The sequence below is a fragment of the Pongo pygmaeus genome, chromosome 21, assembly GCF_028885625.2.
Source record: "Pongo pygmaeus isolate AG05252 chromosome 21, NHGRI_mPonPyg2-v2.0_pri, whole genome shotgun sequence".
In the NCBI taxonomy this organism is placed as follows: Eukaryota; Metazoa; Chordata; class Mammalia; order Primates; family Hominidae; genus Pongo; species Pongo pygmaeus.
This window is the reverse complement of record NC_072394.2, coordinates 36,749,399-37,266,166: the sequence shown is the minus strand read 5'-3', so window position 1 is coordinate 37,266,166 and position 516,768 is coordinate 36,749,399. Positions and strand designations below refer to the sequence as shown.

General features: G+C 43.4%; 6 protein-coding genes and 2 pseudogenes across 29 annotated transcripts; 4 read left to right on the top strand and 4 right to left on the bottom strand.

Moving 5' to 3' along the window:
- The first annotated feature begins 7,179 nt into the window (after positions 1–7,179).
- Positions 7,180–117,386, top strand: NCOA6 (nuclear receptor coactivator 6). 8 transcript variants are annotated; one of them, XM_063659158.1, is made up of 16 exons: positions 7,181–7,382; positions 27,937–28,054; positions 39,956–40,069; positions 50,118–50,401; positions 56,364–56,519; positions 64,116–64,238; positions 73,764–73,892; positions 74,592–75,482; positions 77,870–77,980; positions 81,865–82,981; positions 85,440–85,561; positions 89,020–91,995; positions 95,608–95,676; positions 99,777–99,813; positions 104,938–105,086; positions 116,820–117,386. In XM_063659158.1, exons 4-16 carry the CDS (start codon positions 50,167–50,169, stop codon positions 116,861–116,863), a joined length of 6,159 nt encoding a protein of 2,052 aa, XP_063515228.1. In that variant the 5' UTR covers positions 7,181–7,382; positions 27,937–28,054; positions 39,956–40,069; positions 50,118–50,166; the 3' UTR covers positions 116,864–117,386. The 8 variants fall into 8 exon arrangements, 7 of the variants coding, with proteins under 7 accessions (XP_054322720.1, XP_063515228.1, XP_054322713.1 ...); XM_054466738.2 differs by having other exon boundaries at positions 77,834–77,980; XR_008496060.2 differs by lacking the exons at positions 27,937–28,054; positions 116,820–117,386 and adding an exon at positions 94,960–95,029 and having other exon boundaries at positions 7,180–7,382; positions 77,834–77,980; positions 104,938–104,954.
- A 1,361-nt stretch (positions 117,387–118,747) lies between these two features.
- On the bottom strand, positions 118,748–127,876 carry TP53INP2 (tumor protein p53 inducible nuclear protein 2). 4 transcript variants are annotated; one of them, XM_054466733.2, is made up of 5 exons: positions 127,646–127,876; positions 126,685–126,801; positions 123,297–123,469; positions 122,650–122,938; positions 118,748–122,124 (listed from the first exon to the last, which is right to left on the bottom strand). In XM_054466733.2, the coding sequence occupies exons 3-5, from the start codon at positions 123,418–123,420 to the stop codon at positions 121,875–121,877; spliced, it is 663 nt and encodes a 220-aa protein (XP_054322708.1). In that variant the 5' UTR covers positions 123,421–123,469; positions 126,685–126,801; positions 127,646–127,876; the 3' UTR covers positions 118,748–121,874. The 4 variants fall into 4 exon arrangements, with proteins under 4 accessions (XP_054322708.1, XP_054322712.1, XP_063515221.1 ...); XM_054466737.2 differs by having other exon boundaries at positions 122,650–122,818; XM_063659151.1 differs by lacking the exon at positions 126,685–126,801 and having other exon boundaries at positions 127,646–127,871.
- A 28,477-nt stretch (positions 127,877–156,353) lies between these two features.
- PIGU (phosphatidylinositol glycan anchor biosynthesis class U) lies at positions 156,354–270,631 on the top strand. Its single transcript, XM_054466731.1, has 12 exons — positions 156,354–156,601; positions 173,482–173,546; positions 185,132–185,191; positions 186,248–186,310; positions 192,481–192,590; positions 195,752–195,852; positions 214,248–214,345; positions 242,606–242,760; positions 245,635–245,778; positions 249,493–249,617; positions 255,936–256,078; positions 270,198–270,631. Exons 1-12 carry the CDS (start codon positions 156,472–156,474, stop codon positions 270,309–270,311), a joined length of 1,308 nt encoding a protein of 435 aa, XP_054322706.1. The 5' UTR covers positions 156,354–156,471; the 3' UTR covers positions 270,312–270,631.
- A 196-nt stretch (positions 270,632–270,827) lies between these two features.
- On the bottom strand, positions 270,828–284,562 carry MAP1LC3A (microtubule associated protein 1 light chain 3 alpha). Of its 3 annotated transcripts, XM_063659149.1 has the most exons (7): positions 284,379–284,562; positions 275,436–275,558; positions 273,079–273,201; positions 272,284–272,454; positions 271,910–271,965; positions 271,716–271,822; positions 270,828–271,433 (listed from the first exon to the last, which is right to left on the bottom strand). In XM_063659149.1, the coding sequence occupies exons 2-7, from the start codon at positions 275,554–275,556 to the stop codon at positions 271,271–271,273; spliced, it is 741 nt and encodes a 246-aa protein (XP_063515219.1). In that variant the 5' UTR covers positions 275,557–275,558; positions 284,379–284,562; the 3' UTR covers positions 270,828–271,270. The 3 variants fall into 3 exon arrangements, with proteins under 3 accessions (XP_063515219.1, XP_063515220.1, XP_054322704.1); XM_063659150.1 differs by lacking the exon at positions 273,079–273,201; XM_054466729.1 differs by lacking the exons at positions 273,079–273,201; positions 275,436–275,558; positions 284,379–284,562 and having other exon boundaries at positions 270,828–271,001; positions 271,264–271,433; positions 272,284–272,578.
- Positions 284,563–290,438: 5,876 nt separating this feature from the next.
- Positions 290,439–323,247, bottom strand: DYNLRB1 (dynein light chain roadblock-type 1). Of its 8 annotated transcripts, none has more exons than XM_054466727.2 (4): positions 314,570–314,691; positions 304,718–304,793; positions 296,561–296,728; positions 290,439–290,817 (listed from the first exon to the last, which is right to left on the bottom strand). In XM_054466727.2, the coding sequence occupies exons 1-4, from the start codon at positions 314,570–314,572 to the stop codon at positions 290,774–290,776; spliced, it is 291 nt and encodes a 96-aa protein (XP_054322702.1). In that variant the 5' UTR covers positions 314,573–314,691; the 3' UTR covers positions 290,439–290,773. The 8 variants fall into 8 exon arrangements, with proteins under 8 accessions (XP_054322702.1, XP_054322701.1, XP_063515225.1 ...); XM_054466726.2 differs by having other exon boundaries at positions 314,493–314,604; XM_063659155.1 differs by having other exon boundaries at positions 314,155–314,585.
- On the bottom strand, positions 319,630–472,179 carry ITCH (itchy E3 ubiquitin protein ligase). Of its 5 annotated transcripts, XR_010125157.1 has the most exons (26): positions 472,079–472,178; positions 465,970–466,046; positions 442,503–442,593; positions 427,727–427,868; positions 423,899–424,023; positions 422,662–422,799; positions 412,070–412,115; positions 397,971–398,128; positions 395,881–396,070; positions 393,905–394,000; positions 390,742–390,916; positions 386,666–386,735; positions 378,964–379,048; positions 374,183–374,311; positions 366,303–366,375; positions 364,895–364,966; positions 360,230–360,318; positions 358,316–358,475; positions 357,377–357,510; positions 356,900–357,040; positions 348,652–348,772; positions 348,104–348,208; positions 345,435–345,531; positions 326,606–326,678; positions 323,123–323,336; positions 319,630–320,283 (listed from the first exon to the last, which is right to left on the bottom strand). XR_010125157.1 is itself a non-coding variant. In XM_054466720.2 (25 exons), exons 3-25 carry the CDS (start codon positions 442,570–442,572, stop codon positions 323,237–323,239), a joined length of 2,589 nt encoding a protein of 862 aa, XP_054322695.1. In that variant the 5' UTR covers positions 442,573–442,614; positions 465,970–466,046; positions 472,079–472,179; the 3' UTR covers positions 320,513–323,236. The 5 variants fall into 5 exon arrangements, 4 of the variants coding, with proteins under 4 accessions (XP_054322695.1, XP_054322694.1, XP_063515218.1 ...); XM_054466720.2 differs by lacking the exon at positions 319,630–320,283 and having other exon boundaries at positions 320,513–323,336; positions 442,503–442,614; positions 472,079–472,179; XM_054466719.2 differs by lacking the exon at positions 319,630–320,283 and having other exon boundaries at positions 320,513–323,336; positions 472,079–472,179.
- LOC129021405 (adrenodoxin, mitochondrial-like) lies at positions 361,612–362,162 on the top strand (annotated as a pseudogene).
- Positions 433,619–434,269, top strand: LOC129022125 (cell division control protein 42 homolog; annotated as a pseudogene).
- Positions 472,180–516,768: the final 44,589 nt, after the last annotated feature.

The following is a 516,768-nucleotide window of genomic DNA, read 5'->3' as shown; positions in this document are numbered from 1 at the left end:
GAAGTAGGAGCCCTTATTCTCTGCATCCCACAGGTGAGGCAACTGAAGCACAAAGAAGTTAAGTTACATTTCAAGTGAGGATATTACAAACATAGCTTCCTTGGGGAGCTTATAGTCTACTGGGGACACAGAATGAAACAAAAGCCATGTAAAGATTTTTAAACAATATAAAGGAGAAAATACTTTGGACCCTGTTGGACAAGTCATTTATCTCCTTTTGGTTGCAGTTTCTTCACATAGCTAATAAATGGCAGAGCTAGAATCTGAACTTGGGTGTTCAGATTCACTTCGGCTTCAGAGCCCAATATTGTAATCATTATGCTATACTATCTGCTAGTTTATGGCCTGTTTTTGTTCCTTTGCTGCCTGCCTGCAGGCAACAAGTATTTGTGTTGCCTAGGCTCCTGCTATTTTTACCTACAGGATCTGCAGGCGCCCAATGGGCCCCTGTCTTCTCAGCTCTTTGCATTCTTGCAGATCCCAGGAACATCCATGACTCTTGGCTTAAGGACATGGACAACAAGGTGAAAAAATTAGGGTAGTGACTCTGGAATCTTTTGTGCGTGTGTATGGTAAAATACATATATAACATAAAATTTGCCATTTTAACCATTTTTAAGCATATTATTCGGTGGCATTAAGTATATTCACATGCAACCATCACCACCATCTACCTCCAGAACTTTTTTATTTTCCCCAACTGAAAGTTTGTATCCATTAAACACAAACTTCCCATTCCCTCTCCCTCTAGCCCTTGGCAACCACTCTACTTTCTGTCTTTATGAATTTGACTACTTTAGGAACCTCATACAGGAGGAATCATACAATATTTGTCCTTTTGTGACTGACTTATTTCACTTAGCATAATATCTTCAAGGTTCATCCATGTTGTACGTTGTGTCAGAATTTCCTTCCTTTATGAAGGCTGAGCGATGCTCCATTGTATGTATAGACCACATTTTGCTTATCTATTCAACTGTCTATAGATATGCAGGTTGCTTCCACATATTGGTTATTGCGAACAATGCTGCTATGAACAGGGGTGCACAAATATCTCTTTGAAACTCTGCTTTCACTTCTTTTTTTATTTTTTAAATTTTATTTTGAAACAGGGTTTTGCTCCATCACCCCGGCTGGAATGCAGGAATGGAAACATGGCTCACTGCAGCCTCAACCTCCTGGGCTCAACTGATCCTCCCGCCTTAGCCTCCTGGGTAGCTGGGACCACAGGTATGGGCTGCCACACCTGGCATGTTTATTTATTTATTTTTAAACTTTAAGACAGGGCCTCATCTGTCACCCAGGCTGGAGTACAGTGGTACTAATGTGATTTCACTTATTTTGGATGAATACACAGAAGTGGAATTACTGGCTAATAGGGTAATCCTATGTTTAACTTATTTTTTCCTTGAGACTGGGTCTTGCTACGTCCACCCAGGGTGGACTCAAACTCCTGGGTTCAAGTGATCCTCCTGCCCTAGCCTCCCAAGTAGCTGGGATTACAGGGGCACCTATGTTTAACTTTTTGAGGAAATGCCAAAGTGTTTTCCACCATGGCTGCATCAATTTATATTCCTGGCTGGGCGCGGTGGCTCACGCCTGTAATCCCAGCATTTTGGGAGGCCAAGGCAGGTGGAACACTTGAGCCCAGGAGTTCGAGACTAGCCTGGGCAACAGGGTGAAACCCTGTCTCTATAAAAAATGCAAAGATGAGCCGGGCATGGTGGCACATGCCTGTAATCCCAGCTACTCTGGAGGCTGGGGCATAAGAATTGCTTGAACCCGGGAGGCGGAGGTTGCAGCGAGCTGAGATTGCACCACTGCACTCCAGCCTGGGTGACAGAGCGAGACTCTGTCTCAAAGAAAAACAAAAAACAAAAACAAAATACATTCCCACCAGCAATTCATAAAAGTGCTAATTTCTCCGCATCCTTGCCAAAACTTGTTATTTTCTGCCTTTTAAAAAAATAACAGCGTCCGGACGCCGTGGCTCACGCCTATAATCCTAACACATTGGGAGGCCGAGGCAGGCGGAATGACTGAGCTCAGGAGTTTGAGACCAGCCTGGACAACATGGCAAAACCCCACCTCTACTAAAAATACAAAAAAATTAGCTGGCCTTGGTGGTGCGCACCTGTAATTCCAGCTACTTCAGAGGCTGAGGTACAAGAATTGCTTGAACCTGGGAGGCAGAGGTTGCAGTGAGCTGAGATCGCACCACTGCACTCCAGTCTGGGCGACAAAGTGAGATTCTGTCGCAATAAATAAATAAATACATACATACATAAATAGGGTATGAAGTGGTATCTCATTGTGGTTTTGATTTGCATTTCCTTAATGACTACAGAGATTGAATATCTTTTCATGTGCTTATTAGCCATTTGTATATCTTCTTTGAAGAAATGTCTAATCAAGTCCTTTGCCTTTTTTTTTGAGACAGGGTCTCACTCTGTCACCCAGTCTGGAGAGCAGTGATGTGATCTTGGCTTACTGTAGCCTCCAATTCCCAGGCTGAAGTGATCCTTCCACCTCAGTCTCATGAGTAGTTGGGATTACGGGCACACACGATGTGACCAGCTAATTTTTAAATTTTTTGTAGAGATGAAGTCTTACTATGTTGCCCAGGCTGGTCTCGAACTCCTGGACTCAAGCAATCCTCCTGCCTTGGCCTCCCAAAGTGCTGGAATTACAGGCGTGAGCCATAGCACCCAGTCTTATTGCTGAGTTTCTGGAATCTTTGAGAGTTTTCTTATCTCTAGAAGTCTTTGTGGGTTTGGAAATATGTCATTGAGGTCTTCTCAGCCTCTGGGCTGGCTGTTGTCAGGACCTCTGTGTCTGCAGGATGAAGTAGCCAGAGCTTTTCATTCAGTCTTTCAGGTTAATTAATCAAGTCATTCATTAATTGTATATTTATGCAAAAAATCACCCTTTGGCTATGTCAGATTTCCAGGCTAACACAAGAGTACAAACTGTATGGTTCTGTTTCTATGGAGATCGAGAACTGTCAAAGTTAATCTACGGCCGGGCGTGGTGGCTCACGCCTGTAATCCCAGCACTTTGGGAGGCCGAGGCAGGCGGATCACGAGGTCAGGAGATCGAGACCACGGTGAAACCCTGTCTCTACTAAAAATACAAAAAATTAGCCTGGCGCGGTGGTGGGCACCTGTAGTCCCAGCTACTCGGGAGGTTGAGGCAGGAGAATGGCGTGAATCCGGGAGGCGGAGCTTGCAGTGAGCCAAGATTGTGCCCCTGCACTCTAGCCTGGGCGACAGAGCGCGACTCCATCTCAAAAAAAAAAAAAAAAGAAACAGTTAATCTACGGTGCTAGAAGTCAGAATAATGGTTACATCTGGGGGAGCAGGTATTTATTGGAAGAGAACATACAAAAGAGAACAAAAGGGAACTTTCTGGGTTGATAGATCTATAACATGACCTAGGTGGTGGTAACACAGGAAGGTAGGCAAAAAAATTATTAGATATACACTTAATAGTTTTTCATTTTATTGTATATAAATTATATTTCAGTTTTTAAAAGTTAAAATAAAAAGCTTCAGAAAAGTTTTTTTTCCCAGGATATTTTAAATTTCTTTGGTGTTAATTTCATAGGCTCAAAGGTCTAAGGTGCCCCCCTGTTGCGGTTGCCTGTGGTTCTCTTTGCTCCTCTCTGCCCTCTTGGGCCCAATACCTAGTATTGTGCTTAGGATTCACAAACACAACAAATACTTACTGAGCATCTACTCTGTGCCAGGCGCTGTGCTATGTGCTGAGAAAACAGTGTTAAACAAGATGGATAAGGTTTACTTCCTTATGGTGTCCATAGTCTAGTGGCAAAGACAGGTAATAATGACTTAGTGCATTCTATTGAGGACAAGCATATCGTGCTAAGAAAACCTGTCTGGGAATGGGTCAGGGAAGGTATCCTTGGAGTAGCCCCGTTTGAACTAGGATCGGAAGACTGACAGTTATCTAAGGGGGAGAGCATTGCAGGCAGGGGGATCAGCATGTGCAAGGGTTCTCAGAAGGGAGGGAGAACAATGTGTAAGAAATATCACTGTAGTTGCAACCCAGAGAAAGGGGAAGAGGACCCTGAGATAAATCAAGAAATGTGGGGAGGCCAACATTTATTTGGCCTTTATCTTTTTTTTTTTTGAGATGGAGTCGCGCTCTGTCGCCCAGGCTGGAGTGCAGTGGCGCGATCTCCGCTCACTGCAAGCTCTGCCTCCTGGGTTCACCCCATTCTCCTGCCTCAGCCTCCCGAGTAGCTGGGACTACAGGTGCCCGCCACCACGCCCGGCTAATATTTTGTATTTTTAGTAGAGACAGGGTTTCACCGTGTTAGCCAGGATGGTCTCGATCTCCTGACCTCGTGATCCGCCTGCCTCGGCCTCCCAAAGTGCTGGGATTACAGGCGTGAGCCACCGCGCCTGGCTTGGCCTTTATCTTAAGAGCAATGTAGAGGCATCAGATTTTTTTTTTTTTTTTTGAGACAGGGTCTCACTCTATTGCCCAGGCTGGAGTGCAATGATATGATCTTAGCTTACTGCAGCCTCAACCACCCAGGCTCAAGCAATCCTCCCACCTCAACCTCCAAAGTGGCTGGGGCCACAGGTGTGCAGCACCATGCCTGCTATGTTTCTGTCTTTTGTTGTTTTTTTGAGACACGGTCTCCCTTTGCCACCCAGGCAGGAGGGCACTGGTGTTATCTCGGCTCACTGAAGCCTCCACCTCCCGGCTCAAGTGATTCTTGCCTCATGCCTCAGCCTCCCGAGTAGCTGGGACTACAGGTGTGCGCCACCATGCCCAGCTAATTTTTGTATTTTTGGTAGAGATGGGGTTTTGCCATGTTGCCCTGACTAGTCTCGAACATCCGAGCTGACGTGATCCGCCCACCTCGACCTCCCAAAGTGCTGGGATTATAGGCATGAGCCACTGAGCCCAGCCATTTTTGTATTTTTTGTTGAGACAGGGTTTGCCATGTTGCTCAGCCTGGTCTTGAACTCCTGGGCTCAAACAATCCACCTGCCTCAGCCTCCCAAAGTGTTGGGATTACAGGTGTGAGCCACTGCACCTGGCCATCATCAGATACTTTTAAGTAGAGTAGTGACATGATCATATTTCTGATCATTAGAAACATTACTTTGACAGCAGGGTGGAGAATAGATTAGAGGGCGGTCAGGGTAATGTGAAAAGATGGTGGGTATCTACTACACCAGTCCAAGCACACTGTGTGTACTCAGTAAATATTGATGGAATGAAAGGGTTCCTGACTCCCTTTCTTCTATGGGATCAGTAGGACTGATCTGTTTAATTAGTTTACAATCCACCTGCTCATCCTCCATCTCCTGTGATGCTCAGAACAGACCCCTAACTCCCATTTTACAGATGAAGAAGCTCAAGTTCAGAGAGGCAAGGACAGCTATCAAGAGCGAAAGCCAAAGAGAGCTGCCATACAATCCAGCAATCCCACTCTTAGGTATACACCGGAAAGAAAGGAAATCAGTGTATGGAAGAGATCTGCACTCTCATGTTTACTGCAGCCCTGTTCACAACAGCCAAGATTTGGAAGCAACCTAAGTGTCCATCAACAGATGAATGGATAAATAAAATGTACATATACACAATGGAATACTATTCCGCCATTAAAAAAGAGTGAGATTCTGTCATTTGCAACAATATGGATGGAACTGGAGGTCATTATGTTACGTGAAAGAAGCCAGGCACAGAAAGACAAACTTCACATGTTCTCACTTATTTGTGGGAGCAAAAAATTTATTATTATTATTTTTTTTGAGACGGAGTCTCACTCAGCCGCCTAGGCTGGAGTGCAGTGGCGCGAGCTCGGCTCACTGCAACCACCATCTCCCAGGTTCAAGAGATTCTCCCGTCTCAGCCTCCTGAGTAGCTGGGATTACAGGCACCCGCCATCATGCCCAGCTAGCTTGTACAAAAGAATAGTTAGAAAGAATAAGACCTAGTATTTGCTAGCACAAGAAGGTGACTAGAGTAAAAAACAATTGGCCGGGCGCGGTGGCTCAAGCCTATAATCCCAGCACTTTGAGGGGCCGAGGCGGGCGGATCATGAGGTCAGGAGTTCCTGACCAGCCTAGCCAATATGGTAAAACCCTATCTCTACTTAAAAAAATACAAAAATTAGCTGGGCGTGGTGGCACCTGTAGTACCAGCTACTCAGGAGGCTGAGGCAGGAGAATCCCTTGAACCAGGGAGGCGGAAGTTGCAGTGAGCTGCCATCGCGCCACTGCACTCCAGCCTGGGCGACAGAGTGAGACTCCGTCTCAAAAAAAAAAAATAAAACAAAAAACAAAAAAAAAACAAAAACCACACACACACACAATTTACTTGTACATTTTAAAATAACTAGAGTATAATTGGGTTGTTTGTAACACAAAGAATAAATGCTTGAGTTGCTAGATACCCCATTTACCATGATGTGATTATTACACATTGCATGCCTGTATCAAAATCTCATGTACCCCATAAATATATTCACCTACTACGTACTTACAAAAATTTAAAAAATACATCAGTGAGTGTGGGAAAAAAGAAAACAAAAAATTTTAAAAAAAGAGTGAAAGCCAGATATGAATCCAGGCCTGTATGACAGACATCAAGTCCAGTGCTGAGGCCTTTCTACGTTTGGGAAGAGGGGAGGGGCCACACTCGTTCGATCAATAATTCTATTTACTGAGCATTTTAACTTGCTAGGGAGGTAATGATGGGAAAAAGAAGAGAGGGATTTAGAGGCAAATAATAATGAAAGGTTTTATCTATATCCCATTAAGCTTATTATTAGTATGTGTCAGGCACGGTGACAAGTGCTTTCCATGCCTACCTCCATTTGCTCTTCACAAGCACTAAGATTTTCCCCATATTTCAGATGGGTAAACTGAGGCTTGGAGTTGGCATGTCCAAGGATACTCAGAGCTCTCGCAAAAGGCTGTGCAGTGTGTGCTTCCGAAGTGGCACTCACTGGCGAGAGAATAGCCCTGGGAAGCCGACAGAGACCCATGAGATCCCAACACTAAGCACTCAGCACCGAAGCGAGCCGACGCGCGCTCCACCTCGCGCTCACGGGGACGTCTGGTCACGTGGGCAATGCCCCGCCCCTCGAGTCCGCCCCGCCCCCTCTCGCGCTCCCTCCCTTTCTCCCTCCCTCCCCCTCCCTCCCCGGCCCGGTCCGGCCCATCCCCCTCCCCGCCGGCTCCGTGAGGCCCTGCCGGGTCGGGCTGCGGGCGGCCGGGCGCGGGCGGCCGGACAGACGGGCGCACGCGAGGACTGACGGACGGACCCACGGAGGGCGGCGGGCACGCACGGCCCGGGCCGGCACTCCAAGGCCCGCCCGGGAGGGCCGGGGCCGCGCTCAGGTGAGGCGACGGCGGCGCGGGCCCGTAAGGGGTGGGCCCGCCGGGCGTCCGCGGTCCTTGTCGGGCTGGCTTCGTGGGGAGGAGGCGCCGCCCGGGCCGGCGCGGAAAAATGGCGCCGGGCGACCGAGTGGCACGGTCTGAGAGCGGGCCGGGCCCGGAGCCGCCCCGCCCGCCGCGCTTGTGTCCCCGTCGCCATGTTGGGGAGCGGGCCCCAGGCCTGCGGGCGGGGGCGCTGGAGGGAGCGGCGGCCCGGCCGGGTGGGGAGGGTGCTGGGCGCGGGGGCCGGTGCACTGAGGGAGTGCAGGGCTGGCCGGGGTCTGCACGGGGTGGCGCTCCAGGCCTGGGGAACAGGCGGGAGCCCGTCGTGGGGTCGTGGTCAGGGTCGCGGAGAAGGAACACTGGGTCCGAAGGGAACCGGGATTGGGGTCTATGGGCTGAGAGGATGGCAGGACGTGGAACTGGGTTAGGCCTTAGGCGGTGTTAGAGCCCTAGTACAGGTAGGACCTGAGGATTGGGGTGGAGGCATGGGGGCCAAGCTCAGGCTGTCAGGGCTGGAGCAGTTCTTTGCTGGGAGGGAAGGAGGTGATTGATGAGGAATGAGGGCCCTTTGGGTACAGACGCTGGTATCAGATTGGGGCAGTCCTTGGGGTGCTGGGGCTGAATTGCAAAGCTGTGTAACTCCCAAGGCTCTGAAGACTTATGTCCCAAGCATCCTCCACCCCCTATTGGGGGAAGCAACAGGAAAAAGGAGGTGTTTGATGAGAGAAAAGGGGTACAAAGGGAGACTGAGGTTTGGGTGCAGGAGCTGGCCGGCAAAAGAGGCAAAGAGAGTGGAACTGGTTGGCAAGAAAGGAGAGAACCTTTATCAACTTAGGGAGTTGTGTGTGTCTTTAAAAGGAGGGACCTGGATGTTTGGGGGCGGTGACCCAAGGTGTCTTCCCAGGAAGGGGCCAGCCCACAGCTTAAGAGCAGAGTCACCTGGAGAGGTCATCAGAAAGGCGTTATTGAAGCCAGTAAAATGGTGAAGAAGAGTGAATGTATAAAAACTACAAAGGCCTGAGAGATCAAGTAAAGATTTCAAATCAGGTAGTGATTTTGGCTGATACATAGAAAGGTAAAGTTGACTTTTCAAGATCTTGCAAGTTAGTGGCAGAGGGGCTACTGGAAATGGTCGGCTGCTTCCTCACTAAACACATTGCCTTAAAGGAATTTGCTAGCTGGGAGAAAGGTGTTAAGAAATGAAGCATAACATTCTTGTGATGAAACTAAAAGCAAACAAACAAAAACAACAAGAAATGAAGCATAACAGTATATACCAGATAACTATTAAATTTGTTTTGTTCCTGTAATGAGTGTGGCAATACAAAGGCTGAAGGGAATGCAAAAAAGTATAGGCAGCCAGTTATTTGGTATTTCCTGGTTCATCTCTAATTGTGCAAAGAAGTTATCTTTGAGACTTTCTAACGTTCTAGAGTTTTAAGAGGTGCTCCGGCCAGCCACAGTGGCTGACGCCAGTAATCCCAACACTTTGGGTGGCCAAGGCGGGAGGATTGCTTGAGCCCAGGAGCTGGGCAGACCCCATCTCTACAAAAAATAAAAAAAATTAGTCACCTGATGTGGCTTGTACTTGTAGTCCCAGCTACTCAGGAGGCTGAGGTGGGAGGATGGCTTGAGCCTGGGAGGTCAAGGCTGCAATGAGCCATGCTATGGTCATTCCATGACATTCCTGCCTGGGCGACAGAGCAAGACACCGTCTAAAGAGAAGAAAAAAAAGAGATGCTCCTTCTCTTCTAGGTGTTTACCACAAAGGAACACAAAATCCTAAAAAAGAAAAGTGAAAAATTGTGGAGACCCAGAGTCTCTATTTTGTTAATTGAAGTTGGATCATGTTAGAGAAGAATTCAAAGTTCGCATGGGCTATGGGAGAGTTCTGAAGGAAATATGCAAATTAGTCATGGAAAATAGTTCCAGGGCCCCATATAATCAAAGAGAATTAATGAACAAAAAGATTATGCGGGCGTATATAAAATAAAACTGTCAATACCATATGTATATACAGCAACACGATTCATTTGTTCTGGGTTTTTCTTTTCTTTCTTTTTTTTTTTGTTTGTAGAGATGGGGTTTCAACATGTTGCCCAGGCTGGTCTTGAAAGCCTGAGCTCAAGTGATCTGCCCACCTCGGCCTCCCAAAGTGCTGGGATTACAGGTGTGAGCCACCGTGCCCAGCCTATTCTGGGTTTTTCTAATGCAGGAAGACCTGACCTTATCTGTGCCATGGACCCCTTTCAGAATAATATTTTTTAATTGTATAAAATAAAGTACATTGAATTATAAGGAACACCAATTATATTAAAATACAGTTTCCAAAATATACAAACCTAATATGCATATACTTGTTTTTCAGCACGTTAAGAAATCGGGTTTAGTGATGGATCCGATAATTATAATTTCAAAGACATGATGCTCATAAAGGCTACTTCAAGATTATATGCAACAACTGTAGTATGATATAAAGATATTTGAGATTTCTGTTGTTACAGAGTCACAGATACTGCTAATACTAGAATGATATGTTACCTACACTCATATTTGAATAGAATGGTAATTTTCAGTTAGAAGTTAGTAAAAGAGATTTTTTTCTCCCTATCCAAGTTCACAAGCCCCACTGAAGTCCTATCTATAGACTCCTGTCTATGAACCCCAGGTTAAGAAACCCTACTCCTACTACCAGGCATGTCTTCCATTCAGCAAACATTTTACTGTGCCTCAAGGCATCTACTGCATATCAAGCATTATGCTGGGCTCTGTAGATTCAGAGGTTTTTAAGGCAGAGTCACTTCACTTTGGGTATGCAGCCCCATGAGTGAAGTAGACATGTGGACAATCATAGTTCAGGATGGTCGATGCCAAAGAAGAGTTATTAAACGCTATAAGGACACAGAGATGGGTGTGTCTCTGCTCAAAGAATCAGGGAAGGTGTTGTGAAGGGGTGACATTTGAGATGTGTCCTAAAAGATACAGGAATTGGCCAGTGAAGTGGAGAGAAGGGCCTTTCAGGTAAAGACATGTTTTCAGGGAATGTATTAATAACTGAGTGTGGCTGGAGCATAGAATGTGTGTGAAAGCATGGCCAGAGATGAGACTAGGAAGACCATGTTAGGAACCTGGTTGTGAAGGACCTTGCTAAGGAGTTTGGACTGAATCCTTAGCTGAGAGAGGCATTCAGGATCTTCGAGAAGGGGAGTATGTGGTGGAGGTTTAATTTCTAGGAGATAAATGGATGTTCTTTGGAAGGAGAGTAGACCGAAGACCAGAGAGGTAATGAGGATCTGAACTAAGGCAGAGGCTGTGGGCATTGAGCGGAGTTAGAATTTGCAGTTGTTGATTATTGACATTGTGAGTGGCTTCGGGGGAGTTTTTTAGATTTCTGGTTTGGGGTGGTGTCTGTCAAAAGAGGTTTAAAAAAGTGAAAGGAAAATGAGAGGAGGATTCTCATTGATAATAAGGGCGATAAGGTTTTTTTGGCAGAGTAATAGAGTTTTGGAAACCATTGCAAAGCTGTCAAGTGTGGTGTAGTTTTTGGTTAAGGAAATCAGAGGTGTCAGCAGACATAAAAGACAGGGGAAAACATGGGAAGTATCCTACCTATAGTGTAGAAAAAGCACAACTATCTGTGTCAGGGGTCGACAAACTGTGGTCCATAGGTCAAATCTGGCCCACGATCTGTTTTTGTAAATAACGTTTTATTGGAACACAGCCACACTCATTTATTTATATATTGTCCATATCTTCTTTTGTGGTACCAATAGCAGAGTTGAGTAGTCATGACAGAGTTGTGTTGTATCAGCTCACAAAGCTGGAAATACTCTTTACAAAAACATTTGTCAACCCCTGATCTATGTGTCTGAGTGTTGGATGTTCAACCTCTAATTTGCCATCCAATGTCTGTATGATGATAGAGAATGAATAAACATATTGGCTCCGCCCTTTGGGCTGGATTACCCGTGCTCTGTGTACCTGCAGCATAACACAGACCCCTGAATATTTATATCAGTCAGTGATGGCAAGGTCTATTGTTCTGGAGTGTACTGTGTGGTAACTGTGGTAGTGCCAGCTTTACACGGATTAGATAATGCTCGGGCTTGTTTTGCCATTTTTCTTATTGGGTTGTCTTTTACAAAAGATTTCTTTATATATTCTGATTATTAATCCTTTGTTGTTGGTAGGTATTACAGATGTCATTTCCCAGTTTCTTGCTTATTTTAATTTTTTTTTTTTTTGAGGTGAAGTCTTGCTCTGTCGCCCAGGCTAGAGTTCAGTCGTGCCATCTTAGCTCATTGTAACCTCCGCCTCCCAGGTTCAAGTGATTCTCTTGCCTCAGCCTCCCAAGTAGCTGGGACTACAGGCATGTGCCACCACACCTGGCTAATTTTTGTGTTTTTAGTAGGGATGGGGTTTCATCATGTTGGCCAGGCTGGTCTCAAACTCCTGACCTCAAGTGATCCACCCGTCTTGGCCTCCTAAAGTGCTGGGATTACAGGCGTGAGCCACTGCGCCTGGCATGTTGCTTATTTTAAAAAATCTGTTTTAAGGTGTCATTTGTTAAAAAGTTCTGAATTTTAGTGTCAACTTTATCAATCTTTTCCTTTAAGATTTGCAGTTATTCTTTGTTTTGTTTTGAGGCAGGGTCTTGCTCTGTCACCGAGGCTGGAGTGCAGTGGCGCGATCTCGGCTCACTGCAGCCTCAACCTCCTGGGCTCAAGCAACCCTTCCACCTCCCATGCCAGTTGAGACCACAGGCATGCGCCACCATGCCCTGCTACTTTTTGCATTTTTTGTAGAGATGGGGTTTCGCCATGTTGCCCAGGCTAGTCTCGAACTCCTGGGCTCAAGCAGTCCACCTGCTTCAGCCTCCCAAAGTGTTGGGATTACAGGTGTGAGCTACTGTGCCAGCCTGCAATTGTTCTTTATATTCTGGAATCCCTACTATTGTTTTCAATGGTTAGATCTTTAATGTATCTGGAATGGATTCTTATGTGTAGTGTAAGGTCGGGTCCAGTTTCATTTTTTTCCCTATGTATAACCAGTGATCCCAGCATCATTTATTGAATGGGGCTTGCTTTCAAATTGTGAGCTCTTTTTGGTGGAGTCTGTCTGAGGTCCTTATTAAGCACTGCTGCTTGCTGATTGTGTGACCTTGGACAAATAAAACCTCATTGCGCCTCAGTCTTTAAGGATAATAGTAATCTCATAGGGTTTTGTGAGGATTAAATGAGTCAATATACGTAACGTGTAAAATAGTGCTTGGCACCTAGAACATGCTCAATAAATATTAGCTGTTCTTTAGCACTACTGTTCATTTCTGATTCCTCAGCACCTGGTACAGAGTAGGGGCTCATTTTGCCCAATTAAATTGCCAAATTAATTTGGTTTTCAGGTCAATCAGAATGGTTGAGAGTTGGGCTAAGTGTTGCAGGAGATGCTTCCAAGGAGCTACTTAGTTTTAGGGGCTGCCTTAGATTATCTGCTGGGATAGAACTCTTCTCATGCCATCACTTTTGCAGAGAACTTCTGTAGCAGAGGTTGCAAACTGGCAACCTGTGGTTAGATTTGACCTGTATACATATTTTGTTTGGTTTACACAATATTTTTATTGTCTTAAAAATGTACACAGACTTCTGAGTTTCTGACTTAACCTTGAAAAACTGGAAGATCTGTCAACAGCAAGCCCATATTCATTTATAGCAGTAACCAGCTGAAACTTTTAGGTGGGATGTGTTTCCTAGTTCTCCATAGTCTGCCCTGCTGTCTTGCTTTGCTCTTTATTTTTATGGCCCTGTAGACATTTAATTTTCTGATTCTTACTTTATTGAGGTTTTGAATATTGTCTCCCCCAAACCAGTAAATGACATATTGGGATAGGGGGAGGATGGCCAGAAATTGACAGAGGAGTTTGTGGGCAAGTAAATACTAAAACCTATTTCTAAGGATGAGCCATACTTGATCGTAATGAATAGAATGATAAATGAAATTAAAAGATGAGGTGAAATTCAGCTTAGCTCCTTGAATATTTAGGCATCTACTATGTATTAGGTACTGTATTAGAAATTACCACATTGGTGATAGAAAATTAGCTGGCCAGCTTTATGAAATACTGTAGAAGAACCCTTTTTACTTGTAATGTGAAGCTGTTGTTCAAGAGAGTGGTTGGATGAGAAAGGAAATATAGGCATTATTTTCTCAAACATTTATTGAGCCCTACCATGTATTCTGGAAACTGGCTAGAACTCTGCAAGGTACCAAGATTAATCTAGCCAAGGTTTGTATGCTGAGGAATGTCTGTAATGTGTTATGGAGCTGGGATAGTAGAGAATGGTACCTGAAAGAGGTGGCCTGTGAATGAAACTGCCAAGAATAGTTAGTATCTTAATACTTGGAGATGAGACAGTGCTGTATTTTCCAGGCTGAGTGAAAGCATAAGCACAGAGGTGGGTATTTAGGAGATGGTAAAGAGTCCACTTTGCTTGGAGAACAGGATTGTTATAAGGGTGTTGTTGGAATTGAGGCTGGAAATGGAGATGAACAACAGTAACAATAATAGATAAAATAAAACCCAAAATAAATAAAACTTTAAAAAAATTAATAGTAGTAGTGGCTTTTTTCCCCCCAGTGTTCTTTGGGTAGGGTGTTTTGTTTTGTTTTTAAATAGAACCAGGGTCTTACTCTGTTGCCCAGGCTGGAGTGCAGTGGCATGATTATAACTCATTGCAGTCTTTAATTCCTGGGCTCAAGTGATCTCCTGCCTTGGTCTCCCAAATTGCTAGGATTATAGGCACAAGCCATATGCCTGGCCAATGGCTCACGTTTTTTGCATGCTTACTATTTGCAAGATAATGTGCTAATAAGCATTTCATAAGTAGCATTTTATTTAATCCTTACAACAACCTGATGAGGTAGGCACTGTTTTTTAATCCCTTTTTACATATAAAATGAGGAAGAGAGCTAACAATTGATACAGAAAGTATTTGAGTCCAGGTAATCTAATTTCAAAGCCTATCTTCCTAATCTCTGCATACCATATAATCAAATCATGGAAGGCTTTGAATACCCATTTCTATTCCAAGCTGGGAAGTTTGAACTTGATTGACTAGATAGTGGGAAGTCATCAAATGTTTTTCGCCAGTGATGTGATGAAAGCTGTACATTAGGAAAGGAAGCCTGATCGTGAAGTATAGGATCAGCATGGGGAGAAAGGAGAGATATGAAGCTAGTTTACTCTCTTACTTCTCACTAGATTGGGTGGGTGCTCCTTTAGGACTGGGCTGGTGTCTGTCTCTGCCTTCCTCCTTCCCTCCCTTCAGCTCCAGTGTCTGCCTATTTTGATGTCTGGTATATTCATTTATTTTTTTAAATGTGATCTTTTTCTACCTCATCTTATTCTAAAAAGGGCATAAAGTAGCTGCCTAGGAGCTCAATAAACATTCTGAGTTAATTAGTAAATAACTAGAGTTATATTTAGATGTATATACAAATGAAAGACTATGGCTTTGATGGAAGGAGGAATGCAGCCCTAGAGTTGGTCATATGCTTTATTTGATATACAAACTCTATAAAGCAGAAGGCCAGGACCATACCTTTACCTTGTGATGAATTGTGTATTCTATGTCAGTTATAATATTCATTATCAGTTAATAAATTAACTATATCAGTTAATATTAATGAGCACCAAATTCAGAGGGTATTCATACTTTAAATAGATATTTCAGTTTGTATTTAGCATTAACCAGCTGCTACCCCGCCCCCCCCGCGCCACACACACAAAGGCAACAAAAATTCCCATTAATCAGCTCCTTTACTGATATTGAATCTGTTGAGTATCAGTTCCATAGTACCCATTTATGTACATTTTCTTTTGCTTTTGCTTTTGTGTGTGTGTGTGTGTGTGATGGAGTCTCACTCTTGCCCAGGCTGGAGTGCAGTAGTGAGATCTTGGCTCACTGCAACCTCCGTCTCCTGGGTTCAAGTGATTCTCCTGTCTCAACCTCCTGAGTAGCTGGGACTACAGGCAACTGCCACCACGCCCAGCTAACTTTTTTGTAGTTTTAGTAGAGACAGGGTTTGACCATATTGGTCAGGCTGGTCTTGAACTCCTGACCTTAGGTGATCCACCTGCCTCCACCTGCCTCGGCCTCCCAAACTGCTGGGATTATAGGTGTGAGCCACTGCACCCAGCTGCTTTTTTTTTTTTTTTTTTTTTTTTTGAGACAGCATCTCACTCCCTTGCCCAGGCTGGAGTGCAGTGGCGCGAACTTGGCTCACTGCAACCTCTGCCTTCCAGGTTCAAGTGATTCTCCTGCCTCAGCCTTCCAAGTAGCTGGCTCACGCCTGTAATCCCAACACTTTAGGAGGCCAAGGTGGGTGGATCACTTGAGTTCAGGAGTTTGAGACCAGCCTGGCCAACATGGTAAAACCCCATCTCTACTAAAAATACAAAAATTAGCCAGGCGTGCTGGCATGTGCATCTAATCCCACCTACTTGGGAGGCTGAGGCTTCCATCAATTCTTGGTGCTCCTTGGCTTGTAGCTGCATCACTCCAATCTTTGCCTCTGTTGTCACATGGCGTTTTCCCTGTGTGTCTCTGTGTCCAAATTTCCCTTATAAGGTCACAGTAGGTCCCACCCTACTCCAGTAGGAGTAACTTCATCTTAATTGATTACCTCTGCAGCGACTCTGTTTCCAAATCAGGTCACATTCTGAGGTACTGAGAGTTAGGACTAACATATTTGGCAGGGACGGGATTGGGGGGCACAAGTCAACACATAACAGGTAGTGTGTGAGATAACATAGAGGCATTAAATTAAAATTTATTAAAATGGTAGGGTAAGATTGCAACAAATGGGGTTAAGGAGAGAGTAACCAAAGGAATGATGGACATAGGAAAATGTAAGGAATATTTAGGTAATGAAATAGTGAGAAGTCTGATTTGCTGGTGTGTTGAGGAGTTGTGGAGAAGTGAAGCCAGCGTTCTTTCTTGGGGCCCTGGATGCCAGGTCTAAGACATTTGAATGTTGCTGAGTGACCAGTGTGTGGGAGCAGGATGGCACTGCATAATTTTGAAATGGTAGATAATTGATTCAAGCTTTGAGTAACTGAGTCAAGTTTTAGAGACATTCTAATATGATCAGGTGATCATGGATAAGTAAACACCCTGTAGAAAAACAGATGGTCAATGACAACACACCCAGCCTCCCTCATTTGCCTCTGCCAGTAACTTTTGCCAGCACAGTAAAGAAGTCTCTCTTCTGTAAAACAACAAACTTTGAGGGTTTTGTTAGCCCTCTCTTCTTGGTGAGTCATCTGTGGGCATTGAGAGATACATCAGCTTTTCAGGGTCTCCGTTCAAAAGCCTCCCCATGGATATTTCAGTGTTAATAGTCATGTCACACTTCATTTGATTTCAAATCATTCTTCAAAATTACCTCTTTTCCATCCTATTCTTTACCTCTTGGTTTTTCTCTGAAACTTCTTCAGTTTTTCCATAATTTTAAAAAATATTGAAAAGAATTGAGGAAAACTGAGTATTGTTTTAAAATAACAAATAGAATTGAGGAAGACTGTGTACTGTCCAGGCTAATGATATGCTCTTTTTCTGTGTCTTTTTATTTTTAAATTATTATTTTAAAAAAAAAATCGTCTTGCTTTGTCACCCAGGCTGGAGTGCAGTGGTGTGATCATGGCTCACTGCAGCCTCAACCTCCCAGGCTCAAGCGATCCTCTTACCTCAGTCTCCTGAGTGAACACGTGGGACTACAGGTGTTCACCACCTCACCTGGCTTTTTTTTTTTTTGGGTAGAGAATGGGTCTTCCTATGTTGCCCAGGCCAGTCTCAACCTCCTGGGTTTAAGCGATACTCTTGCCTCCCAAAGTGCTGGGATTACAGGCGTGAGCCACTGTGTGTTTTTAATGGTAGCTATGTTGACCTTGCCCAGGATAGTACTGTATTTAAATTGTGAATACTCATTCGAATTGTGGTCAGTAATAGCCCTCAGGTGCTTTCTTTATTTGTGCCTAGGCAGTTCTTCCTGATTTTATATTTGCATTGTTTATACTTTCTCTAATAGCACGTGTCCCCATGAAATTTTAAATATTATGTTTAAGGCTGTACACTGTGGCTCACACCTGTAATCCCAGCACTTTGCAAGGCCAAGGCAGGTAGATCACCTGAGGTCAGGAGTTCGTGACCAGCCTGGCCAACATGGTGAAACCCCGTCTCTCCTAAAAATACAAAAATTAGCCTGGTGTGGTGGCGTGCACCTGTAATCCCAGCTACTTGGGAGGCTCAGGCAGGAAAATTGCTTGAACCTGGGAGGCAGAGGTTGCGGTGAGCCAAGATCATGCCATAGGACTCCAGCCTGGGTGACAAGAGCAAGACTCCTCAAAAAAACAAAAAAAAAATTATGTTTAAATACCTCAAATACATAACTTCTGAGTCATTTTCATATTCATACAGTCTTTACAAATTTAATTAATATAAAGTTTTTTTAGTCTTTTTTCATTTGGCAATATATTGACGTACTTTTCCACATGTCTGTATATTTATCATTTTTAATGGATATATAAAAACCAAAGTCTAAAATACTCTGGTTATTTGGCATTTGGGTGATTTTCAGTTCGTTTTTATTTATATTTTACAATTTTTTTCCCCCAAGATGGAGTCTTACTCTGTCACCCAGGCTGGAGTGTAGTGGCACGATCTGAGCTCACTGCAACCTCTACCTCCCAGGTTCAAGCAATTCTCCTATCTCAGCCTCCTGAGTAGCTAGGATTACAGGCATGTGCCACCATGCCTGGCTAATTTTTGTATTTTCACGGGATTTTGTATTTCATGGGATTTCACCTTGTTGACCAGGCTGGTCTTGAACTCCTGACCTCGTGATCCGCTCGCCTCAGCCTCCCAAAGTGCCGGGATTATAGGAGTGAGCCACCATGCCCAGCCCTATTTTACAATTCTAAATTGTATTGCTGTAACATCTTTTTATAAATCTTTTTTCTTCCAGTTTTTTTCTTAGAATATATTCCCTAAAATGATTTCATTAGGTCTGAGGCTATCACTTTTTAGCCACATTGTCAGATTATTCTTTAGAACAACTACCAGTTTATAGTGCCACTAGCTACTAGTTAAAATTGAATTTCATAAATTTTTTCTTCTAGTATAATAGCAGTTCTTCAGTTTTGTGGGCTTTTTTTGATATTTTAAATGTTTTATTAAAACTTTAAAACATACAAAAAGTCCCAGAAATAATAGTACAGTGAACCACCGTTATACCCACCGTCTATATTCAACATGTTGTCATATGCTTAATAATATGTTTATTATGTTAAACTTTTTAAAAATAAAGATATCATGATACTATGCCTTTAATATTTTAGCACGCATCACCTACAAGTAAGGATATTCTTTTACATAAACACAATACCATTATTAACACCTAACAAAACAGTAATTTCTTAATATTATCTAACATTAAGAAGTTAGGATTGAAATTTAAAAGTCTGTAAATTTCTCCAGTTGTCTCCAAAATGACCCTTTTTTTTTTTTTTTTTTTAAGACAGAGTCTCGCTCTGTTGCCCAGGCTGGAATGCAATGGTGCAGTCTCAGCTTACTGCAACCTCTGCCCCGTGGGTTCAAGCGTTTCTCCTGCCTCAGCCTCCCGAGTAGCTGGGATTACAGGTGCCCGCCACCATGCCTGGCTAATTTTTATATTTTCAGTAGAGACAGGGTTTCACCATGTTGGCCAAGATGGTCTCGAACTCCCGACCTACAGTGATCCACCCTCCTCGGCCTCCCAAAATGCTGGGATTACAGGCGTGAGCCACTGCGCCCAGCCTATTTTTTTTTTTTTTTTTTTTTTCTGAGATGGTGTTTCACTCTTGTCTCCCAGGCTGGAGTGCAATGGCGCGATCTCGGCTCACTGCAACCTCCTCCTCCTGGGTTCAAGCAATTCTCCTGCCTCAGCCTCCCTAGTAGCTGGGATTATAGGGGTGTTCCAACATGCCCAGCTAATTTTATATTTTTGATAGAGACAGGGTTTCACCATGTTGGCCAGGCTGGCCTCCAACTCCTGACCTCATTACAGGTGATCTACCCACTTCGGCCTCCCAATGTGCTGGGATTATAGGCATGAGTCACTGTGACCGGCCATAATTTAAAAATTTTTTTTGTAGAAGTGGGGTCTCCCTGTGTTGCCCAGGGTGGTCTCAAACTCGTCGGCTCAAGCAGTCCTCCTGCCTTGACCTCCCAAGGTGCTGGGATTACAGGCGCAAGCTACCATGCCTGGCCTCTTCTAGATTTTATTTCTGTTTTTGTATTAATCATTTGTAATTTTTTTTCTCTTTGTTGCAATTTGGGCACAGATTTATTTCTTTGTTTTTTTTTTATGTAACAAGATGGGAAAAATCTCATTGAGCCTCTGACTTACGGTTTATAATATGTTTATAATATGTGTTGGGATGAGTGGTTTTGTAAATCTCAAGTTTCAGGTTTTACTAATTTATCTTTTGTTTCTTGTACTAAGAAGTTAGGATTGAAATTTAAAAATTAATGTTAATATTCCCTAATCCCTTAAATTGTCTATTATCCCTACCAAGAGCAAACCAGGGTTGTTGTATTGAAATGCCAATCACCTTGACAGGCATTTTGTTGATCCTTTCAGAGCATTAAGTTTCTCTGATTTGGCTGGAGAGCTGCACAAATTTTCCCTTGGGAGCCCCAGATCTGAGAATAAGAAGCATGAAATAGTGTTGTTTTTTTTTTTTTTTTAAGACAGAGTCTCCATCTGTCGCCACGCTGGAGTGCAGTGGTGCAATCTTGGCTCACTGCAACCTCTGCCTCCCAGGTTCAAGAGATTCTCATGCCTCAGCCTCCCAAGTAGCTGGGACTACAGGCACGTGCCACCACGCCCAGCTAATTTTTTTTTGTATTTTTAGTAGATACAGGGTTTCACCATGTTGGCCAGGCTGGTCTTGATCTCTTGACCTTGTGATCCTTTCGCCTTGGCCTCCCAAAGTGCTAGGATTACAGGCATGAGCCACCATGCCCGGCCACCATGAAATAGTTTTATAAGGACCTCATGAAAGGGTATAGGGAGGATGAAATTGGATCTTATAATAGTGATGCCTAGGCAAATTGTCTTTAACAGTGGGCATTTAACTGTTTATTTAGGCACTTTAACAGTGTCTTATAAGTTATCCTGAAACATTTAAGGTTATGTGGTTACAAGGCCAACTTAATTTTTTAAGTACTATAAGTGTAATATTCAGATGGAGGCATTCATGAAATAATGTTGTTTCAATTAACCATTCCACAGTCTTTTTGGTTTCTTGTATAGTAACTTCAGGAGCAGAAAAGTGCCTAGCAGAGTGCTAGTAGGCAGTTGGTAAAGGGTAGTCAAATAAATGCATCCATCGAAAGTTTTGAAATTACAGTAGATTAGAAATTAAGAGAGACTTCTGTTACATATTGAGAGATACATATTTCTCATAAAAATAACTCATGTTCTGTAAATCTGAAATTGATTCATAATATGAGGTTTTTTAAATGCAGGCAAAAGAGTCTCATGATGATAAAGAATCAACAATGTTATTATTAGCCAACTGAGCGGGAGAGGTTGTTGCACCTAGACAACAGATCAGAGGTTTGCATTTGATACAAGCTGAAGAATATGCTTGTATTTATGAAGCAGGTGCCAGAGGAATTCTAGTATTTTTATTTTACAAATCTACTTTAAACATATTTGAATAGAGATAATCATTTGTAAAATGCATTTTAAAAGCATATATATATATATATATATATATACACGTTGTTGTTGTTATTAAATAGTCCTTGAGTTTTCTTAAACCTGGAAGGAACCTGAGATTCTGTTTCGTCCTAGCTCTGGTGTTCCATCCTCTCATTTTAATACTCTTAGACCAGAGAGATTTATGTCTTGCCCTAAATCATAAAACAACTTTATGGGACAGCCATGACTAAAACCCACTCTGCCATGCTCAGCCTAGCCCTTTTTCCGTTTTATCACCCTATATTTTCGTATCAAAAATAATGCTAGTCTATCAGAATAGGTACACAGTTGATTTTACTACTAATAGTTTGACATATGTCTACATTGAAAGCATTTAAAAAAGGATATTGAGGTTAAGAAATGGTTGCGCAGAGTCCGGGCGCGGTGGCTCACGCCTGTAATCCCAGCACTTTGGGAGGCCGAGGTGGGCAGATCACAGGGTCAGGAGATCGAGACCACGGTGAAACCCCGACTCTTCTAAAAATACAAAAAAATTAGCTGGGCGTGGTGGCGGGCGCCTGTAGTCCCAGCTACTCGGGAGGCTGAGGCAGGAGAATGGCATGAACCCGGGAGGCGGAGCTTGCAGTGAGCCGAGATTGTGCCACTGCACTCCAGCCTGGGCGACAGAGCGAGACTCTGTCTCAAATACAAAAAAAAAAAAAAAGAAAAAAAAAATGGTTGCACGGGCGTTAGGCTTTATTTAATTTCCTCATATGGGTGGTACAACAGCTTCAATAGTGCACAGTTATGAACCCAGGACATGTGTTTTCTATTTACTTGTTTGCTTGTTTTTTGCAGTTCTCACTTGTAATACTTATTTTTTTTCATAGTCTAAGTAGGAAAGTAATGTTAAATTAAAAAGTATAATAATATCAACATTTACAATTTATAACAGAAAGAGTAGGAAAGTGATATGAAGGACTTCATTTGTAGCTAACTATATCTGTGACCTAGGACAAATCATGTAACCTTGACTATTTCTGATACCTGCTTACTTAGAATCTTTCAGAGATTCTGCCCAGGACAAATGTATCTATTGTAAAAATGTGTTAATTGATGTGTAACATACGAAGAAAAGCACACAAATTATAAGGTTAATGAATTATAAAATTAACACACTTGTGTAACCACTACTGTGGTATTTCAAAAGTATATTGAGCCTCTTTGATGATTATAAGCTTTCCTTAATAAAAGCCACTGGACTAGAGATTGTAGATAGGTCATCTGTCTTTTACAACTCTCTCTTTTTTTTTTTTTTTTGAGACAGTCTAGCTCTGTCACCCAGGCTGGAGTGCAGTGGTGCAATCTCCACTCACTGCAACCTCTGCCTCCCAGGTTCAAGCGATTCTCCTGCCTCAGCCTCCTGAGTAGCTGTGACTACAGGAGTGTGCCACCATGCCTGGCTAATTTTTTTTATTTTTAGTAGAGATGGGGTTTCGCCATGTTGGTCAGGTTGGTTTCGAACTCCTTACCTCAGGTGATCCACCCACCTTGGCTTCTCAAAGTGCTGGGATTACAGGCGTGAGCCACAGCACCTGGCCTTTTACAACTCTTCCTAGAGTAAAATTAGCAGAAACAGTGGTAGAGAGAAGGAATTTGGCCAATCACAAAAATTTATTTTGAGTAGGTTTATAAGGGTTTATATTTAGTCTTTTCTTCTGTTGTTTCTCTTCTTCCTCTTGCCCTTTTTCGTTTAGGTCCTGGGAGGAATGGAGAGGGGTCCTACTGACTAACTTTTCTGAGAGTGGTCAGAGAGTTCTTAAGCAGGTCTGTTGATTTTGTAGAATACATGAAATTCAATTTATAAAAAGCCTAATTTCAACTTAAAGGAATGGATTACAAATAGACTTTACTTTTTAAAAAGGAGGCATTTTGATCCTAATGTCCATAGGGTATTTTACTTTGGCAAGCGGCATTTGGCATGTGGGTTGGATCAAAACTGACTAAATTAAATAAGATCTGCTTAATAAAAAAGCATTCAAGTCATGTCTTATTAGTTATGTTGAATACATGTAATATGGCAGAATTCTTTATTGGTTCCATGAAAAGTACCAAGAAAAGATGAAAAGGTGAATTTCTCACTTGTCCATAATTCTGTAGGCGAATGGAGGCATGGATAAATCCAAAAAGGAAAATAAGCATTTATTTGGCCTTCTCTCTGATGTTTTCAGAATTCATAACTTTGCAGGGGGAAATCAAGGCTACCTTATGATCTCAGAGAAGGGCAGGTGTATATAGTTGGTTTCATTCAGTTGCCTCTCTCTCTGTCATCTTAAATTAACTTTTTCTTGATCACACAGATAAAACTCTAGCTCAGTGATTTCCCAAACCTGTCTTCACATTGAAATCACCTGTAGAGCTTGGAAAACTGATGCCATTGTCCCTTTTCCCTTCTCCAGCAGATTGTGATTTGATTGCCCTGAGAGTGTGGCCTGGACTTTGGAATTTTTAAAAGATCCCAAGATGATCTAAAGTGCAGACAAGGCTGGGCACGGCAGCTCACGCCTGTAATCCCAGCACTTTGGGAGGTCGAGGCAGGCGGATCACCTGAGGTCAGGAGTTCAAGACCAGGCTGACCAACATGGAGAAACCCTGTCTCTACTAAAAATACAAAATTAGCCAGGCGTGGTTGTTCATGCCTTTACTCCCAGCTACTCGGGAGGCTGAGGCAGGAGAATCGCTTGAACCCGGGAGGCAGAGGTTGCGGTGAGCCAAGATTGCACCATTGCACTCCAGCCTGAGCAACAAGAGCGAAACTCCGACTCAAAAAAAAAAAAAAAAAAAAAGCACAGACAAGTTTGAGAACCACTGCTAGCTAGAACTGGCCACTGTGTGATCTGTGACTTTTTTCCCCCCATAAATATTTGGATAAATATTTATAAGTAGAGGGAAAAATATTTTGATTTAAGAATCCTGGCTGGGCACAGTTCCAGCACTGTGATTTGATTTAAGAATCCTGGCTGGGCAGAGTTCCAGGGAAGGTAGGGCAGGAGGATTGTTTGAGGCCAGGAGTTGGAGATCAGCCTGGGCAACACAGCAAGACACTGTTTCTTTTTTTTTTTTTTCTTTTTGAGGCGGAGTCACGTTCTGTTACCAGGCTGGAGTGCAGTGGTGCCATCTTGGCTCACTGCAACCTCCACCTCCCGGGTTCAAGCAATTCTCGTGCCTCAGCCTCCCGAGTAGCTGGAACTACAGGCGCCTGCCACCACACCCAGCTAATTTTTGTATTTTTAGTAGAGACGGGGTTTCATCATGTTGGCCAAGATGATCTCGAACTCCTGACTTTATGTGATCCACCCTCCTCGGCCTCCCAAAGTGCTGGGATTACAGGCATGAGCCACCAGGCCCCACCAGCAAGATACTGTTTCTACAAAAAAACAAAAACTAAAAAAAAAGGCCGGGCACAGTGGCTCACGCCTGTAATCCCAGCACTTTGGGAGGCCAAGGAGGGCGGATCATGAGGTCAGGGGATCGAGACCATCCTGGCTAACATGGTGAAACCCCATCTCTATTACAGGCTGGGACCTGTAGTCCCAGCCACTTGGGAGGCTGAGGCAGGAGAATGGCGTGAACTTGGGAGGTGGAGTTTGCAGTGAGCTGAGATTGCGCCACTGCACTCCAGCCTGAGCGACAGAGCGAGACTCCATTTCAAAAAATAAAAAAAAAAAAAGGAAATTGCCAGGCAGTTTATTCAGCAGGATTTCCATGTAGGGTACAATAGTTATTTATTGTTGCATAACAGATTACCACAAATTTAGCAGTTTAAAACAACATACATTTTTATTATGGCATGGGTTTCCATGGGTCAGTAATCGGCATAGCCTAGATGGGTCTTCTGTTTCAGGGTCTCTCACAGGAGGTAGTCAAGGTGTCAGCCAGGGCTGGTGTCTCATCTTAGCGCTTGGCTGAGGAATAATCTGTTCCAAACTAACTTGGTTGGTGACAGAATTCTCTTCTTGAAGGGATGTTGAATCGAAGGGCTTGGTTTCTCACTGGCTGATGGCTGGAGGTTGCTCTGAATTCCTTTCCATGTAGCTTCTTCAACATCACAAAGCTGAGAAAGGAATCGCAAGTCTCCAAGGAAGATGGAAGTCACAATTTTTTATAATCATGGAGTGGCACCCTATCACATTTACCATAGTCTGTTAGTTAGAAGCAAATCACCAGGCTAGTCCATACTCAGGAGGAAGAGATTACACAAAGGCATGAACACCAGGAGGCTGGAGTAATTGGTGGCCATTTTACAAGTCTGTCTACCACAGACTTCTTTAGACAAAACAATCCTAAAATTTGTATGGCAGGCACCACAAAAGACCTTGAGTAGCCAAAGCAACCCTGAGCAAAAAGAGCAAAGCTGGAGGCAGTACACTTCTTGACTTGAAAGTATACAAAACTATTGTAACCAAAACAGCATGGCGCTGGCATAAAAACAGACACATAGACCAATGAAACACCATAGAGAACCCAGAAATAAATCCACACATTTACAGCCAACTGATTTTCAACAGAGACACCCAAAACATACATTGATAAAAAGACAAACTCTTCAATGCATGTGCTGAGAAAACTGGATATCCACATGGAGAAGAATGAAACTAGACCCCTATGTCTCACCATATACAAAAATCAACTCAAAATGAGCTAAAGACTTAAATGTAAGACCTGAAACTATGAAACCACTAAAAGAAAACATAGAGGAAACACTTCAGGACATTGGTCTGTGCAAAGATTTTATAGATAAGACCTTAAAAGCACAGGCAACAAAAACAAAAGTTGACAAATGGGATTATATCCAGTTAAGAAAGCTTCTGCACAGCAAAGGAAACAGAGTGAAGAGATAACCTGCAGAATGGGAGAAAATATTTGCAGACTATTCATGTGACAAGGGATTAATATTTGGAATAAACAAGGAACTGAAATGTTTCAACAGCAGAAAAACAGTCTGATTTTAAAATTGGGTACTTGATCTGAATAGACATTTCTCCAAAGGAAATGTAAAATTGTCAACAAGTATATGAAAATCTGCTTAACATCACTAGTCATCAGGAAATGCAAATCAAAACCACAATGAGACATTATTTCACCCCAGTTAAAATAGTGGCTATTACCAAAAAGATGGAGAAAAGGTAACTATTATATACTGTTGATTGGAATGTAAATTAGTATAGCCATTATGGAAAATAGATGGAGGTTCGTTAAAAAGCCAAAAAGAGGGCTGGGCGCAGTGGCTCACGCCTGTAATCCCAGCACTTTGGGAGGCTGAGGCGGGTGGATCAGGGCTGAGGTCAGGCGTTCGAGACTAGCCAGGCTACTATGGTGAAACCCTGTCTCTACTAAAAATACAAAAATTAGCTGGGCACAATGGCGGGCGCCTGTAATCCCAGTTACTAGGGAGGCTGAGGCAGGAGAATCTCTTGAACCTGGGAGTTGGAGGTTGCAGTGAGCCGAGATCACACCACTGCATACTAGTCTGGGGCCTAGGCAACAGAGTAAGACTCCGTCTCAAAAAAAAAAAAATCTAAGACGAGAACTACCATATGATCCAGCAATCCCACTAATAGGTATATATTCAAAGGAAAGGAAATCAGTATGTCGAAGAGACATCTGCATTCTCATGTTTATTGCAGCACTATTCACAATAGCCAAGATAGACAATCAACTTGTGTCCATCAGTACATGACTAGATAAAGAAAATGTGGTATATATACCATAAAAGAATGAAATCTTGTCATTTGTAGCAACATGCATCAGCCTGGAGGACATTACATTAAGTGAAATAAGCCAGCACAGAAAGATAAATGTCATATGTTCTTATATGTGGAAAGTAAAAAAAGTTGATCACAATAGAAGTAGAGAGTAGAATAGGCCAGGTGTGGTGGATCACACCTGTAATCCTAGCACTTTGAGAGGCCAGGGTGGGTGGATCGCTTGAGCCCAGGAGTTGGAGATCAGCCTGGGCAACATGGCAAAACCTCATCTCTACTAAAAATACGCAAGAAAATTAGCTGGGTATGGTAGTGTGCGCCTGAAGATCCAGCTACTAGGGAGACTGAGGCACAAGAATTGCTTGAAACCAGGAGGCAGAGGTTGCAGTAAGCTGAGATTGTACCACTGCACTCTAGCCTGGGTGACAGAATGAGACTGTCTCAAAAAAAAAAAAAAAGGTTATAAGAAATAGAGAGTAGAACAGTGGTTACTAAAGTCTGGGAAGAGCAGGGGAAGGGTAAAAAGGAGAGACTGGTTAATGGATAAAAAATTATAGCTGGATAGGACGAATAAGTTCTAGTGTTCTCTAGCACTGTAGGATGACTATAGATAAAAATAATTTATTGTATATTTTCAAATAGCTAGAAGAGAGGATTTTGAATGTTCCCAACACAAATAATAAATGAGGTGATGGATGTGCTAATTAATTACTCTGATTTGATTATTACACATTGTATACATGTATCAAAATATACTGTACCCCATATATATGTACAGTTATGTGTGATTAAAATAATTTTTTTGAAAAAGAAAGCTGAAGTAACATGTTTTATATATTTTATATTTAAAATATAAATATTTCTCATGATGTTAAATATTCTCAAAAACATTAGTCTCAATGGGAAGCAATATTTGAGTATATTTAAATTGTTTAACCGCTTCTGTTGTTGAACCATCAACAGAATATTTTGACGAACTTTTTTTTTTTTTTTTTTTGAGACAGGGTCTCACTCTGTTACCCACGCTGGAGTACAGTGATGCAGTCATGGCTCACTGCAGCCTCAACCTCCCAGGTCCAAGCGATCCTCCCACCTCCGCCTATTGAGTAGCTGAGACCACAGGTGTGCCACCACACCCAGCTTGCTTATTTATTTATTTATTTATTTATTTGTTTATTTATTTATTTATGACAGGGCCTCCCTCTGTCACCCAGGCTGGAGTGCAGTGGCGCGATCTCGGCTCACTGCAACCTCCACCTCCTGGGTTCAAATGATTCTCCTGCCTTAGCCTCCTGAATAACTGGGACTACAGGCACCTCCCACCACGCCTGGCTGTTTTTTGTATTTTTAGTAGTGATGGCATTTCACCATATTGGTCAGACTGGTCTCCAACTCCCGACCTCAGGTGATCTGCCTGCCTCAGCCTCCCAAAGTGCTGGGATTACAGGCGTGAGCCACCACGCTTGGCCTGAATTTTATTTTTGTAGAGATGGAATCTCACTGTGTTGTCCAAGCTGTGATGACAGTTTTTTTCTTTTTTCTTTTTTTTTTTTTTTTTTCCAAACGGTGTTTCTCCCTGTCACCCAGGCTGGAGTGCAGTGGCGCAACCTCCACCTCCCGGGTTCAGGCATTTCTCCTGCCTCAGCCTCCTAGTAGCTAGGATTACAGGTGTGTGCCACCACACCCAGCTAATTTTTTGTATTTTGGGTAGAGACGGGGTTTCATGATGTTGGCCAGGCTGGTCTCTCGAACTCCTGACCTCAAGTGATCCGCCCGCCTCAGCCTCCTAAAGTGCTGGGATTACAAGTGTGAGCCTCTGCACCTGTCAGTGATGAACTTCTTTGAATATAAATCTTTGACCATAAAATCAGTTATTTCATTAGGTTAGATTCCTAGATTGTTAAGCTTATGGTTAAGATGTTAAGGATAATTCTATTTCCTTATATTTAAGCAAAATGTAAATGTTAATCTATTTCATTGTATATTGCCGCAATTATTTTATTTTTAAATCTTCCAGTTTGATGAAAAAAGACACATTTCACTTTGTTTTTCTTTTTTTCTGGTTTTTTTTTTTTTTTTTTTTTTTTTAAGACCAAGTCTTGCTCTGTCACCCAGGCTGGAGTACAGTGGTGCCATATTGGCTCACTGCAACCTCTGCCTCTGAGTTCATGTGATTCTCCTGCCTCAGTCTCCCGAGCAGCTGGGATTACAGGTGCGGGCCACCACATCCCGCTAATTTTTGTATTTTTAGTAGAGACGAGGTTTCACCATGTTGCCCAGGCTAGTCTTGAACTCCTGACCTCAAGTGATGCAGTCGCCTCGGCCTTCCAAAGTTCTGGGATTACAAGTGTGAGCCATCATGCCTGACCTGTTTTTCTTTGACTGCTTATGAAGTGTAGCAAGCTTTTTGATCATTGATTATTTTCATTTCTAATTTTATAAATCGCTGGGCATGGTGGCTCATGCTTGTAATCCCAGCACTTTTGGAGGCTGAGGTGGGTGGATCACTTGAGCCCAGGAGTTGGAAACCAGCCTGGGCAACATGATAAAACCCCGTCTCTACAAAAAATACGAAAATTAGCCAGGCACGGTGGAGGCTGAGGTGGGAGGATCACTTGGGTCCAGCTACTCGGGAGGCTGAAGTGGGAGGATCACTTGGCTGCATTGAGCTGGGAATTGTGCCACTGTCCTTTAGCCTGGGCAGCAGGGTGAGACTCTGACTCAAAAAACTAAAACAAAAATGTATAATTCTCAACTTGCATTTTGCCTTTCAATTCATGTGCATTTTGACTTGCAAAAATTTTAAAATAATGTAATCATATAATTAAACCTATATTTTGCCTAGTTGTTTCACAGTTCATGAACTGATATATTTTAATATGTTACCAATATATGGATCATAGTATTATTTCATTTTTATATTTTCACGAATTTTTTTTTTCTTTTTTTTGAGACGGAGTCTTGCTCTGTTGCCAAGCTGGAGTGCAGTGGTGCAATCTCGGCTCACTGCAACCTCCGACTCCCTGGTTGAAGTGATTCTTCTGCCTCAGCCTGCCAAGTAGCTGGGATTACAAGCATGCGCCGCCACGCCCAGCTAATTTTTGTATTTTTAGTAGAGACGGGCTTTCACCATGTTGGCCAGGATGGTCTCGATCTCCTGACCTTGTGATCTGACTGCCTCGGCCTTCCAAAGTGCTGAGATTACAGGTGTGAGCTACTGTGCCCAGGCTAATTTTGTATTTTTAGTAGAGATGAGGTTTCTCCATCAGGCTGGTCTTGATGGACCAGGCTGGTCTTGAACTCGTGAACTCAGGTGATCTGCCTGCCTTGGCCTCCCAGAGTGTTGGGATTATAGGCGTGAGCCACCGCACCCAGCCTATGAATGATTTTTTAATGTGTTGTTGAATTTGATTTGTCAGTATTTTGTTGAGGATTTTTGCATTAGTGTTTATCACTGTGTTTATCATCTTTTTTTGATGTTTCTTTGGTTTTGGTATCAGGGTAATATTGGCCTTGTAGAATGAGTTTGGAACTATTCTCTTCACTATTTTTTGGAATAGGTTGAATAGGATTGGAATTAGTTCTTCCTTAAATGTTTGGTAGAATTCAGCAGTGAAGCCATTGGATCCCAGGCTTCTTTTTTATTGTGGCTTTTCCTTATGGCTTTGATCTTGTTTTTTGTTTTGTTTTGTTGTGTTTTGTTTTTGAGATGGAGTCTCTGTCGCCGAGGCTGGAGTGCATTGGTGCAATCTTGGCTCATTGCAACCTCCACCTCCTGGGTTCAAGTGATTCTCCTGCCTCAGCCTCCCGAGTAGGTGGGACTGCAGGCACGTGCCACCACGCCTGGCTAATTTTTGTATTTTTAGTAGAGACAGGGTTTCACCTGATCTTATTACTTGTTACTGGTCTGTTCAGGTTTTGGATTTTTTCATGGTTAATCTTGGTAGGTTGTATGTGTCTAAGTATTCATTTCTTCTAAGTTTTCCAATTTATTGGCATATAGTTGCTTATAGTAGCCTCTAACGATCCTTTGAATTTCTGAAGTATCAGTTGTAATGTCTCCTTTTTCATCTCTGATTTTATTTATTTGGGTCTTCTCTCTTTTTTTGTTAGTCTGGTTAAAGGTTGTCAACTTTGTTTATCTTTTCAAAAAGGCAGCTTTTCATTTCACTGATCTTGTGTATTCTTTCAATTTCATTTATTTCTGCTCTCATCTTTATTATTTCTTTTCTTCTACTAATTTTGGGTTTGGTTTGCTCTTGCTTTTCTAATTCTTTAAGATACATTGTTAGGTTGTTTATTTGAAATTTTTCTACTTTTTTAATGTAAATGCCTATAGCTATAGACTTCCCTCTTAGTCCTGCTTTCACTGTATCTCATAGGTTTTGGTATGTTGTGTTTTCATTATCATTTATTTCAAGAAATTTTCCAATTTCCTCCTTAATTTCCTCATGGACCCACTGGTCATTGAGGAGCATAGTGTTTAATTTCCATGTGTTTGTATAGTTTCCAAAATTTCACTTATTATTGATTTTTAGTTTTGTTGTGGTCATAGAAGATACTTGATATTATTTCAATTAAAAAAAATTTTAATACTTGTTTTGTAGCCTAACATATGGTCTGTCCTTGAGAATGATCCATGTGCTGAGGAGAAGAATGTGGATTCTGCAGCCATTGGATTAAATGTTCTGTAAATATCTTATTAAGTTCATGTAGTCTGTAGTGCAGATTACATCTGATTTTTCTTGGTTGATTTTCTGTCTAGATCATCTGTCCAGTGCTGAAAATGGGATGTTAAAATCTCCAGCTCTTATTGTATTGGGGTCTGTCTTTCTCTTTGGCTCTAATAATATTTACTTTATATATCTGGGTGCTCCAGGATTGTGTTCATTTATATTTATAATTGTTATATCTTCTTGCTGAATTGACCCCTTTATCATTATATAATAACCTTCTTTGTCTCTTTTTTATAGTTTTGTCTTGAAATCCATTTTGTCTGATCTAAGTATAGCTACTCCTGCTCTTTTTTGGTTTCCGTTTGCATGGAATATTTTTTGTCCATCCCTTTGTTTTCAGTCTGTATGCGTCTTTGTAGGTGAAGTGTGTTTCTTGTAGTCAACAGATCATTGGGTCTTGTTTTTTGTTGTTGTTGTTTGTTCAGCCACTTTCTATGTCTTTTCATTGGAGAATTTAGTCCATTAACATTCAATGTTAGTATTAATAAGTAAGGACTTATTCCTGCCGTTTTGTTATTGGTTTTCTGGTTGTTCTGTGGTCTTCTTTTCCTTCTTCCCTTCCTTCCTGTCTTCCTTTTAGTGAAGGTGATTTTCTCTAGTGGTATGTTTTAATTTACTTTTTATTTCTTATCTGTTGTTTTTTTTATTTGAGTTTATCATGAGGGTTGCAAATAATATCTCATAACCATTATTTTAAATTGATGACAACACTGATTGCATAAACAAAGAGAAAACTAATAAAAACTCTACATACTAACTTTGTTCCCCCCACTTTTAAACTTTTTGTTTGTATTTTTATCTTATTGTACTGTCTGGAAAAGTTGATGTAGTTATTATTTTTAATTGGTCTCTTAGTCTTTCTACTTAAGATATGAGTAGTTTATACACTACAATTACAGTGTTATAATATTCTGTGTTTCTCTGTGTACTTACTATTACCAGTGAGTTTTGTACCTTCAGATGATTTTTATTGCTCATTAACGTCCTTTGCTTTCAGATTGAAGAATTCCCTTTAGCGTTTCTTGTAGGACAGATCTGATGTTGATGAAATCCCTCAGCTTTTGTTTGGGAAAGTCTTTATTTCTCCTTCATGTTTGTAGGATATTTTCACTGCATATACTATTCTAGGGTAAATGTTTTTTTCCTTTCGCACTTAGAATATGTCATACCACTCTCTCCTGGCCTATAGGGTTTCCACTAAAAAGTCTGCTGCCAGATGTATTGGAGCTTCATTGTATTTTTTAAAATTGTTATTTGTTTCTGTTGTCTTGCTGCTTTTAGGATCCTTTCTTTATCATTGACCTTTGGGAGTTTAATTATTAAATGTCTTGAAGTAGTACTCTTTAGGTTAAACTGGCTTATGTTCTATAACTTCCTTATACTTGAATATTGATATCTTTCTCTAGGTTTGGGAAGTTCTCTGTTGTTATTCATTTGAATAAACTTTCTGCCCCTCTCTTTCACTCTACCTCCTCTTTAAGGCCAGTAACTCTTAGATTTGCCCTTTTGAGGCTATTTTGTATTAATAGAACTTGTAGATGTGCTCCATTCTTTTGTCTCCTCTGACTTTGTATTGTCAGAGAGGCTGTTTTCAAGCTTACCATTTTTTTCTTCTTCTTGATCAATTCTGCTGGTAAGAGACTGATGCATTCTTTAGTATGTCAGTTGCGTTTTCAATCCAGAATTTCTGCTTGATTATTTTTAATTATTTCAGTCCCTTTGTTAAATTTATCTGATGGGATTCTGAATTCCTTCTGTGTGCTATCTTGAATTTCATTGAGTTTCCTCAAAACAGCTGTTTTGAATTCTCTGTCTGAAAGGTCACGTATCACTGTCTCTCTGGAATTAGTCTCTGGTACCATATTTAGTTCATTTGGTGAGGTCATGTTTTCTTGGATTACCTTGATGTTTGTGGATGTTTGTTGGTGTCTAGGCATTGGAGAGTTAGGTATTTATTATAGTCTTTACGGTCTGGGCTTGTTTTTACCCATCTTTCTTGCGAAGGCTTTCCAAGTATTCAAAGGGACTTGAGTGTTGTGATCTAGGTCTCTTGTCACTGCATTTGTATCTACATTAGGTGGCACCCCAAGTGTAGTAAAACTGTGGCTCTTCCAGACTCATAGAGGTACCACCTTGGTGGTCTTAGGTAAAATCCAGAATAATTCTCTGGATTACCAGGGAGTGACTCTTGTTCTCTCCTCTTACTCTCTCCCAAACAACTGAATTTTGTCTGTCTATGCTGAGCTACCTGGAGCTAGGGGAGAGGTTACACAAGCACCCCTGTGGCCACCCCACCACCAAAACTACACTGGGTCAGACCTAAAGCCAGCACAGCACTGGGTCTCTCGCCCAAGGCCTGCAGTAACTACCACCTGGCTACCACCTGTGTTCTTCACTCAAGGCCCTAGGGCTTTACAGTCAGCAAGTGGCAAAGCCAGCCATGCTGTGACCTTCCCTTCAGGGTGGCAAGTTCTCTCCAGCCCTGGGTGGGTCCAGAGATGTTCGGAAACCAGGGCCTGAAGTCAGAAACCTTAGGAATCTATCTAGTGCTTTGTTCTGCTGCAGCTGAGCTGGCACCCAAGTAACAAGACAAAGTCCTTCCCGTTGTTTCGTCCTCTTTCTGCAAACAGAGGCATCTTTCCCTACAGCCGCCACCACCCCAGACCTGCAGCAAGCACCACCTGGCTACTGCCAGCGTTCACTCAAGGCCCGAGGGCTCTTGAGTTAGGTTGTGATGAATGCTGCCAGGCCTAGGACTCTCCCTTCAGGACAATGGGCTCTTGTCTGGCCCAGGGCAGGCCCAGAGCCTTTTTGAAAATACACAGTCAGAGGAGACAAAAGAAAAAAGAATGAAAATGCCATCCAAGAACCAAGGCCTGGAATTGGGGACCCCAAGAGCCTGCTTAGTGCTCTACATAGCCCAAATAGTAAGGGGAACTTTGTCTTGTAGCTTAGTGTCTCTGGTACCTAAGCTGGAAGCTCTGTCTCCCAGGCTGGAGTACAGTGGTGTGATCTTGGCTCACTGCAGTTGCTGCCTCCCAGGTTCAGGTTCAAGCAATTCTTCTGTCTCAGCCTCGTGAGTAGCGGGACTACGGGCATGCACTACCACGCCCACCTAATTTTTGCATTTTTAGTAGAGATGGGGTTTTACCATGTTGGCCAGGCTGGTCTCGAACTCCTGACCTCAGGTGATCTATCCACCTCAGCCTCCCAAAGGGCTGGAATTATAGGCATGAACCACCATACCCGGCCCCTTTACTCCTCTTTCTTTTCTCAAGCAGAAGGAGTCTCTCCCTGTAGCCACCACAGCTGGGAATGTGCTGGGTCATACTTGAAAACAGCATGTCTCAGTCTCACCCATGGCCCCACGGCAAATACCACCTGGCTACCAGTGCTGATTATTTGGGGCCTCATGGGTCTTTAGTCAGCAAGTGATGAATGCTGCCAGGGCTGAGTCCTTCCTTTCAAGGCAGTGGGTTCCCTTCTGGCCCAGGGTATGTCTAGAAATGTCATCCAGGAGCTAGGGCCTAGAATGGGGACTTCAGGACTCTGCCCTCTCCTACTGTGGCTGAGCTGGTATCCAAGTTGCAAGACAAAATCCTCTTTTACTCTTCCCTCTCCTCTCCTCAAGCGGAGGGAAGGAGTCTTTCCAGGAGCTGTGAGCTGTGCTGCCTGGGTTTTGGGAAGAGGTGGCACAATTACTCCCTTGGCCATGCTGGCTGATGGTCCAGGTTCTTATCATGAGTCAAATGACTCATGGGGAATTGTGGCCAGAGGAGCCCCCTTCAAAAAAGGAGATAAAAAGCAGGAGACATTTTTGTTGTTGCATATCTGAGATGGGGTAAGAGTAGAAATATTGATACTAAGGGTTTAAGAGGTTTTATTGATAGCTAACTTTTGTTTTCAATAGGTAATATATTCACATGGTTCAAAAAGAAAAACATTATTCAAAAAGATACATAGCGAGAGGTCTTGATCTCACCCTCAGCTCCCATGGACCTTCTTTATGGTCTTTTTCTTCCAACCTTTTTTTTTTTTTTTTTTGAAACGGGAGGCTCGCTCTTTTGCCCAGGCTGGAAAGCAGTGGAATTCCGGCATGCTGGAATGCTGATCAGGGCACACTGCAGCCTCAGTCTCCTCAGCTCAAGTGATCCTCCCAATTCAGTCTCCTGAGTAGCTGGGACTACAAAACCCAGTCGATTATTTATTTATTTATTTATTTATTTTAGTTGAAACAATATCTCACTGTGTTGCCTGGGCTGGTCTCGAACTTATAGGCTCAGGCTAGAGCTCAGTGATACAATCACGGCTCGCTGTAATCTCTGCCTCCCGGGCTCAAGTGATTCTCCCACCTCAGCCTTCTGAGTAGCTGGGACTACAGGCACACACTACCACACCTAGCTAATTTTTTGTATTTTTTTGTAGAGGCAGGACTTCACCATGTTGCCCAGGCTGATCTCAAATTCCTGGGCTCAAGCAATCTGCCCTCCTCAGCATTCCCAAAGTGATGGGATTACAAGCGTGAGCTGCTATACCTGGTTCTAACTTTTTTAATATGAAAAATTTCAGGTCGGGTGCGGTGGCTCACACCTATAATCCCAGCACTTTGGGAGGCCGAGGCAGGAGGATTGCTTGAGCCTAGGAGTTTGAGATAAGCCTGGGCAACATAGGGAGACCCTGTCTCTACAAATAATCAAAAAATTAGCTGGGCATGGTAGTTGTGCACCTGTAGTCCCAGCTACTCTGGGGCTGAGGTGGGAGGTTACTTTAGCCCAGGAGTTTGAAGCTGCTGTGAGCTGTGATCATGCCATGGCACTCTACCCTAGGTGACAGAGCAAGACTCTGTCTCAAAAAAAAAAAAATTCAAACATAAAGAAAAGTTGAAACAATAATACCATGAACACCATGTAGTTTAAACAAGTGTTAACATTTTGTCATATTTGTAATATCTACCTTTGTTGAATAATTTGAAAACAAGCTGCAGACATAATGACACTTTATAACCCTGTGCTTTAGCATGCATCTTCTAAGAATAAAGAACATTCTCTACCTAATTACAAATAACATTACCACACCCAAGAAAATTAAAAATACTGCCCTAATACCTTCTACTCAGTTCACATTCAGTTTCCTCCAGCTGCCTAAAAAATTATTTTATAACTGTTTTCTTCAAACCAGATCTGAGTAACATTTCTGCAATTGGTTGTTATGACTCTCAGTCTCTTTTAATCTAGAACTCTATCCTTCCCCTATTTTTTCCCCCAAGATTTTGGCTTTTTGAAGAGACCAGACCAGTTTTATTGTAGCAAGTTCCATATTCTAGTTCTGTCAGATTATGTTTTCTTGTGATTTTTCTTGTTGCTCTATCTCTTGAATTCCTATGAAGGAGAAATTACGTTGAAGACTTGTTTAGACCTAGGTTAGGCACTTTTGGTAATAATACATCATAACTTAGGCTGTGTACTTAAAGTTACATCACATCAAGAGGCATAAATGAAGAGTCTCACTCTGATTGTTGCTGAGTTTGATCACTAGGTTAAGCTGGTGACTGTCACATCTTCCCATTATAATGGTACTCAGTTTTTCCCCTTTGCAATTCGGAAGTAATCTCTGGAATGATCCTTTGGCACTGTGGTAACCTGTTTTCCAACAATTTTCGATCATGCAAAAATGATTTTTAGCAACCTGTGATCATCCTTGCCTGAATCATTTATTTCATTCAGGGTTGCAAAATGGTGATTTTGAAATTCTTTCTTTGTTTCTACATTTATTAACTGATAGTCTTCTGTAAAAGAGAGCTTTGCCACTCTACTGAGGCTGAACCCTTCTAAAAAGGCTGTAAATTGCTTATTTCTTTCTCTTTAATTCTCAATCTTCAGAATAAGTCATTAATGTCATAGTTACCTCCAATGATGGGAAGAGGTGTTTTTTTGTTTTTTCACTCTCTGAGTTATTGCTGGAGATTCATGGATGCTTATTCATGATATCAATTTTAGTCATTATTCTCTTTTGGTACTCAGATTGTCTCAAATTTGCCCAGTGGAAAACCCTTAAAACTGGCTCCTGTGTTCTTGTAACACACTCCTCATTAGTATGAGTGCTTCCTTCCCTCTGGTATAACATCATTTTTTAAATTCACCTTGTAAGATAACCATTTTTATTGGACTCATATTTCTTTCTAGAGTATTTTAGCACTAGCATATATAAAATAATTTTTCTCTCCTTTCCCCCAAAAAAGTAGCACAAGGTACTCATTGGTTTACTCTGTTTTTTTCTCTCAAAAATATGTCTTGGAGATCTTTTTGTGTCAGTACACAGACAGCATTTTCCTTCTTGCTTTCTTTTTTTTTTTTTATTTCATTTTTATGGATGTTCTATAATTTAAATCAGTCCCATTGATGGACATCTGGGTAATTTCCTAACTTTTCTATTACAAGCAGTGCTGTAGTGCATAACACTATACATATGTCATCTTATATGGTGATAAGTGTATCTGTAGGATTGCTATCCAGAAGTGGAATTGCTAGGTTAATAGTTTATGCAATTGTAATTTTTTTTTAAGAGATGAAGTTTCACTGTGTTGCCCAGACTGGAGTGCAGTGGCTATTTACAGATGCTATTATAGCTCACCACAGCCTTGAACTCCTGGCCTTAAGTAGTCCTCCTGTCTTAGCCCCTCAAGTACCCAGGATTACAGGTGTGTGCCAGCACACCCAGCTTGTAATTGTGATTTTGAAAGACATTACCTAATTGCTGGTGTTGTACCAATTTGCACTACTGCCAGCAATGAATAAGAGTGCCTGTTTCACCATAACCTTTCTGGGAACAGTAAATTATCAAATTTTTGGAGTTTTGCTAATCTGATGAGTGAAAAATTGTTTTTTGCTTCTTTTGTGTGAGGGTAAACGTCTTTTCATATGTTGAATGTTCATTTGTATTTCTTTTTCTGTGAATTTCCTGATCATATTCTGTGTCCATTTTTATACATTTGTCCAAATTGATCTTTTTATTTTATGTGTCTGTATAAGCATATACACATGCACATACCTATGCATATATTTTTTCTATATCATTCTATATAGGGAGATTTGTTCTCGTATCACCGATATGATTGCAAGTATTTTTTTCTTAGTTTGTTGTTTTTTTGACTTACAATGTTTTTTGCTTTGCAGAATTGATTTTTTTTTGCATTTGAACTTATCAGTCTTTTCTCTTATGGCTTTATTATTTTTTTTTTTAGAGAAAGGATCTAGCTTTCTTGCCCAGACTGGATTGCAGTGGCATGATCATAGCTCACTGTAACCTCAAACTCTTGACCTGAAGTGATCCTCCTGCTTTAGTCACCTGAATAGCTGGGACCACCAGCATACACCACCATGCAAGTTCCATGCATAAGTTTTATATCTACAGTAAAGAATATTTCAAGACTTAAACTGAAAATTTAATGCAAAATATAATGTATAGATATTATGGATAAAATAGGAAAAAAACTTATACCTAAAACTTCGTGAAGTTTAAAAAGCTAAATTTGAAATCCTATTAGAAAAGCAGGTCTTATATTTTGTATGTGTACAAAATATTTTGTTTTGGGCTCTAAGCATATGCAGATAGTGTGACCTGATGTTAATTAGTCTTGACAGAATTAAGAATGAAGGTATAGAGAGGGCTCTAAGGCTTAAAGTGACAGTTTTATGATTCTTAAGTGAAGCTTGTATAAGTCTGTGAGTTTTGCTTCTACAATCTTTGAATGCTTGCTGATGAGTGGCCTAAAATCTCAAAAAAGGCTGGGGACAGTGGCTCATGCTTGTAATCTCAGCACTTTGGGAGGCTGAGGCGGGTGGATCGCTTGAGCCCAGAAGTTCAAGACTAGCCTGGGCAACATGGTGAAACCTCGTCTCTACCAAAAAAAATACAAAAAAATTATCCAGATGTGGTGGCATGCGCCTGTCGTCCCAGCTATTTGGGAGCCTGAGGTGGGAGGATTGCTTGAGCCCAGGAGGTTGAGCTGCGTGAGCTATGATCTGTTACTGCACTCCAGCCTGGGTGACAGAGCGAGACCCTGTCTCAAAAAAAAAAAAAATCAAAAAAGATAATCTTTGTAGACTTAATGAAAACCCTATTTTAACATTCTCTAAAGATTCCAATGCTGACTTGATAACTTGTGATATTTACATTGACTTTTGTTGAAAAGATAGGTTATGTCTTTAATTTCTGTATAATATTGTGGCTTTATTTTATTTTTCTCTCTCTCTCTCTTTTTGTTGTTGTTGTTGTTGTTTGTTTTTAGAATTTTGATTTGGCTGCTGGGCTGCTACCTTGAAATCCAAGCCCTAAAAATGCCAGCTTCTTTGGACTTAGAAGATGACCTGGATAAATGATAAAAATTAAGAAAGATATTTTGGTGAGTGAAACCTTATGTGAGAGAGTTAATAAAGCCAACTTAATGCTTATTCTTTTGTTTTTTTTCTGATACTGTCTCTCTTTTTGGAAAAACTCTCTAGAATGCATTTATTATTCTTGGAGACATTTAATAAAATACAGATGCTATTCTTCTGTTTTTAAATGGGGTTTTTACTACAAACTATGTAGTTTCTCATCTTTTTTATGAATGATAATCTTAGGTTTCACTGTAGAAGACAATGAAAGACCAGTAAACAATACTTATTTTTAGAATTTATGTTGATTAAAACGATAATAGGATATTGTACTTCAAATAAATACCTTTGATTAAAAATAGAAATATATGTTGAAAGTTGCAAACTCAACATAACTCTAGTTTGATGCTGTATTTAGATCTGAGGTAAGCTAAAGCCTAGCAAAAATTAGACTTTTTATCTTGAAATTTCTATTTCCCTCCCTCCTAGCTTTTGTATAGCACTCCAATAACAGATCCTGGCAGTTCCCCCCTGGGAGCTATGTCATAATGGGTTTAAATTGGCACAGGGGACTCTTCAGAAGTGCTTCATTAGCCCACATGAGAAGTTGCTAATATTAGAACATTTTTTGCATCAACTCCCTGCCCTCTCTCCTTCTTCTTTTGAGAATTTCCTTCATGTACAGTATTATGACAGGGGCTTGGGTTTGTGCCTTGGTGCCCTAACATCCTTAGATTTTTATCTCAGTTTGTTGAAGTGACTACTATGGCAAGCAGTCATTGTTTATAATTTAAGAGTTTATTGCTGGTTTTCCTTAAAGACACTGACATTTGCAAGTTACTGAGAAGTAGTTTTTGTATCTAGAAAGTTTTTTTTTTCTTTCATTCTGAGACTTAAGAGCTTTGTGCCAGGAGCAGAAGGCCATCATTTCTGCCAGGGTGAGCAGTGCATTGAGGTACAACCAGTCCTTCACTCCCAGATCCTAGGAGGAAAGAAGGAGTGCTATTAGGAACAAAGAAGGAAGCAAGCACTGTAGAGCTGTTGCCACAAGCAGCTACTCTTCTATGTAAATCTTTATATGACTGACAAAGACTGCTGCTCCCTACTTAGAGAATACTCATGATGGGTGCACAATTGACATTTTAAAGCAGTAAAAAGATACAAGAAAAATTACCTAGGGAAAATATTTTTCTAAAAGCATGTTTTGAGAAGAAATTAAATGTGCTGCTTTCTGTATGGAGTGGGCTGAGTTCTGAGTTGTTAAAAATGCATCAGGTTGAAATGCACATAACATAAATTAGCCATTTTAAAGTGAACAGTTCAGTGGCATTTAGTAGATTCACATTGTACAACCACCACTTCTATCTAGTTCCAAAACATGTCTGTCACTCCAAAATGAAACTTCATAACCATTAAGATGTCCCATTCCCCATCCCCTATACCTCCCGCTCACAACCACTAATCTGTCTGTCTGTCTCTGTGAAGTTACCTATTCTAGATATTTCATACAAATTAGGCCGGGTGCGGTGGCTCATGCCTGATATCCCAACACTTTGAGAGGCTGAGGCGGGTGGATCACTTGAGGTCAGGAGTTTGAGACTAGCCTGGCCAATATGGCGAAACCTCATCTCTCCTAAAAACAAACAAAATTAGCCAGGCTTGGTGGTTGCGTGCCTGTAATCCCAGCTACTTGGGAGGCTGAGGCAGGAGAATCACTTGAACCTGGGAGGCAGAGGTTGCAGTGAGCCAAGATCACGCCACTGTACTCCTTCCTGGGTGACAGAGCCAGACTCCATCTCAAAAATAATAATAATAGGCCAGGCGCAGTGGCTCACGCCTGTGGTCCCAGCACTTTGGGAGGCTGAGGCAGGCACGTCACGAGGTCAGGAGATCGAGACCATCCTGGCTAACACAGTGAAACCCCGTCTTTACTAAAAATGCAAAAAAATTAGCCGGGCGTAGTGGTGGGTGCCTATGGTCTCAGCTACTCGGGAGGTTGAGGCAGGGGAATGGCGTGAACCTGGGAGGCGGAGCTTGCAGTGAGCCGAGGTCACGCCACTGCATTCCAGCCTGGGCAACACAGCGAAACGCCATCTCAAAATAAATAAATAATAATAAAATAAATAAATGGAATTATGCAATATATGACCTTTTATGTCTGACTTCTGTTACTTAGCATATAGTTTTTGAGGTTTATCTACATTGTAGCACGTATCAGCACTTCATTCCTTATTATATCTAAATAATATTCTATATATGTATCTACCACACTTTGTTTATCCATTCACCTGTTAATGGACATTTGAGTTTTTGGCTATTGTGAATAATGTTGCTGTGAATATATGTGTAATTTAGAGTTATTCTTAAATTTTTTTTTTTTTTTTTAGTACTAATGGGGTTTGCCACGTTGGCCAGGCTGGTCTTGAACTCCTGACCTCAAGTGATCCACCCGCCTTGGCCTCCCAAAGTACTGGGATTACAGGTGTGAGCCACTGTGCCCACCCCGCCTTTCTTAAATTTTGTTTTTACATTAATGTTTTTCAGTGAATATTCTTCCATTTAAGGCAGGAATAATTGCCGTAAAGAATATTATTTTATTGTTATGCTGTGTGTGACTATAACACTTTGACATTTACTGAGTATTTATAGTCATTTTTAATTTTTTTGAGACAGAGTCTCACTCTGTTGCTCAGAGCAGCAATAGTGCAGTAGCACAATTTCAGCTCACCACAACCTCCACCCTTCCCCTCACTCCCCTCAGGCTCAAGGGATTGTCTCACCCCAGCCTCATGAGTTGCTGGGACTACAGGCACACACCACCAGGCCCAGCTAATATTTGTACTTTCTGTAGAAATGGGGTTTCACCATGTTCCCCAGGCTGGTCTCAAAAGCCTAAGCTCAAGCTGTCTGCCCACCTCGGCTTCCCAAAGTGCTGGGATTACAGGTGTGAACCACCACACCTAGCCATAGTAAGCCTTTATGCAAAGTTGGAGTAGGAACTTGGGGAACTGCTGATAAACCTGTAACACAATATCAAGATACCTGTAAATATAATGTCAGGCATTTGATGCCTCAGTAATCAGAAAAACTGTTGAATTTCCTCCTTGTAGGGCTTTACAATAACCTTTTTATCCTTATATTTTTCTAAAGGTAAATTATTTGTTAGATGAGTAAGAAAGATACCATTGTTGTCATTGGTTGACTTCCATAGATTGAGACTTGAAGAAATTGCATTTGATCACTGCTATTCACTTAACTTTTCTCATTACTACTACCATAGTTCCCTCAAAGTTTGTTGAATAAAGCTTTCTAGATGCTGCTTCATACAGCACTTAGATGAATTGTTGATTTCCTATTATCAGGCCCCCACGTAACCTATAGTATATATTTTTTTGTAAGTTGTAACTTGAAATTTTCAGATGCTTTGAACTTGACACATAATCTAGCAATTCATTGGCACACCAAGGCAAAACATCAACCTGCTAAAGAGATTTATGTATTTATTTATTTATTTTTGAGACGGAGTTTCACTCTTGTTACCCAGGCTGAGTGCAGTGGCGCTATTTATGTTCACCGCAACCTCCACCTCCCAGGTTCAAGTGATTCTCCTGCCTTATCCTCCCAGTAGCTGGGATTACAGGCATGTGCCACCATGCCCAGCTAATTTTGTATTTTTAGTAGAGATGGAGTTTTTCCATGTTGGTCAGGCTGGTCTTGAACTCCCGACCTCAGTTGATCCGCCTGCTTCAGCCTCCCAAAGTGCTGGGATTACAGGCTATTTATTTAATCTTCAGCTTTAAAACCTACATGTCGTTCAGTTAAGCCTAAATATGAGGTAGGAGGTGGAAATTGACTCCAGAGGCAGGGCTTGAACACCAGACCAAACTGAGGACTAGCTAAAACAGGGATGGGGCAGGAGCAGCTTTCCATAAGACACGTCCACCAGTGTACCATGTCAGTTTACCATTACCATGACAACACCCAGGACTTACCACCCCTCTCCATGGCAATGACCTGACTACCCAAAAGTTACCATACTTTTGCTAGCAATTTCTGCATAAACCACCTGTTAATCTACATGCTTAAAAGTAGGTATAGGCCAGGCACGATGGCTCACGCCTGTAATCCCAACACTTTGGGAGGCCGAGGCGGGTGGATCACCTGAGGTCAGGAGTTCAAGACCAGCCTGGGCAACACGGTGAAACCCCATCTCTACTAAAATGTGTCACTGCACTCCAGCCTGGGCGAGACAGAGCTAGACTCCATCTCAAAAACAATTAAAATAAATGAATACATAAAAGTAGATATAAATATAACTGCTGGCCGGGTACAGTAGGAGGCCAAGGTGGGCGGATTGCTTGAGCTCAGGAGTTCGAGACCAGCCTAGGCAACACGGTGAAACTCCATCTCTACTAAAATACAAAAAATTAGTCCAGCGTGGTGGCATCTGTCTGTAGTCTCAGCTAATTGGGAAGCTGAGGTAGGAAAATTGCTTGAACCTGGAAGGCGGCGGTTGCTCTGAGCTGAGATCACACCACTGCACTCCAGCCTAGGTGACAGAGCGAGACTTCATCTCCAAAAAAAAAAAAAAAATTAGATATAAATATAATTGCAAAACTGCTCTGAGCTGCCAGTCTCAGCACACTGCCTATGGGGTAGTCCTGCTCTGCAGGAGCAGTCACAGAGTCGTAACACTGCAGCTTCAGTAAAGCTGTTTTCTTCTACCCTACCCTGGCTCACCCTTAAGTTCTTTCCTGGGTCAAGCCAAGAATGCTTGAAGGCTAAGCCCCACTTTGGAGGCTTGCCTGTCCTGCATCAAATACAGGTTAATTTGTAAATGGCAAAGTTTGTTTTGAGGTTTTTCCTCAATAACTTGTTTCCTAGGCCTATTAGGCCATTCCCAAAATTGATCTCACTCTTTTAATTTTTTTTTTTTTTTTAAGCGCGGGATCTTGCTCTCTTACCCAGGCTGGAGTGTAGTGGCACAATCATAGCTCACTGTAGCCTTGACCTCCCAGGCTCAAGCAGTTCTGACACCCTAGCCTCCCATGTAGCTGGGACTACAGGTGTGCATCACCACACCTGGTTAATTTTTAAATTTTTTTTGTAGAGATGGGTCTTACTGTGTTGGCAGGAGTGGTCTCAAAATCCTGGGCTCAAACGATCCTCCAACCTCAGCCTCCCAAAGTGCTGGGATTACAGGCCTGAACCACCACACCTGGCCTATTTTGTGTTTTAAAAAGATCCCTGTGGCTGCTGTCTGGAGACAGATTGGAGGCAGGGGAGACCTGAAAGCCGACTTTTTAATGGGGTTTTTTTTTTCATAAATTTCTTTAAGTTTCTTGTGGGCTCTGGATATTAGACCTTTGTCAGATGGGTAGATTGCAAAAATTTTGTGCCATTCTGTAGGTTGTCTGTTCACTCCAATGATAGTTTCTTTTGCTGTGCAGAAGCTCTTTATTTTAATTAGATCCCATTTGTCAATTTTTTTGTTGCAATTGCTTTTGGCGTTTTTATCATGAAATCTTTGCCCATGCCCATGTCCTGAATGGTATTGCCTAGATTTTCTTCTGAGGTTTGTTAGTTTTGGGTTTTACATTTAAGTTTTTAATCCATTTTGAGTTAATTTTTGTAAGGATGGTGTAAGGAAGGGGTCCAGTTTCAATTTTCTGCATATGGCTAGCCAGTTCTCTCAGCACCATTTATTAAATAGGGAATCCTATTTAGTCATAACAGTCTCTCAGATCACAGCACAATCAAATTAGAACTCAAGATTAAGAAGTTCACTCATAACCACACAACTATATGGAAATTGAACAACCTGCTCGTGATTGACTTTTGGGTAAGTAATGAAATTAAGGCATAAATGAAGAAGTTCTTTGAAACTAATGAGAACAAAGAGACAACATACCAGAATCTCTGGGACAGTGTTAAACAGTGTTAAGTGGGAAATTTATAGCACTAAATGCCCACATCAAAAAGCTAGAGAGATCCCAAGTTAACAACCTAACATCTCAACTAAAAGAACTGGAAAATGAAGAGCAAATAAACCCCAAAGCTAGCAAAAGATGAAGAAATAACCAAGAATAGAGCTGAACTGAAGGAGATAAGAGACACAAAAAAACCCTTCAAAAACTCAGTGAATCCAGAAGCTGGTTTTTTGAAAAAAATTGATAGATCACTAGCTATAATAGACTGCTAGCAGGACTAATAAAGAAGAAAAAGAAATTAAATAAACACAATCAGAAATGATAAGGGGGCTATCACCGCTGACCCCACAGAAATACAAACAACCATCAGAGAATACTATAAACGCCTCTGTGTACATAAACTAGAAAATCTAGAAGAAATGGATAAATTCCTGGACACATACACTCTGAACTGAACCAGGAAGACTGAACCAGGAAAAAATTGAATCTCTGAATATACCGATTAACAAGTTCTGAAATTGAGGCAGTAATAAATAGCCTACCAACCAAAGAAGTTTCTTTAAAAATTATTTTTTTTGTAGGGAAGGCCAGCAATTTTTCATAGACTGACTTTCAATTTCTCTCTGTTTTTTTTTTTTAAGTACTGTGTAATGCCCATAGTATTGTTAAACTGACAATTCCTGTATCTGCCAGTAGAAGGTTTTCCAGATCTAGATACATAGTCCTCATGTCATGACCAACGACCTGTTTAGGGAGACTATCAAAGTCCAGGCTTTTTAGTTAGTCTCCTTTCTGGTTAAAGATTCTTTTGGAAAATGTTTCTTAGATTTTAAATTGTTTTCTTGCAGTTGTTCCAACTTTGGAATAGCTGCTAAATAGTTATAGTTTTTTAGGCAGTCATCATTTTTCCTGCTAAGCAGCAACTTTTAATCCCTAAAAATCTTCATTAGTTGTGTTTAATTACCTCTAAAGTTTATTAAAAATCTGTAAAATGCAGATGGAAATCAAATAAGGGCAGTGGTATTAATTTGAGATTTTCTGACTGCTGTTGTATCTTTTTTTTTTTTTTTTAATTTTTTAAAAAATTGAGACATGGTCTTGCTGTTACCTAGCCTGGGCTGGAACTCCTGGGCTCAAACAGCCCTCCTGCCTCTGCCTCCCAAAGTGCTAGGGATACAGGTATGAGCCACTGACCCTGCTATTGTTTCTTAACCACCCAAATCAGTTTCATTGTAACAGTCATTAGCACTAGAAAAGGATATAATTGTCAGAACACAAGGTGCTCTGCTCAAATTTGTAAGTATTTTTGCCATATTTACTTATAACAGAGGAATTTTTCCCCCAAGGATTGCTTAGGTTGGTGTTTGGAAAGCCTTTGCTGTTGAAGTTTAGTCACTAGTAATTATTTTATTTTATTTTATTTTATTTATTTATTTTTGAGATGAAGTCTTGCTCTTGTCCCCCAGGCTGGAGTGCAATGGTGCGATCTCAGCTCACTGCAGCCTCTGCCTCCAGGGTTCAAGTGATTCTCCTGCCTCAGTCTCCCAAGAAGCTGGGAATATTATAGGCGCCTGCTACCATGCCTGGCTAATTTTTGTATTTTCAGTAAAGACGGGGTTTCACCATGTTGACCAGGCTAGTCTCAAACTCCTGACCTCAGGTGATCTGTCCGCCTCAGCCGCCTGAAGTGCTGGGATTACAGGCGTGAGCCGCCGCGCCCAGCCTATTTTATTTTTATTTTTAGAGACAAAAATGTTGCTGTCACCTATACTGAAATGCAGTGGCACTATCGTAGCTTACTGCTGCCTCAAACTCCTGGGTTTGAGGGATCCTCCCGCCTCAGCCTCCTGAGTAGCTGGGGCTATAGGCATGCACCACCACACCCAGTTATTTTTTTTATTTTTTGTAGAGACAGGGTCTCACTGTGTTGCCCTGGCTGGTCTTAAATCGCTGCCCTCAAGCCATCCACCAGCCTCACTATTTAAAAAAGAAAAATTGGTTGGACATGGTAGCTCATGCCTGTAATCCCAGCACTTTGGGAGGCCAAGGTGGGAGGATCACCTGAGCGTAAGAGTTTGAGACCAGCCTGGGCAATATGGCAAGATGCAATCTCTACAAAAAATTTTAAAAATTAGCTGGGCACGGTGGTACGTGCCTGTAATCCCAGCTGCTTAGGAAGCTGAGGCGAGAGGATCACTTGAGCCCAGGAGGTTGAGGCTGCAGTGAGCCATGTTTTTGCCACTGCATTCCAGCAACAGAGAAAGACTGTGTCTCAAAAAAATTAAAAAAAAAAGTTAAACAGTGTTTCAGTTACTTTTTTTCATTTATGCAAGGAATACAACCATATTACAGCAGTTTTGTATTTCCTAATGATTTGCAGCGTATTTCAAAAATAGGAAAATAAAATTTATCAGTGATCCTACCAACCTAATATAGTTGCTTTTTAGGGGATTAATTTTCTTATCCATTTTTTTTAAGAAACTTGTAATTATAGTTACAAGTATAAAGTAATAATTCATGATACTTTAATAATATAAATAAGTGCCATAAATAAATAAAAGGCTGGACACGTGCCATAAATAAGTGCCATAAATAAATAAAAGGTGGCTCACATCTGTAATTCTAGCACTTTGGGAGGCCAAGGTGAGTGGCTTGCCTGAGCTCAGAAGTTCAAGACCAGCCTGGGCAACATGGCAAAACCCCATCTCTACTAAAACTACAAAAGATTAGCCAGGCATGGTGGTGCTTGCCTGTAGTCCCAGCTACTCGGGAGGCTGAGGCAGGAGAATTGCTTGAACCTGGGAGGTGGAGGTTGCAGTGAGCCGAGATCGTGCCACCGCAGTGCAGCCTGGGCAAAAAAGTGAGACTCTGTCTCAATCCATCAATCAATCAATCAATGTTGTATTATAGTTAAAATTATAAGGAATTATTTTATTAGAACATTTGTGGGAGGTTCTTAGGTTTCCATGCCATTTTTGCTTACCACAAATGCTGAAAATTAATGTTCATTCATTTACTTTTGGGTTAAGTATGTGATCTTCAATCCCCAAGCTAACAGAGGAAATGGCCACACTGTGTGATCTTTAATACATGTACTCTTTGGTAAGCAGCATATCTGAAAATAGCAGAAAATATAACTTCTTTATATCTAAAATTTAGGAAGTAATTTAATTCTGTCCGGAACACAGTTCTTTACCTCCATAAAGATTACCTGTCCATATCAACCCCCTTTTTTTTTGTTGTTTTTTTGTTTGTTTGTTTGTTTTGAGATGGAGTCTCGCTCTGTTGCCCAGGCTGGAGTGCAGTGACGCGACCTCAGCTCACTTCAACCTCCACCCTCCTGGATTCAAGCAATTCTCCTGCCTCAGCCTCCCTAGTAGCTGGGATTACAGGCATACACCACCACGTCCAGCTTATTTTTGTGTTTTAGTAGCAGCAGGGTTTCATTATATTGGCCAGGCTGGTCTCAAACTCCTGACCTCAAGTGATCTGCCCACCTTGGCCTCCCAAAGTGCTGGGATTACAGGTGTGAGCCACTGCGCCCAGCCCTTTCATATAAGAATTTTTAAGTGTTTATTTCAGAATCATTATTTTTCAGCCATTCCACTGTTAATAACCCTTTAAAAGTTGTTTAAAATGGTTCATGAAAGACTTCAGAATTTTAGGTAATCATCCAGTTGCTATTCGTCAGGTCTAGTTGTGCTTTGTAGTTTGGAGAAAGAAGAAGGTTTTAGAAACCTTGGCTCCTTTTAAGCTTTTGTCAAGACAGAAGTAGGGGGAGTCTTGGGGAGCCCCTTGCTCTGTGGGGTCAACCAAAAACCTATAATTCTCAAAAAGTATGTGCTTGTTTTATTTTCTTGTGATCCTTTGTTCCCTTCTGACATTCTAGCTTATAAAAAAGTAGCATATAACATAATAAAAAGAATGTTAAATTTAAGACTAGTGTATTTTTATTTTTGGTAACTGTAAGAACTAATTGTTTTAGAATGTCATAATTAAAATAGCTTATCTTCTCTGTAATTTCTTAATTTTTATAGTATTTTCTTATTGTCAAATAAATTATAATTTTCATAGAACTATGAATTATACATTGTTGAATGCATAACTATGCATTGTAATGCTCTTTTGCATCTTCTCTTTTCAGAAGTTTTCTTATTGTCCTCTTGGCATATGCTTCTGGAATAATATTCACCATGGTTTTGGATGACCTTCCAAACTTAGAAGACATCTATACTTCCTTGTGTTCATCAACAATGGAAGACTCAGAGATGGATTTTGACTCTGGACTAGAAGATGATGACACAAAAAGTGATAGTATTTTGGAGGATTCCACAATTTTTGTGGCCTTCAAAGGAAATATAGATGATAAAGACTTCAAATGGAAATTAGATGCAATATTGAAAAACGTGCCCAATTTGTTACACATGGGTAATTTGCTTTAATTATTTTTTCTTCCTGTTACTGTTTTTGAAATGTTTGCCCTTCCATGGTTATCTTGAGTTTTACAAAGCAAGTTTGCTAAATTGGGTCAAAAGGCTGAATTTAAGCGCAGAGGTGGAATTTTAGGATTTTAAAAATATACATGTTTTCTTTCTTTTTAAGTACATAGAAGAACTGAATATAAAGTATTGCTTATTATGGTAATTGTTGAATAATCTTCTCTAGTGGATAAAAGTAATTCCCAAGACCCAAATGTATTTGTTTTTAACTCTCTGGTCTTCATTTTCCTTACCTGTAAATTGAAAAGGTTAAACTGAATCTTTCAGGACCCTTAAAGCTTAGAAAACTTATTATTCCATGAGTCTGCTTATAATGTACTTTAAATTTATTCCTTTAACTTTTATATCAGAAGTCACTAGCTGACAGCTTGCTGGATCCAGTCTGCAGCCATTTGTTATTTGGCCCACGTTAGTGTTTGAGATTTAGTTTGTTTTCAGTGTCTGAGTTTCATTGCCAGTGCTTTAAAAATTGAGATATATTGCATGAAAATCCGAATTTTTACATTTGTCTTTAAAAATAGGAAGATCTGATAATATTGAGTTCTCCCTCTTTCCCAGATGGTACTAAGTAGCAGCTGCTTCTGAGAGCAGCCCCACTTCACCACAGTTCCCATCTGGCTTCTTCACATATTTAGATTACCTGTCCATATCTTACGGGCATTTGTGGTTTTGAACCTTGATTTAGATGTTCTCTATTCTAGTTAGCACAATTGTCTAATCCTTTCAGACGTAGTGAAAAGCCTAGATTTATTCCTTTTATCACAAATCCTAAATTGATCAAGAGCTAATTAGCTTTCTTTTAAGGCTTGGGGGTTTTATCTTTTGAGATTTGTTATCTGGACGGAAGCTGTTGTTTTTTCAACTGCTTTTCACTGTGTTGTACAAGGTTCTCCATAGTTATGCGTTATTTAGCATACAATTAAGAATTTTTCATGTAGTTATCAACATTATTGTAACCATAATCATAGTTATATATTATAAAGGTCTAGCTGGGCCTGAAATTGTTCATTGCTCTTCATTAATTACCACATTTTTCTGTTGTTTACTTATTGCTAATTCAATTTATTTATGGCTTTCAAATAAATTACCAAACCTAGGCCAGGCACAGTAGTTCATGCCTGTAATCCCAGCACTTTGGGAGATTGAGTTGGGTGGATCACTTGAACCCAGGAGTTCAAGACCAGCCTGGACAATGTAGAGAGACCTCATCTCTACAGAAAATACAAAAATTTGCTGGGTATGCTGGCGTGCACCTGTAGTCCCAGCTACTCGAGAGGCTGAGGTGGGAGGATCACTTGAGCCCAGGGACATCAAAGCTGCAGTGAGCTCTAATAGTGCCCCTGCACTCCAGCCTGTGTGACAGAGTGAGACCCTGTCTAAAAAAAATAAATAATAAATAAAGGTGGGTGCAGTGGCTCATGCCGGTAATCCTAGCACTTTGGGAGGTCAAGGTGGGCGGATCACTTGAGGCCAGGAGTTTGAGACAAGCCCGGCCAACATGTTGAAACCTCGTCTACTAAAAATACAAAAATTAGCCAGCCGTGCTGGCAGGCGCCTGTAATCCCAGCTACTCGGGAGGCTGAGGCATTGCTTGAACCTGGGAGGTAGAGGTTGCAGTGAGCCAAGATCATGCCACTGCACTCCAGCCTGGGTGACAGAGCGAGACTCTGTCTCAAAAAAATAAAAACAAATAAAAAATAACCAACTCTAGATTTATGGTGCTATCAGATTATATTCTTGGTCCAAAAAATATTTTAAGTCAAATCTCTCAAATATGGAAGTTCAAAAAGATTTTGATAAGATATAACTGTTATGAATATGGATTTTTCTGCAAGCATATTACGAGTGTTAATACCATAAGCAAATTTGATATTTGTGTAGAATATGTACAAGATTCCAACATACTTCAGAGTGGGAAGAAGTCCTGCAGTGTCTATGATTGGTGGAACCAGGATCCCCAAACTTCCTGCCTTTTGCTGTTTGGAGGCCTACGTGTAATGGAAAGGAAATTGCCCTGAGAATCAGAGCTGGGTTTTAATGTCATCTCTGATGCTACTAGTTAGCCACAGGATTCTGAGCAAATCACTTAGCCTTTCTGGGCCTTGGTTTCCTCTCCTGTAAAATAGTCTTGGACTAAATATTGTCTAATCTTTTCTAAATTCCTATGATTGTGTTATCTCATTCCTTTTAGCAAGTTTTCCCTTTTTTTTTTTCCACATTAGAACAAGTGAACTCCATGTCTGGAAAAGTTAACATTCAATGTACAATGGTTTAAGAGCTGGAAGGGGCTTTAGGCAACATGTAGGCACTTTCCTCTATGCGTAGATGTTTCTCATTTTGAGAAAGGATATTCCTCTACGACCGTTACCTCTTTTTTCCTTCTTTTCACAGGTGTTGAATGACCGTTATCTTAATATTAGAATGTATAACTGAATGAAGGATACAGAAGGTTCAGTTTAGCTGAGTTAATAACAAAAGAGAAAATTGTTTTGCCTGAGGTTGTTGAATAACTTTTTTTGTTTTTTATTTATTTTTTGAGGCAGTGTCTCACCCTGTCACTCAGGCTGGAATGCAGTGGCATGATCTCAGCTCACTGCAGCCTTGATCTCCCAGGCTCAAGCAATTCTCCCACCTCAGCTTCCCAAGTAGCTGGGACTACAGGCGCACGCCGCTGCACCCGGCTAATTTTCTGTTTATTTTTTGTAGAGATGAGGTCTCACTATGTTGCCCAGGGTGATCTCAAACTCCTGAGCTCAAGTGTTCTGCCCGCCTCGGCCTCCCAAAGTGCTGGGATTATGGACATGCGCCACTGCACCCAGCCAAATAACATTTTTTATCAGCTAACTGTGCCTAGGATTTGCTTTCCAACCTGTAAAATGTAACTACAATTAATAGTACCTCCTCAAATTACTTAACTTTTTTTTTTATTATTATTATACTTTAAGTTTTAGGGTACATGTGCACAATGTGCAGGTTAGTTACCTATGTATACATGTGCCATGCTGGTGTGCTGCACCCATTAACTCGTCATTTAGCATTAGGTATATCTCCTAAAGCTATCCCTCCCCGCTCCCCCCACCCCGTAACAGTCCCCAGAGTGTGATGTTCCCCTTCCTGTGTCCATGTGTCTGTAAACTATTCCAAGAACAAAAAACCAAACACCGCATATTCTCACTCATAGGTGAGAATTACTTAACTTTTTAAAAAAGTATTTTTTATTGTATAATACACATAACATAAAATTTACCATGTGAACCATTATTAAATATACAGTTTAGTGGAAATTAAATGTACTCATAATGTTGTGCAACCATCACCACCATGTGTCGCCCTAACTCTTTTCTTTTTTTTTAAACGGAGTCTTGCTCTGTCACCCAGGCTGGAGTGCAGTGGCGCGATCTCGGCTCTCTGCAAGCTCCGTCTCCCGGGTTCACGCCATTCTCCTGCCTCAGCCTCCCGAGTAGCTGGGACTACAGGCGACTGCCACCACACCAGGCTAATTTTTTGTATTTTTTAGTAGAGATGGGGTTTCACTGTGTTAGCCAGGATGTAACTCTTTTCATCTTGTAAAATTAAACATCTCTGGCCGGGTGCGGTGGCTCATGCCTGTAATCCCAGCACTTTGGGAGGCCGAGGCTGATGGATCACGAGGTCAAGAGATCAAGATCATCTTGGCCAACATGGTGAAACCCTGTCTCTACTAAAAATACAAAAATTAGCTGGGCATAGTGGCGGGTGTCTATAGTCCCAGCTACTTGGGAGGCTGAGGCAGGAGAATTGCTTGAAGCTGGGAGGCAGAGGTTGCAGTGAGCCAAGATTGCACCACTGCATTCCAGCCTGGTGACAGATTGAAACTCCGTCTCAAAAAAAAAAAAAAAATTGAACATCTCTAACCGTTAAATAACAACTCCCCATTTCCTCCTTGCTCCTAGTCCCTGGAAACCACCATTCTACTATCTGTTTCTATGATTTTTGACTACTCTACTTCCTTCATATAAGTGGAATTTTGCCTTTTTGTGACTGGCATATTTCGCTTAGCGTAAGATGCTCAAAGCCCATTCATGTTGCATCGTGCGGCAGGATTTCCTTCCTTTTTAAGGCTTAATAATATAACATTGTGGCTGGGCGCAGTGGCTCACACCTGTAATCCCAGCACTTCGGGAGGCCGAGGCGGGCGATCATGAGGTCAGGAGATCAAGACCATCCTGGCCAACATGGTGAAACCCTGTGTCTACTAAAAATACAAAAATTAGCTGGGCATGGTGGCGTGCACCTGTAGTCCCAGCTCAGGATGCTGAGGCAGGAGAATTGCTCGAACCTGGGAGGCGGAGGTTGCAGTGAGCCAAGATCATGCCACTGCACTCCAGCCTGGTGACAGAGCAAGATTCCATCTCAAATAATAATAATAATAATAATAATATTCCATTGTATGTATATACCATATTTTACTGATTCATTCATCTGTCAGTAGACATTGGGTTCCTTCTACATCTTAGCTGTTGTGGGTAATGCTGCTATGAATATGGTGTACTATCTCTTTGAGACTCTGCTTTCAGTTCATTTGAGTGTGTACTCCGAAGTAGAATTGCTGCATCATGTGGTAATTCTATTTTTAATTTTTTTTGAGAAACTGTCGTTTTCCACAGCAGCTTGTATCCTTTTACATTCCCACTGACAGTGCACAAGGGTTCCAGTTTCTTTTTTTTTTTTTTTTTTTGAGACGGAGTCTTGTTCTGTCACCCAGGCTGGAGTGCAGTAGTGAAATCTTGGCTCACAGCAACCTCTGCCTCCTGGGTTCAAGCGATTCTCCTGCCTCAGCCTCCTGAGTAGCTGGGACTACAGGCGTGCACCACCATGCCTGGCTAATTTTTGTATTTTTAGTAGAGACGGGGTTTTGCCATGTTGGCCAGGCTGATCTCGAACTCCTGAACTCAAGTGATCCACCAGCCTCAGCCTCCCAAAGTGCTGGGATTATTGGGATTATAGGTGTGAGCCACCGTGCCCCGCGGGTTCTATTTCTCTGTATCTTCACCACTGTTTATTTTCTTTGGTTTTGATAGTATCCATGGTAATGGTTGTGAGGTGGTATCTTATCATTATTATTTGCATTTCTCTAATGATTAGTTATGTCAAGCATCTTTTCATGTGCTTATTGGCCATTTGTGTATCTTTTCTGGAGAACTGTCCTTTACCTTTTTTTTTTTTTTTTTTTTTGAGACGGAGTCTCACTTTGTTGCCCAGGCTGGAGTGCAGTGGTGCAGTCTTGGCTCACCATAACCTCCGCCTCCCGGGTTCAAGCAATTCTCCTGCCTCAGCCTCCTGAGTAGCTGGGACTACAGGTGCATGCCACCATGCCCAGCAAATTTTTATATTTTAGTAGAGACGGGGTTTCATTATGTTGGCTGGGCTAGTCTTGAACTCCTGACCTTGTGATCCACCCGCCTCGGCCTCCCGAAGTGCTGGGATTATAGGCATGAGCCTATTCTATTAATTTAAACTTAACCTCTCTCTTCTTTCTTATGGTCCTTTCTCCATCTTACTGCTTTCCATTTATTCATTGCCTGTGGTGTGCCAGGTACTATGCTAGATTTTTTGCATATATTATCTAATTTGTACTCAAAAATCATATGAAGTGGTTTTTTCATAGTTTTAGAAAAGAAAAAGATAAGTTTCAGAAAGGCTAAATAGCTCGTTCATGGTCACCCAGGTGCTAAGTGGCAAAGCTAGGATTAGATTTGAGTCTGTAGCTCCAAAGCATATGCTCTGTTAGCTATTCCAAGCTGGGCATAGTGCTCCACCTTATTCTTTTGCTCTTTTGGTTTGTTTTTTAATTCCATCTCCTCTGGTGGCTAAAAGATTATTAATATAATTCTTTTTCTTTCACAATCAAGAGTCCAGCAAGCTAAAAGTACAGAAGGTGGAGCCTTGGAACAGCGTGCGTGTGACATTCAACATCCCCCGGGAAGCAGCGGAGCGGCTACGGATCCTTGCTCAGAGCAACAACCAGCAGCTTCGGGATTTAGGGATTCTCTCTGTTCAGATTGAAGGTCTTTTACTTTGCCATGTGCCCATCTAGACCAGAATCATTACAACAGTAGAATATAGCATGATTTTCTATGCTGCTTTGTCTGTTCCTCTGCTCTTATGTTTCGGAATGCCAAGCAACTCATGTAACTTGTACTTTGCTTTGCAGCACCTTAGGATGAAGAGGGACTGACTGAGGTTATTGCTGGGTCCTGATGGTCTTTAGCATCTGTAGCCTTGGACTCCATTCCTTTGGCTAATTTTGACCATCAGTCTTTCAGACTTTGATTTTACTGGCATCCTGACCAGGAATTGATTTGTCTTATTTTTTTATTTAGTTGTGTGGTTTTCTTTGTTATTGTTGTTGTTTTTAGAGACAGTGTCTTTCTATGTTGCCCAGGCTGGACTCAAAGTCTTGGCCTCAGATGATCCTCCCATCTCAGCCTCCTGAGTAGCTGGGACTACACCTGTACCACTGTACCCAGTTTAACATATAATTTAATTTGCTTCCTTCCTTCCACCAGATAAACTTTGATATTTTCTTTATTCGTCTAACAGATTATGAACCCTTTAATTAACAGTCCTTTCCTTTGGTAGCAGCGTTCCTTTTCTTTTCTTTTTTTTTTGAGACAGAGTCCCAGGATGGAGTGTAGTGGCATGATCTCAGCTCACTGCAACCTCCACCTCCCAGGTTCAAGTGATTCTCCTGCCTCAGCCTCCCGAGTAGCTGGGATTACAGGCACGTACCACCATGCCCAGCTAATTTTTGTATTTTTAGTAAAGATGGGGTTTCACCATCTTGGCCAGGCTGGTCTCAAACTTCTGACCTCAGGTGATCCACCCTCTTCGGCCTCCCAAAGTGCTGGGATTACAGGCCATCACGCCGGCCTGCAGTGTTCATTTTCAATATTTTTACCAGAATGATCTTTTTCAAAATGAGAATTGGATGAGCGCGTGCACGCACACACACACGCACACACACACACACACACGCACACACACACACGCACGCACACACACACACGCACACACACCCCTATACATGGTCTCACCTCTACCTTCCTCATCCAGCCTTATCTTGTATAACTTTCCTCCCTTGCCCCCTGTGTTCCAGCTTCTCAGCTTTCTCTTCCTTCTGCCACAGTTCCTTTGCATTGATGTCTTCTCTAAATGAAATACTATTCCCTACCAGCCCCCCTTCCCCTAGTTCATGCCTGCTCAGCCTTCAAGTATCAGCTTAAATCTTGAGGATGTATTTTCTGAACTCCTTTGGCAAGTCAGAGTCCTTTGCTATGTGCTCTCACAAAAGTTTGTTTCTCTCCCTCAGATCATTTATCTCACACTTTCATTAGAGCAATTATTTGATTATTGTTTTATCCCCATAGACTATAAGCTTTAGCATTTGGAATACAATGATAAATATTGTCCTTACTGTTATAAACTCGGAAGAGCTTATGACTTTAGTAAGGAAGACAAACCTGTGAGAGATGTAAGTACCTACCATGTGTGGGGGAGCTCTTGGGAAGCTCAGTGAACTAGAACCCTCTCTTCCCCTCCTGTGTTGATACAACCAGGTGATAACCAGCAATTCCAGCTTTCCCTTCCACTGTAGTCCAGGTCCTCCTGGCCCTGTGCTTACGTAGAACCTAAATGCTCCGTGAAACCTCAGCAGCTGAGGTCATTTTGTTTATAGGAGTGAGACACATTTTATGCAGTCTAGCATTGTAGGTTGCTGTGCCCTCAAAGGGGCAATACCAACAAACAAATTATTTAGAAAGGGTTATATGTAGATTGAGAAATGGGATAAATTTCACCATTTGATAAATGAGAGAATAGTGGCTTAAGCAATACCACTTTAATTTGAAAAATGTGGAACTATCTAAAAGGATCCAGAAAAGTACAGTTAATTCACAGCAGTCTGTAGGATGAACTATTAGAAAAAGTGGAAGTCGAACAACTATTGGATAAAATAACAGTATGTGGGCTGTTTATACTTTAAGGAATACATAAGTGGTTTCTTTAAAACCCCACATGTTTTGTGGTCTCTGTTACCTATTTAAAGGCTTCAAAACCTTAATTGATAGTGTTTTTCACTGGAGAAAGAAGTACCAGTTTTATTTCTCAAGCAGACCTACTTCCTAAAAGGATAAAATGCTGGTTCTCCCTTAACGTTATAGCCATAAATTCAAACATGAGTACTAGCAAGGAAGCAAATAGATAACATATTTTAAGAAATTATGAAATTCACATATGACAATGATTATCACAATACAGAAAGAGTTCTTTAACTTTTAGGCTACATGTGTGTCCCAGATGATCTCTGTTCCCACGCTCCTGGGAATTCAGCAGGAGTGAAAGTGATGGCAGCAGCTATTGCTTTTGTGGAACTGGGCTGTTGATTTTGTAAGTTGTAAGAAGAATGTTGGCCAGCCACAGTGGCTCACACCTGTAATCCCAACACTTTGGGAGGCTGAGGTGGGTGGATCACTTGAGGGCAGGAGTTTGAGACCAGCCTGGCCAAATGGTGAAACCCCATCTCTACTAAAAATATAAAAATTAGCCGAGCATGGTGGGGTATGCCTATAGTCCCAGCTACTCGGGAGGCTAAGGCAGGAGAATTGCTTGAACCCAGGAGGTGGAGGTTGTGGTGAGCCGAGATCACGCCACTGCACTCCAGCCTGGGTGACAAGAGCAAAATTTTCCTGGGTGGAGGTTGCGGTGAGCTGAGATCACGCCACTGCACTCCAGCCTAGGCGACAAGAGCAAAATTTTGTCTCAAAACAACAACAACAAAAAAGAAGGAATGAAGGAATGTTGCCGCTATCGTGTCTGCTGCAAGGCTTGAGGGACAGGTTCTCCCAACAGTCCATTCTCCATTGACAAATACTCCCTGTACCCTTCCTTTTTTAAGTTGTGGCCAGGGAATTGGGGAAACATCTTTTTTGAGGACATTTTGTGCCCCCTCTGTAAATTCATGGTGATCTAAAGCAGTAGTCTGCTAACTTTTTCTGTAAAGGGCCAAGAATAAATATTTTTGGCTTTGCAGGCCATAGGATCTCAACTCAACAAGTACTCAGCTCCATCTTGTAGGGCAAAAACAGCCATAGGCGATATGTAAACAAGTAAACATGGCAGATTTCAATAACACTTTATTGAAATAAACATGCAGTGGGCTGCATTTGGCCCACAGGACATAGTTTGTGGACCCCTAATTGGCAAGTTTGGGAGCCAGTAGTGTTCTCTTTGACACGAATTAGCATATATGCAGTTGGCAAATAGGGGAATGACAGCAGTATAGTGTGGAAATTCTGTTTATTAATATGTGATTTTTTTTCTTAGGTAAGAGGAGCTGGAATAGTAGAAATAGAATTACAATTATCAACAAGAAAAAGCTTTTCACATGTGTGGGAGTCTTTTCAGCTCTATTAAAATTAAGAATGAGAGTGTATATTCGTGTGCCTTCCTGACGTGCATCCCCCAGCCTTGTGTGGCTCGCAGCTCATGATAGGTTGCATTTCTTCCTGTGCCCACCTTAATGGCAGCCCCACTGGCTCAGAACTCCACTGCATCTGCATTATCTCAGCACCTTTAACCAGGCATTTCCGCTGCATTTTTTCTGGTATTTTGCCTCCACCAGTTGTTTTTATTAGAGCTCTGGTTACAAAGTCTCATAGGTTTTCAGTTTGCCCTAACCCTGTTATTGTCAGTATGAGATTTGATAAATGTGAGGTTTTCCAGGAATTGTCATATAGAAAAATGCTTATAATTCTTTGTAAGGTTATAAGATGACCATTTATATTTAATAAATAGCTAAGGAGCACCTGCCACGTACCAGGCACTATTTTATGTATAAATGATATATTATAGATAGTCATATAATTTATCATCTAAATTAGGACACTTCTTTCTTATTTTTTTGAGACAAAGTCTCACTGTGTAGCCTAGGTTGGAGTGCAGTGGTACAAACACAACTCACTGTAGCCTCAGCCTCCTGGGCTCAAGCGATCCTCCTATCTCAGACTCCTGAGTAGCTAAGACCACAGGTGCGTGCCACCACGGACCTGACTAATTTTTCTTAGAGACGGGGTCTCACCATGTCACTAGTCTTGAACTCCTGGTCTGAAGCAATCCTCCCACCTTGGCCTCCCAAAGTGCTGGGATTAACAAACGTGAGTCACTATGCCCAGCCTAAATTAGGACACTTCTGAAAGTGAAAGAGAATGCTGTTAATTATGCTGGAACAACAGATGTGAGGGAACAAGGACAGACTTGTAATTAACCCTGTATAGTGATGGGGGAGGCAAGCAAGAAAACGAGTGAGTGAGTGATTACATGGAATGTGCTCTGCAGAAATAACAAGATGTTCTGATAAAAGTTACCTAACCTTGGATAAGATGGTTGGTAGAGGCCTTTTTGGGCATGTGACACTTAAGATTACATGAAAATTGAGAAGCTAGCTATGTGAAGAGTGCAGAGAACTGTTCTAGGCAGAGAAAACCACATGAGCAAAGGCCTTGGGGGTGAGAAGCAGCCTTGTGTGCCTAAGAAACTAAAAGGAAACACTGGGGCTGAATCCTTGCTATTGAAGGAGAAAAACAGCATGAGATGAGTTTAAAGAGGTAGACAGGGCTAAATATGGGCAGTCCAATATTGGTAGCCACAGACTGTATGTTGCTTTTGGGCACTGAAAATGTGGCTAGTTAAAACTGACATGTGCTGTAAGTATAAAATACATATTACATTTTGAAGATTTGGTATTCCCCAAAGGAATGTAAAATATCTCAATAATTCTTATATTGTCCGGGCTGAGTGGCTCACACCTGTAATCCCAGCACTTTGGAAGGCTGAAGCCAGGAGGATTGCTTGAGTGCAGGAGTTTGAGACCAGCCTGAGCAATGTAGTGACACCCTGTCTCTACAAAAAATTTAAAACTGAAAAAAATTAGCCAGGCATGTTGGCATACTCCTGTAGTCCCAGCTACTTGAGAAGCTGATGTGGGAGGATCACTTAAGTCCAGTTAGGTCAATGCTGCAGTGAACTGTGATCTCACCACTGCACTCCAGCCTGAGCAACAGAGTGAGACCCTGTTTCAAAAAATAATAATAATTTTTACATTAATTACATGTTGAAATAATACATTGAATATATTAAGTGAAATGATAATCTCATCTGTTACTGTGGCTTCTAGAAAATTTTAAATTGCGTATGTGGCTCATATTATATTTCTGTTGAACAACACTTGGCTAGGTAGATAATTTGAGGCCTTGTATAGGCTGTTAAGAAGTTTGGCCTGGCCGGGCACAGTGGCTCATGCCTGTAATCCCAGCACTTTGGGAGGCCGAGACGGGCGGATTGTCTGAGGTCGGGAATTCGAGACCAGTCTGGCCAACATGGTGAAACCCCATCTCTACTAAAAATACAAGAATTAGCTGGGCGTGGTGGAAAGCACCTGTAATCCCAGCTACTCAGGAGGCTGAAGCAGGAGAATTGCTTGAACCCGGAGGCAGAGGTTACAGTGATCCGAGATCGCACCATTGCACTCCAGCCCAGGCAACAGTGTGAGAGACTCCAACTCAAAAAAAATAAATAAATAAAAGAAGTTTGGCCTTTATTTCTAAAATAGTGGGAAGCAATAGACCTGTTTTAAGCAGAGGAATGATACGAACTGATGTCCTTTTCCAGAACAATATTCTTTCAACTTAGAATGTCTTAACAAATTTTGTATATTAATAGTTCCCTTCCTTTAGTGGAAACCCTCATGACCTGTATTCTCTTTCTCTTTTACGCCTGACTTCTAGAGGCAAGCTATAGCATCTGGTAGCTCCCAGTGATTGCTTCCTTTTTGGTAGGATGTTTGTTCCCTGTGACCAGTGAACCTCCCTGGTTAAAATAGACATAGAAAGCTGACCTAGGCCAAGCATGGTGGCTCACGCCTGTAATCCCAGCACTTTGGGCGGATCACAAGGTCAGGAGATCAAGACTATCTGGTAAACATGGTGAAACCCTGTCTCTACTAAAAATACAAAAATTAGCTGGGTGTGTTGGCACGTGCCTGTAATCCCAGCTACTCGGGAGGCCGAGGCAGGAGAATCGCTTGAACCTGGGAGGTGGAGATGGCAGTGAGCCGAGATCGCACCACTGCGCTTCAGCCTGGCGACAGAGCGAGACTCCATCTCAAAAAAAAAAAAAAAAAAAAAAGGAAGGCTGACCTAGATCAGTGACAGAACGGAGGAAACTGCCATACCTCATTAACTTTCTGCTTTACCATCTGACCCTGTGAATCAGAACCCTACAGTATAGAAGGACTTGGGTGAGTGCAGCCTTTCAGCTCAGCAGCCACAGACTAGCTATATTTTAACTCTCCACAAGGTGGTGCTCTCTTATAATAACAATAGTCAAAATTTTGGATTAAGTGCAAGAAACATTCTGTTGCTTGTTTCAGAGACCTTTTTATCATTGGACCAAGTAAGATTTAAGTTGCCTCTAAGTTTAGAGTCTACTTAATTGGAACACTTCTAGTAACATTACCTATGAGGGTACCGTGAAGCTCAAATAAGATAAAATTAAAAATCCTATACAGGCCGGGCGCGGTGGCTCACGCCTGTAATCCCAGCACTTTGGGAGGCCGAGGTGGGTGGATCACGTGAGGTCAGGAGTTCGAGACCAGCCTGGCCAACGTGGTGAAACCTGTCTCTACTAAAAATGCAAAAATTAGCTGGGCGTGGTGTTGGGTGCCTGTAATCCCAGCTACTCAGGAGGCTGAGGTAGGAGAATCCTTTGAACCCAGGAGACGAAGGTTGCAGTGAGCCTGAGTGACAGAGCAAGACTCCATCTCAAAGAAAAAAAAAAATCCTATACATAGCCGGACATAGTGATGTGCGCCTGTGGTCCCAGCAACTCAGGAGGCTGAGGCAGGAGGACCCCTTGGGCCCAGGAATTTAAGGTGGTGGTGAGCTATATGACTGTGCCACTGTACTGCAGCCTGGGTGACAGAGTGAGACCCCATCTCAAAAAACAAAAACCTATAAAAATTTTGGTCCTGTCATTAGGTGTCTCAGAAAGTAGATTTGTAGCAACCTATCTCCTCTTCATTGCATGATTTTTTTCCTGCTGGAAATATGTTTATATTGCAGTTATTGAATGGAATTGGTATTTTGTTCACAAGTGTTAGTATCCCCGCACGAGTATAGGTTCTTTCTTCATTAAACCTACTTATAATTAGTATCTACCTTTTGATCATAAATTACCAAAAGGAAGTCTAGGATTTTGAGAGTTTTTGAGAACATTTTCTTCCATTACACACACACACACAATTGGTAAGATGGTTGAAAATAAATACTCAAGAGTTCCAGGATCTCTGTTGATACTAAGCATCATTCATGGTCACCCTGCTTCCCTATTACAAGTAAGAATTGGTAATATCTCCTTGTGCTTCATGAAACTTGCTTAGATGGGTTGAAGAAAGACCCATCTACATTGAACCCACCATTTTTCTGGTGGTGAACTAACCATAATTCTTCAAAAGCACAGAAAACTAAAGCATTTATATAGCTGTCTATAAACAAAATTTGCATTTTATTCTAATGATTTCCTTTTTATCACTTGACTGTCATTTTCAGGGGAAGGTGCTATTAACCTGGCTTTGGCTCAGAACCGAAGCCAAGATGTGAGAATGAATGGACCCATGGGAGCTGGAAATTCAGTTAGGATGGAGGCGGGATTTCCTATGGCAAGTGGTCCAGGTAAGACCTCCCACTCAATTGTATGACATTTTACTAGTTTCCTTTTTTGGCTTATTTGATCATTTGAGCCCTGCAAGATAGGTGGGGGTTCATGGCATACTTACATCTCTATTTGCTGAATCAGGAAAGCTAGACATGAGTCCTTCCCGGAGGCTAGGGGTCACAGCATGAAGCATCTTTGCAATCTTTTGGTCTCATGCTTAAAGGTTGATGAACACTGAGCCATGCAGCAAACATTTATTGACTTCCTGTTGTGTGACAGGACCTGTGCTGTTGGAAATAGAAATGAATGAGACATTTTCTACCCTCATTATTTTAATAGTACAATGGAGAATGTAACTTTCCAACTCCCACTTTCTCTGAGGGGGAGAATATCTGTGAATTGAGTTCTTGTGTGCTTATGTGGAATCTGAAGATGTATCTGGGAGAATATGTGTTTTTATGTATTTAGAATTTGAGACAGTTATAAATTGCTTCCTTTTCTAGTAATCCTGAAATTTCTTCTTCAGAGATGGAACTCAATATTCTGAGATTGAATCTCAGAATATTAGAATTGAGTTGGCTGTCATTTAAAGCTGAGGAAGCTGTGGAACTCACATAAAGGAAGTGATTTGCCCAGGGTCAAGGAGCGATAAACTAGTATCACAGATCTTCTAACTCCCAGTTCAGTGTTTTTTTCGCTGCACTAGTGGCTTTCAATTTTTTTCAGCTGCAGGACCCTTTATTCAAATAAAACAGAAAAGCACAGCTGCTGTGGTTGAAGCAGAGTAAGAACCTGCTTACCCAGTCATTCCCCTCCCACTCTACCAGAGTAGCTGTTGGAGAAATGCAGCAGTATAGAGGAGCTCAATTTATAAGATGCTAGTCTTGGCCGGGCACGATTGCTTATGCCTGTAGTCTCAGCACTTTGGGAGGCTGAGGCGGGTGGATCACCTGAGGTCAGGAGTTCGAGACCAGCCTGGCCAAGACGGTGAAACCCCATCTCTACTAAAAATACAAAAATTAGCTAGGTGTGGTGGCAGGTGCCTGTAATCCCCCCTACTTGGGAAGCTGAGGCAGGAGAATCACTTGAACCTGGGAAGCGGAGGTTGCAGTGAGCCGAGATCTCACCCTGCACTCCAGCCTGGGCAACAGAGTGAGACTCTGTCTCAAAACAAAACAAAAAAAATGCTATTCTGAACTGTAGCTAATGAATTGATCATAGAATTGGAACTAGGTTTTTATTCTGGTACTACCATTTACTGGTTACCTCAAGCTAGTTACTGTACTTCCCCAAGCAATACTTTCTTCACATATAAAATGAAATAATAATACCTACCATCTTTTGAGCTCATGCTTGAAGGTAGAAGAGCCCTGAGCAGTGTAGCAAACATTTCCTAAGTTCTTGTTAGGACTTAGGAAAATATATATGTCAGGACCTGTGCTGTTGGGCTGTTGTGGAATACCATAAAATAGATGTAAAATATCCAGCCTGGTATTGTGTACATAGATGTAGTTCCCCACAGAAGTCTGAGCATTTGGTGTTAAGGTAGCTTTATGAGAAATGATAGATGACACTGTTGCCACTACTGGAAGGACATGGGCCAGAAGCAGAGTGGGAAAAGCCTAGCCAAGTTAGATATAGTTAATGAAAGAATGAATAAACCTGGAATGAGCATCAGGAAATCTGGGTTCTAGTCTCAACTCTTGGCCAAAGGACTTAATATTTACTGACCCTAGTTGCCTATAAACATCTTTAATTATGTTCTGGGAACAATGCTAGAGATCCCTTCTAGGCTTAAAATGTTAAGACTCCACTTAACTGTTATTAGTACCCTAATTATAAGCTCTGTTAGTCTAGTATCTGGCAAATAGCAAGCATGTTTACTAAGTATCTCTAAGAAGTGCATGTAAATTGTAGTGCTTTTTTTTTGAGACAGGTTCAAGTGTTCCTCCTGTCTCAGCCCTGCAGTAGCTGGGACTACAGGCGTGCACTACCACACCTGGTTTATTTTTGTTTTGTTTTGTTTTGTTTTTTGTAGAGACAGGGTTTTGCCATGTTGACCAGGCTGGTTGAACTCCTGGGCTCAAGTGATCTGCTCACCTCAGCCTCCCAAAGTGCTGGGATTACAGGCATGAACTGAGCCACCATACCCAGCCAATTATAGTGCTATAGTTGATTATCAGCCTAGGAAACTGAGAAGCTTTAGGTTGAAATCAGGTTAGATTGGTATTTAATGAAGGACTCAGATTGTGATAATGTATATACTATAAAGTTTCAGGAATAATCAATTAGTAATGACCTGTAGTAACAGTAACATCTTAACCCCCAAGATATCTCTCTTTACTACCAAGCATATTTTAGGATTGCTTTTCTCTGTTGTCTATTGAGACTTGAAGGATGCAAACAAAGTTTAATATTAGGTTAAACTGAACAGCTAAATTTTTCTAGGGAAAGAGACCTTAAATCCCCTCTAAAACAATAATAAGTAACTTTAGAATTGTGTATCTACAACAGTTGGTTTTTCAGTTATTCTTAGTACTACTTTCTTCACTTAGCATGGGCAACAAAGTTAGCTAATAAGCAAGAGTCTTTTGCAACTAAAACTAAATCCATAGCTTGTTGTTTTTCATAGCCTTATAGAATTCCAAGATTTGTGGGGATACTATAGTAGTCATTTAATTCAAGTTTCTCAACTTCAACACTATTGATGTTGGGGGCCAATAATTTTTTGCTGTGGGAGGCTGTCCTGTGTGTTGTGGGATGTTTAGTAGCATCCCTGGCTTCTACCCACCAGATGCCAGTAGCACCACTACTTCCCTGCATTTGTGCCACCTAAAAATGTCTCCAGACATTACCAAATGTCCCCTGGGGGACAAAATTTCCCCTAGGTGAGAACCTTGGATCTTGTGCAGGTTCCCATCTAGTACTGGAATGCATGTTATAGTGTCACTATTGAACATGTAGTAGCATATACTTGAAATTTTCTGGGATTAGGAAGCTCATTATGGACGAAGAAAACCTGTTTTTTTTTTTTTTGAGACGGACTCTCGCTCTGTCGCCTAGGCTGGAGTGCTGTGGCACGATCTCGGCTCACTGCAAGCTCTGCCTCCCAGGTTCACGCCATTCTCCTGCCTCAGCCTCCTGTGCCACCATGCCTGGCTAATTTTTTTTTGTATTTTTAGTAGAGACGAGGGTTTACTGTGTTTGCCAGGATGGTCTCGATCTCCTGACCTTGTGATCCGCCTGCCTTGGCCTCCCAAAGTGCTGGGATTACAGGCGTGAGCCACCGTGCCCGGCCAAAAACCTGTTTCTTATCTCACGAGAGCTTTCTCTTTTTTTTTTTTTTTTTTTTCTTGTGAAGCAGTCTCACTCCATCGCCCAGGCTGGAGTACAGTGGCGTGATCTCAGCTCACTGCAACCTCCACCTCCTGGATTCAAGCGATCTCTCACCTCAGCCTCGCGAGTGACTAGGATTACAGGCAGGTGCCACTACGCCCGGCTAATTGGCTAATTTTTGTATTTTTAATAGAGATGGGGTTTCACCATGTTGGCCAGGCTGGTCTCGAACTCCTGCTCTCAGGTGATCCACCCGCCTGGGCCTCACAAAGTGCTGGGATTACAGGCGTGAGCCACCGCACCAAGCCCTTATGAGAGCTTTCTTAACTGTCTACCATTTTTAAAAAACCAGGTGCGATTCCTCAGAAACAAATCCAGTTTCAACAGATAAACATTAGCCTAACTGTCCTCTCCAACTACAAAACTTAAAATATAACTTTTTTTTTTTGAGACAGAGTCTCACTCTGTCACCCAAGCTGGAGTGCAGTTGCACGATCTTGGCTCACTGCAAGCTCTGCCTCCCAAGGTCAAGCAATTCTCTGCCTCACCCTCCCTGGTAGCTGGGATTACAGGTGCCCACCACCATGTCTGGCTAATTTTTGTATTTTTAGTAGTTTCACCATCTTGGCCAGGCTGGTCTCGAACTCCTGACCTCAAGTGATCCACGCGCCTCAGCCTCCCAAAGTGCTGGAATTACAGGCGTGAGCCACCACGCCTGACCTGTAACATTTAATATGTAGCTGGGCGGCCGGGCGCGGTGGTTCACGCCCGTAATCCCAGCACTTTGGGAGGCCGAGGTGGGCAGATCACAAGGTCAGGAGATGGAGACCATCCTGGTTAACATGGTGAAACCCTTTCTCTACTAAAAATACAAAAAATTAGCCGGGTGTGGTGGCGGGCGCCTGTAGTCCCAGCTGCTCGGGAGGCTGAGGCAGGAGAATGGCATGAACCTGGGAGGCGGAGCTTGCAGTGAGCAGAGATCGCGCCACTGCACTCCAGCCTGGGTGACATAGCAAGACTCCTTCTCAAAAAACAAACAAACAAAAAATGTAGCCGGGCTTGGAAGCAGAGGGGTAGGGAAAGAAAGTAGAGGAACTCCCTAGGGCAAAAAAAAAAAAAAAAAAAAAAAAAAAGAAAAAGTCAAAGGTGAATATTTAAATGGCAGTAAACAAATGAGATTCTGCAGGGTCCAAAGCATTTGGGTTTTAATGGCCGGGAAGGGATAGAAGATAAAGCCTTGGGTCAACAGGAAGAAGCAAATTAGAATTCAGAATTCTTCATGAAGCCAGAATTTTCAGTGAAAGATAGATTAGGAAAATGTCACCCTCTGGCATAGGGAAATTTGTCTATGTTCGCAGGGGCTCTAGACATTAGGTGGGAGAATGGGTGTTGTGGAATTGTCTTGTCTACCCTCTTGCATTTTGGACATTTAATATGTTAGTGAATACCCATTAATAGCCAGGCTAAGTCATTAACATTAGGTAGGTCTAGACTGGTGATAACTGTTGAAGCTGTGGAGGGGCATATTTTCTCATCCCAAGTCATTGCATACTTCTCCTAGTTAAAGCCTGATATAAATGAGCTTATATTCTGAATTTATACAATTTAGGATTAGATTCCCTCCCTCTAGAATTTTAGGTAATAGGAATATCAGAGTATTAACAATTATGAGAATCATAAGAAAACAAGACACTATCAAAACATAAGGAGAGATGGGGGAACAGAACTTACAGAAATTTAAAAATCATCAAAGTGGATAACTTATTCAGCAAATTAGAAATAGCTGGATTGAAAGGTGAATTTGAATAAATCACTCAGGATGCGCAGAGAAAAATAAAGAGATGTAAATATGAAAGAGGTCAAGAGACAAGAAGAATAAAATGAGAAGGTTTAACATATGTTTGAAAAGAGTTCCTGAAGAAGATAAAGAAATTGAGGAGGGATGACAGTCAAAGAGAGAATGGCTAAAATTTTTCCAGAACGGATGAAAGACGTTAAGTCCTCCGATTCAGAAGCCAAGTAATCCTGAGCACTACAAAATAAAAATAAATCTACATGTAGACACAATATTGTAAAACTACAGAACATTGAAAAACAGAATGTTAAAAGCAACCCAAAAGAAAAGACGTATTATTTACAGAGGAAGGACTATCAGCTTTTCTTGATTTCTCAACAGCAGCGCTGGAGGCCAGGAAACATTGGAATAGTTTTTTCAAAGTGCTGAGGATATAATTGACAGCCTAGAATTTTAAACATAGCTATACTATCAAGAGTAGTATGAAATAAAGAGCTTTTCAAAGAGACTAAGAGAATTTACCATTAACAGACCCTTGCTAATTGAACTGCTCAAGGATGTACTTCAGGAAGAAGAAAATTGAACCTAAGATGGAAGCAATAAGATCTAAGAAGGAATGGTGAGCTAAGTAATTGATAAGCATGGGGTAAATCTAAATAAGCATTGACTTATTTAGTAATGATGATGATCATGTATGTCTTTAAACTTTAAGTCAGGTATGTCTGTTGACATTTTAAAGATACCAGTAAAATAATATGAGTGGAATATGTAACTTCTAAACTAGTAGTGGAGGATTAAAGAAGATGACCGTGATGAAAAAAATTAATCCAGTAAAATTCAGGAAAATAGGAAAACAGCATAGAAAAAAGGGTAAATAGAAATCATAAAATGACAAAATAAATCAAAATATACTAGTAGTTAACAATAAAGGTAAATGGATTATGAACACTGATAAAAAGGAAATGATTAATCAGAATAGTATTCTCAGGTTTACCTATGTGCTGTTACAGGAAACACATAAAATATAAAGACTCAGAACGTTCAAAGTTAGAAAGATAGAAAGATTAACAAGGTGATTATTAACCAAGCAAAGCATAATAATATTTTTATCAGATAAAACAGACATTAAAATAAACAGCATCACTGAAGGTAAATAGGGCCACTATATAATGTAAAAGGAAAAATTCACTAGGAAGTTGTTAAACTCTTAAGTACTTAACAACCTAGTCTCAAGACATTTAAGAATTGCATGTAAACAGCAAACCTTAGGGGAGATTTAACACACCTCTGTGAGTAATTGATGGCCAAGTTTGTAAAAAATTAGTAAGGATAAAGGAAAGCTTGAATAACAAAATACTTTTTATGTAATGGACATATATAGAAACCATGCAGTCAGCCGGGCACGGTAGCTCACGCCTGTAATCCCAGCACTTTGGGAGGCCAAGACAGGCAGATCACGAGGTCAGGAGTTCGAGACCAGCCTGGCCAACATAGTGAAACCCTGTCTCTACTAAAAATACAAAAATTAGCCAGGCATGGTGACGTGTGCTTGTAGTCCCATCTACTCGGGAGGCTGAGGCAGGAGAATCGCTTGAACCCAGGAGGCAGAGGTTGTGGTGAGCCAAGATCGCGCCACTGCACTCCAGCCTGGGCAACAGAGTGAGACTCCATCTCGGAGAAAAAAACAAAACAAAACCATGCAGTCATAATTCAAGAATTCTTAATATTTCCAAGCATAAATGGAAAATTTATACAAACTGACCAAGGATTATTCCAAGAGCAAGTTTCAGTAAATACCAAATATTAATATCATATAGATTCTGTTCTCTGACCGCAGTGCTGTTAGGTCAAGTCAGTGGCAAAAAAAAAAAGCATAACCAAAATATCTCCTATTTTTGGAAATGTAAAAATGCATTATAAATACTTAGTGATTTAAAAAAGCAATCCTGATGGAAATTAGACAATATTTAGAATGGAATTATGAGAATAATATATACTGAAATTTATGAGATGTAGCCAATACAACACTTCAAGGAAATGTTAAGCCTTCAGAAATTTATATTAATGAAGAAAGAACACCAACTGAAAATTAACAAGCTACGTGTCTGACTTAAGAATTGAGCAGAGCAGTAAGTTATGAGGGAAATAATACAGATAAGACTAGAGATAAGTAAAATATGAATAAAAAAAACCCAACAGAACAGCAAAACCAAAAGATTATCCTGCCTCAGCCTCCTGAGTAGGTGGGATTACAGGCGCCCACCACCACGCCCAGCTAATTTTTGTATTTTTAGTAGAGACAGGGGTTTTACCATATTGGCCAGGCTGATCTCGAACCCCTGATCTCAAGTGATCCACCTGCCTCAGCCTCCCAAAGTGCTGCGATTACAGGTGTGAGCCACTGTGCCTGGCCCAAAAGATGTTTCTTTGAAAGAACAGCTAAAACTGTTGAATGTGCTAAGACCACCAAAGAAAAAAAGAGGCACAAACAATGTAAAGAACGAAAAAAGTACAAATTTTAAAAGGTGAATATTATAGTATATGAGTTATATATCATTTTTAAAAAGAATAGAAAAAATATATTCCACAATTAACTATGCTAATAAATTTTAGTGTTGGCAAAATTATAATTTAATAAAAATTGACAATGAGACATTGAAAACTTGAAAAGTCTATAGCCATTTAAGAAATTGAAATAAAAATCTGTTTCCCTGTAAATCAATTAGTATGACCTATAGGCCCAGATGGTTTTACAGGAAAGTTTTATCAAACATTTAAAGAACAGATACACACATTCTTCCAGAGCATAGAAAAAGAAGAAAGATGCTTTCCAACTCATTTTGAGGTTATTTTCACCTCGATGCCAAAAATCAAAATGTCATAAAATCTGCCCTTCAAGCTAAGTGTCATCATTTTCTTTTTAGAATTTTTCATTGCTCTCTTATTCATACCTCAACATTCCTAAAAGTGTGCTTTGGCCTACTTAGTCCTGCAAGATGCTCCATGACAGAGAATTCTGTAGCCAAGGAAAGGAAAAGAGAATAAGTATAGGCGTTGTCACTTTTTTTTCTTGAAGACAGGCTCTTGCCCTGTTGCCTAGGCTGGAGAGCAGTGGCATGATCATAGCTCACTGCAGCCTCAAACTCCTGGGCTCAAGTGATCCTCCTGCCTCAGCTTCCTAAATAGCTAGGAATCCAGGCGCTTGCCACCACACTGGCTGATTTTTTTATTTTTTGTAGAGATTGGGGTCTTGCTATGTTGCCCAGGCTGGTTTCAAACTCCTGGCCTCAAGCAGTCCTCCCACCTTGGCCTCCAAAAGCTCTGGGATTACAGGCATGAGCTACCATGACTGACCTATTCTCACTTAGGAGCACAGATGATAAATTCTGAAAAGTTTAGCAGTATCAGAAATTTTCAGATATGGAGAAAGAGGAGTTCTCAAACTGCTAGTTTGAGTATAAATTGGTATAACCACTTTTGAGAGCAGTTTACCAATATCTAGTAAAATTAAAGATGCTTAGACTTTAAAACCTAGCAATTCTAAGTATATAGTCTAAAGACACTCTCATATATCCACAAGAATTCATGACAAATACACAACATTGCAAAATTATAAGAATAAAGGAAAAATAAAACCTTAGTATTCATCAGCAGAAGGGTGGATATATGGTTCTATACAATGGAGCCCTTATAACAGTCAAGAGAGATGAATCTCAAAAAATAACATTAAGTGAAAAAGGAAGCTGACAAAGAATGCATATAGTAAGGTGCCATTTATACAAAGATTAAAAGCATACAAAAAATGCTGTTTATCTACAGAAAAAGTGCAGTTTACCTACAGATACAGAAAAGGTCAATAAACATGAACAGAACCGCAACTGCAATAAGAGGGAGGAAGTGGAATGGAAGGAGTAGGGGGCTTCTGCTGTATCTACATATATATCTGAAGGACATAAGAGCAAATTTTTTAAATTTAAAAAAGGTAGATGGTGGGTATAGAAACTTCCAGGCCGGGTGCAGTAGCTCACGCCTGTAGTCCCAGCACTTTGGGAGGGCTGGGCTGGAGGATCGCTTGAGCCCAGGAATTCGAGACCAGCCTAGGCAACGTAGCGACCCCATCTCTATAAAATATAGAACGATTAGCTGGGCACAGTGGTGTGTGCCTGTAGTCCCAGTGGCATGTGCCCATGGTCCCAGCTACTTGGAAGGCTGACTCGGAAGGATCACTTGGGCCCGGGAAGTCGAGATGGCAGTGAGCTGTGATTGTGCCACTTGGCAGACTGGGCAACAGAGCGAGACCCTGTCAAAAAAAAAACAAATTTTCCATATCTTTTCATGTTCTTGAAATAACTCATTAAAAAACAAAAATTGTGCCAATTCCAGTACTCTATTCTAGGGATCTTTTTTCTAGGAATAATAAGGATGAACAACCCTGCCACTGTTATGATACCCCCGGGTGGAAATGTGCCATCTTCCATGATGGCACCAGGCCCCAATCCAGAGCTGCAGCCCAGGACTCCTCGCCCTGCTTCTCAGTCAGGTAATGACTTCCAATCTTTGAGGATGAAGAGTCTGAAAGTTTCTGCACAGATCATTACAAAATTCAGTTATCTCTGATGCTGAATTTCTAATTTCCAAACTCACAATGTCACCTTCTTTACAAAATCTCACCTGATATCTTCAAGCTAAATGTCATTATTTTCTTTTCAGAATTTCTCATTGTTTTCTTATCAATTATACCCCAACATTTCTAAAAGTGTGCCTTGGCCTGCGTAGTCCTGCAAGATGCTCATTACATAGAATTCTGTAGTCAAGTAAATTTGGTAAATGCATCATTCTTTACCCTCCCTCCTGGAGATTCAAAAGTAACATATTGGAGGCACTGAAAGTCCTACAGTGAAGAAACCCATCTAAGTTTGTTAGGTTCAGTGTTTCCCAAACCTAATTGTTTTGTTTTCTTATAACGCTAATTAGCATAGTTCTCCAGAATATGATTTGGTAAATACTGGTCTCCATGTTTTACATTTCGCTCTTAATGTCCACTACTGACCAAGCTCTTTTTAAGGCAGAATTCATCATCATGGTATGTTGCTTCATACATAGAAGGTATTCACAAGCATTTATTTTATCGAGTAGTACCAGCAGATTTTACTCTGTATATCCAGAATTACAAAGGCCACTGCTCTAAGATCTGGATTGCAGTAGGTTAATTATTGCTTTGTTGACTATCTTTAAACAGATGCAATGGATCCACTCCTCTCTGGGCTCCATATACAGCAGCAAAGTCATCCCTCAGGATCTTTAGCTCCCCCACACCACCCAATGCAGCCTGTCTCTGTGAACAGACAAATGAACCCAGCTAATTTCCCCCAGCTGCAGCAGCAGCAGCAGCAGCAGCAACAACAACAACAGCAGCAGCAGCAGCAGCAGCAGCAGCAGCAACAGCAGCAACAACAGTTGCAGGCAAGACCCCCACAGCAACATCAGCAGCAACAGCCACAGGGAATTCGACCCCAGTTTACTGCCCCAACTCAGGTGCCTGTTCCTCCAGGCTGGAACCAGCTGCCTTCTGGAGCCCTTCAACCTCCTCCAGCCCAGGGTTCTCTGGGCACAATGACTGCAAACCAAGGGTGGAAGAAGGCTCCCTTGCCCAGCCCAATGCAACAGCAACTCCAGGCAAGACCATCCTTAGCCACGGTACAGACGCCTTCCCACCCTCCCCCTCCATATCCCTTTGGCAGCCAGCAAGCCTCACAAGCCCACACAAACTTTCCTCAGATGAGCAACACAGGCCAGTTCACAGCTCCTCAGATGAAGAGTTTGCAGGGAGGGCCCTCTAGGGTCCCAACTCCCCTGCAGCAGCCCCACCTCACCAACAAGTCTCCTGCCTCCTCACCCTCCTCCTTCCAGCAGGGATCCCCTGCATCCTCCCCAACGGTTAACCAAACTCAGCAGCAGATGGGACCAAGGCCACCTCAAAATAACCCACTTCCCCAGGGATTTCAGCAACCTGTCAGCTCTCCGGGTCGGAATCCTATGGTTCAACAGGGAAATGTGCCACCTAACTTCATGGTGATGCAGCAGCAACCACCAAACCAGGGGCCACAGAGTTTACATCCAGGCCTAGGAGGTGAGGAACACTGTAGCTATTTGTGTTGGTAAATTTGCTGGAGCTAGATCTTAGTAGAACTTCAGTTTTTAGGGTTAATGGAGGGAGTGAAATAAGGATGTAATTATTTGGTTTTGTGGATATGGTGGTGACACTTGATATAACAAAGTTAACTTGATACATTATGCAGCATCTTACTGGTTAAATTTAAGCTAGCTCTCTGGACTAAAATTCAGGTAAAATTCAATGTAGAGATGTTCATTTTGTTTTTCAAATTATTTTTGCTTGATCTTGTACTAGTAAATTAAAATGTCCAGAAGAAAAATGCATTTTGTTAACAATTTAAACTTCTCAGTTGCTGAAAAATTAAGATTATGCAATAGAGCAAAAATAAAAAGAACAGGGTCTCATTGAAGAAAAGGCCCTTTTAGTTATCAATTTTGATAATCCTAGTTAATAAAATAGTAAGCATGGTACTTGTTAAGTTTGGTTAAAGTATTAAAGGGGAATAAGTTCAGAAATCATTGACTTTTATAGTTTTATAATACCAATGCCTGCTCCTTAGAGAGGGAATTCCACCAGTTATACCTAAAGGAGATTTATTTATTTATTTTGTAAGGTGCCTCTTGTATGAAGAAAAAGCAATGGAGCTTAATGTGTGAGAGGTAAAACGATTACAGTAAAACTTATCCATCTCCATGTTTATTATTTATTCTTATTAATCATTGATCTAGTGCACATGAATGTGCTTGGAGCTTTTCAGTAAGGTATAGAGTATCAGTAATACTGTCATCTGATAAACATACTCCCCACCAAAAGACACCCATTGCCTACCCAGAAAAAAACCCTTGCATCTTTAGTGCAACATAGCAAAGGCATGTTCCCATGGTTTCTGATAAAGTTAAGTTGCTCATCAGCCTTTCACTCTCTTGTAATTAATTTTGCTGACATGCAGGCTCTAATATTTGAATCGTAAGAAGTTCTTAGAAAATGCAAGAATGTTTCAGCTCCAAATTTCACTGTTCAGGGTATCTAGCCCTGGATCAGTGGAAGCTGGGTAGTCCCTCCTGCAAATGTGATTACTGATTTAATTACAGTGGGAGCATGCAAATGGGACTTGTCGCTGTTAAAGAAAGGACAAATGCATATTTGTCTACAAAGAGTTTTTCAGGACATTGAAAATTTGGCCCTTAAAAAAATAAATGGCCGGGCGCAGTGGCTCACGCCTGTAATCCCAGCACTTTGAGAGGCCAAGGCGGGCGGATCACCTGAGGTCAGGAGTTCGAGACCAGCCTGGCCAACATGGTGAAACCCCATCTCTACTAAAAATACAAAAATTAGCTGGGTGTGGTGGTGCACACCTGTAATCCCAGCTACTTGGGAGGCTGAGGCAGGGAGGATTGCTTGAACCTGGGAGGAGGAGGTTGCAGTGAGCCGAGATTGTGCCACCACACTCCAGCCTGGGCAACAGAGCGAGACTCTGTCTCAAAAAATAAAAATAAAAGTAAATAAATAAATGAATGAATGTAATAAATTTTTAAGTGAGTTTAGGTCTTGATGCTTTCATAGAGCAGATGATATGCTCACCTAGGTGATCTGGCCACATCAAGGCCTGTGTTGTAAATGATAAGTGGGTTCTGAGATTCTCCTTATTACAAGTTTTCTAAAATTAGCCCTTCCAAAAAGGAACTGATACTTGAGAAAGATTCCATTAGAGTATGGTTTTTGGTACCAAAGCTGTCAGAATCACAGCAAACCTTATGAGGGGAAAGCATAATGATTTTATACAGCATCACTTTGAAGCTCCCATGAACTGTTTCTAATCTCCTGTCTCTTCCAAAGAGACAAGCGCAATAATGGGGGGAAATTTTCTGCAAAGGAGATTGTCATCAGTTTCCCTCAAAGGAAAAATAATCAATCTGTCCTTAATATCAGGACCCATCTCTTTGTTTTATACTATTTCACATCAATTTGTTTGAAATGAGAGAATTTAGCATATTCCTTTGGTGCCTGTGTTAAAATATCTAAAGTTTTGGGGTCCATTGTTAATTACAGAGAAAAGTGAGCCCTCAAACCTTGCTGTGGCGTGGCCTCAGATCACATTTAGGGAGCAGATTGCCATCTTTTCCTTGGCATGTTCTAAGTGTAAATTTTTTAGTATTTATTTTTCATTTTGACAATGCCTCATATAAGAGATTGTGTTGATTTTTTTAACCATCTTTCCCAACCTTATTATTAAAGATCCTACCAGTGTGACAGAGAGAGCTAAGCCAGTGGAGACTTCATGCAGCTCATCCTTCCTTATTCATTCCATATCTAAGCAAGAGTATAAATTTGCTAGGTAACTGCCTTACTCATTGTTTTCTATTAAGGAATGCCTAAACGCCTCCCACCTGGCTTCTCAGCAGGACAGGCCAATCCGAACTTTATGCAAGGTCAGGTGCCTTCGACCACAGCAACCACCCCTGGGAATTCAGGAGCCCCTCAGCTGCAAGCAAATCAAAATGTCCAGCATGCAGGTTTGTTTTCTGTGATTTGTTTAGCCAGCATTTATTGAGCATTGTGTGGTAGACTTGATAGACAACAGGAGTATACAGATAAGTAGTAAGTCTTGGTCTCTCCCCTTAATTTCAAGCCCATAAATAATTATTCTTTCAGGGCAGTAACTTTTGTCAGTATATCAAAAATAGGTAAAATGTCACAGGAACTCAGAAACATCTAAGAGGAGATGGAACTTGAGTTAGAGCAGGAATCAGCAGTATTTTTTTTCTCTGAAGGGGCAGATAGTAAATATTCTTGGCTTTTCAGGTTATATAGTCTCTTGTTGGAGCTACTCAACTTTGTTATGATAGCACAGAAAGTAGCCATAGACAATGCATAAACAAACAAGCATGGTAGCATTCCAAACACTTGTTTATTTACAAACCAGCAGAGGGCCATAGTTTGCTGACCCCTGAGTTAGAGCTTGCTCAGGTAGTAAAAGGCAAAAAGGCATTTCTGGCAAATGAAAACCACAGACACAAAGGCATGGAGGCATGTTTGGACAACTGCAACTTTTTAAATCTCTACGTGGTACATGTTAAGCTTTGCTTATGCTGAGTGTCTGAATTCTGGTTTACAATGTGATATTTTTCAAACTTCATCAGTTCAGGTTTAATACCAACAGTGTACTGCAAAAAGAAGAAATTTCGGAGAGGAAATAAGATACAGGGGAATGGCTAAAAAGTATTTGCAAAGCAGTAATGTATAAGCTCAAACTTCATGTTTCTGGTTGCTTAAGGACCACATGACTAATCCTCTTACCCTTTCTCATTGAAGCAGTTTGGACTGAGATAGTGCAACTACTTTCTGAATTCCCATCCCCCCTGGAGTTAATTTAGTAATGTGACTCCAACTTTAATTGTAAATCACTAAGGAATGAGACAAAAATCTGACTTTTACAAAAAAAGTTCACACTATTTCTGGCAGGGTAACAGAAGGGTAGTGCAAACTGCTTGAATTTCTCTATCTGCTAATGCAAAACTGCGTTCCTGAGTTATATGAATTCATGTTTTTTTTTTTATTTTGTTTTGTTTTTTGAGACAGAGTCTCGCTCTGTCACCCAGGCTGGAGTGCAGTGGCTCAATATCAGCTCACTGCAGCCTCCACCTCCCAGGTTCAAGCAATTCTCTGCCTCAGCCTTCTGAGTAGCTGGGATTACAGGTGCCCGCCACCACGCCTGGCTAATTTTTGTATTTTTAGTAGAGACGGGATTTCACCATGTTGGCCAGGCTGGTCTTTGAACTCCTGACCTCATGATCCACCTGCCTCGGCCTCCCAAAGTGCTGGGATTGCGGGCATGAGCCACCGTACCCAGCAAATTCATGTTTTTTTATAGAAAGTTTTAAAACAGGCTGGGCACGGTGGCTCACGCCTGTAATCCCAGCACTTTGAGAGGCCGAGGTAGGCGGATCACTTGAGATCATGAGTTTGAGACCATCCTGACCAACGTGGTGAAACCCTGTCTCTACTAAAAATACGAAAAAACTAGCCGGGTGTGGTGGTGGACACTTGTAATGCCAGCTACTTAAGAGGCTGAGGCGGGAGGATCACTTGAACTTGGGAGGCAGAGGTTGCAGTGAGCTGAGAGCATGCCACTGCACTCCAGCCTGGGCGACAGAGAGAGACTTCATCTCAAAAAAATAAAAATAAAAATAAGTTTTAAAACAATAACAAAGTCATTTCTCATTCTTGCACCCTATCACAGCTATTTTGTGTTTTTGTATGGCACCTTCCACATGTACATGTTTTTTGTTTGTTTTCTTTGTTTGCTCTTGTGCCCAAGCTGGAGTGTGGTGGCGCAGTCTCGGCTCACTGCAGCCTCTGTCTCCCAGGTTCAAGCATTTTTCTGTTTCAGCTTCCTAAGTAGCTGGGATTACATGCCCTGCTATTTTTTTAATTTTTAGTAGAGATGGGGTGTCACCATGTTGGCCAGGCTGGTCTCGAACTCCTGACCTCAGGTGATCCATCCACCTTGGCCTTCTGAAGTGCTGGGATTACAGGCCTGAGCCACTGTGCCCGGCCCACATGTACATGTTTTGATTTCTCCTTTTATCCTATCTAAAGTAGCTGTACTCTTATCTCTTACTTTCTCTTTTCTCACCCTAGTTTCTCTTGTTAGCTTTTACTGCTTCCTGAAAAAATACTTGTCTGTTTGTTAATTGTGTCTCTTGCCAGTTAGACTGTAGGCTCCAAGGATGCAGGGATTTGGTCTGTCTTGTTTACTGAAGTTACCTCAGCACCAAAGTGCCTTCTATGTATCAGGTACTTAATGAATAATTGTCAGTTGAATGAATATACACAGTGTATTTAGTGTATACAAGCATATACAGTGGTCATGGAGTTCCACTTTGAGTTTATAAGGCTGGTTTAGAAAATCTTCCTTGGAGTTCAGGAAAAGTCTGGATAGTGTGAACAAGGTAGTATGCCCTCTGCCTTCATAGTTGGAGCATGGACTGGCTTCATAACTTCATTATAGGGGACTTTCTAGTCCCCATTTAAAAGTGAAAAATAAGGCCAAGTGCGGTGGCTCATGCCTGTAATCCCAGCACTTTGGGAGGCCAAGGTGGGTGGATCACCTGAGGTCAGGAGTTCCAGACCAGCCTGACCAACATGCTGAAACCCTGTCTCTACTAAAAATACAAAAATTAGCCGGGTGTGTTGTTGTACGCCTGTAGTTTCAGCTACTGGGGAGGCTGAGGCATGAAAATCACTTGAACCCAGGAGGTGGAGGTTGCAATGAACTGAGGTTGTACCAGAGCCAGATTCTGTCTCAAAAACAAAACAACAAAAAAAGTGAAAAATAAAAGGGATAAAATTAACTACAAAGTTATTCAGTTAAACAGGGAGATAATGCAAGTAGCTATAGGAAAATCCCAAAGACCCAGTAAATAAATAAGCACTACAGCAAGGCGGGTAGCAACTTTTGTCTAAGTTAGAAATAGCTGAGAAGACTAAAACATGTAAGTTAGAAATAGCTGAGAAGACTAAAACATGTGCCACGTGATTCACCAGGGACTGCTCAGGAGAGGGTCACTGAGGTTTTATTATTCCTCTATTTGCAGCTTCCAGATGGGTCATCTAGTCAGTTGGCTCCCACCAGAGGCTCAGCTTCCAGATCAAGATTAACTGCTCTTTACCACATCAGGGCAGAGGAGACCTGTCCTTGGTGTTCTTTTCTTTGAAGGGCAGCATCCACATATCACACACATAGCTTTTGAGAGTCATTATTATTACAGTTTTCCAAGAAGCATTTTTAAATGTCTTCTCATCATTGTTGAGGTTTTCCTAAGAGGACACTTCACATTCTTATAGCAGAGTTATTTCACTAGCCCATAGTGCTTTTTAAATTTAATTTAATTTAATTTTTTGAGACGGGGTTTCACTCTGTCACCAGGCTGGAGTGCAATGGCATGATCTTGGCTCACTTCAACCTCCACCTCCCAGGCTCAAGCAATCCGCCTGCCTCAGCCTCCCAAAGTGCTGGAATTACAGGCATGAACCACCCGAGCCTGGCCACTACAAGTCATTTTAAAACAATGAGATGCTGCCTTTCTCATTATTTAATCTGAAAGAAAGTAAACTTTCTTGATCTTTGAAATGTTAAATCTTTAAGATACCATATGGGAATGTAGAAACTGTTTCTCCTTCTCTATTATATGGTCATTGGGAATGTAAGCAGTTATCCCACAGCCACATCTTTATAGTTTAGAAAACTCACAGGAAGTATGTCAACAGCATATTTATGTTGGTCAGTGGATATAAGGGTGATGGATGTCTTTCTGAGTAATGTAACTTGAGTATCTTAATACCAATAAGATAAAAATATTTATTTCTGAAACTATGACTTTTTTTTTTTTTTAAGGTGGTCAAGGAGCTGGTCCTCCTCAAAACCAGATGCAGGTGTCCCACGGGCCGCCAAATATGATGCAGTCCAGCCTCATGGGAATTCATGGCAACATGAACAATCAGCAGACTGGTAGTTCTGGGGTTCCTCAAGTGAACCTCAGTAACATGCAAGGCCAGCCCCAGCAGGGCCCACCATCTCAGCTGATGGGCATGCACCAGCAAATCGTGCCCTCCCAGGGCCAGATGGTCCAGCAACAAGGAACCTTGAACCCTCAGAACCCTATGATCCTTTCAAGGGCCCAGCTTATGCCACAGGGCCAGATGATGGTGAACCCTCCGAGCCAAAATCTTGGGCCCTCGCCCCAAAGGATGACCCCACCCAAGCAGATGCTTTCCCAGCAGGGCCCACAAATGATGGCGCCACATAACCAGATGATGGGGCCTCAGGGGCAGGTTTTGCTCCAGCAGAACCCAATGATAGAGCAGATCATGACCAATCAAATGCAGGGGAATAAGCAGCAGTTTAACACTCAGAACCAGTCCAATGTCATGCCGGGACCAGCCCAGATAATGAGGGGACCAACTCCGAACATGCAAGGAAATATGGTGCAGTTTACGGGACAGATGTCAGGACAGATGCTGCCCCAGCAAGGGCCTGTGAACAACAGTCCATCTCAGGTTATGGGCATTCAGGGGCAGGTCCTGCGGCCACCAGGGCCCAGCCCACACATGGCCCAGCAGCATGGTGATCCTGCTACTACAGCAAATAACGATGTCAGTTTATCTCAGATGATGCCTGATGTTAGCATGCAACAAACCAACATGGTCCCCCCTCATGTGCAGGCCATGCAGGGAAACAGTGCCTCGGGAAACCACTTCTCAGGCCATGGGATGTCTTTCAATGCACCTTTCAGTGGAGCTCCCAATGGAAATCAGATGTCCTGTGGTCAAAATCCAGGCTTCCCAGTCAATAAGGATGTCACGCTAACGAGCCCGTTGTTGGTCAACTTATTGCAGAGTGATATATCTGCAGGCCATTTTGGGGTAAACAATAAGCAAAATAATACCAACGCAAATAAACCGAAGAAGAAGAAACCCCCTCGGAAGAAGAAAAATAGTCAGCAAGATCTAAAGTAGGTTGTATGGTTTTGCCTCAAATTTTATTCATTTGTTTTCTGTGTGGATAACTTTTTTGATGGAAAATTTTACATCATATAAAACTAGAATAGTATAATGAAATCCCCCTGCTTCAATAATTATCAACTCATAGTCTATCTTGCCTTCATCTGTACTCTCTTCCATTACCCTCTTGAGTATTTCAAAGCAAATTCACTGGGTAAATATTTCAGTGTGTGTCTCTAAAAGATAAGGACATTTTTTAATATGCCCGCACAATATTGTTAGCACACCTAGAAAACTAATACTTCCTTAGTACTCTCATATCCAGTGCTCAAACTTCCCTGATTATCTCAAATTTTTTTCTTACAATTTGTTCAAATAAGAATTCAAACAAGATTCATATGTTGCAATTGGCTGGTATATCTCTTAATTTTACAGTGTTGGGGGGTTTTGGCAATCAGCCTGAAAAGTAACCAGTGCTACCATATGGCAACTCCACAAAGCACTGACTTCCGGCTTATGATGGCTATTGGGGAACCAGAGAGGCCAAATGTGTTTTGGAAATTAAAACTACTGCTGTCTCTCAAATAGAAATGGTTTTTTTGCACAGGTGCCTTTCCTTTAAAGGCTCTTTATCATCCCTAGAAGCTTAAAACCCCACGCTAAGATGATTGGACCTTTTAAATCAGTTACCCTTTCAGTAAACGTTCTCCAGGTGAGTTATTTTGCAAGATCGTAGCAGGAAAGGCAATTAACAATTTATATTTCATTTCCTGAAGCTAAGTATTAATTTGTGTTTCTGGGTTTGATAAAATGTTTCCAGAAGGAATATTTACTGAGCTATATTTTGTGCTTTTAATCATAAAAAAAATCATAATAAATGAGGAAATAATGGCTAATGAATGTAAAACAGGTTAATTGAAATAAATTGTTAGAATTATAGAAAAAGAATCAAGAAACTTTATTTCAACAAGCTTAAATGTTCAAAATTAAACCAACTACCTTTATCCCAGCCTTCCCACAACATTCTTTGTACTGTATTATATCATGCTCACTTGCCTCTTCTTGAATCTTACGCTTTAAAAGCTAATCATGGTATATTATTAATAAAAACCTATATTTTCCTGAATTCAAACTTAATTATCTAATTTTTCTGATAGCTTTCAGTTAAATTCTTTACTAGCATCAACCTATGGGAATAATTATTTAATAAATATTTTATTCTCTCGGTAGTCTGGGAGTAAAATTGCAAGGTTATTCAGTTGCCTCTAGTGTGCATTTTTTGCCGTCTTCACCAGCCCTTGGGGAAATTGTTACTTAGGTCTACAAATTGTGAAAGGGACCTTACACAGCATCAGGACTCCCAGGAAAGGGAGACAGTGGGTTTACAGGAAAAGTACCTGCTTCCAGCTCTACCACTACTTCACTGTGGAATCTTGGGCCTGTTTCATACACCTTTTTGGGCCTTTGTTTTCTCATTCATAACATGATGGGGCTGGACCAGATATCTGAGATTTCTTAGCTCTACAATTTTCTGAAAGTAAAGGTTCACTGAATCCTTGCCTGTAATTTAAAGTGAGAGAGAAGTCTTACAAGGAGCAAATTGTTATAGGGGTCTGGATGTGCTGACGATCTGCTTCAGGTTCTAAATTTCCATGTGCTGGGGGGCTTTTAAAATGGATTTTGGTGGCTTATGAAACTGTACAGAGTATAATGAAACAAAACACTACCTAAAAGTGGGTGAACAAAATCAGGGCAAAGGGAAACTAAAGACAGAAAAGAAAAGTACAATTAGTACTGAGATTACAAACAAAATGAGGCCCGTGAGCAGTCTTGTTCTTTGAGAATGTGGGTGTTAGTAGCTATAATTTTTTCATTTTTTTCTTCCCCACTAAAAATTTTAAGCTACACCCAGGTAAAAGTGAAGGCATCTCAAAGCAAATAGAGATGTCTGCAAATTCTCATTCTGCAGCAGAATTTTTATTGTGGTGGTGTCAGTCTTTGTTCTCTGAATACCATCAGCCAACCTATACAACCTTTTGCAAGGTGTTACGAATTGAGCCCCCACTGTTATATCCACAAAAAAGAAACAATCAGACCCCCTAGTTGAATTTGATCGCTACATTGAAGATAGTGTGGTTTCACAGGAACAGTACCTTATAACATTGATAGCCCTATGATCAGGTCTTAAAACAGCTAAGGAATGGGTGATTACATGAAAATTATTGCATCAGGAATTTGTGGAAAGCATTCTGAGTAAATACAGTGCTGTTAGAGTAAGTGGATTTTAACATTTAATGAAATTGCCAGATTATTTTTATGCCAATATTTAATATTTTATCTAGACTAGAGAGATATGAATAATGGTAATGCAAACATTTTAGTTCTTCAGAAATAGGGGAAGGGTTAAGCTAGTTTTGTGTATTTTCTATACAACTTATTCTAAACTATGTTACTTTTTTTTTTTTTAAGCACCGCAGATACTCGCCCAGCTGGTCTGGAAGAGGCTGATCAGCCACCGTTGCCTGGAGAACAAGGAATTAACTTGGATAACTCAGGCCCTAAACTGCCAGAATTTTCAAACCGGCCACCAGGTGATAAAATGTTAGCTAGATTATATACTTATTACAGGTGCATGTGGCATTACAAGGCTTCCATGTCTTCGAGGAAACAATAGTATTTTATTTTATCTGCTAACTAGTCTATTTCAGTGATTTAATGTGTCTGGTATTTGGAAGCTTTGCCTTGATATTAAGTAAAAATTTCAAATATAACTTTTGAAGGCACATACACACTTTCTCTTCAAATTTGTCTTTGTTATTTTAAGTCCTCATAAAATCGGACTGAAATGTGGTTGGGCACGATGGCTCATCCACCTGTAATCCCAGCACTCTGGGAGGCCAAGGTGAGCAGATCACTTGAGCCCAAGTGTTCAAGACCAGCCTGGGCAACATGGTGAAACCTTGTCTCTACTAAAAATTTTTTAAAAATTAGCCAGGTATGGTGACACGCACCTATAGTCCCAGCTACTCAGGAGGCTGAGGTGGGAGCATCACCTGAGCCCAGGAAGTCGAAGTTGCAGTGGGCCGTGATCGTGCCACTGCACGCCAGCCTGGGACCCTGTCTCAAAAAAAAAAACCCTGAAATGTGAAGTGCCTCTTTATTCTTGTCAATGTCAAGGTTCTAGTTGGCATCAGAACAGGATAAGATTAAATGGAGAGATGATTTCACTCTAATCCTGCTTGCCTGCCTTTCCTGCAGCATTTCTTCCTGAGGCTTTCTCAAAGCAGGGAACTACCAGAGTTTAAAACAAGATGATCTTTTTTATAGAAGTTTCATTAATGAGTCTTTAAAATATAAAGAAGATATAAAGAATAAAAGAGACACCCATATGTCTACCACGTAGGTTAATAATTTATAATAAATAGGACCAATATTGGAAGCCCCCTTTGTTGTATCCTCTCTGATTATAAAATAATACTATCCTTTAAATGTTGAAAAATTATGTCAAAGATGGAAAAGCTCCTAAAATTAATTCATTCAAACCTAGATATTATAGAACCAAGGCCAGCTGCCACAATATCTCTATACCTGGTTATCTTGGCCTGAGCAATGACTTGTAACTTTATTCTCCTATGACATGGTTGAAGATGCACAACCCTTCACACTTAGGCTACTCTCCCCTGTGTGTACAGAGGGTATGTTTTGTTTCTTCCTCACTAGTTATTTCAACTCCTTTTTGGCATGAAAATGAGAGTGACATTATTTTAGGAATAAACTTTAATCTACCCCTAAATTATGTATTTTAAAATTGAGTCCAAACAAAAAGCTAAATCCATCATGATATCAATACTTTGTGTTACTTATTACAAATTATTTGGGCATATCACACTTCCTGTCAGTGAGATGCAGCAGCATAGCTGAGACTGGGCGGTCATCAGTCTTTGGGGAGTATGTCCAGAAGGCATTGAGAGCAGGAACATGCCTTCTTGCCTCAGACACATCTGAACTCTTCTTATATGAATCCCAGGGGTCTTTGTATACATTTATTGCCTTCTTTCTGCAAACTGGGGGCCTGCAGGCTGAATTTGGCCTATAATGGGTTTGAGTTGCTATGCAGTGTCTTAAACAAAAGTCCAAATTTAAATGCCTTTAAAGAGGGCATCTGCTCTGCAGTTTGGCACTGTTGACAGGACTCCTGCTGTCTTATACCAGTCCACTTCTATTCTCTACTACCTGCCTGGCCCCTAAAGGCATAGGAGTTTGCATTCCCTGAGTAATAAATTCGGTTTGTGATTGTATTATGGGCACTGTGTGTGTCCTGACTTTCCCTCTTCACCATTCTGTCACGTCAACCCCAATCTGTCTTATCATTAGTGCCTTTTGGACTGCTGCCTCCAGCTTCTGGACTCTGTAGCAGCCATGCCCTTAACTGTTACTTTTGAGAGGCTGCTGTATTGTCTGTGCTGTCCTCTTTGGTATTTACTGTCTGGTGGGCTGATTTTAAAGATAAAAGGCATCCATGTCATAACCCTGACATCAACAGGCTTTTGCAGCAATTACAGTTTTCTTAATGTGGGAACCCCAGACTGAATGTGAAAAATAGGAACCCACTGTATTTGACTATGTAGTCGAAAGGACAATTGAACCATAGAAATGCCATATGTTATTGGCTTTATAAAGGTCAAGAAGTTACTCGGGCCTAAAATGAAAAAGGATTTTTAAAAAAATCTTCAAAACTGGATTCTACACATTGTATTCGTTGATACCATGGAAATCTTTGGCCAGAAGACACTAATTGAGTACTGAGTCTGACCCACAAAATTTGGTAGCTGCTCTATGAAAATGTTGAGTCAGCATTTCTTTTGACTGCCAGAGCCACTTGTTCTTATTCCTACACCTTCTTAAAACCTCCCTAATGTACTCTTCATGCAACAATGGAATGAATCTAGTTTGTGGAACTGGAATTGTATCCCATATATGCCCAGCTGTATGCCCACTTTTTCCCAGAGAACCACCGTTATTCTTGGTTTGCGTATCTTTTTATCTTTTCTGATTGTAAGGCTTTGGTTCTAAAATGCCAAGTAAAATCTTCACAAAAAAAGAGAATAATTTGAGATGTTGCCCTCTGCATTTCTAGAAGACATTGTCCTTCAGGGTTCTTTTCCCAAAATTATTTTTTATTCCTGAGGGTTATGCTTCTGCCTTACTTATTCTGCAACTGTGGATTCATGGAAAATATTTCTCCAAATAGAGATTTGCATGTAAGAAAGTAAGTGCAAATTAATATCCATAAAAACTTCAGTGCCCTAATTTTATTTTCAATGTGTATATCAGCTTCCATTAGCTCCTACTGTTTATTAAACTGATTTACACCTGAGGGGCAATTTTAATTCAGTCGGTTTCCCCCAAAGGATTAAGCGTGAAGGATGCGGCGTAGTGTATGGAGCCAATGAATTGGAATAATTTTAAATTCCTCTTTCTTAAGGAACTGAATCCTAGAATTTTATATTTTACTTCTGTTGAAAGAATAAAAAGGCTGTCTTCAATGGTGTTATTTTCAACAAAACCACATCTTAAAAAAAATTATTCCTGTGCTAACAGAAGAAGTGAATCCTAAATGCTTTACTTCATTCACAAGTACATTGAAATATTGATTATGACTACATGAGACCTGAATCTTGGGTGGCCAGGCACTTGCTGTTGATGGAGTTTTTCTCATTTAATCTGAATGTTTGGCTGGTATAGACACAGCCATTTTCAGTGCATAGCACAGAAAATCAGGCTCTTAGTACAGTCATGGCTCATTCAGACCCTACACACCGAGGAGCTCCAGGTTTTTTGATGCTTTGCTTTTTGCTTGCTTAAGCACTGTGCCCCTTTTGCTTATGTCAAGTAATGAGGGGCTGCCCCTGCCCCAGGAGTGGGCATGCCTGAGCTGTTTGTGCATAGTCTGTGCCACCTAGATGAGTATTGCTTGGCTATACTCTAAAGGTAGCAACATTTTCTTGCTGAAAAATCTAACTTCCCTGATTTGGGGGGCTTGTTTTAGGTTATCCTTCTCAACCAGTTGAACAGAGGCCACTTCAGCAGATGCCTCCTCAACTCATGCAGCATGTGGCACCCCCACCACAGCCACCACAGCAGCAGCCACAGCCACAACTGCCTCAGCAGCAGCAGCCACCACCTCCCAGTCAGCCACAGTCTCAGCAGCAGCAGCAGCAGCAACAAATGATGATGATGCTCATGATGCAGCAGGATCCCAAATCAGTTAGGCTTCCAGTCTCTCAAAGTGTCCATCCTCCAAGGGGCCCCCTGAACCCCGACTCCCAGAGAATGCCCATGCAACAGAGTGGCAGTGTGCCTGTCATGGTCAGTCTGCAAGGACCTGCCTCCGTGCCACCATCACCTGATAAACAAAGAATGCCAATGCCTGTGAATACTCCTTTGGGAAGCAATTCAAGGAAAATGGTCTATCAGGAGAGCCCGCAGAATCCTTCCAGCTCGCCACTGGCGGAGATGACCTCACTCCCTGAAGCAAGTGGCAGTGAAGCACCATCTGTCCCAGGAGGCCCAAACAACATGCCTTCACATGTAGTACTTCCCCAGAATCAGTTAATGATGACAGGGCCAAAACCTGGACCATCACCCCTTTCAGCAACTCAAGGTGCAACTCCCCAGCAACCCCCTGTAAATTCCCTGCCCAGCTCTCACGGACACCACTTTCCAAATGTGGCTGCGCCAACCCAGACATCTAGGCCCAAAACACCAAACAGAGCCAGCCCCAGACCCTATTATCCTCAGACACCCAACAACCGCCCTCCCAGCACAGAACCTTCAGAAATCAGTCTGTCACCAGAAAGACTCAATGCCTCCATAGCAGGACTCTTCCCTCCACAGATTAATATTCCTTTACCTCCTAGGCCAAATTTAAACAGGGGCTTTGATCAACAAGGCCTAAATCCAACAACTTTGAAGGCCATCGGGCAAGCACCTTCAAATCTTACCATGAATCCTTCCAATTTTGCTACCCCACAAACTCACAAATTAGATTCTGTGGTAGTGAATTCTGGAAAGCAGTCTAATTCTGGAGCAACAAAACGGGCAAGTCCAAGCAACAGTCGCAGGTCTAGTCCTGGGTCCAGTAGGAAAACCACTCCAAGCCCTGGGAGGCAAAATTCAAAAGCCCCTAAACTTACTCTGGCCTCTCAGACAAATGCAGCCCTGTTGCAGAATGTGGAGTTGCCAAGAAATGTATTGGTCAGTCCCACTCCTCTGGCCAATCCCCCTGTACCTGGGAGCTTTCCTAACAACAGTGGGCTGAATCCTCAGAATCCTACTGTGTCTGTGGCTGCAGTTGGGGGTGTTGTTGAGGATAACAAGGAGAGCTTGAATGTGCCTCAGGACAGTGATTGCCAGAATTCCCAGAGTAGGAAGGAACAGGTAAACATTGAACTAAAAGCAGTCCCTGTCCAAGAAGTTAAAATGGTTGTCCCTGAAGATCAATCGAAAAAGGATGGGCAGCCTTCGGATCCTAACAAACTTCCCAGTGTCGAAGAGAACAAAAATTTGGTGTCTCCTGCTATGAGGGAAGCACCAACATCGTTAAGTCAACTTCTTGACAACTCTGGAGCTCCCAATGTGACGATTAAACCCCCTGGGCTTACAGATCTGGAAGTAACACCTCCAGTAGTTTCTGGGGAGGACCTCAAAAAAGCATCTGTCATTCCCACACTGCAGGATCCGTCTTCTTCTAAAGAACCCTCTAATTCCCTAAACTTACCTCACAGTAATGAGCCGTGTTCATCCCTTGTGCATCCCGAATTGAGTGAGGTCAGTTCTAATGTTGCACCAAGCATCCCTCCAGTAATGTCAAGACCTGTTAGCTCTTCTTCCATTTCCACTCCCTTGCCCCCAAATCAAATAACTGTATTTGTCACTTCCAATCCCATCACAACTTCAGCTAACACATCAGCAGCTTTGCCAACTCACTTGCAGTCTGCACTGATGTCAACAGTTGTCACAATGCCCAATGCAGGTAGCAAGGTTATGGGTTCTGAGGGACAGTCAGCTGCTCAATCTAATGCCCGGCCTCAGTTCATTACACCTGTCTTTATCAATTCATCCTCAATAATTCAGGTTATGAAAGGATCACAGCCAAGCACAATTCCTGCAGCCCCACTGACAACCAACTCTGGCCTGATGCCTCCCTCTGTTGCAGTTGTTGGCCCTTTACACATACCTCAGAACATAAAATTTTCTTCTGCTCCTGTACCGCCTAATGCCCTCTCCAGTAGTCCTGCTCCAAACATCCAGACAGGTCGACCTTTGGTCCTTAGCTCACGAGCCACCCCTGTTCAGCTTCCTTCTCCTCCTTGTACGTCTTCTCCAGTTGTCCCTTCTCATCCCCCTGTGCAGCAAGTGAAAGAATTGAATCCAGATGAGGCTAGCCCTCAGGTGAACACCTCAGCAGATCAGAACACTCTTCCCTCTTCACAGTCAACCACAATGGTTTCTCCCCTTTTGACCAATAGTCCAGGGTCCTCTGTCAACCGGCGAAGCCCAGTCTCGTCTAGTAAGGGCAAAGGAAAAGTGGACAAAATTGGCCAAATTTTGTTGACCAAGGCTTGTAAGAAAGTTACAGGCTCTCTTGAGAAAGGGGAAGAACAATATGGTGCAGATGGAGAGACTGAAGGCCAAGGGCTAGACACCACAGCTCCGGGGCTCATGGGAACAGAGCAGTTATCCACAGAGCTGGACAGTAAAACCCCAACGCCCCCAGCACCCACTCTGCTAAAAATGACCTCTAGCCCCGTGGGCCCGGGCACTGCCTCAGCAGGACCCAGCTTACCTGGCGGTGCTCTCCCCACCAGTGTACGCTCGATAGTAACCACTCTGGTACCCTCCGAGCTCATCTCCGCCGTACCGACCACAAAAAGCAATCATGGTGGCATAGCATCTGAGCCACTTGCGGGTGGCCTAGTGGAGGAGAAGGTGGGATCCCATCCAGAACTTCTACCCAGCATAGGTATGTACTTGGGGCTTCATCATCTCTTTGTGTCAGTTTTTTGATGACCTAATCCCACAAGAGAAAGCATGCCTCCTTTTTTACTTGGAGGAAAGAGAATGGGCTAAATGGCAATAGCAGCAGTTTTATTTATTGAAAGTATGTTGGAAAATATGCTTTTAAATCCCATGTTAAGTTTGCATTCATTAAAGAGAGCTAAGGGCTGGGTGCGGTGGCTCACACCTGTAATCCCAGCACTTTGGGAGGCCGAGGTGAGTGGATCACTTGAGGTCAGGAATTCGAGACCAGCCTGGCCAACATGGTGAAACTCCATCTCTACTAAAAATATAAAAATTAGCCAGGCATGATGGCACACACCTGTAATCCCAACTACTCAGGAGGCTGAGGCAGGAGAATCGCTTGAACCTGGGAGCAGAGGTTGCAGTGAGCTGACATCACGCCACTGCACTCCAGCCTGGGCAACAGAGCGAGACTCTGTCTCAAAAAAACAAAACAAAGAGAGCTAAGGCTCTCAAAACAAAGAGTTTCTGAAATAATGATACCTTTCATTTGTATACAAGTTTTTCAATTTATAAGGAAGCATTTTTACATATGTTGTCTTGCATCATCTTTATACCAACCATGTCAGATATTCTTAACTCCATTGTATGGGTGAGAAGATTGAAGCTCAAAGATGTTCAGCGTTTGTTCAGAGTCTATACTGTGAACCTCCCATTTAACACTGTGCCTTAAGTGTGAACAGCAGCTTCTGCAGATTCTCTTTACCAGGGTGAAGATTTGCTCATGACTGTTTCAGAACAGTGGGCCCTCATAGCCCCATTCTCACTGTACTCTATCTCAGGAACCATTCTTTTTTTGTCTGGGCTACTCTAGAGGAGAGCTGGAAGAAAACAGAGTTTCATGATAATGGACACAGTAGAAACAAAGTGGTCAAGAGCCAGTAGGCTTGGGTTGGTATTATAACACCAGCATTTACCAGCTGTATGGGCTTGGGCAAGTTACTTGACCACTCCAGACGTTGGTTTCCTCCTTTGTAATATGGAACAATAATAGTTGTAAGAATTCAATAAGGTAGTACATATAACATTCTTAGCACAGAACCTAGCATATAATTATTATTCAATAAATGGTAAAAATTGTTATTGCCAGTTTCTTTTTGATGTAATCTCTTTGTTGATTGGTACATTCCATTTGTGTATCTAGTTCAGGCTATTTCCTATGTACTGTTAAGATGGGCTAATGATGGAAGCATAGGTGTCCTTACAACCGCCCCTCCTTCACTTCTTCCCTTCCCCCACATGTTCCTCCTCCTGTGAGGCTTAAGTGAAGAAGCTCTATTTCCCCAGAGTGGAGTCAGTCACACATTGCTAGAGCTGGGAAGGACCTTTACGATATCCTAGGCCAGCTAATCAAGTGCCTATCTTATTTATGCAGCTAAAATGCTTTGAGTGCCTACCACTGAGTGGTAAGCACCCAGGAGGAGAGGCAGAAAGAACACAAATTTCAGGGTAAGATCAGAGTTCAAATTCTAGCCCACTGGTTACCAGTTACAGTTGATACGTTCCTTAATCTCTCCTAAGCCATGTACTTCACTTGTAAAATGGAGATTGTACATTCTACCTCCCAGAATTTAGGATTCTGAGAGAGGACTCAAATGAGAAGATTTGTCAAGTTGCCAACACACTGCCTCACGCAGAGCTCTGGAAAGGTTAATTCCCCTTCTCTCTGCCTCTTCACCTCAGTGTTAGAGAGATGGGGGCAGGATAAAGGCCTTCAAGGAGTTTGCTGCTCTTACAGGAGACAGTCTTCACAAGACTGGGTGCTTATTGTATGTTGTTCTAGTTCTGTTGGTGTAGATGAACCATAAGAATTAAAAGGGAACCTGGTGTAAATTAAATATATCCTTCACTATTAAGTATTTCCATTTCTCCTTCTTTCAGGAGACCTTTCCCTCTGGTATCAAGAGAAAAATGATGAAGTAATTAGAAATTATTTTTATCTGGATCATATATTATACTAGAGAAATATGTGGGCCTTGAGGAGATGAACCAGCACTTGGGAAAAGTTCTCAATTTTAGTTAAGAACACTCACTTTGCTTATAAGTGATTGTTTCTGTTCTTTTTCAAGGGGCTTCTGTGATTTTACTTTGAAAATATGAGAAATTGGCCAGGCACGGTGGCTCATGCCTGTAATCTCAGCATGTTGAGAGGCCAAGGCTGGTGGCTCACTTGAGCCCAGGAGTTTGAGACCATCCCGGGCAATGAGGCAAAACCCTGTCTCTACAAAAAAAAATACGTAAAAATTAGCCAGGCATGGTGGCGTGCACCTGTGGTCCCAGCTACTCAGAAGGCTGAGGTGGGAAGTTTGCTTGAGCCCAGGAGGCGGAGGTTGTGGTGAACCGAGATCCTGCCATTGCACTACAGCCTGGGCGACAGAGCAAGGCTTTGTCTCAGGAGAAAAAGAAAAGGAAATTTGAGAAATGAACACTAAAGTTAAAAGTAGAAGTTAAGATATAGTTTTAAGCTTTATCAGATAAGCATCCAAAATAGATTCTTAAACACAAATGCATAATTTACTGCTTTGCTAAGCAGGGAGGGAAATATACAAAATTCACAGTTTCCACAAGAGAGTAAAGCATATTGTTGCAGAGTTTATCTAGGATTTTAGACTGAGGTGTCAAGATGTGACTGTGGTATATCCATGCCATAATCTTTATCTTCCAGGATGGTTCCCTTCTAGAGTACATTACGTATTTTATTCTATTCCTTAAGGGCATAATTTCTCTGTGTCCTTTGAAGCCTGATTCTGATGTTTCTCCCTTTAATGTGCCTTCAGATTTCTCAACCTAGAATTGCTAACCCTTGCTTTGGACTTTTGTAGTATTTTATACTTTGTGACTCCTTCATATGACATCAGAGTGCACTCAAGTGCACCACATGTATGTATCTTATCTTTAATACTAGACTGAGTTCCTGATGTGCAAGAGGATGTAGTTTGGTCTCTCAGGGTACCTGGCACAGTACCTTGCCCCTAGTAAGTTCTTTGCAACTATTTTTTAGATAAGTAAATAACATATCAGATTTATTTATTTATTATGTATGAATTGAATGCCTGCTTTATGCCCATCACTTTTGCTAAGTGCTGTAGAAAAGTACAAAATTATGTGACGATTTCCACTCTCGTAGAGTATAGTCTTTAGGGAATGAGATTAGATTTTTTAAATGTTGAGGGGAATGGTATAATTGTACCTCTATGGTTTGGGTTGCCTACTAAGGTATGCTTTGGGGCTTTTTCAAGTAGTGGTCAGGACCTGACCCCAAGAAGCAGAAAATATGAGTGCTATGTTCTTATAGCCATCTCTTTCCCTTATTATTATACATAAAAAAAGGAAAAGCTTATACCCCTAAATGGTAGTCATTGGTTCTGGGTGTTATGGTAATTAATTTTTGTAGTAAGTTTTAAAATGTACTTGTAATTTCGAGGCCAATTTTGAGTACTGCCCTCTAAGAGTATATTGTTTCAGCAGTTACTTAGCCCTTGATTAGGTTAATGCTTTCTTTTTGTTTAGAAAAGAAAGTGAAAGGTCTGTAATTTTTTTTTCCTTGCCTTAGCCCCATCGCAGAATTTAGTCTCAAAAGAAACTTCAACCACAGCACTGCAGACCTCTGTTGCCAGACCAGGTAAGGCGTACTTTGGAAAAACTTCTTGGAGTGGGATGGGTTACATGTGAAGGAACTACTGCTGTCCTCAATGTCATGTGTTCTTATGCCAGGAAGTGGCTGGAACTATTTTATCTGTTTGCTTCAGAGCAGACTTTGGTTGAGTGACAGAGCTTGTGCAGTTCTACTTGAGATTATTTTCCCCCCGACCAGCTTGCTCTCTTATGCATTCATAGTGTCAGCTAGGGAACTCAAGAAGGGCATCTCCGTGCCCATTATCTGTCTGCCACCCAGCCATGGGTTTCTGTTGCAGAGTTTTCCCTGTTCTATGACCCTGGCACCCATGGTTGGCAGCTGAATAGCTGGCATATGGTGACTTACTGGGCTGGCAAGCATTAATGCACTTCGTAATTTTATTATCATGACAGTAGTGGAGTCTTGTTCATTGAGTCTCTGCCACAATGTGATAGCCATTCCTCCAGGGAGGCAGAGTCATTTCAGTCGTCTCTGGGTGGCATTAAGTTTCTCCCCATGACCAATGTATTGTAAATAGCACAAGGGATGATATTTCTGGAAGTAGGATCCCATGGTAATCTGACAAATAACTGCTGTGGGATCAGGGTCAGCTCAGAATACATGAGGATGATGGCAGCAACAGCCCTTGTTTTGCCTTTATAGACTGTGGAGGCAGATAAATATCACAGATATGGTACAGTTTAGTTTCGCCTGATTCTTTGTCACTAGATCATTGAGGAGTTTAAAAAAAAAAAAAGTATGACTGGTCCCCACAGAGGTAAGAATCTCATTGAAACTACAATTCACACACTTGACAAAGTTAGTAAGAAAAAGCAATAGTAGCCATGCTTAATTTTGTGAATCTGAGCCAGTAAAAGTAAGGTATAGTTTGTGATTATTTTAAAACCTACTTCAGAATGCTACATCCTGTGTGACGGATAGGACTTTCTACTGCACACTCTGAATAAAATCAGGCCTCTGAAAATAGTGTGTGAGCAAAAAACATTTCAGCCACCTAGAGTCTTTTTTTCTTTTGCTTTTGCTTTTTTTTTTTTTTTTTTTTTTTTGAGATGGAGTTTGCTTTGTCACCCAGGCTGGAGTGCAGTGGCGCAATCTCAGCTCACTGCAAGCTCTGCCTCCTGGGTTCACACCATTCTCCTGCCTCATCCTCCCGAGTAGCTGGGACTACAGGCGCCTGCCACCACGCCTGGCTGATTTTTTGTATATTTAGTAGAGACGGGGTTTCACCATGTTAGCCAGGATGGTCTCGATCTCCTGACCTCGTGATCCACGCGCCTCGGCCTCCCAAAGTGCTGGGATTACAGGCATGAGCCACCGCTCCCGACCCAGCCACCCGGATTCTTTCTTTGCTGCCAGTTGCCCACATGATATCTGACATCGTGTTGGATATTTGAGAAGGGTAGGAATGGAGCACATTATTTAAAGGAGGGGTCATACAGCAAAACTCATTTTTGGTAAGAAAAGGAGTAACTATAAAGGGAAAGGGAATTCCATTTCCTGCCCCAACCCTACTCTAGAAAATAGGATTTACCATATCATTTTTCCCCTTTCTCACAGTAATTGGCTGAAGAATCCTCTTCTATTTTGAAGTTTGGCATAAATGAATCTCCTTATCCTTAACATCCCTCAGAACCACTGATTACCTTCATCAAACCTTCTTGATCTCCACTTGTGAATCAGCAGTGATAGTGTTAAGATTCTCAAAAGCATCAAACATTTTCTTGTTTTAAAAGAGCAAACTAGGCCAGGTGCGGTGGCTCACGCCTGTAATCCCAACACTTTGGGAGGTCGAGGTGGTCAGATAACCTGAGGTTAGGAGTTTGAGACCACCCTGACCAACATGGAGAAACCCCGTCTCTACTACAAATACAAAATTAGCTGGGTGTGGTGGCACATGCCTGTAATCCCAGCTACTTGGGAGGCTGAAGCAGGAGAATCGCTTGAACCTGGGACACAGAGGTTGCGGTGAGCCGGAGATTGCGCCATTGAACTCCAGCCTGGGCAACAAGAGCAAAACTCTGTCTCAAAAAAAAAAAAAAGAGCAAACTAGGCCGGGTGTAATGGTTCATGCCTCTAACCCCAGCACTTTAGGAGGCTGAGACGGGAGGATTGATTGAGCCCAGGGGTTCAAGACCACCTTGGGCAACATAGTAAAACCCCTTCTCTACAAAAAATTTTTAAAAATTAGTTGGGCTTGGCATGCATGCTACTTGGGAGGCTAAGGTAGGAGGATCACCTGACCCCAAGGAGGTTGAGGCTGCAGTGAGCCGTGATCCCATTACATTCCAGCCTGTGAGACAGAATGAGACCATCCCCCAAAAAATAAAAATAGGCCAGGTGCAGTGGCTCATGCCTGTAATCTCAGCACTTTGGGAGGCCAAGGCGGGCAGATCACTTGAGGCCAGGAGTTCAAGACAAGCCTGGCCAACATGGTGAAACCCTGTTTCTAATAAAAATACAAAAATTAGCTGGGCGTGGTACCGCGTGCCTATAGTCCCAGCTACTCGGGAGGCTGAGAGAAGAGAATCGCTTGAACCCTGGAGGTGGGGGTTGCAGTGAGTGCCACTGCACCCCAACCTGGGAGACAGAGTGAGACCCTGTCTCAAAAAAATAAAAAAACAATGAGGATGAGCACTTCTTTTGACTTGAGTCATTTTCATTTTTGAGCACACATTACCTGAGTTTATATGTTCCAGCCAAGCCAGCAAAGTAGCAGAGACTCAGTGAATTGGTATCTATTTTTTGTGGATGGGTTTTCAGGCTTTGTGGGTACAAATACAGGAGGCTAAACAGCAATGAGAAGCAAAGATTCCCTTCTTTTTTTTTTTTCTTGAGACGGAGTCTTGCTCTGTCGCCAGGCTGGAGTGCAATGGCGTGATCTCCGTTCACTGAAGTCTCCGCCTCCTGGGTTCAAGGGATTCCTCTGCCTCAGCCTCCCATCAAAGATTCCCTTCTACTAGCACCTTGCATTAAAGGCAGAGTAGTCCAACCTCCTTACATGGAAGGCTGCATCAATCTGATCTTCATAGCAATAATAATAGCTAATAACATTGAGTTATGACTAAGTGTCAGGTGCCATACTAAAATTTCTACATGCATTATTTCATCTTAACTTTGAAGTGGGTAATGTGATTATTCCCATTTTTTAGATAAGGCATTGAGCACAGAGATGTCAGATAATTTACCCAAGGTCACATGGCTAATAAACATTGAAGTCAAAATTTTGAACCAGGCGCTCTGACTTCATTGCCTTTAAGGTTATCATGTGATTAGTAGAGTAGGTTAGACATGTACACTGAGTAATGAGGTGCTGAATTCCCTCAATGGGGGAACAGGAATAGGGCTGTGGGAGGCCAGAGGCAGGATAGATCACTGCTATCTGGTACATCAGGGAAGGCTTTTGGAAAAGATGGAACTACCTAAAGGCACATAATAGAGAAAGCAAATGTTTTTCTGCTGGTGCTGAGGAAGAAGTGCGTGGTAAACCCAGAGTGTGCTCACTGATGCAAAACCCTGCTAGACAAATTACTAAGATTTTCCTTGCTTGGAGTGCATTGCTGGGAGGTTGAGAAAGAAAGGAATAGAATGGGGTCTAAAGGCAATATCTGAAAGCAAAGCACTATGCCCTCTAAAACTCAGTGAGGAAGTCCTTTGGAGAAGAATTCATCCTTAATAGATGTTCAAGACATATTTGAAGATTGCTTTTTTTAAAAAAGTGCCAAGAAGGTGGATGGAGATCTTTTAAAATGAAAATAGTCTCTTCCACATGAGAGGAAGGGACTTACTTTGCTAACCTGGTTGTTAACTGGATGAAATATGAACAAGGAAGGGTGAACTTAGTTCTATTAATCCAAACAGGTTATTTCACAGTGTGGAGTAGAAATAAAAATAGACCAAGTATCTTATGTCCCAAACAAACCAAGTTGTATCTGTGCCAGCTTTGTCTCCATACCATGTAGGGTGAGAATCTTGCTGGGCACAGGGACTCTTTAGCCTAAATAGGGCATTGAGAATTCTTTTAGACTCCTATCTTTTCTCTGTGGCAGCTCCCACATTTCATTTCTATCCTTTATATTTTTTTGCAGAGCTGGAGGTAAATGCTGCCATAGTCTCTGGACAAAGGTAAGATGATCATTTCTGCAGACGTAGCATGAACACAGCATAAGCCTCTTTGAAAGGTATCAGCTTTCTCAGTCTTTAAACCTCTCTTCACCTTGTCCTTTTCCTTCACTCTTGCACCAGTCTGTTTTTACTGCTAACGTAGAGAGCTGTCATGAGTCCTAATCCCTCAGAGGTAACATTTCTCTTAATAAAACCTGGAGGCCAAGTTTCTACCTTTTATGGTTGTTTTCAAAGCTGAGTGAGATAACATGTTCAGCATAATGAGGAAATAGTAAATGTTCAATATATGGAAGCTGTTGTTACCATTGATATTAATATTAATAATAGTCCTTGCAGCTGTCTTCTAAAGAACAGTTGTTTGACCCTGAAGGCAAAAGAAGGAGAAAGCCAGGCAGGATCTGACCCAAAACCTATGCTTTTTTCTGTTACACTGTGCTGCTGCACATAACCCTACAAAATGAAATACATCTATGGCTTCAACTTCATTAGCTCTATGGAGAGGAATATTACCATTTTCCAAAAGTCATGCCTTTTTTTGGAGACAGAGTCTTGCTCTTTCACCCAGGCCGGTATGCAGTTGCACGATCTCGGCACACTGCAACCTCCACCTCTGGGGTTGATGCAGTTCTCCTGCCTCAGCCTCCCAAGTAGCTGGGATTACAGGTATGCACCACCACACCTAGCTAATTTTTGTATTTTTAGTAGAGATGGGGTTTCACCACATTGGCCAGGCTGGTCTTGAACTCCTGACCTCAAGTGATCCACCGGTCTCAGCCTCTGGGATTACAGGTGTGAGCCACCGCTCACAGTCTTGCCTCTTTTAGTGTAGGATTGCACTGGATAATATTTTAAAGAACTTCTCATAATTGTACAACAACTTCATAAGACACTTTCACAATATTTTTTTCATTTAATCTTCATATCATCCCTGTGAGGAGGTTAATAGCCACCATTTATTTGAATGTTGTTCCATGCCATGCATCCTTAATAGATTGAGCTACAAGTGCCTTAGACGTATTATCTCATCTAATTTTCACAGTATCTATTAGGAAAGTAAATTCTGTCTTATAGATGAGGAATCTAAAGCTCAGAAAGGTTAACTAAATTGCCCAAGGTCACAGAGTTAGTAAATGGTGAAGGTTAGATTCAAACCCAAGCCTTCTGACTTCAGAGCCCTGATATTTAACCTATGTATTGCAACAGACAAGATGGGATTTATAGATCAAGAGTCTAGAACGAGACTGGGTGCAGTGGCTAACGCCTGTAATCCCAGCACTTGGGGAGGCCGAGGCAGGCAGATCATTTGAGGTCAGGAGTTTGATACCAACCTGGCCAACATGGTAAGACCCCGTCTCTACTAAAACTACAAAAATTAGCCAGGCATGGTGGCGCATGCCTATAATCCCAGCTACTTGGGAGGCTGAGGCAGGAGAGTCACTTAAACCTGGGAGGCAGAGGTTGCAGTGAGCCGAGATCATGCCACTGCACTCCAGCCTGGGCGACAGAGTGAAATACTGTCTAAAAGAAAAGAAAAGAAAAAAGAGTCTAGAACAGCCAGGCTCAGTGGCTCACACCTGTACTCCCAACACTCTGGGAGGCCGAGGTAGGCAGATGGCTTGAGCCCAGGTGTTTGAGACCAGCCTGGGTAACATAGTGAAACCCTGTCTATACAAAAAATTAGCTGGGCATAGTGGTATGTGCCTGTAGTCCCAGCTACTTGGGAGCCTGAGGTGGGAGGATCACCTGAGCCCAGGGAGGTCGAGGTTGCAGTGAGCCGTGGTTGTGCTCACCGCACTCCAACATGAGCAACAGAGTAAGACTCTATCTTAAAAAAAAAAAAAAAAAAGTCTAGAACATAGAGCATTAAATAGCATAGTCAATAAATGGATAGCTAAGACTTCACCCCTGTTCATCTCATTCCAAATTCATTGCTACTCCTACTATACCACTCTGCTTGTCTGGTTTTATTTGGATTGGACTAATGTTTGAATTCATCTGCATTTCTCAAGCATGCACCAGCTATTTGTCTAGAGAAAGAAGCTAATCAGACCAAAAATACATTTTGGGTATTTGTTTCCAGAGATACCTGAGCATTGACCATAAAAAACAGAATAGTCTTGCTGTGGCTTTTGTTTTGCCAGGAGAAAGAGGCACTTTCATTAGGAATCATCTAGCCAGGTACAGTGGCTCATACCTGTAACCCCAACATTTTGGGAGACCGAGGAGGGAGGATTGCTTGAGCTTAGGAGTTTCCCAGCCTGGGCAACATAGGGAGACCCCGTCTCTACGAAAAAAAAAATAAAAAATTAATAAAAAATCAGCTGGTCATGGTGGCACTTGCCTGCAGTCCCAGCTACTCAGGAGGCTAAGGTGGGAGGATCACTTGAGCCTGGGAGGTCAGGGCTGCAATGAGCCATGATTGCACTACCCACACTCCAGCCTGGGGGACAGAGTGACATCCTATCTCAAAAAAAACAAAAATTTTTTTTAAAAAAAGAATTTTCTTTCCTCAGAAGCTTTGACCATTTTCTGAGCTCCTAGCCAGAAAGCCATCTTCACCACCTCTCAAAGGAGGTATAAATCCCCCTCACTTGTAATTCCACCCCAGCTCCAGCCTCACCTCTCCTTGACTTACCTTGGCTTATGGTTGGGTGTAGGGCAGCTGTTATACATAAAGCTATGGGAGTGAACAGTGTGTCCCAGTTCTCAACGACAGTGCTACTAGCAAAGGGTCCTCTGGCAGGAGTGAACAGTGGAAGGGTAGGGATAGTTGACAGTTAGGTTATGGTCTGTGTCCTTAAGAGGCTCACAGTCTAGTTGAAGGCACAAAACATTAAAATAGAACACGATGTACAATCTGATGGGTGCTCTAGAATGCCAGATAAAGACTGTGAACCCAAGAGACAAAAGAGACAGCTCTACTTGGGAAATGAGATCATGGAAGACTTCCCAGAAGAGGCAGCCTTTTGACCAGTATTGTTTTGTTTTGTTTTGTTGCATTATTTTTATTTGTTACATGTCTTGCAAGCAAATTTAATTTTCTATAGAATTTTTTTCTGATCATTTTAACATGCGTTTTTGAACCATGAAAGTGTAAAAATTTATTAAAGAAAACCAGAAATTCAGATCAGAGAATTACAAAGAAGAAAATAACTCACCAGTAAACCAGTATTCCTACAACTCAGCAATATTCACTGTACATATATTTTAGTTCATCTGCTTCTAGTCTTTTTCACACAGTGTGCACCCAAATATATTGTGTCAGATTTATGTGTATAGGGCTGGGCGTTGTGGCTCACACCTGTAATCCCAGCACTTTGGGAGGCCAAGGCAGGTGGATCATTTGAGGTCAGGAGTTCGAGACCAGCCTGGCCAACATGGTGAAACTCCATCTTTACTAAAAATACAAAAATTAGCTGGGCGTGGTGGCGCATGCCTGTAATCCCAGCTACTCAGGAGGCTGAGACGGGAGAATCGCTTGAACACAGGAGGCAGAGTTTGCACTGGGCTATCGTGCCACTGCACTCCAGCCTGGGGGACAGAGCAAGACTCCATCTCAAAAACAAACAACAACAACAAAAGATTTATGTGTATATAGCTCATATTTATTCATATGTAGTTACATATATACTCAACACATATAACAATGAAAATGGAATTATACTGTTCATTATGTTGGTAACTTTTTCCCACTTGGTAATGTGTCATAAATCGTTTTGTCATTAAATAATCTACAACATGGTTTTTCATGACTCCATATGGATGTGCCATGATTTAGCCAACCAATCTACTATCGTTAGGTATTTAGGTCTTCTGTTTTCACTAGTACAAATAAAATGTTTTAACTTCTTATGTGTGGAGCTCTGTAAAAAGATTTGTTTCCTTAGGCACCTAGAAGTGGGATTGCTGAGTCAAGGGTTACACCAGAGTTTCTCAGCCTCAACATTATTGACCTTTGGGGCCAGTTAACTGTTTGTTGTGTGGGGCTTACGTTTAGTGGCATCCCTGGCCTGTACCCAAAAGATTCCAGTAGCACCCCTCTCTCCAAGTTGTGACAATCAAAAATGTCTCCAGATGTTGCTAAATGTCCCCTAAGAAGCAAAATTGCCTCCTTTTAAGAGCCACTGGGTTATACAATTTACACTTCAGTTAGGAGTGTATGTAAATGTTTTTGTTCCTGTATCTTCAATAACAGTGAATATTACCAATTTTAAATCTTCATATACTAAGAAAAGGGGGTTGGGGTGTGGACAATCAATATACCTAGCAGTGTATTGTGAATTATCCCCATACTGTGGCTTCTAATATGCTGTTATCTGACTCTACCGGGATCATTAGTAAATGCCAATATATGTTAATAATTTCCTAGGTTTATATACTATTTTGAGTTAATAGTAATTTTCAGACATCTTATATTAAAGACCATTTTCATGATTCTAAAAAATTACAAAATCCAAAATGTTTTAATTTTTGAAGGGAACTATTACCTTAGGAAAATGGGTGAGGGGCCTGGTGCAACTGCTCATGCCTGTAATCCCAGCACTTTGGGAGGCCGAGGTGGGTGGATCACTTGAGGTCAGGAGTTTAAGACCATCCTGGCCAGTGTGGTGAAACCCCCATCTCTACTAAAAAGACAAAAATTAGCAGGGCGTGGTGGCACATGGCTGTAGTCCCAGCTACTCCGGAGGCTGAGGCAGGTGAATTGCCTGAACCCAGGAGGCGGGGGTCGCAGTGAGCTGAGATAGCACCACTGCACTCCAGCCTGGGCGACAGAGTGATACTCTGTCTGAAAAAAAAAAAAAAAGGAAAAGAAAAGAAAATGAGTGAGGAATTAGGGGAGTTTTGTTCCAATTTCTTTATGTCTTTTACCAGTTTTTCTACAATTTCACCAACATTATGCTTTACTATTTTATTTTTACTAATGTAATAAGCTAGACTCACTTTTAAACACCCAGTAATATAGAAGGCAGTAGTGCTTATTGCCCCAGGTTGAACTGCTTTCTCTCCAGAATAACTATATAGTTCTTAGTCTCCTACTTTATGAATGAAACTATCTGCAGAGCTGGTTTTTTGTGTGGCCTGGTTCCCTCACCTGCTTGGAAACTTTTTGCTTCCCTCTGTCAGCAGTGAGCCCAAAGAGATAGTTGAAAAGTCCAAAATCCCGAGCCGAAGAAACTCCCGAACTGAAGAGCCAACTGTGGCTTCTGAAAGTGTGGAAAATGGACATCGTAAACGATCTTCTCGACCTGCTTCAGCCTCCAGCTCTACAAAAGGTTAGCAGTGGGATGTGGGTGCTATTTGTGGGTCAAATAGAGGAATAGAGTCCTTATCACAGCAGCAGAAGACTTTGTCCTTCATCTTTGCTTCTATTCCTGAAGTGTGTCAAGTGTCTTTGTCTTCTACTACCTGTTTGGTCCTTCCTTTATTTGTTCATTTAACTGTATGTTTTCTGTGTGTGTACTCAAGAGCAACAAGCACTGCTGGAAAAAAGAACATAACAGGGCAGATTTATTCCACTGGTGTTTGAGTTTTGGTTTTTTTGTTGTTGTTGTTGGTTTTTGTTTGTTTGTTTTTTTGAAACAGGGTCTCACTTTATTGCCTGGGCTAGAGTGCAGTGGCACAATCACAGCTCACTGCAGCCTTGAATTCCTGGGCTCAAGTAATCCTCCTGCCTCAGCCTTCCAAAGCTGGAATTGCAGGCATGAGCCACCACACCTGGCCTTGAGTCCACTTTTTTTTTTTTTTTGAGATGGAGGCTCATTCTGTTGCCCAGGCTGGAGTGCAGTGGCGTGATCTCAGCTTACTGTAACCTCCGCCTCCCAGGTTCAAGTGATTCTCCTGCCTCAGCGTCCCGAGTAGCTGGGATTACAGGTGCATGCCACCACACCTGGCTAATGTTTCTATTTTTAGTAGAGACAGGGATTCATCATGTTGGCCAGGCTGGTCTCGAACTCCTAACCTCAAGTGATCTGCCCGTCTCAGCTTCCTAAAGTGCTGGGATTACAGGCTGAGCCACCACGCCCAGCTGATTCCACTTTAAATTCATGATCACCCACTTCAGATAGGTCCTGAATATGGCCCAGCTATCTTTCCATGTTTCCGTGGTCAACTATCTTTCCCACTCTCTATTCTTTTTAAACCTCTGGTCCATACTTTCTCCCCCTTTCTCTTGGTAGAGACCCTGACCTCTTCACAGAGAAAATAGAATTCCCTCAGTTTCCCACTACCAAGAAATAAATCTACCAGTATCCTCCTTTGTGCTTCCTATAATAGAGCAGCAGTCTTTCCTCAAGTCTAAGGCCAGTTTCTCCATCCATGCCTTTGATCCCATCTCCTCTGACCTTCTTAAGAAACTTACCCTGTGAGTGTTCTCTGTTGACTACTATCTCCTTTTTGAATTAACTTTTCCCTTGGGTTCTGTGACCAAGAACTCTCTGTTGTCTTCTGCTACCACCTCTCCAGCTGCTCTTCCTCAGTCTCCCTTCCCAGCCATTAGATGGTGACCTTCCTCAGACTTTGATCCTGAGTCACCTTTTCTCTTCAAATTCGTATTTTCTCCCTAATGGATCTCAGTCATGCCCCTCTTCTTTAGTAACAGCCTTTCACAGATGACTTGTAAATATTTCTATTTCTAGTACAGACCCCTAGAGATCTTAGACAACCGCATGCACATCCTTATTGAAACCTCAGACTCAACATATCTAAAACCAAACTTGTGATTTTTCACCTCCAACAGTGAGGTCCTCTGCCATTGTACCCCATCTCAATAAATGGCACCACCATCTATCCATTAGACAAGTCCTCCTTGATACCTCTCTCCCTCACCCTTATATCAAATTCATCACAAAAAACTGCCCATTTTATCTCAGATGGCCCTTTTCCATCTTCACTACTACCCACTAGCTTAAAACCCTTCAATGATTTACCATTGCATTTAGGATTAAAGTCCAAAAGCTTCAACCTAGCCCACAAGCTTCTGTGTGGTCTCAGCCCTGTCATCTCCCAGCCTCATCCCACTTCCCTTGGCAAGTCGGACATGCCGTCCTCATTCCTCTGATCACAAGCCTGTGCATATGTTGCAGCTACTGCAGGGAGTGCTCTTCTCTCTGCCCACCTCTCTTCTTAACGTCCCACCCTTCCTACTTATCTTAGCTCAGTTGTCACTGCTGTGGGGAATCACAGCACCAGGTTCTTCTTCGTAATACCACAGCTATAACTTTATGCCAGTTTGTGACATAGGTAATTAGTATGTATACTTGGTTAGGGCAGGAGATTATGTCTGATTTTGCTAACTACTGTATCTCTGGTGCCTAGTATGGTGCCAAATACAGAGATGTACCAATCAGTAATTATCAGATGAAAAACCATCTATCAAATATGTATTAAATATTTACTACATATCAGGCCCTGAGGTTATAATAGTGAAAAGACAGAGTCTCAGCCACGTGCTGTGGCTCACGCCTGTAATCCCAGCACTTTGGGAGGCCGAGGCAGGTAAATCACCTGAGGTCAGGAGTTCGAGACCAGCCTGACCAACATGGTGAAACCCCCTCTCTACTTAAAATACAAAAATTAGCTGGGTGTGGTGGTGGGCGCCTGTAATCCCAGCTACTCGGGAGCCTGAGGCAGGAGAATTGCTTGAATCCAGGAGGTGGAGGTTGCAGTGAGCCAAGAGTGCGTCATTGCGTTCCAGCCTGGGCAACAGAGTGAGACTCCATCTCAAAAAAAAAAAAAAAAAAAAAGAGTCTCTGTCTTCACCACATTGAAAGACGAATTCTAATACTCTGTGTTAAATGTTAAATGCTATGATAGCAAAATTACATGGCACTATAAGAGCATATAGCTGGGATACCTTGCTCTTCTGCCAGGTCAGAGAAGGCTTTCTGGAAAAAAATGACATGACATTTAAGCTGAGACCTGAAGAATGAGGAGGCAGTGACCAGATCATTCTCTTAGGAAATGTGCTAAGCTTGAGTAGTTCAGTTTGGGTAAGGTAAGAGCTGGGATCCTGGCTGAGTACCTGATATCAGCAGGACTGCTGAGAAATGGTCAAGTATCATTGGGATGCCAGCCTAAAGACCAGGCAGATTCTGGTGCACCCACACTAGACACTAGACACGGATCTGAGGACTCAGCTGCTGTTGGCAGGTTATGTCTCTAGGCAAGAATGTCATGATGCCTCACAAGAGCCTCTGGGAATAGGCCAGAGGTCATATACAGGTAAAATTGAGGTGTACAAAGTACCATTACCATACTCAGCCTGCTGGAGAGTTAAGAGGCAAAGGTGAGAGGGGCCTTCTTTCTTTTCCAGGAATACTGTGTACACCACAGTCAGGGTCTCTTAGGTATCCTCATTTTAGGTGGAGATATGAAGCCAATAACTTCATTCCTCCTCCCTGGGAATCATCTCTAGGCAGAAACTAGTTTGGAAGGGAGCACACTTTTCAGTATATTGAAGTACTAAACTTAAAGCATAAAAGGGAACATGCCTAGAGTTCTGTGGGAAAATCTTCCCCTCAGTTCTGCATGTTCTTGTAGCCTTTCACTTTCCCAAAAGAGCAAGATCTTCTAGGCTATAGAATATGGTATGTAATTACCTTTAAAGCGGGGAAAAGGTATTGGCCTTTAGAGATGTTACACACCAGATTTTTGGAACCTTGACCTCAGCCCAGAGCCTCAAGGTACTAAAGGTGTTATTTACAGGGCACCAGAAAGAATCTAAGAAGCAGCTGGGACAGTTAAGAGATGCTCAAACTAGAACCGCTCTGTAGAGGACTACCAGCCAAGAAGAGATAGAACGCTAGAACCTGTTTTTAAGGGGTGTTGGGGATGGGGAATAAGCCTGTACACTTAAACTGAACATTGTCCCACGGTGGCAGTGGTGATGTTGGAATGCCTGGCACATCCTTGCTTTGAGGCTTAGCAGTTGGCTTAGAAGAGGCCATAATGACTCTCAGGCTTTGTGATCTTGCATGGAGGGGTGCTATGTCTCCCTAAAGAATGGCATAGCTCTGGCCTGCCCCTGGAATCACAGTCATGTATAGATACCGCATCAGTCGCAAGACCTCAGGCCATCATTCTCTAACTGTCCCTGGTTAAGTTACTGTGTATGAGTAGAAAAACAGACTCAGTTTCTCCTGCTATACTCTCACAACACGCTTCTGACACCAGATGTAAGGTGTTTTTTTCCCCACACATCAAGCAAGCCATCAGTTCTGCCTCAGACACCAGCTGGGTGTCCTCCAATTCAATTCTGACACTATCTGCCTGGAGATAGTATCAGATCCACAGGTTTGAGGGCTCAGTCCTACAAGACCGCTGCCCACTTCCAATGCCAGGCGCAAGCCCCAGGTTGTTTTGCCTGTGCTTCTGACTAGCTGGCTAAAAATTGGAGTTTCCATGAACCCCTCCTAACCAGGTCCAGTTAATTTGCTAGAGTGGCTCATAGAACTCAGGGAAACATGTTTACCAGTTTATTATACAGCTTTTTCTTTCTTTTTTTCTTGCTTTGTTTTGTTTTGTTTTGTGACAAAGTCTTACTCTGTCGCCCAGGCCGGAGTGCAGTGGCACAATCTCGGCTCACTGCAACCTCCACCTCCCAGGTTCAAGAAATTCTTATGCCTCAACATCCCAGGTTGCTGGCATTACAGAGGCTTGCACCACCATTCTTGGCTAATTTGTGTGTATGGGTGTGTGTGTATTTTTTTTAGTAGAGATGGGGTTTCGCCATGTTGGCCAGGCTGGTCTCGAAGTCCTGACCTCAAGTGATTCACCTGCCTTGGCCTCCCAAAGTGCTGGAATTACTGGTGTGAGCCCCCCTCGCCTGGCCTTTTTTTTTTTTCCATTTGAGACAGGTTCTCACTGTGTCACCCAGGCTAGAGTACAGTGGCATGATCATGGCTCACTGCAACCTTGAACTCCTGAGTTTAAATGATCCTTCTGCCTCAGCTTCCCAAGTAGCTGGAACTACAGGTGTGCATCGCCATGCCGGGCTAATTTTTTAATTTTTTTGTAGAGATGGGGTCTCCCTGTGTGTCCAGGCTGATCTTGAGCTCCTAGCCTCAAGTGATCCTCCCACACTGGCCTCCCATATGAAAGTTTTTTTAAAATTTTTACTTTTATTTTATTTTTATTTATTTTTTTTTTAGATGGAGTCTCACTCCATCGCCCAGGCTGGAGTGCAGTGGTGTGATCTTGGCTCATTGCAGCCTCCACCTCCCAGATTCAAGCAATTCTTGTGCCTCAGCCTCCCAAGTAGCTGGGATTACAGGCGTGTACCACCACACCCAGCTAATTTTTATATTTTTAGTAGAGATAGGGTTTCACCATGTTGGCCAGGCTGGTCTCGAACTCCTAACCTCAAATGATCCACCTGCCTCGGCCTCCCAAAGTGCTGGGATTACAGGCATGAGCCACCATGCCCAGCCAGCTTTTTTTTTTTTTTTGAGACAGGGTCTCACTGTGTCACCCAGGCTAGAGTGCAATGGCACTATCATCACTCACTGCAGCCTCAAACTCTTGGGCTCAAGCAAGCCTCCTGCCTTAGCCTCCTGAGTAATTGAGACTACAGGCACATACCACCATGGCTAGCTAAATTCTTTATTTTTTGTAGAAACAGGACTCACCATGTTGCCCAGGCTGGTCTAGAACTCCTGGGCTCAAGTGATCCTCCCACCTTCGCCTCCCAAAGTGCTGGGATTACAGGCGTGAGCCACTCTGCCCTGCTGATATTTTAAAGCAGTGGTCCCCAATCCCTGGGCCATGGACTGGCTGGTAGTGGTCTGTGGCCTGTTAGGAACTGGGTCGCACAGCAGGAGGTGAGTGGTGAGCAAGCGAGCATTACTGCCTGAGCTCCATCTCCTGTCAAATCAGAGGTGACATTAGATTCTCATAGGAGTGTGAACACTACTATAAACTGTGCATGCGAGGGATCTAGGTTGCATGGTCCTTATGAGAATCTAACTAATGCCTGATAATCTGAGGTGGAACAGTTTCATCCTGAAACCATCTCCCCCCAACCCCCAGTCCGTGCCAAAAAGGTTGGGGACCACTGTTTTAAAGAATAGAAATGAACAGCCAGATGAAGAGATACGTAGGGCAAGGTCTGGATGGGTCCCAAGTGTAGAAGCTTCCATCCCTGTGGAGTTGGTGCACCACCCTCTTAGCAGGTAGATGTGTTCTTGTTCACCTTCTGGGAAGCCCCGGAATTCAGTCCTTTTGTGGGTTTTGCGGTTTGTTTGTTTTTGTTTTGTTTTTGTTTTTTGTATGGAGGAAGAAGGGGAAGGGGAGGTAGGTCCCTTTTGGGTTTTTAGTGGGGCTTCATTACATAGGCATAATTGATAAAAGAGTTGGCCATTTGTGATCAACTCAACCTCAGAGCTGTTTCAGGAACCATGGGCAAAAGGCCAAATATTTTAACAAAAGATTGCTCACTTAGGAAATTACAAGAGTTATAGGAGCTGTGAGCCAGGAACGTGGGACAAAAACCAAAAAATATATATCATAGTATCACAGTTACCTTTTAAATCAGAAATGAGTACTGTAGCTCTTTTGGTTTTTCAGTATTAAAGCTCTTGGAGCCAAATTAAAGAATAATTATATGTATTTTTGGCCTGTATATTGTATCCAAAAATGTGAACCAAGTTATAAAATAATTTACTGTGATTGTATTTAAACCCATACCCAGAATGTGATCACCAAATATCAAGCTGGTTTCTAAAATGGATGCACCTCAAATGTGGGGACATATGCAGTGCTGGGTACCTGAAATATGAGTGAAGTATCTTCCTGCAGAATCAGCACTTTGTAAAGTTTTGAGGGGGAAAGGGGTCTTCTTTTTGCATTTAATAAGAGTTTGGTCATATATATCATATGCAAACAAAATCAGAGACATTGTGTTTTTCATGAAAATCTCTGAAGCTGAGAAACACTATGAGCAGTTTGTGATTAAAAGTGTTGCTGTTTTTGTATTGTTGGAGAACCAGTGACATTAATCATGCTCCTGCTGCGAGAGCCGAGTTTGCTTACATGATGCTGGCCAAGGCCTGCCAGACTGCCAGATCAGAGCAGGTGGGATGAATGATTTCTGGGCAAGTCCAGGAAGGCCCACATGGTTTTTGGTCATTCTTTGGTCCATTGTTTTTGTTGGTTGGGTCACTTAAAATTACACAAAAATTAGCTACCACAAATCACTTTTTAAAATTGCACCTGATCAGATGTGTTGTTTACAAACATGCAAATGAGTAGTTCTCCTTCCTGACATGGTGAACTTGCCACAAAAACACAAATGATTTTTCTAGCTTTCATTATCATTATTTACTCCTCCATTTAGAATAGTTTTTGTTATATTTTCAACTGGGAAAAAGGTAATTATTTTTTTAAAAGGTAGTTAAAAACATGAAGTTCAAAGCGTAAGTTTGGAACCAGGAAAATATGTTAATTTAAGGAAAGTTCAGAGCAAGCTGTAATTATCAGCAGCCCTGGGTGTCCCTGTGACAACAAAGTAGGTGATAGCCCCACCCTACCCACAGCCAGTGAAGCAACTGTCTAAAAAAACACAGGGTATAAAGATATACTGAATTAAAACAGAAGTATTATTGTAGATATGCAAGTGAACATACATTGATAATGTCGTGGGAGAAAACCCTGAAGAGTAACCACCTGAAACTGTACTCTAGTAGCTTCATTTAGAAACCAACCATGCAAATTGTGAAGGAAAATTTCCAGAATGTTTTTGTTTGTTTGTTTTGAGACAGAGTCTTGCTCTGTCACCCAGGCTGGAGTGCAGTGACTTGATCTCGGCTCACTGCAACCTCTGCCTCCTGGGTTCAAGTGATTCTGCTGGCTCAGCCTCCCGAATAGCTGGGACTACAGGCATGCACCACCACGCCCGGCTAATTTTTGTATTTTTAGAAGAGATGGGGTTTCACCTTGTTGGCCAGGCTGGTCTTGAACTCCTGACCTCAAGTGATCTGCCCACCTCTGCTAATCAAAGTTCTGGGATTAGAGGTGTGAGCCACTGCATCTCACCGATTTCCAGAATTTTTTACCGTTACTTAGACGTCTCGGGTAGAAATAGTACAGTGAAAGGCACAATGATGTGAGCAAGGTCAAAGTCCATTTCTAAAGCTCCTTGGATGGTAGAGGTCACATACTAGAGGATTAAGTAGAGCCTTGTACTGTAGATTTGGTCAAATTTGCTTAAGGTCAAAATGAGGCAACCAGGCTGAAAAATCCCTTTATTAGGTTACAAATTTAAATGTTCCCCCAGTGACATAGTTGGACAGTCACCCAAAAGACTATTATTGACCCAGTTCTTTACCACCCAGTTGGTTCTAAGACATGGATATAAATGATCTGACTACACTGCTAGAGTTTGAACTATTTGTCTATCTGTGAAGAAACACTAATTTCGTAAAATCCCTGATGGTTAAAAAACTGAAGGTAGGTTCACAGTCAGGCCAGGCAGCCTTTAGGAACAGTGTGCCAGTCACAGTCTGAGGTACACCCTGACTGGATCATTAGCCTCTACATCACTTAACCTAGAATTTCTTACCTTAAAGTAATTTGTGGCCAGGCTCAGTGGCTCACTTCTGTAATCCCAACGCTCTGGGAGGCCGAGGTGGGCAGATCAGTTGAGGTGAGGAATTTGAGATCAGCCTGGCCAACATGGCGAAACCCCATCTATACTAAAAATACAAGCATTAGCTGGGTGTGGTAGTGCATGCCTGTAATCCCAGCTACTAGGGAGGCTGAGGCAGGAGAATTGCTTGAACCCAGGGGGTGGAGGTTGCAGTGAGTTCAGATCGCACCACTGCACTCCAGCCTGGGCGACAGTGCGAGACTGTCTCAAAAAAAAAGTAATTTGCAAGACTCCATCTCAAAAAAAAAAAAGGTAATTTGCCTATTCATTAGAGTAGTAAAAGTGGTAACATTTTGGAGGGAATATAAAATCAACTACCAAAACAAAAAAACTCATCAAAAAATGTTTTTTTCAGACAGATTTTTTTTCAGACATGATAGGAAACAGTGGCAAAGGACCTCACTGTTGGAAGTGAAAATCCCAAGTTTCGTTTTAGACATGTTGAGTCTGAGGTTTGCTCTATGTCTCAGATTGACTGGATTTATCCAGGGAAGGTGATAGAGACTTCAAACTCAGTTTAAAATTTATTTTTTTCCTCATGGAAGTATGAAAGTACATCCTTCTCCCCACCAACCACAGTATCCAAAAGATGAGGGTTTTTAATGGTGTGTTTGTGGGTTTTTTTGCAGTTTCTAGCACAAGTCATTTGTTTATTCCTGACCCCACTCATTGATTCATGCTCAGAGGCAACCTACCAGTTCATTGGGTGCTTCGGAGCAGTGACAAATGGGAACAAGCAAGGAAGGAGGGGGAGCCTGAGGTTGCTTCTCCCCCACACCCCACTACCCACTTCTTTTCCCAGCCACATATGTTTCTCAGACATACCACTTGATCCTTCATATCACAACAAGGGAAAAGCTTCCAAAGTTGACCTAATTAATGAATGTTTTTCTGAGGATGAACAGTGTCAAGACAAAAATGCTGCCTATTTTTACTGCAGATGACAGATTTGCTGCAGTGAAAATAAAGCTTGAGATTTGGACCTGAAGAGTTGATTTTAGGGAGTTATGTGGGCTGTGTGAGACTCTTAATTTACATGAATTAAAATAACACCATTATTAACATCCCGGCAGATTAACTGTCTTCTGATTAGTAAAAGACTAATGAGTAAATCAGAAAGACTGATTCTACCACATGGGACCAAAAAAACATGACCTTTGAGAAGACAAACATACTGAAATTTCCACCAACAGAGGCCTGAATGAAATTACTGTACTGGGCACCTCTTGGAAATTCATCTAGACCTCACTTCTTTTTATTTATTTTATTTTATTTTATTTTTTGAGATGGAGTCTCGATCTTGTTGCCCAAGCTGGAGTGCAATGGCGCAATCTCAGCTCACCACAACCTCCCTCCCAGGCTCAAGCAATTCTCCTGCCTTAGCCTCCCGAGTAACTGGGATTACAGGCATGCACCACTACACCTGGCTAATTTTGTATTATTTAGTAGAGATGGGGTTTCTCCACGTTGGTCAGGCTGCTCTTGAACTCCTGACCTCAGGTGATCCACCCACCTCAGACTCCCAAAGTGCTGGGATTACAGGCATGAGCCACCGCGCCTGGCCTAGGCCTCACTTCTTAGCAGTCACCTTAGCTAACAGAGTAGTAAAATTTTTCCTTACAATCTACATATTTATTAGAGTCTGGGTTCACAAAATATTATGATACAAAAGACAAAGGAAAATTTGCCTTGAATGCAACCTAACATGCAGTATCAGAAAATTCAGCCTAGTTACCAGAAATGGGTAAATCTGATTCATCTTTTATATTGATATATTAGAAGTATTTTTTTCTCCTTGATGAGAAGTAATTTTAGAACATTATTTTCATATTAAAACCAGAATATGAAATAAATGTGACCTTTTGAAGTCAATATGAGATTCTAAAGAAGTGTTTACATTTGGAGAGCTTCAAGCTATTCACTGTACTCTGCCATAACTTTGTGTAGAATTTTTTTTTTTTTTTTTTAATACAGACAGGGTCTCTGTCACCCAGGCTGGAGTACAGTGGCATGAACATAGCTCACTTCAGCCTTGAACTCCTTCAGCCATGAATTCCTGGGCTCAAGTGATCCTCCCACCTTGGTCTCTTGAGTAGCTGGGACTACAGGCATGTGCCACCACGCCCAGCTAATTCTTTTCTTTTTGTAGAGATGGGTTCTCACCATCTTGCCCAGGCTGGCCTCAAAACTTCTGGGCTCAAGTGAGCCTCCTGCCTCAGTCTTCCAAAGTGTTGGGATTACAGGGGTGAGCCATCACACCTGGCCAAAACGTTTTTAAGAAACACAGTTTAAGTCTGGCATAAGATTAAGTTAAAACACTGATAGTACAAGAGAAACTAAAGGAATCAAAACATAGTCATTTCCCTTTATGTCACTGTCATTGTGTGTGTAAATCACTCAGTTCCCACCTCCTCCATGAAGCCTTCAGGCTCACTTGGGCTCAGAGCAGGCCGTTGCTTATTCTGAATTGCATTCGTGACTGTATGTATCCACAGTCTTTTTTTTTTTTTTGAGACAGAGTCTCACTCTGTCGCCCAGGCTACAGTACAGTGGTGGGATCTCAGCTTACTGGAACCTTCACCTCCCTGGTTCAAGCAATTCCCCTGCCTCAGCCTCCTGAGTAGCTGGGATTAAGGCGCATGCCGCCATGCCCAGCTAATTTTCATGTATTTTTAGTAGAGACGGGGTTTCGCCATGTTGGCCAAACTAGTCTCGAACTCCTCACCTCAGGCAATCTGCCCACCTCGGCCTCCCAAAGTGCTGGGATTACAGGCGTGAGCCACCACGCCCAGCCTTCCACAATCTTGATATAACTGGCTGGGCCATAGTAGACATTGAACACGGCCCATGGTCATGTTGTTTAGACCTTGACTATAGCATGACAAAAATGGTTCCTTACTGTGAAACAATAGCTTGGCTCCAAAAGGGATCCCAAGGCAGGTTTTTTTTTGCACTCTAACACAATTTACTCATTTGCTTATGGCATTACTCATTGATTTCTCACCAAAAGCATTGTCAGTCTGTCTATTCACACTTCGTTTTATGATGAGAACTGGTGAGGGAAACAGTGGGTGAATTGCCCAGCTACAAAGGCTCTCTCCACCCTGCACTTTCTCTAGTCAGTGTGCTTCATCGCCCACCACCTCTGTCACATTCCCCCAATTCCGCCCAATGCAGGACCACACCCTCTTCCCACATAAGTCATCAAGCAAAACCTGTGACTCTCTCCATCCAGAGCACCCCTTAGACAAATTCCAAGTTGAGTAGGGCTCCCCTTAGGTCTGCCCTGCTTGTTGTGGACTGTCTAAAGGGCACTGCTGTAAAGAGTTACCTCCACTGAACATGTCCTTTTTTTCCCCTACAGACATAACCAGTGTGGTGCAATCCAAGCGAAGAAAATCCAAGTAAACAAGCAGGACTGCGACTTGATAACTTGTAAATGTGTGTGACTTTTACAAAGAGCAATTTTGAGCTGTGACTTTTTTAAATCAATTTCTGTACAGTTAGTAATTTTAATAATGTGGCCCTTTTCCTAGTCCCTGCAACCTGTTTCATAAGGTGCAATGGGGAAAGCAGGATTGTTGAGCCCTTTTGGTGTTGCAAGTTGAAGTTCAAGGTTTCTAAAATGTTGTCTTGTATTGAAAGGAGCTAATGCCATTATAAATGTTATTAGTTTTCACATTTCCTAAGCAGCCTAGAGTACAGGGTGAGCATTTTTAGATCTCCTAATGACGTATTGTGCCGTGGAAGTACTGTGTGTGAATAGCAGTAGTGGGGGCAAAAGCAATCTTCTCATTTGGAAATGTTGTAAATAATTTTATTATATAGTGTTTTGGATGTATTTGTTGTAGAAATGGACCAGTGAATAAAGAGAATCTAAGGATTTGTACAATGTGAAATAATGTGTTAAATAAATGTCATTGTCATAGAACATAAAGTTATGTTATTGGTAAGGGATTTTTGGGTAATCAGCTCTTTCTTTGGACCTTAAATAAGCAGACACAGCCTTGTGAATGGAATTCCCATCTAGTCCCCATTGAACCTGAGATGCCCGCCTGGCAAGTTGAGGAAAATGTACATACTTGCTCCCTTACCTCATTCTTGGCTTTGAAGAAACTAGCCCTGTTCAGCACTTTGCCGGGTATTTTGATATATATTGCTCAGATTTCTTTTGATGCAAATAACAAAACCAACTTAGAGAAGATCAATGGCCACCCAGGATTTTCTAGGGACAGGAAGCTGTCAGCAGCTGAGATGGCACTTTTTCACCACGTCACATATCTGGTCCTCCGTTTGCATGGTGGATTGCTCCAAAACAATTGTGCTGACATCTCCTTCTTGCAGGAGGTCAGCCCAAACTGGCCTGTAAGATTGTGCCAGCATCAAGAATCTAGTCCAGGGCCAGGCGTGGTGGCTTACACCTGTAATCCCAGCACTTTGGAAGGCCTAGGCGGGCGGATCACCTGAGGTCGGGAATTCGAGACCAGCCTGACCAACATGGAGAAACCCTGTCTCTACTAAAAATACAAAATTAGCTGGGCATGGTGGCATGTGTAATCCCAGCTACTGGGGAGGCTGAGGCAGGAGAATTGCTAGAACCCAGTAGGCGGAGGTTGCAGTGAGCCGCGATTGCGCTATTGCACTCCAGCCTGGGCAGAGTGAAACTCCGTCTCAAAAAAAAAAAAATCTAGTCCAGTTTAGGTCAGGTTTCCACCTTTAGTTCTGTGGTTAGAGCAGCTCTCAAATTAAAGGAGTCATTTTGTGTTACATATTTCAGAGATGTCCACTACATTTCACTATGGCTGTCCTGCTTCAAAATGTGTGTAGTCTCCAAAGCCTGCTGCTTCTGCCCCACCCTACCTGCCACTTTCAGGAGACTCTGATGCTTGGGGCCCTGGCCTTGTCTCATCCTGGGCTTCAGCCTTCTGCTGCATCTCCCCCAGGGTTAGACTTCATCATTTCCCCTCCAGTGGCTACTTGCCCTTGCTCTAACCCAGTGCCTGAGACCAAAAGGATGAGTTTGGTCATTCTGTCATGCTCTTATTCTCATCTCTATTTCAGCTGTCTTCATGTATGTGTCTTGCATTATAAGGATCCTCTAAAAGTAGTCATTTATGAGTCAGACCCCATTGTCTGGCTCTGTTCCCAGTAAGCTTATCTCCCCTCTTCCTCTCCCATATGACACACACACCAGAACCAAAGCCAGCTTTATCATAATATCCTATGCCACTACTGTGCTTAAGATTACAAGGTGCTTCTCATACTTAAGCTCAACTCAGGCAGAAAGGATCATGTGCTTTAAATAGATTTTTATTTGTTTTTCTTTATATTAATTTTTTTCTCCCATAGAGGAATAGCATTACAGTCTAACAATCAGAATTCTGTTACACACATACACAGGCATGCCACATGACTCAGTTGAGGTGGTTGTTTCCTTGAGTCTGTTGACACGTCACATGGTCAAAGTCTCCTCATTTCAGCCAGTCTCAACACAAAACACCCAACAGGGATGTACTCAACTTGTTGGTTCCATGTGGAACTAGGTGGCAGGGTGAGAGGGAAAGTGGTAGAAGGGGGCTATGGTGTGTCTGCATTCAGTCCCCTCACATAAAGCCACATGGATCTAGGGGGGTATCCAAGAGCTCTGGTGGGGTCCGTGTTGCACCTAAGACATTATAGGTAAGAGCAAGTTGCTCAGAGGGTTCCAGGCAGGGGGCTGGGGAGCAGGCATACTCTAAAACAGCACCAAACTGCATTCATACACACACAGTGCCCTGCTGGGGCTAGACTGGCAAAGGCTGGAAAGACACCCAGCTTGAAGGAACCACTCAGACTTACTGGGGAATAACTGGAAGTCACTCTTTGATGTAACTGGGACTCACTCTAGAAACAGGGGTCCCTCTGACACAGTTTTGGCAAAGTGCTGGTAGTACTGACATTAATACTCACAAATTGGTACAAACTCCTCTAGGGCCTCAGAAAACATCAATCAAAACAGACTCTCTAACCCCCTCCTAAGGTTGCATAGGACTTTGAACTCTGGTTCCCTCATGTATTCAAGTTCTGTGGTTTAAAAAAAAAATCCTGAAGCATGCTCAAGGTGAAAGGCACGTACACAGTCAATACAGTATGACAAGGGCTGATGCTTCAGGAGTCCGACTAGCAGGAGACTGAGTAGTGTTGGTTCTTAGAAATCTATACACAATTAAAATATTGCCACACTCAAATGCTACAGAATCTATAGGAAAGGTACAAAAAAATATGAGCCTTGCAACCAACCAGGTGAGAGATTGTGTTCTAGAACTACAGGAGCCTCCAGAAATATAGGTAAACAAAAGGCCTTTTAAAATTTGAGCCAAATGCCCTATAACTTAAACTCTTCCCCCACCAGAAGGATCATGGGCACCACACAGGACTGAGCCTAGGTCCCAGCTGGCAGTGAGGAGTAGGCAAGAAGGGTTGGAGGGAGATTCAGCTCTTGGAGGTGCCAAAGACCCTAGGCTGGCTGTGAAGTGCCCAAGTGGTAGCTGGAAGAATAAAAGCAACTAGGTTCTGAAGGAGAACTTGGGAGAGGAGCAAGGCTGTCAACTACTGGGGCCCTAGTGAACTGGTGTGGGAACTTTGATCCGTTTTTAGTGTTAATTTGGCTTATTCCCTGGAATAGGAGACCGCATCAGGTCTTCCTCTGTCCTCATCCCAGCATCCATGGGGATACCCCATCCCTTCCCCACATACCGCCCATGAGGCCTGGGGCTATAGGGTCAGGGAGGGCAGCTGCCTTTGCCCTCATGGGAATGCAGAGTTTTCTCCAAGCCTCAGCTTGGCTGTGAGGCCTGGAAACATAGAGTTGGGGTGAGGGGAGGACCTATGTTCATATGTACCAAGAAGTCTTAAAAGTTCCAAGGAAGAGTGAGCACACACTAGAAAAGGACGGCTAGAAAAAGGAAATGGGAAGCAACTCGGGGCATCCCAAGAGGCTGTTGCTGGTGTCTGAGCCCAAAAATCAGTCTCACCACAAAAAGGGGAGGCTGGTGGCCCCTGCCTCTTCTATCTCCCCCAGGAATTCAGGTTCCCTCTTCCAGGTACTTACTGGAGGAGAAGGGGAGGGGGACCATAGGGTACCCATTTCTCCCCAGCAACCTAGAAAGAAAGAGAGGCCTGTGGGAGAAAATGAAGAGGCCCCCTGAAGGCCCTGAACCTGGATAGGAACAATTTGCAGATTGGGACAGTGGGAGTCCTGGACTCCTACTCAGGACTGCTGGCTAGCCATATTGAGCAGGGTGTGAAATACAAGGCCAGAGGCAAGGTGAAGGCTGAGCTGTCAGTCTTGGGATGGCTTCACCCCATGGTGTGTCTTCCAGCATCACTGCTCTGCACTCTGACCTAGGGTGTGTGCCCTTTCCCTGCCTAGAAGCCCTGTGGCCTGCATGTCCTAGCACCTTGGGCTTGTGAACAGATGGCCAGGATGGTGGGGCCTTGCCCAGCTTCTACTCGGGTGACATGTCGGGGGTAGAGTGGCAAGGTACTAACTAAGCCCTTCAGATTTCAGGGCCTGCAGAAGGGTGGATTATAGAAAAGGGAAGTGGGGGCAGACTCCAGGCTTCAGCCTGGGAGCAGGGTTTGGCCTCCCTGAGCAAGCACAGTGCACACTCCCTTGGTGCCCTGCTCCCTGCAGCTTCTCAACGTGTCTGTCCTGTCCACATCTCCAGTAGGCTGCCTCGTTCCCTAGATTCCCTCCATCTTCTCCCTCTAACTCACATCTCACAGTCCTCTTCTACATACTGTACCTTTCCAGGCCTAAGCAGCTCCACAGAGTACCGCCCCCAAGGCAGAAGGAAGAGGAGACTAAAAGCAAAACCCTGAGCCCTTACTAGAGGGCAATGACAGCAGCCCAAGCTGCACAGGCTCTACCTGGTCAGAGCTGGGCTCAGGGTCCCCACCATTTGGTAGGGAATTACTGGGAATGAAGAATAAGGGAACAGGAGTGAGTGTAATGCCAACCATGGGATAGTGTGAGTCATGTAAGGTGGGAGTTGAAGGTGGGGAATAAGCCACATCAGGAACTGGAAGAAGCTTTCAGAATAGGGGCAGGCCAGAGGTAGAGGACTGGAGGGAAAGGGTGAAGGGGAGAGACAGGGATGGGGACCAGAGAAGAAAGGATGGAGGGGTCAGGAGTAGGGGGCATGGATGATTAGATGTTGGGTATGGGGGCCAGAAGGAGTGAGGGTGAAAGGTGAATGGGTTCAGAGGCAGATTAGAGGATCAGAGATGGGGAAATTGAGGGTGTCGGGGAAGGAACGGCTATCACCCAACCTCACACGCTTTAAGAAGGGAGGTTTCGGTGTCCAGCCCGAGGAGTCGGAGGAGCCCGACAGGGATCAGGAGTCGGCAAGGGGTTCGCGGCGCGGCCGGTGGACGCTCAGTAGTTGAACTGGCGCTGGCACGGCTGGTAGATGAAGCTGCCCTGGTTCTTGGACCGGCGCGGACGGCTCTCGCGGGCTCGGTTCTGCCGCTGCACCGCCTTGGCGCTCAGCGCGTGGCGCTCTGCCCGCTGCCGGGCCCGCTGCAGCCGCCGCACCTGGCCCGCCTTCTCCAGCAGCGCCGCCCGCGCTGGGAGAGGAGCGGCGTGGCGCGCGGCCCGCGGCTCGCGGCGGGCGGGCGTCAACTCCCTGTGAGGACAGAGCCAAGCTCGGTCAAGCCGGGTAAGCAGGCCGGGGGGGCTAGAGGGCGCTGCCATCTCCCACCCTTGCTTCGGCGCAGTTCTGTGTCTGCTGTTCAGATTGGGGTGCCCGACGCCCTTCTTGTGGGTACCAACCCGGAGGTGTCTCCTCGGTTCTAGCCCTTAACAGTAAACTGGATCTCGGGGAAGACTGGACCCCCACCCCCTATTCCACCCTTGCCTTTCTGTTTAAGTCCCACTCCCTAGGCGCTCCAGCTACGCTCCTCAAGCCTCCAACCCCGGCCCCAGCCTCTTAGCCACGCCCCTCCCTCTCAAGCCCCGCCCCTCCGTCCTCTGGCCCGCTTCTAGCCTCGCCCGGAGGCCCACCGGCCCCCCACTTTGTCTCAACGGCAACCCTCCCAAGGCCGCTACTCCCCTGAGAGCGGGGCGGGCTCCTGGCCCCACTCCCCCAGCCTCCTAGCCTGGACCCTGGCCTCCAAGATCCGTCTCCCTGGGCCTCCAGGCTCCGCCTCACCCTTCGCTGAGGTCGCCGTCAGGCAGGGCCGCGTCCGGGAGCGGGGAAGGGGGCCTGGGCTCTAGCACTATGGTGCTGCCGGTGACGTAAACGGACATGCTGGGGTGCTCGATGAGGAGGTCCTCCAGGGGGCTGCTCTGGAGGCGGGCGGGACCGAGTCCAGGCCCCTCTGCAGTAAAACAGGCAGGAGGGGTAACAAACCAGCTCTCGTCCATCAAGGAGGGCGCGGGCGGAGGGCGGCCCGCGGGGGCACGGGCGGCCCCGGGGCTGGGTGGAGCCGCGTAGCTGTCTACGGGGCGCGGGATGGGAGCCGTGCAGAGGAGGGGAGCAGCGAGGAGGGACACACACACACGGACAAGGGGGCGGGGAGAGAAAGGGCATCGTTAGTCAGACCCGCAGCCCGTCCGCAACGCCCCGGGGCACCCACGGGCCAGGAGTCTCGCCCTGCTGCCCTAGGGGACCTGACGTGCGGCCTCTCCTGGGCCGCCAGGAGAGGGCCCCGGCTTTCATGGGAAGGGGCCCCGTGACCCCACCTCCAGTAGGCTTGGGGAACTCCCCCGTCCCCCAGCAGCGCCCTTCCCCTCCGCTGCTCGGCCATCTGTCCTTAGAATGACTTCACAGGCCCAGGAGACAGACCCAGGCCTCACCCGGCAGGTCAATGATGAGCCAGCCGTCCACTTCATCCTCCTCTGACACGAAGGCGTGGGGGCAGTCGGGGTCTTCGGGGGGCGAGGGGGTGCTGAAGAAGAGGCTGGTGAGGCGCTGGAACATGGTGGGGGGCGAAGCGCCTCACGGGGGCGCCCTATGGCAGTGCAAAAACCTGGCAATCATAGAAGGACGTGAGAGCCACCACTGATTGAGGTTCACCCCACTCCTGACCTGGGGCAGGGGACAGAAGATATCACCCCCAGAGCAGGAAGAAGGGTACACACGACGGGGATGTGTGCGGACGCTTTGAGGAGATGTGCTTTCTGCATTCAGATCCAGGTTTTTTTTTTTTATCTTCTGTATGATTTTAGGAAGTTATTTAACTTATCTGTGCCTTAGTTTTCTCATCTGTCAAAAGACAATGATAATAGTACCTTCCTCCAGGCTCTTATAAGAATTAAAGAAGCTAATAATAGTATCCTCCTCCAGGCTCTAATAAGAATTAAATGAGCTATACCAAAGTTATTGAATGAGAAAAAAAGGTAGGGGGGAGAACTAAATGAGCTAAACACTTACAAAGTGCTTAGAACTATGTCTGGGCATATGGTAAGCACTCAACAAACTAATAAATTAGTTATTATTACAGGGTGCTTTAGGAAGATAGAAAGAGTGACACATGACACAGCTCTGCCAGGGAAGGTCTCCAGAGAATTGGACATCCAAGCTGGACTCTGAGGAGTAAATAGGAGTTCTCCAGGCAGGGAGGAAATTGCCCATATTGTCTGCTTGTTATCATCATAATATAGCTAGGCCGGGCACAGTGGCTCACGCCTGTAATCCCAGCACTTTGGGAGGCAGAAGTGGGTGAATCACTTGAGGCCAGGAGTTCAAGACCAGCCTGGCCAACATAGTGAACCCCGTCTCTACTAATAATACAAAAATTAGCTGGGCGTGGTGGCAGGTGCCTGTAATCCCAGGCTGAGGCAGGAGAATCACTGGAACCTGCGAGATGCCACTGCACTCCAGCCTGGGCGACAGAGCAAAACTTGGTCTCAAAATAATAATAATAATATAGCTAACATTTATGTTCCAGGCACTATACTAAGCAGCTTTACCTATATTACCTCATGTAATCCTCACAACAACTACAGGAAGTGGATAATTACTATCCTTACTTTACAGTTAAGAAATTGAGGCTCAGAGAAGTTAACTGTCGCAAAGTTTCAGAGCTAATAAGAGACAAAGGTGGGATTGAATCCACACAATCAGATTCCAGAGGCAGCACCCAGAATCATTATATTCTATTGCCTTTTCTGGGTGTCTGTCTGAATTTGATATTTTCAACTTGGCGGCCAGGGGTCATGGTCCATGTGTATTTTTCTGGGAAAAAGGACCTTGGTTTTCATCATGATTTCCTAAACAGCAATCTTTGACCCCAGAGATTAAGAACCACTCCTGGAGCCTGTGTGGTTTGAAAAGCACTGGCCAGCAGAAATCCCATAGAACTGCTACCATCTTACCATGTGATTTGGCACGCCTCGGTTGTGTCTGTCATATGAGGTGTAAAGGTGGCATGCCGGCAGGCCCTCCCCCCTCTGACCCCCTTTTCCCGGGCTCCTGTTCAAGGGCAGCATCCCGGGGTAGGAGGAAGATCAGGTTGCTTGGGCTCAGGGAGACAGCAGGTCAGTGGGAGGTGATGATGGAGGGAGGGATCTGTCAGTTTCCAGGGGCCCTTAAGGATGAGCACTGAGGGTTGGACCCAGACCCAGGTAATCCTTTAACCAATCCTTCCCTGGGTGAAGATGAAGAGGGAGGCCCCCTACTGCAGAAATGGAAACACCAAGGTGGTAGCTCTAGATCTACCCCCTCCCCATGCAAGCCTACCTCAGGACTAGAGCTTGGCTGGGGGCTGCTGGCCATACTCCCCCAGTACCACCTGAAGCCTGACTGACTCTCCACACCTGTTCCCTAAAGATGCTCAACAGTTTTGCTGCTGAGACACTTGTCACCATTCTCTAAGGGTGTTTCCACACTTCCTGTAGAACTTCCTGGGGGCATGTCCAGACTTCCCTGAAGGCATTTCTCCTCTTTCTGCTAATCCACCTGCAGTATTGCCATGCTTATTGCTACCTCCCCCATTCCCTGGGAATGTTTTCACACTTGCTGCAGAATCACCTCACTTCCATACCCAGAGAATATTTCCACATTTGCAGACTCACAGCAGGCTTAAGATGCTGGCTTCCCTGGTGGGATGGGGGTGGGAGATCTACAGGGATTAAGAAGGTGGGGCCACCCCCAACTAGTGTCCACCCAGCACAATTCACGTATCCCAACCCATCTGTAGCCACAGGGAGCTAGTGACTCCATTACTAAAAGCCCAGAAAGTTTGGCCCCTCTTGAAGGAAGGGAATATCGAGGCCTTGATGAGGCACATCCTCCTTCCAAGAACCTACTACTTCATGGAATATGAAAGAGAAGTTAAGAGCTGTTTCAGGGACCATCATATTCACCCAGCCCATTTTACAATCTGATGATCAGAAAGATGACATAAATCTATCCAAAAATACATGGCTAGATAGTGGCAGGGCAGACCTAGTCCCACGTTACTGTGCATCCAGTCCAGAGTGTACACAGTCAGGAAAGACTCAGCAAACAATCCCCAAGAATACAATGATGCAGGGGTACAGGGAGGTGAAAAAGACCTTGATCTAGCCACACCACCCCTCGCCTAGCTACAAAAGGGTCTGGGGTTACTGGCACCAAGATTTAGCATGCATTTACTGAAGACCCACTGTGTACCAGAGCCTGCACTGTGCCTCCTCAAATTTCAGATAGGTTTAGGGGAGGGAGGCTCAGGGGAAAAGCTCCATGCCTGAGGTCACACAGCAAGTCAGTGACAGCCAGGAGTGACAGCAGCACCAGCCAGCCAGTGCCTGCCCCCTCTCCTGACCACTTGGGGAGCCTCCCAGATTTCCTTTCCGAGCCCTACCAGCTTCCTGGTTCTCACATTCTCAGTTCTGCTCCATTCCCTTTAATAACTACAGCAGCTCTGCCCAGAATAGCATTTGTGCCCTAAGCCACCCCTACCCCCAGCCTATCCTTGAGCAAACTCCTGGCAGGAATGGAGTTCCTGGTTCAGCCTCTAGGCCCATCCACTTGTTAAGTCAGAAACTCTCCTTATCCTATCCCTTCTCCTATACTCTCTGTGGGCAGAGGTGAGGAGGGAGCAGCAAAACACCTGCAATTGTCTGCACTAGGCCATGTCAGGCCCTTCCTAGCTGACAACCTAGGAAGTTGGGGAGGTAAAGGGCCAATAGAGGGAACCCTCACCCCACCCTCCACCCCAACATCAGCCCTGGAGACACCCCGAGGCAGCCAATGACTCACCTCTCTGTGATCCAAACAGCTGGGAGGCAGCGATTTTATTGGACTCTAGGACTCCAAGGTACAGTGAGGACAGAAGGGGTCAGGACCACAAAAGGTGAACCAGTCTCCAGAGATCCCCTGGAAAAAGGTCCAGGAGTAAGGAGACCTAGGAGCCTATCAAACTGTGATGAGGCTGAGCCCAAGATCGGGTCCCCAGTGGAAGGAGGATGTGTATCTTACCACTTGTATTGAGCCCCTATTATGTCTTTGCTCCTGGCTAATAATGCATCTGTCACTCAGTGAGGATGACTCTAATTGGTTGTGTGACCTCGAGTGAGCTAATCCTCCTCTCTGGGCCTGTTGCCCCTTCCATGCACTGGGGTCTAAGACCCCTCATTTTGGGTCTGAGAGTGACATCAGCTAAGGTGCTGCACACAAATCATTGATTAGGAGGATGTTATTCTGTTAGTCCCTGGGGGCGGAGTCTGGAGCCGGAGGGAGGGGATCCCACCACCATCTGGTGCCGTCCCAACCACCTGGAGTCCCAGGCAGCCCTGAACTCCTGACGACCCCCTCAACCTAGGCCCAGCAGCGCCGTCTGACTCCTTCTCAGGTTGCAAAGAGAAAGTAGGGGATCAGAGGCCTAACCCCAGCCCCTGGATTAGCCTAGAAAATCGCCGAACCCCTGCAGCCCCCTTTGGATTGCAGCGTCTCACCCAGGGCCCAGCCCCGACACAGCGGCTACCGGGTCACGGGAGGACAAGCGACCCGAGCCTGTGGGGGCGGTGCCGGCCTTGGTGACGTCTCAATGTCATATGCAAATAGAACTACGTCATGGTCTACCGGACGTGCGGCAACCAATCGGGAGCCGGGAAAGCGGCCCCGGCGGCCGCCGGCGGAGACAGACAAAGGCCCGGGCGCGGGGGGCGCAGGGCGTGTCCGTGGCAGGGGAGCCCCCAGGCCCACCCGGGTCGGGACTCACCTGGGGGCGGGAGGGGGGCGACGCGGCGTTGAGGTAGTTGTGCGGCGGGGCGTCCCAGGGTCGCCGGCCGCTCACAGGCCGGGCCGCATCGCCGGGACTCGCGGGGGAGGCGGCGGGGCCGCGGTCGCTCCGGGCTGCTGAGCTCGCCCGCGGGGCTTTGAGTCTGTGCGGCCGCTGCGGCGGGGCTCAGGGCACAAATTGGAACGTTCAAACAGCTGATTGTGACGTCACAAAGGGGCCCGCCCGCCTCGCGTCACCGGCTGGCGGGGCGGCGGCCAATCCCGGGCTGCGGATTCCCCCCGTCCCGCCCCTCCCCTCCCCTCCCCTCCCCTCCCCTCCCCTCCTCTCCCCTCCCCTCCCCTCCCCTCCCCTCCCCTCCCGGTTTGCGGGCTGGGCGCTCGGGCCGGGAAACGTTCTCGGAACCTGGAGGGTGAGTGTTCGGGGAAGCAGCTGCGGGGAGCTGGGAGCCCTGCGCCGCGGCGAGCTCTTCGCGAGGAGGATCTCCACTCCCTCCTACCGGCTCCTCATTTTCCTGATTCTTCCCGGATCGCAGCGCCCTCACCTCTCCCACTGCTCCCCAAATCCTTTCACTGCATCCTATATCCAAGTCCCCCGATGCGGACCCTGTTCTCGATCCACACCACGTCCGTGCACCTCCATTCTCCCCACTGCCCTTCTCCCTGCTCTCCCTCCCTCCTCTGGCTCACCTCCTCAGCCCTACACACTTTCTGCTTTCCCACCCCGTTTTTCCTCAGCTCGGCGGGCTTGAGAGAAGAGGGACATCCCCAACCCCCGGTTCCGGGGGAGCATCTGGGAATATAGAGAAGTTAGTGAAGCTGATGTGAAATTTCGCAGAGTAGGACTTGGAGAGGAATTGCCCTGGGCTGAGTAAACATTGATCTGAGACAGCTCTGCGCTTGAACGTTTACATACCTTATTTAATCTACGTTGCTACCGGGGCTGTACAGAAGTGGCGGGACAGGGACTGATTATGAGTCCTGATTTACACGTGGGAAAGCTGAGTCTCACAATCTCACTGTTAGCGTGTGAACTCATGTTCAACAATGCATTCAACATTTATTAGGCACCTACTATTGCACCACCATACCACTAGCTGACATGTATTGGCACACTTACCGTGTGCCACGACCTGTGCTATGGGTGTGTTTTTTTTATCTTCACAACAACCCAAAAGGTAGATATTGTCCCGTTTTACAGTTGAGGAAACAGAGAGCTCAAGTGACTTTCTTAGGTCACAAAAGTATAGTCAATGGCAGAGCCAGGATTTGAACCCATAGCTCCCAGCCCTGACCCTCTCCATTCTCTACATGCACCAGATGGTCTAAACCTCAGGGCGCTTCAGCCTCCCCAGAGTCCTGGCTTTCAGTCCTGACTGTGCCCTAGACTTGCTGTGTGACCTCAAGTCATGTTACCTCTCTGGGTCTCAGTTTGTCAAACAACATATCCAGGCTTCCCTCTAGAGCTGCCATTGTAAGATTCTTCCAAATTCTCTGCCCTCAGGATTCCGCCCACGCCACGCTCTAGGCCCCAGCTCTCCCAGTGGCCTGGGAGATGCCTGAGAAGAGACCACAAATACACATATCAGAATCTCCAGGGCCAGAGGTTCTAGGTCAGCAGAGCAGGGCTGGTGGGGGAGGGTCCGAGAACTGCCCACCTAGCCCAAAAGGAGGCCGGAGGTGACCTAGGCCAGAGGTTAATGCTCTAGTGATAAAACTCTGTCCCAGCCTCATCTGAAACCCCCAAGGGACTCCTTAACCCTAGCGACAGGAGAAGAAGCCAGAAAAAAATAACCCAAGGCTGAGGGGTGGAGAGGGGAGTGGCATTGTGGCCCTTGGAGTGTTATACCCAAAGTGTCCTCATTCCATGCAACTCTGAGCCTCTGCCCATCACAGCCACTTCCTGCTAACCTCATACCCTTTCAGACCTACTTGCTGACTTTAACTAAATAATCCCTAACACGTCTCTCCTGTCAAGCCACTTGTTTGTTCTAAAACCTGATGTGGCTCCTAAAGCCCCACACTCCTAACACAGCACTCATGCCCCCCATGCTCCAGCCCCAGTTCTTTCCAGCTTCACCTCCCTTTCTCCTACACACATCTTGTGCTAAAGTCAAACTCCTTGTTGACTCTACAGCACTCTCCCACCTCCACCCTTATGCTCAAGCTGTTTCCCCTGCCTGGAATGCCTTCTTCAGAACTTTCTGAAATCCAGATCTTTCCTGTCTTCAAGATTCCACTTGGCCAGGTGTGGTGGCTCACACCCATAATCCCAGCACTTTGGGAGGCCAAGGCAGGAGGATTGCTTGGGGCCAGGAGTTTGAGACCAGCCTGGCCAATATAGCAAGACCACTTATCTGCAAAAAATGAGAAAATTAGCTGGATGCCATGCACCTGTAGTCCCAGCTGCTTGGGAGGCTGAAATAAGAAGATCACTTGGGTTTAGGTTACAATGAGCTATGATCAAGCCACTGCATTCCAGCTTGGATGACACAGCCAGACCCTGTCTCTTAAAAGAGAGAGAGAGAGAGAGAGATTCTACTCACCCTTTTTTCCTCTAGGTAGCCTTCCTTGTCCCTACCCACGAGTTGATGGCTACCTTGATGGACAGTCATTTATTTGTTCCATAAACAGTAAGTGATGATGACTCATTGTATGTGTATGTGTCTTCTCAAGTGGATGGTTGGCATCCCAAGGGCAGAGTCTTTGTCCTTGTACTGCCCCCACCCAGCTTGTGGGGGTCTGGCATAGAGTAGACTTTCATCGCAGGCTCAGTTGTTATAGCTTGAAGCTTAAGAAGGGTGGCTGGGGGCTGGGCGCGGTGGCTCACGCCTGTAATCCCATCACTTTGGGAGGCTGAGGTGGGCGGATCAAGAGGTCAGGAGATCGAGACCATTCTGGCTAACATGGTGAAACCCCACCTCTACTAAAAATACAAAAAAATTAGCCAGGCATGGTGGCGGGTGCCTGTAGTCCCAGCTACTCGGAAGGCTGAGGCGGGAGAATGGCGTGAAGCCAGGAGACAGAGCTTGCAGTGAGCAGAGATTGTGCCACTGCACTCCAGCCTGGGCGACAGAGTGAGACCCCATCTCAAAAAAAAAAAAAAAAGAAGGGTGGTTGGTTCAGGAGTATACACCTGCACTCTCTACCCTGTGTACAGGCAATGGTCTGTTGAGCACATGGTTCTGGTTCCCCAAGCCCAGAAAAGGGGACTCTTGGCTACACTCTGGTACCGTAAGTGACCAGACTGTGTTCCCAGAATTAGCTGAACCCCATTTCTAGGCTGCTAAGTCTTTCTAGGCTGCTAAGTCAGATCTCAGTCTTCCATTTCTCTGTAGAGTCAGAGGTACCCATGGAAGTCCCCTCCTGAAACCCCTAGGACCCATTCCTCCTGTCCACTACAAAGATTTATTACCTGGGCTGGAGGAGGCCTCAGACCTCAACTCATCCAAACCCCTCATTTTATAGGTGAGGAAACTGAGGTGCACTGAGGCACATGCAGGTCAAGATACTTGCTTAGAATCATACAGCAGCAAAGCTATTTACTGACCCTAGCCCCAGAAAGTGGGCTTAGTATTCTGAGACTCTGGTCTGGGCCGGCAGGCTGTAAAAAGAGGCAGCAGAGCTGGGCGTGGCAGTGCAGGCCAGTAATCATAGCACTTTGGGAGGCCAAGGCAGGAGGATCACTTAAGCCCAGGAGTTCGATACCAGCCTTGCCAACATGGCAAAATCCTGTCTCTATTAAAAATACAAAAATTAGCTAGGTGTGGTGGCCTGCACCTGAAGACCCAGCTACTCAGGAGGCTGAGGTGGGAGGATCAATTGAGCCTGGGTGGTTGAGGCTGCAGTGAGGTGTGATCATGCCACTGCACTTCAGCCTAGGCAACATAGGGAGACACTGTCTCAAAAAAAAAAAAAAAAAAGGCAGTGAACATCATGCTGGGGTAATTCTGGAGTCTCATTTCCAATCAGACAGAGGGTGCCATTCCTATGCACACACATGGATAATCATGGGTATCTGTGCATACAATGGAGGCATCCATATATAAACATATACGCACGTGCACATGAGTTCATACTCAGAGTTAATAGGGACCCATGCCCATCTAACCCATGCCCAGGTGTGAGTACCTGCCCAATTTCATGGGCTGCAGGACTGGAGGTCAAGAGGCCACGCTTCAGGCCAGGCGCAGTGGCTCACGCCTGTAATCCCAGCACTTTGGGAGGCCAAGGCAGGCAGATCACCTGAGGTCAGGAGTTCGAGACCAGCCTGGCCAACATAGTGAAACCCTGTCTCTACTAAAAGATACCAAAAAACTAGCCAGGCCTGGTGGCATGCACTTGTGGTCTCAGCTACTTGGGAGGCTGAGGCAGGAGAATTGCTTGAACCCGGGCGGCAGAGGTTGCAGTGAGCAGAGATCGCGCCACTGAACTCCAGCCTGGGCAACAAAGCAAGACTCCATCTCAAAAAAAAGAAAAAAAAAAAAGAGGCCACCCTTCTATTCCTGGTGCTTGCCCTCACCTGGGGGCTCCCCACTGGCTTGCCACTCCCATTGCCTGCCCCCCTCCTTGCCCCCTTAAAGTGATGTGTCAGCCTGGGTGTGTCACTCAAGGGACCTTGTGTGTACTTGCGGGTATGGGCCAGTCTGTGTGCTTGGCTGGAGAACTGGCTCACCACTCCCTTCCTTCCCAGCCCCCCCCCGCCCCCCGCCCTGAGATAGAGAGTGAGGCTGAGAGGAATCCCTCTGACATAGATAATAAATTCTTCCTATCTTACCGGTGAAAAAACTGAGACAGAGAGGGGAAAACATTTAATTGGTAAAGCCAGCTAGAGCAGGCATAATCCCCAAATTCCCCCAACAGATGAGCCTACACATTAACAAGAGGCCATATTCCAAGAACTTCTATTCAAAAAGCTTTGTTGTGGCCCAGGTGTGGTGGCTTACACCTGTAATCCCAGCACTTTGGGAGGCTAAGGCCGGCACAGAACTTGAGCTCAGGAGTTCAAGACCAGCTTGGCCAACATGGTGAAACCCTGTCTCTACTAAAAATACAAAAATTAGCCAGGAGTGGTGGCGGGTGCTTTTAATCCCAGCTACTCGGGAGGCTGAGGCAGGAGAATCACTTGAATCCAGGAGGTGGAGGTTGCAGTGAGCCGAGATCGCACCACTGCACTCCAGCCTGGGCAACAGAGCAAGACTGGCTCAAAAAAAAAAAAAAAAAAAAAAAAGCTTTGTTGTTCAACCCACAGATGTCTGAATTTGAGAGTAACTCAAATTGTGGAGTGTGTGCGTGTGCGTGTGCGTGTGCGTGTGTGTGTGTGTGTGTATGTGTATAAACCCTGGGCTGATTGTCAGATTTCAGTCTTGGTCTGTCCTGGGCTCACTGCCTGAGCCTGGGCAAGTCACTTCCTTTTTCTTTGCCTCAGTTTCCCCATCTGCAGAATGGCTGGCTCCATGCTCCCTTAACATACCTCCCAGTCTCAACCTCAAGGCATCGTGGCTTGTTTGTGTGAACTGCGTTTAATGGCCCTGTCAGCAAGTAGGTGATGATCAGGACAGGATTCATTTCAGAGAGAAGAGGCAAGTGGCAGAAAGCCAAAAGCCTGGCTTAGTTTGAGTCCATCTGCCCATGGTGTGAGGGTGGGACAGTGACTTTGGGGTCCCAGGGCTATATTTGTGAGTGTGGACAAGTACCCAAGTGAGCTGCTGTAGTTGAGTGCCCAGCATGATTTCCCACATTTAGAACTTTATTTTTCTAATTTTTTTTTAGAGACAGGGGTCTTCCTATGTTGCCCAGGCTGGTCTCGAACTCCTGGGCTCAAGCAATCCTCCTACCTCGGCCTCCTGAAGTGCTGGGATTAGAAGCCACCGTGCCCAGCCCTACGTGTGACATTTAAAAGAGAAATTGCTGTATCCCTCCTTGACCACCATGGTGAGAAGGGATAGCTTTGGGGCCATCCAGGAGCAGAAAGAAAGGAACTGGCATCTGGAGTCGCACCCTGTCTGTCTTGCCCAGACAGGGCCAGATTCTGCAACTCCCTCCTGGGTCTCTGCTTGGGAACTGGGTCCTTAGCAGGCTTTGAGGCTAGGGAGGAGAGGGTGCAGAAGAGAAGGGGGTTCCCTCCTGCTGAGTCAACCACTCTGCTAGGAGCAGATAAACTTCTCAAAGCTCAGACCACTTCCCTCTCCAACTCAGAGCTCTTCCTTGGCTCCCTCCCACTTCCAGGCTGAATTCACACTGCTGGCCGGGTACCCTTTCATGGTACTGGGTACACAGTAAGCATCCGGTAAATTCTGACTGAAAGGATAAGCAAAACTGTGTTCACCTACTCTTTCAGCGTTCTCTGTACACACGCACACACACCCCCTTCGCAAATAAACCACCAGCTTTCCTGCTTCCAGGATTTGGCTCTTGCAGTTTTCTCCATGTAGGGAACCCTGCCCCTCACTCATCTCATCTCTCTGTGTCTAGACCCTGTCTATTCATTAGAACTAATGTAAGCTTGGTGTGGTGGCTCACACCTGTAATCCCAGCACTTTGGGGAGGCAGTGGATGCCCTGGGGTCAGGAGTTTGAGACTAGCCTGGCCAACATGGTGAAAACCCGTCTCTACTAAAAATACAAAAATTAGCTGGGCGTGATGGTGTGTACCTGTAATCCCAGCTACTTGGGAGGCTGAGGCAGGACAATCGCTTGAACCCAGGAGGCGGAGGTTGCAGTGAGCCGAGATCACACCACCGCACTCCAGCCTGGACGACAGAGCAAGACTCTGTCTCAAAAAAATAAAATAAATAAAATTAAAATATTAAAAAAAAAGAACAAATGTAAAGAGCAGCTTATATTTGTTTTTCTATGTGCCTGTAACCCTCCAAGATGGGCATCGTTGTTTTCCCAGCTTTACAAATAAGGAAATTGAGGCTCAGGCTGCTTGAAGAAACTTGCCCACAATCACAGAGCTAAACAATTGGTGCATATTTCAAAAATGTACAGTATTTTTACCTAACACAATCGTTTTTTCGAGCAGCTGGTGCTCCCATGAAGGACCAAAATGCCATGTGGAGAGGGCCACAAGAGGAGGACCCAAGAGGGACCTCTACAAGCTGAGAGTTGAGAGTGGTCCCCTGCCAAGAGAAAGTGAGAAAATAGGGCCTCACTAATATGGTCACAAGAAAATGAATTCTTCCAACATCCAGAGGGAGCTTGGAAGTTGATCTTTCTCTAGTCAAGCCTCCATATGAGGACACACCTGGCCAACACCTTGATTTCAGACTTGTGGGATCCCAAGCAGAGAACCCATATGAGCTGTGCCCAGACTTCTGACTTAGAGAATTGTGAGCTAATAAACAGGTGGTGTCATGAGCCCCTAGGTCTGTGGAGGGATTGTTTGTTACACAGCAATAGAAAATCGATACACACAGGCTTCACGCCTGTGATCCCAGAACTTTGGGAAGCCAAGGTAGGATTGTTTGAGGCCAGGAATTCAAGACCAGCCTGGACAACATAGTGGGACCCCTTCTATACAAATAATTTTTAAAACATTATCCAAGCCTGTGCCACCATGCCTGGCTAATTTATTTTTTTCTTTCTTTCTTTCCTTCTTTCTTTCTCTCTCTCTCTCTCTTTCTTTCTTTCTTTCTTTCTTTCTCTTTCTCTCTCTCTCTTCTCTCTCTCTCTCCCCCTCCCTCCCTTCCTTTCTCTCTCTCTCTTTCTTTCTTTTTTTTTTTTTTTTGATGAGATCTCACTTTGTTGCTCAGGCTGGTCTTTAATTCCTGGGCTTAAGCAGTCCTCCCACTTTGGCCTCCTGAAGTGCTGGGATTATGGGTGTGAGCCACTGCGCCTGGCCTTCACTTTTTTTATTTTTTAAAGATGGGGTCTCTGACACCCAGGCTAGAGTGCAGTGGTGTAATCATGGCTCACTGCAGCCTTGAACTCCTGGGCTCAAGCAATCTTCCTGCCTCAGCCTCCTGAGTAGCTGGGACTACAGCACACACTTCCATGCCCAGCTAATTGTTAAAATTTTGTGTAGAGACCGCATCTCACTACGTTGCCCAATTCCTGGTCTCAAGTGATCTTCCTGCCTTGATCTCCCAAAGTGCTAAGATTATAGGCGTAAGCCACCACAGCTGGCCTGCCCATCGCTTTTTAAGGAGAGCTCTGTCTTGTCTGCCTTTCTAGGCTTTTGAGATATGGAACTGAGATAACAGGGTAACAGAGACAGGATGGAGAGGTGAGAGGAAAAAAAGAAAAAAAGCGAGGCCTGAGGGAAAGGGCCTAGGGGTACAGTTTTTGAAGAGTAACAGGTTTGGTGAGTGAAGGCCACTGAGAGGCAGTGGTGGGATATGAGAGATTGGTGAGAACCAAAGGGATTTTAAGGAGTGGTCGGCACAGATCGGAGGCCCTTTGATTTTTTTTTTTTGAGAAAGAGTCTTGCTGTGTTACCCAAGTGTGATCTTGGCTCACTGCAACCCTTGCCTCCTGGGCTCGAGCAGTTCTTTGTGCCTCAGCCTGCTGAGTATATGGGACTATGGGCATAAGCCACCATGCCTGGCTAATTTTTGTATTTTTAGTAGAGATGGGGTTTCACCATGTTGCCCAGGCTGGTCTCAAACTCCCAGGCTCCACGGATCCAATTGTCTCAGACTCCCAAAGTGGTGGGGATTACAGAGAGATTAAATCTCTCTCTCTTTTTTCTTTAATTAGAGATGAGGGTCTCACTATGTTGCCCAGGCTGGACTTGAACTCCTGGGCTCAAGTGGTACTCCGGCCTCAGCCTCTTGAGTAGCTGGGACTACAGGCTTTTCATGTAATATCTCATTACAGCCTCACAACAGTCCTATAAAGGAGCTACTCTTATCTCCATCTTGCAGATTTGGAAACTGAGGCACAGACAGGTTGAGTTATTTGTCAAAGGTTCAACAGCTGCTAAGTGACAGATACGAATCTGTCAGCCTGCAGCCTGGCTCCAGTGCCCACATTCTTTTTTTTTTTTTTTTGAGACAGAGTCCTGCTCTGTCACCCAGGCTGGAGTGCAGTGGCGTGATCTTGGCCCTGGGTTCATGCCATTCTCCTGTCTCAGCCTCCCCAGCAGCTGGGACTACAGGTGCACGCCACCACGCCCGGCTAATTTTTTTGTATTTTTAGTAGAGACGGGGTTTCACCATGTTAGCCAGGATGGTCTTGATCTCCTGACCTCGTGATCTGCCCACCTTGGCCTCCCAAAGTGCTGGGATTACAGGCGTGAGCCACCGGGCCCGGCCTTTTTTTTTTTAAGATGGGGTCTCACTCTGTTGTCCAGGCTGGAGTGCAGTGGTGCAATCACAGCTCACTGAAGCCTCAACCTCCTGGGCTCAAGCAATCCTCCCACCTCTGCCTCCCCATTAGCTGGGACTACATGCATGCACCACCATGCCTGGCTAATTTTTGTTGTTGTTGTTGTTGTGTATAAAGACGGGGTCTCCCTATATTGCCCATGTTGGTCTTGAGCTCCTGGGCTCAAGCAATCCTCCTGCCTGGGCTTCCCAAAGTGTTAGGATTACAGGCGTGAACCATGGTGCCCAGCCTCAGTGCCATGTTCTTAAGCCCTTTGTGGCATTGCCTATCAACATGACTGAAGAGTGATAGCAAGGCCTTTCTGCCTCAGGATCTCTTCTCCACCGGTGCCAGGAATTCCATCATTATTGTGTCTTTCCTCATAGTTAAACATCATCCTTTTTAGATGCCTCCTAAAATACAATTAATGTAGGAACATTAAATCCCTACACATCTAGTTGATGGGTTTTTCAGATGCCTCCTCTCCACTGAATGAGATGAGACAGAAATATAAATTGGGGTATGAGGAAAAAGGTAGTGGAGTATCAAAGGGAAAGAATATTCCAAGTAACTGCCAAAATCTAAAAAAAAAAAGCGGGCTGGGCACGGTGGCTCACGCACGCCTGTAATCCCAGCACTTTGGGAGGCTGAGGTGGGTGGATCACGAGGTCAGGAGATCGAGACCATCCTGGCTAACACGGTGAAACCCCGTCTCTACTAAAAATACAAAAAATTAGCCGGGCGTGTTGGCTGGCGCCTGTAGTCCCAGCTACTCGGGAGGCTAAGGCAGGAGAATGGGGTGAACCTGGGAGGTGGAGCTTGCAGTGAGCCGAGACTGCGCCACTGCACTCCAGCCTGGGCGACAGAGCAAGACTCCGTCTCAAAAAAAAAAAAAAAAAAAAAAAAAAAAAAAGCCGGGCTTCATAGGAGAACAAAGAGGTGAGAAGCCAGAGGCAGACGTTCCATGTTTCCTGGGCTGGCTCTGCCCAACCTGACATCGATGGGGCTTCTGGAGATACAATCTGATAGTCAATCTGTGCTGCTTCTCAGCCCAGCCCAGAACACTGGTGATAGGGAGCCAAGTGGGTAAGAGGTGACAAGAGAGGCTCTCTGGAATGATGCCAGGAGTAGCCCCGGTGCCTCCGCTGAGCCAGGCTGTCCTTGGGGAAGGCAAGTGGGACAAAGAGCACAACGTGAATCCTTCCCTCAGAAGGAGGAGAGTTAGCCTCATTCCTTTGCCAGACTGTGGTTGTATTCCATCCACCTGAAGCCTACTTTTAAAGATTAAAATGGATTTTAAATGATGTAACAGGCTGGCATGGTGGCTCACACCTGTAATCCCAGCAGTTTGGGAGGCCAAGGTGGGCAAATCACTTGAGGTCAGGAGTTTGAGACCAGCTGCCTGGCCAACATGGCAAAATCCCATCTCTACTAAAAATACAAATATTAGCCGGGTGTAGTGGCAGGTGCCTGTGATCTCAGCTACTCGGGAGGCTGAGGCAGGAGAATCAGTTGAACCCGGTAGGCAGAGGTTGCAACGAGCCAAGATCATGCCACTGTACTCCAGGGTGACAGAGCTAGCTAGACTCCATCTCAAAAAAAAAAAAATAAATAAAAATAACAATTAACAGAAATATTATATAAAAATCTAAGCAAGGCCAGGCATGGTGGTTCACACCTGTGATCCCAGCTCTATGGGAGGCTGAGGCAGGAAGACTGCTTGAGCCCAGGAATTCAAGACCAGCCTGGGCAACATGATGAGACCCCTGTCTCTACAAAAAATAAAAATAAAAATAAAAGCTACACGTGGTGATATGCATTTGTAGTCCCAGCTATTCCAGAGGCTGAGGTAGGAGGATTGCTGGAGCCTGGAAGATTGAGGCTGCAGAGAGCCATGATTGCACCGCTGTACTGCAGCCTGGATGACATCTCAAAACAAATAAACAAAAAACTCCAAAACAAACAAACATAAAACCCCAAAGCAAACAAACAAAAAAAGCAGAGCGAGACACTATATGTTAAAAAACAACAACAACAACAACAAAAAACAGGCCGGGTGCAGTGGCTCATGCCTGTAATCCCAGCACTTTGGGAGGCTGAGGCAGGTGGATCACGAGATCAGGAGATCGAGACCATCCTGGCCAACATGGTGAAACTCTATCTCTACTAAAATGCAAAAATTTAGCCAGGTGTAGTGGCGCACGCCTGTAGTCCCAGCTACTTGGGAGGCTGAAGTAGGGGAATCGCTTGAACCTGGGAGGCAGAGGTTGCAGTGAGCCGAGATCGTGCCACTGCACTCCAGCCTGGCGACAGAGCAAGACTCCATCTCAAAACAGACAAACAAACAAAAAAACCCAACAATAACAAAAACACAAAGTCAAGGTCACCCTTGACCACCCTTCGTTATCCAGTCCCAGAGAACTTCTGCCACTGCCACCAGTTTGAAGTGTATCCTTTTCTTTTTCTACATAACATGTATATGTACATATAGAAAGTGTTTTGTTTTGTACAGCTTGTTTTGCTTCCAGTTTTACGATTATGGTTTAACATTTTTTACTTCCTTACTTAATTGTAAGGAAATAGTTCAAAATTACAAAACTTCAACAGGGAGAGGGAGTACAGTGAAAAGCAGGTGTCCTTCCCTTCCCAATTCCCAATTATTGGTCTCCTTCCTGGAGGTAACCAATTCCGGTTCCCTGTGATTCCTTCCAGAGGAATTCTATGCATTTCAAATCCGATGCAGAGTGGGCGTGTTGGCTAATGCCTGTAATCCCAGCACTTTGGGAGGCTGAAGCGAGAGCATCACTTGAGCCCAGGAGTTCGAGACCAGCCCGGGCAAGATGGTGAAACCCTGTTTTTACAAAAAATACAAAAATTAGCTGGGTGTGGTGGTGTAGCCCTGTGGTCCCAGCTACTCAGAAGGCTCAGGTGGGAGGACTGTTTGAGCCCAGGAGGTTAAGGCTGCAGTAAGCCATGAATGCACCACTGCACTCCAGCCTGGGCGACAGAGTGAGATGCTGTCTCAAAAAATTAATTATAAAAAAATAATAAAATCCAACGTATAATACATGTATTTTTCATAAACATAGAGACACTATTCTGCACCTTGTTTTTTCATCACTTCATACTCTATCTTGCAGACCTTTCCATATCGATATGGAGAGCAGCCTCATTTTATTTTAGACCTGCATAGTATCCCATCAAATAGATGCACTCTATATATCCAGTCTCATAAGGAGAAAAAGTTTGTTTCCAATATTTTGTTATTACAAACAATGTGACAATATTTTTACCCATTATTTTGCATATTTATTTGTAATATAAATATCTATTGTGGGGATTAGTCAGTTGAGGTTATTTTAAAAGTTTAAATAGCGTTTTAAAAGTTGACTTAGGCCGGGCACGGTGACTCACACCTATAATCCCAACACTTTGGGAGGCCAAGGCAGGTGGATCACCTGAGGTCAGGAGTTTGTAACCAGCCTGGCCAACATGGCGAAACCCCATCTCTATTAAAAATACAAAAATTAGCTGGCCGTGGTGGCGCGCACCTGTATTCCCAGCTACTCGGGAGGCTGAGGCAGGAGAATTGCTTGAACCCGGGAGTGGAGGTTAAAGTGAGCCAAGATCACGCCACTGCACTCCAGCCTGGGTGACAGAGCAAGACTCCATCTCAAAAAAAAAGGTGACTGATATTACCAAATAGCCTACATGATGTACCAATTTTACACTGCTCATAGGTTTGTCTGTTTTCTTGATATTATACACTCTGTCTTACAGACTGACAGCAACATGTCTTGGAATTCTACTTATGTCAATATACATAGATCTACCTTATTAAAAAAAAAAAACATGCCGGGCATGGTGGCTCACACCTGTAATCCCAGCACTTTGGGAGGCTGAGGCAGCTGGATCACCTGAGGTCAGGAGTTTGAGACAAGCCTGGCGAACATGGCGAAACCCTATCTCTACTAAAAGTACAAAAATTAGCTGGGCATGGTGGCAGGTGCCTGCAATCCCAGCTACTCAGGAGGCTGAGGCAGGAGAATCACTTGAACCTGGGAGGCAGAGGTTGCAGTGAGCCGGGATTGCGCCACTGCACTCCAGCCTGGGTGACAAGAGCGAGACTCCGAGTGAGACTCCATCTCAAAAAAAAAAAAAAAAAAAAAAAAATAGGCCAAGTGTGGTGGCTCACGCATGTAATCCCAACACTTTGGGAGGCCTAGGTTGGAGGATCTCTTGAGCCCAGGAGTTTGAGACCAGCCTGGGCAATATAGTGAGACCTCATCTCTACAAAAATAAAAATAAAAAGTAATTAGCCAAGTGTAGTAGTGTGCACCTGTAGTCCCAGCTACTTGGGAGGCTAAGGTGGGAAGATCCTTTGAGCCCAGAAGGTTGAAGCTGCAGTAAGCCGTGATGGCGCCACTGCAGTCTAGTCTGGGCGACAGAGTGAGACCCTGTCTCAAAAAACACAAAAATAAAAGGCTCACAGTTTTCCACTGTATGACTTGACTTTAGAGAATTTATTTAGTTATTCTTATTGACAGACATTTGGATGGTTTTCAATTGTTTGCTGCCACAAATAATGCTACAGTGACTATCCTTGGATATACAGAATAGTTTCAGAGAAGTGAATTGCAAGATTGATAGGTATGTACATTTCAAATTTAACAGATGCTGTCAAATTACTCTCCCAAAATGCTGTACCACTTTAGACTTCCACCCTAAGATGAGCCTTAGGGTGTCATCTGGAACTGGCCCATGTGCTTCCCTCTGAGTCAAAGCTCAAAGTCTCAGTTATCACTGGGATGTCTAAGCCCTCAGCCCCCTTCTGCAGAATCTGGATGGACAAGCTGAGTATTGGGAAGGTTGTACATAAATGAGGGGCAGGCTGTCCCTCATTAGCCCGGTGGTCACTCAGGTCACACACCCTCTCTAAAGGAAAGAGGCCACCTTGGGAGAAAGTGAGCTCTCCATCATTAGAAGTGACCAAGTGGAGGTTCAGTATCAACAAAAGCACTGAGCATTTACTTTGTGCCAGATCTTGGGCCTGGTGTTTTGTCCCAGAGATGAGTCAGACTTAGTTCCTGACCTCCCAGAGCTTGACACTCATGGAGAAAATAGACACGTAAACAGACAGTTGTACCAAATACTGAGTTGGACTTCCTTTTCTGACAATATCAGGAACTTCCTGCTACACAACCCAAGGAGATGCTGGAAATAAAAATAACAAACATCCTTTAAAATGCACAACTGAATCTGCAATACCTTGTGTTTTTAAACAAATATTTGGGGAGTTGAAGCTTTGGGCTTATATGAAATTAGAGGTTGCAACTGAGACCCTTGATAAATCTAGGACCCTTGAAGGGCTACACCCACAGTGAAAGAACAAACTAGGGGAAAAACAAACACCTACTAGCAAAGGGAGACAAAAAAGATGTGTCCATCTTGACCTGGTCTTTGGGTAGGAGGGAAAATAATCTGAGAATTTGAAACCACATGCCTACCCTCCATGAGTCTGGCGTTCACATTTGCATCACCTGCATGGCTGGGAATCTCGCAGCTGAGAAATTAATATAAAAAGCGACCCACTCTGAAGTGATCTCTCAGATGCCTGGAAGAAATAAATGTAAATCCTCTCTGGAGTGGCCGCTTCTGCCTTGCTCCCCACAACCCCATTGCAGGCTACACAGGATTCCTATATATAAACTAATTGATTGGAAGTCAACTGTACTGTTTAATACTAAAAGAACATGATCTTCATCAATAGGCAGAAACGTACAGGCATAGCAATACTACATCTACAAAATGTCAGTATCAAGCAGCAGCTTCAAATCCAAAATGGTGAATAGATATAAAGTGAAATTGTAGTTGGCATAGAAGGCAGCAGGAAAGTTGAGCCAATGATGACGTGAAGTCTATAAAACCCTGTGGCTATAAAGAATGTTGAGCTGTACGCTCCAGTAGGAGATAGTAAAGATTGTTGCAAAGTATTCTGAAGCCCGCAGGAGTGTGAAGTAAATGACTAAGGCAACTTGTAATAGATAATGCTTGGAGTATATGCTTTCTTTTTATTTTGTTTCTTTTGAGACAGAGTTTCGCTCTGTCACGCCGGCTGGAGTACAGTGGCACGATCTCAGCTCACTGCAACCTGTGCCTCCCGGGTTCAAGTGATTCTCATGCCTCAGACTCCCGAGTAGCTAGGATTGCAAGCATGCCACCAGGCCCAGCTAATTTTTGTATTTTCAGTAGAGACAGGGCTTCACCATGTTAGCTGCCACAATTAATGCTACAGTGACTATCCTTGGATATACAGAATAGTTTTCAGAGAAGTCAGCTGCAAGATTGATAGGTATGTACATTTCAAATTTAACAGATGCTGTCAAATTACTCTCCCAAAATGCTGTACCACTTTAGACTTCCACCCTAAGATGAGCCTTAGGGTGTCATCTGGAACTGGCCCTTGTGCTTCCCTCTGAGTCAAAGCTCAAAGTCTCAGTTATCATTGGGATGTCTAAGCCTTGAGCCTGATGTTGAACTCCTGACCTCAAGCGATCCACCCGCCTTGGCCTCCCAAAGTGCTGGGATTACAGGTGTGAGCCACTGCGCCTGGCCTCAGAATTATGGTTCTTAAATTAGTGTAATGGAAAGCCAGTGAAGAGTTTTAAGAAAGGAATTAGAGATATTCATTCATTCATTCATTTGCGCATTCATTCATTCATTCAGCAAATCTTTGAGTTTCTTTTTTTTTGAGACGGAGTCTCGCTCTGTCGCCAGGCTGGAGTGCAGTGGCACAATCTCGGCCCACTGCAACCTCCACCTCCCGGATTCAAGAGATTTTCCTGCCTCAGCCTCCTGAGTAGCTGGGACTACAGGTGCATGCCACCATGCCCAGCTAATTTTTGTATTTTTAGTAGAGACAGGGTTTCACCATGTTGGCAGGATGGTCTCCATCTCTTGACCTCATGATCCGCCCACCTCGACCTCCCAAAGTGCTGGGATTACAGGCATGAGCCACCGCGCCCAGCCATCTTTGAGTTTCTAATGGATGTCAGGGAAAGGGGGAATGGATACCAGGAAACAACAAGCAAACCTATCTCCTTTCTCAGAGCAGAGAAATGTGTGTATATTTGGGGGAAGGGGATGAGAGGCCTGGATGCACAGTTGTAGGGAGTGTGGCTCCTGGGGAGTGAGAGGGATTCAGAGAAAGAAAGCTGGAGGGGCAAGAGCCTATCTACAGCTTTCCAGTTTTAGGCCAAGTTTACATTTTGGTCTTGTTGCTACAGGATAGCTTTTACAATCGTGGGTATTTGTGAGTAGGGGACAGGAAGTAAGGGTTTCAGAAATCTGTCCTCAGGGCGTTATGTAAATCCAAATCCTTCTTTTGGGCCCTTGCAATACTTGGGTCTCAGACTGAGGAGGGAGCTGGTATATGGGTCTCCCAGTGGGCTTCACGGGAGACCCCAGCCCAGGACCAGGAGGCCGTTAGTATAGAAGGCCGATAGTGAGAACCCTGGTTTCTGGGCCAAGTGCCGCTATTGACTTGCTGTGTGATCCTGGGCCTGGCACTGCTCCTCTGGGCTTTATTTTTCCCAATCTGTACAATGAACTGGATCAGGCCCTTTCTACTTTTACGACCTCAAAGAAGCCTTTAATGACCTTTTCGTACATACTACTGACTTCCACACCCACCGACGTGGTTGTTACTGTTTTTAAATTTTTATATAGTTTATTGTTTTCTGGTAAAAAATCCACAGTCACACAGATCAGGCCTTTGCTGTGTCTTTTTTTTTTTTTTTTTTTTTTTGAGACAGGGTCTCACTCTGTCGCCCAGGCTGGAGTACAGTGCGGCACGATCATGGATCACCGCAGCCTCCACCCTCCAGGCTCAAGTGATCCTCCCACTTAAGCCTCCCAAGTAGCTGGGACCACAGGTGTGCACCACCACACCTGGCTAATTTTTGTATTTTTTTTTTTTTTTTTTTGGTAGAGATGCGGTTTTGACATGCTGGCCAGGCTGGTCTCAAACTCCTGGGCTGAAGCAATCCTCCTGCCTCAGCCTCCAAAAGTGCTGTGATTACAGGCATGAATCACCATGCCCAGCCTTAGAGGCATATTTTCTTTTCTTTTCTTTTTTTTTTTTTTTTTTGAGACAGAGTTTCACTCTTTTTGCCCAGGCTGGAGTGCAGTGGCGCGATCTTGGCTCACTGCAACCTCCACCTTCCAGTTTCAAGCAATTCTCCTGCCTCGGCCTCCCAAGTAGCTGGGATTGCAGGCACCCACCACCATGCCCGGCTAATTTTTGTATTTTTAGTAGAGATGGTGTTTCACCATGTTGGCCAGGCTGGTCTTGAACTCCTGACCTGGTGATCTACCCACCTGGGCCTCCCAAAGTGCTGGGATTACAGGCGTGAGCCACCGTGCTTGGCCAGAGGCATATTTTTAAACTTTAAATGATGATTATGTTCCAACTCAACTTGAAACCCTTCCATGCACTTCCCATTTCTCTTAGAATAAAAATCCAACTTAGCACCATGGTCCACCAAGGCCATCTGGCCCTTGCCTGCTTCTCCAGTCTCACCTCTTGCTCATATCACTCCGACTACATTGGCCTCCCTCATTGCAAGCTGTTTGTAACCTCCATCCCCTCCTTCCAGTACATACCACTGCCAACTCTTTACATCAATGGCTCCTTCCCATCCTTTGGGTGTCAGCTGAAATATCACTTCTTCAGAAAGGCTTTTCTTGACCATCCAATATACAGTAGGTCCTCCATTATTCATTATCATTCTTTCTGGTCTTTTGCCCTCACAATCCCTACTTATTTTGTTGTGGTCACAATCCCTAATTATTTTGTTTGCTTACTTCTATTTTGTATGACTCCCTGCTAGACTATAAACTACAGTACAGGGAGGCCTGGGTCTGTCTTTCTCATCACTATTATTATTAGCAGGTTCACAAACCTAGATGGTAAAGCCTACTACACACCTAAGCTATATGGTATAGCCTATTGCTTGCAGGCCACAAACCTGTACAGCATGTTACTATACTGGATACTACAGGCAATTGTAGTACAATGGTAAGTAGTTGTGTATCTAAACATATGGAAACATAGAAAAGATAACGCATTAAGCCACGATGTTATGACGGCTACAACATCAGTAGGCAAGAGGAATTTTTCAGCTCCACTATAATCGTAGGGGACCACTGTGGTATATGCAGTCCAACGTTGACCAAAATGTCTTTATGCAGCACAGGACTATATCCTTTCGCCTTCCTCGAACTGACTTCACCCAGTTGCCTTTAGGGTGTGCTATCCTCAGGCAAATATGGTAAATTCATCATCTGACTTCTCACAGATACATTTTTCTGGCTGATTAAGATTAGACACAAAATGTAATCTTAATCAATCTTGCGCTTTTTCCAAGAATGCTGATTCTTGAATGGAAAGATGCAAGGTCATTAAAAACTGATTGCAATTCACTCATTCCAGTGGTTACTTAGTATCTTAGCACCTCAATTTCTTCCTCTCTAGGTAACCTGCATATCACAGGGAATCTCTGGTGGCACAGGAAAAAAACAAAACAAAACACCATGATTGCTCCTTTATTATCTCCTTCCTTTCTATTCCCTACCCTTTCTTCTCAGCTACAACAAGAAAGCACCCCAATCCAACCCAACACAACACAACCCAACCCAACCCAACCCAACGCAACCCAACCCAACACAACCCAACCCAACCCAACCCAAATTCTTCTCATTTTCTCAGGCAGAGCAGCTTAACCACAGTATCTAGAGCTAACAGACAGATCCTGGTTCTGCCACTTACTAGCCATGTGACCTTAGGCAAATTACTAAACCTCTTTGTGCCTCTGTTTCCTCACTGGTGATGGAGAAATAATAGCACTTGTAACGGTACACGTACTAAATGAGATAATACATGTAAAGCACTTAAAATAGTACTTAGCACCTAGTAAGCACTCAATATTTGCTAGCTATCATTACTACATTCATCTTTTTTTGTGTAAGCTACTGGATACCTATGCCTTCAGGGTTATTATTATTTTTTTTTCCCCAAGGTATGGCTTCTGAATCACAAACATTAGAATTACCTGGAGAGATTAAGAATGTAGATTCTTGGGCTCCACACCAGGCCTAGTCTCTAGGTCAGAACTAGAAAATTTACACTTCAAAAATCTAGGCTGGTCATACCAGTAATCCCAGCACTTTGGGAAACCGAGGCAGGAGGATCGCTTGAGCCCAGGCATTCAAGACCAGCCTGGGCAACATAGCAAGATCCCATCTCTATTTATGAAAAATAAAAATAAATAAAATAAAAAATACATCTCCCCAGTGATTCTGATGCTTACTAATTTTTTTTTTTTTTTTTTTAAGACGAGGTTTCGCTCTTGTTGTCCAGGCTGCAGTGCAAATGGCGTGATCGCAGCTCACCGCAATTTCTGCCTCCCGGGTTGAAGCGATTCTCCTGCCTCAGCCTCCCAAGTAGCTGGGATTACAGGCATGCGCCACCACACCCAGCTAATTTTGTATTTTTAGTAGAGATGGCATTTCTGCATGTTGGTCAGGCTGGTCTTGAACTCCCGACCTCAGGTGATCTACCCCTGCCCTTGGCCTCCCAAAGTGCTGGGATTACAGGCGTGAGCCACCGTGCCTGGTGCTTACTAATTTTTTTCTTTTAAGATATCAAGATATAAGTTGGACTCAGTGGCACACACACATAGTCCCAGCTATTTGAGAGGCTCAGATGGGAGGATCACTTGAGGCCAAGAATTTGAGGCTGTAGTGCATTACAAATGCCCCTGTGAATAGCCACTGCACTCCAGCCTGGGCAACACAGTGAGACCTGGTCCCTAAAAAATAAAAAATATTGAGATATAGTACACCTACCATAAAAAATTCACTCACTTAAAGTATATATATATATATATATATATATACCGAAATATATATATATATTTCAGTGGGTTTTTAGAGACTCCGTCTCAAAAAAAAAAAAAGTAAATAGATTGCGGTGATGGTTGTACTACTATGAATATACTAAAAACCATCACCGCAATCTATTTACTCAAAATAGTCTCAAAAAAAAAAAAGTAAATAGATTGCGGTGATGGTTGTACTACTATGAATATACTAAAAACCATCACCGCAATCTATTTACTCAAAATAGTCTCAAAAAAAAAAAAGTAAATAGATTGCGGTGATGGTTGTACTACTATGAATATACTAAAAACCATCACCGCAATCTATTTACTTTTTTTTTTTTTTTGAGACGGAGTCTCTAAAAACCCACTGAAATATATATATATATTTCAGTATATATATATATATATATACTTTAAGTGAGTGAATTTTGTGGTAGGTGTACTATATCTCAATATTTTTTATTTTTTAGGGACCAGGTCTCACTGTGTTGCCCAGGCTGGAGTGCAGTGGCTATTCACAGGGGCATTTGTAATGCACTACAGCCTCAAATTCTTGGCCTCAAGTGATCCTCCCATCTGAGCCTCTCAAATAGCTGGGACTATGTGTGTGTGCCACTGAGTCCAACTTATATCTTGATATCTTAAAAGAAAAAAATTAGTAAGCACCAGGCACGGTGGCTCACGCCTGTAATCCCAGCACTTTGGGAGGCCAAGGGCAGGGGTAGATCACCTGAGGTCGGGAGTTCAAGACCAGCCTGACCAACATGGAGAAACGCCATCTCTACTATAAATACAAAATTAGCTGGGTGTGGTGGCGCATGCCTGTAATCCCAGCTACTCGGGAGGCTGAGGCAGGAGAATCGCTTCAACCCGGGAGGCAGAAGTTGCGGTGAGCTGCGATCACACCATTTGCACTGCAGCCTGGACAACAAGAGCGAAACCTCATCTTAAAAAAAAAAAAAAATTAGTAAGCATCAGAATCACTGGGGAGATGTATTTTTTATTTTATTTATTTTTATTTTTCATAAATAGAGATGGGATCTTGCTATGTTGCCCAGGCTGGTCTTGAACGCCTGGGCTCAAGCGATCCTCCTGCCTCGGTTTCCCAAAGTGCTGGGATTACTGGCATGACCAGCCTAGATTTTTGAAGTGTAAATTTTCTAGTCCTTGTCGCCTAGGCTGGAGTGCAGTGGCACGATCTTGGCTCACTGCAAACTCCACCTCCCGGGTTCAAGTGATTCTCCTACCTCAGCCTCCTGAGTAGCTGGGACTACAGGCGCCCGCCACCACGCCCTGCTAACTTTTGTATTTTTAGTAGAGACGGGGTTTCACCATGTTGGCCAGGATGGTCTCGATCCCCTGACCTCATGATCCACCACTTTGGGATTACAGGCGTGAGCCACTGCACCCGGCTAATTGTTGTATTTTTAAAAGAGACAGGGTTTCACCATGTTGGCCAGGTTGGTCTGGAACTTCTGACCTCAAGTGATAACGCCCACCTTGGCCTCCCTAAATGCTGGGATTACAGGCGTAAGCCACTGCACCCAGCCGAAACTCCGTACCTATTGGCAGTCATTTCCCATTCCCTACTCCCCCAGTCACCACCCCCCGCTCTAGGCAAGCACTAATCTACTTTCTGCCTCTATAAATTTGACTCTTCTGGACATTTCTCTCTTTTTAAATATTTTTTTGAGGAAGAGTCTCACTGTCACCCAGGCTGGAGGACAGTGGCCACAAACACGGCTCACTGCAGCCTCGACCTCCTAGGCTCAAGTGATCCTCCTGTCTCAGCCTCCTGAGTAGCTAGGACCACAGATGCCTGCCACCATTCCTGGCTAATGTTTTACTTTTTTTTTTTTTGAGGCGGAGTCTTGCTCTGTTGCCCAGGCTGGAGTGCAGTGGTATAGTCTTGCTCACTGCAACCTCTGTCTCCTGGGTTCAAAGCGATTCTCCTGCCTCAGTCTCCTGAGTAGCTGGGATTACAGGCACATGCCACCACACCCGGCTAATTTTTGTATTTTTAGTAGAGATGAGGTTTTGCCATGTTGGCCAGGCTGGTCTCGAACTCCTGACCTCAGGTGACGCACCCACCTTGGCCTCCCAAAGTGCTGGGATTATAGGCGTGAGCCACCGCGCCCAGCCATGTTTTACTTTTTTATAGAGACGGAGTCTCCCTATATTGCTCAGGCTGGTATCAAACTTCGGGGGTCAAGCAATCCTCCTGCCTCAGTTTCTCAAAGTGCTGGGATTACAGGCGTGAGTCACCATGCCCACCCATGGACATTTAATATAAATGGAATTACATAGCATGTGGTCTTTTGTGACTGGTTTATTTCATTTAGCATGTCTTTAAGGTTTATCTATGTTGTAGCATGGATAAGTACTTCATTTTTTTTTATTGTCCAGTTATATTCCATTGTAGGTATACCACATCTTGCTTATCCATTCATTGGGGTTATTTCCACTTCTTGGTTTTATGAATGAGCTATGAACATTTGTCCATAATTTTTTTTGTGGACATACATTTACATTTCTCTCAGATATACAGCTAGGTGTTGAGTTGGTGGGTCATAAGGCAATTCTGTTTAACATCTTGATGAAATACCAACCTGTTTTCCAAAGTGGATACAATATTTTATGTTCCCACCTGCCATGTATAAAAGCTCTAATTTCTCCACTTCCTTGTCAACACTTGTTACTGTCAGTTTTATTTTTATTTTATTTTTTGAGACAGAGTCTCACTGTGTCACCCAGGCTGGAGTGCAGTGGCGTGATCTCGGTTCACTGAAACCTCCGCCCCCTGGGTTCAAGCAATTCTCCTGCCTCAGCCTTCCTAGTAGCTGGGCTTACAGGCGTGTGCTACCATGCCTAGCTAATTTTTGTATTTTTAGTAGAGACGGGGTTTCAACATGTTAGCCAGGCTGGTCTTGAACTCCTGACCTCAAGTGAACTGCCCGCCTTGGCCTCCCAAAGTGCTGGGATTACAGGCATGAGCCATCGCGCCCGGTCTACTGTCAGTCTTTTATTATAGCTATCCTACTGAGTTTGAAATGGTATCTCATTGTGGTTTTGATATGCATTTCCCTAATAACTAATAATGGCAAGCATCTTTTTACATGCTTATTGGCCATTTGTGTATCTTCTTTGGTGATATGTCTATTCAATTCCTTTCTCCATTTGGGTATTTGTCTTTTATTACTGTCTTTTTATTACTGAGTTGTAACAGTTCTTTAAACGTTCTGGATAAGTCCCTACTCAAATATATAATTTGTAGATAATTTTCTCCCATTCTGTGGGTTTTCTTTTTTCTTTTTTTTTTTTTTTTGAAGGGGTCTCACTCTGTTGCCCAGGCTGGAGTACAGTGGCACAATTTTGGCTCACTGCAACCTCCACCTCCTAGGCTCAAGCAGTCCTCCCACCTCAGCCTCCCGAGTAGCTGGGACTACAGGTGCATGCCATCATGCCTGGCTCATTTTTGTATTTTTTCTTTTTAATAGAGATGGAGTTTTGCCATGTTGCCCAGGCTGGTCTCCAAATCCTGAGCTCAAGCAATCCACCTGCCTTGGTCTCTCAAAGTGTTGGGATTACAGGTGTGAACCACTGTGCCTGGCTTTTTTTAAAAATTTTTTGTAGAGATGGGGGTCTTATCATGTTGCTCAGGCTGGTCTTGAACTCCTGGGCTCAAGTAATCCTCCCACCTCAGCCTCCCAAAGTGCTGGGACTACAGGCCTGAGCCAGTTTTCATTTCTCTTTTTTTAATTTTTTTTTTCTTTGAGATGGAGTCTCACTCTGTTGCCCAGGCTGGAGTACAGTGGCATGATCTCAGCTCACCGCAACCTCCACCCCCCAGGTTCAAGTGATTCTCCCACCTCAGCCTCCCAGGTAGCTGGGATTACGGGTGCCTGCCACTGCGACTGGCTAACTTTTGTATTTTTAATAGAGATGGGGGTTTCGCCATCTTGGCCAGGCTGGTCTTGAACTCCTGACCTTGTGATCCACCGGCCTTGGCCTTCCAAAGTGCTGGGATTACAGGCGTGAGCCACCGCGCCCAGTCTTTACATTTTTTTTTTTTTTTGAGACAGAGTCCCGCTCTGGTGTCCAGGCTGGAGTGCAGTGGCACCATCTCGGCTCAATGCAACATTAGCTCCTGGGTTCAAGCAATTCTCCTGTCTCAGCCTCCTGATAGCTGGGATGGCAGGTGCCCGCCACCATTCCTGGCTAACTTTTATATTTTTAGTAGAGACGGGGTTTCACCGTGTTCGCCAGGCTGGTCTCAAACTCCTGACCTCAAGTGATCTGCCCACCTCGGCCTCCCAAAGTGCTGGGATTACAGACATGCGCCACTGCGCCCAGCAGTTTTCATTTCTTGATGGCGTCCTTTGGAGCACAGAAGTTTTTAATTTTGATAAAGCTCAATTTACTTATTTCTCCTTTTGTTGCCTGTGCTTTTGGTTGTTGTTATCTAAGAAACCATTGCCTAATTAAAGGTCATAAAGGTTTACTCCTATGTTTTCTTCTATGAGTTTTATAATTCTAGCTTCTGTATTTGGGTCTTGTGTTTTTTCATTGAGAACCACTAGTTTTATTCATACTTCATGCACACTCATTTTGAGAACCACTGGTTTGGGTCACATCTTCTGTCTACAATGGCTAATCACTGTTTTTCCCAAAGACAATCCTCACCCTAAGATAAATTTTTAAGTCATCTGTTAGAATGATGTAAATAATATAACAGCTAAATAACCTTTACTGAGCACTGGGTATGTGCTAAGCATTTTACATTGTATAACCTTGCTCCATCTTCACTATGAGGTTAGTGTTACAATTACTTCCACTTTTTATGATGTAATACACTTCACTGTAAGATGATGCAATATATATATCTCCTTTTATGTAAAAGGGGATACCAAAACCCACATCTTTAAGAAGGAAGGCTGTGCAGACTAAATAAGCTCATGTGTGTTAAGCATATGGTACACTACTTGGCACAGAGCAGGGGCTCAAAGGATGAGTGCCCATCTCATTTCTTCACGATCCCCTCCCCCAAAGGAGACCCTACCCCTTTCACTGGTCCAGAAAGCTATCAGTCCCAAGGCTGATTTTTGCATTCTTTTAGAATCCCACTCCCGTTTTTTTCTTTTTCTTTTTTTTTGAGACAGTCTTGCTCTGTCGCCCAGGCTGGAGTGCAATCTTGGCTCACTGCAACCTCCGATCCTCGGGTTGAAGTGGCTCTCCTGTCTCAGCCTCCCAAGTAGCTGGGATTACAAGTGCCCGCCACCTCGCCCAGCTAAATTTTTTGTATTTTTAGTAGAGACGGGGTTTCACCATGTTGGCCAGGCTGGTCTCGAACTCCTGACCTCAAGTGATCTGCCTGCCTTGGCCTCCCAAAGTGCTGAGATTACAGGTGTGAGCCACTGTGCCCGGCCATTTTTTTTCTTTTTTTTTTTTGAGGCAAGGTCTTGCTTTGTCATACAGGCCAGAGAGCAGCCGCGTGATCTTGGCTCGCTGCAGCTTCAACCTCCCAGGCTCCAGTGATTCTCCCACCTCAGCCTTCCCAGTAGCTGAGACTACAGGCATGCGCCACCATGCCTGGGTAATTCTTATGTTTTTTGTAGAGACAGGTTTCACCATGTTGCCCAGGCTGGTCTCAAACTCCTGGGCTCAAGCAATCCTCCCGCCATGGCCTCCCAAAGTGCTGGGATTACAGGCATGAGCCACTGCAGCTGGCCCACTCCCCCTTTTCTTTCTCTCATTAAGGTTTGTGATTTTTTTTTTTTTTTTTTTTTTTTTTGAGACAGAGTCTTGCTTTGTCGCCCAGGCTGGAGTTATGGTTTGTGATTTTACTTATGTTATTCTTTAACTATTTTATCTCTTCAACTGCTTTCCAAGTTACATAAGGGCAAAGGCAGATGGTGCCATTTTGTTACTGCAATATTCCCCAACACCCAATAGAGGGCTTGTGGGACCATAGAGATGTTTGAAAAATGTACACCTGTTCACATCATTTCTGGTTTAAAATTCTCCAATGGCATATGGATTGCACTTTGAATAAAGCCCAAATTCTCAACCATGGCCAACAGGTCCCTACCTGATTGCCCCCCGTCTCTCCATCCACAGCTTCTTCTGTTCTCTCCACTTGAGCCATACTTGTTTTCTTTCTGATCCTCAAACATACCTTGCTCTTTCCCCACTCAGTCCATTCCTTCTGCTTGGAAGCTCTGATTAATTTCTCATCCTTTAGGTCTCAGCTCAAATATCACCTCTTTCTAGAGTCTTCCCTGATCACCTTGTCTAGTGTTACCACCCTTATTATTACACCAGCAGTTATTCTCAATCATACACTGTTTCGTTTTCTTTCTTTCTTTCCCTTTCTCCCTCTCTCTCCTTCTCTCTCTTTCTTTCTTTTTTTGAGACAGAGTCTGGCTCTGTTGCCCAGGCTGAAGTGCAATGGCGCTATCTTGGCTCGCTGTAGCCTCCGCCTCCCAGGTTCAAGTGATTCTCTTGCCTCAGCCTCCTGAGTAGCTGGGACTGCAGGCACAGGCCACCATGCCTGGCTAATTTTGGTAATTTTAATAGAGACGGGGCTTCACCATGTTGGGCAGGCTGGTTTCGAACTCCTGATCTCAAGTGAGCTGGCCGCTTCGACCTTCCAAAGTGCTGGGATTACAGGCGTGAGCCACTGTGTCCAGCCTGTTTCATTTTCTTCACAAATATGAAATTTCCTTGCACATTTAATATTATTATTGCTAATATTTAAGCACTTACTATACATTAATTAATGAAGTCTGCTGCTTAATGCTTATTAATGGGCTCTCCAAACCCCAAACCCCTGATTTGTACTGTTTGCTGATTTCTGTGGTGTAAACACTCGCATTGGGAGGGATTTTCAATCTATCAACCAGAGGAAACTGAACACCATCATTTGGGAAGAGAAAGATATAGTATTTGCTGTACTGATACAGCGGTGGTAAATAATCTGAAAAGCACATATTTAAAAAAGTGTAGTAAAATAATTAGAAAGTGACGTGTTGATTATGTATTCCGTTGTTTTCAATGTAAGTTATTTAAATGTAGGTTTATATGTCTTAATTTTCAAAAATGGCTGTGTTTAAAAGCGACTGGCAAAATTTCTAAGCCTTCCGGCCAGGCACCATGACACAAGCCTGTAATCCCAGCACTTTGGGAGGCCGAGGCAGGTGGATCGCCTTAAGTCTGGAGTTCGAGACCAGCCTGACCAACATGGAGAAACCCTGTCTCTACTAAAATTACAAAAAATTAGCCGGGTGTGATGGCGCATGCCTGTAATCCCAGCTACTCGGGAGGCTGAGGCAGAAGAATCGCTTGAACCTGGGAGGCGGAGGTTGCAGTGAGCGGAGATCGCGCCATTGCACTCCAACCCGGGCAATAAGAGCGAAACTCCGTTTCCAAAACAAAAAAAAATTTCTAAGCCTTCCTCAACTGTCCCTAGTTAGCCTATAATCAGCACATTTTTCAGCACAGAAGGGTTAAGCGACTTGTTGAAGGTCGCGGAGCTAATAAATCAGTCTACTACTCCAAAACGTATCCGCAGAACCTAACATAGTGCCTGGAAAATAGTTGGCGTTTAACAAACAACTGCCAGAATATTTTTTTTAAAAAAATACACATTTAACACTCTTTAAAAACATAAAAGGTACCAGCCTGGGCAACATGGCGAAACCCCGTCTCTACTAAAAGTACAAAAACTTAGCCGGGTGTGGTGGCGCGCACCTGTGGTCCCAGCTACTCTGGAGCCCGGGAGGTCCAGGCTGCAGTGAGCTGAGATTACGCCACTGCACTCCAGCCTGGGCGACGGCACTGAGACCCTGTCTCAAAATCAAAAAACCACCAAACATAAAAGATAAACATTTTGGGCAGGGCGCGGTGGCTCACGCCTGTAATCCCAGCATTTTGGGAAGCCAAGGCGGGCGGATCACCTGAGGTCAGGAGTTCGAGACCAGCCTGGCCAACATGGTAAAACCCCATCTCTACTAAAAATACCAAAAAAAAAAAAAAAAAAAATAGCCGCGCGTGGTGGTGGGCGCCTGTAATCCCAGCTAGCCAGGAGGCGGAGGTTGCAGTGAGCCAAGATCGCGCCACTGCACTCCAGCCTGGACGACAGAGCTATACTCCGTCTAAAAAAAAATAATAAAAATAAGCATTTGGCATTCAAAACATACACGCAAGAGTGAATTTAACATCTGTTTAAAAGTCTCTCACAATCCCAGGAAGGCGACTACTTCCGCTTCTACTTTCAGCAGCTTTTCAGCCCCGCTATAGCGGCACGGCTTCACAATGCACCTGCGATCGTAGAAGGTTTCGCCCCACCTTCTGCACACGCAGCTTGAGGCGCCCGCTTTCCGTCGCTCCGGCCCGCCTCGCCGCAAGGCTTTCTGGGAGCCGTAGTCCCCACGTCTGGCCGCTCCGACGCCAGCGGCGGCGCGCGCCCACCCGCGGAACTACAGAGCGTGGTGCGCAGCGCGCGAGGCTCTTCCGCCTCGCCTTCCCTCCCCGCCCGCGCGCCCGCCCCAGTTATCATGGCGGCTCCCTTGGCCCTGGTGCTGGTGGTGGCTGTGACAGTGCGGGCGGCCTTGTTCCGCTCCAGTCTGGCCGAGTTCATTTCCGAGCGGGTAGAGGTGGTGTCCCCACTGAGCTCTTGGAAAAGAGGTGAGGCCACTGGCTCGAGCAGACGGTCAGGCCCCGCCTGCCCTCCCGCGGCCTCTGTGAATGGGAGGCGGGGGCAGTGACCGCCGGCGCGCGGTTCCTAGAGAACTGACCCTCTTGTGGGGTCCTCGGAGAGGGCGGGGCCTGAGGGCGGGGCTGGTGAGGGGAGGGGGCGTGGGGACCGGGGTATGGGGACAGTGTCGTGAGGTTTGGGCCCTGGGGGCCGGACCACCTAGTGGTGGGGATCTGAGGGGGCGTGTCCCATTCAGTGTTCTGAGCCGAGGAGTGTGGTCTGTGGGAAGGGTTGGAATAAGAGGAGGAGGTGCTTGTGGAGCGCGGCTTGCAGAGGAGTTTGGGATTTGGGGCGGGATCACGAGGGGTGCTCCCTGGGGTAAAAGGTTATGTGTGAGGGGGTCCGGGATGAGGGGACCAATTTTGCTTAAGCGAGGAGAGTGTGCGTGTGCTTTAGACGTCTCGTCTCAGTCTGGGACTTGCAGGGCAATTTTTGTTACTGTTCCTTACTAAGTTCTTCACTGAACATTGTTTTATACTAACGCCTACAGCGAGAAACCAAAGTTGGGCTGAAGTAGCTGCACAGGCTAGTGAGGGAGGCAAATCGTTATAATAATTTATGAAAAGTATACTTGCTGTGTCCACCCAGTTCCTTCCTTAGTATTCTGACCCTGAATAAACTATCCCCTACCTTTCCAGTTTTCCAGAATGTGAGATTTGAGCTGACTCTTGAAGGATGTAGGGTTTTGAAAGGGAGATTAGAGAAAAGGAGAGTTCCAGGTAGCAGAAAGTAAATAGGATGAAGAAACGTTCAAGGATGTGAAATGTCCAAAGCAGGGGAGTAATGGGGTAGAAGCTAGGTTTAGGCCAGAGTTTGATGATTAAAAAAAAACAAACAACTTTTTTTTAATTGAAGTACAATATACATACAATGCATATTAAGTAAGTGTAGAGTTCGATGAATTTTTACAAACTGTATTCACTCATGTAGCCAGCACCTAGTTCAAGAAACAGTATCAGCACCCCAGAAGTCCCCCTTGTGTCCTTTAAATGCTAAAGTTTTTTTTGTTTTTGTTTTTGTTTTTTGTTTAGAGACAGGGTCTTGCTATGTTGCCCAGGCTGGTCTGGAACTCCTGGACTCAAGCAGTCTCACTTGGCCTCCCAAAGTGCTGGGATTTCAGGCGTGAGCCTGGCACCTGGCCAAGGCTAACGTTTTGATGTTATCCCATAGAATGTTGGTATGGGGAGCGGCATAATGAATGGGTGTTTTATGAATAGAGTTAAGATTTCTAAAAATGGTAACATATACCTTTTCTCATTTAGTCCTCACATTTATTTCTATGTGATAGATGGTGTTATTTTCCCCCTTTTGCAGATGAGGGAACTGAAATTTAGAGAAGTTAATTTACCCAGGTTTCCTAGTTGGGGAATGGTAATAAAGATAGTAGTAATTCATGTCTGAGATTGTGAGAGCTTGGATTTGTTACCTCTGCATATTTTTTTTCTGTTGAACTGAATCGAAACCATTTGGTTCCTGTTTTCTTCTGGATAACTGAAAACCTGAGGCAGTATTAGGCCCTTCTTTCTCTACACCCTATTAAGAGCATGTCTTATCTCATAATGACTTGTTTATATCCGGTTTTTCCACATTTTCTCTCTCTCTCTCTTTTTTTTTTTTTTTTTTGAGATGGAGTTTCACCCTCGTTGCCCTGGCTGGAGTGCAATGGTGCGATCTCGGCTCACCATAACCTCCGCCTCCTGGGTTCAAGCGATTCTTCTGCCTCAGTCTCCTGGGTAGCTGGGATTACAGGCATGCACCACCATGCCTGGCTAATTTTGTATTTTTAGTAGAGACAGGGTTTCTCCATGTTGGTCAGGCTGGTCTTGAACTCCCGACCTCAGGTGATCTGCCTTCCTCGGCCTCCCAAAGTGCTGGGATTACAGGTGTGAGCCACCATGCCCGGCCTCTTTTTTTTTTTTTTGTTTCAAGAGACAGGGTCTCACTGACACTCAGGCTGGAGTGCAGTGATAACGGCTCACTGCAGCCTTGACCTCTCGGGCTCAGGAGATCCTCCCTCCTCAGCCTCCCAAGTAGCTGGTAGCTGGGACTACAGGCATGTACCACGAACCCTACTTATTATTATTTTTTTTTTGTATTTTTTGTAGAGATGGGGTTTCACCATGTTGCTTAGGCTGGTCTCAAACTCCTGGTCTCAAGTGATCCACCCATCTGGGCCTCCCAAAGTACTGAGATTACAGGCATACGCTACCGCACCTGGCCTTTTCCACTATATTATGAGCTCCTTGAAGGATTCTGTTTTATTCATTCCTGAATTCTTTTATGTCTGGCATAGAGTAGGTGTGTAGTTACTGTTGAATAAATGTGGAAGAGAAGAAAGCATAGGATCTGGTTACTTACAGGAGGTTACTTACAGGATAGACAGGTGAAGGATCCAAAGATGAGACAGTGTTGTTTGGTGATTAAGAGCGCAGGGTCTGGAATCTCAGAAAAGGTTTGACTCTTTCTCTAGTTCTGCAACTTATAAGCTGTATGAATTCTTTTTTTTTTTTTTGAGACAGAATTTTGCTCTTGTTGCCCAGGCTGGAGTGCAATGGCACGATCTCGGCTCACTGCAACCTCCGCTTCCCAGGTTCAAGCTGTTATCTCGTCTCAGCCTCTTGGATAGCTGGGATTACAGGTGCCCGTCACCATGTCCAGCTAATTTTTGCATTTTTAGTAGAGATGAGTTTCACCATGTTGGCCAGTCTGGTCTTAAACTCCTGACCTCAGGTGAGCCGCCCGCCTTGACCTCTGAAAGTGCTGGGATTACAGCCATGAGCCACTGCGCCAGGATTTTGTTGTTGTTGTTGTTTTTGAGATGAAGTCTTGGTCTGTTGCCCAGGCTGGAGTGTAGTGGCGTGATCTTGGCTCACTGCAACCTCCGCCTCCCGGGTTCAAGCGATTCTTCTGCCTCAGCCTCCCAAGTAGCTGGGACTACAGGCACATGCCACCATGCCTGGCTAATTTTTGTATTTTTAGTAGACACGGGGTTTCACCATATTGGCCAGGCTGGTCTCGATCTCCTGACCTTGTGATCTGCCCGCCTTGGGGATTACAGGCGTGAGCCACCACACCTGGCCAAGCTGTATGAATTCTAACATCAATGTTTCCATCTGTAAAACAGGAAATTATGTATCCCGTTCAACGAGATAATCCATGTTGAAGCTCAACACAATAATGAAAGCCAAAAAGGTGAATTCTAAGGTTTTGAGTTGAGATATTAGGAAAAATAGTGCTGACATGGGCTGAAATAGATGAATCAGAAAGGACATAGTAGTGTTTCATGTGTGTATAATGTGATAGTACAATACTCACAGGTTTAGGTCTGGAGCTTGAGGCCAGTGTCAGGACTAGAAAGAGAGAGAGATTTGTTAACCACCCATCATCTGGATCTGACTAAATCAGCATGATTATTTGTACCATTTGGGAGGGAAGGTACAACATCTGTAAGCATTACTTTTCTTCAAAGTGTACCTTAAATGGGATATTTTTTAAAGCAGCTGATTATATAAACCCTAAAAGGCAGGCATTTAAAAATAGTAAAGTAGGACTCCTTCTGGTTTCACATGACATTTAAAATTTTTTTTTTTTTTTTTTTGAGACGGAGTCTCGCTCTGTCACCCAGGCTGGAGTGCAGTGGCGCAATCTCAGCTCACTGCAAGCTCCGCCTCCCGGGTTTACACCATTCTCCTGCCTCAGCCTCCCGAGTAGCTGGGACTACAGGCACCCACCACCACGCCCGGTTAATTTTTTGTATTTTTAGTAGAGACAGGGTTTCACCGTGTTAGCCAGGATGGTCTCGATCTCCTGACCTTCTGATCCACCCGCCTCGGCCTTCCAAAGTGCTGGGATTACAGGAGTGAGCCACCACGCCCGGCTGACATTTTAAATTTTTGAATGATCAGTTCTTTGGGTAAAGGGGCCCTGGATCCAAATTCAAATAGACTTTGATTGGCTATAGTATGGACTGATTTTTTTTTTTTTTTTTTAAGAGGCAGGGTCCCACTCTGTCTCCCAGGCTGGAGTGCAGCGGCATGATCATAATTCTCTGCAGCCTCATCCTTCTGGGCTCAAGAGATCCTCTTGACTCAGCCTCCCAAACAGCTGGGATTGGTGCATGCTCCCACACTTTGCTAATATTTTTTATTGTTTTTTGTAGAGATGGGGTCTCAATATATTGCTTAGGCTGGTCTTAAGCTCCTGGCCTCAAGCGATCCTTCTGCCTTGGCCTCCCAAAGTGCTGGGATTATAGGCATGAGCCACCATGCCTGACCTCTTTTTTTTTGAATAAGTGCAACGAAAGCTCTGGAATTAAGTCACATTGAACTGATTTGGGTCATATACCAATTCTTCAGTCAATTACTGTAGTCTGCCTGGGTCATGTATCTACCTCTTTGGAAAGGAGGCAGTCTCACCCAAAATATAGACAAGGGGGGTATCCCATAGGAAAAATTAGGGTGCTGTTACCAAAAGAAGGGAAGATTGATGTTGGGCAGGCACAAATAACGTATCCATTTCAACAGGAAAAATATCTTTTCTGTTACCTATTTCTACAAATCCATCGGTTTATTTGATAGTGTAACTAAAATACATATAAATTTCCAGGCCGGGTTTTGTGGCTCATGCCTGTAATCCCAGCACTTTGGGAGGCCGAGGTGGGAGGATCACTTGAGCCCAGGAGTTTGAGACCAGCCTGAGCAACATGGCAAAACTCTGTCTCTACAAAAAAATAAAAAAATTAGATGGACATGGTTGGCCCATGCCTGTAGTCTCAGCTACTTGGGAGGCTAAGGCAGGAGGATCGCATGGGCCCGGGAGGCAGAGGTGGAGGGTGCAGTGAGCCAAGATCGTGCCACTGCACTCCATCTTAGGTGACAGAGTGAGACTCTGCCTTATAAAAAAAGGAAAATTTTTTTTTTTTTTGAGAAGGAGTTTCACTCTTGTTGCCCTGGCTGGAGTGCAATGGCACGATCTCGGCTCACTGAAACCTCTGCCTCCCAGGTTCAAACGATTCATTCTCCTGTCTTAGCCTCCTGAGTAGCTGACATTACAGGCATGAGACACCACACCCGGCTAATTTTGTGTTTTTAGTAGAGATGGGGTTTCACCATGTTGGTCAATCTGGTCTCAAACTCCTGATCTCAGGTGATCCACCTGCCTTGGCCTCCCAAAGTGGTGGGATTACAGGTGTGAGCCACTGCGCCTGGCCACGAAATAAATTTTTAAGGAATGAGTTTCCTGTTTGACAAAAGCAGGAGCTTCTAAAGAATTAGTAAGAAATTAACAGGCCGGGCGCGGTGGCTCACGCTTGTAATCCCAGCACTTGGGAGGCCGAGGCGGGCGGATCACCTGAGGTCAGGAGTTCAGGACTAGCCTGACCGACATGGAGAAACCCTGTCTCTACTAAAAAAAATACAAAATTAGCCAGGCGTGGTGGTGCATGACTGTAATCCCAGCTACTTGGGAGGTTGAGGCAGGAGAATCACTTGAACCCAGGGGGTGGAGGTTGCGATGAGCCGAGATCGCTCCATTGCACTCCAGCCTGGGCAACAAGAGCGAAACTCCGTCTCAAAAAAAAAAAAAAAAGAAAAGAAAGAAATTAACAATGATACAATGCTTTTTACATGCCTGGTATTGTTCTAAGCACTTTAGGTGTGTTAATGCATTAATTTGATGTCTAAAATGGCAAACAGTGTTATCAACCCCATTTTATAGATGAGAAAATTGAGGCATGGAGAGATTAAGTCATTTGCCCAAGGTGACCTAGCTAATAATGTTTTGTATGAAGAGTTAGCAATCTTTAGGTATGGCTGTTCCACCAGTATCATCTTGTTTAGATATCTGTCAGGAATAATGTTAGAAACTTTCTGCCATGTTTTAGTCTTTCCTGAGGCTTTCATCCAAAGATTGACAGTTAGTATAGGCTTAGCTTTTTGAGTTCAGAGTAGAGCCCAAGCTATTAGAACTTATCTAGAAACCCACCCCTACTATAGCTATGAGAATCAGGGTTGCTGGGCATGGTGGCTCAAGCCTGTAATCCCAGCACTTTGGCAGGCTGAGGTGGGCAGATCACTTGAGCTTAGGAGTTTGAGACCAGCCTGGATAACATGGTGAAACCCCACCTTTACAAAAAAGAAATACAAAAATTAGGTGGGTATGGTGGCGTGTGCCTGTAGTCCCAGCTACCTGGGAGACTGAGGTGGGAGGATGGCTTGAGCCCAGGAGGTGGAGGCGGCAGTGAGCCAAGATTGCATCACTGCACTCCAGCCTGGGCGACAGAACAAGACCTTGTCTCAAAAATAAAAGAATCAGGGTCAGGAAGAGCACTTCTGATACCACTATTTAAAAAAGGCTTTATGGCCAGGTGAGGTGGCTCACACCTGTAATCCCAGCACTTTGGGAGGCTAAGGTGGGAGGTGGGTAGATTGCTTGAGCTTGAGTTCGAGACCAGGCTGGGCAACCTGGTGAAATCTCGTCTTTACTAAAAATACAAAAATTAGCCGGGTGTGGTGGTGAGAGCCTGTAGTCCCAGCTACTCAGGAGGCTGAGGCAAGAGAATCGCTTGAACTCAGGAGGCGGAGGTTGCAGTGAGCCGAGATCATGCCACTGCACTCCAGCCTGGGCAACAGAGCAAGACTTTGTCTCAAAAAAAAAAAAAAAAGCCATTATTACAAAATTAAACAGAATTAGTAAGACACACATAACAATGTATTGCATGGTGAATTATTGTAAGGTGAACATTTTTGTAACTGTCATCCAAGTCAAGAATCAGAACTTTGCCACTCACTTCAGAAGCCCCCCTTCGTCACAATCCCCTCACTCTTTTCATAAGTAACTATTATCCTGACTTTTATAAGTAGTGACATCTTTGTATTTTTCAAAGTTTTATTACTCAAATGAACATCCCTAGTTCATTTGCCATTAGTCTTAGTCTTGCCCCTAAGAAAAAAGTTTTCGTTTGTGTTTTCAATCTCTCTTAATTTTTAGGGTCCCAGATTCCCTTTCTCTTCCTTAGTATACTATTGAAGAATCCAGACAGATCTCCCATAGTTTGAATTTTCCTGATTATATATCATGGTACAATTTAACATATTCCTCTATCATCTATATTTCCTGCAAATAGGCAGCTGGATCCAGAGACTAGATACTACTGTTTTTTGTTTTTCACTTTTTTTTTTTTTTCAGCCAGAGTCTCACTCTGTTGCCCAGGCTGGAGTGCAGTGGTGTGATCTTGGCCTACTGCAACCTCCACCTCCTGGGTTCAAGCAGTTCTCTTGCCTCAGCCTCCTGAGTAGCTGGGATTACAGGTGTGTGCCACCACACCTAGCTAATTTTTGTATTTTTGGTAGAGATAGGGTTTCACCATGTTGGTCAGGCTGGTCTTGAACTCCTGACCTCAAGTGATCTACCTCCCTCTGCCTCCCAAAGTGCTGGGATTACAGGCATGAGTCACTGCGCCAGCCTGTTTTTTAGCTTTTTACTTGAAATCATTTTAAACTTACAGAATACTTGCAAAAATATTGCAGAGAGATCTGTATACCCTTCACCCAGCTTCCCCCAATGTTAATATACTACATAGTCATAGTACAGTGATCAAAACTAAGATGATAACATTAGTACAATGCTATAAACCATAGTTGTTAAGATTTTACCATTTTTGCTGGGCACAGTGGCTCATGCCTATAATCTCAGCACTTTGGGAGGCCGAGGCGAGGGGATGTCTTGAGCCCAGGAATTTATGACCAGTCTGGGCAACATAGGGAGACTCCCTCTCTACATAAAATTTAAAAAGTTAGCTGGTTTGGTTGCGCACACCTGTGGTCCCAGCTGCTTGGGAAGCTGAAGTGGGAGGATTGCTTGAGCCTGGGACAAGGAAGCTGCAGTGGTTGCAGTGAGCTATGATCATACCACTGCACTGTAGCCTGGCACCAGAGCAAGACCCTGTGTAAAAAAAAAAAAAAAAAAAAAGGTTTTACCATTTTTTCACTAATTTTTTTTCTGTTCTATGATGTAGTATTCCATATTGCATTTTTATTTTTATTTTATTTATTTATTTATTTATTTTTTTGAGTCAGAGTCTCTCTCTGTCACCCAGGCTGGAGTGCAGTGGCACGATCTCGCTTCACTGCAAGCTCCGCTTTCTGGTTTCGTGCCATTCTCCTGCCTCAGCCTCCCGAGTAGCTGGGACTACAGGCGCCCGCCACCTCACCTGGCTAATTTCTTGTATTTTTAGTAGAGATGGGGTTTCACCTTGTTAGCCAGGATGGTTTCGATCTCCTGATCTCATGATCTGCCCACTTCGGCCTCTGAAAGTGCTGGGATTACAAGTGTGAGTCAGCACGCCCGGCCCCTTTTTTTTTTTTTTGAGACAGAGTCTTGCCCTTGTTGCCCAGGCTGGAGTGCAATGGTGCGATCTCGGCTCACTGCAACCTCCACCTCCCAGATTCAAGAGATTCTCCTGCCTTAGCCTCCTGAGTAGCTGGGATTATAGGTCCCCGCCACCATGCCATCTAATCTTTGTATTTTTAGTGGAGACAGGGTTTCACCGTGTTGGCCAGGCTGGTATCGAATTCCTGACCTCAGGTGATCCACCTGCCTCGACCTCCCAAAATGCTGGGATTACAGGCGTGAGCCACTGCGCCTGGCCACATATTGCATTTAGTTGTTATATCTCCTTAGTCGTTTATCTGTGATAGTTCCTTAGCTTTTCCTTATCTTTTATGACCTTGACACTTTGAAGAGCTCTGGTCAGGTATTTTGTAGAATGTCCCTCAATTTGGGTTTGTCTGATGTTTTCTTGTGGTTTGATTGAGGTAATGGATTTTGGGGAAGAATACCCCTGAGGTGATATGGTCCTCTCAGTGCATTGGATCAGGGGTGCATATTGAAATGCCCTAATACTGGTGATGTCAGCCATAATCCCTTGGTTAATGTAGTGTCTGCCAGATTTCTCCACCGTAAAGTGACTGTTTCCCTTTGTAATTAAAATTAATCAGCATTTTAGGGGCTATTCTTTGGAGCTCTGCAAATAACCTGTTTTTAAATTTTTGCCTACTAATTTTTGCATTCATAGGTTAATCTTGCCTGCAACAGTCATTACTCAGGTGTTTCAATGGTGACTTTTCTGTTTCTCTCATTCATTTTTATTTAATAATTAAAATTCTTCTGTAAGGAAGAGTTGTCATTTCTTTGCATTTATTTAATTATTTATGTCAGTATAGATTTGGATATTTATTTTATACTCTGGACTCTGTATACTATATTCATTCTGTTGTTTGGATTATTCTAGTTTTGGCCATTGGGACCGCTTTCATCTTGACCCCTTTGTCCTTTTGCCATACCTCTATCTCACTTTTTTTTTTTAAAAGCACTTTATTACATTCTAGAACTATAAGATGATCCAGGTTTATCTTGCTTAGTTCGGCCCTGGAATTGACCACTTCTTCAAGGGCCCTGGCTCCTTTTATTAGAGAATGTTATTTAGAAACAAAGTTCTGAATGCTAGGTATGTTCATTGCAGCTGGAGTGACACTGCTTCTTAGGCCCTCTCAGCTAGAAGTATAAGGATACTACTGCTTTTGAACAAGCTTATGTCCTTATCGATATGGGAAACTGAAAAATAATATTTGTCTTATACAGGATGATATGCTTTTATTATCACTCACAGGAAAAGTATACCAAGGTAACTAAGAATTATTGGCCAGGCATAGTGGCTCATGCCTGTAATCTTAGCACTTTGGGAGGCCAGGGTGGGTAGATCGCTTGAGGCCGGGAGTTTGAGACCAGCCTGAGCAACATAGCAAGACCCCATCTCTACAAAAAATAAGAATTAGTCAGGTGCAGTGGTGCACTCCAGTAGTCCCAGCTACGTGGGAGGCTGAGCTTGAGCCCAGGAGGTTAAGGCTGCAGTGAGCTGATTGTGCCACTGCATTCCAGCCTGGGCAAAAGATTAAGGCCCCTGTCTCTAAAAATAAATAAATAAACAAACAAACAAATAAATAAATAAATAAATAAATAAGCTTGCTTCATGGGTTAGTTATCAGTTAAGAGTTGAGACTCTTTATCAAAAAAAAAAAAAAACTTACATTTTACAATAGTTGGCCATAATTATTTAGCTCTTATATTAGTTGTTAGATAATAGTCCCATGAAGTGAGAAATGTTATTTGGATGCTCTGGTGTATTTTCACAGGTTTTATTTTTGGAGGATACTCCAGGAAAAAGAAAGGAATAAAGTTGAGTTCTGTGGGTATCTTTATTGACTTTTTGTTTTTTCCCCCAATAGGCACTTTGTGAAACTGACTTTAAAGTGTTTTCAGCATGATATTACTGGAACTTTTTTTTTTTTTTGAGATGTAGTCTTGTTCTATTGCCCGGGCTGGAGTACAGTGGCACGATCTTGGCTCACTACAACCTCCGCATTCCGGGTTCAAGCAGTTCTCCTGTCTCAGCCTCCCGAGGAGCTGAGACTACAAGTGCATGCCACCATGCCTGGCTAATTTTTATATTCTTAGTAGAGACGGGGTTTCACCATATTGGTCAGGCTGGTCTTGAACTCCTGACCTCAGGTGATCCACCCACTTCGGCCTCCCAAAGTATTGAGATTACAGGCGTGAACTACCGTGCTCAGCCTATTGGAACATTTTTATATGTATTAGAATTTGACAGCCCTGATTATTCTTTCCTATGGAGAGTAGATTTACTATTTTAAAGAGGATATTGGTACTCTTGTACCAATATGTTTTATGTACCTTAGATGTACATAGATGAAACATCTATGTACCTTAGATGTTTCCAAATGCACTGCAGACCAGGTCACAGTTTTTAATCGTGTGCACCAAAATTAGAAAAGTAAGGATGGTAATAAGTTTATCATTAAAACTAAATGTATTCCATTAAAAATATTCTGGGCCAGGTGTGGTGGCTCCCGCCTGTAATCCCAGCACTTTGGGAGGCCAAGGCGGGCAGATCATGAAGTCAGGAGTGTGAGATCAGCCTGGCCAACATGGTGAAACCCTGCCTCTACTAAAAATACAAAAAAATTAGCCAGACATGGTGGTGTGCACCTGTAATCCCAGCTACTCAAGAGGCTGAGGCAGGAGAACTGCTTGAACCCAGGAGGTGAAGGTTGCAGTGAGCGAAGATCATGTCACTGCACTATAGCCTGGGCGACAGAGTGAGACTCTGTCTCAAAAACAAACAAACAAGAAATATTCTGAGTTTATGTTCTTCCTATACTTTTTTTTTTTTTTTTTTTTGAGACGGAGTCTGGCTCTGTCGCTCAGGCTGGAGTGCAGTGGCACAATCACAGTTTACTGCAGCCTTGAACTCTTGGCTCAGGTGATCCTCCCACCTCAGCCTGCTGAGTAGCTGCACTCTCCACCATGCCTGGCTAATTTTTTGTATTTTTGGCAGAGACAGGTTTTCACCGTGTTTCCAGGCCAGTCTCGAATTCCTGAGCTCAAGTGATATACCCTCCTTGGCCTCTCAAAGTGCTGGGATTACAGGCATGAGCCATCATGCCCAGCCATATACTTTTTTTATTGGTTTTTTATTTTTTATGCTTTGAGACGGAGTTTTACTTTTGTTGCCCAGGCCTGGAGTGCAATGGCACAATTTCGTCTCACTGCAACCTCCACCTCCCAGGTTCAAGCGATTCTTCTACCTCAGCCTCCAAAATAGGCTAATTTTTGTATTTTTAGTAAAGATGGGGTTTCACCATGTTGGCCAGGCTGGTCTTGAATGCTTGACCTCAGGTGATCCATCCACCTGGGCCTCCCAAAGTGCTGGGGTTACAGGCGTGAGCCACTGTGCCTGGCCAACTTTTTAATATTGTAGTAAATGGTAGGGTTTTAAAAAATGTTTTTACCAGCCTGGGCAATATAGCAAGAGCCCGTTTCTACAAAAAAATTTAAAAATTAGCTGGGTGTGGTGGCATGCACCTATAGTCCCAGCTACTTGGGAGGCTGGGGTGGGAGGATCACTTGAGCCTGGAAGGTTGAGGCTGCAATGAGCTATTATCAAGCCATTACACTCCGGCCCGAGCAACTAAGTGAGTCTCAAAAAAGAAAGACAAAAAAATGTTTTACATGTTTTACATAATCTGACCCTTTGCCCAGATCAGTTATTAATTAAGTAATATGATGCCATATTTAATCATCAATATAGTAGAGCCACACTCCAGGCATTTGCCAGAGAATACACTAACAAATCCACTGATACACAGTATCTAGCAAAAGCATATCTGAGATGAATTACATTTTAGGCAATTGCCTAAAAGGTGTGCAGTCTGTCCTCAAGCTGTGTCTCAACAATTTCCATCTGGATTAAACCAGACAAGTGGAGAGTGATGTGCCTGGACAGCCTCATACTGGCGCCCTGTAGAGTTGCTTTTTTACTGCTCTGTGGTAGGATGCCATTGGCTAAGATTGAGAAATGCCTTGTGATTTGACCTGATGAATCATCTCCTTGGGTCTCCAGTAAAGCTGTTAGTGAAGGATTTAATAGCTGTTACACAGCAACCTCTTTATGCAGCTCTTTGAGATTTCCTTTTGGTCGCAGTATAAGGACCAGTTACAATGGTCTTGAGCAATATGCTTTGTTTTATTTTATGGCCACCATGAATTATAAAATTGATTAGGTTTCCTTCTTTAGGGTAGTCCTATAAAGTTTAAAGTCATAATTATAGCCCACTCCTTACAAATATGTAGTGGTCTTTTTTCTTTTCTTTCTGTTTTTGTTTATTTGATACAGGATTTCCCTCTGTCACTCAGGCTGGAGTGCAGTAGCATGATCATGACTCGCTGCAGCTTTGACCTCCTGGGCTCAATTGATCTTCCCACTTCAGCCTCCCAAGTAGCTGGGACCACAGGCACACATCACCATGCCCCAGCTAATTTTTGTTTTTTTATAGAGACAGGGTCTTCTTATGTTGCCCAGGCTGATCTTGAACTCCTTGAACCCCTGCCTACCTATTTTTTAATAGGTAACTCAGTCACATGATTCAAAAATAAAAAGTAGCTAGGTGCAGTGGCTCACGCCTGTAATCCCACCACTTTGGGAGGTCAAGGTGGGAAGATTGCTTGAGCCCAGGAGTTCAAGACCAGCCTGAGCAACGTGGCAAGACACTGTCTCTACCAAAAAAAAATTTAGCTGGGTGTAGTGGCGTTGGCCTGTGTTCTCAGCTACTCGGGAGGCTGAGGTGGGATGATCACTTGTGTCCAGGAGGTTGAGGCTGCAGTGAGCCATGTTTGTACTCCTTTACTCCAGTCTGGATGACAGAGCGAGACCCTGTCTCCAAAACAAAAACAAAAACTATTTCTTTTGAATAATTATAAAATAATACATCCCCATTGCTAAAGATTCAGAAAATGAAGATGAAAAAAATCAAGCATCTTCTGTAATGTTATCACCTAGAAATGGTCATTGTGAACATTTAAATATTTATTTTTCCAGGCATTTCTCATTGAGTACATGTTCATTCTCTCTCTTTCAAATAATTAAATGAATGCTTATAAAAGTTTAAGATAAAACTCTACAAACAAACCTATTTAAAAATGTGCAATTTTGAAAAGCTGAGTCAGGCAGATCACTTGAGGTCAGGAGTTTGAGACTAGCCTGGCCAACATAGTAAAACCCCGACTCCACTAAAAATATAAAAATTAGCTGGTCTGGTGGCAGGCATCTGTAATCCTAGTTACTGGGTGGCTGAGGCAGGGAATTGCTTGAACCCAGGAGGCAGAGGTTGCAGTGAGCCGAGATCACGCCACTGCACTCCAGCCTGGGTGACAGACCGAGACTCTGTCTCAAAAAAAAAAAAAAAAGGTGGGGGGGGGCAAAGGACTGGGCATGGAGGCTCACACCTGTAATTCCAGCACCACTCTAATTCCAGCACTTTGGGAGGCTGAGGCAGGAAGATTGCTTGAGCCCAGGAGTTTGAGACCAGCCTGAGTAACATGGTGAAACCCCATCTCTACAAAAAATACAAAAATTAGCCAGGCATGGTGATGCACACCTGAAGTCCCAACTGCTCGAGAGGCTGAGGTGGGAGGATCGATTGAGCCTGAGAGGTCAAGGCTGCAGTGAGCCCTGATCATGCCACTGTACTTCAACCTGGGCAATAGAGCAAGACCCTGTCTTGGAAAAACAGTTGGCGGGGGGCAAAGGACATGAACAGACACGTCTCAAAAGAAGACATACATGTGGCCAACAAGCATATGAAAAAATGCTCAACATAATTAGTCATTAGAGAAATGCAAATCAAAACCACAGTGAGATACTATCTCAAAACCACAATGAGTTACTATCTCTTACCAGTCAGAATGACCATTATTAAAAAGTCAAAAAATAATAGATGCTGGCAAGGTTGTGGAGAAAAGGAAACACTTATACATGGCTGGTGGGAATATAAATTAATTCAGCCACCGTGGAAAGCAGTTTGAAGATTTCTCAAAGATCCTAAAACAGAACTGCCATTCGACCCAGCAATCCCATTACTAGGTATATACCTAAAGGAACAGAAATTGTTCTGCCCTAAAGATGCATGCATGTGTGTGTTCATCACAGCAGTATTCACAACAGCGAAGACATGGAATTAACCTGAATGCCCATCAGTGGTGGACTGGATAAAGAAAATGTGGTACATATACACCATGGAACACTATGCAGCATTAAAAAAAAAAAGAATGAGCTCATGTCCTTTGCACCAACATGGATGGAGCTGGAGACATTATCCTAAGCAAATTAATGCAAGAACAGAAAACCAAATACAGCATATTCTCACTTATAAGTGGAAGCTAAACACTGAGTACACATGGACACAAAGAAAGTAACAGTAGATACCCAGGCCTACTTGAGGGTGGAGGGTGGGAGGAGGGTGAAGATGGAAAAGCTACCTGTCAGGTACTGTGCTTATTACCTGGGCGATGAGATTATCTGCACTCCAAACCTCTATGACATGCAATTTACCCATGTAACAAACCTGGACATGTACCCCCTCAACCCCCAAAAAATTTGCAAAGGAAAATAAGTAAAAGCCAAGAGAAATTGCTAAAATAGTCGTTTAAAAAAAATCACCAAAAAAACCTATTATATTTTATATGCTGTGTTTTGACCTACTTTTCATTTAAGAATATTTTATGGGCTGCTTGTCTTCATTAAATATAGATCTCTAGTATACTTTTTAATTTTAACTCTTAATTTTAAAATAATTTTAGATTTTCAAAAAAGTTACAAGAGTTCCTGTTTACCTTTCATTCAGCTTTTTCTAATGTTAACATTCTACATCACCATAGTGCAATGACCTAAACCAGAAAATTAACATTGATACAATGCTATTAACCAATTACAGGCCTTATTAGAATTTTATCACTTTGCCCCACTAATGTCCATTTCTAGTCCAATATCCAACCTGTGATTCCACTTTGCACTTAGTTATTTTGTCGCCTTAGTCTCTTCTAATCTGGGATACTTCCTCAGACTTAACATTTAAATTTTTTTAAATTTAATTTTTATGGGTACCTAGTAGTTGTACATAGGCTTAATATTTTTAAGAGTACTTGCCAGTTATTTTATGTCTCCATTTGGGTCTGCCTGATGTCTTCTCACAATTAGACTGAGCTTATGCTTTTTTGTTTGTTTGCTTTTTGAGAAGGAGTTTCACTCTGTTGCCCAGGCTGGAGTGCAGTGGCACAGTCTTGGCTCACTGCAACCTCCACCTCCCAGGTTCAAGCGATTCTCCTGCCTCACCCTCCCAAGTAGCTGGGATTACAGGTGCGTGCCACCATGCCTGGCTAATTTTTGTATTTTTAATGGAGACAGGGTTTTGCCATGTTGGCCAGGCTGGTCTTGAACTCCTGACCTCAGGTGATCCACCTGCCTTGGCCTCCTACAGTGCTGGGATTACAGGCATGAGCCACCACCCATGTAAAATTATTATTTTTCCCCTTGCAAATATTCTGTTTCTCATATTTTTGCCCACTAATTTTAGCATCCATTGATGATTCTTGCCTTTTGTGATTATTACTATGGATGGAGTATGCCAAGTGGTGATTTTCTATTTCTTTGTGCCTTCTACATTTGATCCTTAGAAGTGTCTGTAGGGAAAAGCTCTCCTTTCTCTTCCACTTATTTATTTATTATTTATAACACAGTATAATTTTAAGTATAAAGCATTCCATTATATAGAGATATATATTATGTCATAATTCATTGAAATAAATCTTCATTAATGGACATTCAGATTATTTCTAATTGTTCAGTACTCTGAACAGTGTAAGGAACATACCTCTTTGGGTACTTGTCAAGTTATTTCCATAGGATAAACTGCCCTAAGAAGTATCATCTGGGTCAGAAGGCACACACTTAAAAAGCACATATTGCTCTGTCGAAAAGTTAATACAAATGTCACTCAAATGAGCAGCATATGAGAGTGACTGCCCATTTCCTCACACTATGGCAACATTTCTTACCAGCTTCTAATTTGTTATCTTATTGTGCTTTGGAATGGGGAAGATTAGGCATAAATGAGACGTTTTTGAGAGTTGGTAAGAGTTACAAGGAACTAGAAGGAAGCGGATAGTTTAACATAAAACTGTCTTATAATGAGTGCTGCCCACAATGAAAAAGGATGCTGTCCATGAAAGAGAGTTTCCCGTCATCAGAAATGTTCAAGACTTAAAGCCACTTGCTGGGAATGAGGTAAAGGGGGTTAGATAAATGCTAAGGCCCTTTTTGGTTCTGGGGGTATCTAACAATTTGGTCTATAGCTAGCTGCCTGCTTAGTCTGAGTGAACTTGTATATCTAATTTTCAGTGGTTGAAGGCCTTTCACTGTTGGACTTGGGAGTATCTCCGTATTCTGGAGCAGTATTTCATGAAGTAAGTGTTCTTATTTTCTTTTCTGGGTACCAAGAGTAGTTTACAGTCACAGATACCAAAGCCTAACCTCTGTTTTGTACAAACATTTAAAAAGATGTATTCTTGACAATCATATTTAGGAACAGCCCGTTTTTAGATGTCCTCTGCATAAGAAAGAGGTTTTGCAATTGCAATGGAAATGATCCAGATTAAGATTGTAACTGGGGAAGCAGATGAGGCTTCTGTAGAAGTTACCATTTGTAATGGCAAATAAGTTGCAAACAGTCCTTAGTCCACAAATAGGTTGTATGCTAATTAGCATGTAATTTGTTGTTTGGAATATGATTTCCCATGAAAACTATGGCAGTAATGTTGTTTCCTTAGAAAGCCCACAAAAGCTTACTTAACCCATAAAATTAGCTTTTTTTTTTTTTTTTTTTTGGCAGGGTCTTATCCTGTCACCCAGGCTAGAGTGCAGTGACACAATCACGGTTCACTGCAGCCTCGACCTCCTGGGCTCAAGCGATCCTCCTACTTGAGCCTCCTGAGTAGTAGGGACCACAAGTGTGCACCACCATGCTCAGCTAATTTTTATTTAAAATTAGCTCTTAAGAATAGTAAAAACAGGCCGGGTGCGGTGGCTCATGCCTGTAATCCCAGCACTTTGGGAGGCCGAGGTGGGCAGATCACGAGGTCAGGAGATCGAAACCATCCTGGCTGACACGGTGAAACCCTGTCTCTACTAAAAATACAAAAGATTAGCTGGGCGTGGTAGCGGATGCCTGTAGTCCCAGCTACTCGGGAGGCTGAGGTAGGAGAATGGCGCGAACCCGGGAGGTGGAGCTTGCAGTGAGCCGAGATCGCGCCACTGCACTCCAGCCTGGGTGACAGAGCGAGGAGACTCTGTCTCAAAAAAAAAAAAAAAAAAATTATAAACAGGCCAGGCGCGGTGGCTTACTCCTGTAATCCCAGCACTTTGGGAGGCCAACGCAGGCGGATCACGAGGTCAGGAGTTCAAGACCAGCCTGGCCAACGTGGTAAAACCCCAGCTCTACTAAACATGCAAAAACTAGCTGGGCATGGTGGCAGGTGCCTGTAATCCCAGTTACTTGGGAGGCTGAGGCAGGAGAATTGTTTGAACCCAGGAGGCAGAGTTTGCAGTGAGCCGAGACTGCACCATTGCACTCCAGCCTGGGCCACAGGGCGAGACTCCATCTCAAAAAAAAAAAGGAACAGTGAAAACACTCTTAATTAGGTCCAGATTATCTCTTGTTTAAAGCAACAGCTTCCTGACAGGTCTTTTTGCATTCAGTCTTGCTCATTCACTCTATTCTGTAGTCAGAGCCATCCTTCTAAAATGTGAATCTGTTTTTGTCACTGTCTTGCTCGGCACCTTTGAATATTCACCATTGACCTCAGGATAAAATCCAGATACCTTAGAGGGGCGTACAAAGCCCTGAAGACCCTCCTCACCACATCCATCACATTTCTTTCCACTGCCCTTTCCATTCTTTTTTATTTTTTTGAGACAGAGTCTCACTCTGTCACCCAGGCTGGAGTGAGATGGCACGATCTTGGCTCACTGCAAGCTCTGCCTCCCGGGTTCACGCCATTCTCCTGCCTCAGCCTCCTGAGTAGCTGGGACCACAGGTGCCCGTGACTACGCCCGTCTAATTTTTTTTGTATTTTTAGTAGAGACGGGGTTTCACCATATTAGCCAGAATACTCTCAAACTTCTGACTTCATGATCCGCCTGCCTTGGCCTCCCAAAGTGCTGGGATTACAGACGTGAGCCACCGCGCCCCACTGCCCTTTCCGTTCTTATTGGCCATATCATTTTAAAGAAGTTTTCTAATTTGACAATGTACCTTCTAATTTTTTTTTTTAAAGACAGGGTCTTGCTCTGTCACCGAGGCTGGAATGTAATGGCATGATCACGGCTCACTATAGCCTCAGCCTCCTGGGCTCAAGCAATCCTCCCACCTCAGCCTCCTGAGTAGCTAGGACTACAGACATGTACCACCACAGCTGGCTAATTTTTAAACATTTCTTTGTAGAGATGGGGTCTTGCTATGTTGCCCAGGCTGGTCTTGAACTCCTGCACTCAAGTAATCCTCCTGCCTTGGCCTCCGAAAGTGTCGGGATTACAGGCATGAGCCACTGTGGTTGGCCTTAATTTTTTTTTTTTTTGAGATGGAGTCTCGCTCTGTCGCCCAGGCTGGAGTGCAATGGTGCAATCTCAGCTCACCACAACCTCTGCCTCCCGGGTTCAAGCGACTCCTCTGCCTCAGCTTCCCGAGCAGCTGGGACCACAGGCACGCGCCACCATGCCTGGCTAATTTTTGTATTTTTAGTAGAGATGGGGTTTCACCATATTGGCCAGGCTGGTCTCGAACTCCTGACTTTGTGATCCGCCTGCCTTGGCCTCCCAAAGTGCTGGGATTACAGGTGTGAGCCACCGTTCCCGGCTGGCCTTAATTTTTATAGTTATCTCTCTCATATGTACTTTGAGAACAGTTTTTTTTGTTTGTCTTTTGGCTCTTCTGTCTTATCTTTCAAAAGCATTCAACTTGGACCTCATAGAAATAACAACTGCCTTTTGCATTTCAATTTTATTATCTCTGTGTTAATATCTAATCAAACTGCAATAACAAGAACTACTGGCAGAAACAGGTTAGGAACAACTTAAGAGACTTTTTTTTTTTTTTTTTTGAGACAGAGTGTTGCTTTTTTGCCCAGGTGGAGTGAAGTGGCGCCATCTCGGCTCATTACAACCTCTGCAACCCCCTCCCTCTTCCCCCACCCTGGATTCAAGTGATTCTCCTGCCTCAGCATCCCAAGTAGCTGGAGTTATAGGCATGTGCCACCACGCCTGGCTAATTTTTGAATTTTTAGTAGAGACGGGGTTTTGCCACCTTGGCCAGGCTGCTCTCGAACTCCTGACCTCAGGTGATCCACCTGCCTCGGCCTCCCAAAGTGCTAGGATTACAGGCGTGAGCCACCGTACCCGGCCAAGAGACTCTTAATAAGCACACAGGGCCGGGTGCGGTGGCTCACACCTGTAATCCCAGCACTTTGAGAAGCCTAGGCGGGCGGATCACAAGGTCGGGAGTTCGAGACCAGCCTGGCCACTATGGCGAAACCCCGTCTCTACTTAAAAATACAAAAAATTAGCAAGTCGTGGTGGCGGGCGGCTGTAGTCCCAGCTACTCAGGAGGCTGAGGCAGGAGAATGGCATGAACACGGGAGGCGGAGCTTGCAGTGAGCCAAGATGGTGCCACTGCACTCCAGCCTGGGTGACAGAGCGAGACTCCGTCTCAAAAAAAAAAAAAAAAAAAGGTGTCTCTCATCACCTTAGTCTTCCAAAGAATCTTATGCTTATCCTTTTCCTGGCTCGTGTCACACTCTTGAAATTGCCTCTGTGTTTATTTTACTCGTTACGATATATTGTCTTCAAAACAGGTGCTGTCCCCTTCTTATCATTTATCCCTAGTGCCTACCTCTATCAGCATATGCATTACAATCCTTCCCTCCCTTCTGTCCTTCCTTTAGTAAAGATTTGTTAAATATTCACTAAGTGCCAGCTACTCTGCTAGGTGTTAGGGATACAAAACAAGACACAGTCCCTGGCTTCATGGTGCTTATACTTCTGAGAGAAACAGACAATAAGTTAGTAAAAAAGAAACAAATTTCAGAGCCAAGGGTATCACCAGGGATAAAATACATTTCATAATGATAAAAGAGATAGCGATACTAAATGCTTATGTATCAAATTACAGAGCTTCAAAGTATGTGAAGTAAAGACTGATAGAACTACAAGGAGAAATAGATCCACAATTACAGAGATTTCAATATCCCTTTCTCAATGATTGGTAGAACAAGCAGACATAAAATCAGCAAAGATATAAAAGACTTGAATAACAACCAACTTGGGCCAGACATGGTGGCTCACGCCTGTAATCCCAGTACTTTGGGAGGCCAAGGCGGGTAGATTGAGGCCAGGAGTTTGAGACCAGCCTGACCAACATGGTGAAACCCTGTCTCTGCTAAAAATACAAAAATTAGCCGGGTGTGGTGTTGTGCACCTGTAATCCCAGCTACTTGGGAGGCTGAGGCAGGAGAATAGCTTGAACCTGGGAGGCAGATGTTGCAGTGAGCGGAGATAGTGCCACTGCATTCCAGCCTGGGCAACAAACCTAGACTTCATCTCAAAAAAAAAAAAAAAAAAAAACCCAACTTGACCTAGTTGTCATTTATAGAACACTCCATCCAACAACAGCAAAACACATAATTCTTTTCAAATGTACATGGAACATTTGCAAGATAGACCACATTCTGGTCTATAAAACAAGGCTCAGTAAATTTAAAAGGATTCAAGTTATACAAAATATATTCCCTGACCACAACTGAATTAAATAAAAAATACCAGAAAGATATCTAGAGAATCCCCAAATATTTAGAAACTGAGTAACATATTCTTAATTAACCCATGGATCAAAGAAGAAATCAGAAAGGAAATTAGAAAGTATTTTGAAATGAATGAAAATAAAACACAACCCATCAAAATATGTGGGATGTCACTAAGTAGTTCTTAGGGAGAGATTTATAGCGCCAAATGCTTGTATTAGAAAAGAAGACCTCAAGTCAGTGACCACAGCTTCTACCTTAAGAAACTAGGAAAAGATAAAATTATACTCAAAGTAAGCAGATTAAAAGAAATAATAAAGATCTGAGTAGAAACAAAGGGTAGAAAACAAAACTAATAGTGAAAATCACTGAAACAAAGATGGTTCCTTGGGATGAGCATTAAAATTGATAAACTTGGGAATGATGGATATGTTCAGTTTCTTGACTGTAATGGTTTTATGGATGTATACATAGGTCAAAATTTGTCAAATTGAGGCCAGGCACGGTGGCTCATGTCTGTAATCCTAGCACTTTGGGAGGCCAAGGTGGGAGTATTGCTTGAGCCTAGGAGTTTAAGACCAGCCTGGGCAACATAGTGAGACTGTTTCTCCCCCCAGGGGGAAAAAAAATTTAGCTGGTTGTGGTGGCATGTGCCTGTAGTTGTAGTTACTCAGGAGGCTGAGGTAGGAGGATCGCTTGATCCTGGAAGGTCTAAGCTACATGAGCCATGATTATACCTCTGCACCCCAGCCTGGGCAACAGAGTAAAATCATGACTCAAAAAACGAAAATAAAAACAAACCAAATATAACTGGGACTACAGATGAATGCTACCATGCCCAGCTAATTTTTTTTTTTTTTTTGGTAGAGATGGGGGTCTCACTTTGTTGCCCAGGATGGTCTCAACCTCCTGGCCTCAAGTGATCCTCCCACCTCGGCCTCCTAAAGTGTTGTGATTGCAGGTGTGAGCCACCGGAGCTGTCTGGAACCTGGATTTAAATGCAAATCTGACTCCAAAGTCTTTGGTCTTGCTACCATGCTAACTTGTTCTCACTAAAAAGTCTGTCAATAACCTCTACAATGTTATAGGACACATTCTTGCATATGGTTTAGTGATGGAAGAGGTGCTCCTCAGTCATCAGCATGGGCTCACTAAAACCAGGTCATGCACTTCCTTCTGGTTCTGGTGGATTGGTGAATGGGCTTGCAGTAGCAGACCAACCTACCTGCCACGAACAACTAGAAAAGCAGGATGAATATGAAAAAAGCAAAAATAGAAAACCACATCTGCTGGAAGGCATTGGAAAGTACCAAGATAGCCAGGACTCCAGGGACTAAGATCCCAGAGGGGAAAGTACAAAAAGTAATACAAACAGTCTGAGCTGCTTTGTCCTTGAAGCATTTACCAATTTGTAAGTGACACAGGTGGAGAAGCAGAACAGAAATTGGCTGGCTAGAGACCAAGAAGCTAAGCAGAGCTATTGGCAGTCTCAGGGTGCTGGGGAAATACCAATTTGAGTGCAGGACCAACCAAAATGACAAGGCTCTGGTGAAGGACTTGCCTTTAGGCTGGAACTTCTGAAGGACTACACTCTAGGAGTAAGGGTAGATCAATATAGACTAGTTTTACAAAGACTAAATCCAGCTTCAAATTAGCTCAATCCCTAAAGTGAAACAACTATTTTGTAATTACCAGCTTAAAGAAATCTTTTCCAGAAGAAAATATCCTCATCCAAGCTGCTGTAGTTTGTCATACACAATGTCTGTCATTCAATAAAAAATTACCAACCATTGGCTGAGCATGGTGGCTCACACCTGTAATCCCAGCACTTTGGGAGGCCCAGCCTGGCAGATCACCTGAGGTCAGGAGTTCAAGACCAACCTAAGCAACATAGTGAAATGCTGTCTCTACTAAAAATACAAAAATTAGCCAGGCATGGTGGTGCATGCCTGTAGTCCCAGCTACTCGGGAGGCTGAGGCAGGAGAATCACTTGATCCTGGGAGACAGAGGTTGCAGTGAGCCAAGATCACACCACTGCATTCCCGACTGCGACTGGATGACAGAATGAGACTCCTTCTCAAAAAAAAAAAAAAAAAAGAAAGAAAGAAAAGAAAAAAAGAAAAGGAAAAAAATTACCAAGCATAATAAGAGACAGAAAAAAATAGACAATAAAAACAGATTTACAGGTGATTTAGATATTGAAGTTATCAAACTACTTGGACTTTAAAATAGCTGTGATCAGCTGGATGCGGTGGCTCACGCTTGTAATCCTAGCACTTTGGAAGGCCAAGGTGGGCAGATCACTTGAGGCCAGGAATTCGACCAGCCTGGCCAACATGGTGAAACCCTGTATCTACTAAAAATACAAAAAGTAGCTGGGTGTGGTAGTGTGTGCCTGTAGTTCCAGCTACTTGGGAGGCTGAGGTGGAAGGATCGCTTGAGCCCAGGAGTTGGAGGTTGCGGTGAGCTGAGATTGTGCTGTTGCACTGCAGCCTGGGTTACAAAGTGAGACCCTTTCCCCCCCCCAAAAAAATAAAATAAAATAGCTATGATCAATGATTAATATGTTCAAGAAATAAATAACAGAATAATTTCACCAGGGTATGTAAAAAATGAATCAAATGGAAATTCTAGAAATAGAAAACATAATAAATTAAGAATGTAAGGCTGGGTGCAGTGGCTCACGCCTGTAATCCCAGCACTTTGGGAGGCAGAGGCAGGCGGATCACGAGGTCAAGAGATTGAGACCATCCTGGCCAACGTGGTGAAACCCTGCCTCTACCAAAAATACAAAAAAGTAGCCAGGCGTGGTGGCGGGCGCCTGTAGTCCCTGCTACTTGGGAGGCTGAGGCAGGAGAATGGCGTGAACCTGGGAGGCGGAGCTTGCATTGAGCCGAGATCGTGCCATTGCACTCCAGCCTGGGTGACAGAGTGAGACTCCGTCTCAAAAAAAAAAAAAAAAAAAGAATGTAATAGATGGGCCAGGCACAGTGGCTCATGCCTGAAATACCAGCACTTTGGGAGGCCAAGGTGGGCAGATCACTTAAGGTCCGGAGTTCAAGACCAGCCTAGCCAACATGGTGAAACCCTGTTTCTACTAAAAATATAAAAATTAGGCAGGCGTGGTGGCATACGCCTGTAATGCCAGCTACTTGGGAGGCTGAGGTGGGAGAATCACTTGAACTTGGGCACTTGAACCTGGGAGGCGGAAGTTGCAGTGAGCTGAGATCGCGCCACTGCACTCCAACCTGGGTGACAGAGCGAGACTCCGTCTCAAAAAAAAAAAAGAATATATAGATGAATTTAGCAGCAGATTACACAAAGCTAAAGAGAAGATTAGTAATAGGGAAGATAAAGTCTGTTGAAAATACCTAGATTCAAACTTGGAGAGAAAAGGATAGAAAACACAGAAAAAAAAAAAAGTAAGAGATCTGAAACTCAGTAAAACAGCCCAAATTATACATCAGTGGAGTTCTAGAATGGAAGAAGAGACAGAATGAGGCAGAATCAGTATTTGAGGAGATTATGGATGAAATTTTTTTCAACATTTACTAAGATTTTTATTCAGGAAGCTCTATAAATCCAAGTAGGAGAAAGTCAAAGAAAAACATATGTAATTTTGAACATAAGTTCAAAATAAAAATGCTCAGACCGGGCGCGGTGGCTCATGCCTGTAATCCCAGCACTTCGGGAGGTCAAGGCGGGCGGATCATGAGGTCAGGAGTTCGAGACCATCCTGGCTAAGACAGTGAAACCCCATCTCTACTAAAAATATAAAACATTAGCTGGGCGTGGTGGCACGTGCCTGTAGTCCCAGCTACTCAGGAGGCTGAGGCAGGAGAATTACTTGAACGCAGGAGGCGGAGGTTGCAGTGAGCTGAGATCGCGCCACTGCACTCCAGCCTGGGGACAGAGTGAGACTCCATCTCTAAATCAGTCAGTCAATCACATCTTAGGTCGGGTGCATGGCTCATGCCTGTAATCCTAACACTTTGAGAGGCTGAGGCAGGCGGATTGCTTGAGCCCAGGAGTTCAAGACCAGTTTGGGCAACATGGCAAAACTCTGTCTCTACAAAAAATACAAAAATTATCTGGGTGTGATGGCGCACATCTGTAGTCTCACCTACTCAGGAGGGTAAGGTAGGGGGGTCACCTGAGTCTGGGAAGTCAAGGCTTCAGTGAGTCATGATCGTGCCACTGCACTCCTGCCTGGCCGACAGAGTGAGACTTTGTTTCAGGAAAAAACCCCAAAAACAAAAACAAAAAATTTTGCATATAAGGACACAGAAAGGTGGAAGGTAAAATGACAGAAAAAACTGTATTATGCCGACAGCCCAAAGAGGCTGATGTAACTATACTATCAGATCAAGAATATTTTAAGACAAGAAACCTTACTAGAGATGATTATTTTATAATGATAAAAAGATCACTGCACCCAGAAGATACAGTAATTCTACATAGAACTGCATCTAATTACATAGCTCCAAAATATATAAAGCAAAAATGGCAGTCACAGTGGGGATTTTTTTTTTTTTTTTTTTTTTTTTTTGGAGGCAGGGTCTCACTTCGTTGCCCAGGCTGGAGTGCAGTGGCGCAGTGGCGCAAACAAGGCTCACTGCAGCCTCGACCTCCCTGGGCTCAAGCAATTCTCCCAACTCAGCCTCCCAAGTAGCTCGGATTACAGGTGCATGCTACCTCACCCGGCTAATTTTTTAAATATTTTGTAGAGGCAGGGTTCCACTATGTTGTCCAGGCTGTTCTCAAATGCCTAGGCTTAAGTGATCCTCCCACCTCAGCCCCACAAAGTGCTGAGATTACAGGCATGAGCCACTGTGCCTGACTGTGAGATTTTTAACATACCTCTTTCAGTCGGTGAAAGAACAAACAGACCAAAAAAGTCAATAAGGATATAGAAGATTTGAACAAATCATTAGCAAACTGAGCCTGCGTGTCATATATAGAATAATGCAACCGTAGGTGTTAATATGCATATTCGAATGTACCTGCAGCACTTACCAAAGCTGACCATATGATGGACCGTTAAGCAAGTCATAACACATTTTAACTGATTGCAATCATATAGTGTATTTTCTATTACCACAATAGAGTTAAGCCAGAAAGAAATTATGAAAATATAAAAAGAATGGGAGGCCGAGGCAGGCAGATCATGAGGTCAGGAGATCGAGACCAGCCTGGCCAACATAGGGAAACTAAAAATACAAAAAATACTAAAAATACAAAAAAAAAATTAGGCCGGGCATGGTGGCTCACACCTGTAATCCCAGCACTTTGGGAGGCTGAGGCGGGTGGATCACAAGGTCAGGAGTTTGAGACCAGCCTGGCCAAGATGGTGAAACCCCGCCTGTACTAAAAATACAAAAATTAGCCAGGTGCAGTGGCCACGGCTGTAATCCCAGCTACTTCGGAGGCTGAGGCAGGAGAATCGCTTGAACCCGGGAGGCGGAGGTTGTGATGAGCTGAGATCGTGCCATTGCACTCCAGCATGAGCAACAAGAGCGAAACCCCGCCTCAAAATAAATATATAAATAATAAAAAAAATTAGCCGGGCGGGTGGCGGGCACCTGTAATCCTAGCTACTGGGGAGGCTGAGGCAGGAGAATCATTTGAACCGTGGAGGTGGAGGATCTTGCAGCAAGCGAGATCGAGCCACTGCACACCAGCCCTGGCAACAGTGCGAGAGTCTGTCTTAAAAAAAAAGAAAACTCCTAAGTATTTGGAAATTGAACATGGTACATTTTAAAGTAGTCTCAAAGAAGAAATGTTACTGGAAGTTAGAATATATTTTCAGCTGAATGATATTGAAGAAAATGGCTGGGCACAGTGGCTCCTGCCTGTAATGCCAGCAGTTCGGGAGTCTGAGGCAGGTGGATCACTTGAGGTTAGGAGTTCCAGACCAGCCTGGCCAACATGGTGAAACCCAGTCTCTACTAAAAATACAAAAATTAGCTGGGCGTGGTGGCAGGCGCCTGTAATCCCAGCCACTCGGGAGGCTGAGGCAGGAGAATCACTTGAACCCAGGAGGCGGAGTTTGCTGTGAGCCAAGATCGTACCACTGCACTCCAGCCTGGGTGACAGAGTGAGACTCCATCTCAAAAAAATCCAACATATCAAAACTCGTGTGATACAACTAAAGCCATACTTGTAGGAAACTTTATTGCCTTAAACAATAAAAAATGAAATACTGTGAACAATTTTGTCAGTACGCTTGAAAATTTAGATGAAATGGACAAATTCCTAGAAAAACACAACTTACCTAAATTGACAAAGTAAAAACAGCAAATCTGAATGTTTTATCTATGAAATAAATCGAATCTGTGATTTAAAATCTTCTCTCAAAGAAAATCCAGGCAGAGATGGCTTCACAGTGAGTGAATTTTCCCAAATCTTTGAGGAAGAAATAACATTAATCTTTTCTGAACTATTCTCAAGAAAATAAATAAAGAAAAAATATTATACAAACTTATCAGAGAACAGAAGAAGCTCATTTTGTGAGTGAAATGGAATCAGCAATCTTGGTCTGTTGTGGAATTCCCCTCGGCTATTATATATGTCTTAGAACTACAATTCACCTCTTACCTTTAGTGTCTTGACTATTTTTTTTTTTGTTTTGTTTTTTGAGACAGAGTCTCGCTCTGTTGCCCACGCTGGAGTGCAGTGGCGCGATCTCGGCTCACTGCAAGCTCTGCCTCCCAGGTTCACGCCATTCTCCTGCCTCAGCCTCCCTAGTAGCTGGGACTACAGGCGCCCACCACCACGCCCGGCTAATTTTTTTGTATTTTTAGTAGAGATGGGGTTTCACCGTGTTAGCCAGGGTGGTCTCCATCTCCTGACCTCATGATCTGCCCGCCTCAGCCTCCCAAAGTGCTGGGATTACAGGCGTGAGCCACCGCGCCCAGCCAGTGTGTTGACTATTCTTTAATGGTTATTTAACACATCAGATTTTATTTCCTTTACTCAATTCAACAGATAGTCCCAGCAGCACAAAATGGTCCGGCAGTACTAAATTATTCTCCCCTATATGCACACTGGCCAGCTGGCATAGAACAGTATTCCAGGAAGGAGAATACTAGCATAATAGTTTGCTGACATAATAGTTTTCTCCCCACTCTCTACTCTGGAAACTGATAATAGTAAGGTTTAACTTAATTTTTTTTATATGTCTTTTTTTTTTCTGCAGACTCCATTAATAATATACCTCTTTCATTTCCTAATTGACTATGCTGAATTGGTGTTTATGGTAAGTAACCTTCCATATAAAATTGGTATGTATATATTTTTAAATTTTACGGTTTATTGTCTCTCTCTCTCTCTCTGTTTTTTTTTTTTTTTTTTTTTTTTTGAGATGGGGTCTCACTGTGTTGCCCAGGCTGGTCTTGGATTCCTGGACTTAAGTGGTCCTCCCATTTCAGCCTCCTCAGCTGCTGGGACTATGGACACATGACACAGTGCCCGGCTTGTCATCTTGTTTTTAAGAAAAAAAAACATATCTTAGGAACTCAGGAGTTTCTCAGAAAATAAAAGCAAAAACTTATGTCTTTACTTTGAATTCATGGAACTGTGGCAGTATTATGGAAGTGTGAGGAATAGTTTCTGATGTGTAACCAGTTCCAAATACTTACTCTTTTTAGAATTTGGTTTCTGGACTATATATAGTCTTGAATTTTCTAGCTCTGAGATTCTATGATTGGCTTTAATTGTGAAGCCAGTGTGGAGGGCATTCTGAATTTGTCCTAAGCATTTTGCCAAGAGATTCTGTGAGTCATTATGGAAGAAGAGGACACAGGCTTGAGGCTTTCAGGGGCGAGAAGCTTCAGAATTGGGATGACAGGTCTATGTTTTGAGAGCATAGCAATTTGAAACACTTGTCTGGGATTGAAAATTTGAGTCAAGAAATACCCGGGAAGCCCACTGAGGTCTTCCTTAGTAATTATAACAAATGCTATTTATTAAGGACCTACTGTGTGCTAGGCACTTGACATACATTAGGCATGCAAAGCAGTGGGTATTATTTCCATTTTACAAAAAACATAAGTATCTTGCAATTCTAGAGCAGATATGGGCCACTAAACTGAAGTGAACCTAGATGGGTCCTGATCCTCAGGGATTTCCAGTTCACCCTCCCTGAATGGGCTTTATCTTTGGGTAGTCAAAGTGAGGGTTGAAGTTCTACCTGATAGTAAGAGTCCAGTACTTGGTAGTCCATCACTATCTCAAAACTCCAAGCCCTGGTAGCACTCTAGTACTCTTACACTTACTGTGTTCTATTTCCTATTACTTCTCTTTCTTTTGACAGATAACTGATGCACTCACTGCTATTGCCCTGTATTTTGCAATCCAGGACTTCAATAAAGTTGTGGTAAGTAGTTTGTGGGTGGAGCAAAGCTGGTGGAATTTGGTAACCTTCTGGTCTTTGTTATTACAAAGATCTTATACTTAAGGATCCAGCTGCTTTAAAGTGCTAGGAAGTGATGGTGAAACTTCTGGCCTATTCAGCCAGCTCTGGAATGATCAACCCCAAACCCACAAGACAGCTTTACTAACAGATAAAGAAGGGCCAGCTTCATCTATGTAGCTTATTAATAACTATTAATATCCACACACCTGTGCAAGTTCAGACTTCTGGAGTAGTGCTGAACAACAGTTAAATTACCTGTCGTTAATGAGGACCCTTAAAAATCTTCTAGTCTTTCACCACTCTTTTTTTTTTGCATAGGAAGATAAATACAGCTTTTAAGTCACTGTTATGCCTATCTGAGGTAAAATTGGATTCTCAATGTCATTTCTGTCTCCCTGCAGAAAGTAATCTTAATTGGAAAATTTGGCATGTATTAAATGCCTGATATAAACTTCAGTCTTAATCCATATGTAATAGCCAAGGAGAATTGCATAGTGGGACCATTCTTCTTTTCCTGGGGTCTGAGAAAGTTAACAGATTAACCATGTGTACTACCCATGTGGTTATATGGCTGCAATACTCCTTAATTGGCTGGGAGCCACTGAGAGAGAAGATTTAGGCTGGGGTGAAATAAGGCTGCATCTCATTGGCATTGTCTGTTTGTGGTTCATTTTAGCTTTTGTTACTAATAAAACCAGAAATAGCAGTCTGCTTTTCTGTGTCACTGGTCATCAGTGACAGATGAAGCTGGTGAATTCTAGAATTTTAGACCCCAGAGAGATTTAAAAAAATATCTAGACTGAGGGTTCTTAACTTGGGGTTCATTTATAGCCTTAATGGGCCTATAAAACTGTGGAAATGGTATGAAGAATTATATGTGTATGTGCACATGTCATTGTTTCCAAGAGTTCACAGCTGTTATTGGTGTGCGGTCTTTGACTCTTCCCCTAAAATTAAGAACTATATTTTAGGGACTTAGTATCACCAAGACCAGGGAGTATATATCTTAAACTAATGGAGCATATCTTGAAAACTTTAGGGGCTGAGATGAAATGCTTTAACAGGATTCTCTTGAGGGCCGTAGATGAAATAATTGGGCATAGGATTCATAAGCTGAGGAATTCAGAGATAAATTAGCAGTGACTATTCTGTTCTCCGAAATAGGTTGGGTAGGTAGACCGTCTCTACCAATAATACAAAAATTAGCCAAGTGTGATGGCGTGCACCTGTAATCCCAGTTACTTGGGAGGCTGAGGCATAAGAATCAATTGAACCCGGGTGGTGGAGATTGGAGTGAGCCAGGATCATGCCACTGTACTCCAGCCTGGGCAACAGAGTGAAACTTTTTGAGAGTGAATCTAAAAAAAAAAAAAAAAAAAGACTAGGGAAAAAATAAACTTGTGTGTGTGCATATATACATATATATATGAGATATATATATGTGCGATATAGATATGAATAGCTGAGGCAGGATTGGTAGCTTTCATCTAAGACCACAATTACCCAGATCTTTATAACCAAAATGTAAAACTGAAATGTGTTTTAATGAAAGTTGGTTAGATGCTAATGCCATATGTATTTTTTTTTTTTTTTCCTGCTCAATTCTCATCAAAAAACCTCTCACCCTCCCCAGTTAAAACAATTGTTTGCTTAAGACCAGCCTGGGCAGCATAGTGGGACCCTCTCTACAAAAAATTCTTTAAAAAATTAGCCAGGAGTGGTGGTATGTGCCTGTAGGCCCAGCTACTCTGGAGACTGAGACAGGAGGATGGCTTGAGCATGGGAGGTGAAGACTGCAGTGAGCTGTGGTCGTGCCACTGCACTCCCGCCTGAGTGACAGAGTGAAACACTATCTCAAAACAAAACAGTTTTTAATGGTAGGGGTAGTTTATGAGGAAGCAATGAAACTAGGTTTCAGTTAATTGCCTAACAAAGTCAGGCTTCAATGTCAATAGGAGAGATGCCTTTAATTTAGAGCACCAATAATTTGTTTGTTATTTCTGAGTTTATTTGGAAATATATAGAGATTTTTGGGTTTTTTTCTTTGCATGATTTAAAGAGGGAGAGAGAAAGCCAAACGGTGTTGTCAATACCCTGGTTTTTAGTGCACTAAGACATTCTGTTATTACCAAGACTGAAGTCGAATTTGGAACGTTTTTGTTTTTCCACTTTTAGAGTTCAGACTATTAGAACATTAGGTTTCTTCATCAGAATAGGAGTTTTATGTATGCTCTGTCAAAAATTAACTCATTCTAAATGGCAGATTTTGATGATACTAACATACTACTGTTGATTTAGATAGGATAGCAGCATGTCTTCCTCTAAATCTTCTTCCCTTTGTCAGAAGGGTTCATATCACATAGTCTGGGAAGTATTTAAATCTTGGTGGGATTTGAGTCTTTTTATCCTTGGTAATGAAACTATGTCCACACAGATGCATCCGGGAGAACTATAGGGCAGAGAGGGGACTGCACACCCACCCCCTCTCCAGCTGTTAGCCTGCGGACTGAATGCTGATGGTGACCAGTTGATTATCATGACATTTTGTATCTATCTCACTTGACAAAAACAATGTTAGTCTAGTCTGTCCTTTGCTGAGATGGTACTTCTTGTTTGGAACTCAGAATTTATGTTAAGAGAGCTGCAGGTGGTTTGATAATGGGTAATAAAAACCTGTGTCCCCTTAATATGATTAGAGGGTTGTAAATTTGGAGGCTAGGCTCCTGAATTTGGAATGTGCTGAGGCTAACAGTTGGAGAGGAGTAGGGGCAGGGGTGGAGTGTTTCCTCTCCCTGACCCCACCATAGTTTTTGGGGATGCAAATGAACGTAGATGCAGCTTCAATGATTAGAAAAAGCCCTTTATAGCTGGGTGCTGTGGCTCATGCCTGTAATCCCAACACTTTGGGAGGCTGAGGCAGGCAGATCACGAGGTCAGGAGTTCAAGACCAGCCTGACCAACATGGTGAAAGCCCGTCTCTACTAAAAATACAAAAATTAGCCGGGTGTGGTGGTGGGTGCCTGTAATCCCAGCTACTCGGGAGGCTGAGGCAAGAGAATCGCTTGAACCTGGGAGGCGGAGGTTGCAGTGAGCTGAGATCATAACACTGCACTCCATCCTGGTGACAGAGCAAGACTCTATCTCCAAAAAAAAAAAAAAAAAAAAAAGCCCTTTATTTGAAGTAGGGGAATTATGTCCTTGCAAAACCTATCTTTCAATGGACAAGGAAAGGGCTGTATAGAGGAGTGGGTGGAAGGAAAGGAAGACTCTACCCTGGAGATTTTTAAAAATTAAAACATTTTGATTTTTTAATATAACATACATATGGAAAAGCATACCATCTGTCTACAAGCTGATTAGTGATCACAAAGGTAAGATATCCAGGTCACTACCCTTCACATCACTTTTAATCTCTCCTGTCATTGTTTTAAATCTTATCATTGTCAAGACTAATGAATGTATCTAGAAATATTGATCATCAGATTTTAATATATACCCTAACTTCATTTTATACTTATATTTTCTTAAGGGGTGCGTGCGTGCGTGTGTGTGTGTGTGTGTGTGTGTGTGTGTGTGTGTGTGTGTGTGTGTGCGTGCGCGCGCGCGCGCGCGCATGTGCACACGTGTGTATAATTTTAAAAATTTGCATTGATTTTAGCCACTTTCCTGTCTCTAGCTGGATGCAATAGGGATTTTTAAAAGGGATTTTGTCTACACTTAGGGAAGCTGATATTGGGCCTATGAGGAGAGCCATAATAGTGCCTGTGCTGCTGAGGGAGACTAGAAAGCTGAGAATGTGGGGATTGCTGATCTGTGTGCCTTCCCACCTGGAGACTCCTTTCAGAAGATCTTTCTGTTTTAAAGTATTTGAGAAGATTGTGGTTATAAGGAAGTACTTATCTTCCATTGCTGGCACAGTGTCACCTTTGCCCAGGATGTACACATCCCGGGTAGTTGCCTCTTTCTCTCAGTGCAGCCCTGCTGGCTGGCTTCCAGCCTGGGGAATGGGTCTGCATTCCCACCTGTCTGTCTGGCTGCCCCTGGATGAACTCCATTCCTTTCTCACAGCCTTCTTTGTGGATCTCACCCACTCCAGGCGGCCTTGTTTTTGCTGCAGAACTCTAGACCTCTTAGCTAGTGAGGCCTCCTTCCTGCTACCACTGCTGCAGCTGTCCTCACTAAGCACTTGATTGCTGAGCCAGCCCCCTTCTCTGTGATAAAAACACCTTGGTTTATATTTTGTCTTTTAATTAAACAACCCCAGCTGTGAATGGCACCATAAATCTTATTGATAATTCCCACCGCTTAACTTGGACTCTGCCAACTGTGAAAAGAACAGAGATGATCAAAGGGAGGTTTTTGAAGTTTGTTTCAGGTTTTCAGATTAAGCCTCTACCTAAACCTGTGCAAGTTTAAACTGAAAGATGGTCTTCTAAAAATATTTTTTGGTTAATTTTTTTTTGATTTTGAAAGACCTAAGACATGCAAAAATAGATAAAGCATAGTACATACTTTTGAACCTATTTTCAGGCTGAAAAAAATTTACTCCTACAGCTCTCTCTCTCTCATACTTTCATCTCCCTATTTCCCCTCCTACCCAGTACCACTTCTGAATCTAGTGGTTATCATCCACACACGGCCTTGACTTTTACTATATATGTTACTAAATAACACATAGTATTATTTTTTATTTATTTTATTTATTTATTTTTTTGAGACGGAGTCTTGCTGTGTCACCCAGGCTGGAGTGCAGTGGTGTGATCTCGGCTCACTGCAAGCTCCGCCTCCCGGGTTCACGCCATTCTCCTGCCTCAGCCTCCCGAGTAGCTGGGACTACAGGTGCCCGCCACCATGCCCAGCTAATTTTTTGTATTTTTATTACAGACGGGGTTTCACCGTGTTAGCCAGGATGGTCTCGATCTCCTGACCTTGTGATCTGCCTGCCTCGGCCTCCCAAAGTGCTGGGATTACAGGCATGAGCCACCATGCCCGGCCCCCAACACATAGTATTATTTTACATGCTTTTAACTTTATGTAAATGTCACAATGCAGTATATTTTCTAGTGTGATCTGCTTTTTACATCATTAAATTTTTAATCCTTCACAGTTAACCACAGCTATCTTGGCTCCTCTGAAATACTCTGTTTTCTAATAGATGGCAGCATTGATTTTATATTGTCTAAATGAGATTCTTTGATCATTAAATCAACAGGGCCACCGATTTTGGTTTGAGAGGCTTTCTCATCTATATTCTGACCCATGTTTGCTTATAAGGTTGCCTACCTTTTTTTCACTCTGGAACACACCCATGAACTTGTTAGGACACATCAGCGGAAGGCAAGAGCTTTCCACCCCCATCCCACTCCCTATTAACTATCCAGCTGCCCACCCACACCCAGCTTTCCTCCTCTTGATCATCATGGCCATTCTATACCTCCTCTGTGGAAATAAAACATAATCCAAGATCCTGTGACATTTGGGATCATTCTACCTTGCTTGACAATACTTCTTCATGGATGGAACTTTGGAGTCTTTAGGCCGCTGATGATAACTCTTCAAATGGCTATGAACTTTCCTTTGCCAGCAAGTCATTCATTTAGCCATTCAACAGACATTTATTGTTTGTCCACTGTGCCAGGTGTTAGGCATACATGGTAAGCAAATAAACATGGTCCCTGCCCTCATGGAACTCTTAGTCTAATGAGGGAGACAGACATTAGTCAATCATATAAATAAGTGAAAAAGTTATTAACTGTGAACATATGTGAAAGAACATATGTAACAGGGGGATTTTACCTGGGTGTGGGGTGGTAAGGGAAAGTGTGCCTTCCTAAGGAAGTGATGATTTAACTGAGATCTAAGGACTGTGTGGGAGTTAACTAGGGAAAGAGAAGAAGAAATTATTCCAGGTCAAATGCAAAGGTGTGGGAACAGGAGGGACACAGCATGTTCATGGTGCTGGAACCCAGAAAGGGGATGGGGAGGGCCGAATGTGAGATGAGCCTGGAGAGGTAGGGCCAGACCAGGCAGGGCCATGTGGGCCATGGAAAGGACTTTTGTCTTCAGCATAAAAACAATGGGAAGTGAATTGTTTCATGTGTTTTAGCTTTTCCTTTTTTTTTTTTTTCTAGTTTAAAAAGCAGAAACTCCTCCTAGAACTGGACCAGTATGCCCCAGATGTGGCCGAACTCATCCGGACCCCTATGGAAATGCGTTACATCCCTTTGAAAGTGGCCCTGTTGTAAGTATTCCCTGACAAAACAAGACTTAGTGCCAACAAATGTGAGGAAAATCTGATGAGACTTTCCCATGTTGTTTGTTGTATTTTTGGAGGTTTGCAATCTTAGTCATCAAGTATTTGCTGTAGTTCTGTTGCACAACTGGGCTCTGTTGTTCTGGCCAGCAAAAGAGACAGAGCCATTCTGTCTCTCTTGGGACAAAGACTCACACAGGGCTGTGTACAATCAAACCCTTCACAAACGCGTTTCACTCCATGCTGATCTGGGTTCCAGTGTTTCTAAAGTTCTGCAATTGTGATGTATGGATTGAATGAAAGTTTGGTTTTTATGTGGCTGCCATTTCAAGCAGCTCTTATGTTTCGTGTACAGTATAGTCCCCCATTTGTAGCTCATGAAACTGAAGTGCCAAACAGATGCATTCCAGCTGGGTGACCCATGTGGAAGACTGGAACTTACTGAGGCTCTATGAAAGAATTCTCTAGGGAGTACCCAGTGCTACCATTAAGTTGTACTCTTTTGGGTTATTCCCATTTATCTTCCTGAGATAGGCAAATGTGAATAATTATTCAATCCACTAATAGTCATTGAATATTAATAATATACCAGTTTCTAGGGATATACAGTAAACAAGACAAACAAGTTTCCTCATGGAAAAACATGCCCTTAGAACTTCAGAATTAGAAGGGGCCTTGTGAGACTAGTTTACTCAACCTTCTGCCTTGTGTGTGGATTTCCTATTCCCTATTAGATGTCTGTGCAGCTGCTTCTTGAACGTCACCTGCTATTTAGAAATGGCTTTTTTTTCTTCCCACCAAATAGTTTTGGACTATCAGTTCTAATCTATGTATTTCAGAAATGTTGGTGGGATCTACCTTAATAGAACCAGAAATTTAGCAACTTTATGAATCTCTTATAGACTTATATGTGTCCTGGGGGTAGTTTTGTAATAGCAGCAGCTGTTTCTTTAAAGATTATGTAACAAGCCTGTCTGTAATTGCTGAAAAAAACCGCCAGCAATTTCTAGGCCTTTGGCTGTAGTACTGCTAATCTCACAGTTGTGGGAGGTATTGGATTTAAGGTCTTTATTTGTGAATAATAATCATCATCTCTTCCTGAGACACTGGCATGTTTCTTCCTATCTGATAACCAGAATTATGTAACTAGTCTACCTTTTCACTTTGTCTGCCAGGAAACTCGCAGCCGAATTTGAAGCTGATTACTATAGTGCTGTAGAATATCCATTTGGTGGTCCTTCCATTGCCTTTACTGTCTCCTTTTATTTATGTTTTCCTTGCTCTTGATTATTTATTTATTTATTTTTTTGAGATGGAGTCTTGCTCTGTTGCCCAGGCTGGAGTGCAGTGGTGCAGTCTCGGCTCACTGCAACCTCTACCTCCCAGGTTCAAGCAGTTCTCCTGCCTCAGCCTCTCGAGTAGCTGGGACTACAGGTACCCCCCACCACGCCTGGATTTTTTTTTGTACTTTTAGCAGAGACGAGGTTTCACCATGTTGGCCAGGCTGATCTTGAACTCCTGACCTCAAATGATCCACCCACCTCGGCCTCCCAAAGTGCTGGGATTACAGGCATGAGTTATTGCTCCCGGCCGATTCTTTATTTCTGTTTGTACTTTGCTATTATTTTTTATTATCTGTTCTTTGTTTTTTTGAGATGGAGTCTCACTCTGTCACCCAGGCTGGAGTACAGTGGTATAGTCACGGCTCACTGCAGCCTCTACCTCCTGGACTCAAGTGATTCTCCCACCTCAGCCTCCCAAGTATCTGGGACTACAGGTGTGTACTACCATGCCTGGCTAAGGGTTTTTTTGTATATTTTTTTAGTAGAAGCGGAGTCTCGCCATGTTGGCTAGGCTGGTCTCGAACTCGAGCTCAAGTGATCCACCCACTTTGGCCTCCCAAAGTGCTGGGATTACAGGTATGAGTGAGCCACCATGCCCAGCCTATTTTTTATTATCTGTTCTCTTTTTTTTTTTTTTTTTCTTTTTGAGACTGAGTTTCACTCTTGTTGCCCAGGCTGGAGTGCAATGGCGCCATCTCGGTTCACTGCAACCTCAGCCTCCCGGGTTCAAGCGATTCTCCTGCCTCAGGCTCCCAAGTAGCTGGGATTACAGGCATGTGCCACCACACCTGGCCAGTTTTGTGTTTTTAGTAGAGACAGGGTTTCTCCATGTTGGTCAGGCTGGTCTCAAACTCCGGACCTCAGGTGATCCGCCTGTGTCGGCCTCCCAAAGTGCTGGGATTACAGGCGTGAGCCACTGCGCCCGGCTTGTTCTGATTTTAGCTGCCTCAAATCCTTTGTGGAAGCAGGATAGAAATAAATACAAACAATTTGTTATGACTATCTAAGATTTCCCTACTCACAAGCATTTCAAATTCATTTTCTCAGTTCATTCTTTCCCACCTCAGGAAAACACTAGGTGTTTCAGCTTATTAACTCCTTCCTAGTGAGGGTCTAGATGTCCTTTGAAGTTCTGTAACACCTGACTTGTTGAGCTCAGTAGATACTTATTCTTTCCTTGGGGTCTGGCTCAGTGGATTCTGTTTAACTGCCAAGAAGGCTACATCTAAGCTGCTTTAACTCTTGGATTGGCATGACCTGTGTCAGGGCTTGGGAACCTGACTGAGGAAAATGTACTTTCCTGGTTGTCAGAGGTAAATGTAGCTATTCTTAAGATATGTGGCTCTGTGGGAATTGGTAGAATTTTATCATATTTTGAAATCTAAAATAGTAAAAAGAACATTTATAGAGCTAGAAAGACCTGATTTTGAATGTATTTATTAGTTTGTGAGATTTTGGGCAAGTCCCTTTACCATTGAGACTCAGCTGCTTTTTGAAAGTCACCTGCAAATGTTTCCTCATCTGCAAAACTGGAATGATGTTATTGCGAGTTACAGGATCTCTGTGATGATTAAATACAGCAGTTTTCCATATACCCCATAGCACAGAATAGGCAGTCCATGTTCAGTACCTTTTACTTATCAGCCTCAACCCCCGCTGTATTCTCTTTTATTTGGGGGAACTCATTTCTAAGAAGCTGCCTTCCTTTGTGTAAGCTTTTAGTAAATCTCTTGGAACTTCCTGGCTGTAATGGCGAGGGCTCCTTGGTCAGGATTACTAATGCCAAATATGTTTGTTCTTCCCCAGCTATCTCTTAAATCCTTACACGATTTTGTCTTGTGTTGCCAAGTCTACCTGTGCCATCAACAACACCCTCATTGCTTTCTTCATTTTGACTACGATAAAAGGTAAGGCCCTGAAAGGAGAGTACAAAGCTCAGTCCCTGATTTATGCAAGATTTTGCAACACTTATGCTGTGGTTTTGTTTTGTTTTTTTTTAATGCAACACTTAAAAACATTTTAAAAAATTACACAAGTAATACAAGATTATTTAGAAAATGTAGACAAGGCAAGAGAAAAAAAATTAAAACATCTTGAAAACTTAACTGCTCAGAGAGTCATTGTTAACATAGCTTTAAAAAAAAGTTCTAGGCCAGGTGTGGTGGCTCATACCTGTAATCTCAGCACTTTGGGAAGCTGAGGCAGGAAGATCACTTGAGCCCAGAAGATTAAGACCAGCCTGGGGAACATAGCAAGACCTTGTCTCTGCAAAACATAAAAAAATTAGCCTGGCACAGTGGCATGTACCTGTAGTCCCAACTACTTGGGAGGCTGAGGCAGGAGGATTGCTTGAGCTTGCAAGTTTGAGGCTGCAGTGAGCTGTGATCATGCCACTGCACTCCAGCCTGGGTGACAGAGTAAGACCTTATCTCTTAAAAAAAATTAAAAAAGGTTCTAAAAGGCTTATGATTAGAATAGCAGCCTTCCTCTTTCTTCCCACCCCTAGTTCAACTTCTTTGAAGCAGCTACTTTCTGGCTTTTGCTAGTATTCCATATTTCTAAATAAGACCTTACATTATATTTCCTGAATTATAAATTTTAGACATTATTTGTTGCACTCCCATTATGGACAGTGATAAAGATTTAGCTCTTTGGGGCCAGGTGTGGTGCCTCACGCCTGTAATCCCAGCACTTGGAGGCCAAGGTGGTTGGATTGCCTGAGGTCAGGAGTTTGACCAGTCTTGCCAACGTGGTGAAACCCCATCTCTACTAAAAATAGAAAAAAAATTAGCCGGGCGTGGTGGTGTGCGCCTGTAATCCCAGCTACTCAGGAGGCTGAGGCAGGGGAATTGTTTGAGCCAGGTAGGTGGAGGTTGCAGTGAGCCGAGATCTCGCCACTGCATTCCAGCCTGGGTGACAGAGCAAGACTCCATCTCAAAAAAAAAAAAAATTTAGCTCTTTGTTACCAATATCCCCTTTTCCCCTTTGCCTGATTTTCCTGTAGTAGTTACACCATGGTTTCTTGTTTGTTTGTTTTGTTTTGTCTTGTTTTGTTTTTGAGACAGGGTCTCACTCTGTCACTCAGGGCTGGAGTGCAGTGGCAGTCATGGCTCACGGAAGCCTTGACCTCCCCAGCTCAGGTGATCCTCCCACTTTAGCCTCCTGAGTAGCTAGGACTACAAGCACCCTCCATCATGCCTGGCTAATTTTTGTATTTTTTATAGAGACAGGGTTTTGCCATGTTGCCCAGTCTGCTGTCGAATTCCTGGACTTAAGGGATCCACCCTCCTTGGCCTCCCAAAGTGCCAGGATTATAAGCATGAACCACCGCACCTGGCCGACGTCATAGTTTTTATTGAATCAGTATCAGCACCTATATTTTACAACACTGTATGTGTTATTCCACTGCTGGGCAAACTGGTAACTATGACTACTTTTTTCTTCCATGTTCTACCTTTTATTTTTCCTGGGGTTAATAATTGTCTTTTATTGCTTGTTTGGTTTTTTGCTTAGTTTTTGGGTGCCAATCACTGTTTTATTCCCTAGTTGCTCCACTAGATCTGTCAAGTACCTAACAATGTTCTTTTTTTTTTTTCCTTTTAATAACACTTAAATACATCAAATAGTTTATAGGTTTTATTGTTTTTCTAGAGATTTTTCTCACACATCTTTCATCCTGCCCCAGTCTGTCCTGATTGTTCTCTGGGCCTGGTATAAAGCTATCATACTGGAACTTACCTTCATAAATCTGTTCTGTATCCCTCCTCTCCTGGATTCCTTCTCTTTTTTATTGATTTTTTTCTGTTTTTCTGAAGTACTTTCTCAGTAGTTGTCTAAGAAAGGGTGTATGAAGGCTGGGCACGGTGGCTCACACCTGTAATCCCAGCACTTTGGGAGGCCGAGGCGGGTAGATCACGAGGTCAGGAGTTCAAGACCAGCCTGGCCAAGATGGTGAAACCCCATCTCTACTAAAAACAAAAAATTAGCCGGGCGTGGTGGTGGGCACCTGTAATCCCAGCTACTTGGGAGGCCGAGGCAGAGAATTGCTTGAACCTGGGAGGCAGAGGTTGCAGTGAGCCAAGATCGCGCCACTGAACTCCAGCCTGGGCGACAGAGTGAGACTCCGTCTAAAAAAAAAAAAATGTGTATGAGATACATATTTTGAGTTATTCCATGTCTAAAAAATATCTTTGTTCTGGTTTAGCACCAAATTAATAGTGGGGTAGGATTGAGAATTCTAGACTCGAATAACTTTTCCTTTAGAATTTTGAAGGCGTTGCTTCATTGTCTTCTAGTATCTTGGTAGCTACAGAGCAGTTTTATGGTCATGGATATAACCCAGTTTTTTTTCCTGAAATATTTAATATCTTCTGGCCAGGCACAGTGGCTCAAGCCTGTAATCCTAGCACTTTGGGAGGCTGAAGCAGGAGGATCTCTTGAGCCTAGGAATTTGAGACCAGCCTGGGCAACATAGTGAGACCTCATCTTTACAAAAAATAAGCAAAATTAGCCAGGTGTGGTGGCATGCGCCTATAGTCCTATCTACTTGGGTGGCTGAGGCAGGAGGGTCACTTGAGCCCAGGAGGTTAAGGCTACATTGAGCCAAGATAGTGACACTGCACTCTAGCCTGGGTGACAGAGCGAGACCCTGCCTCAAGAAAAGGAGAAGAAAACACGGTGAAACCCCGTCCTGCCTCTACTAAAAAAAAAAAAAAATATATATATATATATATATATATATATATATATATAAAATTAGCCGGGCATGGTGGCTGGCACCTGTAGTCCCAGCTACTCAGGAGGCTGAGGCAGGAGAATGGCATGAACCCGGGAGACGGAGCTTGCGGTGAGTCGAGATCACGCCACTGCACTCCAACCCGGGTGACAGAGCAAGACTCTGTCTCAAAAAAAAAAAAAGAAGAAGAAAAATTAAGTGTCTTCTTTTTATCCTGAGCGTTTTGAAATTTTATGATGCTATGTCTGGACATGCGTCTTTTTAAATTCATTATGCTGAGCACTTGGTAGGCCCTTTCAATATGGAAACCAGTGTCTTTAGTTCTAGTGGGTGTTCCTGAACAACTTTTCCAAATTCTACCTCTGTTCTCTCTGTCCTCTTGTTTTGGATGTTTATTGGATATTGGATTTTCTTGATTGATCAAGTATGCATATTTTATTTTCTATTGTTTTTCCCATCATTTTTACTTACTTTCTCTTACTTTTTCTGGGACATTTCCTTATTTTTATCTTCCAGCTCCTCTATTGAGTTTTAAATTTTATTTATTACATTTTTATACATTTACATCTGGTCTCTGGTTGTTTCTTTGAGGCATCCTATTTTTATTTTATCACCACAGTATCCTCTATTATATCTCTGATTATACATATATATTTTCAGTTTCTATTTGTTCCAAGCATAGTCTCTTTGTCTTCCTGGTATTTTTTTTTTTAATTGTTTGTTTTGGGAGGATTTCTTCCATATGATTTTCTTATATGTATGGTAATCCTGGCTATCTGTTTCTATTTAAGAGTGAGACATGGCCTGGCACAATGACTCACACCTATAATCCCAGCATTTTGGGAGGCTGAGGTGGGAGGATTGCTTGAGGCCGGGAGTTCAAGACCAGCCTGGACAACATAGTGAGACCTCATCTCTACAAAAAAAGGAAATTAGCCTGGTGTGATGGTACTTGCCTATAGTCCCAGCTACTCAGGAGGCTGAGGCAGAAGGATTGCTCGAGCCTAGGAGTTTGAGGCTGCAGTGAGCTATGATTGTGCCACTGTACTCCAGCTTGGGTGACAGCCATCTGTAAAAAAAAAATAGTAAAAAAAATTTTTAAATGAGGCACTAACATATTGACTGGAGACTCCGTGCATGGGCACAGCTTGTTGGTGGATCATTTTCACTGTAGAGGGAATCAGGCAGTGGGCTGGCCTCTTTCTTTGGGTCGGGGGCATTTACAAATGTCATCATCTGCAGGTTTTATTTTCCTTTGAAACTATTCAGTTTTCCCAAAGAGGAATCCTCTAAAGTCCTGTCTGGGGTAGCAGAGTTAGGGTTTTTTTGTGGGGTAGAGGGTGCATAAGACTAGCTGCTGGAGTTGTGAGAGCAGGAACAGGGAAGGTGGCTGGTTTCAGTCTGGAGACTTTATTTAATCTCATTGCTTTTCAGCCCACACCTCTCCTCAGCCCATTACTGTGCAAAGTAGTTCCTAGACTTGTGCCCTTAGTTAGCTTTCTCCAGAACGGAGGTCTTCTGCAGGTAGAGTAGAAAGTTAGAGGGATGGGTTATGCAGGAATGGTCATTTGGCTGCACATAGTTGGGGTAACACCTGTTGTTCTCAGTGGTCCGTATATAAACTTTCAACTTGATTTTTTTCTCTGTGCCATACCCCCACCTCCCATAGCACCTGATGCACTCCAGTGCTGAATTTCTTAGAAGTTCTGTGGGGTGAGTTGGCTGATTTTTATTAGTAATCCTCTTTGTAGGCCACTGAGCTGTAATTTCTTCCACATCACCAAGTGATTTATTATTCTCTCACCTGCTTTGTATTTTTTCACTATTGTGTTAAAGTTGGTTTTGCTATAATCTCCTCATTTTCTTTGTGATTTAATATGGTTTTAATCTCTTGTTTTCATTTTAGTGAGATTTTTGGAGGGAGAGATGATAAACATGTGATCAATCTATTATTTTTAACTAAAAGTTCCTCTGTAAGCATTTGGGTTATATATTTCCAGATTTTTCCAACATTTTTCCCTCCAGACTTTTAAGTCTTGTATCAGTTAGCTAGTACCACAAAAATGTTAATAAACCACTCCAGAATTCAGTAGCTTAAAACAACAAGTGTTTACTTAGCTCATACATCTGTAAGTCAGCAAGGAGTCAGCTGATCTAGGTTGCACATGGCTTGTCAGTTGGCTGGTTACATGGGCTTCATTTTCACGTCAGTGGCTGGCTGGAGTTGGCTAATCTAGGTTGGGCTCTGCTCCACATGGCTGTCATCCTCTTGGGCCAGGGGACAGACTTAGGTATGTTCTTTTCATAGCAATGGCAGAAGCACAATAGTGAGCAAGCCTAGTCAGGCATGCACTTTTTAAGTTCCTGGTTGCATCACATGTGCTAGTATCCCATTGATCAAAATGTAACATATGGCCCGGCATGGTGGCTCACGCCTGCAATCCCAGCACTTTGGGAGGCTGAGGCAGGTGGATCATGAGGTCAGGAGTTCAAGACTAGCCTAGCCAAGATGGTGAAACCTCGTTTCTACTAAAAATACAAAAATTAGCTGGGCATGGTGACAGGCACCCGTAATCCCAGCTACTTGGGAGGCTGAGGCAGAGAATTGCTTGAACCTGGGAGGCAGAGGTTTCAGTGAGCCGAGACTGTGCCACTGCACTCCAGCCTGGGCGACAGAGCGAGAGTCCATCTCAAGAAAAAAAAAAAATGTTACACATGGCTGAGCCCAGGGGTGGAGATTTCCATCCTGTTCACAACAGGAAGGCACTGCAAAGTTATACCGCAAAGGGCCTGGACATGGTGGGGGGAAATTGGGGCCAATAATACAACCTACTACATATAACATGTATCAGTAAATGTCTGATCTATCTTTTTTTTTTTTGAGACAATCTCGCTCTGTCGCCCAGGTTGGAGTGCAGTGACATGATCTCAGTTCCTTGCAACCTCTGCCTCCTGGGTTCAAGTGATTCTTGTGCCTCAACCTCTCAAGTAGCTGGGACTACAGGCACGCACCACCACACCCGGCTAATTTTTGTATTTTTAGCAGAGACAAGGTTTCACCATGTTGGTCAGGCTGGTCTCAAACTCCTGACCCCAAGTGATCTGCCTGCCTTGGCCTCCCAAAGTGCTGGGGTTACAGGTGTGAGCCACTGCGCCCAGTTCTAGTCTATCATTTTTAATGGCTGCATATTCATTTTATGAATATAGAAATTCTTTAGCCAATGTATATATCATTAAATATTTAGGTGATTTTCCAGTTTTTAGCTGTTTAAATATTACAATTAACTTTCTAATGTACAGCAATTTTTGCACTCATGTTTAGTTATTTTCTTATAATGTCCTAGAAATAGAAATATTTGCCACTGTTTAACAATTTCTGGAATTAATTTATTGATTTTTTTCCTTTTTGTGGATGATGGGGTCTCACTGTGTTGCCCAGGCTGGTCTTGAACTCCTGGGCTCAAGCTGTCCTCCCATCTCTACCTCCTTGAGTGCTGAGATTACAGGCGTGAACCACCACACCCAGTCAGATTTCTGAAATGTATTGCCACATTTATACTCCCATAAGAAGCGTGTAACAGTCCTTATATTTGTACACTATTGTTAAATAGTTTTTGTCCTCAGGAAGTAAAGAGTAAAAAGTTGTACGTAGAACCTTTTACTTACAGTTTGCTTACCTTTTCTGGGGTGGCACCTGAGGATGCCTTAGGTCTTTATAAGAGATTGTTTCTCTTGGAATGCTTATGAGTGGTCTTTCTGTAGGCCTATTAGTTTAATTTATTATTGAGTTACTTAAAATGGCTAGATATTGCATAGCCTGAATTGTCTTGTTCTGAAGAAATGTGGTAGTCATTTTGTCAGAAATAACTCTTAACAGTAAATACTCTGCTGTCTGTGAATTCTCCCTGCCTTAATCCCTGTTTCCAGAGTGTCAGGTTCAGATAGGTTGTCATTTATTAAGGTGTCTGGTGTCCATTAAAATAAAGACTATATGCAGCAGCCTGGCAGAAGGGACCAAGTACTGGCCTTTGGAAATGTCACCTTTAAAATAGCCGAGTGCAAAGATAGAGAAACTGAAGACATGCCCTCAGAAGGTGCATGTTTATTTGTTTTCCTAGGAGTCGCTCATAAAAATGTAAAGTATGCCATTAAAAAATATATTTTATGACCTGTAAGTCAATGAAAAGGTTTTTGTCTGGGGAAAAAAAACATGTAAGTAAGTTATATGTATCTCTTTCACAGCCGTGGTTTTTTTTTTTGTTCCACAGAGCAAAAAAAAATTTTTATATCACTCCAGACTTTTGTTTAATGAATTCATAGACATTTTCATAATGTTATATACATAATTTTGTTTTACTTTTATCACTTATTTCATATGAATCATGTCTGACATTGGTCACATATTTGTCATTTCCTTTAAATTTAAATTTAATTTTGGAAGTAATTTAAGCACTTGGTAAGAATAAAAGAAATTCAGACCTATAAATTGGAAAGGAAGTCTTTCATCACTCTGCCCCACGTCCACTTCAGTTTCTCTTGCGTATTTGTTATGAGGTCCCAGCCTTTCTCTTTTGTTGGACATTTGTTTTCCATTATTTGCTACTATAAATAGAGACCCTCACAAACAACATTTCTAATCTGTTAAAATATTTGAAGAGTTCTATTTTAGCTAGGTCTCTGAACCACTCTAGCTCTTTGAGTATTTTAATAATCTCTGCTAACAGTATATATAATACAGTTAGTTCAGTTATAAATTCTGCAAGTTATATTTCTATAGTTCACATTTTACCGCATAATATTAATAAAATTATTTAATAAAATTAATGAAGGAATAATTTACTTTTTATCCTAAAAAAGAAAATATTTGAGAAAATTCACAAGAAAAGGAATATAAATCACTGAAAATTATGGAAAAATATTCAACTCCATGGATAATAAAGAAAAGCAAATTGAAATCTAAAAACTTTTGAAAGCTTTTTTTTTTTTTTGCCTCAGAAATTGGTAAAGATTTTAGAAGCTAATTCCCAGTTCTGGCAGATGTTCTATCAAATAGATATTCTCCCATATGGAAGTTGGCTGATAAATTTGTACAACCATGGGCAGTCTTAAAATGTTTGGAGTTTTTTTGGCCAGGCGCGGTGGCTCACACCTGTAATTCCCAGTACTTTGGATGCCAAGGCAGGTGGATCACCCGAGGTCAGGAGTTCATGACTAGCCTGGCCAACATGGCAAGACCGTGTCTCTACGAAAAATACAAAAATTAGCAGGGCGTGGTGGCGGGTACCTGTAATCCCAACTACTCGGGAGGCTGAGGCAGGAGAATCGCTTGAACCCGGGAGGTGGCGGTTGCGGTGAGCCAAGATCACGCCATTGCACTTCAGCCTGGGCAACAAAAGCGAAACTCTGTCTCCAAAAAAAAAAAAAAAAAGTTTGGAGTTTTTAAAAATTTTATTCATTTATTTTTCTAACACTATCCACCTGGGGATAAAATGTTTGTAGTTTTGATTTTTATTCTACTTTTGAGAACCTATCCTAAAGTAATGCAGAAATAAAGACACAAAGCTTTATGCTGCAAAGTTATTAATTGCAGAATTATTTATAATCACTGGAAAAATTAGAAAATACTTCAGAGAGGAGTGGTTAAGTAAAATATGGTTTACCCATGTAGTAGAATATTATGCACATGATATTTAAATATAATTTTAAACTACATGAAAACAAATTTTTTTTAAACAATGTAAAATTTTATATATATATATATATATATTTTTAATCTAATTTTGTTTTTTGGAGACAGGGTCTTACTCTGTCACCCAGGTCACTCAGGCTGAAGTGCAGTGGCACAGTCATAGCTCACTGTAACTTCACACTCCTAGGCTCAAGTGATCCTCCCACCCCATCCTCCCATGTAGCTGAGACGACAGGCATGCACCACCATGCCTGGTTGGTTTTTTTTTTTTTCTTTCTTTTTTTTTTTTCTTTCTTTCTTTTTTTTTTTTTTTGAGACAGAGTCTTGTTCTGTTGCCCAGGCTGGAGTGCAGTGCTGTAATCTCTGAATTTTAAAGGTTTTTTGTAAAGACCAGATCTTGCTCTGTTGTCCAGGCTGGTCTTGAACTCTAAGCCTCAAGCAATCCACCTGCCTCAGCCTTCCAAAGTGCTGGGCTTACAGGTGTGAGCCACCGTGCCCAGCATTTTAATGAATCTCAACTATGTTAAAGCAACAAAAATAGTTAGAAAATAGATCCCATAAGGATAATACTTGTTCCTGTAGATTAAGTTCATGGGTGAGTTTTATTTCCTTTTCATATAGATATAGATATAGTTTTGTGTGTGTGTGTGTGTTCTGAGATGGAGTTTCGCTTTTGTTCCCCAGGCTGGAGTGCAATGGCACGATCTCGGCTCACCACAACCTCTGCCTGCTGGGTTCAGGTGATTCTCCTGCCTCAGTTTCCCAAATAGCTGGGATTACAGGCATGCACCACCACATCCAAATTTTGCATTTTTCGTAGAGATGGGGTTTCTCCATGTTGGTCAGGCTGGTCTTGTACTCCCGACCTCAGGTGATCCACCCGCCTTGGCCTCCCAAAGTGCTGGGGTTACAGGCGTGAGCCACCATGCCCGGCCTCATATGTTTTTTTCCAAAGTTTCTTCAGTGAGTACATAATTAAAAACTAAATTAAATTAACTTGATTGATAAGATGACAGGGGCAGTGGAAGTAAACTTAGCAATGCTCCCCAGACTTCCATGGAGCAGATACACCACAGAAGGGAGTGACCTTGTTTGCTCTGTCTCCTTGACTCTTGCTGCTTGCTTTCCCATGGCTTCCTTTGTGGCAGCCCAGGGTTGCCTGGGACACTCTGAGAGACGCAGGCCAGGACAAGGCCCGGGCCATTGTATTGTGATGTCCTTATTGTAGTGTTGGCTGGGAAACACAGGTCTTTAGGCAGGTTGATATTAGTTTAGTGGAGCAGCTTAAGTTTCGCTTTGAAGGCTGTTGCTTGGGCAAAGTGTACTCTGCCTTTCAGTGAGCTAATTAAAAACTCCTTCCCTGGGAAGTAGTCTTCATTAGGCTTTAAAAAGGAAAACAAACAAACAGATGCTAATAGATGGTCCTGCTTTTTCACCATTGGTGTTTGTCAACAGCAAGATATTCTTGAAGTTTGCCACCTAAGGGTTCTTCCAACTTTCCTTATGCCACCAAAAAAGGCCATGTGACAGGACTTGCTTGCCAAGGAGAAAGAAGGATCAGTGCTATCAGAAGGTATTCAAGCATGAGTAAGAGCCCAGGCTGCTCTCATGTTAGATAGATCTGGTGGCTAATCCCAGCTCCACTGTTTCCTGGCTCTATCACCTTGGGCAAGTCACTTAACAGTTCTAAGCCTCAGTTTCCTTATCTGTAGCATGGGGATGAAAGAGTGTCTGCCTTATAGAGTGAATATAAAGAATGAATGGTATGACAAATGGTATGGAGGCATGTAATAACTGCTCAGATGGTATTGGTTGCTATTCTTAATAGTATCCTCCCTTTTAAAAGATCCCTCAGATCACTTGAGCCCAGGAGTTTGAGTGCAGTGAACTATGACCGCATCACTGCACTCCAATCTAGGCAACAGAGCGAGACCATGTAAAAAAAATTAAAAAATAAAAGAGACCTCATGATTGTTAGCATCCTTATAGGCCTTATAGGGAGACCTGGAAGGTTTCAGTGAGGTTCTCTTCCTGGAGCGTAGCCTTAGAGGAACAATGGAAGAGTGATGATCCTGAGGCCTGGTGATCCCATCACTTCCAGTTGAGGTTCCTGTAGGCCAAAGCCCTGCCAATGGAAGAAGTCATAGAGGACTCAAGGACTCAGTTTTTGTCAGGTCAGCCCAACTTCAAAGCCTGCTTATTCTAATTACCAGCTCTGTAGCCTTGAGCAAATCATGTAGCCTCAAGAGCCTCAGTTTGATCCCAGAATATCTACCTCCTAGAGATGGTGGAGGAATAAATAAGAAATATAAAATGCTTAGCGTGCTTCCTTAGCAGAATCCACTCAATAACTAGTTGCTCTGCCTATTGCTATTTTTATGGTGCAGACACAGATTGAGATCAAGGGTGGCACAGTGATGCAGTCAGAACATGGGGTCTGAAGTAAAACCATTTGGTTTAAATCCTATTGCTCTCATTCACTAGTTTCGTGACCCCAGACAAATAACTTCTCTGTCTTTCAGTTTCATTATCTGTGAAATGGGGACAGTAATTGTATCCACTTCATGGAATTATTGAAAAGACTAAATGGCTTAAGGCAAGTAAAGTGCTTACAGTCATGGCTGGAACAGAGTAAGCGCTCAATAAATTATCATCGTTATCACTGATATGTACGGATTGCTCTGAGAGAGGCTGCCCCGTTAAAAGAACACACTTGGCAAGGAATATAATACATTGGCCCTGCCCCCAGGATCTCCTCCTCCTGGGCAGTCTCACTTGTTGCCCCACACCCTGGTGCAACTTCCTTTTCTGATAGTCCCGTGGGACCTGAGCCCTTTTGACTACATTCCAGTGTGTTTCTTCCTGTCTTGGTATAGGTCATCACCTGTGACCCAATCTCTTTATTCTCTGATTACTCCACTTGAAGTCCCTGTCCTGAACCAGTCCCCATGGCCCCACCTCATTACATTCCTGCTCACTCCTGTAGCTGTGTCACCCACCCAGGCCCAGATCACTAAAAGGTGCAGTCCCTGGAGGCAAATTATTACCCCCGGTCTTGCTGAGGCTTTTGGCCCCCACCCTGACACAAATAGAGAGTTAGAAAACATAACATATTCAAAGCTAGATTGAGTAGATAATGAAATTTCCTGATACTACAGCCAATGTACATACACATTTGATTGATTTACTCTAATATCCCTAGGATAAGGCTAAATATCAAGGCTTGTATAGAAAGCCTAGTGCCTGTGCATCTGAGCTGCCCTAGCAAATGGTAGATTATATCATTTTGGGGTAAAACTCTTAGTCCTCTTGGCAAAGTTCCTTCTGGTTAGGCCAGCGTGGTGCCCTAGCTCTTGCCCACATGAGGCTGCCATTTTAGACATGATTTCAGGTATCCTGTCTGCGCCTGTAGGTAGATGTTTTTGGATGACTGTGCAAGCTTAGCTCTCTGTAATCTGACTCCTACTTGCTTGCTGAGACTTTTTGGATTGTAACTTTTTTGTTGTTTTTGTTTTTTTTGAGATGGAGTCTTGCTCTGTCGCCCAGGCTGGAGTGTGGTAGCATGATCTCGACTCACTGCAACCTCTGCCTCCCAGGTTCAAGCGATTCTCCTGCCTCAGCCTCCCAAGTAGCTGGGACTACATGTGCCCGCCACCACGCCTGGCTAATTTTTGTACTTTTAGTAGAGATGGGGTTTCACCATATTGGCCAGGCTGGTCTCGAACTCCTGACCTTGTGATCCACCCTCCTCAGCCTCCCAAAGTGCTGAGATTACAGGCGTGAGCCACCACGCCCAGCCGGATTGTAACTTTTTATTGAAGTATGACATATATACAGAAAAATGTATAACTCATTAGTGTACAGATACATGAATTTTCATGAAACGTTGAGTAACCAGCACCCAGATTAAGAAACAGTGGTACTAGCATCCACAGGAGCCCCTTTTGTGTTCTCTTTCCTGTCACTCCTCCCAGCTCTTGCCCTGTTTTGGCTATATTGAGCTAATTACAGTACCCACCCCCACACCCCGGCACACCATTCTCTCTTGCATTCCAGCCTGTGCACAGCCTTGGACTGCCCAGCCTCACCTACTCAGTGTTCAAAACTCAGGTGCCAGCTTCCCCTGATGGGCTAGGTCTGCTTCCTTTGTACTTTCCTCCTGTATTTTGTAATTGTTTACTGGGAGCTCCCTGAGGACAGAGACTATCTGAGTCACCAGGTTTCCTGGCGCCCAGCACACTCTTTGTATAGAGCAAACTCCAGAAATGTTTGCTTATTGCACAGTTTGTTTAAAATATTTGAAGTCACTTCTCACTTTCCTTGATCTTCTCTGACTCTGCCCCAAGCACATATCATTCCTCCTCTGCCTTCCTAACTCCTTTTTACCCCTTCTAGCTTTTTTCAAAACACATAGCCCTTTCTGAGTCTCCTGCCTGCCTCCATACTCGCCCTCACTTTTGCTCAGGCTTTGCGTCCGCCCTGTCCACACCTGTCCCAGCATCCCACACCCAGACTTCCCACACACCAACCTACTGACTGTTGCAGCACCGTGTTTCTGCCCCCAGACTGCGGGCCTCAGCCATGCAATAGTTTACTCCACAGAGAGCATTCTCTGTGCCAGCCCCCTGCCACAACAAACCCTCAACCACTATTCTGCAGGCTCTGCTTTATTTGAGTCAGATTTATTTTGTGCTTTGCCTGTGTTCATGACTCTGTGTATTACACTTCATAAGTTTTTCTTCCTCAAGAACATTGGTTTCCTTTAATATTCTCGTATTTTTAAAAAGGATTTCCTATGTATTGCTGAATGATATCCATTCATTCATTTCTTCATTTGTTCATTTATCACATGTGCAGGAACTGTACTAGGTGCTGGAGAGCCAAAGTTAAGATAAATGTATTGCCCTTGAGAAACTCACAGAGAAATGGGGAGAGAGAGAAACATATGCAGATTATTATAAGATAGCATCAGTATTGAATGAGATAGGCTTATTAACACAGGGATTAGCAGTGGGTACCGGAGTCAGCTGTGTGGTTTTGGTCACGTTACTGAAGCTTTTTCTGTTTCTGTGTCTTGATTTCTTGACCTGTAAAATGGGTAGAATGTGTGGTTTTTATCTCAGTAAAGCTGTTATAAGGAGCAGAAATAGAGCTTTCACAGGGCTGTTGTGATGTTTCCTGAGGACCTTTTGAGTCAGGAACTGTTTTTGTTTTTGTGTTTTTTTTAGGTAGAGTCTCGCTATGTCGCGTGCAGTGGCGCGATCTCAGCTCACTGCAAGCTCCGCCTCTCGGATTCACGCCATTCTCCTGCCTCAGCCTCCCGAGTAGCTGGGACTATAGGCGCCCACCACCATTCCCGGCTAATTTTTTGTATTTTTAGTAGAGACAGGGTTTCACCGTGTTAGTCAGGATGGTCTCGATCTCCCGACCTCGTGATCCGCCCGCCTCGGCCTCCCAAAGTGCTGGGATTACAGGCATGAGCGACCGTGCCCGGCCAAGTCAGGAACTGTTCTTGATGCAGAGGATACAGTACAGTGCCTGGCACCTAGCAAGTGATCCATAAATGTTAACTATAATCACGGTTGTTACCACCTTTGCTTGGGCTCATAGACAAAGGGACCTTTCACCTGGCTATCGAAGGAATGCTTTCTACTAGAAAGAGGGCAGAGAAGGATGGCTTGGGCAGAAGGAATAGCCTAAGAACAGACACAGAAGAATGAAACAGCGTGATGTTTTCAGAAATTGAGAATAGTCCAGTGTAGCTGGAGGACAGGGCATGTGTGGAAGAGTGGTAAGAGGTGAAACTGGAGAAATGAGACCCAGTGGTGAAGGGTCTTGTTTGCTGTTGGAGTTTAGACTTAACCCAATAGATGAAATGGAACCATCAGAAGTCTTTAAAGACTGGCTTGCCACAATCTAAACTGTTTTAGAAGGTTCCTTTGGTGCTTCTGTAGATGGACTTGGATGGGAGGCGATTGGGAGACCGTTAAGGAGGAGAGGGAAAAGCTGCTGGAGAGAGATGGCAAGAGCAAGAACTGAAAGGATAAATGCTTCAGGGTTGGATCCACATGGCTTGGTGACTGGTGGAAGGAAGAACATGGGAGCTGGAGGGTGAAGGGTTGCCAGGGTATCTGGCTAGATGTTGATGCCAGTTACTGACAAAGAATAGCAGGAGGAACAGATTTTTCCTTCCCAAAGACTACTTCAGTCTATGGAAGGAAGACTGCTTCTTCCTGATCCTAGGAGCAAGTATTCTAAAACTCACAAGTCCATTTGACTAGGCTGTGAGCCTCTTTTTCTCTCTTGGGCCTTATAAACAGTCAGTTTCAGACAAGCAATTATTAACCTCAGGCAATTAGGGCAAGAGATGGCTGTGTTGATTTCGCTCCTTGTGTCTCCTCTGGGAGAGAGAGGAGAAAGTCACGTGTTTGTTTTCACCATGCTACATGAATGGATGGAGTTGGAGCATTAGCCTCCGTCCTCTGGTAACAGACACATGGGCCTCTTCTCTCGCCTGCTTCCAATCCGTAGAGAACCAGGTTAAGTTAAAAAGTTATTTTCAGTGTTTTTCCTCTCTTGGCCAGTTTCCCACCAAAACATCATTCAGATTTTTGACCCAATCAAAGAATCAATCCCTAGCCCACCCTAGCCATTGGACTCCAGAACAGCACCTTTCCTACTACTGCCACCTCCCTATCCCAGAGTGACCTGGTTCTGAGTTTAGAGTCTGTGGCTCAGCAGATGTGTGCGTGCCACTGCTGGTGTCACAGCTTAGCTGGGCGTGATCCTGTTCCTACACAGTCATATTTATGAGTACCCTGGATACAGGACATCATGACTGGCACTGTCAATATGGCGAGACAGCCCCCCTCCCCATAGAATTCTGTCCTATTACTTCTAGCTTCTCTCTTTCTCTGCCTCCCTTCTACTTTCTGTCAACTAGGGTTGTTCTAGCTGGTGAGTTTTCTTGGTTTGAAGAATAAAGCACACTAAGTTCTTTTGTCTCCACTCTCTCATCTGTGAAGTTGTCACATTTATAACCCTCTGTTTTCCAAGGTAGTTTTTAGATGTTTTAAGTATACAGACCACTTTGGTGGTAAAAGATCTCATCAGTAATCTCTTCCTGTTTGTCTTTAGAGCTGGATTAGCAGAGGGGTAAAACTCCTTGGACTGGAGTGACTGGTTCCTCCTTTTATGAAACACCATTGAGAGGATGTGTTATTTTTATTTTTTTATTTGAAACAGGGTCTTACTCTGTCACCCAGGCTGGAGTGTGGTGGTTCAGTCATAGCTCACTGCAGCCTCAACCTCTAGGGCTTAAGTGATCCTCCCACCTCAGCCTCCTAAGTAGCTGGGACCACAGGTGTGTAACACCACACCCAGCTTATTTTTTTATTTTTATTTTTGTAGAGATGGGGTTTTACTATGTTGCCCAAGCTAGTCTCTAACTTCTGGGTTCAAATAGTCCTCCCACCTTTGCCTTTCAAAGTGCTTGGATTACATTTGTGAACCATCATGCCCTGCCTGTTATTTCCAGTAAATAGTTGACCCCACACTAATGAGAGTGAGCATGGGTATTGTCATTTTAAAAAACATCATTACAAGACACCTGTTGGGCTTTATATCTTGGACCATCAATTGCACCCTACTGATTTCTGGGCCACTTGGAAACTCCTGTTGTAAACTAGGGCTCTCTATCCTTAGTTTTAGAGTATCCTGTTGTCTTAAGCCACCTGAAAGGGAATAGCTATTTTTTCAAAGAAATTAGCTTTTTTCTAATGACAAAAACAAAGCATGTTCATTTTAGAAAGTTTAAAAAATGCAGTGAAGCAAAAACGAAAAATTGTTCATAATTCCACTACCCAGAGATAACCACTGTGAACTTTGTGGCCTCAGGTTTTAGTCTTCTATTTATTTATTTTTTTTGGTAGTCTGAGACTGGGCAATTTATGAAAGAAAGAGGTTTAATTGAACTTATAGTTCCACATGGCTGGGGAAGGTCTCACAAGCATGGTGGAGGGCAAAAGGCACTTCTTACATGGTGGTGGCAAGAGAGAATGAGGAAGAAGCAAAAGCAGAAACCCCTGATAAACCATTAGATTTTGTGAGACTCATTCACTATTACGAGAATAGCATGGGAAAGACCAGCAGCTCCCATGATTAAATTACCTTCCCCTGGGTCTCTTCCACAACACATGGGAATTCTGAGAGATACAATTCAAGTTGAGATTTGGGTGAGGACACAGCCAAACCATTTCATTCTGCCTCAGCCCCTCTAAATCTCATGTCCTCACATTTCAAAACCAATCATGCCCTCCCAACAGTCCCCCAAAGTCTTAACTCATTTCAGCATTAACCCAAAAGTGCACAGCCCAAAGTCTCATCTGAGACAAGGCAAGTCCCTTCCGCCTATGAGCCTGTAAAATCAAAAGCAAATTAGTTACTTCCTAGATACAGTGAGGGTATAGGCATTAGGTAAATACATCCGTTACAAATAGGAGAAATTGGCCAAACCAAAGGGGCTACAGGCCGCATGCAAGTTGGAAATCCAGCAGGGCAGACAAATCTTAAAGTTCCAAAATGATCTTCTTTGACTCCATGTCTCACATCTGGGTCATGCTGATGTAAGAGGGGGGTTCCCATGGTCTTGGGCAGCTCCACCCTTGTGGCTTTGCAGGGTATAGCCTCCCTTTCAGCTGCTTTCACAGGCTGGTGTTGAGTGTCTGTGGCTTTTCCAGGCCCATGGTGCAAGCTGTCGGTGGATCTACCATTCTGGAATCTGGAGGACAGTGACTCTCTTCTCAGCTCCACTAGGTGGTGCCCCAGTAGGGACTCTGTGTGGGGGCTCCAACCCCACATTTCCCTTCCGCACTGCCCTAGCAGAGGTTCTCCATGAGGGCTCCGCCCCTACTGTAAACTTTTGCCTGGACACCCAGGCTGGAGTGCTATGGCACAATCTCAGCTCACTGCAACCTCTGCCTCCCAGTTTCAAACAATTCTCCTGCCTCAGCCTCCTGAGTAGCTGGGATTACAGGTTACCACCGCTACACCTGGCTATTGTTTGTATTTTTAGTAGAGACGAGGTTTCACCATGTTGGTTAGGCTGGTCTCGAACTCCTGGTTTCGATCTGCCTGACTCAGCCTCACAAAGTGCTGGGATTATAGGCGTGAGTTACTTTGCCTGCTGGCTTTTAGTCTTTTAAAAAATGTTTGTGCGTTTTTTTAAATAAAATAAATGATAATATATGTCTCTTTTATAAACTTCATTTAATAGGATATTATAAACACCTTTCTAAGTCATTGCAAATTCTTAATAGCCTCATGTTTAATGATTCCATAGTAGTCCATTTTATATAGGAAGTGAGGACATTAGTAGTAAAATTAATATACTTTCATTTGAAAAAAAAAAAATGACCTAAATTGATGTAGCAGGTAAGGAAGGGCTGTTGTAAAGAGTGATAAATGTTGGAACAGTCAAAGGGATGGGTTTCCAGCTCTAAATATCATAAGCAATAATTGTAGGCTTAATAAATTGGTACATTAGATAGGACATGGATGTTAATAGTCTTGATCCCTTTATACATCTTTGGGTTGAAATTTTGTAAAATCGTTCTGGGTCTCAAAATTTTATAAGAATTATGCCTGTAGTGTCTCAGGTTGCCAAAGGTAGATAGTTTTGACTTTCTTGGTTTCCTTTCATCGGAAATCAAGCCAAGAAGCTCTTACTGTGTGAATTTGCATAGCACCTTGTGTACCAGGAGGCACTTGGCAGGTCATTATGTGAGCAGTTATGGAAAGTTTTGTGTTGAGAGGGACTTGCTGAGTCTAATCATGATTGATGAGGCTGGATTATTCCATACATTTCTTTCTTTTTACAGGGAGTGCTTTCCTCAGTGCTATTTTTCTTGCCTTAGCGACATACCAGTCTCTGTACCCACTCACCTTGTTTGTCCCAGGACTCCTCTATCTCCTCCAGGTAAGCACTTGCTGGTCAGAAGCCAGCACCCAAGTGACATTTAATACATGGCCTGGTTCCTGCTTGGGGGAAGGAAGGGCACGGGTTAGTAAAGGCAGTGGGAAGCTTGCTCCTAGTTGAAAATACAAACACATAGAAACTTAACTAACTTTAAACAAAGTAGACTTAGTTATCATTAAGTCCCAACTACAGTAGACCTCACCATATCTGCAGGGGATATGTTCTAAAGCCCCTAATGGAGGCCCGAAACTGCATTTGGTACTGAACCCTACGTATACTATGTTTTTTCTGTCTAATAACTGTGACAACTACTAAGTGACTAACAGACAGAGATACACTAGACAAAGGGGTGATTCTTGTCTCGAGTGGGACAGAGCAGGACGGCATGAGATTTCATCACACTACTCAGAATGGTGTGCAATTTAAAACTTATGAATTGTTTGTTTCTGGAATTTTCCATTTAAGGACCACAGTTGACAACAGGTAACTGAAACCATGAAAAGTGATGGTTTCAGTAGGGGGTTAGTAGGGGGGCACTACTATATGCATATCCTTGGGTATGTAGAAGTGCATTTTATTTTACATATTTGCAAATGCAACTATCTTGCATTTTTCTTTTCTCAACTAATGATCCCCTCTGAGCTCATTTCTTTAACTTTTCTTTATAATAACACTTACCTTGTAAGATTCTTATAGGATTTAAATGGAGTATGGGCATCTAAAACAAAGCTTGGAACATAGTAGGTGATCAATAAACATTAATTGAAGAATGCAAATTGCTGACATTTACTGAGAATGGATTACATGTCAGGCACCGTGCTAAGCACTCTGTAGGCATTGTCTCATTTTAACTTCATAAGAACTTATGGAGTAGGTCATATTATTAGCCATATATTAGTCTAGTATTAGCCATATTAGACACATTAATTGAAACTGGAATGTTGGGAGGTTAAGTCACTTAAGGTCACAGGACCAGCGAATGACATTGCTAAGATATGAACTGTGGCCATCTGATGCCAGAGCCTGCTCTCTAATCATCTTTTTCTACTCAAATGAGAATAGTACCTGTTTCTTCAAGAGGAAGTAACTGCATGCAGGCCCCACATGGTCCAAATCCATTCTTACAAGAGAAATGTTTCTTGAAAGTGTACAGGTGGCAGTGCCAGAAATGTCTGATTTCAGAGCCTTTCTTAATCACAAGCACTGCTAAAGCTGAGTGTGTATTCCATTTATTGAAATAGGCCATATGCATGTTATTTTAAGTGATTTCATAATATTGTGTTGATGCAGACAATGATTCATGGTTTGCTTGATCTTTTTCTTATTTGGGGAATTTGAGATATGTCTTTATTTAGGTTTGAGATACGTCATTTATATTGTAATTAATATAAATAATGTAGAAATTTTTTTTGTTTTTTTTTTTTTTTGAGAGCAGGGCCTTGCTCTGTCACCCAGGCTGGAGTGCAGTGGCACAATCTCAGCTCACTGCAGCCTCCATCTCCCAGGCTCAATCGATCCTCTCACCTTAGTCTCCTGAGTAGCTGGGACTACAGGCGTGTGCCACCACACCCGGCTAATTTTTTGTAGAGGTGGGGTTTCGCCATGTTGCCCAGACTGGTCTCGAATTCCTGGGCTCACGCAATCCGCCCACCCACCTTGGTCTCCCAAAGTGCTAGGTTTATAGGAATGAGCCACTTCACCCAGCCAGAAATTTGTTTTTATTTGTTTTCTTTTTCTTTTTCTTATTTTTGAGACAGGGTCTCACTCTGTTGCCCAGGATGGGATGTGCAGTGCCGCAGTCATGGTTCACTGCACCCTCAACTTCCCGGGCGCAAGCAGTCCTCTCACCTCACCCTCCCAAGTAACTGGGACTACAGACATGCACCACCACACCCAGCTAATTTTTGGTTTTTTTTGTAGAGACAGGGTTTTGCCATGTTGCCCAGGCTGCTCTCAAACTCCTAGGTTCAAGCGATCCTTCTGCCTTGGCCTCCCAAAGTGCTGGGATTACAGGTGTGAGCCACTGTGCCCAGCTTGAAATTATCTTCTTCAAGTGTGTTTCTTTAGCTAAATCATTGGAGCCAAGGTGAAAAGTCGTATTGTTCTTATTAGGCAATTATACCAGATTGTTCACCAGAAAGCCTGAGCCAGTTTGCAGTGCCACCATCAGTATCTAAACAGAAGTGGACCACTTACCTCCCCATCTGCCAGCACTGACTTTTCAAGTTTGATTTATGATTGCCAGTTCAGTAGATGTGTCACCATACTGTGAAGTTATTTTGCTTTGATTTTCTTTCTGTATTCTTGCTGAGTTGAAGCATTTTTCCACATAACAATGTGCTGCTTGTATTTTCTTTTTTATTTCCTATTTATGGCTTATTCTTTAGAAAGTCTAAGCACTAAGAATATATATAGCCAGACTTTTTATACAACTATGTATCAAATAAATAATATAGTATATTCATACATGTGGATGGACCAGAAATTTAAAAATGATTTCTGAACTTGTCCAACCTGCAAAAAATGAATAAGTAAATAAAAGAAGATAAAAATGATTTCTTAAGCCAGTCTCTACGCACCACTTTTTATATAAAGCAACTTTTGTTTAAAACTAAAGGAAATTTCCTCCTGATACTAGTGGACAGTACAACTGACTCATGAAGTCAAGCAGCTCCTCTACCAATATTTACTAAGTACCTATAGTGTGCTAGATAGTATGCCAGACTGCAGACATAAAGCAATTGAAGGATGCTGAGCAGGTGAGTGCTCCAGGAAGATTGCTTTGGCAGCAGCCTGTGGGGTAGATGGGAGTAGGAAGAGCTGAAGTTGGGAAAGCTTAGAACATTGTACTAGATCAAGTCAGAGGGGTAAATTGGGGGCCCAAACCAGTGTCAGAGGAGATCGAGAGATGAGAGACTAGATGCAGGGGAATTCTAGGAGGTAGAATCGGCTGTGCTTGGCAACCGTCTGTATGTGGGCGACAGGAGTGGAAGGAGTTTGAGATGAACTTCAGGATCCCATTTATGCAGAAATTAAAACTCCATCTCCTACTATATTTGTATATTTTTTATAAATATATGAAGTAGCCTGGTGTATTAGTCCATTCTTACACTGCTATGAAGAAACTGTCCGAACCAGGCATGGTAGCTCACGCCTGTAATCTCAGTACTTTGGGAGGCTGAGGCGAGTGGATCACTTGAGGTCAGGAGTTTGAGACCAGCCTGGCCAACATGACGAAACCTTGTCTCTACTAAAACTACAAAAATTAGCCAGACATGGGGGAGCGTGCCTGTAATTCCAGCTACTCGGGAGGCTGAGGCAGGTACATTGCTTGAACCCGGGAGGCGGAGGTTGCAGAGAGCCAAGATCGCACCACCGCATTCCAGCCTGCGTGATGAAGTGACACTCTTGTCTCAAAAAAAAAAAAAAGAAAAGGAAAGAAAAAGAACTACCCGAGACTTGGTTATTTATTTATTTATTTATTTGTTTGTTTTTTTGTTTGTTTGTTTTTGCTGATGGTACATGAAATAATTTTTTTTTTAATTTTACTTTAAGTTCTGGAATACATGTGCTGAATGTACAGGTTTGTTACATAGATGTACATGTGCCATGGTGGTTTGCTGCACGTATCAACCCATCGTCTAGGTTTTAAGCCCCATATGCATTAGGTATTTGTCCTAACGCTCTGCCACACCTTGTCCCCCACCCCATGACAGGCCCCATTGTGTGATGTTCGCCTCCCTGTGTCCATGTGTTCCCATTGTTCAACTCCCACTTATGAGTAAGAACATGCGATATTTGGTTTTCAGTTCCTATGTTAGTTTGCTAAGGATGATGGTTTCCAGCTTCATCCATGTTCCTGCAAAGGACGTGAACTCCTTTTTTATGGCTGCATAGTATTCCATGGTGTATATATGCCACATTTTCTTTATCCAGTCTCATTGCTGGGCATTTGGGTTGGTTCCAAGTCTTTGCTATTGTAAGTAGTGCTGCAGTAAACATATATGTGCATATGTCTTTATAGTAGAATGCTTTATAATCCTTTGGATATATACCCAGTAATGGGATTGCTGGGTCAAATGGTATTTCTGGCTCTAATCCTTGAGGAATCGCCACACTGTCTTCCACAATGGTTGAACTAATTTACATTCCCACCAACAGTGTAAAAGCATTCCTATTTCTCCGCATCCTTGCCAGCATCTGTTTTTCCAGAGTTTAATGATCGCCATTCCAACTGGTGTGACATGGTATGTCATTGTGGTTTTGATTTGCATGTCTCTAATGACCAGTGATGATGAGCTTTTTTCATGTTTCTTGGCCACATAAATGTCTTCTTTTGAGAAGTGTCTGTTCATATCCTTTGCCCACTTTTTGATGTTTTTTTTTTTTTTTTGTCTTTTTTTTTTTTTTTTTTTTCTGAGACTTGAGTCTTGCTCTGTTGCCCAGGCTGGAGTGCAGTGACATGATCTCAGCTCACTGCAACCTCTGCCTCCCGGTTCAAACGATTCTCCTGCCTCAGCCTCCCAAGTAGCTGGGACTGCAGGCACGTGCCACCATGCCTGGCTAATTTTTTGTATTTTTAGTAGAGACAGGGTTTCACCATGTTAGCCAGGATGGTCTCAATCTCCTGACCTCATGATCTGCCCACCTCAGCCTCCCAAAGTGCTGAGATTACAGGCATGAGCCACCGCACTTGGCCTGTTTTTTTCTTGTAAATTTGTTTAAGTTCCTTGTAGATTCTGGATATTAGACCTTTGTCAGATGGATAGATTGCAAAAATTTTCTCCCATTCTGTAGGTTGCCTGTTCACTCTGATGATAGTTTCTTTTGCTGTGCAGAAGCTCTTTAGTTTAATTAGATCCCATTTGTCAATTTTGGCTTTTGTTGCAATTGCTTTTGGTGTTTTAGTCATGAAGTCTTTGCCCATGCCTATGTCCTGAATGGTACTGCCTAGGTTTTCTTCTAGGGTTTATGGTTTTAGGTTTTACGTTTAAGTCTTTAATCCATCTGGAGTTAATTTTTGTATAAGGTGTAACAAAGGGGTCCAGTTTCTGTTTTCTGCATATGGCTAGCCAGTTTCCCCAGCACCATTTATTAAATAGGGAATCCTTTCCACATTGCTTGTTTTTGTCAGGTTTATCAAAGATCAGATGGTTGTAGATGTGTGGTGTTATTTCTGAGGCCTCTGTTCTGTTCCATTGGTCTATATATCTGTTTTGGTACCAGTACCATGCTGTTTTGGGTGCTGTAGCCTTGCAGTATCATTTGAAGTCAGGTAGCTTGTTGCCTCCAACTTTGTTCTTTTTGCTTAGGATTGTCTTGGCTACACAGGCTCTTTTGGGGTTCCATATGAAATTTAAAGTAGTTTTTTCTAGTTCTGTGAAGAAAGTCAATGGTAGCTTGATGGGAATAGCATTGAATCTATAAATTACTTTGGGCAGTATGACCATTTTCGTGATATTGATTCTTCCTATCCATGAGCAAGGAATTTTTTTCCATTTGTTTGTGTCCTCTCTTATTTCCTTAATCAGTGGTTTGTAGTTCTCCTTGAAGAGGTCCTTCACATCCCTTGTAAGTTGTATTCTTAGATATTTTATTCTCATTGTAGCAATTGTGAATGGGCGTTCACTCATGATTTGGCGCTTTGCTTGTCTGTAATTGGTGTATAGGAATGCTTGTGATTTTTGCACATTGATTTTGTATCCTGAGACTTTGCTGAAGTTGTTTATGAGCTTAAGGAGTTTGATGATGGGGTTTTCTAAATATACAATCATGTCATCTGCAAACAGAGACAATTTGACTTCCTCTTGTCCTATTTGAATACGCTTTATTTCTTTCTCTTGCCTGATTGCTCTGGCCAGAACTTCTAATACTATGTTGAATAGGAGTGGTAAGAGAGGGCATCCTTGTCTTGTGCCAGTTTTCAAAGGGAATGCTTCCAGCTTTTGTCCATTCAGTATGATATTGAGACTTGGTAATTTATAAAGGAAAGAGGTTTAATTGACTCACAGTTCCACATGGCTGGGGAGGCCTCAGGAAACTTACAAATATAGCCGAAGGGGAAGCAAACATGTCCACCTTCACATGATGGCAGGAAGGAGAGGTGCCAAGCAAAGAGGGAAAAGACCCTTATAAAACCATCAGATCCTGTGAGAACTCACTCACTATCAGGAGAACAGCAGCATGGGGGTAACCATCCCCATGATTCAATTACCTCCCACCGGGTCCCTCTCATGACATGAGGGGATTATGGGAACAACAATTCAAGATGAGATTTGAATGGGGACACAGCCAAATTATATCACCTGGGCCTTGTGGGTCATGGTAGGGTATTTGAAGATGAGTGTAGTCACATCCAGGAAACAAAACCACCTGTTTAAATATGAAGGAGGGGCCAGGTGTGGTGGCTCATGTCTGTAATCCCAGCACTTTGGGAGGCCGAGGTGGGTGGATCACCTGAGGTTAGGAGTTTGAGACAAGCCTGGCCAACATAGTGAAACCCCATCTCTACTAAAAGTACAAAAATTAGCTAGGCATGGTGACATGTGCCTGCAATCCTAGCTACTCAGGAGGCTGAGGCAAGAGAATTGCTTGAATGCGGAAGGTGGAGGTTGCAGTGAGCCGAGATTGCGCCACTGCATTCAAGCCTGGGTGACAGAGTGAGACTCTGTCTCAAAAAAAAAAAAAAAAAAGGTGAAAAAAATGTGAAGGTGGAAACAGAAGAGGAAATGTTCTTTTTTGTTTTGTAACAGGGTCTTACTCTGTCACCCAGGTTGGAGTGCAGTGCTGTGAACATGGCTCACTGCAGCCTAGACCTCCTGGGTTCAAGCAGTCCCCCTGCCTCAGCCTACTGAGTAGCTGGGACCACAGTCACGTGCCACCATGGCTGGCTTGTTTTTTGGGTTTTTTTTGTGTGTTTGTTTTTTTTTTTTAGAGACAGGGTCTCACTTTGTTGCCCGGGCTGGTCTTGAATTCTTGAGCTACAGCAGTCCTCCCGCCTCAGCCTCCCAAAGTGCTGGGATTACAGGCATGAGCCACCACAACCAGCCTAAAATTATTCTTTAGGGCTGAGTTTCTGCCAGACTACTAAGTGGACCCTTTAGAGTTGAGTTTCACAGGGATCCATAGGCTCCAAGGAGAGAAGCTAGAACTAATGGTTGGGTGGTACAAGAAGCTTAGTATAAGGTAGTTCTGTGACAGAATGAGATGTCCTAAGTGAGGTGAGTTCCCTGTGAATCATGGTGTTTAGGCCAGAGGCTGAATGGCCACTTATTGGGGAGTTGTAGCAAAGCTGTAAGTACCAGAGTGAGTGGCTGTACCGTGATTGGCTTCAGAATGCTTTCTACTTCCAAATCAAAATGGATTTGATAACCTCTAGGAGCTGACACATCTGCTCTTGACATTATCTTTTTCTCTGAGTTTTTTTCAAGCCCTGTGTAGGCATAGCCCTCTAGGAAAGGTTGTCTAATATAGTATGTAAGAGCACAGCTTGACTGGGACATCTTGTTACAACAAAAAAAAAGCAAAGTAGTCCTCAAAGTCTAACAGGACTAAGTCAGAAAAACACTGGTACCAGCTGAAAGGGGCTCATACCACCGAAATTTGGGAATTTCTGAGCATCAAAAGAATCACGACAAGTAATTATAAAATACTGGATAAAAATACATGTGTTTGGCTGGGTGCAGTGGCTCACGCCTATATTCCCAGCACTTTGGGAGGCCAAGGCAGGTGGATCACTTGAAGTCAGTAGTTCCAGACCAGCCTGGACAACATGGTGAAACTCCTTCTCTACTGAAAATACAAAATGAGCCAGGCATGGTGGTGGGTGCCTGTAATCCCAGCTACTCGGGAGGCTAAGGCACGAGAATTGCTTGAACCTGGGAGGCAGAGGTTGCAGTGAGCCGAGATCACACCACTGCACTCCAGCCTGGGCCACAGTGCGAGATTCTTGTCTCAAAAAAAAAAAAAAAAAATTCATGTCTCCATAGTGGTGCTCACTAAAAGGGCAAGAAGAGAAAAAATACGTAGACCATCATCAGATGTGGCTATTTTACCAGTTTCTCACTCTGAAAGTAAATAATTAAAAGGAAAGAACTAAGCGATTACTCTGCCTCTTAAAAAGGAACCATAGCTGGGTGCAGTGGTTCACACCTATAGTCCCAGCACTTAGGGAGGCTGAGGCAGGAGGATCACTTGATCCCAGGACTTTAAGACCAGTCTGGGCACAACTCTGTGCAGTCCCATGGCACAGACTCTGTGCACAACTCTGTGCAGTCTCACAGCAGTGTCTAGGGGGGTACTCACGACCCCTGGAGCCACAGAAGTTGTTTGTTACACTGTGCTCTTTCAGCTTTGCCATCCTCTGATAGCTTAAGCATTTCACATCTCAGTATGACAGCCCTCTGTATCCCAACCTCTTGTTTGGCATCCAGGAGGTATCAGGTTGCACAAGTGAATTGGAGATGGTAAATGCAGGGGATTTTATTGCTGATGAAAGTGGCTGTCAATGGGATGGAGAGCTGGAAAGGGGATGGAGCAGGAAGGTGGTCTTCCCCTGAGTTCGGTCATTCCTGGCTGAACTCTTCTCTGAGGTCCCGCCATCAAGGTGTCCGTCTGAAATCAAGCTGCTTCTCTCTGACTTCCGGCTGCTGCTTCTCTCTCCCTCTCTGCCACTCCGCTGCCAGTGGAGCCTGGGGTTTTTATGAGTACAGGATAGGGGGTAGGGCAGGCCAGGGTGGTTTTGGAAAAGGCAACAGGGATGTGAAGTTCTCACTTTAGGTCAGGGGTCCAGGCTTGAGGGTGGGGCCATCGCCAGGAACGGCCCTTTTCTATCTGCCTCTTGTCCATATCACATGGATGCTAAAATCATTGGGTGAATGGTTTTTAGAGAACAATGTATTTGTATTTGCATTGTGTCAAAACGTTATTCCCTAGTCCCCACCCTCTAGATTCTTTGCTAATAGCAAAGGGAAAAATACATATTTATGGCCGGGCGTGGTGGCTCACGCCTGTAATCCCAACACTTTGGGAGGCTGAGGCGGGTGGATCACGAGGTCAGGAGTTCAAGACTAGCCTGGCCAAGGTGGTGAAACCCTTTCTCTACTAATAATACAAAAATTAGCTGGACTTGGTGGCGGGTGCCTGTAATCCCAGCTACTCAGGAGGCTGAGGCAGAGAATTGCTTGAACCCGGGAGGCGGAGGTTGCAGTGAGCTGAGATCATACCACTGCACTCCAGCCTGGGTGACAGAGCTAGAGACTGTCTCAAAAACAAACAAAACAAAACAAACAAACAAAAATCTTTACAAAGGCGTATTCTGTAGCTAAGTAATACAACTCTTATCACTTATAGTGGAACAACTTGACATGATATATATACTGCTTGGCATGATGCAGTACAAAGTACACATTATCAACTCTGAAGTATTCTTACCCAAAAAGTTACCCTTAATGAAGCCTTAAGATCTGACTTTTGGTTTTAGGAAATAAAAGAGCAGAGGAACGAGTTCAATGACACCACAAGGAAGCAGTAAGACAAACCAGAATGTACTATGGTATTTTAAGAAAGCTGGTCTGAGTCTGTTCAAAATGTCAATGTTATGAAAAAGAAAAAGTGGAGAAACCGTTCTGGACTAAAGAGACACAATAACTGAATGCAATGGGAGAGTCTTGATTGGATTTTGGGTTGAAAAAAACAGCTATAAAGGATGTTTTGGGGGACAACTAGAAAATTTTGAAGATAGATTAGATATTAGATGATGTTAGGGAATTTTTTTTTTTTTTCTGAGATGGAGTCTTACTCTGTTGCCTAGGCTGGAGTGCAGTGGTGCCATCTCGGCTCACTGCAACCTCCGCCTCTCGGGTTCAAGCGATTCTCCTGCCTCAGCCTCCCAAGTAGCTGGGACTACAGGCACCTGCCACCACGCCTGGCTGATTTTTTGTATTTTTAGTAAAGACGGGGTTTCACCATGTTGGCCAGGATGGTCTCGATCTCCTGACCTTGTGATCCGCCTGCCTCAGCCTCCCAAAGTGCTGGGATTACAGGTGTGAGCCACCGCGCCGGCTGGGAATTGTTAATTACCTGGATGTGATGATAGGATTATGGTATATAGGAGAATGTCCTTATTTTGCACAACTGTGTGCAGAAGTGTTTTGGGGAGAAATGTCATGATGTGTTCAACTTTTACATGGTTCAGCAAAAATAAATATATGCATGCAGAAAGATAAAATAAGGCAAGGTATTAATATTTAATCTAGACAGATATATGGTTGATTATTGTATTATTCTTCCAACTTTTCTGAATGTTTGAAAACATTTATAATAAAAAAGAGGGAAATAGAGTACAGGCTCTGATATCTTCATTTGGACACTTATTAACTCTGTGACCCTGAGCAAGTGACTATTTAACTTCTCTGCCTCCACAGGGATAATATAATAGTACCTACTGCAAAGGGTTAATACATGTCAAGTGTTTAGAACAGAGTCTGATGAGGGCTCGATATTAGCTATGATTATTAGTATTCAAATGTTCATGAAAGGACGTGATCACCAGTATGTGGGGCGATGAGGGGAAAAGAAAATAATTCATCTTTTGAAGTCAAAGGAACTGTAAAAGTTAGTTTGTACTTCCTCCTTTGACACTATAAACGTACCTCCATTCTGTGGTGGAATTTCTAGAGAGTACTGGTGTCTGATCAGTGCCAGAGGTGAAACTATTCTTCCTTTCCTTCATGAGACACAAGATCAAAGGGAGGGGATGCTGCATCTGGCTCCCTGGTGAGTCACTTATGAGAATGGTAGTTTGAGCCCATCTGGTTCCATCCGGCAACTCAACTCTTTCTCTGACCTTGGCTTAGAGCCTAGTTTCCAAATTAGAGAGAGGTTTAAAATGTTATGATTTGATAGCATACAGAAAAAAATAGCCCTAACATGCTCAGGGGCAGGAGGCTCCAGTGAAGGAAAGCCGAGTGCACAGGACTGAGAAGCTGAAGCTATAAGGCTTCGAGGGAGACCAGGCAAGGCTTACCGAGATGCTCATGGTGCAGTCTGGGAAGTTTCTAGTTCCCGCCTTCCTTTTGCTTGGGATTCCTAAAGCCTTGGATTCCCTTGGATGGTTTGAGGCCTTTATTTTCTTTCAAAGACAGTAGCAGACACTAGGGGAAATTACCCTGTGAGTGCTCTTTTGGTTTTGCTTTAATCCAGTCTGACCTTTTCTTGTCTTTGAACTGAAAACATTAATCCTGTGATTTTTTTATCCTTTCTGGAGCTTGGGTCAGGTCATGTGATGGTAGCTTACACCAGAGGAGCCAAACTCAGTCTGTTATTTCTTGATAACGGGTCCTTCCCCAAGCCTTCTCTGGGGCCATATTTAGAGTTTTCACACCTTATTTTTTCTTCCCCCAGTCACTTTCTGTTATTTCTGCTATGTCCAGGTGGGTGCTAGGGCAGAGGTAGCAGTGCTGTTAGCTTTGTTTCTTTTTGGAATGGGTAAAAATGAAGGTAAGAGCTTGATCAAGCATTTTCAATAAAGTTTTCTGCCAGTTTTGTTGCCTCTAATATATCTGTCATGCAGAATATATCTCCTGGATCTCTTCTTGTGATTCCAAGAACTTACATGTAAAAACATTGTTAGGTTAACTCCCTTTAAGAGTTTATTTGGATAATTGGCTTTTTCCCTTTCACATCGTGTCTGAGAAAGGAAATGGTTTCTGTACAGAAAATGCTTTTCTCCCTAGTGCTGTAGAGACTTGGGGAGAGGAAGATAATCTTAATGTAGCTGGGCTTTTTCTGAAGCAGTCTGAGAATTCTTAATTTCCCTAAATATTTTTTATATATTAGCAACAATGCGACTTCCGGGATATTGTAACTGCAAGTCAACATTTTCAGGTTGAGGGTGCACATAACCCTTGGATCACATCTGGCCCACAGATGGGGTTCATTTGACCCTGGTGTTTGACTTTTTTGAAATTAGTAGTCAGCATTTTAAAAATTCATGTGGAAATTTTGTATTTCTGGCTCCTTTTGAGGAATTGTAAGATCTGTCCCCTTTAGGCAGAGTGTACCCTCTTCAGATTGCCACAGTCCCTGTTTCATTTCTCTCACCTTCACTCGTTTGTTACCTGCCTGGTTCCCTGTAGGGGTGTGGTGTGTGTGCGTGTGTGTGTGTCTGTCTGTCTGTCCACTAAAAGGTCTAGAAACAATGACCACCCAGTATGAATGAACGTTCTTAGTGCCCAAATTATGATCTTGAAATACCATTTACCCATTTAGAGAAACTGGGGTTTCTTAGGGAAATGGCTAATTCTAGGTTTTAGGGCAGGAAATGTATAAGATGATCCTAGAATGTTGTGATAACAGATAACATGAAAGTTTATCAAAGTCTACTGGAGTCATCTTGAAAGGACTTAGGATCTAACTTGAAGAGGCTACCACTGACCAAAGAGGGATAATTTGAGTTTCAGTAAGGTAAGAATTGCAATAGATTAAAATTCATAAATATATTTAAATCCAGGCATTCATAATGTTACTAAAAAGGAAACCTACTTGGCTAAATTAGGAGAATTGATAAGAAATCAATTCATTGTATTGAAAACTGGATAAATAAAAGGAAAAAAATAAGTATTTGTCCTGACTTTCCTGTACCACTAGATAACCATATAGTAGGTGACAGAAATATATCTTTATAAAATTATTTCAACTTACAAATGAAAACAAAATGATAGGATAGCATCATAAGTACCCTTATGGTCTAGGTACTGAGCATCAATAACTACTAACATCAGAAACAAACAAAAACCAAGCCTCCTGACAAAAGAACATTACCCACCACCAAAGTTTGCCAAAAGAATAAAATCCAAAATTGATCAAGCCTCTGGATATAGCTGTAATTTGCAAGAAATACTGAAAACAAGGTACATAATTAGAAAATCCAGATTATGGGATGTTATATGGGTTAAATGTCCCAGATTCTGTAACATATGAATTGTAACAAGAAAAAAAAAAAAAGATATGGGCAGGAGTAGGCTGGAGTGGAGGAGCTATGAATTAAGAGACTTAAAAATTGTATCAAAAATTTTAAAAATAGGCAAGACCTAAACTATAGAAAGGGATGCACATGTAAGTGGAAAACCATAAAGAAATGCAAGGAAGTGATTATTATCAAAGCCAGGGTAGTGATTACTTTGGAGGGAGGAGGAGATTGTGGTTGGATCAGGGAACATGGAGGAACTTGGGGAATGCCTGGAAAGTTCTTTCTCTCGACCTTGGTAGTGGTTATAAGGATGTTCATCTTATAATCATTCATTAAGCTTTATATTTGTTCTATGTGATTTCCTGCATTTTGTGTTTGTAATAAAATGGTTTAAAAAATTGATAGAGTTTTTAGGGCATCATTCTTGCAACCCTTCTACTTACATACATACATACATTTTATTTTTTTGTTTGTTTTTTAAGATGGAGTCTTGCTCTGTCGCCCAGGCTGGAGTGCTGTGGCACAATCTCAGCTCACTGCAACCTCCACCTCCCAGGTTAAAGCGATTTTCCTGCCTCAGCCTCCCGAGTAGCTGGGATTACAGGCACCCGCCACCATGCCTGGCTAACTTTTGTATTTTCAGTAGAGACAGGGTTTCACTATGTTGGCCAGGCTGGTCTTGAACTCCTGACCTCAAGTCATCCACCCACCTCGGCCTCCCAAAGTGCTAGGATTACAGATGTGAGCCACCGCACCCAGCCATACATATATTTTATTTTATTTCATTTTATTTTATGATGGAGTCTTGCTCTGTTGCCCAGGCTGGAGTACACTGGCGCCATCTTGGCTCACTGCAACCTCTGCCTCCCAGGTTCAAGCAATTCTCCCACCTGAGCCTCCCAAGTAGCTAGGATTACAGGCACCTACCACCACACCTGGCTAATTTTTGTATTTTTAATGGAGATGGGGTTTCAGCATGTTGTCCAGGCTGGTCTTAAACTCCTGACCTCAGGTGATCTGCCTGCCTTGGCCTTCCAAAGTTTTGGGATTACAGGTGTGAGCCACCACACCCAGCCCATACATACATTTTACATACTTATGTTTTAAGTCAGCATTTGCTGTGGAGCAAAAGAGGTAAGATGAAATCTCACCTGTTCACTGGGAAATTTGCAGTGTGAACCTTGTCGAAGTCAAATAAAATATAGAGACAAATCTCTAATGTTTTATTTGGGAAGCAAGAATTGCAATTTGAGTTATACACACAGACTGGGTGGCCTTTGGTATGTCCAAAGAACAAACAGAAGGTTAGGAGTTTTATTAGAAAAAGAAATAGTATGTATTGCTTTGAAAGAAAGCTCATTGACACAAGTCAAGTTTTTGGGAGCTGGGAGTCTCTGATTGGTGAGTGACAGTGGTAGGGGTAAAGTAGTCTTAGAGTCACAGCAGGTCGTTTCAGCAGCTGGGCTTGTGGAAAATCTAATTCTTGGAGCAGGTGCTGTATGCCCTGAGTGTTCTTTCCCCTGGCCCTGATTTAGTTGGACATGACAAGAATGACCCAATTTATATAATCAACTTTTACAACCTCGAGATTAAGTTTGGCTCTAGTGTTTATAAACAACAAGCCATCAGGGGATTGCTGGGGTTTCTTTTTTAGGAATTTTAGATGTGCCTCACTGTGTAACTGGAGTAGTCCTGCAAGATTAAGTGCAAGTTCAGTTTTTATAAATAGATGCAGTACATACTTCAAATTACTTTATTGTTTTAGGGCCCTGTTCCCCAGAGCAAACCTTAACTCCAAAACCATGTCTTCAAAACGGAATTATACTTAAAATTTATTGCACATCTTGTAATCACAAGTTTGCCAAGAAAAAAAATCATTTTCCAGTCTAACATTGAGAGCACTTTAGGTGGAATAAAACACTGAGAAAAATGGTAGCAAACAGAAACTTGGGGGCCACTAATGGGATTTGCAAAGAGTGAAACCTCATCTCCTGAGTGTGTGTTTAGGACTGGCCTAAGAGAACTGCTTTTCTTTTTTTTTTTTTTTTTTTGAGACAGAGTTTCGCTCTTATTGCCCAGGCTGGAGTGCAATGGCACCATCTCGGCTCACCGCAACCTCCAACTCCTAGGTTCAAGCAATTTTCCTGCCTTAGCCTCCCGAGTAGCTGGGATTACAGGCATGTGCCACCACGTCTGGCTAATTTTGTATTTTTAGTAGAGACAGTGTTTCTCCATGTTTATCCGGCTGGTCTCGAACTCCCAACCTCAGGTGATCTACCCGCCTCAGCCTCCCAAAGTGCTGGGATTACAGGTGTGAGCCACCGTGCCCGGCCAGTAACTGCTTTTAACAGCCTACTTGATTCAATTTTTCATGGCCTTGTTGTTTTATTCCCTGGCATACTTCTTTTTAAATATCAGTAGAGTGGAATGGGAAGACAAAACAATGTTTTTACTTTAGAGTGTATTTTTTTTCTCTCCTGGACTGTTTTCTTCCTCTTTCTTTTCTTCCTTCCTTCTTTGCTAAATGGCAGTCTTTTTCAGGAGGATGATCAAGATGATCAAGGAATTAACTCAGAACCTAAATACCTTCTTCATTGAATTTATCTATGGATGCCTTCTCTTTGTTGAATTCTTTTCTTCTCTTTTCTCTTTTTTCTTTTCTTTTCTTTTTTCTCTTCTCTTTTTTCTTTTTTCGAGACAGAGTCTCTCTCTGTCGACCAGGCTGGAGTGCAATGGCGTGATCTCAGTTCACTGCAACCTCCGCCCCCCAGGTTCAAGCATCTCTCCTGCCTCAGCCTCCCAAGTAGCTGGGATTACAGACGCCCACACCAAGTCTAGCTAATTTTTGTATTTTTAGTAGAGACAGGGTTTCGCCATGTTGACTAGGTTGGTCTCAAACTTCTGACCTCAAGTGACCCGCCCGCCTCGGCCTCCCAAAGTGCTGGAATTACAGGCCTGAGCCACCTGAGCCACCTGAGCCACCACGCCTGGTCTTGAATTATTTTCCATCCCCAGAAATTTATCTTTCTCTTGAAACTTTATTCTTCTAGATCAGCAGTATCAGTAGAACTTTTTGTGACCATGGAAATGTTCTGTGTCTGTATTGTCAGTGCAGAAGACACAAGCCACATGTGGCCATCAGGCACTTGAAATGTGCTAGTGGGACTGAGGAACTGAAGTTTTAATTTTAGTTAAGTTATACTTTAGAATAGCCACATATGGCTAGGGGACAGTACAGTTGCAAGGAGAAGTCAGAGTAGAGCTATGTGTATAAAGCTTAGAGAGGGGGCCATAACGTTGGTCAGATTCCTCTCACCTAAGATCTGTTAACAGTAATGCCGTCTCCAGCTTAAAACTCTTCGCTGACTTCCATCATCCTTAAAGTCTTTATCATGGAGTTATGATGTCTGTAATTTATTTAAAAATACTTCTTCATAGACCATCTGATAGTATATATTTGCCAGTTAGTTTCAGCCTCAACTTCAGGGGAATGTGAATTACATTAATGAAGCATCCACACTCCATGATGTCATCTAGCTTTACATCTGCAAGGGTGCACTCTCCAGGGGCTGCCATCAGTGTAGCACTCTCTATAGTTTGATCAACACCTTTACTAGTTAGCATAGTGACTGTCAGAAGCAGCTTGGATTTTTTTGCTTTTTTTTTTTTGAGATGAGGGTCTCACTCTCTTGCCCAGACTGGAGTGTAATGGTGTGATCTCAGCTCACTGCAACCTCTGCCTCCTAGGCTTAAGCAATCCTCCTGTCTCAGCCTCCCGAGTAGCTGGGACTACAGGCGCGTGCCACCATGCCTTGCTAATTTTTGTATTTTTTGTAGAGAGGGTTTTGCCATGTTGCCCAGGCTGGTCTCAAGCTCCTGGATTCAAGTGATCTGCCCACCTTGGCCTCCCAAAGTGCTGAGATTACAGGCATGGCCCATTGCACCTGGCCAATTTTTACTGGTGAGATTAGTGTCTTACTAATTAACAAAATGAGTAGTAGAAGTAGGTGCTCATTAGTGCAATTGAAGTATTCAAAAGCAGAATTGGGCCAGATGTGGTGGCTTATGAGCTGCAGAGCAAGACCCTATCTCTGCAAAAAATGAAAAAATTAGCCAGGCATGGTAGCATGTGCCTGTAGTTCCAGCTACTCGGGAGTCTGAGGTAGGAGGATTATTTGGGCCCAGGAGTTAGGGCCCAAATAATGCAGTGAACTATGATCCTGTCACTGCACCAGCCTGGGCAACAAAGCAAGACCCTGAAATATTCCTATGCTTGCATGAAAAAGGAATATGAATCTAGCAGGGCCTGTAACTTCTTCCCTTGGAGATGGTGCCTGAGGCGTAATTCCTTAATGATCCTTTGGACTTTGGTTAGGATTTCTGGTTGCCTGATGTGACTCCGAGGGCAACAGAACCCTGCCTCTGGGATATTGTCAGTTCTATCGTGAGTGAACCTTTTTCATAAGTGGTGGTTGGAATAACTAGAGACAGAAAGAGCTGGGACAGCATGGAGCTTCTAAAATAATTTGTGTGAACTACTTTGGGCCTGGCTCACTAAGGAATATCTGTTTAATAGATGTCTTTAGGTGTGCTAGAATTTGGTCTGGAACTTGCTTTCTTTGCCACAAGATTGTAAAAGAGGTGCTAGCACTCACCCACCTGAAACATTTTTCTCAACTGTTAAAGAGCCTATGAGATGTATATGACCAAAATGGCTTAGCTCCTGCTTGACTTGGCTGCTCTCTACCTCTCTATGCTTATCTTATATCACTTACCCCTCACTCCTAAATCTCAAACCACACAGACCTTCTCTGTTCCTCCAGTGTGGCAAGTTCCATCCCACCTCAGGTCCCATACCCATGATGTCCCATCTGTCTTGAATGCCCTTCTGCTTTATAATATTTGCATACTTTAAAAGATAATAAAGCAACACTGTGTTCCACTACCCTGCTTAAACAATGTAACATTTCTAGTCCTTTAGAAGCCCTGTATGTCCTCCTTCTACACTGCACTCCTTCCCTCTACCTCAGAGGTTATAACTACCCTGAATTTGTTATTATTTATATATTTTAAAAAATATATAGTGATGGGGTTTCACCATGTTGCCCAGACTGGTCTCAAGCTCCTGGGCTCAGGCAATCCACCACCTCAGCCTCCCATATAGCTGGGATTACAGGCATGAGCCACCATGCCCGGCCTACCGTGAATTTTTTGTTAATCATTCTTTGGCTTTTCTTGAAAGTGTTACCACATATGTATGGCTTGCTAAACAGTGTATTAAATCTTACATTTTCCGAACATTTTGTAATGAAAAATTTCAAAGAAAAAACAAATACAAACACTCATACACCTATAACCTACATTCTTCCATTAATATTTTACCATACTTGCTTTATCACATATCCATCTATCCATCAGTCAGTCTTATTTTTGATACATTTTGAAGTAAATTGGAGACGTCATACATATCCTTGTAAATAATTCAGCATAAGCATCAACTGGAGTTCATTATTTATTTACACTCTTTTTCATTTTAGGTAGAATTTACATACCATGAAGTGCACAAATCTTAATACGAACATCTGTGTAACCCCAAACTCCTCTCAAAATACAGAAAGTTTCCTTGAGTCCTTTCCCCATCAATTCCCACTCCTATTTCCTCAGACACAACTGTTCTGAATATTGTTTTAACCATAGATTAGTTTGGCCTGTTCTAAAACATCATATAAATGGAATGAAATAATAGGATTATTTTGTATAAGGCTTCCTTCAACCAACTTGTTTTTGAGATTTGTCCATGTTATTACATGTATTCTTTTTTATTGCTGGGTGGTTTTTGTGTGTGCAACATTTTGTTTACCCATTCTCCTATTGATGGAAACTTGGGCCCATTTCCAGTTTTTGTCGTTACAGATAGACTACTATGAACATTCTGGTACAAGTCTTTTTGTGGACTTAACGTTTTTGTTTCTCTTGAGCAGTACCTAGCAGAATTTTTGGGACATTAGGCAAGTGTATGTTTAGCTTTGCTAGAATCTACTGGACAGTTTTTCAAAGTTTTTGCACCATTTTACACCCCCCCAACCAAATATGAGAGTCTAGTTGCCACATATCTTCACTAACATTTGATGTTATCAGTCTTTTTAATGTTGGCAATTCTAGCGGTATATCTTCGTGAAGTTCTGCTTGTCTTTTGTTTATTTTGCTTTGTTTTTGAGAATTCAAACTTGTATTTGACTAATAAGATATCTTTAAAATTTAGAAAATAAAAATTGACACAGCTAGAAGAAATTGATAAATCAGCCATTGTAATTAGTTTTAACAAATCTCTCAAAGTAAGATTAAACAGCCAAAATATTTAATAATTATATAAATGATTTGAACATCACAATAACAAGCTTGATTTAATGAAGATTAGAGGCAAGGCAAAGGGCTGATTTTTTTTTTATACTGGCCTTGTAGAACGCTCTTATTTTTAAAATTGCATGTTTATTTTTTTAACCAACCATGTAACAGATGGTTTTATCTCCATTTTTAAAAGCTTTTTATTTTGAATTAATTTTAGACCTACAGAAAAGTTGCAAAAATAGTACAGAGTTTCTTGTATCCCTCACTCCACTTCCGCTAATGTTAACATTTTACATAACCATACTACAGTTAACAAGAACAAATAAATTAATATTTATGCAACATTATTAACTAAACGACAGACCTTATTAGAATTTTGCATTTGCTACTGAGGCAATTTTTGTTTGTTTCAGGATCATGTTTAGGTCCCACATTGCATTTGGTGGTTTTATCTCCTTAGTGTGTCCTAGTCTGAGATAGTTCCTCAGTCTTCTCTTGACATTCCTGACTTGTGAAGTTATTTTTGTGAAATGTACCTCAGTTTAGATTGTCATAGTTTTCTCACGACTGGACTGAAGTTACACGTTTTTGGCAAAAATGCATATTGTGTCCTCAGTGCACCGTACTGAGGAGTTCATGATATTGCCATATCTTCTCAATGGTAATGTTTACCTTGATCACTTGGTGATGTTAGTGTCTGCCAGGTTTCTCCACTGTAACTTTTTTTGTTTTGTTTTGTTTTTGAGACAGGGTCTCGCTCTGTCGCCCGACTGGGCTCAAGCAGTCCTCTTGCCTCAGCCTGCCAAGTAGGCAGTCCTCTTGCCTCAGCCTGCCAAGTAGCTTGGATTACAGACGAGCACTACCACGCCCAGCTAATTTTTGTATTTTTAGTTGGCCAGGCTGATATTGAACTCCTGACTTCAAGTGATCCACCCACCTTGGCCTCCCAAAGTGCTGGGATTAAGGCATGAGCCACCGTGCCTGGCCAGTTTTTCATAATTACTTAGATTAGTTCTTTTCTTGCGCCATGTAACCCTTCAGTGTGGTTGTGTTATTAATTTGTAATATAGTTAGGTTCATTTGTTAGTGTTTATATTCATTTTGGATTCTCCCCACATATTGGTTGATTTTAATTGTTTATTTGGGGAGGGGGTAAGTGAAGGGAATGTAAAATATTACTGTGGTTCTAAGAGTCAGCTGTACAGAAAGAGCAGTATTACTCTGTTGTCATTCCTGCTATCCTGTTCTTCTAGTCCTTCCCCTCTCACCCTAGGTAATTACAGTCTTCCCTTGGTATTTGTGGTGGATTGGTTCCAGGACCTCCTGCAGGTACCAAAATCTCAGGATGTTCAGGTCCCTAATACAAAATGGCATAGTATTTGCATATAACGTAGGCATATCCTCTCCTATGCTTTAAGTCATCTCCAGATTACTTATAATACTTAATACAATGTAAATAGTTCTTATACTGTATTGTTCAGGGAATAATGAAAGAAAAACATCTCTACATGTTCAGTACAGACACAATTTTTTTTGGAATATTTCCTATCCTTAGTTGATTGAATCCATAGATGTGGAACCCATGGATATGGAGGGCTGTCTTCTCTTTAGTTTCTGGCTTATCTTTCTTGTATTCCTTTCACACACCAGTGAATAGATACATGTATATATGTATATTTTCTTTTCTTTTTTTTTTTTTTTTTTTTTTTTTTGAGACAGAGTGTTGCTCTGTTGCCCAGGCTGGAGTGCAGTGGCGCGATCTCGGCTCACTGCAAGCTCCACCTCCTGGGTTTATGCCATTCTCCTGCCTCAGCCTCCCGAGTTGCTAGGACTACAGGCGCCCGCCACCATGCCCGGCTAATTTTTTGTATTTTTAGTAGAGATGGGGTTTCACCGTGTTAGCCAGTATGGTCTTGATCTCCTGACCTCGTGATCCGCTCACCTCAGCCTCCCAAAGTGCTGGGATTACAGGTGTGAGCCACTGCGCCCAGCCTATATGTGTATTTTCTTATATGCCTTTATTTATTTATTTAGCGACAGAGTTTCGCTCTTGTCGCCCAGGCTGGAGTGCAATAGCACGATCTTGGCTCACTGCAACCTCCACCTCTCAGGTTCAAGTGATTCTCCTGCCCCAGCCTCCTGAGTAGCTGGGATTACAGGTGCCTGTCACCACACCCAGTTAAGTTTTGTATTTTTAGTAGAGATGGGGTTTCACCATGTTGGTCAGGCTGGTCTCGAACTGCTGACCTCAGGTGATTTGCCTACCTCTTATATGCCTTTCTTATATGAAGGGTAGCATACTGTAGATACTCTTTTGTGCTTTCCTTTTTTTCACTTAACATTATTTCCTGGAAATTCCTCTATATCAATATAGATAGAATAGAGATTGTCCTCATTCTTTTTTTACAGCTGCATAGTACTCCATTGTGTGAACATACCATAGTTTATTCAGCCTCTCTCCAGTGTATGGGAATTTAGATTGCTGACAGTATTTTGCAATTACAAGTAATGTTTCAGCAAGTAACCTTGTATATACATATTTTCATATTGTTGGAGGTATATCTTCAAGGTAGATTTCTAGAAAGTGGAATTATTGAAGTATGTATGTAGTTTTGTTTTGTATTGATTTTTTGAGACAGGGTCTCACTCTGCAGCCCGGGCAGGCTGGAGTTCAGTGACACGATCACAGCTCACTGAAGCCTCAACCTCCTGGGCTCAAGTGATCTTCTCACTTCAGCCTCCCTGGCAGCTGGGACTATAGGTGTGCACCACCACATAGGGCTAATTTTTGTATTTTTTGTTGAGATAGGGTTTCGCTATGTTGCCCAGGCTGGTCTTGAACTCCTGGACTCAAGTGATCCACCTGCCTCAGCCTCCCAAAGTGCTGGGATAACAGGCATGAGCCACCATGCCTGGCGTTTTTTGTTTGTTTGAGGCAGGGTCTCTCGCTCAGTTCCCCAGGCTGGAGTGCAGTGGCACAATCACGGTTGAGCTTTTTTCTACGTCGGAGTTAAAGACAAGTTCACCATGTTTTTTTCTAGTACAGTGCTTTATCATTTCATTTAAAAAATATATTTGGATCCCTAAGCTATTTGCAGTTTATTCTTGTGAATGGTGGGAGAGATAGGTCTAATTTAACCTTTTCCAAATGGTTACCTTGTTGTCCTAGCATCATTGCTTAAAAAGTCAATTTTTATCATATGATATGCCACCATTGTCATATACTAGATTGCCATATGTATTTTGGTCTAGTGCTGGACTTTCTGTTTTATTCTACTAGTTTACTTCTCTATTAACGAGCCAATATTGTGCTGCTTTATTTATAGAGGTTTTATATTTCAGTGTCTGATAAGGCTAGTTCCCCTTCATGATTTTTTTTAATCAGTGTTTTCTTAGCTATTCTGGCATGTTTGTTTTTCCATATGAACTTTTTATCTATGTAAAGTGGCTTGGTGGCTTTTTTTTTTTTTCTTTAAAACAGAGTCTTGCTCTGTTGCCCAGGCTAGAGTGCAGTGGCACAATATTGGCTGCAACCTCCACTTCCCGGGTTCAAGCTGTCCTCCCACTTCAGCCTCTGGAGTAGCTGGGACTACAGACATGTGCCACCGTGCCCAACTAATTTTTGTATTTTTTGTAGAGATGGGGTTTCGCCATGTTGCTCAGGCTGGTCTTGAACTCCTGAGCTCAAGTGATCCACCCTCCTCTGGTTCCCAAAGTGCTGGGATTACAGACATGAGCCATCGCACCTGGGCCAGTTTTCTATTTTCTTGTGAATTAGTTTTTTCTCTAATTTTTTATTTCATTATTTCAGAAAAATTGAATGAGTACTATAATAAATACCTTTTTAAAGATTATTTAGTTATCATTTTGCCATATTATGTATATCTATGTAAATATATTGATTTTTCTTTTTTCCCCTGAATTACTTGCTTGGAAGTTACAGACAAGACACATCAACCCTAATTCAGCAGGTAACTGTTAGAACTAGGCATTCTTTATATAACCATGATACTGTTATCACCCCTAGAAATTTAACCTTGATAGAATAATAATATCCAATATATTCTCTCCAAATTCAAACTCCCCAATTTATATGTGACCTTTATAGGATTTGGGGGAAGGGATGGGGTTCAGGATGTATTACATTTCATTGTCATGTCCTTTGATCTCCACCTCTTTTTAGTTACACAGGCATTTTTTTTTTGTAATAAAAAAAATTGTATTTACTTAGAAGCATTCAGAATGTCAACAAAACAGCTGCAACTTTTTTTTTGCAATTACAGAGTGGTATTCAGTTAACAGAACAACAATTATTTCGTATAAGCTGCATCAGAGACAACTGAAGATGAAAAAACTACCATCCCCATATATAACTAATTTGTGCTGTGCACCAACAAGAACCTGCTTTAAATTTCCATGCCAATTTACAACCCCCATACTGTACCAGGCAAGGTTAGTGGCTATTGAAAATACCACCAGGACAGGGCTATCTAAAGACACATTCGGTAGTGTGTTAACTATACAAAAAAAGACACTGTGCAGTTTAAAAACAAATCTTAGGCAGCCTTACATTTCAATTTTTTTCTTTAAAAGGAGTGAGTTGTGTACAGGGGGGTTAAATGCTTTATAGACGAGAAAAAAAACTGCCCTAGAACCAACTTATTCATCATCATCATCATCTTCATCTTCATCTTCTTCATCTTCCTCCTCCTCCTCATCCTCTTCATCTTCCTCATCCTCTTCATCTTCCTCATCTTCCTCCTCTTCCTTCTTTTTCTTGCTTTTTTCAGCCTTGACAACTCCCTTTTTTGCTGCATCAGGCTTTCCTTTAGCTTGATATGCAGCAATATCCTTTTCGTATTTTTCCTTCAGCTTCGCAGCCTTCTTTTCATAAGGCTGCTTGTCATCTGCAGCATACACAGGCATTTTTAATCATTTAAATTATTTATATTTTTCATAGAATGTTTCCATTTCACCTTTTTTTAAATACATTGGCATAAGTTTTAAAATATTTTCTCCTCCCTGATACATCTATAGTTATGCCCTCTTTTACATTCCTAATGTTTATTTGTTCGTCTCTCTTTTTTTCTTAATTATTCTTATTAGAAACTCATCAATAACATGAGTTATTTCTAAGAACTAGATTTGGTTTTGTTGATTCCTTATATTGTACCTTTGTTTTCTATTTTAACAAATTCTGCTCTTTATTATTTTCTTCCTTCTTTTGGGGTTTATTCTGTTTTTCTAATATCTTAAAATGAGTGTTTAGCTTATTTATTTTCAATTTTTCTTCTATTCCAAAGTAAATTTCTTTTTTTAATATTTCTTTCTTTCTTTTTTTTTTTTTTTTTGAGACGGAGTCTCGCTGTGTCACCCAGGCTCGAGTGCAGTGGCGTGATCTCGGCTCACTGCAAGCTCCACCTCCCAGGTTCACACCATTCTCCTGCCTCAGCCTCCCGAGTAGCTGGGACTACAGGCACCCACCACCACGCCTGGCTAATTTTTTTGTATTTTTAGTAGAGTCAGAGTTTCACCACGTTAGCCAGGATGGTTTAGACCCCCTGACCTCACGATCCACCTGCCTCGGCCTCCCAGAGTGCTGGGATTACAGGCGTGAGCTAACACGCCCGGCCAACCAAAGTAAATTTCTAAGGCTGTACTTTTTCCTCAGAGTATTGTTTTGTCTACATTACACAAATAGTAATATGAGGTATTTTCTGACATAATCATTTCTCTTTGACTCCTAGGTTATTTGGAAAAGTGTTTTAATTTTTTATAATACAATTCAAGAGATTTATTATGCAACATGACTATAGTTAATAATATATTGTATACTTGGAAATTACTAAGAAAATAGATGTTAAGTGTTGTCACAACAAAAAAGTGATACGTATGTGAGGTCAGCAAGTTTTTTTCTAATTTATTTTAGGTTATCTTTTCATTAATAATTTCTATTAATTCCATTATCATCAGAGATTGGAGTCTGTATGATAAAGATTCCTTGAAGTCAATATGGGTTTATGGACTGATTTAAGTATGTGATGTTTTTATAAATACCCCCAAAATGCTTGAAATGAATGTGAATTACTTAGTTATTAGGTGCCCTGCTCTATATAAGTATGATTTGTAAGATCTTATGAGATTAAACTTGTGAAATGTGCTTCATTTTTTCTATTTGATTACTAATTTATCTGCTTGATCTATCAATTATGCACTGATGATGGATTTGTCTATTTTTCCTTTGTAGCTTAATCCACTTTTGTTTTATATATTTTGAGACTGTTATTAGTTACATTCAAATTTAGAACTGTTATATTTTTCCAATGAATGGAGCCTTTTATCATTATTGGACTATTTTTATCTCTGCTATACTTTTTTACATAAAAGTCTATTTTATCTGATAATAGTATAACCACGCTAGCTTTCTTTTGCTTAATGTTTCCGTGGCATATCTGAAAAAGTCCTTTGATTTTTCAGCTTTTCTGTGTCATATATACATATATATATATTTTTATATATATATATATATATTTTTTTTTCTCTTCTCTTTTTTCCGAGACGGAGTCTCACTCTGTCGCCCAGGCTGGAGTGCAGTGGTGCAATCTCGGCTCACTGCAAGCTCTGCCTCCCGGGTTCACGCCATTCTCCTGCCTCAGCCTCCCGAGTAGCTGGGACTACAGGTGCCTGCCACCACACCCGGCTAATTTTTGTATTTTTAGTAGAGACGGGGTTTCACCATGTTAGCCAGGATGGTCTCGATCTCCTGACCTCGTGATCTGCCTGCCTCAGCCTCCCAAAGTGCTGGGATTACAGGCATGAGCCATCGCGCCCGGCCTCTGTGTCTTATATTTTAAGATATATCTCTTGTAAATAGCATGTAGCTGCATAACTGATTTTTTTCCTAACAACATGATTTATTTTATTTTATTTTATGTTATTTTATGTTATGTTATGTTATTTTATTTTATTTTATATTATGTTATGTTATGTTATGTTATTTTATTTGAGACAGAGTCTCGCTCTGTTGCCCAGGCTGGAGTGCAGTGGTGCAATCTCGGCTCACTACAGCCTCTGCATCCTGGGTTCAAGTGATTCTCATGCCTTAGTCTCCGGAGCAGCTGGGACTACAGGCGGACACCACCACACCCAGCTAATTTCTGTATTTTCATTAGAGATGGGGTTTTGCTATGTTGGCCAGGCTTGTCTTGAACTCCTGGCCTCAGGTGATGTTCCCACCTCAGCCTCCCAAAGTGCTGGGATTACAGGTATGAGCCACCATGCCTAGTCCCTGACAACATGATTTTTAGTTATACAGTTTTGTTCATTTAAATTGATTGTGATTTGTTTAAACTCATTTCTGTTTTCTCACATACTGGGGTGGTTTTTTTGTTTTCTGGTAATTCTTATTTTCCTTTTTCTTACAACAAGTCATAAATTATTTCTCTTCCCTCAGCATCTTTTTTTTTTTTTGAGGAAAACATTTTTAAGAGAGGAAAAATACAGAAAATGTATAATAATAGCCATATGTCTACTGCCCAAACTAAACAGATATTAAGATTTTTGCTATATTGTTTCATATTTGCTGTTGTCATACTTAATAAAATATGTGAGGCCAGGCGCAATGGCTCATGCCTGTAATCCCAACACTTTGGGAGGCCAAGGCGGGTAGATCACCTGAGGTCAGGAGTTTGAGACCAGCCTGGCCAACATGGTGAAACCCCATCTCTACTAAAAATATAAAAATTAGCTGGGTGTGGTGGCGGGCACCTGTAGTCCCAGCTACTCAGGAGGCTGAGGCAGGAGAATCGCTTGAACCCGGTAGGTGGGGGTTGCAGTGAGCCGAGATCGCACCATTGCACTCCAGCCAGGGCAACAAGAGCGAAACTCTGTCTCAAAAAAAAAAAAAAAAAAAAGGCCAGGTGCGGTGGCTCACGCCTGTAATCCCAGCACTTTGGGAGGCCAAGGCGGGTGATTCACGAGGTCAAGAGATGGAGACCATCCTGGCCAACATGGTGAAACCCCATCTCTACTAAAAATACAAAAATTAACTGGGTGTGGTGGCGTGCACCTGTAGTCCCAGCTACTTGGGAGGCTGAGGCAGGAGAATCGCTTGAACTTGGAGGCAGAGGTTGCAGTGAGCCGAGATCGTGCCACTGCACTCTACCTTGGCGACACAGTGAGACTCCGTCTCAAACAAATAAAAGCAGATAAAGTTGAAGTTTTTTTAGTTTTTTTAACCCAAATTTGGGTTTTTTTTTTAAGTCTTTTTTACTTGTTTATTTCTTTTCATTTTGCATATGAATGCCAGGTTATATGAAGTTTCTTAGGTTCCAATTATATTTTCCTCTCTCATTCCCAGGAGGCTAATGCTATCATAACTTTAGTATATGTCCTTCTAATCTATGTTTTATGAAACTTACAGGTGTGTGTGTGTGTGTGTGTGTAAATAATAGTATTATTTGGTATAATCTCAGAACACATAAGTATTTTCATGTAATAGGCTTGTCTGGCAATTTTCTATTATAACTAACCTCATTTTTTTAGATCTAGCCATGTTGACATTTATAGATACAATATATTCATTTAACCTGGCAAATAGTATACCATATGTCAATATACCACAATTTATTTGTTCCTCTATTTAAGGATTTTTTTCTTGATATTTCAAACAATGGTGCAATGAATGTTCCTCCATTTGTATCTTCTGCAACATGTCTCCAGGATACATACCTAGAAATGGTGTTACTAGGTCTGAGGTCAGAGGATGCACCCATAATACCTTTTTAACACTTACGTCCTTCTTAGTTAATTAAAGACCAAAGCAAAATTATAAACCTGTGTATCATAGCATGGTTTTGCAGGAGGGATCTTTAAGTGTAAGCTAATAGCTGCCCTCTGTTGTTTACATCCCTAAGTTTATATTACTTTTCCTTCTCTCCTAGCGGCAGTACATACCTGTGAAAATGAAGAGCAAAGCCTTCTGGATCTTTTCTTGGGAGTATGCCATGATGTATGTGGGAAGCCTAGTGGTAATCATTTGCCTCTCCTTCTTCCTTCTCAGCTCTTGGGATTTCATCCCCGCAGTCTATGGCTTTATGTAAGTAATGACCACATTAGAAAATTCTAGAAGCTGTGGGGAAAAGGGAACACTTGTATACCATTGTCCAGAATGTAAATTAGTACAGCCATTATGGAAAACTGTATGAACATTCCTTAAACAACTAAAAATAGAATTACCATTTGATCCAGCAATCCCACTTCCGGCTACTTACTCAGAGGATTTTTTTCTTTTTTTTTGAGACAGGGTGTCGCTCTGTTGCCCAGTCTGGAGTGCAGTGGGGCCATCTCCGCTCACTGCACCCTCCACCCTCCACCTCCTGGTTTCAAGTGATTGTCCTGCCTCAGCCGCCCGAGTAGCTGGGACTACAGACATGCACCACCATGCCCGGCTAATTTTTGTATTTTTAGTAGAGACGGGGTTTCACCATGTTAGCCACGCTGGTCTCAATGATCCATCTGCCTTGGCCTCCCAAAGTGCTGGGATTACAGGCAACTCAAAATTTTTGAAATCAGTTTGTTGAAGATTTGTCTGCACTCCCATGTTCATTGCAGCATTATTCATAATAGCCAAATTATGGAATCAATCTAAATGTCCATCAACAAACAAATGGATAAAGAAAATTTGGTATATATACACAGCAGAATACTATTCAGTCTTAAAAAAGGAAATTCTGTCATTTATGACAGTAGTAGGGATGGAATTGGAGAATCTGATGCTAAGTGGAATGAGCTAGGCACAGAAAGACAAATACCGCATGTGTTCTCACTTATATGTGGACGCTAAAACAATTAGGCTCATAGAAGCAGAGAGTAGAAGGGTGGTTACCGATGCCGGTGGGGTGGGCGAATGGGGAGATAATGGTCAAAGGGGTACAAAATCTCAGGAGGAATATGTTTTTTTCTTTTCTTTTCTTGAGTACTAGCACAGCATGGTGAATATGGTTAACAGTAGAGTATTGTACATACCAAAATTGCTAAGAGAGTAAATTTCAATTGTTCCCACCACAAACAGTGTTTAATATTTGAGGTGATGGAAATGTTAACTAGCTAGATTTAATTATTCTACATTGTATTCAGAAATCATAACATCACATAAAATCACCCGTAAATTCGTACAACTATATGTTGTCAGTTAAAACCCCCCCCACAAAACTCTGGAAGCTAATTTGGTTTTCATAGCTCTAGCTGGACTCAGGGTGAGTGACCACAGGAAGCCTTTATATTAAATAGCAGCAGTTCTCAAACCTTAAGGTGCATCAGAATCACCTGCAGGACTTATTAAAACCCAGATTGCTGGGCCCGTCCTCAGAGGTTCTGATTAAGTAGGTCTTGGGGAGGGATCAATAATTTGCATTTCTCCGGTTTTCAGGTGATGCCAATGCTGTTGGCCTGCTGGTTTAGGGAACACACTTTGAGAACCTGTACTGTGAAATACACCTTTGATATGGTGGGATTAACCCATTTATGCCTAGTATTCTGTTATTGGAATGCTAAGCTTGTGGGAGTTATTTACGTCCTACTGCTCAAGGTCATCGCCAAGATCTGATTTTTCACACAAAAAAATTTGCAACCTCCAGCATAAGTGGGTTAAAGAGCACTCCCTGGGAACATCCAAAGCAAATTCCAGCCTCTAACTGGGAGGTTTGGGCTCAATTCTAAACAAGAATGGATGTGTTCCTCTAGTGCAAGAGGGCCTCTGACAGTTTGAAAATAATGCCACCTGCCACACGTCAAACCTTGAGGGAAAACTCACATGGACTTGAGTATTGCAGGCTTGCCTGAGTGTATATTCATGAATTCTATAAACATTTCCGAATGCCCTCTACGTGCCAGGCTCTGCGTGGGTGCCGAAGACTTGGTTGCTCCCTAAGCTTTGGGGAGCTCACAGCCCAATAGGTGACAGACTCTTAAACCTGTGCAGGTGGGGAAGCGATCTGGAGTGGCAGAACTCCCATTTGGGATTCTGGACTGCTTATTTGTGTTAAATCCTGGCTGAGCATAACAATGACTTGCTAACTTCAGCTCTTCATGCTCTGCCTTAGATAGGAGTTGCGGTGCCAGGTGAAGGGTTCTTTCTGCTGGGCCACGGATTGTGTTCTTTACCTCATTTCACAGAAAAGGAGGTATAGTTACAGCAAGAGGCAAAAGTTAACCTGGGCGGAGGCCTCAGTCAGGGAAATCTGACTGAGAGCCAACACTCATCTCTCCCTCTGCGTGCCCTATTTGTTGTCCTTTTTAAATTATGTATTGAGATCAGTTTCAACTTCAAATTTTTTAAAATCAAAAATGTGAACTTTAGAAGAGCCAGAATTGCAGCGAAATATTTGTCTGATTTAATTGGACAAAAAGTTTTCCAGTTAAACCCTAATTTCTCAATTAAGACTGGGACCCTGGGGATCTTAGCCAGAACGCACCGATTGTTCCTAAGGCCCCTAGAAGTCTCACTGCAGTCTCAGGCACTCGGTTTTCTGGCTCCTGCTGTGGGGTGTGGAGTAAGAATGGGGAAGAGCAGGATCTTTGAGCATGATCCTCTAGGCAGGTCTTTAGAATGCCCAAAATAGATCCTGTGTTTTAAAACACAGTTACAGTACTGGGTATCTCCTGATTTTAAACTGTCTTGCGCAGTAAAACAGGGGTGAGTCTCTTTATTCCTAGGATGAATCCCTGCTTCATTTCAGATTTGTTTGGCTTAGCTAATATTTGTTATGGGTTATCATTATATGTCTCTGCTCATTTTTGTTAATTACCTGTATCCAGGGTACCTAGAGAGCCCTTCCCATCCTGATCTCTCTAGGGAGAAAGTTGTCCTTGGCTGCCCAGCAGTGACCAAAGTCTTCAGGAGAAATCAAGGTCAAAGCAGACAATTTATAACTTTTGTCTTTTTTCTCTCCCTTTGTTTTCTTAATTCCAGACTTTCTGTTCCAGATCTCACTCCAAACATTGGTCTTTTCTGGTACTTCTTTGCAGAGATGTTTGAGCACTTCAGCCTCTTCTTTGTATGTGTGTTTCAGATCAACGTCTTCTTCTACACCATCCCCTTAGCCATAAAGCTAAAGTAAGTGGCTGGACCTGCTGCTGCTGTGTCTACAGAGCTGTCCGAGAAGCCCCTGCCCCTAATAGCCTTGAGGGTGGCCTTCAAATGTGGAGCACCTGCTGTCAGGTTTAGAGCATCTCACCTAAGGAACCTGCCTTCAGTTGCCGCAGTTGCCAGCGCCATAGCAGGCAATAGAGTCACATGGGTGCAGGCTGCAGTGAGGGTGCTTTGGAGTCCCAGCATTTTCCCTGGCCTCACTCTGAGGTGCTCAAGCCCACATTGCTGCTGAGCCCATTCACTGTTTTGGACTAGAGCCAGGCGGTGGCCAGGCATGGTGGCTCACACTTGTAATCCCAGTACTTCAGGAGGCTGAGGCAGGAGGGTCACTTGAGGCCAGGAGTTTGAGACCAGCCTGGACAACATAGCAAGATCCTATATCTACAAAAATTTTAAAAATTAGCCAGGTGGCGGCCTGGGTGCAGTGGCTCACGCATGTAATCCCAGCACTTTGGGAGGCCAAGGCATGTGGATCACTTGAGGTCAGGCGTTCGAGACCAGCCTGACCAATATGGTGAAACCCTGTCTCTACTAAAAATACAAAAATTTGCCGGGTGTGGTGGCGGGTGCCTATAGTCCCAGCTACTCTGGAAGCTCAGACAGGGGAATTGCTTGAACCCAGGAGGCAGAGGTCACAGTGAGCCAAGATTGTGCCACTGCACTCCAGCCTGGGCGACAGAGCAACACTCCGTCTCAGCAACAACAACAACAACAAAAATTATCCAGGTGTGGTGTTGTGCCCCTGTAGTCCCAGCTGCTTGGGAGGCTGAGGCAGGAGGATGACTTGAGCCTGGGAGTTTGAGGCTTCAGTGAGCTGCTTGTGCCACTGCACTTCCTCTTGGAACAGGAGTTGTGGAGGGGAGTGTGTTTGGAAAAAGTGTATCTGGTGGAATGTCTCCATCAACAGCCCAGTGACAGGTGGTCCACAGAGACTCTGGATAGTTTAGTTGGGAGGCTGGCCACCTGCAACTGTTTAATCTCCTGATCTGTTTCCCTCCAAACGATGTGTGGAGTTCTCTTCTGCAGTCTAAGAGAGCTGACAGATGTTAGGCCTGCTCCATTCCAGGCGCCTTTCTAGACCCTCTGAAACATAATCATACCTAACCTAGCAACTCCTGGAGGTAGGCGTTAGATTCTTATCACTCCCATTTTATAGTTGAGGAAATTGATGCTCAGAGAGGTGGGATGATTTTCCCAGTCACACAGCTAGTAAGCAGTGGAGCTGGGATTTAGACTCAGGTTTGTCTGGTTCCAGAATCTATGCTTATCCCCCTGCACCATGCCAAGCTCCAGAGAGATTGCTTGTAGTAGCCTCCGGAAATGGTTCTATTACCCTAGCTTCAGATAAGGGAAAACAGGCACAGACAGGTACAGATACGCCTAGATGGTCCGGGGAACCTGAAAGAGAGTTTGATTTAGATTTCAAGAGCTCAAGTTCTCTGTCCTAACCTTCCTGCCATTCTCCATGGTCTGTGCACCCATGCACATGGTTCCCATTGTGTAAAACCTCAAAAGCTAATGCTTCCTTCCCATGACACAGCCCTGGCCTGGCTTCTGACAGAACACCCTCCTTCCATGGCCTGGCAGGCTCCGGAACTGGCAGCCTTGCCCGGCTGAGCTCTCCAGCTGTCTGTGGTCCACCTTCCCTGTCCTTGTTCCGGTTAGGCCCAGCCACTGGGTGAAGAGGAGCAGGGAGCCTAGGGCACCCTTCCGCACTGGCCATGCAGCCACCTCTCCGGCAGCTTTTATTGTCTGCATGCAAAGCCACACATTGCTCCTGGGTAGGCAATAATGTCACCATTTTATGACCTGAGCCAGGCCCACACAGTTGTGGGGACAGAAAATATGAAGAGACCTGCTCACCCTGCTGTCTTCTCTTCTGTCTGGGTATGAATTTCCACCTAAGTTCTCCTGCCCCCTGCAAGATTTGTTTCCAGTGCCAGCTTTGTAGCAACAGGGCCCTTCAGGCCACCCTAGTCCCTGTGCAGTGCTGCAGGAGGCTGTAGTCTGTTTTTTTGTCACCGCATTTTCACCAGCCTTTTCATAGAAATGTTGCCGTTGTTACCAGCTACCTGAAAAGCCTGAAGCCAGTGATTTGGATTGTGTTTAGGAAGATGTTCACCCTGAGCTATAGCTGGATGCTTCTTAGAGGCTACAGGGCTGCACGCCTTTGCCAAGCTGCGTTTCTGAGGCATTTGCTGCACAGCAGCACTGGAGCATTCTGGGTGTGGACGTGTTTGTCTGCACATCTCAGATTCACACCCATGGAGTCACCCTGACCTTTGACCTGCAAGACAAAAAGGTCATTAATCTCTGAAGAAAACCTTCATGGGCTAGGCATCCAGGTACTGTGCAGAAGTAGGCCACGTGCATGTGGTTGAAATGTAGCTGAGGAGGGTGTAGATCCAGCCTCTCCCTGTTGGCTTCCCTTTAGCACTTGGTCAGCTCTCGGAGGAGCACTGAGATTGAGCTCTGTCCCCCAACTCTCTCCTGACCGGAGCTTGGAAGTGTGATCAGCACTCAGGAGAACAGTATTGGGCGTGATTAAGAGCTCTGGAGACAAACAACTCCATCGCTTACTAACCTACTCAGTCAATGCACTTCTCTGAATCTGTTTCCTCATCTGTGAAGTACAGGTGAGAGGATTGCCTACTTTTTTTTTTTCTTTTTGAGACAAGGTCTCACACTGTGTCATCCAGGCTGGAGTGCAGTGGTTGATCACGGCTCACTGCAGCCTCAACCTCCTGGCGCCAGCAACCCTCCCACCCCAGCCTCCTGAATAGCTGAAATTACAGCCATATGCCACCACACCCGGCTACTTTTTAATTTTTTGTAGAGATGAGATTTCACTATGTTGCCTAGGCTGGTCTCAAACTCCTGGGCTCAAGCCATCCTCCTGCTTCAGCCTCCCGAAGTGCTGGGATTACAGATGTGAGCCACTGTGCCCGGCCCAGGATTGCCTGCCTTGAGGGGTGTTGAGGTGTGGTGAGGATCACGTGAGAGGACGCAGGAAAAGGACTTTCCACAGAGGGAGTTCAGGAGAGGACACCCATTGCCATCACTTATTATTAGGTTAAAATAATAATTGAAACTGCTATTAGTTTAAGTTAACAAGAATAGTCCCAGCCCTTAAGAACTGAAAAGCTCTGTGCAGTTCACAGTTCTCTTCCTGGAAAGAAGTTCATCGCACTATGGGTCTGTAGACCCTGCTGACCATGTTGTCAGAGAAAAAAAGGCATCAGCAAGGAGGCACTTCCTGCCTTGCGTCCAGTTGTCAGAGGGGCCTCTGGCAAGGGAGGCCGCCTAATTATCCTGCCAAGCAGTCATTTAAGCCCAGTCATAAAGAATGCTGACTTCATTTGTTTTCTTCCTCTGGCTCCTAGGGGAAGGCCCAGAGCTGGCAGAGGCAGAGGGGGGCTGTTGATGGGAAATGTCTCTGTGGGCTGTTTCCCTAGTGTTTGCCAGGCCCTCCTCACCACCTCTGGGTATTTCTGGGTCCCTGCAGTTTTCTGCTCTGCTACTGGGGCCTGGCTCATGCCTTGTGGATAGCAGAGCCAGCCCCTTCCTGAAGTCCCCTGAGGATTATTTTTGGTTCAAAGGATGGAGTCAGGAGTCTCTAGGGTAGGCCTGGTCCCTGACTCATCTCTCTCTCTCTCTCTTTCCCCTGCCCTGCCCCAGGGAGCACCCCATCTTCTTCATGTTTATCCAGATCGCTGTCATCGCCATCTTTAAGTCCTACCCGACAGTGGGGGATGTGGCACTCTACATGGCCTTCTTCCCCGTGTGGAACCATCTCTACAGATGTGAGTAGTCCTGCCTCTCCCACAGATTTATGTCAGCCTGGGCCTGGATGAGACTGCTGCAGGGAAAAGGAATTCATAGGCATTTACCAGGCACCTGTTACGCTGGCAGCACTAGGAAGGGAGCAGAGGCATGAGGCACAATACCTGCTTCCAGGTGCCGCGGACTTGTGATGATAAAAATGATTGCCATTTATTGAGCACTTACTGTGTACCTGGCCACTGTGGCTCTCACAGTGTTACATGCATTAATTAGCTCATTTGATCTTCACACCAGCCTTTGAGGTAAGTATCCACATTTTGCAGATGAGAAAACTGAGGTACAGAAAGGTAGAGCCACTCATTCAAAGACACGTGACTTCTAATTAGAAGAGCCGGGATTGGAATCCAGATCTGTGAACCCCTACCCAGTGCTGTCCAGCAGGGCTTTACGATGATGGAAATGTCCTCTGTCTGCACAGTTCAATGGGGTAGCCACTTATGTGCCTGAGAACCTGAATTTTTAATTTAAATTTCAGAAGCCACATGTAGCTAGGCTACCATACTAGACAGCAGAACTCTATGCCCTGGGCTTTGAACCATTCCCCAGCACTGCACCCAAAGGTTACTAGAAGGCAGAGGGGCAAAGTTAGACTTCCCTGCCCACTGTGACAACCCCTCTAAGCTCTAACCATCCCCTCCTCAGAGGTGGCTTAGTGATGACCTATCTGTGCTGCCTAGGTCGCCAGTGCTCTTAGCCCTCTATGGTGGGTTCTTTTCAGTGTTTGGGGGCTCCATCAGGGTAGATATCACTACTCATTCACCTTTGTGTCCCCAGCACTCAGGACTGAAGCTGACACATAGAAGACCTTGCAAACGTTTGTGGAGTGGGTTTTTAAACCTCCCCAATAAAGAGGCAGTGTCAGTGGCCCAGCACCACCTGATTCTCTAAACGAGGCATGGAAGGGAGCTGTTGAACTTTCCTTGCCTGCTGTGGGTGTCCAGCAAGGTGTCAGGAATGAACTAGGGAGTGCAGGCTTCAGAGGAAGTGAGTCTTTGTTGTTGTTTTGGGTGTCAACCAGGAAGTGAAACTGACCAGCTGTGGGAAGCAGCCTACCTATAGGAGTGTGCCTCTGAGTGAAGGTAAACAGTGGTGTGGGCAGCTGAGCCAGGGCTACTCCTGCAGGTGATGGCCTGGTGGGGCTGTGACCCATCTGGCCTGACTGGGAGGAGGAAGCAGTGTCTTCTGTGGTGACATTCTCTCTGCACAGACAAGAGTCACCCAGTCCGGTAGGTTGAGAGTCAGCTTGGGGCCCCTCGGCAGAGTGGCCAGTGACAAATCATGAGACCACCAAAACATGGACACGCCTCAGTTTGTGATAGTGGATTTCAAGAATGTAGAATGGATTTTTTTGGTTGCCCATCCCACACTGGGCACTCTCTCTCCCTCAGTGACTGTCTTTCATCCCATTTGCTGAGCAGTCTGGAGAGTCACTTGACTCCGATTCCTGGCATTCCCATTACGAGCCCCACGTGTTCTTAGGCACATCATTTAACCTTTCTGAGCGTCTGATTTTTCCATTAATCAAATAAAATAACTCATGAGTGTGTTAAGTTTGAGAAAGAATATCTGTAAATAGCACTGCAGTTAGTATCGTGAGTAATAATTATGCAGGGGAGTCTCTCACATAGTTCCGTGATCAGAGCTTCGGGCTTGGTAGCCAGAGTCATCAGAATAAACATATTTTTCAAGACTCGAATAAACTATTTTATGCCCTCTGGGGTGAGGAGGCACAAAGAAGAAGGATGGGGTTTCCAGAAACCTGAATGATCTAATAGTTGCTTTTGCTGGCTGGCAGGGCACATAGTCTGCAGGTTCAGGTTGTCTGAAGATCCTGCAGAGAATAGTAGCTGTCCGCCTTTGCTTCACTGCTCCTGCAGCAGGGAGTACACGTGCTTGGAGAACCTGTTTGGGGCTTGACAACTGTGAATCATTATTAGCTGGGAGCAGCATCAGCCCTGGTCCTTGGGACCTATGAGTGGGATGTATGTGTAGAGACGTGTTTAAGCCTACGTTGAATATATTTAATGTGGCTAGGAATTCCATTTAAACATTAGCTGTCAGCGCTAACATGTGTGCTCCCACATTCACCTTTCTGTTTTCCTGTGCAGTGGAGAGGAGAAAAGGAATGTGGCCCCTCCCTGAGTGTAGGTCCCAGACGCTGGACTCTCTGGAGCTTGGATGAGTCATACAGACGCACAATTGTGGTGTTAGGGAACAGCCTGCTGGCAGAGCCCATGCTAGCCTGCACGGTCCAGCAGAAGGAGCCAGTTACCAAAGGGATGGATTTGTGTGTGTGTTTGTTTTGTTTTTATTACTATTGTATAGCGATAAAAGAATGTTGATAGATATACATATAAAGAATCATGATAAAATATATTCCCATGTGTTTTGGCACCTCGTTTAAGAAAGGGAATATCACCATGGCCTTTGAAGTCCCCAAATCCCCTCTGTTACCCTTCTGATTGGACTGGATTTTTCAGGTGAGATTTTCTTTCTGAATGCCTGAGGCTCTGAAGGGAAAGTGGCTTGCCTGAAGTTCCAGTTCATCAATCATGGTGCCAGAGATTGGATAAGCCACCCAGTGAATGTGGTGGGGAACCTGATTCCATCTGGCCTTGCAAGTCTGATGAAGGGTGAACCCTTTCACCTTGTTAGGCCCTGGTCACCTCTGATGCTTTATGGTGCCTGGAACAAGCTGTCCCGTACCCCAGGTCTCCAGCTCCATCTGCTCTGGCATATATAGCTTTAATCTTCTGGCTGTCAGCCAGCAAGAGTGAATAGCAGCTCCCCGTTCCTGCAGAGGTCACCACAGGCCAGAAGCCAACTGCATGCTGCTGATGGTTCTCTAGCCGCATGGGAATGTATCTTTGCAGCCCTTCGAGATAGCACCCAGAGGCTGCCAGTGAGCCTCTCTCATCTCTTTGCACTTGGTTTCCTTCCTGTCACCCTGTCTGAAATCTGTGTCCCTGGCTGGAGGCACAGAACAAGAACCACCTGGTCTGGCAGGCTGCAAACATTTTATTTTGGGAATAGTCTGTGTTCTTTTCAGCAAAATAATTTCCAGGGGATCAGAAAGAACCACTGAGAAATGTACATAGTGATGCTGGGTTAGAGGAGTGGGAAGCATTTGTTCTCCTTCTTGAGGTAGTAACATGGTTTAATAATAATAGTAATTCTCAGTGAAAATGTCCCTTTGCAAGACTCCTTGTTCCTGGGAGGTCTCAGGAGGCTTGAGTCAGGGTTTTGGCCTCTCATCTTTGAAAACCCAGAATTGAGAAACTTCAGATTAGAAAAGAGGATCTTGCAAGCCCTCCAGGCCAGTGTCCAAATTGTGGGATTTCTTAGACCACTAATGTTTCAATAAACTGGGGTGACAGACTTGCCAGCTTTTTATTTTGCTGAAGACATTAAAACAATCAACTACCAGCCATTCTTCTCCATGTTATAAAATAAAGGACTTTTTAATGACAACAACAAAATGATATCTATCATTTCTCAATAAAGAATGAACTGTAACTTGAAAATATTCAGCTTTACAAAGAACTGTGAACTACCGTGTCCTGATTATTCTCCCTTTGACACAGTTCAATGGCATCTCTGTTGCAGACTGTAAGGGGCTGCAGCTGTAATCCAGTGGTTCACAGCCTCGACTGCATATTGGAATTACCTGGGAAGCTTTTAAAACCTCATATGGATGCCTGAACCCCACCCTAGAGACTTTGACTTAGTCTGAGGGCTCTCCATGTGATTTCATTTTGTTTTGTTTTGTTTGTTTGTTTGTTTGTTTTGAGACAGAGTCTTGCTCTGTTGCTCAGGCTGGAGTGCAGTGGTGCAATCTCGGCTCACTGCAACCTCTGCCTCTCCAGTTCCAGCAATTATCGTGCCTCAGCCTCCTAAGTAGCTGGGATTATAGGCGCCTGCCACCATGCCTGGCTAATTTTTGTATTTTTGGTAGAGACGGGGTTTTGCCACTTTGGCCAGGCTGGTTTCGAACTCCTGACCTCAGGTGATCTACCTGCCTCAGCCTCCCAAAGTGCTGGGATTACAGGCATGAGCCACCGCACCCGGCCGTGATTTTGTTTTGTAGCGGGAGTTGAGAATCATCTGTATCATCCAGGCCCCTTCCAATGCATGAGCCCCCAGTATGGCATCATCTCTACTAAGTTGTTGTACACTAATACAGATGGCCTAAATGTTTGGGAGTTTCTCCACCCTTTAAGTCTCCCAAAATTCTCACTTGGGAGAAGGGATTTCCTGAAGGTCAGTATCAGAGAAGAAAAGGGAACTTCCATTCATTAAGTGTCTGCTGGGAACCAGGCACAGTGCTAAGTTCTTTTTAAAAAGGTATTCTTTTAATTATTTTAAATAATATTTATTAGTTTTTAAAAATATGATAAAGTATAAAGAAAGAAAAATAACAGACAGTCCTCCTGTCTGATAACCCCTAGAGAGTTAAAACGGGGGGAAAAAGTACAGTGTGGTAGGCAGAGTAGTAGCCCTCCCCTCACAAAGATGTCCACGTTGTAATCCCCAGAACCTGTGAAGACATCGCCTTACATGGCAAAGGGACTTTAAGACCTTGGGAGGGGAGATTATCCTGGACAATCCAGGTGGCCCCAGTGTAATCACAAGTGTCCCTCAAAGTGGAAGAGGTGGAGGCAGGGGGAATATGGGAAATCTTCTGCCCAATTTTGCTGTGAAACTAAAACTGCCCTAAAAAATAAAGTCTACTGGGCTTGTTTGTGCTTGCCTGTAGTTCTAGCTACTCAGGAGGCTGAGACAGGAGGATCCCTGGAGCCCAGGAATTCGAGGCTTAAGTGAGATGTGATCCAGCCACTCCACTCCAGCTTGGGCAATGTAGTGAGATTCCATCTCAAAATAAATAGTCTATTTTAAAAAAAAGATGGAAGAGGGAGGCAGAAGAGAAGGTCTGAGTGATGCAATGTGAGAAGGCCTCAATCCACCATTGCTGGATTTGAAGCTGGAAGGGGCCATGAACCAAGGAGTGCAGGGGGCCTCTGGGTGCTGGAAAAGGCAAGCGAGGGATTCTCCTCTAGAGATTTTAGCCTATGAGACCCATTTTGGAACTTCTGACCTCCAGAACTGTTTAATAATAAAGAATATTATTTAAATCACTAAGTTTGTGGGAATTTGCTATAGTAGCAATGGAAAACTAACGTAGCCAGTGATATATCTGTGTCATTTTTTCACGTCATCTTGTTTAATCCAAATGAAGTGTGCGTTTTAGCCCCATTTTATTTTTATTTTTAAACATTTTTTATTTTTAAATTTAAAAATTTTTTTAGAGATGGGGTCTCACTATATTGCCCAAGCTGGTCTCGAACTCTGGGGCTCAAGCAATCTTCCTATCTCAGCCTCCCAAAGTGCTGGGATTACAGGCATGAGCCACCATGCCCACCCTAATTTTTAATTTTTATAAGTACATACTAGGTGTGTAGCCTCATTTTACAGATGAGGAAGCTGAGGTCTAGAGAAACTTGCTAATAAATGGCAGAGCAGGATTTTAACGAAGTCTGTACCCGGCTGCCGTGCTATGCTCCCGTTTGGCTGAAGCCAGCCTGCCTGCCTGCCTGCCTGCCTGCCTCTGGACCACCCTTGAGTAGCAGGTCCTTCCTGAGACCTCAGGGAGAGCTTTCTTCCTGGTGGGATTCGGCATTCCCTTAGGGGCAGGGAGTGAGAGACGGTGTCAAAAAGAGGTCCTTTATCATCTAAGGGAGAGTTGGGAATGTTTGAAGAGCGAGGCAGGGGTCCTAAGACACCAGTTAAGGAGAATGGAAGACATGTTCCTAAGACCCAGGACTGTGGCACCATGGAGACCCACGGTGGGGCTTTAATCGTCACGGTTCATGCTGGGGTTCCCACCCATAATCCCACATGGCCAGATGGCACCCTGCTTGGGGAGAGGGGTACTCTTGGACCCTCCAAGATTAGGAGGTGAGGGGAATATCTTCCTGAAATGCCCTGTTTGGTGCCCCAAGGCACTCATGACATTTCTAACTATAGCTGGTCTTCAGCCAGCCAAGCCCACAGTGGGAGGAAATAATCCAAATCCAGGAGCTACCACCAGCTGTGGGCATGGGGAGCCATTGACTTGGGAGTCTGGGGTTTGCTTCCTGGCACCCCAGTACCTCTGGGGGTGCTCTGCCTTTGAGCTACATGAGGCTCACCTTGGGCCTCTCCATTCGGGGGGCCATTGCAGCAGGGAAAGGGTGCCAGAGAGAGCGCATCAGGCTAACTGTGACCCTCTGTCTTTGCAGTCCTGAGAAACATCTTTGTCCTTACCTGCATCATCATCGTCTGTTCCCTGCTCTTCCCTGTCCTGTGGCACCTCTGGATTTATGCAGGAAGTGCCAACTCTAATTTCTTTTATGCCATCACACTGACCTTCAACGTTGGGCAGGTAAGAGGGACAGCATGGGGGTCAGCTTGGGGACAGGAATTCATTTTGCAGCCTCAAGCATTCAACCATGGCTTTGGATTCTGCATACCGGGGATGTAGACGTGAAGGAGGGACAGTTACTCCCCTCAACTAGCTCCCAGTTGGACAGGACAGGGAAGTAAGAGCAGTGTAAGGCTGAACCTGGCAGATATATATTGGGCACCACACTGAGCCATAGCCACGCTGAATTCTCAGCAAGCCTAGGAGACAGGGCATGTTATCCCTACTTTACAAATGAGGGACAGAGGCTTGCAGAGGTCGTCTCTTGTCGAAGGTCATTGGAGGAGCCAAGAACAAAATTCACATAAGGCTTGATTTCTGAGGTACCCCTTTCTGTAATGGTGCCTGTTGTTCCAGCACCCATAGGGAGTAGACAGAGTGAGGGGGAGAGGGCAAGGAGAGGCTCTGCGGACTCTCAGGACGGCAGGAACAAAGGCAGGCAGAGAACGGGGCCGGTCTGGCTGTTGGGGAGTTGAGCATAAATTGTGTGGCTGGGAGCGGTGGAGAGGAGGCTGCGGTCACAGGCTGAGGAGTACCAGCAAGGAGCTCAGCCTTCCCCTGAGCTGGGAAGCCTGTCCCTCTGTTCCACAGAGAAGGATTCTCAATCAGAATCCTCAGAGGGAGCTTGTTAAAGATGCAGATTCCCTGTTAACAGGCTTTAAACTCTGCAATTATGTTGCAACCGTCCCAAGTACATGGCTCTGTTTTAAAAAGCCAGGTTCTCTGATCCCACTCCCAGAAATGTTGATTCAATGTGGAATACAGGATCAGGAATTTATATTTTTAATAAGCTCTTCCAGAGGTTCTGTGGCAGCGGGTCTAACAAACTCTAGGTGGACTCACCCACCCTTCTTGGAAGTTCCCTCCTCCACGTGCTGCGTTCTCTCAGGTCAGGCTCTGGCCTCGTAGTGGAAGTCTTATGAGAATCACTTGTACCATTTACCATTTCAATTGCCATTGGCACAGCCAGGCATTTCCTATGTGTAATAGCCTGGATGGGAAGCAGGCTGGCTGGAAAGATAATGATGCCAGTGAATAATCCCCAGGGTAATTCTTGCCTCCAAGGTTAGCTGCGGGAAAAGAAAGGAGTTAGGGCTTTTTCAGTGAGTGATGGGACTGGTGTTTCCTGCATGGACATTTCTGGAGGATTAATGTCCAGCCCAGCCAGTTGTTTTGGTTTGTGAGCAGAAGAAAGAGAGATAGAGGGCCCTGTAGCCTGGGTGGGGCCCAGTCGGAGGGCCTGTTCTGTCTCTCACACTGTAGTTAGGGATGGTGGATGCGCAGCCCCTCTTACTTCTGACCCATGCAGGCAGAATTCTGCAGGGCTCAACTGCATATCCTGAAGGAATCCAGAAGGTTGCCCTGGCTCTCCTGCCTTTCTGGAATCTCCTTCCTTTTCCTTACCTCCCAGTGGTGGCTGGCATAGGTGGGCATTGGGCCTGCCCTGGGCCTCTAGGGAGGTTGGCAAGCTCCACAGAAATAGTCCACAGCCTGTTGTCTTGTCATGAGTCTTAGTCTTAAGTTTGGGTCTGGAAATACAGTTGCAGTGATTATGAAGCATCCATGGAACTTGGCAGACAACAGCTTTCTTCTCTGTGGCTGCCTTTCTGAGAGAAGGGACTCTAAAGCATCACAGGGGGGGTGTCTGCAAGTGGTCAGGTGCCATTGAAGGCAGGAGAAACTGAATTATTGGAAAGAGGGATTGGGGTTAGGGATGGAAACCAAAGGCAGGTGGATCAAGTGTGTTCATAGCTGAGAGAAACCAGCTGGACTCTTGGCATGATCTCTTACCTTTTTTTTTCTTAATCTCTTTTTAAAATGTATTTTAAATCATCAAGTAATACATGAATTCATTATTGCTGGGGGAAAGAAGTCAAACAAAATAGAAGAATATGGAATGGGCTGAGTGTGGTGGCTCATGCTTGTAATCCCAGCTCTTTGAGAGACCAAGGTAGAAGGATTACTTGAGGCTAGGAGTTCAAGAACAGCCTGTGCAACATAGCAAGACCCTATCTCTACCAAAAAAAAAAAAAAAGACTATGGAATGAAAAGAAAAGAAAAGATCTGCCTGAGCCCCCATCATTTTCTACGCCTCTGCAGACGTGGCCACTGGGATCTGTTTGGTATGTGTCTTTGCAGACTTTCCTCTGTGCATTTATAGACAGCTATAGATACAGATACATAAAGACGGTTTTTGTTTGTTTGTTTATGTAGGTAAATGGCATTCTCCTTTAAGTAGCATTCTTTGGCTTGCTGTTTTTCACTTAATGATTTTGTCTTGAGATAATTTTTTAATGGCTCTGTAATATCCAGTGGTTTGGACTAGGTACAGCCCTGCTGATGGGCATTGAGGTTGCCCTTGGTTATTTTGGCACTTTATTTGTATACTTATTTTTTGAGATAGAGTCTCACTCTGTCACCCAGGATAGAGTGCAATGGCGTGATCTTGGCTCACTGCAACCTCCACCTCCTGGGTTCAAGCAATTCTCTCACCTCAGCCTCCTGAGTAGCCAGGATTATAGGCGTGCGCTATCATGCCCGCCTAATTTTTGTATTTTTGGTAGAGAGTAGAGATGGGGTTTCACCACATTAGCTAGGCTGGTCTTGAACTCCTGACCTCAAGTGATTTGCCCGCCTCGACCTCCCAAAGTGCTGGGATTACAGGTGTGAGCCACTGCACCTGGCTTATTTTGTCACTTTAAATGTAAGAGCCTTGCAGCCAGGCGTGGTGGCTCAAGCCTGTAATCCCAGCACTTTGGGAGGCTGAGATGGGAGGATCACTTGAGGTCAGGAGTTTGAGACCAGCCTGGTCAATAGTAAAAAATAATAATTAGTAAATAAAAAAATAATAATAAATAGTAAATAATAAATAAATAAAATGGAAGAACCTTGCATATCCCTCCACATATTCTTGTACACACATGCTGGTATTTTGTAGAGTAGATTCCAAGTGATGGGATTTGCTGGGTCAGGGGGCATATGCATTTTACGCCTCTGGCAGGTATTTCCAAGTTGCCCTTCAGGCAGGCCACACCAACCTACAGGCCTCCCAGCAGGGGGTCCAAGTACTTCCTGGGGCTGCTGGCTTTGGACTTTGTTGCTGCTGCTGCCAGGTCACTAACAGGGTGCGTCGGATGGGGCCACTTGCTCACTGAGGCAGTCACTCGAGGCATATCCTTGTCCCAGAGCACTGACTGAGGTAAGAGAGCCCCTCTTCATGAAAGTTATGCCACCCTTGCCTTTGGACCTGTTGGGAGCCTCAGAGTGCAAAATGAGACATTTTGAATTTTACTAAGAGTGAAGTGTCACCTCCTCATAGAGACCTTTCATGAGGTCTCCTTGTCCCACTGTCTTTTTCTCAGCCTTGCATGTCCTGCGCAGCCCAAGCCCAGCCCCTGCTTCTGTGTCTTCCATCGAGACGTATGGCATTTGGGGACATGTTCTCAGTTCCATATCCTGCTGTGAGCTAGGAAGGTGCCTGGTATTCACCTGCCTCATTTTCTCCTCCTTGGGCAAGACAGAGCAGAGCTCTCCTAGGAACCAGATGAATACAAATTTCAAGGAAGTATCTAGAACCTTGATATCATTGCTGAAATCAAGAGGTGAATATAGAGAACACCTTGGCTTATAGATTGTTTTTTAAATCCTGCTCTGTTTGAGTTGTTCAGTGCCATACCCTATTACAGAACAAATTATGTGTGGATTATTAGTTATACCGGCAGGTAAACCAGTGACTAAGGCCCCATCCTTTACCCTGGGAGCTATTATTTTTCTGCCTGTGGCATGGTTCATTTACTAATTATGGTTGTTCCTCAGAGTCAGTAACAGGAAATGACAACAGTAAACCATCCATGGTGGGGGGTGCGCCTGAGTGTGAGAGAACGAAGGAGGGATTGAGACCAGTGGATTGCTCGAGGGCCTCCCCCCACTTCCTCAAGTGATTTAACTTCTCTAGGTTGCAGTTTCCTTATCTCAAAAGCTGGGATGATGACCCACAGCTTCCAGGGTGTTGAGAGGATTGGACGTAACTTGTGGGTCCTGTTGCCATTACTCATGTGTGTTGACATGGGAAACAGCAAGAGCAACATGCTCTTCAAATACCCAGAGCAGATTCCTGGAGAGACAGTCGATGAACCAAAGGAAGCAGTTTTTTTTTTAACCCTTTTATTTTGTGAGTCAGTGACCAGCAGATGGAAAACATTAATCAAGGATTACATATAAACAAAAAGGAACTTGTTTAAATTTAGCTTTTTTAAAAGAGTAGGGCAAAGTGTCACACTCACCTTCATGCTGTTTAAAAACAGAGAACATAAGAAAATCTTTTCCTAAAATTATAATTGATGGTGGCTCATGCGGCCCAGTGTGGTGGCTCACACCTGTAATCCCAGCACTTTGGGATCATGAGGTCAGGAGATCAAGACCATCCTGGCTAACACGGTGAAACCCCGCCTCTACTAAAAATACAAAAATTAGCTGGGTGTGGTGACACGTGCCTGTAGTCCCAGCTATTCGGGAGACTGAGGTAGGAGAATCACTTGAACCCTGAAGGTGGAGGTTGCAGGGAGCCGAGATCGTGCCGCTGCACTCCAGCCTGGGCGACAGAGAGAGACTCCGTCTCAAAAAAAAAATAAAAATAAAAATAAATAACAGTGGCTTATGTTTCAGGAGAGCTTACTAGGGGCTGGCCCCACGTGATCCCTATAATCTTCTGATCACGTGCTCAGATGGCCTTCCGAACCATTCTGTGTGCATTTACATAAACTCATAGGCTCATGGAGAGAGAGGCTTATTTGTGTGTGGGTATGTGTGTTTTATTATTGACATAATGATGAAAGTAGGACTTTTTTCCCTTTTAGTAAAATGTCTTGGTGATCTTTCCTTGCTCATATGTGAGAGAGGAACCTCCTTTTTATTTGAGTCCTGCATATGTGAACTCACCACACTTTTTGTAACTACTCTACTGACAGCCCTTTACGTAACTACTCTACTGACAGCCTTTTACGTTGTTTTCCTTTTTTTCTTTAGTTATAAGGAATTTACTCTTCATAACAGCCCTTCGAAGGAAGTACTATTATTAACTCATGATACAAATGAGGAAACTGAGGCTTGGAAGGGTTAGAGACTTACCCAAACTCACTAAGCTGCGAAGGGGTGTATTTATCCACAGTCTTGTTTGTCACATCCTCTTAGTAGACTGTGGGTTCCATTAGGGTGAGCCCTGGGTCTGTCTTCTTCATGGCTGTATCCCCAGCACCAAGAAGAATATTCAATGACTACTTATTGATGACAAATTGAATGAGCTGGCATCAGAAACCACATGTTATGACCAATGCTCTAACACACTTCTGTACACCTCAACCTCCCCATGCCAATCCCTGTTTTGGTCTGATTTGGGCCTGTGGCTGGTCTACTGGATTCCTAGGGGGTCAGAGCCAGAGCCCCCTTACCCTTGTATCCCAGTAGCTGGCCTGAGAGCCCCACTCCTGCCCTGTGTCTACATCCAAAACAGACTTCTCGTCTGCCTGCCCTTCCTTTTTTAAATTTTATTTTAGTAGGCCGGTTGCAGTAGCTCATGCCTGTAATCCCAGCACTTTGGGAGGCTGAGGTGGGCAGATCGCTTGAGCTTAGGAGTTCGAGACCAGCCTGGGCAACATGGCAAAACCCCATCTCTACAAAAAAATACAAAAATTAACCGGGTGCAGTGGCATGCTACCTGTAATCCCAGCTACTCAGGAGGCTGAGGCAGGAGAATCGCTTAAGCCCGGTAGGCGAAGGTCGCAGTGAGCCGAGATCACGCCACTGCACTCCATCCTGGGTGACAGGAGTGAAAATGCTGTCTCAAAAAAAATTTTTTTAAATTTTATTTCATTTTTTTTTCTTTTTGAGACAGGGTCTTGCTCTGTTGCCCAGGCTGGAGTGCAGTGCCCAGGCTGGAGTCACAGCTCACTGAAGCCTCAACCTCTTAGGCTCAAGAGATCCTCCCACCTCAGCCTCCCAAGTAGCTGGAACTACAGGCACACCCTCACACCTGGCTACTTTTTAAATTTTTGGTAGAGACACGGTCTTGCTATGTTGTTACGAGCTCGAACTCCTGAGCTCAAGCCAAACTCCTGCCTCAGTCTCCCAAAGTGCTAGGATTACAGGTGTCAGCTGCCGCACCTGGCCAACCACCCACCCTTCCAAACAGGATCTGGATCATCTGGAACTCTACTCCTCAAGCCACTGCCTATTTGCTGTGAGGGGCCAGCCCTGACCCCTCCCTGTACTGCAGACCCTCAGATACTGGGCTGGCCTTGCATTGGCCATTCTCCTTTCTGTTTTGAGTGAGGCCTGAAGCCCGAGGTCTGACACCAACCTCCTGCGTGCTGCCCCCTGCCTGGGACTCACTGTTCACTGCAACACAGATGAAACCACAATCCTGTCTCCTGGAGTTGCCTGTCAGTTGGCCTGGTGTGTCATTCTGGGAAATGGGACCTATGAGGAAATGCTTGGAGATGTGTTGGGTGGGTCATTAGTGGCTGAGTGGTGTGTAGCCCCCATTTGGGGATGGCTCGAGACCCATTTCAGGTTTCTTCCTGCAGGTTGTGTGTGGCCTGGGCTGTGCAAGATCCCAGGTCTGTGTGTGGGAAGGCTCGTTCCTCCCAACATGCGGTCCCTGTGGCCAAGCTGGAGCCCTTGTCCTCATCCTGCTGGATGTGCATGTTTACTTTGCTTTTCCCAACTAGTGGCATTCTGTCAAGGTCTTAGTTCATTCCTTTGTCCTTCCAGCACTGAGCATCCCAAGCTTGTCCCTCACAGGCCCTTCCCAGCCCCTTCTCCTCCCCCACAACCAGAGTGACAGGAAGAGCCTAGGCTACATACAGCAGGACAAAGGCCACCGAAGGCCAGGGCTCTGGAAGCCCAAACTCTGTAGCGACTCCAGCCCTATCTGTCCTGGCTCGCTGGCCTCAGGCACATCCCATAACTCCTGGGAAGCTAATTTATTTATTTGCAAATATTAATTAGGTACCTACTATTCACCAGGCACTCTGCGAGGGGTGAATGAGACAGAGGTGTGCTTCCAAGGAGCCCTCGGTCTGTGGAGAGAAAGGAAAAGACGTGGGCAGGACAGGGCAGCCTGACGAGCTGGGAGCCCAGAGCTGGGCTGTTAAGGAGGCTTCCTGGGGAAGGTGCCTCTAAGTGGGGTCCTGAGGGATGGGTAGGATCTAACTGGGTTCTATGATTTTAGGTAGCAAGACCTGGGTGGGGGTGAAGGAGGAAGAGAGAGAGAGAGAGAGAGAGAGGAGGAAGGAGGGAGCAAGGGGGAACACCGTGCTGCTGGGAGCTCAGTGGGACTGGCTGTACCACTTGAGAGGGAATGAGGGCAATTCAGACAGCAGTGGTCAGACCACAGGCCTTCAAGGGCCTCTTATGCAGAGGTCCAGACTGCACCTTTGGCTTTAAGCGCTGAGGACAAATGTGATCAGATCCATGCTCTGAAAACCTCACTCTGCTGGGAAGAGCAGAGGTAAGAGGTGTGAGCCTGGCATCCAGGGCACCAGGGTCAAGGCTGTTGAAATCTGGGGGGGGTGGTGGTGGTGCCCTCAGTTTCCTCAAACTGGGAAGGTGGTTGTGAGGACTTAATGTGGGAAAAGTGCCATGTAAGTGAAAAGTGCCATGTAAGGACAGTTATTACTTGTAGCCTCATCCTCAGTCTCACCTTGTGACCTCTCAGACCCTGAAACTGAGGTCCAGAGATTTCACTTGTTACTTTGTATCTTCAGAGCTGCAGGGTGGAGCTTTCTTCTCCACCATTTACTCCTACATAATGTCCGCTCCGGCCTGTGGGTTGCCAGGTTACGCCAAAGTGCTGTCCAGCTCCACAGTCGGCCGCCAGCCTCCTCTGCCTCCCAGCTTCCTGGATCCCAGGCAGGTGGGCAGAGGCTGCTGCACTTTGCCAACTGTGACGGCCACATGCATTCCCCCCAGCGTGGGCTGGCTGTCAAATGTCAGTGCCCCCAACAGCAGCAGGAGGCCTGGGGAACCAGGACATGCCTGGGTGATAGCACCTGCTTCTCTAGGAATCTGCAGCCCTGGTGGTGGCCAAGGCTGCCGTCCTGAGCCCAGCGGTTTCAAGACACACTGTATTAACAACCTCTACTGGCTTTTCACAAAAAAAGTCAATCTCTCTCTCTCTCCACTGAGTGACAGAGCTGTGAACTGGGGAGAGCAGCCTCCGCAGGGTATAAAGGTACCTGAGGTGTCAGCACAGGCCTGGCATGGAGCAGGACTCAGTTCATGTGGGTGCAGACCCTAGGGGGTTGTGGAAGAACTCAGGGTTGGGCCTCTGACAGGCAGGATTGGCCCCTAACTCTTCACTTCCTACCATGTGACCTTTTGCAGGGCCCATAACCCCTGAGCTTCCCTTCTCTACGTAGGCATTGTCAGCCCTACCCTGGGGTGTTGGAAAGGGACAGTATTGTTTTTTTGTTAAAGGGCCTGGCCCAGGGCAGACACTCAGAAGATGTTCATTTCCCTGTCTCTCCATCCTGCCCTGCACTGGAGCATGTTCTGAGGGTTTCATTCTACTTCTGATTCATCCTGTCTGTCCCTGGTCACCCCTTTATCAGCTAGCTGCCCCATGAGCTCTTCATCATGGTCCCAGGGGGAGGCAGCTCTGGAGCCCTCATGGCTGCCATAGAGAGGAATGTGGACCGAGCTGTCCCTGGGGGCAGCGCTGAGAGGGTAGAGACCAGCAAACAGCTCAGAGAGAGCTGGCCCTGTGCCGGGCCTGGGGCCATAGAACTGGAGCAAATGCAGCCCCATTTGGTTGGGAGGCCAGTGGACAGTGACTTCACTTCAGGGTCCATGTAACAATGCAGGGTTAGAGAAGACTCCTGGCGGGAGATGAGCCTCTGAGGGATAGGTGGGAGCTGCAGTGCTGCTGGGCAGGGCAGGGGGAGCCAGGGAACTTCTGAGCAGGCAAGTGTGCATGTATGTGTGTGTATCTGTGTGTGTGTGAGTGCAGTGCAAGCGTGTGAGCAGTGAGAGCGTGCGTGTATGTGTGTGCATCTGTGTGTGCGAGCATGTGTGTCTAAGCATTGCAAGCTTGCATGTGTGCACCTGTGTGCATGTATGTGTGTACCTGTGAGTGCAGTGCGAGCATGTGTGTGTGCACCTGTGTGTGCGAGCATGTGTGTCTAAGCATTGCAAGCATGCATGTGTGCACCTGTGTGTGTGTGCACCTGTGTGTGAGTGCAGTGCGAGCCTGTGTGAGCAGTGCAAGCGTGCATGTATGTGTGTGCACCTGTGTGTGTGCGAGCATGTGTGAGCAGTGTGAGTGTGCGTGTATGTGTGTGCACCTGTGTGTGAGTGTGCGTGTTTGTGTGTCCAGAGAGGTGGCTGCGGGAGGAGAAGAGGGCAAGTCTGAGAAGGGGATTGGCAAGGCAGTATTTCAGCCACATTGGATGGGATCCAGAGACCTGAGGACACAGAGGGACAGACATGTTCTGGGGTCCTAACTGGCACAAAGACTAGAGGAGCCCGGCTGGGCGCGGTGGCTCACGCCTGTAATCCCAGCATTGGGAGGCTGAGGTGGGCAGATCATGAGGTCAGGAGATCGAGACCATCCTGGCTAACATGGTGAAACCCTGTCTCTACTAAAAATACAAAAAAAGAAAAAACTAGCCGGGTGTGGTGGCGCACGCCTGTAGTCCCAGCTTCTCGGGAGGCTGAGGCAGGAGAATCACTTGAACCGCGGAGGTTGCAGTGAGCTGAGATCACACCATTGCACTCCAGCCTGGGTGACAGAGCGAGACCTCGTCTCAAAAAAAAAAACTAGAGGAGCCCAGCATTGTTGGTAACAAGCTAGAGCCTATTACTGTAATTTTCCAGATGAGGAAAATGCAGCCCAGGGGACAGGAAGAGACTTAACATCACACAGCCACTGACTCGCCCATGCAAATACCACAGCCCCTTGCCCAACTTGCCCCTGTCCAGACTGGGCAAAGGGGCTCTGGGTCTGCAGCTGCTGTGTTGGCTGCATCCTAGGGCCTCTGGGAAATCCCTGCTCTCCTCACGGCCCAAATGGAAAGCCCCAAGGTCAGAAGAGGTTGTCCTGGCTACAGGCTTCCCTCTGAAAGGGCCAGGTCTCTCGGCCAGCCTGGTGTCCTCTCCCTGGGGGCAGGGTGCCCACTCAGGACTGATGACGCCCAGGGCTGTGTGCCCAAGCCGCTCACAGGGCTCTTCCCGTCACCCCCTTTATCCTCCAGATTTACACATACACAGCAGAGTTGACAGCTTTAGCATTGGACACCCATATACATACTCACCAGCGGGAGTCTACCATTCACATCTTCCTGTACTTCTTCCATCATCCCTCAGTCCATCTTACTTTTTTAGTGTATTTCAAATTGAAATGCAGACATCAGTACATGTCCTGCTAAATATTTCAGCATGTGTATCATTTTCTTATGTAAAATTTATTATACAGGGAAAAGTGGAAATCTTATGTGTACATTTGCCAAAGCTCTCTTTCACTCAGCAAAATATTTTGAGTTTGTTACATACAACAATAGGTCATTGCTGTTAATTTTTTTCCTGTTTTAAGAGCTGGGGTTTGCTCTGTTGCCCAGGTCGACCTCCTGGGCTTAAGGGATCCCCTTGCTTCGGCTTCCCAAGTAGCTGGAATTACAGGCACAAGCCACCATTCCCAGCTAGTTCATTTATTTTTTAAGTAAACTTTTTATTTTAGAATCACTTCAGATTGATAGAAAAGTTGCAGAGATAGAACAGAGTTCCTGTAAGCCCCCACCTAGTTGCCTAAGTTGTTAACATTTTATATGTTACCATGATGTGTTTGTCAAAACTAAGACACTCACCCTGATACATTACTATTAGTCTGAAACACTAGAATGGATTTGGATTTCCCGTTTTTCCAGTCACATCCTCTTTCTCTACCAGGACCCCATCGAAAGGTCCACGTTACATTTAAGGTCACATCTCTCCAGTGTCTTCTGCTTTTCTTCTTAGTCTTTCCTGACTTCTCATGACCTTGACAGTTGAGGAGCACTGGCCAGGTATCTTGTAGAATGTCACCCAATTTAGGTTTGTCCCCCAGTTTAGGTTTGTCTGATGCTTTTCTTAGGATTATCTTGGGGTTGTGGGTTTTTAGAAAGAATACCCCAGACGAAGTGCCCTTCTCATCACATCTATTGGGGGGGTACATGCTAGCCACGTGATTTCAAGCTGATGTTAACCTCCACCACGTGGTTAAGATAGTGTTGGCCAGGTCTCTCCACTGTAAAGTTACTCTTTTCCCTTTCCCTGCTCCGCAGGAGGAAGTGAGTAACCAAGTCTAGACCACCCTAGGCTTAGGGGATGCAGAGTGGACAAGAATTAAGCTCCTTCTATGGGAGGGGGATATAACTACCTACATTGTTTGGAATTCTTCTGGAAGGAAGATTTATCTCCCCCCCATTGATGTATTGATTCATTGATTTATTGGCTGATTTGTTTTAATTGAAGTTTTATTTATTTATTTTTTTTGAGACGCAGTTTCGCTCTTGTTGCCCAGGCTGGAGTGCAGTGGTGCGCTCTGCCTCCCGGGTTCAAACGATTCTCCTGCCTCAGCCTCCCGAGTAGCTGGGATTACAGGCATGCGCCACCATGCCTGGCTAATTTTGTATTTTTAGTAAAGACGGGGTTTCTCCATGTTGGTCAGGCTGGTCTCGAACTCCCAACCTCAGGTGATCCGCCTGCCTCGGCCTCCCAAAGTGCTGGGATTACAGGCATGAGCCACTGCGCCTGGCCGAAGTTTTATTTTTATCAATGGAATACATGTGTGTAGTTTGCAAAGTTAAGGCTTATAGGGGAAAAGAATAGCTACCTAAAGTCTTACTGTTATTTCTGCTGGTACTTCTAAATAACATGCTTACTCTTCTATGTGTACTTTTTTCTGTTTTATATTAGGTTGGATCATATGAAATTGCCAGTATTCAACCATTTTTTTATCTGCACAACTGGCAGATATATGGTCCAACCTAATAACCTAATCTTTTTCTTCCCGCTTCTTGTCCAGATGATTATTGTGTGACATGGAGTTGCTTCGTTTTGATTGTTGTGGATTGTGACTGCACCTGCCCCTCAGCTGACCTGGTTCAGGGATCAGCCTCTGAGCTCAGCCCCTGCTTTGGGCTCCTCCTGCCCAGATGGCATCTCGGGCCTGGGTGAGAAAGGGCTGCAGGGTATGAGGTCAGCCTTTGCTGTGATCGCTGCCCCCCAGTGGGCCAGCCTGGAGCTGCCAGCTGGGCAGCTGGGGGCAGGGCCTCAGGGGCTGCCTGAGCTCTGTCTGCTTTGCTGACACTGACCAATCTCGTGCTCATCAGTGATCTGGGCCCCAGGCGGACCACCTTTCTGGGTCCATGGCCATTAGTCCAGTGCTCCAGGTGTAGCCTTAGGCCAACCATTGAACCCTTTGAGTCTCAGTTTCCCCATCTGCTTAAGATGAGGATTGTTCAACCTTCCAGATGGGCTTCTGTGGTGATAGAATGGCAGGTACTTGTCCTGAGGCCATCAGAGCTGCTGGTGACAGGATACCTTCCTGAACTCCTCCAGGTGCCTCTAATCTCTCCTTAGCTGCTGTTGTGTTACCTTCAGGTGAGTGAGAAGCTGCCCAGGACAGGGTCTGGAGGTCTAGATCCCAGGCTTAGCTCAACCTGTCTTGCCCCAAGACCATAGCCAAGTGCTCTGTGCCTCAGTCTCACCATCTGTGCCAGGTGGTTGGTGCCAATCCTCTGAGGCCTCTAGGTGCCTGAAAGCTGCGGTGTCTGCATTGTGAGCCCCTGTCCCCTCATCCTTCTCTGAGGCTGGGCCCTTCCCAACCTGCTCCAGGGACCAGTGGTCTTGGGAAGCTTGGGCTGACTGGGATTGCAGACTCCGGGTCTGGTGTATATGGCCCTTGGCAAATCCCTATTCCTTTCTGGGCCTCCTTGAAGAGACAGTGGGCTGAGCTTCTAGGCCCCCTTTGATTCTTCTGTGTGTGGCCCAGAATGGGACAGACAGACTGAGCTGGGCACAGAAATACCATAGTGACAGAACCATTCGAAGACCCTGCCCTGATGGAGGCCCCGGGCCAGGGGACGAGGCACAGTCAGGCTGTCAGCTGAATGGAAAATTACACTTTCGATGAGTCTGTTATCGAGTAGAGATTAGTGGGGCCAAGACCTAATCTAGGGGGCAAGTGATCCTTCCTGAGCCCTGAAGAGTAAGCAGCTGTCGACTAGATGAACGGGGAGAGAACATTCCAGGCAGAAGAAACAGTAAAGATCCTGCAGTGGGGTGAGGTGGAGCCGGGAGAGGGCGGGCAGGGACCCTAGCAAGGTCTCAGAGCACGAGGGAGTTCGAGCTTTGCCCTAAGGCATGGGAAGCCTTTGGAGGATTTGAAGGCTGGAAGTAGCACCATCAGATGTAGGTTTTGAAATGCTTCCTCTGGCTGCCAGGGAGAATGGGGTGGGCGCGGGTTTGAGAGCAGGGAGCCCAAGGACCAAGCTTTGCTGTTGTTTAGATGACAGTGGCTCTGTCCAGAGTAGTGACTGTGGGGATGGATCGAAAGGGTGGATTTAAGTTTAGGGGGAATAGACAGGTCATGGTGGCTCGATGTATGAGAGAAGTGTCAGGGCAATTTTGTGGCCTGGGCACCTGGCTGGAAGATGGGGGCATGGATGCCCAGTGGGAGAAGTGTATTTGACAGGGAAGGTGAGGAGTTTGATGTGGACCTGGCTGGGTTGGAAGTGGCTGTGGGAGGATGGGGCAGAGGCCTCTGGTTGCACAGGCACCAGGCTGGCATTCGAGGCCAGAGCCTGGGATGGAGGTGTAGACCATGGGTGGGGGCAGGGGGAGTCCAGGCAGCTTCTGAGAGGCCAGACCTTGCAGGGTCAAGTATGGGCCCTGAGGTGGGGGGCCCTGAGCAGGGCCTCTCCAGTGCCTGTGATCCAGAGCCAGGCAGGGGCGCTCCTGTCTTCCAAAACCTGCCAGCAGTTCAGGGATCCTGGGTTCAGGGGGAGGTAGCCAGCAGCACTTCACACCCTCTCTCTCCCCGCAGATCCTGCTCATCTCTGATTACTTCTGTGCCTTCCTGCGGCGGGAGTACTACCTCACACATGGTCTCTACTTGACCGCCAAGGATGGCACAGAGGCCATGCTCGTGCTCAAGTAGGCCTGGCTGGCACAGGGCTGCGTGGACCTCAGGGGGCTGAGGGGCCAGAAGCTGGGCCGAGCCCTCCAGCCAGAGTTGCCAGCAGGCGAGTGCTTGGGCAGAAGAGGTTCGAGTCCAGGGTCACAAGTCTCTGGTACCAAAAGAGACCCATGGCTGACAGCAAGGCCTATGGGGAAGAACTGGGAGCTCCCCAACTTGGACCCCCACTTCGTGGCTCTGCACACCAAGGAGCCCCCTCCCAGACAGGAAGGAGAAGAGGCAGGTGAGCAGGGCTTGTTAGATTGTGGCTACTTAATAAATGTTTTTTGTTATGAAGTCTACCCTGAGACCACATCTGCATTGCACTTCTAGAGGGGGTGGCCCCTAATAATGTTCTGGAACACTACACACAGGTGTGGGTTTCCAGAGCGAGCACCAAGGCCACAGAACATAAGTCTGTGTGCCAGAGCCTGGGGATGGTGCGGGCAGCCCCACCAGCACCCTCCCCACTCCCAAGCAAGCAGCTGGAGGCACAGGGCCAGGCAGGCCTGAGCAATCTTTATTCTGCAGAGGGACAATGACCACAGATCCATACACCACGTGGAGACTGAGGGGCGGGGAGCCAGGGGCCAGTCTTTCAGGGGTGGGCAGGTCCAGGCGGTGGGCAGAGCCTCGGGTGGGTGAGGGACAGATGGGCAGACAGGCAGGGGCCTAAAAAAAAGATGAACCACACAGCAGGGGTGCTGGGAGCTGCTCCCCACCCTCCCCCATCCCAGCCAGCACCCAGAGGGACAACCCTAACATGACCGGCCCAGGATCCACCCAGGGGCAGAGTAGGTGGGTTGGTGCCCTCTGACTAGGGGGGCACATGCCTGCCCAGCCCACCACGGCAGAGGCAGCTCAGTTCAGGAAGCAGGAGCTCTCTGGGCAGGGCCTGACCGGGGCCCCCCGACTCCCAGGCCGACCCCCCTACTGCTGGCTCAGAAGCCGAAGGTTTCCTGGGAGGCGTAGACCATGTAGAGGAAGCCATCCTCGTCTTTCTCCTGCTCGTAGATGTCCGCGATGGGCGTGGACACACTCACCATGCTGTGCTGGTTCACCAGCAGGAAGAAGGCCTGCGTGGGGTTCAGCTGCAGGCGGCGCCTGCAGCAGGCGGGAGAGTATGCAGCTGTGAGGGGCTTGGCTACGGGGCGGACATAGCCCTGACCCCCAGAATGATTCCCAGCCTTTCACACCCATTCTCACCCCAGCTGTCACCTCTGACCCAACACCGACTGCAGCCCCGACCTTGACCTTTCCAGCCGCCCCAGAACAGGGGCCCACCGCCCAGTCCCATCACCCCTGACCCCACTCCCACCCCTTCTCGGCGGGAACCCGGCTCCCTTCCCGACCCAAGCCGCCACCTGGCGGCGGCTGCCCACGCACCGGATGATCTTGACCAACTCGCTCATGTTGACATGGTCCGGGACCAAAAACTTGGTCTTGTCCAGGACGGGCAGCTGCTTCTCACCCTTGTAGCGCTCGATGATCACCTGGGAGCAGGGCGGGCGGGCGGGCAGGGGGTCGTGTCGGGGACGCGCGAGGCGGGGGCGGGGCAGGGTTGGGGACGCGGGACTCACCGGGATTTTGCTGGGGTGCTGGTCGCGGATCTGCTGTACCTCCTTACAGCGGTCGGCTGCGGACAGCGGCCAGACCGTGAGGCCGGGTCGGGCCTGGCCCAGGTCCGCCCCGCCTGTCCCCGAGGGGCGACCCCTGGCCACGCCCCAGCTCCAGCCCCCGTCCCCGGGGCCATCAGGCCCCACAGCCCCTGGCACCTACGGCCGTGGGGAAGCGGGCGGCCCCCGCCCAGGCCGGAGCTGGCCTCCCAGCCCGAGGGTCCAGCCAGAGTCTGACGTCACGGGGCTGACGTCACCTGCGGCAGTCGGGGTCGGCCGGCGCCCCCCTCTGCCCGGCACCCCTGCCCAGAGCTCGCAGCTCGCCTGCCGGGCCTCACCGAAGCTCCGCCGCTGCTTGAAAGGCCGGTCTGAGGGCATCGCGCGGGCCCGGCTGGGCGCGCAGGCCGGGGATCTGGGGCGCGGGGATGTGGCTGCGGTTTGGGGGCTCCGGGGGCTCCGTGCCTCGCGCTGAAGGGCTCCGGGGCTCGCGCTGAGCACGGCGGCTGCGGCTGCGGGAGGTAACTCGCCCGGTGACGTCAGGTCACAACATTCCTTAAAGGGGAGGCCAGTGCGCCGCTCCCATTGGGCCGACGCACAACCCGCCCGCCCGGACCCGTGACGTCACGGCGCAGAGAGCCTGGGTCCCCCGCCCGGGACGCGAGGGGCGGGGCTTCCGGGCGCGTCACAGTCCCGTGACGTCATGGGCAGCGCGGGAGCTTCTCCTGCGGCCCGAACCTCTCCCGTGGCCCGAACTCAGGTGAGGCCCGGAGGGCAGTGGGGCCGCCCTGCGCCGATGGAGCGGGCGGGCCAGGCTGCAGCCCCACGGCACCACTTCCCGTCCTCACCGAGTCTGTGTCAGGACTGACGCGGTTCTGGGCGCCGTGGGAAACAGCCGGAGCCAAAGGCCCGGCGCCTTCACGGGGCTTAGGGCAAGAGAAGGGAGAAGGTGCGGGAGGCACAGTCAGACACAGGATAGAGCAAGATGCTAGAAATGAACGCTCAGGTTTGAAAAAGAATAATATAATTGAGAAGTAGAGCCATCTAAATTCAGGTCTCAGAGGATGAGGTGAGAAGGCAGAGTAGGACAACAGAAGAGAAATCGTGGACCTGGAGGCTGATCGGAAGTAGCTTACCAGAGAGACAGGTGATGGAGAAAAAGGAAAAGGCCACGGATGGCAACGCCAGAACTCGCGGGCCCGAGCAGAGCTCCAGAGGCGAACACTGAAAGACCTGCAGAGGCAGTTCCTGAAGGAGAGCTGCCAGAAATGATGCTTAAAATCCAGAGCAGAATGCGCAGACCGAAGATCAACATCTTTTTTTTTGGGGGGGGGGGCGGGGACGGAGTCTCGTTCTATCGCCAGGCTGGAGTGCAGTGGTGCGATCTCAGCTCACTGCAACCTCTGCCTCCCGGGTTTAAGCGATTCTCCTGCCTCAGTCAGCCTCCTGAGTAGCTGGGATTACAGGCGCCTGCCACCACGCCCAGCTAATTTTTGTATTTTTAGTAGAGATGGAGTTTCACCATGTTGGCCAGGATGGTCTTGATCTCCTGACCTCGTGATCCACCCGCCTCGGCCTCCCAGAGTGCTGGGATTACAGGTGTGAGCTACCACGTCTGGCCGCCGAAATAATTTTTAAAGAATGTAGTTTAGTAACAAGGACATGGAACCCAAAAGGAAGAAATTAGATGGAAAAATGGTGAGCAAATTGGTAAACATGTGAATCTAAACAAGCATTTAATATGCAACATGAATAATAATGATTAATTTGTGGGCCACAGAAACAAGATGCATGAGACACAAGAACATGGAAGACTGAGAGGGCAATCAGAGTTAAGGTGGTCTAGGAAGTTCGATTTGAGAGGAGGATAAAGAGACTGAGCATTGTCTGGCTTTGTAAAGTCAGGTGTGTATTTCAGATATTTAAGAGGGATCACCAAAAGAATACAAACGGAACTATAACTGCCAATGCAGAGAAAAGGGTAGTGATGGGTATTAAAACTATAATGGAAGGCAAAAAGGGAGAAAAAGGAAGCAAAGTAAAAGGGATGGTAAATATATAGTACAAAACCAGAGGTAGAAAATGTGGTTTACATTCACCTCTTAAAACACAGATGACCAGATTGGCCAAGAAAAAATGAAATGCAGCTCTATGCTATTTACAAGAGGACATTTAAAACCTAAGGGCACCAAAAAGTAAAACAATGGAAAAAGGTGTACTAGAGAAAAACTAACCGAAAGATGTACCTAGAGAAAACTCAGACAAAATAGGCCTTCAGGCAGAAGACATTGGGGATAAGAGGATCAACATGAAATGATGCGAGGAGGAACTCTGTGAAGAGAGGAAAGTTCTGAACTTCCATGTTCCAGGGTTTTTGTTTTTAAGGCTGAAAATAGGCCAGGCACAGTGGCTCATGCCAGTAATCCCAGCACTTTGGGAGGCCAAGGTGGGCAGATCACTAGAGGCTGGGAATTCAAGACCAGCCTGGCCAACATGACAAAACTCTGTCTCTACTTAAAAATACAAAAATTAGCCGAGCATGGTGGTGCATCCCAACTACTCAGGTGGCTGAGGCACAAGAATTGCTTGAACCTGCTAGGCGGAGGTTGCAGTGAGCCGAGATTGCGGCACTGCCCTCCAGCCTGGGCAACAGAGTGAGACTCTGTCTCGGAAAAAAAAAAAAAAAAGCAGCTGAAAATATATTAAGAACACAAGGAGAAATTGCCAAGTCCTCCATCATAGGGAGATATAAGACCTCTTTGAGTACCTAATAAACCAACCAAAAAAAAGGACATAGAGGATGTTAATATAGTTACTAATCATGATCAATGAGCCCCAATAGAATCCTGAACCTGACAGTTAATTTTTTAATGTTTAAAATTTAAATTTCAGACCTGTGTGAGACCAACACATTACTTTCAATCACACAAGGAACATTTACAAAAATGACCCAACTACTAGGGTGCAGGACAAATCTCAACAGATATCAAATCAGTTTCAACCATATTCTTTGGCCACAGACAAAAGCCATGTAAGCTCCAACTGTGTGGAAATTTAAACCTATTCTAAATATGAAGTCATATATAAATAAAAATTATTTAGTTCAAACAAAAAATGAGGATACATATATTAAGAAAACTTGGTGGCTGGGCACGGTGGCTCACGCCTGTAATCCCAGCACTTTGGGAGGCCGAGGCAGGCAGATCACAAAGTCAGGAGATCGAGACCATCCTGGCTAACATGGTGAAACCCTGTCTCTACTAAAAGTACAAAAAATTAGCTGGGCATGGTGGCGGGTGCCTGTAGTCCCAGCCACTCGGGAGGCTGAGGCAGAAGAATGGCGTGAACCTGGGAGGCGGAGCTTGCAGTAAACGGAGATCGCACCACTGCACTCCAGACTGGGCGACAGAGCGAGACTCCATCTCAAAAAAAAAAAAAAAGAAAAGAAAACTTGGGAGGGAGGCCATGGCAGGCCAAGTGTGGTGGCTCATACCTGTAATCCCAGCACTTTGGGGGGCCCAGACTGGAGAATTGCTTGAGCCCAAGAGTTCAAGGCTGCAGTGAGCTGTGATTGCACCTCTGCATTCCAGCCTCGGTGACAAAATAAGATCCATTTCTTTAAAAAAAAAAAAAAAAATCAGATTTATAGCCTTATTACATAGATGTATTACTTAGATAATAAATACAGAAAATCAATGAGCAGAGTTTCAAAGAAATTTAAAAAGGAGTAATAGTGTAATCCCAGCACTTTGGGAGGCCCAGGTTGGAGAATCATTTGAGCCCAGAAGTTTGAGACCAGCCTGGGCCACATAACCCCGTCTCTACAAAAATGAGAAAATTAGGCCAGGCACAGTGGCTCACCCCTGTAATCCCAACACTTTGGGAGGCTGAGGCGGGCAGATCACTTGAGGCCAGGAATTCGAGACCAGCCTGGCCAACATGGCAAAACCCTGTCTCTACTAAAAATACAGAAGTTAGCTAGGTGTGGTGGTGCATCCTGTAATCTCAGCTACTTGGGAGGCCGAGGCACAAGAATTGCTTGAATCTGGGAGGCAGAGGTTTCAGTGAGCCTAGATCATGCCACTGCACTCCAGCCTGCGTGACAAGAGACTCTGTCTCAAAAATAAAAAATAAAAAATTTGCCGGCTTTGGTGGCACACACCTATAGTCCCAACTACTCATGAAGGATCGTTTGAGTGACAGAGGCCCTTTCTCAGAAAAACAACAAAAAATGCTGAAAACAAACAAAAAACAACAACAACAACAAAAAAATAGGCCAGGTGTGGTGGCCCACACCTGTAATCACAGCACTTTGGGAGGCCAAGGCAGGCAGATCACTTGAGCCCAGGAGTTGTAGACCAGCCTGGGCAATATGGTGAAACCCCATCTCTACAAAAAAAAAAAAAAAATACAAAATACAAAAATTACAAAATACAATTTTGTATTTTGTACAAGATACAAAAATTACAAAATACAATTTTGTATTTTGTACAAAATACAAAAAAATTAGCTGGGTATGGTGGCACGTGCCTGTAGTCCAGCTACGTGGGAGGCTGAGGCACGAGAATTGCTTGAACCAGGGAGGTGGAGGTTGTAGTGAGCCAAGATTGTGTCACTACACGCCAGCCTGGCGACAGAGTGAGAGACCCCATCTCAAAAAACAAAAACAGGCCGGGCGTGGTGGCTCATGCCTGTAATCCCAGCACTTTGGGCGGCCGAGGCAGGCGGATCATGAGGTCAAGAGATTGAGACCATCCTGGCCAACATGGTGAAACCCCGTCTCTACTAAAAATACAAAAATTAGCTGGGCGTGGTGGTGCATGCCTGTAGTCCCAGCTACTTGGGAGGCTGAGGCAGGAGAATCACTTGAACCCGGGAGGTGGAGGTTGCAGTGAGCCGAGATCGCGCCACCGCACTCCAGCCTGGTGACAGAGCGAGAGTTTGTCTCAAAAAAAAAAAACAAAACAAAACAAACCCCAACATACAGTAAACATGTACTTAAAGGTAAAACACTATACTATGTGGTGAAACATGAAATATTCTCTTAAAAGCCAGGAACAAATGGCTAGTAAAGACAATTCAGTATTGTACAGGGGTCCAGAGCACCAAGACAAAAAAAGAGCAAACCTGTCACTCACAGCCAGGAAATCCAAGAGAATCTACACACAGTGAAAGACTGGTAACTACTTAAGGCTGAGGACACCTGATAGGTAATAAGTTTAGAGGAACATGGAAAGATGGGCTCTTTCCACTGCTGCTGGGAGTGTAACTGACCTCAGCTACACTGGAGAGCAATTTGGCAAAATTGACCCAAACTGAAGATGCCCATGTCTTTCCTACACACCAGGAATTCCACTGTGTGTGCCCAGGAGCCCAGGGAAACAAGGGTAAGAATGTTTATTGTAACATTTTCATAATAGCAAAAAGTTGGGAACTACCTAAATGTCTTATTCAATAGCTTGCTGTGTGTTCCTATAACAGAACCACACCCTGTTTAATGAAAGATGGAGAGGAGGTGGCAAATGTTTCCCTTAAAGGGCCAGACAGTAAATATTTTAGGCTTTGCAGGCTACGTGGTCTCTGGCAGCCACTTGGTTGTGCTGTAGTGGCCTTAGACAGCTTAAATGGGATTGGCTGGATCTGGATAAAACTTTATTTGCCAAAACAGACAGACTTAACTGAGGGCCTTAGTTTGCCGACTCTTGATCCAGAGCTGTGTGTCAAACTGGACAAACCTCACACACACAGTGCCACAGAAGATTAAATGTGACCAGGGCCATTGAGAGCAGCCAAAGAACTGGGTCAGCCTTGGGACGTGATTATACCTGTCTTTTGTCAGACTCAGCCCTGAGCTGAGGCCAGGGTGGAGGAGGAGGGCCCCAAGTCCCAAGCTCTGAGCTCTGCCCCTGCCTGACAGTCAGCAGGGCTGACTCGCCCTCCAGTCCCTCCCCTGCCCCATTGGCCCGGAATCCAGTGGCCTGGCCTCTACTTCATGTGTCTGCTTGAATGTCTGACAGACATCTCAAACTTCCCTGTGCACAACAAACCCATGATCTTCCCCTAAAATGTGCTCCAGTTGGAATCTTTTGTCTTCCCTTTTCAGGACAAAAACCTTTTTCATTTATTTTTTTTTAATTTTTGAGATGCAATTTCGCTCTTGTCACCTAGGTAGGGAGTGCAATGGCACAATCTTGGCGTACCACAACCTCCACCACCCACCTTCAAGTGATTCTTCTGCTTCAGCCTCCCGAGTGGCTGGGATTACAGGCACCTGCCACCACGCCCAGCTAATTTTTGCTATTTTTAGTAGAGACGGGGTTTTACCACATTGGCCAGGCTGGTCTCGAACTCCTGGCCTCAGGCAATCCACCTGCCTTGGGCTCCCAAAGTGCTGGGATTATAGGTGTGAGCCATTGTGCCCGGCCTCCTCAGAGTCATTCTTGACTCCTTCCTTTCCTTTACCACCCCCTTCCACCACTCCTGCTCCACACCCAATCCATCCTCAAATCCTGTCTGTTCCACCTTTAAGATTCTCCAGAATCCGACCATGGCTCACCACGGCCGCCACTGCCACCAGGGCCAGAGCCCCGACCACATGTTGCAGAACTGCTGCCATTGTCTCCTTGCTGGTTTTCCCGCCCTGGCCTTGCCTCCTTCAGTCGCTGTCAGGACAGTGACCACAGCTGTCCTGTCCCCACACACCCCTCTCAGAGTAAGAGCCAAGGGTTGATGGATGGTGGCCCAGGAGGCCATGGGATCTGCCTCCCAGCTACTCCTCCGGCCTCCTGGCTACTCCAGGAATCCCTGTCAGGCTCATGCCCCAGGACCTTTGCCTGGAACATCCTTCCCCAGGATCTCTGTGTCCCTCACACCCTCACCTCGAGTTTTGGTGCAAGTGTCCCCTCAGGGACGCCTTCCAATATGCTATATAATTTCTCTGGGCATTTTATTATGAAAGCATTCAAACACTTGAAATAATGGTAGTGGCCCCTTACACCCAGTTACATTCTGCCATTAACAGTTGGCTCTGCCAGGCCCCGAGGCTCACGCCTGTAACCCAAGCACTTTCCAAAGGCCAAGGCAGGTGGATTGCCTGAGGCCAGGAGTTCGAGACCAGCGTGGCCAACCTGGCGAAACCCCGTCTCTACTAAAAAATACAAAAATTAGCTGGGTGTGGCAGCGCTCGCCTGTAATCCCAGCCACTCGGGAGGCTGAGGCAGGAGAATCACTTCAACCTGGAAGGTGGAGGTTGCAGTGAGCCGAGATCGCACACTGCACTCTAGCCTGGGCGACAAGAGATTTTGAGATTCCGTCTCAAAAACAGTTGGCTCCATCTGCTTTATTGTGTCTCTGTCCATTTTCCCTTTTTGTTGAATTTCAGAGTAAGTTGCAGACATCTGTCACTTTCTCCTCAGCCTTTCACATTCATGTCAGTATTTGGTTTTTTTCTTTCAGGGTAAAATTCACAAACAATGAAATGCAGAGGTGTCAAGTGTACTCTTTGGTGAGTCTGAGAAGTACACTCACTAATGTGACCCAAACCCCTTTCAAGATAGAGAACATGGCCAGGCGCGGTGGCTCACGCCTGTAATCCCAGCACTTCGGGAGGCCAAGGGCAGATCACCTGAAGTCAAGAGTTCAAGACCAGCCTGGCCAACATGGTGAAACCCCACCTCTACTAAAAATAGAAAAAATTAGCCAGGCGTGATGGCGGGTGCCTGTAATCCCAGCTACCTTCTGAGTCGGAGAATCACTTGAACCTGGGAGGCAGAGGTTGCAGTGAGCCGAAATCGTGCCACTGCACTCTAGCCTGGGCAACACAGCAAGACTCTGACTCAAAAAAAAAAAAAAAAAAAAAAAGACAACGCTCCCCTTGGAAGATTCCTTGGGCCTCCCCAGTCTGCCTGCACACCCCCCGGAGGCAATCACTATTCTCATTTCTCACCATATTCTGGCCTGGTCTAGAAATTCTTCTAGATGGAATTATACAGCATGTATTCTTATGCCTCTGGTTTAGTTCAACATAAAGTTTTGAGGCGTACCCATGTTGTTGCAGATATCAGTAGGCCTTTTTTTTTTTTTTTTTTTTTTTTTTTGAGACAGAGTCTCTCTGTCACCCAGGCTGGAGTGCAGTGGCAAGATCTTGGCTCACTGCAACCTCCACCTTCTGGGTTCAAGCGATTCTCCTGCCTTGGTCTCCTGAGTAGCTGGGATTACGGGAGCACGCCACCAGGCCTGGCTGATTTTTTTTGTGTTTTTAGTAGAGGCAGGGTTTCACTATATTGGCCAGGCTGGTCTCAAACTCCTGACCTCCTGATCTACCGGTTTCGGCCTCCTAAAGTGCTGAGATTACAAGCGTGAACCACTGTGCCTGAGTAGGCCATTTCTTTAAACTATCAAATAGGTTCCCATGGATGGATGTAGCAGTTTATTTTTCTATTGATGGATGCCTGGGCTGTTTCCAGCTTTTGGTGATTGTGAATAAAACTGCTCTGAACGTTGCTGTGACAGTGTTTGTGTGGATATGTTTTTTTTTTTTTTTAATTATACTTTAAGGGATATGTTCTTTTGTTTCACTTGGACGAATAGGAGATATGCTGGCTTTGGGGGCAGGTGTGTGTTTGAGGAGTGGCCAGGCCTCTCCTCAGTGCTGTTCCATTTTGCGCTCCCATCAGCAATTTGCGGGAGTTACAGGTGCGCTGCCTCCTTGCCACCGTTGGTGGTGTTCATTTTTGTTTCGCCATTTTGGCGGGTGTGTAGTGGTATCTCACTGTGGTTTTACATTTAATATTATAAAATTTTATTTCCTTCTCACTAAAGTGCAAGCCCTTGAAGGGCAGTTCTGCATATGCTTGGTTCCTGCACCCCAGGACTTAGAGTGTGGCACATGGTGGGTGCTCAGTAATTATTATTTGGATAAGTGACCCCTCCCCTGGGCCCCCACAGTCATCTCTCCATGCCATTTGCCATCTAGAAGGTCTATCTCCCCCTCTAGACCATGTGCAGGGACAGAGTCTGTGCCAAGCACTGCTGCTGGGTGCTAGGAGGATCAGCAGAGGTTGGGGGAGTCGTTTCTGCTCAGGGGGTCTCAGCCACGGTCAAGCGCACCCTCCACTGCTCTGCTCCCACCCCTCATTCCTGCTGTTCTGTGGCTTTGGACTTGGACTCATGGGCCTGAGAAAAAGTGGAGAACTGGCCTTGGCCGGCCTGGCACAAGGGCGGAGCAACCCTGGCCTGTTTGGCCACTGATGACTGCGAGTGTGGGCAGATCATAGGCCCTGAGCTCCTTTAGACGACGGCAGGTGGGCCAGACAGACCTGGGTCCACAGCTGCTTTTCCACATGGAGAACTGAAGAATCTCGTCTTCATCTGCAAAACTGAGACAGTGTCAGAACTACCTCTGAGGTGGAGGGTCAGTCAGCAACTTGGAAGCCATGGAGTCCCGGGGGAAACAGGGCCTGCAATCAGCACTGAGGCAGGAGGCAGGAGGGACTGACTCTGGACCAGATTGAAGACTGGCTGAACCAGAAGTGCTGAAATCACCTCTCCCTAAGACACGCCCACCAGTGCCATGGCAGTTTACCATTGCCATGGCAACACCTGGAAGTTACCACCTCTGGCCATGGCAACACTCAGAAGTTACTGCCCATTTTCTAGCTATTTCTGAAAAACCCACCCCCTGAATTAGGATGTCATTAAAAATGGGAATAAGCACGGATTCAGATCTGTCCCTGGGCTGCTACTCTCAGCACACTGCCCATGGCGTAGGCAATCACAGCCATAACCCTGCCACCCCCTCAATCAAGCTGTTTTCTTCTACTATCGGCTGGTTCTTGAATTCCTTCCTGAGCGAGGCAAAGAACCTGCCCTGCATCAGCACCGCTGTGCCTTGGCGCCTCGTTTAAGGTGATGAACTCGTAAAAATGGGCCTCATATCGGGAGGACCCATGTGGGCTGAAGTCTGAGTCAGGGTCATTGTCTCCGAGGAAGGATTGGCAGTTCCCGTTTACAGACTCAAAGTGAAGGCTGAGCACGGTGGCTTGCGCCTGTAATCCCGGCACTTTGGGAGGCCAAGGTGGTCTGATCACCTGAGGTCAAGAGTTCTAGACCAGCCTGGCCAACACGGCGAAACCCCTTCTCTACTAAAAATACAAAAATTAGCCAGGCATGATGGTGCACGCCTGCAATCCCAGCTACTTGGGAGGCTGAGGCAGAACAATCACTTGAACCCGGGAGGCGGAGGTTGCAGTGAGCTGAGATTGTACCACTGCCCTCTAGCCTGGGTGACAGAGACTATCAAAACAAAAACAAAAAACCACAACCAAAAAAGCAAAGTGGGGCCGGGCATGGTGGCTCACACCTGTAATCCCAGCACTTTGGGAGGCCGAGGTGGGTGGATCACCTGAGGTCAGGAGTTCAAGACCAGCTTGGCCAACATGGTGAAACCCTGTATCTACTAAAAACACAAAAATTAGCTGGGCATGGTGGCGGGTGCCTGTAGTCTCAGCTACTCAGGAGACTGAGGCAGGAGAATTGCTTGAACCCGAGAGGCAGAGGTTTTAGTGAGTCGAGATTGTGCCATTGCACTCCAGCCTGGGCAACAAGAGCAAGACTCCATCTTTTTTTTTTAAAAAAAAAAAAAAAAAAAAAAAAGGCAGCGAAGTGGAACACTCCAAAGATTGTAGGGACTGAGACCCACTCAGGGGTCCTCCGGCCTTGAGCTCACACTGCCCCACCTCGCTCCCCACAGATCCTCTGCTTTCACTAGGAAAGTGGAGGCTGAGAACACCAACCCCACAGCCCATGCAGGGCCTCAGACCTGGCCATTCCCTTCCTCCCGGCCTCACCCGCATATCTGTCCTCTTGAGCCAGGGGCGTGCTCAGGCCTCTCCAGCTGTAACTCCACCTCCCTGAGTGAGAGGGCTGGGGCTGCCACCCTTCTCCCTCCGTGACCTCAAGCCCTCGGAGCGGTCTGGTCACCTGGGGAGGTTGGCTCCCCGTGGCCTTCGCAGCCTCCAGCCACTCATGGGGTCCTGGGTTCTCTCCACACCCACCAGTGCCTCCACTATGAGTGACGTACAATCCCCACCTCCAGTTTGGCTTCCAACTGTCAGGTCCAGGCTCTGTCTCTGGAACAAAGGCTGCCTCTGAACTCAACACATCCAAAGGAAGTCATCTCTTTCCCCAAGCTTGTGCCTCTAGCTAATCGCCCCCTCCCTTCTCATCCCATCACCTGGTCCAGGCCCAGGTGGACCCCCCGTCACCTGCCAGTGCAGTCCTGAGTCCTCTCAAGCCCATCTGTCTCGTCCCACCTGTCTCCACCGTCACTGCTCCGGGAACCCCCCTCCCTCGTCTGCCCTAGAGGGCACCTCACCAGTGTGCCTCCCCTGCAGAAGCAAGCTGGGCACACTGATCCCCGCCTATCTGAACAATCAGCCCTTCCAAAGTTTCATTCTGGCCAGGTGCGGTGGCTCACACCTGCAATCCCAGCGCTTAGGGAGGCCGAAGGAGCTCAAGACCAGCCTGGGAAACTATTTGTCCATTCTCACACTACTCTGAAGAACTGCCTGAGCCTGAGTAATTTATAAAGAAAAGAGGTTTAACTGACGCACAGTTCCGCATGGCTGGGGAGGCCTCAGGAAACTCACAATCCTGGAGGAAGGTGACAGGGAAGCAGACACCTTCTTCGCTAGGCGACAGGAGAATGAACACAGGAGGACCTACCAAACCATCAGCTCTTGTGAGAACTATCACGAGAAGAGCATGGGGGAACCGCCCCCATGATTCAATCACCTCCACATGGGCTCTCCCTTGACACCTGGGGATTATGGGGATTATAATTCAAGATGAGATTTTGGGTGGGGCAGAGCCAGACCATATCAGCAACACAACCAGACCCTGTCTCTATTTAAAAAAAAAAAAAAATAGGGGGTTGGGGAGGAAAAACATTTTAATTAAAAAAAAAATTCCACTGCCACCCTCTCTCCAGTCACTTCCCTTCCTCGCCCAGCACAGACTCCACAGCCATCATAATTACTTCCAAAAGTCCTAACTCCCTCTTTCTTCTGCCGACTTAACCTGGCCAAGTTCAGCTGTATGGTGACTGCTGCACCCTCGGCTGAAAAAGATGCTGCAAAAGGGCCACCTGCCAAACTCGGTCAAACTCCCCGCCCGTGTCCCCAGGGAAGTGTAGGTTTTCTTTCCTCTCCTGCGAGGCACCTTCCCTGCTGCCCTCACTCCACAGAGACCTTGCCCTGCCCTCTGGGCCTCTCCCTGGCTATGCTGAGTGGAATCACCGTCCCTGTGTGGATCACTGTCCCTAAGGCCAGTCCTTCCGCTGTGCGCAGGACGCCAGCCTTCCTCACACCCCGTGGACTTGCTCCCTGAGGCCCCTTACGGTCTCTCTGCAGCAAACAGACATGTTCTGGTGACTCACCCCTCCTCAAAATCGTTTCTCCTCGTGGCTTTTATGGCAGAGGCGGCTGACAGCCGACTCCAGCAGCTGCTGTCCCAGTCCCCCTTCGAAGAGAGCCCTGGGTGTCTCTTAGTGCAGCCCTGCACCTGGCTTCTGTGCAGTCAGGAGTGGCAGGTGGCTGAACTTCAGTTAATTAGGCCTAAGTGGGAAGTGCCCTATGGGACTCCTGGGAAATTGCCTTAAAGGGAAAAGGTACATCCTTTGCCATCCCCATCCTCCATCAGCTGCCGTCTGGAACTTGAGCGTGATAACTGCGGCTCCAGAAGCTTTTTTTGTTTTGTTTTGAGATGGAGTTTCGCTCTTGTTGCCCAGGCTGGAGTGCAATGGCGCGATCTTGGTTCACAGCAACCTCCACCTCCCAGGTTCAAGTGATTCGCCTGCCTCAGCCTCCCGAGTAGCTGGGATTACAGGCATGTGCACCACGCCTGGCTACTTTTGTATTTTTAGTAGAGACGGGGTTTCTCCATGTTGGTCAGGCTGATCTCGAACTCCCGACCTCAGGTGATCCGCCCGCCTCGGCCTCCCAAAGTGCTGGGATTACAGGCGTGAGCCACCGTGCCCAGCCTCCAGAACCTTTTTTTTTGGAGACACAGTCTCACTCTGTTGGCCAGGCTGGAGTGCAGTGGTACAATGCAGCCTTGACCAGCCAGGCTCAAGCAATCCTCTCATCTCAGCCTCCCAAGTGCTGGGACTACAGGTACTCACCACCGCACCCGGCTGTTTTTTGTATTTTTAGTAGAAATGGGGTTTCACCATGTTACCCAGGCTGGTCTCGAACTCCTGGGCTCAAGTGAATCTCCCGCCTTGGCCTCTCAAAGTGCTGGGATTACAGGCATGAGCCACTGCACCTGAACTTCTTGGCTTTAAATACCAGTAACAGGCTGATAGCTCCATATCCTTATGTCTAGCAAGGCCTGGCAGAGTTGGGTATTCAACAGTCCGTCCGACATTCTTTCTAAACACATGGGTATCTAACAGGCTCAGATTAAGCCATTTCCAAATTGCTGGTGCTCTTTCCCCACAAAGGTCCCCAGTCAGCCTCCTCTCAGTAAATGGCAGCACCTGGTTGCCCAAGCAGGCATGGGGAAGTCTCCTTTGATGTCTCATTCCCTTACTTTCCAACCCTCCCCAGCAAGTCCTGGTGTTCTCCCTTCAGAATCCCCCTTTCCGACCCCATGAAACCGCCGTTGCCCAAGCCACCATCAGTTCTCCCCTGGCTGCCTGTGCTCCTGACTCCACTCGGCTCCACATTCCCCCCGGAGCCACTGGGACACAAACCTGTGTACATTTCTAGAGAGCAGGTTCATGTTTGCAGGGGGCTGTCTTTGGCTGACTCCGGCAGATTCACCCTGGACTTCTAGATAACGCTCCTCATTCTTCAGTTACTTCATTAGAAAAGGGCTGGGAAGCCCTGGCTTATCATATTATAGCCTGTTGTCAGGTTATTGCAAACTTTTTAAATTTAATTTTTACCCAAATACTTGTTGTATTTAAAAATCAAATACGCCAGGCGTGGTGGCTTGCACCTGTAATCCCAACACTTTGGGAGGCTGAGGCAGGAGGATTGCTTGAGCCCAGGAGTTGGAGCCCAGCTTGAGCAACATGGTGAAACCCTGTCTCTACTAAAAATACAGAAAAATTACCCAGGTGTGGTGGCTCACACCTGCAATCCCAGCTCCTTGGGAGGCTGAGGCAGGAGAAATGCTTGAACCTGGGAGGCAGAGGTTGCAGTGAGCTGAGATCAGGCCACTGCACTCCAGCCTGGGTGAAAGAAGGAGATTGTGTACCCCCCGCCCCCCACAAAAAATCATGAAATTCCCTATTTCACCTAGCCTTTTTTAGGGAAAACAACTAACACATTTCTTGTGAACTAGGGGGTTGAAGTTGAATTACTTTCATCTTAGTTTCTGCTGAGACGCCCCCCAAGGCATAGTCTCTGGGCCGAATGCCACGGAGAAGAGCAGGACCAGCTGCAGCCTGGACTGTGACACCAGGTGGTCCCAAGCGAGCTCACACTTCTGCTGGGAATGTGGTCTGTAAAGGAGCTGGAAGTTCGAGGACGATTTTTAGAGGCCACTAAGAGGCTATGAATCTTACCGTAACCCATGGAGGAAGGCGGTGGGGTTTCTGCTTCACCGCGACTCAACAGAAGAGTGTGTGTAGAGGGGAGACCCTGACAGCCAGGAGCCAAAGATAGACAGGGCCAGCCAGAGGGAGCGCACCCTCCAAAGTGAGGGAGCTGCCAACAGAAGAGGGCAGGGGGCATGCGTGTGAAAGCTCACGAAAATGCACCACGGCCGAAGCCAGTTCACAGCAGTATCGGCGAACGATGAACTTCTGCTCCCCACCTCACGCCCCTCTCAGCAACTTGGGCAAGAGAGCTGACAGCACCAAGTGGGCAAATAAAATAAGGCCGAGGCCAAACATAAGCCGCTCTCCCTCTGCAGACAGCGAGGTTCCCTGTGGGCCCACAGTGGAAGGGGCGGCCTGTCTCCAAATTTGGCTCAAAGGAGTTGTTCCTGTGTTGGGCGGGGACTTCATCTGCCCAGGGCAGGGCTTGCTCTACATCTCACCTAGGGACAGCAGGAGAACAAGCCCTAGAGAGTGAATTTAGACAGTGGGAGACCAAAATAAAGGTGCTTTTGATTGGATTGAGCTTGTTCACCATAGCAGTAGGACTAGTATTTTGAACACGTTCTGCAATTGTGTTATTGGCCTTCTCAATACATAACTGATCAGCTTAAGTTCACTGACAGTGGGGTATGCTTACTAATTTGATGGATTCAGCGACTTAGATTTGTACCTGCTGTGATGACGGAATCTGAGACCTCCATTTCTCATTTTTTCTTTTTCTGGTAATTTGGTAGAGACAGACGGGAATTTGCTATGGAAAGGTGGCTTTCAGGATTCTCAATGAAAAACGTGCCAACATGCAGTGTCTCAGAGCCAAACATATGAAAGGGGAGAAAACCTATAATCGTTGGAGCATTTTTAATTTTTGGAGAAACAGCAATACCAGCTCACAGAGGAGGATCAGAATTCCAGGGAGCCATGGCCAGGGCTGAGGCGGAGGCATGAATGCTGATGGGAGATGGCAGCTGCAGCACCTCCCGAGAAGCTGCCACTTCCCTGAAACGCCAGCCCTGCTCATGGAGCCCAGGTGAGAGCTGTACCTTAGAGGGCAGAAATCACACTTGGAGGAAATCAGAACAGGGTGGCTTCTGGGGAGTGGGCTGGGCTGACTGGGAAGCAGCAGCAGCTTTTCTGAAACGGCTGTGAGGTTACACAGGGGTCACATTTGTCACTTTGAAGATTTGTGCATTTTACTGTATGTAAATCTTACCCATCCTCCAAAAGCAGTAAACAAACTAGTTAATGATACACACTTGGCAGTGCTTAGGGGCGGGTACTGCCTGCAATATACTTAGAAAGGCATAAAAAAATAAGTTAGATGGAAGAATGGAAAGTTATGTGATACAGAAATATAGCAAAATGGGTAACTGTAGAATTGAGATGGAAGATATACAATTATTTCAATTCTCTGTAGGTTTGAAATTTTTCATAAAAAAATACTGGGTGTGGGCACACCTTTGCTGTATTGGCAAATGTCCTTCTGAAACTCAGAACCCATGCTTTTCCCTCTAGGCCTAGGACAGCTGTCAGTTTCTAACCTTGACAGTATACACGCTACTTTTGAGTACAGAAACACTAGGGTTTTTGTATGTAGAATACCATTATTTAGATTCTTAAAAATCTGAATTTTGGCCAGGCGTGGTGGCTCACGCCTGTAATCCCAGCACTTTGGGAGGCCAAGGCAGGCGGATCACCTGAGGCCAGGAGTTTGAGACCAGCCTGGCCAACATGGTGAAACCCCATCTCTACAAAAAAATACAAAAACTAGCCCAGGTGTGGTGGTGGGCGCTTATAGTCCCAGCTACTTGGGAGGCTGACGCAGGAGAATCACTTGAACTTGGGAGGTGGTGGTTGCAGTGAGCCAAAATCGCGCCACTGCACTCCAGCCTGAGTGACAGATAGAGACTCTGTCTCAAAAAAAAAAACAAACAAACTTAATTTTAACCTTTCCCCCCGCCCCCGTAAACCTTCTCTGTGGCCATGAATTTTTACATCTTTTTTGAGACAGGGTCTCACTTTGTCACCCAGGCTGGAGTGCAGTGGTGGACTCATAGCTCGCTGCAGCATCAACCTCAAGCAATCCTCCCACCTCAGCTTCCCCAGCAGCTGGGACTACAGGTGCGTGCCACCATGCCCAGCTAATTTTCATATTTTTGGTGGAGACAAGGTTTTGCCATGTTGCACAGGCTGTTCTTGAACTCCTGGGCTCAAGCAATCCATCTGCCTTGGCCTCCCAAAGTGCTGGGATTACAGGCAGAAGCCACCGCACCCGGCCAAATTTTTACATCTTGAGTCCAAGGAATGATGCTTGCCTTGCTGCATTACAAACTCCTGATGTACATGGTGGGCTCCTGATGTACAAAATCCTGGTGCTCAAGGGACTGGGAGGTGGAACATCTTTATTTTCATAAGAAACTTTCCCCAGGACTTTGATGGAATGCTTTTAGGATGGGGAACTTTAAGGCAAACAAGAGGGAGTAGTAGGGGGACTAAGGGAAGGTGGAAGGGACAGGCCCCCCAGCCCTATTCTGAACCCTGACTTTGGAGCCAGAACGCCTCCTCCCTCCAGGGACAGACCCCCGATCCCCGTCCTAGAAAACTGACCTCTCCTCTCCGACCTCCTTCCCCATTATCGTTCTTGGAGAAATTCAAGCAGAAGGACGGAGGAGCCTCAGACTTGGATCCCAGCTTCCGAGAACACAAGGGAGATGCTGCTGGCCACACCCCATGTTTGTCTGCAGCCATGGAACCCAGCAGATAATCACCACATGGGGTCTGCAGTCACCCACTCTCAGGGGGCGCTTCCTAGGTCCGCAGGGACAGGGGAAACCAGAGTGTTTCTCAGACAACCAATGTTACTTGAAGATTCAGGGAAAACTATTTGAGAGGGTTATTTTTATATTAAGATAATCATGGATATATTATAGAGTGGAAAATGCCTATTATCTTTCATTAAAGTAGATTTTGAAGAAATTTTGCCACACTCTTATGAACTACATCCCTCAACTCCCAAGAGTACATATTTTACTCCTCCGATACCATTGAGGAAGCCTCACTGGAAAATCTGGGCAAGTATGATTGCTAGATGGAAGAACTCACAGACAGTGGTGACTTCTGGGGCAGGGAGGACAATGACGGGGATTTCCAGGCTCACACTACACGGTGCCGAGTCTTTTTCCTGTGTAACAGGAAACATAAGATAAAAAGAAAAACCCTAATAAAATTAAATACATGTGGTTTCAGAGGGAAAAAAACAAGAGTGTGGCTGGATGAGGGGTGGGTGGGAGCCTGAGTGCAGGTGAATTCTGGGAAGCTCTCGGCGAGAGGACCCTTGCGCTCCGAGTCTGCGGGGCAGATGTTTGCCCAGGACGGGCTCACTCGGGTGAACGGGGGCCCTCCAGGATTTCTGGGGCAGATAGTGTGGGAAGAGCAGGGCTATTTGAGTCTGAGACCTGTGTCCTGGCTGTAAGGGCGTAGGCAAGCCGTTCTAAACCCAAGTCCCCATGTCTGAGGTGGCCCTAACACTCTGTCTGCAGATGGGTACCATGAGGTGAGAACTACTGTATGTTACACGCCAGGTGCATTCTGGGTCCTGAGTAAGTACCACTCTCTTCCCCAGTGCAGCATAGTAGAAAAAAATCTTTCAACACTGGCAGCAGTGGGAAACGGTAAAAGAAGGACTAGGGCCAAGAGGCCCAGAAACCAGAGCACCAATTATACACCAAGCTACACTAAGTATGGCCACAGGCACAAGAAGCAGCAGGCTTCTCGGAGGCCATGAACATCATCTCCCACCAGGGCTGGAGGAGGCAACCGGGCCTCCAACGTGTGATTACACAGAAAGAGAGAGGCCTTTTCAACCTAGTGTTTAAAGACACAACAGACTGGTAAGCATTTTGGTTATTTTTAGTTAAAGAAAAACAGCTTTCTCCAAGGGCGACAAAGTGAACTGAAGGTCAGAAGGAAGCTGGGTGCGGGCTTCTTGCAAGCTCTTGCTCCAAAGCCTGGAAGTGAGGAGAGAGGACCCTCCAGAGCTCTGGGGAAGGTTGGTGCACACAGGGGTTCCGTTGGTGGGGGAGGAAGAGCCGCCAGCCCACACATGGTCACTGGATTGGTCTGAGTGGGTTCCAAGTGACTGCCATGTGCCAGTCCACTGACATGATCGACATTAACATTCTTGGGGGGCATTAAATTAAGGAATGACACAGGGAGCCGAGAGTGGCTTATTCGGTTGGATTCTGAATCACAATCAGGAAATAGTCTTTATCTGCAAGAGAAAAATGAAAAAAAAATCACTAAATGTAAAATGAGAGAAAAACATACAAGAAAGCAAATAAACCATTAAATCACTAACCATAAAATGAGGAAGGGGAGAAAGCAATAAAAAGCATCAACGCTCAGCATCTCTAAATGCTGGGAAAACAGAAGATAAAACTGTAAGATTCCTGCAGGGGCTCCTGCAAGAGGCGCCTCCCCATACCGGGCAGCGGGCACTCTACGGCGTGTCATCTCTTCTAATCCTCCCCACGACAGTGGCAGCAGGTAGGCAGGATTCTCACCCCTGCTTTCCAGGTGGGAGGACTCCGGTTCAAAGGCTCCAATGAATTGCCTAAGGCCATGGTTCTCAAACTAGGGGGCATCCCAACCACCTGGAGGGCTCCACGCCCAGAATCATCATTTAGTGGGGCTGGGGCAAAGCCCAAGAGTTTGCGCTTCTCTAACAAGTTCCCAGGTGATGCTCATGTTGTAGGCTGTGGGAGGACCACTGGCTTAAGGTTACCCAGCTACTTAGTGTCAAAGATGGAATTCCAACATATTTCACTGGACTTGGGTAATGTCATTTTCTTGTTTTTCTCTCTCTTTTTTTCCCCCCGCGAGACAGAGTCTTGCTCTGTCGCCCAGGCTGAGTGCAGTGGTGCGATCATGACTCGCTGCAGCCTTGACCTCCTGGGCTCAGGTGATCCTCCCACCTCAGCCTCCCATGTAGCTGGGACTACAGGCACACCCCACCAAACCTGGGTAAATTTTTAAAAAGTTTTTTGTAGAAGGTCAGGTGTGGTGGCTCACGTAGCACTTTGGGAGGCCGAGGCGGGCGGATCACTTGAGGTCAGGAATTCAAGACCAGCCTGGCCAACATGGTGAAACCCTGTCTCTACTAAAAATACAAAAATTAGCCCGGCTTGGTGGCAGGTGTCTGTAATCCCAGCTACTTTGGAGGCTGAGGCAGGAGACCTGCTTGAACTTGGGAGGCAGAGGTTGCAGATCGCCTCACTGCACTCCAGCCTGGGTGACAAAGTGAGACTCCATTTAAAAAAAAAAAAAAGTTTTTTGTACAGATGGGGTCTCACTATGTTGCCCAAGCTTGTTGCAAACTCCTGGGCTCAAGTGATCCTCCTGTCTCAGCCTCCCAAAGTGTTGGGATTATAGGTGTGAGCCACCACACCCAGCCAATTAATGTCAATTTCTGTCACAAACTCAATTTGTTGGCTTTCCAGAACCTTCTGAATAAGAAAATTTCAAAATGGGACAAAGCAGCCTGGATTCCAGCTCCAGGGATCTGGCCCTGTAAGGAGGAATGTCCACCAAGAAATCACAGCAAGTCCAAGTCTTTGGAGGTGAGCCTGAGTGCCTCTCGTTTTACTGAAGAGGTAACTGGAGAAGTGGTATTATTGGATTTAGGGCTTGATAATTTGGAATAAAAGACACTGATATTACTGATTGTGCCTATTTTTATCAGTGGCTTGTTAATTATTTGTTTTCATTAGTGATTTTTATGTATGCAGATTTACCCACTTAATCAAACTGCAAACATTGATCAAGGCTTCTTTGTGTCCCAGTCTGGGCCACCCACTTCTCACACGGCACCTCAGTGACTCCTCGAGTCACTCTGAGAACACGGAGCCTCAGAGAGTTAAAGGGCTTGCCCAATCCAAGGTAAACCCACAGGTGGAGTGGGGACAGGGACCTGGGTTTGACCCCATACTCTGAACTGCCCTGGTCTGCTGCCCCCTGCTGAGCATGAGCGAAATGGCAGGACCTCAGCCAAGTCACTTTGTGGCTGTTCAGAGCCAAGCCTAAAGCTTGGTTCTTCCCTCGAAGATGGGCTGTGGCAACAGGGAAGAAACAGAAATGAAATGACTAACAGTTTCATGGCTAACCAATCTGCATACATAAAAATCACTAATGAAAAGAGAAATAATTAACAAGCCACTGATAAAAATAGACACGATCAGTAACATCAGTGTCTTTTATTCCAAATTATCAAGCCCTAAATCCAGTAATACCACTTCAAGTGCTTTGTGAGAGGTAGTGTATGTTGCAGGTTGTGTAGGTTGAGTTAGTTACCTCAGCTTTAATATTAGTGAAGTTAATAAATGAAAACTAGAAGTCTATTTTTTTTGTTTTGTTTTTTGAGACTGGGTCTTGCTGTCGCCCAGGCTGGAGTGCAGTGGCATGATCATGGCTTACTGCAGCCTCAACTGCCCAGGCTCAAGCGATCCTCCTGCCTCAGCCTCCCGAGTAGCTGGGAATACTGGTGCCACTATGTCCGGCTAACAAAAGTTTGTGTTAAAATGTCTTGGCCGGGCATCGTGGCTTACGCATATAATCCCAGCACTTTGGGAGGCCGAGGTGGGAGAATAGCTTGAGCCTAGGAGTTTGAGACCAGCCTGGGCAACACAGTGAAACCCTGTCTCTACCAAAAAAAAAAAAAAAAAAAGCCAGGTGTGGCGATGCATGCCTGTGGTCCCAGCTACTAGGGAGGCTGAGGCTGCAGAGAGCCATGATCGCACCACTGCGCTCCAGCCTGGGCAACAGAGCTAGACCCTGTCTCAAAAAAAAAAAAAAAAAAAGTCTGTTCATGTGGGCGGTTGTGGGCCAGGGTCGGGTGAATGTGGCACACAAGTCTAGCCACACTGTCTGGAACACCTGCTGCTGTCTGCGGCCTGGGAAGCAGCTCCTCAGCTGGATGGAGTCAGGTCAGGAAGGTGGGAAGGCATGGATCTCCCTCCCGGGCCAGGCTGCTCCAGGCTGCCCACGATGTGTAGGGTGCTAACTACAGTCTCATATGGGCACTTCCAGCAGCAGCCAGGCCTGCTCTACGCCCGTGGCCACCCCTGGGTCCTGTGTTCTGTAGCCATCCTGAGGCAATTCAGTGCCAGTGCCTCCTAGGCTCTGCGTGGTGGCTCCTGACCACAGGAGTTCTGGCACCAAAACCCAATTATTTTTTCTTGGCCACGTAAAAGTGGGTATGTCAAAGTGTCAAATCACTGGTTTTCATCCTAAAACTATGCCCCATAGACATCCCTGACCCCATCCCCACTGCTGACCCCACTTCTGACCCATATCAGTGGGGTGTCAGCAGTGGATGGAGGTTTACAGAGTCATTCATTTATTTAATCAATGGATATTTGCTAGATGCTTACTATGTGCTTACAAGCCCCTGCCCTCATAGAACTTACTCTCAAGTGGAAGAGACAGCCTTAAAAATGCAGGTAAGCATTTGGTGACGAGGAAGGACTGAGTGGCAGCAGTGAGGCTGAGCCAAAGAAGCATGCTCTGTGTGTAAGACAAGCTCAGCGTGCCATTGTCCTCCAGCACAGCGCCGCGTGTGTGCGGGAGAGAGACAGTGTGACTTGAGAGCACGGGCGCCCCCTGCAGTGCTGCCAAGGTGAAGGACTGGCCACCTCATCCTCCTCCACTGACAAGGCTGTGGGATCTCCAGGCCTGTGAACCCCAAGGAGAACCCCCTACTTGGGAGCTGCCCATTCTGGACTCAAGCACTAACCACAGTCATGGGCTCTGAATGCCTGTGGGTCTTCAGGGCCAAATTGGAGACGCCACCACTGCTAAGTTGAGACCTGAATGGCCAGGAGCTTTCAGACGACACTGCCCTTCCGGAGGAGACATTCTCAGGAGCTTTATGCCAAGGGACACTGTCCATGGAGAATTTGTCTGATTTGGAGACCATGTAATTTGCTCCCTTCCCCCATACCCTGAACTCCCAGTGGGCCACTGGGGAGCACAAGGTCTGCTGGTGAGTAGAGGGATTGTTCCCAGCCCAACTTTTTTTTTTTTTGAGACGGAGTCTCACTCTGTCTTCCAGGCTGGAGTGCAGTGGTGAGATCTCAGCTCACTGCAAGCTCCGCCTCCTGGGTTCAAGTGATTCTCCTGCCTCAGCGTCCCAAGTAGCTGGGATTACAGGTGTGCACCACCACGCCCAGCTAATTTTTGTATTTTTAGTAGAGACGGGGTTTCACCATGTTGGTGAGGCTGGTCTCAAACTCCTGACCTTGTGATCCGCCTGCCTTGGCCTCCCAAAGTGCTGGGATTACAGGCGTGAGCCACCGCACCCCATCCCGGCCTGACTTTTAGGAGAGTGAAGCTTTGTCCTCTGCAGCCACACAACATGACGTCCCGGGAGGAATTGGAGTTTAAATCTGATTCCAAGGCTTTTTCCCCCAACCCAGGTCAACACACTCAACCAGGCAGGGTGGCTCAGGACATCAGCACAGCACAGTCCCGTCCCCTACTTGACACTTTACAGATGTGGATTTGCAGGTGTTCTGTGACTTGCCCAGGGTCATGCTTGCGGGAGGCAAAGCTGGGAAAACAGATTCTGCGCCTCCTGCAGTCTTTTCTCCCGGATGGATCAGGCATTACACACGGAAAAGTGATTTTGGAATAAAAGACTCTGGAGTTATTCTTATGTTCTTCTCTGTGACTGAACTGCTCTGTCCCCACCCCTCTAGGGAGTGTCCCAGGGAGACTGTGGGCTGCTGTGACTGGCTCTATAGTTCTTTCCTGCCCATTCTTCCAGGCCTGGTGACAGAACCTATGCTGGTCTGCTGTGGGGAGCGGCTGACCCCCCATCAAATTACTTCAGAACTCTGTGGCCAGCCTCCTTGCCCTCTGTGTTGCCAGTCCAGAGCATTCAGTGTCCCCAGACCCCCCACTGCCTTCCTTTATCCAGGTCCTAATCATAACCCTATCACCTCCTGCCCTAAAAACCTCTGCTTGCAAGATCAAGTCCATGCAACTGAGTTAGGTGTTTGTGGCCCCTTCTAAACTGGACCAAAGTCTCACCTCCCACTCCTCCCCACTCACATCCTGATGCCCTAGATAAGCGGCACTGCAGCAGAAGTGCACCATCACGCGCACACATGACGCACGCACACTCAACTATGTGGCTCAGCCAAGAAAAAGCAGAGTGAGAAAAAAGTAATAATGCAAAGACTGCCCTGGAGGCTCTGTCTGCCACCCCAGTCCATGAGTGAGAGCGAGGGGAACAGGCAGGAGATGTGGCTCTGTTGCTCGCTCCTGTGCTCCCACCCTTGTGGGCTCCTCCCAGAATGAGCATCTCCTCACCCTGAGAATGATCCTAAGGACTAAACACAGGCCTTGGTTGCACCACACAGCCCCCAAATGCAAGGCAAGCACCCCACGTAAAGGAAACACAGCAATCTGCTCCCGTGCGGGAGGAAAAGCTGGCTGCAAGGGGCCTAAAGACAGGCCTGGCCTTTACAAGTGGGCAGAGAACATGTTTTCAAGGATAAAATGATACAGTACTTTTGCTTTACATTTTGGAACAGAATCACTGGCTTTCCGCCCCTCCGCCTTGCTCACACTGCTTCCTGGTGCCCTTAAGATTCAGCTCCAGTGTCCCCTCTTCTGGGAAGCCTTTGCAGACAGCCCCAGACAGGCCTGGCCACACCTTCCTCTATGTCCCAAATGCCTTTGAGTTTTCTCCTATCAAGGCAGGGGAGACACGCATGATGCTCACGTGTCTATCCCAGGAGACTGGGGTTCCCCTCTGGGGCCGGTCCCTGGGAGGATCTGCTATGGGACACCAGCTGGAGGCTGGCTAGGCAGTGAGGCAACAACCCAATTCCTTCAACTCCTCGGGCCCTGCTTGGATCCTCTGGAGACACCACTGTGCCAGGACTCCTGATGAGCCACAGAGAATGTGCCATGAGGTGTGTTCCTACATAGGGAGGTAGAAGACCCCTTACCTGGTGCAACCATAATTTCATTTTTCTTGGAGCGAATTCGAAGGAAGGTGAGATCATTCTGGGGGTCGATGTCACGCACGGTGCTCCGTGCCTTCAGGATGAAGCTGTGCATGAGGCTGGCATACTGGGTGGTGGTGGGGTTGTCCATGGTGCTCTTGATGGGAATGCCTGAGGGGAGAGCAGACGGAGACTGAGAGGATGTGGAGCCTCTTCTGCTGAGCTCCCACCCACACCCCTAATTGGGGAGAACTGGAATAGCAGTTCTCAGTCAATGCCACCATCCGCAGAGGGCTTGCTATGTGACAGGCATGGTGCTGAGCACCTGAAGCATGCCAGTGCCATGCCCTAGAACTACTCTGTGGGTGGCAACACCATCTCATTCGCCCATGAGGCAACAGGAGCTCTGAGTGATGAGGCGACCTGTCTGTAGTCACACAGTGGGGCCAGGATTCACATGCAGGCCTGCTGGCTCACTCCTGGGTTCCTTTCCCAGGGCTGATTGGTTCCTACCAGTAAAAGGAGAGACTAGCTCTGATTCATGCAGGGACACAGACTAAAAAAACTAATAAAATAAGGTTTTTATTTTTTTGTCCAAAAAAAGGAGAGACTCTCACTCATAGTGCTTAGAATTGAAACCAGGAAGCGCTTTTACAAATTTCTTTTTTTTGAGACAGAGTCTTGCTCTGTCGCCCAGGCTGGAGTGCAGTGGCTCACTGCAACCTCCACCTCCCAGGTTCAAGTGATTCTCCTGCCTCAGTTTCCTGAGTATCTGGAATTACAGCGCGTGCCACAGCACCCAGCTAGCTAATTTTTGTATTTTTAGTAGAGACAGGGTTTCACCATGTTTGCCAGGGTGGTCTCGAACTCCTGACCTCAGGTGATCTGCCCGCCTCGGCCTCCCGAAGTGCTGGGATTACAGGCATGAGTCACCGCACCCTGCCTTACAAACTTCTTTTATTTATTTTATTTTATTTTTTGAGATGGAATCTCGCTGTGTCGCCCAGGCTGGAGTACAATGGCGCGACCTCGGCTCACCGCAACCTCCGCCTCCCAGGTTCAAGTGATTCTCCTGCCCCAGCCCCCTATGTAGCTGGGACTACAGACGTGCACCACCACACCTGGCTGATTTTTGTATTTTTAGAAGAGACGGGGTTTCACCATACTGGCCAGGCTAGTCTTGAACTCCTGACCTCATGATCCACCCGCCTCGGCCTTCCAAAGTGCTGGGATTACAGGCGTGAGCCACCGCGCCCGGCCACAAACTTCTAAACACTTAAAAGTAGAAGAGAAAAAGTCACCTTGTGCTGGGACATAACCATCACGATTTCCACCCAAGGGAGGCTTGGGTAGCAGCTATGAACACACTGTCCACATGGCCGTGCCCCCAAGTTAAAGCATGTTTCTATGTTTGTACAGCAGGCACAGAAACATAGAATATGTTGACCCTTTGTAAACAGCACTGCTATCTCTTTCAAAGAGCCCACTAGGTGGGCAGTCCACAGAGCTCCCCAGCCCCTACTGTTGGCTACTTAGGGGCTGGGTTTGTTACCAGTATAATTAACTGGGCAGTGAACACCGTATACCAAGCCTTTTGTTTGGAGGACTGTTCCCTTGAGATGAACCATTAAATGGACTTATTGACTGGATGGTGCCTACTGTCACAGAGGTGAGGAATGTGGCTCACACTGAGCCACCGCAGGTCATAATTGGGCCAGCAGGTGCCTGTGAATTGGCTGTGACATATGAGCAGAAGGCTCCATCCATGAGACCCCAAGAGCCCGCCCCCTGACAGGCACTTGAGGAATGTGGCACAAGTGGCTCCTCACATAGAAGTGGCCAGCTTTGGGGCCCAGGACCCTGCTCATCCTGCCCACAGCTGCTCAGTCTAGGGATCGGCCAAATGCAGTTATCAGGCCGACCGGCTGAGTGGTAAAGAAACTGGCTCAATCTTGTCTTCCTAGGGCACCAGGAATGCAAGGGTGGGCAGAAGAGGACACAGTGGCAAAAGAAGCAGGTGAGTCAGAGAGGATTTTTAAGCCAAGTCAAGTCAGGAGAACAGGTTGTAGTCATCACTTGTCTGTAAGGGACAAGATGACAAGATCACCAGGGCTGCTGCTGGCTCCTGGATGGCCACAATGTGCATGGCAGGGCCCCGCAAAGCCTTGCTCTACAGTTGAAGCTTCCTGAGGATGGCAGTAACGAGTGCGTCCATTATAATCTAACCACGATGGGGCGGCGATGGGCGATGGGGTAGGAGCCACCACGACTCTTTCTGCCCACCCTCGCATTCCTGGGGGCCTAAGAAAACAAGACTGGGCCAGTTTCTTGCCACCCAGCAGGTCAGTCTGATGACTGCCTTTAGTCGAGTCCTAGGCTGGGCAGCTATGGACCAGCTTAATAGGGTCCTGGGCTCCAAATTGACCTAGGCTTACACCCAGCTCTGCCCTTCACAGCTATGCAGCCTTGGGCAAGTGATGAAACCTCCTGAGCTTCCACTGCCTTATCTGTAAAATAATATCTGTGCTTCAAAGTGCTGCTGGGCAGGCTGAATACTGCTTAATTCATTTAAGAATGTTTAGCAAGAGTACACTTAATAAATGTTAATAAATAAACACCACTCACACAGTAAATTCCATTTCCATTAATCTGAGGGTATGTGACTATTGCTTAAACCTGCAAGGGCCTTGCTAAAACACAGCCCACCCACCGAGGGCCAGGACCAGAGCCCAGGTAGAGCCCTGGGTTGGCTGTTCTTGCTACCTGGCTGGGAACCCGCCCCTTAGCTCACCTTTGGGCCCCAATGGTAAGAGGCCTACAGTCCCAAGGCTTGGCATGGTTTGGGTGATCAGACCCCCTGACCTTCTCTTTTTACACACCACAAAGCCACCTTCTCACAGATCCCTCTGCCTGGAACTTTCTTTCCTTCCCCTATTCACTCATGATTTCCACTTTGGTCCCTGAGGTCTCCATCTTCGGGTGACACCTCCCATCCCCACTGGCACCATCCCAGCACCATGCAGTTTTCCCAGGTTGACACTGCACCATTACAAAGTGATCATTATTCCGTCTCCCACCACAATGTAAGGTCCCCAAGGGCTTGAACAAGTCTGATTTGCTCACTAGTGTCCCTAGAGAGACAGCATTAAGCTTTTATTGCTATTGGTAAGTGAGTGGTCAAAGGGTCTACTTTCACTAGTTTGGACAGATATTGGCATGAGGAGTCTGATCACATCCATATAAGCGGGAGCTGTGTAAAACAGACAAGAAACTAAACATCTACTGGCTCACTCTAAAAACAAAAGAAAACGTGGAAGTACAGGGCCAAGGACCAAAACCGGGAAGAAATTAAAACAAGGACAAAGATTAATTCCAGATTCACTGGGTGCCAGAGCTGGAGGAGACCTCAGAGACGGCCTAGTTATTAGGCCACCTGCTCCCTGCCTCTGCCTTCACAAATTAACACTGTGTAGCCTGCAGAAGTAGCTGGTTATCCGGGAGGCACAATTTCTAACTTGGGGCTCTGATCTACTGGGATACACCCCCAGGCCCTTCCTCCACACCTAGTCCCTTCAAGTGATAAAAAACATCTAAAAAATTCAACAGATACTTTAATCAAACACCAACTCTGGGCCAACACCATCCTAAGTACTACAGACAGCAGTGAACACAAGAGACCAATCTTTGCCTTCATGGGACTTACACATTTAAGCCTTTTATTCCGACTGTGTGGGTAGCAGCAGAGGATGGCAGGGGGTCTGGAGAAGTATAAATGGAATGAAATTTCCCTTGCGTTTTCGGTAAAGCTGCTTAAACTCACACTTTTATTATGAAACACCATTTGAATCTAGCCAAGGCAGAGATGTCAAAAGGCAGTGGCAGGTGGCTCAAAAGTATTGGGACTTGGGTATGTCATAGGTTCAGTGGCAGGAGCAGGAGCAACCACTCTGGGCTGGGGTGATCAGGGAGGGTGTCCTGAAGAAAGAGGCAGCTGAGCTGAATGTTGGGGACGGGTAGGAAAACCCTAGGTAAGATCATAGGCATCCCAATACAATTATCCTCAAATAATCATCTTTAATGGAAGCTTCCAGAGGGCTTAAAGGCCCCATGGATCAGTGGGAAGTGTGACCAACTCAGATTCCACGTTCTGACCACGTTCATCCACAGCTGGGTGACCTTGGGCGGTTCCCCACACCTCTCTCAGCTTTGGGTTTCTCATCTGCAAACTGGGCAAACCCTTGCCTCGCAGGGTCACTGTGTGAGATGTAAACAAGACACTGACGTGGGGGCCCTGAGAATGGGACGCAAGTTAAAGACACACACACACTAACTGAGACATTCATAGGCATTTCATGCCATGCACTATTCTAAAAGCTAAGAGGAAGGCAGAACTATGATCCACATTTTACAAATGAGAACACTTAACAGAGAAAGTGGCTTATGCCCAAAACCACATAGCTGATAAGTAAGTAGGGCCCGGATTCAAAGCCAGGTGGGTTCATTTTGCATTCCACGTTCTCAGCTATGGTGCGATCAGCCCCACGAGTATACAAAAAAGCAGCATTCACTAGTATCCAAAAGGTAAGCAGCTGGGGCTTCCCAGTGAAAAGGCTTGGCTTTAGGGGCAGTTTTAAGGCAAGAATGAGGGCCTCTCCTTTGTGAGTACATGTGGAAGCCTGGGGGTCAGAGCTGGGGCTGTTGGCCCCTGGGGTTGTTTCCTTGGAATCAAAATGTCCAGTCCCAGAAGACATTTTCTCTCTTAGTGACAAAAGTCTTTCAGGTCTTGGAGCAAGAAGTGCCCAAAAGAGATTCCCTGGACCATCACAGGACTCGAGGCAGTTGAGGGCTGAAGCAGGGAAAGGAGTTGCCTCAGGCCACCCAACTGATCAGGGGCAGCCCTGAGCTGGGGGCCTGCTCCTGCCTCCACAGTGTCCCAAGGGCTCCCAGCCTCCTGTAAATGAAATGACCACATGGTTTAATCAGAACTAGGCAGGGCTGGGGAGCACGTTCTGTCTAGCTCTGTGCTTGCCAGGGCTCCGCTGACTTGGAAATCAACTTTTTTTTTTTTTTTTTTTTTGAGACCGAATTTCATTCTTGTTATCCAGGCTGGAGTGCAGTGGTGTGATCTCAGCTCATTGCAACCTCTGACTCCTGGGTTCAAGCGATTCTCCTGCCTTAGCCTCCCGAATAGCTGGGATTACAGGTGCCCGCCACCACGCCAAGCTAATTTTTGTATTTTTAGTAGAGACAAGGTTTCACCATGTTGGCCAGGCTGGTCTCGAACTCCTGACCTCAGGTGATACGCCCGCCTTGGCCTCCCAAAGGGCTGAGATTACAGGCGTAAGCCACCGCGCCTGGCTGGAAATCAACATTCTATCCAAGGACACAGCACCTCCACTTTGTTGCCCTTGATGGCTTGCATTCTGCTTAAGTAGGAATTGCTGAGAACTCTGCTTCTCCAAAACAAGGCCCAGACTGAAGACACACATAAGAGGCTCTCTAAGAGCATTGAACAAATTAGAGCCCACTGAATACACTGGGCTAGAGAATTTGGGGGGCCCTGCAACCGGGCACGGCCTGACCTCTTGGGATGTCCGCGTGTGTCTGTAAAGGTGGCCGCAATAGTGTCTACCCTACAAGGCAGCCAAGAAACACATAAACAAACCATGCCTGGCAGCACGCCAGACATGTGACAGACATAGGCACTGCTGTACCACCTCCACCCACAGGGCTGCTGGTAAATCCTGGCCTGTGGGAGCAGCCCCTGGGCTGGGCACTGACGGGCCTACACACTTCATTGTTACTTTTTTTTTTTTTTTTTTTAAAGAGACAAGGTCTTGCTCTGTGCTGGAGTGCAATCACAGCTTTGAGCAAGAAGCCTTGAAGCAAACTGCAGCCTTGAACTCCCGGGCTCAATTAATCCTCCTGTCTCAGCATCCTGAGTAGCTAAGACTACAGGCGTGTGCCACCACACCTGCCTAATTTTTCTTTTTTTTTTTGTGGAGTTGGGGGTCTCACTACATAGCCCAGGCTGGTCTTGAACCCTTTGGCTCAAGCAATCGTCCTGCCATGGCCTCCAAAAGTGCTGAGAACAGGTGTGAGCAACCATGCACCACGCCCAGCCATTATAACAATTATTAATCTACTGATTATGGCATCTAACATGCTTGCAAAAATTTCAGGTTTTTTCCTTTGGGATTATTTCCTCTCAACACAGTCCTCAGGAATTACCAAATCAAAGGGGCTGATGGCAACACCCACTGTGGTTGGTTCATTTAACGTTCACTGACCTGACTCTGCGGCCTGTGGTGAAGTGGTGAATGACACGGGAACAGAGGTGAGTCAGGCATGGTCCTGGTCTTCCTTCACTGGTCACGCTGCTCTATCAGCAGCAGTGTCTCAGTGGACTCCTCTCTCCTGCCAGTCTCACATGAACTGGTTTATCTTATTTTTGTAAACTCCAGTAGGGTAGTTTTTAAATTGGCCAAACCCCTTCCCAAATTAAAACCAATGTAGAAACATGAACTGATGGTTCTTAGTGTGTGTGCTCTGACTGAAGTGGAGGACAGGAACCCCAGCCTCTACCTCTACTCCCAGGGTAGCACAGGACTCCTGGGTTTAAGGACCACAGCCCTGAAAACATGATCTGAGGCAGTCTCTCCAAGGGAAGGCCTTCAGAAGGAGACAGAACTGCTGTGAATCTTAGGCCTGTGGCTCTCACTGCAGCCTCTTCTGATTAGAATCTATCCCCTAAAGCAGAATTTTCTAAACCTGTCTGATCATAAGAATCTCCTGGGGTGCTTGGTAAACACACAGATTCCTCAGTTCTTGCTTTGGCTCCAATAAATTAGACTTTTTGGTGCAGAGGCCTGGAAAGCTATGTTTAACAGGACCCCCGGGTGATTTCAAAGAATGAATACATGTGGGAAACACTGTGGTCTAGAGGCATGAAGCATGTGGATGCCCCCAACCCAACAGGGGAACCCAATCAGGTAAATCAGAGTTTGTATGAACGAATGCCTCACAGCTCAAAACAGATGGTGACAATACTGTACTAAATGCTTTACGCTGTTCATTCTTAGTTACTCTTCAACTTATAAGGTAGATATAAGTATTATCCCCATTTACAGGCTTAAGCGACTTGGCCAAGGTCACAAAGCTAGTCAGGAGATGAGGCAGAATTCAAACTCACAACTGCTGGATTCCAGAGTCTCTGTCCTTACTGCTGCCTGGAGCGTGAGGGCCTGGGGGCCATTCTGGTTCTTTGCAGCCGGGCGTGGGAGAAAGCACCCAAGTGCACTCAGATGGGCTTGGATTTAAATCTCGACTGTGTGATGGTAGGCAGATCAATTACATTTCTAGACTCAGTTTTCTCCATTGCAAAATGCAGACGACAGGGCTGCTTAAAGAATATAAGAAAGAGTATGCGGAGCACCTGCCAGAATCCTGGCACAGAGTGGGTATGTGATAAATGCTAGCTCCCTTCCTGTCCAGTGCAGTCTGGGAAAATTAGTATCTGTACCCTTCTACCTATACAGATACCACTCAGAAAGGGTTGTCGGGGTGGAGGGGAGCTGCAGGCACAGAGAAGTTAACTAGAGAACTATCCAGCCAATAAAGCAGAATCAACACAAATGGGTACGTAATATCCACTTAATGGATTTACTAAAAAGTAGAAACAACAAAATTGGGCTAATGAACATTGTCGTGGCACTTAATTTGTTTATGTAAACCATGAAGCAATATTTTAAAAAGCTCATGTGTAAACATATGCCCAAGGGTAACAACTATGATTATGGTCCTCTGGAACTGTGCCGGACGAGGCTGAGTAAGCATGGAAGACTGAAGTGTGATCTGTCGGGGTGGTGGGACTGAGTGGATTTTCCCTTTGTGAGGACACTGGAGGTGGCTGGTCTGAATGCAGTGCTGTTTACAACTAATTGCTCACAGCCAGTTACCAATTTCTTTGTCCCTTCTCCACACCCGCTGCTTCAACTGACTAGCCTTAATGAAAAAAAAAAAGAACATTGGAGGTGTTAAAAATTAAAAAGGCCTAAAATTAGACGAGGTTCATGAAGGGCTCAGTGGACAGCAAGTGCTGTGCTGTGTTCTGGCTGCTTCTGGGCCTGGGTGTGGGTCACAGTGGGAGGCAGCGTGTACCTTCTGTGTTCACGACGATGATTCCCTGCACTCCCTTCTGGCTCTGCAGTCGCTTCAGTGTCTCCTCCACCTCTGCCTGCCAGAAAACAAGACCAAGGTTAGGAGAGGCCGATAGGCAGGATTAACTTCCTCATACCCCAGGCAGATGAATCATACGTTTGTCTTCCAACAACAAACAAGTAATACTCAGGCACCCGGCACCCCCTCAAAGTTCCCCAGGCTGATCTGACGCGCTCCTCCGGCCACCACCAGTGCCCAGAGCATCCGCTCACACCCCCACGCAGGACAGGGCTGCTCCTGGCGCTCTGCCCACCAGGGACTATTACCCCACCCTCCTCAGCTGTTGGGGAGCAGAATATAAACACCATTCCCATGTATATACATGTCCATGACTAACATATTTGGCATAGCTGGGGGATGGGACTCTGATGATTTAAGAAAACCCAGAGAGTAGTATCTAACAGGAAGACAACACTTTGTCATTTGTGGCCCAAACAGCACATGACGATAGACTCAGTGACTTCGGCAGGCATCTGAGATAGTGTGATGCACAGCACTCAGCTATAAGAAGTGTGCCTTGGGAAGGGGCTCATTAATCTTGATTACCCAGAAACTGCTCTGGTGGGCTACTCTTGCATATGGCATCTGTAAGTGGAGGGGCAGTTGCAGTTTGGGTCCTCATTCTGCCATGCCAGGCCTCCTGTCACTCCTGTCCTACCTTTCCCTCCGCTCTCCAGCTCCGTGACACACCTCCCTGTCTCTACATCTTTTTATCCCACAAGGCCTCTTCTCTGCTGAAATCCAACAAACTCCTCTTGACCATCTAAGACATCATCTCCTCCGCGAAGCCTTTACTGATCCCCCAGTTGATGCAGTCTGCCTACGTGTGACTCCCCAAATCCCTGGCTGTGCCTCTCTGGGACACGCATTAGGTACTATGTCTATTTCTTAGAGACTCTAAAAAGGTCTGTGGAGTAGAAGTGTGATAAACACTGCTTAACTGAACTAGGCTTAACTCTTCCTGTGGATGGAAACTAGCCCTGAGGTATACCTGTTCTCAGGTGGCCCCTTCCAGACTGGTCTAGAATCCAGTCAGAAGCCCCTCAAAGGCTGAGAGTTATTAGAAACAGAGGCTCCATTCACCAAAAGAAATGGGGCGGGGGGGATCCTCAACACTGGGTGGAGACAGCACAATGAATTCTTGTTTTTCTGGGAGGCACAAGGCTGACAATCCAGTCACTGCCACCCACTCCCCTGTGACAGAATACTCTCGAACACTGGAGGGAAGGGTAAACAAGTTCCTCCTATAAAGTGGCAAACGGCTCACGCTTGTAATCCCAGCACTTTGGGAGGCTGAGATGGGCGGATCATGAGGTCAGGAGATCGAAACCATCCTGGCTAACACGGTGAAACTCTGTCTCTACTGAAAATACAAAAAAATTAGCCGGGCGTAGTGGCAGGCGCCTGTAGTCCCAGCTACTGGGGAGGCTGAGGCAGAAGAATGGTGTGAACCCGCGGGGTGGAGCTTGCAGTGAGCTGAGATCGCACCACTGCACTCCAGCATGGGCGACTGAGTGAGACTCCATCTCCAAAAAAAAAAAAAAAAAAAAGTGGAAAATTGACTGATGCCTCTAAGATCTGGAGCCTGGGTACAATGACAGGGCTCTGTGGACGTGAGAGTACAATGCAGTGGGTCATGCGTGTATGAGATCGAATGTCAGTCAACACACTCCTTGAGCTCCTACTGTATGCCAGTGGCTATTCTGAAGGGGAGGAGTGGGGCACAATAGTGGTCACTGCTGGACAGTACTCAGTCTACCCTGCTCACCCTCCTGGAAATTCATCATGGACCAAAGTACAGCGACATCTGCAATAGCAAAATGCAGAAAGAACTAAAAATGCCTAACAATTAGGGAAAAGGCCAAGTAGATTATGGAACATCCACTAACAGGAATACACATATTAACCATGGTGATTAGACCATGTTATACCATCACAAAAGGTGTGTGCTATAATGTTAAGTGAAAACAGCAAAATGCAAAAATAAAGTGCTTTGGTGACTGCAATCACATGAAAACAAAAGGCTAGAGGAGATTATGAAAAAAGAGCCACATTAAGGGCAAGAAATTATAGAAAGGTTTTATTTTCTTTTTTTCAAAACACTCCTTTTCATTCTACTGTATTGTTTCTATTTAAAAACATTTTAACCCCCCATCTATGCATCCAAAAGAAGTCCATGATACAGGGGCCACAGGGCTCTGATACACTCAATGTTGTCAGAATAAGATGTAAGAATAACTTGGATGACAATTTAGGACAGCTCAATCTGCAATCAACCCGGAAAGAAAGGGGAAAGAAAGTGAAAACCGAGATGTCAGAATCTAAATCCAAAATAGCCCCCAGAGATTGGAGAATGGGGCTGAGATGAAATTTCCTAAGACTGCTATTCATTTAGTAACTACATGGCAACCTTCCATGTGCCAGACATTGTTCTAGGCCTGGGGATGATGCAGTGAACAAAATATAACAAAAATCCCATGTCACGAAACTGACATTTGTGGGAAGGGACATTAAATAAGAAAAAAGAAGTAAAACATAAATGTCAGCTACAGCAGGGAAACGGGACCTGGAATGCAGGGGTGATGGGAATGTGAAATACATCATCAGAGAAGGCTCGCCAAGACGATAGTGAGTAGACATCTGAAGGAAATGAGGGAGTTAGCCATGCCAGTTTCTGGGGAGTGTTGCAGACAGCACCAAGACCAAGCACAAAAGCCCTGGGGTGGGCAAGCGTCTGGTATGTTCAGGGGGAAAAGCAAAGGGGCCACTGTGGCTGAAGGGCAGGGAGCAGGGGAGGGACAGCAGCTGGGATCCGGGACCAGACCACAGACGGCCTGGCAGGTCAAGTGATGACCTTGGTTTTTACTGGGTGTGATTCATGGAGCCACTGTCAAGTTTTGAGGTAAAGAGGGACAAGACCTGATGCTTCCAAGGATGGCTCTGGCTGCTGTGGGGAGAAGGGACAGCAGGGGGCGAACACAGCCTGCGGAAGCCTCCTATCCCTGCCCTGCCAGGTGCTGCTCTCGGTCTGAAGGAAACAAGCTTCCCTCCTTCACTCACTGCTTGATGTAACTACCTCCCAACCCTTTGGACTCAGCTCCAGAGCCCACAGGAGGCTTCTCTGACACCAGCCCCTCTGCTGGGCACGGAGGCCCCCAGCCTTCACAGCACTGACCATAATGCAGTGCAACTGTTTAGGTCACGTTCATCTCCTCCTCCAGACGCAAGGCACCCTGGGATCGGGAAACCAGACCAGACTTTATAGCCCCAGTACCTCGCAAAGGATAGGCTCAATAAATACTGAAGGAACAAATAAAAAGCATTTCTGCAACTATGTTTCACGAAATCAACTTTTTTAAGTACAGGAGGGGGACATGGCCTCACAGTCCACAGTGTGAAAAAGAGCTAAGGTTTAGGTGATCTGAAATTCAATGAGAACCAGACACTAAGATCTGGCTGTTTAAAAGTAAACACGGGCTGGGCGCAGTGGCTCATGCCTGTAATCCCAGCACTTTGGGGGACCAAAGCAGGTAGATCGCTTGAGCCCAGGAGTTTGAGACCAGCCTGGGCAACATGGTGAAGCTTTGTCTCTACAAAAGATAAAAAAAATTAACCATGCGTGGTGTCGTGTGCCTGTAGTCCCAGCTAGTTGGGAGGCTGAGGTGAAAGGATTGCTTGAGCCCAGGAGGTCGAGGCTGCAGTGAGCCATGATCGCGCCATTGCATTCCAGCCTGGACAACACAGTGTAAGACTCATCAAAAAAAAAAAAAAAAAAAAAGGAAAGAAAGAAAGAAAAAAGAAATAAAAGTAAACACATATCTCACACATCTATCAGGAATGGGAGGACACACAGGTATAATTTCCCTATCAGCATCTACTATGGGTCATATATTGCTTTCAGACACATGCTCTCTTCTGAAACTCTCATTCACGGGTTAGTATAATCTCCATGTTAGTGATGGGGAAACAGGTTTGGAAAGGAGAAGGGTTTTTCCCAAGAACACATTGCAGGTCAACAGAAGAACTGAATATACTGGTGACCACAACTGAGGAGGTCCCTGCCCTCAGGGAGCTCACATTCTGGTGAAAGAGACTTAAACAAGTGAACAAGATTCTTGCAGGATACAGGGACTAGGCTGTGGGGCAAGGGATGCTACTCTGGTTAATGTGGTCAGGAACACCTGAGGAGATGTAATTTTTTTTTTTTGAGATAGGGTCTCACTCTGTCACCCAGGCGTGCCGTGGTGCGATCATGGCTCACTGCAGCCTTGACCTCCCAGGCTCAAGTGATCCTCCCACTTCAGCCTCCCGAACACGTGGGACTACTGATGTGTACTGCCAAACCCAGCTAATTTTTTGTAGAGATGGGGTTTTGCCATGTTGCCCAGGCTGGTCTTGAACTCCTGGGCTCAAGTGATCTACTGCCTTGGCCTCCCAAAGTGCTGGGACTACAAGCGTGAGCCACCATTCTCGGCCATAAGTATGTCATCTTTAAGCCAAGAACCAAATGATGAGAAAGAAATGCACTCTGGGCAATGGGGTGATAAAGACAAGGCTCCCCAATTCTCTAGTTCCCAGGTGCACATTCCTGACACATGGAAAAACAAGCAGCAATAAAGATCCAGGAGGATCCGTTGGCTCAGCATAGGAGGGATGACCACTGGAAGCAAATGATTGACAAAGAACTATGACCAATTTGACCACTAAACATAAAACTTAACTTCTGTATAAGAATAATTAATCTAACAGGATAGAAAAGTTTTGCATCAAATATAACAGACAAAATAAAAAAAACACAAAATGACTAAGAACAATAGCAAGTATCTAGTAGGTAGTGCACAAAAGAATACTTGTAGAAAATATGCCTACGAGAAATTACAGTCACATCAAACTATGGTCATCATTCCTCACAAACAAATGAAAAATTCACCTGGGCGTGGTGCTCACACCTGTAACCCCAGCACTTTGGGAAACTGAGGTGGGTGAATCACTTGAGGTCAGGAGTTTGAGACCAGCCTGGCCAACATGGTGAAACCCCGTCTCTACTAAAAATACAAAAATTCGCCATCATGGTGGTACAGGCCTGTAATCCCAGCTACTCAGGAGGCTGAGGCAGGAGAATTGCTTGAACCTGGGAGGCAGAGATTGTAGTGAGCTGAGATCGTGCCACTGAACTCCAGCCTGGGCAACAGAGTGAGATTCCATTTCAAAAAAAAGAAAGAAATGAAAAATTATAGCAATGCTGAGGTTTATTTTTAAATGCTGGCATTGCTATTACAAAACTGGCAGGTGCAAGGGCAATACAATCTTGACAAAGCTACAGGACAATATATTGCAAGAACCATAAAAGCATTGGTCTCTCCGCCTCAGAAATTATTTTCCTAAGAATTCTATCCTGAGGAAATAATCTAATAAGTAAGTTAAAACAAAACGAAACGAAACCAGACATTCACAGAAGCATCATCACAGCACTATTTCTACTAATTAAGAAATGGAAGCAGCTGGGTATGGTGGCTCATGCCTGTAATACTGGCACTTTGGGAGGCTGAGGCAGGCAGATCACCTGAGGTCAGGAGTTTGAGACCAGCCTGGCTAACATGGCAAAACCCTGTTTCTACTAAAAAATACAAAAATTAGCTGGGCGTGATGGTGCACACCTGTTAATCCCAGCTACTCAGGAGGCTGAGGCAGGAAAATCACTTGAACCTGTGAGGCAGAGGTTGCAGTGAACTGAGATTGAGCCACTGAACTCCAGTATGGGCAACAGAGTGAGACTCCATCTCTAAAACAAACAAACCAAAAAGAAATGGGAGCAACCCAAATGTACACAGGTAAGATATTTGGCCAATTATGGTACAACTATTTCACCGAGTATTATGTAGTCGCTAAGTAGTTAATCACAAAGATGATATGACAACAAGGTTAAACGATTTTGGATATTAAAACAACAAAAAAAGAAAAAAATCCCCCTAAAACCCAGCATGCATATCTTGGAAAATATGCATATGTGAACAAAAGAGGAAGGAGAACATACAAAGATGAAAATAGTTATGTGGCAGAGTGAAACTGGATGAGGAGAATTATATGTGATTATTTTTTAATTTTAATTTTATTTATTTATTTTGAGACAGAGTCTTGCTCTGTTGCCCAAGCTGGAGTGCATTGGCCTGGTCTCGGATCACTGCAACCCCCGCCTCCTGGGTTCAAGTGATTCTAGTGCCTCAGCCTCCTGAGCAGCTGGAATTACAGATGCACGGCTTCCGGCTACTTTTCGTATTTTTAGTAGAGACAGAGTTTCACCATGCTGCCCAGGCTGGTCTCCAACTCCTGACCTCAAGTGATCTGTCCACCTTGGCCTCCCAAAGTGCTGGGATTATAGGTGTCAGCCATTGTGTCCGGCCAATTATAGATGATTTTTATACCATTATTCTAAAGGTCAGTTTCCATGTAAAATGTAAAATATGCAAGCCAAAAGTGCCACTTGTAGAAATCTATCCTACATAACCACTAGCATGAGTGCAAAAAAGACAAGAACAGTTACTGCAGCAGTGTCTGGAATAAAAAAACTATACACCACCTAAATGTACATATGGGACTAGGATACTATACAGACTTTAAAAAGAATGAAGTGGACCTGCATATAATAACACAGAAAAATGTGTGATATTTTTAAGTGAACAGAACAAGTTGCAGAATAAGATATATACACATATATCTTAAAGTCAACTTCTGTTTTCTCTTATTTTTTTCTCACCCAGGGTGGAGTGCAGTGGTGCAATCACGGCTCACTGTAGCCTTGACCTCCTGGGCTCAGGCGATCTCTCCACTTCAGCCTTAAAATAAACTTAACATATATAAATATATATATATATATATTCCAGTTTCATCTAATAAACAGCTTATACATAAATGTGCTTATGCACCAAACACATCTGGAAGGAAACACACCCAACTGCCAACAGAAGTTACCACGGGGTAGTAAGATGGGGACCACATAAACTTTCTATATTATATCCTCTGGTACTGCTTCAAATTGTTAACATACGTGGTGGTTTACGCCTGTAATCCCAGCACTTTTGGAGGCTGAGGTGGGTGGATCACCTGAGGTCATGAGTTTGAGACCAGCCTGGTCAACATGGTGAACCCTGTCTCTACTAAAAGTAGAAAAAAAACCCTGTCTCTACTAAAAATAGAAAAATTAGCCAGGCATGGTAGCATGCGCCTGTAGTCCCAGCTACTCTGGAGGCTGAGGCAGGAGAATCGCTTGAACCTGGGAGGCGGAGGTTGCAGTGAGCTCAGATCACACCACTGCACTCCAGCCTAGGCGAAAGGGCAAGACACTGTTTCAAAAGAAAAAAAAAAAAAAGTTAAACTATGCATCTAAATTTGTATTGCTTTTATGAGTATAACCACGGAGTAGCATAATACAGGTTCAAGCAAGCTACAGTTTAAGTAACAAAAAGAGGGGCCATATAAGTGCTTGTATAGATGTATAAGAAACTAACAGCTGGGTGTGGTGGCTCACGCCTGTAATCCTAACACTTTGGGAGGCCAACGTGGGTGAATCACTTGAGCCCAGGAGTTCAAGACCAGCCTGGGCAACATGGCAAAACCCCAATTCTACAAAAAAAATACAAAAAAATTAGCAGGGTGTGGTGGCGTGCACCAGTAGTCCCAGATACTTGGGGAATTAAGGCAGGAGGATCACTTGAGCCCAGAAGGGTCAAGGTTGCAAAAAAAAAAGAAACAAACAATGGTTGTTTCTAAAGGAGGAGAGACTGAGACTGGGGGTTAGGAGAATGGGAATTTTATTTTTCACTTAGATCCTTTTACATCATTTATTTTTTTACTGTGTGCAAGTATACCTGTAAACAACCCTAAAATTCGTATGGAACCATAAAAGACTCAGAAAAGCCAAAAGAAGCCTGGAGAAAAAGAACAAAGCTTGAGATATCACACTACCTGATTTCAAAATATACCAGAAAGGTATAGTAACCAAAAGAGCATGGTATTGGTATAAAACACAGACACACAGACCAATGGAATAGCATAGAGGACCCAGAAATAAATCCACTTATTTACAGCCAACTGATTTTCGACAAAGGCATCGAAAAAACAAAACAAAACAAAACAAAAACAACAACAAAAACGAAAAAAAAACCTACCATAAATCAGCAATACCACTATATTTATTCAAAGGAAAGGAAATTAGTACATCAAAGGCATCCCTACATCCTCACGTTCATATTGCAGCACTATTCACAATAGCTAAGTTATGGAATTAGCGTCCATCAATAGGTAAATGGATAATGAAAATGTGGGCCGGGCGTGGTGGATCACGCCTGTAATCCCAGCACTTTGGGAGGCTGAGGCAGGGGGATCACGAGGTCAGGAGATCGAGACCATCCTGGCTAACACGGTGAAACCCCGTCTCTACTAAAAATACAAAAAATTAGTTGGGCGTGGTGGTGGGCACCTGTAGTCCCAGCTACTCGGGAGGCTGAGGCGGGAGAATCACTTGAACCTGGGAGGCGGAGGTGGCAGTGAGCTAAGATGGTGCCACTGCACTCCAGCCTGAGCGACAGAGAGACACTCCATCTCAAAAAAAAAAAAAAAAAAAAAGAAATAATGAATGTTTAAGGTGATGGATATTCTATAATAAATATAGCCTGATTTGATCATTACACATCATATGCATGTATCAAAATATTACATGTGTATCTACAACATAAATGTGTACAACTATTATATATCGATTTTTTTTACAGCTTAAGAAGTGATGTGAAAAATGAAGTTATACATATTTGAAGCATTATTACATGTTTGTAATGATGTGGAGATATTGTGGTGTAATAATGAAAAACACAGAACCCACAATTGCACATTCAATAGGGGCTAAACTGTATAAACCAAAAACAAGCAAAAAAGACTAGAAGTCATATGACTACTGTAAGTAGTTGCCTCTAGGTGATGACACGGTTTCTTTTTTCAATTTTTTTCTTGTAAGCTCTAGATTTCTATATAAGATTTTTGAAAAAGTAATATATTCACATGGCTTAAAACTTAAAACTTTTTTTTTCAAATTTTGCCCAAGGTGTGAGGATTACAAACACAAAACCTTTAATGGCGTAGAGAGCCCACAACTGCAGCAAGCAAGATAGAAAGAAGGCTTTGGGATCCCCAAGAGCAGACCCCGCCCGTTCCTGACTCTGGCACCCAGTCCCAGCGGCTAGAAAGAACCACGCCGACAGAGTGGCGGCCGTCAAGTTTCTAGGGTTCAAATCCATCTCCACTATTTCCTGGGGCAAAGCACTTGGCTTCTCGGGGCGCTGAATAACAGACATGTATAACAAAATGGAACTAAAGATTTTATCTACCTCACCGAGCTGGGAGGAGGCGAAGGAAATACAAGATACATAAAGTGCCTGGCAGAGCCTGCCACAAACTGAGCTCCCGGGAAACGTTAGCAAGGTTGCCATCGCGCACCAAGGCCCCAAAACTCTAGGCTGCAGGGCCGCTGCCCACCCCTTGCCCATCATCTCTTCCTGGCCGAGGCTGGGCTCCTGCTTCCGGTCAATGGGCAGCGGGATCCGGCGGCCCCGCCTCGGTCAGGCTCTAGAGGCCTCCGCCGCCGAGTTCCACCCTCAAGTCGGCTGAGGCACGGGGCCGGCCACGCCCAGCCACCACCGATTCCCTGTCCGGAGTTCTGAGATACCCTCATCCTCGGAGGACTGAAGGCCTGGCGTGGGGTGGTGGGCGGCCGCCAGCCACAAGCCCCCGGCGCACGCTCACCATTTCCGACCGATCCGGTAGCCCCGCGTAGCGAACACTTAGCCCAGTCCTGTGCCTTTCTGCGCCTGCGCACAGGTTTCTGTCAAAACGGACAGCTCTAGCTGCCTATCAGGAGCCAGCGTGAGGCGGGGGCGGGCGAGCCGATCTTGGCTCCGCCAGGATTCTTGGAAAAATCTGCCTTCCACTGTGGCAAAGCGAAAAGCTAAGGAGCGGTGCGCTAAGCTGTGGAAAATGCCCAATTCCAGCCGTGCAGAAAAGATGCTGGTTCTGGCTGGACGCGGTGGCTTACGCCTGTAATTCCAGCACTTTGGGAGGCCAAGTCGGAAGGATTGCTTGAGCCCAAGAGTTCGAGACCAGCCTGGGCAACATGGAGAGACCCCTTCTCTACTAAAAAATAAACAAAATTAGCCGGGCGTGGTGGCGCGCTCCTGTAGTTCCAGCTACTCCAGAGGCTGAGGTGGGAGGATCGCCTGACCAGGAGTTCGAGGCTGCAGTGAGCCGAGATTGCGCCACTGCACTCCAGCCTGGGCGACAGAGCAAGAGACCTTGACTAAAACAAAACAAAACAAAACAAAAACCATGCTGGTTCTCGGTATCGGAAGAGGCTTTCAGCTCTCAATGGAGGTCTAAGCTGGTTCTGGAGTCCCTGGGTGGAGCGTGGTGGGAGGGTATGAAGGCAAGTGGGACGGTTGCTGAGACCCCCTTTGCGCCCAGACTGAGGCAGAGAGAGGACCAGGGCCAAAATGCGCTTCGGGATCGGGCAGGCCTGGGGTGGGGCTGAAGTCAGGTACCTCTGGAGTCTCCGGGTAAGATGCCGTGCAAGCTCGGAGATGAATTGGTTAGGGCTGGCCTGGGAGTCTTTAGAATCCGAGCTCAGCCCCGCCTCGCGTTACCTAGTAGAAGCCACTTCACATTTGTGTGTTCTATCTTGTTCTCACCTCTAAAAGGGGGACTCTTCCCAGAGCCCTATGTTGTCCTGTTCTCGCAGGCCGCAAACTTTTCTGGGTCCTCTAGTAGGAAATAACTTCTGTTAAAACATGCTGCCGTTTAGTGAACCCTGTGCCACATTACTGTGCTGAACACGCACATACGTTATCTCCGGTAGCTTCAGGGAAGTATCGGTAACCTGGACACTTTATAAATGCTGTTTCTCCCAGGCGCTGTAGCTTGCTGGATTCAACGATGATCTAACTCCAAAGTTTCATTCCACAGTAGCTGCTCTTCAGTGAGGAAGGATTTGGTTCTCCTTCCAGGAGTGTCTGCATGTTAAGAGGACTGACTTTACTGCGAAGAGACCTAGCAGACACCACCTTAACCAGATCAAAGGTTACTGGAAAGGGGAGATATTGATGCCGTGTGCCCCGATAAAAATGCGTTAAGGGCACATCACCTCCGAGTCATTTTCCACAAAAACTCCCAGCCTTAAACCATGAGAAAACTTCACTAAATCCAGTGTGAAGGATGTTCTACAAGATACCTGTACCCCTCCCCCCAAAATCTCAAAGTCATGAAAGCAAGGAATGAATGCGGAATTGTCACAGATTAGAGGAGTAAGGAGAAAGAAAAATAACATTGGTGGGAAAATTGGTGAAATCTGAGTAAGGGCTGTAGTTTAGTGTGATTTTTACCAGTGTTAATTTATTAGTTTTGGTAATTCTAGCATGGTTATGGGGGATCATAACATTGGAGAAAGCTGGGTGAAGACTGTGCAGGAACTCTTAACCATTTTTTGCAACAGCTCTGTAAATGTAAAATTATTTCAAAATAAATTTTTAAAAGGACTGGATCCAAAGGAATTTCTATTGAATGCTGGAAACATTAGGAAAGCATTTAGCAAGGGGAAGAAGTGCTGCAGAGACTGGACCCTAAAACATCCTGGAAGATAAGCACTGGAAGAATCACCACTGTCTTGCCCATGGAGAACCAGACTGAGAGGAGTGAAAGGACTTTAAAAGATTACAATCCCAGAAGCAAAAAAGAGAATGGCCAATAGTTCATGTGACAGGAGCCAAAATGAGAATGAAGGAGGAGCTGGAATAGGACCAAGAATGTCCCGGAGTGGCAGGCTTACAAACTTCAAGAGTTTTGGCCCGGCGCAGTAGCTCACACCTGTAATCTCGGCACTTTGGGAGGCCGAGGCGTGCGGATCACGAGGTCAGAGTTCGAGACCAGTCTGGCCAACATAGTGAAACCCCGTCTCTACTAAAAATACACAAAAAATTAGCTGGGCGTGGTGGTGTGCGTCTGTAATCCCAGCTACTCGGGAGGCTGAGGCAGGAGAATCGCGTGAACCCAGGAGGCGGAGGTTGCAATAAGCCGAGATCGCGCCACTGCACTCCAGCCTGGGCGACAGAAGGAGACTCCGTCTCAAAAAAAAAGAAAAAAAAAGTTTTATTCTGCGGTAATGGAGAAACCACTGTAAAATTTTAGGTAGAGGAGGCATGAGACAGGTCTTCCACAGATAATCCTGAGGTAGCACAGAAGATATACTGAGGAGGATGGAAAAATGAAGACAGGATGCTGTTATGGTCAGCCAGATTAGGGAGGAAGCACGTGGGCTGTGGCAATGTTGTCAGCTCTGAGAGAAGGGATTTTAAGAAGTTTTGGGGCCGGCGCGGTGGCTCATGCCTGTAATCCAAACAGTTGGGAGGCCAAGGCGGGTGGATCACCCGAGGTCAGGAGTTCAAGACCAGCCTGGCCAACATGGTGAAACCCCGTCTCTACTAAAAATACAAAAATTAGCCGTGCATTGGTGGTGGGCGCCTGTAATCCCAACTACTAGGGAGGCTGAGGCAGAATTACTTGAACCCGGGAGGCGGAGGTTGCAGTGAGCCGAGATCACGCCACTGCACTCCAGCCTGGGTGACAGAGCAAGACTCCATCTCAAAAAAAAAAAAAAAAAGTTTTGGGGATAGATAGGATTTGGAGACTAATTAAATGGAATGGCAAAATTGGTCACATTAGACTCCCAGTGTTGTGGTAAGTAGCAGTACAACAAAAATGGTAAAGTATGCATACTTTAGAGTCAAACCATCCTGGATTCCAACCTGTACTCTTTCTACTTAATAGTTGTGGACATGATTCAATCATTTTGAGCCTCTATTTTCTTGTAAAACAGAGATAATCATTTCCAATAACAGGAAGACTAAGTGACACTGCACATAGCATATCTACCAGTGTCCTGCACATAGTGATAAATGTTGACAGTTGTTTTGGTATTAAATGAATATGGGTGTGGTACTGGTTGCTATGATATGGAAGACAAATAGAAGAACAGGTCTGAATTAGAAGAATAACAGGAGGGCTGTTTTTAGTGATCTTTCAAGTATGACTACAAATTCTCAAGGTCCTTCCCTGTGGGGTGCTTTGAGGAAATCCTCTTGTCCATAGCCGTTCTTTGCTTATTAACAGACCCCTGTGCATAAGGGATCAACAGTGTCCTTCTGGGATTTATGTTTAAGGCCCTCTTTTCTTTGCCAACCAGGAAGATTCCCCTGGCTCCTCACTCCAGATATCCTGATCACAAAGGAGTCCTACGAACATGGAAGAACTGACAACTGAAATGGGCTGGGAGAGACAGCAGCTCCTGTACTGGAGTTACATAATGTGAGACAGACACTTAAAAAGTCCAGGGAACAGCCAGTCAGTCACAGCTGAGTCCCAGTCTGATGCTTTGTGGGGTTTTGGATAAGAGCCAATGGCCAGTAAGAACAATTACTTACTGACCATTGACCCTTACTTAGTGGGGCATATTTTTCCCCTTATTCTAAGCCACAATGAAACTAGAGCATTCTAGCAGCTTCCATTGGACAGAATAAACAGGATAGGGTCTACTAACTACTCAGGACCTGGGAGGGGCCTGCAGTTTTTGTCCTCTAGTCCATGTTAGATCAGCTGTATTAAAAAATTCCTCTTCCCTTAGTCTCTCTCCACTGGTTCTGTTTTAAATGAGAGCATAATCACCTGAGCTTCGTAATAAGAAAAATGTCTACCGAAGCTGGTAACCAGGTCAACTTGTTGAGAACAGTCTTGTTAACAGTCTTGACAGCTAGCTAGTTGGTGGTTCTCTACTCAGCACTCATGCCTGTGGTCCTGGTCTTTTAGTTGTCTCAGAAAAGCAATTTATATGGAGGCCTTTATGTTGGTTGATGGCCCCTGCAGGTATCTTCATCTTCAACATGAGCACCAAATCCAGTCTCATCTGCAACAGCTCTTTCTAGTTTTTTTCTACCCGTAGCATGGCGGGCCAGATCTCAATAACGCAGGCCTCCATAACAACTGTTTCAGCACTAACTGAGTGGTTAAGTTAAATATTAAAAGCTGAAAGAGTCAGGGCCATTATACAAAGGCTGGAATGTAACAAAAGCCCACCATGGGTTTTGCCCAGGCCTTTTCTGGGCCTTGAAGCATGACAAGGTAACAAAGGAATTCTTAACAGGACCCATTTAGGATTAAACAAGTTTTATTGGGGGTCTGAAGGAACTTATTGAGGGGGTCTGAAGGCCTCCACAAACAAGTTTACTGGGGGGTCTGAAGGAAGTCCCCAAACCTCCATGATTTAGCAGGAAACAAGATAAGGGTAATCACCCCAGCACCTGGACCCATTTAGATTAAGTAAATTTACTGAGGCTCCAGAGGAAGGTCTTCAGGACTCAGATCTTATTTATAGATTAAAAAAGTCAATCACTTATGTCTTTAAATGAATGTACACTCACATGTAGACATATAGCTTATAATGTAAATAAGCTCTGGAAAACTTTGTAGTTTTGAGTTGGTCTTGGGATCATTTCCAGGCTTTCTCCCCATACCTGGTTACAGAAATAAACTCCCTCCTTTCTCAGTTCATCTGCACCTCATTACTGGGCTGCAAGAATAAGCAGCCCGACCCTCGATTTGGTCTGGGAACAATACCACAATCCAGACGGGCTGTAACTTGCCACTTAAAGCAGAGAGGCAGAAATCTATGTGACCTGGTCACATATAAGTCTTCTCAGAAGGTGGGGCTGGGGAGTGAGGAAAGAGACCCCTCCTTACCCAAGACTGACAGAAAAGCATGCAAATGAAGAACCAAAAAAGTTTAATTATAAACAGTCTTACATCCTGTAGGAAAACGCAAGTGAGGCAACCCCTGAAGGAACTTTATAAAAGCATTTGACTCCCTGTAATATTTGTAGCATTACCTGAGTATTAAAAGTAACAGGTCAAGAAAACAAAGGTACTCTTAATACAGTAATATACAATCCAGTGCTGCCAATTCCCTGTTTTTAGTTAATGAAAGCAAATTATACAAAGTAAATAACTAAAAGAAAAACAAAAAAAGGAGGGGGGCTGGAGATACCAACAATACTAAATAGAAGTCGTTAACTCTAAAGGAGTTTAGAAAGGTAAGTTACATCCACAACAGGGAAGGATATAAAAATAGAGGAAAAATTTAATTCCGTGAGTCAACCCCGACAACATTTCGGATTATTAACCAGATAAGTAAAAAGTGGTAGAGTGGGCTTGACTGAAATAGTTTATTTAGGATGAGAACTTTGTGTATAGTTGAGTCAAGATTCACTAAAATTTCTGATCATTGGTATGTCAATCTCTTGATGAAAAATCAGTACCTGAATATGTCTTTTTGTTTTTTTAAGAGAGAGGGTCTTGCTATGTTGCCCAGGCTGGATTTGAACTCCTGGGATCCTCCCACCTCAGCCTCCTGAGTACAATACCTGAATTTTAAATAGAGTTATTGTAAGTCTTATGAAATGAGATTTTGCTGCACTCTGACATAACATAATAAAAGACAGAGCAGGAATTCATTATTATGAGCTGCTTGATCAGTTTTAAACCACTCCATTTGATGAAACAAGTGAGGTCCTTCCCTCCTGACCAGGCTGTGGAATGCTGTCTTCCCCAACCCCCACCCCCTGCAAAAGAGCAGAAGAATAAGGCAATTGCTCATTTTACTTTGTTTTTATTTCAATGTAACATGCAGTAAAAACAAAAAAAAAATTAACAGGATTTATTAGCATTTACAATGCTTACAAAGAAAAAGACTTCTAAAAGCATTTTAGTTCAGATTTAAGAAAAAGCTCTAAGTAAATACTTACAATAAATCTATTTCCATATGTTCAGTTTGGACCAAAATTTAAGATAGCATTTGGTAGATATTTATGTCTGCGGTCTATTTGCAGTATTTTTATATAACCTCTGATTCTTGGGATATCCAGCCCCCATTTTCCTAACACAGCAGGGAAGACATATACATGTGGCCACTTAAATTAAAGGAAAAAATGGAGTAGGGAGATCCCAGGCTGCAAAAATATATACAAGCATTTACCTTTTCCAGAACTAAACACTTCTTCCATAAAAATATTAAATAGCCAAGCCCTATAGAACTAGGGCCAGGGCTACTTCAAATATAACTATTCTGTATTTTAAAAATATAGGGCAGAAAGCCTTTTGGGTGATATTTATATATTTTCACACAATATTTCTAGGTCCCTAAATGAATCATGAAGCATTATGTAGAACTAAAAAAATCTATTTTCTTACATTATCTCTTAATTTAATTTCATAAATCTCTAGTAAATATTGTAGGTAACTACATTTCAGTATGAGAATTCACCTCAACAGGAAGTCTTTATAGAGGGCTTAATCTTCATTAGCCGTTTATTACCAAGTTCAGACTTATATAATGAACGGGTAGTTGGCAGACATTCGCTCTGTAAGACAAAGCAATAGCGTTTTTCCCCCTACCAACAAAAAGGCAGAGTCCCTACTTTTAACAACCAGGGCTTTTAGAAACCACACAGTATTTCCTGGGGTACATGAAATAAAAAAACCATAGGACTGGGAGAGCCTAGTCTCCCCATTTACACTGAAGTTTCTTGATGAGGCAACCCTTTCACTCAAATAAGTCTCTGCTTTATGATGGCAGTATCTTAGAGTACAGATAGACAAGTTTAAAAAAATGTTTTTATTGTTGTTCCAGGATGTAAAAAGGAAGAACATTAGGGACAAAAAATTGTTTTTCTTTTTTCCATATGGAACAGGGTTCTGCTGCTTATTCTTGGCTTAATATTACTTGTTCATGCTATGCCTCTGAAATGTGGCAAAAGCCCCTGATACATGAGCTATGAGGCTGTCCTCAGGGTTCAGCTATGATAGGGACTCAGCTGGCTTAGGCTTCATTCCACTGCCAATGAAGTCAAATTTATAACAGCCACCTTGACAGTTGAAACTAGGCCAAGTTAAAATAATTAATTCCAGAGAACTTCAAAGTGCATTAATCAGTTAATAATGGAGCAATCTAAACTTAAATAGTCGTGAGAAAAAAAGGAAACCCTATTAAAAATTTTAGGGGTGAAAAGAATACTGCAGATGAGGGTTATCAATCCAGTTCATGACAATGTAAAGAATGGAAATGACTACTCCAACATATGTTAGAGAAATGATAACTTTGAAGACTTTTAATTCACAGAGAATATATTCCTGTGGTTACTGGATGTTATCTTCCTTTCTTTTTAGCCAGTACCACAGCTCTCCCTCTCAAATGAAAATCTGATGTCAAAAGCTGTTTCACTGACCTCTATTTGGACTAGAAAGCACTCTAGTCTTTCTAGTCTTAAACTCCTTAACAATAATTAAATATAACTGAAGTTGTTGGATTATGATAAAATTATAAAGCATCAATTATATAGCGGAACATATAAAAATCACCAGTGACATCTTTAGATGAATTCAATTAAATTAATTCTAATTCTAGGCTAAGTTTTTTTTCCTTTCATTTATTTATCTCCCCCCCCCACCCGCCGCCCCGCTCAAAAAAAAGACAGGGTCTCCCCATGTTGCCCAGGCTGGTCTTGAACTCCTGGGCTAAAGGGATCCTCCTGCCTCGGCCTCCCAGAGTGCTAGGATTACAGGTATGAGCCACCATGCCCGGCCCTAGGTTAACTTCTTAAAACAATGAAGGAATCACAGTGTTAACATTGTTTGTAAAGTGTAGTATTTGCCAGGCAACTGAAACAATCAAACTTCAAAATGAAGTCATTTGCAGGCTGTGACCAACTTTTCCCTGAATTCAAATTGACAAAACTACTTTGTAGAGATGCAAGAGTCTTGCATCACTTCCAGGAATGATGTATGGATTCATGCTCCAGAAAGGAAAAACAATAGTCAAGTCAGACTAAAATGAGAGGGAGAACACAAGCCAGAATTTTGCTCACATCCCCATAAGCAGGGCTAAGCTTGCACTTTTAACAAATGCCCCTTACCAAGAGGCTTAATAGGAAGATCTTGTATATTGCAGTTACCAAAGGACTTCCCTGCATATCTGCAGAATCTCTAAAAGAAAAAAAAAACTACTCCCAAGTGAGACTTTTGACACATATGCAAAATTGTTGTTAAAGGAACAAACTAGTGGAATAAGACAAGGCAAATTTCATTGTTGTGTTAAAATCTCATGTTAAGCAAGGTTCTGACTAGTCATTTGCAGACCTGATTTCTGGAAACGCTGAGTAGAAATCACTGGGAGATAAATCTAAATGAGAACATTAATTTACTTACACTCAGATAACTCTCTAAAGAGCCATAGTCCAATTTTACAAGATGTGCAACAGGCAGAGAAGGACAAACATTGCAAATAAGTTCTTGCCCATTCATGGTGCAAGTTCTCAGAAGTTACTCTTGTCCAAATCCTTCTGTTTCTTCTATGGCAAACAACAGCTTTTCCTTCAATTGCTCATAGCTCTTGTATGGTGGCAGGTCCAGGCGATTAAAACTAAAAGCAAGAATTGTTAGTTTGAGAAAAAGAAATATGCAAAGAATCAAATGAGTAGTGTAGTATACTACTTTATACACTACTATAGAAACACAAAAATATACTACTGTGCTTCAAAGGATACCATCAAGAAAGTGAAATAACCCAAAAATGGGAAAAAATATTTGTAAATCATATATCTGATAAAGGACTGGTATCCAAAATATATAAAAAACTTAAAAAACTCAACAATATTTAAAAATGAACAAAGGATAGAGATTTCTCCAAAGACATACAAATGACCAATAAGCACATGAGAAAAATGCTCAACATCCTTAGTCATTAGGTAAATGCAAATAAAAACCACAATGAGATACCACTTCACACCTGTTGGGATGGCTATTATTTAAAACAACAAAACAACAACAACAACAAAAACCAGAAGAAAACAAGAGTTGAAAAGGATGTGAGGATGTGGAGAAATTGGAGCCCCTCTGCACTACGGGTAGGAATATAACGCAGTGTAGTCACTATGGAAAACAGTATGGTGAGATTCCCCCCAAAAATTAAAAATAGAATTACTACATGATCAAGGAATTCCACCTCTGGGTATATACCCAAAACAATTGAAAGCAGGGCCAGGGACAGATATATCTGTATTCTACCACAGTATACCTACGTTTATAGCAGCATAAACAGCCAAAAGGTGGAAATAATCTAAGTGTCCATGGACAGATGAATGTATAAACAAAATGTAGTATATCCAGACTATCAAATATTCATCATTAAAAAGGAGGAAATGCTGACACATGCTACAACATGGATGAAAATTAAAGATATTATTCTAAGTGAAATAAGCCAGCCAGGAAAGGACAAATAAGGTATGATTCTACACTTACGAAGTACTAAAGAATCATAGAAACAGTAGTAGAATGATGTTTGCCAGGACCTGGGGAAAGGGAGTCATGGGGAGTCATTGTTTAAAGCAGCAGTCTCCAACCTTTTTGGCACCAGGGAATGGTTTTGTGGAAGATGATTTTTCCATGGACAGGAGTGGGGAGGGGGATGGTTTCAGGATGAAACTGTTCCACCTCAGGTCATTAGATTCTCATAAGGAATGCACAATCTAGATCCCTCACATGCACAGTTCACAATAGTTATTGCTCCTATGAGAATCTAATGCCTCTGCTGATCTGACAAGTGGTGGAGCTCAGCAGGTAATGCTCACTCACCCTCCACTTACCTCCTGCTGTGCAGCCCAGTTCCTAACAGGCTGGGGACTAGGAGTTGGGGACCCCTGCTTTAATGGGTACCATTTCAATTTTACAAGATGAAAAATGTTTTAGGTCTGGCACAATGGCCTGTAATTCCAGCACTTTGGGAGGCCAAGGCAGGAGTATTGCTTGAGCTCAGGAGGTCGAGACCAGCCTGAGCAACAAAGTAAGACTCTGTCTCTACAAAAAGTTTAAAAATTGGCCAGGTGTGGTAGCACATGCCTGTCGTCCCAGCTACTTGGGAGGCTAAGGTAGGAGGATAGTTTGAGCCCAGGAGGTGGAGGGTGCATGAGTGGAGATTGAGCTACAGCACTCCAGCCTGGGTGACAGAGTGAGACATGTCTCAACAAAAGAAACAATTTTTGGAGATAGGTGATGGTGATGACTGCATAATGATATGAATGTGCTTAATGCCACTGAACTGTACACACTTAAAAATGGTAAATTCTATGTGATGTATATTAAACCCAACAATTAATTTTAAAAAGGAATGAAATATTGTATATGCTAGACCATGGATGAACCTTGAAAACATGCTAAGTAAAAGAAGCTACACACAAAAGGCTGTATATTTGGCTGGGGGCAGTGGCTCACGCCTGTAATCCCAGGACTTTGGGAGGCCAAAGTGGGTGGATCACGAGGTCAGGAGTTCAAGAACAGTCTGGCGAACATGGTGAAACCCTGTCTCTACTAAAAATACAAAAATTAGCCATGCGTGGTGGTGCATGCCTATAGTCCCAGCTACTCGGGAGGCTGAGGCAGGAGAATCACTTGAACCCAGGAGGCAGAGGTTGCAATGAGCTGAGATCACCCCACTGCACTCCAGCCTGGGTGACAGAGACTCTGTCTCCAAAAAAAAAGGTTATATATTTATTGTATGATTCATTTTATATGAAATGTCCAGAATAGGAAAATTCATAGAGACAGAAAGTAGATTAGTGGTTACCAAGGGCTACACAGGGGATAAAAGGGGAGTGACTGCTAATGGGTACATGGATTTTTGGGAGGGTGAAAAAATTCTGGAATTAGACAGTAATGATGCTTACATAATCTCGTAAATATGCTAAAATCACTGAACAGGCCAGATGCGGTGGCTCACGCCTGTAATCCCAACAACTTTGGGAGGCCAAGGTGGGTGGATCACCTGAGATCAGGAGTTTGAGACTGGCCTGACCAACATGGTGAAACCCCGTCTGTACTAAAAATACAAAAATTAGCTGGGCGTAGTGGCGGGTGCCTGTAATACCAGCTGTTTGGGAAGCTGAGGCAAGAGAATTGCTTGAGCCTGGGAGGCGGAGGTTGCAGTGAGCCGAGATCAAGCCACTGCACTCCAGCCTGGTCTACAAAGTGAGACCCTGTCTCAAAAACAAACAAACAAACAAACAACAACAAAAAACCACTGAACTGAACTGCATAATTTAAGAAGGTGAGTTTTATAATATGTAAATTATATATCAATAAAATTGTTACTTAAACACTACATGCATGTACAAAACATATGTATAAAAACAAAAAGGAATAGACAATAAAACAGTAAAGAGGTCAGATATCCAGGAAGGACCATATGTGACCACTAAAATATATCCCACAAAATAAGGTTCAAATATTGTTGACATTAGGTTGAATTCCAAAATATTAATATATTTGCTGTGAGATTAGGATTAGATTTAGTTTTCTACATTTTCAGAAATGTAATTAGATTTCAAATGAGAATATTTGTGGTCATGATGTTAGAGAGTAGGTCTCCCAACTTTCTTTTGCTGCCCTCAGAGAAAAGTTAAAATAACTCTAAATCTCACATTAAGAAAAAAAAATTCAATGTGAAAAAAGGAATCCATTGCAAATAGTTGTAAGGAATCATATAGGGGTGAACAAAATGCCCTTAAACTGGATTGCTATGATGGCTGTGCTATTCTTTAAATCTACTAAATATCATCTTTAATTTCTAGCTGGCTTTAAATAGCTACAGATAACTGGACAAAAGCTGTTTTCTCTATCCTTTCTGATTGTACTTACCAGGTATGACTTCTGGGTAGCCAATTTTCTTTCCCAACTTTTTCAATGCAGAATTTCTGTGGTCCATTGCTCCCTAAAACATAATGAAATCATAAACAGTTTGTTAGTATAGTGGATCTCCAACTGTGTTCCCCAATCCAACAAGCATCACCATCATGAGGGAACTTGTTAGAACCATAAATCCACAGGCCCCACACATCATCTTACCAATTTAGAAACTCTGGGTTAGGTGTGGTGGCTCATGTCTGTAATCCCAGTACTTTGAGAGGCAAAGGTGGGCAGATCACTTGAGGTCAGGAGTTCAAGATCAGCCTGGCCAATATGGTGAATCTCGATCTCTACTAAAAATACAAAAACTAGCCAAATGTGGTGGCGTATGCCTGTAATCCCAGCTACTCAGGAGACTGAGGCAGGAGAATTGCTTGAATCTGTGCAGCAAAGTTGCAGTGAGTCAAGATTGCGCCACTACACTCTCCCCTGGGTGACAGAACGAGACCCTATCTCAAAAAAAACCCAAAAAACCCAAACCCAACCCACAAACAAAAAGAAACTCTAGGAATCAGACTCAGCAATATGTGCTTTAACAAGCTTCCGGGTGATTCTGGTAAGCGTAAAAGTTTGAAGACTGGTTTGTTAATATAAGCCCCAAAGGAGAAAATGCAGTTTCATCTAGCATTCTTTAGCTGGAATAACACAGTTATGATTAATAAAAGCTTACACAAGAACACACAAAAAGCTTAATTTTAGTAGTTTGAAAGACAATAATGAAACTACAATAAAACTTGATTTAAATACAGAATTGATAAAACTTTGTGAAATGTAAACATCCTAGTGAATTCCATATTATTAATGCTAGAACTTACAGGTCCTGTATGGCATACCCTTACAAAAACAGATACAAGTATAAACATAAAATTCTTGCCCCTCATTTACCTGCTGCTGGAGATAGCTGTGAATAGTGATCATAAAAACACCAGTTTTTTAAAAGATCATTACTTTTCCCTAGGAAGCATTTATTGTTGGTCTCAATGACTGGTAATGCTACTAGATATTTTAATTAGAAGGGGGCAGGAACGCTAACTGTTCTGTAATGTGTGACACTGTCAGACACAAAGAACTTTCTCATGTCCCACCTGACTAAACCCAGTATACTAAGTATACCCAATATAAATTGTTAGTGCTTTTGTATTTAATAACACTGAATTGTTTTCACAAGTAGTTATGTAAAAAGTCCAGTAATACAGGAAATATTATTAAAAAACACAGTAAAAATTATTCTGTGGTGTTCAACACATAAATTAAAATTAACTCACTCTGCATGTTCTCTCTACTCAATATATATATTTTTTGAGACAGAGTCTCACTCTGTCACCCTGGCTGGATGGCAGTGGCACAATCTTGGCTCAATGCAACCTCCGCCTCCTGGGTTCAAGCAATTCTCATGCCCTAGAGTAGCTGAGATTACAGATGTGCACCACCACACACAGCTAATTTTTGTATTTTTAGTAAAGATGGGGTTCTGCCATGTTGGCCAGGCTGGTCTTGAACTCCTGGCCTCAAGTGATCAACCCACCTTGGCCTCCCAAAGTGCTGGGATTACAGGCATGAGCCATCATGTCCGGCCTCTACTCAATATTTTATAGCATTTTCTTTTGAGGCCGAGTCTCCCAGGCTGGAGTGCAGTGGGGCAATCTTGGCTCACCACAACCTCCGCCTCCCAGGTTCAAGTGATTCTCCTGCCTCAGCCTCCTGAGTAGCTGGGATTACAGGTGCCTACTACCACACCTGGCTAATTTTTGTATTTTTAATAGAGACGGGGTTTCACTATGTTGGCCAGGCTGGTCTTGAACTCCTGACCTCAAGTGACCCACCCGCCTCGGCCTCCCAAAGTGCTGGGATTACAGGTGTGAGTCACTGTACCTGGTCACATTTCATTTTTTGTAACTTTTTTTTTTTTAAGACACAGGGGATCACTATGTTCTCCATGCTTGAGTGCAGTGGCGATTCACAGAAGCAGTTATAGTGCACTACAGCCTTGAAATCTTGGGCTCCAGCAATTCTCCTGCCTCAGCCTCCAAATAACTGGGACTACAGATGTGTGCCCACCATACCTAGCAGCATATTTAACTACATAGATGGAAAGGAGTTTCATTTAATAATGCACATTAGTATGTAACAGAAAGGATTCTGAATTGCTTTTAATAGATTTAAAATCAAATATTAAAAACTCTGACACCATCCCTAAACCATATAACTTCTGTGTAGACTTTTGTACCTATGTTCCTATTTTCAGCCACCTTTCAAATGTTATGGTCTCCGAGGCTTTTTTACATGTTAGAGTAGAATTTCATGACAGGAGATATATTCTGATACTATGCTTTTAAGATCTACCTCATTTTTCTCCACCTTCACCATCTGTAATTTATTTTTGCAGGTGTATTATTCATACTTTATTTAGGTTACTTCCCTCCTTTTGTTATCACATATACTTAAGTCTATTATTTATCTTTCTCATCTGTTCTTTTATTTTCCAGTACTACTTCTTTTTTTTGAGAGATGGAGTTTCGCTCTTGTTGCCCAGGCTGGAGTGCAACGGTACGATCTTGGCTCACTGCAACCTCCGCCTCCCAGGTTCAAGCGATTCTCCTGCCTCAGCCTCCTGAGTAGCTGGGTTTACAGGCATGCGCCACCACGCCTGGCTAATTTTGTATTTTCAGTAGAGATGCGGTTTCTCCATGTTGGTCAGGCTGGTCTCGAACTCCCAACCTCAGGTGATCCGCCCACCTCAGCCTCCCAAAGTGCTGGGATTACAGGCGTGAGCCACCGCACTCAGCCTTTCCAGTACTTCTTATAGAGAATGGCTTTTGATCTTGTCTTAAACCTTTTCTTATAAGTAGGAACAAATATTTGACTTCTTAGGTATATCTTCTAACATAGTTGTCCCCAAATAGACATGTATTAAAACACATATTATTTCATTATAAATTACCTAAAAAATTTAATCCCTTATATTACAGTCAAGGCTATGTATAAGTATTTTCTAGGGATTGTCAATAGGTTATTTCATCCATAAATCAGTGTATTAAAGGGGATATTATGAATATATATTAATAAAAGTGGGATGTTGGATCCATCCCCAAGGTCAAGAAGCATCACATTAAAGAATTATATACACCACCTCTAAAACTTTCTCTTCCTGTGCTGGGTGAAAGTTTAAACTAGATGGCCACCTCTGCAGAAACCTTACAGACCAGGAGAGAATGAGATAATATTCAAAGTACTGCAAGAAAAAAATTGGCAGCCAAGATTACTATACCCAGCAAAACCATCCTTCAGACATACAGGAGAAATAAAGTATTTCCCAGACATGGGAGAAATAGAAGGAATTCATCACCTTATGAGAAATGCTCAAGGGAGTCCCACATCTGGAAGTGAAAAGATGATAATCACTCTCATGAAAATACACAAAAAGTATTAATATAACACTCTGGTAGAGCAGATACACTAAGGGAAAAAAGAACCAAACCTTAGCATTATAGAAAACCACAAAAACCATAATGATAAACAATGAGAGAAAGAAAGGAACAATGGATATATAAAGCAACCAGAAAGTAATTTTAAAAATGACAGGAGTAAGTCCTGATCTATCAGTAATAACCTTGAATATAAGTGGATAAATTCCCTACTAAAAAGATATAGACTGGCTGAATAGATTAAAAAAAAAAAAAAAATGACCCAACTATCATATGCTGCCTCCAAGAAACTTGCTTTACCCGTAAAGCACATACAGACTGAAAAGGAAGGGATGCAAAAGATATTTCATGGAAATGGAAATCCAAAGTGAGCAGGAGTAGCTATATATATATCAGGCAAACAGACTTTAAATAAAAAACTATAAAAAGAGACAAAGGGCATTCTATAATGATAAAGGGACCAATTCAACAAGAGGATATGAGAGTTATAAATATATATGCACCCAACACCAAAGAACCCAGATATAAAAAGGAAGTATTATTACATTAAAAGAGAAAGACAGACTCCAATACTAGTTGGGGACTTCAACATCCACTCTTAGCACTGGACAGATCATCTAGACAGAAAATCAACGAAGAAACATTGGATTTAAACTGTACTTCAGACCAAATTAACCTAACAGTCATTCATAGAACATTTCATCCAACAGCTTCAGAATACACATTCTTGTCATCAGCACATAGAACATTCTCCTGGGGAAACCACATATTAAGACCCAAAACAAGTCTCAACAAATTTAAAAGAACTGAAGTCATAATGTCAAATATATTTTCTGAACACAATGGAATAAGACTAGAAATCAATAAAAAGAGGAATTTTCAAAATTGTATAAAACATGGTAATTAAACATGCTCCAGAATGACCAATGGGGAAATGTAAAAGGAAATTTAAAAATTCCATGAAACAAATGCAAATGGAAACACAATATATTGAAACTCATAAAATATAGCAAAACCAATATTAAAAGGTAACGTTATAGCAATAAATGCCTACATCAAAAAAGTGGAAAGATTTTAAATAAATGACCTAATGATACACTTTGAGAAACCAGAAAAGCAAGAACAAAGCAAACCCAAAATTACTAGAAGGAAAGAAATAATAAAGATCAAAACAGAAATAAACAAAAATGAGGCTAAAAATGAAGACAAAAGATCGATGAAATGAAAAGTTGTTTTTTTTTTTGAAAGGATAAACAAAATTGACAAACCATTAGCTAAACTAACCAAGAAAAGACCCAAATAAATGAAATCAGAAACGAAAAGAGAGACATTACAACTGACACCACAAAAATACAAAGGACCTTTAGAAATTATTATGAACTACACACCAACAACTTAGAAAACCTATGGAAATTGATACATTCCTGGACACATACAACCTACCAAGACTGAACCAAGAAAAAGCGGAAAAGCTGAAAAGACCAATTATAAGTAACATGACTGAATCTGTAATAAAAAGTCTCCCATTTGCACTCCAGCCTGGGTGACAGAGCGAGACTGTCTCACAAAAAAATAAATAAATAAAAGCTAGGCGCGGTGGCTCACGCCTGTAATCCCAGCACTTTGGGAGGCCGAGGTGGGCAGATCACAAGGTCAGGACATCAAAACCATCCTGGCTAACACAGTGAAACCCCATCTCTACTAAAAATACAAAAAATTAGCCGGGCATGGTGGTGGGCGCCTGTAGTCCCAGTTACTCGGGAGGCTGAGGCAGGAGAATGGTGTGAACCTGTGAGGCGGAGATTGCAGTGAGCTGAGATCGTGCCACTGCGTTCTAACCTGGGTGAAAGAGCAAGACTCTGTCTCAAGAAAAAAAAAAAAAAGTCTCCCATCAAAGAAAACAAAAGTCTAGGAACCAATGGAATTCTAACAAACATTTAAAGAAGAACAAATACCAATTCTTTTCAAGCTCTTCCAGAAAATAGAAGAGAGAATTTTTTGAAACTCATTCTACAAGGCCAGCATTACCCTGATACCAAAACCAGACAAGGATACAAAAAACAAAAACAAAAAAAAAAGGAGAAAAAGAAAAGAAGAGAAAACTATAGGCCAATATCCTTGATGAACACAGATGCAAAAATCCTCAATGAAATACAAGCAAATCAAATTCAGCAACACATTAAAAAGATCCAAAGATTGCAAGGATGGTTCAACATATACAAATCAATAAACATAACAAAGTATATCAACAGAATGATGGGCTAAACCATATGATCTTCTCAATAGATGCAGAAAAAATATTTAATAAAATCCAACATCACTTCATAAGAAAAACTCTCAACAAGTTAGACACAGAAGGAATGTACCTGAACATAATAAAGGCCATATATTACAAACCCACAGACAACATCATACTGAACAGAGAAAACTAAAAGCTTTTCCTCTAAGATATGGAACAAGACAAGGGTGCCCACTTTCACCACATTTATTCAACAAACTGCTGGAAGTCCTAGCCAAAGCAATTAGGTAAGAGAAAGAAATAAAGGGCATCAGAATTAGGAAGAAGTTGAACTATCCCTGTTCACAGACAACATGACCTTATATACAGAAAACCTTAAAAACTCCACCAATAAAAAATTATTGGAACTGATAAACACATTAAGTAAAGTTGTAGGATACAAAATCAACATACAAAAATCAGCAGTGTTTCTATAAAACAACAAACTAGAAGAAAAAGAAATCAAGAAAGCAATCCTACTTACAATGGCTACAAACAACAAAAACCTAGAAATAAATTTAACCAAGGAGGTGAACGATGTCTACGGCAAAAACTATAAAACACTGACAAAAGAAATTGAAAAAAACACACAAAAAACGTAAAGACATCCCATGTTCATAGGTTGAAAAATTAATACTCCACTAATAACCATATTATTAAAAATTTCTACAGATTCAATGCAATCCCTACAGAAATACCAATGACGGCTGGGTGTAGTGGCTCACGCCTGTAATCCCATCACTTTGGGAGGCCAAGGTGGGCGGATCACCGGAGTTCAGGAGTGCAAGACCAGACCAGTCACATGGCGAAATGCCATCTCTACTAAAAATACAGGAAGTGGCTGGGTGTGGTGGCGTATGCCTGTAATCCCAGCTACTTGGGAGGCTGAGGCACAAGAATCACTTGAACCCGGGAGGCAGAGGTTGCAGTAAACTGAGAATGTGCCACTGCACTCCAGCCTGGGTGATAGAGTGATACACTCCATCTCAAAAAACAAAAACAAAAACAACCAATGACATTCTTCACAGAAATAGAAAAAACAATCCTAAAACTCATACTGAACTACAAAGGATCCTGAATAGCCAAAGCCATCCTGAACAAAAAGCTGGAGGCATCACACTACTGGACTTCAAGATATACAACAAAGCTATAGTAACCAATACAGCATGGTCTGGCATAAAAGCAGACACATAGACCAGTGGAACAGAAGAGAGAAACCAGAAACAAACCCACATATTTACATCCAACTGATTTTCAATAAAGACACTAAGAACAATCATTGGCTGGGCACAGTGGCTCATGCCTGTAATCCCAGCACTTTGGGAGGCTGAGGCAGGCAGATCACAAGGTCAGGAGTTCGAGACCAGCCTGACCAACATAGAGAAACCCCATCTCTATTAAAAATAGAAAAACTAGCCAGGCGTGGTGGTGCGTGCCTGCAATCCCAGCTATTCAGGAGGCTGAGGCAAGAGAATTGCTTGGTCCTGGGAGGCGGAGGTTGTGGGGAGCCGAGATCTCGCCACTGTACTCCAGCCTGGGCAACGGAGTGAGACTCTGTCTCAAAAAAAAAGAACAATCATTGGGGGAAAGGACACTCTCTTCAATAAATGGTACTGGAATAACAGAAATCTATATGCAAAAAATGAAAGTAGACCCCTTTCTCTCATAATGTACAAAAATCAACTCAAAATGGATTAAACAGGAAAAATGCTTCAGGGCACAGGTCTGAGCAAAGATTTTTCTTTTTTTTTTTTTCTTTTTTTTTTTTTTGAGACGGAGTGTTGCTCTTCTTGCCCAGGCTGGAGTGCAATGGCACAATCTCGGCTCACCTCAACCTCCTCCTCCTGGGTTCAAGTGATTCTCCTGCCTCAGCCTCCCAAGGAGTGGGGATGACAGGCATGCACCACCACGCCCAGCTAATTTTTGTATTTTTAGTAGAGACAGGGTTTCTCCATGGTCAGGCTGGTCTTGAACTCCCGACCTCAGGTGATCCACTCGTCTCGGCCTCCCAAAGTGCTGGGACTACAGGCACGAGCCACCGTGCCTGGCCCTGAGCCAAGATTTTATAAAGAGGACATGAAAAGCACAGGCAACAAAAACAAAAATAGACAAATTGGGTTATATGAAACTAAAAAGCTTTGGCATAGCAAAGGAAACAATCAATACAGTGTAGAGACAATCTGCAGAATGGGAAAAAGTATATGCAAACAATTCATCCAACAAAGAATATCCAGAATATATAAGAACTCAACAGCAAAAAAGAAGAAAAACAATGCACTAAAAAATGGGATATGAGCTAAATAGATATCTCTCAAAATAACAATTTAAACATAACTAATCATCAGGGAGGTGCAAATCAAAACCACAATGAACTATCATCTCACCTCAGTTAGAATAACTGTTACAGATTAAAAAATAACAAATGCTGGCAAGGATGTGGAAAAAGAGGAATTCTTATATACTGTTGGCGGGGATGTAAATTCTTCTTCTTATTATTATTATTAACTTCTTGAGACAGAGTATTGCTCTGTCACCCAGGCTAGAGTGCAACCTCCGCCTCCCAGTTTCAAGCAATTGTTGTGCCTCAGCCTCCCAAGTAGCTGGGATTACAGGCGTGTACCACCACTCTCAGCTAATTTTTTTTTTTTTTTTTTTTTTGGTATTTTCAGTAGAGACAGGGTTTCACTATGTTGGCCAGGCTGATCTCAAACTCCTGGCCTTAAGAGATCCACCCATCTCAGCCTCCCAACAACCATATGATCCAGCAATCCCACTACGGGGCATTCATCTAAAGAAAAGGAAATCAGTATGTTGAACAGACATCTGCACTCTCATGTCTACTGCAGCACCATTCACAAGAGCCAAGATAGGGAATCAACTTACGTGTCCATCATCAGGTAAATGGATACAGAAAATGTGGTGTATAAACAAACTGGAATACTTCAGACATTTTTAAAAAAAAGCAAAATTCTGTCATTTATGACAACATAGATGAACATGTAGGGCATTTTAAGTGACATAAGCCAAGCACAAAAAGATAAATACTACATGCTGTCACTCATGTGAAAGCTAAAAAAGCCAATCTCATAGAAGTACAAAGTGGAACAGTAGTTACTACAGAAGGGTGGCAGGAAGGAGGGGAGAGCCAAAGGTTGGTTAATAGATGCACAAGTACAGATCGGCAGGAAGAATAAGTTCTAGTATTCTACAGCACTATACAATGACTAAAATCAACAACAATTTACCGTGTGTGTGTGTGTGTGTGTGTATATATATATATAATTTATTTATTTATTTATTTTTGAGTTGGAGTTTTGTTCTTGTCGCCCAGGCTGGAATGTAGTGGCATAATCTCGACTCACTGCAACCTCTGCCTCCCAGGTTCAAGTGATTCTCCTGCCTCAGCCTCCCAAGTAGCTGGGATTACAGGCTCCCATCACCTCACCTGGCTAATTTTTGTGTGTGTGTGTGTGTGTGTGTGTGTGTGTGTGTGTGTGTGTGTTTTTCATAGAGAAGGCATTTTACCATGATGGCCCTGCTGGTCTCGAACTCCTGACCTCAGGTGGTCCGCCCGCCTCGGCCTCCCAACATGCTGGGATTACAGGCGTGAGCCACCGCGCCCAGTGTATGTATTTTTAAGATAGGGTCTCACTCTGTCACTGAGACTGTGGCATGACCTTGGCTCACTGCAACCTTCACCTCCAAGGCTCAAGTGATCCTCCCACCTCAACCTCCTGAATAGCAGGGACTACAGGCATGTACCACCACGCTCAGCTAATTTCTAAATTTTCTATAGAGACAGGGTTTCCCTATATTGCCCAGGCTTGTCTCAAACCCCTGGGCTCGTGTGTTCCTCCTGCCTCAGCCTCCCAAAGTGCTGGGATTACAGGTGTGAACCACTGCGCCTGGCCTGTATGTTTATGAATAGTTAGAAAAGTGAGTTTTGAATGTTCCCAACACAAAGAATTGATAAATGTTTGAGGTGATGGATATCCTAATTACCCCAATTTGATCATTATATATTGTATACATGTATCAAAATAAAAACGGTACCCTTAAATATGTACAATTATGTCAATTAAGAATAATTTAAAAAGTAAAGAAGAATAAAGATTTGAAACTAAAACAAGCAAAATAAACCAGATAGCCTTTAAAATTCTCCAAACCACAATCTCACTGTTTCTGTCTTCTAATAAAAACTTCCCAGAAATCACCCTTTTGAGACCTCTCTGTAGCACTGAAGAAAAAAATTCCTTCTAATTGCTTCTCAGAGAGTATACTATTTCTTTCTTCTTTTCACTCTCTGGTCTCTCCTTTAAATTGGCTTCCAGACTAATTCCATCTTTTCTTTTCCTTTGAGATGGAGTCTCACTCTGTTTCCCAGGTTGGAGTGCAGTGGCACAATCTCAGCTCACTGCAACCTCTGCCTCCCAGGTTCAAGCGATTCTCCTGCCTCAGCCTTCCGAGCAGCTGGGGCTACAAGTGTGCGTCAACACACCCAGCTAATTTTTGTATTTTTAGTAGAGACGGGGTCTCACCATGTCGCCCCAGCTGTTCTCAAACTCCTGAGCTCAAGCGATCCACCCACCTCAACCTCCTAAAGTGCTGGGATTACAGGCGTGAGGCTGTGCCTGGCCTAGGCTATCTCCTTCTGTCTTATCCCTACATGCAGATGGTTCTAGGCATTAGCCTTCTACTCCTCTCTGTATTCTATTTCTGCCTAAGACCACACATTCTCACAGCATCAAATGTCACTGCTCTGATGATTCAACTTCTTCTGTTTCCTCTTAACTCTAACTCATATATTGTTACCTCTACAGCTGCTTCCCTGGGGTTTTCTACTTGGTTGTCTGGCAGTTACCTTAAATTCAGCAGGTTCTAAGCTGCTCAGCATCCTCCCCCAACATCTACAACCATGCATACTCTTTATACTTCCTAACTTCTCCATTGCTCCATGTTCCATAACATGACAATTATTGCTGATACCCCTCTCTTATACTTCATTTTCTATTAAGCTCTCTACCTGTTTCTCCTTTGGAACTTTCTCTAGTATCTACCCCCTCTTTTCTATTTCTACTTTCATCTCCTGAGATCAGGTTCTCATCATTGCTGCAATTTCTTCTCATCTCTAGGTCCTCACCATCTTTTAATCCACACTGTATCTTCCTATCAAATCTTCCTAAATGCAGCTTGAGCAAGTTTTCCTCTCTTCAAAAAGTTCCACAGCTTCCAATACCCTCACGGTAACTAACATCCAAATTCTTTTGATCTGGCTTTGAAAGTACTTTCTAAACTGGTTCCATGTTCTGTATGCAAAATTACCTGCTTAGTTCTCCTAATTTTGACTCTCTGCTTCAGTCTGAAGCAGGCTTAGGGATCTTAACTTCTCTGTGTATCCTCCTATGATACTTGGGATAATGTTGGTATTAAGGAAATACTTGAATTTACTTAAATAATTTATTGTTTAGTAACAAAGTGAATATTGCCATAGTCATTCATCTCAATATTCATTTTAAGCAGCAGACTGCTGTGTAACAGGCACTTTGCCAGGGGCAAGAAATAAAAAGATGAAGATATGAATCGATATCTCAAAGAACTCCCAGTCTCCCAGGGAAGAGTGGTTTTAAACACAATACGGAAACTACAGTCCACCATTGTATTATATAATGATCTTCTCACACCATTAAATAATACAACCAATAGTGATTGACTCATAAGAGACACGTTTGGCAAATGACTAAATGAACAGATTTACATACAGAAGACTGCTGTCCTAATGAGTTAGCTGTGGGTTCTAGATTGAGGGTTAAAAATTTCTACAGAGGTAAGGACTAAAAACTATTTTAAAGGTTATACAAAGCCACGCTAACTGGGAATAGTTAAGAAAATGGCTATCCCTGTCTGTTGTTTCTTTTTTTTAGAAGTTTTTAATAATTGTTTTATTGTAGGAGATCTGAGCAGTGGCTTGCAGTATAAATACTTCTCTTAAATGTATATGATTTCATTTTTTAAAAGATAGAATTAGCTTGCTCTTGCCCAATGCCCAGGCAATAAAAAGGTTCCAGTTTCTTCATTCCTTTGGTCTTTGCTGATCCTTGTTTGATCTTGGCATAGCAGTAGCCAGGAAAGGAAGGAGGAATGTTTGTCTTGAAAATCTGGCTTCCTGTATTTCCTACAGCCAGTGGTACTTTGAAGGCAGCTAAGTTTTTCAGGGTAATCTGGCTTGGTTTGCTTTTTTAGTTTAGTCCTTTCTTAAGGAGTTACATTGAGAACATTTAGACAGCTCCTCTCTGAAAATTTATAAGTTTCCAGTAGAAAATTGTTACCTATTCAAAAAATTGCTAGTATTGTACAACAGGGTATCTTGGCAGACTTGATGGGACACAAGAAAACTTCATAATTGGTTTAATTTCAGTTTAGACTGCTGGCACATTCAAAATGTCAGCTTTAAAGAAGCATGTCATATGTTTATCAGATTGTTTATTCCTTATAAGTAAAGACCTTTGTGGACAAAATTGCCACACAGCAAATTAAACTTTAAAATAACTTCCATAGAGCTTTATTGAATGTCACCATCATGTTACAGAGGTAACTGGGTGTGGTTCAACTTTGTCCTCTTAGCCTTGAATTATTAAGCCTCCATTTTTGTTTATTTTTATGAAGGTTGTAAGATTTTTACCTACTTTCAAGCTAACAAATTTACCTGCTACAGTTTTGTAGATTCTGGTAGGACACCCAAGACTCCTGGGTTAAGGACAAAGGAGAGTTTGTTATTGTCCTTTTTTTATATTTTTTATCATAAATTATTACTCGCAGCAGTAGTAGTAGCCAGAATATTCATTGCTTGTGTGGTTCCCATACCCACAGGGCAACATGACAAGGGCCAGGTGACACCTGTAAGTGCAGTGGGTTGCAATACAGGAGTGGAACCCAGAGCTTGGGAATCCTATAGTTAATGATATTTAAAATATATATATATAAAATGTGCCTGCTTTCTTCATTAGTCAAACATGAAGATTATATTGAAGCATGAGAGTATTTGTCTATACGTTTTTTTTTTTAAATTATACTTTAGGTTTTATGGTACATGTGTGCAACGTGCAGGTAAGTTACATATGTATACATGTGCCATGCTGGTGCGCTGCACCCACCAACTCGTCATCTAGCATTAGGTATATCTCCCAATGCTATCCCTCCCCCCTCCCCCCACCCCGCAACAGTCCCTGAAGTGTGATGTTCCCCTTCCTGTGTCCATGTGTTCTCATTGTTCAATTCCCACCTATGAGTGAGAATATGCAGTGTTTGGTTTTTTGTTCTTGCGATAGTTTACTGAGAATGATGATTTCCAATTTCATCCATGTCCCTACAAAGGACATGAACTCATCATTTTTTATGGCTGCATAGTATTCCATGGTGTATATGTGCCACATTTTCTTAATCCAGTCTATCATTGTTGGACATTTGGGTTGGTTCCAAGTCTTTGCTATTGTGAATAATGCCGCAATAAACATACGTGTGCATGTGTCTTTATAGCAGCATGATTTATAGTCCTTTGGGTATATACCCAGTAATGGGATGGCTGGGTCGAATGGAATTTCTAGTTCTAGATCCCTGAGGAATCGCCACACTGACTTCCACAAGGGTTGAACTAGTTTACAGTCCCACCAACAGTGTAAAAGTGTTCCTATTTCTCCACATCCTCTCCAGCACCTGTTGTTTCCTGACTTTTTAATGATTGCCATTCTAACTGATGTGAGATGGTATCTCACTGCGGTTTTGATTTGCATTTCTCTGATGGCCAGTGATGGTGAGCATTTTTTCATGTGTTTTTTGGCTGCATAAATGTCTTCTTTTGAGAAGTGTCTGTTCATGTCCTTCGCCCACTTTTTGATGGGGTTGTTTGTTTTTTTCTTGTAAATTTGTTGGAGTTCATTGTAGATTCTGGATATTAGCCCTTTGTCAGATGAGTAGGTTGCGAAAATTTTCTCCCATTTTGTAGGTTGCCTGTTCACTCTGATAGTAGTTTCTTTTGCTGTGCAGAAGCTCTTTAGTTTAATTAGATCCCATTTGTCAATTTTGGCTTTTGTTGCCATTGCTTTTGGTGTTTTAGACATGAAGTCCTTGCCCATGCCTATGTCCTGAATGGTAATGCCTAGGTTTTCTTCTAGGGTTTTTATGGTTTTAGGTCTAACGTTTAAGTCTTTAATCCATCTTGAATTGATTTTTGTATAAGGTGTAAGGAAGGGATCCAGTTTCAGCTTTCTCCATATGGCTAGCCAGTTTTCCCAGCACCATTTATTAAATAGGGAATCCTTTCCCTATTTCTTGTTTTTCTCAGGTTTGTCAAAGATCAGATAGTTGTAGATATGTGGCATTATTTCTGAGGGCTCTGTTCTGTTCCATTGATCTGTATCTCTGTTTTGGTACCAGTACCATGCTGTTTTGGTTACTGTAGCCTTGTAGTATAGTTTGAAGTCAGGTAGTGTGATGCCTCCAGCTTTGTTCTTTTGGCTTAGGATTGACTTGGCGATGCGGGCTCTTTTTTGGTTCCATATGAACTTTAAAGTAGTTTTTTCCAATTCTGTGAAGAAAGTCATTGGTAGCTTGATGGGGATGGCATTGAATCTGTAAATTACCTTGGGAAGTATGGCCATTTTCACGACATTGATTCTTCCTACCCATGAGCATGGAATGTTCTTCCATTTGTTTGTATCCTCTTTTATTTCCTTGAGCAGTGGTTTGTAGTTCTCCTTGAAGAGGTCCTTCACATCCCTTGTAAGTTGGATTCCTAGGTATTTTATTCTCTTTGAAGCGATTGTGAATGGGAGTTCACTCATGATTTGGCTCTCTGTTTGTCTGTTATTGGTGTATAAGAATGCTTGTGATTTTTGTACATTGATTTTGTATCCTGAGACTTTGCTGAAGTTGCTTATCAGCTTAAGGAGATTTTGGGCTGAGACAATGGGGTTTTCTAGATATACAATCATGTCGTCTGCAAACAGGGACAATTTGAGTTCCTCTTTTCCTAATTGAATACCCTTTATTTCCTTCTCTTGCCTAATTGCCCTGGCCAGAACTTCCAACACTATGTTGAATAGAAGTGGTGAGAGAGGGCATCCCTGTCTTGTGCCAGTTTTCAAAGGGAATGCTTCCAGTTTTTTCCCATTCAATATGATATTGGCTGTGGGTTTGTCATAGATAGCTCTTATTATTTTGAGATACGTCCCATCAATACCTAATTTATTGAGAGTTTTTAGCATGAAGGGCTGTTGAATTTTGTCAAAGGCCTTTTCTGCATCTATTGAGATAATCATGTGGTTTTTGTCTTTGGTTCTGTTTATATGCTGGATTACATTTATTGATTTGTGTATATTGAACCAGCCTTGCATCCCAGGGATGAAGCCCACTTGATCATGGTGGATAAGCTTTTTGATGTGCTGCTGGATTCTGTTTGCCAGTATTTTATTGAGGATTTTTGCATCAATGTTCATCAAGGATATTGGTCTAAAATTCTCTTTTTTGGTTGTGTCTCTGCCCGGCTTTGGTATCAGGATGATGCTGGCCTCATAAAATGAGTTAGGGAGGATTCCCTCTTTTTCTATTGATTGGAATAGTTTCAGAAGGAATGGTACCAGTTCCTCCTTGTACCTCTGGTAGAATTCGGCTGTGAATCCATCTGGTCCTGGACTTTTTTTGGTTGGTAAGCTATTGATTATTGCCACAATTTCAGCTCCTGTTATTGGTCTATTCAGAGATTCAACTTCTTCCTGGTTTAGTCTTGGGAGGGTGTATGTGTTGAGGAATTTATCCATTTCTTCTAGATTTTCTAGTTTATTTGCGTAGAGGTGTTTGTAGTATTCTCTGATGGTAGTTTGTATTTCTGTGGGATTGGTGGTGATATCCCCTTTATCATTTTTTATTGCATCTATTTGATTCTTCTCTCTTTTTTTCTTTATTAATCTTGCTAGCGGTCTATCAATTTTGTTGATCCTTTCAAAAAACCAGCTCCTGGATTCATTAATTTTTTGAAGGGTTTTTTGTGTCTCTATTTCCTTCAGTTCTGCTCTGATTTTAGTTATTTCTTGCCTTCTGCTAGCTTTTGAATGTGTTTGCTCTTGCTTTTCTAGTTCTTTTAATTGTGATGTTAGGGTGTCAATTTTGGATCTTTCCTGCTTTCTCTTATGGGCGTTTAGTGCTATAAATTTCCCTCTACACACTGCTTTGAATGTGTCCCAGAGATTCTGGTATGTTGTGTCTTGGTTCTCGTTGGTTTCAAAGAACATCTTTATTTCTGCCTTCATTTCATTATGTACTCAGCAGTCATTCAGGAGCAGGTTGTTCAGTTTCCATGTAGTTCAGCGATTTTGAGTGAGATTCTTAATCCTGAGTTCTAGCTTGATTGCACTGTGATCTGAGAGATAGTTTGTTATAATTTCTGTTCTTTTACATTTATTGAGGAGAGCTTTACTTCCAAGTATGTGGTCAATTTTGGAATAGGTGTGGTGTGGTGCTGAAAAAAATGTATATTCTGTTGATTTGGGGTGGAGAGTTCTGTAGATGTCTATTAGGTACGCTTGGTGCAGAGCTGAGTTCAATTCCTGGGTATCCTTGTTGACTTTCTGTCTCGTTGATCTGTCTAATGTTGACAGTGGGGTGTTAAAGTCTCCCATTATTAATGTGTGGGAGTCTAAGTCTCTTTGTAGGTCACTCAGGACTTGCTTTATGAATCTGGGTGCTCCTGTATTGGGTGCATATATATTTAGGATAGTTAGCTCTTCTTGTTGAATTAATCCCTTTACCATTATGTAATGGCCTTCTTTGTCTCTTTTGATCTTTGTTGGTTTAAAGTCTGTTTTATCAGAGACTAGGATTGCAACCCCTGCCTTTTTTTGTTTTCCATTTGCTTGGTAGATCTTCCTCCATCCTTTTATTTTGAGCCTATGTGTGTCTCTGCACGTGAGATGGGTTTCCTGAATACAGCACACTGACGGGTCTTGACCCTTTATCCAATTTGCCAGTCTGTGTCTTTTAATTGGAGCATTTAGTCCATTTACATTTAAAGTTAATATTGTTATGTGTGAATTTGATCCTGTCATTATGATGTTAGCTGGTTACTTTGCTCGTTAGTTGATGCAGTCTCTTCCTAGTCTCGATAGTCTTTACATTTTGGCATGATTTTGCAGCGACTGTACCGGTTGTGCCTTTCCATGTTTAGCGCTTCCTTCAGGAGCTCTTTTAGGGCAGGCCTGGTGGTGACAAAATCTCTCAGCATTTGCTTGTCTGTAAAGTATTTTATTTCTCCTTCACTTATGAAGCTTAGTTTGGCTGGATATGAAATTCTGGGTTGAAAATTCTTTTCTTTAAGAATGTTGAATATTGGCCCCCACTCTCTTCTGGCTTGTAGGGTTTCTGCCGAGAGATCCGCTGTTAGTCTGATGGGCTTCCCTTTGAGGGTAACCCGACCTTTCTCTCTGGCTGCCCTTAACATTTTTTCCTTCAACTTTGGTGAATCTGACAATTATGTGTCTTGGAGTTGCTCTTCTCGAGGAGTATCTTTGTGGCGTTCTCTGTATTTCCTGAATCTGAATGTTGGCCTGCCTTGCTAGATTGGGGAAGTTCTCCTGGATAATATCCTGCAGAGTGTTTTCCAACTTGTTTCCATTCTCCCCATCACTTTCAGGTACACCAATCCGACGTAGACTTGGTCTTTTCACATAGTCCCACATTTCTTGGAGGCTTTGCTCGTTTCTTTTTATTCTTTTTTCTCTAAACTTCCCTTCTTGCTTCATTTCATTCATTTCATCTTCCAGGGCTGATACCCTTTTTTCCATTTGATCGCATCGGCTCCTGAGGCTTCTGCATTCTTCACATAGTTCTCGAGCCTTAGTTTTCAGCTCCATCAGCTCCTTTAAGCACTTCTCTGTATTGGTTATTCTAGTTATACATTCTTCTAAATTTTTTTCAAAGTTTTCAACTTCTTTGCCTTTGGTTTGAATATCCTCCCGTAGCTCGGAGTAATTTGATCATCTGAAGTCTTCTTCTCTCAGCTCGTCAAAGTCATTCTCCGTCCAGCTTTGTTCCGTTGCTGGTGAGGAACTGCGTTCCTTTGGAGGAGGAGAGGTACTCTGCTTTTTAGAGTTTCCAGTTTTTCTGCTCTGTTTTTTCCCCATCTTTGTGGTTTTATCTACTTTTGGTCTTTGATGATGGTGATGTACAGATGGGTTTTTGGTGTGGATGTCCTTTCTGTTAGTTTTCCTTCTAACAGACAGGACCCTCAGCTGCAGGTCTGTTGGAGTACCTGGCCGGCCGTGTGAGGTGTCAGTCTGCCCCTGCTGGGGGGTGCCTCCCAGTTAGGCTGCTCGGGGGTCAGGGGTCAGGGACCCACTTGAGGAGGCAGTCTGCCCGTTCTCAGATCTCCAGCTGCGTGCTGGGAGAACCACTGCTCTCCTCAAAGCTGTCAGACAGGGACATTTAAGTCTGCAGAGGTTACTGCTGTCTTTTTGTTTGTCTGTGCCCTGCCCCCAGAGGTGGAGCCTACAGAGGCAGGCAGGCCTCCTTGAGCTGTGGTGGGCTCCACCCAGTTCAAGCTTCCTGGCTGCTTTGTTTACCTAAGCGAGCCTGGGCAATGGCGGGCGCCCCTCCCCCAGCCTCGCTGCCGACTTGCTGTTTGATCTCAGACTGCTGTGCTAGCAATCTGCGAGATTCCGTGGGCATAGGACCCTCTGAGCCAGGTGCGGGCTATAATCTCCTGGGGCACCGTTTCCTAAGCCCATCGGAAAAGCACAGTATTCGGGTGGGAGTGGCCCGATTTTCCAGGTGCCGTCTGTCACCCCTGGAAAGGGAACTCCCTGACCCCTTGCGCTTCCCGAGTGAGGCAATGCCTCGCCCCTGCTTCGGCTGGCGCACGGTGTACTCACCCACTGACCTGCGCCCACTGTCTGGCACTCCCTAGTGAGATGAACACAGTACCTCAGATGGAAATGCTGTCTTTGTTGTTTCTAATAGGCTGTATACACATTTATGTAAAGCAGCATGATAAACAATTTTCTGTATAGGAAAAGTGATCCTGTATACATACCCATGAGATCAGCAAATCCTCCTACTGGCAATCGGCAGGTTCCAGTAACAAACTGTAGAAGTCTCATTCTCTTCTCATTATCAATTTCTTTAACAAACTGTTAAAAGTATATTTAAAGAGATATATATGTCATATATTACATTCAGCACACTAAACAAGAAACAAAAATAATGATTTCAGATCTTTTATTTTTTTTAGAGGTGAGGTGTCCCAGGCTCTGTGGCCCAGGCTGGGGTGCAGTGGTGCAATCATAGCTGATTGCAGCCTCTAACTCCTGGGCAGCAGGCAGTCCTCCTGCCTCGGCCTCCAGAGTAGCTGGGACTATAGGAGCAAGCCACTGTATCTAGCTCATTTCACATCTTAAAGGAACCCCTGGTGTCCACTGCAGTAGATAATTACTTAACACTATGGATGGAGGGCCATTTCCATGTTTATCAAAGCCCCACCAACCTTTCCTTATATAAATCTTAGGACAATATACTTAAAGGGATATATAAAAAGTAAGATGGACTGAGACCAAGAGCTCCGTACTCACGCAGCTTTAAGATTAGCTCTTCTAGGGCAGCCCTTCCGGTGACTCCCCATCCCACCACCACCCCCCCCAGCTCCAGATTTGCCCGTCCTATAGGATATTCATGTGGCTACACAGGATACAGACCTTGAGTCAGTATAGACTTTTTGGTTTAATAAACAACTTTAATCAAACTCACAGAATTCTGATGCAGGATATATCCCAATAACCTCCTCTTCTCAATGTTCTTTAGGTTTTGGTATAGCTACACATAGCTAGAATTATGTGGATTTTATTTCATACAATTCTGACTCAAAACAATAGGTTTCTAGAGAATGTTTCTAGCCTGTAGTATAACTGTTTTGCCTCAGCCAAAAACTGTTTTGTAAGGAATAATTTTTATCTTATTGTAGTATTATCAATTATCCTACAATTGTAACCCTACTTGTTATAGAAGCTCAGTTTAAGGTTCTCATATGAATTTTTTTACATGTATACCAGATTTTTTTAATTTAATTTTTTAAATTTTTGTAAAATATATACAATATAAATTCTCGATTTTAACCATTTTGAGTGTAATTCAATGACATTAAGTACATTCACACTGTTGTGCAACCATCGCCACTATTTCCAACTTTTTCATCATCCCAAGTAAAACCTATGTACACATTAAACACAACTTCCCATTTTTGCTCCCTGCAGCTTCTGGTAACCCATATTCTACTTTTGCCTCTATGAATCTGCCCATTCTAGTAACCTCATGTAAGTGGAATTATACAATATTTGTCCGTTTGTGTCTGGCTTACTTCGCTTATCTTAAAATTCATAATGTTTTTAAGGTTTGTTCATGTTGTAGCACATACCAAAAATCTCATTACTTTTTAGCACTGAATAATATTCCAGACCCCGGCTTACAATTTTTTGACTTTATGATGGGTTTATTGGGTTTATTACTCCATCATAAGTTGAGGAGCACCTAGACTTATGATGGTTCGATTTATGATTTTTCAACTTTACAATGGGTAAGTTGTGACTTTACAATGTAACTTTACAATGGGTAAGTTATGATAAGGGTATTAAATGCATTTTCAACTCAAGATATTTTTGACTTATGATAGATATAAAGGATAAAACTCCAAGTCCAGGAGCATCTGTATATGTATATACCACATTTTGTGTGGGTAAATGAATGATGAATACTGGTGTACAAGTATCTGTTTCAGTCTCTGCTTTCAATTTTTTGGGCTGTATACCAAGGACTGGAATTCCTGGATCTTATGTTAATTCTATGTTTAAATTTTGAGGAACCACCAAACTATTTCCACAGTGGTGTGGTATTTCACACTATCACCAGCAATGCGCCCTTGGCAGTGGTTGTTCTTCTCCACTTCAAAAATAATACTAAGTGTGACGTGGTATCTCATTGTGTTGTTTTTGTTTTTGAGACAGAGTCTTGCTCTGTTGCCCAGGCTGGAGTGCAGTAGTGCAATCTTGGCTTACTGCAACCTCTGCCTTCCGGGTTCAAGTGATTCTCCTGCCTCAGCCTCCCAAGTAGCTGGGATTACAGGCACGCGCCACCATGCCCGGCTAATTTCACCGTGTTAGCCGGGATGGTCTTGATCTCCTGATGTCGTGATCCACCCGCCTCAGCCTCCCAAAGTGCTGGGATTACAGGTGTGAGCCACCGCACCCAGCCTCACTGTGGTTTTGATTTGCATTTCTGTAATGACTAATGATGTTGAACATCACATACCATGCTTAAGGCAGACATTTTTAGAGAGATACCATTATGATTCTAAACCAAGTCTCTTAAATTTTGCCTTCTGAACATTATATAATTAATGAAGTATAAATGATAAAAAACATACTACAGACAGTCCTATAAAACCCCAAAACCATTTAAATCAAATGTAGGTAAATTTTATCATCTGGAATTGTCTTACACTCTACTCTGGACAAAGATGCAAGGTATGTGTGGCTTACTTGGCAACAGTCTTAAAAGGATGCTGTTATAATCTGTATTCATTTATTATAATGCATGGACTAAGGGGTCTATATACACTGGTACATTTTGACCTGTGACTCATTTCCATATGTGGTAAACAAATTCTAAAAAATTATGCTGTGTCAACTAATAGAAATAAATTTAAAAACAAACCTGCCAAAACCACATGATTTGTTTGCTGGTCCTCGTAAAATGACGGTAGATGGCATGTCTTTGCCAGTCATTCAAATCAATCTCTTGCATTCCACATAAAAGGACCTTTAGGGATGAAAAAGACAAATTGTTTCCTAAGGTAACTGTACAAAAACAGCTGGACATAAATAAGGAAAGACTAAGATTAAGCAAAGCTTTAGAATAACAATCAGTAGGCTTTGACTTATCAACTATACATCAAGAATTATATCTACAGTGCTCATGAAGGCAAAGTTCCATGCACGGTGTCATATATACATATATTCAGGGAAGTAAGTCACTCAATTGTAGAGAAGCTCTAATATTTGTACTTTGGTGGGGGGGTAATACTATTGTTTTATCTTTGGATAAATTATGATTTTCTTTAACCATTGGGGATGTTTCAAAACATTTTGCCCCAGTATAAAAAATATTACAGTAACAGGAAAGATGGGAAAGTGAGTTAAAAGCAGACAACTTAAGGCATTATTTACTAGCATGGTACAGGGGAATGAAGGAAAATTCATTACCTCTAATTCCTTTGCATCAAAGTATTGCAAATATTGCTGGGGAAGAATTTCATTAAAGCCCTCAAAGAAAGCTTGTGTCTGTTCTTCAACACCTCGAGACAACCTCCACTCAGCTACCATTCTAGCAAACAAATATGAAAAACACCTATCAGGAAGTTTAGATCTTATCTTTAAATTCTGAGTATAAAAATAAATTTTAAAAAATTATAAAAAACTTCAAATATATTCAAAAGTAGAACATAATGAACGCCCTGTACACATGTCCAAGCTTCATCACAATGCCCATCTATTTCATCTATGCCCCTACTCATATCCTAGATATCATATAATTTCATTTCTTTTCTTTATTTATTTGAGATGAGGTCTCACTCTGTCACCTGAGCTGAAGCACAGTGGCACAATCTTGGCTCACCGCAGTCTCGACCTCCTGGGCTCAAGCAATCCTCCTACCTCGGCCTCCCGAGTAGCTGGGAATATAGGTGTGCAACACCACGCCTGGCTGATTTTTGGTTTTGTGTGTAGAGATGGGGTCTCTCTGTGTTGCCAAGGCTGGTTTTAAATACCTGGCCTCAAGTGATCTTCCTGCCTCGGCCATCCAAAGTGCTAGGATTACAAGCGTGTGCCACCATTGCCAAGCCATATAATTTCTTCTTTTTCTTTTATTTTGTTTTTGTTTTTTGAGACAGGGTCGCACTCTGTCACTCAGGCTGGAGTGTAATGATACAATCTGGACTCACTGCAGCCTCCACCTTCCAGGTTCAGTCAGCCTCCCGAGTAGCTGGCATTACAGGCGTGCGCCACCATACCCAACTAATTTTTGTGTTTTTAGTAGAGATGGGGGTTTCATCATGTTGGCCAGGCTGGTCTTGAACTCCTGACCTTAAGTGTTCCGCCTGCCTTCTCCCAAAGTGCTGGGATTACAGGCATGAACCACCACGCCCAGCCCAAATAATTTCATTTTGAACAGATACTTCAGTATATGTCTCTACAACATGAGGATTATTTTTTAAGACATAAATCATAAAAACATGACTGCATCATTATTTTATAAACCTAGAATTCTAAATCTAGTGACAATATCCTTCAAAAAATGAAGGTGAAATAAAGATGTTTTCATATAAAAGCTGAGAAAATGCATTGCCAGGAGATGCACACTAAGTGAAATGGTAAAGAAAGGTTTTTTTTTTAAAGCCAAAGAGAAATGATCTTAGATTAAAAAAAAAAAAATGAATCTGAGGAAAGAAATAAGGAGAACCAGAAATAGTAATGTGAGTAAATATAAGATTATTTTTGAAAATAGTTAAAAATTAAAGCAAGAATAACAGTAACAAAGTATTGTATTTGTAACATGTAGAAATAATATATGACAACAACAGCACAAACAGCTGGAGTGAAGTAAATGGAATTATATTATTATGAGCTTCTTTTCTTTTTTTTTGAGATGAAGTCTCACTCTTGTCCCCCAGGCTGAAGTGCAATGGCATGATCTTGGCTTACTGAAACCTCCACCACCTGGGTTCAAGCGATTCTCATGCCTCAGCCTCCCAAGTAGCTGGGATTACAGGTGCCTCCCACCATGCCTAGTTAATTTTTGTATCTGTAGTAGAGACGGGGTTTCACCATGTTGGCCAGGCTGGTCTCGAACTCCTGACCTCAGGCAATCCGCCCACCTCAGCCTCCCAAAGTGCTGGAATTACAGGCGTGAGCCACCGCACCTGGCCTATGAGCTTCTTATATTGTACAAGAAGTAGTGTTTGGGTCAACAGGGATGTTAAAGATGCATAGTATCGTAATCATTAGAGTTACCACTAAAGTTAAACAAAGAGGTATAGCTAAAAAACCAACAGAAGAGCTAAAAAAGAAAGTAAAAATTGCTTTATTCAAAGAAGGCAAGAAAGAACAAAGAAAGTTGGGAAAAATAAGAAACAAATAGCAAGGCGAGACAAATAGCAAAACAAATAGCAATGGTTAGACAAAAGTCCAACCAAATCAGTAATAAAATTAAACATAAATGTACTGAACACTCCAATTATAAAGTAGAGATTATCAGGATAAAAATAATAAGACCTGGCTGGGCATGGTGGCTCACGCCTGTAATCCCAGCACTTCGGGAGGCTGAGGTGAGGGGATCACGAGATCAGGAGATTGAGACCTTCCTGGCTAACACGGTGAAACGCTGTCTCTACTAAAAATACAAAAAAATTAGCCAGGTGTGGTGGCGGGCGCCTGTAGTCCCAGCTACTCGGGAGGCTGAGGCAGAGAATGATGTGAACCCAGGGGGTGGAGCTTAGAGTGAGCCAAGATGGCACCACTGCACTCCAGCCTGGGTGACAGAGAGACTCCATCTCAAAAAAAAAAAAAAAAAAAAAAAAAAAAACCTAACAAATACTTTTAAATACAATGAGAGTAGCTGGATGTGGTGGCTGGTGGCTGACATCTGTAATCCCAGAACTTTGGGAGGCTGAGGTGGGTGGATCCCTTGAGCACAGGAGTTCAAGACCAGCCTGGGCAACATGGTGAAACCCCATCTCGCCGTGTGGGTGTGGTGGCACATGCCTGTAGTCCCAGCTGCTTGGGGGCTGAGGCAAGAGGATTGCTTGAACTTCTGGAAGTGGAGGCTGCTGTGAGGCAAGATTTTGCCACTGCACTCCAGCCTGGGTGACAAAGTGAGACCCTGTCTCAAAAATAATAATAATAAAAATAAAACATAATACATAAGTAAATAAACAAAAATAAATAAAATAGTGAAAAACACAACATTCCAAAATTTGTGGCTGGGCGTGGTGGCTCATGCCTGTAATCCAGGCACCTTGGGACGCCGAGGCAGGCGGATCACCTGAGGTCAAGAGTTCAAGATAAGCCTGGCCAACATGGTAAAACCCCGTCTCTACTAAAAATACAAAAATTAGCCAGGCATGGTGGCAGGTATAATCCCAGCTGCTCGGGAGGCTGAGGCAGAAGAATCACTTGAACCCAGGAGATGGAAGTTGCAGTGAGCCAAGATTGTACTGCTGCACTCCAGCCTGGGCAACAGAGCAAGACTCTGTCTCGGGGAAGAAAAAAAAAAGTGTGGACTGGATGCGGTGGCTCATGCCTGTAATTCCAGCACTTTGGGAGACCAAGGTGGGAGTATCGTTTGGATCCAAGAGTTTGAGACCAGCCTGGGTAACATAGTGAGACCCATCTCCTACAATAAATAAATAAATAAATAAATAAATAAGTAAGTAAGTAAGTAAGTAAGTAAGTAAGTAAGTAAGTAAGTAAGTAAGTAAGCCAGGCGTGGTAGCACATGCCTGTGGTTCCAGCTACTTGGGAGGCTGAGGTGGGAGGCTATCTGGAGCTCAGGAGGTTGAGGCTACAGTGAACCATGACTCTACCACTACATTCCAACCTGGGCAACCTCAGAGTGAGACTCTATCTCAAAAAAAAAAAAAATTGTGGGATATAGCTAAAGAAATACTTAGTTGGAAATCTGCAGCTTTAAATCCTTATATTAGAAAACAGAATGTGGGAGGATAGCTTAAGGCAAGGAGTCTGAGACCAGCCTGTGCAAAATAGCAAGACCACATCTCTACAAAAATAAAAACAACCAAAAAATTTGCTGGGCACGGTGGCTTGTGCCTACAGTCCCAGCTGCTCAGGAGGATGTGGCAGGGGGATCCTTTGATCCCAGGAGTTTAAGACTGCAGCGAGCTCTGATCGTGCCACTGTATTCCAGCCTCGGCAACAGAGCAAGACTCCGTCAAAGAAGAAAGAAATCTAGACATACCATAAGAAAAGGTAAGAAGAGGGAGGAAAGAAGGGAAAGAGAAGAGTTTCTAAAATCAATGATCTGAAATATTTAAGAACTCCAACAATCACAAATAAAAAGACAACCCAATTTTAGAATGGATAAAAGATTTGGATACACACATCACAAAAGAAGAGCTACAAATGATCAATATGCATAGAAAAACGTACTCAACACCATTAGTCAAGGAAGAAATGGAAATTAAAACCACAAGATATTACTGACAATGCTGAATTGACAAGAACGTGAATCAACTCTCAAATATTGCTAGTAGGACTGCAAAATGGCAAAAACACTTTGGGAAGCTGGCAGTTTCTAATAAAGTCAAACATCTTCCCAGCGATTTCACTCCTAGGTATTTACTCAAGAAAAATATGTCGACAAAAAGACACCACAAGAATGTTTATAGCAGCTTTACTCATAAAAGCCCCAGACTGAAAAACAACCAAAACATTTATCACCAAGAGAATGGATAAACAAATTCTGAGATATACACAGCATGGAATATTTCTCAGCAATAAAAAGGAATAAAATACTGATATAAACAATATGGCTGAATCTCACAAACACCAAATAAAAGAAAAAATCAGACACTAAAAGCTAGATATAAGAGTATATACTCTATGATTCCATTTTAGGAAGTTTAAGATCAGAAACAGTTATAGAAATAGAAAGAAACAGAAACGGTTACCTACCTCTGGGGCTGGGAGAAGGGAGGTGTGTATTGGCCCCTTATGGGGTCCAGAATAGAAAAAAAAAGTTCCACAATTTGAGTCATATTTACATGGACATGATGCTATATGGAACAGTGTTTACAGAACTGGTAATTAAATGAGTGATCTAGCACAACTTCTCTCCATAAAATGCTCACATTTGGGCCGATATATATATTTGTCAAAATTCAACTTGTACACTTAAGATCAGTGCATTTTATTCTAAGGAAATTATGCTTCTTAAAATAACACTAAAAACCCCCCAAACTCTGAAATTTTAAGCAAGCCATTATTGAAGTAGATCCTAAAAACCTTTTTAGCTGCCCATTATCTTAAAATGTTATATTACCAGCAACAAAACTATTGAGAAACATAGTACATCTCTTGGAATCTCGAATCATTACCTCTCTGGAATGCTATATATGTCATAAGAAAATCTAGACATATCATAACAAAAAAACTGGAGAACTGACAAAAACAAATTGACTACATTTTAAAAGCATATTTCAAAATAAACTTTTAAAAGGATAGATTGTTTTCCAACAAATAATGACAGTTCACTGTGTTAAATAGTATACTTTCGATTATGGACGGAAAAACCAGGCAAGAAATGCAGAACCTGGAACTTAAGAAGTAAATATGCAAAATTTAACCCTGGCTGGAAAGAATTGCTATTGAGAAGGTATGAATGAAATATTAGCTCTTGAGACTAGAAGCATGAACCAATGGAAATAATCAGAAAGGATATACTATAAAACATCATTTTAGTTATAAATTTTACCCAACCTTATGATATGGTTTGGCTCTGTGTCCCCACCCAAATCACATCTTGTAGCTCCCATAATTCCTATGTGTTATGGGAGAGAACCAGCGGGAGATAACTGAATCATGGGGGCGGGACTTTCTCGTGTTGTTCTCATTATAGTGAATAAGTCTCACAAGATCTGATGGTTTTAAAATGGGAGTTTCCCAGCACAAGCTCTCTCTTTGCCTGCTGTCATTCATGTAAGACATGATTTGCTCCTCCTTGCCTTAAACCATGATTGTGAGGCCTCCCCAGCCATGTGGAACTGTAAGTCCATTAAACCTCTTTCTTTTGTAAATTGTCCACTCTCAGGTATGTCTTATCAGCAGTGTGAAAACAGTAAATTGTTACCAGGAGTGGGGTGCTGCTGAAGATAACTGAAAATGTGGATGCAACTTTAGAAGTGGGTAACAGGCAGACGTTGGAACAGTTTGCAGGGCTCAGAAGAAGACAGGAAAATGTGGGAAAGTTTGGAACTTCCTATAGACTTGTTGAATGGCTTTGACCAAAATGCTGACAGCAATATGGACAATAAAGTCCAGGCTGAGGTGTTCTCAGATGGAAATGAGAAACATTTTGGGAAATGGAGCAAAGGTGATTCTTTGTATGTTTTAGCAAAGAGACTGGCAGCATTTTGCCCCTGTGCTAGAGACTGGTGGATTTGTACTGGAGAGAGATGATTGTACTTGAGAGAGATGATTTAGGGTATCTGGTGGAATAAATTTCTATGTAGCAAAACATTCAAGAGGAGACTTGCGTGCTGTTAAAGGCATTCAGTTTTGTAAGGGAAGCAGAGCATAAAAATTTGGAAAATTTGCAGCCCAACAATGCAATAGAAAAGAAAATCTCATTTTCTGAGGAGAAATTCAAGCTGGCTACAGAAATTTGCATAAGTAATGAGGATCCAAATGTTAATCCTCAAAACAATGCAGAAAATGTCTACAGGGCATGTAAGAGGTCTTCATGGAAGCCCCTCCTATCACAAGCCTGTAGGCCTAGGAGGAAAAAATGGTTTCATGGGTCAGGCCCAGGGTCCCCATGCCGTGTGCACTCTAGGGACTTGGTGCCCTGTTTCCTAGCTGCTTAAGCATGACTGAAAGGGGCCAAGGTACAGCCCGGGCTGTTGCTTCAGAAGGTGGAAGCCCCAATACTTGGCAGCTTCCACATGCTGTTGAGCCTGAGGGTGCACAGAAGGCAAAAACTGAGGTTTGGGAACCTCCCTCTAGATTTCAGAATATGTATGGAAATGCCTAGATGCCCAGGCAAAAGTCTGCTGCAGGGGCAGGGCACTCACAGAGAACCTCTGCTAGGTCAGTGTGGAGGGGAAATGTGAAGTTGGAGGCCCATACAGAGTCCCTACTGGGGTACTGCCTAGTGGAGCTGTGAGAAGAGGGCAACCGTCCTCCAGCCCCCAGAATGGTAGATCCACCAACAGCTTGCACCGTGAGACTGGAAAAGCCATAGACTCTCAATGCCAGCCCATGAAAGCAGCCAGTGGGGGGCTATACCCTGCAAAGCCCCAAGGGCAGTGCTGCCCAAGGCCATCGGAGGCCACCTCTTACATCAGGGTGACTTGCATGTGAGACATGGGGTCAATCTCCATGTGAGACATGGAGATCATTTTGGAGCTTGAAGATTTGACTGCCCTGCTGGATTTCAAACTTGCATGGGGCCTGTAGCTCCTTTGTTTTGGCCAATTTCTCCCAACTTGAATGGCTGTATTTACCCAATGACTGTATCCCTGAGTGTATGTAGGAAGTAACTAAGTTGCTTTTTAATTTTACAGGCTCATAGGCAGAAGGGACTTCCCTTGTCCCAGATGAGACTTTGGACTGTGGACTTCTGAGTTACTGCTGAAATAAGTTAAGACTTTGGGGACTGTTGAGAAGGCATGATTGGTTTTGAAATGTGAAGACATGAGATTTGGGAGGGGCCAGGGGCAGAATGATATGGTTTGGCTCTGTGTCCTCACCCAAATCTCATCTTGCAGCTCCCATAATTCCCATGTGTTGTGAGAGAGAATCAGTGAGAGATAACTGAATCATGGGATCATGGGGGTGGGTCTTTCCCCTGCTGTTTGCATGACAGTGAATATGTCTCACAAGATATGATGAGGTGTTTTGTTCGTTTGTTTGTTTTGAGACAGAGTCTTGCTCTGTTACCAGGCTGCAGTGCAGTGGTGCTATCCTGGCTCACTGCAATCCCCGCCTCCCAGGTTCAAGCCATTCTCCTGCCTCAGCCTCCCTAGTAGCTGGGATTACAGGCACATGCCACCACACCCAGCTAATTTTTGTATTTTTAGTACAGACGGGGTTTCACCATGTTGGCCAGGATGGTCTCGATCTCCTGACCTCATGATCTGCCTGCCTTGGCCTTCCAAAGTGCTAAGATTACAGGCATAAGCCACCATGCCCGGCCAATGATGAGGTTTTAAAAACAGAAGTTTTCCCTGTACAAGCTCTCTCTTTGCCTGCTGCCATCCATGTAAGATGTGACTTGCCCCTCCTTGCCTTCCACCATGAGGGTGAGGCCTCCCCACCCTTGTGGAACTATAAGTCCATTACACCTCTTTTTTTTGTAAATTGCCCAGTCTTGGATATGTCTTTATCAGCAGCAGGAAAGTGAATTAATACACATTACAATATTCCCTGTGAAAATATCTGCATATATATTTGAGATTCTTTTTAATGACATGTTATACAGCATAGTGGTTACAGAGTTGATGTATAAAGAGTGATCCTGCATGACTTTTATCCTTAAAACTCTTTTAAAAACACTTAAAAAAACTTTTTAGAAATGAAAAATGAATGCCTACATAGGATATTGATTAGTACAGAGACAAATATTATTTTTGGAGATACTCTCCATTAGTATTAGTAAGCAATTATCAATGTGCTGTAGTCAAACAAAAAGTGAAATGTGAAAAGGAGCACTTCTCACCTGATGTACTCCTCTTTATTTTCTTCTGTTACAAGAATATTGCCACCATTAGGTTTCAGATCATGACTCTTAATTTCACCTAGAATTTCTTTGTCAACGGAGAAGTACATTTCCAAACCACATTCCTCAATATTGTTTTCCCTGCACAAATGAAATTAGCACTATTTGTTATATCCACCAATTCAATCATAATTTATGAGTTTTTAACTAAAGGCCCATGTTCTTAAATGATTAATATTAAGCTATAACATCAAAATAAGAAGAAATAAGATTCTATTCTATGGTCATCATATTATTGCCAAAGATCTTGGGTATATTTTTGTAAAATTTATCATATTGAATAAAAAGACAGGTTTGATATATAGATCATTTAAATACAATAAACCAATTATGTGCTTACAGTTTGGATAAGTTATCAATACTACACGGAATGCACATAACTATATTTTAATAGATTACATGGAAAAAGAAACTTACTTAACCCAGATGAGAGAATTATAAAATTCTGGATCAATAGATTCTAAATCCTTGAGTCCAACTGGTTTGTTCAAGATACGCTTATAGAATGGTAAAGAAAAACCTGTGTCTATGAATTTCCCATGGAACAGAGCCTATGAAAAAAGGAAACAAGACCGCTTAAAATAATCGTACAATAATCATTTTATTTCAATATGTTAGATGAATTATTCATTTAAAAACACTTCTCTGGGTCAGGCATGGTGGCTCACGCCTGTAATCCCAGCAATTTGGGAGGCCGAGATGGGTGGATCACCTGCGGTCAGGAGTTCGAGACCAGACTGACCAACATGGAGAAACCCCATCTCTACTAAAAATACAAAAATTAGCCGGGCATGGTGGCACATGCTTGTAATCCCAGCTACTCAGGAGGCTGAGGCAGGAGAATTGCTTGAACCTGGGAGGCAGAGGTTGTGGTGGGCTGAGATTGCACCATTGCACTCTAGCCTGGGCAACAAAAGTGAAACTTCGTCTCAAAAAAACACGTCCCTGGCTGGGTATGGTGGCTTATACCTGTAATCCCAGCACTTTGGAAGGCTGAGGCAGGTGGATTACCTGAGGTCAGGAGTTCGAGACCAGCCTGGCCAACATAGCAAAACCCCTTCTCTACTAAAAATACAAAAATTAGCCGGGCATGGTGGCGCACACCTGTAATCCTAGCTACTTGGGAGGCTAAGGCGGGAGAACTGACTGAGTCCAGGAAGCAGAGGTTGCAGTGAGCCAAGATCATATCACTGTACTCCAGCCTGGGTGACAGAGCAAGACTCTGTCTCAAAAATAAAAAACAAAACAAAACAAAAAACCACTTCCCTTTCTCTCATATGATCTGTTATGGCACCTAAGAGAAAATTTAGTATTGCTGAATAAGCAAAGTAAACATAATTCTTGACCTGCACTTACCATGGCAATAAATCTGCCAATAAAACGAAAATATTTCAGGTGATCTGGATTGATGTAAGAAGCGGGGTTTATCTGCAAGCAGTAGTTATCCTTCCCTGCATATTCAAACAGGCAATACATTGGGTTCAACACTTCATGTGACAAAAGAAAGAACCATTCTCTGAAATCAAAAGAAAATTTATGATGAAAAATCTTGTAGGTTACCAAGAAATCAAAGAACAGTGCTATAAAGTTCTCAGGGATCTATACCCCTCAGCTAGTGATAGTTTTCTAATCTCATGTTGATTTTTATTGCTTCTGTTCAAACTCACATCTATTTCACAGAGTTGGTAGTATACACCATCTCTGGTAGATGGTAATATACACATTATTACATTTCAAAGAATCTAAGACAACATTGCACCTTTATTTGATGAACCACTAAATTGTATTTTCCCAATTTTACCTGAGATACATCTTAATTTCAGAGATATTATAAAATGAAAATATTCGTCTTACAATCAATGAAATACTGTTCATAGGCAAATTTAAAATTCACTATTCACCCATGTGAGTAGAGTGGCTGAAATCAATCTAATATTCCATCTATTACTAAGTCCCATAATAATCCTCATCAAGTGCCACTACTCCCTACACGTTAAATCAATATGAAAATTCTTCCAATTTCACAGAGGCAGTAAGGGACTTAATTCCAGCCATATTAGAAAAATGCTGAGACTCTAAGTCAAACATTGTGAAAATATGAACCAATATTAACATAAGATTACGGTTACTAAAACTATGTAACATGGGTGATCTGGGGTAATACATGTGGCATAAGCCTGTAATCTGGATCTCTTTTCCTGTTAGTTCATGGCCTCTTGTGATAAGTGTATCTCATGACACAGTTTAATATTGCTAGTTTATTTTCTTATTAGGAATGAATGATTGCTCTCCTCTTCAATTGCCTTTAACTTGTACAAAATTACATGTTTCTACTCATATTTGTTATTTATCCATGATTATATCATATATTTTGAAATAATTTTATTTAAACTCAGAAACATAATATAAATAAGAACTACTAAAATGTAGCCACCAATTAGCGTGCACACAAAGACACAGGCTCTGAACTAGGTCATTAATAAACAATATTTCTACTCTTCACAATAATCCTAGAAATGTAGATATTAATATTCTTATTTTACAGATGAAAATATTTGCCCAACGTCACATTATTGGGAGCAGAAAAAGATTCAAATCCCGTCTTGACCCCAAAGTCCTTGTCTTTGCACAATGCCACCTCTACGCAAATTTTTAACCTGGTGTGATATATTATTATGGAATAAGCAAAGCAATTCTCACTAGAGACTATCTTCTAGGGTCCAATATCAAGCTCCAATATGAAGAAAGCAGAATTAAGACTTTCAACTCCTATTTTGTACAACCTTCTATATTTTCATGACAAATATACTAATCTCAGTTGGAAACTGAATAACTATTACCTGTATCAGTAATCTGTGGTGGGGAAAATGACCTGATCACTATAATGCCTTGTGTTTTCTGTGGAACAGATATGAGAGGTGGTAGACTGAACACTGGTTACTGGTTAGATGATACAAAGCTTGCATCCAGGCTGTACAATTTATTATGTGCCTTAGGTGAGTCTCTAAGCCTCTTCATCATCCTATACAATTCAGGTTACCCTGAAGATTAAATGAGTGATGTGGTGAAATCAATCAGCTGTACATGACATAGAAAGTGCTGAATTAAATGTTTTTTGAAATTCTGTAGCTACAGCATAATAAAGGTATAATAATTTGACATATTTCATTTTCCTAAAATATAAGATTGAGAAAATAATACTTGCAAGTGAAGTGCAATGGTACCTTTGGAGGAAAGGAACTAAGTTCTGAGTATTCATATTATCACTACCTTGCTACACCTCCATAATCTAAACCTTCTTCTCCTGGAAAAATCACCCACAAACGTCTTCGCAGATCTTGGGGACTGAAGCTCATTATCTAAAAAACAATAAAGTAAAATAATTGGTGAAAAAAGCTATTGAAACACTGTCTACCACTTCTAGGTTTGACATCTGCTTCGTTATAGGTAATTGAAATCTCCCATGACACAGAAAGGTGTTCATGGTCTAGTCAAAACCACACATACAGAAAATACATTATAGTAATGTTTAATAATATTTTATTTATTATACACATCTACATTTTTATATACTTTATACACGTGATTTTATTTATTTACTTTTAGACAGTCTCTCGCTCGTTGCCCAGGCTGGAGTGCAATGGCACAATCTCGGCTTACCACACCTCCGCCTCCCAGATTCAAGCGATTCTCTTGCCTTAGCCTCCCGAGTAGCTGGAACTACAGGTGTGCGCCACCATGCCCAGCTAATTTTGTATTTTTAGTAGAGATAGGGTTTCGCCATGTTGGCCAGTCTGGTCTCAAACTCCTTACCTCAGGTGATCCACCGGCCTTGGCCTCCCAAAGTGCTGGGATTACAGACGTGAGCCATCACGCCCGGCCATGATTTTATTTTTAATGATGCTATTATTGACTTATAATGTTGCCTATATCAATTACTTAGAACATAGATGGGCATGGTCAGAGGTTGGGTGGGGTTTTTGTGGTCTGGTTATTAGGTTTGGTTTTGACTCATAGCCAAAGGTACACATAACAGCTAACTGGCTAACCGAGAAATGAAAACCAGTAGTGCAGAGAGACCCAGTTAACTTTCGAAACTCATTCTCAGTGGCAACCTATAAATACCTACAAAAACTACTCAAATTTTGTGTCCCCCTATAGGTGGTTAATAGGATCATCTTCATATTTGAAGGACAGTACATTACTGAGCTACAATGAATAGGTCATTTGGTTTCCTGCCATGTAAAATTATTTGACCAAAATTGTCTGTGTATAGCACTGCATATATCAATTACTCTTAGAAAAAAATACAGAAGAACATGGAAAGGGAGAAGTTGATATAATGCCTACACTTTATTGAGTGATAAGAATGAATTACCACACTTAAATATCCAGAGAGGATCAGTAAGTAACCTGTTTATGCCAAGTTCTCTCAGTTCCCCCACAAAACTATCACATTTATGAATTCACATCCCACTCAACCCAGAAAATCCCAGATGTAACAAAAAACTTCAATGCTTATGACATATGTACATGTTTATGCCAAGTATTCTACAAATAGTATAGGCTAGGTATATAGCAACGCAAATGAGAAATGTCACAAGGTTAAAACTATCTTTAAATAATTCCTTTTGAGTTCCCGACCGCGGGCGATGGCTGCCGCTGGAGGCGCCCGGCTGCTGCGCGCCGCTTCTGCGGTCCTCGGCGACCCGGCCGGCCGGTGGCTGCACCACGCCGGGTCCCGCGCTGGAGCCAGCGGCCTGCTGAGGAAGCGGGGGCCGGGCGGGAGCGCGGAGGCGAGCTGGCCGCTGAGCGTGTTGGCGGGGGCGCGGAGCAGCTCAGAAGATAAAATAACAGTCCACTTTATAAACCGTGATGGTGAAACATTAACAACCAAAGGAAAAGTTGGTGATTCTCTGCTAGACGTTGTGGTTGAAAATAATCTAGATATTGATGGCTTTGGTACATGTAAGGGAACTCTGGCTTGTTCAACCTGTCACCTCATCTTTGAAGATCACATATATGAGAAGTTAGATGCAGTCACTGATGAGGAGAATCACATGCTCGATCTGGCATACGGACTAACAGATCACAGTTGGGCTGCCAAATCTGATTGAGAAAATCTTTGGACAATATGACTGTTCGAGTGCCTGAAACAGTGGCTGATGCCAGGCAATCCATTGATGTGGGCAAGACCTCCTGAACTAGAATAGGAATATTTTCATGGAATTTTAGCTATTTTTATAATTATTATTTAAGTGATTAAATGAGAACACGGATGAGTGGACTTCGTATTATGACTAGCTTTACTATTTTAATTCACCTTGTATAACTATTGAATTTTGTCATTCTTGAAGAAGTATGCAATTTTTATTTTGGTTATATTACAAAAATGTCAGTCAAATATTAAAAAATAGTTAATGTGATAGAAAAATCTTACATATTTTTTTCTTATGTTTGTTTAGCGACTTTAGCAAAATGTTTTCATATAATCTCATCTGTTTACCTGGAAGATAGGTTAAGGAAATATATTATTATTCCTGTTTGATGTAGGTGAAGGCAGAGATCTAACCTGGCTTGTTTACGGCCATACCACTAATTAGAAAATCTATACTAGAACCTGTGTCTTATTACTATAAGCTATTATGTTCAGACTGAAACTGGAGAAATTATGACAATTTGTAGCAGTAGTTAAATCTGAATGTGTATGGACAAAAATATTTAATTGCTCAGTAAACTGCTTAACTTCAAAGATAGTTATTAACCTTATAAATACATATTTCAAAATTTTGATTCTGAAGTCTAAGTTTGAACGTAGACATAACGCTATCAAAGAAGTTTGATCTCTGTTTTGACTCAACTAGAGGAAAAATGATTGGATGTGTTTATTCTTTTCTAAGCAGAATGGTTTAACTTTGTACTCTTTGAAAAATAATGCTGATTTATAAATCTCTGCCTATAACAGAATGGAAACCTTATGAATGAATTGTGTTTCTCTGTCCTGAGCTGGAGAAGGGAATGAGAAGGCTGACACGTTGCACAGCCCCAGGTGGCACCATTCTCTCATGCAAGGATGGGGCTCCAGGGTGAGCAGTGTGGGCTGCAGTGTGTCAGTCCCAGGAGGGAGGGAGTGGGGAGCACCACAGATTACCACATATGTGTGGAAGACATTTGTATCCTTATCTTTACTATAAATAAATCCATAAAAGTTAAAAAAAAAAATTCCTTTTAACAAATGTCTAATATGAAGGAAAAAAAATAGTTTTCTCCTGTACTTTCCCCCATAACCAGTTGTGCTGTGTTAACAGAAGAAACACTATCCCAGAGCAATTTTATCCAACAGCTATCCAAAGAAAATCTGATGCTAATTTTGCAATTAGTTTTGTTACCTTTAAGCAATCAAATTGTTCTCTTACATTTTTATTAACCAGTTATTTGATGGATGTCAAATCTAGGGTGACAGTTTTAAAAACTGTTTTAGAACCATCTAGTCTGTTATTTTGCAGAAGACTTTAGGTTTCAAAGTCAAAAGATAAAGGAACAGTTTAATCATGTTTTGCATCTTTCCAGGACTGGTAAGAGGTAAGCAAGTTGCTTCAAGAAACTCGTCCAACAGAGTGATAAAAGGGTGGTTATGAACATAAAATTAGAAATGGGCAAGGACTAGGGTGGGGAATGGCCTGTGACACTTACATCAGATCAAGGGGATGACTCATAATTCTCTAAATAGCCTCAGTAAAGCTCCAGTTCCCACTAAAAAGTTTTCTGCTCCTACACAGCAGGATGCAAACTGGCTTTTTCCTTTAATGTCAATAACTGACGTTCCATTAGTGAATGAACAAAACTGATTCTGAAAGCAAGTAGCCAGCTACCACCAACTGTCTCAACCTCTTTTCCCTATGCATCCAATTCCATACTTCTTGAAGCTGTAGTTGCTACACCACCACTGGTGCTTGAAAATAAAGAATCACTTCCACATCTGGCTATAAAACAAGGACTAACCAGATGTTTTCATTTTAAGACATTTTTTCACTAGTTATTTTAATCTTCTACATAACACAATCATGTTAACATTTAGTTGCAGTAGGTTATTAGTAATATCTGCAAGATAAAGGCAAATAGTAGATTAACTCAAGTTTTTTTTTTTTTTTTTTTTTTTTAATTGAGATGGAGTTTCGCTCTTATTGCCCAGGCTGGAATGCAATGGCATGATCTCGGGTCACTGCAACCTCCACCTCCCAGGTTCAGGTGACTCTCCTGAGTAGCTTTACAGGATTACAGGCATCGGCCACCAGGCCCAGCTAATTTTTATATTTTTAATAGAAACAAGGTTTCACCATCTTAGCCAGGCTGGTCTCAACCTCCTGACCTCAGGTGATCCACCCGCCTCAGCCTCCCAAAGTGCTGGGATTACAGGCATGAGCCACCATGCCCAGCGAGTAAATTAACTCAAGTTCTGAAGACAAGTGAAAAAATCTGCTGACTACTTCTGAAAACTCATATATATCTTTTTTTAGATACTGTCACCAATGACCATTTTTTTTCCTGTTAAGAGTAACATATGCTTATTGTAAAAATCCAAGTAATACTGAAGTGTAAAAACAAGTCTTCCCCTCTCCTTTCTACAATCTGATAATGTTCATATGGGTATTTCCAGACCTTTGGCTACCAAAAACCTATTATCTTATCTATGCATTTATTTCAAATCATACCAGTTTAGAAACGGAAACCTGAAACACACACACACACACACACACACACACACACACACACAGACACCTTAAGCCCTAAGGTGGCTGGCAATGAGATCACATTTGAAAAATTCAAGGACTTCAACTCAAGAAGTTCCAAACCATTCAGATTAAACTGACAGCACCAAAAGCGGGTCCTAAGCTAGCAGCCAGGGGAAAAATTATTGAGAGAATGAAACAGTACCTGTTGAAAGGAATCCTCAAACAATGTTTTTCTTGTCACTGTAATCTTTATGTGCTGTGGCATGGCCAGTTGCTGAAATAGAAGAATGACTTAAGTCAACTCTCATCATTAAAATAGCCTATCAAAAAAATCAAAAGGGGAAAGTTTTATTTACTTTTATCTTTCCTTACAGAAACAAGTAGACTATGAATATAAATTTATATTCAATAATGTTTACCAATGCATCTGTGAGTATTCATGCTAATTATAGATTAATATATGCAAACAGAAGAACTGCAAGATTGATCTCATATGCACACTGCTTACTTAATAATGTGTCAAATAAATCTTTACTTAATCTTATTTTCCAACAGTTAATCCAGATTCTTCTTGCTTCCATTGGTCCAGTTAATTACAAGAGTTTCAACTGTAAAAATATTCATCACAGTAACTCTGACTAGGGCATTCATTTGATTTCGAACCCATAAAAAATCATTAATTCCAGTAAATATCTATACATAAGAAATAGTTGATCGCATCTGAAAAAAACACTGAATATAACATCTATATATGGACATGTTCATGTATGTATGAACATGTATATATCTATCAAAGTCATTTATATCAAATGATAGATATAAAAACGGCTGGTGTCCGGGCATGCTGGCTTATGCCTGTAATCCCAGCACTTGGGGAAGATGAGGCAGGAGGATCATTTGAATCCAGGAGTTCAAAACCAGCCTGGGCAACATAAGGGGACCCTGTCTCTACTAAAAATTAGCCAGGTGTGGTGGAGTGCATCTGTAGTGTCAGCTAGCTACAAGGCTGAGGCAAGAGGATCACTTGAGCCCAGAAGGTCAAGGCTGCAGTAAGCCATGATGGCACCACTGTACTCCAGCCTGGGTGACAGAGTGAGATCCTGTCTCAGAAAAAATAACACATAAAAATAAAGTAGCTGGTTACAATTATATCAGAAAATGCTTTAACTTATATTTGAAGATTTCTGCAATCTGAAAGTAATGGGTACTGAGGAAAAAGTGACAATGTTTGCTTATTCAGATGGTTTCAAGTTTAATTTTCTTCTTTAAAAAAATAAAAAAAATATATATATATAAATATATATATACATTTACAGAGATAAGGCCTCAATATGTTGCCCAGACTGGTCCTGAACTCCTGAGCTCAAGTGATCTGCCCACCTCGGCCTCCCGAAGTGCTGGGATTACATGAGGTTTAATTTTCTGAATAACCAAAGTCACAAATGATCTAATTGATAAATCTATTTATTTGCACTAAAAATAGATGAAAGAGATTCTAATGCTTCCCATTTTACCTGTTTTTCTGTGAGTTAAGTATTTTCACAATCACTGTGTAATATAAGCAACACAACAAAGGAAAGGGAGTACAGAGATACAGTTCCAACACTAACCTGACACCAGAACCGGAAATACTGAACCTTTGCTTTGAAGTCCCGAACATAGGCTATCTGAGGTCCATTGTCTCTGAGGAAGAACAAGGGTTAACAAGACATATATAGCTGCTTGTAAAAGATAATGCTGAAGGAAAGCAAAACATCCCACCCTCTCTCAGCACTTACTAACCAAATACAAAAATACAGCATATTCCTAACAAAACCATTCTTTGCTTTTTGAGAGATATTTCCACAGGAATACTTTTAAGTAACAGAAAAAACAAACAAAAAACTTTGATTTTGTTGAAACTACTGTTGTGGGATTTTCTTTTCTATGCTGCCAAATCTAAGAGGGCTAAGTAAAGGGGTTTCTATCTGAGAATGCTGTCTATCCCAACATCGATTCCCTCCTTTATCCTTAAGTAAAACCCCTTGCAATTTAACTGAGTAGAATGCTACATATAATAAAGACTACATTTCTCTATATGGCCATGTGACTTAAGTCTCTAAGTGAAAGTGGCATATGAAACTTTCAAGAAGGATCTTTTTGGCCAGGTGCAGTGGCTCACACCTGTAAATCCCAGCACTTTGGGAGGCTGAGGCGGGTGGATCATCTGAGGTCAGGAGTTTGAGACCAGCCTGACCAACATGTTGAAACTCTGTCTCTACTAAAAATTATAAAAATGAGCCGGGTGTGGTGGCAGGTGCCTCTAATCCCATCTACTTGGGAGGCTGAGGCAGGAGAATCACTTGAACCTGAGAGGTCAAGGCTGCAGTGAGCTGAGATCTCACCACTGCACTCCAGCAAGGGTGACAAAGCTAGACTCCGTCTCAAAAAAAAAATTTTTTTTCTAAAAGACAGCTAAAATAGCTAAAAAGTGTGTGTGTGTGTGTGTGTTTATAATTTGCTCTTCCTCCAAATTCCAGCCTGGAGTGTGACCCTGATAGCTTAAGTTTCAGCAGCTGTCACAGACCATGAGGTCACTTTGAAGAATGAGACCATACTCTAGGATGGTAGAAAAGACAGAAGAAATTTAGATCACTAATGACACCATGGGGTTTCTCAGCTAGCCTTGGACTTAATACCGCTGCATTATCTCCCTCTTAAAAATTCAATGTATATCAGTGTAGAAATACAACTGATTTTGTACATTGACTTTATATTCTGTTACGCTGTTAAATTCACTTACTATTTCTAGTAATTTTTTCTAGATTCTTTACGATTTTCTGTATACATATGTTATTTGTGTGAGGGGTAAAGAGACAGTTTTACTTCTTCCTTTCCAATTTATACATCTTATATTTCTTTTTTCTTTTTTTTTTTTTTTTTGAGATGGAGTCTTGCTCTGTCTCCCAGGCTGGAGTGCAGTGGCGCGATCTCTGCTCACTGTAACCTCTGACCCACAGGTTCAAGCGATTCTCCTGCCTCCGCCTCCCGAGTAGCTGGGATTACAGGTGCCCACCACCATGACCGACTAATTTTTGTATTTTTAGTAGAGACGGGGTTTAGTCATGTTGGCCAGGCTGGTCTTGAACTCCTGGCCTCAAGTGATCTGCCTGCCTCGGCCTCCCAAAGTGCTGGGGTTACAGGCGTGAGCCACTGTGCCCGGCCTGTATTTCTTTTTCTCATCTCACTGCACTGGGTAGAAATACTGACACAATGTTGAATGAAGTAATGACAACAGATATCCTTGTCTTATTCTTGATGTTCTGGGGTATTTCATCATTAATTGTGATGTTGGCTGTAAGCTTTTGTTAATTTTTTTTTCCCGATAAAAATGTTTCCGGCAGGGCAGTGGCTCACGCCTGTAATCCCAGCACTTCAGGAGGCCGAGGCGGGTGGATCATGAGGTCAGGAGATTGAGACCATCCTGGATAACACAGTGAAACCCCGTCTCTACTAAAAATACAAAAAACTAGCCAGGTGTGGTGGCGGGTGCCTGTAGTCTCAGCTACTCAGGAGGTTGAGGCAGGAGAATGGCATGAACCCGGGAGGCGGAGCTTGCAGTGAGCCGAGATTGTGCCACTGCACTCCAGCCTGGGCGACAGAGTGAGACTCCATCTCAAAAAAAAAAAAAAAAAGTTTCCAAGGTAGCTGAGAGTTTATCATAAATTTGCATTGTATTTTGTCAAAAGCTTTTCCTGAAATTATCATATGATTTTTCTCCTTTAACCAATTTTGTTTGTTTTTTTTGACATGGAGTCTCACTCTGTCACCCAGGGTGGAACGCAGTGGCCTGAAACCTCGTCTCTACTAAAACTACAAAATTAGCCAGGCATGGTGGCGCATGCCTGTAATCCCAGCTACTGGGGAGACTGAGGCAGGAGAATCGCTTGAACCAGGGAGGCTGAGATTGCGGTGAGCCGAGATTGGGCTATTGCACTCCAGCCTGGGCAACAAGAGTGAAACTCCGTCTCAAAAAAAAAAAAAAAGAAAAAGAAAACGTTTCCATCACTTGTATTTTATGAATGAATTTGAATAGGACTGATTAATTTATAACTTATAAGTTTGATGAACTTTACCAGTGACACCATCTAGGCCAGAATTTTCTTCATGAGAAATCTTTTTTTTCTTTTCTTTTTTTTTTTTTTTAAGACAGGGTCACACTCTGTCACTCAGGCTCAAGTACAGTGGCGCGATCTCAGTTCACCACAGCTTCCTGGACTCAAGCAATCTTCCCATCTCACCCTCCCAAGTAACTGGAACTACAGGCACACACCACCACACCCAGCTAATATTTTGTATTTTTTGTAGACATGGGGTTTCACCATGTTGCCTAGGCTGGTCTTGAACTATTGAGCTCAAGTGATCTGCCCACCTTGGCCTCCCAAAGTGCTGAGATTACCGGCATGAGCCACTGGGCCTGCCCTTAAAAATTATTTAATTATGCATTTGATTTATCAGCTATAGGGATATTTAGACTTACTATCTGTTCTCGTGTCCATTTTGGTGACATATCTTTCAAAGAATTTGTCCATTTGATCTAAAATGTTAAAGTTATTGGCATAAATATACCCTTTATTATCCTTTTAATGTCTATAAAATATACAGTGATGTCCCTCTTTTTTTCTCTATAGGTTTAATTACTAAGGGTTGTTAATATTATTAATGTTAACCAAACATTTATCTTCTAGCTTTGGGTGCTCCATTGTTTCTTTTCCACTTCACTGAGTTCTGCTTTTATTTATTTCCTTTCTTGTACTTACTTTAGGTTTAATAACTTTCCTTTTTCTAGCATCTGAATGTAAAAGCAGAGATCACTGATTTTATCTTTCCTATATTCTCATCTACTTCTTCAAAACAAAAAGTTTCCCTCTGAAGACTACTTTAGTTAAATCCCACAAATTGTGATATGTGGTGTTTTAATTATTATTCAAAATAAAATATTTCCTGATTTTTCTTGTAACTTCTTTTTTGAGCAATGGTAATGGTGTGGTGTAAGTCCCGCTGGACTATTTTTAAATAATGGGGACAAATACAGTTCTATCTTACATAGACCACTATTATTTTAGTGTTTTCTATTATATGCACCCAAACTTATTGTAACTAAAATGAATGATAGAATAATATTATCGGTAATTTATTCCCATATCTAAATTACCTCTGTAATTTCATTAATACCAAATTGGCCTGATTTTCCAGTTTCTGCTTTAAACATAAAAGTTGTTAATGTGTAGAAGTATAAAATTAGAAGGTAATAGGGAACCACCTTTGCTCTAAGAAAGCCACACTATAAGAAAACTACAGACCAACATCCCTTATGAACATTGACGGAAAAATACTAAATATCAGCAAAAAAATCTCAGCAGCATATTAAAAGCATACTTTAATCCTTTTGACTAAGTAGGATTTATTCCTGGAATGCAAAAAAGGCTCAAACTATGAAAAATCAACATAATATACCACATTAACAGAATGAGGGGGGAAAAAAAATCACATGATCATCTCAATTGATACCAAAAAAGGATTTTACAAAATTCAATACACTTTCATGATAAAACACTCCACAACAGAGATAGGAAACACTAGGAACAGAGGGAAACTACCTCAATATAATAAAAGGCACATATAAAAATCTAACAGCAAACATCACATTCAATGGTTAGAAGTTTTTTCTTTAAGATGAGGAACAATATAAGAATGCCTATTTTCGCCACTTGTAGTCAACATAGTATCCAGAAGCTCTAGCCAGAGGAATTAAGCAAGAAAAATAAATAAATAAATATAAGATACCCAAATTGGGAAGAAGAAAACTTCTGTTTTCAGAAGCTATGATCTTTTATGAAGAAAACACTAAATATTCCACAATGAAAAACCCTGCCAGAATAAGTGAATTCAGGAAAGTAGCAGCATACAAAGTCAACACAAAATAATTAGTTCCATTTCTACGTACTAAGAATAAACAATATAAAAAGAAAATTAAGAAAACTACTCCATTTACAATAGCATCACAAAGAATAAAAAATACTTAGGAATTAACCAAGAAGGCAAAAGACTTGTACACTGAAAACCACAAAACACTGCTGAAAGAAATTAAAGACAACACAAAGATATCCACATTCATGGACTGGAAGACTTAATATTGTTAAGATGACCACACTACCCCAAATTGATACAGATATTGAATCTGTATTGATCAATATAGATTTTATTGATCCTGTACATTCAATAAAATCCCCTATCAAAATCCAAATGACTTTTTTTCAGAAATAAAAAAATCCATCCTAAAATTCATATGGAATCTTATAGGACCCTGAATAGTCAAAAGAAGCTTGAAAAAAGAACAAAGTTGGAGGACACGTACCTTCCTGATTTGAAAACTTGCTACAAAGCTATAGTGTGGTATTGGCAAGTCAGACATACAGACCAATAGATTAAACAGCCCAGAAATAATCCCTTGCATATATGGTAAAATGCTATTGACAATGGTGCCACAATCATGCAATGGGGAAAGGACAGTCTTTTCAACAAATGGTGCTTGGGAAAATTGGACATTCACATGCAAAAAGATGAAGTTGGACCCTTACCCAACACAATATACAAAATTTAACTTAAAATGGATAAAAGATCTAAATGTAAGAGCTAAAATTAAAGAACTCTCAGGCCAGGCGCGGTGGCTCACGCCTGTAACCCCTACTCTTTGGGAGGCTGAGGGGGTGTGGATCACGAGGTCAGGAGTTTGAGACCAGCCTGACCAACATGGTGAAACCCCGTCTCTACTAAAAATATGAAAATTAGCCAGGCGTGTTGGTGCGTAGCTAAAACCCCAGCTACTCAGGAGGCTGAGGCAAAATAATCGCTTCAACCCGGGCGGTAGAGGTTGCAGTGAGCTCAGATCTTGCCACTGCACTCCAGCCTGGGCGACAGAGCGAGACTCTATCTACAAAAAAAAAAAAAAAAAAAAAAAAAAAGAACTTAGGGCAAAGCTTTATGACAATGGATTTGGCAATGATTTCTTGGATATGACACCAAAGGTACAGGTGACAAAGAAAAAATTGACAGGCCGGGTGCGGAGCTTCACGCCTGTAATCCCAACACTTCAGGAGGCCGAGGCGGGCGGATCACCTGAGGTCGGGAGTTCGAGATCAGCCTGACCAACAAGGAGAAACCCTGTCTTCTACTAAAAATACAAAATTCGCTCAGCGTGGTGGTGCATGCCTATAATCCCAGCTACTCGGGAGGCTGAAGCAGGAGAATCGCTTCAACCCAGGAGGCAGAGGTTGTGCTGAGCCGAGATGGCATCATTGCACTCCAGCCTGGGCAAAAAGGGTGAAGCTCCGTCTCAAAAAAAAAAAAAAAAGAAAGAAAGAAAAAAAAAAAAAAGAAAAAATAGGCTGGGCACGGTGGCTCATGCCTGTAATCCCAGCACTTTGGGAGACTGAGGTGGGTGGATACGAGGTCAGGAGATCGAGACCATCCTGGCTAATGCGGTGAAACCCCATCTCTATAAACAAAATACAAAAAAAAAAAAAAAATTAGCCGGGCGTGGTGGCGGGCGCCTGTAGTCCCAGCTACTTCGGAGGCTGAGGCAGGAGAATGGAGGGAACCCGGAAGGCATAGCTTGCAGTGAGCCGAGATTGCGCCACTGCACTCCAGCCCGGGTGATAGAGCAAGCGACTGTCTCAAAAAAGAAAAGAAAAAATTGACAAATCAGACATCAAAATCTAAAATGTTTTATACATCAAAGGGCACTATCTATAGTAAAAAGGAAACCAACAGAATGGGAGAAAATAATTGCAAATCATGTATTTGATAAGGGATTAACACCCAGAATATATAGAGAACACCTAAAACTCAATTGCAAAAGAAAAAAAAAAAAACAACAACAAATGGGCAAAGGACTTGAAGAGACATTTCTCCAAAGAAGATACACAAATAGCCAAGAAGCATATGAAAAGATACTCAACATCACAAATCATTAGAAAAATAAAAAGAAAAACCACAATGAAATACGACATTAAGGATGGCTATTTAAAAAAAAAGACGATGATGAAGGAAAAAAAAACATAAGAGTTGATGAGAACGTACAGAAATTGGAATTCTTCTGCACTAGGGTGGAAATGTAAACTGGCACAGACACTGAAAAACAGTATGGTGGTTCTTCAAAAAATTAAATACAGAATTAATATTTAATCCAGCAATAGATACAAAAGTCATCCTAACCCTAACCCTAACCCTAACCCTAACTTTTGGGTATAGATACAAAAGTCATCAAAGTAGGAACTCAAACAGATACTTGGTTTTTGGTGTTTTTTTGAGACAGAGTCTCACTCTGTCACCCAGGCTGGAGTGCTGTGGTGTGATCTTGACTCACTGCAACCTCTGCCTCCTGGGTTCAAGCGATTCTCCTGCCTCAGACTCCCGAGTAGCCGGGATTATAGGTGTGCGCCACCATGCCCAGCTAATTTTTGTATTTTTAGTAGAGATGGGGTTTTGCCATGTTGGCCAGGCTGGTCTCTAACTCCTGATAACAGGTGATCCGCCTGCCTTGGCCTCCCAAAGCACTGGGATTACAGGCATGAGCCACTGCGCCCGGCCTCAAGCAGATAATTATATACCAATGTTCAGAGCAGCATTATTTATAATACCCCCCAAAAAACAGAAACAATGCAAATATCTGTGAATAAACAAAATGTGATATATACATACACTGGAATATTATTCAGCTTCAATAAGGAATGAAAATGTTGATACATATTACAACATGGATAAATCTTGAAGACATGACCTTAGTGAAATAATCCAGAGACATAAGCATAAATATTGTATGACTCCAATAATATGAGGTACTTCGAGTAGTCAAATTCATAGAGAAAGAAAGTAGAAGGCTGGTTACCAGGTCTGTTAAAGTTATTGTTTAAAGGGTACAGTGTTTCAGTGTGGAATGATGAAAACATTCTGGAGATGGATGGTGGTAATGATTATGCAACAATATGAATGTGTTTAATGCCACTGAACTGTACACATAAAACAAGAAACTTTAGGTTATGTGTTTTCCCACAAAAAAAGTCATAAAGCAAATAAGCAAATCAAAAGGTTACTTTCTCAGAAATGGGGTGGGGGAGAAGTAATGAGAGCTTTTCTAATGTCAAAAAGTTATGGGAATGAAAGAAGCTGAAAATCAGAAATCAGAGATTAATTGGTAAGCAGTACAATATCTATAAATTCTAAATAGTTTCATTTAGTGCTGTGTGAACAAATGGTAACAAATATGAAAATCTCTAAGATAAAATATCCAAGAGGGAGATGGAAATGCAAAATACTTAATGAACAGAAACCTATTGTCAAGGTAACTCAAGAAATAATAAGACTTCTACTCCTTGCTAATACAAATCTTTATATCAAAATCTGAAGGACTAGTTTTTTACTCTTACTCTACAATGTTTAGAAAACTTACAGGGCAGATTTTCCTGTGCGGGGATCTATATAGGTGGTAGTTCTTTTATTGTGGTCCACAAAATATGGAATTCCATCCACTGTGAATCTCATTTCCCAACCTTCAGGTAAGGGCTTTTCATTTAATTGACTACAAAACACAGGAAAAAACATAAACAAAAATATTAAAGAGTTGCTTGTTTGCCAAGTACAGAAGCTACAAATGTCAATAAACATAGCAGAAATCTTTTAGAAAACCATTCAGTTCAGTAATTCAGCTGTACACTAGACATCTCTATGTGGACATCCTACAAACAGGTTAAACTCAAAGTCCATCAAACACAACTCAAGTCTTCTGCCATCTACTTGGCTTATGTTCCCCATTAGCTAATGACTCATCCTAAACATCTTGTTAACCAAGTTCTAACCATTCTGCCTTAGAAGTCTTCATGTTCATCTCTGTTTCCAATCCCCAACACCATCCTTTCTCTGGCTTTGTTTCTCTCCTGCTTTTTTGTTGTCTTTTTTTTTTTTTTTTTAGATGGAGTCTCACTCTGTTGCCCAGGCTGGAGTGCAGGGGCACGATATCTTGGCTCACTGCAAACTCCACCTCCCAGGTTCAAGCGATTTTCCTGCCTCAGCCTCAGCTGGGACTACAGGCGCCTGCCACCACGCCCACGCCCACGCCCAGCTATTTTTTGTATTTTTAGTACAGACAGGGTTTCACCATGTTGGCCAGGCTGGGTTTGAACTCCTGACCTTGTGATCCTCCCACCTCAGCCTTCCAAGGTGCTGGGATTACAGGCGTGAGCCACCGTGCCCAGCCATCTTCTGCATTTTTTGAACAGCCGCCTAACTCGTTTTCCTTATCTGATCTCACTCTAGGCCTGCTCTTATACTGATACTGCTAACAAGAGTATCAACCTAAAACAGAGATCTTATTTAAATTAGTTATCTCTGTAAAGTACTATCACTGTTCCACCATTGCCAATGATTAAGATCTAAAGTTCTTCATATGGCATTCACTCAGCCTCTATACTCTGGCCTCAATGTTCCCTTTGCACCCAAACCTCTAACTCCCTTTCATGAACCCCATGATTTCACAGTATAGGCCACTCAGCACTTCCTTAAATAAGATGTGATCTGCCACACCTCCAAATGAAGCCTTTCCTTTTGTCCCATATTATCTATTGTTTTTCTACTAAGGCAACTCAAAAAAAGATTCTTTTAAGAGAAAGAATCTCACTCTGTTGCCCAGGGTGGAGTGCAGTGGCATGATCACAGTTCACTGCAGCCTCAAACTCCTGGGTTCAAGCAATCCTCCCGCCTCAGCCTCCCTAGTAGCTAGGACTACAGTTGTATACCACCACACCCGGTTAAATTATAAAATTTTATGTAGAGACTGGTCTCACTATGTTCCCCAGGCTGGTCTTGAACTCCTGACCGCAAGTGATCCTCCTACCTTGGCCTCTCAAAGCACTGGGATTACAGATGTTGACACACTACACATGGCCTAAAATGTTATTTATGAAGTATTCCATGCCACCTCCTTAATACCTATCTTTACACCTTGAAAACTCTTGTGACCCTAGACAAGCTGCTTAATCTCTCTAAACTTCAGTTTCTTTGTCCATAAAATAGAGACAACAATGTCTATGAGACTAGATGAGGAACAAATGAGACAGGTAAAAAGTGACAGTAAGCCCAAGTTGTAATTGTTATTACTCCTACTACAACTATAGATTGATCGTTCTCTTTAGGTCTTCCAAAAGTATTTCCTACATACTGCCAGGACATCATTTAATCAAGTATTTCAGTTTGTGTGTTTGGCAACAACTTCCCACCAGCCTGGGCAACATAGAGACACTGTCTCTACCAAAAAAAAAAAAAAAAAAAAAAAAAAAATGCTGGGTGTGGTGGCCCACGCCTGTAGTCCAAACTACTTGGGAGGCTGAGGCAGGAGGATTGCTTGAGCCCAGGAGGTCAAGGCTGCAGCAAGCCATGATCATGTCACTACACTCCAGCCTGGGTGACAGACTGAGACCTTGTCTCAAACAACAACAACAAGAACAAAAACAAACCTGTATTCACTTAACTGAATACAAATGTCAGATAAAACAGACTACCAAAAATGTAAAAAAGAGGTTTCTCAATTGTTATACTTGCAAGATAGGCTCAGTAACAAGTTGTCGTCTTGAAAATAAATTAGATAGAACTAGGTCATCTGTGTTGTTAAAACAGAATTCTAACTTTAGCCATAAAACCTTAAACATCTAAGAGGAAACAAAAAAATGGTAGCAAATTATATAGAAAGGTGACTTCTTCAATTCTATTCTTAGAAAATTCTAAAGAGGAAGAAAATGTTATCTATGAAATTCTTCATTCTTCTTTATGGAAACTGAATAAATTTAAGTAAATGCAGTAACTCCATTTAAAAAGAAAATGGTCATTTGTTGGTAGGCAGAAAAAGCTATTTTAAGTTGAAAGCATACCTTCTTTTATTTATTTTTATTTTTAGTTTTTTGAGGCAGAGTCACACTCTGTCACCCAAGCTGGAATGCAGTGGTATGGTCTCAGCTCAGTGCAACCTAAACCATACCTTCAGAACAAAAGTTTTTAAAACTTTTGGGCCATGGAATATCTGTTCTCAAATCATAATTATACCAAAAGAGAGGTCTGGCCTTTGCCCTTAGCAACTTGGTAGTGATGTTCAGGCCCTTGGAATGCACTGCGTATTGGAAATATCTTTGTTTGCCTGGAGGCTTTGATCATTGGACAGTCAATAATGTGATTTATAATGGAGGCTGTGGGACATGGCGCATCAGTTCTGACCTCTGGAGGAACTAGAGACTAAAGGGCATTAGCTCAAATCTCCAGTAAGGACTGGAGACAAAAGGTCAGCCAAGAGGGCAGTACGTGATCAAGCCCCAATAAAAACCCTAGATACCAGAGACTTCCCTGGTTGGTGATACTCAACCTCAATGTGTACTGTCCCACAACAATGCTGGATGTTCAGAGCCTCCCAGACTCTGCCCTGTGCACCTCTTCCTTCTGCTGATTTTATTTTGCATCCTTTCTCTATAATAAATGTGACTGTAAGAGGTTTCACTGAGTTCTCAGTACTTCTAGTAACTTATCATACCTAAGAGTGGTGGTGGGGGCCCCCAAATTTGTAGGCAGTTGGTCTGGAGTCATCCTGTGGACCCCCAATATTGTAGCTGATGTCTGAAGTGAGGGCAGCAGTTTTGTGGAGGACTGTGCCCTCCGACTGTACAGTCTGCCAAATTCCTTGCAGAATGGAACCCTCTGGCAGTCTGATAAATGCATAGTATTACAGACTGTTATGGGTTGAACTGTGTCCTCCCTCCAAACGCATGTTTATATCCTGGCCCTCAATAACTCAGAATGTGACCTTATTTGGAAACAGAGTTACTGCAGATGTATTAAGATGAGGTCATACTGAAGTACTGTGGGCCACTAATCCTATAGGACTGATGTCCTTATAAATAGGAAATTTAGGTACAGATAAACATATAGACAGGAAGAATGCCATGTGAAGACTGGATTCATGCTGCCACAAGCCAAGGAGCTATAAGAAACCAGGAGAAAGACCTGGAACAGATCTCTTCCTAGTATATTCTGAGTGAGCATGGCCCTGCTGACATCGTGATCTCAAGCTTCTAGTTCTAGCTTCCAGAACCCTGAGACATACATTTCTGTGGTTTAAGCAACCTCCTCTGTGGTACTTTGTTAAGGCGCCCTAGCAAACTAATATGCATACTATTATAACACATTACAAAGATAAACCATTATATATACATAATTGTCAAAACATTATTTCTGTAATCCTAGCTACTCAGGAGGCTAAGGCAGGAGGATCGCTTAAAGACAGGAGTTTGAGAACAGCCTGGGCAACAAAGGGAGACTTTTGTGATAATATATATCTCTTTATTAATAAATTAGCAAGTCCTTGTAATTATGTGTGTAAACAAGTATTTAGAGATATCTGCGACAACAACAGAATATTTTTTTAACACCCTTTGACTTCTACTGATGGCAAAGTCCTAGGCATTCTTAATCCTACATGGTAGTAGCCTACATTCATAATGGAAGAAGATACTAAATTTCCAATAAAGAGTAATGAAATTGAGTATGTATTTTCTTCCTCCTTGAAGCCACATACCCTGGATTCTTAACCAGTGATCTCAGGTTAAGAAACACTGATTTAGAATCACTAATCTGTTCTTAGTAATTAAAAATAATATATATATGTTAATAAGTATATTCTCATGTGCCAGATAATTTTTTTTGCTTTTCTATTTTTTTTTTGAAACAGGCCTCAACCTGTCCTCCAGGTTGGAGTGTACTGGCACAATCACAGTTCACTGCAGTCTCCACTTCCTGGGCTCAGGTGATCCTCCCACCTCAGTCTCCTGAGTAGCTGGGACTACAGGTATACACGCCAACACACCCAACTTTTGGGGGTTTTTTTTGTAGAGACAGGGTCTCACTGCATTACACAGGTCTTCTTGGCCTCAAACAATCCTCCCTCCTTGGCTTCCCAAAGTGCTGGGATAATAGGCATGAGCCACCATGCCCAGCCAAAGTTTTTTCCTGTACTTTGAAGAAATCTTCAAACTTTCCATTAGATGAAAATAATAGTATAATTTTCTCTTTCCAAAGTATGTAGCTGATTAATGTTTTAGGTCTTTGGCAAAAGAATATGAACTTTGATCTTCTTCAGTTGTTAGAAATAACGTATAATCTTTAAGAGATTAAATATACACAAGTAACTATTCTTACCCTTGACTTCTGGGGTCTTCCCATTGCGTAATTCGTGTGTTGTGGTTGACGAAATATACTCTGCCATTGCTGTCTGTTCTCTTCTCTTTGGGAAGGGTGGGGGTGGGGGAAAGCAAAGCATTAGCATTGGCATAGTCTTCTTGCTCAAGGTAAAATAAAATTATCTGAATTTGCCCATTTCTCATTTCATTGTTTATTTTATAGTTTTTAAATCACAGCCTTAAAAGGTTTAATTTATTCTTTGACTATTAAATGCACATCCTTACTGAAGTTATAGAAATATTACATCTTAGAAGCTAAGTAGACATACTTTATAATGTCCTAACCATAGGACCTTTCTACTCAATCCAACCAACAGCAGCAAGAATAATGAACAGTTATTTAGTTTTTTACACAGGACCTTCATTTTACTCTTAATAGTCCCATAGGGTAGGTGAATTCATCTTTATCCTTAAGATAAGAAAACTCAGATAGGTTAAATAATCTACCTGAAACCTCAGAATTAAGTAGCAGAGATGAGATGGAAACTCAGGTCTCCATTTAGGGATTTTTTTTTTTCCATACCACATCATTTCATTCATTAAAATATAGTAAGGTGCCAGGCGGGGTGGCTCAGGCCTGTAATCCCAGCACTTTGGGAGGCCAAGGCGGGTAGATTACTTAGCTCAGGAGTTTGAGACCAGCCTGGGCCACATGGTGAAAACTCATCTCTACAAAAAATACAAAAAAATTAGTGGGCCGTGCTGGCAGCCCACTAATATATATATTTAATATATATTAAATATACATTTGTATAGGTAAATACACACGCACACACACACACACACATATATATATATATATATTTTTTTTTTTGGAGACAAGGTCTCGCTTTGTCACCCTGGCTGGAGTGCAGTGGCGTGATCTCAGCTCACTACAGCCTTGACCTCCCAGGTTCAGGTGATCCTCCTGCCTTAGCCCCACAACTTGCACAACTTGATTTTTAGAAGCTAAGCTTTTTAAAAAGTTTGAATCCATTCTGTGATCTTTAATACATCAGTTATTCATTTTGAGACATGTTGAACAAATAAAAAAATTAGAATACCAGAAGAGTCCCATCTTTTGAAGAATTAATTGGTAATGGGACAGAGAAGCAACTTCCGGGGCTAAGGCAGGAGGGTTGCCTGAACCTGGGAGGTCAAGACTGCAGTGAGCTGAGATCACACCACTGCACTCCAGCCTGGGTGACAAAGTGAGGCCCTGTCTCAAAAAAAAAAAAAAAAAAATATATATATATATATATATATACACACACACACACACACACAATATATAAAAATATATATAAAATAAGGAATATAATGTAATTTGGGAGTGTGTATATATACATACATATATATACACAAAATAAGGAATATAATGTAAGGTATATGCTAGACATTATTCAACTAAAAAATACTTTTTTCTTAATATACTTAACATATCTCGTTCCTTAATATAATCAGTTCCAAAATCCTAAATATCTACAGTAACTTTCTATACAAGGGATAGGAAGCAGAACTCAGTTCTCTAATTACTGCATCTAAAGCTGCTGCTTGTTCCCCAACTGCCTCTTGCTTTAGGATTCTCCCTGTTTTCTTGTTCCCAGTCTACAAAATTTTACCTGCTTTCCTGAAATCTCCCCATTAAGGTTTAGAAGATGTGGATATTGGCCAGGCGCAGTAGCTCATGCCTGTAATCCTAGCACTTTGGGAGGCTGAGGCGGGCGGATTGCCTGAGCTCAGGAGTTCAAGACCAACCTGGGCAACATGGTGAAACCCCGTCTCTACTAAAATACAAAAAAAAAAAAAAAAAAAATTAGCCAGGCATGGCGGTGTGCATCTGTAGTCCCAGCAACTCGAGAGGCTGAGGCAGGGGAATTGCTTGGACCCAGGACGCAGAGGTTGCAGTGTGCCGAGATGGATTACAGCCTGGCGACAGAGCAAGACTCTGTCTCAAAAAAAAAAAAAAAAAAAAAAAAAATGTGGATATCATTTTCTCTTTTAATAAACAAATTAAGTAGACTTGAAATTTTGACAGTTCTGCTGTTTTTGAACTACTGACTTCTCTGTCCCATTACCAATGAATTCTTCAAAAGATGGGACTCTTCCTGTATCCTAATTTTTTTATTTGTTCAACATGTCTCAAAATGAATAAACTGATGTATTAAAGATCATAGAATGAATTGAAACTTTTTAAAAAGCTTAGTTTCTAAAAATCAGCATTTTAAACAAAAATTTAAGCTTAATCCATGTTGACATGGCTAATTTTTATTTTCTGTGGTTTGAAAAACTGGTTAACTATTGGTCCTGCGCTGTCACTCACGCCTGTAATCCCAGCACTTTGGGAGGCTAAGGCAGGCGGATGGCCTGAGGTCACGAGTTTGAGACCAGCCTGGCCAACAGGTCGAAACCCTGTCTCTACTAAAAATACAAAAATTAGCTGGGCATGGTGATGGGCATCTGTAATCCCAGCTACTAGGGAGACTGAGGCAGGAGAATTGCTTAAACCCGGGAGGCAGAGGTTGCAGTGAGCCAAGATCATGCCATTGCACTCCAGCCTGGGTGACAAGAGCAAAACTCCATCTCAAAAAAAAAAAAAAAAAAAAAAACAGGAAAAGAAAAAAGAAAAATTGGTAACTATTTTTCAAATTAACACTTCAGATCATTTGGATCAGTTTTAGGCCAAATTATAGTCTTGTCAAGTTCGTATTTGGTAATATTCAATTTTATTTCCAACATAATTCCATGATTTCAAGTAGTAGTGATAACAGAGGTTACAATGGATGTAACTAGTGAGTATCACAAACCTGCTTCTGACATTTAAAGCTACTTTCTATGTCAGCTGAGCTTAAAATGAAAATAGAATTCCAATGTGCATAATATACAGAAAAGTGGGACTCTGCCTCTCATGACACAGGTTTTGCTGGTCAAGGCATCTTCAGTGCATAAGCTTATCACCAACTCAAAGGCTGTCTCTAAAGAAAAACATAATCACCCACGGTGTTACAGCTTGCTCTTGTTAACATGACAGCAAGATAAGTTCATGTCTTGGCAGTCGCATTAAATTTTAAAAATTTATTTGCAGAATCCAGAATTCTCTTTCTTCTTCTTCTTCTTCTTCTTCTTTTTTTTTTTGAGACGGAACCTTGCTCTGTCACCCAGGCTGGACTGGAGTGCAGTGGCACGATCTCAGCTCACTGCAGCCTCGACCTCTCAGGTTTAAGCAATTCTCCTGCCTCAGCCTCCCAAATAGCTGGTACTACAGACGTCCGCCACCACTCCCAGCTAATTTTCGTATTTTTTGTAGAGACAGCGTTTCACCACGTTGGCCAGGCTGATCACGAACTCCTGACCTCAGGTGATTCACCCGCCTCAGCCTCCTAAAGTGCTGGAATTACAGGCATGAGCCACCGTACCCGGCCAGAATTCTCTTTCTTGTTTAAAAATATATAACCAAATAATTTTTGTAACCTAAAAATAATACCCTAAGTATATAGCTGAGCACATACTCAACTTTTTTCTCTCTTTCTTTTGTTTTTTTGAAAGAGTATCACTCTGTTGCCCAGGCTGGAGTGCAGTGATACAATCACAGCGCACTACAGCCTTGACCTCCCGGGCTCAAGCAACCCTCCCACTTCAGCCACCCAAGTAGCTGGAACTACAGGCATGCCACACCCCACTAATTTTTGTATTTTTTGTAAAGACGGGGTTTCACTATGTTGCTCCAGCCTGGTCTCCAACTCCTGGACACAAGCCTTGGCCTCCCAAAGTACTGGGATTACAGGCATGAGCCACTGTAATGGCCGTTCATCTTTTATCTGTCAGCAAAGTTCAGATTTCAGGCCGAGATTTTCCTTTCAGAAGATAACATGAGGCAAGAGAAAATTAATAGCAAACATTTTGCCCATATATATTCTAAGTATATGCTGCTGAGATCAGCCTTGACACATTTGTGAACTGAAGACTCATCTACTTAATGAGAGGAAGTGCTGTGGCTGTAGAACTGATTTCTTACTTTGTTCAAAAATCACATAATAAACAATACTGAAATTACTGAACATCAAATCCAAATGCACATTAGAATACTTCCTGACTTGATGAATAAAACAGTAAAGAACAGACACTTCTTGTCATTCTATGTATTCTTTCACAGTAACTAGGAAAATGAGAGAATATCTTCATACTTGATTGGCGAAGCACCTATACAAAGCCCTATTAAATAATACTGGTGAACCAAAAGTATTCTTTGTTCTTTATCCTCTATAGTATGTTCATGTGTTAAAAATTCTTCACTGCCTAGCTAGGCATGGTGGCACAAAACTGTAATTCCAGCTACTCAGGAGGCTGAGGCATTGCTTGAGGCCAGGAGTTCAAAGCTGTAGTGTGCAATTACTATGCTGGAGAACAGCCTTTGCACTCCAGCCTAGGCAACATAGGGAGACCCCCATCTCTAAAAAACAAATTATTCACTGTCAGCTTATGAGGTAGTAATGTCTAGTCCCAGCATATAAAAGTCTGAAAGGGTGCAAGCTGTAAGATGGGATTCTATCAACCTGGGTCAATCCTGAAGGTATGTCGGGTGGGTCGCTTCATCTGATATAGTACCAGTGCTGTCACTGGTTCTACAAGTAAGGTATATGCCCCAAAGGCAGCGAGTCATAAAGCAGTGCTCAGTCTGAGTAGGATAATCATAAACATCTGCAGGAGGGGCACTACTTCAACACGAGGAATGTGAAACCTAAAAATAAGCAGACTGTAAAATAGCAGAACAAGACTCTAATAACCTAGCTAAGCTGCATCTTTAACACAGTATTTTAGCAAAATGTTGTTGGCTAAAGTAAAAATGAGAAAGATCTGGATGATAAAGAAAATGATGAATACACAAGGCAAGGACCAGCTTGCAGGAAAGGCTTTTCTGATAAAGGAAACGTAGCTCACAATTCAGGTTTCTATAAGGAAGAGGCATTTTTTTCTACACCTGCCCTAGAGAAGGAGTAAAACAGTTTTGTTTCTGACCATAACCATGAAGCGGGTCATAGTTTTTCTGCAACCGTTTTTTTTTTTTTTTTTTTTTTTTTGAGACAGGGTCTCACTCTGTTGCCCAGGCTGAAACACAGTGGCACAATCTTGGCCTACTTGCAGCCTTGACTTTCCAGGCTCAGGTGATCCTCCCACCTCAGCCTCCCAAGAAACTAGGATTAGGAGGTGTTCCACCACACCTAGATTATTTTTTGTATTTTTTTATAGAGACAGGTTTTTGCTATGTTGCCCAGGCTGATCTCCAACTCCCGGGCTCAAGCAATGTTCTCACTTCGGCCTCCCAAAGCACTGAGATGACAGGTGTGAGCCACCATGCCTGGCCTGCAATAAAATTAAGAGGATAAATACATATCCTTTGGATATATCATTTTAGTGCATGAGTTTTTTTCTCCTTCTCTAACATAAGACATACAACTCTAGAAATAAAGCTGGGAAACTCTAGAAATAAAGCTGGGAAACTCTAGAAATAAAACCATCCATGTCTGGGAACGCAATCTGACAGGTTAAGTTTAATATGCCTTGTAAGGGCAACATCCCCTCTTCTAAAGTACTTCATACTAACCATTCACTGACCACTCTTAGGCTTCAATAGAGACAGAGGACTCCTTAACTCCAGGCTGCCAAGCTTTGGTAAAGACAGAAATTCACAACTTGCTTTCTTCTTTTTATTGAGACAGGGTCTTGCTCTGTCACCCGGGCTGAAGTGCAATAGTGTGATCTCGGCTCTCTGAAGCCTCAAACTCCCAAGCTCAAGCGATCCTCCCACATCAGCCTCAAGAGTAGCTGGGACTATAGGCAAGCACCACCATGCCTGGCTAATTTTTTTTTTTTTTTGAGACGGAATCTCACTCTGTGGCCTACGCTGAAGTGCAATGGCGCGATCTCGGCTCACTGCAACCTCCGCCTCCCGGGTTCAAGTGACTCTCCTGCCTCAGCCTCCTAAGCAGCTGGGTTTACAGGCACGGGCCACCAAGCCCAGCTAATTTTTTTGTATTTTTAGTAGAGACAGGGTTTCACCATGTTGGTCAGGCTGGTCTTGAACTCCTGAACTGAAGCGATTCACCTGCCTCAGCCTCCTAAAGTGTTTAGGATTATAAGTGTAAGTCACTGCACCGGGCCCACAACTTTCATATGTCCTCCTGTTGTTATAAGCTAATAACAATAACAGTTATAAGTATGGCCTAATACATTTTTTGCCTTTTTGACTCACAGAAGTGTTTTGAGAATAGATACCTTTAAATAAGAGCAATGAGATTTCTCAAAGAAAAGCGTATACCCCCAGTAGCATTTATTAACCAGATTCATGTGATCTTGACACACCAACATTTTTTCTACATTACTCAGTACTGCTAGAGCAATGTATCTTGGGGACCAACTTTTCCCAATCTAGAAGTATCACTTTCTGAATTTATTCCAATATTATGAAATATCTTCAGCTCCTGAAGACAAAACTCTGGTTCCACAATGGGCTTTATGTTGTTTTCCACTTTCTATTATAATATATTGTTATCTTGCTTCTATGCAAAACTTTCTATACTGCCATCTTTATTCTGAAACCTTGCTATATAATGCTGTATTACATAACACTATAAAATAGAACCTAGTAGGGTAGGTCCAGCTTACAGTCTATTAAGGTCTATTTTAATAACTAAGGTATCAGATATACTCAATAACAGGACATGCTCATGAGCTCCATGGTGTAGGGCATGAAGCTGACACCCCCTCACATGTGCTCCTTCCACGCTTCTATCAGATAATGCCAACTTAACCAACCTCTGAACCTTGTTTTAGGAGAACCAATGTGATCACAATTTTTTAAAAAGCTTTTTATTTTGAATTAATTATTACTCACAGGATGTAAAAAATTGCACAAAAGTCTCACATATACTTCATTTTTCTCCGATGGTGACATCTTATATAACTATAGTACAGCATCAAAACCACAGAAGTGGCATTGGTACATTATTGTTAACCACAAACATTGTTAAATTTTCACCATGTTTAAAAGCTGAATTCATTTCTGTAAATGTATAGTTCTACGCATTATCTCATGTATACATTATTTATGTAATCACCTATTACCAAAATCAAGATACAGAATCATCTTGTGGATCTTGATGGAATCAAGATGATGGAATCATCATCATCACATAACAACCCCCTTATGTTACCTTTTAATATTTGAATCCACTTCCCACCTACCCTGTTTCCTGACAAGTACTAATATGTTCTCCATCTCTAGTTTTGTCATTTTGAGAATGTTATATGAATTGAATCACACAGGATGTGATCTTTTGAGACTGACTTTCTTCATCAAGCAAATTACTCCTGAAGTCCACCCAGACCTATTGTGTGTATCAATAGCCCATTCCTTTTTTATTGCTGGGTGATCAGTATTTTTAAACTGTAGAAGAGTAAAATAATTATGAGCGTCAATAAAAGTTTATAAAGAGTCCACTTAATGTTTGGGGAATTTAACGCCTATTTGTGAATTAAACTGATATATATATTAAAAAAACTTCCCAGACATTCACTCAAGCAAGAGCACAGTATCAGACATAAATATCTGTTTTAAAATGACAGAATTGGAAGAAAACAAAAATGAAATGACAGAACTCAATGAAGAAACTCATGTGACTTACCCCATCCAGGTGGCAATGGACCAAGAGGATCAAATTCTTTACTTTGTGATGTAGCAAATAAATCTTGATTCTAAAAAGAACCAAAAAGTGATGAAACTATTGACAACTTAACAAATTATCTGACAGCAAGCTTATGAGTTCTGATTTCCCTTCCCTGGCAATGTATAATACAGAGAGTTTGTGTCTTAAAGAAGTCTCACATAGTTATGGATAAATGCCAATATACTTTGGTTTAGTTTAAAAAAACACCTGTGCAAACACTACCTAACATTTAAAATTATTTAAAATTAAAATACTACACATATATGTAATCCTCATCCCCAAAATGACCATTTTTTCCTTTGTGCTACAAATTTTACATCAATAATATAAAAATTAGAAAAATATATAACCCCCCAAAAGTCATTTATAATACCAGTACCCAGAATCATCATATGACTGAAAAATATTGCATGTGTAACTCAAAAACAGAAGATCAAATACAGAACACGTGACATACAAACAATTATGAGAAGAGAGTTGGGGGAACAGGAAGAGTGGGCTGCCAGATGAGTGGAAGGAAAGGTTTCCAGCTGTAAAGTGTTAATGAGCCTAGAACTGTATGGAAGACTTCTTAAAAGTTCTGTTTCCAATGATCACATTGGTGGAGAGAAAGATTTGGCTAGATAAGATCAAAGCAAAGTAAGAGTCAACCTTTGGAAAAAGAAAACAAAAGTCACACCGACTCTGTGTAGGGATATTAAGTCTGTTTTGATTTAAATGTATAATTAAGTAGAGATAATTATGTGGTCACCCAGTAAGACTTGGTTAAACCCTTTCTTCTTTAGTCAGATAAACAAGAGTCTAACTGCATTAAACATAATTTTACTATGGGGAAGAAAAAAAAACAAGTAAAATAGGACAACGAATCCCACATTCCCACATACCCAGCAACAGGATTCAACACTTATCAAGACTTAGCCAAGTTTCTCTCTTTTCTCCTGTTCTTTGTTGAAGCTAAAATCAAACATTATTTCACCTCTACATATTTTAGTATGTCTCTCTAAAATTTGTGGACATTTTTCTTTTTTTTGAGATGGAGTCTCACTCTGTCGCCCAGGCTGGAGTACACTGGCATGATCTCGGCTCACTGCAGCCTCCACCTCCCAGGTTCAAGTGATTCTCCTGCCTCAGCCTCCTGAGTAGCTGGGATTACAGGCATGCGCCACCATGCCCAGCTAACTTTTTGTATTTTTAGTAGAGACCGGGTTTCACCATGTTGGTCAGGCTGGCCTCAAACTCCTGACCTTGTTCGTGATCCACTCGCCTCGGCCTCCCAAAGTGCTGGGATTACAGGTGTGAGCCACCGTGCCCGGCTAACATTTTCTTACATAATCACAATGTCATTATGACATGTGGTAAAGAATGAATGTTAATTTTATCATCTAATACCTAATCTGTAATTAAATGCATGATTGCTTATTTGTTAAAATCAGGATCCAAACAAAGTCCTTACGTTACATTTGGTTGTTTCTCTTAAATCTCAATATAGAGCAGCTCCCCTGCTATCTCTTTTTGTTTCTTTACCCACCCCCACAACCCCACGTCACTGGCCTACTACAGAAACCTGGTTGATTGATGAAGTTTTAAAGGATATGAGATATATTACACTACTGATATAATAACTCTTGGATTTAGTGCTGTTGAGAACTGCCTTGCTCCTCCTGACAGACACGATTATGAAAAGATGTGAAAACAGGGAGGCCAGCAGAAAAAACTACAAAAGGTCTGAGCCGAAGTTACAGATGAGGTCTGAAAAGTTTGGCACATGACATGCTGTACTGACAATTTTAAGACTGAAGCCAACCCCACTGGCTCTCCCTGGACAAATAAACTAGGGACATGAGCAATTAAGCCATGGACCAGGAAGGACCATTACACAGTGTTTTACTGTCAACCATATCCACTCTGAGACTTAAAATGCTGGGTGTGTGACAGTTTCTGTATGCTAGTAAGAGTCACAACAATGGTAGACAAAGGCCACTTCATATACCCAATAAACAGACTATTTCTCAGCAACACCCCATCATTTTTAAAGTACATGTTATTAAGGATGTTAAATTAATTCACTTCAGCTTATATCTTTGGCCATGTTAACTAAAATAGGCTGTTTAGATTCTATGTAATTTCAAACCACTCCACATCAAGTACAAAGAGTAAAAATTTCAGAAAATTGTTCAGATTGTATTGGATTGGGCGGGCGGGGGGACAGGATGATGAAGGAGAAGCTATACTTAAAAAAAAAATTCCAAAGACTCTGAGTACTAAATCGGTCAGGATTACAGTAGTCAAAACATACAGTTGGTGCTCCAAAAATCTGCTAAATCTCTCTTTTAAAAGAATGCTTTGAAAGATTATGTAATGCAAAAAGGAGATAAAGGGTACATATACAGAGGTGAATATGAAGGAGAGAAGAGATGGGAACTAACATTTCTAAGCATTCAGTACATGCCAAATATATTGGAACTTTATTTTAAAGAATCCTCAGAAAAACTCTGAGGCAATTTTATATCTGTATTTATTTTACAGATAAAGGAAATAAGTCTTGATGAGGTTAAGTAACTTACTCAAAGCCATATAGAGAAAGTAACTGTGGAACCAGGATTCGAACCCGGATGTGTCTGACTCCAAAGCCCATGCTCTTTCCACAGAACACCCATGTGGAAACTAGTTTTAAAGAAGGCAGGCAAGCTAGGTATTCAAACCTAGAAGAAATTTGGCCAGGCATACCACAGGTGATTATAATTTAGAAAGGAAGGAAGATGTAAAACAGCATAGAAAAAAAAATGAAAAGAAGGGTAAAGTACACAAGAGACAAAATTCATTTCAGCTTTAAAACCACTGGGAGGGGAAATATAGTTAACATCTGTTTAGAGAAAGTGGCAGGACTCCGAGAAACACCCAAGAATGATCAATAAATACTTCAGAAATTAAAAAAAAAAAAAAAAAAAGAGAAAGTGGCAGGAAAAAATTGTTATATGAAAGAAAAGTACCTGAGTCATAACCAAGGAACAAAGGGAAGGCTGCTGATAAAGGTGAATTTGTCTACATCAGTGAGTGCTATTATGATGAGGAGGTATAAGGAATAGACAAGAATATGAAGAAAAGGGATAAAACTATGCCTAGTCAGGAAAGGAATATGAAAGGTGCTGTTTTACTCTGATGAATTCTAACAGGGATGTTACCAATGGCAGTGGAGGGGAAGAGATGGTGATGGAGAGGGGCATTTTCTCCTGAGCTCCTTAAGGCTTGATTTTCTTCTGTTTAGGTTCTATATAACAAATCCATCTTGTTTGGCACAGAGAATCAAATTTCTCAATGGATTATTTTCCTTTTCCTCCAGAGAAAAGATCAATGATACTGTATGACCTGAGAGATTATAAAATTCCTAGCACCAAAGACTGCAGAGCAAAGGAAGATTTTGGAGTACTTACACTATTACTGCAATATTGCTCTACAGGAAAATATGTAAAATTTAAACCATTTGTTTCTAGAAGGGAAATGATTTTATATCAAAGATAATAAAGATTTAAAGCCAGAATAATATATTAAGCATACTCCTATAAAGGATCAAATTTCTTCAGTCTCCCAGAGTACCAAATAATTTATTAGGTAAGCCTTATTTCCAAATGGTAAAAAGTGGTTAAACTCTATCATCAGTTTTGCACAACCACTTTAGACTCAGATGCTCTTAGACCCAAGGCACTAGTAAATTTAGAAATGTTTTAATTATTTTCAAGCTGCTTGGGTTTATTTTTACTATTCTTTTGTTCATGAATTTTAAGTTGTCCTAACTTATTTTTTGCTTATTTTTGACATTAAAAAGAAGAGGAAGTTGGACTTACGCAAATTACAAAAAGGAAAAACTAGATCACACACAGAATACCCCAGACAAGGTCTAAAAATAATACCTACTAACAGCAACAACTGGGTTGCCATGCTACTTGCACCTTCTTTTTAATGCTTTCCATGACATATGCTGGAAGGGGCTAGAAACAAAATACTCTTATTAGTTTATGAAACAACAGGCTGCTCACCCCATAAATGAATCTCTGGTTAAACTGCTGCATTGCTCCTTGAAGCTGACTACGCTGTAGCTGCCATTGTTCATAGTTCCGGACGGATTCCAGTGTTGGCCTCTGCCACGTTGTTGTTCTTGTGAAATGGTCAACATAATAAATACGTCCCATGTTGTCAACCCGCCGTTCCCAGCTAAATCAAAAAAAAAAAAAAAAAAAAGCTAATTCAACAAATACTTGTGAAACAGATAGAATATTTTACCTTGAGAAACTACTTTTGATTTATCTGGAGTCTTTTATGTATTTTTAAATAGTTTGTAAGTGAACTTAAGAGAAATGTTTCTAAAAATTTATTTCTTGAAAGTTCATAAGATGCATTAGTCAGGTTCTTAAAATGCAATACATATTTAGTGAGTAAGTCTCAAACAGTCCTTAAGTTTTGAGTTTCTTTTCAATGTTGTTTTTACTGTTTCAATCATAATAGAGACACAAATTAAATCTATAGCTTTGGACAGATATCAAAAAGCATTTTTTGGCCAGGTGCAGTGGCTCACACACCTGTGATCCCAGCACTTTGGAAGGCCAAAGCAGGCGGATCACTTGAGGTCAGTAGTTCAAGACCAGCCTGGCCAACAGGGTGAAGCCCCATCTCTACTAAAAATACAAAAAATTAGCCAGGTTTGGTGGCGCAGATCTGTAGTCCCAGCTACGCGGGAGGCTGAGCAGGAGAACTGCTTGAACCTGTGAGGTGGGGGCTGCAGTGAGCCGAGATCATGCCAGTACACTCCAGCCTGGGCAACAGAGTGAGTCTCCGTCTCGAAACACACACACACACACAATTTTTCGCAAGAACACAACTAACTTCCTTTTTTTTTTTTTTTTTTTGAGACAGAGTTTCCCTCTTGTTGCCCAGACTGGGTGGAGTGCAATGGCACGATCTTGGCTCACCGCAACCTCTGCCTCTCTGGTTCAAGCGATTCTCCTGCCTCAGCCTCCTGACTAGCAGGGATTACAGGCATGTGCCATCACACTTGGCTAATTTTGTATTTTTAGCAGAGACGGGGTTTCTCCATGTTGGTCAGGCAGCTCTCGAACTCCTGACCTCAGGTGATCCGCCCACCTCGGCCTCCCAAAGTGCTAGGATTACAGGCATGAATCACCACACCCAGCCCACTTCCTATCGTTTTAAATGGGTACAAAATATGTAAGGAAACGTTGATACAAATGTTCTAAATAAAACATTTGAAACGATTGTGTTGATTATGAACATAATTCATAAATGAATCGAATGACTTCACGATTTCATCTGCTTGGTTATTTAGGGTGGTTTCCAATATTCTCATGTTATATAAATAATAAAATAATGAATATTCTTAATGTAGCAAATTGTTTCTTCCTTTGAATTGTTTCTTTAGGATAAATTTCACAGAGAGGATTATGAAGGGTATGTATTAATACATAATTACGGTGGGCAGATGCAGGGAGGATGACAGGGGCTGGCTCTGTTGCCCAGGAGTACAGCGGCACGATCACAGCTCACTGTAATCTTGAACTCCTGGGCTCAACAGATCCTCCCACTTCAGACTCCTGATTAACTAGGACTACAGGTACATGCCACCATGCCCAGCTAATTTTTTTTTCTTTCTATAGCGATGGGGTCTCACTATGCTGCCCAGGCTGGTCTCAAACTTCTGGCCTCAAGCGCCCATCCTACCTTGGCCCTCCAAAGTGCTAGGATTTCAGGCATCAGCCACTGTGCCCAGCCCCAGCAGCAATTAACAATGTAAAGTTCCTCAACAACACCTGATATTATCTGCTAATTTAATAACTAAAACAGTACCTTTTCAGGGTATACTTCCTGCAGATTACTAACAAGGTTAAGTATTTTTCCATGTTTGCTACTGACTTTCCTCTGGATTAAAAAATATTTTTTCTTCAATTATTTTATATAATTTTTTTTGTTTGTTTTTTGACGGAGTCTTGATCTGTTGCCAGGCTGGAGTGCAGTGGCGCAATCTTGGCTCACTGCACCTCCACCTCCCAGGTTCAAGTCATTCTCCTGCCTCAGCCTCCGGAGTAGCTGGGACTACAGGCGCGCGCCACGGCACCCAGCTAATTTTTGTATTTTTAGTAGAGACGGGGTTTCACCATGTTGGCTACGATGGTCTCGATATCTTGACCTCGTGATCCCCCCACCTCAGCCTCCCAAGGTGCTGGGATTACAGGCGTGAGCCACCGCGCCTGGACTATAATGTTAATGTTAAAGGCTTAACACCATGTATTAATATATCCTTAACTTCCCCAATTAATTTGAAATGATTTTGCTATTAAATATAGTTTTTTAAATATAATAAGAACTTCATTTTAATATATGTTAGGGCTCTAATTCTTATTCATTTAAATAATTACTCTTGAAGAAACTAATACTTAAACTACAGTATTAGTAAACAGGTAAACAGTTTAGACAAGAAAAGTTAAGGAAATTTTTTTTTTTTTTTGAGACAGAGTCTTGCTCTGTCGCCCAGGCTGGAGTGCAGTGGCGAGAGCTTGGCTCACTGCAAGCTCCGCCTCCCGGGTTCATGCCATTCTCCTGCCTCAGCCTCCCAAGTAGCTGGGACTATAGGTGCCCGCCACCATGCCTGGCTAATTTTTTTTTTTTTTTTTTTTGTATTTTTAGTAGAAACAGGGTTTTACCACGTTAGCCAGGGTGGTCTCAATCTCCTGCGCTCGTGATCCTCCCGCCTCAGCCTCCCAAAGTGCTGGGATTACAGGCGTGACCCACTGCGCCCAGCCCACCTAAGCAATCTTTAGGTCAGAAATGAGTGAAAATAGGGCCAAGCGTGACAGCTCACGCCTGTAATCCCAGCATTTTGGGAGGCCAACGCGGGAGGACGGCTTGAGCTCAGGAGTTAAAAACCAGCCTGGGCGACACAGCGAGATGTTGTTTCTATAAAATAAAGAAAAGAAGAAAGAAATATGCGTGAAAACAAAAATTGTTTATCAGGCTCTGAATTAATCAGTTGTCTAGCTCTCTTCTTTCTAATTTGTACTTACCACAAAACAAGGTGGACAGAGAAAGGGCTGACAAGAAAAAGTAAAACAGAAATGTAGGGAAGATTATACAGATGCAATCCACACTTCTGGCTAAATAAAATTATTCTTTTTAAATTCAGATACTTACCCAGGAGGTAGAGGTTCTGGTCTATCCCATGTTGTTCTTTTCTCAACATGATCTACATAGTAAACTCGCCCGTGCTGGTCCACTCTCTGCTCCCAACTTAAATACAAAATTAAAAGGCTGGTAAAATACTTGCATGAGTTACTTGGCTTTTTAATCCTGTCTTTGCATTTCCATTAAATGACCATTATTGAACTAAGGCAAATAAGGATGTCAGTTTAGAAAGATGATACAAATACAATTTAGCAATAAAGTGAAGAAATGTAATCTTCAGGCAGTGGCACACAGTGAATTCAATTTCTTCTATGCAAGTATCTGCTCTAGGAGAAAACATATTCCTAAAGAGGCTTGAAGTCGGTCTACCTAGGATACCGAAGTCACTCTCCATCAGGGTATAATCAGGATTTGAGTGGAAAGAAATGGCCAGGTGCAGTGGCTCACACCTGTAATCCCAACACTTTTGGGAGGCTGAGACGGGTGGATTACTTGAGGTCAGGAGTTCAAGACCAGCCGGGCCAACATGGTGAAACCCCATTTCTACCGAAAATACAAAAATTAGCTGGGCATGATGGTGGGCACCTGTAGTCCCAACTACTCAGGAGGCTGAGGCAGGAGAATCACTTTAACCTGGGAGGCAGAGGTTGCAGTGAGCCAAGATTGCACCATTGCACTCCAGCCTGGACAACAGAGTGAGAGTCCATCTCAAAAAAAAAAAATTAGCCGGGCATGATGGCAGGTGCCTGTAATCCCAGCTACTCAGGATGCTAAGGCAGGAGAATCACTTGAACCCGGAAGGTGGAGGTTACAGTGAGCTAAGATCCCACCACTACACTACAGCTTGGGCAACAAAGCAAGATTTCATCTCAAACAAACAAACAAAAAACAAACAAGAAAAAATTACACCTGAGTATCTTAAAAACAATCTATGAAAATAATCTTAAAATAATCAGTAGAGATTAAAATGGGATTATGAGCACAAATTTTCTCAGTTTTCTGAATTATCTATCACTTTGCTATAATGATTTCTCTTTTTTCCCCAAATTGGAGTTTTGCTCTTGTTGCCCAGGCTGGAGTGCAGTGGCATGATCGTGGCTCAATGCAACCTCTGCCTCCCAGGTTCAAGCAATTCTCCTGCCTCAGCCTCCTGAGTAGCTGGGATTACAGGCGCCTGCCACCACACCCAGCTAATTTTTTGTATTTTTAGTAGAGATGGGGTTTCAGCATGTTGGCCAGGCTGGTCTCGAACTCCTGACCTCAGGTGATCAGCCCGCCTTGGCCTCCCAAAATGCTGGGATTACAGGCGTGAGCCACCGTGCCCAGCCTATAATGATCTTCTGATGAAAAAAAGATTTTGATATTAAAAAGGGATTTTTTTCCCCCTTAAAGAAAAAGGCAATTGGAATGAGGTGATTATTTTATTAATTGGCCCTGGTTAACTTTCAGGGTCCTTTGATGAAAAAATATATTTTTCCACTTTGCCCCGAAGATTTCAAATATGGTGTGTTTTCCTTGTTCATTTTGACTCCAGATCCCCCAAAATCAGTTATAATAACATAAAAACAGTTGGCTGGGTGCAGTTGCTCACGCCTGTAATCCCAGCACTTTCGGAGGTTGAGGTGGTCGGATCACTTGAGGTCAGGAGTTCGAGACCAGCCTGGCCAACATGGTGAAATCCCCTCTCTACTAAAAATACAAAAATTAGCCAGGCTTGGTAGTGCACACCTGTAATCCTAGCTACTAGGGAGGCTAAGGCAGGAGAATTACTTGAACCCAGGGGGCAGAGGTCGCAGTGAGCCAAGATCACACCACTGCACTCCAGCCTGGAAGACAGAGCAAGACTTCATCTCAAAAAAAAAGAAATTAAAAAACAGTCATCAAAACAATGGAGTTTACTGTTGTTTACTGTTATTTTCCTTATTAATAAGTAGGCTTATGAAGAATCCTAAAGACAACATACGTTAATTTAAAAAGTTACTCACCCAGGTGGCAAGGGAGCTTGAGTTACAGGATTTAATGGCCTAGGGCCTGAGCCTCCAGATATAGTAAGAGGAATTATTAATCCAGATGTTGCTCCTTCAGATGTATTTGTATTTGTATTTGTCGGCGGCAGAGAGCCTGTACTAGACCCATCACTTTCAGAAGTGGCAGATGGTGAACCATTGACAGATGCTATAAAAGATTTGGGGAAAATAGGAAAAGAATCTTATATTTTCTAAAATTCAGGATAGAATTTTAACTGTAAAAAATAAAAGGCAGATGATAAATATAAAACTTAAGATGTAGATGCACAGGTGAAAATTACTTAAAGAAATAAGTAATGGGAAATAACCAATGCTGCCAGTTAATAGGCTTGTTTACTTTTTCGGTCCTGTCTACCCCTATGTCCCATTATTAATTACGAAGCATGTACAGGTTCTCTGATCTCCTGATGTCACTGGAAATAAAAAGTTTTAGAATAGGAAATTATTAATATTCCTTGGTATTTTAAGTTCATTTATTAATTTTCCAGCTCCTTAAAACTGCTTTCCTGTGAAACCCTGCAGATTACAGACCAATTTTTGATGTTGGTTATAATATGGAAGGTCTGATAAGCAATAACATTCTTACAAATAGTTACTGGTCATATATTATACCTTTAAGAAATACTTGTGGACAAAATAATGTCTAGAGGAAGTCACCAAGATTATAATAAAGACATCTTAAAGACTCAGAATATACTATTAATCAAATTATCTATAAAAGGGGAAGATGTGGCTGCAGTGGCTTACACCCGTAATTCCCACATTTTGGGAGGCCGAGGCAGAAGGATCACTTTCAGCTCAGGAGCTCCAGACCAGCCTGGGCAACATGGCAAAACTCCATCTCTACAAAAAATATAAATATTTAGCCAGGCATTGGTGGCTCATGACCATGGTACCAGCTACTCGGGAGGCTGAGGCTAGAGAATCACTTGAGCCTGGGAAGTAGAGGTGGCAGTGAGCTGAGATGTCACCACATTCCAGTCTGGGTGTCATAGTAAGACCCTGTCTCAAAAAATAAAAAAATAAAAAGGAGAAGATGTAATTCGTGAAGCATTCCATATTTTTATTCCTGTTGTCTAGTGATATCGTAGCCATCGTAATGTAGCATAATACATTACTCACATATTTGTGGTCATGCTGATGTAAACAAACCTACTGCGCTTCCAGTCGTATAAAAGTACAGCACATACAATTATGTACAGTATATGATACTCAATAATGATGATAAGCAACACAACTATACTACTGATTTATGTATTTTCTATACAGCTCTTCTTCAGTCCCCACCCCTTCAAATAACCTCTGGGGCTTGGAATGATTTATCTGATTAGCTGTTCTCACAATAACCATGTTAAACTATATGTTAAACTATACTTTTTAACATTAAAAAAAAAAAAAAAGGAGAAGATGTATAATTGAATAGAAATTCACTTAAGAAAATGATTTGCAGAGAACTAATGTACTTTTCTAGTAATATTTGGTTTAACTACACTGCATTCCCTGCCCACATATTAGCAGAGAGAAACAATAAAAGGTAAGATTAAAGATTTGTTCTGGCTATCAGAGAAGTGGATAGTCTAACTGTAGGTGTTCACATTTTTACTACCCAAAATATGCTTGTTTGTTGTGTATTTTTTATTTAAAATCTGGGTCATTTAGCATTGTTGGGTTTTCGTTTACTAACTTTTTAAAGGATATACTAGGGATAAGCAACCAAATCCTTGAGTATTTAATACATTTATGTTATAGTTACAAACCAAGTAAGAAAGGTACAATGTTATTGCCATGTTATCTGTACCGCCTATACTTTATATTACGCACATGTCATTTTCATTCTCAATAGAGCACTGCCTCAGTAATGTCACCTTGAACAAAAACCTAGGAAAAAGGCACTTTTGGTTACCTACAGAAAGATCATTCTTTTCCAAAATCTTAAATGTAAAAATACACGCAGAAAATTCACCTAAAAGAATTTCCTGACACTTACCTGAGGATTAATTGCCAACCAGGACATTCTTTACGAGAGTATTGAGAGCTGGAATACAAACCTGGTCTACGTGGGGTGGGTGGTGGTGGTCGTGAAGGTCTTGGAGGTCTAGAAGGTTTAAAACCGCCATTTGAGAGTGATGGAGAATTATTCCCACTGACTCTCCTATTTTCACCAGCTCCTGCATCTTCGGGGTCATCTGATCCATTTGTGCTCACTCTGGGTAAGAAGAGGGGAAAAGGAAGGGGGAGAGGGAAATAATGAATACTCCTTGAATTTAAGAAAAAAAACAGCAGGAAGATGAAAACTTCTAAGTTTTTAAGAGCTTCAAAAAAGCTTTTTAATTTTTGGTCAGCCTTATTAAATACATAAAGAGCCTTTGGGTAGAATCCTATATAACCCCCAGAGTTCATCTAGAGATAGAGTGATGGGTTGTCCAAGGGCATAGGAACACTTGTGGCCATTCAGAACTATCAGGTATGCTGGTGCATATTTCAAATAAGCCTTCAGAAGGCCCTATATGAACAGGAACAAAGTCAAATTCTCAAAATCCTTAGGGCACTATTCTATCACAAGCACAGATAACTTTACCATTGTTGTTTCTTGGTTTCCACTGGCTATTAATATCAATTCAAGTTTGAGGCAGGTCTGGTTTTCCCATGCTAGGAGAACAAAGTGCACGTATTTCCCAGGGACTAGGCCCTGATATCCCCCAGCTCAGTACAATGGTACACAAAATGTTCAAAGCTAGTGATTTAGAGTAGAAGTACCCACAGACCTTTTTTTAAAGGAGCTGTCATTTCTTCAAAGCAATGACATCAACTGGAGGGATAGAAAAGAGGGAAGAACACTAACAGGAAATGTCAGACTGAAAGCTACTGCTACTGTTGGCTAAATATAGCTGATTCCTTTTCCTTCCAGAGGGGCTCTAGTCACAGATTAGAAACAAGGGCATAAGTAGCCAGTCTGCAGATGTCTCAGCCAAGGCTCTGGTATGTACTACCTCCAAACCACTACACAGTACTAACCCATACTCCTAGGAATTTCAGAATAAGCCTGAACAAAATAAAATCTAATAGATTCAACTAACAGAGGCCGGGTGCTGTGGCTCACGCTTGTAATTGCAGCACTTTGGGAAGCTGAGGTGAAAGGATCACTTAAGCGCAGGAGTGAGAGATCAGCCTGGGCAACATGACAAGACCCTGTCTGTACAAAAAAATTTAAAAAGTAGCTGGGCATGGCAGGGCACGCCTGTAGTCAAAGCTACTCAGGAGGCTGAGGTGGGAAGATTGTTTGAGTCTGGGAAGTGGAGGTTGCAGTGAGCTGAGCTTGCGCCACTGCACTCCAACCTGGGAGACACAGTGAGACCCTGTCTCAAACAAAACAAAGAAACAGAGAGGCAGTATCATGTATTAAATTTTTTTTCTGTAAAACATGTATTGCAATGATTTATTTTTAATAAAAACTGTATAACATGATGTTTTGATATACACAGTGAAAAAAATTACTACAGTCAAGCTAATTAACATCTCTCTCTCCTCACATAGTTTTTCTCTTTTTCCTTTTTTTTTTGAGACAGCGTCTCATTCCATCGCCCAGGCTGGAGTGCAGTGGTGTGATCTCAGCTCACTGCAACCTTCACCTCCCAGGTTCTAGCAGTTCTCATGCCTCAGCCTCCCGAGTAGGTAGGACTACAGGCACCTGCCACCACACGCAGCTAATTCTTTTGTGTATTTTGTAGAGACAGGGTTTCGCCATGTTGCCCAGGCTGGTCTTGAACTCCTGACCTCAAGCAATCCTCCCTCCTTGGCCTCCCAAAGTGCTACAATTACAGGCATGAGCCACTGCGTACCAGTCCTCATATTTTAAAAGACATTTTCAAACTATGTACCACAGAAATCCTTTAGGGTCTTTCTATTCAAAGTGTGGTCTTTAAACCAAAAGGACAAGCACTATACAGGAGCTTGTCAGAAATGCACAATCTTCAAAACTATTCTAGACCTACTATATCAGAGCTAGCATTTTAACAAGATCCCCAGATTATATATGTGGACAGTAAGGTATGACAAGCACTACTTTGGGGGTTCCCCAAATGCTTATAATAGAGGGAACACCTCAGTAGCTGGCAGTCAGCACTTGATTGGTGTTGACTACCTGCAGAACATGGTCTGAATGCAGGAAGAGTCAGCTTTGACATTGCTTCTCTTCTTCTAAGTGAGGTTTCCAAAACCATTTTAAGACTGCGTATTGCCTCTCCATGCTATTTTAAGACGTTCCTAACTAGTTTGAAAGAAGAGTTCCTGCTGCTTTTTAAATAACAGATAACAACCAGTAGAACAGACCAAAAATTGGGAAATTAAGGTTTCTAGCTCTGACTCTGCTACTGATGAGTTATGTGACCCAAGAATGCATCCTAAAATGTATTACCTTGACTACAAGATTCCTAAAAATCTTTCAGCTAGAAAATTCATACTAAATTGCACATTCAGTGCTAGGCAAGTTTTAGGGATATGTGAGGGAGGGGGAACATTCAGTGCATGAGATAAACCTACTATGATAAAGGTACAGCAGAAACAGGATTCCAAAAATGCTATGATTTGTTGCTGGGGATTAAAATTTGGGGAATTTTAACATCAATGCTGTACACCCTTCTAACATTTTGATCTCAATTTTTCAATGGAGTTATCTGATAACCCGTACAACTCCTTAAATTTCCTTGATACTTAGAATTGTTCCTCTTCCTAGATCTTGAACTCTAAAATCCCTCTAACTACAACTTCCTATTTATTCTACCTGCCTCCTACAGTATCTTTTATTCAGTCTCATCACAACCTTCAACTCCCCCCAGAATCTTTACAATTCATCAGCTCACTTCATGCCTCACTTGGGCTTCATCATAGGCTACCTTTCCCTAGTAGTTTCAATTCCTTCACCCTTGCCCAACTGCTTCCCCTCCCAGAAATTCTTCTACCACAACTAGCCCCTTATCTACTTTTTCCACTACTATTCTCTCAGACCAACAAGTAAAGTAGCATATTAAAGGGCAGACTGCTCTACAAACGATTCTAATAAATTTTCCACTGGGCCCAGTAAAGAAAAGGTCAGGGGTTTTCACTTTCAATTATTAAAGACAAAAACTCTTTTCTCCCCTCTTATTAAAAAGAAGAAATTGGCCGGGCGCAGTGGCTCATGCCTGTAATCCCAGCACTTTAGGAGGCCAAGGTGGACAGATCACTTGAGGTCAGGAGTTTGAGACTAGCCTGGCTTATATGGCGAAACCCCATCTCTACTAAAAATACAAAAATTAGCTGGGTATGGTGGCATGCGCCTGTAGTCCCAGCTACTCGGGAGGCTGAGCTGGGAGGATTGCTTGAACCCAAGAGGCTGAGGTTGTGGTAAGCGGAGATCGCGCCACTGCACTCCAGCCTGGGCAACAGAGCAAGACTCTGTCTCAAAAAAAAAAACAAAAACAAAAACAAACAAAAAAATCACAGCTCAAGACTCCTGGGAGCTAGGGAATTATAAATGACGGATGACTTTGACAACCTAGTAGTAAAACCATGGGTTTAATGAGATTAGTGTGCTGGTATTAAAACTAATGGGAATAAATAAATTAATAATTTGGTAGGACAAAAAGCTCTAAGTCCTATACAATCATACAGACCTAGGCAAAAGATAGAAAAAAATTAAAATTGTGCTTCAGTCTATATATTTGTATTTATAGAGTATTCAAATACCTAAAACTGGATTATGTCAAAGAGACCAAGCCAACATTGGCTACAGTTGACATTATTCAACAACTTCAATTGGGTTATCTATACTGCTTAGAAATCAATCAGTTTCTACCTCTCTAATCCACTCCTGGACCCATCCCCAGTGCCCCTTGCAAACCTTTTCCATCTCCTCAAATTGCTAATACCAATCTGCAGCTATCCCTGACTCTTCCTCTTCCCTAAAAATAATGATTATCTGCTATCCCTCAACTTTCTCCCATACCTTAAAATTTCTCTGTGCCACTAACCATCTTATCTGTTTCCCATGTCTGAAAACGTCTCTCTCCCCTTCTTCAAGGATGATTTGCCTACCATGTCCTGGATGGCAGACTATATCCTCTAGGACTGCCCAACATCTTTCAATGCTTTCTTGCATCTTCATTATATTCCTTTCTTATAGACCTTTTGTCTTACTCTACAAATATAATCAAGCACCCAAACCTAAAATGTTTCCTCAATCCTATCTGTTCCTCAAGCTGTTTTCCCATTCCCCTTTCCTTCACTATACTCTTTTAAAATGCAGTTAATATAGTTAGTGCATTTTATTTTTTTTTTCCTTTGGGGTTTTCCTCTGTCACCCAGGCTGGAGTGCCGTGGCACAACCATGGTTTACCGCAGCCTCAGCCTCCCAGGCTCATATGATCCTCCCGCCTCAGTCTCCTGAGTAGCTGGGAATACAGCCATGCACCACCATACCCAGCTAATTTTTGTATGTTTTTGTAGAGACAAGGTCCTGCCATGTTGCCCGTGCTAGTTTCAAACTCCAGGGTTCAGGCTATCTGACCACTTCAGCCTCCCAAAGTGCTGTGATTATAGGCATGAGCCACTGCGCCTAGCCCCCATTTTAATTTTTAAAACAGACTTTCAAAGAACAAAAGTAACCTCTAATTATAAAATAAAAATTATCTGCCATCCTACATCCTGGAGATAATTACCACCAAGACATAGGACTATCTCTTGTCAGTCCTTTTCATTGGATGTGACTGCAATCACACACTGTATAATGGTTTCATATTCTGGGTGGGTTTTTATTTGGTTAGTTACTCAATACATATTGGGCGTTTCCCCCAAATTATTGAAAATCATTTTGAATGACTGCAGAAAATTATATATAGACATACCACAATTTAATCGCTTTCTTTTCATTGGTCTTTTTGGGTTTTTTTTTTTTTTTTTTTTTTTTTTTGAGACATTGTTTCACTCTGTTGCCCAGGCTGGAGTGCACAGGCACAATCACTGCTCACTGCAGCCCTGACCTCCCCAGGCTCAGGTGATCCTCCTATTCCACAGGCACACCCAACCATACCTGGCGAATTTTTGTATTTTTGGTAGAGACAGGGTTTATCCATGGTGACCAGGGTGGTCTCAAACTCCTGGGCTCAAGTGATCCACCCACCTCGGCCTCCCAAAGTGTTGTGATTACAGGCGTGAGCCACGATGCCCTGCCTGGATTTCTTATTTCTTTTAGACAGATTGCAGAATAGAACAACCAAGTCAAAACATGCAAATATTTTGAAAGCTGAAAAACACTGGTTGCTTGTTTGTTTTTTTGAGACGAAGTCTCGCTCTTGTCCCCCAGGGTGGAGTGCAATGGCACGACCTTGGCTCACTGCAACCTTCGCCTCCCGGGTTCAAGCGATTCTCCAGCCTCAGCCTTCCAAGTAGCTGGGAATACAGGCACCTGCCACCATGCCTGGCTAATTTTTGTATTTTTAGTAGAGACGGGGTTTCACCATGTTGGCCAGGCTGGTCTCAAACTCCTGACCTCAGGTGATCCACCTGCCTCAGCCTCCTAAAGTGCTGGGATTACAGGCATGAGCCACTGCGCCCGGCCTAAATTGTTTCTTTTTAATAGTGTTTTTTTGTTTGTTTGTTTTTGGTTTCTGAGACAGATTTCTCGCTCTGTCACCCAGCCTGGAATGCAGTGGCATGATCTCAGCTCACTGCAACCTCCACCTCCCAGGTTCCACAGATTCTCCTGCCTCAGCCTTTTGTGTAGTTGGGACTACAGGTGCAGGCTACCATTCTGGACTAATTTTTGTATTTTTAGTAGAGACGGGGTTTCGCCATGTAACCCAGGCTGGTCTTGAACTCCTGGATTCAAGCAATCCACCTGCCTTGGCCTCCCAAAGGTACTGGGATTACAGGCATGAGCCACTGTGCCTGGCCCTAAAAAATAGTTTTAAAGGTAATAATTGACCTGTTCTCCCATTTGCTGGATATTTTCAAATTATGTACCGCAAAATAAAAACACCCATTTCACCATAAAGTTTTAAAATCTTTGCCAATTTGGTAAGCAAAAATGTTAATGCTTTTTAAAATTGAAGATGAACAATATTTCATATAATTACAGGTCATTACAGTTTCTTCTTTCATGAACTATATATATGTTTTTTATACATTTATCTATTATAAGGGAATAATTTTGCCTATTTTTAAGAGATCTTTACAACCTGAGAATACTGAGCATCTCATATTGGTTAAATATTTCCTTTGCTTTTGATAATACATTTTTAATGTATTATACATTGATAATACATTTTTAAATTTTTCTATTTCTATACAGCTAAATTTATTCAGCAATGAATTAACTATTCATATTTTCTTCTAGAGGTTTTAGTTTAATTTTTTAAAATCAATTTAAAAGTCAACATCGAATCTACTCTCATCTTGGGATAAGCTAAGGTGTTAATCTGATTTTTTTCTTTTTCTAAACAGCCGGTTTTCCCTAGCTTATTAATCTAAGACATAATTCTCTTTCGCAGCATTTGATAGTGTTAAATGTCCCATCTTTTTTTTTTTTTGACATAGAATCTAATCTTGCTCTGTCGCCCAGGCTGGAGTGCAGTGGCATGATCTCAGCGCACTGCAATCTCCACCTCCCGGGTTCAAGCAATTCTCCTGCCTCAGCCTCCTGAGTAGCTGGAATTACAGGCGCGTGCCACCACACCCGGCTAACTTTTTTCTGTATTTTTAGTAGAGATGGGGTTTCACCATGTTGGCCAGGCTGGTCTTGAACTCCTAACCTCAAGTGATCCGCCTACCTTGGCCTGCCAAAGTGCTGGGATTACAGGAGTGAGCCACCGCCACCGGCCAAATGTCCCATCTTTTAAAAAACATTTTTCTCTTAATTTCTGTGACAGTGCTTTTGTAATCTTGTACTCCCACTTTTCATCATCCCTTTTTTGGTTTGTCCTCTTCCTACCATCCACTAAATATAGGTTTCTATGATTGTGTTCTTGTTCTCCTTTTCTTTCTCCACAGATTTTTACCTAGGATCTCAAATTCCATGATTTCTAAGGTGATCTCAGATAATGATTCCCAAATCAATCTCTACTCTTTATCTCACTCCCATCCTCTAGTATCAAATTATCAACTAAATGCAGGAGATCTAGAATAACTCTCCCATCCCAAGGCCCTCCCTTCCTTCCTTTTTTTAAAGACAGAGTCTTGCTCTGTCACTCAAGCTGGAGTGCAATGGCGCAATCACAGTTCACTGCAACTTTGAACTCCTGGGCTCGAGGGATCCTCCCGCCTTAGCCTCCCGAGTAGCTGGGACTACACGAGCATGCTACCTCACCTGGCTAATTTTTTATTTTATGTAGAGATGGGGTCTCACTTTGTCCTTCAGGCTGGTCTCAAACTCCTGGGCTGAGGCAATCTTCCCTCTTGGGCCTCCCAGAAAGCACTGGGATTATAGGTGTTAGTCACCATGCCCTGCCAGGTCCTCCCGTCCCTCTAAACATTCTCTTCCTATGGTCTCCCCTCCTTCTTAGGTTTTGGTTCTATGAATGCTACTGCTGTCTTTCCCAGGCAATTTTACATTTTTTCTCCCTGTGCCTCTTGACACTCAGTATCTAAGTCCTGTTGATCCCACTTTCACATTCTCCCTCTACTCTTCCACCATCATTGCATCAGTTCTAGCCTTCGTTACCTCTCAATAGATTATTGTAACAAATTTCCATATAGAACTTTCAACCTTCACTCACCACCACATAATCCAAACTATATACCACTGTCAAAATATTTTTTCCTACAGAGTTCTGATCATACAATCTCCTGTTCAAATATTTTAGGCTGGGCGTGGTGACTCACGCCTGTAATCCCAGCACTTTGGGAGGCCAAGAAGGCCAAGAAGATCACCTGAGGTCAGGAGTTCGACATCAGCCTGGCCAACATGGTGAAACCCCATCTCTACTAAAAATACAAAAAATTAGCCAGGTCTAGTGGTGCACGCATATAATCCCAGCTACTCAGAGGCTGAGGCAGGAGAATTGCTTGAACCCAGGAGGCAGAGGCTGCAGTGAGCCGAGATCGCGCCACTGCATTCCCATCTGGGCGACAGAGCAAAACTCAGTCTTAAAACAAAACAGAACAAAATCAAATTATTTTAAAAGACATTCCTTTCCTTTAAAAAAAAAAAAAAATTCTGTAAGTCTTTACTTGCAAACCTCCATCTGGTCCCAACCTATCTAACAATAAAAATAACATTTATTAATGGCTAAGCACTTACTTGTATATCATCCCAACTTCAGGTGGCAGTAAAGCATGATAGTTACAAGCTCAGGCTCTGAAGGTAAGGCAGTTCCAGGTTCAACTGTCCCACTTAACGCTATTAACTCAAGCAAGTTCCTTTCCCTTTCTAAGCCTGTTTTCTCATCACCTATAAAAATGAGACAATAGTACCTAACTCATAAACGTTTAAGGACTAACTGAAGGAAGAAGAGACATGTTGAGCATAGTGTCTATCATATAAAGGCAAATAAATATAAATTGACTGATTCTACTTTCTAATCACCAAATGCCATTTCTCCCTTGAAATTACTGTATCTTTAGCCAAATATTATCATTAAAGATTTCCTACAAAACAACCTGTGTTTTTCACCACCTTTGTTTTTCTTCTTTCCACTTAGAATTCCTTCTTCCCTCCAATTCCTCTAAGACATGCATATACAGTTTACAGCTCTGTTTTAAGGTCTTAGGTCAAATATTATTTCTTCTATTAAGGCTTTATACATTTTACTTTATACACTATTTAATTTACATCTTTTAAAACAATCATGTATTATTTTCTAATAATAAACATAAAAACAACAGTTCAAAAAAGAAACAAGATTCAAAGCAGCTCTCAAGTAAAAGGGTATGAGATTAAGACAGATTGACAGTTCTAGCAAATTCTGCACACTTGGACTTTGGGAAACAGACTTCTTATATAATGAAAAATTATATAAGAAGTCTGTTTTTATTATCTGTTATTATTTCCCAGAATAGTTATAATTTGCAAAAACGTGTGTGTCTAACCATAGTGTTCTCAAAATGTAGACCCTGGTCTAGCAGCATCAGCATCACGTGGAAATGTGTTAGAAACGCAAATCTTGAGTCCCACCCCAAATCTAATGAACCAGGTGATTCTAATGTGCTCTAAAGTTTGAGAAGCAGGGCCATACTAAAATAGTACTGGCGGTTTATTTTATTTATTTTAATAAGTTTAAGTTCTTTTAGTAAAGTGTGAGGCTAAAACTAAAAATAGATTTTGAAAATCAATCCAGAAATCTACACAGTATACAGAATTGTCAGTGGAACCAACACCACCATTGGCTTTGAAAAGCAATTAGCTGGCTGCCCATGGTGGCTCACACCTATAATCCCAGCACTTTGGGAGGTCCGAGGTGGGCAGATCACTTGAGGTCAGGAGTTCGAGACCAACCTGGCCAACATGGTGAAACCTCATCTCTACTAAAAATACAAAAAATTAGCTGGGCGTGGTGGTGCATGCCTATAATCCCAGCTACTTGAAAGGCTGAAGCAGGAGAATCACTTGAATCCGGGAGGTGGAGGTTGCAGTGAGCTGAGATCATGCCACTGCACTCCAGCCTGGGCGACAGAGCGAGACACAGTCTCAAACAAAAAAGAAAAAAAAGAAAAGCAATTAGCTGCTAATTATGTGCTACTATAACTTTGTTCCCCTATTCCACAATCTTACAAACATCTGCTAATTTCAACATATATATACATCTGACCTATAAATAAGTTCATAAGTTACGGACAGGATAGAGAACCTCAGACAACCAAAATGCTATGATAGTACAATAAGGTCATAAATGTTCAAATCAAAGAGTAACAATCAAAAAGGCACATGTGCTGGGCGTGGTGGCTCATGTCTGTAATCCCAACACTTTCGGAGGCTGAGGTAGGGCAAATGCTTCAAGCGAAAAGTTTGAGACCAGCCTGGGCAACAGAGCGAGAGCCTGTCTTTAAAATATAATAATAAATTTAAAAACAAAAAAAAGAACGCACATCTAACGACAAAATCTTGAAAATCAGGCACCAATAATCTTGGTACTTCATAAAAATAAACAAATAAATAAACAGAAGACAACACTGAGAAACATAAAACATCCAGACATGCTGTGGGGAAAACAGATCAATAAATATATTTATGATACAGACAGTGCTTGAATTAAGATCAAAAGCTAAAATAACCTAAGGTTATCAGTAAACTTCCTAAACGATAACTATGAGGATGGAGGGAAGGATGCGAAGCCCCTGTTCACTAGATATAGACTTCCCTGCCTTTTAGTCTTATAGTCATGAAATCTGCAAACAAAAGCAAAGGAGAAAAGGCAGTCACAGCTATAACTACTACTCATTATTGTGTAGTAACATTTAAACAGCTTTTGACAGTTACAAAATGCTTTTCAAACCCATCATCTCAAAGGTGTGTGTGCTCTGGAATAAAAGCTGATGCACAGGAACTTATGCTTAACACAAAAGACATACTCAAAGATTCGTCAGGCAGTCTCAGAAACCCAACTTATGCTTAACACAAAAGACATACTCAAAGATTCGTCAGGCAGTCTCAGAAACCCAGAAGACATTGTTCCCCAAATTATTTATGACAATGATTCACTTAGGAAGATAAAAGGCATCGATTAAATAGCATTAAGTAGGGGATCCAGCAATGCCTTTATAATAAATTTAAAGATGTCCAGAGTACAAGTGGTTTGATGAAAATATTGTAAGAAAGAGACTTGCAGAAAACAAACAAGCAACAACACACTGGCATAACAGAACCTTTTACATACCCACTTATTATGCAAAGATACAGGTTTATTGTGTAAAAGAAGAGGTAAATGACCAAAGCAAACTGAAATACTAAAACATTTAATGGGGGAACTTTCAGGAATTCAAGAAATCTTCTACTAAATATAACAATACTAAAAAAAGACAAAAGAGACATAATAGTAGACTTCAGTCTACAGATATTTATGTAATTTTTTAAACCTGTCCTATTGCTTTTTTTTTTTTTTTTTTTTGACACAGGGTCTAACTGTCATCACTCTGAGTACAGTGGCATGATCTCAGCTCACTGATCTCCCCAGCTCAAGTGATCCTCCCACTTTGGGCACCTTCCCTACTCCAACAGCTGGGACTACAGGCACGTGCCACCAGGCCTAACTATTGTTTTTTAATTTTAATTTTTCTGTTTTGTTTTGTTTTCTGTAGAGATGAGGTCTCACTCAATTGCCCAGGCTCGTCTCAAACTCCTAGGCTCAAGTGATCCTCCTGTCTTGGCCTCCCAAAATGCTGGGATTACAGGTGTGAGCTACCATGCCCAGCCCCATTGATTTTAATCACAGTAAAGAATAAAAGTATCTGTTATTTTCTAGGCAAGAAGTTACTGCTCCTTAATATTCTACATCTCGTGAGATTAGTATAGATGATTCTTCGTCATAAGAATGTGAAAGCAGATACCTATTAGGTAAGACACAACAGCTTTATAAACTTTGATTTTCCTAAAGATCTTGATGAGTTGTCTTTAACTTTTTATTATGAAAACTTTCATATATTGGCCGGGTGCAGTGGCTCATGCCTGTAATCCCAGCACTTTGGGAGGCCGAGGCAGGCGGATCACGAGGTCAGAAGAATGAGACCATAGTGGCCAACATGGTGAAACCCCGTCTCTACTAAAAATACAAAAAATTAGCTGGGCGTCGTGGCAGGTGCCTGTAATCCCAGCTACTCGGGAGGCTGAGCCAGGAGAATTGCTTGAACCTGGGAGGCGGAGGTTGTAGTGAGCCAAAATTGTGTCACTGCACTCCAGCCTGGGTGACAGAGTGAGACAACATCTCAAAAAAAACAAAAAACAAAAAACAAAAAAAAACCTTCCGTATATCGGCCAGGCATGGCGGCTTACGCCTGTAATCCCAGCACTTTGGGAGGCTAAGGCAGGCAGATCACTTGAGATCAGGAGTTCAAGACCAGCCTGGCCAATATGGCAAAACTCCATCTCTTACTAAAAATACAAACAGCCGGGCATGGTGGTGTATGCCTGTCTTGAGTAGTCTCAGCTACTCAAGAGGCTAAGGCAAGAGAATCGCTTGAACCCGGGAGATGGAGGTTGCAGTGAGCTGAGATCGCGCCACTGCACTCCAGCCTGGGTGAAAGAGTGAATCTCCATCTAAAAAAACAAAAAAACAAAACCCATAGATGACAAATGCAGATAGACTAATACAATAAACTCCCATGTACCTATCAGCACAGCTTCAACAACCATCAGTATTTTGTTCTACTTTCTTCACCTATCCTCCTCTGCAGCATCTGACACTGTAACATCCCATCTTTGTGGATAATTTTCCCTTACAGTCTGTGACATTACTTTTCTCGTTCTTCTCCCCTTCTGACTACTCCTCCTGTGGTTCATCATCTTCTTCCTACTCACTGCTTATGCAATTTGAGAAAAACAAAGAATCATATGGAATTTTATAATCACTGCACTCTGTGGTTAAGACATGCCACTCACTACTTTAAAAGCAGAATCATCTCCTTTCCTAATTTTATCTGCTGTCACCGATTTCCAGGATAACCAATAAGCACTCTAAGTTAATTCACATAGCTCAAGGCTTTCAACACCTTTTACATGAAGGGGGCCTGCCCCTCCATACCTGTGGGTATTTCTCGTCAGGTGCAGACGAGAGATTGAGAAAAGAAATAAGACACAGAAAAGTACAGAGAAAGAACAGTGGGCCCAGGAGACCGGTGCTCAACGTGTGAGGACCCGCACCAGCGCTGGTCTCTGATTTCCGTTAGTATTTATTGATCACTATTTTTACTATCTTGGCGAGGGGAGTGTGGCAGGGCAACAGGGTGATGGTGGGGAGAAGGTCAGCAGGGAAAAATGTGAGCAAAGGAATCTGTATCATGAATACGTTCAAGGAAAGGTACTGTGTCTGGATGTGCACATAGGCTAGATTTATGTTTCACTTTACACAAAACATCTCACTGTAGCAAAGAGTAACAGAGCAGTATTGCTGCCAGAATATCTCGCCTCCAGCCATGGGGCAGTTTTCTCCTATCTCAGAATAGAACGAATGGTTGGCTTTACACCCCGACATTCCATTCCCAGGGACGAGCAGGAGACAGAAACCTTCCTCTTATCTCAACTACAAAGAGGCCTCCCTTTTTCACTACTCCCCCTCAGCACAGACCCTTCACAGGTGTTGGGCTGGGGGATGTAAGGTTTTTCCTTTCCCACGAGGCCATATCTCAGGTTGTTTCAGTCGGGGGAAACCTTGGACAATACCCAGGCTTTCTTGGGCAGAGGTCCCTGCGGCTTTCTGCAGTGCATTGTGTCCGTGGTTAATAGAGAATGGAGAATGGCGATGACTTTTTACCAGGCATACTGCCTGCAAACATATTGTTAACAAGGCACATCCTGCACAGACCTAAATCCATTAAACCTTGAGTCAATACAGCATATGTTTCTGTGAGCACAGGGTTGGGGCTAAAGTTACAGATTAACAGCATCTCAAAGCAGAACAATTTTTCTTAGTACAGATCAAAATGAAGTTTCTTATGTCTTCCTTTTCTGCACAGACACAGTAACAAACTGATCTCTCTTTCTTTTCCCCACATTTAGGTCCAAACTTGAAGGCAGATAGGCACATGAAAGTGCTAAACCTGGGCTAACAGCAAACAGCTGGCACAAAGCTTGGCCCCTTCTAATGAAGGCCCAGATGATACCATAGCTAGTGGTGACCTTCACATATGTGTAAAGCTCCTATCTCGGCTTTTCTGGAAAAGAAACTTAACAGCCCAATGATGGCTCTGGACTTTAGAATGCCCTGCCTCTGAAAAGGTGCCAGTATATTTATTTTCTATAAGCTGAAGAAGTATCAACAATTTGGTTATCCCTAGCCCACTCCAGATAGCTCTAATCTGATAAGCTAAGAGTCTTCAATCTTTCACAAATATTTCCCTTCTTGAGTTCTGAATTCTTTCTGACACTCATTTATTCTTATATCATGAACCTGAAGTTTACACTAAAATGAATATTTAGGAAATCTATCTCTCCGCATTCTGTGGTAAGCAATCAGTGAATGCTTACCTTGTTTCATCCTTGGATCTGGAGCCATCATCATTCTGAGAAGCACCTTTAACATCAAAGTTTAAACAGAAAATGAGTTTCAAGAGAGTAGTTTTCATGTTTTTTTTTTTTCTAAACATGCCATGTAAGCAAAGCCTTTTATTAAATCTTTGTAATAAAGAACATACTATAACTTAAATTCCAACATGACTTTAAAAGGAAAAATGTGATTTTCATGACTGCAAAAAAAGTCTGCCAAAATTTTGTGCAAATGCTTAATAATTAATGGATACAGGATGTTAATTACTAAAGGTATATTACTCATGCACTACTATTCCTGCCTTTTTTTTTAAATATGTCTAACTCTAATTTAAACCTAGTGTTTTAACCATCTTTGTATCCCAAATACCTCATAAAAAAGTGCTGATCGCCAGCAGAATAAAATTGATTCCAGAAATAGAAAAACCCATAACGTCTCTCTTATGCAGGGGCCTGGAAAACAGCTTAAAAATTAGGAAAGCCACAAATGGGAATCCAAGTGGCCAAAAATTAATGCCACAATATTCTTATTTTCTTCTTGCTTTATTGATGGAAAATATCCTTAGGATTCAGTCCAGATCTTTTTACTGTAACAGTGTTGGAGGGGCCAGGTGTAACAGCTTACACCTGTAATCCCAGCATTTTGGGAGGCCAAGGTGGGTGAATCACCTCAGGTCAGGAGTTCAAGACCAGCCTGGCCTACATGGTAAAACCTGTCTCTACTAAAAATACAAAAATTAGCCAGGAGTGGTGGCAGGCACCTGCAATCCCAGCTACTTGGGAGGCTGAGGCAGGAGAATTGCTAGAACCCGGGAGGCAGAAGTTTCAGTGAGCCAAGATCGCGCCATTGCACTCCAGCCTGGGCGACAAGAGCAAAACTCCCGTCTCAAAAAAAAAGTGTTGCAGGGAGGGTGCTAAAGGTAGGTACGTTTAAAGAAGCAAAACAAATGGTAAACAGGGAAAGAGAAAGAAAAATTATCAAACGTAGAAACAAGAACTCAAGTTCAACTACCTAGGTCCATTTGGTAAAGGAACAATAGGCCCTGGATAGAATCATAGTTTAAAACAGTGAAAGTATTACCATATTACAACAAAGCATAATTGGTGGATTAATTTAAAAAATACTGAGTCACCACTATACTATACCATACTTAGAAAAGTTGGTAAATGTCTCATCCAGTCTAGAAATATATTATCTTTAAAATAGTATGTGAATAAAATGTTGTCTACACAATGAACTTATTACTATTTGGTAATAAAAGAGAACAAACTAATGAAACACGCTATATCATGGATGAACCTCAAAAACATTATGCTAAGTGAAAGAAGCCAGACACAAAAAACAGATATTTTATGATTCCATTTATACAAATGTCCAGAAAAAGATGAATTTTTAGAGATAAAAAATAGAGGCAGGGCGTGGTGGCTCACACCTGTAATCCCAGCACTTTGGGAGGCCAAGGTGGGCAGATTGCCTGAGGTCAGGAATTTGAGACCAGCCTGGCCAACATGGCGAAACTTCGTCTCGACTAAAAATACAAAAATTAGCTGAGTGTGGTGGGGCTCCTGTAGTCCCAACTACTCGGGAGGCTGAGGCAAGAGAATCACTTGAACCTGGGAGGCAGAGGTTGCAGTGAGCAGAGATCGCGCCACTGCACTCCAGCCTGGGCGACAGAGTGAGACTCCGTCTCAAAAAAAAAAAAAAAATAGATTAGTGGCGGTTGCCTGTGGCTGACAGTGAGAAGGGAAGCTCCTGTAAACAGGCAAGAGGGATTTTACTGAGGGGATAAAAATGTTCTAAACCTAAATTACAGTGATAGTTAAATCCCTCACTTAAGTTACTAAAATTCATTAAGCTGTACACTTGAAACGGGTAAATTTTATGTTGTATAAAATACAACTCAATAAAGATGTTAACGTGGTAAAAAAAATGGTACAATGAAATACGTTTTGGCTATAAAGGGTAAATTTCAGTTTAAGAATGTTTTAATATGGAATATAGTCCCCTAAAATGGCTTATGAATGGGACATAAATGAAATCAGAAAACCACAACAAAATATCCAGCATAAGTTACTAAAATGTGTCTATTAGTATTTCACTTTTCTCAAAAGTAAGAAAACCATTAGGAATAATCCATTTAAGTCTACCATTATTTGCTACTTCTAAACTTTCTCACTACAGTGACAAAGAACAGTATTTTAATCACATGAGTTCTGAGGGCAGACTGCCTAGGTTTGTATCCTAGCTTTATCATGTACTTTGTGACCTTACAAAAGTACACTTGACTTCCTATACTTTTCCTGCATATATAAAATGGGATGACACCTACTTCATAGAGTATTTATAAGAATTAAACATGTAAACATTTAGCATAGTGCTAGCACATATAAGCAGTCCATAAATAATAACTATTATTTCTCAAAATTTACATCTCATTAGGAAAGTCTAAACAAGGGCCATTTTTCAATATACATATTTTTTCTTGACAAAGGGTCTTGATGCATTGTCCAGGCTGGAGTACAGTGGCATGGTCATAGCTCACTGCAGCCTCAACCTCTCAGGCTCAAGCAATCCTCCCACCTCAGCCTCCCAAAGGGGGAGGATGCATGGATGCATGCCACCACAAAATCAGCTACATTTTTTTAAAGATTTTTTTGAATACATGGAGTCTCACCATGTTGTCCATGCTGGTCTCAAACTCCCAGACTCAAGTGATCCTCCTGCCTTGGCCTCCCAAAGTGCTGGGATTACAGGTGTGAGCCACCATGCCTGGAATATTCACTCTTTTATTTCACTCCAATATACAGTGAAGCCATAACTATGAAATTTATGGCATAAATTATTTAGATCTTATCCTCTACTTACAACCAGAGAATAGTTAACAACAACAACAACAACAACAAAAATCTAACACTTATACAATGAACGTCCAAGAAGAGAACAATGGTTGTTCTTAACCATTGCATTTTACAAATGTATTGCCCTTTAAAGGTATTCCCAATCCAAATTTCCTCAAGAAAATTCGTCAGATTGCTAAATGCACATGTTTTACCCACAAGAAACTTTGGAAGATCTACAAAGATCTCTTCTACTCAGTAAGCTCGTCAAAATGACCTGCCCTCCCACCACAAAATAACTAGCTACTAGATAAAGCAGTTTAACACATCATTCCTATTTCTTGGGTGTCTAGCAATCTCAAAAACAAAAAAGTGAACTGAAGCCAGGTGTGGTGGTGAGCACCTGAAGTCCCAGCTACTCAAAAAGCTGAGGCAGGAGGACTGCTTGAGGCCAGGAGTTCAAAGGTGCAGTGTGCTATGACCGTTCCTGTGACTAGCCACTGAGCTCTAGTCTGGCAACACAGCGAGATCCTGTCTCAAAAATAAAAAAACAAAGTGAACGGACACAAGTATGCAGTGAGCAAATGTGAAAAACTGGGTTATCCAGAGGGCCATTTTCAATCCTCAGATGGATTAGAAAGCCTTGGGCCAGCAGCAAACCTGGGGTGCTGAACCAGAGCCTGCCACATTAGGCTGGCAAGGGTCTGATCCATTTTACAAATACACATGTAGGAAAGGAGGTGAAGTGTTCCCAGTTCAGTGGCACCCTAGCAACTAGCAGAAGCAAAAGAAATGTTCTCTGGGGCAAAGAATCCCCAATTTAGGCCCTTAAGATTCCAACAGATTAAGATCAAATATAAAGTTGCAATCGAAGAACAAACGCAAATGAAAACAAACCTCAATGAGGAAGAGACAAAAAACCATTTATATACCCAACGATTTCAGACACTGGAATTATCAAATGGAGAATGTTTTTTAAAAAATCCTATGTATCAAAAAAAATTACAAGGAAGAAATGAGAAACTATCAAAAACAAGCATCAGCAATTCTACTCCTAGGTATATATCCAAAAGAAAAGAAAACATATTTCTACACAGAACCTTGTACACAAATGCTTAAAGCAGCATTATTTATAATTCATAACAGCCAAATGGAAATAAGACAAATGTCTATCAATGAATGATGGATAAACAAATTGTGGCACATGTATACACAGTAGAATTATTATACAGCCATAAGAAGAAAGGAAGTACTGACACATTCTACAACTTGGATGAACCTCAAAGTCATTATGCTAAGTAAAGAATCCAGACAAAAAAAGTCACGATTCCTTTTATGTGATATATCCTGAACAGGAAAATCCATAGAGACAGAGAGCAGATTAGCAGTTATCACGGCTTGGGAGAAGACAGAAATGGGGGTTTTTTTCTAAGGTGACAAGAAAGATCTGAAACTAGAGACAGATGGTGGATGTATATCATTGTGAATACACTAAACACCACTAAGGTGTACACTCTATATAACCATCAATTGTATGTTATGTAAATTTCATCTCAGTTTAAATAATCCTAACAGCATATTTGAAGAAGCAATTAATATTGTAAAGCTGAAAATAAAGATACCCCAGCAATTCTACTCTCAAGCATACACCCAACATAAACGTTAAATCTGTTTATTAATAAACATATGCAAAAATGTTCAATGTATCACTGTTCACATGGTTTAAAAAAAAAAAAAAGCTAAGCAAATGTCCTTTGATATAAAAATCTTAAAACCCGGTACATTCACTCAACAGATTACTACGCAGCAGTAAAAGTGAATGGCCTACGGACACAATTATTTGACTAAATCTTAAAAGGCCTGTAGTCCTAGCTACTTGGGAGGCTAAGGCAGGAGAATGGCGTGAACCGGCGAGGCGGAGCTTGCAGTGAGCGGAGATAGTACCACTGCCCTCCAGCCTGGACGACAGAGTGAGACTCCGTCTCAAAAAAAGAAAAAGGCAACACTGAAAATTAGCTGGGTGTGGTGGTGGACGCCTGTAATCCCAGCTACTCAGGAGGCTGAGGCAGGAGAATCGCCTGAACCTGGAAGGAGGTTGCAGTGAGCCAAGATCGCGCCACTGCACTGGAGCCAGGGCAACAGTGGAGGACTCCGTCTCAAAAAAAAAAAGGCAACACTGATATTTTCATAGAGCTCAAGAGAAACGTGCAAGTAATGCTTATATATCACACATAGGATAAAACTTTTAAAGACCACAGAAATCACAAATTCAAAGTTCAGAATAGTGATTATCTCTAAAGGAAAGGAAAGGAATGATATAGGAAGAAAAATACAGGTGGATGCAATGATATTGTTAATACTCTAATTCTTAAGCTGTGTGATAGTTTCAGGGATGCTCATTTTATTTTATATCTTACACATATTAAATATGAGAATATATACCAACGGGCTTTGTAAATTGTAAAAATGAAGAACACAGTAGTCTTCACTGAAATTCACAATGACCATATCATAGCCTCAATACTTCAATTTTTACAGTACCTCTCATAATGTAAGACAAAAACATAACATACATGTTGAAAGGAGTTTTACAGCCGGGCACGGTGGCTCATGCCTGTAATCCCAGCACTTTGGGAGGCCAAGGCACATGGACCACCTGAGGCTGGGAATTTGAGACCAGCCTGACCAACATGGAGAAACTCTGTCTGTACTAAAAATACAAAATTAGCCGGGCGTAGTGGCGCGTGCCTGTAATCCCAGCTACTTGGGAGGCTGAGGCAGGAGAATTGCTTGAACCCAGGAGATGGAGGTTGCGAAAAGCCGAAATCGTGCCATTACACTCCAGTCTGGGCAATAAGGGTGAAACTCCGTCTCACAAAAAAAGAAAAAAAAAAAAAGGAAAAGAAAGAAAGAAGTTTTACTACCTTTTGTGGGGAAGTAAATTATTTAATATTCTGAGCATACATAGACATATGTTCAAACATAAGTCAAATTTTTAAAACTAACATTACAGCAAAGTTTATCTCTATAAAATAATTAGTTGGTACCCAGACCAGTTGAGATCTAGTAACTTCAAATAATATTTGGTAAAGCAAAAAATTTAGGCTACTTTCTTAGAATTTATTATTCTAGTAAGAAACATTATCAATATATTCACATATGAAAATGGTTTACCCTAACGTTAAGCGGAACTACAAAAACTAGAGCCTAACACAACAAAGCATCAAAATTTAAAAGGAATGGAATGTATACAATAAGAACCAGAAGTCACATATTCCAAAAACTATCCCTAAATTAATTTTAAACACATCCAGAGTATACATGATAAAGAGTAAAGATCTCTACAAGACTATGTTCCTATTTTATAATCAGGAAGTTAAAAGTGGCCGGGAGTGGTGGTTCGTGCCTATAAACCCAGCACTTTGGCAGGCCGAAGCAGGAGGATTGCTTGAGCTCAGGAGTTTGAGACCACCCTGGGCAACAGAGTGAGAACCTGTCTACATAAAATACAAAAATTAGCTGGGTGTGGTTGAGTGCGCCTGTAGTCCTAGCTACTGGGGAGGCTGAGGTGGAAGGATCACTTGAGCCCAGGAGGCGGAGGCTGCAGTGAGCCAAGATGACACCACTGCACTCCAGCCTTGGCAAATGAACGAGACGCTGTCTCAAAAAAAAAAAAAAAAAAAAAGTTGAAAGTAAAATGCATTTTTCTTTCTCTTTAGGAAAACTAGTATTAGTCTTTGGCAATAATACTTTTCTGTGTTTCTTGTTAGAGGTCATAAATGGGAAGACAGATATTAAACAAGTTACCAAAAAAACCATCCCACAAAAAGAAAAAAAAAGATGAATGAGAACCTCTGGCAGATATGAACTGCCCACACCTGATTTGTTACTTCAGATCTGTGAGCTATAAGAATAAGTCAACCTTTAAAAAAAAAAAAAAAAGCTGGGCCAGGCACGGTGGCTCATGCCTATAATCCCAGCCCTTTGGGAGGCCGAGGCAGGCGGATCAACTGAGGTCCGGAGTTCGAGACCAGCCTGACCAACTTGGTAAAACCCCATCTCTACTAAAAATACAAAACTTAGCCAGGCATGGTGGTGCATGACTGTCATCCCAGCTACTCGGGAGGCTGAGGAAGGAGAATCGCTTGAACCCGGGAGGCAGAGGTTGTAGTGAGCCAAGCTCGTGCCATTGCACTCCAGCCTTGGCAACAAGAGCGATACTCCGTCTCAAAAAAAAAAAAAGCCGGGAGCGATGGCTCATGCCTGTAATCCCAGCAACTTTGGGAGGTCGAGGCAGGCGAATCACCTGAGGTCGGGAGTTCAAAGCCAGCCTGGCCAACATGGAGAAACCTTGTCTCTACTAAACAATACAAAATTAGCCAGGCGTGGTGGTGCATGCCTGTAATCCCAGCTACTCGGAAGGCTGAGGTAGGAGAATCACTTAAAGCCGGGAGGCAGAGGTTGCAGTGAGCCGAGATCGCACTACTGCACTCCAGCCTGGGCAAAAAGAGCGAAACCCCATCTAAAAAAAAAAAAAAAAAAAGGCTACCTAAATAGCAAATTAAAATTAGCCAGGTGTGGTGGCAGGCGCCTGTAATCCCAGCTACTCTGGAGGCTGAGGCAGGAGAATCGCTTGAACCCGGGAGGCAGAGTTGCAGTGAGCTGAGATAGTGCCACTGCACTCCAGCCTGGGTGACAAGAGCAAGACTCAGTCTCCAAAAAAAAAAAAAAAAAAAAAGCTAATTAAAGACCTCTTCCTAGAGACTCATGAAAGCAGATTAACTCTGTACTTCATTGAAGGAAAACACCATAACAAATTATGTAAAGAAAACATTATAACCGAGACTTGTAGAGAGATATTAAACTAGTTGAAAGTAGGGGAATATAAAGCTAGCTAGTTTTAAAATAAAACTTAAAGAAAAAGAAAAAACAAGTACACTTTGTTTCACTTGGAAAAAGTTTATTTATATAACTGCCATTTTTAGAAAATGTATCCACCAAAAAGAAAGAACCAAAAATGTGTCTGTAAGTACAGTAGGCTTCCCCTTAGCTATGGTTTTAATTACCCACAGTCAACTGTGGTCCAAAAGTAGGTGAGTACAATAAGGTATTTTTCCCCCCAAAGGTCCAAACAAAGCTAAAAAAATGAGGTATTTTTGGAGTGAAAGTGAAACTGAGAGATGACATTTGTAAAACTTGTATTGTAGTATATTGTTATAACTGTTTTCTTTTCTTTCTTTTGAGACCGAGCTTCGCTCTTGTTGCCCAGGCTGGAGTGCAATGGCATGATCTCAGCTTACCACAACCTCTACCTTCCGGGTTCAAGTGATTCTCCTGCCTCAGCCTCCTGAGTAGCTGGGATTACAGGCATGTGCCACCACGCCCAGCTAATTTTGTATTTTTAGTAGAGACGGGGTTTCTCCATGTTGGTCAGGCTGGTCTCAAACTCCCAACCTTAGGTGATCCGCCTGCCTCAGCCTCCCAAAGTGCTGGGATTACAGGCATAAGCCACCACGCCTGGCCAGAGTCTCGCTCTGTCACCCAGGATGGAGTGCAGTGGCACTATCTTGGTTCACTGCAACCTCCGCCTTCTGGTTTCAAGAGATTCTCCTGCCTCAGCCTCTCGAGCAGCTGGGCTTATGGGTGCTCGCCACCACGCCAGGCTAATTTTTGTATTTTTAGTAGAGACGGGGTTTCATCATGTTGGCCAGGCTGGTCTCAAACTCCTGACCTCGTGACCAGCCCGCCTCGGCCTCCCAAAGTGCTGGGATTACAGGCGTGAGCCACCACGCCCAGCAATTATTAAATATTTTACATTAGTAATAGTTTCATCTTCTGGGGGCGAAGCTTAGGATACCATAAATACTGAGGTTTAGGGCAGTTTAACAATGTAACTTGTATTTTATCTTCCAGACTTCCAATTTATGTATAGAAAAATGTGACTATTATAGAGTTCTTGTGAACAATAATCAAAGTGTCAACTCCAAATCAGTAAACCATTTCAGAAATTTCTTTCCATCCTCACTAGCCCCAGAGAACTAATCTGGAAGACATATTAGGTCCTGCTACTTTATTTTTTTTGAGAGAGAGTCTCACTCTGTCACCCAGGCTGGAGTGCAGTGGCGTGATCTTGGCTCACTGCAGCCTCTGACTCCTGGGCTCAAGCGATCCTCCCAAGTACCTGGACTACAGGCACGTGCGACACACAGGGCAAATTTTTTTATTTTTTGCAAAGATGGGGTTTTGTTATGTTGCCTAGGCTGGTCTCGAACTCCTGGGCTCAAGTAACCCTCCTGCCTCAGCCTCCCAAAGCGCTGGGATCAAGGGGTGTGAGCCACTGTGCCCAGCCTGTCCTGCTATTTTTAAAAGTCACAAGTCAAAGAGGAAGTAGGAAGTCTTTCAACAAAGTAGAAAAAGAATAGCACCTGACAGCTGCAAAATGTTTCATAATGCAGTTCCTAAGTAAACCAAAAGATCTTCGTCAAACTCATCAAGAAATCCATTAATCTGCTCTTTCATTGTCTTCAGGCCTCTACAATCTATGTTTCAAGTGAAAATACACTTAACACATTAGGAAGTGATGGAAATATCTGATGGGAAAACAGTAGGAAAAAGTTCTATTAAATATGCTAGCTGTGTAGCCACTAACTCAGGTGCCACCACAGTTTATTTTCCTTTAACACACACTAGTAAATCAGAGATTGTAAGATTTACTAACACACATATAATGAATTAGTATTGTCAAAAGGTATCTCTGTAAGTGTAGCCTACAGAAGTAGAAGGGGAATGGTAAATGGATCTCAGCTTGTAATGGCTGGGTGGTACAGTGTTAAGAAGGATTTAGAGGCCGGATGCAGTGGCTCACGCCTGTAATCCCAGCACTTTGGAAGGCTGAGGTGGACGGATCATCTGAGGTCAAGAGTTCGAGACTAGCCTGACCAACATGGAAAAACCCCATCTCTACTAAAACAAACAAAAAAACCCCACAAAATTAGCTGGGTGTGGTGGCGCATGCCTGTAATCCCAGCTACTCGGTAGACTGAGACAGGAGAATCGCTTGAACCCAGGCGGCAGAGGTTGCGGTGAGCCGAAATCGTGCCATTGCACTCCAACCTGGACAACAAGAGCAAAACTCCGTCTTAAAAAAAAAAAAAAAAAAGGATTTAAAGTCATATTTAAACTCAACCCCACACTGCTACAGACAATAAACTTTGTCTGCCATTGGCACAGTTGGTGGTGTGGCATCTAACCCATATTAACTGCCATAGCTGGCCTACAGAATAAATACTATATAAATCAACTCATTACTCATGGAGGCAAATGTGATTCAACTTCTATTTGGCTAATTTTTCAACTTATGTAAAAATATACATGCTTTTATTCATAGAAATAATACACTAAAAAGAAAATGTTTAAAGTGATCAATGTCTATTTTTTAAAAAGAAAAAATCATTTCTTTCTTTTTTTTTTTTTTAAAGAAACAAGGTCTCACTGTCACCTAGGCTGGACTGCAGTGATGTGATTACGGCTCAGAGCAGCCTCTACCTCCAAGCTCAAGCAATCTTTCTGCCTCAGCCTCCCAAAGTGCTGGGATTAGAGGCATGAGCCACCACACCAGCCAGAAAAAAACATTTTATTAATCTGAAAAAAAAATCAAAATAATTACATACAGCATACTACAATGGCTATTTTATTTAAGAAGAATCATTAAAGACCTTAAAAAGGTAGTCACTTACTTTCTGAACATGTAGTTTCACCATTGGTAACAACTTCAGACTCTAACTGTAGCCCATCAAGACAAATTGACAAGTCTCCTATTGTCTCTGTTGGCTCTTTGTCACCTCCAAGCTGCAAAGTCACAACTACTTCTTCAACTGGAAGAAAATTAAGTTACAGAAAAAATGGTCACTTTTTTCCCTGTTAAGGCATCTTAACTGTTAAAAATTAACTGTTAAAAATGTGATGTCCAAGAAAATATAACTATATGTGCATATAAACTGTTGAACTATGTTTCACCCAAGGTTTGAGCACTTTTGACACCAAAACACTGTATCTTTTAAAAAGGACAAAATATGCTAATGTTTCATATTCATGATGTAAAATAGTATCTCCATCGTTTATTATGTTCATTCCATCCTTGTAAGACTATAGTATAAAATGGGCTAGCATAAGAATAAAGATTATTTAGTAATATATACCTGAATTAAATTGAGTAAAAACATAATTTAAGGATAAATTATATCTAATAAGTCCTAAATGAGAAAATTTTTAGAAGTATGTTTTAGATAGTCGAGGGGTAGAAAAAATGTGTTTTAAAATGATATATTAATTAAAACAAGCTACACATATTTCTATATTATATAAATACACATATACAAATAAAACCACAACCTCATAAAATGAGGACATTTTAAAAAATAAGCATTTAAAGCTGGATGTGGTGGTACCTGCCTATAGTCCCAGATACTCAGGAGGCTGAGGCAGGATAATCACTTCAGGCCAGGAGTTCAAAACTACACTGTGCTGTACCTGCACCTGTAAATAGCCACTGCACTCCAGCCTGGGAAACAGAGTGAGTCCTTGTCTCCCCATGTCCCTCCCAAAAAAGAAGCATCTGAAAAGGAAATCTGTAAAAATATTCATTTGATTTGTCTCTAAAGTGGGATTTTAATTTTTTTCTTTCATCTCTGCTTTATATTTTAGTTTTTCCACAATTAACTATGTATTACTTTACTAATATCTATTTACTAAGTAAATAAATATTTACTAAAAATACTGAATCCAAAATGAATGGTCAAACCAAGGTTACTCAGAATACTGTCAACAGTGTAAAATTCTTCTATCTGTTCATCCTATAACCAAGTAAAACTGAAAAGTATGAGAGAACATGAGTCATTATGCATGTTTGGCATATAAATTTCTTCCAGAAAAACAAACAGCTAAGTGCAATTTCTATTAGTCTTACATACATACGTTTCATATTGTTTGACTTTAATGTTTCATAAATATCTAATGCAGCAGTTCCCAACAAAACATCAGATTTCAGTGTCTGGTGACTCCACACACGAAAATGTAATTTACTCACAGGGGTAACAATACTAAAAGTGAAAAAAGAGGGAAAAAGTATTATTTTTATTGAATATCACAATGAGATCCTAAATAAATTACAATCCAGTTTTAAAGTCTAAAGTCTTCTCACTGCATCCCTTACAGTTTACTATACAATCAATATTGGCCTATGTTCAGTAATCTTATGAAAATTATCTGAATGCCACATGCTTACATGGTCATTTTCACTTGCGATTGAACTATAGAAGTAAATTCATACACATATTGTCAACAAAAGTAAAACTGCTTATCCTGCAACAAACTATTGGAAAACTAGTTTTACTTTAGTAGTACAGAAGAGTAACTTTACAAATTAAATCCTTATGTCAGTAGTTTACAGAGCTTGAGGTTATTTTATCTTTACAGTAACCCTATGAGATGGGAATTATCACTTCCTTCTTCAGATACAGAAACTGACATTCAGAGATAAAGCAAATCGCCTAAGGTCACATAGCCAGTAAGTAGAACTGTAATTTGAATAAAATCCTGACACTAAACTTTATATTAAAAAGTTCCTCAAGTCAGCTACATGATTTGAAGATTACATTACATACACCAAGTTTCACACTGCTAGAAGCAAGCTGCCCAGTCCAACTATCAAATATAGACTCACTCATACCTTGCTAAATGCCAATAAAGAATACTCTCTATAATGGTATTTCCAAAGTAAACTGGGAAATTTGAATTTGCAATACACATGGAATCAATGTTAGAGTCAACGATCAGAAAGCTAGGAGCACTATATAATCTACCACAGTCCTATGGTTCAATGATATAAAGACAAATTCCAGAAATGTTTGAATTTCTCTATATCTCATTCTCTCTAATGTGATCAAGTTTGAGGGGACAAAGAAACACTTTCCTCTTTTGAAGTCTACCTGTACCTATTACCACCACCATTTCAACGGCAATGGGTAGATTAAACAAACTAAAAATTCCACATTGCTCCTCTTCTTAGGGGGTACAATGTATTCATTCTTTTCGAAATTCCCAGATGCTACTTTCAAGAGAGCTCATATTATATATTATATTAGGAAAATATTTCTCGGCCAGGCGCAATGGCTCACGCCTGTAATCCCAGCACTTTGGGAGGCCAAGGTGGGAGGATTATTTGAGGTCAGGAGCTTCAGACCAGCCTGGCCAACATGGTGAAACCCCGTCTCTACTAAAATTACAAAAAAATTAGTTGAGAGTGGTGGCGCATGCCTGTAATCCCAGCTAATCAGGAGGCTGAGGCATGAGACTTGTTTGACCCCGGGAGGCGGAGGTTGCAGTGAGCAGAGATCGCGCCACTGCACTCCAGCCTGGGTAAGAGTGGAAAAAAAAAAATTCTCTATTAGTCAATTCAGAAATCATAATGGGGATGAAATAAAAGGCAAATAAATTTAACTTTACTATTTTTAATATGGAAGAAAGGTACATAAAGTATACTGTCAAAGATGATCAGTCTTAATTGTTTCAATTCAATTCTCAAAAGCAGTCTGGAAAGCCTGCTACACAACAATGGGAAGTAATAAAATTCCAGGCCAAGTTGCTGCAACTTAAAAATTCAGGAAAATAACTTGAATTGTAAGTTCCCCAAATGTTTGTGATCAAGAACAGCACTACTACATAGAACTACAAAGAGAGTTTCCTTTTTCTTAACTTTTAAATCACTAAGGAGTTCATGACATTAACAGCTTAAGAGCCTCCAAGTGCATATCAAGTAAGCACTCAAAGCAGTTGGAGGAAATTAGGTGACCATCTAATTCAATTGAACAACTCTGGCCATCATGGAGGCTGCGACCTTTTATAGATTCCACTTGGTAAAGGAAAAAATATATATGAGACGGGAACTTGCTACTTTGCCCTGGTTAATCTCGAACTCCTCCCACCTTATCCTCCCAAGTAGCTGGGATTATACACATGTGCAATCATTCCCAGCCTCATGTGTTTTCTTGAAATTTTTTTAATACATTGTTTCATTTCAACTCAATCTACAATGAGCCATTAATTAAAAACAGAAAGCCTAAGAAACATTTATGTTGAAATAAACACAGATGAGGAACATCGGAATGATACGGGCCTCAAGATGATCGTCCATAAATTCTTTTTTTTTTTTTCTCTTTTTTGAGACGGAGTTTCACTCTTGTCACCCCGGCTAGAACGCAATGGCATGATCACAGTTCACTGCAACCTGCAACCTCTGCCTAGCAGGTTCATCCAATTCTCCTGTCTCAGCCTCCTGAGTAGCTGGGATTACAGGCACCCACCATCACGCCTGGCTAATTTTTGTATTTTTAGTAGAGACGGGGTTTCACCACGTTGGTCAGGCTGGTCTCGAACTCCTGACCTCAGGTGATCCTCCCGCCTTGGCCTCCCAAACTGCTGGGATTAAAGGAGTGAGCCACCATGCCTGGCCAAATCATTCTTTTTCTTCTTTTTTTTTTTTTGTTTGTCTTTTTGTAGAGACAGGGTCTCGCTACGTTGCCCAGGCTAGAGTTCAGTAGCAATTCACAGGAGCAATCATAGCAAACTGCACCTTTGAACTCCTGGCCTCACACAATCCTCCTGGCTCAGTCTCCCAAAGACTTGAGATTACAGGTATGAGCCACCATACCTGGCTCCATGTGTTTTCTTCTATTTTAATTTTAAAAATTAAAATTAACCTTCAATGGGTGTCAATATCTTAGATTATAATGCCAACATTTAGGGCTTTGTGTTAAAACTGAGCTATATCCTACTTCTATGAATCTACACTACAGATATAAACACCAACATACAAAGATATATGCACATGGATGTATCTGCAATACTGCCTAACAGCACGACATTAGAATCAATACAGAACTATTAAAATATAGTCCACCCATATTAAGGAATATTACAAAGCTATATAAGGGATGCAAGATCCATATGTACTCAGGTAAAGAGATCACCATGATATTAGTGTTAAGTACAAAAAGAAAGTTGTAGAATAAAATGTACAGTAGTAGTCCCAGCTACTTGAGAAAAAGGCTGAGATGGGAAGACTGCTTGAGTCGGGAAGGTTGAGAGCACTCTGGACAACATAGCAAGACCCCATCTCATTCAAAAAATAAATAAGTATAGTATAACTGGCACCGTAATTTAAAATACTAAAAACTGGCCAGGCACAGTGATGCATGCCTGTGGTCCCAGCTACTTGGGAGGCTGAGGCAGGAGGATCTCTTGAGGACAGGAGTTCAAGACTGCTGTGAGCTATGACAGTGCCACTATAATTCAGCTTGGGTGACAGGGTGAGACCCTATCTCAAAATAAAACAAAGAAAAAACTAACTAAACCACTATTTTTAAAAATTAAGTTAAAAAACAGAGGAGGGGGGGAAGTACTCATAATCCCTTAATTCAACCCGAAGTTAATGAAAGTGCTGCCAGAAATCTTTTTAGGTCCGTGACCATGGGCTCTCTTCAGCTATTGTTCAGTGACAAGAGCAATATCATCACCAACTAAACTAGAGAAGGTAAAGAAAGGGAGTGACTATAAAAACAGCTATCTAAAGAGAAACAAAAAAGCAGACCAGAAGGAGTCCTAGGAAAAAGAAAAAAAAAAAAAAAAGAAGAGAGAAAGGAGGAACAAAAAAAAAAAAAACCAAAGTGAGAAACATTTTTTTTTATTGTATTTCCAATCATCTACTAAACAAAACATACTATAGAAAAATACTTCCAAACTTACACTGTAAGGGATTGCTTCCACTTGGGACTGTTCGTGTTGTTGCATTTTTCTGTCTTCTTTGACTGTCCATCTACTGTGACCTCTACGTAAGGACTTGGTCCAAACCAATTCTTCTTATTTTCCTTAAGTTTTGCTGAGATGACTATGTAAAAGAAATGAAAAACATTTCAGTAGTTGAGATGTTAATTCATGCATGAAATCAATTTAACTTCATAATTAGGCAGATTTACTAAATTTACTCAGAGAAGCAGTTTTGCTCAAAAATACTTACCAATTTTATTCACTCATAACCTTTCTACTTCCTCCCATCCTAGTAAATAAATATAGAGGTTCCCCGTACCATCAACCCAAATTCCCATCAGTAGAATTCCATGGTATCAAAAGTCCAGAACTCAGATCAATTAAAAAGTACACATATGGGCCAGGTGCAGCGGCTTACACCTCTAATCCCAGAACTTTGGGAGGCTGAGGCAAGAGGACTGCCTAAGCTCAGTAGTTCAAGACCAATCTGGAAAACATAGCGAGACCTCATCTCTCCTAAAAATCAAAAAAATTAGCTGGGCATAGTGGCGTGTGCCAATAGTCCCAGCTGCTTGGGAGGCTGAGGTAGGAGAATCACTTGAGTCCAGGAGGTCAAGTCTTCAATGAGCTATGATTGTGCAACAGCTTGGGCAACAGGAGGAAGAATTTAAAAAGTACACATATGGCTGGGCAGGGTGGCTTGCACCTGTAATCTCAGCTCTCAGGTGGCTGAGGCAGGAGGACTGCTTGAGCCTAAGAGTTTAAGACCTGCCTGGGCAGCACAGCGAGACCATATCTCAAAACAAACAAAATGTATGCATTGACAAACATGGTCAACAAACATCTGAATGCCTACCATGTGTCAGATACTGCTCTAAACTCTGTCCCTAAAGCAATTAACAGTAAACAAAAGGATCTGGCTTTCAAGGAGATTATATTCTAATTAAAGTATTTATGATGAAAAACAGGCTGATGTGACAGAACATGACTTGGTAGTAAGGAAGGCCTTTGAGAAGACTTTTAAGCAACCATCCAAATGACAAGGAGCCAGCCATGTGAAGACTGGAGGTGGGAATAAGACAGCATTCCAGACAGAGGCAAATGAGTATGGCGTATCTGAGGGAAAGTATAGCAAGCACAGGAAGGAATGGTAAATGAAGGGAGATAAGCTTTCTATGGGAGCTTTATAAGCCAAGATAAAGAATTTGCAGCTGGGCACAGTGGCTCACACCTGTAATCCCAGCACTTTGGGAGGTTGAGGCGGGTGGATCACCTGAGGTCATGAGTTTAAGACCAGCCTGGCCAACATGGCGAAACTCGTCTCTACTAAAAAAATTCAAAAATTAGCCAGGTGTGGTGGTGGGCACCTGTAATCCCAGCTACTCAGGAGGCTGAGGCAGGAGAACTGCTTGAACCCGGGAGGTGGAGATTGCAGTGAGCCGAGATTATGCCACTGCACTCCAGCCTGGGCGACAGAGTGAGACTACGTATCAAAAATAATAATAATAATAATAATTTAGATTTTATTCTGTGTGTTGGAAAGCCAATGGAAGAATAAGAACTATAAACTAAGATTTTTTTTAACATCTCATATTATCTAAGCAAGAGCTTCCTATGTTATGCATCTTGAGATACAAACTCCTTAGCCTTCACCCTTTAGTTACCTTTGCCATAAAATAGCTTTGTCCAAGCCCCTTAGAGGGTATAATAAGTAGAAATTTAGCAGAGCACCCCATGATTTCCACAGGTGGCAACTCATTGCTCCCTCATAGATGAGGTAACTACAACCAAGGAAGTACTCCACCACCCAGGTTATCTACTCCAGCAGCAAAGTTCAGAGAATGCCAATGCTCATCAAAGTTAAGGAACCCTTGGAGTTGTCAGGAGTTTATATAGTAGCTACTTAAGAAGCTTAATATAGCCAGGTGCAGTGGCTCACGCCTATAATCCCAGCACTTTGGGAGGCTGAGACGGGCGGATCACGAGGTCAGGAGATCGAGACCATCCTGGCTAACATGGTGAAACCCTGTCTCTACTAAAAATACAAAAAATTAGCCGGGCGTGGTGGTGGGCGCCTGTAGTCCCAGCTACTCGGGAGGCTGAGGCAGGAGAATGGTGTGAACCTGGGAGGTGGAGCTTGCAGTGAGCTGAGATTGCACCACTGCACTCCAGCCTGGGTGACAGAGCAAGACTCCATCTCAAAAAAAAAAAAAAAAGGAAGCAGCAGCTTAATATATAGTCTGAAGTCTGGGTATCTAAGCAGGCATAGTCCCAGGTGGTGGCCCTGAAACTCTGACTTTATATATATCAAATACTTCCATCCTTTTAGGCTTATGTGCCTTTTTGCTGGCATTCAAGCTAGCCACAGAATGACTGACTGAAGAAAAAGAAGAGTTGCAAGAGAAGGCTAGACAAATAGACAAGATCAAGCATGGTGGTTCACACTTGTAATCCCAGCACTTTGGGAGGCTGAGGCAGGAAGATCACTTGAGGCCCAGGAGTTTGAACAAAGCCTGGTCAACATAGTGAGACCCCCGTCTCTACAAAAGATAATTTTAAAAATTAGCCAGGCATGATGGTGTGCACCTGTAGTCCCAGCTGCTGGGGGAAGACTGAGGCAGGAGGATCGCTTGAGCCTGGGAGGTCAAGGCTGCAGTGAGCTGTGACTGCACCACTGCAATCCAGCCTGGGCAACAGAGCAAAACTGTGTCTCCAAAAAAAAAAAAAAAAAAAAAAAAAGGTTGTTTCAGATGCCAGATGCTGAGACATCTAAGTGGAAACATGAAATAGAAAGTCTTTTTCAGAATAAAAAATATTCAAGTGGGGACCAGAGCTCTCTCTGATTAAAATGTAATAGGCCGGGCACGTAATACCAGCACTTTGGGAGACCCAGGCGGGAGGATCACTTGAGCCCAGGAGTTTAAGACCAGCCTGGACAACACAGTGAGACCTCATCTCTATTAAAAAATAAAAAATTAAAAAAAAAGTACTATTAAAGCTCTAGTGCTTAATATAGAGCCAAATTTAATCACAGGATTACACAGAAAAACATAAAATTTCTACTTTTAATACATTTCTGGTCTAAGAAAAGGTGAAATAGCCCAAACAATTATACATACACTGATTATATTTCAGGGCCTCTTTTGGCACTCTGAAACTGATTAAACCTAGAACAAAGAGCAACGCAGGGCTGACAGGAAGGAAATGATCTGCCCCTGTTGGGGCTTTCTAGGATTCATTTTTTTTTTTTTTTTTTTTTGAGACGGAGTTTCGCTCTTGTTGCCCAGGCTGGAGTGCAATGGCTCAATCTTAGCTCATTGCAACCTCCGCCTGCCAGGTTCAAGCGATTCTCCTGCCTCAGCCTCCAAAGCAGCTGGAGTTATAGGCATGTGCCTATATGTAGCAATTTTGCTACATAATCCTACCAAACCCCACTGAAACCTTTCTTTCTTTCTTTTTTTTTTTTTTTTTTGAGACAGGGTCTGGTTCTGTCACCCAGGCTGGAGAATAGTGGCACAATCTCAGGTCACTGCAACCACCTCTACCTCCTGGGCTCAAGCCATCCTCCCACCTCAGCCTCCCAAGTGGCTGGGACTACAGGTGCGTGCCACCACATCCAGGAAATTTTTGTATTTTTTTCTGGTAGAGACAAGCTTTTGCCATGTTGCCCAAGTTGGTCTTGTACTCCTGGGCTCAAGAGATCCACTTACCTAGGCCTACCAAAGTGGTGGAATTACAGGCATGAGCCACCAGGCCCGGCCTAACAAACTTTACATGGGGGCAGAGGGGCACCAGTTGTTAGTATTTACCATGTGCCTGCACGTAAATGTCATTTCAATATCAATACCTATTCTGCGAAACAGGTATTACTGCCCTAATTTTTACACATAAAAAGAGAAGCGGCCGAACGTGGCAGCTCACGCCTGTAATCCCAGCACTTTGGAAGTCTCAGTCAAAAGGATCAACTGAGGTCAGGAGCCAGCTTGACAAACATGGTGAAACCCTGTCTCTACTAAAAATACAAAAATTAGCCAGGTGTGGTGGCGTATGCCTGTAATCCCAGCTACTCAGGAGGCTGAGGCAGGAGAATCACTGGAACCCGGGAGGCAGAGGTTGTAGTGAGCTGAGATCACGCCATTGCACTCCAGCCTGGGTGACAAGAGTGAAACTCCGTCTCAAAAAAAAAAAAAAAGACAGAAGCTCTGTGGAATTTAAAAATTTGCCCAAGGGTCACATTGCAAAACCTGGACAGGAGAAATTATTTCAGTATTCAAATCTCAAAGTCTAGATTGAACAAAACCTTGTGTTATAGTCATAATATTACAAATATAAAATAAATCAATGTACTACTTCCTGAAAACTGAAGTCCAATAGTAAATTAAACAAAAAATAAAAAACTATACATTATAAACTGGAAGAAAAAGGACCAGAAAAATGTCAGTCTCATCTGACACCTGGGCTACTATGAGAGGCCTCTAAATAACTGTTTTTACTATCACTTCTCCAATCCAACCCCTCACAGCCACCAGAATTATTTTCCTAAAATAGATGTGATCATGTCATTAGTTAAATGATTCTTTATTGCCTGAAAAATGAAGTTTAAACTCTTATGAGGCATTTTACCTTGCTTAGTATGCAGCTATAACTTATCCTTCCAGCCTTCTACTAAAACAAATCTTACCAAAGCTCTATATTCTAGGCACCCTTAGTTATTTGCTGTTCCTCACATGGGCCATGTACTTTCATTCCTCTAAACATGCTGCTCCCTCTACTCAGAATGATCCTTTTTTCTTTTATACCCATTAAAATTCTATTTCTTGAGAGACAAACGTCCCCCTTCTCTTTGATTGAAGGCTTCTTTAATCCTAAGAAGTTGAATTATTTCCACCTCCATGCTTCCAGAGTATTTCCATATTTACGTATGGCTCCATCAGCTTTTCATTTTGTCTTACTAGTTTTTACTCGTTTAACTCACGCTGTAAGCCTCTGGATTGCACAGATATAGCCAATCTTTACAATTTCTGGAGCACTCTGGGATTTAATCTGAGAGGTATTTAATACATACGTTGAACCAAATGATTATTAGTCATGGTAGAAAACAAAAGTTTCCCTGCTTTCTAGTCTCTGTCTCTCTGCTTTATTATAATCACTTGCTGGCTATCTCACTCTCCCATGCATGTGCTCGCTCTCTCACACATACCCACACACTAATGCAAATAGTTTTCATGGCTTAAACTAATGTTCCTCTGATCCTTCTGTTCTGAAGGTCAGTGCTTTGAACTGATTTCAGTTCTTCAGTGTATCTCTCTCATACAACATAAACATTTTACAATACAAATACAAAAGAAGAATGGATCCGTAGCTTATCCAGCCTACTTTGGATAAGCTACAGAGAACAAGGTACAACAAAAAACAGTGCCAAAACTAAATAAATAAGCAGAATAATGAACCAGGTAAGAGATCAATCCAGTTGAGCAACAGCTACCTCGAAGAACTCTGCCCTGCCTGTGGAGAACTAAACTCTAAATCACAAGTATAAAATTCTTAGTTTGCTGGACTGTTAAAGGAATAAAAAAAAACCATAAGTATAAGGGATCTTTTTGGTCCCTGAACAATCAGAGCTAAATATACGCACTGTAATAAATTTGGGAAATGCAGTACTATTTAATTACGATTAATAATAACCAAAATCAAGATGACATTTCTTTCTTAATTTGGAGTAAAGACGAGAATATAAGAAATTTCTAGCAAATACCAAAGTTTCCTTATTTTGCCCAATGCTAGCATACAACAGATATCAAATAAAAAACACAGATGAGCCAACACCCCGGTGGAGAAGCTGAGGTCAACATCAGATTTCAAATATTTAAATGGATACAAAACTATTTCAGCAATGCAGACAATTAAGTGTGTTGTTGTGGGTGATGGTGCTGTTGGTAAAACAACACAACAAATTTCCATCGGAATATGTACCAACTAACTGTTTTTGACAACTATGCAATAACAGTTATGACTGGTGGAGAACCATATACTCTTGGACTTTTTGATACTGCAGAGCAAGAGGATTATGAGGGATTATGACTGCTGAGTTATCCACAAACAGATGTATTATTCCTAGTCTATTTTTCAGTGGTCTCTCCATCTCTCCATTTTCATTTGAAAATGTGAAAGAAAAGTGGGTGCCACTGTCCAAAGACTCCTTTGTTGCTTGTTGGGACCCAAATTGATCTCAAAGATGACCCCTCTACTATTGAGAAACTTGCCAAGAACAAACAGAAGCCTATCACTCCAGAGACTGCTGAAAAGCTGGCCCATGACCTGAAGACCGTCAAGTATATGGCGTGTTCTGCACTCACAAAGGAAGGCCTAAAGAATGTATTTGACGAAGCAATATTGGCTGCCCTGGAACCTCCAGAACCGAAGAAGAGCCGCATACGTGTGCTGCTAGGAACATCTCTCCAGAGCCCTTTTTGCATAGCTGGTGTCGGCATCATACTAAAACAAATGTTTAAGTCAAATTAAAGCTTAAAAATTAAAATTCGTTTTTGCCATAATGACAAACGCACTGCACCTACCCACATGCACTCATGTGAGACAAGGTCCATAGCTGTGCGCTGCCCCCCCCCCATATCCCTAGCCCAGTACTAGTTAATTTTGAGTAATTGTACATTGTCAGAAAAGTGATTGGTACTAGTTTGTTTTGTTGTTTCAAGATATATATACACATTTTTAAAGCAAGGCATGCTTGTGGATGACTCTGTAACAGACTAATTGGAATTGTTGAAGCTGCTCCCTGATTCCACTCTGGGACATCTTAGTGGGTTTTTTTTCCCCCTCCTCTTTTTTAGGGGGGAGTGCGTGTGAGGTTTGTTTTTCAGTCTTTTTTTTTTTTTTTTTTTTTAATTCATTAACCAGTGGATGGCCCTTAAGGTGAGGAGGACCAATTGATTCCACAGTCTACTTCCTAGATCTAGTTGAGAAAACATGTTCCCCATCTGGGGCTTTTAGGAAGGAGTACAGTAAATGCCTCATTTAATAACATACTCCTTTTAGAAAGTTAGTTCCCTTTTACTCCACCCTTGAGTAGATCCAGTATTTGATGAAACTTGTGAAAGTAGGTGGAGGCTGTCTTACCCCTCCTCTTTTCTAGGAGACACTATATGTGACTGTGACTTTCAAGGACATTTGTTTGCCATTTGCTGATTTTTTTGGAAAGTTAATTTCTTAACTTCTTCCACTAATAAATGAAGAAAAGTACTGCACCTTTGAAACAGAACAAATAGGTTCAGCTTGTAATTAAAAAAAAAATTTCCCAGTCAAAAAAAAGAAAAAAAGAAGACACAGATGAGTATAATAGCTGAGGTTATATAAAGGCATAATTAAATGGGAAACAGGTAAATAAAGACAAGGAAGGACATAAGAAAACAGACTTACATCCAAGGTAAAGACCCTGGCTAAATGATAAGAAGAAATGAAGAGCTGATTCAAAACATCCAAGACCAGCCTGGGCAACACAATGAGAACGTGTCTTTATAAAAAATTTAAAAATTGGCTGGGAACAATGCTCATGCCTGTAATTCGAGAACTTTGGGAGGCCGAGGTGGGCGAATCACTTGAGGTCAGGAGTTTGAGACCAGCCTGGACAACATGGTAAAGCCTCATCTCTACTAAAAATACAAAAAGTGAGCCAGGCACAGTGGTGTATGCCTGTAATCCCAGCTACTGGGGAGGCTGAGGCATGAGAATCGCTTGAACCTGGGAGGCAGAGGTTGCAGTGAGCCAAGATCAAGTCACTGCACTCCAACCTGGGTGACAGAGCAAGACTCTGTTTCAATAAATAAATAAATAAGTAGGTAAGGGGGTGGGCATGGTAGGCAGAGATTGCAGTCAACTGAGATCGCGCCACTGCACTCCAGCTTGGGCGACCGAACGAGACTGTCTCAAAAAAAAAAAAAAAAAAAAAAATTTTTTTCTCTTTCTAACTTTCTAAAACACAAACCTAACCACTCTTTGATACAAACACTAATTACTTCCCATCTCCATCTCCCTTAGCAATAAATTTTTTTTTAAGGCACACCTGAAAGACACAGCCATTCCCATTCTCAGGGCTCCCCTATTATAGGAGCTTTCATGGGTATTAGGGCAAGTTTTGTGTACTCTCTTCTTTCATGTGTCTTGCTCATGCTGTCTCCTCAAAGGGTCCTTTTCTACTTTCCTGCATTTAAACAGCAGCAATCCTAGGTCAGGGAAAGTGGCTCAGGCCTATAATTCCAACACTTATGGAAAGGCTGGGAGCATCACTTGAGGCCAGGAGTTCAAGACCATCCTGGGCAACATAGCAAGACCTTGTCTCTACAAAAAAAATTTTTTGACCGGGCGCGGTGGCTCACGCCTATAATTCCAGCACTTTGGGAGGCTGAGGTGGGCAGATCACGAGGTCAGGAGATCGAGACCATCTTGGCCAACATGATAAAATTCCGTCTCTACTAAAAATACAAAAATCAGCTGGGCTTGGTGGCATGTGCCTGTAATCCCAGCTACTCAGGAGGCTGACGCAGAAGAATTGCTTGAACCAGGGAGTCAGAGGTTGCAGTGAGCCAAGATTGCGCCACTGCACTCCAGCCTGGCAACAGAGCGAGACTCCGCCTTAAAAAAAAAAAAACACACACACACAATTTTTTTTAATTAGTCAAGTGTGGTGGGTGGTACACGCCTGTAGTCCTAGCCACTACAGAGGATAAGGCTTCAGCCCAGGAGGTTAAGGCTGCAGTGAGCCGTGATTGTGCCACTGGAGTGTAGGGGTGCGATCTTGGCTCACTGTAACCTCCGTCTCCCAGGTTCAAGTGATTCTCCTGCCTCAGCCTCCCAAGTAGCTGGGATTACAGGTCCGTGCGACCACACCTGGCTAATTTTTGTATTTTTTAGTAGAAACAGGATTTCACCATGTTGGCCAGGCTGTCCTGAACTCCTGACCTCGGATGATCTGCCCACCTCAGCCTCCCAAAGTGCTGGGATTACAGGCGTGAGCCACCATGCCCGGCCAACCCTATCTCTTAAAATAAATAAATAAATAGCAGCAATCCTTCAAACACCACCTTCTTTCCCAGTGACTCTAGTCAAATACTGATCTCTTTTTCCTGACCAGTTATCCCTTCTTGCCATTACAATACATGGTGACATTTGTTTATTTTTATTTTATTTATTTATTTTTTTGAGACAGTTTCACTGTTGTTGCCCAGGTTGGAGTGTAATGGCACGATCTCAGCTCACCGCAATCTCCGCCTCCCGGGTTCAAGCGATTCTCCTGCCTCAGCCCCCCAAGTAGCTGGAATTACAGGCATGTGCCACCATGCCCGGCTAATTTTGTATTTTTACTAGAGACAGGGTTTCTCCATGTTGCTCAGGCTGGTCTCGAACTCCCAACCTCAGGTGATCCGCCCGCCTCGGACTCCCAAAGTGCTGGGATTACAGGTGAGAGCCACCACGCCCAGCCTGACATTTATTTTTTACACTTGCATATTTATTCCTTCCTTGATTCTAGAAAGCCACTGAGGCAGCTTACAATAAAACAAATACTATAACTGACCCATTAAGAGATTAAAACCCACGACGTCATTAAGGAGATTTGTGCAAAATACTTAGTTCTAAGCATTCTAGCATCAAAACTAAAGAAGTAACTCAATGAATTATGAAGGGCATTTGATTCTATTAAACTTGGCACTTCTGTCTTTTATCTTATGTTCTCTGTTTCATATCTAATAATATGTTTGCTGAACTATTATCCATTATTCATGGTGTGTTTGTTTTTTGCCCTATACTTGAGCATTCTCAGAATATTTAGACCCAATTAGCAAGCAATGAATAAAAAAAAGAAAAAGAAAGAGAAAAAAATTTATGAAAAAGAGAATATTTAAGGCCAGGCACGGTGGCTCACGCCTGTAATCCCAGCACTTTGGGAGGCAGAGGCGGGTCGATCACCTGAGGTCAGGAGTTCAAGACCAGCCTGACCAACATGGTGAAAACCTGTTTTTACTAAAAATACAAAAATTAGCCAGGCATAGTGGCAGGTGCCTGTAATTCCAGCTATCTGGGAGGCTGAGGCAGGAGAATTGCTTGAATCCGGGAGGCGGAGGTTGCGGTGAGCCGAGATCACGCCATTGCACTCCAGCCTGGGCAATGAAAGGGAAAATCTGTCTCAAAAAAAAAAGAAAAAGAATATTTTAGACCCAAGATTTTAAAAATCTGAGATGGGGCTGAGTGAGGTGGCTCACACCTCTAATACAAGCAGTTTAGGAGGCTGAGGTGGGTGGATCACCTGAGCCCAGGAGTTTGAGACCAGCCTGGGCAACAGGGCAAAACGCCATCCCTATAAAAAATACAAAAATTAGCCGGGTGTGGTGGCGCACACCTGTAGTTCCAGCTACTCAGGAAGCTGAGGTGGCAGGCTCACCTGACCCCGGGAGATCAAGGTTGCAGTGAGCCATGATCACGCTACTGCACACCAGCCCGGACGACAGGGTGAGACCCCATCTCAAAAAGAAAAAATCTGAGATGGCTACAGATTATGACTTTTTGAGGTGCAATTAGTGTTTATCATCACAGTAAAAAAAAAAAAAAAATTCAATAATGATGATAGCAAATAAGACAGTTTATGCAAAGAAAAAAACTATTAATCATTGTCTCTGAGAATAATTTACTATTATCTTAAATCAGTAAAAAATAAAATGTATATTATTTATGTAATCTGAAAAAGTACAGAATGTTTTAAAAGACTGTTCTAATAAAAGCTTTCAACTTTAAGCTGTCAAAAAGAAGTCATAAGAATTCTGGTCTGATATAAGTCAGCTACTCAAGCTAGATTGAGGATGGAGGGTGGGGAAAAAAAATTGGAATCTGGCCTTAACTAAGAAATAGTAATATCTTTCTTTAAGAAACAGATACTGCTAAGGAAAGATACCAGAGTTAGTGGAGGAAATCCAAAAAAATTCTATGATGTGGTTACCTTAAGACAGTATTATTTTTATATTCAATCGCCTTTAGGTTTGGAGGCAAATAATAATGATAAGATATGATCTGTGACCTAACCTATTCATAATCCAGAAGAGGCTATAAGCCAGGCATAGTTGAAACTAAAATACAGGGGATGATAATTGTTCTATAATCAATAAATGCTATCAAATTAAAGGGAGAGAGACTGAGGTTTTCATTGTGTGACAGAAATACATACACGTCTGAGGAAAATCCAGTGACTCATTCTAGCTAGTACAAATGGTTCACATATAAAGACTGACAGGCCGGGTGGGGTGGCTCACGCCTGTAATCCCTGCACTTTGGGAGGCCGAGGTGGGTGGATCACGAGGTCAAGAGTTCAAGACCAGCCTGGTCAAGATGGTGAAACCTCATCTCTATTAAAAATGCAAAAATTAGCCAGGCGTGGTGGCGGGCGCCTGTAACCCCAGCTACTTGGGAGGCTGAGGCAGAGAACTGCTTGAACCTGGGAGGCAGAGGTTGCAGTGAGCCAAGATTGCACCACTGCACTCCAGCCTGGGCGACAGAGATTCTGTCTCAAAAAAAAAACAAACAAAAAAAACAAAAAACCTACAAAGAGACCATATGTAGACAGAGGGTGAAGGGTCTTAGCTCATACTAAAGAAACTCTATACCATAGTCTAAGAGAAGTACCTAAGGTGTTTGAGCAGGAATGAAACATATTGGATGGCATATTAAGAACATTAATCTGAAAGTGATACATGAAATGATTAGAGGAAGAAATAAAGACAGAGATATTAATTAACAATAGCGACAGAGGTATTAATTTATAATAGCAAACAAAGGACGTGAACAGACATTTCTCCAAAAAAGATACAAAAATGACCGATAAGCACATGAAAAGACAATATCATTAGCCATCAGAGGAGTACAAGCCAAAACCACAATAGGGAGCTGGGTAGGGTGGTGCATGCCTGTAGTCTCAGCTACTCAGAAGGCTGAGGTGGGCAGGATCACTTCAGCCCAGAAGTTAGAGATTGCACTCAGCCATGACTGCACCACTACACTCCAGCCTGGGTGACAGAGCAGACTGTCAGCTGGTTTCAAAAAGAAAAAAAAATCAAAATTAAATAGATAAAACATACGTGCGCGCGGGCACAGAGTAAAATACTACTTCACACCCACTAGAATGGCTATCATAAAAAAGATAATCACTGGCAAGAATGTAGAGAAATCGGAATCCTCATATATTGCTAGTGGGAATGCAAAACGGTGCAGCTGCTTTGAAAAATAATTTGGGCCCGCGCAGTGGCTCACTCCTGTAACCCCAGCACATTGGTAGGCCGAGGCAGGTGGATCACCTGAGGTCAGGAGTTCGAGACCAGCCTGGCCAACGTGGTAAAACCCTGTCTTTACTAAAAATACAAAAATTAGCTACACATGGTTGTGCGTGCCTGTAGTCCCAGCTACTCAGAAGACTGAGGCATGAGAATCACTTGAACCCGGGAGGTGGAGGTTGCAGTGAGCTGAGATCACACCACTGCACTCCAACCTAGGCAACACAGCAAAACTCTGTCTCAAAAAAAAAAAAAAAAAAGAAAAAGAAAAAGAAAAAAATTATAATAATTTGGAATTCCTCAAAATGCTAATAAACATCGATTCCATATAACCTAGGAATTTTACTCTTAGGTATATACCCAAGAAAACTGAAACCATACATTCTCACAAAAACTTGTACACAAATGTTTATAGCATTTTTCATAAAATCCAAAAAGTAGAAACAACCCAAACATCCCTCAACTGAAGAATGGATTTTTAAAATTTGGTATACTCATACAATAAAATATTATTTAGCAAAAAAAGGAATTAAGTAATTATACATGCTACAACATGGATGAACCTTGAAAACAGTCTGCCCAAAGAAGACACAAAAGGCCACACACTGTACAATTCCATTTATATGCGAGATCCAGAATAGGCAAATCTAGAGACAGAAAGATCAGGAGTTGCCTGGGTTTGTGGGTGGATGGGTTAAATGGAGAGTGACTGCTAATGAGTACAGGGCTTCTTTTTGGAAGGACGAAAATATTTTAAAGTTGATTGTGGTGATGGTTGCAGAACTCTGTGAATGTACTTTTGGGGTTCAGAAACTGATATCCCAAAATATGGTGCTTTGACTTGCTGAACTAAGTAAGTCTCTCAAGGTCTCTCTGACCCCTGTAGCTCCCCTCCCTCAATCTTCTTTCTCTCAAAGTACAGCATGAAGTTGTTTTCTGAAGTTCTCTTATCTGCCTTAGTCCAGATCCACTAAAGAAGAAAACAATTACAATTACCTTTGTTCCCTTCCCTGAGTTTTCAATAACTAAACTTATATAGCAGGAATATAAAAACTGAAGTCTTTTTTTTTTTTTTTTTGAGGTGGAGTCTCGCTCTGTCGCCCAGGCTGGAGTGCAATGGCATGATCTCGGCTCACTGCAACCTCTGCCTCCTAGGTTCAAGTGATTCTCCTGCCTCAGCCTCCCAAGTAGCTGGGATTACAGGTGTGCACCACCATGCACAGCTAATTTTTTTTTTTTTAGTAGAGACGGGGTTTCACCATGTTGGCCAGGCTGATCTCAAACTCCTGATCTCAGGTGATCTGCCCATCTCGACCTCCCAAAATGCTGGGATTACAGGTGTGAGCCACCGTGCCTGACTGACTGAAGTCTTTTAACAGACCTGGACCTGGAGAGACTTTTGTCATAAACCACTATCTATTCTGTGGGCCAAACAGACTTTGTCCCAGACCACTGTACATTCTTCGAGCCCTCTGAATTCCCCTAAAAATCATTTACCATCCCTCTAAAATCATCCACACTTCCCCATCTCCCTTTCCCCTATGAAGAAGACTATATAACCATTTTGTACCCCATTGCATGATGGGGTAATCATTCTGTGATCCATCCCACCCCTACCCATGCATGCTACTAAGATGTACGCCTTTTCTCCTATTTATCTGCCTTTTGTCAGGCCCTAGGGGGAGGATCATTTAAGCCCAGGCGTTCGAAACCAGCCTGGGCAATATAGTGAGACCCCATCTCTACAAAAAACGGCAGAATTTGCTGGGCATGGTGGTGCACGACTGTAGTCACCACAGCAGGAGGTTGCATGATTGTGTCACTGTTATAAGTAAATAAATAAATGGGTAACCTGTAGAGGATATGAATTATATCTCAATAAACCTGTTAACACAATACCAAACAAACAAAATTAGCAACTACCCAGGTGCCCATGTTTAAGGAAAAAAAAAACTGTAAAATATCCAAGAATATTCTACAATAAAAATTACATATCTATATATCTTCATTCATTCATTCATTCAGCAAATATTAATTGAGCACCTGACATGTAACAGCCATTAAATATTTTGTTCTCTTAAGATTTTTTTTTTTTTTTTTTTAGACAGTCTCACCCTATCACCCAGGCTGGGGTGCAGTGGCGCAAACTCAGCTCACTGCAACCTCTACCTCCCAAGGTCAAGTGATTCTCACGCCTCAGCCTCCGGAGTAGCTGGGACAGCAGGCGTGCACCACCATGCCCAACTTATTTTGTATTCTCCATGTTGGCCTGGCTGGTCTCAAACTCCTGGCCTCAAGTGACCCGCCCACCTCAGCCTCCCCAAGTGCTGGGATTACAGGCATGGGCCACCATGCCTGGCCCTCTCAGGATTATTTTTTAATCATATGGGGAAAAACAAAGTAAAGCAGCCGATGTTTCTAAAACTTACCAGTGATCTGAAGCTGTGATTTCATGGTGAGGCTACCCATTGAACCAAGTTGTGATCCACTGTCAGACATATCACCAATAGGTTGGAAAACCTGAACATGGCAAAGGAGACACTGTAAACATCAAAAATTCCCATTAAAAACATATGTAAATAGTGCTAACCTGGCTATTTATTACTGAAGACCATGTAACAAAGGCCTTTACATTACTAAACACAATTTTCAATTCTAGTCTTTATCCTACCTAACTTATTGGCAAAATCTGACATGGCTGTTCATCCCCTCCTCCATGTTTTACTTTCTTCCCTTCAGTTCACAAGATATATTCTCCAGATTTGTGTCCTACCACACAGATTGTTCCTTCTCAGTATCCTCTGATGATTCCTTTTCTTTTCTCCATTATCTTAACGCTAACATATCCTAGAGCTTAGTTCTTGGTTCCCTCTTCTATCTACACTCATTCCCTTGAGGATATTACCCAGTCCCAAGTAGGAAGGACTATAAGTGGGTGCCACCATGCTCACCTAATTTTTTTAATTTTTGGTAGAGACAGGATCTCACTATATTGCCCAGGCTGGTTTCAAACTCCTGGGCTCAAGTGATCCTCCCACCCTGCCTTCCCAAAGTGCTGGATTACAGCGTGAGCCACCACACCTGACCAAATTACCCATTTAGAAGTCAATGCTTGTTAGTACTACAGGGGCCAAGAGAAGACTTCCCCTTTGCCCAGTGAAGGTTCAATGAAAATCGTCTGACAAAATGCAGGCAGATAAACTGGAGAAAAGGCATATATAACTGTTAGCATGCATGAGTTGGGGTGGGGTGGATCACAAAATGATCACCCCATCACGCAATGGGGTACAGATGATTATAACCTGGAGGATATTATCTATCGATAGCTTTAAATAGCATCTATATAACATGTCCCAAGCAACTTTATTTACTTTTTTTTTTTTTTTGAGAAAGATTCTCACTCTGTCACCTAAGCTGGGGTGTTCTGGAGCACCTCTCGTGCTGGGGGGTCCTTCTGCTTCAGCCTCCTGAGTAGCTGGGACCACTGGTGCACACCACCACTCCCCAACCAGGAGGTCAAGTCTGCAGTGAGCTATGATGACACCACTGTACTCCAGCCTGGGCAACAGAGGAAGACCCTACCTCAAAAAAGAAGAAATAAGATACAATAAAAAATAAAATCAAACTAAATGTACTTGGCACTTACTGTTTGCCAGGTACTATGGAAGAAGTACACAAATACAATGAGGCAAACAAAATGCCTTGAAACTGTAAACGCTGTCTTGAGTTTTTATGCAAATTTAGGTTTCTGTTTAAAAATTTAAATATAAAACAATTATGATGGCTTCTCAATTCTGCAAAAATGAAATAGAACAATAATTCCTACTGAGATGAACCCTACAAAATCCAACCTACTTCATTCTGTGCTTACATACAAAAATGCTCAAAGCTAAAATTTGGTCTCAACCATAAGGACTAGCTCATTTTCTTGGCATAATACATATATTTTTTCCTTTACCTTGTTTATTTAAATTACACTATTTCAGATGTTTTATAACCAAAATCTGCTAAAAGAACCCTCTTATTTTAAATATGAAAGGTAAACAGCATAAAGTCAACAGAAGTCATCCAGAATATATTAAGAAATGAGATGTAACCTAAAAGCCTTAACACCATATTGCACAAGATATTATTCTCATTCAAATGGCTTGTTATGAGAAGGGTCCTCAAAGACATCATTATCACACCATGTACAGTTATTACTTCCTCCTCAATATCCAAAAGCCCGATTGCCATAGAACGACAATATCAAAAAAAAGGGGCAGTGAGAAAAGTCCAATATCTGGCTGCTGATGTTCTGCATGATAAAGGTACTCATCTCCATCAACAGTCGCTCATCTCCACTAATAATTTATTGCAAGAAAATGCCCTTTCTAATAGTACAGTATAAATTATTCTAAATATAAATTAACATTAATTACAAAGTTGCAAAAAATTTTAAATCTCTACAAAAATTAAGTATATTTTAAAAACTAAAATTAACTTCATGTAGAAAAGATTAATGAAAGCACAGACTGCAAACATTTTTAAGAACAATGACTCTCCAGATAATTACAGAGAATCATTATGGTAGAATTGTGAGGTGCTCTGCCAAAAACATCCTAGTAACTTCAATAATTTATGTACATATACATACTAGTTTTACATAACTAAAATTCACCAAGCATTTTCAATTCTTGAAAAGAATAAAAATCACTATTTGTATAATATCAAAAAAATTAGAAATAACCTATATTACCAATTGGCATATTCATATATTAAATAAATCACATATTCATACCACAGAACAGATTACTATGCAGGTATCAAAATAAGTAACTTATTAATGACTGAAACTGAAAGATCCCAAGAACATCTTTAAAGCTGCAGAACAGCATGCATGAGTTGGGGTGGGGTAGATCACAAAATGATCACCCCATCAATATGTACAGTATGATATTATTTTTGCAAACTAAAACACTATATATTCCTATGGGTACAAATACTTGTAAATGAATGCAGAAAAAGTATACATTCCATTGAGGAGGAGGGCACCTGTGTACTCAAGTACGTGGTCATAGGGAACTGTAGTTTTGTATGTATTCTTTGAAGTTCTAAAAATAAAACATGTATCATTGTTGACTTGTACAATTTTAAAAACAGCATAAAACAGAGTAGAAAAAAATAGATAATCTACACTTCAAGTCCCATCTTCTCCCCTGAGCACCAGACTCTTAGTTCTGACTATTATTTACAACTGCATACATGGTTAAAATGAATAAATCTAGGCCGGGCGTGGTGACTCACTCCTGTAATCCCAGCACTCTGGGAGGCCAAGACGGGTGGATCACCTGAGGTCAGGAGTTCAACACCAGCCTGGCCAACATGTTGAAACCCCGTCTCTACTAAAAATACAAAAAATTAGCTGGGCGTGGTGGTGGATGCTTGTAATTCCAGTTACTCGGAAGTCTGAGGCAGGAGAATCGCTTGAACCCGGGAGGCAGTAAGCCAAGATTGGGCCATTGCACTCCAGCCTGGGCAACAGGAGCAAAACTCCATCACTAAAAAAAAAAAATAAAAGATTAAATCTAGGCTGGGCGCAGTGGCTCACGCCTGTAATCCCAGCACTTTGGGAGGCTGAGGTAGGTGGATCACCTGAGGTCAGGAGTTCGAGACCAGCCTGGCCAACATAGTGAAACCTCGTCTCTACTAAAAATACAAACATTAGCCAGGTATGGTGATACACGCTTGTAATCCCAGCTACTTGGGAGGCTGAGACGGGAGGATCGTTGAACCTGGAAGGCTGAGATTGCAGTGAACCAACATCGTGCCATTGCACTCCAGCCAGGGCAACGGAGCTAGACTTCATCTCAAAAAAAAAAAAAAAAAGATTATTCTTGTCAATTCTATACCATGTATTACAGAAGACATTATAGCATGGTAATTGGGTATGCCAACTGTACAGATCTAGATCAACATTCCTCAACTGTTACTCTGTGAACTTGAGCAAATTACTGAATTTCTCTAAGCCACACTTTCTTCATCCATAAATGTAGATAATCTATAATTTATAGTTTCATTTTAAAGACTGACAGAGTATCTGTAGAATTAAAGACAGTTGTAGGAAAACTGCCTGTTGCATGCAAGAGTGATGCCACCTTGAAGTGAAACCATCACGCTAACCAATTTTTTTTTTTTGAGACAGAGTCTCACTCTGTTGCCCTGGCTGGAGTGCAGTGGCACAGTCTTAGCTCACTGCAACCTCCACTTCCCAGGTTCAAGTGACTCTCCTGCCTTAGCCTCCCCAGTAGCTGGGACTACAGGCACTCACAACCACACCCAGCTAATTTTTTGATTTTTAGTAGAGATGGGGTTTCACCATGCTGGCCAGGCTGGTCTCAAACTCCTGACCTCAAATGATCCACCCACCCTGGCCTCCCAAAGTTCCTGGCCCTGACCAATGTTTGATTCCTGCATACCAAGGTGTTCTTCAGCAGAGTCTTTAAACAATGCCTGTAACATAGATAACCCCTTATAAAGATGCTTATCTAACCTCCCCAGTGGTCACGACTTTCAGTAATAAAGTCTGAAACATGACCACCTGCACATTACTCTAAAGGGATAATGTCCCTAACGGACACTTTTTAGTGGTTGTAGGGATCTACTATCTCATGGTCAACCAAGACATCACTTCTGTTCCTTTTTCTAAGAAACTGGATTTCTTAGTCTCTTTCCCATTTTCTTACGGTTAATCTTTTTCACCCTCAAGTGTTTCTCTTCTGTAGCATCTAGTCTGCAGTTCCTTTCCCACGAAGTCAAAATTAGTGACTAAAATCTGCATATTCTTACTGCATTGTTACTCACACAGAGAGCATGGCATCAATTTTTATAATTCTAATTACAGTTGGCTCTTCCCCAACAACTGGTTTGAACTGCACAGATCCACTTATATGCAGCCTTTTTTCAACCACACACAGATTGAGGCCAGGAGCAGTGGCTCACGTCCGTAATCCCAGTACTTTGGAAGGCTGAGTGGGGAGGGTTGCTTGAGCCCAGAAGGTTGAAAGCAGTGTGGGCAACATATTGAGACTTCACTTCTATTTAATTAAAAATTTTAAAAAAATAATAAAAAATAAAAATAAAAAACACCAATTGAAAATACAGTACTCATGGGATGTGAAACCCAAGTCTATGGGAAGGACTTTTCACATACGCAGGTTCCACAGGGCGTACTTCAGAGCATGCACTGATGTGGTTATATGTGGTGGTCCTAGAAGCAATCCCCACATATACCAAGGGATGACTGTATTTATATTATGGGTCTCTCTTACATTTTCATTTTAAGTTCTAGGACAGCAAAAGTGCTCTTATCTCCATCTCTTGTTTTCTCTTATAAGGGAACTAAAGTGAAACTTTATGAATTGTGTTTTCACTTGTTGCCTCTGTTATCTTCATAGACCTAAGAACAAAAAAACATTCTTTGTAACTTCACATTCATAATTAGAGACTCTTTTGAATAGGCTATTAGTGCTCTCATTTGGAGGAGAAATGTTAGACAGTGGTGAGTGTTTTGGATTGTAATAGATACTTTTATGCCTTTGTACGTCTCAGTAAGAAAGATGTCCCAAATACAAGTCCTTTTGAGGAGTAAGAGGAAACTTTGCCCTGAGTATCATAACTTTTTCGTTTATTGGTTGGACAGATATGTGAGAGCAAAATCCTGTCTCTACAGAAAATAAAAATAAATTAGCTGGATGTGGTGGTATGCGCCTGTTGTCCCAGTTAACTGGGAGGCTGAGGCACAAAGATCGCCAGAGACCAGCAGGTAGAGGCTGCAGTGAGCTGTGATAAGGCCACTGCAATCCATCTTGGGCGACAGAGCAAGACCTCGTCTCAGAAAAAAAGAAAGCAAAGCAAAGCAAAGCAAGCAAGCAAGATTTAAAAACAAACAAGCAAACAAACAAACAGCCTTCAGAAGACCAGCCTGGGCAATACAGTGAGACCCCCATCTCTACAAAAAATTTAAAAATTAGCCAGGTGCAGTGGTGCATGCCTATAGTCCCAGCTACATGGGAGGCCAAACTGGGAGGACCGCTTGAACTCAGGAAGTTGAGGCAGCAGTGAACCATGACTGCACCTCTGCATTCCAACCTGGGCAACACACTGAGACCGTGTCTCAAAAAAAAAAGCCTTCACAAGTACAGCGGTATGCAATCTATAGCTTTACTTAGCACTGTAAACCATTGTGACTGGAACCAATGAAGATACAGTTTGAATCTAAATCATGGCTGGGTGCTGTGGCACATGCCTGTAATCCCAGCACTTTGGGAGGCCAAGGCGGGTGGATCACAAGGTCAAGCAATTAAGACCATCCTGGCCAACATGGTGAAACCCTATCTCTACTAAAAATTCAAAAATCAGCCAGGCATGATGGCAGGTACCTGTAATCCCAGCTACTTGGGAGGATGAAGTAGGAGAACTGCTTGAACCCAGGAGGCGGAGGTTACAGTGAGCTAAGATCATGCCACTACACTCCAGTCTGGGTGACAGAGCGAGACTCCATCTCAAAAAAAAAAAAAAAAAAAAAAAAAAAATCTAGTAACAATATTTTAAAACTCTATTACCTATTAGTCTGTCAGATACAAAGAAACTCAAAACTGGGTCTTTTTTTTTTTTTGAGACAGGGTCTCGCTCTGTTGCCTATGCTAGAGTGCAGCAGTGTGATCGAGCTCACTGCAGCCTCAACCACCTGGGCTGAAACAATCCTCCTGCTTCAGCCTCCTGAGTAACTGAGACTAACAGCCACATACCACAGGCCCATCTAATTTTTTACAGGGAGATAGAGACAGGGTCTCACTATATTGCCCGGGCTAGTCTCGAACTCCTGGGCTCAAGTAAGTGGTCCTCCTGCCTTGGCCTCCCAAAGTGCTGGGATTACAAGGATAAGCCACTGTGCCCAGCTGGGTCAATACTTAGCACTTTATAAATCTTTTTTTTTTTTTTTTTTTTTGAGACAGACATTCACTCTGTCGCCCAGGCTGGAGTGCAGGGGCGCAATCTCCCCTCACGGCAACCTCCGCTTCCTGGGTTCAAGCAATTCTCCTGCCTCAGCCTCCCTAGTAGCTGGGATTACAGGCGTGCATGACATCTGGCTAATTTTTTTTGTCTCTTTAGTAGAGATGGGGTTTTGCCACGTTGGCTAGGCTGGTCTCGAATGCCTGACCTCAGGGGATCTGCCCGCCTCAGCATCCCAAAGTGCTGAGATTACAGGCATGAGCCATCACGCCCAGCCTATAAATCATTTATTTTGAGTAATGTTTACTACTACACAAGAAAAATGTGACAGACAGAATGCCCAATGTAGAAAGAAGGTGCTAAGACACTGCCAGAGGTAAAATTAACCTTAACATCTTCCTGAAAAGGCAGTAGAAACAAAATGTGGAAAGGGATAGACATACTTCAGAAGATTATTTCAGTAATATCTTATCTCTTAAGCACAAACATTTATAGCCTTATTTTAAATATGTATCTTATTTATAGAGAAATTATTAAACAGGATATTGTGAAATTTGCTTGGTTTATTTTCAGAAATAACACATCCAACATAATCAGATATTTTTACAGGCCACATCTATTGTGACTTAGAAAACCTTCAAGTAATTTAATATAGCCCTATATTTTCTTAAAAGAATCCACCAAAATGACATTTCAGAAGACACAAAAAAACTAAGGAGAAAAACTGCTTGTGGCAGAAAGTCCAGAGTTCAAAGAGCTAAAGTATATAGTGGTATTCAGAGAACTAAACCCTAACGAAGTCAAACTCTCAAACAATCTTACTATAAAATACAGAAGCATGTGTGGTAAATTAGAAATACATACCGAGTAGTATGTCTCCCTTGGACAGGGCCACTCTGTCATGTTCCCAAAAACACTACTCAAGTGAAAAACTAGATCCCATTATCTAGGGGCACAGTAGCAAAGACTAGCTAGAAGGAACACAGGAACATTTTTAGATCCCCTTCTCCACTAATAATCACAAAGGACCTTAGCCAGGTGTGGTGGCAGGCGCCTGTGATCCCAGCTACTTGGAGGCTGAGAACTGCTTGATCCCAGGAGGCAGTGACTGCCATGAGCTGAGATCGCACCACTGCACTACAGCCTGGGCGAGAGATCAAGACTCCATCTCAAAAACAAAAAACAAAAAACAAAGGAGCTGACTTTGGTGTATGGGCTACTGAAGGTATTGGCAGAAGGAATAAAAGTTTATTTAGGTTGGAGCCAAAGGTAAATACCCATTTCCGTAATTTAATTTCTCAGCAAAGCAAGTGGGAAGAAACCCAAAACCCCTCATGATAGGGAAAGCGGTTGCTTTCCTACTTACTAGGGAAAATTGACTTAATTGACTTAACAAGGAGGTAGAATATGAACCATTCTCTACCATATAACAGTGACACTTTGGTTCTGAATATCACACGATGATCTCAGAACACTAAAAGCTCCTTTCCCATTTTCCAACCAAACACATCAGTATGGATTCTAAAGCATATGCAAAAAAAAGGACAATTACACTGTTCAAAGAGAAAAAGAGGAAGCTACAACTTTCGAGGTTCAACAGTATGAATACAGAGTTTAAGGAAATTGGCACCAGGATCTAACTTTTAGCATTCATTTGCTGGTTTGAACTCTGTACCTAATATTCCAGAAGGTGATTTCTTCCCCTTTCTGACAAACAGCTTTCTGACAAACATTTCAAAATTAACTATTATTACAAGTTGTTTCTAGCTTTGACTACTGCTAGAGTTAAAAGCATTTGCCACAATAAATATAAATATTGTTGTACTACTGTAAGTATTGTTCTCTTGCAAACAATGTTTGTGTGAAATTATACATCTAATTATATATAATGTTGAATTTCCCGGCTCTAAGGAATCCTTGTTTTTGGCCAGAGGTGGTGCTTCATGCCTGTAATCCCAGCACTTTGCAAGGCCGAGGTGAGCGGATTACCTAAGGTCAGGAGTTCGAGACCAGCCTGGCCAACATGGTGACACCGTCTCTACTAAAAAAAAAAAAAAAAAAAAAGAACACACACACACACACACAATGGTGACACCCTCTCTCTACTAAAAAAAAAAAAAAGAACACACACACACACACACACACACACACACACACACAATTAGCTGGACGTGGTGGCATGCACCTACTGTAGTCCCAGCTCCTCGGCAGGCTGAGGCAGGAGAATGGCTTGAATCTCAGAGGCAGAGGTTACAGTGAGCTGAGATCACACCACTGCACTCCAGCCTGAGCGACAGTGAGACTTAGTCTTAAAAAAAAAAAAAATTCTTGTTTCTGACCATCTCTTAATATCTATACATTCTCAAACTATAAGACCCTAACAGCCAGGCGCGGTGGCTCACACCTGTAATCCCAACACTTCAGGAGGCCAAGGCAGGTGGATCACGACGTCAGGAGATCAAGACCAACCTGGCTAACACAGTGAAACCCCGCCTCTACTAAAAATACAAAAAAAATTAGCCAGGCGTGGTGGCGGGCGCCTGTAGTCCCACCTACTTGGGAGGCTGAGGCAGGAGAATGGCATAACTCAGGAGGCAGAGCTTGCAGTGAGCTGAGATTGCACCACTGCACTCCAGCCTGGGCGAGAGTGAGACTCCTCAAAAAAAAAAAAAAAAAAAAGACCCTAATATCCACCATGCCTCATCCTTCCAGCAAACTTTCCTCAGATCATTTCTAAACATTATTTAAGAATTAAAGGCAGCTGGGCACGGTGGCTCACGCCTGTAATCCCAGCACTTTGGGAAGCCAAGGCAGGTGGATCACAAGGTCAGGAGTTCAAGACCAGCCTGGCCAAGATGGTCAAACCCCGTCTCTACTAAAAATACAAAAATGAGCTGGACATGGTGGCACATGCCTGTAATCCCAGTTACTCAGGAGGCTGAGGAAGAGAACTGCTTGAACCTGGAAGGCGGAGGTTGCAGTGAGACAAGATCACGCCACTGCACTCCAGCCTGGGCGACAGAGCAAGACTCTACCTCAAAAAAAAAAAAAAAGAATTACAGGCCTCGGCTGGTCCAACTGCACTGGTATTTACAACTAACTGATCACAACCAGTTACAGATTTCTTTGTTCCTTCTCCACTCCCACTGCTTCACTTGACTTAAAAAAAAAAAAGAAAAAAAGAGGCCGGACACAGTGGCTCATGCCTGTAATCCGAGCACTTTGGGAGGCTGAGGCGGGTGGATCACCTGAGGTCAGGAGTTCGAGAGCAGCCTGACCAACATGAAGAAACCCCGTCTCTACTATAAATACAAAGTTAGCCGGGTGCAGTGGCGCATGCCTGTAATCCCAGATACTAGGGAGGCTGAGACAGAAGAATCCCTTGAACCCAGGAGGCAGAGGTTGCGATGAGCCGAGATTGTGCCACTGCACTCCAGCCTAGGCAACAAGAGTGAAAACTCCATCTCGAAAAAAAAAAAAAAAAAAAATTACAGACCAGTCCTGGTGGCTCATGCCTGTAATCCTGGCACTTTGGGAGGCTAAGGTTGAGAGGATCGCTTGAGCCTAGGAGTTCCGAGACCAACCTGGCCAACACAGTAAAACCCCATTTCTATTAAAAAAAAAAAAAAAATATATATATATATATATATATATATATATGTATCAGCCAGGCACAGTCACAGTGGCTCATGCCTGTAATCCCAGCACTTTGGGAGGCTGAGGCAGGCGGATCACCTGAGGTCAGGAGTTCGAGACCAGCCTGACCAACATGGAGAAACCCTGTCTCTACTGATAATACAAAATTAGCTGGGCGTGGTGGCGCATACCTGTAATCCCAGCTACTCCAGAGGCTGAGGCAGGAGAATTGCTTTAACCGAGGAGGCGGAGGTTGCAGTGAGCCAAGATTGCGCCATTGCACTCCAGCCTGAGCAACAAGAGCAAAACTCTGTCTCAAAAAAAAAAAAAAAAAAAAATTTATCAAGCCCAAGACTGGCATGGTGGCTCACGCCTGTAATCCCACCACCAGGACCTTGGGAGGTCAAGGTAGGAGGGTCACTTGAGACCAGGAGTTCAACACCAGCCTGGGCAACATAGCAAGACACTATCTCTACAAAAAATAAAAATAAATTACCCAGGCATGGTGGTATGCACCTGTGGTCCCAGCTACTCAGGAGACTGACACAGGAGCATCGCCAGAGCCCGAGAGGTCAAGACTATAGTGAGCCATGATCATGCCACTGAATTCCCGGCTGAGCAACAAAGTAGGACCCTGCCTGAAAAAGAATTTTAAAAAGGACTGGGCACGGTGGCTCATGGCTGTAATCCCAGCACTTTGGGAGCCCGAGGCAGGCGGATCACAAGGTCAGGAGTTTGAGACCAGCCTGACCAACATGGTGAAACTCCGTTTCTACTAAAAATACAAAAATTAGCCGGGCGTGGCGGTGCGTGCTTGTAATCCCAGCTACTCAGGAGGCTAAGGCAGGAGAATTGCTTGAAGCCGGGAGACAGAGGTTTCAGTGAACAGAGATCACGCCACTGCACTCCAGCCTGGGCTACAGGGCAAGACTCTGTCTCAAAATAATAATAATAATAATAATAAGAAGAAGAAGAAGAAGAAGAAGAATTATTGGCTGAGCGTGGTGGCTCACACCTATAATCCCAGCACTTTGAGAGGCCAAGGCAGGTGGATCACTTGTGGTCAGGAGTTCGAGACCAGCCTGGCCAACATGGTGAAACCCCATCTCTACTAAAAATACAAAAAAATTAGCTGGGCATGGTGGCAGGCGCCTGTAATTCCAGCCACTTGAGAGGCTGAGACAGGAGAATCACTTGAACCCAGGAGGCAGACGTTGCAGTATGCTGAGATCACGCCACTGCACTCCAGCCTGGGTGACAAGGCGAGACTCCATCTCAAGAAAAGAAGAAAGAATTATCAAGTAAACTGGAAGTCAATACTGAGTCACGGAGTAATATGTATATGCACTTTATTAACAAAATTCATGCATTTTCCTTAAAAGGAGCCAAAAAGCATTGTTATTCAGATTGTGTCAAAAACTTAGAATAAAATGACACAAATAAGAGTTTACATCCAAGAGCCCTCAATACTAGGAAGGAGAGAGGAACCAAATTACCACTTACCTATTAGGAAACAACTAGGATTATGAAAGCAAAGTCAAGTCTACATTCCAATTTGAGTCTGTAGATTTTCACCTTAGTATTCTATCCCAAGATTAGCCCCTCCGATTAAATTCAAAAAGAAACAGAACAGAAATATTATTCCAAAGAAGGCAAAATACCACAAACATCTTATTTGTTCTCACAGGTAAACAAATGGAAATCTAAGAAAGATTTATTGATTGCCCAGTAAGGCAAAGATTTTTGTAGATATGACACCAAACATATTATTCATTAAAGAAAACAATTGAGAAATTGAGTGTTTTGAGTTTTTCTTTCTTTTCTTTTTTTTTTTTTAGAGACAGGGACTTGCTCTGTTGACAGGGCTAGGGTACAGTGGTGTGATCATAGCTCACTACAGCCTGGAACTCCTGGGCTCAAGGGATCCTACTGCCTCACTCTCCCCCAAATAGCTGGGACTACATACAGGCACACACGCCGGGCGCGGTGGCTCACGTCTGTAATCTCAGCACTTTGGGAGGCCAAGGCGGGCGGATCACGAGGCCAGGAGTTCGAGACCAGTCTGGCCAACATGGTGAAACCCTGTCTCTACTAAAAAAACAAAAAATTAGCCCAGCATGGTGGCGTGCGCCTGTAATCCCAGCTACCCAGGAGGCTGAGGCGGGAGAATCACCTGAACCCAGGAGGCGGAGGTTGCAATGAGCAGAGATCACGCCATTGCACTCCAGCCTGGGCGACAAAGCAAGACACCATCTCAAAAAAAAAAAAAAAAAATTAGCCAGGCATGGTGGCACACACCTGTAGTCCCAGCAGGAGAATCACTTGAACCCAGGAGGCGGAGGTTGCGGTGAGCAGAGATCGTGCCATTGCACTCCAGCCTGGGCGACAAAGCAAGACTCCATCTCAAAAAAAAAAAAAAAAAATTAGCCAGGCGTGGTGGCACGCACCTGTAGTCCCAGCAGGAGAATCACTTGATCCTGGGAGGTGGAAGCTGCAGTGAGCTGAGATTGCGCCACCACACTCCAGCCTGGACAACAGAACAAGACTCCATCTCAAAAAACAAAACAAAAAAACCAGGCACACACCACCACGTCCAGACAGTTGTTTTTTTGTTTTGTTTTGTTTTTGTAGACATGTGGGTCTCACTTTGTTGGCCAGGCTGGTCTCCAACTCCTGGGCTTAAGCGATAATCTCGCCTCAGCTTCCCAAACTGCTGGGATTACAGGCACAAGCCACCATGCCTGGACTTAATGATGTCTTCTAAAGAGTCAAAGTTTCAAACAGGCGCAGTGGCTCACACCGGTAATCCCAGCACTTCGGGAGGCTGAGGCGGGTAGATTACTTGAGACCAGGAGTTCAAGACCAGCCTGGCCAACATGGTGAAACTCCATCTCCACTAAAAACACAAAAATTACCCAGGTGCAGTGACACATACCTGTAATCCCAGCTACTCAGGAGGCTGAGACAGGAGAATCTCCTGAACCCAGGAGGTGGAGATTACAGTGAGCCACGATTGTGCCACTGCACTCCAGCCTGGGTGACAGAGTGAGACTCTGTCTCAAAAATAAATTAAAAAAGAGTCAAAGTTTCTAATTTTGATTGCGCTCAACTTCTTGGGCAGGGCCGGTGGCTCACACCTGTAATCATAGCACCTTAGGAGGCAAAGGGAGGAAAATCACCTGAGCCCAGGAGTTTGACCAGCCTGGGCAACAACGCAAGATCCCATCTCTATTTTTGAAAAAAAAAAAAGACATCATTAAAAAAATGGAAAGACAAGCAATAGGCTAGGAGATAAAATCTGCAAAACACGTATCTGATAAAGGAGTTGTATCCAGAATTTACAATAAACTCTTACAACTGAGTAAGACAAACAACCCAAGCAAAGTGGATTACCTAAGGTCAGAACAGAAGATGTGGCCCAAAACTAGTATCTCTAGCATAGTTCAATGTTAATTTCATGATTTAAAATCACAGTTCACAGCAAAAAAGATAACAGGGAAATGAACAAAAAATATGTCATTGCTGTACTTGAGCCTATTCAGTCCTTCAAAACATCACTAAAATATATACAATGGAATATTACTCAGCATTAAAAAGGAATAAAATTCTGACACATGGTACAACATGAAACCTGAAGACATTATGCTAAGTGACATACACCAGACACAAAAGGACAAATATTGGCCGGGCGCAGTGGCTCACGCCTGTAATCCCAGCTGAGGAAGGCGGATCACAAGGTCAAGAGATCGAGATGATCCTGGTCAACATGGTGAAACCCTGTCTCTATTAAAAATACAAAAATTAGCTGGGCATGGTGGCGGGCGCCTGTCGTTCCAGCTACTCGGGAGACTGAGGCAGGAGAATCGCTTGAACCTGGGAGGCGGAGGTTGCAGTGAGTCGACATTGCACCAATGCACTCCAGCTTGGTGACAGAGCGAGACTCCGTCTCAAAAAAAAATAGGGGGGGGCGGGTGCAGTGGCTTACGCCTGTAACCCCAGCATTTTGGGAGGCCAAGGCAGGCAGATCACGAGGTCAGGAGATCGAGACCATCCTGGCTAACACAGTGAAACCCTGTCTCTACTAAAAATACAAAAAGAAATTAGCCGGGAGTGGTGGCGGGCGCCTGTAGTCCCAGCTACTTGGGAGGCTGAGGCAGGAGAATGGCGTGAACCCAGGAGGCGGAGGTTGCAGTGAGCCGAGATCGCACCACTGCACTCCAGCTTGGGTGACACAGCGAGACTCCGTCTAAAAAAAAAAAAAAAAAAAAAAAAAAAAAGAAAGGACAAATATTGTATGACTCCACTTTTACGATGAGGTGCCTAGAATAGTTGAACTCAGAGACAGAAAACAGAATAGTAGTTACCAGGGCAGAGAGGAGGTGAAATGGATAATCATTGTTTAATAGGTACAAGTTTCAGTTCTGGATGATGAAAAAGTTCTAGAGACTGATAGTGGTAATGGTCACATAACAAGGTAAATGTACTTAATGTCACTGAACTGAAGACTTAACAATATTTAAAATGGTAAACTGTATGTAACGTGTATTTTACCACAATAAAAAAGAAACTAGGATAGATATTTTCCTAATTTTCTTTGTCCCTTAGAGATGAAAACATCACTTTCTATATAAAATCAACCAGCCAGGCAAATGAACACACTCCATTCTCCATTCCCTTCCAAAACCTCAGAAAAAAATGAAATAAAGGAATAAAAAAATATAAACCCCAAGGGCTAAAACAAAGGGAGAGAAGATGATAGTAGAGAGATGTAAGCAACATTCTGGATAACGAAAAGCAGCAGCAGCAGGGTTCTGCACATTTCAATATATATAGAATATGGTTTTTAATTAAGACCTATAGTACATAGCTTTCCCCCAAAAAACTTAAGAACAGAAAAAAATAATCTGTGTGTTTGCTTCAGCAGCACATATACTAAAAAATTAGAACACAGAGATTAGTATATCCTCTGAGCAAGGATAAGGTTAAAATTCACCAAGTGTTCCATATTTTTAGATAAATAAATAAATAATCCAGAATCTCCTTTTGACTACTGACTGACTTTCCACAGAAGCAAATGCAGTTAATCTCTCTCTCACATTATTTTCCTTCCCATTTCCAAAACAGCTATAATTAAATGAACCACCTAAAAATCTCTTTTAATTGCAGAACAAATGAATTCCAAAAACTAGGTTAGACCATCCTTCAAAAATGAAAGAAAAATGCCTTTTTCATTAAATGAGATTTAGATTTAGCTCATTTGACCCTACTGCTGCATTTCTATGACACAGGCAATTTTCTGTACTTTTTTAAAGGCCCAGTTCAGTATTTTTATTCATCCATGAGAAAAACTTTGCTATATCTCAGATATTATTTTTTTTAACGTCTTTTTTTTTTTTTTTTTTTTTGAGACGGAGTTTCCCTCATCGCCCAGGCTGGAGTACAATGGCGCAATCTCCGCTCACTGCAACCTCTGCCTCCTGAGTTCAGCAATTCTCCAGCCTCAGCCCCCCGAGTATCTGGGATTAGAGGTGCGCCACCACCCCACCCAGCTAATTTTTTTGGTATTTTTAGTACAGATGGGGTTTCACCATGTTCGCCAGGCTGCTCTCGAACTCCTGATCTCAGGTGATTCTCCCGCCTCGGCCTCCCAAAGTGCTGGGATTACAGGCGTGAGCCACCATGCCCGGCCTACATCTCTTTTTAATACAGATCTCAGATATTCTTAATACTCAGACTATACCTAACACACTATTCAGCTTACTTGTGAAAAAGACTATAGTCTCTAAAATAATGACATTTTGTATTTGGCCAAGAATAAGGAATAACTTCCCAGGTATGTAAAAAAAAAAAAAAAAAAAAAAAAAAGTTTCATGAGACGTATAAACAGAACAAAATCTAAATCTTATTTAGAAAATAACATCCTAAAAATCACTTTCTCAGGTTATGCAGAACAAACACATTCCAACTTTCTACATTTATTGGTTTCTTCAAACATTCTGAATCATAATTTTTTTTTTTTTTTTTTTTTTTTTTTTGAGACAGGGTCTCACTCTGTTGCCTAGGCTGGAGTACTGTGGTACAATCACAGGTAAATCACTGCAGTCTTGACCTCCCGGGACCAGGTAATCCTCCCACCTCAGCCTCCTGGGTAGCTGGGACTACAGGCGCACATGCCACGATGCCCAACTAATTTTTTGTGTTTTTCGTAGAGACAGGGTTTCTCCATGTTGTCCAGGCTGGTCTTGAATACCTGGGCTCAAGCGATCTGCCCGCCTTGGACTCTCAAAGTGCTGGGATTACAGGTGTGAGCCACCGCGTCCAGCCATATCAGTTATCTCAAGTTTTTGCAGCAAAATTCTACATCTTTCTAAGAGCAAGCCATTTGTCATTGTTTCCAAACCTTGGTAAATATGAAAATTCAATGTATAAACTAAGGTCTAATGAAATATACCAGAGGTTAACCAAGATAACCAAAAACCCCAAACAAGAAATGTGATGAGCAATTACACTACTTTGGTGGTTTTTCTTTTTGAGACAAGGTCTCACTCTGTCACCCAGGCTGGAGTGCAGTGGTTCAATCTCGGCTCACTGCAACCTCCGCCTCCCAGTTTCCAGCAATACTCATGCCTCAGCCTCCCAAGTAGCTAGGACTACAGGAGTGTAACACCACGCCCGGCTAATTTTTTATATTTTTAGTAGACACGAGGTTTCGCCCTGTTGGCCAGGCTGGTCTCAAACTCCTGCCTCAAGTGATCCGCCCACCTCAGCCTCTCAAAGTGCTGGGATTACAGGTGTGAGCCACCATGCCTGGCCTGGTTTTTCTTTCTATTCTACTTGTGCAAGCTGGGAAATCGTAAGAAAACGTATGTAATCCATCAACAAGGACACTGTTGGGACTGAGTAAGGGATAAAGCAAGATTCACAACATGAAAAGAGGAATATAGCCTGTACACAATATCTTCCCATATCCCAGTTTGTACAAAAGTCAATAGAGAAAAAGCTTTCAAAATTGGCCCTCTTTAATGCAATCTTTTGTCTCTTATACAAGCTTTTCCCCCTTTTCATTCCCACTGACACCTCCATAGCCTAGTCTCCCTGCCTCCAACCATAGTAAATACTACAGACCTCAATTTTGCCAAATAAATCTTCACAAAATACCATTTAATCCTATCAGCCAACAGGTCTCAAGGTTATTCAAAATAAGAGGCTTGTCTCTTCTCAAATTTTCAGAACTTTTGCCTATTACCAGGCTTGCACAAATCCTCTAAAATTAAGCTCCACCCCATGAAGTCCATTCCTGCCTCTGCACCTTGGCATATTCTGAATAACTAAGTAACTTCCCTCCTTCTATCTGCCTTAATAATTACTCTACATACCTCTCATTCAGTACTAGACTGCTTTGAGGTACTGTTTGAGCTGTTTTATTTATTTATTTATTTTTGAGACAGGGTCACACTCTGTTGCCCAGACTAGAGTGCAGTGACATATCAGTGACATGATGACATGATATCAGTGCAGCGACATGAGCTCACTGCAGCCTCAACCTCCTGGGCTTAAGCGACCCTCGCACTTCAGCTGGGACAACAGGTGCACACCACCATCATGCCTGGCTGATTTTTATGAGGCCTTTTTGTAGAGACAGTGTTTCACCATGCTGCCGAGGCTGGTTAAATCTTTATGTGGGTAAGAACTTTCTTCTCATAGGGCAGAGAACATGGGTTATGCTGCAGAAGGTCAAGCCCCAGATCAGAGGTTGTAAAGCAGCAAGCCACAAGACAAATTCTGCCCACAGTGGTAATTTGTTTGGCCCACAGTGTTTATACTATGAATTCGTAAGTTGCCAACATTTAACAATAAAAATTTCTTACAAAAACTTGATTTCTAGCTTCTCCTTAGAAAAAAATTAAGATGTTCAGTCTGCACTTGGTCTGCACTCTCCCCAAGGTCAATAGTAAGCCAACACTGAATTATACACTTTAAAGTAGTGATTTTTGCCTCAATTTATTTTTTTAACCTTCTGAAAACTTTCTTTTTAATTTTGAAAAATATAATGACGGGATCTCACTATGTTGCTCAAGCTGGTCTCAAACTCCGAGGCTCAAGCAATCCTATCACCTTGGCCTCCCAAAGTGCTGGGATTACAGACGTGAGCCACTGCAACTGGTAAAAAAAAAAAAAAAAAAAAATTTAACTACCAATGCATTGTGAGTGTATTCCCAAGACCTTAAGTAGTATTTTTTAATTATTTTAATTGACAAAAAAGGTATATATTTATCATGTAAAACAGGTTTTATTTATTTATTGAAATAAAATAAAGACGGGGTCTCACTATGTTATCCAGGCTGGTCTCAAACTCCTGGCCTCAAGAGATCCTCCTGCCTTAGCCTCTCAAAGTGCTGGGATTATAGGCATGAGCCACCATGACCAGCCTATAACATGTTTTAAAATATATACACGTTGTGGAATGGCTAAATCGAGCTAAATAACATATATATAACCTCACATACTTACTTTTACCTCCATTAAAAAAAAAAAAAAAGGCCAGGTGCGGTGGCTCACGCCTGTAATCTCAGCATTTTGGGAGGCCGAGGCAGGAAGATCACCTGAGGTCGAGAGTTCGAGACCAGCCTGACCAACATGGAGAAACCTCATCTCTGCTAAAAATACAAAATTAGCCGGGCGTGGTGGCGCACACCTGTAATCCCAGCTACTCGGGAGGCTGAGGCAGGAGAACTGCTTGAACCCGGGAAGCGGAGGTTGTGGTAAGCCGAGATTGTACCATTGCACTCCAGCCAGGGCAACAAGAGTGAGACTCCGTCTCAAAAAAAAAAAAAATCACACCAGGCGTGGTGGCTGACACCTGTAATCCCAGCACTTTGGGAGGCCGAGGCGGGTGGATCACCTGAGGTCAGGAGTTCAACACCAGCCTGGCCAAAATGATGAAACCCTATCTCTACTAAAAATACAAAAAAATTAGCCAGGCGTGGTGGAGAGCACCTGTAATTCCAGCTACTTGGGAGGCTGAGGCAAGAGAATTGCTTGAACCCGGGAGGCAGAGGTTGAGGCTGCAGTGAGCCAAGATTATGCCACTGCACTCCAGCCTGGGCAACAAAAGTGAAACTCTGTCTCAAAAAAAAAAAAAAAAAATTATAAGCCAAAGCTGCTTTAACAGCTGCTCCCTTGGAGGGGAATGAATTCCCTAGTTCACTTAAAGTCCCAATCCGATCTGTCATTACTTACTAAATGTTCATCCAGACCTTGCAGGCATTTAAAATTACAATGCTCAGCCTAAATAGGTTTACTGAATGATTAATGAACTCAGATCATAACTTTAAGAAAGATAAGGTTAATGGTAATGATGATAATGAAAACAACGACTAACACTTCACACTGTGAGCCAAGTCTTGTTCAAGCAGAAACACATAATACCTATGTATATATGCTATTACTATTCCCAATATACAGATGAGAAAACTACGGCACAAAGAAGTTAGGCAAGTTGGCCAAAATCATACCACCAATACACAGTAGAGTCAAAATTCAAAAGCAACCTAACTCCAGTAAATACTGTTAACTCCTACAATATAATCGTTTAGACTACAATCCTTTCCTTTGTGACGAACTAAAATTGATTATTTGGAAAAATAATCAAGACAAAATTGTAGAACCTACTCTTTCTTTGCACGAATGAATGACTAACAAGCAAATCAAAGTTCACCTAAATGCAGATGGTTATTTCTGGAGCTTATCTTGTCTTAAAAAAATAAAAAATAAAAAGTCCATCCTGGCCAACATGGTGAAACCTCGTCTCTACTAAAATACAAAAAAGTAGCCAGGCGTGGTGGTGGGCACCTGTAGTCCCAGCTACATGGGAGGCTGAGGCAGGGGAATCGCTTTAACCTGGGAGATGGAGATTGCAGTCAGCCGAGACTGTGCCACTGCACTCCAGCCTGGCAACAAAGCGAGACTCCATCTTAAAAAAAAAAAAAAAATGTTCTCTTGTAACTGACAAAGAAAAAGTTGCGGAATCCAGTAAAATAATAAACATTTTCTCAGAAAGCAAGCAAATAAGTAGATATTTCTGGAGGAGTTAAGCTCAATATGTAGATGAATTCTTAACCTATAAGTGACGACGCAGTATTAAAATTCTTCTCTTTCCTGGGACAGAAGGATAGATCTATTAGGGTAAGCAATTTCCAGACATGGAAAAAAAAATTGTGAGTTGCTGGAGGGCAGAGATTGCTTTTTCACTATGAGTCCCTGCAATGTCTAGCATACAGCAGCACTTAGAATACATTCAATTATGTTAGGCCGGATGCTTATAATTCCAGCACTTTGGGAGGCCAAGGCAGGCGGATCACCTGAGGTCAGGAGTTCGAGACCAGCCTGGCCAATATGGTGAAACCCCATCTCTAGTAAAAATATAAAAATTAGCTGGCCGTGGTGGCAGGGACCTGTAATCCCAGCTACCCAGGAGGCCGAGGCAGGAGAATGGCTTGAACCCAGGAGACGGAGGTTGCAGTGAGCCAAGATTACGCCACTGCACTCCAGCCTGGGCGAGAACAAGACTCTGCCTCAAAAAAAAAAAATACATTTGGCCAGGCACAGTGGCTTATGCCTGTAATCCAGAACTTTGGGAGGTCGAGGCAGGTGGATTATTTGAGATCAGGAGTTCACGACCAGCCTCACCAACACGGTGAAACCCTATCTCTAGTAAAAATACAAAATTAACTGGGCGTGGTGGCACATGCCTGTAATCCCAGCTACTTGAGAGACTCAGGCAGGAGAATCGCTTGAACCCAGTGGGTGGAGGCTGCAGTAAGCTGAGATTGCACCATTGCACTCCAGCCTCGGCAACAAGAGAAAAACTCCGTCTCAAAAAAAAAAAAAAAAAAGGGAATACATTCAATTATGTTAAAGGAACCAAAAAATCTGAACTTAATTTCTTAAATCGCAATGCAATGAAACTCTTCTAACATTGACTATCTTCCTTTTTATAATAATCAATCACCGGCAAGGAAGTTTGTTTTCCTGACAAAATCCTTAAACCAGGAGTTTTATATTTCAGTACCCCTTGAACCTAGCACAATAGCAGTTCAACAGATCCTTGTCAAATATTACAAACTTAAACTTTCTATACTTATGTTTCCTACAGGTCTCTCAGTGCCAACGTTTAAAGTAGAACTTAAAAGGCCGGGTGCGGTGGCTCATGCCTGTAATCCCAGCACATTGAGAGGCTGAGGCAGGCAGATCACGAGGTCAGGAGATCGAGCCCATCCTGGCTAACACGGTGAAACCCCATCTCTACTAAAAATACAAAAAATTAGCCAGGCATGGCGGCGGGTGCCTGTAATCCCAGCTACTCAGGAGGCTGAGGCAGGAGAATCACTTGAACCCGGGAGGTGGAGGGTGCAGTGAGCTGAGATTGTGCCACTGCACACCAGCCTGGGTGACAGAGTGAGACTCCGTCTCAAAAGAAAAAAACAAAACAAAAAAGTAGAACTTAAAATAACATGGTTTCTCATTTATAAAGCATTGGATATTATGAAGCCTGTTTTTTTTTTTTTTTTTTTGAGACAAAGTATCCCTCTGTCACTCTGTCGCCCAGGCTGGAGTGCAGTGGCGTGATCTCGGCTCACCACAAGCTCCGCCTCCCAGGTTCACGCCATTCTCCTGCCTCAGCCTCCCGAGTAGCTGGGACTACAGGCGCCCGCCACCACGCCCGGCTAATTTTTTGTGCTTTTAGTAGAGATGGGGTTTCACCTTGTTAGCCAGGATGGTCTCGATCTCCCGACCTCGTGATCCGCCCGCCTTGGCCTCCCATAGTGCTGGGATTACAGGCGTGAGCCATCGCGCCCAGCCTCAGCTTTCTTACTAACAATTCACCTGCTCAACTTCATTCACTCCCTATTCTCTTACTGCTTAACTTTATGTTCTACTTTTTTTTCTTATCCAGTAGTCTTCCTTCTCTCCTGACCTTTTAAAGTGATCTGTCTTGTCCTCATGTTTTCCTTCACAATGCTACTGTCAACTTCTCTCACCTTGTGGATCTAGATAACATTTCTTTTCTTTTTTGTTTTTTGAGACAGACTCTCACTCTGTTGCCCAGGCTGGAGTATAGTGGCACAATCTTGGCTCATTGCAGTGTCCACCTCCTGGGTTCAAATGATTCTCCTGCCTCAGCCACCCAAGTAACTGGGACTACAGGCACATGACATCACACCCTGCTAATTTTTGTATTCTTAGTAGAGATGGAGTTTCACCATGTTGACCAGACTGGTCTCAAACTCCTGACCTCAAGTGATCTGCCCGCCTTGGCCTCCCAAAGTGCTGGGATTACAAGAATGAGCCACCGTGCCTGGCCAAGATAACATTTTAAGTCATTAATTCATTTCCTTTTCTAAAGATTTAATAGGTATTATTTTATTTGATCCACACAACAAAGCCAGGGATGGAGACAGGAATCAATACTTACCTATTTTACAGATGTATAAACTGAGGTCTGGCAAGATTAAATAACTCACCGAAAGTCACACACCTTGTCAGTGGCAAAATCAAATCGGAACCCAGATCTTTTCTTTCCAAGTCCTCTATTCTTTCTGCACTGAACCATGTTGTCTTTTTTTTTTTTCCGAGACAGGGTCTCACTCTGTCACCCAGGCTGGAGTGCAGTGGCGTGATCATGGCTCACTGCAGCCTCAACCTCCTGGCTCAAGTGACCCTCCCATGTCACCCTCCCAAGCAGCTAGGATTACAGGTACACGCCACCACACCAGCTAATTTTTTTTTATTTTGTGTGGAGTCAGGGTCTCGCCATGTTGTCCAGGCTGGTCTCAAACTCTTGGGTTCAAGTGATCCTCCCACCTTGGCCCCGCGAAGTGCTGGAATTACAGGCATGAGCCACTGCACCTGGCCATGTTGTCTTCTTTTTCATTACCCACCTCTTAATCTTACACATGCACAAGTCTAGATAGTATACAGAGATAAATGTGTATAAAACAACACAAATAGAAAAAGTATGCATATGTATAAGGGATCTACAAAAACAGAAAAGTCAGAAAACCCAAATTAAGAGCACCGTGTGGCTCACAGGCTAATCCCTGCAGAGGCAGCTTTGGGTTTCAGAACCAAGTGAAGCTGCCTATATGTTCAACCAACTCATGCAGCTAGCATCAACACTGCTCTCTCCTCACAGCAGGTATAAGACCAGAGCTTGGCCTCTGCATCACTCTTGCCCCCAATTTCTCTCACAGGATGTCACCATACCTGAAGTTCTCACAGTTTGAGTTACTTCCTTGGGTTAAGGCGTTGTCTCCACAAGGCCACTGTGAAATGCATGGTACCTGAGAAAGGAAGGAGAGTCCATTAACACATTACTTCTATAGTTTTTTGTTTGTTTGTTTGTTTTTGAGACGGAGTCTTACTCTGTTGCCGGGCTGGAGTGCAGTGGCACGATATTGGCTCACTCCAACCTCCGCCTCCTGGGTTCAAGCGATTCTCCTGCCTCAGCCTCCTGAGTAGCTGGGACTACACTACGGGCGTGCGCCCCCACGCCTGGCTAACTTTTGTATTTTTAGTAGAGACGGGGTTTCACCATATTGGTCAGGCTGGTCTTGAACTCCTGACCTCGTGATCCGCCCACCTCAGCCTCCCAAAGTGCTGGGATTACAGGCGTGAGCCACCGCACCCAGCTGACTTCTATAGTTAAACACATCAGATCTGCAATGACCTTGGGACTCTAAAAGCACAAAGTCTCTTTTAAAAATTTCATGGGATAGACAATTTTTAATGGAGCAGACAGGACAAAAGAAAGAACTGGGGGAAAATGATTCATACATAGTATGGGAAGATATCAATCTGAGTATGATGGCTATCTGGCAAAATGAGGATGGCCATATAAATATACCAGCCTATAAGGGTCACCATAATGATAGTCCCTGCAACTTGGAGACTTCTAGGGACAGGAAAAGAAAACGCACACCAAGGATCTGGATATAGTCAGTTCTGAAAAGAAGCAAAAAAGCTGAGCTGGCAGCAGTTTTTCAAGGACAGTACACTGCTAGACTGGAGGAGGATAGAGGCAGGAACAGCTTCTGGTTAACTGCTTCTAGTTGTGAGGATAGTTTCCAACTTAACGTTTTTAGCTGAAAGCCAACCTCCCAACCAGAGAATGCTGCAATTCAATTCTGTGAACCCCCTAACTAATTTATATTGACTCAAAGCCAGTATCATTTACAGCCATAAAAGTCAACATGCCTTTACTGAGTGCTTATTATGAGCCCAGAATTTGGCTAAGTACTATAAATACAAAAAAAAAACACCTTACATACTTTTGTCTTAATTCTTATAAAGGAAACCAATGTCCAAAACCCAAAACAGAGACTTAGGCAACAAGAAAGAAAGTGGCAAAACAACAAAACAGATGACTATTTCCTATCAGTAATAACACGAATTTCTTTTTTTTTTTTTCTTTTGAGACAGAGTCTCATTCTTGTTGCCAGGCTGGAGTGCAGTGGCACAATCTCAGCTCACTGCAACCTCTGCCTCCCAGGTTCAAGTGGTTCTCCTGCCTCAGCCTCCCAAGTAGCTGGTACTACAGGCGCACGCCACCACACCCAGTTAATTTTTTGTATTTTAGTAGAGATGGGGTTTCACCACGTTGGCCAGGATGGTCTCGATCTCCTGACCTTGTGATCTGCCCACTTTAGCTTCCCAAAATGCTGGGATTACAGGCGTGAGCCACCGCGCCCGGCCCTAACACAAATTTCTTAAGACAGAATGAATACAACAAAACTCACTTCTAGGCCAAAATTCCTTGTTAAACTCTTGCCTAAACAGTCAAGAGGCATAGGCTAAAAATCTCCCTTTTCTTTTTCTAGTCTAATACCAGAAGCTCTTCAGTAGTGCACACTGATCTCAGTAAACCAGAGAATACCAGTCCCAGAGTTGCAAAACCTAGTTCTAGTTCTTACTCTTAACTAGTTTCAAGTAAATTATTTAACCTTTAAAACAAACAAACAACAACAAAACAGAAAACTAAGAGATTGGAGTAATCTAAGAACAGCATATATCTGGTACATATCGACTACCTACTAGATAACTGTCCACAGGAGACATCACTGATCAACCCTAATACAATTTCTCAGAGCCCCTACAACCAGAATCCTTCCAAACACAGTGCTTCTGGCAGCTTCCAATTAGAGCTGGCCAATAAACCAAAATATATTTGCCATTATGGACTAGATAATCTCGGTAATTTCTACCAACTCTAAAACTCAATGAGCAAGTTTCTATAGGCTGAGAGAAAAACACTTCCAACAAGCCTAGATCAATACTTCTGAGAGACATAAATTTCAGTCCAAACTCCAAGTTCTAAATTAGCCAGGCTTGGTGGCATGCACCTGTAATTCCAGCTACTTGGGAGGCAGCTACTTGGGAGGCTGAGGCACATGAATCGCTTGAACCCGGGAGGTGGAGGTTGCAGTGAGCTGAGATCACATCACTGCACTCCAGCCTGCATGGCTGAGCAAGACTCCATCTCAAAAATAGTAACAATAACAAACTTCAAGTTCTCTTCCAAATTACACCTGACATAGTTCTTTCTAATTTCTCAAAGATGCTAATGAACAATTCACTCTCATACTATACATAACATATATAACCTGGCAATATTATTCAGACTTGCTAATGAGTTCTTTTGACAGAAAAGGAGCCCTTTACCCAGACTAGCTCTAAAAAAAAATCCTCATCTAAAAATATGGCAACAATATTGCACTAGTAAAAAGCTAAATCCAATCCTTTGATCGTCCCCACAACCTCTCTCCAAGGTCAGGCTTTGTCACTTCTCAACTAGACTTCTGCAATAGCTACTCCTTCATCCTTTTGCTCATCACCAGAGCAATCTTTCTTTTTTTGTTTTTTGATGCCTATCTTTGTCCTGCAGTACACAGCAATTTTCCTAAAACACATATGTACTCACATCATTTCCGTGTCGAAAAATCTGTATCTATTTCTTTTTTTTTTTCTTCCTTTTGGTAAAGACGGGATATCACCATGTTGCCCAGGCTGGTCTCGAACTCCTGAGCTCAAGCGATTCACCCGCCTCAGCCTCCCAAACTGCTGAGATTACAGGTGTGAGGCACTGAGCCCAGTCCTGTATCTATTTCTACCAACATAAAATTCCAAATTTTTAGCATTATACTTAAAATTTTTTAGCCAGAGCACAATAGCTTACACCTGTAATCCCAACACTTTAGGAGGCCAAGGTGGGAAGACCACTTGAACACAGGAGTTCAAGATCAGACTGGGCAACGTAAAGAGAACCTGTCTCTACCAAAATATTTTAAAAATTAGCCAGGCATGCTAATGCATGCCTGTTGTCCCAGCTACTCAGGGAGGCTGGGGTGGGAAGATCACTTGAGCTCTGGAGGTCCTGTCACTGCACTCCATCCTGCGTGACTGGGTCAGACCCAGTCTCAACAACAACAAAAAAATCACTTTTCATATACTTGCTTCCTTTAACCTTTCTGACCTTGTGTTTCAAAATGCTCTCCTTCCCCATTCCACTCCATACTCCCTGAACCCTTTTTGTTTCATAATCCTCTGAATTTACACACAGCATTAAGGCATTCACTCAGCCTACCCTGTCCTCTTTCCCCGCCCTTTTCACATTCCTACTCTTCATCTAAGACCCAATGTGGGTTCAGGGGCAAATCTTGCCTCTTCTAACCAATCCTCCAACCAGCCACACACACAGAATTGGCCACTTCCTCTTTCGTCTCAAAGCTTTTTGACCTTTCCTTGGTAAGTCTACAGTACCATTTGCCCTCAGTGGTTCCCAAGACCATCAGAATTACCTAAGGCATGTGTTAAAAATAAATTGGTTGGAGCCAACCCAGACCTACTAAATCCATCTCAGAAGGTGAGACCCTGCAATTTCTAAGCTCTCCTAATTATTCTAATGGTCAAATTTGGGGACAACTGGTTTGTCTGTCTCTCCCAATAGGTGAAAAGATGTATTTTTTAGGGCCAGGAGTGGCGGCTCATGCCTGTAAACTCAGCACTTTGGGAGGCCAAGGCAGGTGGATCACGAGGTCAGGAGTTCGAGACCAGCCTAGCCAATATGGCGAAAACCCATCTCTACTAAAAAATACAAAAAAATTACCGGGGGTGGTGGCACACACCTGTAGTCCCAACTACTAGGGAGGCTGAGGCAGGAGAACTGCTGGAACCCAGGAAGCAGAGGTTACAGTAAGCCGAGATCACACCACTGCACCCCAGCCTGGGTGACAAAGTAAGATTCCGTCTCAAACAAAAAAAGATGTATTTTTTTTTTAAAAGAATGTAGAAATGTTTGATTCTAGAATACACTGAAGAAGTAGTCTGTGCTCATTTTTTTAATTTCATATCATATCCTTGGTGACTTGACCTGTATGCTGAATATAATGGAATTCCTTTTGGACTCACAAAACTTACATTCACGGTTCAAAGAAGCAGTAGAATTTCCACCTTCATTTCTAAATTTTTTTTTTATTTTTTGAGACAGGGTCTCACTCTGTCACCCAGGCTGGAATGCAGTGGCACGGTAACAGCTCACCGCAGCCTCGACCCCCCGGACTCCTGTGATTCCCCCACCTCAGCCTCCTGAGTATCTGGGACCACAGGCACCCGCCACCACACCCAGCTAATCTTTGTATTTTTTGTAGAGATGGGGTTTCACTATGTTGCCCAGGCTGATCTCCAATTCCTGGGCTCAAGTAATCCGCCCGCCTCGGCCTCCCAAATTGCTGGGATTACAGGCGTGAGTCACCACGCCCATCCCATTGCTTCTTTTTTGTTTGTTTGAGACGGAGTCTCGCTCTGTCGCCCAGGCTGGAGTGCAGCGGCGAGATCTCAGCTCACTGCAGCCTCCACCTCCCGGGTTCAAATGATTCTCCTGCCTCAGCCTCCCTAGTAGCTGGGACTATAGGCGCGCGCCACCACGCCCAGAAATTTTTTTTTTTTTTTGTATTTTTAGTAGAGACGGGGGTTTCACCATGTTGGCCAGGATGGTCTCGAACTCCTGACCTCGTGATCCGCCCGCCTCGGCCTCCCAAAGTGCTGGGATTACAGTCGTGAGCCACACACAGCACCCGGCCCATTTCTTAATCTTAAAAATAAATCGTAGCTTAAATAAACCTGTAACTACACACAGCAAGCTCTCACCAGATCTGCCATGAGAACTTCACCTCAACTGATAAACCATTCCTTAGCCGATTTTGAGAATGGAAATACACTGCCTTTACATATTTCCTGAAGATCGAATTACATTAGGAAAAGATGCAGGAGAACCCACGTGGGTGGCTGGCTCCAGGGTCTTACTAATTTTCAAGGCAAAAATCCCACACTTCCCCATCCCCCACTCCACACCAAGTATACTGCAGCTGTGGAAGAATGGCAGAAAATGTAATAAGATTATACGAATACAACCAAGAAAACAAGGTTGCGTTGTTATTGGGGATAATGAATTCCTGGCCCTTTACAAGTTCACCTGGTTACATATCCAACTAACTTTAGGCCCAGCGTCTACTTCGGGCGCACAAATCCTGCGATTCTCTTTTAAGTCGCGGAAGGGAACTGTCTTGGAAAACTTGAGTTCTCCACTTAAAAGTCATGTCATCATGTTTCGACCCTTAGAATACGTTCAACCGCTACTTTTTTCTTCTCTCTGCTAAAGAAAAGGGCACTCTCCGGAGAAAGGCAGTGACAGCTCCACGTCTGCAAAAGTCGGTGCCGCCACGACGGTGGTGGACGTCGGGGAGGGCGCCGGGGCCGGGACCACCACGCCGGGGGGACAATGGAAGGAGGAGGGGAGTGGGAGAGAGAAGGGGAGGCAGCCGCTGTGTTGGGCCCTTCTAGCGACTGGGGGCTCGGAAAAGTCTCGAGAAGGCCAGCTGGGTGGCGGGGGACCCGGCCGCCGCCCCTCACAGGGCCACGTCGCCCGCGCCGGCCCCGGCCGCCGGGCCCCGCGCGTAGGCCGAACCGCTGGAGAGTGGCCCCAGGCGGGGCTGAGGGGCGAGGGGCCGGACGGTACCCACGCCCGTCGTGGCCCAGCCCTTTCACAACTTGAAGCCCGCGAGGCGAAGGCCTCCGGGAGCCTGTGCCAGACATTGATCCCTCCGAACGTTCAGACAACCCACTCCCACCGCCCGGCCCGGGCCAGTAGCCCGAGCTCCCCGCGCCCCCGACAGACACCGGCTCTGGGAAAAGGAGCAGCCGCGGCTCTGGGGTCCCGACCCGCGCGTCCCACTCCTCTACCCTAGTTCTCCCCGAACATTCTTATCCGGATTCCCTCCCTCTCCCGAGAACTGCCCCGAGTTCGCCCACGGGTGTTTACCGGGACTCGGGGCGGCGGCGACTCCTCAGTCCCTAGACTAAGATGGCAGCCGGTCCCGAGCCCGGACCACAGCTACTAGAGCTAGTTAGCAGCTAAAGCGCAGGCGCCTGAGCGCGGGAGTGGTCTAGACTACAAGCCCCAGCAGGCCTTGTACTCCAGCCGTCCGGCTCGCCCCTGGCTTGAAGAGCTGGCTACGGTGGTAAATCAGTTAAATCCCAGTTTTCCTCACCTCCAGGTGAGATGGGCGCGAGCGGCTCCCAGCACCTCCAGGCTTTTTTTTTTTTTTTTTTTTTTTTTTTTAACACCCCGCCCACCAGAGCCTATAAGGACTGTGATTCTTAAACTATGGTGTGCATCAGAATCACCTAGAGAGCTTATTAAAACTTACACTGCTGACCCCCACCCCCAGAGTTTCTGATCAGAAGATCTGGCATAGGAGGATAGGGTCTGATAATTTGCATGTCCAACAAGCTCTCTAGTGATACTGCTAGTGAGTGAAATCATAATTTGAGAACCACTGGGCTATACAGCTTAGTTTATAACTTAGTTGTTCTTTTTTTTTTTTCTTTTCCTTTTCTTTTTTTTTTTTTTCTTCTTTTTGAGATAAGGTCTCACCCTTCACCCAGGCTAGAGTGCAGTGGTGCAGTCATAGCTCACTACAGCCTCACACTCCTGGGCTCAAGCGAGCCTCCCACGTCGGCCTCCTGAGTAGCTGGGACAACAGGTGAGCACCACCACACCCGACTAATTTTTTTCTATTCTTTGTAGAGATGGGGATGGGGTGGGGTGCGGATGGGATGGGGCGGGGATAGGGCCACGGTCTCGCCATGTTGCCCAGGCTGGTCTCCACCTCCTGGGCTCAAGCGATACTCCCTCCTCGGGCCTCCCAATCGCTGAGATTACAGATGTGAGCCACTGCACCTGGCCTGGCTTAGCCTTTAACAATGTACATTAAAGGCCGTGGTTAAAAAGAAAATAAGAGAAAAAAAAATGTACACTTGAGAGTTACACTGACAGGATTCAAATCCTCCCTTTTCTACCTTTTAACTGGGTTCCCTTAGGGATGATGATAACAGCTTAGTGGAGACAACGTGGCCGGTATTCTAAGAGCTGATACCAAGCTCCCTTTATTCTCACAACAAACCTATTACGGAAATACCGTTATTATCCCCATTTTACAAATATATAAACTAAGTCACATACTTGATAAGAACCCAGGCAGCCTGGCATGAAAGTCCGTTCTCTTAACCTTCTTCATGGATTGCTTGTGAGAAATAATAGGCTATGCAAGCAGAGACTCAGAGGTATGACTAAGTGCTCAATATTTAGTGACCTTTGCTATTACTGTTTAGCCTGTTTCCTCCTAATGAAAATAGTATTTTGCCATCTGGAAAGTCACTTACATTTTTCAAAGTGCCTTTTTTTTTTGAGACAGAGTCTTGTCTGTCACCCAACCTGGAATGCAGCGGTGCAATCACAGCTCACTGCAGCCGACCTCCTGGGCTCAAGTGATCCTCCCACCTCAGCTTCCTGAGTAGGTGGGACTCCAGGCTCAAGCCACCACACCAGCTTAATTGTTTTTATTTTTGTAGAGATGTGGACTCCCCGTGTTGCCCAGGCTGTTCTCAAACTCCTAGGCTTGGCCAGGGTCAGTGGCTTACACCTGTAATCCCAGCAGTTAGGGAGGCCAAGGCAGGCAAATCACTTGAGGTCAGGAGTTCGAGACCAGTCTGGCCAACATGGTGAAACCCCTTCTCTTTTTTTTTTTTTTTTTTTTTTTTGAGACAGAGTATTGCTCTGTCGCCCAGGCTGGAGTGCAGTGGCGCAATCTTGGCTCACTGCAACCTCTGCCCGCCTCCTGGGTTCAAGTGATTCTCCTGTCTCAGCCTCCTAAGTGGCTGGGACTACAGGCGCATGCCACCATGCCCGGCTAATTTTTGTATTTTTAGTAGAGTTGGGTGAGCCACCACGCCTAGCTTTGTGAAACCCCTTCCGTACTAAAAACACAAAAGTTAGCCACGTGTGGTGGCGGGTGCCTGTAATCCCAGCTACTTGGGAGGCTGAAGCAGGATAATTGATTGAACCCAGGAGGGGGAGGTTGCAGTGACCCAAGATCACGCCATTGCACTCCAGCCTGGGCGACTCAGTGAGACTCTGTCTCAAAAAACAAACAACAAAAGAAACATCAAGGCTGGGCGCAGTGGCTCACGCCTATAATCCCAGCACTTCGGGAGGCTGAGGTGGTGGATCACCTGAGGTCAGGAGTTTGAGACCAGCCTGGCCAACATGGTGAAATCTTGTCTCTACTAAAAATGCAAAAATTAATTGGGCATGGTTTGGGAGGCCGAGGCGGATGGATCAACTGAGGTCAGGAGTTCGAGACCAGCCTGGCTAACATGGTGAAACCCCGTCTCTACTAAAAATACAAAAATGAGCCAGGAGTGATGGCAGGCACCTGTAGTCCCAGCTACTCGGGAGGCTGAGGCAGGATAATTGTTTGAACCCAGAAGGCGGATGTTGCAGTGAGCGAGATCATGCCACTACATTCCAGCCTGGGCAACAGAGTAAGACTCCGTCTCAAAAAAAGAATGAAGAATGCCTAACCTCCTGGGAATGCAGCCCAGTAGATCTCAGCCTTATTTTGCCCAGCTCCTATTCAAGATGGAGTTGCTCTGGTTCAAAAGCCTCTGACAGCACACAGGCTTTCTCACTTTGTGAAAATTAATTAAGCCATATACTTATGATTTCTGCATTTTTCTCTATTCATATTATACATCAATAAAAGTTTACTTAAAACAAATATATGTTTTATTTTATTTCATTTTTATTTATTTAGAGACAAGGTCTCTGTCACCTAGGCTGGAGTGCAATGGTGTGATCATAGCAGCCTCAAACTCCTGGGCTCAAGCAATCCTCCCGTCTCAGCCTCCAAATATATGTTTTTTTGTTTTGAGACAGAGTCTTGCTCTGTCGCCCAAACTGGAGTGCAGTGACGCGATCTTAGCTCCTGCCTCAGCCTCCCAAGTAGCTGGGATTACAGGTGCCTGCCACCATGCCCAGCTAATTTTTTTGTATTTTTAGTAGAGATAGGGTTTCACCATGTTGGCCAGGCTGGTCTTGAACTCCTGACCTCTGGTGATCCACTGGCCTCAGTCTCCTAAAGTGCTGGGATTACAAGCGTGAGCCACCACACCCGGTCCCAAATATATGTTTTAAATGGATATTAGCCAGGAGTAGTGTCTCATGCCTGTAATTCCAGCACTTTGGGAGGCTGAGGCAGGAGGATCCTTTGAGATAAGGAGCTCTAGACCACCCTGGACAACAAAGAGAGGCTCCATCTCTAATAATAGTAATATAAATAAATAAATGCATACTCATTTTGTTTCAAAAATGCATCTGCAGCTGGACGTGGTGGCTCACGCCTGTAATCTCAGCACTTTGGGAGGCCGAGGTGGGTGGATCACGAGGTCAGGAGATTGAGACCATCCTGGCTAATATGGTGAAACCCCGTCTCTACTAAAAAATACAAAAAATTAGCTGGGCGTGGTGGCAGGCGCCTGTAGTCCCAGCTACTCGGGAGGCTGAGGCAGGAGAATGGCGTGAACCTGGGAGGCGGACCTTGCAGTGAGCCGAGATCGCGCCACTGCACTCCAGCCTGGGTGACAGAGCGAGACTTCATCTCAAAAAAAAAAAAAAAAAAAAAAGCATCTCTTTCTACTACATATCAATGATTCTAAAACTTTATAGTGCACCAGAATCGCCTGAAGGACTTGATAAAACTCAGATTGCTAGGTGTCACCCAAGAATTTCTGAGTCAGGAAGCTGTTAGGACCGAGAAATTGCATTTCTCTTTTTTTTTTTTTTTGAGATGGAGTTTCACTCTTGTTGCCCAGGCTGGAGTGCAATGGCGGGATCTTGGCTCACTGCAACCTCTGCCTCCGAGGTTCAAGCAATTCTCCTGCCTCGGCCTCCCGAGTAGCTGGGATTACAGGCGCCTGCCACCACGCCTAGCTAATTTTTTGTATTTTTAGTAAAGACAGGGTTTCACCATGTTGGCTAGGCTGGTCTCGAACTCCTGACCTCAGGTGATCCACCTGCCTTGGACTCCCAAAGTGCTGGGATTACAGGCGTGGGCCACCGCGCCGAGCTGAGAAATTGCATTTCTAACAAGTTCCAGGTAATGCTGATGCCCACCTAGCGTGACACTTTGAGAACCACTGGACTATGCTATCCTAACCTTCTTACTAATGCCAACAGGGTGGGTCAGCTCTCATCTGCAAGGCAGCATCTAACAGGAGTTAGTAATTTCGGCTTCAGCGGCATATGTATCAAGGATCTAGTCCTTATGTCAATAAATTGCTTGTGGGGTGGGGGGGGCAGGGGTTCTTAGGCAAAGTCACCTGAACCTCAGTATCCAAATCTCTAGATGAGTCTAACAGAACCTACCTCCTAGGATGTTGTAAAGATTCTAGAACATCCCGGGTTTGTAGTTGGTGATTGTCCAGGAAGAAGCCGAGTTTGTGAGGGCAGGGAATCCTAGCCTGGCCATTTCCTCATTCTCCCATGCTGTGTGGCTCTAGCTCCCAAGTTCCCTGATCCAGAACTCAGCCTGGTCTTGGCCTGGTCAGAATGCAGGATCAGTGGTTGATAAAACTGAGCCACCTTCACCTTCCTTCTGCCTATGACACCTGTGCCAATCCAGGACAGGACTAGTCCTGCTAGAGCAGAGGCCAGAAACCTGGAGGAGACTGTCACCAGCAAGGGAAGGAGGTTCCTAGGCCTCCTAGGAGAGGAGGAGGGCAGGAAGCAGGGATGCAGAGCTGGAAGGAGTTGGGAGAAAAACCCCAGCGGCCCACATGCCACCTGCCACTTACCAGATTTCCCTGCAGAACACTTAGTCATACTGCTGTCCCCCTCTTTCCTGGAGCCTCTTTGCTTTCACTTGCCAGAGGAAGGTTTGAAAAACTGTGTGTTAATGGAGAGAAGACACCATGGGACTTCTGAGGGCCTGAGATCTGGATCCAAAGAGACCACTTAAGTCTGGGTGTGATGGCTTATTATTTCTCTTTAAGACTGTTTACTTCTTGAAATAAGGTACACAAGTTCTGTCTGTGGTCCCAGGTTGCCAGATTTAGAAAATAAAAATATAGAATGCCCAGTTAAATTTGAATTTCAGATAAACAACAGATAATTTTTAGTATAAATATGTGCAGCTATTGCATGTAACATACTATTACTAAAAATTTTCTCATTGTTTATCTAAAATTAAAATTTAACTGGGCATTCTATATTTTATTTGGCAACTCTACTTCCAAGGCTTTATAATACACTTTCTAGATCAGGGGTAATAAAGTTAAATGCCTCCAAGGACCATCCAGGTAAAATAAAAAATAACACTTAGGCCAGCCTCGATGGCTCACACCTGTAATCCCAGCACTTTAGGAGGACAAGGTGGGCGGATCACTTGGGGTCAGGAGTTTGAGACCAGCCTGGCCAACATGGAGAAACCCTGTTTCTACTAAAAATACAAAAAAAAAAATTAGCCAGGTGTGGTGGCATGCACCTGCGATCCCAAATACTTGGGAGGCTGAGGCACAAGAATCTCTTGAACCTGGCATGTGGAGATTGCAGTGAGCCGAAGTTGCGCTACTGCACTCCAGCCTGGGCAACAGAGTGAGGCTCTGTCTCAAACAAAACAAAACAAAACAAAAACTCCCTTAGGCCAGGCACAGTGGCTCACGCCTGTAATCCCAGCACTTTGGGAGGCCGAAGCGGATGGACCACCTGAGGTCAGGAGTTCAAGACCAGCCTGACCAACATGGTGAAACCCCATCTCTACTGAAAATACCAAACAACTAGCTGGGCATGGTGGCAGGTGCCTATAATCCCGGCTACTCGGGAGGCTGAGGCAGGAGAACTGCTTGAACCCGGGAGGTGGAGGTTTCAGTGAGCCAAGGTCTCGCCACTGCACTCTAGCTTGGGCGACAGAGCAAGACTTTGTCTCAAAAACAAAAACAAAACAAAACAAAAAAATCCAGAAACAAATAGTAAATTGTAGTTAATGATAGGCATGCTGAAGTGTTTAGAGGTAGTGAACTCTGCAACTTCTTTGAAATGCATCAAAAAAATTAGATGGGACTGGGCACAGTGGCTCACAGCTGTAATCCTAGCACTGAGTTCAGGAGTTCGAGACCAGCCTGGCCAACCTGGTGAAACCCTGTCTCTACTAAAAATACAAAAATTAGCTGGGCATGGTGGCGGACGCCTGTAATCCCAGCTACTTGGGAGGCTGAGGCAGGAGAATCACTTGAACCCGGGAAGCGGAGGTTGCAGTGAGCCGAGATCACACCACTGCACTCCAGCCTGGGCGACAGAGCAAAACTCTGTCTCAAAAAAAAAAAAAAAAAAGAAAATAAAAAGCTGGGTGTGATGGCTCATGCCTATAGTCCCAACTACTCAGGAGGCTGGGGTGGGAGAACTGCTTGAGCCCTGGAGGTTGAGGCTCCAGTGAGCCTTGATCTTGCCACTGCAATCCAGCTTGGGCAATAAAGAGATACTCTCTCTCAAAAAATAAATAAATAGGCCAGGCACGGTGGCTCAGGCCTGTAATCCCAGCTCTTTGGGAGGCCGAGGCAGGTGTATCACTTTAGGTCAGGAGTTCAAGACCAGGCTGGCCAACATGGCAAAACCCCATCTCTACTAAAAACACAAAAATTAGCCGGGCTTGCTTCCACATGCCTGTAATCCCAGCTATTTGGGTGGCTGAGGCAGAAGGATTGCTTGAAACCGGGAGGTGAAGGTTGCAGTAAGCAGAAATGGTGACACTGCACTCTGGCCTGGGTGACAGAGTGAAATTCTGTCACAAAAAAATAATAGTAAGATGGATGGAAGGAGAGATGGAGAAACAGATGAATGAATAAATATGCAACAAAGCAAATGTAGCAAACAGTTAACAATTGTAGAATCTAGGTAATGGGTAGATGAGCATTCACTATACAGTTCTTTCAACTGCTTTATATGTTTGAAAATTTTCATAATATAGTATTGGGAGGAAATCTTGTGCAAGCAAAATGCAGCCCAAGCCTGAGCAACATAGTAAGACCCTGTCTCTACTAAACTAAAATAAAAACATTAGCCAGCTGTGTTGGCAAAAGGCTGAGGGGGGAGGATAAAATGAGCCTAGGAGGTCAAGGCTGCAATGAGCCATGTTCGCCCGACTGCACTCAAACCTGGGTGACAGAGTAAGACTGTCTCAAAAACAAACATATAAACAAAAACCCAAAAAGGCTGGGCACAGTGGCTCATGCCTGTAATCCCAGTACTTTGGGAGGCCAAGGCGGGTGGATCACTTGAGGTCAGGAGTTGGAGACCAGCCTGGCCAATATGGTGAAACCTCATCTCTACTAAACATACAAAAATTAGCCGAGCATGGGGGCATGAGCCTGTAATCCCAGCTACTCAGAAGGCTGAGGCAGGAGAATCACTTGAATCTGTGAGGCAGAGTTTGCGTTGAGCTGAAATGACCCCATCGCGCTCCAGCTTGGGTGACAGAGCAAGGTTCCATCTCAAAAAAAAAAAAAAAAAAAAATGCAGTCAATTTTCATAGCTGAATTTCCAGCCCCTGATCCATTTGCAGCCAGCTCCATCTTCTATTGTTCCTCTTTTTTGGGCTACAAACTAGCATGATTTTATTTACAAAGTTCATTTCTCCTTGCTCTTTTCCCAATATTCCTGACCTAATCGGGTTCAAGTTCCCTTCCTACTATTTATTTGCCATGTGACCTTGCCTCTTTGGGCCTCTGCTGACATCTGGAAATTGAGGTCAAATGTATTTTTTTTAATTTATCTTGAGGCAGGAGTTTGGACCATTTAATCTGGGAAGATTTCCTCCTTCCTCCCTCCCCAAACCATAAGCCTATTTTTTTTTGAGATGGAGTTTTGCTCTTGTTGCCCAGGCTGGAGTGCAATGGCGCAATCTTGGCTCACTGCAACCTCCGCCTCCTGGGTTCAAGCGATCCTCCTGCCTCCGCCTCCTGAGTAGCTGGGATTACAGGCATGCACCATCATGCCTGGCTAATTTTATATTTTTAGTAGAGAAGGGGCTTCTCCATGTTGATCAGGCTGGTCTGGAATTCCTGACCTCAGGGGATCTGCCCACCTCAGCTTCCCAAGGTGCTGGGATTACAGGCGTGAGTTGCCGAGCCTGGACTATCCATAAGCCTTTCAAGGGGAAAGAGCCAGTCTTATCCATACTCATATGTCTTCTGGCACGTAGTGACACCTTAAGGGTGCTCAGGAAATGCTTGAATGAAACCTCTCTGTAAACAGGAAGGAGGCGACAAGGACATATATTGAGTGCCCACTGCATGTTTATGAACTAGATGTGCCTTTATTCATCCCACAGCTACCCAGTGAGGTAGGAGTCACTGTGATTCCCACTTTCATAGAGGAAGAAACAGGTTCAGAAGGGAAAAGTGATTGGCCAAAATTCACAGTGAATGCAAGAAACAGATCTGAGATTGGAACTCAGGACTGTCTCTTTCAACTTCATCACAACTGCCTCTTCCTGAATCAATGATAGGAAGAGTCTCTTTTTCTGTATCCTTCAAATTTTCTATACTGAATTAGAAGTAGGAAAAAAAAAAGTTATAGGCTGGGCACAGTGGCTCATGCCTGTAATCCCAACACTTTGGGAGCCTGAGGTGGATGGATCACCTGAGGTCAGGAGTTCAAGACCAGCCTGGCCAACATGGTAAAACTCTGTCTCTACTAATAATACAAAAATTACCCTGGCATACCACGCCTGTAATCCCAGCTACTCGGTAGGCTGAGACAGGAGAATCACTTGAACCTGGGAGGCGGAGGTTGCAGTGAGCCAAGATCACGCCATTGCACTCCAGCCCGGGTGACAGAACAAGACTTCGTCTCAAAAAAAAAAAAAAGAAAGAAAGAAAGAAACAGTCCGGGCATAGTGGCTCACGCCTATAATCCCAGCAATCTGAGAGGCCGAGGCGGGCGGATCACAAGGTCAGGAGTTTAAGACTAGCCTGACCAACATGGTGAAACGCCGTCTCTACTAAAAATACAAAAATTAGCTGGGCATGGTGGCACGCACCTGTAATCCCAGCTACTCAGGAGGCTGAGGCAGAAGAATCGCTTGAATCCAGGAGGCAGAGGTTGCAGTGAGCCGAGATCACACCACTGTACTCCAGCCTGGGCGATAGAGCAAGTATCCGTCTCAAAAAAAAAAAAAGAAGTTATAAAAATAAATCACCGTAAGGAGCTCTCAGCACATCCCCCTGCGATTTTGGGGAGATTTGAGCTTCAGAGGGGCAACTGCAAGACTCAAGAACGGCCTTAGATAATAATCAGCATGTCAGAGCTTCTTCTAGTCCTGCTCATTATCCTCAGTTCCTTCTTTTCTTGTTCTCAAACCTAAAGTTATCCTTCTTCCAGAAAAGCCCCATTGGCCTATCTCTACAAATTGCAGACCTGAATAATTTCTTGCATAAAGTTCTCACTGGAGATTTCAGTCTCAAAAACAAACAAACAAACTTAACCTGCCTTACTTGCTTTTCTTTTTTTTCTTTTTAAAAATTTTTATCAGGCCAGGCGCTGTGGCTCATGCCTGTAATCCCAACACTTTGGGAGGCCGAGGTGGGCGGATCACAAGGTCAGGAGATCGAGACCATCCTGGCTAACACAACGAAACCCCGTCTCTACAAAAATACAAAAAATTAGCCGGGCGTGGTGGTGGGTGCCTGTAGTCCCAGCTACTCAGGAGGCTGAGGCAGGAGAATGGCGTAAACCCGGGAGGTGGAGCTTGCAGTGAGCAGAGATAGCGCCACTGCACTCCAGCCTGGGCGACAGAGTGAGACTCCATCTCAAAAAAAAAAAAAAATTTATCAGCCTATATCATGCTTTGATTTGTTTCCTTTTAGTCGCTTGCTTCTAGTTGATTTTAAAACCTATATAGCTAAAAGTCACATAGCTAAACAGTATGTAACTAGACTTCCACAGCTTCCTTATAGATAACATCTCTGATGTATAGGTCACTATGACAATGGTTGCTTAAGTTGTTTTTCAGGAACTCACAGTCAGTTCTTATCCAGTTCAAGATGGCTGAGCCCACCGATCCTTCACCTTGGCCTGCTTGAGTATCTGATGGGTGACCTTTCAATGTTAGAGTGCCAAAAAGCCCAAAAGTCCATCCTTAGATCGTACTAATGATGTCATTTTGTGAACATGCATCCTATGAACCATAAAGCTTAACTGTGCTTGCACAGATCACCAATGGCCCCACTTTTCTTTACCTCCAATCACCTTTCCCTACACCTTGGACCACCTTGCTTCTTTATCCCATAAATATCCCTAAACCCTGTTTTCAGAGATGCAGATTTCAGACATGTTCTCCTATCTCTTCACTGGGCTGCCTTGTGAATAATCTCTTTATTGGCCACAAAACTTATCATCTCAGTGATTGGCTTACTGTGCAACAGGCAAAATGAACCTGGTTCAGTAATGTTGATTTTTTCAGCTGAGGCAACTATCCCAGAGTGGTTAGGTGACTTCCCTGAGATCAGCTAGTAATTGATGGAATCAGGATTCACATTTGATCGGCCCGACCTAGAGCCCTCACTCTGAACCTTTAAACCAACATCTTTCAAGGGGTTGGGCAGTGACAGATGTACACAAGATGATTTTAGGTGGTGCCATAAATGGTCATTTAAAATAACTTTTGCCGGGTGCAGTGATTCACACCTGTAATCCCAGCACTTTGGGAGGCCGAGGCGGGTGAGTCACCTGAGGTCAGGAGTTCAAGAGCAGCCTGGCCAACATGGCGAAACCCCGTCTCTACTAAAAATAACAAAAATTAGCCAGGTGTGGTGGCAGATGCCTGTAATCCCAGCGACTTGGGAAGCTGAGGCAGGAGAATCGCTTGAATGCAGGAGGCGGAAGTCTCAGTGAGCCGAGATTGTGCCATTGCACTCCAGCCTGGGCAACAAGAGTGAAACTCCATCTCAAAAAATAAATAAATAACTTTTTTTTTTTTTTTTTTTTTAAATAGAGACCAGTTTTGCCATGTTGCCCAGGCTGGTCTCAAACTCCTGGGCTCAAGTGATCCGCCAGCTTCAGCCTCCCAAAGTGCTAAGATTATAGGCATGAGCCACCGTGCCCAGCCTAAAAATATGTTTTTATTGTGAAAAATATCAGAGATAGATAAGAAAAGAGAAAATAGTATAATGAATTTCTAGTGTCATAAGCTTCAAATACCAGTAACAATAGTTTTCAGGCTGGGCATGTTGGTTCGCACCTGTAATCCAAGCACTTTAAGAGTCTGAGGTGAGAAGATCACTTGAAGTCAGGAGTTGGAGATCAGCCTGGGCAACATAAAGAGACCCTCATCTCTAAGAAAAGGCTGGATGTGGTGGCTTATGCCTGTAATCCCAAACTTGGGGGGGCTGAGGCAGGCGGATCACTTGAGGTCAGGAGTTCAAGACCAGCCTGGCCAATATGGTGAAACCCTGTCTCTACTAAAAACACAAAATTAGCCAGGCGTGGTGGCACATGCCTGTAGTCCCAGCTACTAGGGAGGCTGAGGCAGGAGAATCGCTTGAATCTGAGAGGCGTAGGTTGCAGTGAGCTGAGATCATGCACTGCACTCCAGCCTGGTGACAGAGCAAGACTTGGTCTCAAAAAGAAAGAAAAATAGTTCCATCTACTACCTCCACTGATGGCTTATTTCGAAGCAAATCTCAGACATCATATAATTTATTCTGTCAGCATTTCAATAGATTGTGTGGTAGCTTTTTATCTTAGTACTTGCCTTCCTTAGTAATGTATATACTGAAGCAGTGGGTGGCTAACGCATTGAGCTGGTCATTTCACAGATATTGCTTAGGATGTGGCTAAAGTAGGATTTTAGCTATTAAAACTATGAGATGCCATGTTTTCACTATCAGATCTGTCAGGAACAAAAAGTTTGCTATCTCAACCGTGTTACCAAGCATGTGAAAAACAGCCATACTCCTGATTGGAGTATAAATTGATGTGATGCCAATTGTGTGGTGGAAGGACAATTTGGCTGTATCTATCAAAATTTTAAAAATATATGTCAGGACTGGGCACAGTGGCGTATGCCTGTAATCCCAGCACTTTGGGAGGCCAAAGTGGAAGGACTGCTTGTATCCAGGAGTTCTAGACAACCATAGGCAACATAGCAAGGCCCTGTCTCTACAAAAAATAAAAAAGTATTTGCACATAGTGGTGCAGGTGTGTAGTCCCAGGTACTCGGGAGGCTGAGGCAGGAGGATTGCATGAGACCAGGAGGTTGAGGCTGCAATGAGCTGTGATCCTGCCACTGTACTCCAGTCTGGGCAATAGAATGAGACCTTGTCTTAAAAAAAAAAAAAAAAAGACATAAGAGAAAATCTTCAAGACCTTGGGTTAGGCAAAGATTTCTTAGATATGACAGCAAAAGCTTAATCTACAAAAGGAAAAATTGATCAATGAAACCATCAAAATTCAAATTTTTCTGTGTCTTAAAAGACTCCATTTGCTTTCTGTGCTACCCACGGAGGGGTCCATGTGACGTTGTTCTGGATTCCCATTGTAACTTCAAGGGAAACTTTCACAATGTCCAGAGCCCTTGATGTCCTGCCAATGAAGAAAGAGGATGTCCTCAAGTTCCTTGTAGCAGGATAGCAGGAACCCACTTAGGTGGCATCAACCTTGACTTCCTAATGGAACAGCACTTTTTTTTTGGAGACAGTCCAGCTCTGTCACCCAGGCTGGAATGCAGTGATGCAATCTCAGCTACTGCAACCTCTGCCTCCCAGGTTCAAGCAATTCTCCTGCCTCAGCCTCCCTAGTAGCTGAGATTACAGGCACCCATCACCACGCCCAGCTAATTTTTGTATTTTTAGTAGAGATGGGGTTTCACTGTGTTGGCCAGGCTGGTCTCGAACTCCTGACCTCGTGATCTGCCTGCCTCGGCCTCTCAAGTGCTGGGATTACAGCGTGAGCCACTGAGCCCAGCCACTTTTTTTTTTTTTTTTTTTTTTTTTTTTGAGACAAAGTCTCACTCTGTTGGCCAGGCTGGAATGCAGTGGCGCCATCTTGGCTCACTGCAATCTCTGCCTCCTGGATTCAAGCGATTCTCCTGCCTCAGCCTCCTGAGTAGCTGGGATTACAGGCACACGCCACCATGCCTGGCTAATTTTTGTATTTTTAGTAGAGATAGGGTTTCACCATGTTGGCCAGGCTGGTCTCAAACTCCTGACCTCAAGTGATCCACCTGCCCCAGCCTCCCAAAGTGCTGGGATTACAGGCATGAGCCACTGCGCCTGGCCAGAATAGCACATCTATAAGAGGAAAAGTGACAGCATCTACATCGTCAATCTGAAGAGGACCTGGGAGAAGCTTCTGCTGGCACCTCATGCCATTGTTGCCATTGAGAACCCTGCTGATGTCACTGTCCAATCTTCCAGGGACACTGTCCAGCCAGCTGTGCTGAAGTTTGCTGCTTCCACTGGAGCCACTCCAGTTGCTGGCCATGTCACTCCTAGAACCATCACTAACCAGATCCAGGCAGCGTTCTGGGAGCCATGGCTTTTTGTGGCTACCGACCCCGGGGCTGACCACCAGCCTCTCACAGAGGCTTCTTAAGTACACCTACCTACCTTTGATCTGCATCACACAGATTCTCCTCTGTGCTATGTGGACATTGGCATCCCATGCAACAAGAGAGCTTCCTCAGTGGGTTGAATGTGGTGGAGGCTGGCCCGGGAAGTTCTGCACATGCGGGGCATCATTTTTTGTGAACACTCGTGGGAGGTCATGCCTGCTCTCTGTTCTACAGAGATTCTGAAGAGACTGAAAATGAAGAGCAGGCTACTGAAGAGAAGGCTGTGACCAAGGAGGAATTTTAGCGTGAATGGAGACTGCTCCAGCTCCTGAGTTCACTGCTACTCAGCCTGAGGTTGCGGACTGGTCTGAAGGCATGCAGGTGCCCACTGTGCCTATTCAGCAGGTCCCACTGAAGACTCAGCCTGCCACGCAGGCCTGGTCTGCAGCTTCCCCTGCTCAGGCCGCTGAATCACTGAATGGGTAGAAGCAACTATTGAATGGTTTTAAGGTATTGTTGCATGGGCTCTTAAGCAACCTGGAAATAAGGTTGATAGAGAATAAACACCAGTTTCTAAAAAAAAAAAAAAAAAAACTAGTTGGGTACAGGGGCTCACACCTGTAATCCCAGCACTTTGGGAGGCCAAGGTGGGCAGATCGCCTGAGGTCGGGAGTTTGAGACCAGCCTGGCCAACATGGAGAAACCCCATCTCTACTAAAAATACAAAATTAGCCAGGCATGGTGGCGCATGCCTGTAATCCCAGCTACTTGGGAAGCTGAGGCAGGAGAATCGCTTGAACCTGGGAGGCAGAGGTTGCGGTGAGCCGAAATAGCGCCGTTGCACTCCAGCCTGGGCAACAAGAGTGAGACTCCATCTCAAAAAAAAAAAAAAAAAAAAAGACATCATTAATAAGTTGTTCATAGGCTGAGTGTGGTGGCTCATGCCTATAATCCTAGCACTTTGAGAGGTGGAGGCAGGAGAATTGCTTGAACTCAGGAGTTTGAGACCTGCCTGGGCAATATAGCAAGACCCCATCTCTAAAAAAAAATTTTTTTAAATTGTTCACTTAAAATGTTTATTTTTTTCCTTGAGACGGAGTCTCGCTCTATTGCCTAGGCTGTAACCTCCTCCTCCCAGGTTGAAGCAATTCTCCTGCTTCAGCCCCCTGAGTAGCTGGGATTACAGGCTTGCACCCCCACACCCAGCGAATTTTTATATTTTTAGTAGAGATGGGGTTTCACCTTGTTGGCCAGGCTAGTCTCGAACGCCTGACCCCAAGTGACCCGCCCACCTCAGCCTCCCAGAAGGTTGGAATTACAGGCGTGAGTCACAGTGCCGAGCCCTAAAATGGTTAATTTTATGCTATGTGCATTTTACTTTAATTTTTTTAAAGTCATCATCAAGAAAATGAAAGACAAGCCACAGACTAGGAGAAAATATCTGCATAATACATATATGATAAAGGACTTGTAGTCACAATATACAAAGAGCTCTTACAACTCCATAATAAGACAAACCACTCATTTTAAAAATGGACAAAAGATCCGAATAGACATTTCACCAAAAAAGATCCAGAAATAGCTAATAAGCACATGAAAATATGCCCGACATCATTAGTCATTAGTGAAATTAGGGTCCCTTTCTCTAAATCATCTTTAGACAAAAGCACAGAGCTGCCTCCCTGGCATGTTCTTAACCTTGGCAAAATAAACTTCTAAATTGACTTGAGACCTATTTCAGAAACTTTTTGGTCTACACCAGACACAAAATATCACATAGTCCATGTATATGGAATGCCCACAATGGAATGCCATTTTATTATTTTATTTTATTTTATTTTTTGAGACAGAGTCTTGCTTTGTTGCCCAAGCCAGAGTGCAGTGGCAAGATCTCAGCTCACTTCAAACTCTACCTCCTGGGTTCAAGTGATTCTCCTACCTCAGCCTCCCAAGTAGCTGGGATTACAGGCACATGCCACCACACCCAGCTAATTGTTTTTTTTTTTTTTTTTTTTGAGATGGAGTTTCACTCTTGTTGCCCAGGCTGGACTGCAATGGCGCGATCTTGGCTCACAACAACCTCCGCCTCCTAGGTTCAAGTGTTTCTCCTGTCTCAACCTCCTGAGTAGCTGGGATTACAGGCACCTGACACCATGCCCAGCTAATTTTTGTATTTTTGGTAGAGACAGGCTTTCACCATGTTGGCCAGGCTGGTCTCGAACTCCTGACCTCAGGTGATCCACCTGCCTAGGCCTCCCAAAGTGCTGGGATTACAGGCATGAGCCACTGTGCCCAGCCATAATTTTTTTTTAATTAAATAGAGACAAAATCTCACTATGTCACCCAGGCTGGCCTCAAATTCCTAAGCTCAAGTGATCCTCCTGCCTCAGCCTCCCAAAGTGCAAGGATTACAGGGATAAGCCACTTCGCCCAGCCTATAATTAAAAAAAAAAAAAAAATTGGTACAATTTACTGACCACCACGTGAATACATAATTGACTTTTCCCCTACTAGCTTCTTTTTCTCTTGCAATGTGTGGATCAGGAATGTGACCTCACCCTTCCTCTTTCCCCTCCAAGCCTGCTTTTCCCCTTGAAATATTGAAGCCCTGAAAATCATCTTTGGAGAAAGGCACAGACCTGCCTCCCTGACACATTCTTAACCATAGCAAAATAAACTTCTAAATTGATTGAGACCTGTCTCAGATACTTTTTGGTTTAAACCAGTCACAAAAATATCACATATTCCATGTATACGGACTGTCCAGAAAAGGCAAATCTATAGAAACAAAAAGTAGCCTGGGTGAGGTGGCTCACGCCTGTAATCCCAGTACTCTGGGCAGCTGAGGCAAACAGATGGGTTGAGCTCAGAGTTCGAAGCAGGCAGATGGGTTGAGCCCAGAGTTAGAGACCAGCCTGGACAACATGGTGAAACTCCATCTCTACAAAAATTCAAAAATTAGCTGGGCATGGTAACACGTGCCTATAGTCCCAGCTACTTGGGAGGCTGAGATAGGAGGATTGCTTGAGCCCAGGAAATCGAGGATGCAGTGAGCCATTATCTTACCATGGCATTCCAGCCTGGGTGACACAGTGAGATTCACTCTCAAAAAAAAAAAAAAAAAAAAAAAAAAAAGGAAGCATAGGGGCATAGGGTGTCATGAGACCATGAAGAGCTAGCATTTTTTTTTTTTTTTTTTGAGACAGAATCTCACTCTATTGCCCAGGCTGGAGTGCAGTGGCATGATCTCGGCTCACTGCAACCTCAGCCTCCTGGGTTCAAGCGATTCTTCTGGCCCAGCCTCCCGAGTAACTGGGACTACGGGTGCCCGCCAACACGCCTGGCTAATTTTTGTATTTTTTTTTTTTTCTGAGATGGAGTCTTGCTCTGTCGCCCAGGCTGGATGCGGTGGCACGATCTCGGCTCACTGCAACCTCTGCCTCCCGGGTTCAAGCGATTCTTCTGGCCCAGCCTCCCGAGTAACTGGGACTACGGGTGCCCGCCAACACGCCTGGCTAATTTTTGTATTTTTTTTTTTCTGAGATGGAGTCTTGCTCTGTCGCCCAGGCTGGATGCGGTGGCACGATCTCGGCTCACTGCAACCTCTGCCTCCCGGGTTCAAGCAATTCTCCTGCCTCAGTCTTCTGAGTAGCTGGGACTACAGGTGCACAGCACCATGCCTGACTAATTTTTGTATTTTTAGTAGAGACAGTGTTTCACCATGCTGGCCAGGCTGGTCTCAAATTCCCGACCTTGTGATCAGCCCATTTCGGCCTCCCAAAGTGCTGGGATTGCAGGCGTGAGCCACTGAGCCCAGCAATTTTTGTATTTTTAGTAGAGATGGGTTTTACCATGTTGACCAGGCTGGTTTCCAACTCCTGACTTCAAGTGATCCACCTGCCTTGGCCTCCCAAAGTGCTGGGAATACAGGCATCAGCCACTGAGCCCAGCCCTAGAGCTAGCATTTAATCCAACATGGGGGATAAGGGAAGTATCTAAAGCAATAAGAATATATTTTGTTGGCTGGGCGCAGTGACTCATGCCTGTAATCCCAGCACTTTGGGAGACTGAGGCAGGCGGATCATGACATCAGGAGATCAAGACCAGCCCGGTTAACATGGTGAAACCCCGTTTCTACTAAAAACACAAAGAATTAGCCGGGTGCGGTGGCATGTGCCTGTAGTCCCAGCTACTCAGGAGGCTGAGGCAGGAGAATTGCTTAAACCTGGGAGGCGGAGGTTGCAGTGAGCCGAGATTGTATCACTGCACTCTAGCCTGGGCAATAGAGCGAGACTCTGTCTCAAAAAATAAAAAATAAATCTTTTGTTAAAATATTTGGCCTTTTGTCCTAGATCCTTGAAGCCCCTCTTGGAATAGCTTCAGTGCCAGAAGGTGAAAGATAAAAATATTGTTATTTAAAACAATCCCTTTTCAAACACACTTGAGTTTATATTTTGTTTTGTTTTGAGAGGGAGTCTCGCTCTGTCACCAGGCTGGAATGCAGTGGTGCGATTTCCAGTCACTGCAACCTCTGCCTCCCCGGTTAAAGAGATTCTTGTGCCTCAGCCTCCTGAGTAGCTGGGATTACAGGCACGTGCCACCACACCTGGATAGTTTTTTGTGTTTTTTTTTTAGTAGAGACGGGGTTTCACCATGTCAGCCAGGATGGTCTCAATCTCCTCACCTCATGATCTGCCCGCCTTGGCCTCCCAAAGTGCTGAGATTACAGGTGTGAGCCACAGCACCCGGCCAAATTTATGTTAATGAGAGGATTCGGGGAAAGTTCCAAGGTAACCACAGGATGGGGGAGTGGCTTCCAGAGGATCCAACCATTTGGTCAGAGGGTTGGAAGTTTCAGCCCCACCCCCAACCTCCAGGGAGGGTCTCTAAGTGAAGTTAATCACCAATGGCCAATTATTTATCAATCATGCTTACATAATGATGCTTTTTTTTTTTTTTTTTGAGACAAGAGTCTCACTCTGTTTCCCAGGCTGGAGTGCAATGGCGTGATCCCAGCTCACTGCAATCTCCACCTCCCAGGTTCAAGCGATTCTCGTGCCTCAGCCTCCCGAGTAGTTGGAACTACAGGCACCCACCACCACGACCGGCTAATTTTTGTATTTTAATATAGATGGGATTTCACCGTGTTGGCCAGGCTGGTCTCGAATTCCCAACCTTAGATGGTCTACCTACCTAGACCTCCCAAAGTGCTGGGATTACAGGTGTGAGCCTCTGGGCCCAGCCTGACGTTTCCATTATAAACCAAAACGACTGGGTTCAGAGAGCTTCTAAATAGCTGAACACCTGTAGGCTTCCAAGAAGGTGAATGGGAGCACATCCACATGCAGGAGGAGGAGGCGACACCCCAACTCCACAGGGATAAAAGCTCCCATGCTCCAGACCCTTTCAGACTTTACCCCTTGTTCTCTCCATCTGGCTGTTTATTTGTATCGTTTGTAATGTGTATGTTTCCCTGAGTTCTGTAAGTCCCTCTACTAAATTAATGGAACCCAAAGAGGGAGTTGTGGGAATCCTGATTTATGGCTGGTTAGTTTTAAGTTCTGGAGACCTGGACTTACTACTGGCATCTGAAGTGAGGACAGTCTTGGGGACTGAGCCCTCAACCTATGGGACCTGGTGTTATTTTCAGGTGGATAGTATCAGTTTATTTGGACTAGAAAACACCCGCCACTGCAGAACTGATTGATTGCCTGATGTGTGGGGAAAACCCCTATACATCTTGTGTCAGAGGCCTGTTGTGAGTATAGTGGAAGAAACTGAGTTTGTTTTTTCTGGTCATGGTGGTTGTATAACTCAATAAATTTACTATAAATCATTCAATTATACACTTAAAGTGTGTGCATTTTATGGTATGGCAATTATACCTCTATAAAGATGTCTTCAAGGCTGGGTGCAGTGGCTCACGCCTGTAATCCCAGCACTTTGGGAGGCTAAGGCGGGGGTGGATCATGAGTTCAGGAGTTCAAGACCATCCTGGCCAACATGGTGAAACCCCGTCTCTACTAAAAATACAAAAAAATTAGCTGGGCATGGTGCGTGCCTGTAATCCCAGCTACCTGGGAGGCTGAGGCAGGAGAATCGCTTGAACTAGGAAGTCAGAGCTTGCAGTGAGCAGAGATTGCGCCACTGCACTCCAGCCCGGCAACAGAGCAAGATTCCATCTCAAAAATAAAATAAAATACATAAAATAAAATAAAGATGTCTTCAAATATAAGGCCTCGGACAAACACCGTGACTCACATCTGTAATCCCAGCACTTTGGGAGGCTAAGGAGGGAGGATCGCTTGAGCCCAGGAATTCAAGACCAGTTTGGGCAACATAGGGAGACACAGTCTCTATAAAATACACAAAAATCAACTGGGTGTGCTGGTATGTGCCTGCTGTCCCAGCTACTCTGGAGGTTGAGATGGGAGCATTGGTTGAGCCCAGGAGTTTAAGGCTACAGTGAGCCATGATCCTGCCACTGCACTCCAACCTGGGTGACAGAGCGACACCCTGTCTGAAAAAAAAAAAAAAAAAAGGCTTCAACCTGAGGAGGTTGATTGCCCACCCTCCCCGCCAAAAAAAAAAAAAAGAAAAGAAAAACCAGCCAGTGGTTCCTAGCCATTTCATCTCTAAAAATTTCTCTCTTAGATAAATATGCAATGAACAAAATAACCGATGAACATGGTTATTTGTCATAACATTGTTTGTAATAGGTAAACATTGGAAATAAGGTCAATGTTCAACAGTAGAGGACTAGATAAATTATGGTACTAGAAAAACTATGCAGGAACTAAAAAAAAAAAAAAAAAAAAAAAGGAGAAGAAGAAGGCAGGTATAGTGACATAAGCCTGTAATCCCAGCTACTCAGGGGGCAAAGGTGTTGAGAACTTTGCTCCTTAGTTCAGCTAAAACCAGGTTCTTGTCACACAACCAGGAAGAATTAGGAAAGCAGAGACATTGAAGGGTGAGGAGAATGGAATTCACTGGGTGAAAAGGAAAAAAGGAAAAAACTCTCAGCAAAGCGAGAGGCGAGAGGGGATCCTGCTAACAGGCCCCTACCTAGCAAATTGATTACCAGGCCACCACACAGGAACTGGAGAGGCTAGGCTACTCTCCGGGCACCCAGCTCGAACTTCCTGTAGCTCCACCCTGTTCTTCCAGTGTACAGGCAGGCCTTCCCCTTATCGGCCTCCTGCATCTGTCAGCGGGAGGAGAGTTTCGGCCCAGGAGTTCAAATCCAGCCTGGGCAACATGGCCAGATACCATTTGAAGAAAAAATTAAAAAGGCCGGGTACAGTGGCTCACACCTGTAATCCCAGCACTTTGGGAGGCCGAGGCAGACGGATCACGAGGTCAGGAGTTTGAGACCAGTCTGGCCAGCATGGTGAAACCCCATCTCCACTAAAAATACAAAAATTAGCTGGGCGTGGTGGTGGGCACCTGTAATCTCACCTACTTGAGAGGCTGAGGCAGGAGAATTGCTTGAACCTGGGAGGCGGAGGCTGCAGCGAGACAAGATGGAGCCAATGCACTCCAGCCTAGGCAAGAAATCAAGACCCCGTCTCGGGGAAAAAAAAAAAAAAAGAATGAGGCATATGTACTAATATGAATTAGTATTCAAACTATTTTATTTAGAAAATAGGCCGGGCGCAGTGGCTCACGCCTGTAATCCCAGCACTTTGGGAGGCCGAGGCGGGCAGATCACGAGGTCATGGAGGTCGAGACCATCCTGGCTAACACGGTGAAACTCTGTCTCTACTAAAAATACAAAAACCAAAAAAAAAAAAAAAAAAAAAAATTAGCCAGGCATGGTGGCAGGCGCCTATAGTCCCAGCTACTGGGGAAGCTGAGGCAGGAGAACGGCGTGAACCCGGGAGGCGGAACTTGCAGTGAGCCGAGATTGCGGCACTGCACTCCAGCGTGGGCAACAGAGTGACACTCCATCTCAAAAAAAAAAAAAAAAAAAGAAAAAAGAAAATAAATAGCCTGGCAAGATGGCTCATGCCTGTTATCCCAGCACTTTGGGAGGCTGAGGCAGGAGAATTCCTTGAGGCCAGGTGTTTGAAACCAGCCTGGGCAACATAGTGAGACCCTGTCTCTACAAAAAATAAAAACAAATTAGCTATGCATGGTAGCTTGCACATGTAGTCCCAGCTACTCAGGGGTGGGGGTGCTGAGGTAGGAGGATTGCTTGAACCCAGGACGTGGAGGCTGCAGTGAGCCATCATCATGCCACTGCACTTCCAGCCACAGAGTGAAACCATGTCTCGAAACAAAACAAAACAAAACAAAGCCCAGGTGGCTCACACCTGTAATCCCAGCGCTTTGGGAGGCCAAGGTGGGCGGTTCACCCGAGGTCAGAAGTTCGAGAGCAGCCTGGCCAACATGGCGAAACCCCGTCTCTACTAAAAATACAAAAATTAGCCGAGCGTGGCAGTGGGCACCTGTAATTCCAGTTACTCAAGAGGCTGAGGCAGGAGAATCACTTGAACCAGGGAGGCAGAGGTTGCAGTGAGCCAAGATTGTACCACTGCACTCCAGCCTGGGTGACAGGGGGAGACTCCATCTCAAAAATAAAATAAAATAAAATGAATAAATAAATTAAATAAAATAAATGAAGTGAGTCAATTTACAGAAAAATATGAGGCCAGGCCTGGTGACTTACACCTGTAATCACAGCACTTTGGGAGGCTAAGGGGGGGCGGATCACCCGAGATCAGAAGTTGGAGACCAGCCTGGCCAACATGATGAAACCCCATCTCTACTAAAAATACAAAAAAAAAATTAGCTGGGCGTGGTGGTGCATGCCTGTAATCCCAGGTACACGGCAGGCTAAGGCAAGAGTATCATTTGAACACAGGAGGCGGAGGTTGCAGTGGGCCGAGATCGTGCCATTCATTGCACTCCAGCCTGGGCAAGAAGAGCGATACTCCATCTCAAAAAAAGAAAAAAAAAAAAAACAAGAACAACTATTGCTACTTGCAAAAACAGGAGAATTGCAGAAACATAATGATAGTGAAAGAAGCCAGACCAAAAAAATGCATACCATAAAAAATATACTTTACAATTTTATTTATTTATTTATTTATTTAGAAACAGGATCTCTCTTTGTCACCCAAGTTGGAGTGCAGTGTGTGATCATAGCTCACTGCACCCTTGCACTCTTGGCCTCAAGTGATCCTCCCACCTCAGCCCACCCCAAGTAGCTGGGACTACAGGCATGAGCCCCCACATCTGGCTAATTTTTAAAACAGTTTTTGTAGAGACAAGGTCTTGCTGTGTTGCCCAGGCTGGTGTTGAACTCCTGAGCACAAGTGATCCTTCTGCCTTGTACTAAAATATACCCTACGTTGCTGGGATCACAGGCATGAGCCACTGTGCCAGGCCTACTTTGTTTAAATGTTTAAGAATAGGCAAAACAGGCCAGGTGCAGTGGCTCACACCTGTAATCCCAAAACTTTGGGAGGCAGAGGTGGGCGGACCACCTGAGGTCAGGAGTTCAAGACCAGCCTGACCAACATGGCAAAACTTCATCTCTACTAAGAATACAAAACTAGCTGGGTGTGGTGGCACAAGCCTGTAATCCCAGCTACTTGGGAGGATGAAGCAAGAGAATCACCGAATCACTTGAACCCAGGAGGCAGAGGTTGCAGCGAGGCGAGATTGTACATTGCACTCCAGCCTGGGTGACAGAGTGAGACTCCATCTCAAAAAAAAACAAAAAAAACAAAAGAACAGGCAAAACAAACCTAGGGTGACAGAGGTAAGAATACTGGTAACTCTCAAGTGTCAGGAATTGGCTGGGAGAGATCACAAGAGAGGCTTCTAGGGGATGGGAAATGTTTCTTTGTTTGTTTGTTTTTTGAGATGGAGTTTTGCTCTTGTTGCCCAGGCTGGAGTGCAATGGCGCGATCTCAGCTCACTGCAACCTCCGCCTCCCAGATTCAAGCAATTCTCCTGCCTCAGCCTCCTGAGTAGCTGGGATTACAGGCGTGTACCAACACACCTGGCTAATTTTTTGTATTTTTAGTAGAGACGGGATTTCACTGAGTTAGCCAGGATAGTCTCAATCTCCCGACCTCAGGTGATCCGCCCACCTCGGCCTCCCAAGGTGTTGGCATTACAGGAGTGAGCCACCGCACCTGGCGGGAAATGATTATATGCTGATTTGGTTACACAAAAATCTATACACACACATAAATTATCTGAATTGTACACTTAATATTTGCTCAGTTTATTATATGTATATTATATTTCAACAGAAAATTAAAAATAATATGCAACAGGGAATGATGAGCATAAGGTTCAGGAGGATGGTTACTAGGGTTGGGAAAGAGGTTGGGTGGGGAGGGAGGTATATAGTCAGATGCAAGTTATTGTTCAGGTCCTACATTTTTTTTTGGGGATGGTGGCTTCACAAGTGACTCTGTCATTACTTTAAAAAACTAATTAAATAACTAAAAAATTATTTCAAAATAATACAAATGGTATACAAATGGTACACATACTGATAGAGTTGTTATGCAGTGTGTCAATCAAGATTCTTAGTTGCAGACAAAACAAACCAACTCACTTCAGTTTAAACAGGAAAGAAAGTTATTACAGGATGTTGGGTGGCTCACAGAATCTCCATGAGGGGCAGAGCCACAGTACTGGGAGCTATGCATAGGTAGGAACAACTCCTAAAATCACCCTGGGGAGTCAGGCCAGAGGAGATGCCAGGATGCAAGGCAGAGACACTACAGCTTGTTCTGCCAGCCCTGAGTTCTTTCTTTCTTTTTTTTTTTTTGAAACGGAGTCTCGCTCTGTAGCCCAGGCTGGAGTGCAGTGGTGTGGATCACTCAAGCCCAGGAGGTGGGGGTTGTAGTGAGCCATGATCACGCTACTGCACTCCAGCCTAGGTGACAGAGTAAGACCCCTTCTCAAAAATAAATAGGCCGGGCACGGTGGCTCACACCTGTAATCCCAGCACTTTGGGAGGCTGAGGTGGGCGGATCATGAGGTCAGGAGATCAAGACCAGCCTGGCTAACACGGTGAAACCCCGTCTCTACTAAAAATACAAAAAATTAGCCAGGCGTGGTGGCGGGCGCCTGTAGTCCCAGCTACTCGGGAGGCTGAGGCAGGAAAATGGCGTGAACTCAGGAGGCAGAGGTTGCTGTGAGCCGAGATCGCGCCATTGCACTCCAGCCTGGGTGACAGAGCGAGATTCCATCTCAAAAAATAATAATAATAAATAATAAATAAATAAATAGGAATAAAAATAATTTATCTTAAGCTGGCCTTGGCCATAAGAAGGAGGCATTCAGGCACATATGCTAGTTACTGCTGAGCCCCTGATGAAAGAGATAAAATCTCTTTAAAGTTCCCTGATTAAGCCAGGTGCTGTGGCTCACACCTGTAATCCCAGCACTTTGGGAGGCCGAGGCGGGCGGATCACCTGAAGTCGGGAGTTGGAGACCAGTCTGACCAACATGGAGAAACCCCATCTCTACTAAAAATACAAAATTAGCCGGGCATGGTGGCACATGCCTGTAATCCCAGCTACTCTGGAGGCTGAGGCAGGAGAATTGCTTGAACCTGGGAGGCGGAGGCTGCGGTGAGCTAAGATCCCACCATTGCACTCCAGCCTGGGCAACAAGAGCAAAACTCTGTCTCAAAAAAAAAGTTCCCTGATTAAAAAACAAAGCTGCCAGGAGTGGTGGCTCATGCCTGTAATCCCAGCAATTTGGGAGGTCAAGGTGGGTGGATCACCTGAGGTCAGGAGTTTGAGACCAGCGTGGCCAACATGGCAAAACCCCGTCCCTACAAAAAATACAAAAGTTAGCAGGGTGTGGTGGTGCAAGCCTGTATTCCCAGCTACTCAGTAGGCTAAGGCATGAGAATCGCTTGAACCTGGGAGGTGGAGGTTACAGTGAGCTGTGATCGTGCCACTGCACTACATACAGCCTGGGTGATAGAGGGAGACTTTGTCTCAAAAAAAAAACAAAAACAAAAACAAACAAACAAAAAACAGAGGCTGGGCGTGGTAACTCATGCCTGTAATCTCAGCACTTTGGGAGGCTGAGGTGGGTGGATCTCTTGAGGTCAGGAGTTCAAGACCAGCCTGGCCAACATGGTGAAACCCTGTTTCTACTAAAAATACAAAAATTAGCCAGGCATGGTGGCGGGCGCCTGTAATCCCAGCTACTCAGGAGGCTGAGGCAGAAGAATTGCTTGAACCCGGGCGGTTGCAGTGAGCCAAGATCACGCCACTGCACTTCAGCCTGTGCAACAGAGCGAGTCTCCATCTTGAAAACAAAAACCAAAACCACCAAAGTTGGTGTCAAGCCCAGCACAGGGCAGAGCCGGCACGTGAGAGCTAAGTAGCTTCCGCTTGGGGAGAAGCTTCCCGGGGCAGGGCAGGGCGTTGAGCAGCACCTGAGAGTCCGGAGGCATTGACAGTTTATTATTTCCATCCAACAAAGCATTCATACCTTGCTGTCTTGCTTCATTTTCTTCCCCCAACAACCCGGAAGCAAATATTCGCTGTTTCTGCTTGGCAGAAGAGGAGATGAGGCTCAAGGGGTTGAGTAACTTGACAAAGGACAAATCAGTAGCAGAGCTAAAATTTTTGTTTAGGTCTTTTTTTTTTTGAGATAGGGTCTCACTCTGTTACCCAGGCTAGGGCACAGCGGCGCCATCACAGCTCACTGCAATCTCCACCTCCTGGGGTCACGTGATCCTTTAACCTCAGCCTCCTGAATGACTGGGACTACAGGCGTGTATCACAGGACCGGCTAATTTTTGGTAGAGATGGGGTTTCCCCATGTTGGCCAGGCTGGAGTGATCTGCCTGCCTTGTCCTCCCGAAAGCGCTGGGATTATAGGTGTGAACCACTGTGCCCGACCCAGCAGAGCTAAAATTTAAACCTGCTTCTCAGAGATAAATTAAGGAGCAAAGGAAGCCTTTGTTGGGTGGCTTCCAGAGGTTGGGAATGTCCCTGGGAAGTGCTGAGATGGAGTCAATTCTGTTGATCGGGGACTCCTAGTAGATAAACAAGAAATTAGTTGATAAGTTCTAGTGGTGGGGATGATGAAGACTGAGCACCCAAGGGGAATGCTTGCGGAGTGATAAATAGTCCCTACACTGCCTTCTAGGGAGATCAAGTTTCCCCACGGGGCTTCTGTCTTAGGAGGTTCTATGAAAATGTAGTCAGAGCTGAATTGCCAGGAAAATGAAGAGACTGGGGGTTGCTACTTCATCTTTCCTTTTGGCCCTTCCTCATATAGCTCTCAACCTCTCCTCTTGATTAGTGGAGACCATATAATAATACAGCAATATTGGTTCCTATCTGCTGTGCATTTGCTATGAGCCAGACTCTTCTTATTTTTATTTATTGGTTTATTTATTTTTTGAGACAGGGTCTTGTTCTGTGGCCTAGGCTGGAGTGCAGTGGTACAATCACAGCTCACTGTAGCCTCAACTTCCCAGGCTCAAGCGATCCTCCCACCTCAGCCTCCCGAGTAGCTGGGACTATAGGCGCACACCACCACGCCCAGCTAATTTTTGTATTTTTTGTAGAGATGGGGTTTTGCTGTGTTGCCCAGGCTGGTCTCAAACTCCTGGGCTGAAGCGATCCACCTACCTTGGGCTACCAAAATGTTGGGATTACCGGCGTGAGCCACTGCACCCAGCTTAGCCAGATTCTTTTCATGTATCATATGGAATCCTCATGATTATATAAAGCAAGTCCTCCCATCATCCTCATTTTAAGGAAAAGGAGGCAAAGTGTGATTGTATTCATTGTCTGTTGCTGTGTCAGGAATTACCCCAAAACTAAAAAGCTTAAAACAACAGTAAACATTTATTACCTCAGGTATTTTCTATAGGCAAGGAATTCAGGAGCTGATTAGTTGAGTGATTCTCACCAGAAACATCTCATAAGTTTCAAGATGTTCACCAGGGCTGCAGTCATCTGGAAGCTGGACTGGGGTTGGAGGATACAGTTTCAAGGGGACCCGTGCACACGGCTGGCAAAGCAGTTGGCTGTTGGCAAGTGGTCTCAGTTACTTCTTGCTGTGTGAGTCCCTGCATTGGGCTGTGCTTATAACATAGCATATAACATTGAGTGTGCTTATAACATAGCAGCTAAGGTCCCTTAGAGCAAGTGATCCAAGAGAGCAAGATGGAAGCTGCAGTGTCTTTATTTTTTTGTTTGGTTTTGTTTTTGAGACGGAGTCTCACTCTGTTGCCCAGGCTGGAGTGCAGTGGTGCGATCTTGGCTCACTGCAATCTCTGCCTCCCAAGTTCAAGCAATTCTCCTGACTCAGCCTCCTGAGTAGCTGGGATTACAGGCACGTGCCACCACCCCCGGCTAATTTTTGTATTTTTAATAGAGACGGAGTTTCACCATGTTGGTCAGGGTAGTCTCGAACTCCTGATCTCGTGATCTGCCTGCCTCGGCCTCCCAAAGTGCTGGGATTACAGGCATGAGCCACTGCGCCTGGCTGTTTTTGTTTTTTGAGATAGGATCTTGCTCTATTGCCCAGGCTGGAATGCAGTCATCTTGGCTCACTGCAACCTTGACTTCCCGGGCTCAGGCGATTCTCTCACCTCAGCCTCCCAAGTAGGTTGAGACCACAGGTGCTAATTTTCTTTTCTTTTTTTAGTAGAGATGAGGTCTCGCTATATGGCTATGTTGCCTGGGCTGATCTCAATCTCCTGGACTCCAGTGGTCCTCCCACCTCAGCCTCCCAAAGTGCTAGGATTACAGGCATGAGACACTGTGCCCAGCCTTGCATTGTCTTTTCTGACCTGGCCTCAGAAGTCACACCTGTTTCTGCAGTAGCCTGGTGGTTATGTAGGAAGAGAGAATCATTGAGGGCCATCTTGGAGGCCACTACCACGGTGATAAGTAATTTGCCCAAGGTCACATACGCGGGAAGCGTTAGAGGTGGGCTTTGAAGCCAGGCAGTTACTATGTCACAGTTAATATTAGTAACAGTTAATATTAGTTAATATTAGTGACCTGCAGGCAGGTACCCACAGGTCTCCTCTATCCTGGAGGCATTCATGCTTGAGATCCTGAGCTTCTCATTCCAATGGTCAGGTGAGTCAGACACTATCTGATGTGTCAGACAGACATTTTGTACAAGCAACACAATTTGGCATTTTCTTTTTTTTTTGAGTCAGAGTCTCTCTCTGTCACGCAGGCTGGAGTGCAGTGGCGCGATCTTGGCTCACTGCAACCTCCGCCTCCCGGGTTCAAGCAATTCTCCTGCCTCAGCCTCCCGAGTAGCTGGGATTACAGGCATGTATCACCACGCTGGCTAATTTTTGTATTTTTAGTAGACACAGGGTTTCACCATGTTGGCCAGGCTGGTCTCAAACTCCTGACCTCAAATGATCCACCCACCTTGGCCTCCCAAAGTGCTGGGATTATAGGCGTGAGCCACTGCGCCCAGCCAATTTGGGCATTTTTAAAAGATAGAAACAAACAAACAACAAAAAATAGCAAAAGATCGCACAGACTTGCACTTAATGGTAGACTTGCTGAATTAAAGGGAACCTGGATTGTGGCTCCAGCTTTGCCACTGACTTACTGAAGGACCTTAGGCAAGCTCCAGCCCCCTTTGGGGCCTTTGTTTTCCCATCTGTGCAATGGAGCAGTTTGATTCCATGGACACTGAGGTCCTCTGGCTGGGTGATTCTGGGATTCTACGTAGAGAGCTGTTCACGGAGAAAGCCCAGGGAGTTCTTTCTCCACTTTCCCTGGCTTCATCTGACCTTTGCTGAAGGGGAGCGGACCCCTCAGGTGCAAGGGGCACTCTTCTGGACCCAGGCCAGACCCAGCCAGGCTGTTCAGCCTTGTTTCACCCGAAGCTGGCTGGCACCATTGTTCCCCCATAGAGCTGGGCCCCTTTCCAGCTGCTGCTGAACTCAGGGCAGGGGAGAGGCTCAAAGGACTCAGTTGTGTGGATTTCCTCCCTCCCCCAGGGCAGGCCTGGGTCACCCAACAGGCTGATTCAGCCCATACATAGGAACAAAAGAGATGAGATATGGTTTAGGGACAGAATTTGACATTTACCATTTTCCCTCATAAAATTTAAAAGTAATCATCATGGGGAAATCCCCTTATGCTTATTTATTTTACAGTTCTGGGACATTTAAAAAAATTGGGGCAAGGGCATTGTTTCCAATTTCAGTGCTTAGGGACTCATATTTTAATGATTCTATGATGCACATTTGTTTACCTTTTAATATCTTTGAAACTGGAATGCATTTAACAGTTAATGACATAATAAGCTAATTGCAGCATTTAAAAAGTACATAATCAGGCCGGGAGCGGTGGCTCATGCCTGTAACCCCAGCACTTTGGGAGGCCGAGGTGGGCGGATCATGAGGTCAGGATTTCGAGACCAGCCTGGCCACCATGGTGAAACCCCGTCTCTACTAAAAATACAAAAATTAGCTGGGCATGGTAGCGCATGCCTGTAGTCCCAGCTACTCTACTCGGGAGGCTGAGGCAGGAGAATCACTTGAGCTCAGGAGGCAGAGGTTGCAGTGAGCCGAGATCGCACCACCACTGCACTCCAGCTTGGTGACAGAGCAAGACTCTGTCTCAAAAAAAAAAAAAAAAAGAAAGAAAGAACATAAAATAGTGGTGTATATTACAATGACGGATCTTAAATTTGATGAACTAGGATAATTAGCTTGTGTTCTTGGATTCTAGACCTACTGGATCTTGGACCCCGCCTCCACCCCACAACCCAGTCTTTTCCACCACCCACAGGCTTGTCTTTATCCTAGCGTCATTGTCCTAACCCTCTGTCTCCAATATAATCCTTTGCACTTTTTTTTTTAACTCAAAAATCTTTTTACAGAAACTCTTAAAAGGGAGGGGAGATCCACCCAGGAGCTGGGGGCGCTGCTCAGCCATAGCCACGTTTCGTGTGGGCTGGATATGGTGGCTGCTTCCCTGCACAGGGCATGATTTCCTTATTTACTTTTGACCTTTACACTTTTTTTTTTTTTTTAACAGCTTTTCTTCCGCATAAGACCCTGAAGGAATGGTGAGGAGAGACTCTCCCCAGCTTCTGATCAAGACAGAGATTATTATTATTATTATTATTATTGAGACAGAGTTTCACTCTTTTTGCCCAGGCTGGAGTGCAATGGCACGATCTCAGCTCACTGCAACCTCCGCCTCCTGGGTTCAAGTGATTCTCCTGCCTCAGCCTCCTGAGTAGCTGGGATTACAGGCATGTGCCACCACCTCGGCTAATTTTGTATTGTTAGTAGAGACGGGGTTTCTCCATGTTGGTCAGCCTGGTCTTGAACTCCTGACCTCAGGTGATCCACCCGCCTCGGCCTCCCAAAGTGCTGGGATTACAGGCGTGAGCCACCATGCCCGGCAAGACAGAGATTATTTAGTACCATGAAAAGTCACAGAAGAATGAAAACAAATTTAATTCCAACATTGTAGCAGGCACTACTATTCATGTTTTATCATGTTTTATGTATGTTAACTCACTTAATCCTTACAACCATATATCAAGTAACTATGAGTGTGTCCCTATTTTACAGATGGGGAGCCTGAGGCACAGAGGTGCTACAATCTGCTCAAGATCACATAGCTAGTTAGTGTCCAGAGTCTAGGGGAAAAAAAGCAACATTTCTCTTTTGGCTTTTCTGCCAATTCTGTTTTTTTTTCTTTGTTTTTTTTTTAGACCGGGTCTTGCTCTGTCACCCATGCTGGAGTGCAGTAGCACAATCTCGGCTCACTGAAGTCTCAACTTAACCAGGGCTCAAGCAATCCTGCCATCTCAGCCTCCCAAGCCTCCCAAGTAGCTGGGACTACAGGTGTGTGCCACCACACCTGGCTAATTTTCTTTATTTTTTTTGCAGAGACGAGGTTTCGCTATGTTGCCCAGGGGAGTCTCAAACTCCTGGGTTCAAGCAATCCTCCTGCCTCAGTCTCCCAGAGTGCTAGGATTACAGGTGTGAGCCACCACAACCAGCCCCTTTCTGCCAATCCTTGCCCCAGAGATAACAGGTCATAAATGTGGTTTATATCCTTCTGATGCAGGATATTTCTCAGCCTTTTTTTTTTGGACTCATAGCAGGGGCGCCCTGTCTACTTGGCCTGCCACACTCAGCCCCTTACAGGAGAGAGCGCGTGAGTTGAGTGCGGGATCTGGCCAGCCACTCCAAGCACTGACACAGGAGCAAGCTCCATGCGGGCCCGTGGACACACCGGGTGTATTGCCTCAAGGGGGACATGGCGGCATCCAGGCAAGGATGCCTGCGACCCTGAAGCCCCAGAGGGGGTATTAGTGTGCTAATTAGCTCTTTTAGTTCCACTGTCCACAGCCCCCTGGATGGTCGGTGTGTTAGCAGCTCAGTCGGCCCCTGGCCCTGTCACGTGGGGTAGCTGCCATCCTAGAAGGGCAGAAGGCCAGTGTGACAGCCTTTCTGGGTACCGGCACTTGGTGGGTCCCGAGCTCTTGTCCAGTGTTCAAGAAGAATGAGGTCACGTGGAGGAATGAAGGGTGATGAGGGCAGAGAATTTTACGGAGCGACGGAACAGCTCACAGCAGAGAGGGGGTGCAGGGGTGGGGGTGGTTTCTCTCTCCTTGTGGCTGGGTCTGGGGCTTTTTATGGGCTCAGAATGGGGACTACGTGCTGATTGTGAGTATGCAAAAAAGGTTAAAGCAAAGACATCACTCAAAGGTGGACATGGACAGTGTAAAAAGCCAATTAGGAAAGGGTAGGTAAATGTAAACTAGGTGAATGGTTGGGGACCAATCAGAGGAAAGCGCACCAAATAGGAAGACAGGTTCTCAGTCTCATTCGTGGATTTGACTTGTAGCTTGGCTTTCAGGCTTCAAGCTGTCTTTGGCTTGGAGGTGGAGTTTCACCAGGGACATGCCCCTGTCTGCCTAGGCATTTGTCTTCCTCCTGCCGTGATCACTTCCAAATCTTATTTTTATGCATTTGTGGCATAAACATGTAGAAATACATAATTTTGCTCTACATGGGGGCCATGTTGTTCTGCAACTGGCTTTTTCTACTTAACCCCGTGACTAAGAGATTTATTTTCTCTCTTTCTCTCTCCTTTTTCTTATTTAATTAAATTCATTAATTTCTGTATTTTAAGAGACGGGGTCTCACTCTGTCACCCACGCTGGAGTGCAGTGGCATGATCTTGGCTCACTGCAGCCTAGAGCTCCTGGGCTCAAGTTATCCTCCTGCCTTAGCTACCCAGTAGCCAGGACTACTACAGGTGAGTGCCATCACACCCAGCTAATTTTTTTGTTTGGTATTTTTTTTGTGGAGATGGAATTTCGCCATGTTACCCAAGCTGGTCTTGAACTCTTGAGCTCAGGCAATCCGCCCACCTTGGCCTCCCAAAGTGCTGGGATTACAGGCATAAGCCACCATGCCTGGCTTCTCTCTCTTTTTTCTTTCTTTCTTTTTTTTTTAAATAGAGACAGGGTCTTGTTACGTTTTAGCAGACTGGTCTCAAACTCCTGGCCTCAAGTGACCCTTCTACTTCCACCCCTCAAATGGCTGGGATTACATATGTGAGCCACTGTGCCTGGCTGAGGTTTCTTTTCTATGTAGACACATATAGAGTTACTAGTTTTGTTTCTTTTTTTTTTAGACGGAGTTTCGCTCTTTTGCCCAGGCTGGAGTGAAGTGGCGCAATCTCAGCTCACTGCAACCTCTGCCCTCTGGGTTCAAGCAATTCTCCTGCCTCAGCCTTTCAAGTAGTTGGGATTACAGGCGCATGCCACCAAGCCCGGCTAATTTTTGTATTTTTAGTAGAGACGGAGTTTCACCATGTTGGCCAGGCTGCTCCTGAACTCTTGAACTCAGGTGATCCACCCACCTCAGCCTCCCAAACTGCTAGGTTTGATTACAGGTGTGAGACACCTCGCCCAGCTGAGTTACTAGTTCTTTATAACAGCTGCACAGTATTCCTTAGTATGTATATTATGAAAATACACTTAAGGAGGCCTGACATGGTGGCTCACGCATGTAATCCCAGCACTTTGGGAGGCTGAGGCGGGTGGATCACGAGGTCAGGAGTTCGAGACCAGCCTGGCCAACACAGTAAAACCCTGTCTCTACTAAAAATGCAAAAATTAGCTGGGCATGGTGGTGTGCGCCTGTAGTCCCAGCTACTCGGGAGGCTGAGGCAGGAGAGTCTCTTGGACCCGGGAGGTGGAGGTTGTGGTGAGCCGAGATCGTGCCACGGCACTTCTGCCTGGGCAACAGAGCAAGACTCCGTCTCAAAAAAAAAAAAAAAAAAAAAAAGCATCATTATGTAGGCATGTTTGATAAATCACTGGCCTTTGGTGATTAACTTCACTTTGAGCCCCTCCCTGGAGGTTGGGGGTGGGGCTGAAACTTCCAACCCTCTGACCAAATGGTTGGATCCTCTGGAAGCCAGCCCCCCTACATCCTGTGGTTATCATGGAACTTTCCCCAAATCCTTTCATTAACGTAAACTCAAGTGTGTTTGAAAAGGGATTGTTATAAATAACAATCTTTTTATCTTTCACCTTCTGGCACAGGAGGCGGAGGTTGCAGTGAGCAGAGATCACGCCACTGCACTCCAGCCTGGGTGACAGAGCGAGACTCTGTCTCAACAACAACAACAACAACAAAAAAAAGAAAAGAAAATACAACCAAGGGCCTATGTGGTACCAGCCTCCATCCTCCATCCTCTGTGCTTCACGTGTCGCATTTCCACCTTTCCACCACAGTCTGTGCTCATAAGCATTTTTCCTTTTTTTTTTTTTTGAGACAAGGTTTTTATCTGTCACCCAGGCTGGAGTATGGTACAGTGGTAGGATCATAGATCACTGCAGTCCTGAACCCCCAAGCTCAAATGTCTCAAGTAGCTGAGACCACAGGTGTGTGATCACCACGCCCCGCTAATTTTTTAATTTTTTGTAGAGATGGGGTCTCCCTATGAAACTAGTCTTGAACTCATGGGCTCAAGCTATCCTCCCTCCTCAGCCTTCCAAAGTGTGCTGGGATTACAGGCCTGAGCCATTGTGCCTGGCTGTCTCTCTCTCTCTTTTTTTAAATTTAAAATTTCAACCTCCAGATTCTCACCTTCTTGTCTTTTAAATAAGGATAATAATCTCAACTTCGTAGGGAATTGTGAGAATTAGAGGGAATGTTTTTAAGGTGCCTGGCATTCAGAAAGTGCTTAATAAACAGTGCTTAATAAACGATGCCCAGTAAATGGTTCTGATTTAACTGTGAGATATTAAACGGGAACACTCTTGGCACCTCACTCGGAGAGGCTGATCACATGTTGCTCGTGGAAGAATACATTCCTTGAGGCCACAAACATGAGGAAAAGGACAAGAGAATCACAGAGACATTGGCCATAACACTGTTAAGCCAGTAAAATAACATGAGCAGCTCCTGGGCTGGAGTGCAGTGGCGCCATCATCACTCACTGCAGCCTTGACTTCCTGGGTCTCAGGTGATCCTCCCACCTTAGCCTCCCAAGTGGCTGGGACTACAGGCATGTGCCCCCATGCCCAGGTAATTTTTTTTTTCATGAAGGGCATGAGAGTTTATTTTTTTTTAATTGTACCACACTGATCATGATGACCAGCATACACATGATAATGGCTTTTCTCTTGGGTTTAACATTGCAGTATTTTTGCATACTGCAATGTTTCAATAGGACCAAGAACGTTAGAGAATAAAGATCTTAGATGAAAATGAACACTAATAATTCTAGTGTTCTCCCCCATAGAATTAATGTAAACCCCTTATGAGTCAGTGGCATTATAATGTTATGTGGTTATGAAGAATGAAAGTTCTCTTAGAAGTAGGCAGCATGAAATTATACTTGTATAATTTATACTTATACTTCCTTGTACTTTCATCTTTAGTTTTTATAATTTAAGCTATGTTCACCCTGGCTAAAGTACAATCACACAATACACTTCAGATAATTTCCATGCTACCATTGCACAAGTTTAGTGATTTTACTGTTTAAAAAATAAAAAATAATTTTTTTTTTTGAGACGGAATCTTGCTCTGTCACCCAGGCTGGAGTGCAGTGGTATGATCTCAGCTTCATTGCAGCCTCTACCTCCCAGGTTCAAGCAATTCTCCCATCTCAGCCTCCTAAGTAGCTAGGACCACAGGCGCATGCCAGTACGCCCAGCCAATTTTTTTTTTTAAATTATACTTTAAGTTCTAGGGTAAATGCACACAACGTGCAGGTTTGATACATAGGTATACATGAGCTATGTTGGTTTGCTGCACCCATCAACTCATCATTTACATTAGGTATTTTTCCTAATGCTATCGCTCCCCCAGGTCCCCACCCCCAACAGGCCCCAGTGTGTGATGTTCCCCGCCCTGTGTCCAAGTGTTCTTATTGTTCAATTCCCACCTATGAGTGAGAACATGTGGTGTTTGTTCTTCTGTCCTTGTGATAATTTGCTGAGGATGATGGTTTCCAGCTTCATCCATGTCCCTGCAAAGGACATGAACGCATCATTTTTTATGGCTGCATAGTATTCTATGGTGTATATGTGCCACATTTTCTTAATCCAGTCTATCATTGATGGACATTTGGGTTGGTTCCAAGTCTTTGCTATTGTGAATAGTGCCGCAATAAACATGTGTGTGCATGTGTCTTTATAGTAGCATGATTTATAATCCTTTGGTTATATACCCAGTAATGGGATGGCTGGGTCAAATGGTAATTCTAGTTCTAGATCCTTGAGGAATCACCACACTGTCTTCCACAATGGTTGAACTAATTTACACTCCCACCAATAGTGTAAAAGCATTCCTATTTCTCCACATCCTCTCCAGCATCTGTTGTTTCCTGACTTTTTAATGATTGCCATTCTAACTGGCGTGAGATGGTATCTCATTGTGGTTTTGATTTGCATTTCTCTGATGACCAGTGATGAGCATTTTTTCATGTGTCTGTTGGCTGCACAGATGTCTTCTTTTGAGAAGTGTCTGTTCATATCCTTTGCCCACTTTTTGATGGGGTTGTTTTTTTCTGGTAAATTTGTTTGAATTCTTTGTAGATTCTGGACATTAGCCCTTTGTCAAATGGGTAGATTGCAAAAATTTTCTCCCATTCTGTAGGTTGCCTATTCACTCTGATGGTAGTTTCTTTTGCCGTGCAGAAGCTCTTTAGTTTAATTAGATCCCATTTGTCTATTTTGGCTTTTGTTGCCATTGCTTTTGGTGTTTTAGTCATGAAGTCCTTGCCCATGCCTATGTCCTGAATGGTATTGCGTAGGTTTTCTTCTAGGGTTCTTATGGTTTTAGGGCTAACATTTAAGTCTTTAAATCCATCTTGAATTAATTTTTGTATAAGGTGTCTAAGGAAGGGATCCAGTTTCAGCTTTCTACATATGGCTAGCCAGTTTTTCCAGCACCGTTTATTAAATAGGGAATCCTTCCCCCATTTCTTGTTTTTCTCAGGTTTGTCAAAGATCAGATGGTTGTAGATGTGCGGTGTTATTTCTGAGGCCTCTGTACTGTTTCATTGGTCTATATATCTGTTTTGGTAGCAGCACCATGCTCTTTTGGTTACTGTAGCCTTGTAGTATAGTTTGAAGTCAGGTAATGTGATGCCTCCAGCTTTGTTCTTTTTGCTGAGGATTATCTTGGCAATGCAATGCCCAGCCAATTTTTATATTTTTAGTAGAGATGGGGTTTCACCATGTTGGCCAGGCTGGTCTTGAAAGCCCGACCTCAAATGATCCTCTGGCCGTGGTCTCCCAAAGTGCTGGGATTACAGGTGTGAGCCATGCGCCTGGACCCTGGCTAATGTTTTGGGATTTTTTGTAGAAACAGGGTTTCACCACATTGCCCAGGCTTGTCCTGAACTCCTGGGCTCAAGTGATCCTCTGGCCTCCGCATCCTAAACTGCTTGATTACAGGTGTGAGCCACTATGCCTGGCCTAAGCTTATGGGTTTTTGACGATACCATGAAGCTGCCATACCAGCTCTGGACAGCCTACCCCCAAACCAACCTCCAACTGCTTTGTCCATGAGAAGCGTTTCTTTCTTTTCTTTCTTTTCTTTTTTTTTTTTGTGAGATGGAGTCTTGCTCTGTTGCCCAGGCTGGAGTGCACTGGCACAATCTCGGCTCATTGCAACCTCTGCCTCCCAAGTTCAAGTGATCCTCCTGCCTCAGCCCCCTAGTAGCTGGGATTATAGGCATGCACCACCATGCCCGGCTAATTTTTGTATTTTTAGTACAGACGGGGTATCGCCATATTGGCTAGGCTGGTCTCGAACTCCTGACCTCAGGTGATCCACCTGCCTTGGCCTTCCAAAATGCTGGGATTACAGGCGTGAGCCACTGCACCCAGCCACGTTTCTTTTTTAATACACTTTTATTTTTCCCTTTCTATTTTATGCAGCTGAATCTAATATTTGTTGACACATCAACATTTAGTTTAGTCAAGGTTAAGCGATGTAATTCTGGTCACTAGGGAAGCTTATTTTATTTTATTATATTATTATTTTTTTGAGACGCAGTCTCGCTCTGTCGCCCAGGCTGGAGTGCAATGGCATGATCTCCGCTCACTGCAAGCTCCGCCTCCCGGGTTCAAGCCATTCTCCTGCCTCAGCCTCCCGAGTAGCTGGGACTACAGGTGCCTGCCACCACACCCAGCTGATTTTTTGTATTTTTAGTAGAGACAGGGTTTCACTGTGTTAGCCAGGATGGTCTCGATCTTCTGACCTCATGATCCACCTGCCTCGACTTCCCAAAGTGCTGGGATTACAGGCGTGAGCCACTGCACCCGGCCTAGGGAAGTTTATTGACACGTAGTGCTAGTAGGAGGAGAAGGAGAGCACATCTGGAAAAGTTTTCCTATCTTCTGGCTCTGGCCATTGTTATAAAGGGGTGATAGTTGCGTCTGGAGTAACGTGAACATGTAGGGAGCCAGTTTGATGAGAGAGTCAATACCTGAGGGCAGGAGAATAGAATGACAGCAAGAACCTGGGTCCTTGATGAAGTCTACAGAGCGGCCACTGAATTAATACACCCTTGAGCCACCCAGCTCCAGATTGTTGTTACATGGGATAATAGCATCCACTCTGTTGTTAAACCCACTTTGAGTTGGGTTTATGTTATTTGTAGCCAAAATTCTGACTAGAGCCAGCAGTATGATACGGTCCAAGGTGTGGCCACTGCAGTGGGTGGCGGAGACAAAGTGGAGGCCAGGGCCAAGGTGTGTGATGGGTCAACCTCATGGGATGTGAAATCGCCCGAGGAGACAGCAGGCTTGGGAGGAAAGGAAGAGTTTGGTGCAGGGGCTGAAGTCCTCAGCAAATGGAGAGCAGGAGGATGGCAGGAACTGCTTTTGTCTCTCTTGACTGGAGCAGGGGAAGAACAAAAAAAAGAACTGGGCAGGCACGGTGGCTTATGCCTGTAATCCCAGCACTTTGGGAGGCCAAGGCAGGTGGATCATTTGAGGTCAGAAGTTCAAGACCAGCCTGGCTAACATGGTGAAACCCTGTCTCTACTAAAAATACAAAAACTAGCCAGTCGTGGTGGCACGTGCCTATAGTCCCAGCTACTCAGGAGGCCGAGGCAAGGGAATTGCTTGAATCCGGGAGGTGGAGGTTGCAGTGAGCCCTGATCGCACCACTGAACTCCAACCTGGGTGACAGAGCAAGACTCAGTCTCAAAAAAAAAAAAAAAAAAAAAAAGAATTATTTTTCTTCTTTTTTTTTGTTTCTTTGTGGGTTTTTTTGAGACAGAGTCTCACTCTGTCTCCCAGGCTGGAGTGCAGTGGTGCCATCAGGGCTCACTGCAGGCTCTACCTCCCAGGCTCAAGCAATCCTTGCACCTCCTTTGGAGTAGCTGGCACTATAGGTGCCTGCCCCACACCTGGCTAATGTTTTACTTTTATTGTAGAGTGAGGGTCTCTTGCCCTGTCACAAGAGCAGAGGTTTTGATGTGAAGAGGAAGAATGTGTCAAGCAAGATCAAATTGATTGTAAGAAACAGAGAATAATCCTGCCTCTCAGAGATCCTACTTTGTGAAATGCCTGTTCAAGTCCTCTGCCCAGTCTTTCTTCCTTTCTTCTTTTAATGGGATTTGTCTTTTTCTCATTGACATATAGGAATCCTGCTGTCAAGAAGGAAAAGGAAAGGAAGGGGCGTCATCCTCCCTGCACGAGCTCACAGACCTCTGTCCCCTGGCAGCTTCATGACCTAATTTCCTCCCCTCTGCCCTCAGCTCACTTCACTGCTGATTCAGCAACCTCCTTGCTACTCCCGGAATGTGCCAGACACATTCTCACCTAAAAGTCTTTGTTCTTGCTGTCTCCTTTGCACAAAATGTCTTTCTCCAAACACTTACTTTGGCACTTAGTTCTCTGCCCTGCAGAGAGGCCTCCCAACACCCCTCCCCACAGTGTCTCCCACCTCCTGGTCACTCCCATCTCTTTTAGTTTTTTTCATAGCACTCACTGCCACCTGACATTATATGGTTCATTATATATTTAGTTTTTTGGGTTTTTTTAGAGACAGTGTTTCACTCTGTCACCCAGGCTAGAGTGCAGTAGCACAATCATAGCTCACTGTAACCTTGAACTCCTGGGCTCAAGCAATCCTCCCACATCAGCCTTCCAAGCAGGTGGAAGTACAGGCATGCACCACCATGCCTGGCTAATTTTTACAATTTTTTGTAGAGACAGGTCTTGTTGTGTTCCCAGGCTGGTCTTGAACCCCTGGCCTCAAGCGATCCTCCCACTTTGGCCTCCCAAAGTGCTGGGATTACAGGCGTGAGCCACTGAGTTCCACCATATTTGTGTATATGTATACACAAATATATTTATGTGTGTGTAGATAGATATGTTTTTATATATATTTATTATATATGTAATATATATTTATATATGTAATGTTTATACATATGTAGTATAACTATGTAATGTTTATATATGTGTAGAATAACTATGTAATGCTTTTATATATATATATCCTCCCTCTAGGACATTAGCTCCTCAAGGACAGGGCTTCGCTCACTGCTGTAGCACAGTGCCTGGCCCTTAGTAGTGTTAAAAGAAAAACTAGCTGAATTAAATGTAAAAGAGTTTAATTGAGCAAAGAATGGGCAGCCTCCCAAGCCAGTGTAGGCTCAGAGACTCCCACGCAGCTGTCACTGGAAAGGGGTCCTGATCTAGACTCCAAGAGACGGTTCTTGGACCTCATGCAAGAAAGAATTCAGGGCAAGTCCATAAAGTGAAAACAAGTTTATTAAGAAAGTAAAGGAATAGGGCCGGGTGCGGTGGCTCACACCTGTAATCCCAGCACTTTGGGAGGCTGAAGCAGGCAGATCAAGAGGTCAGGAGATTGAGACCATCCTGGCTAACACAGCGAAAGCCCGTCTCCACTAAAAATACAAAAAATTATCTGGCCGTGGTGGCACGCACCTGTAATCCCAGCTACTCAGGAGGCTGAGGCAGGAGAATTGCTTGAACCTGGAAAGCGGTGGTTGCAGTGAGCCGAGATCACGCCACTGCACTCCAGCCTGAGCGACAGAGTAAGACTCCGACTCAAAAAAAAAAAGAAAGTAAAGGAATAAAAGAGTGGCTACTCCATAGGCAGAGCAGCAGCATGGGCTGCTCAACTGATTATACTTATCATTATTTTTTGACCTTATGCTAAACAAAGGGTGGATTATTTATGAGTTTCCTGGGAAAGGATTGGGCAATTCCTGGAAGTGAAGGTTCCTTCCCTTACAGAGTAACTTCCAGCTGTTGCCACGCATCTGTAAGCTGTCATGGCACTGGCGAGAGTGTTTCTTAGCATGCTAATGCATTATAATTAGCGTTTAATGAACAGTGAGGATGACCAGAGGGCACTTTCATTGTCATCTTGGTTTTGGTGGGTTTTGGCTGGCTTCTTTACTGCATGCTGTTTTATCAGCAAGGTCTTTGTAACCTGTATCTTGTGCTGACCTCCTATCTCATCCTGTGACTTAGAATGCCTAACTACCTGGAATGCAGCCCAGCAGGGTCTCAGCCTTATTTTACCCAGCCCCTCTTCAAGATGGTGTTGCTCTGGTTTGACCTATGTGTATAGCCTATGACACAGTCACGTGGTGGAAGAAGATTTATGAACAGAAAAAGGAAAATGTTGTTTCTGTAGAAACAACCAGATTGGTTATAGCTTGGCGTTTTTGCCTTATTTGAACACGGTTTGAATAGCTGGCCACACCTGATTGGCCAAAACTCGGTGACTGGCACAAGAGTAGGCTGCAGTCTGTTTACAATTCCATTTAGGTTATAGTTCACAATGTACAGAGAAACCTTTAGGCTGAACTTCAAAATATGTAAGGAGTCAGGTTTAGGCTAAACTTCACTTAAAAGTCAGTACTGAGTAAATGTTTGTTGTATGAATGAACAAATTAACCACTAATAATGATGGGGATGAGGAGGAAGAAGGCCCAGATGTGCAGCTGTCATCTAAACTAAGGAGGCAACTGTGTGTGGGAAGCACTTGACCCTAATAGGGTCCCTGGCTCCTTGCCCAAGTGAGATTAGGAACTTCAGAAAAGCTTTTCTCCACACCCCTCCACCTGGCTCGCCTTATCTTCCCAGCTGGTCACAGTCCCCACAGGTTCATTTGCTTTGAACATCTCTGTAAAGCTCTGAAAGTGTTCTTTGTTTCAACATTTTCTCATTTTTTGCAAGTATCAGGCATGGACAAGCACCTTCTGGAAAACACATAACACTCATACACACACACACTCAATCTAACACACATGCTTGGCCATATCTCATACTCTTATAACCCTCACCAGCCAACTTACCCACACACAGTCCTAATTATGCACAGTTGTAGACACACATGCTTACACTTGACCTCAAGACGGTCTCACTCCTCTGTCCCACACACTCACAAACATCCATAGTGTTACAGGAAAGGGGTCCCGATCTAGACCCCAAAAGAGGATTCTTTGATCTCATGCAATAAAGAATTCAGGGCAAGCCCGTAAAGTGAAAACAAGTTTATTAGGAAAGTAAAGGAATAAAAGAATGACTACTCCATAGGCAGAGCAGCCCCAGTGGCCGCTGGTTGCCCATTTTTATGGTTATTTCTTGATTATATGCTAAACAAGGGGTGGATTATTCATCCCTCCCCTTTTAGACCTTATAGGATAACCTCCTAACATTGCAAAGGCATTTGTAAACTGTCATGGCTGCAGTGGGAATGTAGCAGTGAGGACGACCAGAGGTCACTCTCGTGGCCATCTTGGCTTTGGTGGGTTTTGGTGGCTTCTTTACTGCAACCTGTTTTATCAGCAAGGTATTTATGACCTGTATTTTGTGCAGATCTCCTATCTTATTCTGTGACTTAGAATGCTTTAAACCTGCCAGGCACGGTGGCCCACACCTGTAATCCCAGCACTTTGTGAGGCCAAAGCAGGCGGATCACCTGAGGTCAGGAGTTCGAGACCAGGCTGGCCAACATGGTGAGACCCCCGTCTGTACTAAAAATGCAAAAAATTAGTCAAGCGTGGTGGTGCACGCCTGTAATCCCAGTTACTCGGGAGGCTGAGGCAGGAGAATCGCTTGAACCTGGGAGGCGGAGGTTGTAGTGAGCCGAGATCGCGCCATTGCACTCCAGCCTGGGTGACAAAAGAGAAACTCCACCTCAAAAAAAAAAAAAAAAAAAGAATGCCTTAAACCATCTGGGAATGCAGCCCAGCAGGTCTCAGCCTCTCATTTTACCCATTTCCTCTTTAAGATGGAGCCCCTCTGGTTCACACGTCTCTGACAATAGCACTGCATGTGCCCTCATGTATGTAAACCCCTGCCCAAGTTTCCACTTATACACCCACTCACACTGACAAACACACACACACACACACACTCTCATTCATTCCCTCAAGCTGAGCTCCTATGGCATGTGCACATGGACCCATTCGAACACATATCCTTGAACACCTCTGCAGGTTTCATAAGACACATACAAACAGGCAATGGCCTGGGGCAGTGAACCACACTGGTCAGAGCTTAGTATGATGACCTGTTCCAACAACAGTGATACCCACCGAATATAGGTCATGGGCTGGATATCCTGCACTTTGGGTCTTTATCTCACTCAATTCTCACAATAATCCCCTGAAAGCAGTGCTACCATCAGTCCCATTTCATAGATGAGGAAACTGAGACTCATAGGCATTAAACGGTAAAGCTAGGATTCTAATCCAAGCATCTGACTCCAGAGCTCACCCCCTTATCTGGTGCGGCAAAGTATATTTTTCAGAAACGGTCACAACATCTCCCATCCCTCATGCTCTTTGTGAAAAAGCAAAATCTTGGGACCCCAAACTCACTAAGCCAAAGGGAAAAGTCAAGCTGAGAACTGGGTCACGCAAACCCATCTCCCATCTCCCATTTGGTTCCTAAATCAGAAAGCCAGGAAGACAAAAGCTACATACCTCTCTCACAATTTGCCCATCTTTACCCTAAAACAGTTCTGTTGAATTTCACTGTGGCAATGTAAATTGATCATTATATTCACAGGCTTTTGACAAAGGACAGATAGAACTCAAAGGCAGCCCTGTGCTCACCTGAGACAAACACATATCTGATTGCTTCCTCTGCCCTATTGTTTACATTATCTTATATAAAAATGCAGATTCACTGAGCCAGACAGAGGCATAAGTTACTATTTCTCTACCCCCCTCTCACATGTAAATTGTGTATTCAGTGAAAGGCTGATCAAAGACTCAAAAGGATGTAATCATTTGTCTGTTATCTAGCCACATCTTTAAAAAATTTCTTCCTCTCCCCCAGTATCCACCCCTTCCCCTGTAAATACTGAAGTCCTCAAAATCACCTTTGGAGAAAGGCATAAACCTGCCTCCTTGGTACACATCCTTAACTTTGGCAAAGAAACCTCCTAAAATGATTGAGACTTGGCTTGGTCATTTTCATTGATTTACATCTTTTTTTTTTTTTTTTTTGAGACGGCGTCTTGCTCTGTCACCCAGGCTGGAGTGCAGTGACACAATCTCAGCTGACTGCAACCTCT

What these genes read in the sequence shown, in the direction of transcription:
- PIGU (XM_054466731.1), top strand. Translation starts at nt 156,472, where the DNA reads ATGGCGGCTCCCTTGGCCCTGGTGCTGGTGGTGGCTGTGACAGTGCGG. An exon ending in CTGGAGCAGTATTTCATGAA is followed by an intron (nt 173,547 to 185,131) that starts GTAAGTGTTCTT and finishes TTTTTTCTGCAG; the next exon opens with ACTCCATTAATAATATACCT. An exon ending in GTGGAACCATCTCTACAGAT is followed by an intron (nt 249,618 to 255,935) that starts GTGAGTAGTCCT and finishes CTGTCTTTGCAG; the next exon opens with TCCTGAGAAACATCTTTGTC.
- MAP1LC3A (XM_063659149.1), bottom strand. Translation starts at nt 275,556, where the DNA reads ATGGATCTTATTTTGTCACCGAGGCTGGAATGCAGAGGTGCAATCACA. An exon ending in CCAAAGTGCTGGGATTACAG is followed by an intron (nt 273,202 to 275,435) that starts GTATGAGCCACC and finishes CATTTCTGGCAG; the next exon opens with CTCTCCTTCAGGAACTGCCT. An exon ending in CTCCATCACCTGTCTCTCTG is followed by an intron (nt 272,455 to 273,078) that starts GTAAGCTACTTC and finishes TACCTCCCGCAG; the next exon opens with CCGCAGCCGCCGTGCTCAGC.
- ITCH (XM_054466720.2), bottom strand. Translation starts at nt 442,572, where the DNA reads ATGTCTGACAGTGGATCACAACTTGGTTCAATGGGTAGCCTCACCATG. An exon ending in ATCACAGCTTCAGATCACTG is followed by an intron (nt 427,869 to 442,502) that starts GTAAGTTTTAGA and finishes TCTTTTACATAG; the next exon opens with TCATCTCAGCAAAACTTAAG. An exon ending in TCCATTGCCACCTGGATGGG is followed by an intron (nt 379,049 to 386,665) that starts GTAAGTCACATG and finishes CCCTTCCCAAAG; the next exon opens with AGAAGAGAACAGACAGCAAT.
- NCOA6 (XM_063659157.1), top strand. Translation starts at nt 50,167, where the DNA reads ATGGTTTTGGATGACCTTCCAAACTTAGAAGACATCTATACTTCCTTG. An exon ending in TCCTATGGCAAGTGGTCCAG is followed by an intron (nt 64,239 to 73,763) that starts GTAAGACCTCCC and finishes TCTTTTTTCTAG; the next exon opens with GAATAATAAGGATGAACAAC. An exon ending in TTTACATCCAGGCCTAGGAG is followed by an intron (nt 75,483 to 77,833) that starts GTGAGGAACACT and finishes TTTTCTATTAAG; the next exon opens with GAATGCCTAAACGCCTCCCA.
- DYNLRB1 (XM_063659153.1), bottom strand. Translation starts at nt 314,316, where the DNA reads ATGATGGGCAAGGGGTGGGCAGCGGCCCTGCAGCCTAGAGTTTTGGGG. An exon ending in CCTCCTCCCAGCTCGGTGAG is followed by an intron (nt 304,794 to 314,154) that starts GTAGATAAAATC and finishes GTTTTCTGGCAG; the next exon opens with GCAGAGGTGGAGGAGACACT. An exon ending in CATCGTCGTGAACACAGAAG is followed by an intron (nt 296,729 to 304,717) that starts GTACACGCTGCC and finishes CTCTCCCCTCAG; the next exon opens with GCATTCCCATCAAGAGCACC.
- TP53INP2 (XM_054466733.2), bottom strand. Translation starts at nt 123,420, where the DNA reads ATGTTCCAGCGCCTCACCAGCCTCTTCTTCAGCACCCCCTCGCCCCCC. An exon ending in GCTCATCATTGACCTGCCGG is followed by an intron (nt 122,939 to 123,296) that starts GTGAGGCCTGGG and finishes CGCGCCCCGTAG; the next exon opens with ACAGCTACGCGGCTCCACCC. An exon ending in GACGGCGACCTCAGCGAAGG is followed by an intron (nt 122,125 to 122,649) that starts GTGAGGCGGAGC and finishes CTGTCCTCACAG; the next exon opens with GGAGTTGACGCCCGCCCGCC.